This window comes from Sphaerodactylus townsendi, linkage group LG08 (genome assembly GCF_021028975.2).
Source record: "Sphaerodactylus townsendi isolate TG3544 linkage group LG08, MPM_Stown_v2.3, whole genome shotgun sequence".
In the NCBI taxonomy this organism is placed as follows: domain Eukaryota; kingdom Metazoa; phylum Chordata; class Lepidosauria; order Squamata; family Sphaerodactylidae; genus Sphaerodactylus; species Sphaerodactylus townsendi.
The window spans coordinates 87,041,308-87,618,023 of NC_059432.1; the positions used below are offsets into that span (position 1 = coordinate 87,041,308).

The window sequence follows — 576,716 nt, forward strand, 5'->3', positions numbered from 1 at the left end:
CTACCCAGCTTCCTTGGAGCTCAGTGCAGGTCACTGGACCCAAAGCCAATTCAGGATCTGGTACAGTATTACCCCTAAGATTTCCCCAATTCCTTTGCTATTCTTAACGTAACCCCTCAGCACTGCTCATATCCTAGGGCTGTGTGTGTTCTGCTGCTTTGACTATTGTGTATATTTATTATTTCTCTTTAACTTGTTGAACTTTCTTCGCTCTCCTGCAGATTTCTTGCGAAAGCTGACTTTTGTATGCATAGGCGACAGAGATCTCGAGCTTGACCATTTTGCTAAGCTGATAGTCTGCTCTTGCTAATTCTGCATTCTAAAAAAACAGACTCCCACCATTTTGGGTAACACTGGAAGGAAGGACAACAGGGTCAGGCAGGCACCTGTGCGCATGCATTTTCCTAGCATCTCATTAAAAACATTCAAATGCCCACAGAACATGTTTTAAGTGTTCAACAGGAATGTTTGCAAAAAAAAGTGTGCAGGTTGACTTTGAACATAGGAATGTCTGGTAGGAAGACTGATTTATAATTGCATTTCGGCCTTCTGACACTTTACAATGCAGTGTGATTTCAGGGTTGCCAGTAGTGTGGTGGAGACAGGGATCTCCCAACCCCAGCTCTCATCTCCTGCAATTGCTCTGAGAGGTGATAGGACAAAAATAAAAACAGTGTTTAGACTGATGGCATGATGTAACTTCTGAGGAAACCTCCAAAGTGATGTCATTCTTCTCTTGAAATAGGCTGAAACTCAATGGTAAAACAATAGAGTAGTTTCCAGCAATTCTGTCACTTCCAAGTTCCCCCTTAAATTCGGTCACATCATCACCGACAACCATCCCAGTGTCCCTGCCCCCTGGTCTCCCAGTGGTTGCCACACCATGCGTAGCAACTCTGTTTAAGATGTCGGTGAAAGTAAATACTTCTATGAGCAAAAGCATCTCTTGATCCATAGAAACATTTGCATTTAATAAAACTGTACTTTTTGAGCAACTGAATTGTAACAAAATGCAAAAATATATTAAAACAGTATGCATTCGAAAAGCTAAAATGCTGCAATCGTATGATTAATCTAAGGAATTCAGAACCATGTTCAATAATACTCCAGATGTGATAAAACATTGGGGGGAGTTTTGTGCCAAATGTGCATATATTTTAGCTTCACAAGCAAAAAAAAAATTCCAACTCTATGAACAGAGCATCAACTCTGCCGTTTGGTGAATGAGAATTTTTCTACTAATCACAACTGTTGACATAGAAACATTTTGAAATTTTCCAAGCAATTCTTTTGTATGATCCCTGGGGGATACGAATATCCAGTTTTTGCTATGCTATGAACAGCCTGCTCATGGCAGTAACATTCAGCATGTGCAGACATGCGTGCACATTTGGAACATAAAATTACAATTCCCCACCATTTTATTACAGTGACTGAATAAACTGAGGGTTACTTCAAACACAATTAATTTCCTACGTGAAAGTCACTTATTTGTAGACATTTCTGTATACGAAAACCCACGAACCCTATGCACAGTCCTTCCTATGTGAACACTTGTGCCTGTTCTTGTTGGATGAATGCATATCAGCCTTGCTGAAACTTTGAAACCTTAAATCTTCCCGGTGATACCAATGGATCTACCTCATTAGCAAATGAAGATTTTTTTTGCATTTGATCTGAATTTGCACACTAAACAAGGGTGTGCAAGGATGGATCCCTTCAGTGAGGCCTAGAATTACAATTAAATGCCATTTCCAAATCGAGGATCTGAGCCCCACAACAGTTGCAGAGTGGACTCTTTAGTTCTGTCTATGCCATGTGATAAACATGTCACCACATTTATCATATTGTAACCAGTTCCTTGCTTGCTCATCTGTTGAACACATTTGAGCAGACGTCATCCTGAAGAGTCAAGTTTGTTTTTCTTCTAAAGCTTCTTGACTTTGATGAAGACATGTTTCCTTCTTGACTTTGATGAAGACATGTTTCCTTCAGATCCTCTGGAGATGCCAGCCACAGATGCAGGCAAAACGTCAGGAGAAAATGGTACTAGAACACGGCCGTACAGCCCGGAAACCAAACACCCCATTTTTTCCTGTGCTCTTTTAAAACATCATTATGCATCTCAAAATGTAACATTACATTAAAGCAATCATTTAACGTGAATTTGGCTGCAATCCTAAAGACTGGGAATAAGCCCCACTAAATTACATGAGACATTTTTGAGCCACCTTGCTTTGGATTGCTATCTCTCTGTTCCATTGAAGTGTATTAGAACTGAGGTATATTGGAACCAACCTGTTTTCTGATGCTGAAAAAAGGAAGGGTCTCTTTTGAACCCCCTCCCCCTGCAAAGGCTTTGATGGGGATCATTGGACTTGCGTAGATGAAAGCCATGTGGGATAGCAGGGATAGAAAGGGCAAAGTGAAAAAGAGAGTGGCATACATACAACCCAATACACATTATTGCTCCTATTTTTCATTAAAAAATCAACAATAACATATGTAAAAAGGCTGATGCTCATATACCATAGATAGTATTCTTGTAGCTCTGAAAAGCAGATTGTGCTATGAAAATGTTTGCAGAGATGAAAATATATCATATTCAGAGAATGTCTTATTTGTTTTCCTTCTCTAGTGTTTCTTAGGCATTGCAAATGCAGTTGTGTGTAGCATTCTCAAACACGTGTGAAAAAAAGTAGTTTTCATACTGCACCCTGAAGGCATGTGAGCGTCACTTGGCTTTCTGCTCTGGGTTTCTGTACCTTTCTGGCCATTTTTGCTGCCTCTTTTTCCTCTGGCAGGAAGATGGAGTTTGGGAATCTATGACTACTCCTATGGGCTTCATTTCCTGGGCCAGAGTGAGATTGCTCTTGGCCTGCTTGACTATGAATCCACAGTCCTTTAGTAATTATATGACTATCTCAAGCCCCTTCCGCACATGCAGAATAATGCACTTTCAACCCACTTTCACAATTGTTTGCAAGTGGATTTTGCTATTCCACACAGCTGCAAAGTGCATTGAAAGTGGATTAAAAGTGTATTATTCTGCATGTGCAGAAGGGGCCTCGGTGTATGTCTTCCTGTTGTCTTGTTGAGGTATGGATTGAATACCTTTCTGACGTGTTATGACTACAAGTGTGACTAGAACTTTAGTGAGGACTCTAGGGGCGGACCCCAGCCCAAAGGGCATGGGCCTTGAATTGGTAGTGTTGACTCATATAGGCAAAATGGAGATACCATCTGTGTTCCAAGAGGATGGGGATGTATAGGTAAGCCTCTTGAAGGTCTATTGATGGCATGAAGGTGCTTGGGGACAGGGATTCCTTTATAGATCGGAGTGTTTCCATTCAGAACTTTACCTGGATGATGAATCTGTTGACATGTTTCAGATCCAGAATAGCATGCCACCCTGTCCCCCATCCTCTTGGGTACTGTAAAAATATGGAGTATACTTTTTCTCTTTCTTTGTGATGAACTGCTTCTATGGCCTGTATGTGTAGGGGGTTACTTATAGCTGAGAAAGTTCTCAGGTGCTTTTCTCTTTTTATTGATCTTGGGGATATGCAAAATCTATCTGGGAGTAGGCTGTCAAATTCTATGGCATACCCTCTGGTTATTATTTGTTGGACCAAGGTGTCTGGTTTTGAGCTTAGCCAAGTGCCTTGCGACTGGCTCAGAAGAAGAAGAAGAAGAGTTTGGATTTATATCCCCCCTTTCTCTCCTGTAGGAGACTCAAAGGGGCTGACAATCTCCTTGCCCTTCCCCCCTCACAACAAACACCCTGTGAGGTAGGTGGGGCTGAGAGAGCTCCGAGAAGCTGTGACTAGCCCAAGGTCACCCAGCTGGCGTGTGTGGGAGTGCACAGGCTAATCTGAATTCCCCAGATAAGCCTCCACAGCTCAGGCGGCAGAGCTGGGAATCAAACCCGGTTCCTCCAGATTAGATACACGAGCTCTTAACCTCCTACGCCACTGCTGCTCCTTCCCTCCATCAGTTTGGTTTTGGCATCATTGTTTGGAATGTCATGCCTCTGTATGAACTGCTGGAAACTTATAAAACCATAGAGGTTCTGGTGATTCCTACAGAGATGCGCCATTCTTTCTGGGTTTTCCCCAGAAGAGAGGTAACACAGGAGTGCCCGTGGGGAACAGGTGCTGGGTGCAGGAGATGACTCATGCCTAGTGGGAAAATGGTTGGCCATTATGTGAAACAGGATGTTAGACTCAATGGGCCACTGTTCTGATGTAGCAGGACTTTCATATGTGCTTATGTTCAATTACTCTGGGGGTAAAAACTAGAAAAGAGGGTGATGAGACTGTGCCAATCCTTCTTGAGACCATCTGGGTTCCTTTGAGAAGGTATCATCCATTGGTCTAAAATCTCAAACAGGTTGAGCAATTCTTCGGTTAAAGTGGCCCAAATTGCTCAAGGGTTTAAAAATAAAAACCAGGAGCAAACCCAGAAGCAACCTGGAAACCAGCACAGTGAAGTGGCTCTGACCAGCGAGTTCCAATCTGGATTGCTCATTTGGTACCAGTTGTCCCTGAATTAGTAAGAATGTATGTGTGTGTGTGTGTGTGCGCGAGAGAGAGACAGAGTTTTAGATGGTTTCTTGGAGAAAATGGCAGCTTTGAAGGGAGAATTCTATGGGATCAGATGCCCACTGAGCTTTCTCCCCTCCTGTAAGAACTACTTAGCTGATCATGGAACAGTAGGGTTTATTTTAAGAATTCAGCTTTTATTTATGATCAACTTGCATGATTTGTGACTGATTTGACTAAGACAAACAGTTGCTGGCCAAGTAGAATAGCTGGAGAGCAAGAAAGGGGGAGTAGAACTAAAACAGGCTGTGTGGAATGGACACATGGGAAAAGCCAGTTGTATTTATTTCTAGAAAGGAAAAAGGTGAAGGAAAGTGCTACACAAACTGGTCAACAAGCAGATGAATAGTCTGCCCAAAAATCTTCTTCCTGTTTGCAAGTGGTGAATAGGATATGCACTGGTGGGTGTCTGAACATCCCTGTGAGCAAATTGTCACGTATTAAAAGCTATAAATCAAACTGTCATATCATTTCCATCACCATGATGCGTTTCAAATGCACCATTTCACCCGTTCAGCTGCCAGTTACCAAAGGAGATCAAATGATGTGCATTCAAGTGATCAAACAGACCTATGTTAAGATTTGCAAATAAATAGGTTGATGGAAACAAATAGCTAAATGGGGAAACCCAACGTGAACTGGGCTATGGAAAGAGTTCAAGAATAGAGGTTCATTATTACAAAAAGTTCTTGAAGAGAAATTCTACTTCGGGGAAAACCTTATTTTTTTGTGCTTTTCTGCTGGAGGCCTTAGCAGAGGGAGTTCTCCTCATTGCTCTGAGATGGTTCTACTATTCTGGTCTGGTTCCAAACCCTCAACTTAGAAAGTGACGGCATTGTAGGTTGTGCTCAGTTATCCTCTGTGTAGATATGGTCAAAAGGTGATGTTTGTCCATTGACACCTCCATGTTTGTCCACCGGGAGAGAAGTGTAAACTCCATCCTGGGAAGTGAAGCGGAAGAGCAGCTGCAGGCTTTGCTGTGTAGGCATCCTTGCTTCTGGTGAGGTCACCTTTGGAATGTACAGTAGCTATTCTAAGGACAGTGTCACAATTTAAAGGCTCTCCAAATTGTAGGAACCTCGCAGCCGTCATGGTCCCCAGGGAAATAACATAACACACAAAAAGAAGCAGATGCAAATACATGTTATCAAAGGTCTGCTTCTTCCACACCTTGCATAGGCATCAGCGCTGCCGTTTAATTTCTGCCATTGGAGCTGTGTGAACAGTTTGAAACTTATGTTTTAGTTAGGTTTTTAAAAAAATGAAACAACTTTTAGTCAAATCTGACCTTGGTCCTTAGTTGTCAAACTGCTGTTGTAAGAAGCAATTGTCCAGAAGTTGCAAAGCACGTCCAAGCATCAGATGAGTCCAGAGTCGAGGTATGCAAATGTGCAATTCTCAAGCCTTGGGAAACATCCAGGGAACTTTTAAACACCCCATTCTTGATGTTTTACTAATGGTGTCTCTCCAGATGACCAGTCAGAACAGCTTTGTATTTCTTCAAAGTGGTGAATAATTTATCAAGGAAATCAAACAACTGTACCAAGAGCAGTTTGGTTCTGGTACAAAGTAAAAACATAAGAAGGACTGGGTGACAGGTGGGCAGCCCAATTCAGGGGGGCGAGGGGGGGGCTGCCCATAGGAAGAGGTGCAGCCCTGTGCTGGCATGAGTGCCCACCCTGCTGGTGCAAGGGGCAAATACACTGGCGGAGAGGTGTGCAGATAGACCAAGGGATAGAGCAGACCTTAGTCGACTTCCACTGCCCTCCACTGCCCCTGCACGCTGCCGCAACTGGCCCAAGACATACACCTATGGGGGATTTGGGCCGGTGGGAGTTTGGGTTGATTGTTTTGGGCTTTCTGCGCCACAGAGAAGCCCTTTGGAGGCAGTGGAGCAGAGGCTCCACATCCCACCACCCGAGTTGTCTGCATTGGGCTGTGTCTTAAATCAGGACACTGCTTCTTACGGGGTAATTTTCTGTCTCTGGGACTCTTACTGATGTCACGATATGTGGGATGTTTTGAATGCCATGAAGTACTCTAAAAACATTAAGCATCGATGCTGTTATACAAGAGCAACAGGATCTTGCTAGGTTTTCAGCCTGTCAGAGAATTAGGCTGGGTTAGTTGTCTTGAAATTTGTTTCCAGATATGTTAAATTGAATTCGATACATTGCTTTGAATAAGTTTCAGGTACGTAGCTGTGCCGACATGCAGTAAGATTTGAGTCCAGTAGCACCTCAAGGACCAAGAAGAATTCAGGGTACCTGATGAAGAGAGCTTGACTTTCAAAAGCTTTTATCCTGGAAATATTGTTGGTCTTCAAGGCCCTGCTCAGCTTGAATCTTGCTCCAAATCAGGATATCAGCTACTTGAGTCACTTTATAATTGTGAGCAATAATGGGCAAATTTTGTATGCTTATTTTGTATGTTTATTTTATGCCAATAAAGGCTTGTTACTATTACTTGAGTCACTTTTATATGGCTCACTGAGGCTTATAACTCCCCTGGATGCGTTTCTGTATATATAAAAAACAGGTATAGCTCTAAAAAAGATGGCACAGACTTCCAACTGACAGTACCACCTGTTTTCATTTGGCAGATTCTAGAGTGGCATGATTCAGGTTAACAAATGTGTGGAATTTATGTTCGTAATTAGAGCAGATGGTTTTGGACTCCAGCATAATAATGACCAGATATAAAAGCTTGTGAGAGAACTTTCACACAGAAGAATATTTAAGCCCACCAAAATAAGGAGTTCTAGGCATGTGGAAAGGACTAAGCCATTAGTTTCACTGTATGTAGAACAAGAACAGGGGCTGGGAAGAAATAAAAAACGGATCTAACTATCAAAGGGAACAAGTGAATAAGAAGTTATTCACTTGAATAAGAGGCCAGAGATGTGTGTGCCGAGCGACACACCAAGAAAGACTCACAGTTGGCAATGTGCAAGATATGCAAAAAAAAAATTCGACCGCTTTGTGCACTTGCAGATGTAAACAGGCTGAGGTGACATCTGGCAGTGTCAAATGACAGTTGTTCTTTCTCTGCACTGACAGCTATGTGAGGAATCACTGACTAAAAATCTCAAAGGCAATGCCAGGGACCGTCCTGTCATCTGTGTGTGTCTTATCAGTGGACTTATTGGCATAATAGTGCTATTCAGGGTAAGAGGTTAGGGCTCTGAAGCCTCACTTTCCTGAAATCCCACTCAAGACGTTCCCTTCCTTCAGCTTCTGAGATTTCACACGCATACAGGCCAATGTAAAACCTGAGATTCTCAGGGCACCAAAAATTTCATACCGACTATAAATTGCTGCACTCAAACACGGTATCATGGAACATATAGAGATCATAGCTGGGTTCAGAAGGTGGCAAGGATGGGCATCTCACAGTGCTCCAAGGCTGGCAAAGGACCCACCACCTCAGTCATACCACCAAGCAACCAAGATGACCAGGGAAACCTGACACTATTTTCTGCTCAAGTGTCCTCATCATCAGGTTTAGAGGATCTTACAGAGCAATCCACTTTGTGTGTGTGGGTCGGGGGACGGGCCACAACAACACTGCCATGGCCAGCACAGTGAAGGCCGTTGCCCTGTCTCCAAAGGGGCTTCAGATATCGCAAAAAAGATGGAAATTTGAAAATCCTCCTGCCTGACTCACCCCATAGCCCCAATTTCCTCACAACACCCTATTGTTTGGCGTCGAGTCTGCATGCTTGGAGGGCGGTGCTGCTGGCAAGAATGCTGGTGGAAGCTGCCTGAAGTTGGCACCATCCCCCTGAATGCCCTCCCCCCTGCCAGCATCTGTTTGGATGACAGCATAGCATAGCTCTAAGGTGGTATCCACTTCTGGTTTTGCCCACCGTGGAACTGTGGGGTGGCTACATGCCAGCGTTGTTGCTCTATTTACCAGCATGGGTGCCCCTTACCCTAGCGGAGGTGTCGCATATATTGCCGCAGCCTCCTGACACTCCCAAAGCCCATTCATCTCTCTCCCATCCGGACTGGGTTGTTATGTCTGATGGTGATGCTAATTGTGTGGAAGATGCTTAAGGTAACAAGGATTTTTGAACTGCGTAAGATCAAAGGTTAGTCTGTGGGTTTTCCAGGCTGTGGGGCTGTGGTCTGGTAGTTTTTGCTCCTGACACATTTCACCGTGACATGCCTCGGAAGATGCCAGCCAGAGATGAGGGAAAAATGTTAGGAGCAAGCGCCAGATATAAACACAACAATGTGGGCAATGTGAAGGATCTAGACAACAACTATTACACTATGCCCCCTGGCCAAAATCCAAAACAATTAAAGACCCAATGCCGGTGATTTTAAGGTAGAAAAGTGCAAAGTGCAGCGCCAACGTAGAGGAACAACACAGAACAGAACAAAACGGTCCATTGGTTACTCACCGTGAAGGGACCTTCTGCTGGACGCGGAAGGGCATCTTGATGGGTGTTTCCCAACCCGCCTTTCAGGAGGTGGTTCCGTAACCCTATTCACTTCCTGTGAACTGCTTTGGCACGCCTTCATCTAGTCCAGTAAAATCCATCGTCCAGAGTAGTGAGAGCTCTTAATGTACTAACGCGGCGCAGGTCAGGAAGCCGCACAGAATAACATGAAAATAACTTGTCAACATGAAACAACAAAACTTTCTGCAAGGAAACTTGTTCTGTGCTGGAAGGGTTAGAACCCATTATCGGGGACTAATAGCGATTCAGGGTTAAGATGCCCTTCCGCCCAGCAGGCCAGTCCCTTCATCGCGAGTAACCCAACCGCTCTACTCGGGAGGCCGGAATAAGCATCTTTGATGGGAACTCCCAGAGCAGTCCCAAAATGGGTGGGCCGTGGGATCATTCCCCGACACGTGTTCCAGCACACGCCTACGTAAGGTGGCTTCGATGCTGCAAGGGAATGTAGTCTGTATGCTCCGGACAAACGTGGGAAGAAGTTGACCAGGTAGCGGCTCTACAAAATGTCCAGAAGGGGAACTTGTTTCCAGCAATGCGATTGGTACTTAGGTGGAATTAGCCGTACCTCGTGAAGCGGATGCTGACGCTTTCAGGAAGCCTGGCGATGCACATGCTCTTTAATTGCCCTATTTCAACGCTGCCTTCGAGCATTCGCCTTCCAGGTTGGGGAGCGACGCTGACAAGAGGCTGTGGAAGTCCTATTTTACCCCAGTTCTTATGATGAATGCTGCAGCTCTCCCATATCTAGGCTGCTTTCACAATCTCTGTTGGGTGCGAGAAGAGCGCAGAAGGGAAGGGCATCACCAACTCCTGAGATCGATGAAATCTGGAATTCACTTTGGGCATGAAGGAGGGATCGGGTCTGAGCATTACCCGTCCTTGTGGGAAAATGCAATAATTCTACCTTCGACAGGGCGTGGATTTCAGATAATTGCCGGGCTGAGGCTATGGCTAGCAGGAACAGCGTCCTCACCGGCTTTACTAAGGTGAGTCTGGCCCTGCACCGCTCAAACGGATTTCTGGGGTCAGAGCGATATACCAGGTGCAACCGCCATGTGGGAAAACGTGTATCACCGTACGGATTTGTTTCTACCCCTGCGGCACCACGACATCCGGGTTCCTGGAGGCAATCCTGATTACAGGTAACACCCTGCATCGTAAGGACGCATTTTGTCTCTCAGCGTGGAGCCACGCGAGGCCTTGATGGAGTCCGCCTTGGCAACACTTCAGGATTTGCGAAGCGGTAGGAGCAAGTGGGGAAATGGATTTTCGCCTTCGCACCAACGCATCTAAAAGCTTTCCACGAGGAGTTGTAGATTTTGACTGGGTGGAAGAGCCGCCGACGGATTGTATTGGTACCTGGTCGGAGTAGCCTTTACCGCCTTAGGAGGTTCCTTTTTCTAAGCGCCACGCTGGTCATTTGTACCCACCCCGTTCGTGGGAGACCGCCCTTGGCCAGCATGTCCGTGGTGTTGGAAGTGGATCCCTGTGAGGTTGCCATCTCCAGAATGGAGGAGAGCCATGGGGCGCCGTGGCCAGTGGGCCATCTCAGTATCACTCGGGCTTGCCTTCTATTACTATTCTTCCCAGAACCTTGGGTGATGGGCAGCGGAGGGTGCCATTGCAGGGTCTTTGCCTGCGGAGCTGATGAGGGCGCCCACGCTCCACGCTGGGTGGTAAAACCTGGACATGAACTGTGGAGTCTGGTGATTTTCGGCTGAGGCTAAGAGGTCTACCTCGGAAGTCCCAGGTTCCGAGATCATGGAAGATGTCGGCTTTAGTTTCCACCTCTGCTTCCGCTTATAGTGGTCCTGTTGATTAGGCCGGGCCGTGACGCTCAATTGGCCTCTCTTGATGTGTTCCATGGACAGTGACGCTGTAGTGAGCTTCGCCCATGTCAGGATGCCTTTACGCCTCCTTGTGCATGAGTGATGATCTGACCCCTTGATTGTTCAGGTAAGCTCACGTGGTGTTGTCTGTTCTACTAGAACATGGGTCCCCTGAGGGATGTCTGGAAGTGATGCATATTGAAGCGCTGGACCCGGTTTCCAGGATGCGTTGATTGGAAGATCCGCTTCTCCGTGACCAACGCCTGTAACGCATTCGGTCCTTGAAGGTTGCTCCCCAGTCTCGCAGGCTGAAGGGCTGTGATCACCTGTCCTCCCATGAAATTCTTCCTTTCGCGTCGCAGGTCCACCACCTGAGTTCTCGCGGAGTCGTAAATAGTTGGACGACGCGATCTCGTTTTTTGCATTAATCTGCCGCTGGAATGGACGCAGGAAGGATTGAAGGGGCCTATGGCGCGGCTCCACCAGTATACGTCGCAACACTGACCATCAAACTCATCAGGCTTGCTACAGGCTACAAGGATGACGCCCTCTTTGGCGACAATGAGAGATACACGATCTGCCGGATGCGAGTCTCTGTTCTGTGGAATGAACAATGAGTTCTTGGTGGTATCTATGAGGCCCCCCCGGTGTTCCATTGTCCGTGAAGGAAGAGCTGTGCTTCTAAGTCTACCAGGAAACCCGGTCTTGAGTACTTCGTGCCGCTCTGACGTCTTGGCGTTTGTAGGGGCCGATCCCGATCGTGATAAGCGATATCGCTCCAGGTAGGGTATGAGTGGATCTTTCTGTTCCGGAGGAGGGTGATGGGACACAAGCATGATCTTGGAGAAGACTGGGCGGTACAGCCCGGCGTAGAGGGCCCTGAAATTGAAATTATTATTCGCTGCTCACCGCGAACCGTAGGTACTTCCTGTGGGTGTGGTGGATCGGGATGGCGTGTAGCCCCGGTCAGGTTCCAGGATGTCATGAAGTTCCTGGAGGGATGTTTCTATGATGGAGTCAGAGTTCCATCCTGGCGCGCGGAGGTGGGGTGTCGATTGACGACCTCAGGTTGAGTACGCCTCCAGTCTCCATTGCGCTCGAACAGTGAAAAAGGAGAACACCCCGGTGATCCTCCCGACGGCAACTGGTTCTATCGCCGATCCTCAAGAGGTTGAATGGCCTGTTGAGTTCTTTGGCGCCTTGTCTATGTTGAATTCGACTGGGAAGGCTGAAGCTGCTGAGGCGCGTGGTTGACCATTGAATAACCTGACTGGATGACCTCTCGGTGACCATTGATCCAATATGGTTGCCTTCCCACCGGGAGCATCTTTGAAGCGTTAGTCGGCCAACGACGGGCGAGTCATTATTTGGAAGGTCCTTCGTATCGCCTTTTTCCTCGCTGGCGTTGTTGTTACTTAAAGGAATTGCTGAATGCCCGGTCCGGCTGGCGAAGCCCCGCTGAGCTTAAGCGCTTGCCGCCTTCTGGAAGATTCCGAAGATCTTGTGAGATCGGAAAGTGTGCGGAAGATTTGTTGCTGGTGGTGATGATCGGTCTTGACCGATGGCATCGCTTTTTTTGTTGTCCTTGGTCTGTACTCAGGACTTGTCTGCCCCAATGAATGCTGCATCTCCCTGGATGAGTAACCCGCCACTCAGGTAGTTTGGATAGCATAGTCTGCGGCCAGGCTCTAGTTTCGTTGTCTCCTAAACTACTACTGTGTTGCTTATGATTTTGGATGTTATCAGTAGACCTTCGTGGATTGAGTCAGCTAGATAAGATACTGGAGAGGATCCTTCAACTCTTCCCAAGTGCTTTGATTCAGGCGGGAGTACGTCTAGGATTCTTTCGTGAACTATACCATATGGCTGCTCTAGCCATGGTGGGCCGCAGGAGAGTAAAAGCTTCTAGATGTTATGCCAGGCCATCATATGCTTTTGGCGATGGCCTTCTGAGCTGCCATGTCCAGCTGATCCTTGATGGTGCCAACCCCGCCTTTGGAGACTAATCCCCCCCCCACTGTGGCATGGAGACGGGCGCGGCCCACAGGTGGGGACCTGGAGCATCTTGTTAATACAGTCTGGTATTATAGGTACAGCTTTTAAAAGCTGTATCAGATGTTTGTGGAAGATGGGAGAGCCTCCACTTTTAAGAATGCCTTTGAAAGTATTCAGGACAGGTAGGTATTTGGGGTTGCGTTCCTTTATGTGTTTATCCTTCCCTCCCTTTAGGACTTCGATTGGTTTGTCTGAGGTGGAAGTGGCTGTAGGGTCCACTGCGTCTGCGGAATCCTTGAGGTCTAACGCTGTGATAGCTTTAGAAATTAACAGGGAGATGTTTTCGACCTCAAAAAATTTTAGGGGTTGCTCTGTATCTGATGCTTCCCCCTCTGACTCTTGGAGAAGTGTTCAGAATGACCTCTGATCTGTTCTCACTGAATTCCTCCTCTTCCCTGGGAAGGTTAGTGGTTTCCTGGCGGCTACAGCCTGGCTGCTCCTTGTTGGAGACCTAATTGGAGATGCAGGGGAAGGATTTCTGCTTTAGGAGAACCATGCTCTTTTTTGTGGCAATGCATTGATCTCCCTCCCTCACTGCTTCTTCTAAAAAGCCCCACTAGTTGCTGGGAGCCGCCATCTATTGAAGCTGTGGATGCCCACTGTATGGCTAATTATGCCCCTCCCTTTCCTTGCTGTGCGCCTGCGGCGACCTGCACGGAGAATGAGTCACTTTTCTTCAAGCTGCCTCCGTTACATCGGAGGGGGTTTATCTTTGAGCCTCGGCAGCGCCTCTGCTATAGCCAGCAGGGAGGGAAGAGGCGTCGTTGTTCGAGGCTCCTTCCGGTCCTCGACGCTGACTGGCCCCCGGGAAGGAGAGCGCCGCTGGGGCTAGAGGAGACCCGAGGCCGCTCTCTGGCGGAGACACGGGCTGCCAGGCTCAATGCCGCTTTTTTTTCTCTTGGCCGCCGCTCTTCATTTCGCGCTTTTTTGGCTTTGGGCTGGGTCCGAGGGGAGGAGAGGGACGCTGTTTTGCTTGTCCCCTTGTTCTTGGCGGGTGGCAGCTCTTAGTGCTCCTCCGCTGAAGATCGTGCAAAGTTCTCCCTGGGGAGAAAAACGATCGGCCATGGCAGGGTCTATTGGGCAGGAGTTCCCTGTTAAGAGGGCCCTGGCGGTTTAAGGCAAAGGTAGAAATGGAAGAACACTAAAAAGGTAGAAATAACAGACACGCAGAGACACTAGACTCTACAGTACAGCAAAACTTGCAGACTATGGAGAAGGATGTTGCCTCTCCCTACTGTGGCAGGGAAGTAACTGGACCCAGATGGGCGTAAGGCAGCTCACAGGAAGTGACAAGTTTAAGACCCTGCCTCCCTGAGAACGGGTTGGGAAACACCCATCAAGATGCCCTTCCGCCTCCAGTAGAACAAGCACCAGAGAGACAATTCTCTATTCCCATAAACAATACTTAATATTACTCAATTCCTAAAGAAGCACATAGACATGGTGTTCATTATTTGAAGTCTGAATTTGCCTTATCCTGCATCAGATCACTTGTCTGTCAAGGTAAGTACTGCTTATTCTAACTACCGGCAGCTCTTCAGCATTTTAGGTAGAGGTCTTTCACTTCACTTACTACCTGATTGTTTTAATTTGGGATGCCAAGGATTGAACCTGGGTGACCTCCTGCACAACAGCCGATGCTCTATCCCTGCTCTTTCCCTGTGGTGTCGCTCACAATTTCCATCAATCTACCACCTTTTTCTCTTGCAGGTAAATCAGGCGACAGCAGCTTGAGGCAGAATTGTAAGGCATATTTTGAGACCAAACCATGCAATGTCAGGGAGAAATGGCAGACAGAGACTAAATTGCTACCTTACACTGACCATGACCACAAGTCAACCAGACCAGTACAGTTTCCAAGCCTCCAAACAGATGTTTTCCACTACTGTGTTGCCCAAGATTCTTTTTTAGACTGAGGTGTCAAAGACTGAATCTGGAGCTTTATGAATGCACAGCATACATATTACCATGGAGTTATATCTTGGGGTGTCTAGTTAACACACATCAACCTCAGCAGGGTGTTGATGCTGTCACATGACTGATGAGCAAGTTGTTTTTCCAGACAACTGAACAGCCAGGCCAGCTATTTTTGCAAAATATTTATTTAAAAAACTAGAGTAAATATGGCAACAACAACAAAAAAAATGCTTAAATAGCAAAAAGGACAAGACACAGGCTGGTAACGTGTTATTTTAGCCAGTCTTTACAATGTCGATGTCAAGTATGTCTTCCCAAAGGGCAGCCACATGTAAACAACCTGGATATATTTATAGATGCAAATTTACTTTATCGGTTCGTAACACTTTCTTTCTTTTTTTTTTTTTGCAACTCCAGACTGAAGTGCTCTTTCAGCTCTGCCGAAATGGGATGGATGACTAAAAGAGGCCTGTGATTTTGCAAAACCTATGGACCGTTTTAACAGCTGCAAATCTTTTAAAATAACAGCCACTGAAGCACAGCAATAACAGCCAAAGTGCCTTCTGTTCCTGTGTCAGTGATGTAACCAATACAGCAATCTTTCCCAATTCCACCTTGCAGTTCTTGTTTATGAGGTCAGTCACAGAGAATGTTCTCATTTCCCGCCTCACAGGCATCTGTGACTGCATCAAAACGAGCTGGTAGAATCCTGAGGTGATGATGTCCTGCTGCAGGTGAAGAACTACACCTTTGAATGCTCCCATTATACATTTCCTATATGCAGAAAAATAACAGCAGAGCAGGGCCACTCTCCTTGAGGTACTGGGCTTCAGCATACAAATTGTGGGGGGAGCATTCCAAAATGGTATGGACCATTTTTACCTTGTCAAGATTCTACCACCTCATCCTGCCCAGCCATAAACATGGGGGTTTTTTTGCTATGTTCGACCTAATAACACTTCTTTTCCCAACCTACAAGTTTGGATAAAAACTTTCCTTTCAAACTTTTCTCTAAAACACATCCAACTCCGTTTACAAAATAAACTTCTTTTCCCTTTGACGCATTAATAGGATCTAACTTGTCTTCAGTTTAAAAGCCCTTGTCATCTTTGCTTTAAGAAACAATTCAAGGAGGGAAGGGAGGATTTACAAAATGGTAGGCTAAAGAAGAACCCTACTACTTACAAAGACATCCTTGAATACCATTTTAAAAACCATGAATGAAAAAAACCACTATGTCCAGACAAGCATATCTGTCTCACGTTACACAGAGGCATCACGGACAACATGTAGAAATAGTGACGTTGATCCCAAGGTTTCATTGTTCAAGTAAAAAGGTGTGCTATGCATGTGTCGGGGAAACAAAGACAGCGTCGCTGTTCCGCGATACGCTGCCACCCCATCATGAATGGACCGCGGCGTGGCCTCCCACGTCAGCCTCCGCCGGTTGCCGTTCAGTTCAAGTCTGTATGCAAAGTTCTCCGCTTGCTTTCGGGTACCGATGAGCAGGACGATGGCAAAGAACTGCTGATGGCCTTCGTACTTCTCCTGCTTCTCCAACACCAGCATGAAGTGGTGCCCGAAGCACGACTGCATCATCACCCAGTCGACGCCCCGCAGTTAATGTCTGGTGTAGCGCAGGGAAGATAATGTCTTCCTTTGCAGCGCAGATGCTCTTGTGGGCTGCGGGTAATGAGATGAGACATATCTGTTTCCTAAAGAGCCCCGCCATTTCTGTGAAAAGGCCCGGCAACGGACGGTGAAATATACGTATTCAAATGTCTTCGTGTTCTGGCTTTTCTGTATGATGGAGTGTCAGAGAGCAGCCCGTGGTGGCATACTGCAAGGAAACAAACAAACAAAAAGGCAGCGTCGTCAGCACAAAGTTCTTCTAGGCACTGGTTGAAATTTTGGCTGGACTTCAAAATATTCATGTCTCAACTCTGGCAAATTTCGGAGGAACTGCACATATTCTCAGGAATAGATAGCAAGCATCGTTTTATGTAAATATAGATCTGTCCCAGTTGACACATAAACATTTATCACATTGTTTGGTCTACATTTTGGTACCAAGATAAAGTGGCATGTATTGTGCCCTTTAAGAAATGTACCATGCACTTCTTTGGGAGCTAAGCACTGGAAAAGCAAGCTATAAATATGACCAATAAATGTTAGAACAGTGCATAGCAAGCTGTTTTTCCCTCACAGATATATCCTCAGCGTTACTGTAACTTAAAAAAAAACACCCAGAACCCCTAGATGCATAATCACTACTAGGCCAGGATTAATGATTGGGTGACGGACGCTCTAAATCAGAGTTCATTACCTTCCTGAGTAGTGGGCAATTCAATTAAAGTGGCAAAATGGTTGCCATTAAGAGGGACTGATTATTAAAATTCTGGAAGGCCCTAAGTCACATCCTCTATAATGGGACTTAAAAAAATAAAATAAAGAGGTAAGCCTCAAACAACCAAAAGTGATGTCTGACTTCTGGAGTGCCTTCAATGGAATACATGAAAGACAAGACTGGAGTTTTGCTTTGAGAAAGGGTGTTTTGGGAAAACATAAGTGGGCATCATGGCACCCACAGGAGACCATTGCTTTAAATGAAACAACCCAGAAAAGCATCTCCTATACCTCTATGGTCCACAGGATGCTCTTGTGATAGGACAGTGGTGGCAAATCTTTGGCACTCCAGATACATGGGATTCTACACTCCCCATCAGCCCCAATTGGCCATGCTGGTGGCAGGGGCTGGAGGGGAATTGTAGTCCATAACATCTGGAGTGCCAAAGGTTCGCCACCACGGTGATAGAACTTGAGAGGCCTGAACAGGTCTATCCTCTCTCCCCTGCAGTTACCTCACAACTCAAAATAATAAAAGAGGACCTTCACTAACTCTGATCATGGAGTCCTTTTGCTTACTGATCCTCCCTCCCCTTGCTATGAGAATATAATTGCCTCCCACTCTTCCTTCTTAGTAGCTCAGGGTTGCCAATCATCTAACTGAGCATTTAAATTTAATTGCCAAGTTCTTGGTACTAATGCCTTTTTGAGACGGAGGAAAGGAAGGAAGGACAGACAACATGTGCTTCACGTGTGAGACAGCTGCTGAACCATAAAAGTCACAGTGCATGGTGATAAAAGAAAAGCCATTTGTACTTTTCCTCCCATCAACTGGGCAACCTGGAATACAGATAACAACAGCCAAAACACTAATGGCCTACAAGGTTATACTTTTATCCCATCCTGCCTTCTCCAAGAAGCACTGTGCTTCTAACCTCTTCTACATTACCCTAATGACAACCTTATCCGGTAGGTTAGGCTAACAATGCCTGGCTCAGGGCCTCCCAGCTAGCTTCATGGCAGTTTGAATGTGAGTCTCCCTTGTTCTCATTTAACACGCTAAGCCTGTGGTGGTGGACCTATGGCACTCCAGATGTTCGTGGACTACAATTCCCATCATCTCCTGCCGGAATGGCCAATTGGGAATTGTAGTCCATGATGGGAATTGTAGTCCAAGCTGGGAATTGTAGTCCATGAACATCTGGAGTGCCATAGGTTTGCCACCACTGAACTAAATAGTGCATGATTCAGGTAACAACATTTCAAATTAAAGCACAAAATTTTAAAAATTAAAAATTAATGATGTCACCACTAGAAATCCCTCGACTGTTCAGATCTTTCTGGAATAAAAAGGTCTTACATTGCTTTAATAATTTTTATGACTGCAAAGCTAACCATAACAGCAGTTTGCACAACGTTATTACCTGTCTTAATCAAGAATTAAGCAGCTGTACAGAGCGACACTGGTCCAGTGTATTCGTTAACTCTGCAGTTCTGAGCACTCGCACCAACACATAAATTACACTGAACTTTGGAGGAGACAGGATTGTGCAAGTTCAGCGTGAGCTGTTCACAAGGGAGAGGCTGCAGCCAGGTGGCACAAAGAAATGGAGGATGAGCCTGTAAAATCCCGGGCTAAATGCATCTTCCTTCAATCTACTGAGATGGAACCCTTCTTAGTTTGGAACTAACTGATCCAAATTTGTTGCACCACTTGAATCACATGCTTCTCACCTAGTTGCTCACCAGTACACTAGAATTCTAGAGATCCTGGTTTGGAATCCAGGTTTGCACGCAAGAAACAAACCACAGTTTAATAAAGTGCTCCATGAGGACATTGCAGCATCTCTTCAATATTTGTAAACTAAGCAGTTTGATTTCAGCACAGCACATACTAGGTGTCAGGTCTGAGACGGAAGTCACACAATCCAGGCTTCCTGGATTTTGATCGAGAAGTCTTTATCGAATACAGCTGGTACCTGGCTTTGCCAAAGCCAGTTCTGGCGGGCTATGGTTAAAAAGGTTACATTTATCCCTGTGGCTTTCCCACCAGAAACCCCCCTCCTTTGGTTCTCGTGGAATGTGAGAATGTTACAACGGAAAGAGGATTGTTTGGGAGTCGGACACATCAAGGACAGCAAAGGGATAGTGTCCATCCACCTGCCGGCTCACCTCTGTTGGGTTGGCGCCAAGGTTGCCTCTAGTTTGACTACAGCTGCAAGCATCAAAGGAAACGAACAGAGCCAGAAAGGTCCATTAACATATCAGAGGTGAAGACTGCTTCCCCCCTCCCCACAGGCAGGTGTGAGTCCTGGCACCTTGGCTCAAACAATCGTGCCAGGTTATATCCTGATATCCTTTGACTAGTAAAAGCAGCATTACTGTGAAGGCACTGTCACCACACTGTCCCAGCCATTTTGCAGACAGAGAAACTAAGAAACAGCAAAAATCAGACTCCCCTGTTCTCAGGCTCAAATCCAACATCACGCATGCAACAGAACTGTTTCTGAACCAAAATAAGTGGGAAACAGGGCTGCTGACCTCACTCCCCACATAAATATGAAGTTATACGGACTCGTCTGTTTTCAAAGTGTCTGTTGCTGCTGAAATTGAGATGACTGAATGAACTGTATACCTCTCTTCTGAGACCCCAAAGTCACAGGCGTCTAATTGGAGTTATGAAAACTGGTAAAAGATCCACTTTGTGCATTCTGGTGAAAGTAAGCCAGAAGTCATTTATCAAGAGTTGGGATAAAGTCCCACGTTGTAGAACTTCTTTAATTCTGGTACGAAAAATATTTACGCAAGTCGTGGAGCTCAATATTAAAAAAAAAAACTTTAGGCTCTGCAGGAGCACCCTCTTTAATGTGCACAAAGGGATTCAGTAAGTTTCTTAGCTTTTAAATACATAACTGGAAATGGATGGCTACACAGAAAGTCTTTCAGCGAGAAAGCTTTTAAATTGACATGTGATTCCTGAGTGGTTTGGTGGGTGCTGTGCGCCAAACCTTGTGAATATTCTGACTAGCTGTTAAAAATTAATTAGGTTTGCAGCACTTGTGTGAAGTCCACGGCAGTCACTGAATTGCTCAGAGAGAATAATCCAAGAGCGGCTGCAGCTTGAGAAATGGGATGTATCTGCTACTGGGACTTTGGTTTAAATGTTTGTAATAAAGCAAATGAAGTTTTAAAACTGCTGCTTAGTTACTCTGAATTACAAAACTCTTCAAGTTTCAAATAATTGCACATCAACCAATATTGTTCCTGTTATCAGCAGGGAGTCTTGATTTCCAAACTAAATTGCAATGCTAGAGAGCGGGACACACATTGTGAATGAAGTAAAGCAGCCATCAAAACCGACCTCCTTCTGTTACTTCCTTCCCTCTCTGTAAAAAGTATTTCTTCCCTTTCATCTCAATGTGTGTCCCCTATCCTCTGTTCTTCACTGGCAGATATGCAAGAATAGTTTCTTGTTCTGGGCCAAGTTCCCTTGCCCAAATGCCCAACAAGAGACTGTTTTCTTGGCCCATCTATGGGAATAGTACTACTGGGGCTACCTTGCAGGGCTGCTGTAAAAATTACACATATCACCTGTACAATAATCACTTGAAATGTGCTAAATATTTTGTAAGTGTTATACCTGTCAAAATTGTTTTCCCACAGTTCTTTCTGGCTACTGACTGTTGTTCCATAGATGCACTGCCTCCTGTACTTTGCCTGCTCAGCTACCTTCATAATTGTGCAATGTGGAGAATGCATGCTTTTTTTCCTGAGCTTGCTAAGCATAATGTTACAATGCATTTTTTTTAAAAAAAGATAACATCATTATTTGCAGAAAGGAAGGAAGCATTTTGCTGCTCAACAAATTTCGGAGGACTTCCACTCTGGACTTGTAAAAGGTACCAATATACTCATGTATAAGTCGAATTTTTCAGCACATTTTTAATGCTGAAAAAGCTCTCCTCAACTTATATAAGTGGCTGGTCATTTACAATTCTTTTTGTGTGTTTTACTTTGCTGCTGGGACCAGCAGGGGCGATGCCTAAAAGTTAGAGCAGGGGGTAGGGAACCTCTTGCAGGTTTCTCCAGGATGCTGTTCAGGGACTACATCAGCTTCCCATCAGCCCCTCGCCAGTGCATGGCCAATTGGCCATGCTGACAGGGGCTGATGGGAATTGTAGTTCCTGAACATCTGGAGAACCGCAGGTTCCCTACCCCTGTGCTAGAGGCACCAAAATTTCAGGGTACCCCCAGAAGACTCTCCTGAAGATACCAGCCAAGTTTGGTAAAGTTTGGTTCAGGGGGTCCAAAGTTATGGACTCCCAAAAGGAGGTGTGTTCCCATTCCCCATTGTTTTCAATGGGAGCTATTAGTAGATGGGTTGGTTTCCCTTTTTGAGGGGTCCATAACAACTTGGACCCTCTTGAACTGTGAACTTCACCAAACCTGGCTGGTCTCATCAGGAGAGTCTCTTTATGATACCAGCCAGGTTTGGTGAAGTTTGGGTCTGGGGATCCAAAGTTATTGACCCCCAAAGGGGATGCCCCATCCCCCATTGTTTACAATGGAAGCTAATCGTAGATTTTCCATTTCTGATAATATCCCTCTTAAAATCTAAGCTGGGTTACATTTGGACATACAGATGATGATGAGGAATCCAGTTTTGAAGGATTTTAACTCTTGTGTTTTAGCTTGGTTGCTGGTTGAGCTAAGGTTTTTGTACTTTTAAAGTTATTGTTGATACCATATTGTTCTTGTTGACCCTCTTTTCCACTTACAGAGCCAGTTTACTGTTTTTCTTTGAAATAAATATTCAAAAACATTTAACCTACTGATGCCTCAATTGATGCTGCATTTCCCACCCTCGACTTATACGCGAGTCAATAAGTTTTCCCAGTTTTTTGTGGTAAAATTAGGTGCCTTGACTTATATGCAGGTCGACTTATACACGAGTATATACGGTAAGTAAGCCACTGAGTTTCCTTCTCCTGCACCTTCAGGCTGCCTCCTGGTTTGGAACCAAGTAAGCAAACAAGTTTTTACTAAAATGTCCCTAAACCTTGGCAAAGCACAGAGGGAACTCAAAAACTGTAAACAGCTATTGCACTGCACTTGGGTAAGCTGAAGAATTGTTTGCTGTTTGGAAAATGTTCCAAAAGGCTCACGTGAACACATAAACCAGTGGGTGAAGAGTTCAGCTATAAATGCCCCAAAACTAAAGGAAAAATAAGTGAAAACACTACATTAAACAAAGCTAAAGGAAGAAGGGCAAATTGTGTAAACAATATGAGATACACATGGAAACCCACAAGACTTGAAGGAGGGGTCTCAATCCTTGCCTCTTCCACTATTTCCTCTTCCCTTTTTTGAAAGTCCCCATAGCCTCTCCCATTTCCCTGCTTCATTCTCTCCTTTTAGGGTTGCCAACCTCCAGGAATCTTGGAGATATTTTGGAATCACAACAGATCCCCCAACAGATCTTTAGAACTGTCAGGCTCATTCTGCACATGCAGAATGATGCACTTTCAAACTGCTTTCAGTGCTCTTTTAAGCTGTGCGGAATAGCAAAATCCACTTGCCAACAGTTGTGAAAGTGGTTTGAAAACACATTATTTTGCGTGTGCGGAAGGGGCCTCAGTTCCAGGTTCGAAAATTCCAAGAGATTTGGGAGTGGAGCCTTGAGAGGGTGAAACCTGGAGTTGGCAAGTCTAGCTCCTTCCCACCCAACAGTCAACCTACCTTTATCTGCCTCTCTGTCTTAAGCTTCCCCCCGCCCCCCGCCCCCACAGTCTTTACCTGGGAAAATTCTGGCTTGATTGTGTGGTGTCAGCCAATGGGCCTGGCGCACTTGTATGAAAGGGACCCTTCAAAGGTTAATGGGGTGGAATCTCCTTATTCCCTATATCCCTCCCTCCATCCTATTTCCTCTTTCCCTCCTGTGGAAACTTCCATATTCTCTCCCCTTTTCTTGCCTCATTCTCTCCTTCTCAGCCATTCACCAACCTGCCTTTTATCTGCCTACCATCTTCAGCTATATTTATTAATCATTTACTTCATTTACATTTCACCTTTCTCCACAACGGGGACCATATCAGCATGCCTGATTCTCTTCTCCACTTTTTTATTCACACAACAACCCTGTGATGTAGGTTGGACTAAAATATGTGAATGGCCCAAATATCACCAAGTAAATGTCTACCACAAGATGGGGATTCGAACGTGGGTCTCCCCAGACCCTCCTCTGAAGTGCTAACTCCTACATCGCACTAGATTTTGTACGGTGCCTGCTGCTGAACAGTAGCAAGCAGCCAGGTCTAGTTGAGTCATGCAAGTCAGGTAGTATCAAGTCACCCAGTGACTGCTGGCAGGCCCAGGCCTGGCCCCAATGTTTCCTCTCTCAAATGCCAATAGCTCTGGAAAGGACCCTGCCCCCCGCCCCCGCCCCCCCCCCCCAGCTTTGTACTCACAGAGATTGAAACCTGGAATGCTGTGGTTGTCAATGAGGTAATCTGTTTTTTAAAGGTATAGGTCATCCTTTTACCATTTCAGTGGTCTTAAACTCTCCATCACATTTTTTATATTTCGCTTTTTTCTGCAAACCTGCGTCCCTTCTCAGATTTGTAGAAAGATCTGACTTGCCTGTTCACAGGTTTAATCACAGGATTTAAGTATCACAAGATTTGGTCAACTTCACTAATATAAGATGAATGATTCTTCTATAGGAACCTCCATGTGGTTATATTATTAAGGCCAGGACAGATGACATCACATAAAATTATCAAATAATAACCATCATAAATATGTGCGAAACATACTGGAAATGTCTCCTGAAAGAGGTCTGTGTCTCTATTCTTCTCCTTGCTCTTCTCACCCTGCCTTCCCCTCCGTCATTCTCCTTGAATGAAAACAGGAATGCAACCTACGCAAACGTAGCTTTTTAAGCAAACCCGCTTGTGAATAATGTATTGCCAGCGCCACATTTCGGCTTCCTTGGAATGCAATGCTTTTTGGCACAGAGCGCACGCATCCTGGATTACACGCCTTGCCCAACACCATAGATCAACAGGTTTAAGAGATTCTCTTACAGCTCAGCCAAAAGACCTTGGCTCTGCTGCCCAAGTTGTAAAGCTCGCCTGTCTGTCTCTGAAGCCGCCTGGAGAGACAGAGACACATTGTGGAGAATCTGGCAGGTATCAATGAAGCCCTAGCAAAGCTGCAGCAGCAGCAGCCTGGCTCTCCAGATGGACACGTAGGCAGGAACCTTCTGTGTTATGACACATTACTGCTTATAATGGGGCTGACCTGTGTGATGCTGTTCTTATCGCTTCAGTCTTACAGTCAGCAGTTGTGATATCTGTATGACTCATCTGCCTAGAAAGGATGGTCCAGAGAGAACTGTCTAGACAAACAGCTCCTTCCAAATAGAAGAGATATTTTAGGTTAGAAGCTGACATTCAAGAGTATTAGTGAATGCATCTTAAATATGAAAATCATTGCAGCACTGTGTACCTTGGGAAAAATATTAAATATACTGGGCAGAAAAGCAGGTTATGAATGTCTACATAAATGAAACAGAGAAGTGCCCAATCACAAAAGCAACAAAATCTCCATATGTGAGACATGCAGAAAAACAGGATCCTGTACATTAACTCAAAGAAGACACAAGTCTATGGTCTAACAAGGGCTGGGTATACTCTAGGAGTCACACAATATCGAAAAGCAGTTGAGAAAAGTGAATAGAAGTGGGGCTGGATAGGGTGGGGGATGCTGAAGATTCTGAGATCTTACAGGATTATGAAGGTGTAGTTTGGGGATTTCCAAAGTATTTCCCTCTCTCACAATTCCTTCTATATACCAACTTGCACATTTCTAATGCAGAGATCTCACCTGTGGTCCGATCAATCTGCTCCAAAGTTTACATTAGGATATGTGGGTGTAAAGTCTGTTAGCCATTTAAACATTTTCATTTCCATGCTGCCACATCATTTCAGGGAGGGCAGGGAAGGGGGGGGGGAAGGAAGGAAGGGAGACAGAAGAGAGAGAGAGAGACAGACAGTACAGACAGACAGACAGGAAAAAAGAGAAAGTGAGAAAGTAAGCAACAAAGACAGACAGACACCTGGATTGGTTCAGAAGGGGAAAATACACTCACAGAAGGATCAAGAATCCAGTTTGGCTTTTTTACCACATTCAAGCAAGGGCTCATATTTGTTGTCTCCTCGACTGTTGGCTACTCCTAAGTAGTTTTATTTATTTGATAAGTCTATACCTTGTCCATCTCCAATTAAATCAGAACTACATTCTTCAGGGGTAGGTGCACATGGTTCAGTAACCAGAGGCGTAGCTGGACCAAACTGCGCCCGATGCGCAGTGTGTTTTTTCCGCATCCATCCCCCCCGCGGCACACACACATCCTGTCCCCCTTCCCACATTTACCTACATTCCTTTTCTATTTCTAGTACTTTTTGAGGCTGAAAAAAGCGGCCTCTTCACAGTTCAGGGAAAAAATTGCCTGACAAACTATACTTCCCAGGAGACCTTGTGAGCCCCAAGGTCTCCTGGGAACTGTAGTTCCTCAGGCAGTTTTTAACCTGAACTGAAAATAGGCTGCTTTTTTCAGCCTCAAAAAGTACTAAAAAAGGAAAAGGAACATAGGTAAGTGTGGGAAGGGGGGCGGGGAGTGTGTGTGCTGCGGGGGGCGCTGCGAGAGGGCTGTGGGGGGGCAGAGAAAAGGGGGAGGGGCCGAAGATGATTTTCCACCCCGGGCGTGCGCCCGGTACACAACGCACCCCCCGTCCCCTTGGCGCTCCGTCAGTAACCCAATCTAGGTGTTCCAAAGGCACACATATCGTGACATAGCTTACTATTTGCATGTTATAAAAGTATTTCAATTCTAGTTCAGTTACCTTGCTCACACATATACCCATGACCAGCCCAGAGAGCTGCTGTGGATCTTGCACATATGCAATTTTATTATGAGATTCCTTCAGCACAGCATGTGAACATGACTGGAAAAAAAATAAAGGGAAACATCACAATGATCGCATGTGCAGTTAGCCTGGTTGCACAGGTAACCCAAATAATGCTACTTGAGGCTGCAAACCTTTTGGGACATAGATGACGCAGCTTGCAGGCATGCCCCAGAATCCACTGAAAATGCCACAGAAGATGTTGGCATATGCACCGATTACCTGAGCAATGTACCCCAGCGCCAATCAGCCTAGTAACATGCTTAGAACTTCCTGTCACACAAGCTATATGTGAACCCCTCAAATCTGAAGACTGAAAGCAACCATCCTATCAACATTTTTGACCTATCCCATTCCTTGGATATTTTCATTTATTCCAAGTTTCACTCCAAGATGCTCTGTATATTTTCTTTTTCTCCCCATCACTGTTATCTGCACTCTCAGCAGAAGTATAGGTCAAGTCATGCTGTGCTGAGCATATAGCTAATTGCAAAACTAATAATATAGGCAAGCACTGAGCAATGTTATTCCCTTACACTGCAAATTAAAGGCTTTGCAATGCAAAAGTTTATCTTCTGAAGTGAGGGCGGAAAACCTAAGCACACTTACTAGGGAGTAAAGACCACTGTGCTCAATGGGGTTTACTTCTGAATAAACAAGCTGAGGATTGCATGAAGAAGAAGAAGAAAAGAGTTTGGGTTTATACCCCACTTTTCTCAATTGTAAGGAGCCTCAAAGCGGCTTACAAACTCCTTCCCTTCCTCTCCCCACAACAGTCACCTTGTGAGAGGTGAGGCTGAGAGAGTCCTGAGAGATGTGTGACTGGCCCAAGGTCACCCAGCAGGCTTCATGTGTAGGAGGGGAAACAAATCCAGATCACCAGATAAGAGTACTCCGCTCATGTAGAGGAGTGGGGAATCAAACCCAGACCTTCAGATTGAAGTCTACCTGCTCTTAACCACTACGCCACACTGGCTCTCCCCTGAGTGCATGTCAGGAATGCATCATGTACCATGTAAATAAGAAATTGAAATTCTGATGCAGAAGTACAGTATCCTGAGAGTCTCTCATCTAAAAAGAGAGGTTTCAGCTAGAAAAGGGGGAGCATCAATGGCTGCTCAAATCTAAACACCAGAGGGGAATAAAGAAGTAACATTTAGTTACAGCTATAACATTTTCAGGATAAAGATGACACCAGATTTGAGAATTCATCTGCCACTTCCTGGACCGTCTTTGTTCTAGAATGCTCTGTTTGGGTCCTGTGGCCTACCTAGTTCTGTCCCCAAGGAACTAGGACCCAAGTGGTACATTCTAGAACAAAGATGGTCTAGGAAATGGTGGATGAATTCTCAAATTTAATGTCATCTTAATCCTGGAAAGGCTAGAAGAAACAATGTTATGTAAGCCAGGCAACCATATCCATATGCAAAGTTGCCCAATATGCATAATTTATTGCAGTTGCAGAATTTAGAATTTGTGTATAGCAGATAAAATATATGGATTGCTTAGCTACTGTGTAAACCACAATATCAGCTAAATTTCAGAAGATGCTTCAGATGTTGTGCTCCCATTCATGAAACTATGATTTGGAGAACTAGGAATGTGCAGCTGTGCTTCTGCACCCCCCCCCCCCCGCCCCGGTCCATTGTGCAAATTCCCTCCTTTTCCTGATCAGCTCTGATGGCTGTTTGCCATGACATCCAAGCTGCACTAAGCAGGATCAGCACTATGCAGGAACTGCTTCCAAACCATGGTTTGCAAACAAAGGTTCAAACCAATTCTTGATTAGACTCTTTCGTCATTTGCTCAGTGTGTTTGTTATGGCAAACTGTTTGTCAGAACAACTGAGGTCACGCGATTCTGTGTGGGGAAGTGAGAGATGGGGAGCGAAGCAGGGTCTTAATCCAGACTGAGATCTGCACAACTGGAGTGAACTGCCTGCTCAACACATGTCTGTTTTTAAGACGCCCAATTTAGGGGTGTAGTGAAAGCTGAACTGAAAGCAGCTGGAAGAAATAAATCTCCAAGAGTAGATGGGATATCAATAGAGCTGATCCAAACCACAGAAATGGAATCCATCAAAATCCTAACAAGAGTATGTCAACAAATATGGAAAACAAAACAATGGCCCACTAACTGGAAACTCTCAATTCACATTCTGATACAAAAAAAAAAAAAGGATACGTCAAAGACTGCAGCAACTATTGGACAATCACGTTAATTGCTCACATGAGAAAAGCGATGCTTACAACAAAGACAGTTGCCATACATGGAATGAGAAATGCCAGATGTTCAAGCTGGATACAGAAAAGGAAGAGGCACTAGATATCATATTCCAAATTTAGGTTGGTTACTGGAAAATACAAGAGAATTTCAGAAGGAAGTCAGCTAATGTTTCATAGATTACAGTGAAGTTTTTGACTGTGTGGATCAAGACAAGCTATGGTTGGTTTTAAAAGAAGTGGGTATGTCACAATATTTGATTGTTTTAATGAGCAACCTGTACTCTGGACAAGAGGATACTGTTAGAATGGAATATGGAGAAACAGAATGGTTTCCAACTGGCAAAGGTGTAAGACAAGGATGTACTTTATCTCCCTATCTGTTCAATCTATATGCAGAACATATAAGAAAACTGGATTAGATTTAGATGAAGATGCAGTGAAAACTGGTGGAAGGGATATTGACAATTTGAGATATGTAGATGATACCACACTGCGGGCTGAAAACAGTGAAGACTTGAAACAACGACCGAGGAAAGTTAAAGCAGAAATTGCCCAAACAGGATTACAGCTAAACATTTAAAAAAGTAATGACTAACCAGAATTAATCAACCTTAAGGTTGGCCATGAAGAAATTGTTCAAAATCTTCTATTTCTTGGCTCTGTCATCAACCAAAAAGGAGATTGTGACCAAAAAATTAGAAGAAGATTGAGACTGGAAAGGACAGCTAAGAAGGAACTGGAAAAGATTGTTAAGTGTAATGATATGTTGTTGGCGACCAAGGTCATGCCATAATATTCCCTATTACTATGTATGGGTATGAACATTGGACAATAAAGAAAGCTGATAGAAAGCAAGTTGATCCATTTGTAAAGGGATGTTGAAGGAGAGTTTTATGGACATTGCGGGCAGTCAAAAAGACAAGTGGGTTCTAGATCAAACAAAGCCTGAACTCTCCCTCAAAGCTAAAGCGACTAAATGGAGGCTATTGAAGTTTGGACACTTTATGAGAAGAGATGAGTCACTGGAATAGACAATAATGCTAGGAAAAGTTTACGGCAGCAGGAAATGCAGACCTGCCGTGAGATGGATTGTTTCAATAAAGGAAGCCACAGCCCTCAGTTTGCAAGAACTGAGCACGGTTGTCACCAATAGGACTTTTGAGAGGTTATTAATTCACAGGGTCCCCATAGGTCGGTAGCGGCTTGACAACACTGAACCCACACACACAATTTAGTTACTGTAGTTAAGTGCTATTGTTATTTATTATTTGGTTGGATTTTTCTGTGTTTCTGCTTTTGTCATCTTACACTGTATCACAGTGTTACTGCTTGATATTCATGATTAAACACAGCCCCGCCCCCCCGCAGAAACAAAGATCGGTCACTCACATTATTTTACTTTCTGATCCTACTTAAGTAGAGAGAAAGTTCAGTTAGCTTGGACCCATCTACATCTGGTGAACAAGGCTGAAAATCAGCACAAGCTATTGCTCAGCCATGGAGTGAACACAAGCAGAAAAGCTTTAGGGAGAAGGGACAGAAGGAACCAAAGATGCCTTATGACAATAAGAGTTAGCACCCAGGTGCTGGCAGGACTAAAGAGATCAAGCCTTGTATAATCAACATCCTTCCAAAAGGAGATGCAGGAGGAGAGTTCCAGAGAGGAAAGGGAGCAGGAGGAACATCAAGTGTTTTGCCGGAGGATCAAAACAGCATCACAGCAGGGATGGCTGGCAGATCAAAACGTAGCAAGTAACAAGGGGAAGACACACCACCAATAAAAGCTGCGGCCAGGAATCAAAATCAGGAACACAACAGAAATCCAAAACTGGGTTCAGGAAAGGAAGAAATAGAACAATGGAGGTAACCTAACCAGCGACAAAGCAAAAGCTGTTTTTTGCACAAGCAGAGGAGCTACAAAACGTTAATAGGAAGCAAAGCAAGCTGACATTCAGGTATCATCTGGCCAGTGAGAGAGTACTGGTTCACCACCACCACCACCACCACCACACCATTATTTGTTGTCCTGTGAAGAACCTGAGGGGGACCCTTGAATTCATGCACATCTCTTTTCATGCACAACTCAATTTAAAACGTTTTCACATGCATGGCAAATAGCAGTTCATTCTCTTCAAAGCCAAGCCAAGATTCAACTGTGGTTTGGAGGGTAGGCACCAAACAGAGTTTGTGGTTTGGGCAAAATGAATGCAAAAGCAGTGAATTTTTGAGATATGAGCAAGAAGAGACGGAAAGGTGAATAGGAAGCATATGAGGAGAAGAAGAAGAAGAAGAAGAAGAAGAAGAAGAAGAAGAAGAAGAAGAAGAAGAAGAAGAAGAAGAAGAAGAAGAAGAAGAAGAAGAAGAAGAAGAAGAGGAGGAGGAGGAGGAGGAGGAGGAGGAGGAGGAGGAGGAGGAGGAGTTTGGATTTATATCCCCCTTTTTCTCCTGCAGGAGACTCAAAGGGGCTTACAATCTCCTTTCCCTCCCCCCCTCATAACAAAGGGGAGTTTCACCTGCACCTCTGTTTCGCATAAGACTCTCACTGTTGTGGTAAATGTATGATACAGAAACTGACATAGTTTTTTGGAATGGGGACTGAAGCTGGAGGATTCCTGGGCTCATTGTCGTAGTGGTTAAGAGTAGGTGCTACGTAGTGGCGTAATAGGAGAAGCAGAGGCATAGTGGTTATGAGCAGGTGCATTCTAATTTGGAGGAACTGGGTTTGTTCCCCACTCTGCCAATTGAGCTGTGGAGGCTTATCTGGGGAATTCATTTTAGCCTGTACACTCCTACACACGCCAGCTGGGTGACCTTGGGCTAGTCACAGCTTCTCGGAGCTCTCTCAGCCCCACCCACCTCACAAGGTGTTCCCTATGCAGTTGACAGAACTGCATCATAATCATCATTATCATCACCACCACAACCATCTCAGCTTGTATGCTATCCTTCCCCTCATGGGCTCAGGGTGGCTTCCATATAATCTATGTATATAAAAAGCTAACATTGACTTTGTTAGTCACGCCCTAATGCCGAAACGGCTGGACGGATTGCCCCCAAATTTTCACATGACGTTCTTCCCTGTTTTGGGCAGGTAATCGAACCTTCAAATTGCTGAAAGTCCATACCTGAGCCAGGTAAAACATCTTTTTTCTGGCGTACCAGGCCATGAAGCTGGCTCTGTTTAACTGTCACCCTTAGAATGTTCGTGCAGCATGTCTGTGGCCTGAGGGCTTGGTCTGAGGGCTTAGAATGTTCGTGCAGATGGGCAGAGATGAGCAGTGGAAACAGTAAATAGGTAATACTGCTAGGTAATACGAGTGGAAGTGAAACACATACACACTTTGCCATGTGAGACGTCAGGTGGGGTTCCCTCCCCTCACACGCAGGTAACTCACTCTCTGTGCCTCACCCACTGCTACCACACAATACACATCCAGCTCATCCTCACACACCTCACTCTGCCCTCCCTCACATCCAACCACCACTTACCCACTTCCTCATCCATATTCGCCACAGCTCTCTTTTACTAAAAGCGAGCTGGAGTTTGCCTTTTTCTTCTAAGAAAATCCGCGGGGTGGGGGCGAACCAACACTACTGGCTCCACTTCTTTTGTACATGGTCCTTAAAAAACCCAGAGAGCTGGCCTCGATCTGAGCGCCTCACCACCCTGCCTCTGCTGCCTGACTGGGATAGCCTCCTTGCCCCAGTTCTGCCTTAGCCAAGCCAGGACTGTGAGTGTCAACCAGCCTCATGGACAGTGGGATTCGCACTCTGGACAGTTCTGTTGTGGAATGAAAAGGGTTACCTTATACTAAAAAAAACAAGACCCCACCATATAACAATGTGAATTGAAAAGGGAAAGAGGGATTCCATTTGACCACCCCAAAAGGCTATGCTGCGGATCATTGGACCTGCATGGACATCTGTGTGGGTTGCGGACTGTGATGAGAAGGACAATTGCCACAGAAACGCGTGGCCGGGTCCTGCTAGTAAACAATAAAATTATAAGTTACATACCGTATATAAGACGACTGGGCGTATAAGACGATCCCCCCACTTTTCCAGTTAAAATATAGAGTTTGGGATATACTCGCCATATAAGAGTACCCGGCGTATAAGACGACCCCACACTTTACAGATGATTTCCCAGGGTTCAAAAGTAGTCTTATACGCCAGTATATACAGTAACAATTTAAAAAGTTTCAGCTGGTGACTAACCCATTATACCTTAAGTATATTAAAATACTCCAACTTAAAACATCCTGAGGTACAGAAAACCAGAAAAAGGAGGGGTAAGAGATACGGAGGCCATTCGAGTGGTGAAAAACTGTAGCTGCCTCAACCATATGCCTGGTAGAACAGTTCTAACAGACCCTGTGGGACGGCATCAGGTTCTGCAGGGTTCTGGTCTTCCCAGGGAGTCCAGGGAGGGCAGGCCCCCTCGCTCTCCTGGCCCCTCGCTCCTGCCCCCTCGCTCTCCCTGCAGGCCGGCCAGGGGGAGGCTTGGCGGCGGGCAGCCCTGGCAGGCACCTGTCCAAATCCCGCCCCTAAGCCCCGCCCTCCCTGCTGGCTCACATAAGTGAAAGCCAGGTGGGGGGGGCACAGGGAGCTGGGGCACGGGGATGCCGTCATGCTACCAGGCGCAATTTAGTCCTGGTACACCACTGCCCTAGTCAAGGCTAACCAGGCATGAGTCATGGGTGCCTATATAGGTGGCTAATTCACGCCTCTCTTCCCTTCTACAAATGGAAGATGCTTTTTACCATGAAGGCCAGATGCGTGTCTGAATCAGAGCAGTGATAGGACATCCCCATGTGGGGAAAGAAATCAGAAGTACCTGAGGTAACTGACCTGCAGCTGTCTAGCTGAACACTGCAGAATCTGTATTCGAGGCAAGGTTTCCAACAGAACAAACAAGACAGGGGTTCTAGCTGCCTGTAAGGTTGGTCCTGCACAGTGTACAGAGATGATTTCATTAATTTGTTATCCCCAGGCTTCTACCAAGTCATCATGCAACCCCCTGCAGAGGCAAGCTAGGCAAAGAGACTGTGACTTAACAAGGGTTTCCACGGAGCAGTGCAACACTATGACTACTTCAGGCTAGAAGCAAAACCCTGCACTGAGGTCTACATCAATAGCTGAGAAGCAGCAAGAGTTTTAAACTTAGCCAGTCACAATAAGAACCAAAATCCCAACCCTGTAACCAGGAACTTCCACCCAGATCATTCATTTTAAGCCATCAACAATGAATAATTGAAGAAGCATCACCTTTTCCCATTACATTTCTCAGCAGCATTTCTGTAAAACAAAGTTGTTCTTGCCTCCTTTCCCCATGTTTGAAGCCTCTTTTGATCATGGCAAAGCAGCCTGAAATGACTACAAATTCTATCGGACAAAGGCTAGAGAACAGCACAGATACACCATCGGTTGATCTGGATGAATATTAGTTTTGTATGAAAAAGGAAGGTGACCTAAAGCAGCCCGGATGCACCAGCTTCATTAGGATGCTGCTGAAACATTAATCAATTAATGCTGCATGTTTTAATAACTGCAAAAAAAATCCTCCAGAAGTTTAGGCACACTTGATGAAAAGCAAGTCTACATTTGTGACTTGTAAAGAAGGACACACAGACATACATTATACTAGGATTCTAGTTATGTTCTGATTTAAAAAGAAAAGCTATACAAACTCATGACAAACACTGGCCTGTTGACGTGTGTTGCTATTAGCACCAGCGCATCCTCCACGTATATGAGAATGCTTAATACTGTTCTCACATGAAGTCAAGAAAAGACTGGCCAGACTTTTGTGATTTCACAAAGGGGAAAGAAACACAAACATATCATCATGAGACAATATTGCTATAATTAACCACTGACAAAACATAGACAACAACATACTAGTTTTACAGAGGGGGCAGCAAGATTAAGAATCAAGCAATTTGCCCACATTCCCCAAATAAACATACCATAGAGAAGGGATTTGAAACCAGGGGTCCCAGAGCCAATTCCTACTCTCTTCTATATCAAATCATATCTAGCTGCTTTTATTCATGTGTTCGTTTATTTAGATGTTTCTGCTCCACTTTTCTCCCAATAGGGACCCAAAGCAGTTTATAACGTTGTTCATCCTGCTCTGGTTTATCCTCACAAGAACGACTTTGTGAGGTTAGGTAGGCTAACAGAGTGATTGGCTGAAGATGACCCAGCAAACTTCATGGGAAAACAATACCATGACACGTACATGGGTGATTATGGGCCATAATCTTTAGCAAACCTACCTCAAAAGGTGGTTGTGAAGATAAAATGGATGAAGGAAGAATGAGGTATGCAGCACTCAGTTTCTTAGATGAAGGATAGAACAAAAATGTACTAAATTGATGAAGGATAGAACAAAAATGTACTAAAAAGGAGCAGCAGTGGTGTAGGAGGTTAAGAGCTCGTGTATCTAATCTGGAGGAACCGGGTTTGATTCCCAGCTCTGCCACCTGAGCTGTGGAGGCTTATCTGGGGAATTCAGATTAGCCTGTACACTCCCACACACGCCAGCTGGGTGACCTTGGGCTAGTCACAGCTTCTCAGAGCTCTCTCAGCCCCACCTACCTCACAGGGTGTTTGTTGTGAGGGGGGAAGGGCAAGGAGATTGTAAGGCCCTTTGAGTCTCCTGCAGGAGAGAAAGGGGGGATATAAATCCAAACTCTTCTTCTTCTTCTAAATCAATAACAAAAGTTTCACTCTAGAGAGAAGTGACCAGAAGCAATAGTAAATACTGGAACAGAGGATTTATTGCAAACCATATCCAATAACAATAACCAAAACAAGAAGGAAGAACAAAACCTGTATCCAAACAGGAGCACTGCTGGCCTGCCCTGTGCCTAAACAGCACCCAGCCTCACAGGTGAAGTTCCTTCCAAGGTATCCCCATGTTGACAAAAAGATTACTGGCTTAGGATCAGGATCAATAAAAATGCTGACAGGATCAATAAAAATGCTGATATGTTTTGGTTTTTTTCAAACTGTCAGGGTAGCATACGTGCCCCTTCTTTTCCTCATTTTATCTTCACAGTAATCCTCGAGGTACCCTGTGTCAAGAAAAAGTGACTGGCCCTAAATCACCAAGGGAACTCAATGGCCTAAAAGAGTTTGGTCCTAGGTCTCCCCAGACCTAGGTCAGCATGGGTTCCTATTTAATTCATCATCATAATCTATAATCGAGACAGTGAGTTGGGGGGAGGGTTTAATATTAAAATAATTCCCCCTTTTCCATCATGTAAAGGTGGACTCTCAACTTGCATTCTGAAGAGGAGACTCTACAATTTCACTAGGCCTGTTTTGTGTTACTACAAAATTATTTCATGAGGGATATTTTTGGAGGGAGGGAGAATGCCACAATTCCTCATATCACCCCAAACCACTCATTCTTGGACTAAAAACACATCCTTGCTGATGCTTAGGAGCAACCCAGAGCCATTCACATGAATATCTGCCTCACAATTGATTGAAGCAGGATGTGGACAACATCTGTTCATTTATACTTTTTAGACAGGAGAAAAATCCAATTTTCCCTTCCCACTGCTAAACAAATCCACTGCTGCTTGCTTTGGATTAATAAAGCTTTCTCATAATTGCTAATGATAATATTTCCATTCCACGCTAGCTGTGATATCTGATTGCAAGGTTGGCCTTTACACACAACAACGGCTGCCACTTTCAAATCAATTTGTATGTTTAATTGATTCTAGCTTTTTCGAAGATTAAAAATTCCACACTAATTGGAGAGGTTCTTAAAGGTCATTAGTATTGTGAAGAAAAAGGAGGACAAGTAGTAGTAGTTTGGATGTATATACCCCGCCTTTCTCTACCGCAAGGAGCCTCAAAGCAGCTTAGAGTTCTTTCCCATCCTCTCCCCACAAAAGACACCTTGTGAGGTAGGCACAGCTGAGCGAGTTCTGAGAGAACTGTGACGAGCCCAAGGTTGCCCAGCAGGCTTCACATGTAGGAGCGGGGAAACAAATCCAGTTCATCAGATAAGAGTTTGCTGCTAATGTGGAGGAGTGGGGAATCAAACCTGGTTCTCCAGATTAGAGTCCACTTCTCTTAGGTCCCTTCTACAAAGCACCAGGAGAGCGAGTTGCAGGCGGGATAAAGTAACCCGCTCTCCTGCTGTCCCGTTTGCATGCCTCCCTGCAGGCAGCGAATGGAGCCCGTGGAAGCAATGCAGACTGCTGTTGTCTTTTAAAAAAAACTCACCTCCCATGATGCGCAGCAAGGACCTTTAAAAACCAGGAAGCGCTTACAGCTGCATTCCGCATTACAACGAGAGAATCACAGATAGTGAAATTCTTGAATAACCCATTTCGAGGGGAGGGGCGGGGGAGACCCGGGGCAGCCTCGCTGCTGGGGGAAGGAGCTATGTGAAGTTCCCCCTTGAAACAGGTTTTTCCCCATCCCCAGCCTGGGTTTATTGGCCTGTGCGGAAGGAGTTGTTCTATTGGGATGGAAGGAGAATGAGGATGAGGGAGTGAAATTCTGAAATGAACCTGGCTTCAACCTGTCCAAACTTTCAGTCAGTGAATGCAAGCTGGAGATAGACCATTGTTTTTCTGAGAGTGGAAGGTGTTACAACAGAGGAGTTATCTCCCCTGCAGTATGGACACTTATTTCTTTTCTTCAACTATCATGTCGGTGAGAACAGAGAAAATATGCCCTGCAAAGGCAGTGAAATATCTGCCACACTATCTTCAACTGCAACAGCTACATGATAGATTCCTGTCCAACATTTTCAAGGGCAGTATCTATTAGGAGATTTTTGCCAATTCCGCCCTTCCTTCTCCAAACCTTCAACTCTCCAAGTCCTCCGTCCTCTGAAATAGCATTTGGGATTGGAATGGGAACAGGCAGATGGAGAGGTTTCGCCCCTCGGAAGAAAACCCTTCAGTTTGGGAAATTTTTCAGCAGGACCCAAGCCACTGTCTCAAATGTCATTAGCAAACATGCTGACACGGGCTATGAAACAAAGGTCTGTTTACATGAGACTTCAGCAGCTGCAGTGGCAGAGGCTGCAGGTGGCCACACTGATCTCAAGCAAAATTGAAAACCAGAAGCCCTGCTTACCTCTTTTCCTACAGTGCGGGAAATAGATGGAACTAGGTTACTTCTGAGCATTAATGGGTGTTGCTAGGCAAACCACAATACTTAAGTCTCAGTTTGCCTGTCTGCAAAATGTGTATATGAACTCCAACTGCCTTGCAAGACTATTGCAAAGACTACTGGGGATATACGTAAAGTGCTTTGGGAACTCAAAAAGCACTATGATAAATAAGCATCGTTATTATTTTGAATTATCTGGAAAAGGGAAAGTACAAAATTCAAATAAACAAATCGTTTTTATTTACTCTCTGTATCTACCTCACATGTTAAGACAAAAAAGCAGCAATGTGTTTATTCATACAATGGATACACAAGCAGATTTTTGAGCATCCCCGCTCTGCAATTTCAGATGAACAGGTTGTGAAGTGAATGGAAAGGCTGCCCCTGATTTCTGGATCTCTACCTGCACCGAGTCTCAAACCTTTCAAACAATAAAGAAAAAGCATTCTTGTATGATTAGACCTTATTTGGCCTGCTACCTTTCTAGCTTTTGTAACCTCAAGACAAATTAAGAACTCAGGTGAGCTCAAAGGTTTGCAGAGTATTGTCCTAATTCGCCTGGTTCTGAAGAAACTATTATATGGATTTGGGTCCTATTTTTGGATTCAACCCATACAAGCCACCTTATTTGTTTATGTACACCCTAGATGCTGTAAATATACCTAAAATCTGGATTGCCTCTGTGTAATGTGCGAAATTTCTTTTGTAAGCCAGAACGGTGTATTGACTGGATTGCCACACAGATCAGGAAGAACAAGGTTCAAATTTCCATTCTGCTAGGAAACTCACTGGGTGGACATCCATTCTGCTAGGAAACTCACTGGGTGGACTACTTTCACCTAAGCTGTCTCACATGGCTGTTGTTAGGATACAACAGGACAAGTTCATGTTTGCTTTAAAGGAATAGTACAGTGTGATATGATAAATAAATTAATTAATGTAATCTACAGACTGGCAGCTACCCTTCAGAAATTCAGGTTTCACATTCCCTATGGCCTGGTCCCCTTAACTGGGCATCAAACCTTGGACGACCTTCTGTTTGCTAAGACACTCTAACCACTGAGCAACATCCCCTTTCCCAATCACTCTGCAGTCTCCAGTCAGAGTAGACCAAATATAATGGGTTCAGGCCCTTTTAAAAAGCGTTATGAACAAGTTCCCACACAACTCGCCCCCCAAACACTTCTAATCTGTTCTATTTGTCTGAACCTGGGTTAAATTAAAGTTGCTAAATTAGTGACTTTTCCCCTCCAACCTGGGTTTCAGATGCTCCTTGTTTCCCTGTGCAAATGACAGCAAGTGGGACGCATTCTATTCCCCCCCGCCCATCCACCATTATGGTGGATTCCCCAGGTGGCCGCCATTAGACTGGATTCTCCAGGCAGTCGCCATGTTGTGCTGGTAAGTGGGTGGGATTCTTGGATGGGGGGATTCTCAGGTGTGCAGTTTGCAGGGAAACACAGTGTTTTCTGTGTGAATCATGCTGCCTCCTGCTACCAGGTTCCCAGCATTCCCGACTGGGCCCTGCACCCGCCATGCAAATGGCGGCACAGGCAACATGGGTTCATTTAACCCAGAGGTCTTCAAACTATGGCCCTCCAGATGTTCAGGAACTACAATTCCCATCAGCCTCTGCCAGCATGGCCAAGTAGCATGGCTGATGGGAATTGTAGTTCCTGAACATCTGGAGGGCCATAGTTTGAAGACCCCTGATTTAACCCATTGGTGTTGCCTGTATAGAATCAGCCTCTGACTTAGTGCAAGGCAGTTTCATATATTAGCAATCAAGTTAGCATTGTTTGTTCTGACTGACAGCGGCTCCCCACCCTGGGACCTCCTGCATGCAAAGCAGACCCACCACGCCCACCCATTTCTAATTTTTCCTCACAGGAGTTTTCCTAAGCAGTTAAAAAAAATTTCTAATCTTTGTTGCCTTTTCACATGGTCTATTTAAACATTAAACCGAAAAGCAGATGTGGCCACTGTTTTACTTCATGTTTCTTTCTGAGTTCTGTCTCCAAGCCTGTGTTACCTAAAACAGATTACCTGGCTCATATGCAACACAAACTCACAGAAAGATGAATTCCTACCAGTTTTTAAATGCTCGACATGTGTGCTAGGCACTGAAGGGCAACTGTTTAAAAGCAGGAAGAAGCATTACAAAATCATCTCTTTCTCCAAAGGACAAAGAAAGCCCCCCCCAGCCCCCGAAAGCTTTGAACTATACTTTACTTAAATTGTGTTAAAGAAATAAAAGCTTTTCTTTCTGACAAATGCCAGCTGGAACTTTTCTCATGACACAGAATTCATAATCTGAGTTTAATACACTCATAAAACCCCTCGGGGATGGGGCGGTATAAAAATCTAAATAATAAATAAATAAATAAATAAATAAATCTTTTTTAAAAAATAACAGAATGTAACCAGTAGTTTCCAAGGATTAATCAAACACTGGGAAATGGATTAAACTTGTTGATCTGGGTATGAATAAAAATAGCGATAAACTAATTCACAACAAGGTTCCATTTGTGGATACTTAAGTCTGGAGAATGGGGCTGTGACCAGACAAGAATTAGGACTAATAAAAGGAAACATTTCTTCATGCAATGCGTGATTGGTGTTTGGAATATGCTGCCACAGGAGGTGGTGATGGCCACTAACCTGGATAGCTTTAAAAAGGGCTTGGACAGATTTATGGAGGAGAAGTCAATCTATGGCTACCAATCTTGATCCTCCTTGATCTGAGATTGCAAATCCTTAGCAGACCAGGTGCTCGGGAGCAACAGCAGCAGAAGGCCATTGCTTTCACATCCTGCATATGAGCTCCCAAAGGCACCTGGTGGACCACTGTGAGTAGCAGAATGCTGGACTAGATGGACTCTGGTCTGATCCAGCAGGCTCTTTTTTATGTTCTTAAGATTTTGGCCTTTGAGGGAGGACTAATTGATACCAGACCTGGCGAAAACCACTACTTGCTACCACATAACTTGTATGACTCAACTGGGCCTGGCTGCTTACTATTTTGTTCAACAGAAATCCCACAAAAGCAGGTATGATACAGCAGTTAGAATGTCAGGCTGGGACACTCAGTTTTGAACCCGCATTCTACCACAGAAGCTTTGTAGGTGATTTTGAGCCAGTCTCTCTCTTGGGCCCCTTCTGCACATACAGAATAATGCACTTTCAATCCACTTTGGTGATTGTTTGCGAGTGGATTTTGCTATTCCGCACAGTAAAATCCAACTGCAAAGTGGATTGAAAGTGGACTGAAAGTACATTATTTTGCATGTGTGGAAGGGGCCTCTCTTTCAGTGAAACCTACCTCCCAGAGTTGTTGTCATGATGGAGTGAGCTGTGTGTGAGAATGGTGAGAATGGTGTGAGCTGTTTTGGGTGCCATTGTGGAGAAAGCCAGGGTACAAATGAAGAAAATAATAAATAAATACAGCTGAAGATGGGGGGAGGGGGCAGACAAAGGTAGGTTGGCTGGAAGGTGGAAAGAAGAGAAGGAAGCAGGAAAAAGGTAGAAAGCATGAACGCTTTCAGGGAAAGGAAAGAGAAAACAGAGAGCAAGGAAAAATGAGGTACCCCTTGCAAGTCTTTGTGGACTCCCCGCTTGTCGAATTATCAACACAGGTACTGTAAGGAGAAGTACTGTTCCTCCATAAAAGAAATTAGGAACATATAGTTTATAGGATAAAAGCTAGCATATTTTGCAGACACCATAAAAAGACTCTCTTACTACAATCACAACTTTACACAAAAACAACCTAAGTGGAAGAACTTCTAACTTTGTAAAGCATGTCTAGAAAGCACTGATCTCACAAGCATTCATTGATGGAGGAGACAAATGCATGTTTTGAAAGGAATGTACACATGGCCAAGAACCATGACTGAACACAGCTCTTCTGTTATGTTCGCCTATACACCACAGTTTAGGTCTTCTAAAACATGAAGATGCAAAGAAGCCCTAACTTTCCCACTTATAACTTCTACTGATTTAAAAAAGATCAAAAGTTCACATGCAGCCTCCTTAAGCTAAAATATTATCCTTCTCACTAAATTGTACATGTAAAGGGCTGTCAAGTTGCAGCTCATTTATGGCAACCTTGTAAGGTTTTCAAGGTAAGAGATTTAACAGGTGGTTCGCCATTGACTCCAGGACCCTCCAGGTGGTCTCCCATCCAAGTACTAACCAAGGCCAACCCTGCTTAGCTTCTGAGATGATGCTAGCTTGGGCCATTCAGGTCAGAGCTTTCATGAGATTACAACCACAGAAAAACTTTTGCAAGAGCATTTAATAAATTATAGTCTCCAACTGAGGCTAGAAAAACCACTTCCATGTGGCAGTACATTTTGAAGAGGATATAAAGTCTGACAACCACTTTCTCTTGGGCCTGATCCAACTGCACAGACATTTTCCATGCCTGCACCTGTGAGTGCTGGCAGTGACACGGAGTCTTTCCATGAGATTAAGATGAACCAGACAAAAAGCAGATTTGAAATACCCCCATGATCTCCATGGACAAGAATCAACAATTTTGGTGGCTTCCCCAAGAGAGTCTCACTATCTGAATCAAATGCCAACCTTCACATTTGATGCATGGATTACAAGACATTTATATCTCACTTTTCTCAACCATAAAAAGTCTCGAAGCAGCTTACAAACTTCTTCCCTTCCTTTTCCCACTACAGATACTTTGTCAGGTAGGCGTGGGTGAGAGGGTTCTGAAAGAATTGTGACAAGCCCAAGGCCGCCCAGCAATCCTCATGTGTAGGAGTGGAGAAACAAACCTGGTTCACCAAATTAGAGTCCTCCGTTCTTAACCACTACACCATGTTGGCTCTCATTTCCATTTCTTTCTCTGAACACTGGGTTTTATGTAGGCCAAAGCAATTGCTAGAGCTATCACAATGAATACCACTACTAGAATAGGCTAACATTATTTGAAACCCACTAGCTCAATATAGCCAGTCTCTCTGCTGCTTGAAAAGCCCCTGGTATGTCTGTGTCATGATGTATTTCTGGGGTGGTACGAGAAGAACTGATCGGGCATTCCTGCTTATATGCACATCTTCCCAGGCTGCAAATCTGAGGCCCCTTCCACACGGGCCAATAAACCTGGGCTGGAGACAGGAAAACCCTCTGTGTGTGTGTGTGGGGGGGGGACTTTGCACAGATCCTGCTCTTAGCACAAGTCTGCCCCGTATCCCCACCGCCCCCCATCACCTGGGTTTTTCAAGTATCGCACTTTTTGTGATTCTTTTGTTTTAATGCTGGTAGCAGCCGCTTGCAAGCGAACGACTGCCCTGGGAAGCGCTTTACTCAGCTGCGCTTCCTGTTTTCGAAAGGTCCCCGCCTCGCAGATGTGCAGCATAGCTGTGAGGGTCCATGCTAGCCTGCCAATGTGGCTACGCAGCGAAGGAGGAGCAGAAAAAAACCTGCACCTCTGTGCAAAGGCGCGACAGCCACCTGCAATGTTTCCGTGGGCTTGGTCGCTGCCTGCATGGAGGCATGTGAATGGGAAAACAGGACAGCGGGTTGTGGTGGGTTTTCCGGGCTGTGTGGCCGTGGTCTGGTGGATCTCGTTTCGCCTGCATCTTTGGCTGGCATCTTCAGAGGTATGTCGCAGAGGGAAGTCTGTTACACAGTGTACCCGCGGGTTACTTTATCCCGCCTAAAACCCACGCTCCCGATGCTGTGCAGAAGGAGCCTGAATGCTACCATTCATGTTTTTTTCTCAGCCATCAAGCTGCAGCAGACTTAAGGTGATGCCACAGGGTTTTCAAGGCAAGAGGCTTACAGAAGTGGCTTGCCATTGCCCGCCTCTGCAAGCCAACACTGGATTTCCTTGGTCGTCTCCCATCCAAGTATTAATCAGGGCCGACCCTGCTTAGCTTCTGAGACCTGACTAAATTGGGATAGCTGGGACTATCCAGTTCAGGATGCCATGCATCTGCAGCCCTGTGCTTCACCTGAATATTCTACTTTTATGCATGGCATTTCAGTTATCAATGATCAACTGATCACTCCTGCAATCAACTGATCACTCCTGCAATCATTTGAGTTTCAAAGTGGTATCGCTCCATCTCTTATAGCCATGGTGGCGAACCTTTGGCACTCCAGATGTTATGGACTACAATTCCCATCAGCCCCTGCCAGCCCCTGCCAGCATGGTCACTTGGCCATGCTGGCAGGGGCTGATGGGAATTGCAGTCCATAACATGTGGAGTGCCAAAGGTTCGCCACCACTGTCTTATAGCCTCTTCTGTGGTTTTCTCATGCATTGCAGACAGGTGGGCTGTTCTTCAGTTGACAGGATACTTCCTCGGACACAGCTCCAAACTGACCCCACGTTCCAGAAGAGATCAACACAAGAGTTGCACCCTGAAATCGCCATACCCCAAGCATCACACACTTCCGTTGGCAGAGAAGGAGGCAATTTTCATTGATCCTCTCCTGCTCCCACTATACCCCCCCCCCAGTTCCTAAGGATTGCCTCTGAACTCCCAGGATCAATTTTTTGGGGGTGGGGGTGGGGTGTCAGTGGACTGTCACACAAGGAGGGAGGCAATGAAGTCCTCTGCAACAGGCGTGTCTCTATGGGATCCAACCCATGGAAAAGGCACCCAAATCCACAGCAGTGACGCCGATCATAAGGTCCTTACACCGTGCAAAAGCAGGCGGTGTGCAGCGACCCCCTAATTCGCACAGCAATTACAAAACGTGAGCACTGAGTCTCTAGCTATGAAACAAAGGAGATGTTAGAAACCTGATAGGCCAATTCAGACTTGCTGGGTTGCAAGACTGTCAAACTTGATATACCGAGTAAGCATTCCCACCCTCCATTACCATTCCTAACCAGTGCATTATGTGGCTGAATCTTCTGTCTGCAGCTCCTCCGTATTCTGGGTCAGCAGGACAACGCTCTATTTTCGCCCGGCTTCCTTTTCCTGGCTTTCTCGATTCCTTCTCTGGGTCAACTGAATACAAGCAGCCCAGTGTTGCCTCCAGCTCTGCTTTTTGTCACAGTGACCTTAAGATTTGTGTCAATGTCACTTTTGAATGGTTCAGACTGTGTATCGATCAGCTCTACCTTGGGAGCACAACAGACGTGGAACGGACACCCCTGTGCCTGTCTTAGACAGGCAAGGGTCTCAAGATCAGTGCTGGTCTAAAAAAAAAAAAGCAGAAAGCTGTTCTCTGCCACCTGCCACCTCTGCTGTGTCTTGGGGCACTTCCAAATGGCTGCCTTCCCTGGGGAACGTAGAGCCGTACAGAAAAAAAATGAGAGGGGAAGGACAGAAACACTCTACAGAAGAAGTAACAATTGGCATTGCTGGGGGAAGGGAGGCATTGCCCCCAAGGCCCGTTCTGCCGGCCCATCTGGACTAGTACGTGCTGACATTATTTTTAATCAACAGACTTAGCAACTGGTTCCTGTGCACATGTCAGGCACAAAAGACTTGGTGCTCTCAGGAAGCACTTTCTTAGGTAAAAGTCCCCTCGACCTTGGGAGGTTTACTCCTAAGAGCAGGTGCACTCTGATCTGGAGGAACTGGGTTTGATTCCCTGCTCTGCCGTTTGAGTTGTGGAGGCTTATCTGGGGAATTCAGATTAGCCTGTGCACTCCCACACATGGCAGGTGGGTGACCTTGGACTAGTCACAGCTTCTCGGAGCTCTGTCAGCCCCACCCACCTCACAGGGTGTTTGTTGAGAGGGGGGAAGGGCAAGGAGATTGTAAGCCCCTTTGAGTCTCCTGCAGGAGAGAAAGGGGGGGATATAAATCCAAACTACTACTCCTCTTCCTCTTCTTCTTTACTTTCAACTAAATGTGCCCAGGATCAAGATGCCCATCTTGTCTGTCGTACACAAACAAGCCTAACCTACTTCCGAGACAGTGTGATTGTAATGGCTCCTTTCCTCCCCAGGAACTTTGGAAATTGTAATTATTGTGCAAGGGAACTAGAAGGGCCATCCTTTCTGCAGGCAATGGGATAGGAAGGGTGTTATACCTGTAATAGCACTGTAATGTTATACCTGTAATGGCTCCTTCTCTTCCACCCCCCAACCCAGAGTCAAGTGAGGCATCAAAGGGCTTTTGCCCCACCCCCGCCCAAATCGGCATGAAGCCAAAAAGGGCACTGGTAACTCAGTCACCGACCTCCACCTTTAAACGGGCTTTGTGGCTCAGAGCATGCTCCTATGGAAAGCTCCTGAGCCGCTGGTTTCACACTGCTTGCAGGGCAAAACGACAGATCACCTAATCAGATCCAAACATCTGAACAGACCTTACACCGCACTACTGAGTGGAAGGACACGGAGTAGTGGATTCAAGATGCAGGAAAAGAGATTCCATGTAAACATTAGGAAGAACTTTCTGACTGTCAGGGATGTTCAACAGTGGAATGCACTACCTCATAATGTGGTGGAGTCTCCTTCTTTGGAGGTTTTTAAACAGAGGTTGGATGAACGTATGTCGGAACGGAAGTGCTTTGATTGTGTGTTCTTACATGGCAGGGGGGACTTGATGGCCCTTGTGGTCTCTTCCAACTCTGTGATTTTAAGTGAGTCTTCAGGGTCTCAGGATCTGAATCTGGAGCTTTTTTGCACAGGAAACCCATGGTCTCTTGCATTGAATCATGCCTGTTTTCGAACTTCTTCAGAGAACACGAATACAGGGGAAGGTATTTTAAATGGAGAACAAGGGAGGGGACACCTAACTCTTCTTCCGCTTACTGGTTCTGCCAATTCCCACTTCCTGTACTTACTTCCACTCTCAGAGTCCAGTTAGGAGGGAAAACATATTAAACGTTCCTCTATTTGTAGGAGAAAAAGTGTGAGAGAGTGAATCAAGGTATTCTCTGCAAATGTACTCTTATCCCTGCATTTGTGTGATGAGGCAACACCCCCCAGCTTTTGCTTTGGTATATAGTTCCTACCTTACTGGCAACCGACAGGTGGGGAAAGCAGTAGTCACAAATCAGAGTTACACCACAGTGTGTACTTTCCCCAAACAGCCATAATACCACAATAGGGCAAAAGCTATCAGCACAGACTGTACCTTGGTGTTGCTACACTTTTGTGAATTACAACTAGGGAAACCACCCACAAAGGAGGCTTGTGAACATCTGGCTTAAAATATCTCCAACTTGGAACTTCCATTTTATCAGTCTTGTTACTTTTCCGGCTGTCCTACCCAGTGTCGTTTTAGAATTAATTTCTCCTTTTTATAGGCCACAGTTGGTATTACACACAAGAACTCTTTATTATAACATGCCTAAAGAAGAAATAATATAACAGAAACATTTATACAGAGACAAAAGGATGTATATGGTGCCTCATCGCAAGTGTTTGCTCTGCACGCATCATTTGTTCATGTTAACGATTAAGCCACCATAATACTGGCATCATCTCAGCACTCTTCACAGCAACCCTGTAAGGATGGCCAGTATTATGCCCCACATTACAAAGGATGGGAGCTGGGAAAGAATGATTCAACTACGGTGACCATAAATTAGCTTCCAATTCAATCCAGGTCATTCCTGACTCACAGGATAGTCTGTTGACAACCAAATGCCACAAATAACAACAACCTAAGCCCTTTAATTAATTTTTCAGCTGAGGATTCTGCTGTAAGCAAGAATCTGTCTTCTTGGGAGGACCATTAGAGCAGGGCTATGGAATGCCCCGAATCTTTCTGGGGAAACCAGGGGATGATCTGCTTGCTGAACCAGGTGAGAAGGAATCAGACTTAAGTATAAACACAAACGGGAGGTTAGAAGGATACTTTGAGCTCCCCTCAAAGGTGGCACAAACTGAATAAGCATACAGCTGCCTCTAACTTCCCCAGAGTGGATCCCTCGCTGCTTCCCCCTAAGAGGGGAGAGCAAGACTTCTCATACGTTTCCAACCAGGAGTTATTTTCTAAGAGGAAACGTGGAGGTGTCTGTACAGACATGGGAATACGATGGAGCATCTCCGCTGCCGCAACCTCAAGGACGGGCGAGGAGAGCCGGGCTTCTCCACCCCATCCACGCAGCCTCCCCGCCCCTCGCTTACCTTGCAGGGGAAGAGGACGGCCGAGGCCACTTTCTCCATGGCCAGGTTCCTGATGCTGGGGGTCAGGGATCCCCTGCACGTGGGGCACAAGCTCAGCTTCTGCCGGCATTGGTTGCAGACCAAGTGCCCGGCCTGGCACTGCAGGATCGGCGGCAGCACATAGTCGAAGCAAACGGGGCACTCGAAGAGCGAGGTCAGCTCGTGGTGCTGCGGAGAGACCGGCCCCCCGCTGCCTTCCCCCCCGCCGGGGCTCGAGAGCACCGCGGCCGCGCCGGGCACCGCGGAAGAGCCGGCCCCGGCGGCCGAGATGGTGGCGGCGGCGGCGGCAGCGGCGGGGGCAGCAGCCGGGGAGGGCGCGTGCTGCTGCTGCTGCTTGCCGCAAGGTTTGCTAGCGCTGGGCCCGGCGGAGGACGGGCGGCTCATCGCGGTCGGAACCAACCATCGAACGGCGGGCAGCGAGCGGATCGCGCTCCGAACCCCCCCAGGGCCCCGCCGGTGGGACTCGCGCCGCAACTCCGGCTGAACAGGAGCGCCTGGGGCCTCGCCGCCGCCGCCGCAGCGGACCGCTGACGTTCCAAAGTCTCCCAACGTTCCAAAAGAGGAATCCCGACGTTCCAAAAGCTGAGTCCCGCCGTTCCACCGCGCGCAGCGACGTTCGAAGCCGCCCCGGCGGCTCCCGCGCTCTTTCCCCGGGCGAAGTGCGCGTGGTTGCTTCTCAGCACCCCCCTCCCCTGCTCCGGAACATTAATCTGACGCAAGGAAAGAGAAGCCGCGAGTGGCGCGCCCCCTCCCTGGCCCCGGCAGGCTCCGACTGAGCATGCCCCGGGCGGGCTAGCGGCGGCAGGCTGGCGTTGCAGTCGCGGCTCTGGATCGTCTCTTTGCCCTCGTCCTCTCCCCTTGGTTTTCGACGGGACCCAAATAGTGGTGGAAGGGAAACGGGAGGTGGGGAGAGAGGAAGAGTCAGATGAGCACGCACATGGGAAGGTTCTTCCTCTATTGTTCAATGGCGCAGCAGAGCCTCCGCGAGGTTTTCTGATCGCCCCCTAGCGGGCATGTGGAATTTGACAGGAGTCCGGTGGCGCCTGAAAGACTAAGGCCCTTTCTGCACATCATAGATAAAACGACTTGCAAATGTTTTTAAAAGATCTGTTTTAGCTTCTTCATCTTTTTTTTTGGTCCGTGTAGTTTAATAGACCGTGGTTTAATAAAGTGTTGGCAGCAAAAGGGGTTCTTTTTCCCTGCCTTCCCCTTCTGCCCTCTTCAGGAGGTTCTGTGCTGTCCCCATTTGCAGGAAATTCCCTGTTACAGCTTATCTGCATGTCCTTTCAGTGTGCAAAGTTCATTAAGTCAGTGATTTGACCTCTCCTTAAGAAACCTACATTGTCCAGAGAGGATGTGGCCAGTTCTAAATCTGTTTCCAACTTTGTTTTTCTTCTGCCCTGTACTTCATAGGAATGATAGTAGAGGCAACCTGTTTTGGGCTGCCTACATCTGGCTGAAACAACCTCATAATATCTGGCTGGCTTGAAACAACTTCAATAAGCGGCTGCTTTGTTCTTGCTTTTTTCCTCCTCTGTTTTCCTCCCCAACTGTTTTCCTCTTTTCCTTCTCTGGTGGCCCCAACAGGATCTACCTTTTTCCTGACTCCTTCCCTCACTCACTCACTCACACCCGCCTGCCTGCCTGCCTGCCTACCTTTATGTGCTCCTCTGTCTTCAGTTTCCCCTCCTCCTGGCCACCTCTTCCTGGGTTAATCTGGCCAAGTTGTGCAGCGGCCAGAGGTAAAAGATTGGGCCCAGTTCCACGCTGGCTACCAGTTACGTCACCAGGCCCAGTTGCTTAGTACATGCCACCACCATGATCAGGTACTGACAGGTGCATGGAGGTGACCATCAGCGAAGCCACGCTGGGCCCAGTTGTGCGATGGCAACCACTACTAGGCTGAGCAGCGTGGGAAGTGAGTCTCCATGCTAATCTTCTCTGCCAAAGCGAGCACATGAGTCTTGTGGGGTCATCATTAGGCCTGGCACTTGCATGTCCTAGTCCATCTAGGGATATGAGAGGGGTGGGGGGGCAGGACTCTTTTCAGGGCTGCTTTGGCTTTCAAGTCCACCCCTGCTCTCTCCCCTATTACTTTGCTGTACATAAACGAAGATTTGGATGAGTCAACAGTATTGGTTGCCTAGCAACTTCCGAAATGACAAGGGAGAGCTCAATGTAGGGATGCCAGCCTCTAGGTGGGACTTGGGGAATCCCCCAGAATTATACCTCTTCTGCAGAGTTCAGAGATCAGCTCTCCTGAAGAAGATGGAGGCATTGGAGGGTGGCCTCTAAAGCATTATAATAATTCAAGGAGGTTCGTGTCCTCCCCAGGCTCTGCTCCCAAATCTCCAGGAGTTTCCTAACCTAGAGGTGGCGCCAGGCAACCCTAGCTCAGCAGGCATTCTTTTCTTAAAGCTACAGGTGTTTTCTTAAAGCTACAGGAGTAGCAGTGGCGTAGGAGGTTAAGAGCTTGTGTATCTAATCTGGAGGAACCGGGTTTGATTCCCAGCTCTGCCGCCTGAGCTGTGGAGGCTTATCTGGGGAATTCAGATTAGCCTGTACACTTCCACACACGCCAGCTGGGTGACCTTGGGCTAGTCACAGCTTCTCGGAGCTCTGTCAGCCCCACCCACCTCACAGGGTGTTTGTTGTGAGGGGGGAAGGGCAAGGAGATTGTAAGCCCCTTTGAGTCTCCTGCAGGAGAGAAAGGGGGGATATAAATCCAAACTCTTCTTCTTCTTGCTGTTATTTTGGGGAGTTTTAATCCCTAGATATATATTTTAAGAGATCAGGTCTTCTTCCTGCAAAACTGGGAATTCTTTCAGATTTGTAGAGCCCCATCCCTTTTCTAGTTCCTTTTTGCTGATCTGTTTTTCCAGATTGTGACTTTGCTCAGAATTAAGTATGTGATTATCGCCCTCTATGAACACGTTTTATGAAAAGCCATGGGAGTGCATCTCTTTTGCATACAGGAGGTCCCTGTATGCAAGTTCAGTCCCTGACATTTCCCACTAAAAGAACCAGACAGCAGATGTGAAATATGTCTTCCTGAACCCCTGGAGAACTGCTGCCTGCCAGAGTAGACAATACCAATCTTAACACACTCATGGTCTGACTCAGTATAAGGCAGCTTCATGTGAAAAAATTAATACAAAGACTAATTCTCAGGAAGCAGCCAGCCATGTTAGTCTGTTATAAATGAAATAACAAAGAATCTGGTGGCACTTTAAAGACTAACAAATGTATTGTAGCAGAGACTACTGTGGGATACAGCCCATTGCTGGCTGCCTGACTGCATTCAGTTGGCACAGAGATGTATATTTGGACTTACAACCAGTAGAATGGCAAAGGACCTATTGCAAAAAGAGGCTCAGTTTCCTCCTGGGAAGACACGTGACGTATGGCTCAGCAGGCATGGTCACAAGAAAAGGAGGAAAAGATTTACTCAGCGTGGGTACTCACTATTTCTAGCCGTAAGATTATCGACATAGTAAGATTACTCTGCATAGTGCAGTAAACCTGCAAGGAGGAACTACTTTTTCTTATGTGCTAACAATCCCAAGTCCATACTAACTCAAAGCCTGACAGTTTCCAGTCAGCAATTTTCCTTCTGGAGCCTCCCTTTGAAAGCTTTCTGCTGAAATACTGCAACTTCGAAGTCAACCAGTCAGTGTTTAAGGAGATTTCTTCGCTGGTTCCTTTCCATTTTTAGCAGCTGATTTTGTTTTCGTTTTTTGTGTAGAGGCCATTGAGTTTGGCCAGTGTAGATAACTGAAGGGCATACCACACCCACGACAGCATACATCATTTGACATGCTGTGCAAAATATTTGCTAGAGTGTATGATCATCGTGCAGTCAGTTCTTACACATTTGTGCATATAGAGCTTTCTTCGCAGGTTATACACAATACCCACAGGAGTAGAGCAGCCCTCTTCTCGACAATAATTTGCAGAAATATATTTCCCTACAAGGAGCCGCATGGTATAGTGGTTAAGTGCTTGAACTGCCACTCACACAGTCAGGAGTTCGAGCCCCCTTGTGGGTCAGATATCCTGGCAGCTGGCTCACGGTCAACTCAGCCATCCATCCATTTCTTGGTCTGAAAATGAGTTCCTAGCTCATAGCTAAGGAGTAAAGAATAGCCAGGGAAAGCAATGGCAAACTACCCCACAAAAGCGGCTTGCCTATAAAATCACTACTTGCAGTGGTACCCCAGGGTCGGACAGGACTGAAGGGGAAACTTTACCTTTACCTATTTCCCTACAATTGAATAGATTAGTCCAGCCCAGGAGACTTCCCTTTAGGAGTTAATTGGCTGTTGGGAACCTAAAGAAGGACTTTTTTTGCTGTGGTTCCTGAAGTTTGGATATTCCTGCCACTAGAGTTTGGCTGAATGGGGGTGGGGTAGGGGGAAGTACTGAAACATTGCATTTGATGGCTGTAGTGGTATTTTATTGATTGTATGGTTTCTAAATCGATTTTTATTCTATCTTAATGTCCCTTTTTTGGCTTTATTTTTTTTACTTGGGAACTTGGGAACATTTAGCAAAAGGGTGGTATCTAAAGTAACTAACATATTTCAGAATGATATTTTTAATTTGTCACCTGAAGACATGTCAAATTGCCAAGTGAATGCAGCGATTCACAGATATCAAAGATATTTACGTTTCTTGGTGTTCATTCAAGAAACGTCAGTGGATTAAGGAAGGAGTTCATTAATATTTAATAGGAAGCCCATCTACTGCCTGTTTTCATTGCTGCCTTGCTCATAAATCACTTTGTAATAAATTGTCCAATAAATCCCTTACAGTAAAAAATGGAAGGTGTATTGCACTCACTTCCGATTATTGAGTATTGTGCAAGCCTGCTGTTTCAAAATGCATTTTCTGAGGCTGAAAACAGGACGGAACTACCTGCTTCGGAGTGAAGCCTACACTCAGTGCCTCACAGTGGATGAGTTCTACTGCCCACTCCTATGTATTCATTTTATTTATTTTTTATATTCAATTTCCATTCCGCTCCTCTTTTTGTGGGGGCTCGGGGTGGTTTCCAAGAGAAGTGTATACATTATAAATTCACGCAATAGATATAATAAAATCTATACCTTTACCAGAAGTCGTGTGACTTGATGCCAGGGATGAAAGAGGGGAATAGAGAAGCAACTTGTGCTGAGGAAATGCACAACTTCCTTCTGCATCCAGAAATGTGGTGGTGGTGGTGGTGGTGGTGATGATGATGATGATGATGATGATGATGATGATGATGATGATGATAATGATCATCATCATCATCATCATCATCATCATCATCATCATCATCATCCCCAAAGGGCTCTAGGCAGTTCACAATACAATAAAGACCAATACATTACTTTAAAAACATCTAAAAACATTTAAATTTCACTATGCAGCATCAAGTCCAATTATAACAGCCTAACCCATGTTGGTGGCACCCGGTCTTAAGGCCGGTTTTAGGGCTGGGAGGGGCTGGCAGCGCCCAAAGATGAAACCAGTGTGGGCACTGCCAGAGATGACAAACCATGGCAGGGCCTCACAAGGGGGCAGCCAATCCGCAGCCAGTCTCACCAAAAGTCCGGTGGAACAGCTCAGTCTTACAGGCCCTGTGGAACTCACCAAGGTTATATATGGTTATCTCCCTTTCTGTCCTAATGGGGATCCAAAGCAGCCTATAGCATTGTCTTCTCCTTCTCTATTTTATATTCACAAGAATAACCCTGTGAGACTATGAGAATGTGATTGGCCCAAGGTCATCCAATGAGCTTCTGTGTCTGAGTGGGGCTCTAAACCTGAGTCTCTCAGAGCCTTGTCTCATGCTCTAACTCCTACACCATGCAGGCTCTCACATCTTCTTTTTACAGCAGATGTGCAAAAAGAGAAGTGTAGTTCATTCACATTTCCTCTTCCTATATGTCTTCTTCTCCCAAATGAGGCAGGCCTTGCTGGCAGCACGCCAACAGCAGCTGGGGGACCTGTGGGCTATATTTTGTTCTCTGCTCCTTGCAGGTATTGAATGTCTGGGCAGGATCAGAGATGGAAGCCAAAGGCTCACACCTGCTTGAGGCAGCCTCAACCATTGGGACTAACCCAGGATGTTTTTGTTTTGTTTGTTCAGTTGCATTGTTTTGTTTCCTGGGATGGCTGGATTGTGTTTAGGTTTTGTTCTGTGAGTCACTCCTGGAAGAAAAGCGGCGTGCAGATGCCTTAAATAAGTGACTTGGGTAAAGTACAGCCGATGCAGCGAAAGGCAAATTTAAAAATGTTGCTTAAAGCACTTTTCATCTCCACCACTGTTAGGGTGCTGCTGCATTAAGGCAGTTTTAAAACCCTAACTTGATTGACAGCTGTGCCAGAAGCTTTCTCTGGACTGCCTTTCCAAACATTACTGGAAAAAACTGCTTTGTAGAAATCTGGGAGACTTGGGTTCAAATCTCCACTGTGCCGTGGGAGCTCACTGGATGAATTAGGGCCACTCATATACTCTCAGCCTAACCTACCTCACATGGCTGTTGTCAGATTAAAACGGAGGACAGAACTGGACTCCTAACCTCCCACTCCTAACCTCCCACTCCTAACCTCCCACTCCTAACCTCCAGGTGGGCATTTCTATCCCCAACAGGGACCCAAAGGTAGGGCCTGAAGATCTCCAAGAATTACAACTGATATTAACAGAGATTAGTTCCCCAGAGGAAATAGCTGTTTTGGGGGGCAAAATCCTTGGCATTATTATACCCTAAGAAGGTCCCTTCCCGCCCTGGCTCCATCTCCAAATCTCTAGGAATTTATCAACCCAGAACTGACATCTCTAATTAAGAAGGAAGGCAGGGTACAAACGGAGGAAATAAATAAATACATGATCTGTGATGTAAGTTAGGGATTGGTTGTTTCTTGAACTACCGTATTTGCATTTTTGGTGCTTCTGTTAGTGGAACGCTTGCCAAAGAAGGAGAAAAAAATGGAGGGGAGTGATAGTGTCTTCGGTGAACAGACTGAAAGCAATCAAAGATGCTGGAAAAAAAAGGAACATTTGGAATGTTTAGCAAGCATTTGTGCATGCCCAGACATAAAAACTAATTGAATTTGAATAGGTTTTGGTGCTCAGGTGTGATTAAAAAGTAATTGGCCCATGGATCACATATAAAGTAGAATTTGTCTCTTGTAATGATTAAATCATGTTAAGAGTCTGAAAAAAAATCAGCTTATGTTCATTGGTGTGCAATTTCTCAAACGATGAAATGAACACCTTTTAGAAACTGTATTTTCAGGTTCAATCAGATGTAATCCATGATGCAGATGCCACAGGGGCTGGAAAACCAGTGGTTGACAACAGCTGTCTAATTGTTTTTGGTTCCAAAGAAGATTGAATAGCACCTACACTTATGACTGCAATGTTGTGGTTGTGGGAAATGCGTGCTTCCATGTGCAGATGCCAACACTTCATGGGCAATGCAATTGTTTTGCTGTTGGTGTCAGCTGATGCTGGAGTGCGCACACTTAAAAACCTCAGTTGGCCTTTGCCTCATTTCCTTCTGCTCTGCTCAGCTGTAACCCACAAAGGGCAAGTAGAATGTCGCAGTCTATTTCATCAGATTCCCTGGAAGCCGAATGTTTTGCCATTTCCACTAGAAAGGTTCTCAAAATATTTTTTTCTGGCATACTGGGTCACAGATATTGGTGTTAATATCTCTATAAAAGTCCAGACCAAGTATCAGACCAGTTGACCTCTGCAATGATAGAAATAAGTCTCCTCCCCTCCGCTCTGCAGCCTCCCACCCTACAAGACCCCACATGGATCCCACAACCCCAGGAATCACCTTCCCCAGAGTCAGAAAAGATTAATAGAGGGAGGTGAATTGGGGAAACAGCCTTCCACGGACAGGTCCCTGGATCCAACCTCCTACTGTTGGGAGGAGGAGAGCTTCAAATGTGATTGGCTACTTGTATTGCTTGAGCCAGCAGTGACTCTAAGCTGGAGAATAGGGTTCAATTCCCCTCCCTTCATGAAGCCGACTGGGTGACTTTGGGTCGGTCACAGTTCTCTCAGAACTCTCTCAGCCAACACAGAGGCATACAACAGCAAACTACAAATGTCTCTTGCCTTGAAAATCTAGCGGGCTCACCATGTCAGCCATGACTTGACAGCACTTCCACCTCTACCAGGTGTCACAGAGGAAGCCTTTAACTCTTTCTACCCTGTTCTTGCCATTATCTATAAGAACATAAGAACATAAGAACAAGCCAGCTGGATCAGACCAGAGTCCAGCTCTCTGCTACTCGCAGTGGCCCACCAGGTGCCACTGGGAGCTCACATGCAGGATGTGAAAGCAATGGCCTTCTGCGGCTGTTGCTCCCGAGCACCTGGACTGTTAAGGCATTTGCAATCTCAGATCAAAGAGGATCAAGATTGGTAGCCATAAATCGACTTCTCCTCCATAAATCTGTCCAAGCCTCTTTTAAAGCTATCCAGGTTAGTGGCCATCACCACCTCCTGTGGCAGCATATTCCAAACACCAATCACACATTGCGTGAAGAAGTAACAGCTACTGTTAGCCTTGCTGAGCCACATGTGCTGCGCTTAAATAGGAAAGTGCAGTCATGGATTTTCTGCATGCAATTTGGCCCAAAGGCAAGTCTCATCATGGACACTCATGCACACTGTGGTCAAATTCAATATCTGAGCAAAGCAAGTGTAAGCAGTCACCAGTGTTTTAGAAGGCAAATAATAAATATGCCTTGGTTGAATCAGGATGCAATAAAAGAAGTATCAACTACCTGTTGTTATGTTGCTGAGAAACAAATAGCCTAAGGTTATCATTGCACCTGATGGTCATCACCCCCGCCCCCCAGGAAGATGGGGAACTGGCTGCTCTGCTTGTCTGTCCACTGAAAGAAGAAATAAGGTATCTTCAAAACATCACTGTGATGTAGGTTAGGTTGAGACAGTGTAACTAGTCCAAGGTCGCCCAGTGGGATTTATGGCAAAGTGGAGTTCTGAACCTGGATCTCTATTCCTGAGACCCAGGAATTTCAAAGGAAAGCAGTTGCAGAGCTCAGATTTCTGTCCTTTGCCTTTTTTCGTAGGAAAAGTCTCCCCCGCCAAACAGCCTTCAGACAGCCCCATCTAGATTGTCCTGGAAGATTATTGAGCATCTGAGCTGAGCCACTCTCACCACTGCTAAAGATGAATGAGACTGTTTTGTAGCAGTGTCTCCTTTTTGATGTGGTGGTCCTCTGCTTTGAAGTAGGGTATCTATGCCTGTGTGGAATCGTTGCTGTGGGAAGCAGATATGTACTTGTGAAGATATTGGAATTGGCTGAGATGGCTAAGCTTACTTCTTTGATGGCGATTTGATGACTCTTTACACACACACACACACACGCATGCACACACTATGCAAGAAGTCACAATGATTCATTGCCATGACCTATTAGCTCTGAATTCCCAGCTTTCATTTAAAAAGTAAATCTCTAGCCCTTTTTGCTGCGGACATATAAGAATTGCACATTACTCTTTCTATTTCCATAATGAAAAAGGCTAGACTTTTAAAAAAATGAAAACTAGGAAGCATTCAAAGGAATTAATAGATCGTGTCAATAGATTGTTATGCTGTTATTGTGCTGTAGCAATATAGTAATTGTCATTTTTTAAAAAAGTCTTCCAACTAATTGTTCATGGATGGTGGGATATGGTGGGTGCAGGGGGTTGAGGCAAGGAAAATGATACCCACATTGGAGGAACTTTCAAAAATGTGCACTTTTCTGCATATGGCATAAACATGAGACTACAGGAGGGACCCTGCTGGAGATTGTTGGACCATCTGGAAGACCAACAGACCAGCTGTCCTAGCCTAGAGGGTCATGGAGGCCAAGACCATTTCCTGATGTTGTCTCCTAGCATTTATATTTAGGGGTTTACTGTTTCTGAATATGGAGGGTCTATTTAACTATCATTGTTAATAGCCATTGACAAACCTTAAAGTGCATCCTAAAATCAAGTTTGGGAACTATCAAGCAGGGTGAAAACTTAGAAAATAGGCTGTTAGGGGACAAAATCATCTGGGTGTTAAAAAAAAAACCCATTCCAGTTTGGGTGAGCTATGAGACACAGAGGCCCCTTCTGCACATGCAGAATGATGTCCTTTCAATCCACTTTCACTATTGTTTGCAATTGGATTTTGCTATTCCGCACAGTAAAATCCAGCTGCAAAGTGCATTGGAAGTGGATTGAAAGTGCATTATTTTGCATGTGCAGAAGGGTCCTGAGTCTCTGTCAAGTCTCAGTGGAAGTTCTTTGCACAGATTCAATGCAATTTATAGGTCAATCTGGCCTGGTCATGACCCAGTTATTGTTATATGGTCATTTTTGCTTACTTAATCAGTCTAGATCTGATTCTTAATGATTAGGTGCAACTTGAGAGGTTAATTTGTAGTTCTGAGCGCCACCTTGTGGACTACCTTGTAACACTTTGAGACAATATTTCTGCAGCTGTGATTCTCTATCAGGTAGCTTGCTTCAGTCATCCGGAAATATAGCTCTGTGGGAAGATTATTCCTGTGCACCTGCACCTTGTGGTTTCTGGCAGCCTGGATGTTATAGGATGCTCAGGAGTGGGAGCTTGTGGGTGACATAGCACGCATTGTAGCCAAGGATTACTAGATGTTGTTCCTTCTAATTCCCCCGTTGGCATGTGTGTGTACATGATTTCTCAGTACAATGAAATTACAAGATGCATGGCCTTGCCTTGCTCATTCCAGTAAGTGATAAAATGACTAATTTTCTACACATTTATTATGAGATTCCCTTAAATATACATTTTTAACCAGTTTGCAGATTGAACACATGTTTTACGTATATATATCCTTTCCTGCTGGTAGATTGTGCTTATTTCAGCAGTACTAATTCCAGCACTGTCTTTTAATTTAGCATTTAAAATGAACACTAATCACTGTATTACTTTCAGACAGCTTACCATTTGGTTGTATTCAAAATGGACACCAAGCGTCAATTAGGATTGCCAACTATCTGGAAAAAGTGCCCTGCCCTTTATTAAAAGGCTCAGTGGGATGTTATTTACCAAGTGATATTATTTACCTCCTTGCCTCAAAATGAACCTGCTCATTTATTCACATTATGTTGTGATCTACAGATGCTGAAGTAACTAATTTTGTTAAAGACTCTTCAACACTTGAATGCCCAAGAAACTACCAGTAAGCAGTGGTGGAATATGTTCTCAACTAATGGCTGACTTACAGTCTCCCTGCAGGGTTTTCAAGGTGGTTCACCATTGCTTACTGATGCGTAGAAGCCCTGGACTTTCTTGGTGGTCTCCCATCCAAGTACTGACACTACTTAGCTTCCAAGATCTAACTACGTTGAGCTAGCCTGGCCATCCAAGTCAGTGCTCAGTCTTTTTATCTACTCCTTTTCTTGCAAAGCTGTTCCAGCTTTTTCTATTTTTTCCATTCCACATTTATAGCAGGTTTAACATACCTGTTCCTCCAATCACTTTAAATGGAAGTACGATAAGTCCTAATGATTGCAATGAAAAGTTTGTTCCAAAAATGTGCTTTGCGTGGAGTCTCAGGCCCTTTCCACACTGCAACTGTGTGGGGGTGCATCAGCATAAAAGACGCCGACGCACCCCCCCGGGACTGTTCGCATGGATGGTCCTGGGAGGGCGGCAGGCGGCAGGCTCTAGAGTCGCAGGCCAGGGGGGCGTGTCCCCTGGCCTCTGCGATGAGCCAGAAGCCAGGAGATGAGGTAAGCTTTCAGGGATGGTGCGGGGGACATGGCGCCTTCCAGCCACTGCTGTTCACACGGCAGCGGTTGGAAGCTGCTGTTTCTGGAAAACCTCGCTTGGGGAGCGAGGTTGGGAAACAGCGGCTTTGCGCTGCTGGAGTGGGGGAGCGAGGGCGGCGCTGCTGTGATGCGAACAGCTAGGGATGGCGTTTTTGCCGTTCCTAGGGCACTGTTTTTGGCCCATGCGGAAAGGGCCTCAGAGACTTCTAGACTGGGACCTCTCTCTTGTGCAACCAGTGTGTATAGTAGTTAGTGTCAGACTGAGGCCCTTTGTGCATGCAGTGCTTAACCATGGCTATAAGTTTTGCAGTGGGTTTTCCCCACTTTTTTCCTCTTTAAACAGGAGTCTCCTGCTGCAGTGTCCTCAGCCAAGCTGATCTGCCATTTTACCCACGCATTCTCACCATGCAACCTCCAGCAGGGAAGACTGTGCGCCATCTTGGGTCCAGCATTATTTTGCTAGGCCATGTAAATTTCATGTTGATTTCACTGGTCTGTTGCTCTAGCAATAGACCAGCAGTGTTTTAAACAGTTCTTCCACTTGTTCTGAATTGCTGCCCTGAAGAGTGGGAGGAACTGCTGTTGGTTGGGTCAGAGAAGGTGAGGAGGAGACAGAAAACCTGATGCAAGCCAAATGCAGGCTGTCTCCCTTTGCTATCCCTGAGCTGGAAGAGAACAGTCGTGCTTTCCAAGATTTTGGAAACTGCTGAGATTCTCTGATCTGAGGTGCCCTGAGTTCTGGAAAAGGGAAAATGTGTACATTATGGAGAATCCAACCCAAAGGGAATGTACACTCAATATGAAGACTACAATTGCATAAATGGTGTAAGATTTGGAACACCCAGGTTGGAATTCCTACTCTGCCATGGAAGCTTGCTGGGTGACCAAGGGCGCACGCACGTATGTACACACACACATGCGTGTGCACGCACACACACACACACAGCCCAACCTACTTTACAGGATTGTTGCAAGGATAAAATGGAGGAAAAACAAACAATATAAGTGACCTTAGGAGGAAGGATAGGTATAAATGAAGCAAATAAACAAAGGAATCTGAACTTGGTCTTTAAATAATAGTGATTTTCAGTGACAGTGATCTGATGGGCAGACTACATAAATATATGGAATGGCAGCATTATCTGCTGTATTCCGGCTGTCGTAACTAGGTCCTCATTTACTCCACCCTGTTGTATTTATACTTTGAACAGGACCCTTCCATGACCTCTGTTCAGAACTCCTGGGAATCAATCAGAACAATATAAAACAATGGTTTCCTTTGCAGTGTATTTGCGCCTGAAGCTCCAAGTCTGACCCTGCCAACTGGCATTCTGTCTTTTAGCAGGAAGGGGAGAAGAAAACGCCAGAAGATCAACCCAGACGTCCATTGGGAGCAAAACCTTTTTTCTTCTCAGGCTGCAAGAATGCCTGAGGATGAGAGGCTGCACAAAACAGCACGTAACAACACCTCCTGTGCTCTCCATCCTGATCAGAATGGGGTGGTCCCGTTCCAGTTAATGGCAGCCCCTTCCCATTTAGTTCGGATTGCAGTTTCCACAGAAGGAACTCTCTTCTCTGCGTTACTTTCCTCTTCCTCACTGTGCTTTTCTTCCCAGTGGTGAGAATGAGTGTCTGAAAGAAAGGGAAAACAACATATCCAGCCAGACAAAAACCCAAACAACAGATTTCTTGGCTCTTCTCAAGATTTATTTTGTACTTCAGCTTTCTGTCAGCCACTGCAATGGAGTCGTTGGACTACAACCAAGGTGGGGGGAGGGACCTGGGTTCAAATCCGCATTTTGCCAGGATGCTCACAAAGGGAGAGGGTTGCCAACAGCCTGGGGAAAAAGTTCTGCCTTTGGAACAGAGGCTCAATGGGATATTATTCATCTGGGTCGATTCCCCACTTCAAAAGTGAAAGTGGAGGGGACCCCTGCTCCGTGTTTGGTGCGCCGTTTCAGAAAGGTGTACTTCCAACCAGGATCTGAAATGACGTGCGCTGAGGGATGGGAGGAGTGGCAGAATTGGGGTGACTGTGTTGTTGCTGCATTGTCACTGCTGGTGTAGTGGGGAATGCTGCAGGACCCCGGGGTATTTGCCGTGAGGAGCACGCATCTAGTGGTGGGTGGGGAATCGACCCTGGTGATATGATGGAAAGGTTCATTTGCCCACTTCCACACATTAAGCCTGTTAAAGGACAGGTTTTTTTCCTTCACATTGTTGGCAACCCTACTGGGAGACCTTTGGCCAGCCGCATTCTCTTCACAAAAACCACCTCACAGGATTAGCAAGAGAGAAATAAATTGAGGGGATGGACACCAAAGGTTGGGTCCAGTAGAGGAGTCCTGTATGTATTTAGTAGATACACAAGTGGCATATACTAAAAAGACCCTGTATTAAGTTAAACATTTGTTTTCCAACTTGCATTTTCACTAGTGTAAAACACAGTGGAAATAACTGATGATTACTGGTCTATATAGCAGTGTATTGGTTGCCCCAGTGCCAACTGTACTAAATGATATATTGTCGAAGGCTTTCACGGCCAGATTCAACTGGTTGTTGTGGGTTTTTCGGGCTGTGTGGCTGTGATCTGGTAGATCTTGTTCCTAACATTCCGCCTGCATCTGTGGCTGACATCTTCAAAGGTGTATTACAGTGGGAAGTCTGTTACACACTGTGGACAACAACCATGCGCTAAGTGAGTTTGTATTCCCATTCATACATACCTGGGTCCAACCCCAGGTATGCCATACTGAGCTATGTGCTTAAAAAACTAAATGGTGTGTTTCTTTCTGGAACACAAGGTTTTAATAGGCTGGATCTCAAGCAAGGGATTGCGTTCTCCCATCTATCCTGTTGCAACAATGCCTATGCTGGTTTTTGAGACACGGGAGATCCACTAACGAACAACAGAAAGTAAACAAGTTAGAAAATGCATAGCTCCTCTGAATCAAAGCACCCCCCCTTCTAATCAGCTTCTTTTTGTGGAAAGGGAAGGTAATTCTGCTTCATCTCTGCGTCAGAATTGATTTGACCATTCCACCACTCTTACTGCTGAGATGTAATTATGTGCTATCACAGGAAAATGCCTGTTGTAGTTCTGATGAGTCACTGTGCTCAGCTACTACCATTCCAATCAGAAAGAATGCTCAGAACATCAGTCTGCAGTTACGCTGTGGTGTGGGTTGTTTTGTGGGCTGGTAGTTCTTAAACAGTTTGAAAGGAAACTGTTTCAGGGGAAGAGGGTTGCATACCTTTAGCTTTCTTGGGGGGGAAAAGTGTACCTCTTTGAAATTTGGGGACCATTATTAGAAGGGCAACCCCCACCCCCCGAAAACCAATGAAGTGAAGCTGAATGAATGCCCTATAACAGTCTTGGGACTCCCTGGCTCCTTCCACACATGCAGAATAATGCACATTCAATCCACTTCCACAATTGTTTGAAAGTGGATTTTGCTATTCCACACAGTAAAATCCAGCTTCAAAGTGCATTGAAAGTGAATTGAAAGTGCATTATTCTGCACGTGCGGAAGGGGCCTCAGAGTTTCAAGCCTTTCAGAAGAGCTGTAACTTCTTTCCCTTGGAAACTGGCTTGAGTGATAACAACTGGTGTTGAAGCTGATATTGGGGTTGAGAGTGACTGCATAGCCCTAAACACGTATACTTAGAACTGGATTCAATGAACCAGAATGAGGCTAACTCCCAGCCAAGGTTTTAAACATATTACAACCTCAGGGCCAATTTACAAGGGTTATGGGAAGATAGGATTGAAGGCAGCTTGTCTTTTGATTATACATTAATTTATTTGCACACTCATTTAGACAAACAGTGCAATGCTGAGATGGGAGCCAAATCCCTAAAGAGGTGATGTAACTCCAGCACTGACATAAATGCCACTTGCACATGTGTATGGAGCATTTACTCCAGGGCAGAGGTGTCAGGGAGCTACGCAACAGCACTATGCTAAGGTGTCAGCTCTGCTGCTGTACCACTGCCAAGGGGAAGTTCTCGGGGCCAGGGTCAGCTCTAGATGGCTTCCTGAGCCCCTTTGGTTCAGGAACGCACCCATTATGCTGGCAAAAAGAAGAAGAGTTGGATTTATATCCCCCCTTTCTCTCCTATAGGAGACTTAAAGGGGCTTATAAACTCCTTTCCCTTCCCCCCTCCCAACAAACACCCTGTGAGGTAGGTGGGGCTGAGAGAGCTCAGAAGAACTGGGACTAGCTGAAGGTCACCCAGCTGGTGTTGGAATGTAGAGGCTAATCTGAATTCCCCAGACAAGCCTCCACAGCTCAGGTGACAGAGCAGGGAATCAAACCCAGTACCTCCAGATTAGAGTACACCTGCTCTTAACCACTACGCCACCGCTGCTCCTGCATGCATAGCCCAAGGAGCTGCATAGAACAGTTCCCCAGAGTTCGAGGAAGGATCCCTGTTGGCTTCCCGTCAGCAAGCCATGTTGGAGGGAGTGTGGCTATGCAGGCTGTGCCATCTTTAGCCATGGCACAACTAGTACAACTACTTCACCCCCTTAGGATTGCACTGCCAATGTTGCTTTCTATTTGTACTTTTCATACTACATTCAGATTATAACTGGATCTGCAAAAAGGCTGCTTTGTGCTGCAAAGAGTTTACTCTTTTGCAAGTAAGTGGAACAAGAATAGAAATCAAGTTTCTGCAGTTTATTTAATATAGCAGTATATTCTCTTCAAAAATCTTCCCAGGGGCAAGATCCTAATAGATGTCTACTGAGAAGGAAATCTCCTTCACCAAGGGACTGAAGTTCCTGCCGTTCTATGGTTCATTTCCCCCTACCTAGTTAAAATTTTCATGACTCCTTCTGTTTCATTGGTTCATTTTCTCATATTCAAACACAATTGTAAAATAATCTACTCTTCTGTGTGCATTCGGAGAGAGGATGTTCTATACAGGGTTTAAAAAAAAAACGTTGTAGCCTGCCAAGGTAATTGCTAATTTAATTTTTTCAGGAATGATTGTAGTAGCACAATTATGAAAGAGCAACTATAAAAAAAATTAGGAGCAGTGCAGAGGTGGGATCCAACCAGTTCTCACCACTTCCCTAGAAGTGGTTACTAATTTTTTCTGAGTGCCGAGAAGGGGTTACTAAAGCAAACTCCCTGCCCAATAGGGACTGGAGGTGTGTGTGTGTGGTGGCGCCACTGTTTGAATCCCACACCCATCAGAACCTGTTATTAAAATTTTTGGAGCAGTGGCTTTGTCCAGCTACAAAGTAGAAAACCCTCCTTATCCCATTTCCTCCACCACAGCCAACAGTTCCATAATTGATTCCTGAATATGAGAGGACTGGAAATAATGAAGCTGAAAAGAAAAAGAGGATGATTTAAAAGGAGTGCTTGTCCTGAGAAATCTCAGCAGTGCTTTGAATGGCAACAACCTGACAGTGCTATTTGGCATTGAATCGCCCTAAGTCAAGGAAAAAATAATAAGATAGAAAACAGTGTAACATAGGGGGCCAATAATGTTGTCTGGAATTCCTACAAAAAATGGAATGAACAAATGATGGCAATTTCAGATGAAGCATTAATATGGTACTGCTCCCTGGTATCCCAGATTTTCTTGCGACATTTTGAACTATGCAACTCTTCAGTCTGTTCCTCATATTGCATGACAAAGAGTTCTCGTAGCATCCACTGCTGCTTGAGCGCTTAATACAAAAAAAAAAAAACCCTGGGTTCTTAATGGATTGTATAGCCTTAAAAGACTGGGAATCCCCCCTCCCATCGATAATGCTTTTAGAAATCTCCCCAGGGACTGTACTTCTTTTCAGAAATGTCCTTGTCTCCTAATTGCTAGAATCTTCTTTCAAATACACTCTCAAACAGAGCTTTTTTCATACTGTTCATTTGAATATTCTCTTGTTATTAAAACACCTTTTAGTCTGGAAAGTGCCACTTCTGAAAGTTAAGACACTAAAAAAGGAAAATATAATTAATTTCAAAATCAAATGGTGCATGAGAATCAGTATAGCTTTTTCATTGTTTACAGGGATGGAGAAATGCACAAAAATTGATTTTAGAATCACTTGTGACAAAAATCTTGACAGATATATAAAACGGAAAACAGGACAAGGGTTTCCATTTAAAAGTCCCCCCTCAGGTAAATGTAAACGCCTACCGTACCTACTGTGAGATGCACGGTTGTCTTCTGTGAGGGTTGCCCATGATAAAAATACAAATCAAAAAGGTGTTCCATTTTCCAGTCTGACAAGAGCAGCCTGTTGGTGCTGAAAAGGACACTGTAGATCCCATTGATGTGGCACAACCAAATAGGCAATTTTGGAGTCTTCAGCATGCTTCCAACCTATAGTGGGTGGGATGTAGTTTATACGCAGTTACCATGTGAGAAAAGACAGCTTTTAAAATGTTGACTTTTGTATTAAATGAGTGGCTAAAACCGAGGCTTATTATTGTAAACTACTGGAATTTTCACTTATGGCATCCCATAGAGATGACATCATTCTTTGGCGTTAGATCTTGTGCTTTGGACTGAAACGAGGATTCCTCTTGCTCCAGGATTTCTTTCTAAATATGGCAGACAGGACTTATTGCCACGGCAGAAAGGGAAATCCTTTCCGATTTCTAGATGTCAATTGACACCACCAAGGATTTGCTGTTTGCCCTCCTGGGGAATGGGATTCAAGCATAGTGATACAGAGGGAAAGGTAAACTCCCTGATCCCAAGCCAAACCAAGAGCATGTACTGCCTAAATGCATTCTGATCCCCTGACAAGAGAAAAGCAGCACTGAGACAAATATTTTATTGTACGGATGCACTGCTGACCCAGCAGCACCGTAAGTAGAGCGCCGGCACACCGGCGCTCCTGCGGCCTTCTGGTCGCACCGCTCCCCCACCCCTCATCCCCCGATGAGTCACAGGTCATGAACTACCTGGCTCACAACCACCGGGTGTCCCGGACAAAGGGACAATGGCCTTGCCCCCAGGTGAGGATTAGGCCCAGGCGCCGATGCTCCTCTCCGCACGTAGCAGCCAGGTGAGATCATGCATCACATGATGATCTCTCCAGTCCCCAGCTCTCCCGCTCTCTCCTGAATTCCCCGTTCCGCCCTTCTACACGCCCTGCTACTGAATCGCATAATAATAAAGGTGCCAGGAACCCAGCATACGGGAGAGTCGCTTCCAGAGGAACACTGGACACCCAGCGCTCCCGTTGCTGGCTTTCTCCACCAGATGAAATCACCGTGGTCTGCCGTCTACCGTTCTTACGCTTGACCTCCAGCGGCACGACTACAAGCTGGTTGCCCGAAACCCGGGAGATCCCTCGAACCTCCACCCTGCTCACACCGTCGCCCGGGAAAGGGCCGCGGTACCGAAGTCCGCTGGATCGGCGCATCCAGGGGACCACTCATTTCGGTATCGCATTAGCCGTCCCGGCTGGATCGGCGCATCCAGGGACTCGAGTCCCTAGGACACTTCGTCCGACCGGAACACCCGGTGAGTATGGGAGCTTGCAAAAGCACGGAGCTTATGACAAACGTTAACGAGCTAAAAGCGATAGCGAAGCGGCGGCAGGGTCCCCGTTAAGAGAGAGGGAGCTGCGCCAAATTGGTAATTCGAGGAGATTGAAGCTCAATGTCCATTGGTACCCGGAGGGGGGGACATTGAATCTTAAGGGTTGGGGAGAAAACATCGGGCGACTCTAACCGCGACACAGGAGCCTCGCTGGTAGCGCCGGATTGTTAAGCTGCTACTGACGATGCAGAGACAAATGTTATGTCAATACCATCCAGCCTGCAGACCTATGGCTCCCACTTGCTGTAGGTCAGCCCTCCTTTCGATCTTTTCAACTTCAGTTTCACCCCGGAATTTTCTCTATCCTCCTAAATTGGACGCCTGTCACTCCTTCTGCCCCCCAGTGCTCCCCTGCCCCTTCAAATTCTCCCAGCGGCTCGGCCGCCCCACCCCTGCTCCGCCTTCATTTTCTGAAGCCATAGCACCTCCGTCGCCGCCATGCGTAATAGGCGCGGGTTTCAGAACTTCCCTCGCCAGAACGTATTAACCACGACCTGCGTAAAAAAGGAAACCCTGACGGAGAGAGCGATACCGATATTTCTGCGCCTTATGCCCCGTTCACTTTCCGGCCGGATACCGAGGGGAGGATGGCAGGTATTGTTCGGACGGGTTGTCGAGGAGTACCGCCCTTTAAGCTATAATATCCTCACCGAACTCCGCCATAAGCTGTCGCGGGATCGTTAGGAGTCCACCAGCCTATGTGAGAGGCAGGTAGCTAGCAGAAGCAGTCGCCAAGGGAGAATCACCTAATGGTTCCGGATGACTGGAAGAACCACCTTGTGCATGCTTTTGAGGCCCTGCACAATTTGTGCGATCTGGGAAAGTGAGTTCCGCTTCAGTCAGTGTATCGCTAAGGGGAGCCGCCCTTTCGAGGCGGCGCCTACACCGCCAGCGCAGCTTTATGGAAGCCTTCAAACTGATGCGCTCGCCGTAACCCCAGCGATCAGATTGTCCTGCCAGAGGCCACCCTTACGCACGCCTTCGGAATGTATACAAAGGCGTTTATCAAAGATCCCTAATGCTGGCCAACCTACCCAAAGTTTCTCCACTGCATCCGACAAAAACCCCCCAAGAGCCCTCACGCCGACTTTGTGAACAGGCTCTAGGAGGCCCTTAAGAGGCAGGTAGATGGCCGAGGAGGCCCAAAACGTAGGCTCCTCATGCGTACCTCGCCAAAGAGAACGCCTCCACTGGAGTGCCGTAGAGCAATCATGGGCCCTAGGGCAAAGATCCGGAACTGGCTGGACATGCTTAAGGCTTGCCAGGACATCCGGATCCTCTGCCCACCAAAGCTAGCCTCACCTTTGCCGCAGCACTCTCCACCGCCAGGAGACAGCCCCAAGGTGATTGCTTTAATTGGCGGCAGAGTCAGGACACTTCTGGAGGGAGTGTAGGCAGCCCGGCCGGGGGGCCTACAACCCCGATGCGAGGAGAGTCCCCTCCCCCAAGAGCCGAAGGCCCCCGAGGCCGCCTAAGAACCCCGGGATGCCCCCCTGTGCTGTGAAAGGTTTCCACTGGAGAAGCTGACTGCCCGTCCGGGGAAGCGCTTCGCACCGCCGGGCATCTCCCAGCCCAGGACCAAGGGGAAGAGTACTAGAGAGCAGGCCCAAACACCAAGACCCACGCCCCAAACCACCCCTCTCGCGGCATCTCCGGCTCATGTGCACCCAGCCAATCTCCTTTAAGTTCCCCCACGTAGGTCCTCGTTAAGCCCCAACCCAATATGGCGTGACCCCATCCCTACCCGGGACTATTGGGCTGAGTGCTGCCCAAAGGCCTCCGCCGCTGGAGCAGGGATTGTTCCATCATCCCCCCGGAGCTTCGGGCTTGACTCCCAATGCACCAGTGGGACTCTATCCATCTCCAAGTCTGGAGCAAACATCCACGCGAGGGAGCTGCCTTGAAGCGGGACTCAGCTGTAGCGCAGGCTGATCCTTCCTGGGTTCCCATCTCGCTGCCCCTGGCTTGCCAACGCGAATAAGGCTTCAATGAGCCCCCAGTGCAGCCATCAAGAGCAGCCAATGCTACCATCGCGAAGCGGTGGAAACACCCATCGGAAGCTCCCGCCTCGTATCTGGAGCTCACCCGTGGAGGGGTGTCTGTTCAAGGGGCCTGGTGGACACCGGGCGCTGATGTGACCGTCATCAGAGCAGCCCGAAAGTGGCCTGACCAGTGGCCAACCGAGACCTGTCACAAGCACATCTGGGGGGTGTGGGGAAGACAAACCGGCCAGACGGAGCATCCACGCCCGCTCACGCAGTCCACAGCCCAGGAGCTCTGAAGCGGCAGCTCACAGTCCGCCCTATCGTTCTGGACATCCATGTCAATCTCTGGGGAAGGGACCTCATGAGCCAGGTCAAAGCGACTCCTAGTCTGGGATGGATAAACCCATCACACAGATCATTAGGTCCTAATTGTGCCTTCGAGGAACTCATTCTCGAACTTCCCGCAGGGAAACTACCCCCCTTTTTCTCTCTTTTCTTTTCCCTCTATCTTTCAACCAGCAGAGGCGGGAGGGCCAGACCGGCTGGACTGGCCCTCCCTGGATTAAAATCTGGAGCCCGTCCTGGTACCCACAGCACTGCCCAGTGGACAGGCCCCAGTTTAAAAAGGAGAGCTGCCGCCACTCATGCCCCTGACAAACCTGTTTGGCAGCTGGCTACCATCGCCAGAGGCGGCTTAGCCGAAACCGCCTCTTTAAGGAGTGGTTTCGGCGGCCAAGCGCAGAAACCTCTAGTCAAAGGGATGCTGCCAAGCACCAAATTCACACACAAACCTGTGTGGGTTGTGGTTGCCAAGCGCCTGGCAACTTTATCAATACCACGTCCAAGGCCAGGCGCTATGGCCGAAGCCGCTTTCCTTTAAGGAGCCCGGTTTCGGGCGGGCGGCAATTCCCCAAGACTAATTCGCATTACAAATTCAGCACCATTCCAGCCTCTCGAAGCGTTAACCACCAAGGTCACGGTAAGTACATTTTCCTCGCCAAAGAAAAAACCCCTCTCCCTTTGTGTGTGGAAATTCTGTACCCCTAATCGCCTGGGATTACTTTGTCTCCCGGATGCATCCATCACCCAAAAGCGCATCCAAGCCCTCTTTTGTGTTGGGTAAAATAAGCATGCATACCCACAATTCCCCCCCAGGGTCCGGCTTGCCTCTCCTTCCTGCGAGGATTGGACCCTTCGGCTTTGACGCACCCTGATGACTGGCCCTGGAAGCCAGCTTCCATCAGGATCGCCACCCTCCTTGCCCTCCTTCCTGTCAGAACAATTCTAAAGAAAGAGGAGTGGACGGCCCCCAGTGCAAACCGTGTATTAAAAGCAACTCCTTACATGCAGGCTTGCAAAAATAAGCCTGTCGTCCTATATCAAACACTAAACCCAACAAACCTGATTTAACAAACTTAATTTTGACCTCCCGCCATCGGCTCTCCAAGCCCGGCAGGACCCGGCCCCCTCCTATAACCTGGGGAAGGGGGTGTGTTTCAGTCCCTCTTCCTATTGACACCACCAAGGATTTGCTGTTTGCCCTCCTGGGGAATGGGATTCAAGCATAGTGATACAGAGGGAAAGGTAAACTCCCTGATCCCAAGCCAAACCAAGAGCATGTACTGCCTAAATGCATTCTGATCCCCTGACAAGAGAAAAGCAGCACTGAGACAAATATTTTATAGTCCAATTTATAGGCAATTCCCTGTAAACTGGCTCAGGGCAGCTTACAACAGTAGATTTACAATTAAAGCAGACCAAGTACAATCAACATACTATGGTACCTCAATAGCCAATAACAGCCAAAGAGGAATGAATTAAAGGTGAAATGGAGGGGAAAGCAAGGCCAGCCATGTTGGACACCATTGCTGCCATAGGACTGATGGAATAGCTCTGTCTTACAGGCTCTGTGGAACTATGATAGATTCCACTGGGCCCAGGTCTGACTTTACAGAGCGTTCCGCCATTCTAGATTCAGAGTCGAAAAGGTTATGGTCCTGGTCAAGGATATTTTTTTGTGCCAGGGACTGATAATCTCTATCAAACTGATACGTATTAACAGAGTAGCATCTTCCTAACTTCACCGCCCAGAGCCCCTTGGGGATGGGGCGGTATAAAAGCCGAAACAATAAATAAATAAATAAATAAATAAATAACTGTAGTGAGTGAATCTGAAAGTCATATTGATGTAGATGTTGCATGCACCTGAAGGTTCTTTCAAGAGCTATGCAAAGGTCTACATGATTAATGCACCTGCAGAAGTTGGTGATTCTCCATCTCATCCTTGCTCCAGTGTAAATAACCCACATCACTGCGGGACAAAACTCCATGCAGTAGCTTTTGCACACTGCCTTCAGCATCAACTTTCTGGATCCCATTAAACACATGTGGGCTGGCTCGGCCAGTTAAAATGATATTCAGAATTGCCTGGAGGCAGGAAAACAACACAAATTACATTTTCAAGTGGGCGATCACAAATGGACCCCTAGAGCTGGTATCACTAACCACTGGTTAGCTGTTAAGTTTGACTATACTGAAGAGATTGCTAATCTGCATTTTGGGGGGCATTTTATCTGTTATGTCTGACTTTTTGTAACTTGCTCTAAAGTTAATTTAAAAAAAATTACATGGATTCAGACAGCAACTTTGTACTATTACGATGCTATGCCAGGAATCCTGATAGAGACGTTGGTTTAAATATATAGGCTGAGGGAATTATGCATATCAGATACACTTGGGATTTACATATATAATTGACAATAGTAATTACACCCTGACCTGAACCTGGAAGCTAAACAGGATTGGCCCTGGTGGGTATGTGGATGAGTGTGACCTCCAAGGAACACCAACTGCTGTGACGTGGAGGCAGGAAGTGGTAAACGACCTCTGAATATCTCTTGCCTTGAAAATCCTGTGGAGTTAGCGGTGACTTGATGACCCAAAAAATAGTTAAAAGTGTGGGGTCCAACAAAGAAGAGAAACATGTAGCCCCCTCCAAAGCCCCCACATTTTTGGCCAAATTAGAGCTGCAGTAATACAACTGTAGGGTGGCAGTCCCTTATCAGTTTCCTCCTGCAAAGGCAGATTTCCTTGTCAATTTCACTCATTCCTAACTGCACTCACAGTTCAAGGCACCTACTGAGCAATGGGGGCAAATGTGCATCACCTCAAGTTTTCTTGTACAGACATATTACCTCAAGCTCCACTTTCACTTTCTATTCTCCCCAAAACAAGCAAGACCACTTCTAGCATGAATTTAATTTTTCTTCACAGCCAGAGTGGGTAGATTTGCCAGTGTGCACAGCTTTGCCCTGGGCCTCTTCCCTCTGTCCATAGGCTGCCTACCTTGTCTCATCCCCCACTCCCTCACGTTGCTTTGCATGCTTCCCCCTTGCCGTCCTCCCTGTTGCAGACTCCTTCTTGCTTCTCTAAATGCATGCATCTATACATTGATATAGTAATAACAGAGAGTTGTTTTTTGCAAAGGAACATCACAAGCAGGGTCTCTTTCTGGCTCTACCCTTTTTCCTCTGCTCTGTTTCTGCCCCTCCCCCAATGATCAGGAGGACATTTTTAGAACTTTATTTCAGACAAGTTTCTATTTTAAAAATGAGCCTCTCTCATATCAGCAGCAGCAGTGTGAGAGAAAGACAAAGAGTGTGTGTGTGTGTAGGATAAGGGAAGAGAAGAGAATATCAGTGAGATCTGTGCCTTTAAGGCTGTTGGTGGGTGAAGTTAAGAGAAGCAGCAAATGGAGAAACCAGTTAAGCCTTCAATAAGCAGCTGCGAGGCAGGCACTGGGATGCCTCCTTACGTGTAAACAGAGAAATACACGGAGAGTCATCTGCAAGCCCACTGCACAAAGAAGAGTCCTGAGGTAAGTGTTCTCTGTGTAATTGGCCAATGTATCTTCCTCCTAATGTTACATAGCTCATTCAATATGAAATTGACAAAACTGATTTAATTGCCCTTGCTTCTTTTTATCTGTGCCTGAATGGTAACATGTGAAATTGACAAACCTGATCTAATCACTTCAACATTATATCACTGGTTTAATATGACAAAAATTCTTTTAGAAATCCTTTAAAATGCTGGGGAGGAGAAAAGAACTGAAAGGGAGGTTAGGCAATTACACAGCTGTGTACATAAGGGGCATAGGGTGGAGAACTAAAGACTTTCAACATGACTGCACGCTCAAGGGCAGCTGGATAGTTGGATAGTTAATGGATAGTTAAAAGGCTCAGAAAAACAACAGAGGAAAAATGAAAAAAAAATAGAGGGAAGGTTGTTCTTGTACATCATGGATAACATCCCACCACTATCAGAAATGATATATTTTCAGGAGTGCTGTGTGGAATAAATGCAACTAAAAAGACAAGAGGGAAACCAAGGGATGGAATAGAGGTGTGTGGAATGATGCCACAGAAAATGTTTCCAAGATACAAGGCTTGACCTGTGGGAAAATCTGTGGTAAGCTGCGCATGTGGAAAAAGCTAAAACTTGTTTTAAACATGTAGCTACTTGGTAAAAATCCTACAAGTCTATATGAGCACTGAAACATGCCGCAATGAAAAGGCTGTGGTTATCATAACTTCATCCGGTTCTCCTACAAAACAAGAGCCAACCTCACTCATAGTGGATATTCTAAAAACGAATGGATTCTTTGTATGCATTTTTTCCTATTGCATTTTAGATTAAACACACATAAGAAAAGCAGTGAAGGAGAACCACAGGCCATGCATGAACTTGCTTGTCTACAGGTGAAGTTTCCAGGTCTACCCTGTAACAGATGAGTTGTTGTGAAGTCAAGGTCATTTTGAAGCCTATTCAAAGAAAATATTAATACAGTTTGAATATCAGTGACAGAAACCAGAAATCATTTCTGATTGCAAAGTAAATGAATGTCCTGATTTTTAACACCATGAAAAAATGTTGCCTTGATTCAGTGATCTCTTAAAGAGCACCACTGCAAATGTGTGTACCGAAACACACACATACACACAGAATTCCACTGTAGCAATGGACTCCCCACTCACTGTGTTTGGTAAAGTCAGAGGAATATTATGCACACACTCATACTACTTCTCCTATTGAAGGCACAAATTCACTTATGCAGTATATTCATTCTTTATTCACAAGCCGTAACTTGGAAGCAGTGTATGAATACATAGAAGATAAACTGACTTTACAAGCTAATTGATAGCATTCAAGAGTAATTGGGTACATTCTGCCAATAACAATTTCTTACCTTTCAAATGTCCTTGAGAAAAGTAAACTGTATAGAAATAAGATCACGCCATGACTTCCTTCACAGCTGAGCTAATGACAAGACAAGAATTCTGATTGTAACTGAGGGTTTTATTGACTTGTGCTCCTAGTGCAACCATTTCTATTATTTTAACTGGAGAAAAAAAAGGGATAACCTGAACTATAAGATTGAGTAAATAAAAGCTAGATGGCTACTAAATAATTTTATAAAAATGCTGAATTACAGTGCAACCCATTTTGACGGGTCAGTGCTACGGCAGCTGGAGGCGGTACGGCAAAGGGACCACTGGGCCACCTCTGAAGGGGCTTCGGGCAGTGCAGAAGGGAGTCAAACTTGAAATTCTTCCCACTGCCAGTATCTTCCCATCGTGGTTAATAGCTTATGTCGCACTTTTGTGCAGCATAAGTCTAAAGGGGCTGGCATTCCCAGACTGGAATGCTGGTAGAAGTTGACTAATGTCCGTTCCACCCCAAGAAACGCCATGCCCCGCCATGCACCAGTGTCTGAGTGGATGCCAGTGTTGGCCCTGTGGTGGCCCTGACTTCCAGGTTTCATTGCTATGGAGTTGAGGGGCAGCCAACCACCGTTGTCTCTGCCCCGTCCACTGGTGGAGGGGTCCCTTGCACCAGCTTAGGGGCAAATGCATCAGTGTGGCCCTCCACCACTGCCTATGGCCATTTTCCCCAAACTAGATTGAGGTATAAGTCTGCTACGGTAATTGTCAGTGCATTTGTTGGCATTTGCATGTGTCTGTCACAACCAGTCATGAAAGTGTTAACTATCTGTTTGTGTGTGAACAGGATGTTGAGGTCACATTCTAATGAGCTGACCAATTGGGTACCTACTGGTCAGTTTGATAGCCATTGCTTACATGTTTGTGAGCACATATACCTGAAGTTATAAAGTTAACTTACTTTCTTTGTTCTTAACACTTGAATTCACATTCTGACTCTCAGTCCTTACCATGTGCTGAGAATGAGACAACTGCAAATGTGTAACAGTAACAGTATAGTATTTATTGTTTTATTACCATGTTTCCCTACCCTTTTAACTAGTAAACCTTTTATGCTAAAGCAGCTCACTAATATTTAGGTCTTTATTGGTACCTGCTTAACTTTATTGGTACCTGCTTAATAATGTATATCCACCAACAGCATTTAACTGGTTTCTTTCATTTTCCTCTAGTCCTGCCATGCCTGGTTTAATCTGTACATTGGATAAGGCTAGAGTTTTGCATACAAATGATCCAAGGACCTCTGTCATTCACTACATACCACTAAAGATTTCTGTAGATGAAGGCAGGGCAGAAAGATTATGTTTTCCCTAGAAGCAGGGTGGGTGGTGTTTGGGGTTGGTAGAGAGAGGCGGGAAAGTTCAGCTCAGCAGATGGAAATCCCTTCAGTCCATGGGGATTCCTATTAGATCCAAGACCTACCTGAGTACCTATAGCCTTTAGTATTCAAACAAATTTCAAAATGGCGTCCATAGCTAATGTTAACAGAATTTACTGTATTAGTGTAACTGATTACATCCACTGTACATTGACTTTAACATTTAATTTAATTCTGTACAGAAAATGGAATATGGGAATCTAAATGGCATATCATCTACCTTCAAAGCAGCCATTTTCTCCAGAGGATGGGGTAACTGTGGGCTGGAGATCAGTGGTAATTTCTGAAGATCTCCAAGTCTATCTAGAGAGAATCAGCCTAGATACTGAACTACACCTATCAGTTCTTCTGTCAGCATGGCCAATTGGCTGCTGGTAGGCCATGGAATTCCCTAGTTCTATGGAACATCTGAGAGCCAGGTTCCCCCCTACCCCTATCTAGAGCAGAGTGCAGGGAACCTGGAAACTTTCTCAGATGTTCAGGAACTACAATTCCCATCAGCCTCTGTCAGCATGGCCAATTGGCCATGCTGGTGATGAGCTGATGGGGTATGGTCCCTAATTTATCTGAAGCCACTGATCTACAGGTTGGCAACACTAGTAGAAAGTGAGGATAAAATGGAGGCAGGAGTGTATGATATGCCATGCTGAGCTCTTTGGGGAAAGGGCAGGAGAAAAATGTCCTCAATAAACAAATACGAATAGCTAAGCTTTCCCCTGCCTGCCTCTTTTCAACTAAAAAAGCTCCTCTGTCCCTAAGCCCATTCATCAACAAAGGCAAGGTTGAAAACTCATGTCATGTGAATGAGTTTCCTTAAGGTCCAGTTAAGAAAAGCAGTAAAGAAAGAGGACTTGTAAAGACACAGCACGTCCTTCACTTACACAGTGAATGTGATCACAGAGAAATTTCCGAGCAGCTTCTTTCTCAAAAAAGTCAAACAGCTGAACCTGCAAATTAACATGAAGAATTTTATTAACAGAAGAAAAAAAAAGGGAACATCAGTCATTTGATGTACTAATTTGCATGATTACATGCAAGCGCACTTGTATCTCATGTGTATTTTGCTTTAACCAGAAGTTTGTGAATATGAGCTTTGTGAAGATCTGTCCTGACCCTGGGATCCAGCTCCCCGTTCAATCCAGAAGAAGAGTTTGGATTTGTAGCCCACTTTTCTCAGCCATAAGGAGTTGCAAGGCAGCTTACAAACTCCTTTCCCTTCCCCTCTCCACAGAAGACGCTCTGTGAGGTAGGTGGGGCTGAGGGAGTTTCAAGAGAGCTGTGACTAGCCCAAGGTCACCCAGCAGGTGTCATGTGTAGAAGAGGGGAATCAAACCCAGTTCTCCAGACTAAAGTCCACTTCTCTTAACCACTATACCACACCGGCTCCCAGGCTGTCTAGACTCTCCCCTATCTGCTTTACACTACATCAGACGTAACATTTGAGCCAGATGGTATTGCATTTATCTCTAAATCACGATCCCATCTGCAGTTAGAAAGGGAAGATAGATTGTGGGGCCATGGAGATTTCATTTGTAAATAAATATGCCAAAGCCAATTCAAATGTTGCATTCCATGAGCAGCTAGGGAGAAAATGTGTCCAAGTCCAAGATCTATTTCCAGTTTATTTTTACTAACAGCACAGTCCTCAGCAGAGTTATACCTTGCAAAACTCATTAATTTCAATGGATTTAAAATGGTATAACTCTCCTTAGAATCACATCTCAGACTAGATATGCTAGGGAACTAAATGAATTTAATTACTGAAGTTAATTACTCAGTTTCATTTTAGGCTTCTTTGAATCTTTATGATGTCTAATACAATAGGAATTATAGCATTAGGATTCATTCTAATATTGCGCAATTATCAGTAAATTTTCAAGAAAAATATCTTTCAAAGTGACTTATGCATTATACAAAGTGACATTAACATTTTTGACATGCTTAAGGTCTAACAACATCTACTCCAGCACAAGCTTTTGTGAGACAAAGGCTTTTTCCTCACAAAGCATTTTAAATGTTCGCCAAACGTTTTGGAAACACTTTGAAAAGAATTGTTTTCATGGGTTTTGTTTGCATAGTTCAGAAAAAAATAAAATGTTTCAGTTGAAAATGTCTCTTTTTTCTTTTTAAGACAAAGACGTATCTTTGAAGCTATGGAGACTTGAAATCTGCACAGCCTTGCCAATTCAGACGTATCTATGAAGCATATCTACCTCACAGAAAAATTTTTAAAAGGAAAAAATGGCACATCCATATAATCAACAGACAAAGATGAATTTATTAGTGCACAGCAATGACATAAATGGTAGTCAGCCGTGATGCCAGATGAGAAAATGTCCACAGGAAACTTCAGCAAATGGTGGACAACACAGAAAAGCACTGAAGCAGCAGAAAATAGAAGGCAGCAGAGAAATGAAAGCGAAAGCTTCAAAATCGTGTGGGAGAAATAAAATATTTCCTGAGCTCCACACAGCAAGCAGGAAATGTTTTGAAAATATTTTGGAAAAAAAGATTGTTAGTTTACTAAATCTAAATAAAAAAATGGCTTTGAGGGCAGAAAATTGTAAAACTGTTTCCAAAATGCTTCTTTTTTGTAATCACTTTAAAAGCTGTGTTAAGGAGACTCCACCAGAGGGAAGCACTTCTTTATTTCTTTCCTCAAACTGTTTTATTTTGTTGTGCGGAAAGAGTCAAAGCTCACTTCTTCAGATATTATGGTAAGAACTATCTTTTTCTTAATTGTTACAGAAAATCACAGAAGGGGACTCTATGCTCAATTCTTTTTGGTTTTTGCTGCTTCTTTGGTACTTTTCTGTTGAAATGAGGTAAAATTGTTTTCTTTTTCCCCATTGTATCTGAAGCAATGAACTCTGACTCCCAAAAGTTCATACTGCAATAAATGTTGTTAGTCTTTAAGATACCACCGGACTTATGTTTGTTTAACTACACTAAACTAACACGGCTAAACAAAACAAAAGCCCAGAGGTATCTTATAGACTAACTTTTCTTTAACAGGCTCTGGGAAATTAATATCTGTCTGAAAAAAAGTGACAAAGTTTTATACATAAACAGAACTCTGTCAGTGGTCCAGCTGTGGCTTTAATATTTGTAGCAGAACATGAAGTGTGGAGTTTTAGTGAGACGGTTGATTTTGTGCCTTTTAACATCAAGTGAGATTTTCTCTCTTTGCCAAAAAAGTATGTTCGTACTCACTCTTTCAGTAAAATTATCCACTTTGTAGTCTATACTTGGAGTCAAATAAGTATCACTGGTGACAAGACAGACAGTAGCTTTCTGACCTTCTCCTGCTTTCCATAGAATATCTGTCAAAGCTGCGACAAGAGCCTTTTCTTGTTCTTTTTGGCTTAATTCACATAAACTGTAAAGTAGGATACAAAAGACTCTGTGATAGAATCCACATTACCAAACCAGCATAATAATGCAATTCATCACCCTTCAGTCTCTGAAAACACATTGTGGTTTTTCATTCTCTATCTAGACTATGCTACAAATGGACTTGGTGCTGGGTACAGAACCCTTATTCTAGGGCACAATTCATAGCACATAAGTAAATATCCTCCAGTGCATTTCTGTACCTTTGAAGATGGATGTTTTCCTCTTTATTCTGTACGAACAGTAAGTATTTAATGATGTTCACTTGAACGGCCATCTGAATAGCTATTGCTCCACCCTGAAAGAAAGTATTAGGCAATTGTTCTTTTCAAATCAGGATCTACATTGACTTACAGATATGCACATATTAATTAGCACTTCCCATTACTGACATTCCAGCGCTGTATTCTTCCAATGCAGAATCAACGCTTCAAATGAGTGATATTTCAAAGTTTTGTTCTTCTGTTCGTAGCTTTCTTAATTTTAATTTGCAGGCTGGACTGTTTAATTTTCTTTAAGCAGAAGCTCAGAAGTGACAAGGACTTTGGTAAACAAGTGTGAACCTTCCTTAAATTCTGTTATTAGGCTCTGAGCCTGCAAGACTGAGGAATCTATATAATATTTCTGGAAACTAACATAAGTCAGTGGTGAGAGCATGGCTGAGAAAGCTTGAACAGGTCTCTCCAGCAGCTAGCTGTGACAATCATCAGAGTGTAGCTGCCGCAGGCACAGGAAGGCTTCTACATGCACAGGTGCCAGTTCATGTTTTGAACAGCCGGGGAAACCTGCTGTTTCACCTCTGCATTTGCTTAGCCACATTGAGATGTGCTGAAGGTCCAGCCATGACACATTGTTCCTATAACAAGAAAGGTGCTTTATAATCCATTCCCATCCATATAGACTGAGGCTATTTCCACACAGTTTGCTCTGAGTTCAATGTTGTGGGAGACATTCCCCCTCCCCGCTTTCCCACACCATTATCATCCATTTATCTTACAGGATTTCCTCAGTTTCCCCACCCCCCTTCTGAATTTCCTCACCTCTGCTTTGTTTTGAGGGTTTTCGGAGAAATTATAGCAAAGCCTGGATGACTGGCATACAGGAGAGAAAGTCAGAATTTTTCAGTCCTGTTCACATAGCAGTCATTTCTCTCACAGTGGCTATTTTGTTCCCCTGCTTCTGGGGTGGAGGGATTTTAAAATTTATTTATTTGCAGAATTTATACTCTGCCTTTATACCTTCATGAGGGACACCAAGGTGGTTAACAGCTTAAAAACATACATTATTAAAATACATTTAAAAAATCTTTAAAACAAAACCAAGATTAAAATATATGTACAAAAGCATAAAAACAACAATTATAACAGAGGTCAGGAAGAAGAGAATCACTGAGGGAATATCAGACTGCACAAAAAGGAGACTTAACTTACTGGCAAAAGATGGCAACAGACATATGAGTCTCCCCCAGCAAAGAGTTCCAGAGTTTTTGGTGCCACAACTGAGAAGGCTCTCTCCTCGGTTGCCACCTGCTGAAACTCAGGCTCCTTCTGCACATGCAGAATAATGCACTTTCAAACTACTTTCAGTGCTCTTTGAAGCTGTGCGGAATAGCAAAATCCACTTGCAAACAGTTGTGAAAGTGGTTTGAAAACGCATTATTCTGTGTGTGCGGAAGGGGCTTCAGATAATGGGAACACCCAAAGCAATGGCTTGGAAGATAACCCAAGTAGCCAGGCTAGGCAGTAGGCCATCCTCCAGGCATGCTGGTAACTGAATATCATTATGCTGATGTAAAGTTCTAACATAAAGTTCTAAAGTTCTCTGAATTCTCAGCTTTCATTTTTTTTAGTACACGTTTCTAGCCTCTTCCAATGCAGATATATTTTTCCTTTTATATCTCTGCAATGAAAAAGGCTGGAGACTGTAAAAAGAATGAAAATTGGGAAGCCCTACTGCCGCTGCACTCTGTTTATATCCACAACTGAGAATCTACAGTTCTGTTGCATAATCTCATTTTACATGGAAAAAACAGAGGCTCATATCTAGTGATTTTGCCTGTTCCACCCTGCCAATTTATGGTTCCACTGGGACTAGTCTGAACCAGATACAGTATTTATTCGTGCATGATGGCTCACCTTATCTATCTCCAGTGCATAGGCCAGGTCAGCACATGGTTTATGAAATCTAAAATATGCCTTTTTCCATTCATAGCTGAAGACTTGGAATGTGCTTCCAAATAACATCTTTCGTAGCCCCTTAAGATGGAAAACATAAAATTTAGTTTCCTTAAAAGAGATAATATTTTTGGTTTCATGGGAGAGACTCTGGTCCTTTCTGCACAACACAAATAAAACATCTTGCAAACATTATAAAAAAACCTGTTTTGACTTTTTTTGTCTGCATGGTTTATTTTATGTTCTGCAAGTGTTTTAGTTCTTGAAAATAATTTGATTTGGTTTGGTTTTTCTAAACAGAAGATGCTTTGCCTTTTAATGGTTTTTTTAACCATGCATGTGTAGCTTCGAAGCCACGCACATGTAGCTTTGAAGCCACAACCTTTGCAGCTATGCCAGTTTTCTAGTGATTTGATTGGCTGTGACTGTTGCCTGATTGGATGTAAGGCTCATTCCGCGCATGCAGAATAATGCACTTTCAAACTGCTTTCAGTGCTCTTTGAAGCTGTGCAGAATAGCAAAATCCACTTGCAAACAGTTGTGAAAGTGGTTTGAAAATGCATTATTTTGCATGTGCAGAAGGGGCCTAAATGTGACTGATTGAATGTAAATGTTGCTCTGTTTAGAACAGAATTTGGATTGCACAGAATACCTTTCCTATCACTTTTACAAAGACCTCATTTCCACCCTTTATCACTATAAATATGTTTGACAAACCTGCAGATCAAACTACCAGCTTTCTACATTTCATGCTGTAGACACCCCTCCACCCCCAATACCACCAGAGGACCTTTTTTGGATTCTCTTAAAAATAGTTGAGGAGAAGTAGTCTAATAATTTTAATGGGCTGTTTTATCTGATTACAACCTTGAACAATATCTGTGAATTTTCACTTAAACTTTTGGCTACTCTGAGCCATTATGTATCCTATTTATTCTACTTCATCATTTTGCCTACCTGTTCAAACCTTTGACCTCTCATCCAGATAATTCTGTTGATTTATGATGTGATTCATTTCTATCCCAACTGTTCCGTTTCCCCCCTACACTGATAATTTATGCTTGAAAGATTCATGGCAGAATTCACATTAAGGCCCCTTCTGCACATGCAGAATAATGCACATTCAATCCACTTTCACAATTGCTTGAAAGTGGATTTTGCTATTCTGCGCAGTAAAATCCAGCTTCGAAGTGCATTGAAAGTGGATAGAAAGTGCATTATTCTGCATGTGTGGAAGGGGTCTAAGCCTCTCTGCCTCCCCTCACCCCATAAGCAGAATTCCCAGTATGATTTTCCTTCACATATTTGAATGAGTGAGTGTGACCAGCAAAATTTCATATTAAGGTATTAAACTTTATAGTGCTCCTGAATTTCTGTTGTACTTTACCTTTGACAAACTTAACACAGATATCCCTTTGTAGTACCTCTAACGACACAGTTGTTTTGCTACAACAAAACTCAGAGGCAAAGTGAGCTGTAATTGGGTGTAAATTGCACTAGCTATCTGTAACATCCTCAGGGACACAACCTGTGGAAAACAGCAGTTGCGCATAGACTCTCATGCAAGGAAACCCACATCTCCCAGTTTTCGGCCCAGTGTTATGCCTTAAAACTGAAAAGACAAAACCCTTTAAAATAGGCATGAGGAAGTACATCTCAGTAAATGACTGCCCTTTATCTAACGGAGCTGCAGTTTTCTGCACTGCAAATCAGCAGTGTTCTCAAAAAGCACTCCCAATAAACAACCCCCTTTCCTTTTTAATTATTTCTAGCAACAGCAACAAGCAGCCTTGATTCCAACTGTGCTCCTGGATAAGATTTCTGTGTGTCTTTAATGCTGGTGAGATTAAATTTCAGCTCATACTTAATTGACAAGGTCTGCTCACCACTGCCATTTCCCGTGAGATAGGCTGTCCTCCTTGGTTTGATGAGACCAGGAGAGTTTTGGGAATTGAATTAAGATTATTGGATGGAAACTGGTCCTGTTTTAGGGGACTGGTAGTTGCTCCAGCAGTGTTCTCTTTGTCATCATCAGGTATGGGGTCTTGGCATTTCTGTAGCAATAAAAGAGAAGCAGAAACTGAGCTATATTAGGTATTTGCTTCAAATGCAGGTATTAGGTATTAGTATTTGCTTCAAATGCAGGTATTAGGTATTAGTATTTGCTTCAAATGCAGCAGTCCCAATAGACTTACTCCTAACCTCGAAACCACTGCATTATTCCTTTTCTGACTAGGTTTTATCTGGCTATTATCCTGAACAAAGGAACCATAGGAAAACATTAACAGATAACATATTTTCTCTTTTTCTGCAAGAAGACAAGAAGTTATGGCAAAACTACACATCAGGGATCTAGCTCCCGTTTTAAAAAAAGTATGAGATTTTTAAAAGTAAAATTGCACAGACAGCACTGTTTATAAAATAATTTTTATATAACTACATCTATTGTCTTGAACATATTTACTTCAAGGTAGATTCTACTGAAACTTTCTTCCAAGTAAATGGGGTTTGATATCTTTAGGACCGAGAGGTAATTTGTAGCCATATACATAGTGCTTATAAATGTTGCATTATTATGAATAACACCACCCCACAGACAAGCCCCAAATAGCACCTGTTTCCAGCCATGAATGGCAGCTTGTATTTCTGACAAGAAGGCAAATATGTTTTGTCTTACTTACTAGTTGATTCTTCTTTACTTCCTCCTGCAGTATTTCTATATAACTTAACTTACAGCCTACACATCTTTTGAGCTGCTGCAGTTTTGGTCTGAGATCCATGGTCCAATAGAATGAGAAACGTCAGAGAGAAGGTCACCTTGTGACAGATGAAAAGGAGAGCAGGCAGGGCATGCTGTCCAATATTCTTCTTGCTTAGAAACTAAGTGGCTTTTGTCTCAGCTACTGCATTCAGAGTTATAGAGAACTCTAAAGTTCTCTGCTCCTCCTTCATACATGGCAATATTTGCACATTTAAAAAATCATTTTTCCATGAGGATCAGGGGAATTAATATTAAATTTATTACCTATTGGTAGAAACTTTAAAAATATTTTAGAAATGATATGTGAAAAGATAAAAGTTATTAAGATAAAAATGAGCAAAGCTGGGATGTTGAAAATTATTAAATGTTTGTAAACCATATTTTTCTTTCAAAAAAGAATGAATTTTATTTTATAGCTGCCACAATCAAAAAGCTGATTTTACATTTCAGTCAACAAATATATTACTTCTAATTTTAAAATATTCACTATTTTATTTCAAAATTTAATTTTATAGTCCAAGAAATATATCAATATCAATATCAATATGAAAAGCCACTGATCTTAAGGGGCAAGAATGCCCAACAATGTGTTGGATTGTTGCTACATTGGCTAAGATCAATATAGTATAAAATTCAAGGGGGAAATAAACCTTTCCACTTCTTATGCTTTGTTGTGCATGGATGTTTCAGTAAGTGAGAGCAATTTCCACTATACAGTGAGGGCATTATTTTATTGCACTTTCTGAAACACACCCATACTACTAGTTTACGTGCACGTATTTGTAGCATTTGTATAGATCCTAGTTTGTTCACTACATTTGAAATGATTATTGTTTCAAAATTCAGCAACTGTGAGTGTGGGATAGAAACAGAAAGAAGGAACCACTTTCTAATGTCGAGCAAAAGCTAAAATAAATTGTCTATTTTTAAAAACAAAGGCAGGGGATGTTTTTATAGGAGAAGGTGGTCCTTAAAGTATGCTGGCCCCAAGCTGTATAGTGCTTTAAAGATAAATATCAGCACTTTGAATTGGTCCCAGAAGTGAAGTTGGAGCCAATGCACAAGATTGGAGTGATATGATCCCTGTGACTCACTCCTATCAAGATTCTGGCTACAGCATTCTTTAGCCATTGTACTGTCTAGACAGTCTTCCAGGGCAGCCCCGTGTACTGTGTATTGCAGTAATTACTGTAGATACTACTAGGATATATGCTACAGTGGCAAAATCTTCTCTGCCCAGAAAGGGTTTCAACTGGCTCACCAGCTGAAGCTGGTGAAAATCTCACCCTCCCATCACTGCCACCTGTTTATCTGGGTTGAGCACCTCCCCAAACTACGAACTTGGTCCTTCAGATGGAATGCACACTATCCACAACAGGAAATATCCCACCCAGTCCCTGGGTCAAACTACCCTCACTCCTCCAACCACACCAGTAACACCTTCATTTTGGGATTTAGTTTCAGGTTGTAAGACCACATCGATCTCAAAACTGCCTCTGGGCACCTGTTCACTGTTTCCCCATCTTCCCTGAGGTCTACTGGAAGTATGAGATAGAACTGTCTGTCATCTGTATGTTGGGGGGAATTCAGCCCATATCTCCATGGTGGATTCCACACAGCAAATGTATTGCAGTTGTTATAAAGGAACCCATTTTCTTTTTCCCCCCTGTTCACATGAGTGCCGTGCAAGCAGTGATGGGATCCCATGGAAACAATCTCATAATCTGCCCACAACCTGCTGGGTGACCTGCACAGAATGGCAGGCGGGTGGAGACTCCATGATGGTGGATGATGTGGAACTTACAGTGAATGGGTGGAAAGGAGATAAATAAAGCACCTCCTGCCTGGCTGTTCACATCAGAGTGGCTTCAACCTGGGATTTTGCAAAGGGAACACTCGTTTAGCGATTTTTGAAAATCCTGGGTTGAGGGAAATAGAACAGGCCAGATTCATTTTGGGAACAGGACCTATATGAAGTCCCTCCTCTGACCCAAACAGTTTTATTGCATCCTACACCCTTTACATTTGCCCTGTGCAGAAACCACTTATAAGGAGCAGCAGTGGCGTAGTGGTTAAGAGCAGGTGCATTCTATTCTGGGGGAACCGGGTTTGATTCCCCGCTCTGCCGCTTGAGCTGTGGAGGCTTATCTGGGGGATTCAGATTGGTCTGTGCACTCCCACACACGCCAGCTGGGTGACCTTGGGCTAGTCACAGCTTTTCGGAGCTCTCTCAGCCCCACCCACATCATAGGGTGTTTGTTGTGAGGGGGAAAGGGCAAGGAGATTGTAAGCCCCTTGTAAGCCTACAGGAGGGAAAAGTGGGATATAAATTCAAACTCTTCCTCAAACTCTTCTATTTGAGCTCCAGTGAAAGTGAAAAAATATCACTTTCTCTGCTTTAGTGTTGGCCGAAGACTTAATTGTAGCTTTGAATGTGGCTTTTGATATAACTTGAAGAGCAGCTACTAAGAAATATTGGGAGATCTTGATACACATTTGACAAAGCTTTAGTTGCCTGCTCCTTAAAGTTTTTTTGGGGAAGGAGAGATGTAGCATGGAATAACCTGATATAGCAGAGCTTGTCAGACTTCAGAAGCTAAGCAGGGTCAGTGCTTTGAAGGGAGACCTTCAAGGAAGGCTCGGCAGAGGAAGCCAATGGCAATCCAATGCTGTTTTAATCACTTGCTTTGAAAGCCCCGTGCTGGGGTTCCCATAAATTGGTTGTGACTGGAAGGCACTTTACGCACTCAAAAGTTGTTTTTGTATTGTACTGGAAGTTCTATCATACTTTTGTATTGTACTGGAAGTTCTATCTCATACAGTAGTACTATCTCATACTTCCAGTTTTGTACTGTGGATGGGCTTGCTTCCTCCCCCCCCCACTTTTTTTTGGGGTAGAATTAAGCGGGCAACCCTTTTTCTAGCAGGGGGATAAGTGGTGAGAAATCTTGCCTGTTGTCTATTTGTCAGGCTGCTGTTAAAATCCCAAAGCAAAGCCAGAAAAAGACAGCCGTCCTCATTAAATAGTATATTTCATTTGGGGGGCACAGATTGTGAAGCTCGTTCCAAACGGCTATAGAAATAAATATCTTAATATTATTCTTACATAATATTTTAACATGAAGTCTCCTTCCTTTCCTTGCAAATTGATAGGAAAAAAACTTTTTAAAACAAGTCCTACCACTTTTTTTTATTTCACAGGGGATCTAATTAAGAACATGTCTTTGGAGTACATTTGAAACTTCCTTTTTGAAAAGCTGCATATAAATACACCTCCTCAAAGCCCACCTTCAGGCTTGACTTTCACAAGGGAAAGCTAGTCACTTTTCGAAATGCGATTGCTACTAATGTGGTCTCCAAAGTGGGGAAAAGTTACCTGGTGAGTCGTTCGACTGGCTTCCAACCTGAAAATGAAACAAACAAATAAGTACACACATACAGTTGATAAAAGCGCTAAGATCAAATACATTTCCTTTTGTAACAGAACAGCTTAGGAACATTATCCCTAACATTGGGCCTAATATAGTCACAGAAGCATAGGTAATCGTATGCATCCCACATTAAGCAACATAGGGCTTTGTTTCCACATTTACATCCATAGGACTGCGCACTTGCAGCCCCATACTAAGCATGTTTACTCAGAAGTTAATCCTGTTGGCTTCCACAGGACTTAACTCCAGTGCACATAAGGCTGCAGCCTTAAAAGTGATCTAATTATTAAGAGGTGCAACGATCAAGTCGGGCAAAGAAGTCTTACCCATGCCAACTAAAGATCTTCCTCCACTTGTCTAGATCTGATATTTTGCTGGTTATCTCTTCCAATTCCTTTTTTCGCAAGCTGGGTGCGTCCAGGGATGTCTCCTTATCCATGTGTGTGCAGGGCAAACAGATGAGGTGGTCAACATTCAGCAGCACTGGGTTGTCCTAAGCCTTCCGACACCTAAAAAAGGTCCATCACCTTTAACTGAAGTTCTGATCTTTGATGTGAATGGTGGGGACCTCGCTCCCTTTTCTGTCTCCAGGCTGCTCTTATAAACTCAGTGCCGTCGCATCACAATGAAAGTTTCATTAGAGTTGGACTTAGCCTGTGTTTTTCTGTTCATTGTATATACAGCATGAATGTTTAATCTAAGACACAGATTTCTATAAAAACGGGTTGCAATTACATATCTGTTTCAGGGAAATCGGGACTGCTGAATAATTGATGGTCTGGTTCTTGTGGTAATGCTGCCAGACTGACAGATTGCTTTTATGCAACAGCCTGGCGTGGCAGTGTGCTTGAAGGGTTAATGCTGGATTTGGTTGAAGCTGATAGCAGAGACTAAGGTTTCTCTCTTAACTGGATGCCAAATGAGCAACTGTATTTCCTGAAGATCTTCTTTCCCATAATCCGTAAGATGCTTTCAAAAGAAAAAGGTAGTATTATGTTCAGGAGGGAAGAAACGTAAACTAAAAGGTAGGTGCTTAGTCTTTGATGGACAACCACTTATTAGCGGTAATGTTGCTTGCAGAAGAAGGTATCTTGCATACCAATGGTCCAGCGGCCAAAGGTGAACATGTTAAAATTGTGTATGCAGATGAAACGTTAGGTGCAAAAACTACCAGGCCACAGCCACACAACCCACAACAGCCAGTTAAAATTGTGGCTTGTCTAGACAGAGGTAATGCTGGTCAGGAGGCCTGGAAGGGGGGTATCACCCAATTTTGATAGAGTTCAGCTGAACCTTTCTGGCTCAGTGTGAGGCACGGCCATCTCAACACATGGGTACGCTGGGCAGTCCCTTGTCCCCCCTAACCCCAGGCAAAGCAGTCTCCTGCTAATCTCTGTATGTTGTGACTTGCTTGTCAATAAATAAATAAATACTATACTAAACTATAAATAAATATAGTATAAATAAATACTATAAATACTATATTATACTAAATATAGTATAAATAAATAAATACTATAAATACTATACTAAATATAGTATTAATAAATAAATACCATAAATATTGTACCACATCAAACGATATATATTTGTTATTGGAAAATGTATACTTAGCATGCGTTTTACTAAAGGTAGTGAACAATAGCAATGTCAATTTTTATAATAACAAGTGGACATTGGCATTCAGATTTGGTATCAAGGTCACCTCTGCAACCAGGCGTGCATGTATGTGTACGTATCTCACACACTACATATTGTAAAAGCATATATACTAGCGCCACTTCAACTCACTAGACAGTTAATAGCAATGATATTGATTATATTTATATGCCATTAGTTATTAGAAATTGAATCTGGGATTCATTAGGAACACTTGAAGGGTAAGCATGTAGTAGTTATTCAAGATTACGAAATTATCGACCATTTGCATTTTTATTTCTGTGAGTGTAAGTAGAGGCCCCAGTGCACTGCTTTGCCCAGGGGCCTATAATGCTGTTAAGACGGCCCTGGTGTGAGGGTTGTATCAGATCTTGCAGCGTTATTACAGAAAAAGTAGATTCTGCTGCAAGAAGTGCTTGTTCCATCTTCATTTTTAATGACTAGGTGATGTTAGTTATTTCCTTGCCATGGAAAGTTCTATTTGCCCATTTCTGTACATTGCTACAGATATATAATGGTACAGATATGAAAACAGGGCATATGAGTATCCTGCTTTTCCTCTGAAAAGCTCAAGGCACTTCCCCATTATATTATCAGAACAAGGTTAATGTGTAGGTTAGGCTGAAAGGATTGATGGGCCCATGATGACCTAGTGAGTTTTGTGCCAGAATAGGGATCTGAATCTAAGACTTCCAGATCATATGGTTGTTGTGGGTTTTCCAGTGTGGCCGTGGTCTGGTAGATCTTTTCCTAACATTTCGCCTGCATCTGTGGCTGGCATCTTCAGAGGTGTATCACAGAGTGTGTAACAGACTTCCCTCTGTGAAACGTTAGGAACAAGATCTACCAGACCATGGCCACACAGTCCGGAAAACCCATAACAACCGGTTGAATCCAGCCGTGAAAGCCTTCAACAATACATTCCCAATATGGTGCCAGTGGGCATCATAGCATCCACTGATCCCTTTTCAGCTGTCTGCCAAGTATTTTTAGGAAGTAGGTGGGGCCAGGTAAGGCTTTTGCCCAACAAAGATTCTAATTGACCTCTGGAGATTTGGTTGGCTATGCAGATTTTAAAAAATACTGCTTTGGTAGCAGCTACCACAACAGTACAAATTTCTGCACTGTGTTACTGAAGTTAAACCATGGTAATTGTTTTGTGGCTGGCTCTGACTTCTGTGGCAGCCATTTTATGGCAGCCATTTTGTGGCTGCACCGACCATGCTGTGTCAGAATTCCAAATGTGCCAGTAGGCTAAATAGGTTGGGGACCCCTGAACTGCACCATACTTGGTTGTCCATATATAAGTTTGCTTACCTGTGTTCCAGGAACTCCTACGTATGCCAAGTGCCCCTATTTATTATTGACAGCCCTCTTTTTAGGTACACAAAACTACTAAACCACTGTCTCCATTTTTGCCTTTGAGAGAATGGTCTGTTTAAACTTTGTTAGGAGTGAGGTGTTAGAACCGTTTGTTTTGGAGTTGCCATTTTTCAGGAATGAACTTCCTTACAGGTTTGCTAGAAGGACACATACCTGAGTGGATTAGTTGATGCATCTTTAATGCACAGGTATTTAAATGTCTATTAATGGATCATGTAACCAGAAGCATAGCTGGGCAGGAGTGCGCCCGGGTAGAAAATGGGCCAGGCTGGTGGGGTGGGGCCAGAACTGGTGAGGTGGGGCGAGGCAAGGGGGCAAGGGGATCAGGGTGTGATTTTCGCACCCCCAGGCATGCGCCCGATGTAATGCGCCCCCTCTGTCCCCTTGTAGTTCCGCCACTGCATGTAACCTTCCATTTCACAGACTGGTAAGACTCATTTTGATAGCCCATAACAAACTGAAAGACAGTGATGTATTATTTTAAAACTGTATCTTTCATCTAAAGAATAAAGACTTTTCCTGCTTTTAAAACAGTTCAGGACAGGCTATTTGAGAATAAACTTGATCTGGGGGTCGGGGTCATTTGCAAATGAAACCTGGCCAAAAAAAAGAAAGGGTTTGCTCAGGGGTTCTCCTGTGTCAATCCCCCAACTTTATTTGCCTCTATATGAGCAATATAAAACAACTTCAAAACAAACCAAAGTGCCTTTATTTATTAATTGGCTTGTAATGGCTCTAGAAATAATAGCTCACAGCATTCTCTGCAGGAAAACACATTTAAAAACCGTTGCTACAATGCACGGTGAAATAAACTGCTGTGGATAGTAATGAGATTTCATGAAAACTGGAGTGATTAAAAAAATACAACAGGGAGTTCAGAGACTTAGTAAGGCATGTGAAGGAGAGGAGTTTGAATGCAGAAAGAGAGCCGGCTGATCCTGGAGCCAGCTAGGAAAGAAGCCCCAAACAGCTTTCTTTGAAATGAACCCACTTTAATGTGGGCATTGTGCTCAGCCTGTAGGGCTTGTGTGTGTCAAGTGCTGCCAAGTTGCAGCCAACCTATGTCAACTCTGTAGGGTTTTTGAAGCAAGAGGCTAACAAAGCAAGAGACTAACAGCCTTCTTTTGCATGACAACCCTGTTATTCCTTGGTAGTCTCCCATCCACTTAATAACCGGGGCTGACTGCTTAGCTTCCAAGATCTGATGAGATCAGGTTAGCCTGTTAGGGCCAAACTACCTCTTACGTTTTTCTCATATTCCTTCTGGATCCCGGTGACCTGATGTGTGCTGCTTGGAATTCCCAGGTGTTTGTGTGTGTGTGTGGGGGGAGGGGGTATTGATTTGGGTCAGGACCATGCCACATGGGGAAAGGGGGGCTTGACCTGAAATGGTCCTACAGCAGTGATGGCGAACCTTTTTAAGACCAAGTGCCCAAATTGCGACCCAAACCCCAGTTATTTATCGCAAAGTGCCAACCCGGCAATTTAACCTGAATGCTGCAGTTTTAGTTTAGAAAAAACCAGTTGGCTCCTTCTTCCTCCCCCCCACCCGCTCGAGCAGGGGCCAGCCTGCTCTAGCCTCTAGCAAGTCCTGCCTGCACCGCTCTGTGCCTCTCTATCATCTCGGCTTCCTCTGCGCCCCCCCTCCCAGGCAGAAGCCACCCAGAGCACAGGCACCAGGCCCGCCAGCCAAGTCCTCCCTGCTCACCACGGTGCACGCATGTCGTGCCCAGGCCAGCCTAGATGTGTGTGTGGGGTGTGTGTGTGATTTTCCAACCCCCACATGACGAACTCTGTGTGTGCGTGCCCACAGAGAGGACTCCAAGTGCCACCTCTGGCACCCGTGCCATAGGTTCGCCATCACTGTCCTACAGTGCATTATTTGCCCCATTGAGGAAATAATGTATATTTAATTATTTCATTTATAATCCAGCTTTGGAGGCCCAAAGCAGGCCCCTTCTGCACGGGCCACTAAACATGAGCGTAAGATAATAAATAATCCATTGGGGTGGGGGCAGTGGTGGGATTCAAATAATTTAACAACTGTTTGTTTACAAGCACAATTTTAACAACTGGTTCTGCCGAAGTGGTGCGAACCTACTGAGTCCCACCACTGGGTGGGGGGCTTCGCACAGATTCTGCCCCCAAAATGAGTCTCTCCTCTGTTATTTCCCAACCTGAGCTTTTTGGAAATCACTAAAGAACCTATCCTTTTAAAAAATCCCAGGTTGTAGCTGCTTGTGAGCGAGCAGCCAGGCAGGAGGAGCTTTATTTGACTCCATGTTCCTTTTTTAAAAAAATTGCAGCTTGCATTTGTGTAGCTGCACAGGTGCAGATGGTTGTATTGTGGGACATTGGCATGGCTGTGGGGGTTTATGCAGTGGTGGGATTCAAATGATTTAACAATTGGTTGTTTACAAGCACCATTTTAACAACCGGTTCTGCCGAAGTGGTGTGAACCTGCTGAATCCCACCACTGCCTGCATAGCTACGAATGGGTGGAAAGTAATTTTTTAAAAAATAGATTTTAAGGCATGACAGCAATCCAGATTGTTTCTTTGGGCTCCAGTTGCTGCCTACAATTATGCATTTGGACACAAAAACAGGAAAACAGGTTCCTTTATCCCAACTGTAACCCGTTATACATTTGCTGTGTGGAAGGGGCTTCAGTCTCCTCTTCTCCAACATGGTATAGTGGTAAAGAGTGGTGGACTTTAATCTGGAGAACCAGGTTTGATTCCCCACTCTTCCACATGAGCAGTGAACTCCTATCTGGAGAAGTGGATTTGATTCCCTATTCCCCCTCATGAAGCCTGCTGAGTAGTCATGGAACAGTCACAGTTCTCTCAGAACTTTTTAATTCCCCCCTACCTCACAAAGGGCCTCTTGTGGGGAGAGGAAGGGAATGTTGTAAGCCACTGAGAGTCTATACGTTAGAGAAAAGTGAGATATAAAAACCTATTCTTCTTCATAGAACAATTCCATAGGATGGGCTAGGCTGAAACTATGGGACTAAGCCAAGGTCATTTAGTTAACTTTGATAGAAGACCTGGTTCTCTCCGATCTGAGCCTGATACCTTGCTGAACTAAATAAGGATTGTTCCTGAGTTACTGAATATATAGCTACAGGCTAAGGCTGTATTCCTATGCATACTTTTATTTGAGCATAAACCAACTGAACCAAGGGTGGGGCGGGGGAGGGGGAGGGGGAGGTTAATTGCAAAGGACCAGGACCAGACTGCATGTGGTCTCTAAGTCTGAGCAATGCCAATGAGTAAAATATTGGTTTCTTTCTCCTATGCTTTCCCCTGAATTAATTTGGTCTGTTGTTTCCACAGCCAGCAATGTCTCAGACAGTAGCCATTAAAACCACTCAAGCAACTTGGAATGCTTGGGTTTCTTCCCTCCTTTTCCCCTTTAATTTGTTTCTTCCCTCCTTTTCCCCTTTAATTTGTTTCCCCCTCTTACCGTTGCATGTCATACAAAACCACCAGAATTTGCTGTCTCCACGCAGGCAAAAGATGAGCTTTTGTCTCAGGATGTAGCAAAGGATGTTTAACTGCTACAGTGCCGACTGGCCACATGCAGCGGTAGGATGGTTTCTGTGGAAATGTCAACGCTAACAAAACGGCCTCCCTGACAAGCTTAAGGTGAACCATGTTGTAATAGGTAAACACTGTTTTTTAAAAACATGCTGATATCAGTTTACATTTACACAGGGTCTTTCTCCTGAGGATCTTGCATCGGGTTTCCTGCATTAAACTTCACTTCTGTAGCATAGGATTCTTTTTGACTAGGTTTCTTTCTGACACAGAATCCATATCAAGTACCAGGCCTGAGTTGTGGAATATCTGAGAGAGGAATTGAGGAACCCCCAGATCAAGACCTGTAGCTATCCTTTGGTCTTGGTATTGTAACCATACCTCATTAAAAACTCTTGAGCAAATTTAGCAGTCATGGGATAAGAGTATTGGGGCCAGTACTATTCAATTTATTCATAAATGATCTAGAACTAGGGGGTAAGTAGTGTAGTGGCCACATTTGCAGAGGACACAAAATTATTCAGGATGGTGAAAACCAAGGATGACTGTGAAGATCTCCAAATGAATCTCCACAAATTAGGTAATTGGGTGACAATGTGGCAAATGAGTTCCAGTGTTGATAAGTGTAAAATTAAGCACACTGGCAAACCCCCCCCCCCCCCCTGTTTCAAATACAGCTAATGGGATTGTAATAGATAGCTCAATGAAAGTGTGAGTCCGGAGTTCTACAGTGGTAAAAAAGGCAAATTCTGTTTTGGGGATAATTAGGAATGGGATTGAAAATAAAACAACCACTGCTAGAATGCACCTGTGTAGATGTACAATTGTGGTCTCATTTGGAATACTGTGTACATTCCTGTCCACTGTATCTTTAAAAGGACATTGCAGAACTGGAAAAAGTACAGAAGAATGCAAGCAAAACGATTATGGGGTTAGAGCACTTTCCCTGTGAAGAAAGGCTGCAGAGCGTGAGAGTTTTCAGTTTAGAAAAATGATGACTAAGCAGAGGAAATGATAGAGGCTTATAACCGAGTAGAAATAACTTTTTATCCTCTCCCAAAATACTAGAATTTGAGGGTATCCAATTCAGTTGATGGGCCGCAGATTCAGGATGGGCATAATGAAATACTTCTTTACACAGAGAGTGATTAAAATGTGGAATTCTCTGCCAGAAGGTGGACTGATGATCGTAGGTGTAGACAGCTTTAAAAGGGGTTTAAACATATTCATGGAGGATAGGTCTATCAATGGCTACTAGCTATTGTGACTAAAGAGAGCTTCCATATTCAGAGGTAGTAAACTTCTAAATACTAGTGCCAGGAGGCAATACAGTGAAAGGCCTTGGCCTTTCTGTTGTTGAAGCTCCAGAGGAACTGTGTGAAATAGGATGCTGGACTAGCTGAACCACTGGTCTGATCCAGCAGTGTTCTTCTTATGTCTTTCAATTGTCAACTTGATAGTTGGTTTCTGCATGTACGTCTACATTTCTTTCTTTCTTTCTTTCTTTCTTTCTTTCTTTCTTTCTTTCTTTCTTTCTTTCTTTCTTTCTCTTTCTTTCTTTCTTTCTTTCTTTCTTTAACTAAAATAATTATTTCCTACCTTTCCTCATGGCTTGAGGTAAATTACGGATCACAACACAAAAAAAGCCCCAAATAATTTCCACCCCACCCCCAATGCCCTGCAGTGTGTGCTGCTATATTCACACATCATGGGAACCTGCTGCCAATTAGAACAAGTAAAATTTGAAAAAGCAGAGTCAGAAGGCAAGGAAATGAGGGGCAAGACACAATGGGCATTCTTCATCACAAGTTCCGAATGGGACCCTAAAGTGAGTTCCTATCATTGTCTTTTGTGTTTCACACAAATCTCCCAATGACAGCACGTGCACTTAAAAGGTAAGAGGGAAAGCATTTATTCCATGCTTGAATCATCATTATGCACATCAGAAGGAACAGACCTGAGATTTTAAACTGACAGTTCTAAAAGTGAAAATAGCAGTAAGGTTTTACAAAACAAGAGCAAAAATGTTCGGTCTCATGGTAAATAAAAAGTTGTAGGTAAAGCATTTAAGTCTCGCTCTTCGAACACTTAACACGAAACACAGTTCACTGAACAACATCTTTCGAAATAGACATTAGCATCTAAACTAACTCTCAGTAAACAGAATCTATGCTGCTGATTTGCACCTTTTCACAAAGCAACCTTTACTTCAGTTTTCTAGGCTAGACATTTGCTTCTTATGCGTAGTCTGAATCTGATACACAGATTTTTTAGTAGTAATGTATTTCATCATGCACAAATGTTTATGAACATACTCAATTGACTTACTACTGAAGAGGCTGCTTGTTTTGATGTCTGCTTCATTTAACCTTGGGAAATGGATATTTTTCTTGTATTACATCTCTCTAGTACTCCAGTCTAGAGGAACAAATGGTCGGCTGGATCCTTCTGTTCCCTACTGCTCAGTGAACAATCTTACATTTTTGGAAAGCTCCTTCTATTCATGGAATGACTGAAGGATCCTTTATGTAGAAAAAAGGAACCTCAAGATTCAACTAAAAAGTTATCATGTACTGAGAATAGTAGAACTCTTGAATATAACCATAACACATAGCTGAGATAGTTTATGTGCTAGTATATATCTTTAAATGTCCTTGGCTCATGCTCGATTAAAGACATTTATATTTGGTGCCGTTTGAGTAGAGCCAATACATGTAAATCAAAATATGCCTAATACATTAGATCGACTGCTCCATTTGCTGTCTCTGAATCTTTTGACTTTGAAAAAGGAAATTCAAATCCAGCAAGACGTATTAGCAAAATGTTCAGAAAGTGTACCAATGAGCACACTAGGATGATCCAAAAGGAATCTGCAAACTGCTCGCGGTGAGTCTTATATATAAAGGTTCCTTCTTTGTAATTAGCTATTTTCTCGGAAAGGTGATGGATTTTCACTTCTGATGAAAAGAGTATCATGATCAGACAACCACAAGAAACTGAAAGAGAAAAAAAGAGAAAATTACTGCTTTTCCTGTGTCCCCCCGCCCGCCCAATGAACCCAGTACTTCTGTTTTAGTGACATGTTAGTATTTATAAATCAGTACTCCAAATTATCTTGCTTTTCAGTGTGTTGTGTTGTAGGTCAGTCCAATGACTACTGGAATAAGACCCTGGGCAAGACACCTGAGACAACAGGATTTTAATGACCACCTGGCTAATGCGTTGATTAACGCTGGAATTGTGTCCCAGTAAAGTGTGCTCCTTGCACTGACCCTATCATGAAGAAAATATCCTCTAGCACAAACTGTTTTATAATAATAGTATTTACACAGCATATTCTGAGAGTTCCAAACACTTCACATATTTTAATCTTAACAATGATCATTACAGCTGTCCTGTAAAGTAGGTCAGTATCTTCATCCCAGACTGACCCAGAGAGTTTCTTGCTTGCTTGTCTAATGAGGTAAGATATGAGGTAAAGATATGAGGTAAAGACCACCCAGTTTCCCCTCATACTGACTATATCATACATCAGCTTTCTTGATAGCTGAAAAAGCAACACCCTTTGATGAACCAGTTGTCAAATGGCAGAGACCAACCAATAACTTATTTAGGGTGTTGTGGGTTTTCCGGGTTGCATGGGCGTGTTCCAGTAGCATTCTCTCTTGCACAATACGTAATTTGTTTGCTTGTGTGAAATAATTATTGTTCTCTTCCAACTGTAAATGAAAGAACTGATTCAGGAAGAAGAAGTTGTTTCTTCCTGTAAGGCATGTCTGATGGAAATTGTCTTGATTCCAAAGGTTTGGTCAATGTCGTTGAACTAGTTCTATGTTTCTAAGATCCAACACCCCATGCTGGGACATCATATGTGTACTTTAATTTCCTGGCTTTGTGGTTCAGTGTCTGTTACTTCACCACAGAAAGTTAGAATTCCCTCCTCCTATTATCTTGATACTCATACTCACTGTGTGAGTGTTCCTAATCTACTGTACTTAACTTCTCAACACAAGAGTGCTGCTTCAAATTCCTTTTTTTCTTGCATGTCTCTTTGGTAGCCTTATTTGCTGACTAATTTACAACTGGAAAGTTTGTGATCTCTATCATTAGCCAAAAATGTCCTCTCTGCAAATCCTGATTGTTACCATATAAAACATCTGCAAAGCAACTTATACTAATTTCTAGTTCCCTTCTAGCAGTGTTCTGCACATAAACCTATGCCTGCTTCCCATTTATCTCCTGGTATATTTTATGACACTTCACTATCTGTGTCAAGTTTAAACCCAGTTCTGTTCCCCTTCTATTCTTCCAGAAAATCTGATGGATTATCCACAGAATTGCCTGCCTCCAGGTCGGTCAACCATCACAATTATGGAAATTGGTGCACATTAGGTAATAATCACACTATTCTGCACCTGAAAGCTAAAGGATGAAAACATCCTACAGAAATACATTTCAAAACTTCTTCCTTTTAGTCACTCAAATACAGTGCAAAATATAGGTGATATGATTATATCATTTTCATTTGCCACTCGGGCATACACAGATGCCTTCAAAATAATTAAAAATGTACACAAAATGTATATTAGGCCAACTGCTTTTACAAATAAAATACACAATAGGCACAAATACTTCTGGATGAGTTGTTATTTCACCCAGGCTTTAACAAGCCTATTCCTGTAAATAATAAATACAAATCAAAATATTAGGTGTGCATACATTCATCACATACCCACACTGTGGTTTCCACCATAAGAACATAAGAACATAAGAACTAGCCTGCTGGATCAGACCAGAGTCCATCTAGTCCAGCACTCTGCTACTCGCAGTGGCCCACCAGGTGCCTTTGGGAGCTCACATGCAGGATGTGAAATCAATGGCCTTCTGCTGCTGCTGCTCCCGAGCACCTGGTCTGCTAAGGCAATTGCAATCTGAGATCAAGGCAGATCAAGATTGGTAGCCATAGATCGACTTCTCCTCCATAAATCTGTCCAAGCCCTTTTTAAAGCTATCCAGGTTAGTGGCCATCACCACCTCCTGTGGCAGCATATTCCAAACACCAATCACACGTTGTGTGAAGAAGTGTTTCCTTTTATTAGTCCCAATTCTTCCCCCCAGCATTTTCAATGAATGCCCTCTGGTTCTAGTATTGTGAGAAAGAGAGAAAAATTTCTCTCTGTCTTTCTCTTTCCACTTTCTCTTATCACTGCTCTGTCTTCAAAAGGAAAGCAAACATAACTCTCCCACTTATAATTTAAAGAAGCCCAGCAGCTAATTGCTTCAACCTGTGTATTGCAAAGTCCATTTTTCAATTAAATCCAGCAGGTGTAGTCCTTAAAGGAAAGCAATCATCGTTCTCCCAGATGTGAACGTGAACATCAGCAACAACTATAGGATGGATCCAGTGACCCTCTTTCACAGCAGTGGGGAAACTGAGCATGACAGAAATGCAAGCACAGGAACTGTGGTATCATATTTATAGCCAGCATTACAATACAATACAACAACCTTTAATATAGCCAGCATTATATCAAAAGACTTACATGAAATGAAGCTCCATAGGTACAGTCCTAATGGACCATGCAGTGTTTCATAGGGCTTGCCAAACGCATTGTACATGAAGAACCCAGTTCCAATTAGGGCAAACACTAAGAACACCATACAGAAGACGATGACACTAACGTGGATACTTGCAGGGATAATTTTAAAGAGATCTGGAAAAACTAAAGGAACAAAATAAGAAGGAATTATGCAAACATTACGCAAATGTATTATTTCATGGAAAACCGTAAATTCATGTAATCTTGTTATTATACCTCAGAACTGAGAGTGTACAGCACATTGCATGCAAATAGAAAGTTACCAATATAATTCTGAACAGTTATAAATTGTAAAAAAGGTAAAGTTTCCCCTTCAGTTGGGTACCACTGCGAGCAGTGATTTCATAGGCAAGCCTCTTTTGTGGGGTAGTTTGCCATTGCTTTCCCCAGTTATTCTTTAGCCCCTAGCAATGAGCTAGGTACTCATTCACCGACCAAGAAATGGCTGGCTGGCTGAGTTGACCATGAGCCAGCTGCCAGGATATCTGACCCACAGGGGGCTCAAACTTAACCACTGTGCCATCTAAATGCAGAAACATTTTGAAGAATTGTTTTGTGTTACAATGGTCAACAGAGAAAAACAGTCAATTTTACCCAGTTGTCTTGTTCACAGTTGATTATGTGTGTAAATAATCGTCATTTTGGCCTTTCAATAGTCACTGCCAACCTCAACCAACTTATGTGGTCATAGTTCTGCTTTTTAAAGAATTGTGTCTGAGAGATGCTACCGGTATCACAGGGCCTCCAAATAGTAACAATGACCATACATCTACGAACAATAGGATGTGTGAAAAGAGCAACATTTATGCATAATTGCTTTTATTTTCTTATGTGGATCCATTTTCTGAGAAATATTAGTATGTACTCTGGGGGTAGTATGAACTCTAATATTCAAGCAAAATTAGAGGGATACTTTTAAAATTTCATTTCAGTGTTGAGGCAAGGTATAAAAATTGACGCCTGGGTTTTGAAACAGGTCTTGTATGAGGAGAAGATGACTTTTTTTCATGTGATTCCTTTGGCATACATGAAAAAATGCAGCAGGAGCTCAACCACAGAAATCAAAATTACAGCACCAGCATCTTTTTCACTGTGGTAGCTGGGAAAAGTGCAGTTGCTGTTGTGGAGATAGCTGCTGTGGCTGTTATCCATGCAACATCTGTTTCACACACTATGCTTTTCATGTGATATACCCAGGAGAAAATAAGCCAGTAGTTTTGCATATGCTTTTTGTTATAACAGATATGTATAAATTAGACTGTGGAAAATCTTTGATAAGGGTGATCAATGGCAGGATGTGTTTATGAGCTTGTCTTGTAGAATGTCAGGTCCATGTGGCAAGAATTAGGTACCAAAGAGGCAGCCTTCATCAGGAGAATGACCTCGAAGTTCAGAAGAGAGGACTAGCCTAGTAGCTCCCACACAAGTCACAGGGGATCTTGTAACCATACTTAGCAAGGATTATTGGTTATTCGGGGTCATCTGGCCAGGGGAATTGTAGTCTGTAACATTTATACCTAGGCTTGAATCACTGAACGTTTTCTCATCCGCCCTGCAGTGCAGAGAAGAAATTGGTGCCCAGGTTTCACAGTTCCTGCTCTGAGTGTCACAATGACTGAAAGATGTTCTGCAAACAATTCAGTAAACACAATTAGACTGGAGCCTTGTAACAGGGCGGATGAGATCCTGTCCACATAGAGTGCATGCAACTATATGAAGAAAGTAGTCACACATAAGGCAGATTTGGACTGCTGAGAAGTCTGAACGTTTTTGTGGAAACAGAGAAAAATGCAGGAGATGGTAGAGCTGGTTGTCTGTTCATTGAGCAAGATTCAAGTTCAGTAGCACCAACAAGATTAAAGAGTCGAAGTTTCTTTCAGCGGACTCTCAAAAGCTTATACCATGAAAACTTTGTTCATCCCTACTGGACTTAAATCTAGCTCTTCTACTGCAGACCAGCATGAAATTGTCTGTTCGTTGTTTATTTATTTATCTTATTTAACTTATATGCCATCCTTCCCTCACAAGCTCAGAACAGCTTCCAACATACTATAAACAATAAAAACATAAATTAAATTAATATTGCAATTAAAATCTCAGGTGACAGTACGTCCAATCACTTTACATATGATAACACCCACCCTTATCTTATTACTTAGCAAGTGAGAACCAAACTGTATGAGATCTTCAGACTGTAAAAAGCATATGTATGGAGAAAGTTCCCTGCTTTGTTTTGGGGTCACTGTGTAAAGAAGAAGGAAGTTGGGAGTGTTGTATGTTTTCTGGGCTGTTTGGCTGCGTTCTAGCAGCATTTTCTCCTGACGTTTTGCCTGCAGCCACAGATGCAGGCAAAACATCAGGAGAAAATGCTACTAGAACACGGCCATACAGCCCGGAAACCACACAACACTCCAGTGATTCCGGCCATGAAAGCCTTCAACAATACAAGAAGGAAGTTAACTCTTTCTCTATAGCATTCTCCTAGTTGAAAATGTACATTCCCCAGGATGTTTTAAGCCCTGGAAAGCGGGGTGGGGAGTAGCCAAACAATATGCCTCCCACATTTGGCTGAGTCTCTAAATATTCCTCCTCATTTCCCTCTGAACTTCAGGGAAATTTTACTCAGGCTTAAATGAAGGATGAAGAAAGTCTGGCAATGATTCTCTGATCTCCTCCAGCTTCCTCTGCCCTTGGGGAACTTTCAGAATTCTTAAGTCAAATTGGTAGCTACTTTTCAAGTGCTAAATATAACCAGCAGCCGGAATCTAAGGCAACAAAACCCCTTCCATTAGTCTGCTGGGACTCAACCCATTTATCCCAGAGCACAAGACCTTGGCATCCGACCACTTCGGAAGGGGAGGAGAGACCACAATACCCTTTCCATTTGCCTGCTTCAACCCATGTGCATATTGTATCAATCTTGTGTTAGCTGCCTTGATTTTTCCTCGAGGAAAAGAAACACTGGATAAAATATATGAAATCAATGTAACACAGGTCTATGGATTTTTTTTGTCTTGACTGCATGTAGTTCCATACCTGCATTATATTTCAAAAGAAAACAGAACCTGCTGTATTTCAAATGAAAACAGCCTGAGCATATTTGGCAAGAGTGATAATTCCCAAACTGTTTGACTGGGCAAACTAATATGAGTTAAATGAATGTTCGGAGCTTTCTGTTTTAGAAAAAGATGAGAGGACGTGATATAGGTTTATAAAACTGCTTACATGCTGGACTAAGTTGAGAGGACTTCTCACTCTCTCATAATTCTAGAACAGGGCTATGTAGCCATTTGGCCTAAGTTCCATAAAATGCACTGTCTACTTGAAAAGGTGTTGGATATCAGGTTGCCAGGTCCTCTCTGGCTACTGGCAGGGGACAGAGGGATAGGGTTAGCAGATCCATGCTGGGACACTCCTGGAGATTTAGGGATGGATATTTAGGACAGGCACTTCAGCAACACAGAGTCCACCTTCCCAAGCATCGTTTTCTCAAGGGGAACTCAATTGCAGTCTGGAGATGAGCTGTAAATCTGGGGGATCCCTGGGTCCTACCTGGAGATTGGCATTCCTATTTGGGTACCAGCAAACTAGTAGCAGTCCAGGTATGGGAGCCAGTGTTGGGCATAAGCTATACCTGTTGCCTGTTCCTGCTTCACTGGTCCCAGTACAGCTGCCCTTGCCTTTGTTTCCTGGGTTGAGATCTGGCCCCAGATGCCAAATATAATGGTCTGTTGTGCTGCTGTCAGCATGCAAGCCACAGTTTGTGTACCTCAGTAATAGAACTTTAGGGCATTCAATGAAGTCAACAGTATATTCAGCACAAACAAAATAAAGCGCTTCTTCACAAAATGTATCATTAACTTTTGGAACTCACTGCCCCATGATTTAGCAACAGTTTATTGCCTTCAGAGACCTTAAATTGGGTTAGACAAAACAAATGGACATGATGTTCTAAAAAACCCCAAACACCCTGCATGTTCAGAGGAAATATAACTCTTAATGTCAATTTCTGGAGAGCGGTAACAAGAGAAGGCTTTGCCCTCCATGAGGTTGCTTGTTGGCCAGTGTGGGAAACAGGAAGATGGACTCCCTGAACCATTGGTCTGATCCTCTTATTTTGCAAGAAGAAGGTCCCAAAGCCTGAAATCTTTAGCTGAAGATCTCTAGCAGCAAGAGACGGGGAAGTCCTCCCTCTGCATCTGGAGTTGCTGCCAGTCAGAGTATACAATACTCAGCTTGATGGACCTATGGTCCGAGACAGTATAAAGCAGATTCATGCAATTCAGTCCAGTAATTAAAGGCCCTGTGCATAGAATCACCTGTAGAGGAGGCTGCAGAAGTCTCTTTTGCGTTTTCTTTGCTGCAGCTTCTCTGCAACCAGTTGAGTCCAATGAAGGTGCAGTACCAACAACTGCCATCAGGGGATGCTGTCCACTGCTCTCTTGCACCATCTAAAGAAAATCCTTAGAGGGATGCGAGAGAAAAGAGTGCCTCCCATTTTTAATTCAGAAAAGAAATGAATGCCATAACTATTAACGGTTTGGAAATGCTGCACTAGATCAAAGGATAAATGAAATGAAGCATTGGAAATGGGGAGGGGAAGGGGTTGGTCAAGGTTTTGGCTGTTCGTTCAAAGTAATGAACTCAATTTCCTTACTATAGATACGCAAGAAGTAAACACACACTTACTGAAACCCAAGTGGTCTATAAATTAGGTTTGCTGTAAAAGGGTAATTCTTAAATACTTTGGTGCATTTCATGACAGCGGATATTTTATAATGAATCCTAGAATACAGTTTAACGGCCCCCAGTCTGCGGGGGTATGATTAAACCAGGCCTAATAACTCCCTGAAACTGCCTCGCTGTGCTTAGAACGTGCTGAGAGAGCACGCTTATATAGGAAGCTCAGATAAATTTATCTACCATGTCAAATATAAATTACAAGCAAGTGGGTTGTAGTCCATAATGCAGTCAGTAGAGAAAAAAAATCTACCTAAGGTTTAGCCAGCTTCATCTGATCTAGTCATATTTTCCATGTTTGCTTCATTATCACCTTTTTTCCCCCTCCTTGATTGACCTCACTGATATCCAATGGGAAATCTTCAGTTAATGAATTAAACTCATGTGTGGAGATTGTGGTTGCATAGAGACAAACAACTGGAGTTTGCTCATGATGAGTTCAACCCCCATAGCTACGAATCCCAAGCTTGTAACCTAGAAACATTGTCCTGGGAGCACACCCCATTGAGTAAAGTGAGAATTATTTCCAAGTAGACCTTGTTAGAATTGCTTGTTACTGGGAAAGAAATCTCAGTTTGTTAAGAGCCCTCATAGTTGGATGCCACGTGAAGCACCATTGATAGAAGGTTTCAGTTCTCAATTTTTTACTTCTGTTTTTCAAGGATGAAAAGGTGACAGAAAAAAGGAGAGAGGGCACGAATCTGAGCACTGACTCGGCCAATCACAGACAAACTGCTTCATTCCTGGAGCTTTTTCTCTCTTAATCAGATGTTTAGATTTTTAAAATTTTCTGGAACAAGTAACAGCGACAGCAATCAGTAGAGAAGAGTAGGAAATCAGCCTCTAATCTGTTTATCTGTATGACTAAATGAAAAGCAAAGTAGTTTACAAAACTGACGTTATTTGGAATATTGCTAACTGTTATCTTAATGTTGTAAAATAATACAAGGGAACACAGCAAGTTTTTAAAAAATATTATGGAAAGCCAATGTGATATATTGGAAACTGACAGACTAGATTCAGAGAGATCTGCGTTCAAGTCTCTACCTCACCCCAAAGTTCAGTTGATGAACTGGGACCAGTTATTCTGGCTGTAATCCTAAAAATTTAATCCTCAATTATTTATTTAATTTTTAATGTAATGTAATGTAATTCCTTTATTCTCTGTCTTTTTCCCCAGTGGAGACCTCAAAGGGAGGCTTGACCCGAGAGTCAGAGAGATAGAGCGGTCAAGTCACTGGGCATCCTTTCTCTACTGCTCTGACACTACCACTTTGATGTGTAGATTGCTATTCATGGGGAAATTTCCTGCTTCTTCTTGCACCTCCAACTGAATGCATGCACACTTCTCCATTTTGCAACCATGAGATACAGGATGCAGGTCCTTTATCACCTGCTATCCTGGTTAATTAGACTCAATTAGGGAACTATATTCACTTCGGAATTTGGAGTTCCTACAATAGACATAGTATATTACTGGTAGTTTAAATAGACAAAAGGCTCTGAGTTATTTTGTTCTTGGCACACTCATAGATTAGATGAGATGTTGCTGCATACGTGAAAGCCTTGTGCACTCTGCTAAACTACTGGTTCTCAAGGGACCAAGATTCTCGAATTCCAGCACTTTGTGCTCATATAACACAATGGTGTAACACGGATGCTGGCACAATAACAATGGCATAGGAGCCGAAATGGGTGACATCAGGGCATGGTGGAGGAAGCGGAGTTAGTCCCTTCAGAATGTGTTTCCACCCCTGCCAAAGGCATTTTGTTGCTGTTGCTTTTCATAGGCTGCCAGCAGAGAGGGGGGTACAGAATGTACCAGGTTTTGCTTTTATATTTTTTTAAAGCAAGACTCCAGCTCTTAGGGTAGCAAGGAATACTTAACAATATATGAATAACATTTATCAAAATCTCAGAAGCCAGAAGAGCAGCTGAATAAAATTTCCAGTGGTTGGGATGGGTCTTCCGTGTTCTTTCCCATAACTGGTCCAATTAGAGTAAAAATGTTACCAAGGTAGTAAAAAAGACAGATGACATGACATAGAGCAAAAAACGTGTGTCAATTTGCCTACATTTATACATGACACTAATTCAGCTTTTCTTAGTACAGAAATATGTGTTGTTTGGATGCAAAATTTTACTTTTGAGAACAGCGCAGGTTATACAGCTAAGAGGCCTTTCTATTATTGTGATGCCACGCACACTACTGCATTGTAAAGCTTTTTCCTCTAGGTCGCTACTTTTAGAACTTCTGCACAGCATTTCTTTTTTATAGGTGACTATCAGGGAAAAGTTAACCCAGTCGCAACATTTCTCTAGAAGCAAAAACATCCCTTTATTATAATGGATGAATCCATGGGCCAGCGGCCTTTAGAAAATAAACTGCTGACCCAGAAACTGACGGGAGCCAGAGTCAATGAAGCAGAAGGCATTCCTGAGCTTGAATGGGTTTTACAGGCAGAGCAAATTCATTTTACAATTATCAGAGATATAGTGGCCAACAGGGGAAAAAATTTAATGGGAGCATGCAGAGGACCCAAACAGAGATGATAATTTAGTCCCCAGTCAGGCTACCAGGGCTTTGCTGGATGAAAATGCAAATATATTTATTGTACATAAACTATACTGAGTCCTGGAACATTTATAGCAACATATAGAGATAGTTTGTAGAAGTGATGGTGAATATAGTGAACATCAACGAAGGTCTTCCAGTAAGGTCTTCTTAATGAAAAATGCATCGGCTCTCATTTTTGTTCCCAAATCGGTTACTGTCAGATACCAGAAACACATGAATCTTCTTTATACTGAATCAGAGCCATGGTCTATTGAGGGCAGGACTGGCTACACTGACTGGCAGCAAGATCTTTGGTCAAGGTTTTTCACATCATCTACTATTTGATCCTTTCAGCTGGAGTTGGTTCATTTTGCTACAGGAAAAAAAAAACATCATAAGGAGAGAGATTTAGTTGGCCTCGTCCTAAAAGGCCACTTTCTCATTCCCCATGAAGAGTGGAAAGCAAGAGCCAAACAGTATGTGAGCCAAACAGTATGTGAGTATGTGAAGCCAAGCTCCAGCTTGGAGACTATTGTCCGTCAAGGAGACTATTGTCCCCATGTGCCAACACTGGGATCCATAGGCCTGCTCCTATAAGCCACTATTGTGCTTCTGATGACATGCACATACACAGGTGGGGCCTGGGAGTAAGTGTGCTGGCTCTGCACCTGTCTACGCACTGGACTATGATCATGGCATCTATGTGTGCGTACAATGTATGCATGTAGCCTCCATGCCTGTGACTGGGATTTTTTTTAAAAAAAACTGTGTCTTATCATGGAAATAGAACTTAAGAACAAAAAGAAGAGTTTTAATTTATACCCCATCTTTTTCTCCTGTAAGGCGACTCAAGGTGGCTTACAAGCTCCTTTCCCTTCCTCTCCCCACAACGAACACCTTGTGAGGTAGGTGGAGTTGAGAGAGTTCCGAAGAACTATGACTAGCCCAAGGTCACCCAGCAGGAATTTAGGAGTGCAGAAACACATCTGGTTCATCACATAAGTTTCTGCCACACAGGTGGAGGAGTGGGGAATCAAACCCGGTTCTCCAGATTGAAATCTACCTACTCTTAACCACGACACCACGCTGGCTCTCGCTTACCTGCATACATTATGTATTCACACAGCCACTATGAGCTTTTTCACTGGTGAAAATGGAAAGCCACCAAAAAGATTATACTGGGCAAGGATGTAGGTAAGGGGGGTGTCCTGGGTTTAACCCCCCCTTACATGTCCGAAGCTCCGCCCCCCGTTTGTGATTTTTTTTGTATTTTTAAGTGTTTTTTCCCCAGTTTTTGGCCTTCAGGGGACGCAATTTTTAGGCTAGCAGCACCAAAATTTCGGGGATTTTTTGAGAGATTCTCCTGATGATACCACCCAGGTTTGGTGAGGTTTGATTCAGGGGGTCCAAAGTTATGGACTCCCAAAAGGGGTGGCCCATCCCCCATTGTTTCCAATGGGAGATAATAGGAGATGGGGGCTACACTTTTGAGGGTCCATAACTTTCGACCCCCTGAACCAAACTTCACCAAAGCTGGGTGGTATTATCAGGAGAGTCTCCTAAAGATACACTGAAATTTTGGTGCTGCTAGCTGAACAATTACACCCCTGACAGCAGGCACCTCCCAATTTTCCCCAGATTCTCCTTTTAAATCCACCCCCATCGACATGGATTTAAAAGGAGAATCTGAGGTCCCCAGTTTAAACATTGGAAGTGATGCTGTTTCAGGGTGGGGGATAATCCACCCCAAAACAGCATCACTTTCAATGTTGTTTTAACTGGTGACCCCAGATTCTCCCTTTAAGGTGGATTTAAAAGGAGAATCTGTGCTCCCAAGTTTAAACACCATTGAAAGTGATGCTGTTTGGGGGTGGATTCCAGTATCACAGTGGTGACCCATGGGGGCGGGGCCCGCAAAACTCAGATTTTGCACCGGGCTCCATTTTCCCGAGCTATGCCTCTGCCTGGAGGGGAGGGCAGAAAGGGCTGCCGGCTGCCGGCTGGGAGCACAGCTGGTGGGTGGGTGGGTGGGGTAGGGGAGTCTGCCATTCCTGGCCTTGGAGAGCTACTTTTATAAGCACTGAGGCTGGGGGCGGGGCTTGGGGAGGCATGGACATGCCCCAGGGTTGGTGGGGGCGTGGCCCCTTCCCCCAAACCCACCCTATTAAAAATCTATACCTACGTCCCTGATACTGAGGATGGTGGGACCTCTTTGGACAAAAGCCATATGTGACATGGGCTATAATGAGAAAGGGAATTGGCCAAGATTGAGCAAAAAACCTCGGTGGTTAGGGGCACTCATTTCCACTCCCCCTCTATGTGTGCTGATTCCAACACTTGATGTTGTTTGAGAGCACTATTATTTTAGAGCAGCAGGTCATGGGATTACTGGACTGTTTGTCATTCAAGGAGCAACATTATCTTAATTAATCAACCTAAAAAGGTGACTTTACAGCTTCTTATTTCCTTTACTAGGCTAATCTGAAAATCCATAGCCATCTGCAACTTGAAAAAGTAGAAGATAAACATATTGTCACAGCAGGGGGAAATAACAAGGAAAACTTTCAGAGACATTCTACTCAGCCAGCTACAGAATTTAATTAGGCAAAATGGTTCTGAGTAATAATATAAATGACTACGGTCAACTAACCACCTTTGCAGAAAGAGGGTGCGATCCTTCTCATGTATACAATGTTGGCTGTGCACCAGAAATGAGTCACACAAGCAATGCTGTCTCTGCAGATGCTTGCAAATTATTTCTGGTAAGAATGTCAATGGGAGGTGGTATGCTGTAACTACTGCGTAGATAACCAGGCTCTCTCTCTATAATATGATGCTCTGCATAAGCTAAGAATGGGTCTCACTAGTCATGTTATGTATCTGGCTATTTACTTTTCTCCTTCATGATTGACTGCAAAACAGTCATTCCATGCAGCTCTGTCTATGCCATTCATCACGTTTCTAGCACAAATGAAGCTTCTCAAGATTCAATAAATGCATTTAAATTTTTAATTTTCTCATTCTCTGCTTCTCCTGGATACAAAAGGAGTATCTGTGGTAGTTCTGTCTCTCTGTTTCTTTCCACTGTTTTCCAGAAAACTGAAGAGGAATAACAAAGACACTGTCTGAAAAGAATGTTAGGGTTGCAATTCTGTGCACACTTACTTGGATATGTTTCCTACTGAATATATTGTGTTTCACCACTGAGTCAAGGTACAAAGGATCTGGCTGCTGCATGCTAGTTCCTAGTTTAACAAACATGGCATTATTGAAGTATTGATAATGCAGAAGAAGCACACGGACTGTCTTGCAACAACCTTATTTCATATTTCTTTGGTGTAGATCCTTTTAACAGAATATGAATCCGTTCATGCGCATATCTGTCATACCACAAAAAAAACATGCAGCCAAGTACTGAATAATTCAAATGTCATTGTTACTTACATGAAAACTGAAAAGGTCTCCCTCCTAGCCCACATTGTCTAACTCTCTCTCCATAGAAAAGTCCATACCGGATTTCACCAATAAACTTCTCTAATTCTGGTCCAGTCGCATTGACAAGCAGGGCTCCCGTTTTGCAAAGGATTCTTCCTTTGATCCACAGCTGAGTTCCTATGGCTCCTGCAATGCTCAGAGCACAAGCAAAACTTAACACACCAGCTATGCAGAAAACAACTTTCTTCTGTTGGGCTGGCATATATAATCCTAAAAGGCATTCAAGCAACTTGGGGGGTAGGGGGGGGAAAGAATCAGTCCCCAGCGAAACCTTTAGCAAAGTGTATTTTCCAGCATATGCTCTCTGTGCAACTTGAGAACAAAGGTTTAAGGTAACAGATGGAACCCTCTGTGTAATTTGATGAATGCCTCCCCATCTTCACAGCCCTCCGTCTGATTGGGCGAGCTGACAATTTCAGAAGCAGACTTGGCTCTCTCTGGTTAAGTTAGCAGCACAGAGACGTTATAGAGGTTTACGTTTGGAGATGTGTTAAACTTTAGAGCGGTGGAATATTTACAGTGATATTTATCTGGTTGTTACTGAATACTGCACAGAAAAGAAAGAAGGTCATTTTGGAGTATTGTGCGTATTCATTTTTCTTATGAAACAATTGGAACTGGTATGTCTAAGTGAGGGACTTGAATGGAGAGCAGATGGAAGTATTATTAGTTGTCCCCACAAAGTGGTTAATTTTGAATGCTCTTTCTCGGTCTACTTTGGGTCCATGTAAATCAGTGTAAATTTAAGTATCCTTGTTTAGCTGATAGGAAAATTGGAGTATTTATTACCTTCCCATCCCGGCAGAATTATTTTATCATTTTTTCCCTGTTTTTTTTTTGTGTGTGATTAGAAATTGACCTCAGTGGGCTGAAACAAGCTTGCGTGTTTCCTGGACCCTAGTCAAAGTGACATCATTGTATGTCTCCTGTGAATAATCCAAAATATGTGTAATGGTTACATATATCCACTTAATTTATGCCTGTTAACAATGAAATCATTCCTTAACAGCTTGGCACCAAGCGCTTAAGTAAGGGAGCACCAAGAGCTGTGCCCGTAGTATGTCATAAATCGTTATATTATACTTGTGTCTTGCCAAAGTTGTATCACCTTCACAGAGAGAAATGCTGATGCAGATATTAAGAACGAGACTTCTAAATGGAACTGATGCAAATAATCATTCTCAGGCCCAATCCACACAGGGAAATTCAATCTAGATCAAACCAAGTTTGAAAATAAACTACACCTTTTCATTGAGGTTTCAACCTCCCCACCGCAGCATGTTTCCAGTGAAGACATCTAGGCCTATCTCATATTCAAGAAATGTAACAATCCTTACTACCACACAATTCAGCTTGGCAGGTCTCTCCTGATTGGCTGTCGTGCCGTGTTGGGGCAGGACCTTTTTTCTCCCGCAAAAACGTGCTCACGTTATGACGTCAGCACATCAGCACATCTCCCCTGCCCAAGCTTCTGGTTGGTTATCATTCTCTTGTGCTTTCGAGAGAACAGCACTGTGTGCACTGATTGGTTGTAAGGCATTTGCGTCACGCTCCACATTGGGAAATTTGAACCAGGATTAGACCCCCGATCCTCCCCTCCAAACTATTCTCCCCAAGCCAAATGACACCACTTTAAGTGTGACTTTAATTTTTTTTGCTGCCAGAGCAGGGGAGATTTGCCAGTGAGCACAGCTTTGCCCTGGACATCTTCCCTCACCCACCATCAGCCCCTTATACTCCTTCATAGTCTTGTGCATACCTCTTCCGTTCCTCCTTTTCAGATTTATTATTGCTTCAATTTTTGTTATTTATTATATTGATAAATCGATTAAAACAGAGAATTGCTGCAAAATTGTTGTCCCTTATTGCATTTGAAAACCAGAAAGGGTGTGTGTGTGTGTGTGTGTGTGTGTGTGGTGTGTGTGTGTGTGTGTGTGTGTGTGTGGTGTGTGTGTGTGTGTGTGTGTATATATATATAAGGGGAGGGGGAAGAGATCAGTTCTAAGACATGGTCCCCTCATTCAGCAGAGTGTGGTTGAGGGAATTGTTTTCCCTCTTACTTTTGGGGGGATTATTTTTGGAAAGGGGCCTTTTATCTTGCAACTATAGGGTTTGATGAGATTTGTGCTTTTACAGAGATTTGATGGGCAGAGTTAAGAGAATCAGTAAAAGCAGAGACCCATTGAGACTTCAGCAAGCAGCTGAGGGGCAGACAGCGAATGCCTCCTTGTGTATAAACAGAGAAATGCGAGGAGACCGCAGTACACCCCCACTGCACAGTTAAGTGCCCCGAGGTAAGAGTTTCATGCATAATGGGTCCCAACCAGTAGTATAAAAAGGTCTGAAGTATCAGTCCTTATGAACTTACCATATAACCTGTTTTTATTTTATGGAGCTAAGCTCTCAGATAGGTGACATTGTAAAGAAGAGAGTCTTTCATTGCTATGGTAGAGGGCATTTCACGTTACTATGAAATGTATCATGACAAAACATAATAATTAACACAATGCTTGGAATTTGTGCACATCATTTTTTTTTAGCAATTTCATCATTTCACTTATGGTTCTTTCTGCCCCTTATTCTGCTCATACTTCTTGTTAACTACATTTCCGTGGGCTTCTGAATCTTCTCTGGATCCAGCTTAAGAAAATAAACAGCATTGCATAATCATTAAAGTTCTGGACCCGGGTTTGAATCAGTCTGTCACTGAAGCTTGCTGGGTGATGGAAGTTGCTCACCCTTTCTCTCAGCTTCACCTACTTTTCAGGGTTCTTGGGAGGATAACATGGAAAAGGGGAGAATAATATTATAAGAACATAAGAACATAAGAACAAGCCAGCTGGATCAGACCAAAGTCCATCTAGTCCAGCTCTCTGCTACTCGCAGTGGCCCACCAGGTGCCTTTGGGAGCTCACATGTAGGATGTGACCGCAATGGCCTTCTGCGGCTGTTGCTCCCGATCACCTGGTCTGTTAAGGCATTTGCAATCTCAGATCAAACAGGATCAAGATTGGTAGCCATAAATCGACTTCTCCTCCATAAATCTGTCCAAGCCCCTTTTAAAGCTATCCAGGTTAGTGGCCATCACCACCTCCTGTGGCAGCATATTCCAAACACCAATCACACGTTGCGTGAAGAAGTGTTTCCTTTTATTAGTCGTAATTCTTCCCCCCAGCATTTTCAATGAATGCCCCCTGGTTCTAGTATTGTGAGAAAGAGAGAAAAATTTCTCTCTGTCAACATTTTCTACCCCATGCATAATTTTGTAGACTTCAATCATATCCCCCCTCAGCCGCCTCCTCTCCAAACTAAAGAGTCCCAAACGCTGCAGCCTCTCCTCATAGGGAAGGTGCTCCAGTCCCTCAATCATCCTTGTTGCCCTTCTCTGCACTTTTTCTATCTCCTCAATATCCTTTTTGAGATGCGGCGACCAGAACTGGACACAGTACTCCAAGTGCGGTCGCACCACTGCTTTATATAAGGGCATGACAATCTTTGCAGTTTTATTATCAATTCCTTTCCTAATTATCCCCAGCATAGAGTTTGCCTTTTTCACAGCTGCCATGCATTGAGTTGACATTCCCATGGAACTATCAACTAAGACGCCTAAATCCCTTTCCTGGTCTGTGACTGATAGCATTGACCCCTGTAGCGTGTATGTGAAGTTTGGATTTTTTGCCCCCATGTGCATCACTTTACATTTTGCTACATTGAACTGCATTTGCCATTTCTGAGCCCACTCACCTAATTTATCAAGGTCCTCTTGGAGCTCTTCGCAATCCTTTGTGGTTCTCACCACCCTACATAATTTGGTATCATCTGCAAACTTGGCCACCACGCTACCCACCCCTACTTCCAGGTCATTTATGAATAGGTTAAAGAGCACTGGTCCCAAAACGGATCCTTGGGGGACACCACTCCCACATCTCTCCATTGTGAGAACTTCCCATTTACACCCCCTCCTTGCTTCCTGTTTCTCAGCCAGTTTTTGATCCATAGGAGGACTTCCCTCTTATTCCTTCATTGCTGAGTTTTCTCAACAGTCTCTGGTGAGGAACTTTGTCAAAAGCCTTTTGGAAATCCAAGTAGACAATGTCCACGGTTCACCCGTCCACATGCCTGTTTTACACCCTCAAAGAACTCTAGTAAGTTTTGTAAGACAGGATTTGCCTCTGCAAAAGCCATGCTGACTCTTTCTCAGCAGGTCTTGCTTTTCTACATGTTTTATAATTTTATCTTTAATGATAGATTCTACTAATTTACCAGGAACAGATGTCAAACTGACTGGCCTGTAATTTCCTGGGTGCCCCCTAGACCCTTTCTTAAAGATTGGTGTGACATTGGCCATCTTCCAGTCTTCAGGGATGGAGGCAGATTTCAGGGATAAGTTGCATATTAAAGTGAGAAGATCAGCAATTTCATGCTTGAGCTCTTTAAGAACTCTTGGGTGAATGCAATCTGGGCCAGGGGATTTGGTAACATTTAGTTTATCAATGGCTGCCAGAACTTCTTCCTTGTCTACCACTATCTTCGCTAGTTCCTCCGGATTAAGCCTCCTAAGAAGCTTGGTTCAGGTGCAGGAATGTTCCTCACCTCCTCTTGGGTGAAGACAGATGCAAAGAATTCATTCAGCTTCTCTGCAATCTCCCTGCCATCTTTTAGCACACCCTTTGTTCCTTTGTCATCTAACGGGCCTACCGCTTCCTTTGCTGGCTTCCTGCTTTTGATGTACTTGAAGAACTGTTTGTTGCTGGTCTTGATGTTCGCAGCCATGCGTTCCTCATAATCCTTTTGCCTCCCTTACAGCTAACTTGCTTCTCTTTTTGCCACCATTTGTGTTCCCTCTCATATTCTTCATCAGCCAAACTGGACTTCCATTTTCTAAAAGACATTTTCTTTTTTCTGATAATTTCCTCAACCTCTCTTGTTAACCATGGTGGCTTTCTTTTGGACTGGGTGCTGCCTTTTCTACCCTGTGGAACACATTCCAGCTGAGCTTTTATTACTGTGTTTTTAAATAACCTCCAAGCATCCTGGACAGTTTTGACTCTCTTGATTTTCCCTTTCAGCTTCTTGTGCACTATCCCCCTCATCTTTGAGAAATTTCCCTTTCTGAAGGCGAATGTAACTACATTAGTAGTTGCCACTTGTTCGCATGCTGAGATACTGAATCTGACAGCATTGTGGTCGCTGTTCCCTATTGGCTCAACAACACTGACTTCCTGCACCAGGTCCTGGGTCCCACATAGAATTAGATCTAGGATCACCTCTCCCCTGGTTGGTTCCACAACCATCTGCTCTAAGCCACAGTCATTTAGCATATCCACGAATGCTCACCCCTTACTATGACCTGAACATGCATTTTTCCAGTTTATATGGGGATAGTTAAAATCACCCATTACCACTACATTTTTGTTTTTGTTGGCCTCTCTAATTTCTTTTTCCATCTCAGAATCCTCTTGTGCACTTTGGTCAGGGGGACGATAATATATTCCTAATATTAAACTGTCCTTCACACCTGGTATTGATATCCACAGTGATTCTGTAGGGGAACCAGCTCCCCTTGCATTGTCTATTTTATGTGACACTATGCTCTCTTTGATGTAAAGGGCAACTCCACCCCCAATGCGCCCTGTCCTATCCTTCCTATAGAGCCTGTAGCCTGGCATAACAGCATCCCACTGGTTCTCCTCATTAAGCTGCTTTGGGTCCCCATGGGGACCCATGCTTTGGTTCTCCTCATTATAAGCTGCTTTGGGTCCCCATGGGGAGAAAAACAGAATATAACGAATTCCTTTGCTCTTTGACACCTCATCTTCTTTTCTTTCTCTTTACTTGTCCTTCTGTTGTCTTCATTCTGATACTTTTCTCTGGCTAAATTCCAAGTTCCTTTTAATGTTTCAACTTTCTTCCTTTCTCTTCTTACTGCCCCAGTTTTCTTTGAAAGTAGTGTGACAAGTGACACACATCCCACAATGCTTCCTGACCTCTTGTGAAATTCCTTCCTCTACCATGAACTCAGTCACTTTTTTGGTTGCCCTAGCAATAGACAGCCATAAATGGTGGCCAGACTCTCACAAGAGGACAATAGCTTGCAGGAGTTCAGGAAATGAGTGGCTTGCAGAGCTGCTTTTAGAGAGGCCGAGACAGTGAGAAGGAAGGAGGATTCTCTCTTATCACTTGGGGGTGGGGAGGAGGTAGTGAGAAGTGGACAAAAGAAGGCCAGCTGGCTAAGAAAGCAGGGGGGGGGGGGCTGGAAAGTTTGCCATGGCATTCCTCTGCATAGAGACCCTGGTATTCCTTGGTGGTTTCCCATCCAAATAGTAACCAGGGCTAACTCTGCTTAAAGTCTGAGATCTCATAGAGTTGGAAGAGACCACAAGGGCCATCAAATCCAACCCCCTGTCATGCAGGAACACACAATCCGATCTAGTGATATTAGGCTAGCCTGGGCTATCCAGGTCAGAGACCCCCCCCCCAATAGGCCACCTCATTATAAAGCTGACCTTAAAAGACTTTTGACCCCATATAATGTGGGGGTGAATCTGCTGTTGGGAGTGGCACAAGGCAGAGCTGGATTTGCCTTCGGTGGTGCACTTGCCCTGCCAAAGGGGCGAATCTGTCTGTGCACAGATGCTGCAGCCCTCCCTGGTGGTGGGACACAGCCCTGGACACTGTGCCAGCATCCCTCCCCCCATGCTGCTGCCGGTGTAATGGGGGCTGTCCAGGGGCACAGCTGGGGAGAATGTGACATTAGTGGGTTACCAGTTGGCCCTTACTCCAGTTGCACTAGTGGACAGGGCTTAAAACTTAGGACTTATATCACCTTATGCCACCTTTTTGGCCTAAGTCCAGTAAGCCCAATGAGGGCTTCCTGGTGGTAGGCAATATTCACATCCAAGGAAAGCAGAGTATCCACTTCTTCCTGACTACCTATCCTTTCCAGGAATAAAAGGGTGCCTAGCCCTAATGTGAAATATAGTCCCTTTGTGCATGCATTTGTTGCATCTGAAGACAAATATTTGCCTTTTTAAGGGAAATTTATATTCTGTCCTTATAAAAAGTTACTTTACTGGCTCATTCATATGAAGTCTTCTCACTTTCCCTTTGTGAAGAGTTGGATAGCGTATGTGTAAATGTCCTGTGATGAGATCCCAAGTGAGATTGTGTCTAGTTCACTGACTACAATGGAAGCCCATTGTTGGCAACTACTATTTGCTGGAATCACAAAGCATACTTGGTCCTTCAAAAGGACCAGCTTAATACACATTTCATTTTGGAGTGATTGATAATACCAGCAACAGTGAGTGATAATACCAGCAACTGTGTAATTTTATCCTTTTTAGGATAAAATTATCATTTTTAGGACATAATAAAAGGTAGCTTTTCATTATTTTCACTTAAATTTCCTTCCGCAAGAGAACTTTGCAGTCAGTTATGCTTAAACTGGTTTATTTGTTAGGAGCTTTCATAGACACCAGCCTCAGATGTACTTCCAAGAACTGGTACTTATGAACAATTTTTGTTCTTGGGTTTTGAGGTGAAATAATACATTATTATATGAGTCACAAAGGTTTTATACATGTGTAAATTGAGGCATCTTGTTTCAAAAGACAGGAATGAGGGCCCAGTGGTGGAGTTTACTACACAAAGTTTTAGCCGATTAAAAGGGTAAAAGGTAAATGTTTATTAGTAACCACATTTAGGATAGGAAAGAGGGAAAGATAGCATGCTGCTATCTGGCTAGCTAGGAAGAGTCTCTGCAACTAACTTCCGAGAAGAAGCAGAATATTAGACCTGAGAGTATCAGTCTAAGAACAGACAAGAGGTGACACAAAAGGATGAAGAGGTTTACAGTCCTCTCTAGCTGACCGCTTTCCCACCCCCTGCTGCTTCTTCATCTCAGTTCTTTCGCACATTAGACATTGCTACATCCAACACCTAGAACTCCCAGTTGTCCTGCTGGTGTGATTTGAAAGAAAATGATGTACTGTTTTGATAACCGACATCACATGATTGTATTTTAGATTGGAAGTTGGAAGTATTGGGAGTTGAGTAAAAAAATCATTCATGAGAAGTAGATTTAACATGTGTATTATCAATGAGAAATTCAAGTACAAATGTTAGAAGTTCTATGGTTTCTAAGACAGCCAGGAATGACACTGTGAAGTTTCTTAGGTGGTGGTCAGCTTCAACGGGAAGTAGACTGAGAAGGTGGATGGTATGCCTGTGTGCATATGGGCTGAAACCACAGTGGAAGACAAACTGAGCAATCAAAGAGGAAGATAAAGAGAATGGGAACATATAATTGTTTTCTCCTGGATTGCCCCCATTATAAAATTATTCCACCCAGCATCCATGTAACTGAAATTTTGAATAGACCCAGCAGTCAAGCCATTAAATCCTTGAATGTACTAATTAAAAAACTAAATTAATATTTATGTAACCTGTCAGGGTAGACTATTTCATGGAGCTCTAAACCCAAAAGCTACAATATTATGCATTATAATTGCTCCCTTAAACCAGGATACTTAGCTTTGTTCTCAAGTAGACAGGATACATGAACATTAAATGTTACTCTCCATATGATTCAGAATTATAGTCTATGGTCAAAGGCTGGATTTAAGGTTATATAATGATCTTCGTATAATGTATTGTCCTTCATGACAGAAGTTATTATTATTTTTAAAGCAAACTATGCAATCTGTGACCCCTAAATATGGTAGCTGGAAATGGAAAAGAGAGTACAGTTAGAGCATGAGGTGATTTTGGCACTATTAAAAAAAAACTAATTGGAATTAATATGTAACTGTATTTGAGGCACTGGATCAGATAGAGCACTGGATTTGCTGACAGTTATCAGAACTCTCTGGAAACAGGTTAATTATTTCTAATTAGCTATTTCCCATTGTACTATTCATGGTGTATTTTCCAAATAAATTTGGTTAGAGATAATTTCTTTAAAAAGGTGTTTTTGCTTTAGGCTTCCTTAAGATCATGCTCTCTGTCTCTAACCGCTAGGTTCATGGAGACTGTCGGAAGTCACAGGTGGGCTAAAATTGAAGCCAAACTCAATGAGCTGGGTATTTCCTTAGAGGACCTGCTGATGCTAACAGAGCAGGAGGTCTATGGGGCTATCAAGAAGAGACTTTTTGATAGAGAGTTCCAACAGATGCTAGAGGAAGCCAATAAAACCTGTTCCCCGATCTCTCTGGGAATACCAGTGGATAGGTTAATTGCAGCCCGGTACCTCTACCTCCTGGTTGAGGCCCGGTGGCGCAGAGCAATCACCTTAGCTAGGTGTAATGCTTTGCCCTCTTCCTTTAGCCAGGGACGTCATCTTGGTATTCCACACAAAGAAAGGAAATGCCCCTGTGGCATGGGTTCTGTGGAAACAGTATCTCATATGCTGTTGAATTGTTCCCTTTATGAGAAAGATAGGAAGAAGCATATAATCCCCTCCCTGTACGGAAGTGAAGGCATAACAGATGATCAGAAGGTTATATATCTTTTAAATAGCCACAACCTTGATCTGTTGGAAGCGGTGGCTAAATTTTTAAACGGTGTTATTTCAATGCGCTTGAAATTGTAAAACTTGTTTTAAATTTGTGATGTATATGCGGTTTATATGCCATTAAAGGTATTCGAAATTCGACTTAAAAAGGTGTTTTTGCTTTAGGCTTCCTTAAAATCATGCTCTCTGTCTCTAACCGCTAGGTTCATGGAGACTGTCGGAAGTCACAGGTGAGGAAAAGGTACACTATCTGTATCTTAATTCTAAAATATAGGAAGTGATGAATACTGCCAGTGAAAACAGGGTCCAGACCTGGGAAATCTTTATTCTGATTATGTTGAGCAGTTTCTTAAAATGTCTTTCTGGTGACAAATCAGTGCAACATATTTATTATGGCTGGGAAAATGCCATTTGTTTGCTTTTCCAATGTAGCCATAAATAATCCACAAAGGCTTAATTCTGTACTCCAAGGGTATGGAACTAAAATTAGCTAAAACTGGAGGTGTAGCTTTCAGTGCTACTCAAGTACTATGTGAAGAAGCACTTATTTTGGTCCGCCTCATATCTGTTGACTATTGGCATCTCTGGGTAACCTGAATCCTTGCATTATCCACTTGTGTATACCATGTATAATTTTTATATATATATATGATTTCCCCCTTTAGCGATACTTTTTTCTAAACTGCAATTCTTTAGCCATGCCTCAGACAGAAAATGCTCAAGTTCTTTGATCGTTTTGATGGCTTCTTAAACATCTTTTTCAACTCTACAATTTTCTTTTTGGAAGTGGCTTTGCTATAACTGTATACAATATTCTGAACAGGGCCGTATCATACAAGGATGTTATGACACTGCCCATTTTCTTTAGATCCTCTTTCCAGATAATCCATGAGCAACAATTTCCACTCAATTACCCATCACAACACCACTAGCTCTTTTTCTGGTCAATCACAGACAAGTCAACTCCACTTCAAAAAATAGCTATTTCTCTCTCTATTGTGTCTCTTTATATCTACTTACATTGAATCTCATTTGCCATGTCACTTTTCATCCATTTGGAGAGATCCTTTTGGAGCTACTCACAATCCATTTTGATTTCTGCCATCTTGAATCATTTGATATTATCTGCAAACTTAACTACCTCAGTACTATTGCAGCCATGAACACCTTCTATTCCACTGAGGGCAGCCAGTAACAAAACCTGTTACAAAGGCTCCTCTCACCAACTTTAAGAAAAATGAAAACAATCAAATCATTACTGCTAACCAAATCAATAGCTCTAGAGGAAAAAGCCAACAACATAATAATCACAAGCGCATCATCATACTGCACTTCAGCAACAACAGAACTCCACAGTCAAAGGGTTTGCTTTCAAAGGCTTATTGAATAAATTAGTTTACATAACCTTCTAAACCTGCCAGATAATTGATTGTATTCACCTCTCTAAAGAGGTGAACAGAGAAGTTTATAGATTTTATAGAGTCTAAATGCACTTCTCAGATGGAGGGTACCCTCAATGGGAAATGCTGGGCTGGCGCAAGTGAGTGGTGTATATATGAAAAGGTGGTCATTCAAAGTTAAGCTTTTCAACTGGTTGTGGTGGGTTTTCCGGGCTGTGTGGCCATGGTCTGGTGGATCTTGTTCCTAATGTTTCGCCTGCATCTGTGGCTGGCATCTTCAGAGGTGTATCACAGAGGGAAGTCTGTGTCCAGTGAAAAGGGAATGTTTTAGTGGGGTATAAATTGTCATGTCCCTGGGTGGGGAACCAATCAGTAAGTGCTTGGGTGGAACTTGCTATGCAAAGGTGTGGTTGATAGTATAGTATTGCAGGTGGGTTTTTTCAGTCCAGGGAGTGATTCACATTTGCATTCCCTGCAGCAGCAACAGTATTGGAGAATGCAAATCCTGTGTTTGGGTGGAGTCCATTGTCCATGAACTTAGCATGTCCTTGGACTTTGCTTCTGGTATTTTTAAGTACTGGTAGCCAAGCTTTGTTAATTCTCAGCGTCTCTTCTTTCTTGTTGAAGTTGTCTTGGTGTTTGTGAATTTCAGTGACCTCCCTGTGCAATCTGACATAGTAACCTTCTGAATTGTCCAGAATTTCAGTGTTTATTTATTTATGCTTCATCAGCAATGCCTTTACGTTTGGTTTACTCATGGTAAGAAGATATTTGTAATGATACAACTAATCAATACTTCATGACAGATGTCACCCACATGGTATTCTGTAGTCATAGTTAAGATTGGTTTTTCATGCTTCCAAACCAGAGATGTAGCTCCCACTCATGCGCAGAAAATTATTTTGTGACCAGAAAATAAGTATATACATGTGTGTCTGTGCATAATTATGAGAGGGGCTTGCAGGATGTGATTTAGCCATGTTGTTTATCTCTCCTGTAAACATTTCTCAAAAATTTCATCACCTAGTTCATATTTATTTGAAAGTGGCATATTGATTCCAATATGTTTGGAAATGTCAAACATCAGGAACTGGCTGAGCTAATGCTTTTCCTCTGGCACCATGGAGACAGCATTGCTATCAACATCTGCCACATGTGTTATGAGTCTTTGGTGCTAACTGCATCTTAAAAAACAAGGACAGGGACATTTGATAGCTAATTTTGTTGGCTAATATAGAGTTATATGCAGGAGATCCCTGCCTTGGGATAGAAGGTAGCAACAACAGTTCCAGTGGAATTTGCATTCTCGATCAAACCAAACATGATTTTGATGAGTTACAGGTGATGGGCATTTGGTATTAATTAATAAAGGTTTAAGTTGGTTTGTAATCTCCTCATACTGCTCTAAGATATCATTTCCAGATTTTAATATAGCGGTATGACAATTTGTCAGTTCATCAGTTGACAAAATTTGAGCTATTTTGTTTTGCAATTGGTCTGACCATTTCAATCTTCTATGCCCAGGGAATAGACCTTCAGCCAGCTCTGGGACTGGCAGGAGTATTACACTTATATTACATTTGAGAACTAGCCTGAGAGGGCCTGGAATATGCGATCTCATATCTGTGGACACAACATGATTTACCTTCACTACTTTCTTCTGCTAAAGGCACAACATGATTTTCTTTTCTGCCATGATGCTTTGTGTTAATCTTGATAGTCAGATGACGCAGTGTCAGAATTTATGGTCTTGCATTATTCGGTGGTATTTGCAGGGCTATCACACTTTCTATGCATGCTGCTGAACATTTGTGAGAAGAAAAAATGCAGTTTATAATTGCAGTTCTTGGCATTATACATTTAAAATGCTTATCCTGCCAGTGAGTTAGGAAGCAGAATACTATCAACTCAGGAGCAGAAGCAATGACACACCATGTGTCATTACTACACAGATTACCACCCTAAACACCAACAAAATTTATTCCAGCAAAAGATTTTATGAGTCAGCCTTCACTTCATCAGAGGCCATAGGATGTACTATGACGAATGCTATGAATTAATGGGGGTATTTTTCTAAAACAAGTTGTTATGGCTAGAGGTCTGTTGACTTTTAATATTTCAAGAACTTGGATTGAAATTGATTGACAGAATTGACAGACGTGGAGGCAGTTGTTCGGCAGCTGGGGATGGCACTACCAAGGTGCAGCTACAGTGCCTCCAAAGAAGATTGGGGAGGCATGGAGACGAGGGAAAAACCCCCAACGTTCCCACCTCCCCGTGCATTTTCATTAGCTTTTACTTGCCTTTTTCATGGCATAACTCACTGGCAGGCACAGGGGGTGTTCCTGGGCTGAAAGTCCTGTGCAAGTTGACTAAAGTTGGCTCCACCCCAGGAAAACCCCCATAGTGCCCCACCCATGCCGGTGCAGGCTCCTGTACTGGGGGAGCACAAGCACCCTAGTATTTTCCATGTTTGGTCAGTGTGGAGTTGCGAGTTACCCCCTACAAGCACGTTTGCTCCTTATGCTGGTATAAGGGGCATTTGTGTCACCAAGCCCTTGTGCTGCGCCCATGAGTCTTTCAGGCCCCCACCCCTGTGGATTGCATGGCCAGTAATATTGATATCAGTGGTATTAAATTTATTCTTATCAACTAAGGATGCTTTCACAAATCTTCCTTTGAGCAGTATGGCTACTTGCATCCTCAAATGACTCAGATCATAACCTGGCAGCCTAAATTGTGAGCTCTACAATAAGCTCAACAACCATCCAGTACATGAGATAATTAAAGGAAAGGTGTATACCAGACATGGTGCACTAGATTAGCCAGAGGCAAAAGTGTTGTGTACACAGTCTTCGTTAATGGAACCCTCTTAGACCAAATGCACACTTCAATGTAAAGCAAAGGAAGTTGAAAATGTGGTTACATGACCATCAATTGATACAGAAACCCAAGTGATTCAGAACACATCTATAATAACATTCCCTGTGTCACACCAACAGCTGAACTGAACATATGAAGTGCCCTTCTAGAAAAGGCTAATGGTCTTCCTCTGGTCCAGCAGCCTCTTTCAAGCAGTGTCTAACCAGTTACCCCAGAAGTCCAACAAACAGGGCACAGAGGCCAAAGCCTTCCCTTGACATTATCTCCTACCACTAATATTCAGGAATTTGCTGCCTCTGTGTATTTAGGTTTCATTTACTCATGATGGCTAGTAGCCATTGATGGATCTATCTACCATTAATATGGCTAATCCCTTTCTGTGCTTCTGGACTTCACTATATCCTCTAACAGTGAATTCTACACCTTAATTACTAACTGACTAAAGAAGTATTTCCTTTTGTCTGTCTTGAACCTAATGGCCATCAACTTCTCTAGGGGCCCAATATTATGGGAAAGGGAGAAAAAGCTCTCCCTATCCACTTTCTCTAACATTGTGTATTATTTTAAAACCTCTATCATAATCCTTCTCAGTAATCTTCTTTTCTAAATGAAGAAGTCCCGACTGTTCAGCTTTGCTTCATAGAAAAGGTGCTTCAACACCTTAATCATCGTGGTTGCCATCTTCTGTCCTTTTTCCAGCAATGCAATAGCCTTTTTGAGATATGGTAACCAGAATTATATTCACTATTCCAAATAAGTCTGTATTATAGCTCTGTGTGCAGGCATTACAATGTTGTCTATTTATTTGCAGTCTCTTAATAATCCACAGCAGTTTGCCACCTTTAGCAGCTGCTGCACAGTGGGTCATTGAGATATTCACCACAACCTCAATGTCTTTTTCATTCTTAGGCTCATTCCGCACATGCAGAATAATGCACTTTCAAACTGCTTTCAGTGCTCTTTGAAGCTGTGCGGAATAGCAAAATCCACTTACAAACAGTTGTGAAAGTCGTTTGAAAACGCATTATTTTGCGTCTGTGGAAGGGGCCTTAGACTCAGCAAGTTCACACCATCCCAAGCATTTATTGAAAATTAGGACTTTCTCTCATTGTGCCTCACCTTACACTTACTTATCTTTGAATTTCATTTCCCATATCGTTGCCCACAGTTTATAGAGACTCTGCTGTAGCTCTTTACAATCCTCCTTAATTTTCACCATCCTGAAAACTGCTTTAAGCGACAAATACAAACTCATTTATTTACTGCATTTATTGCCTCTCTTGGTACCTGCATTGTATTTTGTTGCACTTTATTGATTGCAGAAGAAGCGCTTATGTCCGTTCTTAACCTGCCCTGTAAAATAATTCCCAGGCTACCCATAAAGTAAATCATAGTATATTATTGTTTCTTAATACTGTGGAGTAAGAAAACAAATAAATCAAACCTAGAATAGCTCTGTATTTATAGTCAGCTCACTTGTAGAGGCGGTTATTGTGTAGAATTCTGTTGATATATCTATACATATAACATGCATTTTTGACAGCAATTACATTGAAATGGAGCATTATATCCTCAATGTTTAGCCTTTGAACAATATCTCCAGATTTGTGATTCAGTCTGTATATCAAGTATATCAGTCAAGTATATTCAGTCAAGTATATCAATCTACAGCTGTAGACTGCTAGGTTTTCTTATATTCTTGCAAAGCTATATTCCTCTTAGAGAATCCTTATCAGTTTTTAATGTACAATGTCTTCCCACTTTTTGAGTGTGTTAGAAATAAATGGCTAGGGAAGGAATCTGACCTTTAGCAGATATATATCTTTCTAAATCCACTGAAGTCACTGGGCTTACAGGAGCATAACTCTGTTTCAGATTGCACTGTATATTTATTATAAGACGCTAGCTAAAACACTGACTTATACTATATAGGCTACATGGCCAGGGGTAATGTCTTATCACTGGATTTCTTTCAAGACTGAAATTCAGTTTCCTTTGTGCATAAGTAGGCTAGCTATCATTGGCTGTTATTCAAACATCATAATAAACCATGGTTTATAAATGGTTGATGGATCAAGCTTTGGTTCGTTGTGACATCCAGAATGCAAATGATCAAACTAACTGGCTGGCACCAAATTGACTTTCCCAACTATGGTCTATAGTTGTTTGGTAACCACGGCTTGTATTATATACAGTTTTTTTTCTGCAATGTGTTAATTCACAAACCAAAGTTTGTTGAATAGCACAACCTTTGCATTCCTGTAACCATCTGGTTACAGAGACAGCAGTATAAGGAAGATAACCTCCTTGCTGGAAAGTGGGAGAGAGAAAGTAGAAAGTCAAACAGGAATTTGTGCAGCAATCAGGATGTGTTAATTTAGTTTGGTAGACTAAACAGACATTTGTACATAAATTGTGGTTTAAAAAAAACAATTGGATTACTATGCCATACCGAGGAATGCTTCCAGTATTCTACATACTTTATTCCACATGTTCCATGCAATATGTCTGTTTATAGGTAAGTGCTTCAGTACAATAACTTACACACTGGAAAAATAGAATGGCTAGATTTGAGATTGGTAGTGCCTTATAGATCAGTAGAGTTTTTGGAGTATGAGTTTTTGAGAGTTAAAGCTCCCTTTGTCAGTTACCTGATTTTTGAGGAAAGCTCAGGTCTCAAAACATTTGTTGGTCTCTGTGGTGCTAACAGATCCACATCTCACTGCTCACTAAAGGGATTACCTGGTCTGAAATTCCCCTTGAAGAGTGAGAGACCAGACCCTTTGGAGACAGCAAACACCAGACTCTCTTACCCACAAGAAATATTACATTAAAATATGCTGGGCCTTGATGGGAGTGGCCAGAATACTTAACCTTGTCCCCTGGTTAGGTAGAGGTACCCATGCTTGGAAGTTGGCTACCCCATCCCTATCAGACTTGACTCATCCAATTGCCCATATGAAACAAGCAAAGGGTCAAGCAAGGACTGTGGCAGAATACCTGCCTGGCATGTAGAAAGTTCCGGGATTCAATCCTCAGCATTTCCATTTGAAAGGATCAGGCAATAGGTCCGTGGTGGTGAACCTTTGGCACTCCAGATGTTATGGACTACAATTCCCATCAGCCCCTTCCAGCATGGCCAATTGGCCATGCTGGAAGGGGCTGATGGGAATTGTAGTCCATAACATCTGGAGTGCCAAAGGTTCGCCATCACTGCAATAGGTGATATGGAAAAGCTCTGCCTGAGACCCTGGAGAACCATTGCCAGTCAAGATAGACAATACTGACCTTGATGGACCAAGCATCTGAATCAGTATAAGGCAGCTTTATGTATTCATGTGACATTTGCCCAAGATGCTCATTTTCCAGTCTACTTTTAGTTGAGTTTGCCACTATGGCTGCCTTGAGCATGAGCTGGGCCATCTTGCAGTGTGTTGAAACAGAGGAGGATGGGTTTGAAATGGTGTTACACACAGTGAAAAAGCAATTGATCTCTGAGGATGAATTCACCCAAGATTAAGTGCTGATATAGGGTGTCAGTGAATCAATGCCACAGCTGGCCTCAAGCCAAAGTGTAGGAATGCACCCACGTCAAAACCCAATATTCATTTACTCATCTACCTATTTTTAGGAGTGTGGCATCAGAAGGCTTGAGTTCTGAATGGAACCGAGACAGTCACACAACCCCTCCAGCAAGCTTATTGATGAATATATTTAGATATTCATACCTCACACTTCTCCCCAATGCGGAACTAAAGCAACTTACAACACCAGTCCCTTCTCCTTCAGTTTGTCCTCTTTACATCAATCTTGTGAAGTTTGAGAGTGACTGGCACAAGGTCACCCAGCAACATATGTGGTGGAACAGATTCAAACCTGGCACAACCCACCTTTTCTCACTTACACAGAATGGCTACCACCCCACCACAACTTCTTTCCGACACATTCAGAATTACAGGTAGGTCAGACTGTCACATCTACTCAGCCCTCTGTAATAATTGTCCCTCATTCAGATATTGTACAGCAGAGGTGTAGCAAGGGGGGAAAGAGCTCGGTGCACTGGTGCGTCCTCTGCCCCCTGTCCCATCCCGCCCTGGGATGCCCCTGCCCTGCTTTCACCACACCCCCACAGGGGTGTGTGCCCGGTGCGTCCCCCCCCCATCCCCTTAGAGCTACGCCTCTGCTGAACAGAGTTACTCGGGACAGGGACATAAACACTGTTCTGTTCACACACTGCCACCATTATGCATACCCTTATACATAGACTGCAACCTTAGATTCAAACAAGGCATGCATTTTTATTTATCGTTTGAGCTTAACACTGAAGAAAGTCAGATAAAATTTATTTTCCATTGAACTTTTGAACTGTTTTCCTTTCACAGCATTTGGAATCCTTTGTTACAAATTGACCATTTTCAGTCAGCTTTAAGCTGGTCTTCTCCACAGCTTCATTCATCCAGACCAGGGGTGTCAAATTCAATTGCACAGGGGGCCAAAACTCAAAGCACACTTCAGGTTGGGGGCCGAACAGGATAGCCATTTATTGCCAGGCTTGCAAACCCCCTCTGCCCATGGAGAAGGCAGCTGCCTGCTCTGTTGGGCAGAGGGGACAGCAGCTGTGGCCTACCTGGTGCTGCCGGCAGCACTGGGCATGCAAACCCCCTCTGCCCAATGGAGAAGGCAGCCACCTGCTCTGTTGGGCAGAGGGGATGGCGGCGGCGGCCTGCCTGGTGCTGCCGCTCTCGCGTCGCACAAGCTGGCGACACCATGCTTGCAAACCCTCTCTGCCCGACGGAAAAGGCCGCTTCCTGCTCCATTGGGCAGAGAGGGGACTTGCCTGCCTGCTGCTCTTGTGCCGTGTGAGCCGGGAACACCGGCCATGCAAACCCTCTGCCCCACAGGGAGGGCAGCTGCTCCACCTGCTCTGTTGGGCAGAGGGGACGGCAGCACCAGGTATGCAAACCCCCTCTGCCTGGTGCTGCCGCTCTCGCGCCATGCAAGCTGGCGACACCATGCTTGCAAACCCTCTCTGCCCCACTGAAAAGGCAGCTTCCTGCTCCATTGGGCAGAGAGGGGACAGCAGCAGCAGCGTGCCTGCCACTGCTGCTTTTGCATTGCATGAACCGGCAATACCGGGCTTCCAAACCCTCTCTTCCCCATGGAGAAGGCAGCTGCTTGCTTCATTGGGCAGAGAGGGGGCGGCGGCGGCAGCCTTCAGTGCTGCCGGCTCTAGTGCAGCGTGAGCCGGTTGCACCGGGCATTCAAACTCTCTTTGCCCCACAGAGAAGGCAGCCGCCTGCTCCATTGGGCAGAGAGGGACGGCAGCAGCAGCCTGACTGGTGCTGTCAGCAGCACCCCCCACTGCCCTACGGCGAGCAGCAGCTTCTGTTCATCCCACACGGCAGCCTACACTGCAGGTATGCATAGAAGTCAGAGCAGGACTCCCCTGGCGCAAAGCTGAATCTGGATCTCCCATCCGCCCCTTCCACTCGACCGCCTTACCCAAAGCATGACCCAGAGATGGGGCAGCTCTTGCAAAAAACTCATGCAAAGTACCAGGCAAAAAAAACACACACCAACTTCTGCCCCCAAGGAGATGCCACAGGACTTGGAGGCGGGGAGTTTGCAAGTTTGGATGGAGTGAAAGAGGAGGGCTTGCCCTTCTTTTGGCTTGGAGTTCTGTAACTCATGGCCCCCTTTTTTGCATGGATTACAGGGCTGGGGGCGTGTGTTTGCAATGGGTCAGCTCTCTTGCAAGGAGAGATTATTTTCTTTCTCCGTTTGGGTCTGCAACTTTGGGGAGGGGTGAGCATTACTTACAAAGGATTGCAAAGTTTGCATGGAAATATGGTTCCCTGGGAGGGAATGTCTCAGCTGGCTGGCCTTTTGCAAATGCGGGGTTAAAAACAAACAGCTGCAGAAGGAATGCCTCCTCCTTCGTCCCTCACTGCAGGCTGCAAGCTTCGGGCTCCTGCTGTTGGTTTGGGTGGGTACAAGAGGCTCCCTTGGCTGTAGCCTCTCCCAATGCTCCTGTGGGCCAGACATCCCAATGCTCCTGTGGGCCAGACAATGGGGTGTTAAGTGTGTGTTAATGAGGGCCAGATATGATTTGGCCCACAGGCCTTGAATTTGACACATGTGATCCAGACCAAGTTCTTGTGGTTCCACATGCGCAAGAGGCTGTGCTGTCGTGCCACCTTCCGAGTATGCAGAAGTAAATATCTGGATTGGTTTTACCTTTCTTGGCTGATGTAGCACATTATGAGTAGAATTGAACTTGTATCTGGGAGGCTAACTTTGGTTCCCAACCCTTTCAATGCAATCGGAGGCCGTTTCCGCACCCCCGCGGGACTGTTCGCACGAATCGTCCCGGTAGAGGCGGGGAAGACAGCGCCGCCTGTGCAGAGGCTACGCTGTCGCCCGAACACCTTACCATCCCTCCAACCTTCCAGCGTGTTGCCCAGGCCAGGGGACACCTCCCCCCACAGCCCTGCACAAAAGCTCTGGAGTCGCAGGGCAGGGGTATGTGTGTCCCCTGGCCTGGATGACGCCCCGGAAGGTTGGAGGGACGGTAAGGCATTTGGGAAAGGTGGGGGGAAATGGCACCTTCCAGCTGCTGCTGTTCGCACGTGTCCAGCTGCTGCGAGTGCACATGTCCGCCTTGTGTCTGTGCAATCGTTCCCCTGAGACAGCTGGAAGAGAAAGCAATCTCATTTTTTTCTCTGGAGGGGTTACTGTGCCTTGGTCTCTGGGTGCCACATAAACGCTCCTCCCGTTGACTGCTTTGCCCCCTCAGTTGGCTGGTACTTCTTGGGGGGCGGCTGGCAGCCAGCCATCTCTTTGGGTGGGTCGTGCTGGTGCAGCATCCCAGCCCGCCTCTGCCTCCTTCTTCCCTGTAGGAAAAGAGGCAGACCCAGAGGGGGGAGTCTGTCTGTCTGCCAGTCAAGTGCTGCTCCCTGGTGCTCAGAGGCTGCTCCATCTCTAACTCCCTCTCTCATTCATTTCGCCGGCTAACATGAGAGATCATGGCCGCCTTCGGGCTCCTCAGTTATGAGCAGAGACCCCTCAAACGAGCCCGCCTGGGGCCACCCGACGTCTACCCGCAGGACCCCAAGCAGAAGGAGGTCAGTGGCTGCGGGGGCGTCCCTCCCTGGCGCGCACCTGGCGAGGGGGAGAAGTTTGCCACCTGAGCCAGAGGGGGAGGGGAGGCTGGCAGGGTGGGCTGAGGGCAGACAAGGCGCCTTTCCGCCCCAGAGCGGCGGCTGTGGGGTGGGGAGCCTTTGGTGAGCCGGGTGGGAGGGAGTCCCCGACTGCCGGGGCCTGGCGTGCTCCAGGTTTGGTGGTGCTGGCTCCCCGCCCCCTCTCCCCTCCTCGGCGCACCCCCCGAAACTTTTGAAAAATGTCACCTTTGCACAGGGAAATGCGTGGCTCTTGCCCACCCCCCTAACATTGACTTGCATTTTGCGCCATTGCAAGCAGAAGCCACGCAGGCGCCTGGGCTGGCTCTGCAAGACCGGGGCGAATGGGAGCACCCCTCCCCCGTGGGGGGGGGGGGGGAGTCGAGGCACGGGTGATGCGCGTCCTCCCCGCCCACCCCCTCTCTCCCCCTCTCTGACTGCCTGCGGGGTCCATCATGCTGTTTTTAACCCCGTCTCTGACTGCCTGTGGGGTCCATCATGCTGTTTTTAAGCACTGTTTCGGAAACACCGTCCCTGGGGAGGGGTTTGCAGCAGCTGCCTCGCAACCCCCAAGCAGCGCGAAGCCAGTGTTTCCAAAACAGTGGCCGTTTCCGCACGGGCGGAATATGGCAGGCTGGGGACGGCAAAAACGCTGTCCCCAGGCCGCCATTCGCACAGGGGGCGCAGCTGCTTTGCAGCCGCGCCGCCCGCCCGGCGCCGAGCCGGCGTTTCCAAACCACGCTTCCCCAGCGTGGTTTTTTGGAAACGCCGGCTGGAAGCTGCTGCCGTGTGAACGGCAGCGGCTTCCCGGCGCTTCCCCCCCACCACTCCTTCCCTGCACTTACCTTGTCCCCGGCCCTCCGGCGCATCGCCGAGGCCTGGGGACACGCCCCCCTGCCCGGCGACGCTGGAGCAGTCGCGCAGGGCGGGGGGGGCGTGTCTCCAGGCCTCGGTGACGTGCCAGAGGGCCAGGGACGCCGGCGCTGTCGTCCCAGCCGGACCGTCCACGGGTCGGTGCGAAATGCGCCGACCCAGCCGCTTCCGCCTCCGTGCAGAAACGGCCAGTGTTTTCAATTGCTGCCGCCCCCCTAACACTGACTTGCATTTTGCGCCACTGCAAGCAGAAGCCACAAAGAGTCTTCAATCTTCTGCACATTTCTTCAGGAATAAACTTTATTGAACTCTATGGGACTTATCTGTAAACATAGAAAGTATAGATATGATTAGGCTTCAGAGAGCACTTGGCAGAGATTACTTAGGTGTTAAATGTGATGTAGCTAACCCCTTTCACTTTCAGAAATGTAGTTAAGTCTTTCTGTTGTGGACAGGTTCCTAGTCTGTGCTGTGAGTACAGAACTAGGTAGTGTTATGAAGTTAAGGGTTATCTTGGGGTGTTCTTTTGTAAACATAATTAAACTCAGTAATATAATTAAACTCAGTAATGGGTATGAATCCTTCAACTCCACTATCCGTCTCAAAATCAGGAAGGTTTTCCTATTCTTTCAATGCAGGAGTGACAATTCTAGGCCATGTCACTAGTTGGTAGGGCTGCAACCGGGAGTGAGTTACTTCAGATGACAAGGTAATGAGTTTCCATCAGGAGACCGTTTTAAAGCGTTTTTCTTTACCAGACGGTGGAGAAGGAAGGGGGTAGTGAAAATAAAATCCTCTCCGTGTTTGCAATTTTTGTGTGTGTGTGTGCAATCGTTCCCCTGAGATAGCTGGAAGAGAAAGCAATCTCATTTTTTTCTCTGGAGGGGTTACTGTGCCTTGGTCTCTGGGTACCAAATAAACGCTCCTCCCATTGACTGCTTTGCCCCCTCAGTTGGCTGGTACTTCTTGGGGGGCGGCTGGCAGCCAGCCGTCTCTTTGGGTGGGTCGTGCTGGTACAGCATCCCAGCCCGCCTCTGCCTCCTTCTTCCCTGTAGGAAAAGAGGCAGACCCAGAGGGGGGAGTCTGTCTGTCTGCCAGTCAAGTGCTGCTCCCTGGTGCTCAGAGGCTGCTCCATCTCTAACTCCCTCTCTCATTCATTTCGCCGGCTAACATGAGAGATCATGGCCGCCTTCGGGCTCCTCAGCTATGAGCAGAGACCCCTCAAACGAGCCCGCCTGGGGCCGCCCGACGTCTACCCGCAGGACCCCAAGCAGAAGGAGGTCAGTGGCCGCGGGGGCGTCCCTCCCTGGCGCGCACCTGGCGAGGGGGAGAAGTTTGCCACCTGAGCCAGAGGGGGAGGGGAGGCTGGCAGGGTGGGCTGAGGGCAGACAAGGCGCCTTTCCGCCCCAGAGCGGCGGCTGTGGGGTGGGGAGCCTTTGGTGAGCCGGGTGGGAGGGAGCCCCCGACTACCGGGGCCTGGCGTGCTCCAGGTTTGGTGGTGCTGGTTCCCCGCCCCCTCTCCCCTCCTCGGCGCACCCCCCGAAACTTTTGAAAAATGTCGCCTTTGCACCGGGGAAATGCGCGGCTCTTGCCCGCCCCCCTAACACTGACTTGCATTTTGCGCCACCTCAAGCAGAAGCCACGCAGCCGCCTGGGCTGGCTCTGCAAGACCGGGGCGAATGGGAGCACCCCTCCCCCGTGGGGAAGCCGAGGCACGGGTGATGCGCGTTCTCCCCGCCCCGGTCTCTGACTGCGGGGTCCATCATGCCTTGAAGAGAGGCTGGGAAACCCGGGCGAACCAACCGGTGTGGTTTCTGTATGCATACAGGTGTAGCAAATAAATGGGCAAGTGACTTGAAAGCTTGGTTAGTGATAGGCGCACTGCTTCAGTTGATTTTTTTTGGGGGGGGGGAGGGGGGGAGAAAGTGGAAGTCTCTATCAAGCGGGTGACTTCCAAACACCTGCCTTGTTGCTTTTGATGACAGGAGCTAATCTAATACCCTAATGGTGATGTTACCTGGGTGTCCTACCCTGCAATTAACAGATAATTGCTTCAGGGGCAACACTGGTTTGTTATAATGCTCAACTATGGTTTGTCAAGGGATTTGTTTGTTTCCTGAACTCCCCTGGTACCCGTTGCTTACTAATTCCTTCCCTCTTAAGGTTAAACTCACAAGTTAGCAGTAAACTGTCTATTAAAGGTCAGTTTTGACATGTTATGGATGTTGTTGTGAGTCTCTCTGCTTTTGCTGACTGTAGTTCTATGTGTGGGCTGGAATGTCTGTTTACCACATGGGGCTTTTCCCATAGACGGTCTCTGCTCCAACATCTGCCAGTAATGTGCAGTATTTGTGCAGAATATCTCTCCATGCAACTGACCAAACAGCAGGGCACATAACATGCAAACGTTAACAGCTCCCAAGTGGAATTGTCTCTGTCTGGAATAGTGTCCTCCTGAACCTCCCTGTCTGGGGGCTATAATTTGGTATTTCCTTGCTAATTAATTAATACATTAATCCAATGTAAAGCCCACCCTTTCCTGTGAAGTTGGAGTCAGGGTGGCTCACAACAATGATAAAATCAACTGTACAATTTAAGCCAACTCTTAAAATGCTTTCTGGTGTCCTGAGACCAACAGACAGGCCGATAAAGGGTTTCAGTATTTTTTATAAATGATCTGGATGAGGATGTGGAGGGACTACTCATTAAATCTGAAGACGATACCAAAGTGGGAGGAGCAGAGGACACTCTGGAAGACATAGAATTCCTTCAAAAGTCCTGTCCTTAACAGCCTTGTCAGGTCTGCAGCTTCCTTGATTGAGTCAATCCATCTCATGTTGGGTCTTCTTTTTTTTCTGCTGCCTTTGACTTTTCCTAGCATTATTGTCTTTTCCAGTGAATCTTGTCTTCTCATAATGTAACCAAGGTACAGCCTCAGTTTAGTCATTTTAGCTTCCAGGAACAGTTCAGACTCGATTTGATCTAGAACCTACCTATTTTTCTTTTTGGCTGTAAACTGCTAACCAAAGGTTCATTTTTTGGCATTTACTAAGGCAGGCTAAGATCTCTTAATTCGTGAAAAAATTGTGTTCTTAATATCTTTTAAAAACACAAATTGTACGTACAGTCTATTCTACAAAATGTCTACAGTAAGTAACCATATGGATTACTAAAAAGGAATAGATGAATGTGCTGCTCTTCTCAATAAAAATTTAGCTAGCTCACTTTATCAGGAAGAACAGCTATTATAGTACATATTGGTTCACAGAACAGATAACTATTGTGTATTTCGACATAAATGGACAAGCTAGTTCTTTGCTCTCATAGTATTATATGGGTAAATGCTACTGCATGCTGTTGTAGCATCACATAGGACTGAGTTTAATGGTCTCAGTATCAGTGCAAGGGCACAATTTGTCATTACAGTTTTGACATCAAATTCAACTCCTGCCCTTTGCCATGGTGATGTTCGCTGTGGTACCCTGTTGTATTGGCTGCAATTTTTGTCTGTACTTCAGACAATTGTCTCTCTTTGATACCCTAGCATCCCTTCCCATGAATATGTTTCTAGTTTCATGTAGTTCTGTTTCCTAAATTTTTATTTGGCCTGTTTTTCTGTGAACTGAAGTCAGAAATAGGCTGTCAGAGTGACCAATGAAGGGTGATGTATAAATGTATGTGAGGTTTTGATCATTGTGATTGGTCAGTGAATTGCTTTCTTGCCTTGTGGAAACTCACAACAAATAATTGATATCCACCCCGATATAAAGATTATAATGGTAAGCTCTGGCAAGTATTCTAATTTTTCTGTTATCTTCATTGGTCTTTGTGTGAAAAACTTTGTGTTGAGTTTGAACTGATGGTTGCTTATTTACCATGCAGGTTGTTATTGCTGTCTCACCTTCTGTCCAGCTGCTGATGTTGTGTGAGGGTGTATAGACTGACAAATTGTGCTGATGTGAACAGTAACTAATGGAAAGTGAGTGTGCATGCAGCTGTGACTATACATGAGGATGTTACTTGTTACAGATGCCAGAGGAGTAGCCATGTTGGTCTGCTGTAGCCAAAATACCAAAATCTTGTGGCATGTTCAAGACTAATGAATTTAATGAGATATAAGGTTCTGTGAGCCAGAGTCCATGTTAGTGAGTCTGATAATGGGTTGTGCCTTATGAAAGCTTATACTGCAGTGAAATCATTAGTCTTTAATATGCTCTTCATCCAGAGAAACTTTTGATGATATTCCATATCTTTATGTATGGATTATCATGGCTGGTAGGACATTTCCCCAATAAGGGCCTGATCAGCATGGGACATGTCTTCATGGAATGGCTGGTGTGTAGCACATTTTGTAAGGATGTAGAATTCAGATTTGTTTTGCCATCAAGTCACAGCTGATTTATGGTGACCCATTGGGGTTTTCAAGGCAAGAGAGCGCTATGAGGTGCTTTGCCATTGACTGCCTCCGCATCCTGACCCTGGTATTCCTTGGAGGCAGTTGCGTGGCTACCGGCGGTGGGTGGGTGCCATTGGCATCATGTGGGAGGCGGAAAATCATCCCCACGCCCTCCCCCTTCCTCCTCCTCTCCAGGCCTGGCAGAAGCCTGGAGCAGCCTGGCGGGCCCATCCAGGCTGCTTTTTGCAGCTGGCTGAACTAAGGTAAGTGGGCGGGCATGGGGCACCATGGGGGGGTGGGGGGGTGGGGGGGCTGGCCACCATTCCCCCCCGGCCACTGCTTGGATTTATCCCATCCGAATACCAAACAGGGGCTCATTCCGCACATGCAGAATAATACACTTTCAAACTGCTTTCAGTGCCCTTTGAAGCTGTGCGGAATAGCAAAATCCGCTTGCAAACAGTTGTGAAAGTGGTTTGAAAACACATTATTTTGTGTGTGCGGAAGGGGCCAGGGTCAGGGCTGAGACCTTGGCCCAAGGTCACCCAGTAAACTTCCATGTCATGAGTGGGGTTTTGAAACTAGGTTTCCAAGGTCTTAGCCCAACCTCTTAACCACTACAACACACTGTCTCACTAGAATTCAGATAGGAAACGCCAGATAAAATATACTATAATAGTGATCATTAACCTCTACCATTCCAGAGGCAACAAATCTCTGAATATCAGGGCTAGGGTGCAAAATCAGGGGAAGACCTTGGTTTCTATGCCCTGTTTGTTGGCCCTCCAGAGCAACTGGTTGGCAACTGTGTGAAGTGAGTTCCGTGAGTTCCTTGAGTTCCTTGAGTTCCAACACAGCAGAGTTCAGCAGGATTCCAGTGTCCTAGTTTTGAAGTAATGATGTGAAGACCACGGAAATTAGACCTCCTCATGTGTTCCAATTTTTAGGGCCTTTTGAAAACAAATGATGCTAAAATTAAAAATTCTTGAAAAATATAAAACTCTTATGAAATATTTTCTCTGTTAGCATGACGAGTAAAATGTTTTATAAGGCAACATTTTAAAATTGTTTGGCTTTCCTCAAAATACTCCCTCAAAATGCCTTTTAATATCTTTCTAATGAATCAGAAGAGCTGGGCAATTACATCTTCTATATAATGTTGACTAGTCCTTGGGCCTGTTTCAGATTCTTCTGCTTTTTCAGCTAATGATGTGAAATATGAACACTGAATCAAAAACAAAAGTAGTAGAGAACTTTGTTTTAGTCTGTGCAAATTTTCAGTTCTCTGAAGTTCATGAAAATAAAAGTGAGTTTTCTGGTGATAAAGAGAATTTGGAAGACTTATTCATAGAACATAGACTCACCTAATTCTTGCTTCAGTTAAGTGTTGCTTGTTTTTGCATTGTTTCTTCTTTCTGTTACCAGCATTATCCAGAGACTACTTTTAAAAATCAGATTTGTAAAAACTTCCTGCTTTGCTGCAAGGTTTACAGTTTCTATTTTATCATTTCCTCTCTTTTTCCAATTTGTCACAAATGCATGGTGTTGTTGTTGCTCCATCTCTTAGTAAACGTGTAATTGTTATTTGACTGAACCTAATCAGTGGTGGGATCCAAAAATTTTAATAACAGGTTCCGATGGTGGTGGGATTCAAACAGTGGCGCTGCTGCACACACACACCTCCAGTCCCTATTGGGCAGGGAGGTTGCTTTAGTAACCCCTTCTCGGCACTCAGAAAAAATTAGTAACCACTTCAAGAGAACTGGTTGGATCCCACCTCTGAACCTAATCCTTTGAAATTTCGATACACACCCAGTTACATTTTATGTCTCACATTATATAAAATTTATTTTATATTCTTAACATAGAAAAGTCTATATCTGATTTAAAAAATGGTAAATGTTTCAATTTCTTCACAAATTTCTTCCCCCCTTTACCTCTTCCCCTGCGGAGAGAAAATGTTTCCCTCTACTTCATGGCTTCAGAATTGCTTATATCACTAGTATGGGTGGTGGTGGTGGTGTTGATAATAATATGAGACTGGAAGATAATAATATGAGACTGGAAGACTAAGAGAATTGATATCTTTTAAATTTTGTTCTTATAAGATTTTGTATTTTTTTGTAACCTGGAATAATCCAGGATTAATATATAAAATTCTCTTCCCACTGCTCAACTTCCTGTACATGTACCGGTAGGTTCTTTTTGATAGAAGCCATTGAGCCACTTAATGTTAAGAATACTAATAATTTCCTGACATATTTTAGTTAGCATTGCGATGCAAACTTTATTACATGTTTCCATGCTGGTTCATATAGACAGAACCCATCCCCCAAACCAAAGTTTAGGCACCACTAAACCCATTCTAGGCTTCATTTTGTATGCTAGAATATAATTTTTGTTTCAGTAGCTAAACATGTTTTTAATTAGCCCACATATGAAGTTTTCTTATCTGGAATCAGGCCATTGGTCTGTTAGTGTTAACAATGCCCACTCTGTCCGGCTCTCGATAGAGTATCAGACAGAGGTCTTTTGCATCAGTTACTTGTATTTAACCTTGGACCTTCTGCAAACCAAGTGGGTGGCTCTACTAATACATTCTTACAGTCAAACTGAATGTCATGTGCAGGTGTGGAGGGATATCCATATGTATGTATTGTTTGCCCTTTCCCATGTAAAGTAGTAGTAGAAGATTATATATATATGTGTGTGTGTGTGTGTATATATGTATATGTGTGTGTGTGTGTGTGTGTATGTAAATCAAACGTAGAGTTCATGTGTGAGGCAGCTATACAGTGATGGAATTCAGCAGGTTCGCACCACTTCGGCAGAACCGGTTGTTAAAATGGTACTTGTAAACAACCAGTTGTTAAATTATTTGAATCCCACCACCAGAACCGGTTGCTAAATTCTTTGAATCTCACCACTGCCCCCACTCCAATGGATTATTTAGCGTCTTACACTCATGTTTCGTGGCCCATGCAATGGGGCCTGATCTAAGCTGCACCTATGCCTGTCTATGTCTAATGTCCATCACATTCCTGTTAATTTTATGCAACACATGCATTTAGATTGCCTTGTTCAGCATTGCTGTGTGTGTACTAGAATGTAATGTACGGGCAAATGACTTCTTGAGAGTACAGCGGGTGGAGTTTGGTCTATGCTATTTTATTGCCAGAATTACTGCCATGGAGGAGCAGAGCTGGTTCTGGGGTTTGTTATATTGCTTGAATTCTCAGCACGTATCTTAAATCTCCACTTCTGCATGTTGTGCTCCTGTTTTAGGTTAAAGGGATTCTATAAATTGTTCCCAAGACCATTAAAGACCAAAGTTTCTTTACAATCCAGTTGTAAGGTATTTAAAAATATTTTAGGAAGATTTAAGCTAGAGATAACTACTACAGAATTCTTTCTTTCATCTTTCCTGCTGGGTGTGATATTATTGTCATGGATCTTTTCTAGGTGACATTGTGGCCTTCTGAGTCTTTCTTCATTTCACTGTGTGTTCAAGAATGCCTGTTGTAAGTCCTTTCATGTATCACGTTGTGTCTTCTGGATGATAGCTGGGACAGATCTATTGTTCACTTATACAGCCTAGAATTAACTAAATTGTTTACATTATTTATATATATGCAAATTGCTAGGGGCTAGGAATCAAATATAATTGTTTCCATTCATAAAAAGGCTATAATAAGCATCCTGAAAATTATAGGCTAATTAGCAAGCGTATGCAGCTTCTGTAGATCTTTCAACCGCCTTTAACTTAGAGAACAGAGGCAATTGCAGAGAAACATTTTCAAGCATAACATCAATATAGGCCCTAGAAACAATTGTATATACATGTATGGGTCTTAGAGTTAGGCTAAGCCAATGCAATAGTCTGATACATGGAATTCCTAGGACAAGAGAAATGAGACAGAGCTTTCTGTACTTGTTAACATCTGTTCTTTTGTATTTTATGTAAAAAAATATGCACAATTGAAGGATTCTGAAGACCCAATTATTTTCCACTCCCTGCTTGAAAATGAAAGATAGCAGTATTTCTCAACAATGACATGTCACTTTTTCAGCTGTAATGGCACCACTGGAATGTGCCAAAGAACCCAGAAGGATGCCTTTAGTTAGGGGTATCAAGTGCTGCTGAGGATTTGATCTCCTTGTTGTGTTCCTAGTCTTAGTTTTCACAAGGGTATATGTTATCAATGACTTATTGAAAGTCAGCATAGTATGCTGGTTAAGATTCTAGATTCTGATCTGGAGAATTGGGTTTGATTCCCCATTCCAAATGAGTGGCAGAATCTGATCTGGTGAACTCGTATTCATGACACCTTCTGGTGATCTTGGGCAAGTCAGTTCTCTCAGAACTCAACCTCACGTACCTCACAAGCTGTCTGTTGTGGGGAGAAGAAGGGAAGGAATTTGTGAGACTCCTTACAGGAGAGAAAAGAAGGGTATAAATCCAAATGGTGAACTCATCACGTTCAGATAACATTGACCTTCGTCGTACATTAGCTAACATGTATGACAAAGTTATAGTTTTTGGTTTTGTAGCCAAGAGACCATGGAAGTTATTATGCGTATGTTGACTGTTGACTTTTGTACCTCCCTCCAGAGAATGTTATCTGGGACAGTTTAACTGGTTGTTATATTGTGTAGTTACGAGATTCATTATTCCTTTTAGATCATAAGTGTGTTGAGACTGTGACACTATTTGCCACTATTTTTTTCAAAAAATTTCCTGGACCATATCAAGATGACTGTTTGATACAGGAATTGAAGTGTATGCGTAAGAATTTGTGATTATTGACTTTTTCATCACTTCCTCAGTTTGTACTTACTCTTAAGAGCATTTCTTACAAAAAACTTTAACAGTAGTCTTGGACAATCAAGTTGTTACGTGTGAAACATGCTATGTAAATGCCTATGATTTTAAGCAAACAAATGGGCTGAAAAGGTATGAAATGGCTTTTATTTTGTAATTACATTACCACAATTCATAAAACTACCTTGTTTGAACTGGCTGTGGTTTAAGAAAAGGACAGAAACTTCTAGAGCCCTGATAGCATGTCAGTTTTGTAGAAGTACACTGATGTCTCTTTGAAAATTGTTTGGAGTTCCTGCATTGAGCAAGATCTTTTAAACTAATCACTGCATAGGTGCACTGTCTAAATTTTTTCAAAGAGTTGCCAACATGCAGGAGATATTGAATGTACCAGTAAAAATGAAAATAATAAGTCCTCTCCGTCTGTGTAGCAAGCCAAATCCCTTGTGCCTTAGTAACATAATTAAGGTAATTAATTGAAATTTGTTTTTGCAGTTTGGGCTGTTATTTTGGTCATGTACATTAATCATTTCTAGCTGTGGTTTGGGAGGCACCACAGGTTCATAAAAACTTTGTGAGAAGATCACCAGGTGTTTGTGATGGGGGACATTATGGAAGTTAGGGAAGAGGGAGATGCAACTTCTACTTGAGGAGTGGGAATACACCTGTTTCCTTGGAAACCAATGGCTCTAATTTGAACGTGACAGTAAATTACTTAAGGTGGAACTACAGAGTACACACAGCTCATGATTCTTACCTTCCAGCAATTTTTTTTTAAAAATTACAAGACTGTTGCAGCTGTGATTAATGAGGAGATTGAGTGGCTGAGATGGAAAACAGGAAAAAATAAATGGATATCTTATTTTTTCCTTCTACCATGAATAAAAGCAGCACAGGGTTAATGATTTTTACTGGAAAACAGTGCTTGGGGAAAGAGTTAAATTGCTCCCCTTCCCCCTGAACTAGTTCCCAGTTAATATTGCAGGCTCATTACATGTCTGCTGAAAAGAAATGTTTTTGTGCGAAAGAATTGTGGAGCTGTATGTGTGGTTTATGATTCAACTGTTAATGTGTAGTTCTGCCCATAGTATTGAGTAAATTTTAAAATCTTTAAAACCCAAATGTTACTTGATACTCAATTGCCTGTATTTTTCTTTACCTTTATTTTTCTTGTATGAGAAGCCAAGAGCAATTTTCTGAAGGAATCAGATTTTAGCAAAAGACTGTTTGGGGACAGGGGTTACTCACGCCTTGCTCCTCTGGCAATTTTTCAGTTAGAGAGTTTCTCTACAAAAGTGGAGATTTTTGTGTGCACTAATTATATCCTTGCTTTGCTATGGAGCAGAATTGATGAAGAATACGTATATTCCTGTTTCCACATTTCCTTGCTATTAACATCTTTTTTATGTTTAAATAACAATAATAGGTTTCCAAAGCTGGGAACTGCATCTTCTATTACCCGACTTTTAAAATTAGGATCAGAGTGTCCATTATAAAAGTAATTGTCCGGTTATGAATGCTTTATGTGAAATTTGCAGGATTTTGCAAGATTTTAATTCCAACTACTGTAGTAATTTCCAGACAGTGAATAATTAGGGACATAAAGTCATGGAGCCTTCATTTTTCCAATTACTTCTTTGAGCAGGTTGCAAGGTAATTTAAAAATCTTTTTTACAAAAAAGAAGAGGGTAGGGTGAGTATTGTAAAGGTGTGGCCATTCCTTTCAAAACAAAACGCAGCTGCTGCAGAACTGTCTTTGTAAAACCAGTGAACATTCTAAAACTTGATTAGACTTCATTTGGCCTCGGTTGACATTTTGAAAGCCTTGCAGGAGCCTGCAAAATCCAGTGCAGTATGTCACCTGAAGTACATTGTTTTGTATGTGACAGCTCTGTTCAGTCACCCTGTGTTTATTCAGTGGGAGATGACTTGGAAATCAAGTCATGCCAAATGACAGCATGCTCAACCTTTATACTTCATTTAACCTAGCCTGATGCTGTATGAACTCCTTGCTTGACAGAGGATTTCGGGCTTTTTTCTCCCTCACGGTAAGGTGCTTGTTCTTTGAGTCTAAGCCATGTGGTGGGTGGGGAACAAAGGCTTAATTTGTTTTTTTTTTAAGGAACCAAATCATTCTCAGCTTTGCTTATGAAAATTTACCTCAATATTCCAAGAATGCTTGCTAGGTTTCTTGTACCAGACAGATCCTTATGAACAATGAAATTCTTGTAAGCTTGTGTGGTGTAGTCATTAGAGTGCCAAAATAGGATCTTGGAGACCCAGGTTCAAATCCCCACTTTGCCATGGAAGCTCATGGGTGACCTCAGGGCACTCGTATAACCTTAGCCTAACCTACCTCACAGGTTTGTTGTGAGGATTAAATGGAAGAGGAGAGAATGATGTAAGCCACTTTGAATATCCATTATGGAGAAAGGTGGAGTATAAATGAAAAAAAATTAAATTAAATCTCATATTTGCACAAGATGCTTTGTGGTGGTTGAAGTTGAGTGGAATTGATCAACCTACTTAGTTGGAGTGATCTCCTAGGTCAAGTGTATCAGTAAGAATTTTTAAAACTATTTAAATACAAACAATGTGGCATTTGGCATTTTACAAGCCATGGAAAAGCCAGTGTTATTCTAGACCAGTGGTTCCCAACTAGGGGTATGTGTATCCCCAGGAGGCATACTGCTCATGGGGACATGTCCCTGGGTGTGTAACCTCTAACTGTGGGTTCTGTGGGGCAGAACTTGGAAGGAGTTGCAACAACTAAATTTAAAACAAAATGGTTTACTTTTCTTAACAAATAACACTTATTAAACATTAACATTTAACATTAACACTTTAAGGTCCTGTTCAAGTTTCAATTTCAAGTCCTTATATTTACAGTCTATTGATAATGCCAAGTCCAAGTCCAATTCTTCTTTGCTGGTGGTTGGCTTATGAAGACTTCAGGGGCTTGGTGAACCGGATTCAAGATGATTAAGGTCCCCAAAAGAACTTCCATCAACTACAAACCCAGAAAGCCCGTAAACAAGGTGTTAAAAGCTTATAAAGAAATAAAGCAAGGTCCCAGCCTGGTAGCCTTGCTTCCTCCACGTTTTAGAGTTTTTGCAGCCTCCTGCTTTGAGTCTCCACCCCTTTCTGGGTCAACCCATTCTGAACATAGGGGTTACAGGTGCATGCCATCCTGTCACATGGGGGAAGTGCAAAATCGCCCCCACACCCCTCCTCCCCCACGCCAACCCAGGTTGGTGCAGGGGAGATGCCTGAAGAAAATGGCTCCCAGGCCATTGGGGGCGGGGCAAAATCAGTGGGCACAAAGCAGCCTATGCCCCGGAACGCCCCTGCTGTGCCCCCACACCGTCACCTGCCCAGTGTGTCGCGCCCCTGCCCCCTTGGTGCTATGCTACTGACCAGTAGTGAAGTAACAATACTTCACTTTTGCTAGTTTATTATAGCAAAACAAAACTGAGGTATTAACACTCATTAGTCCTAGCATGTTGGCCTTAACATTTATTTCAATATGAGCTTTTGTTAGTCAAAGCTTCAGTCACAACAGAAAGAAAGATTTTTCTTTATTTTACAGAAATACCACTCTCTGCTCTGATTCTGAAGAAATTAGATGAGCCATTGAAGGGCTGTCCCATGTATCCCAGCATCAGCAGACCCGTGGGTCAATATTTCATGACTGACTGTGTCAAATGCTGCCAACCGGTCTAAAAATAATAGTAGCACTGACCCACCTTGATCCAGATAACAGATGTTTTAATGCAAACTGAAATTTACAGAGGAGGACAAGGGAGGTCATTGTTTCAGATTCTATAAGTTTTGAATAATCAACAATGCATAATCCTGCCAGCTCCAAGGGATTTGTATAATAATACACAATCTTGGGTCCCCAAGTGGACAGAAAACGGACACATTAACTTTAATCACTACTAGACTAAGAAATACAAATTCAAATAGGAAGCCTCTGGGACACTGAAGTAAGAAACCTGAAACAAAAACAAATTGGGCTGGGCTGAGGCTATTAACAGAGATTAGAGATTTGTTTATGTATTTATTTGATTTTATTTCTGCTCTCTCCAACAAAGTTGGGCTCACAGCAGCTAATGTTAGGCAAAACAGATCATACAAGCCAGTGCAATTTAAAAAACCCTATAAAACCCATCCTAAGACTGATAATATCGAAAAAACCTGAAGTATTTAAAAGATGACACGCCCCATTTCCACTTAAGAAAAGGTGACCAAACAGCAGCAGAAGCTAGATATACAAAAATTTTTTGGCAGTCACGGCACAAAAACAGCAGGAGATGATTCTCTGAAAGGGCTCAGCCGGGAGACCAACAAGTATACAACGGTTTCTGTCCTCAACCATTTGCTCAGTGGAATATCTCCATTTTACAGGCCCTGTGGAACCTGAACAACTCACACAGGGCCCAGGTGGCACTTGGCAGAGTTGCTATGCTTGTGCCAGGGCCAAAAAAGCCCCAGCTCTGATTAAGAACAGCTGGGTATGCCTTGGGCTAAGGATCATTAGTAGATCTTCCATTTTATCTCATTTCTGATATCAGTTCAGCCAAAAATTCAGCTCATTTCTTTCAGCCACTCAGTTGTTTGTATGGGGTAAATCAGAGATTGGGATGACTAGAAAAGAGCATGGAGTCCCTTCTTTAGTTCTCTGTTGTAAAGTGATGGGAGTATTAATAAGAGCTCATCCTTTTCCTAGCAATTACCCCTGCAGCCCTGACCTTAGCAGATGGTTTCACGTTATATTCATTCCTATTAGTGGGTGTGGTGGAGCATATGAGGATGCCTGCCTGCTTTATGTGTGTGTCAGTGAGAAAGGGTTCACTGCTACGGTGCTAATGCAGCATGTTGGACCACAGTCTCACTGTGTGCCAGCCACACTTCAAGAGTGAAAGAACCAGATATAGTTGGCAATGTGTGCTTTGGCTACACGTTGTGAAGATAGTCTTGGACTAGGGAAAGCAACTTTGCAGTAGTACATTTTAGTCCTAAGTAGTTGAAAAATCTTAAGATGTGCAAGGAAAGCATGATTATTGCAGTGTGCCATTGTGTAGTATGCACAATTCACCAGGCAACCTAAGGCCTTAAACAGATTTTGAGCTCTGTAATTAAAATTTAAGACTACAGTGGAAATGACTTAAGAAAAATACTCTCTCTGCAGGATGAACTTACTGCTGTGAATGTAAAGCAAGGTTTCACTAACCAGCCAGCCTTCTCTGGAGATGAGCATGGATCTGCTAGAAACATTGTCATTAACCCTTCAAAGGTAAGCTCTGGATTGAAGTCTGCGGTGAAAATATTTTCTTTGAAGAGATACTGTTTTCAATATACACCTTTTGGTAGGGAATGATTCACATGTAACAGTAAACCATGATTTGTAATTATTGAAATAAGCCTGAGAATCTTTCTGTGCTCTGTTCCGTCTTCTGTCTTCTCTTCATGCATACTTAGGAAATTAAATGTTTTCATGGCAAACCGTAGAGTTTTTTTTCCCCACTGTCTAAATCACACACAAGTATTCCAGATCGTGTTTTATTCCTGGCTTGGAGGTAAGAGAATAAATCATAGTTTGTGATTCTAATGAAATAAATAGTTGTGATTTGATGCTGAATCATTAAGGTTGCTATTTCCTAAGAGTAACTCCCACTGAATAACATGCTGCTTGTGACCCGTTGAAGACTGATGCGTGTGGAAGAAGGAGGCTGTGTTCGTGCCTGAAAATTCCCTTGACATAATTAGGAAGATGTGACTCTTGATTGCTGCTTGACAATTTACCAATCCTTAATCTTCAGTCACCTAAAAGATCCTTTTCTTAAAAAAAATTATACCTCTTTCTTTGACATGATCATATCTGTCAACATGATGCCTACTTCATTTCATTGCATAGTAGCTGCACACTCATCATAAGACTAATTCAACAAAGGATTTAAATCTTGAGTGAAGCTTGTTGTCACATGTTTGAGGCAAAAGACTTTTCTTGGACAGGAGCCTAAACTGATTAGGATGATTCCCTAGAAAATCGTGGAAAACTGAGTTTCTAGTATGGCAAGTGATGTGCCTTTTTCTCTGTTACTTAATTCAAATGGCATTTTATGCATTCTTAGTTGATTGCGTTCATTTTATAGACCTAGGACTTTTTTCTCTAAAAGGCAATAGGGTACTACTTAAGTCTTTACATGCAAAAATCTCTGACTACCATATTAGAGAATTAGAGTATAATCTTATTAAATGGATAGCCTGAACCACAGTGATGCATACACCTCTTCAAATGGGGATACTCTTTCTGCCAGTGGGTAGCAGGTACTTATTGTGTTTTTCTCTCCTCCAATCAGATCGGTGCTTATTTTAGCAGCATATTAGCAGAGAAGTTAAAACTTAATACCTTTCAAGACACAGGGAAGAAGAAACCGCAAGTAAATGCCAAAGACAACTACTGGCTAGTGACTGCTCGTTCCCAGAGTGCAATTCACAATTGGTTCGCAGATTTAGCAGGAAATAAACCACTGACTATTCTTGTCAAGAAGGTACAAAATTAGCATTTTGAATATTTCACAGGTTGGGTTTAGAAGATGATGCATTCATGTAAAAGTGGAGAGTTCCAGTTTTCTGTTATTTGGCAATGTTCTGAGAACATGCAAACAAAAAAAATGTCATTAAAAGAAATTGAAATCCTGTATGTGTTGAATGTGTAATCAGCAGGGTTGCCAGCCTCCTGGGCCCTCTAATCAGCTGCCAGGCAGGGAGACTTGTAACAAAGAGAGAGGCTAGACCAGTGTTGTTGTCAACATGGAAATATAACTTCTGTTGTGCACCAGAAATGATGCCATTGTGTCACCAGAGATTCTGGACATGAACACCAGTAATTAGCAGGGACCAGTGCTTACACTGGTGTAAGTTTTTACTTTCTACAACTGTTGCAGCCTTTCAACAGTGTTTATCTGATTAATAGAGGCCCATTACTCATGAAACACTTACCTCAAGCCTTTTAGCTGTGCGGTGGGGCTGAAGTGAAGTCTCCTTGTGTTTCTCTGTTTACACGCAAGGAGGCACCCCTGTCCTCCCCCTCAGCTAGTTTCAACAAGCTGGCAGTGTATTTGTGCCTCTTTAGGCTGTTACTTTAGACATTGCTTATTTCTTTTTGTATAAGAAAGGAAACAATCCATTTTGCAGATTGGTTAAGAGGAGGTGGACTCTAATCTGGAGAACCAGGTTTGATTCCCCACTCCTCCACATGAGTGGTGGTCTCTTATCTGGTGAACCAGATTTATTACCTCCTCCTACATTCCTGCTGGGCAGGGGCGGAGCGAGGGGAAACTGCTCCCAGGTTTCACACCCCCCACCCCATTGGCGCTATGCCATTGTTGCTGGGTGAGCTTGGACCAGTCACAGTTTTTCAGGTTGGGTGCCAGTGACAGAGGAAACTGTCCAGAGAGCTTTAACTGTCGAATGGGAAAAATGAGCTGTCTCCTCAGCTCCGCACAGCCAGAAGAGATGACTTGCAGACAACTTTGGGGAAAAAAACTTTTTTGGTAAAAAAAGTCAGTAGTTTGCATCCTTGAAATAGGACAGCTCGAGCTGAAATAAGGCATCCTGAGGATGTTTTGGGGAAAATGAGGTGTGGAGTTCCTTCCAAAGATCCTTTTTTTTCATCCTGAGATTTACTTGTACTGTGCAGAATGGGCCTCTCTATTTCACTCTCTATTTAAACTATAAGTAAAAAGGGACAACAAACCTCACTGGTGATATTTAAGTATGCTGTTAGTTGCAGCAGGCAGTTTTAAGGTCTGCCTGTGTCACAGATTATGCATCACTACATCTTGCCTCTAAAGGACACAGGTGGTGGTGGGGGGGGGGGTTGGGAGCACCCCCCCTTTGGAAGCAGCATATTATATCTTTTTAGTATTGCTTTAATTATATTGGAAGACACTAATTAGTGAATAAACAAAATGTAGCTATGTGCTACCATTGATTTTATCTCTGGATTGCTGTTGAACATTTAAACAGGCAGGGCCAAATTTTGCATGATGTAAAGCCGAACCCAGATTAGGAAACAATAGACACACTGGCAATTTTATTAATCACCAGGGTGGCAATGAAGGGAAGAGAGATGGGGAATGACAGCAGTAAACTCAGAGTTGTTCTCAGAATTTCCAACGGTGCTACCGTTCAGTTGCATTTTGTCTTCCCCACTCCAGCGTTTCTTCTTTTTTACATTTCAAGAAATTATTTATCAGGCTGTACTTTAGTATGAAGGTTCATTAATTGTGTCTTATGGTTTTAAGTATGTCGTTAACTCTTTCTCCTATCCAGGTTCCGATTCTCAGTAAAAAGGAAGATGTCTTTGCATACTTAGCGAAGTATTCTGTGCCACTACTGAGAGCAGCCTGGCTGATCAAGATGACCTGTGCCTACTACTCTGCAATTTCTGAAGCTAAAATCAAGAAACGCCAGGCTGCTGATCCAAACCTTGGTAAAAATAAAGCAATCAGTAATTGAAATACTTTATGCTTATATGTGGTCATAAGAATGTTAGCGATACCAGTGGAAATATCTGTATTGTCCGTTTCGTAAATTTATTTTTGCAATTAAAAACGACTCAACTTACATATTTTAAAAAGTCCTTCATTTTAATAGCCCAGAGGGAGAAAGCCAGTTTTCTGAGTAAGTGTATTATTTCGTACTTAATCCCACAAGGCTGTCTAAAAAATGACTTGCCTCTTCCACTGCACAAAATTTGGATAACTGTATATTTTCTGACAGTATAAGAAAGTTGAGATTTTCCAGTATGTTAATCATTTTGCTGGGAACCGAATGGAAGTCCCATAAGTGTTTAACATTCTTGAGTGCCCTTTTTAATTTTCAATTATTTTAAAACAGAACAATGGGAGAAAAAGGCAGCTCCCTCAAGGGCATGATGGATCATGATATGGCCAGTAGGAGCTGCGCTCTGGTGACCTCTGCTGGTTGGCGGGGTGGGGGAGAATATCATGACTTCTTTCAGACAAGGGTTCTGATCCCATTGTTGAAATAATGTCCCTGATAAAAGATTGATTTTTTTGCAAGGCATGTTGATCAGACATTGGGGCAAGCAACAGCAGAAAATGCCTTTACACATTCACAGAAGGCATCTCTGTCATCATCTTAGTAGTCACCGGGGAAAAAGCACTGTTCCCTTCTCACCAAGGGAAAGGTGTGAAGAAGCTGTGAAACCATCCAAACTGATTGGCTCCTTGCCTTTGGTAGCTGCATTGGTAGAAAGGGAACGATCTGCCTGTTCTTGTGCTATCACTGTATGTTGATGGCGGATACCTCTTGACAGACATTTTGACCAGCAAAGTAGCAAGAGCTCATCACTGTGCTGCTGAAGAGCTAGATAGCCAGTGGTCACTGGAGCTGATAGTTGTTGTAGGCTAAGGTCATGCCTCTTCTCTCTGTTAAAGGGCTGCTTGGAAAAAGCCAAGAGGGACAGGTTCAATAATTAGAAGTATTCTTATCCTTGTCAGTATTCTTATCCTGTATTTGTTCTCAGCCACGAGTGCGTTTTCAGCATTGTCCATTTTTATACAATGAGCATTTTCAACAGAGTTCTCTTTACCAGAATTCCTACATGTCTGTTCTATTTGTATGTGAACTGGGCAGGAAAAGCAGAAATATGCAGCCCTATTCATGTCCTCCCAGTAGCTGGGTGTCCTGGCTGGGATTTATAAACTTTAGGTAGTAGCTTCAGTTGGGTGCAAAGCTAGTCTACTCTGCTGTGTAAGATTGGTATCAGTGAGAACCCTGGCTTGAAAGAGCTTCGGATGCTTCGTATGTCATGCTCCTCCCTGACATATCTCTAATAGTGCCCATTTTCAGCCTCTTGCTGGCATGGTATTAATTGGGTTACATCTATATCACATTGGTAATGTGCACGCATGTTTCCAAGATACGTTTGTAACACCCTAAACTCCCTGCAGGAGCTTTATGATTGTGCTGTTAGCACTGCAGTGATGGTCCGATAATATAGTACTTTCAAGTTGGGATTTAGTAAAAAGTTAACATGAGAGGTCATTTGTGACAGTGTTCAAAGGATGTTCTTATATTCTTCATTCATTTTGCTTGGCTGAAAACTTCTCAGAACTCTTTGGTCTGCATGAAAAGTATCAACTGTTCTTTACATGTGCATGTCTTTTAATTCTCAAGTCTGCTTTGTAATTAATTATTTTTTCCTTTTAACATAAACGTGACCCTTGGACCAAGGTTTGTATCTGTGCATGGCAATGTCTTCAAATAGGCAGTGGGTTATGTACCTGCTGTTCAGTGCCCTAGAAATGTATTTTTATACAGAGCTAGTTATTATGCTAATTATTGGTAGAGGGGAAAAAATCTAATTTGAATCTCTTTAGAATGGACTCAGATTGCAACCAGGTACCTTCGAGAACAGCTTGCAAAGATTGCAGAATTTTATCATGCCACCTCAAACCAAGGTAGCAGTTCTGTTGCAGTGCCTCCTGAAGTAGAACAAGCCCTGAAGCAATGGGAATATAATGAAAAGTTGGCATTTTATATGTTCCAGGTAACCTTTTCTAAAGAAATGGGGTTTTGTGGGTCCTAAATTAACATGTAATTCCACAAAGTAGCAGAACTTGGAGCTCGCTTCTTTATTGCTGTATTGCCATTATTCAGTCTTTCAGGTTTATATTAAACATTGGACTTTTGATTAAGAATATCTCTTGATGTTATTTAGAGAACTAATGTTAATTTGGTAAAGATAAGCAAGACTGTATGGGGGGGTTTCTGAAGTCCGCCAGAGAATAGATTAGGGTAGCTGACCAGGATGTCAGCAAAATGTCTACCCAAGGGCAGGTAGAATCTTTGTTGTTGCCAGTCTAATGTGAATAAACCTTTTATATTTTCATAAAAGCAGCTGGGGAAAAAATCATCTTCCCTCTAGTGAGGAACAATTCTGTCTCCATAAACCTTTAGGTCTTTTATACAATGTAAAGAACATCCCTAGCTACATTTATACTCTGTTCAATGTTCCCAGTTTGCAACTGGAGCATGTAATTAGAAATTCAAGGAATAGCAATGGCATAATTGATATTTGATTCTATGTGAATGTACATCACCCATCTACCTGGTCTTTGCTTCTCTGAATATGTTTTGCTGGATATACAGCTGCCATGAAAATTTTGAGACCTGAAATAAATTATTTTTGTAATTTGAGTGTTAAACTTGTTTATCATTAAACAGTTTTTTTCAAATGAAATTGATGCACTAAAAACACTGACATTATTTGGCTGTTGTTTGGGTGGTCAATCGATCAAAACTTTTTTGACCTATGAAATGCTTAGTTGAATGTCTTTCATTACTGATGTGTCAATTCTGTTATCTCTTTTTTTAGTTACTATACTGGATAATAGTGGGATGTAGAAATTTTGTTTTGCATATTTTCTCTGTAGCAGTTTTTACGTTTAAATATGTTACCTCTCATATTCCTTAAGGAAGGACTGCTTGAAAGACACGAATATCTAGCATGGATACTGGATGTCTTAGAAAAAATAAGAGCAGCTGATGATGAACTTCTGAAACTCCTGCTGCCGCTAATGTTGCAGGTCTGGTGCATAATACAATTTTCTTCTATTTAGAAATTGGTCTCAAAACGCAGCTTATCAGAATGTGCTAATCTACATCTTAAATTGATCTGACTAAGGTTTTATAAAAACATAGCAGTTATGGCAATGGTGAATTGGTCTCGGGTGCCACATGTTTAGAACTAGAACATTACTTACTCTCAATATGGAAAAAATTAACACAGATTGGCTAATTCTTAAAAAAAGATAATTTATATATCTAAAAGAAGCAACCACTGGTTCTCTGTAGTGATTGTTACAGTGTAATGGATAGTTCTTCTTTATCTCATTAATGGTCACATAATGGAGCAGGGCCATGATTCAGTGGTGGGGTATTCTTCCATATGCAGAAGGTCCAGAGTTCAGTTTCTGGAGTCTTCAGGTGAAATAACATCAGATATCAACACTGGGAAAAGATCTGGTCAAGTCTCGAGAGGTCCATATTCAGAAGGAACAGATATACCAATAGTCTACCTCGGTATAAAAGAGTTTTCTATGTTAATGTTCCATCAGAATGATATTTAAAAATAGTCTTATTTAAAATATTTTTTTCCAGTATTCAGAAGAGTTTGTTCAGTCAGCCTACTTGTCTCGTCGCCTTGCTTATTTCTGTGCCAGACGTGTCTCTCTACTGATATGTGATAGTCCTAACCTCATAGCTGCCCATTCACCTCATATGATTATTGGATCAAATAATCCTCCACTAGCAGCTCCGAGCCCGAATGCTACTGGTCCTGTGATGAACCCTGCACAGATGACCTGTTCAGATTTCCTGTCCTGCCCACAGCATCGTCCACTTGTGTATGGACTCAGTTGTATGCTGCAGGTAGGATGATGTCTTGATGCTTCTGGGTGTCCTTGAAAGGAATGGGGAGGAAGGAGAATGCATTTAGTACCAGTTATCTTAATTGCAACATATTGCATGGGTTTAAAAGATAACCACAGTATTTCAAATATGCTAGGAGATATACTATTTGCTTTTGGTTTTCTATACCCACCCTGGGACTATGGTAAAGGACGAGAAATAAATCACGATGATGATGATGATGATGATAATGATGATGATAATTAATCAAAACATCTGAAATAATCCTGCCTTCTTGAAGAAGTTGTGATTTGTAGCAGTGAAAAACTCATGCTGGGCTGTTCCTGGTTTCACCTGAGCTGTGAGATCACTAGGTGATTTCAGGGAATCCTCTAGTGTCTCAACTATCTGCATCATGGAAATAGTAATTCTACATGATGTTTCTAAAGGTTACTGGGAGTCTTCTAAGCATTCCACCTGCAAGTAGGATTGGCAACCAGGTAATGAATTTCCCATCCTCAGCAACAGTTATGACAATTTGTTGTGTGAATTGAGGCCATCACATTGTGAGCTTCTCCATTAATGCACCATTAATGTGGATTGATAAAGCCATGTACGATGACTTTGATTTGAGCAGTGAGTTTTTTGAAAAGAAGATTATAGCTGGGAGGTGTGGAATGGGAATCCACTGGCTACTTTGGTGACCCCCCCCCCCCATGGGAATGCCAGTCACCACGGCAAATGTGTTTAGACTGACTTCAACCCACGTGATGTACTTTGAACATTTGAAATATTCTGTATAAATTCTGAGGAGGTCGTGATAAAATTGATATCCTCGTCACACAGTTGGTTTTCACACCCCACTTTTGTCTCCTGTAAGGAGTCTCAGTGGCTTACAATTGCCTTCCCACAACCACCTACCATTGGAGGTAGATGGGGCTGAGAGAGCTCTGAGAGAAATGTGACTAGCCGCAGATCACCCAGCAGGCTTCATGTGGAGGAACAGGGAAACAAATCTGGTTCACCAGATAAGAATTTGCTGCTCATGTGGAAGAGTGGGGAATCAAACCTGGTCCAGATTAGAGTATGCTTCTCTTAACCTCTATACTTAGGGTTCTGGGTCTGAACAGTGTGCTGGGCTGCATCCTATGATCTGTCTGGGAAAGTTCTGATGGACACAACACTTCCTGAGACTCTCCTTTGCCAGCACCTATTTCTAATCCTGGGAAAGTTTTTTCCTGCTGTTGCAGGATATACTTGGATTAATAGTTGGGGAGAGGGAATGGGCTAGTTGTGTGGTAAGACAACTCTAATTGCAATTTTGTAGATGAAGTATATTTGGTCAGTATGTTTAGAATTAATCATGTTAATTTTATTTTAATTTATTGCATACAATTTAATAACATTCTAAACATTTCCCGTTACAGACTATAACTCTTTGTTGCCCAAGTGCCTTGGTGTGGAATTATTCCACAAATGAAAGTAAAAGCAGTAATCCAGGTTCTCCTTTGGATTTACTTCAATTTGCTCCATCCAGTTTGCCTATGCCAGGAGGAAACTCCGTGTTCAATCAGCAAGTACGCTTCTTTTCAGTTTCCCATTTGACATGATGTTCCATATTATGTGCTCAACAATTGAAAGTCAAGTGGCCTTCAGATCAACAATTGAAAGTCAAGTGGCCCGCAGAAGGCCATTGCTTTCACATCCTACATGTGAACTCCCAAAGGCACCTGGTGGGCCACTGCGAGTAGCAGAGAGCTGGACTAGATGGACTCTGGTCTGATCCAGCTGGCTTGTTCTTATGTTCTTCTTATGTTCTTAGATCAGAGGTGTTGAACTCATTTGTTACAAGGACCATATATGACATAAATGTGACTTGGTCAGGCTGAGCCCAGTGGATGTAGCCACTTTGACTGGTGATCCCCCAGTGGCTTCTTCGACTGGTGATCCCCCACAAGTGGGGGTGACTACCTCAACTGTCAAGCCCTCAACAGGCTCTCTAATCCAGAGAGGGTATATGTTTGTGCATGGCTAACTTGATTATCGAGCCCAGAGTGGTCTCGCCAGCCCAGAATGGCACTGGGGGAGTTGGTCAGTAGTGGGGTGGCTGCCACAGATAATCAGCCCACAGCAGGCTCGCTAACCCAGATCAGCACGGGGGGTGTGTGTGGGGTGTGGCTGCCTCAGGTGGTGAGCCCACAGCAGGCTTGCCAGCCCAGATTGGCATGGGAGTGGGTGACTCACCATGACAGATCAGGAGTAATTTGAAGTGGCTGCCTGGACTGATGAGCCCACAACAGGCTTGACAGGTTGAATTATGAACTGGGGGGGTGTGCCTCAGCTGGCTCACAGGTCTGATAAGACTTCTCAAGGCTGGCCCCCAGGCCACATGCTTGACACCCCTGCTTTAGATATCAGCCTTGTGCAGCCAAGGCAATCCAAACAACTCTCTCTCCATCTGAATTTTTATGACTGCTTTGTTGTGATTATGCATGGGCAATGCCTGGTGCAGTCTCAGAAGCCAAGAATTCCAGGGGACCTCAGTGTGTTGCATATCTTCTTGCTTCCCCATGCCTAGGTGAAAAAGAATAGACCATACAAATGTGCTAAAGCCACATTATTTTTACAGTGTTCTGAATCTAGCTTTTATTGTACAGAATGTAGAATGCTCAGGTGAAGAATTAAACTATTATTGTAAGCCTCCTTAAATAATAAGGAAATACCAGTTAGAATATTTTTTATAAATACATAAATGTTTTAGCATGTGCATATGGGGTGGGAGGGATAAACGGTTCTGCCTTCATGTGACCGTGACTTTGCTCTCCATGTGGAAGTCCTTGCAAGTAGGAGGTCCTTCTTTGCCCATAGAACCTGCTAAGCTCTCCTGTTGTAAGTGGATCAGGGAAAGAGTGCAAGCTGAAGGTTGAACTGAATCATAATTCAGCTGGAGATGTGTCCTTCAGAATATTAGTATATTTGCTTTGAAGTACACAATAGGTGAATGTTAAGATTGGTTCATTCTGCATAGCCTAAATAAGACATCCTAGGGATGCTAAAAAGGCATCCTGGGAAGGCACTCCTCACAGCTTTCTTCCCAAGATGTCCTCAGGACACCTTATTTTAGCTTAAGGCATCTTTTTGGAGAATGCTTCAAAGTGTACCTTCTCCACCTAAGCTGCCTGAAAAAATTATCCCGACTGGCTGTGTAGAATGCAGATCTAAGGAGGTGTCTTATTTTTCCAGCATGGCAATTTTGCCCTCTGGTCAGTTTCACTCTCGGCTTGGGCCTGACATTTTGTGTATTGCTGAAGGGATACTTGCTGCTTCCATTTGCTGAAGGTTGCCCCTGGACATTAGCTCTGCAGGCTCCGATCCTGGGAGCCTGTTCAGCTGAAAAAGTACATGGTTGTTCTGAGCTGGTCCTGCCAATTCTGGAAATATATAGTTTCCCCTTTTTTAGAGTGGTACATTTTTTTTTTTTTTTTTTGAGAATAGCATCTTGCCAGCTATGGGGCATACATAAGTTAGTCTTCAGCCACTCAGAAGATGGGTCTGCTGCCCATTGAAAACATTGGGTTGACCTGCCCACTGCCAATTGACTTGGTTTTTCTGTGCAATAAGATTTTTTTCTGTGCAGTAAGAAAAAATGAAGTCATTCTGTGGAGGACAGGTCTATCCAATGCTTTTTGATGGGTGGCAGACCCATCTTCTGAGCAGCCAAGATTCTCTTGTATTATTGCCATGCTGCAGAAAGCTACAAAAGTTAGGCTCCTCAAAGCACCCAAACAAAAAACCAAAATATAAATAGAGGGAAACTATATATTGCACTTTGGAGATCAACAGACCAGCTGAGTACAACTATGTACCTTTTGGGCTGAAAAAGCACCCAGAATTGGAGCCTGCAGAGCAAACATCCTGGGGCTACCTTCAGCAAATGACAGCAGGGAGAATCCCTTCAGCTGCACACAACATGTTGGGTGCAACCTGAGGGTGAAAAACTGACCAGAGAACAAAATGGTTAGGTGGGAAACAGCCTCTTTCCCCCAATACTGTTACTGTCTGGAAAGTGAAACAGAACCTTCCTCTTTCTAAGATTTTCCCCAGACATCTCATTTTGGATGTGAAGAGTGAGTTGCCCCCTTTTCAGATGTCTCACAGAAATCTTTTTTGTACTGTGAGGAATGGACCACGGTTTTCATGGTTTCAGATAAAAAGGATTCTCAAAAGTACTCCCATTTTAATCTGTAAAATAATAAACAGGAGGTAAAAATGTATTGTCGAAGGCTTTCACGGCCGGAATCACTTGGGTGCTGTGTGGTTTCCGGGCTGTATGGCCGTGTTCTAGCAGCATTCTCTCCTGACGTTTCGCCTGCATCTGTGGCTGGCATCTTCAGAGGATCAAAAATGTTTCTTCCTCATTTGTGGATTGCTTGTCCTTAGAGTGACAAAATGCATTTTCAGTTGTTGTTTCCTAACCTAGCGGCACGGTATACCACAAAGAAATCTAGCATATGCTTCAGATTTGCCATTTACCAATGATGATATGATTAAGAATGTGACTTTTCAGGTTCGGGGAAAAATTTATGAAGTAGAACAGCAGATAAAACAAAGGGGACGTGCTGTGGAAGTGCGGTGGTCATTTGACAAGTGCCAAGAATCAACTGCAGGTAATACACTTAATGGCAAAGAAAAAATTGCAGAAACTGTAAACTTTGGCCTTTGTTTTGGACCTGTGTGAAAGCCATTAGTGTTATCTCTTGTAAGTAAATGAGGAATTTTATCTTTTGGATTGACGGCCCTGTGTAAGTTGGCATTGGTATTGACTGCTAACACTCTAATGATAAACTTCTTGAGAGGAATAAAAGTGTTATAAGTGTTGAGCCCTTCAGGGGTAGGGTGGTCTATTAATTTTTAATAATAATAACAACAACAACAACAACAACAATAACAATAATAATAATAATATGAGAAAGAGGTAGCCTTGTGAATTGTAAGAATGCATAAGGAGCCATGATTTTGTTTTTTGGCACAAGATTGGAAAAGGCACTGAATGTTGAAATGAGTAAGGGGTGGAAGGTAAGATAATGTAGAAGAGCATGTTGGGTAGAATACTGAAGACTGGTTGAAGATGCAGATGGACAGATTTAAAACAACCCGCCTCAATTGATCTTGTGTCCTTTTTTCTTGCTGGTCTGAGATACAATTTAGGACTCAAATTGATAGGGTACAGACTATGGGATATTAGCAGATATTTAGTTCCACTTCCACGCTGTTTGCTCTCTGGCTTTTTTTCATATAAACTACATGGCTCCAAATTATCTGAAGACCTTGTCTGTTTTTCATTATCGTAGACTGTTTACAAAAGCAACATTAATGGTATTCCTATCAGAAAACCTTTGTTGTAGATTTACAGGTGTTCTATACTCTGTGACTGTGTCCCTGTAATTTCCAAAAACCCTGCAGTGCATTCTTTTATTTTGTAAGTTTAACTGTTGTGAGTGCCAACAAAAGATCCTTCCACTATTGACAAATCCAAGAGGAAGTTCAGTACAGTTCCTGCACTTCCTAACTGCTAGAAGACATGAACTTCAGGATCACACTGGAGGTAGCAAAATTTTTGGCAGATGCATTCAGAAATAAAAATCAGAGAACCCCAGAAGCTGACTTCTTGTATTAATAGTTTATTCATTTTACTAATTTACAGAACTTATTTTATTATTTAGTTAATCGATTTTTTACTGTATTTATAATGTGTATGTGGTTGCTTGTATGGGTCAGTAGATCGTAATAGACTAGACTACGAACTAAAACAAGTGAAGAAAGCTATAAGAATCAAAAGCAGAGACTTGATAAAAGGATAATAGAGTCCAGAAAAGTTTCACTGTTCCTTATAAACATTAAAAGCAAAATGACTTAAAAGTCTGTGCAGTCATAGAAACTGTGTTTAGTGCTTCACGTGAGTAGTTTAGTTTAATTTAGTTTTACCTGGTCCTATCTTGAGGCTCATTGTGGCTGTGTTGGCTGGTAGCAGAACAAAATGTGGATACAGTAGCACCATGGAGAGCAACAGAATATTCCAGGATATATGCCAGGATATATATTTTGTGTGTCAAAGCTCACTTCTTTGGATAAAAGGTTTTGTTTTGTGGTGGTTTCCTTGAGAAACAGCACTTCATAAGAGGATCTTCTCAGTTGTCACACTAAATGGACAGTGTTTTTTTCTGCTTCTCTTTCTCCTAGGGGTTACTATCAGTCGCGTTTTGCACACATTGGAGGTTTTGGACAGACATTGCTTTGATCGATCAGATTCCAGCAACTCAATGGAAACTCTTTATCACAAGATTTTCTGGCCGAACCAGAGTAAGGATAACCAGGAGGTAATTTTATTTTTCCAATCTGTATTTATTAACAGGAAGATTCTTTTCCTGTTTTTTTGCCCCTTCCCTTATGTATTTCTTCAAAGTTTTAAGCATCACGGTAGTGTACAAATTCTCATTGTTCAGTACAAATTTTCACTGCTATTGTAATAATTTACTAGGCATTTACTAGGCAGACTATGCTTATGGTGTGATTTGTCATTGCCTTCTCCAGTCATCTATAGTTTACCCCCAGCAAGCTGGTACTCATTTTACCAACCTCAGAAGGATGGAAGGCTAAATCAACCTTGAGCCAGCTACCTGAGATCGACTTCTGTTGGGATTGAGCTCAGGTCACGAGCAGAGCTTTGACTAACGTATTGCAGATTACTGCGCTGTGCTATGGGGCTCCTAATAGTGCCTGTATTGGGAAAAGTTAACTTTCTGACTGTATTTGAAGAATAGTCAATTATTGATGTTAAAATTTTAGCAGTTGCTGTTGTTGCAACTTGTTGACTCTCTAGCTGTTTCTTAAAAATTATTTTTACAGAGGTTATGCACCTGATTCAGACTTTAATCAGAATAAAATATCTCAATTATGCTAAAATGATGCACTCTGAATAGCTTGATTGCCAATCAAGACTTCTATTATTTACTTATAAACAAACAGGATGGAACGCTGGTGGGGCATAAAACCATTTCCTCAAAATTGTTTTCCAGCTTGGATCCATCACAAACAGAGCAGCATACTTTGTGTATGTAAAATTAGGAATAGATTTGAACTGGTGGCTCAGACAGGTAATCTGGTTTGCTGATCTAGGCACCCACCCCCCTCCAGACCTGGCAGGGTGAGCCCATTGCAGCCTGACAAGTCCAGGCACACACCCGTAGGTTAAGAATGCCAATAAGGTTAAAAGTACCCCTCAGTTAAAGCCATCATCTTCCAGATATCAAGGCTCGTTGCTGACGCATCCCTAACATGATTCTCTAGCGTATCACTTGGAAGCCACTTGGAAGTCTCCTGTCAATATGATCACCCCCAGTTCAACTTCATCCATCAAATTCTCCACTTAAAGGGGTCACAGTCATAGTTAAAGTCTGAAAGATGCTCAACATCGAAACTTGTTCAAGGAGGAATGCTTAGTGGACTTTCTTCTCCTTTCTTGGAGGATGATGTTCTTGAGGTTCTCCTGCCTCATTTGGATCAGGGCAGGTGCTCAGTGTTGATGCTTCATTCCTCTTGTCAGCTGCAAGCTTTCCACTTTCATGTTTTCCAGTCTTCCTATGCGTGTTACTCGGGGATATATATGCCTCCATACTCACTTTGGAGTATGCCTTTTCATCATATCCCTTCTCGCTGTCTCCTAAGTCATCCATTAAACAGTCTTTGATGCTGAAATATGAGGACATTTCAACTCTTATCATGATCCAGGTGATAGTCATCTTTTTGATTGTGATGCTGAGGCTGATGACCCCTCCATTCCTTCTCTGGAGGAACATGTCGATGATCCAATTCCTGTCACTCCCATGAAAGACATTAAGCTCTGTTCAAAGCAATTAATTCATATGATGAAAGAGCTGGACTTGACTATATTCAGTGAGATCCAAGATCCTCAGATCCAATCATTTTATTTATTTATTTATTTATTGGTTATATTTCTATACCGCCCTCCCCCGAAGGGCTCAGTGTGAGTGTGATATGGCCGACATGGGGCCGATTTTCCTCCCTTTAATTAAGGGTGTTAATACTAGGAAGGAAAATGGGGGCCCTTTTGTATGCCTGACCACTGTAGAAACAGGATACTGAATTAAATGGATCACTGGTCTGATCCAGCATGGCTGCTCCTATTTTCTTATTTGTATGCCATCATTGCTGTGACACAGAATATGCAAACTACTGTAGCTCAATACAGTGACAAATGTGAAGTTTGAAAAGCTAGACCCCTGTACTAGTCTATGTTCTCTATGGTGTTTAATATTTTGAATTTGAGCTTTTGGATAAACATATAAATGTGCTGAGAGCTGAGCTCTTGGGTTGGTAACTTCAGTACTTGTTCATGCAGTTAGAGAAGTTTTAACCTTTGTTAACATATTTAACAGCATTTAACTTGTTTAGCTTGAAAGGTGTAGTCATACCCTTAAATTGTTATTATAGCTATTTGAATAGTTAAATATTGGGGGTTTTTTTTGTAGCAGAACAGAGAAATTCTGAGAATCTTGAGCATGGGAACAAAACCAAGTAACTGGCATGACAACAAGAATGTACTCAAACCAAACAATACGGAATTTATAATTTGGCTTGGTTTGGTTGGGTTTTGCTCTTTCTGTGTTGCAAAGTGTTTAAAGTGGATTTAGTGTTCTGTTTCATATTGTGGGAGAGTGACTTGAAAGCTTTAATAATTAGCTATTTTTAGTGTCTTGGGTTAACCCCCTGTTCCCAACACCAGATCAACCTTTCCCTCCCTCCTGCTGTTCACTTCCTAGAACAAACTTTTGAAGTTTATCCAATGAAGTCTTTAGTATAAATATCTTCAAAACAAAAATATTCTGTTCTGACCCGTCCCCAAGCAGTGGGAAGCTTGGCCTGTCCTTATGAATTCAACACCCCAGATTCACCTTTCTGCTCACAACCAGCTTTTAAAAATTCTCTTTCTCCAGTCATTAACAGGAAAGTTCACAGGTTTTTTTTAGTTACAAAGAAACTAAGCCCAGTACTTAGGAATGGTACTAATTCTGTGGCAAAGCAGTATTCCTACTTTTTCGGTGGCCAAGCACCTGCATTTACACTCACACACCTTGTAAGCATGCGATTGTCTCTTCTTCCCCATTACATGAGAACATGGTTCTGTAAACCATTTCCTAATCTGAGAATGGTAGGGAAAGGAGTGAATAATAGCTATCCATTGTATGTTTTGAATGGTTTGATGTTACTTCTTTCCTTACTACTATTTTGGGTTTTCTGTTAACTATTCATGTTAGTGGAGAAGTCTGCAAATTAAATTTCACTAAAGTTCATACATTTACAGAGTACATTTAACTCCAAAGCATATTTATTTACTTAGAATATTTTTATCACACTTTTCACCCACACGGGGGACCCAAAGCAGCTAACAGAACAAAAGAGGTAATAAAACAGATTGCTAAAACATAAATGCTCCAACAGGCTAACTTCAATATTAGCTTCAAGCAGACAATGAGCCACGAGGATGTCCTAAACTTAATGATGGTTTCTGTGGCATCTGCCGGTGAAGCATGGCTTTTGCTGATTAGAAGTTAGCCAGCAAGAAAGATTCTTTTTGTGTTGCTTGTCAAAATGTCAACAGAAACTCATGGATTCTATCTGGGAATTTTTATTCCCATAATAACTCAATAAAGGAAGCCTTGCCCTTCAGTTTGCAAGACCTGAGCAAAGTTGTCAGTGATAGGATGTTTCAGAAATCATTAATTTATATGGTTGTCATAAGTCAGAATCATCTGGGATTTGAGAGGGGGCAGGATGAGACAACCAGCCACCTGTATGCTACTGTTCCTGGCTATCAGCAGCTCATCTGATTGCCAGATGGCCCCAAGAAAGCTTTATAAGCCCCATGCTGGTCAGTCCCATGTTTGAGTGAAACTGGACGGGTAAGGTTGCTAATAAAGCCCTTGGGCAGAGTTCTACCTGCATTCTAGGAATCCCCATTTGAATCTAAAGTTCAGTGTTGTAATTTGCGCACATCAGTTTGGAGTAATCAGTGCTGGTTGTGGTGAGTGAGGTATATTCTGCCCATCCCTGGAGTGCTCTTTGCTGGATTTATATTTCCTGCATGGAATAAATGCCGTTATCCCAAAATGCAGTGGCGTAGGAGGAGGAGCAGTGGCGTAGGAGGTTAAGAGCTCATGTATCTAATCTGGAGGAACCGGGTTTGATTCCCAGCTCTGCCGCCTGAGCTGTGGAGGCTTATCTGGGGAATTCATATTAGCCTGTACTCTCCCACACATGCCAGCTGGGTGACCTTGGGCTAGTCACAGCTCTATGATCATAGCTCCTCTGGCAGCTCCTCTCAAGCCCACCACCTACCTCACCCAGGGTGTTTGTTGTGAGGGGCAAGGGCAAGTGCAGATTGCATAAGGCCCCTTTGAGTCTCCTGCAGGACCAGAAAGGGGGGGATTATAAATCCAAGCTCCCTCCTCCTCCTCCTCCTCCTCCTCCTCCTCCTCCTCCTCCTCCTCCACCTCCTCCTCCTCCTCCTCCTCTCATCCTCTCTCCTCTTCCCTTCTTCTCCTTCTAATATTTCTTCTTCCTTCTTGCTTCTTTCTTCTTCTTCTTCTTCCTTCCTTCTTCTTCTTCTTCTTCTTCCTTCTTCTTTAACTTTCTTCGCTTCTTCTTCTTCTTCTTCTTCTTCTTCTTCTTCTTCTTCTTCTTCTTCTTTAACTTCTTCATTTATTGTTTCCTACATTCAGGGCATCTGCCTAGTCAGAATCCCAGTGCCTGATAGCTCAGGAACTTGTTGGCCTCATCAGCTCAGCATGGCCAATTGGCCATGCTGACAGAGGCTGATGGGAATTGTAGTTCCTGAACATCTGGAGAGCCGCAGGTTCCCTACCCCTGATCTAGCCATTCTTACAGGCAGCTGCAGACTCATTGTTTGGCCTTACCCAAATACTTTTCTCTCAGCCTTAATTCCTGCACTGCATACGAGAATTAACTGAAACTATGCGCTGATTGTGTTTAAGAATTTTCTGCCCCAAACTTTGCTCTCTAGCTTTGCATGTTACTTTTAGTGTGTCCTACTGACAAAGAGGTTGGTGCTTGGGTGGGATGATATTAATGTGGGAAGGATTAGCAGGGTGAAGCTTTGAGTACTGCCGCTTCTGGAGGCTACCAAACTCCACTTATTATATACATAGAACTTGATTTTCAAAACTATCAATAGACATTATTGTGTATAAGCAAAGACACTGGCAGTCCAAAGTATGGTAGGTAGAATTTGGGAAAAACCTGGTTGGGAAATACCTGAAAATCTGGGGGATGGAGGCTTTCGAGGAAAGAGTTTAGAGAGGGGAGGAACCACAGCAGTGGAAAAAGCTACACAGTCTGCCACCCATAGCAGTCATTTTGTCCAGGGGAACTGCTCTGTTATCTTCAGATAAGTTGTAATTCTGAAAGATCTTCATCCCCCACTAGGAGGCTGACAACCCAGGTTTTGAAAGTTTCCAGTTTGCAGGGAGGGACATATACCAGAATAAGATTGTTCAAGTGAGAGATCTAGTGTTTTCAATTCGGCTGTTATATCTCATATAACATCCCTGTTGTATGAACCATAGACCCTTATGAATCATCATATCTCTTAAGATACATCTGTGCTTCCCCAGAACTGCCCCAAACCTCTTCCTGTTACAGGAAGTGTTTTGGTGATGCATGTTGAGCAAAGGAGCAGGAAGGTATTCACAATGTGGTTTTATTTGTGCATCTTAATATTAAGAAAGATTTCAGAACAGTTTTTTTCCATTGGAGGGAACCATATCTGTTGATCGTTTTTTGGGTCTCTCTCAAGTCTTGAGCGGGAATTTGTGGAAGTTGGTACAACCTTATATACGAGTACCTCCTCCCCCACGCCAATATCAACAACAAACATTGTTAAAAGGCAAGGACCAGCACTTTAACCTGGTCCTGAAAAGCAAATAGACAACCAGTGAAGATATTTCAGTAATTGCAGGGTGGATATAATTCTAAATAGATGTTTTAACTTTAGCCCAATGCTGGCTTGCACAAGTGCTTCTAGGCCACCTTCTAAAGTGTAATCCAAGAGCATGGAGACATGTTCCAGTTAATCAAGTTGTTAAGGTGGATTTGGTTGGATCTCTGAGGACATATTTATTGAATCAAGAAGGGCAGACAGATTAGGTGCTAAATGTGGACACATGGAAGTCCTTTGGATAGCAAAACAACTTTCCTTCCTGTCAGTAGGACACAATCTGAATAGCTGGCAGGGCTGAAAGTAGTTTTTCTGTGCATTTGAGGTAGATCACATGGATACCCTCTTTACATACCAGAAAACTGAATCCAAGAGACTATTGTCCAATGTTATCCAGGGCCTTTATGACTGACACAGGGCCTGAATTTCTTTCCCCAGGTCCTCATAGGCTTACCACCAATCCATTTTTAGTACTGAAATGTAGTGTTCACTAATAAGTAACAAACATAACAGTGATCCTAATTTAATATATTACAAGGACAGTATATTTTTGTAAATGTTCTGATTGATGTGATCATTTCTTTAAAGTCTCACAATATGTTACTTTTTTCAAACTTTTTCTGGGTGGCAACCAAAACAGAACAGGGTTTAATTTAGTAGTTCTTTATTACTGGGACATGTCTAGATTTATTTTTTAGAATTTTTAAAAAAGTAATCTGGCATCTTTTTGAGTTGATTTTAACTCTTAAAGATTTCCAGACTGGTGGAAATTTGTTGATATCAAGGCTGTGATTTCTAAGATTAATATTAAAGGCAAGGGTTTTTTGAATTTAAAAGATTCTCAGTATGATATGATTTAGTTTAGAAAAGGGCAGGGCCATAGATGCTTGAAGTGCCTCACCCGCCTCACCACTTGAAGTGACCAAGTCACATCACAAATCCTTGGCCATCTGCCAGTGATGACATGGGCCCCAGTCTTCCCCCCAAAGCCAGCCCCCTGCACATTGAACACAAGTGGGCATGGGAGAACATTTGATGCAAGAGGTGCCTTTCTACCCAGGGGTTCTTTTGGGGTTCTGCATCCTCTGATGCCCTTGGGGAGGGATGATCTAGTAGCCATAGTATGAGCTGTGGCCCACTGTCCTACCCTTGTTTGTAGGGATCAGTGCCACATACCCATGTGCTCCTTCCCCTCTATTCCCATGCCTTGCCCCATCCTGTACCCAAGTCAATTGATGAAAGTCTTCATTTGTAGGGAGGGCTTCTTTTGGACGCCCATTCCCATCTGGGTCCCTATAGCTTGGCACCTTCTCAGCCTGGCCCCAGACGTGTGGGCAAGGGCTTGTGGAGGAAGAAGCTGTGAGCTGCTGTACTGTGAAGTTCAGCTAAAAGCTCCTGCATAGTCATAACTGACCATGAACCGACACAGAGGAAAGCAGGGGACGGCTATTGGCTAACCTGTTGCCAGTTTCAGGAGCTTTCCTAGCCCGCCTTTAGAATTTTCAGTTCTGTTTTTCACTTTTGGTTTTCCCTCCTGAAAAGGGGATGGGGTGACAGTGACTCCAGAGCTAGGAATATTCACAATCTGAGAAGTGCAAATATTCTTCATCCTTGTATGAGGACTGGGGTCATGGAAGGATCACTACACCTGTACAGATGACTGATCCCTCCATGATGCAGTCCTGAACATCTACCTCACATAGGTTGGGTGCTTTCAGCTCTGAAGGCCCTGGGCTAAACTGGCGGTGGCTGGGATCTGGTACCACCTGCATGCAGCAACTGTGTTTTTCAGTTCAGTTATGCCAGCACCCAAGAGCAGTGCAGTGGTGCTGGCATAAGTGGCCCTTATCTGGGCAATCTCCGAAATATACTAGGATAAGAGTCAGTCAGCTCCTTAAACATATCTCCCCTCTAGGATTTAGTTTTTTGTCAGCCATATGTCCCATATTGAAAGTAAACTATAATAAAATGGTATGGTCTACCCTAGATGTGATGAGATTTAGATACTTAAGCAGGAAACTTACTCCTTTTTTGCCATCCTTGTGTTTCTAGTTAACAGCCAGCATGATTGCTATACTCATATAAGGGGATGTCTATGTTTTTGTGGTTTTTTACAGGTGGCACCTAATGATGAGGCTGTGGTTACATTGCTTTGTGAATGGGCAGTGAGCAGTAAGAGATCTGGAAAGCATAGGGCTTTGGCGGTTGCCAAGCTACTGGAGAAGAGACAAGCTGAAATTGAGGCAGAAGTAAGTTGCCTTGTAGTGTAATGAATGTGGGTGAGGGAATATAATCTATTTAAGAGAGAGTCCCATTGATCTGAAACAGCACTTTTAAAATAAGCAAAGTATTAGCTTAACTGACTTGTTTTGATTCATTGATTTTGTTATTTTTTTTACCTCAGGCAGAGTCTAATACTGAAAAATGTGGTTTGTTGTTTTTCACAGATGTTATCTGGGTTGTCCAGATTACAGTGGGGCATCAGTTTTATAGAAAAAGGGTATCAGTTTTATAGCTGTGATATTAAAATTCTACAATAGAAGACTCCCTTTCGATCAAAATAATTTTGACATCTGTCAATCATCTTTCCCAGCTGTCCCAATGATTGACAGTTGTCAATCATGGTAGAAACATTCCCAGTTGGCATGTTAATCAGATAAGGGATTGCTACGGCTGTAAACGGTTATGGGCTGTGGGATTGACGTTTCATTCAGTTAAGAGCATGGTAGAAGTGTTTAGAGAGCTGTCTTTCACGTAAGAAGGTTGGTGCTGACAGGCATTTTTGCTTTTGTAAAGTCCCTGCCCTGTGTCACCAAATTGGAGACAAGTTGGTGAAATTCAGTCATGCACTAAAAGATTCTACTCCGTGCAGTGTTCTGTCTTTCCATTGTTGCTCTCTTCCTTTCTAGGTTTTCTATAACTTTCTTCAATAACTTTCTCTCTGGCCCTAGAAAATGCTTAGGATCAGGAAGGGCAGTCCATTTTTAAAATCCCAGGTACATAATAGTAAATTAAACGACTATGAGCCACTGATTTAAGAACTCTAAATTCCATTATTTTTTTCCAACGTAAAGATTCAGCCAACAAGCTACCATGGATCCTTCCCTCTCTTTCCTAATGCTGCTAACTATATTCTATTTGGTATCATAAGTCTTCCGAGCCACTCTCCAATTTCTTCTCCCTATTCTGCTTCTATCGCCACTGTTTCAAAGGTTTAACCCCACTAAATCTGTTGTTCTGTTTACCCATTTGGCCTTGACATTTATATCTTCCTCTTGCCAGTTGCTTCACGTTCAATACATCCAGTTTCCAATGGAACCAGATCTGTGGGTACTTAAATCCAGAGACTGAAGCTATGAACACAGAATACAAATCTTTGTCCAAACTTAAAAAAGCCCCAAGTGGCGACACAGGTGCAGGGTCGCAGCTGCAACACTGGCTGGGCTGGGGGGAGGGGCCCAGAGCCCCAGGGAGGTGGGGCACGGGAGGCAGCTCCAGCTCCGTGCAGAGCCATGGCAGCAACCCACTGTGGCCCGAGGCAGTTTCGGGGCCATGTATCCCAGCTGCCTGCCGGAATATTTGGCCCATGCAGAAAGGGCCTAAGGAAGGCAGGGCATACTCAAAGTAGTTTAATGTAAATCAGCTAATTCTTGCCTATTCTTTCTCACTCTTAATTAGATTAGTTATAAAGTATTAAATAATTTATTGTCGAAGGCTTTCACGGCCAGAATCACTTGGGTGCTGTGTGGTTTCCGGGCTGTATGGCCGTGTTCTAGCGGCATTCTCTCCTGACGTTTCGCCTGCATCTGTGGCTGGCATCTTCAGAGGATCCTCAGGATGCCACGGCCACAGGCTCTGAGCTAACGATCAGAATCTCTTCATTCTGACTCCCTTGGGCCTCAGAAACACACTACAACAAAACAAATTGTTATTTTTCCCCTTCAGTAATACTTATCGATGGCATAATGGGGTGTGAAGGGCATTATCTTTTCTTCATACCCACACTGGTGTAGAAAGAGGCCAACAAAACTCCCCCCATTTACCAGTCTGCTATAAGTACCATAATTTATTATCCTAAATGACACCTACTTGATAAACAGTCTTCCCTTTCTCACTATGTACAGTTGTTTCTAGATTGTTCTGACTTGATATCTGATGCTGGAGCTCAGCTGCCAGCAATGCCTTATCAGACTGACACAGGCTAGGATCTCAATTTAGATAACACCCATTGAATTATGATAAAGCCATATTGAGCATATGCATGATATGTAACAAAAATGTGCAAATGTATGACAAATTATGATTATAAATATAGACAGTCTGGACAAAAAAAAGAGTATGTTTCTTGAAGTTATCCAGTCCTGTAGTCAACACTCCCTCTAAGCATACCCCAGAGCTGTGTTTAAGAGGAAAACCTAGAAAGGAAGAGAGTAGCAATGGAAAGACCAAACTCTGCCCGGAGTAGAATCTTTTACTGCATGAATGAATTTCACCAACTTGTCACTAGGTTTCCTAATGACACAGGACAGGGACTTTACAAAAGCAAAAACACCTGTCAGCGCCAATCTTCCTACGTGAAAGACAGCTCTCTAAACACTTCTACCATGCTCTTAACTGAGTGAAATGTCAATCACACATCCTATAACTGTTTACAGTCACATCAACCCCTTATCTGATTAACATACCAACTGGGGATGCATCTGCCATGATTGACGACTGTCAATCATTGGGACAGCTGGGAAAGACAGATGTCAAAATTATTTTGATCAAAAGGGGGTCCATAGTCTTCTTACACTGACTGTTTTTTCCTTATCTGCTTTCATCTTTGTAGAGATGTGGTGAGGCAGAAGTGTTGGATGAAAAGGAATCAATTTCTTCATCATCGGTTGCTGGATCCAGCCTTCCTGTTTTTCAGAATGTGTTCCTTAGGTTTTTAGATACCCAGGCTCCCTCACTATGTAAGCATCTGTTCATCAGGATAAATCTGCTTCTACAGCTACTGAATTGGTTTTGCTTCATTACTGTTTTACACCTTCGAATAGCCCTCCGTTCCCTTACCGCAGCCTCACTTACAAACTTTTAATGTGTATATAGTTAATGATCCAGAACATTCTTTTGGGAGTTGAACACATTTTTGTCTGTTGACTTTGTGCCCAGTTTTAAGAAACTTGGTCCTCTGCAGTGTGTAACAGGAAAAAGAAAACTATTTTTAACTTGCATTACCTTCAGAGCTACAATACATCGTTAAAATTAGATGTAAAATTAGATAATAAAATTGATAAACTTCTTGAAGTGTAAGACCCAAAACAAGAAGATGTTAACTTAAAATTAAAATATTGCCTTAAATTATAATAGCATAGAGGGGAAAAGACCTCCAAATCTTTTTAAAAATCTTTGTTTCTTGCCAGTTTTATTCAATGATCTGTTTATTCATTAGAACAGGAGATTATGTCTATTCTGTTCTGATGAGCTCAAAGCACATTGAATGTTTACAATGACATCCTAAGCAGATTTACACCCTTGGAGGTTCATTAATTTAAGTGGATTTACAAGGGTATAACTCTGTTTAGGATGGCAATGTCAGTCTCTGACAATCCATTTGGATTTTCTTTTTCTTTGTTGTGGTTACCTGCTGCTACAACAACAGATTTTCCAAGTCATTGGGAAGGTTTGTTTGTAAGCTAGCCACATTGCTCAAATGCAAAGGATTTTTTTTTGTAGAAATTATAAATTTGTTTAACTTTTAGTTGCACTCAGAATTTAAATAGAGAGTCTTCTGAAAAGCGGATGAACATGTGAATGAAAAAGAATTTGCAAAAGTCTGAAAAATGTACATCTTATTATGCGTACATGATATACTGAAATAACCTCATAACATGACAACTGAAGTAGCAGTTGTAATGTAAACAGATTTATCTTGAAGGAGTCCAATTCATTATGAAGGGTTTTTTTCTGCAATCTACCTGACAGCAAGCCTCAGTTATCAAAAATGCATTTTAACTGCATTCCGAATGCTAACTGCAAATATGAACATCCTAAATAATTAAGGTGCTAAGGAATTGAATGTCAGGACAATGAACCCTCAACCCACTGCTCCCTCATTGAGTGTGAGTTGCTCTCCCCTGCATTGTTCCATGCACACAGCTGTTTCTGCGGGCCATCCAGTAGCTTCCTCCCGCCTCCCCAAACAGCCAGGCCAAGGGGGTGGAGCAAATGCTCTGCTGCCCAGCACCTGCCTCCTACCCCCCCCACCCCAAACTGCCAAGTGGGCAAGACTTCCCTGCCTCCCCTTCCCACCCCAACCATCCAAATTCAACCCTCCCCCTTCACCCCAAGCCTTACCTTGCCACCCTCCATCCACACCTCCCCACCCTTTGCCACCCTCCCAACACCCCTCCCCAAACCTAGCCACTCTCCCCTACTCCTAGCCACCACTTGCCACCTTCCCCCACCCCTAACCACCCCTTGCCATTCTCCCCCACCCCCAGCAAGCCCTCCATGCCATCCCCCACCTCCTGCAAGGCCTCCTCAGTATTGCCCGAACCCCCAGCAAGCCCTCCCTGCCTTCACCCCAGCCCCAGCAAGCCCTCCCCACCCCCAGCAAGTACTGCCTGCCCTCACCTCCCACCCTATCTAGGCCTGCTGTATTTACAGCGACCTTTACTACTAGTCTTTTATAACTGTTGTAGGATTTCTGTCTATGGCTGATGTGATCACAGGATCCTGCCTCAGTTTTCCCCCATCTGCCATATCCCCAGTAGCAGTATTCAAGCGGCTTTGCTTATGATATGTTTGTGAGTGGCCAATAAGGCTAAGTATAAAAATGATCGTTCTGGGTAAAATGCTACAGTTAAAGATGGGACATGGTAAGGGTAGCAGAAATAGCTGAAATAATTGCCCCCTTTCCTCCAGTGATCCACAGCGACACCTTCTTTCAACAACACAAGAATATATTTGTGTTTTCCTTAGAAGAAGTGCTGTTAAATAGTGACTAGGTAAGAAAGTAAAGCTAGCTACTACCAGTATAGTGATTATTTACAACTAAGGGGAGATGAAGTTCTAATTGAGAAGGGTTACAGGATCACACATAAGGTTACAAACAAAGGCTATGTCTGTTAGGGAGAGAAAGAGATGGTGAATTTTACTTGGAATGGCTCCCTAAACCCAGGAATCTCAGACTCTTGAAACAGAATTGGCTTTTCTCAACTCCCTCAGAAGTCACTAACGTTCTGTCCTCTGAGATTACCTCAGCTACCTATCACAGGATATCTAACTAGAAACTGTCCAACATAGCTGACTTTAAAAAAGGGTAAAGAATGTGTTTGTGTAGTGTTTAAACTCTAATTAAGGATTGCCTGTATAAAAATTCCAGTAGCATATAAGTGTCTCACCAAATAACTCAATGTGTAGCTTTTGTTTAAAATCCAGCTGTAGTCTTCAGGAAACAAATTAAATTATCTTTATTGATAGCTGACCCAAACAGTGAATATGAGAAGATGGAATTTGTGAACCTAGTTCTCCTTTTCTGTGAATTTATACGACACGATGTTTTCTCCCATGATGCTTACATGTGCACTTTAATATCACGAGGAGACTTAGCCTCTGCCGTCTCTCAATCACGTTCACCAACTGGAGAAAATGCGGACGAACGCTATTCTAAGGAGCAAGATGCCAAAATGGAGGTAAGATGCATGCATATACATGTTTTCTTCTCTGCAGGATTTTGCTTGGTCAAAAATGTAAATGAAGAGTCCTCCTTTTACAATAAATAAATTGTTCAAAATTGGATTATTACCTGGTTTATTTTTCAAATTCTTTTATCTTATGTAGCCTGTTGAGTGATGTCCATCTTGCATCAGGCTAGTGATGGAGGACCAACTGCAGCATGACTGCTTCCTAAGTCTCCAAGGTGGCTTGGGAATTCCTGGCCTTTATAAGAATAGCTCATGATGCTTCTTCTGTCCATTGTCAGGCTTGACTCGGTGTCTGCAGTTTCTCCTATATGCTTGAGGCTTACGCTGGTAATATGAGAAGGAACTGCTTCCATGCTGCCACAACAATTCTAACAGGGCTTATGAAATCATAATTAGGTAGCACTGTACTATGTTTGTACTTCTGACTTCCAAAGCATAGTTCACATTTCCATTTTAGGCATGTAATAAGACAGTTACTTTGGACTGAGATATAATCTATCTACTGCAAAGATGGAGAAATGAAAAGTGCTCCAGATACATGAGTGAAGGCCTGTTATGTTTCATCTAAGTGTATTTGCTGGATAGTGGTTCTTCTATTTGTCACACAGTTGGAGCTGTATGGAAAGGTTTGCTCCCCATATATTCTCTTGAATGTTTTTGGACATTGGGTTCCAATTATGGATTTGTGGGACCATGGGAATAGCAAAGTCCACCTTTCAAGGTATTTCTGTAAGTTTGTATGGTTGATAATATAAAATCTACAGTGAACATTAGCCATATATAAATGGTAAGCTATCCTCAGGGAGTACTCATCTCTCTAGTCAAATTACAGTGGTTTTGCTGCAGCCATTATCTAGTCAAACCCTATCTGGGGGTGGGGGACATATGTCTGTGAGAATGGTACATAACTGCGTTAGTAGATATTCCCTCCCCAAGGCACTTGTCCCGGTAGAAGGGTAATTATGTTGGCTTGGTATGCTGGGATGCAGCACCAGACATGATTCTGTGGTTTCAGCACCCCTGCTGCTGGTGCTAGTGTAGCAGGGGTGGGGAGGGGTGTGGCTGGGGGAGGAACTAATGTTAGTCAACTTCCCCCCAGCTCTAGCCACCTTGAATGGGTGGCCAGGAATTCAGACTTATGGCACCTAAACAGGTGGTGTAATTTTATGAAGTTCAGTGGGGGCTTCTTGGTGGTGGAGAGGCTTTTTCACTTTTCAAGACTCCCTATGCAGCCTTTTGAGTGGGGCTGCCCATCCCTTTAACAAAAGAGAACATTTCCTGAGAGATCCACCCATTCAGTGTATACAAAACATGGAGTCTGTTCCTTTGAGAAACACTCACCTGAGCTTATCTTTTTTATGACGACTTTGAAAAAAACTTACTTTGATATTTCATGAAGTCCTGGTACGGCACTTCCGTGGACTTTTATTTCTAATCTAAAGCAGTAAGTATGCCCGTATGTTTTGCATTCTAAAATGGATTATTTTATTTTACCAATTTGTGGCCAGTCCAAGGTTTACGTCAAACTCTGACTGGTGTTTCTTTTTCTCTTTGGTGATCACTAGGAACATAGTATTATGGAACATATGTACATTGACTCGGGGACCACTAATATTTTTGATGACATAGACAAGAATGACTTTAAAACAGACTTTGGTTCGGAATTTCCAGTAGGTTTAACTTTTCTGATTTTTGTTTTTCAAGACACATTTCCTCATTACTTTACATATACCAGCATGATCTGACACTTAGACACATTCTAACCAACATTTTTTCATATCTTTTAATAGTATCAAAGTATCTCACTTCTCTCCTCCATAGTCTCCTTTCCCTCTTTGAAACAGTTCCACATTTTTAGGTTTACAAAAACTGCTTCATCTGTTTCCTCTATGTTCAAAATGCCAAAGTCATAAACATGTCAAAGGCAATCAAGCATGATTTCATATTCTTTATACTTATTAAGCTCACTATCTTTGAAGGCATTTTCTCCTTAAAAATGTTAATTTTTGTTGGAGCCTTTTAATGCTGTCTGTTGGTTCTCACCCTTTTTCTGTTCATTCAGGGGATGGCTAGGAGGACTTCAGCACCAACGAGCCATCTCAATGCCACCATCCTAAAGGAACAAACCTTACTCATTGCTTTGTGTGATCTGTTGCAGTTAATACAAGTGGAGAATCAATTGTTAGTTCTGGTGATCAGAAGGGCTAATTTGTCACAGATTAATGTGCTCCCACTCTGAAAACATACAACACTTTCAAAAAAATCAAAGTATCACATATTACTGCAAAAAGGTAAAGGTAGACCCCAGAACAAGCACTGGATCATTACTGACCCATGGGATGATAGCACATCACCATGTTTACTAGGCAGTCTGTGTTTATGCGGTGGTTTCCCATTGCCTTCTCCAGTCATCTACACTTTAGCTCCAAAAAGCTGAGTACTCTTTTTACCATTCTTGGAAGGATGGAAGGCTGAGTCAACCTTGAGCCAGCTACCTGAAGCTGACTTCCATTGGGATCAAACTCAGGTTGTGTGCAGAGTTTGGATTGCAATACTGCAGATTACCACTCTGTGTCATGAAGCACAATCCTGCTAACTCATTTATTTAGGAATTTCTTATGCCGCCTCTCCACAGTCCTGCGTGAGGAGGCTTTCAAGTAGAAACATCATATGATCATCATAAATTAACAAGATAAAGAACAAAACACACCAGTAAAACATCAGGGGCATAAAATAGCATAATTTAGAAACTATTACCCAGACTCCCCTACCAAACAAGTGCTGAAATGGGCATTGAAGAATTAGAGGAATGTGTATCTCAAGAACATAGCAAGAGTGGATACCTAAGCGCATTTTCTTACCATTAGTAACTATAATCCCCTGTATCTCCGTATCCAGGAGCATTTCATGCCCTCTAATCTAGGATCTTATTTCTGGGAAATGGGAATTCTTAGTAATGTGGAGTACCATACTCACTTTTATTTTTCCTAGCATGGAAAGAATGCACATAGTAGGTATAACCTTAAAAGCACACTTATTTGAAAATTTGCTGAATTTCAGTTAAAAAAAATAACCTGCATGTAAAGGATTCTGCTGTAAATATGCTAATGAGAGTCAATCCTCAGCCCCTTCTGGACAGCTTTGAAAACTGAATAGAAATGCCATTGTTATTCCTGGACAATTTTCCTTCATTTTCACTGGTGCATACCCCAGGTATCTGTTTTAGGGGAAAACCCAGTTATTCTAGTGAGGAAAAAATAGACTGAATTGGTCATATTGTGTAAAATGTAATAGATATTTCTGTTTACAATATTAAATGTTTGTTTTACACTATTCAGATTTTTTCTCCAATGCCTGGGGAGACTTGCGAGAATCTAAATCGCATGATTAGATGGAAGCTTAGATTTCATTTGCGCCCAGCAGTGAAAAGTCTACGGGCGAGAGAAAAGCTGAGAAGGAGACTGATATCAGCCTCCATCAAGAGCTACAGTAGCCTTCTTACCTTCATTTGCAATATGCAACACATTTTCCAGTCCCTCAGGTAAGTAAGCAGCATTGCCTTTTTGAAGAGTCCATGACATTTTTTGTTTATATTCCCTGAACAAATGCGCACTTGGAAATAAATTCCATGGTCTGTAGGTCTTATCCTTGAACCAGGGCTCATTCCGCACATGCAGAATAATGCACTTTCAAATTGCTTTCAGTGCTCTTTGAAGCTGTGTGGAATGGCAAAATCCACTTGCAAACAGTTGTGAAAGTGGTTTGAAAACGCATTATTTTGCATGTGCGGAAGGGGCCTAAGTAACATCTGTAATTATAAATGACTTTCACTGGATCAGGCTTTTCCCCCTTGTTTTAACTTGCTACGATCTATTTATTTGTTTGTATATTGTATTAGATTTCTATCTCAAACCTTTCCTGGCAAAAGCTAGGCTCGTTGGAAGCAAAGAGATGGAGGTTAGTTGTGACTAAAGATGGTTCTGTTGTTTCCAATGAATCTTTTAGTGCAAATATGTGCAGTTCCTATGAACACACAATCATGTGTGTTCCTATGAAACAATCTTCCACTTGAGACAAGCCAATGAAATATTTCACTGTTGAAAGTATTTCAGTAAAGGCAATTGTGAATTCTACAAGCAAGTATTACCTGAATGGATTTCTTCTCCCTTTTCTGAAGCACAGTTACAAAAGCAGAAATCAGATGACTAGAGTATGTAAAAATCAGGAGGCAAATTAGTATTGGTTTAAAACCAAAGCATGTAATTTTGCTTTTTAAATTGTTGTCTTATGGGAGTTTTGTTATGCTATGCTGTGTTTGGCCCGAATCTGCAAACAAGCTCTGACCTGGTCTTCCCAAAAGGTCCCAAGATCCTTCTGTAGAATTGCTAAACCTTTTCATGGCAGTCCTGCAGTCACTATGAGATAACCTTTACATAGATGATTTTCATATTGTGCAAATGTAATGCCAAAACTGCAAAGTTTCGAAAACTGATATGGTATGTATGTGTGAACTCCAAGTTGAATGTTGTTGAGCAAGGAGCAGGTTGTGGTGGTGTTGTCACTTACCATGGGATATAATCAATAAGTGCTTGTGACACCAATCTTGATCCTCTTTGATCTGAGATTGCAAATGCCTTGGCAGACCAGGTGCTCGGGAGCAGCAGCAGCAGAAGGCCATTGCTTTCACATCCTGCATGTGAGCTCCCAAAGGCACCAGGTGGGCCACTGCGAGTAGCAGAGTGCTGGACTAGAGGACTCTGGTCTGATCCAGCAGGCTCTTTCTTATGTTCTTATGTGTTCTACACAGCAAATACAAGTGGAAATACACAGCAAATACAACTGGAAGTGAATATGTTATGCTTTATGATTGGAGAGAAAGAAATTATTACTAGTTCCCCACAGCACTTGGAGTGATCAGATAATATCCTCAGTCTCTACCTAGAGGAAAGATAAGAGAACTGTGCACAAAAAAATGAGGAAGAAATACATTTTTAATGTGCAATAAACTGAGCATGTGGAAAGGCCTATGGCCTCTCATCTGAAACATCACAGTGCTGTGCCAATTCTTCTTGCACTCCTTGCTGTTCTTCTGAGAGATTATTTTTCAGTTTTTGTGATCCAATAGTCTTGCTCACTTGCAGTCTAAATGTCTTTGAAAGATAAAAATACAAAATAGGATCAAAGCACAGGTTCAACACTCCGAACAGGAGGGTTGATTCTTTTGCTTTGAAGAGTGATTGTTTCAAATAGCAGTCAGTGGTTATAGCTTTGCTTTGAGTCAGAGTATATGGGATGCGAACGATGTGGTAAGGGACAAAGCAGATAATGTAGCTCGCAGTGACCAACAGTATGTTCACCAAAGCTTTCCTTACATTTCTGAAGTTTTCACTGTATTTGTTTTGATAGAGCAGTCTGACTACAAGGAAGTTGGAAATCAGCACCACGGCTGAGAAATTTAGAAATATTGCAGAACATAAGAAATTTGTAAATACATGCCAGTCTCTTCCCAGTTTGGTTTTGAAATCGATACAACCCACAGTTGGCACTTCTTGAATTTCTTTGATTGGAATCATCATATTTGGTGTCATGATAAAGAGAACCATTATCCATACTACTGCTGATATCATCTTGGCAAACCCAGGCTCTTGAATACGGTAGATCTTGCATCTGTGTATTAATTGAAGGCAACGGTCCATGCTTACAAATGCCAAGAAGATGATAGATGCATACATGTTGATATAAATGAGGCAAGCTGTGACTTGACAGTGGAATATTTTCAGTCTCCAAGGAGCAATTCCTAAATCGATGATGATTTTTACTGGCAAGGCTAGGGTCAACAAAAAATCGGCCGTGAGGAGGTTAATTAAATAGATGCTCATGCACTTGCGATTCTGCTCTTTGTAGATGAAGGTCCAAAGCGCAAAGCAGCTCCCAATGAACCCGGTAAGGAAAATCAAGTAATAAAAATAGGTAAAGGGCACCATGTCACGATAAACAGTGCAGGTTGAAACGTTGCGGAAGGGCATCTTAGGAATCTTATGGAACAGACAGAATATATGTGTTGGTCTGAAAGAACAGAACCTATAGAGAATAAAAGAGGAATAAATGAATTTACTTGAATGATTGATCCTGTGTAATTTTTTTAGATTCATGATCAGTCCTGAAACTGTTCCCAAGACAGATGAAACAATGTAATGTTGAAGGCTTTCATGGCTGGATTTTTAGTCGCTGCTTGCTGTGGAAGTTCTGAGCTGTCGCGGTATCGCTGGCGAGGGAAGCCCTGTTACTACTGACCCTTTCTCCGCGACAGCGCAGACTGGCGTCTGGTGGATGGTAAAAAACACGGTCCCTGGGAGATTGCCAGCCACAGGATGCATTGCTGCTTCAAGCAGCAGCCGTCCTGGCTTTTCCCGGGTGGTGTGAAGCCGCTGAAAACCTCGCTTCAATGCAATATAAGGTTCAATGAGCGAGGGCTTTTCAAAAAACAGTACGCTCACGCTGGCTTAACGCGAATCACGCCGCTTCGATGGAAGACGATTTCTTACCCCATCCAGCGTCGCTCTGGGAGGCCGGTGACGGCTGGTCCGCAGCAGCCCTCCAGAATGATGCTGGATGGGATGGTGAGTGGAGGGGGGCGACTGGAGGCGGCTCCGTATAGAGCCGCCTCTCCAGCAGAGGGGGAAGTGCCGGCCGCTCACACGCTAGCATGCGAACGGCCCCCGAGCCTCCGCTGGCATAAATTATGCAGGCGAAACATTAGAAACAAGATCTGCCAGACCATGGCCACACAGCCCTGAAAACCCACAACAACCAGAAAAAATGAAACAATTTATCTTTCGTCGCTGTCTGGAACTCTTTATTCATGTATAAGTATTTTTGTCTTCACGTTTAAGCAATTTTCGCTTACATCTTTTACTCTGAGTCTGCATGAATCTCAGCAATTTATTCATTTGAACAACTGCTCCTCAGTTCGTAAGCTGATCAGCTGATAAAGTTAACTATTGAAAACTGCACCTTGTGTTGTTAGTGGGTGTGTGCTAAACTGATATACCATTGAAATTCAGCACTGGCAAATACAAAATGAATTTTTATGGCTAGGTACACCTTTATGGGAATATGACAAAAATTCTTTGCAATATCATAGGGTGATGCATTTGCTCCCAAGTAACACATGAAAGTAGTCCTGATATTTGAGATTGATGGGCCTGGGTTAAATTTTTGACTGGGAATGAGATCTCTTCCCCTATAATTTTACAAAAGTATGCCTGACACAGGAATTCATTACCTTTGATTAATGCTCTGTGGTCAGACAAGCACATTCATGAATTATTTGTTTAAATATATTTTTGTCCCTCTTTTCTCCAAAGTAGGGGACTCAAAGCAGCATGAACATGTGGTGTGTGCAGTCAGGTCACAGCTGACTTATGGTGACCCCCTAGGGTTTTCAAGGCAAGAGACATTCAGGGCAGTGGTGGGGTCCAAAAATTTTAGTAACAGGTTCCCATGGTGGTGGGATTCTAAACTCAGTGCGCGTGAGGCTGCCAATGAAGCTGGGCGGGGCACGACGGGGGTGTGGCTGGGCATTCCCGGAGGCGGGGCATTCCGGGGCAGGGCTGTGGCAAGGACGCAGCTGCTGCACCGGTCCTTGGGTGGGAAACTAATGCACGCGAGGCTGCCAGGCTGCCATGCACGCTGGTGCACCTCCTGCTAGGACTGCTTTTCCAAGTTCTGCACGCTTACTGCTGGAGAAGAGGGGCATAACTATACAGGCAAAATCACGCGGTGCAAAATCACCAATTAGTAACCCCCTCTCGGCACACACAAATAATTAGTAACCTACTCTCGGGAACCTGTGAGAACCTGCTGGATCCCACCTCTGATTCAGGGGTGGTTTGCCATTGCCTGCCTTTGCGTGGGCTGAGAGAGTTCTGGGATAACAGTGACAGGCCCAATGGCAACCAGCAGACTTCATATGGAGGATTGGCAAATCGAACCTGCTCTCCAGATTAGAGTTTACCACTCTTAACCATTACACCTTGCTGGCTCTCTAGCTTATACAGAAACAGTACAAATATAAATAGCAATATACTTACAATCCGTCCTGCCAGTTTAAACTGATAATGGGCCACTGGAATGTCCTGGGATGCTGCTGGTCCTTCCAAACCCAGCCCACACGGCGTCGCAGGCTAAAGGCCAAACTCAGGTTTGAGGTAGCTGCAAAAAGGGAATGGACAGATGTCCAGCCTGGGTATTGTTCAGATGTTGCCAGTTCTCCCACTTGGTCTGTTTTTTGTTGAATATGTGTATGGAGTGAAGGAGCTTATATGGTGATGGTGCCAATGTAAATAAATTTCTTTATTTACTGAAATAAATAAATACTGTAAGCACTATATAAACACTAAGGATTATTATTAGAATAATATGCCAGTGAGAGGTTTAAGGAAGTTTGTGGTGCACTATGCGGTGCACATCTTTCCCCCAGCTGTCCTGATGCTCAGAATAACCTTCCAGAACTCTTGTCTGGTACCATTTCCCCTCTTTACTTTCAGATCCCTCCTCAGAAACTAGCTTTTCCATGAAAGTTTCAGCACAACCTCTTTGTTTCCCCCTGCCCAATAAAACTACACAGAAGTCAATCAATTGAAGAAGAAGAGTTTGGATTTATATCCCCCCTTTCTCTCCTGTAGGAGACTCAAAGGGGCTGACAATCTCCTTGCCCTTCCCCCCTCACAAGAAACACCCTGGTGAGGTAGGCTGGGCTGAGCCGTTCCGAGAAGCTTGTGACTAGCCCAAGGTCACCCCAGCTGGCATGTGATGGAGAGTGTGCCAGGCTAATCTGGAATTCCCAGATAAGCCTCCACAGCTCAGGGCTTATTAGATAGAGAATCAGTCTCTAGATCCTTCCAGATAGATACACGAAGTTTTAACTTCCTACGCCTACAAAGTGGCATATTGTGTGTGGAGGTTAAGAGCTTGTGGTATCTAACTCTGGAGGAACTGGAGTTTGATTTAACCTCCTATGCCAACAGTGCAAGCTTAGGAGGTTAAGAGCTCGGTGGTATCTTCAGAATCCTGAAGGAACCGGGTTTGGATTCCTGCACACTTGGGCTACTCAGCTCCCACTCTACTCTAGTCCCCCACCTACCTCACAGGGGTGTTCGGTTGGGAGAGGGGGAAGGGCAAGGAGAGATTGTAAGCCCCTTTGGAGTCTCCTGCAGGAGCAGAAAGGGGGATATAAATCCAAACCTCTCCTCCCTCCCTCCTCTCTCTTCTTCTTCTCTCTTTCCTTTCCTTCTCTTCTTCCTCTTCTTCTTCTTCTTCTTCTTCTTCTTCTTCTTCTTCTTCTTCTTCTTCTTCTTCTTCTTCTTCTTCTTCTTCTTCTTCTTCTTCTTCTGTGTTATTCTGTGTTAACTGACTTTTGTTCTATTGAGGAGTTTATGTACTGGGATGGAAGCATTTTAAATATGTAAGTGTATGTCAGTGGAATGATCCCCGTGTATTTGTCCCTGTCTCTGGTTCCCTCCTCCTCATTTTGTTGTTTCTTATAAAGATGGATTGTAAATTCCTGAGATCAGAACCCTGTCATCTAGTTTTCTAATAAGTGCCACTATATTGGTGCCATACTCAAAATATGTTGAAATACATGAACAATCATGGAAATACATTAAACAATGATTAAAATAACAGTAGTTAAATCAATAAAAACTACAGCATGGCGTGGGGAGAGATACCCACCAAAGGTTTGAGTTAACAAAAGTCCGTGTACAGTGCCTAGAAATGGTACCAGGTGAACATTCTTTAGGGGGAAGTTCTGCAGTTGCTGTGTAGACACAGAAAAGGAACTGAATTACTTTCAAAGGCTGTTGTAGGACCTCTGATGACTTAGCTGATGGGCAGGATCATCTGGGGAAAAGTGATCCTGAAGATACCATGGTATCAAATGATTTAAGGCTTTAAAAGTCAGCATCGGCAGGTGCCCAGATGTGAACTGGAAGTTAGCAAAATTCTTTGAGAACTGGCAAAATGTACCAATGGTATTCTTACTGCTGAACTTGCTATATATAATTTTAGTGGATTGTAATGTCTGGAATCAGGATAGATAAAGGTTTTATTACACAAAAACGTTAACATAAAAGTATCTATTGATGTTTGAATTATTATAAGTCAAATCTATTTCAGTGCTGTTTTTGCAGCAACCGTTGTTACAATATGAGTTCTGAAGAGGAAGCAATGAATATTTTTAACTTTTCTAAGAAATGTAAGCAGGGTAATCTGTCCCAGGTGATAAACACTTAGGTCTCAGCTTCCTTTAATCATATTTTACCACCCAGATCTACAGGACACAGAACTGAACAATGTAGGGTAGAAGGAAACAGACATTTAGGTTAAGTGTCACTGAATTGTAAACACTGGCAAAATTATATTCATAACTATTTCAAGTGGGATAAAGAGGTTTACATAAACTTGCATTTTTACTAATTTTTAATTTTAATTGTAAGCCTTTTAAAGGGTAGGCTGTTTTGTAATGAGTTCCAACACACATACCACCATTCTGAGAGCAAGGAATAATGGTGGAATAAAAATGTGAGATTAAACAAGCCATATTGTTATTCAGGCAACAACGTCTACAGCTCTAGTGAAACCAGCTTATCCCTGCCAGATACTTATGAACAACCTGCTACAGTGGAACAACTCTGGGTATACTGAATTGCCTCTTGCTGTCCTTGCAGGGAGAAGTGAGGGCTAAACTAGATTGGACATTGGGCATCATGGAGTCTTTCCGAGTTACACAATCCCTTTGATTTTAAACAGCAGTTACTCATATTATTCTAGCCTTGTGGACTTCTGCTCACCCTCCTTCTGTACAGCTTTCTTCTACACCTACATTTGTCCTTCTGCCAAAGTTGTGCCGAACAAACATTAATGAAAGGGCAACCAAATTTAGCGGATGAATGATCATCCAAAATCCTAGAACTTAATCGCTACGGTGTGAAAAGTGACTTTTGATCATTTCATTTTCCACATATAATAGTTTTTGAACAAAAATAAGCAAAACCCACTTTTATAATATTAATACATGCAGTTTTAGATAGTGTCTAATCACTCAACTCAAAACTCACAAAGGTATCGTTGGAACAGGGTGTTAGAGAATTGCACAAAATCCAATTTTTTTTAATTATTCACTGAATAGCCCAGGCCAGGTGCTTTCTTGCTCAGTGCAATTTAGAACTAAACTGTTAGGCTGATGTCTTCTGTTGTGATGGTGGACTTATATTCTACTTTTTTTTTAGAAACCTTGCCCGTTGCACCAGTGTCATAATACATGTAATAGCTGCCTTTATGGATCTGATTTGGGTCTTAAGAGTATTCTTAACAGCACCAGTCTAACAAGAGTGAGGAAATAAGATGTAAACTGAAGATATGATAGGGAAGATACGTGTGGGCCGCAAAGCGGAATGGTATCAAGAGGCCTTTTCAAGACTATTGAAACTCTCAGTGTTAATGTTTAATGAGCTGTGACCCTATGTTTTATTTTTGTAGCAACAAAGTGACATAATTTCTCCATTGGAATGTGGAAAGCAGATTAAACATTCATTCCATTATGATACTGTGTTGTAGCCAAACTGCATGGAAAGTGTAAGATTTGGCCTTAAAATAAGATTTTCCATTTATTTATCATTCCTATCCACAGTTTATGTGCAACATGTTTTAAAAAAATTAAATTCACAATTGTGTCCTGCACAATTTCTTCCTTTCAATTTAAGGCTTTACTTTGAGATGTCTAACAGTAGTTTGACCTGATAAGATTAACCTTACATAGGATCATTAGTCTTAATAAATTGTTGTTAGTGGACACATACCATCCCTAAAATGACTGACCTATATCTGGAATACCCCCCCCCCCGTTGAGATAATCCCATATTGTGTGTACAGCTTGCTTTGCAATGTGTGGCTATAAAGAAACTGATTACGGTTGGATACCATATTCGCTCTGTTAAAACACACAATCGCTGATGCTATTAAGCAAAAACTACACTGTGATTCCTTAGTTCCCAGAACCAAATCCTTGGTGGCCTTTGCAATGACCACCATTACTTCCAGCACAGTGCATTTGTAATCTTTTATAAAGGACAAGTGTGAAATCGATTCACATATTCACTCATGATTACCTGTATAAAGTTCCGTCTCATGGAGTTTCTAAGGCAGAAGAGCACTGCTGATTTGCCACTGCCTCACTGCCTCTGCATAGCAACCCCAGTTGTCTTTGGTGGTCTCCCATCCATCTACAGATCCTGCTTAGTTTCCAAGATCTGACAAGGTCAGGCTAGTCTGGACTATAAGGGCTGCTCTATAGATATTTATACTGCCTCTTATTTGCACTGATGTTTCAAAAGGAATGAAAAACTACGTACCTTATCAGCTGCTGGAGTATCTGAAGTGCTGAACAAATCATCTAGATCTATTATCGTCCACTCATTGCCCAATGACGTGCTTCTTTTTCCTCTCCGACACTTTGGTTATGCCATTTTTCTAGCTGTCTTCTTAGCTTGTGTTGTATGAGAGAAAAAAATATTGTGGTTTTCAAATGAGCCGGTTGACGTAAATGAAACTAGAAATTAAAGGTGTATACTTCTTAAACAGTGAAGAACTACTCAAGGAAAGTATTTGTAAAGTTGTATTTTTTTTCAAAAGGCGGTGAGGGGCAGAAGAGAGCAGAGTACTTTAATAAATTATAATGATATGTTTTTCGTTATGTGTGTTAATTATATAATAGATTTTTTTGGTGTTTGTTATCTTATGCCTTGAGTGACACTCATTGGGAGAAAGGTGGGGTATATATAATGTTCTACATTAAAAAGTGAAAATCCACTGTTTTTAGCATGTTTTTATACACTCAGATTGGGAATATAGATAGGTATGCAGGTAAAAGAGATATAAAGGTATCTTGATTTCCCTTTGGAACACTTTGAGTGAATGTAAGTTCTACCCCATGTGGGTTAGCTGAATTTGTTCAGGCTGTTTTTAAGGATATGGTATAAGTTGTATTGGATCAAGGCAGCCATTATTTACTGTCCTATTAATGGAATGGATTACATTTAAAATATACAAGTGGGAACCTGCAAGGATTTGGAGGGGAGGATCTCATTTCGCCCACCCCCACCACTTCCCCTTTCTTGGAGGCCTCATAGACTCTTCACTTTTCATGGTTCCTTCTCTCCTTAGTGTTGCCAGCTCCAGGTTGGGAAATTCCTGGAGATTTTTGGGTAGAGCCTTGGAAGGTGAGGTTTGGAGAGGAAAAATACCTCAGCAAGGTACAAGGCTGTAGAGTCTACCCTTCAGGGAAACTGATCTATCTCATTTGGAGATTGGTTGTAATTCTGGGACATCTCCACCCCTCGCCTGGAGGTTGGCAACGCTAGTTCTCATGAAGGAACTTGGTTGTTTTTTTGGGGGGTGTAGTCTACTGCATTCTGAGGTTCTCTCCTCCTCAAACCTCACCTTCCACAGGCTCCGCCCCTCACAATTTCCAGGTATTTCCTACCTTGGGGTTGGTAACCCTACCTTCTTCCCATCCAACAGCCAACCTACCTTTATCTGCCCCACTATATTTAGCTTTTCCTCTCCCCACCCCCCAGCAGCCTCTTTGTTTGTTTGTTTAATACCCCACCTTTCTCCATAGTGGAAACCAAAGCAGCTTACATTATTCTCCTGTCCTCCTTTTTATCTGCACAACAACCCTGTGAGATAGGCTGGGCAAAAGTATGTGACTACTCCATAGTCACCCAGTGAGCTTCCATAGCAAGAGGGAAATTCAAAACTGGCTCTCCCAAATTCTACTGTGAAGCTTTAGCAGCTACAACACTGGCTTTCAATAGGGTGGCTGCTGTTTAGTAGTAGAAAGCAATCAGGCCTAGTTGAGTCATGCAAATCAGGTGGTATCAAGTCATCCAGAGGTTACTGCCAGGCATAGGAATGCCAGTCTCTTGATGGGACCTGGAGATTTCCCAGAATTACAGCTGAACTTCAGATTGCAGAAATCTGTCCCTCTACAGAAAATGAATTGTTACAGAGGGTGAACTCTGGCATAACATCCAGATGATGTCTCTCCCCTCCCCATCCCTGCTCTCCTCAGATTCCACTACACAAACTCCAGGAATTTCTCAACCTGCAGCTGGCAATCCTAGCCAGGCCTGGCCCTGATAAGTCCTCTTTCAAAGGGCAACATAGCCCTGTAAATTACCCTGCCTTTTAACTGACAGAATCCATTACTTAAAGTGACATGGACTCCTTTTATCATTTTGGGTTTTTTAAAATCCCTTGATTTTTTTTAATGTCTCAGATTTTTCTACAAACCTAAGGCCCATTATTTATTGTTCATTTTGTTGAATTTTTAGACTGCTCTTCCTGCTCAGGGCAGCTTACAAGGTACAGAGATCAAAATACATCCAATGTAGGCATAGGCACCAATCATGACTATAGCTGGGGGAGAGGAAGGGAAAAGGGAACAAGCTGGGCAGGAGGAAGGGGGCAGGGAGGCCCTCTCTGCTGCCAAATTACTATTTCTGTCCTCAGTCATAGGCCTGGTGGAACGGCTCTGTCTTGCAGGCCTTTTCAGGTTTATAGAAAGGTCTGTCTTGCCTGTTTACAGGTCCAGTCACTGGAATTAAGTATCCTCAGATTTGACCAACTTTGCTATTAGTATATAGATTAAGATCTCCATTATCCTGTCCCGGACTAGTCTTGACCCAGTTTATGGTGTCTGTCCATAAAGCTTATGGTGGCAGTGTTCGGATTGATCTGAAACCAGGTTTTAACATGTTGGAGCAAAGATTAGTTGGATAAACCATGTCATTATTTTTGTGTATCTAAATGTTGCTGCCCCGATCTGGATAGCCCAAGCTAGCTTCAGATCTCAGAAGCTAAGCAGGGTTAAACCTGTCAAGTATTTGGATGAGAGACCTCCAAGGAATACCAGGGTTGTGACACAGAGGGAGGCAATGACACACCAACTCTGGATGTCTATTGCCTTGTCATACATCAGATGTGACTTGATGAGAAAAAAAGAGTTGCTGTTCTCCTCTGCTTTCAGTTCTGTAATGTAGACTGTTGACCAAAAGAGGAACTGGATAGGCTGTAAGTTTTAACAAAAGATCCGCTAAAATAGATGTGCTGTGAAACTCTAAACATCCAAACAGACTTCAGTATTGGTGATTCTAAAACAAGCGTGGCAGCTTTCCTTCCAAAGGGGATGCATCATCCTGATTTAGATCTAAAATGGAGCCAGTTCCTCTTCTCAGGAATACCTGAAGTCACCTAGTTTTAAATTACCTGAAGCTGAAGGTGTCCAAATGATTTCCACAGACAACCTTTGGCTACAACTAAGGCCCCTTCTGCACATGCAAAATAATGTGTTTTCAAACCACTTTCACAACTGTTTGCAAGTGGATTTTGCCATTCCGCACAGTTTCAAAGAGCACTGAAAGCAGTTTGAAAGTGCATTATTCTGCATGTGCAGAATGAGCCTTATCTTCAAAGCCCTAAACAGTCTGGGGCCACCGTTTCTGTGGAACCATCTCTCCTGCTGTGTCTCTTAAAGAGCGTTGCACTCAGCTAACAACAATGTACAGGTGATCCCTGGCCCTAAGGCTGTCTGGGTGTCTCCAACCAGGGTCAAGGCATTTTTGGCCCTGACCCGAGTCTGGTGGAATGCTCTGTCAGATGAGATGTGGGCCCTGCATGACCTGACACAATTTCACAGGGCCTGTAAGACAGAGCTGTTCCACCAAGCCTATGGTTCAGGAGGCAATGGTATTCCATCCAGCGGTCCTCCTTCTGTTGCCCCTTCTCCCCCTTAATTGTTCTGTTCCTTTCCTTTCTTACACTGATATGAATGTTTTAATTGTTGAAGTTTTTACACCATCTGGATAAATTGTATTAGCATATCATAGGATGAATTGAGGTGCTTTACTGATTGTATTGTTATGTTTTCATGTTGGAAGCTGCCCTGAGTCCACACGGGGAAGGACAGCCTATGAATAGGATAAACGAACAAACTCTTTATGCTTCACAGTGTAATCTCAAGGGAGGTGTTTCACAATGTAATCCCATGGAAAGGTACTCCAACCCACTGAAATCATTAGGTTTATGCTGAAGTAACTCTATAGGATTACACTTAAGTATTTTTCACAAGAATTAATCACATTTTCCTTTCTTAGCCAGCACTGCTCCTTCCTAGAACATACTACCCTCTGGGGCTCCTTACCTCCCACTCTTCCAGAAGAAAGGAGTTCTTTAGCCCTTTTTAAGATCTGTTGGTAAATTACCCTTAAAATCTGTTGGTAGATTACTCTGGTACTGCTGAAATACTGTTCCCAAGTGAGTAATTCTCACAGTTGCCAGGCGTACCACTGACTTTCTGTGTCTTCCTTAACCTTGAGATGGATTTTGTCTTCACTTATGAAGTACTTTCTTCCCCATTCAACCTTCTTGGCCAGCAGGTTTAACAAAACTCTAGTCACTTCCTAATGCAAGATTAACTTCCTTCCACCAGTTGTTGATGAATCAGCTCTAAACATAACAGTACGCTGTATCTCAGTGATGGCGAACGTTTTCGAGACCGAGTGCCCAAGTTGCAGCCCCAAACTCACTTATTTATCTCAAAGTGCCAACACAGCAATTTAACCTGAATACTGAGGTTTTAGTTTAGAAAAAAACGGTTGGCCCCGAGGCGCACGTTACTCAGGAGTAAGCTTGGTGAAACAATTGTGCAACACTTCGAATGGGTGAATCACGACCATAGGAGGGTTTACTCAGAAGCAAGCCCCATTGCCAGAAACTAAGCTTACTCCCAGGTAAAGGATCGTGCCCAGGCCAGCCTAGATGTGTGTGTGTGTGTGTGGGGTGATTTTCTGCCCTCCCACTTGACGAACTCTGTGCAGGCGTGCCCACAGAAAGGGCTCTGAGTGCCACCTCTGGCACCCGTGCCATAGGTTCATCACCGCTGCTGTATCTGAATGCAGTACTTCCATTTTGTGATCATGACTGGTTGGAAGGGATTTCAAGCATGGTGCCAGAGTGAAATGGGAGCTTTGTATTAGTAGAGCTGAGGGAAGGACTGATGGAAATGGCTTGGTGAAATTAATGGCTGTGTTCACTCCCCTGCTTTGGCAAGCATCAGCTTTGACTGGGAGCCATGAAAATTAAATTCAAGAACTGAAATGCAGAAGCAAATTGTGATGGTTTCCAACCAAGCTCCACACAAATCACACATTTGCCCTGTTTTACTTGCAAGGGCAATATTGCACATGGAATATGACTCACCAGACTGCCTCCCTCAGAAAGGTAGCTGGTTCACTTCTACTTCCATTATGAGCTTCTGGTTACTGCCGATCTCACTTGGACACATATTGAAGAAGTCCACAATCCTGAAGATACCTGGGTAAACCTCCCTTGCCATATTTAGTCAGAACTCAGTATCAGCCATGTTGTGGGCTTTATAAGGGGAAGAAGCATAATTTCATAAATTATTAGTTTAACCTTCAGCTGCCTTCCTTTTACCAAATTGAAGAGCAGAAACAGGAACCAGTGAAACATGATTTCAGTGCGATGCTGGTGAGACAAAAGAACTTATCCATATGACTTTGCATGTATTCACCATCATGTCTCAACTGGCCTGTTACCCAAGCAGAAAAAACAATGTGTGCTTAGTTAACACATCAGAGATCTGTGGCTTGGTAATTAAGATTTGCACAGGTAGAAGTCCAGTTTAACCAACACATTGTTTTGCAACATTGTACATGCTTTTTTTTTTGCCTCATCAGCTTCAATTAAGCCCGAGTCTGCATCACTAAGGAGAGCTGATATTTGGATTTGTGTTCTTTGAATACCTGAAACCTGTTTACAGAGGTTACTTTTCCCATTTCGTTTTATGCAGGCTGTTGCATGATTTGAATCTTCTAATGCAGTGATGGCGAACCTTTTCGAGACCGAGTGCCCAAATTGCAACCCAAAGCCCACTTATTTATCGCAAAGTGCCAGCATGGCAATTTAACCTGAATACTGAGGTTTTAGTTTAGAAAAAACGGTTGCCTCCGAGGTGTGCGTTACTTGGGAGTAAGCTTGGTGGTAGTCGGTGACTTTGCTTTGAAGCAACTGTCCAACTCTTCCAATGGGTAGATCACGACCCTAGGAGGGTTTACTCAGAAGCAAGCCCCATTGCCAGCAACCGAGCTTACTCCCAGGTAAAGGATCGCGTTTTAGTTCTTCGCATGAAAATCAGTGGGGTTTAACAGCACTTAACAGCATTACCTACACTGCTTCCCCAAAACTAGGTCTTAGGTTTAATGCTAATAATCGAGCCCAGTGGCCCAGGCCAGCCTAGATATGGGGCGGGGGAGGCACTCTGTTTGCATGTGCCATAGGTTCGCCACCACTGTTCTAATGTGAATTCAGTGTGTGGGACTGAATTGAATTCGAAGAAAGGTGAGAAGATGAAGATGAATAGGAAAGTTTTTGAACAGAGAAACTTGAGAAATTCACTTATCTGACAAACTAACAGCCCAATCCAGAGATGTCATGTGGGTGGGGATGGCACTGCTCCAGCACCACTCCACCCACTCCAAAGGGTTTTCCTGCAGTTCGGCCAGCCCAAAAAGTTAAAAAACCCTTCACTTTCAACACCCACATAGGGGTCAGCAGAGACGCGCTGTGAAAATTGCAGTGCATGTCTGAATCCTGCTCCGCTGGCACAAGGGGATTAAACCAGCAGTGGAAGCTGTCTAAGGTCAGCTCCACCCCTGGGGATTCCCCCATCTTCTGATGCAGCTTGGGGTGGCAGGGAAGCACCGACAGAGAGCTGGGCTGCAGCCAGTTGTCTCAGGGCCCTACAGCAGCCTGGTGCCAGCAGATTTGTCCTTCCACTGGGGTAGGTGCCCCATTGAGGGCATTTCCATTGCCTTAAGTCCGTGTCGCCCTTGGGGTCTCTTCCATCTCTATGATTCTAACTAAACCACAGATGTCAATTTTCTTAAAGTCCTGTTCCAGGAGTGTGGTAGACACTAAACCATGTCTATGTATCTGGGCAGACTAGATACTTCAATTGTGCAAACCAATCTAAATTTCATACCTTTTCTATGATTCGAAGAACACTGTGACTTGTTCTGGAGGGGTTAGATTCTGTTTTTTTGAGCAATATTCTCTCGTTACACATGGCAAATCCACTTTGAAACATGAGTGATGTTTCCAAAATAGTCCAAATTAGGGACCAGTTAATGTTGTTGAAACACTGGCTGCCCTAAGCATACGAGGACTTGATCATTACTCTGGATGGAAGGCCAATACATATAATAATTTTTAATGCCATTTGAGATATGGCTATTAAAGATTAAAAATAAATCTCAGCTGTTATACCGATGCGCTTTAACTTGCTATTCTGAAGTAGTTCTGTGTCTTAACCAGAACATTGCAACTCGTTATGATACTAAATCAGCCACCCACTGGTATCTTGGCAGTTTTTCCCTGTTAAAAACTTGCATTACTCTGAGATTATGTCCAGATGTACTTAACTCCAGGAACACTTCATCATCTTGGCTTATTTATGCATGCACTACTTACCCCATGGCTGTTTGCTTCACAGTGGGGTTTTCCTGCAGTTTTTTTGTTTGCATGGGGATTCTCCTGCTACAAAATGACTGTAGATGAACCGATCCACCTTTTTGCCTATCCGCTGCTTCCTTATTTGTTCCATGCAACCTCCATTTGGGGAGGTTGCCTGTTGCTTTTTTTCCCCCTGCCTTTGTCTAGCGCTACTTTGCTAGACCTGGTCAATTTCATGTCAGTTTTAGGGTCTGTTGTTCCAGTGATAGACCTTAGGCATTAAAAACGTCCTTCTGTTTGTTCTGAAATCTTGGTCCAAAGAGTGGGAAACATTGCTGTTGTGTGGGCAAGGGAAAACAGGGAGGAGCCAGAAAACCCAGAGAAAGCTTAATGCTCAGTGATCTTTCCCTGAGAGGAGAGAAAAAGTTGCACTGTAAAGGTTTTGAAAACCATGGGGATTCTCTGATCTGAGAGCACAGTGAGTTCTGAAGAGGGGGCAATATGTGTATAACCTGAAATCCAACTCGAAGGGAATGTAAGCTCAGTGCGAAGGAGATCACAAGAACATAAATGGCCCACAACGCATTTCCTCACTCATAATTTCTGCTAACCCAATAGTTCACATGTTAATAGGCCATTTCTAACATAGTAATCATACCATAATCCTTTTGGGAAGTCAGTTAGTGCTCTCCTATTTTAGACTTTTTGCTTAGTTAGTTTACTATATTGCGATTTTGCTTTCTTTTGCTGCATGGGAGTGTCTAAAACCGCCACTCTAAAATCTCTCACTATTTGTTATCTAACCCAGGTTGTTCAAGTCCCTGATACAGAGAACTGCACCTAATGTAGAATACCCGGGTTGATTCTACACAGCATAATTATTCCAGGTTACATTTGGTATTTAAAAATCCGGGTCTATTTTATCCAAGTTTCTCCTTTTGCATGGGTGCCTGTTTATGTGAAGGAACTGAGTTAAGACTGGAGGAGATACTCTGATTTCTTTCGCATGAGTCTGGCTTTTTTTGTTTTTACGATGCAGAAGCAGCATGCATGCTCGAGCATCCCCGGTGTGCTGCATTCTGATTGGCTCTTCCCCCACAAAGGCAATGCTTCTGATTGGTGGATCCACAGCAACCACAGGAAAACCAAGCAGGACACTCCCCTCCTTTTCTCCAGCTTTGGAAAGGAACTGATGCAGTGCTATACAAAGTAAAAACTTTTGACCAATACTGGGCAGAACACTATGTCCCATCCACATAGTCTTTGGGGCTGTCATGGAATGAGAGCATCCTGCCAGGCAGGCACTTCCCCACCCCTCCCCTCCCTTCCCAGGATCCCGTTGGGAATGTGAACTGGGAGCTGCAGGACTGGGCTAACTACGGCTCGGCTAGTGGCGCTTGGTGAGAGTGAGCTGGAATGGGGTGAGGGCTCGTGCTTTCTCGCATGTGCTTGCTTGCCTGGCTCCTGGAAGAGCTGTCAAAGGGCAGAAAACTTGCTGGGGGAACATTTCAGGAAGGGTGGGCTGCAACTCAGCAGAAATGAAACTGACATGATGTAAGGCAGGAAGGTTAGGTGGCGGGGTAGGAAAAATAAATCGGTTTTGCTCTCGGGACCTTCGCACAGAAGTGATTCAGTGTGGGATTTGGGGAAAAGACTTTTTCAATTTTTTTTTTGAAAAACTCAGGATGAGGGAGATATTGTGGGACAAACCTGCTTTAGAATTTTGAACTTTTTGGCCAAACTGGATATTTCCCTTGCTCAACCCAGGATGTTTGGACAGTGCGGAATCGCCCCTGGTCTTTTTTTTACCTAGCTCCTCCTCTTTCTCCCTCCCTTTCTATAATTTTCTGGGTCCGTATGAGGAAACTGATTTTCTTTCCATTGCATCTGAAAAGTGATCTTTGGCTCATGAAAGCTCATACTAAAAGATGTTGGTCTTTAAGGTGCAACTGGGCTTCTGTTTTATACTACTACAACAGCCACTCTTGAACCAACAACAGACAGTGGGAATGGGGAAAGGGGACAGTGTAGGGGCAGTAGCATGGGTCTGCTGAAACAGAGATGTGTGACTGCAAATCTGCCACAATATGCACGTCTCCTTAAACTGGTACAACACATCCCAGTCTTGACAGTATATTTGGCTACCAATGGTTATGAAATAACAGTTTCACAAACTGCATTTGACCTTCTTGATCTAGAGTTCTCCAGGTCCTCAGCCTTCAACTTGAGGTGCAGTTTTTGGTACAGCCTTTCTTTGAATGGTTGGCATAGGAATACATAAATAATAGGATCAAGGCAAACATTTGCAGCAGAAAGTATTAGGCTGAATTCCTTCATGTAGAACAGTGGCTTTTTTGACTGGCAGCTGTACTTTGGTGAAGTTTGACTTAATGTGTATGGGATTCTGCCAATATGATAGGGGACAAAACAGATGATAAATACCAGCATAATAATGAAAATATTCCGATTGGTTTTTTTCCTTGTCGCTGTGGAGTTTCTTTTGAATTTTTTGTGGGAAATGTATATTTTCCTTGCAATAGAACTGTAGCAGACTATTAATATAGCAAAAACAATCCAAAAAATTCCTAGGCAGATGTAGTTTGAAACAGTGTGCCACTGTAATCCCAAATCACTTTTGAGCTTCATACAACGTCCTGAAGTTTCTTTGGTGGGGCTTTTGTTGGTTAAAATCATATTGGGAAGTGACACCAGAATTTGTAGGGCCCAGGCTAATAAGCAGAGTACTTTGCTGCAGCGCACACTCTGAATAGTGGTGACATACTGTGGCTTCACAACTTTGGAGCATCTGTCGATGCTTATGAGCCCAAACAAGGTGATGCTGATGTACATATTTAGGTAGAAAAGAACAGCTGAGAAGCGGCAGACAATAACATTGAGCTGCCAAGGCCCAATTTTTGTGTCAGCAAGAATTTTGACCGGGAATGTTAAGCTCATGATGAGGTCCGCTATGACAATGTTCTTGAGATAGACAACAAAGGTTGTCTTACTAGGGATGTGTAGGAAGACCCAGGCGGCTACTCCATTCAGTAGGATCCCTCCAATAAAGATGAAACCATATATCGCCGGAATGGCTTGTCTTGTTATTACTGCACTGTAGTTACAGGGGTTTCCTAAACTGATATTGTTTGAGTTCCACATTCTTGGTTCACTGTCGGTGCCTACAATCAGAGAGAAGAATTCAGTAAAGAAAAAAATTGCTTCTATATTCTCTATTTTAAGAGAGTATATTTACTGAAGTGGGTAACTAAAAATGTTCTGAAATAACAGTGCTGAGCATTGGTGCAAATTGGTGAGTATAACTTCAAGCAAATATATTTCTTGGAATATTTTCAACATGAATAATCCCTTACTTCCTCGAGAGACACATTTGCCCCTTTCCAGATGAATATTTGTTATGAATGGCAGTTTAGAAATGCTACAACACCATGATCCATGACAACATTAGCAAGACAACATTACCTGATTGGGGTACCTTAACGGGTGGCTCCAATTCTTAAGATCTCTTCCTGCCCACAAATTCATTTATTTTATAGATAGCAATATAAGATGTTTTCTTGCTTTTTTATCATTTATACACGGTTTCTCTAAGTGAATTTCTAAAATGTCATGAACGTTGACATTCACATGTAAATGTTGATATTTGCAATCCCACATTAATTTGTGAGTATCAGTATTTCTTGGCCCATGTACCCATTTCTCAGACTTAAACAGGTGAATGCTTGTTAGTTGTAGATGGGGAAAGGCTATGACTTTCTGCTGGAGCATATCTTTTGCAGCCCCAAATCCTGGGTTTAATCCTTGCTTCTCCAAGTAGGAGGTGCCTGAGATTACAGAGAGCTGCTGCCAATCATCATAGACAGGACAGGGCTAGATGGACGAAGGGTTTAACAGCATTCTGAAGCTTCATGCGACTACAAATGTAAATAGACTGCAGTACAATGCACTGAACCACACCTTTGCATAGCACGTTCCACCCAAACACTTACTGATTGGTTCTGGTGGGTTTTTTGAGTTGTGTGGCCACACACAGCCCGGAAAAACCCACCAGAACCAGTTGAATCCGGCCGTGAAAGCCTTTGACAATACTTACTGATTGGTTCCCCACCTTGGGACATGGACAATATATACTCCACTAAACATTCTCTTCTCACTAGACACAGTGTGAAACAGACTTTTCTCTGTGATACACCTCTGAAGATGCCAGCCACAGATGCAGGCAAAACATTAGGAACAAGACCTACCAGACCACGGAAAACCCACAACAACTGGAAAACCCACAACAACCATTTGAATCTGGCCGTGAAAGCCTTCGACAATACATTCTCTATCAAATCTCACCAACCTTGAGGGAGGTTTTTATATTAAATGTACTGAACCTTCTGTGAAATGCAGTGTGAGAATCTGCTCACCCTTAATGTATATGTTCTGATGATGGTTGTAATTTTTCTTGCTGCAAGTGTATTAATTCAAGGACTGTTTTGTAGCAGTGGCTTAGGGTGACTAGCAAGATTAATATATCTAATGGCCCAATCTATGAAAAACTTAAATTTGGAAAGATGAGCTATGAATAGACAAGACACATCTTTTTACAAACCTAGGTTTGCAGAAACATCTCAGATCTTTAAAAAGGGGAGAAATTAATCCTGCCAAAAAGAAGAAGAAGTAATGTCTGTAGCTTTAAGAATCAAGTACCACCTGTGGCAGTTGCTAGGCAACCACACATTATTGAGAGACTTGTAGTCTTAATTTTTTTCAGTAAGAGGTGGATGAGGTGCAGGGCAGCTGCCAGGGCTGCTTTGGCATTTGAAGAAGGCTTCATTGGGGTCAGGTTTGGTAGCAATCACCAAGTCAGTGACTACTACATGACTTGCATGTCTCTCACAGGGCTGGCTACTTGCTGCTGTTCAACAGCAGTCACAGCAGTCACACCCATGCACAAAAGCTAGTATGATGTTAATAGTTTCAGACTAGGATCTGGGAGATTTGAATCACCACGCTGCTCTAGAAACTTGCTGGCTGCCTTTGGGCCAGTATCATACTCTCAGCCTAACCTACCTCACAAAGCCGTTGTGAAGATAAAATGGAAGAGAAGAGAATGATGTAAGCTCAGCTGCTTTGAATCTGCATTACAAAGAAAGGCTGGGTGGCAGGGAAGGAGTGAAAGCTGGAGGGAGGATAGATTGGAAGGAGAGAAGGAAACAAGAAAAGGGGAGATTCTTTGGAAGCTTACAGGGAGGGGAAAGAAGAAATAGATGCCCCATACAATTCCTTGAGGGTTCATACTCCTGTTCATTTTCAGTTGTTATATTATAACACTGGCATTTTGAACTGATCATGAAACCATTTGCTTACTAGCATCTGATTGCATGTTTAATTTTCATGTGGCATCCTTGAATTGAGGCAAAGAACAGCAATTCCTTTCCTAGTTGTTACACCTCTGATGATTTGTCGAAGGAAAGAATCCACATATACAAAAAGCAGTTTCAACACTATGGAAGACATTTTTAGGCATGGAGTTTTGAAAAGTCCTCTTGAATAATTGACACAATGTCCTAGGACCAAAAATGGAAGAACAGTGAAGAGAAACTGGGGTGACTATGGTATAATTCTAGTTTCGGAGGTCAGAAAACTAAGGAGATTGAAGAAATATTGCACCAAACTCTGTTACATTTCATTGTGTTCATGGAAACCTTTGAAAATAGTTTTACGTGTTAACCATTTTCCTTACTTAAGGCATCTACAAAGAGTTTCTTTCTACCAGCTGAATCTTGAAGGTTTTGAAACTGAAACAATTTCAATTATTATGTTTTACATTAGACTATTTTTTTATTTCTTTAAGAGCAAATCCACTCATCCACTCTGGTCCTGGCATTATTCATCTGGTAGAACACTTCCTATTATCCAGCCCCCCCCGCCCCCCGCCTCTGCCCTCAAAGCTGACAGTTCCCCATTGTGCTGTCTCGTCCTCTTGGTGCAAGCAGAACTTTCTAACTTGAAGTCTGTTGCTTGCTCTTGTATTAAAAGGAAGTGTGCTTGGAGTAAAACAAAGTATACATTGAAATAATCATTGCAAATGGTGGTATTTAACAAAAAGATATGTTACTCTGCAAACTATGCTAGCTACCTTAGAAGAAGTTGTATGATTGTCTATATAATGAAGTAAGTCAATTGAGTTTTGTAAGATTTACCACTGATTAAAATGTCCCAAGTAGAATAGTGTACATCTGTCTTTTTAAACAGTTTGAATTCTTCTGCCCTTATCAGCTTACACACCTTTCTAACTCATTCACCCATTAAGTACCAATCTTCTGTTTCATAGTTGAATGTGCAGAGAACTTGCAAGCTGTCACGTACATAATTCAACCAGCTGTTCATTGAGAGAATCTGTGGATTGGGGTGGTAGTTCTGCACAGACATTGGGAGAAATAGAACAGGATCTCTTACTCTCTCCTTAAAGCCACATCCAACTGGGAAACAGAAGAAGAAATCTGCAACTCTCTGGGAACTACCTTTTCCCCAAATCGTATGGAGTTGATTGCCTGTCTCGCACATTAATCCAGTGCCCAGTGCTTAAGGACATTCAGTCTTCCTAGGGTTTAGCAGATGGGTGAGAAAGGATCCACCTGCTTGAGGATCATATTGCTTCTGCTCCCAAATTATTAATTTTAGCTGGATTTGCACCCTGTGTATCTTCTATTAGTCAGCTGTCCAGAACTCTCAATTTCTTGAGTTTCCAAATTCTTGGCTGTGGCTATTCTTTGACTCTTTCTAGAACTTGATAGTTTTTATATTAATTTTTAAAGAGCTCAGTTTCTTGTCTTACAGTTCTGATGGTTGTGGCAGTGAGAAAGAACCACAAACGTCTCCAGAGTAGTCCTGCAATACAGAACAATATGCCCATCCTTAAAAAAAAAGCTGTTGCATGATAAAAAAGAAATATTGATTTCATTTGAAACTCCCTTTACTCTTTTTTAAAGTTTAGCTGAAAATTCGGTGTTTTATCCTAATGCATCTATTGAGCAGCTATAAATTACTATTTGGTCATGCAGAGAGATTAATGCAACTGTGAAACACTTCCCACCAAACCAATATATTTCATTATTAGAACAGGCACATTTTGAGATGTGTTAGATGCCTGTTGCTAATGTAGACCAGAGGGCAGAAGGAGAAACTTAGCTTAGGATAAAGTGTGAGGATAAACTTAGTTGAGGATAAGATGTGAAAGTTTGTCAAAGAAACGAAAACCAAGTTCCAGTGCTTCTTTAAAATGCAGCATTTACTTACCAACAGATTGTCCAGGAGCCTTTTGAAGAACAGCCATTGAATATGCCTTCAAATTAATGTAGAAGCAACGCTTTCTATTTTTCCTGCATCAGCCTTTATAGACTGGGGAACTGCTACTTTAGCTCCAAAATTGGACTGTTAGTTGAGTCTGACAGCTGCAGTGTGTGGATTAAATGTCAAATGCAGCAACAGGCAGCTTCCTTATACTTCCACAAGGGGCAGATCTGAACAGCTTGTGAGAGTGACAAATTTGCAGACCTTGGCCAAAAGAATAAATGTTCTGAAGCTGAAATCTTTTTTTTAAAAACAACACTCCAAGAAAAAAGAGTCATAGCTATTATAGTAACTTGGGAAGTGTACTGAAAAATGGTTCACAAGAGTTCAGCTGCAGTCATTTTGAGCTCTGTGGAAAATGTTACAAAGATTTTGAAGGGGTCGAATGAGGAATACGTTTTCTTTGGCTGTCTGAGTAGCCAACTGTCCCCACTTGCCTTCAAGACATTTTGACAATAACCTCTCTTTTAACAAACTACTCATGTTTACTAGACAGGCAGTCAAATAGTTATTTGTATTTTTGTTCAGACTCTTCTTCACAGTATAGAAAGCATTTCATCCTTTTATCCATTTCATCCTTGCAATAAGCTTTTGAGGTAGGTTTGACTAGGAGAGAGTGTGTTCTGAACACCCCTTCCCCCAATGGATGTTCGATGGGGTAATGGGTTGGGGCATTGATGCTGGAGTGGTTAATACCTTTTCCCTGATTGAGAGTACCTCCAAGATGCTTTAAGATTTTATGGGGGAAAAAGACTCCCAAACAGTAGTCCTCTCCCCCTATCTTAAAGCAGGCTGGGAAAAGGGTCACTGCCAATAAGGGAAGTAAGACACGAGCCCCCTTCTCAGCATTGTAGCTATATCTACCCCTCTCATGGTTGCTTTTAGGGCTAAATTACTTATTGGAAATTCTACTCACAGAATCCTAGAATGTAGTTTGCCTAGCGCACTGGTTTTTATGCAAAACACTAGTGAGGCCCGGCCATGCGTTGCTGTGGCAATTGTCCTTCTCATCACAGTCCGCAACCCACACAGATGTCTATGCAGGTCCAATGATCTCCAGCATAGCCTTTTGCGGTGGTCAAATGGAATCCCTCTTTCCCTTTTCAATTCACATTGTAATATGGTGCTGTCTTGTTTTTTTAGTATAAGGTAACCCTTTCCATTCCACAATGGAACTGTCCAGAGTGTGAATCCCGCTGTCCATGAAGCTGGTTGACATGCACAGTCCTGGCTTAGGTAAGGCAGAACTGGGGCAAGCAGGCTCTCCCAGGCAGGCAGCAGAGGCAGGGTGGTGAGGCGCTCAGATCGAGGCCAGCTCCCTGGGTTTTTAAAGGGCCACGTGCAAAAGAAGCAGAGGCAGTAGTGTTGGTTCGCCCCCACACAGCGGATTTTCTTAGAAGAAAAAGGCAAACTCCAGCTCGCTTTTAGTAAAAGAGAGCTGAGGCGAATATGGGTGAGGAAGTGGGTAAGTGGTGGTTATTTGTGAGGGAGGGCAGAGTGAGGTGTGTGAGGATGAGCTGGATGTGTATGAAAGTATGTGTGTTGTGTGGTAGTAGTGGGTGAGGCACAGAGAGTGAAATTTACCTGCGTGTGGGGGGGAACCCCACCTGATGTCTCACGTGGCAAAGTGTGTATGTGTTTCACTTCCACTCATATTACCTAACAGTATTACCTATTTACTGTTTTTAATGCTCATCTCTGGCCATCTGCGCAAACAGTGTAAGGGCATACCAACCCCTCAGGCCACAGACATGCTGCACGAACATTCTAAGGGTGACAGTTAAACACAACCAGCTTCATGGCCTGGTGCATCAGGAAAAAGATGTTTTACCTGGCTCATGTATTGAATTTCAGCAATGTGAATATCTGAAAACCTGATTGCATTGGAAAGGCGGGTTGAGTGAAAATTTGAAAGCAATCTGTCCAATGGTTTCGGAGTTAGAGCACAACTCACAAACGGACAGTTTGCTTTTTATATATATAGACTAGCAGGGCACCTGTGTTTCACTAAGCATACTTTATCACAGGCTCTCTATGAATTTCGGGGTGACATGCAGCATATTTCCTCACAGCCTGTCTGTGAACTGATGGGTTTGTTTTCACATATGTTGCAGCAGCTTCCTGTAGTTGTCTTTTTCTAATGCAATGTGTTATTGCTCTCCTTCACCTGGTGGGCTCCAAAAGACGTCATTTGGAAGCAGACGTTGTATTTTCGGGATGCAGAGAGGAAGTGTTCTGCCATTGGATTCTGATGAGTGAGAAAGCTGTGAAGAGGTTCAGGGTAAAGTTGAAGGGCAGGAAGCTGGACTGTACTGCCACTGCAGCACATTCCTGGGGACTCATCCCACCACTTCAGAGCACGACACAAAGCACAGGGTGATCGGAGGCCGAGAGCAATAAACTTGTCTCCACAGTAAGCAATCTGATGTCCATATGCAAAAACCGACAAATGTTTAGTAGTCCAAAGTGATAGTGTGGTTTGTAATGTATGTTGTTAGTATTTGGCTGTAGCGGTGTTGTTAACGTGAGGGTGGGTGAAGGAGTACTTTTTCACAGCCTGTTAACTTCGGGGTAACATTCAGCATACTTTTTTGCAGCCTGTTTGTGAACTTTGGGGTGACATGCAGCATATTTCCTCACAGCCTGTCTGTGGATTGATGGGTTTGTTTTCAAATAAGTTCACATGCATTGTGGAGGGCAGTTGTAGAGTGCAGTTAGTGAAGGACATGAAGCTGGTGGTGTTGAACTGTCACCCTTAGAATGTTCGTGCAGCATGTCTGTGGACTGGGCAGTTGGTTTGCCCTTAGAATGTTCACGCAGATGGCCAGAGATGAGCAGTGAAAACAGTAAATCTTTATATATATAAATCTATCAGTGCATTTTTCTGCTGACAGGTAATCTCTCAAACTACTGGACTGATTGCTTTGAAATTTCCACACAATGTTGCATTAGCGTGCGGCCAGGTTTCCATACTGTTTCCACACGTCCTGTTGTGTACATGTCACAACTGTGCCAGTTATTGTGTACATGCCACACCTGTGACAGTTGGAACCACAGTTCTGTTCCGCAACAACGCCATCTGCTGGCCGTCAAAGCAACACCCTCTGATACGAGGGAAACAACCATGCCTTCCTTGAAAACCGCTGCCATCTGGAGTGAAAAGGATGAGGCCTGCCATCTGGACAAGGCCCACCCACCCTAGCGGAGGAAGGGGAAGGTGAGGGAGGGTCCGGGGGTTTGCTGGACCAAACGCTGTGACATTTGAACACAACGTAGCTCATGCTTCCCAGCATGTTTTAAGCTAGGTAATTTGGCTGCAAGGGAAGGGAGTGAAAGAGACAGGTTCAGCCACCTGGACATGGCCCACCTACCCTAGCAGAGGAAGGGGAATGTTAGGGAGGGACGGGGCGGGGTGTCATGCAAGGGAATGGGAGAGAGGGAGGGGAGCAAGGGGCCCCTTGCCCCTCCCCTCCCTTGCAATCAGTGTGCAATGACACATGTTCGAACCGTTCACTTCCCCTTTTCTTTCTTTTCCACTTCACCAGACTCAGCCACAGCCACGCATGGCCGGGCCTGCTAGTAGGTAATAAATCGAGTGAAAGTGAATAGTTTGGGAAATCCTTTCTTAGTGAGCACCTGGAGTATGTAAGGAACAGGTATGCCAAATTTCATGTGTGTGGCTTTAGTGGTTTTTCTGTGTTCTGTGCATGAGTCAGTCAGTGAATCGGTGAGTGGTATTTCTCGTTTTTAGATATAGATTACATGCCTGCTTCATTCACATGAACACTTTTTGAATTTCTTTTTGACTTATTAATCATGACACTGGAGGGAAGGCAGCATGGTATAGTCTGATCTCATCAGATATTGGGAGCTAAGCAGAAACTTGGAAGGGAGACCACCAAGGAAGACTCTGCAGAGGAATGCAATGGCAAACCATCTCTGCTTCTCACTTGTCTTGAAAGTTCCTAGCTGGGGTTGTCATAGGCTGCCTGAGAATTGACAGCCCTGCACACATTCACACATGCACACACTGTTATGGTTTGCATAAAAAAGTTCGTTCCAATTGGTGGCAGCACATGCACTGGATGTAACATTTTGATGTGGTTCAAATGGCAGAAGAGCTTTTTGTATTGGGGAAGGTGCCTTGTGCCAGAGAAAAGTGCCCCTGTTGGCAGAACAAATCCACTACTTTTTAGCAGTCGCTCGTTTTTAAATATATTGTAGTATTTTACACTGTAAACTACTTTGGATTTTTATAGAAAGGTGATCTGGATTAATAACCACATGCATCATGTTGCATTGTAACACTACATATCTTTGGTGCATATATCTCTGAATACAACTGGACAAAGATGTAGTTTGTAGTAGGACAAAGATGGACATGTAGTAAAAACTAGGGATTGTATCCTAACCAAGTGCAAGTAGAGTTCAGCTAGAGCAGGGGTAGGGAACCTGCGGCTCTCCAGATGTTCAGGAACTACAATTGGCCATGCTGGCCTACCAGCATGGGAATTGTAGTTCCTGAACATCTGGAGAGCCGCAGGTTCCCTACCCCTGAGCTAGAGGGAGACAACTTCACCATATTACTGCAGTCTTCTGTGCCCCTGATATTTTGCTCCTGCAGCTCCATGGGCTGAAAGAACAGGGCAAAAAGTCAATTGGGAATCTGCAGCAAGAATGTGGAATCGGCAAAATTCTCCCTCTCCTCTGAAACTGCTGGAAAACCTGTTTCAATGAAGAAGATGCTGCTACACTGAAGGGATGGCACCATAGGGTCCAAGCCTAAATAATTTGCCATATGAACTGATGCTGTGGGATAGGGTTTCTTCTTGAAGATCACATGATGACTGTAAGATTTAAATTGTGGGTATCCAGCACTGCAGTGTGAAATGAAGTCAGAATGTCTTGCCATTGACCTAGTTCCTACATGTCACAAATCAACATGAATGATTTTCTTTCAGTGCTTTTCCAGAGCAAATCTCCTGTGCTGGAGAACATTGCCACTCATATTTTCTGAATGTAATGATGAACTAGAATAATAGGTGTTCTTGACCCTACGATGATAAATGGAATGGCAATAACCCTTCTCCTCTGTCTATTCAGGTAGCAAAAACCCTCTGGATTTCTATATTGCAGCTTATCTTGTGGATAAATCAGTGATTGGTAATTTCACAGTAGAACAGGGCCGTCTATATGCAGTTGCTGTCCCATTCATGCAGCACTTGGTGACTGGAAAGACAACACCCTTTATTCTTTTTCCCCAGACCCACTCCATCTGGGTTCTTGATGAGTTTCTATTAACTATGATTTCTGAAGTCACCTATAGGATTAAATTGATGTAGAATAGTAAAACGTTACATAGGACTTTCTGAGGAAAATGGCTTGGTCGCACTTAAACAATTTCTTAGGAATAATAGGAAACTGCCAGCTACAGTGAAGTTCTTTGGACAGTGTGGGAAGAGCTTGTTGGCTGCATTTCTAAGAAGCTGCAGCATATGACATCATTACAGTAGAATTTTGCTAGTGTTATCACCAGATGTTTGGAAGGGTACTGCTCAAAAACAGTGTCTTAAGGAATCACTTTCTGTCTTTAAACTTGGAGTGCAGAAAGAAAAGTTAGGCAAGAACATTTATGGAGCTTCTTTATATTGAATCAGACCGTCAGTCCATGCAGAGGTCTTTTGCATCACTTACAGAGGCGTTCCTCCCATAGGGCAAAGTGGGCAGTTGCCCTGGGCGCAGCCCTGTGGGGGGCGCAAAAACTGCAGGTTCGTTTGTGGGATTTTTTGTATTTTCAGTGTTTTTCTTTGGCCTGCAGAGGGCGCAGTTTTTAGGCTAGCAGTACCAAACTTTCAGGGATGTTTTGGGAGACTCTCCTAATGCTATCACCCAGGTTTGGTGAGGTTTGGTTCTGGGAGTCCAAAGTTATGGACTCCCAAAGGGGGTGCCCCATCCCCCATTGTTTCCAATGGGAGCTAATAGGAGATAAGGCTACACCTTTGAGAGTCGATAACTTTGGACCCCCTGAACCAAACTTCACCAAACCTGGGATGTATCATCAGGAGAGTCTCTTACTGATAACACCCAGGTTTTGTGAAGTTTGGTCCCAGGGGTCCAAAGCTATGGACTCCCCAGCAAGGCTCCCATCATCCATTGTTTCCAATGGGAGCTAACAGAAGATGGGGGCTACACCTTTTAGGGTCCATAACTTTGGACCCCCTGAACCAAACTTCACCAAATGGATGGTATCATTAGGAGAGTCTCCTAAATATACCCTGAAAGTTTGGTGCTGCTAGCTTAACAATTGCACCCCTGGCAGCACCCCAGATTTTCCTTTTAAATCCCCCCACCTTTGACATGAATTTAAAGGGAGAATCTGAGGTCCCCAGTTTAAACATTGAAAGTGATGCTGTTTCAGGGTTGGGGAGAATCAACCCCCAAATAGCATCACTTTCAATGTTGTTTAAACTGGAAACCCCAGATGCTCCCTTTAAGGTGGATTTAAAAGGAGAATCTGAGCTCCCTAGTTTAAACACCATTGAAAATGATGCTGTTTGGGGGTGGATTTCAGCATCACTTGTTTAAACTAGGGAGCCCAGATTCTCCTTTGAAACAATGAAAGTGATGCTCTTTCCCTCAATCGGGGGGACTGGATACAACACCATAAAATGTTTTCATAGCAGTAGTAAAACATTTTGAAAGCATTTTGAAAATGTTTTCAAAAATTTATTTCTGCTGTGTGGCATGTGTTCAGATTTGTGTTCAGATTTGTGAGTTGGGGCATGTTCTATAATGTGATGGTGACTTTGAAACAACCTGGTGTAAAAAATCATTGCTTGGTCACAGTGGGGGAGGGTGGCTGCCCATGGGTGGCGCCAAACTCCAGTTTGCCTAGATACGCCACTGGGCATAGCTACAAGGGGGGGTGCACGTTGCATTGGGCACGCGCCTGGGGGGGGCATCAAACTCAGGTTTTGCCCAGGGCTCCAGTTTGCCTAGTTACGCCACTGATCACTTACCACCTGATCTTTTTAGCTGGGTGAACCTGGGACCTTCCATGTTATAACCAGAAGTTTCTCCATTGAGTCACAGCCCTGCTCTTTTGTTATCTTTAAATAAATAAGAATACTTTACTTACCTGTGGAAACAAATGCTTTGAAGAATCTTTGCCCCCAGAAAGGATGGTAAGTGGCTAGTCTATCTGGCTAGGACCTGAGAGACTCCAGTTCCAATCCATATTCACCTGTGAAACAAACTAGGTGACATTCGGACAGTCACAGTTTCTCAGTCTACCCTATTTTGCGTAGTTATAGTGACGGTAGAACCATGTATGTCACCCTGAACTCCTTGGATGAAGAACAACACAAACATTTGATTAATTAGGAAAATCAGGTGACTGCAACCAAAAACAGCCAGGAAGCTTGGAGAGCAGTGATGTCATATCCTATGTCTTAGCTTGATAGATGTTTATGGTAGGAAGAGGCTGAAGATGTAGACTGCTGCATTTGTTAGCAACCTTGGGACTCTTGTGACATTCAATTATAGCTATGCCTAGTGACATTTCATATGCATGCACACATCATACATATATCTGCTTGCAATGTATAACTGTATTCCCAGGGAAGACTAACACTGAGTTCAGAATTTGGGTGGGAGTTACATGGAGAACAGTACGAGGGTATATTGCTTACTGGGGATCGTTCATCTTTATCCCCAGTGCTTTTGCCTGTTGTCTGATTTTTGAACATTCAGACTATCTGGAAGGATGAGAAGAATCAACATAGCAGATTGTGAGTGTGGATTCACTGCCTTGGTACCAAATTGTAAGCAGAAGTAACGTGGAGTGTCATTCCCTCCTGCCTGCATTCATTGGCTTGGTTAAGATGTATGGTAAAAGCATAACTGAATTAAGCTAACTGTGGTTATTGTGATCCATCCATATGTGGAATACTCCTTTAATCGTGGTTAGTTAGGGTTGCTGTGATCTCAATGGCCAGACTTGCTAAGCAGGGCTGACTCTGGTTAGTATTTGGATGGGAGACCACTGAGGAAGTCGAGGGTTGCCACATTGGCAGACAATAGCAAGTCACCTCTGACGGTCTCTTGCCTTGTGGGATTTCTATAAATTGGGTGTGGGGACTTTCCACTACTACCAGTTAGGGCCTGTCAAACCAGGATCTGAAACACACTTTGAAATTGGCTTATTAAATATAGTTAAGTCATAAATATAGTTTTGTTTGGCACATTAAAACAGATGTCTTAGCTCCTTCCAATTGTAGCCTTTATACACTGCCTGGTTTAACAGATGCCTGGCCAGAGCAGAGGCAGTGAAACCAGCAGCTGGCAGAGTGGAACAGGATTTAGGTCCGTGGTGGCGAACCTTTGGCACTCCAGATGTTATGGACTACAATTCCCATCAGCCCCTGCCAGCATGGCCAATTGGCATGCTGATGGGAATTGTAGTCCATAACATCTGGAGTGCCAAAGGTTCACCACCATTGATTTAGGTGGTCATCAATGACTAGAATCCTGGTTTCATAATTAAAACATGGTATTAATGTATTGCCGTGACTGATTCACTACATTTGAATGGAGCATACAGTGCATTGCTTAATATTTGGCCATTTAGATACGGATGAGTTCCTGGGCAGTGTCTTTCAAGGCACACTTTTAATGTTTTTCCTAATATTTTTTAGGATTATGTACCCACTGCTTTAGAGCAGTCGATGACAGTAAAGACATTGAGTTGTCTGATGTTGCTAAATAATAAAATTAAACTAATCTAATGCAACAACTGTTCTATTTCTCAATAGTGTTGTTGGAGCCAGGGATTGCAAACATATCCAGAATATGTAGCTTTGTCCTTTTGTGGGGATTAATGGAAAATGTACAAGGTAAACATTTTCAGATAATTTCAACAAAGTCATATTTGTTAAGGAAAAACAGCAGAACATTGCCTTCACAGACTGTGCCAACAAACTGTGAGACTTCTCTACTCTAGCTGGTCATGAATCAGCTGTTAGAAATGTGACCTCAGTGGATATTTCTGATTGTTGACAGTTTCGTGACAGTTTTTTAAGCAATGGTACTGACCCCTGTTTGGCTACTCAGATGTCTAACAAGTCCAACTTTACTCATTATATAGATCTGTTAATGTCTAGCCCTACTGAGTTTTGAGTTCATGCCTACAAACCTGAATTCAGAAGCGGATAGATGTATAAATGGATAGTTGTACATATATTTACATATTACATTTAACTGAGACGTTTTTATCCTGTACTTTCAACCCAGGCTACAAAACAGCAATAATATAAAGCAATAATAAGGTGTCAGTTTCCCTGTTATACCCTTCCTGTACTTTCCATCAACATCTCCCCCTCTCCCCAATTTATCCTTCAGTACCTATCATCCCTTGGGCATGTGATCACATCCACAGTTATACTTGCATGCAAAAATCTGAGTTGGAATTAAATCCTGTATAAATCAATGAGACACGATGCTGCTATCAAACTGCGCTGCACCAATAAGCATTCATTGGAAATGGGGAAAAAAATTATGTGTGACTTTAAAGTTCTTTTTGTTTTCTTGTAAACAGTAAGCTGGATTCATGTTTTTCTTTTTGCTAAATGACGATCTTCCTCCAGTGAATGAAGATTTCTTTAGTTAGCAGAAGAGAGTTTTTCAATCTACCCCATTCATCTATTTTATGGGGCCACAGATGTGGCAACATGCTGTCAACATGTTTAAGTCAACAAAAACAATTAGGAGAGTACATTCTCCTGAATATAACTGCTATAGAAAAAAGCAAAAATAAATATTTTTGTGGGATTTAGGTCCTGAAAATATTTGTTCTCTTCATTGATATTGGTGCTGCTAGTACCGAGTTCATACGAAATGTCAGGGAAAATGAACAAGCAGTAATCTTTTGCCACCTTTTGGATGTGGAGTTTAACTGCAGTTAATATAATTTGTTAAGTTTCTGGATGTAGGCCATGTGATTTTGGGTGCTGCTGATCTATCAGCTTTTGCTTAGGCTTGCATTAAGACTCGAATAGAAACATCATTTTAAACTACCTTATTTAATAGCCCCTGCTAAAATAATGCTATAAATAAGTTTGGAGTCATGGATGAATAGTTTTCCATGTACTATTTTCATTTGCACTTTCACCCCTTCAGGGCTGAAAGCAGATCATCCTTCAGGGTGAAAGTGATTCAAAATATTTAGTATCTATAAAAATTTTAATTATGTGTATTATGCAGAGAAGTCTGCTATATTTTAGTGTTTAGAGTTCAAAGCAAACTCATTAAACTTTGGCAAGCAGTGTGCTTTTTGAAGTAAAGCATGCTTATTTTCTGTTACGCATTATTTTTTTGCCTGAAAGGGCTTGCATGCCCTTTCAGGAAAGAAAGGTTGCATAAGAGAAAATATGCATGATGGCTATTTTTTCTTGCACAATTATGGGTTTGTATAAAGAAATAATATGGACAGGTCTGTACTTGAATACAGCAGGATATTTGTTGTAAAAAAAGTATTCTACTATTTATTACAAAGTGGCTATATAAATCAATTTCAGATATGCACAAAATCATAAAATAGACAATATCAAAAGCCATCTCCCATCTACAAAGAGAGTAAATTTAGCAGAAGGGTACAATAGTATCAATTAGCCATCAACACAACACAAATTAGCAACTGATTAAATTAAAAGCCATGCCAGACGGTACAGCCTTTCAAATCTTCTGACAACTAGCAAAAACCTATCAAAGCAAAACAGTGGTCTTTTCTGCACAGCACAAATAAAATGTTTTGAGGACATAAAAATGAGTGTTTTGGGGAGGAAGTTCACACAGCTTTTTCCCCAAGACATCCTCAGCACGTTATGTTTCTGCTCAAACCAACTTATTTTGAAAACACTAAACAAGCTGTCTTTTCCCCCAAGACTGGTTGAGGATGTTTCCTGTTTGCTGTGCAGAAAGCGGGAAAGTCTTATTTTTCCTCCTGGAGTTTAAAGCTTTCGGTTTCTCTGCAGCTTGCGTCCACCGTCTTCTGCTGCTCGAAGAATTCACCATGCTGCCCACCATTAGCTGAGTTTTTGACAGGGCTGTTTTCTGCGAGTGCATCTCAGGTGGCCACTGTTTCAGCTTGTAAAGTACACAAATAAACTTAATTTTCCCTGTTGATGATGCGCATGTGTCATTTTTTTCATTTTTTTGTTTTTAATGAAGTCTCTTTGTGTCTTCATAGTTTCAAAGACACTTAATTAAAAACAAAAAAATGGGGAAAAGACATATGCGCAGAATTGGCAAGGAAAACTAAGTTTATTTATGTACTTTACAAGCTGAAATAGCGGCTGCCTGTGATGCAAGCAGAGGAAATAGCCCTGGGAACAACTCAGCTAATGGGCAGCACAGTGAAACCTTGGAGCAGAACATGGCAGGCACAAACTTCAGAGAAACTGAACGTGACAGCTTGCAGATCAGGTGGGAGAAAAGACCTGCTTTCTCCTCCCACATTTTATTTATCCATACTGTCAGGACAAAACACGAGCAAACTTTTTTTAAGGCATACCCATGATGTCTTGTTTGGGTTGTACAAAAAGGGCCAGTGTCACAGAAGAGTGTAGACCACTGACAAACACTCTTCAGTGGTCAAAGCCAGATCCTTGAATTGGGTCTGGAAACAGACTTGAAGCTGACAAAGACTTATGGTCCATCCAAAGCACTTTGCAGCTGAATTTTACTGTGCGAAACAGCAAAATCCACGTGCAAACAATTGTGAAAGTGGATTGAAAGTGTATTATTCTGCATGTGCGAAAGTGCCCTTGGAGGTTACATTACCCCTATTTTTAAAACACTGTAAAAATACTTTCTTGTACTTTTGTACTTCATTTTTGCATTCCTCCAAGCTTTCCTTTTTTCCCCACGTGACGAACTAACCTGATAACCAGTGAAATGTATCTTATGAATGTGAGACTTGCAGATTTAATTTTGGTTTATACAATTCATGTTGGGCAGGAACAATTCAGAGAGCACTGCCTGAATCAACTGCAATTTTGATTCTAAAGACTCCTAATAGCATGCTTTATTATTATGTTCTCCACTAGATGACACTATGCAGCTTCTCTAATGCTGCAGAGCCTTTAAACCTTCTTCTCAATCGTCTTTTCAAATATTGCCAGTCTTCCAATCTTGCACAGTAAGAAATATGAAAACTTTGGTTTGGCACGTATTTGTTAAAACACATATAATCAAACAAAATACTTTTATTATGTAGAAATAATAAACTTATTGCTGGGACACATAAGAAAAAGGTATTCGATGAAGGTATAGAAGTGTCACAGATCAGTATAATCATGGTATATGCGCACTTCTGACTTTTTGACACTCTGAAGTGATCTAATGCTTTCACTCCTTGTTTGCATGTTTGACTTCCTGAACAACCTTCGTGAGAATGATCTACACATAAAAAAATAGATAATTGGATCTAGGCACACGTTACATGCAGACAGGAAAAGAGTCACTTCCTTGCAGTAGTAAAGGATTTTGTGTGCTGGATCACCGAAAAATTTATCCAGATGACCAAAAATAAAAGGTATTCTGCACAAATGATATGGTACAAAGCAGGTGAAAAATACAGCCACAACCACCCTTATGCTTTGGTTATGTTTCCGCTTGCGACTTGAAGCACTAAGAAATGGCTTGGTTGATTTATGGATATATTTGGATATTTCAATATAACACCCTATTAGGACAGTCAGTACAATGATAAACATGCTGTTGTTGATATATAGAACTGCTTCGTGCCACTTTACTCCTAAAGGAGTTTTTAGCTTTAAGCAGTCACCTATATTTTTCCTAGTTGGGTAACCATCTGTAAGGATCACGTTTGGCACTGCCAGGAATATCATGACAATCCAAACGCTTGCCGATAAAATCTTTGTAAAAGTGATGCTGTACATCCGGGAATCTCCAAATGGTTTCACCACTTTTAGATATCTGTCAATGCTAATGAGTCCAAGAAATACAATTGTGGTGTACATGTTGGCATAAAACAGGATTGTTGTGTAACGGCATAGGAAGAAATTGAAGTCCCATGGGCCCATTCTTGAGTGGTGAATGATTTTAAATGGAAATGTCAGAGTCATTAGCAAGTCTGCGACCATGATGTTCTTAAGGTAAAAAATGAAGCTCGTCTTGTTTCGAATGTGGAAGAAAATCCATACGGCCAAGCCATTCAGCAAGATGCTTGCCAGGAAAATGATGAGGTAAAGCACAGGTAAAACAATAGTTGTAAACTCATTATTTGTAGAATTCCCAAGCAGACCTTGTGAATAATTGGTTGAAATACTGTTATCTTGGCCCAGGTGATGATAATGATCTATGGAAATGATGGAAAGAAATAATCTAAGTTGGTTAACAATTGTAGCTTTTAATATATTGCTCTTATGTAACTATGGGAACAATAATGCATAGCTACACTTAGGCCCTTTCCGCACAGCGGAAAGGGCGCCTCTCCACCGGCAGAAATTATGCTGGTGGAGGGAGGGGGCCGTTTGCACGGGAGCGTGCGAGCGGCCCCCGCAGAGGCCAGCACAGAAGAGGAGGCTCCGCATGGAGCTGCCTCTTCTGCGTCCCCCCCCACTCACCTCGTCCTCCAGCATTGGTCTGGAGAGCTACAGGGACCTGCCCATGCTGCCCTCCGACCTCCAGGGGTCAGAGGGCAGCGTGGGCGGGTCTCAGCAGCCCTCCAGTCTGATGCTGGAGGACGAGGTGAGTGTGTGTGGGGGGGGAAGCAGCGCCGATGGGAAGGTGGTGCTTTCCAAAAACCTCCCTTGGGAAGGGAGGTGGAAAGTGGCACCTTCACGCCACTCGCGGCCACACAGGACTGCCTGTGCGAACAGCTGCCCAGGGACGGCGTTTTTGCTCGTGCGGAAAGGGCCTTACACTGAAAAAGGACTTCACATGTTCCTTGGAAGAGGAAACATAAAATCCATTTGCACTTCTTCTGATGCTGCCTGGAAATAAGTGGGCTTCTCTGAAACATTGTTTAAATTCTTGGATTGTGGATATGTGCTACAGTGCCGGCTATTTCTGTCATTCGGTGAGGATTGATTGTGTGCAGTGGGATTAGGAAAATGCGGAGATGAGGCCTGTTTTTTTATGAGTCTTGAATGCCTGTCATACAGCACTGTAATGGCCTGTCCTTGTTAGTCATTTCAACATACAACTGGTCTGGATGGGACAAAGTATCACAGGAACAAACTTGAGTAGGTACTGCCCTTCTGTGGTCTGCATTTAGGGCATTTAAAATTTCTCTTCTGACTTTCCAAATGGTTGATTATGGTTATGAACAGCTCATGGATTTGGATTAGCTACTCTTTAATAGCCTCAGACTGTATTTTTTCCAGCTGCTTATCTTTTCTGCTTACTTTCCTCAGTACAGTTCTGCTGGGTGGCATTAGTATATTCTGCTAAGGATTGCGTGAATGGGTCTCAGCACCTATAACAAAGTGAGGGAAGCTTTCTCTGAAAGAGGCTTTGGGGTTCAATCTGTTTAGAAGTGGATGCAGATTTACAGCCCCTGTCAGGATGGGGGAGGGCTTGAGGGAGCCTCATGGTCTTGTGCCGGCATGTGGCCTTGCGCTGTGCTGCACAGAAAAACCATCAGTCTGCTGTGGGCAGGTCTATCCAGTGCTTCTCAATGGGTGGCAGACCAGTCTTCTGAGTGGCTAAGATTCTCACATCCATGTCAGCGTAGCTATGAAGATAGCTCCTCGAAAATAAAAAAAGGAAAACTATATATTTCTGGAATAGGCAGGATGAGCTGAGTACAACTGTGTATCCTTTGGAATGTACAGGTACCCAGAATTAAAGCATACAGAGCAAACATCCTGGAGCAACCTGCAACAAATGAGGCAGGGAAAATTCCTTCCGCACCTCGCAAAATGTTACGTGCTACTGGAGAATGAAATTGACCAGAGAGTTAAACAATCGAGCAGGAAAAATAAGACGCCTCCTGGCACCTGAATTTTGCACAGCAGATGTCTCGCAAATGACTTGGAGGAAAAAAAGTCCTAGAGACTTCAAAATAAGATGGCTTGAGCTAAATAAGGTGTCTTGGGAAGAAATCTGTGCAGAGTTCCTTCACAGGACGTCTGTCTCTTTTTTTGAGTCCTCAGGATTTGGGCTGTGTGGAACTGTCTTTTGTGAGGCCTAATTGTACTTAAATAGAGTTACCCAATTCAATTGTAGATAGCAAGAATTTGTATTGTAATACACATTACTTATAACTAAGGCCCATATATTCACTAAACATTAGGATATGCACATGGTAGAGTACCAGGAATGTTCTTTTTACACAGAATTAATGCTGATATTATGGAGTGCTATTCAGAATTCTGAGAGTAAGAAAAAAGTTTAGATAATGGACTTTCTACACTATCTATTATTACAGAATCAGATGTTTAAAATTGACCTGCTGTTAATACTGGATAGAATATTAAACTGGAGGGGGGAAATTAAATTTGATTAATCTGTAAATAACTTAGAGGAAAGGTTGTATACAAATAATGTGGCTAAAAAGTATGTACAACCATGTGAATGATTAATTGTTCTCTATTGGGAATTCCCAATTAAAAAAATATTTACCTGAAAGCTTCACATATGACACATTGGGCCCCATTATTATTGCGGTTTTGAAGGTCAAATGCTTTTCAGGAGACACGCTGGTGGCAATTGATATGGGGTGCATCATGGTTTGTACAAGTTTTAATTTCTGAAAAATACAGGAAGTGAAAAGATTTACAAATCAGCACACACTTCATTGTGAACAGCAACATGTTTTAATAATTTGGCTAAGAGAAAGAGCAGAGGGTAAGTCATCTCAGTTCAAAATATTGTATAGGTTGCTATCTAATTTTAGTACCGACAAAACCATGAACTCCAGTACTACAGGTTGGCCTCTAAGGAGTCTGCAAGCAAAGCATGGGTACTGACCTCTTATGGATTTGCAGGAAATGAAGTCCTGACAATGCACTTGGATGAATTATAGGGAGCATTTGTTTTTAATCTACAGTGGTTAACTGTACAGGAAAGATTTATATTTTAGAAGAAGTGTTTGGATTTATACCCCACTTTTCTGAATTGTAAGGCGTCTCAACGGGGCTTACAAACTCCTTTCCCCACAACAGACACCTTGTGAGGTAGGTGAGGCGTAGAGAGTTCCAAAGAACTGAGACTGGTCCAAGGTCACCCAGCTGGCTTCATGTGTAGGAATGAGAAAACAAATCCAGTTCACCAGGTAAGAGTCCACTGCTCAAGTGGATGAGTGGGTAATCAAACCCAGTTCTCCAGATTAGAATCCATCTGATCTTAACCACTATCCTATGGTTATATCACCTCTTATACAAAGCAACCCTGACCCATTATGCACAATACAAATAAAAAAGCCATCTCATTTTTGTCCAGACCACACGGACAAAAAGGGTAGCAGGGGAGAAAGAGGCTTTCCCCCCCACCTCCCATTTCCTCCTGCCCGAGTTGAAAGCTCTTTTTTCCTAACATATTGTTGTGCTGAAATGATTTTGATGCCTGCAGCTATTTGCTAAAGGTTTCCCAGGAACATCTGCTCTGCAGGCTCTGCTGCTGGGCGCCTTTTCAGCCCCAGAAGTGTATGGTTGTACTGAGCTTGTCCTGACGATTCCCAAAATATAGTTTTCCCTTTTTCAAATTTTTCAATGAGCTGTCAATATGAAAATTGGCATGGAATCTGGAATTGAGTCTATGTATCTTCGATGACGGCTCATGAAAAATAAAAAGGGGGAAATTGTATATTGCTGGAATCAGCAGGATGAACTGAGTACAACCATGTACATTTTGGGCCGAAAAGGCACCCAGTAGCTTAGTCTGCAGAGCAAACATCCTGGGGAAACCTTCAGCAAATAGCTGCAGGTACAGAGAATCACTACAGCACCATGAAATGTTGGGTGTGAGTGATGGAGGAAACTGACCAGACAGCTTTAACAGTTAGACAGGAAAAATAAGATGCTCCTCAGCTCTTGAGCTTCACACAGCAAGAGGATATGACTTGCAGACAACTTGGGGAGAAAAGGCTGGTATTTTTGCATCCTTAAAATAGGACAGCTTGAGCTGAAATAAGGTGTCTTGAAGACGTCTTGGGGAAAAAGCTGTGCAAAGAACCTTCCCCAAGATGTTTTTTTTCCTCATCCTCAGGACATTTTACTTGTGCTTGCATAATGGACCCTTCTCGTGGTTAGCTTGCTTGGTGCTTCTTTATTCTAGAGATGATATACAGATATCTATTAATAGCTATCTGTTTCATTAATAGCTGTCTGTGCAGTTCATGTCAGAGTTATATTTTAATTCTCAGATAGACAATTTTAAATTTCATGTTCTATTATCTGTCAGCTCACATCTGTTCTCAAATCTAACTCTGCCGCTGGCCTTGAGTAACTTTTTTTGTGCCTCTGGACCTTAAAGCTAATTGTCTGTCTGTCTCCAGGTAATTATTATTTACAGAGTTCCCATGGTTATATGGCATGACATAAAAGAATACAGCAAAGACAGATTGTACCTTGTGGGCAGGTATATATTTTTGTTTTTGTGTGATAGAGAAAAGGAGGCCGATAGCTAACCCTTTGCAAGCTAACCTTCCTGTCTTAGATATCAGATGTAATTATACTGCCTGTTGCCTGCTAATTGCTTTTATGTAGCCCATATGGTATATGCATTAGTCCCATGAAAACAAAGGAATTTAAACATAACTGTGTTTTGGGTTCTATACCCATTTTGGCTATTACCTCCATAACTATAAATGGGGTCTAATGTTCTTGATTTGAGATTTTCTTGTGTAAAAGTCTATTTTGCAAGATTAGTTATCTTTGTGTAATGACCGATGGGTCGACAACTGATTGAATGGTAAATTAAAGGTTGAAATGAGTTGACAAACACCCACTTCTGGCAAGATAAACAACTCTTATGTTGCCTCTTCTTCCCAAAGCAAGTGATCATGTAACTAATCTTGGAGATATCTTTGGTAAACAGGTTAGTGCAGTTTTTAACCAGAGGAATCATCTGTGTGGTCCTTTAAGGATGTGGTGTTGAAATACCATGGAGAAAAGTGGTTAACTCAGGAAAACATCATTAAGGTTGAATGTAGACCCATTTCCCATTTAATTCAGTGTACATTGAACCTTGAGATAGCTCTACAGCGGCCTGGTAGTGTAATAGCATCTAGATATTGCTTCTGTGCTTAACCCTTACCCATCTTGGCTTATTATATCACACCAAAGAAAAATAACTAGATGGATCCAGGGGCCAATTTATATTCATCGAAGGAAATGATAGTCTGAGCTGCCTTTAAATAAATGGCTTTGTAGGCACTCTTGAAGAAGTCTATATTATCGTTTCATGATCTTAATAACTATCATCAATTCACAAACATTCCCCTTTTAAATGAGATGCTTGGATTAATGGTAGTCATGCAATCCAGGAATTCATGGATGGAGTAGATTATGTAACTCTAATCCAATCCAGTTTCTGATGAATGTTCAGAATTCAAATTGCTTTGTTTGCCCTGCCTTGACAACCTTCTTCCTAAGAGATGTGGGAGGAGTATGACCTTGTTGATTCTCCTGGACATCTCAGGGATAGTCTGTGATATTCTGTGCTGGCTGATTGGGATGTGTGTTGAGAGCAATATGCTCCAATGATTTTATTCCTGTTTTCTAGACCAGTACTGGAAGATAGTATTGGGAGATTGCTGCTCAGTTCCCTAACTCTACCCAATGAGATTCTGCCAAATTCTTTCTTTTTATGTCGCATGATATTTAATTACTACAGGAAACCACTGGCAGAGGTTATCTGAGAATCTGGAGAAAAGAGTTTTCAACAACTTAACTTCTTTTTACCAGATTCAGGTGAGATCGTAGGTATTCTGAACAAGCATCAAAAAACGTAATGGATTGGATGCGAGCCAATCATCTGCTATTCAGTCCACACTAGGCAGAGATGCTATTGGCTGGTTAGTACAAAACTGGGGATTCCCCCCTACAATTCTTTATAGGGTTGTGTTCTTTCTAAAGAATCAAATTTGAAACTTAGTAGTGCTATAAATCCAAGTGTGTAAATGGGGTATTCCTATCATCTTCAACCAAATTGGATTGGTGCGCCAGTTGACTCCAGGAGCCCAAGGACAAAGAATGGGATACAAATGGTATCAACTAAATAAATTATTTCCTAGAAAATCAGCATTTGTACTTAGTTCATCTATGCTATCATCACATCCAGTTAGATTATGTATTGGGGTGCCTTTGCACACAGAATGGAAACTTCAGGATGCAAGCTGCTAGTTTAACTAGTACAGATTACTGAGAATGCTTCTCAATTTTGAATGAACTTTGCTTGTTGACAGTTAATTTATGGGCACAATTCATAGTATTGTTTCATACCTTGAAATCCCATAATGGTCTGGAACCACTGTAGGGACTGCTTGTTCCCACATACATATAATAGTGTTGTACTGTACAAAATGGGTTACTTGGATGAATGATTAGGGACTGTGGCCTCTACTACTTTGTATAGCTCTTTGTTAGAAGGATCCCACTGTGTAATTTTTGCATTGTTTAGTGTGTCGTGTTAATGCTTTGCTTCAATTCTGGTTTTTTTAAAAATCTGGTTGGTTCCACACTTCTACAGTTCTAATCCTACTTCATTATTTATTGGCAGTCCCATCCTGTTGATTTTATGGACTCACTTTGTATGCCTTCCGTTCCAGTGACAAAGGCAGACTATAAATAATGTAAATGCATAAAATGAATATAAATATCTCCAATTGTTAAAGTGCCCCCACCAGACTCTACTTGGTATCTTCAATAGACAATGTGAGTGGGTGCCAGAGGTAGTAGCACCAGTGTAGACATTCCATCCATCCATCCATCCATCCATCCATCCATCCATCCATCCATCCATCCATCCATCCATCCATCCATCCATCCATCCATCCATCCATCCATCCATCCATCCATCCTTCCATCCTTCCTTCCATCCTTCCTTCCTTCCTTCCTTCCTTCCTTCCTTCCTTCCTTCCTTCCTTCCTTCCTTCCTTCCTTCCTTCCTTCCTTCCTTCCTTCCTTCCTTCCTTCCTTCCTTCCTTCCTTCCTTCCTTCCTTCCTTCCTTCCTTCCTTCCTTCCTTCCTTCCTTCCTTCCTTCCTTCCATCCTTCCTTCCTTCCTTCCTTCCTTCCTTCCTTCCTTCCTTCCTTCCTTCCTTCCTTCCTTCCTTCCTTCCTTCCTTCCATGGGTGCCTTTAGGTACCAGTTGAAGATTATTTCCCCAGGCTTTTAATGACATATGATAACTGCTAATGATTTCTCCACTATATTTTAACATTGCTGCTGTTTTAATGTTCCTATCATAATGTTCTTTTATCATTTGACGTGTGTGTGTGTGTGTATGTATATGCTTTATACTGCTTGTTTGCTAATTTTCATAATACTCATTTTGTTGTATCTTACTCTGGATTGTAAGTGGTTGTGAACCCATTTGGTTGTGAACATGAAAATCCCATTTGGTTGTGAACATGAAATAAAGAATGTTTTAATTAAAAAACACACAGTTAAGATAGGGTATTTATTCCCAATCTCTCTACTTGCCTTTATTTGATTTATTTTATTGGGCTTGTACAATCTGTGACCTACAAGGCCAGTGCAGCCTGGCTGTCACAGGTATGGAATTATCATGAGCTCAGTATACCTTCTGTTTTTACAGCATCCCAGTGCAAAACTAGGATGATGGAATATCATCACAAATTGTTGGTGAAATTGTATATGGGAAGTGCTGTTCTCCTGCAAGAAGCAACTACAGTGTGCACAAACATTTATGTGGGATGAATATATGTTTAAAAAACATACCAAATGACTCAAGAGGAACTAGGGTGGGGTGCTGAAAATATTGAAGAGAGCAAGTATCAATGTTTGATGTGTTTGTGTACATATTTATTTGCCTGATTGATGTGATATCCCCCAGATTAATGTAGAAGACAATTACATGACTTGTGGAGCTACTGAAATGGATTGTGGCCTGATAATTCTAGGTGGAAAAGAATGTGATGTTTGTATTTCCTGGTTGTAGGGTTGTCCCAACCTTTATTGTAGTTGATGACTTTAATAATGAGGAGCAGTAAAGGATTATCCCATAATAAATACAACCCGAAATACTGTATAAACTAATAGGGTGAGGTCATACAGGCTTCATTAATCAACATTGTTTGGATTGCTTGACTGTTTGGACATTGTAGTCTACTTTGACACTGAGCTATGCAAAAATGTATACTCCCATGTTGTTAAAACAACTGAGTTCTATACTTCCTGGGTTGTTTTAGGCTTCCTCTTTTGCCTCACACCTATTGTTCTGCCCATTTTTCACAATAGAGATCTGGATTAATTTCAACATTAATATTACCAGCAGACAGTGGATAAAAGGGAACAGTTAACCACTGAAGAAAGGACTAATAGAAATGGTTTCAAGTTGTATTACAGTGTATTCAACTTGGAAAGCTGGAAAACAATTTATAATTTTTAGAAAATACAGGCTATTGAACAAGTTGTTTGGGAAAGTTCCTAGAAAATAAGAAAAGATAGTGTAGTCTTGCCCACGAGGCCCCAATGAAGAGACGAGATGCGGAGATTTCATCTGGTGGAGAGAGCCAGTGGCAGGAAGTGCGGGATCCCGTGATCCTGGCAACTCTGCCGTGCGCTCGCCCTTCACACCTTTTATTAGGGTTTCAATGGGGGCGTGTAAGGGGGTCGGGCAGGCGGGAGGTCGGGAGATCGGGAGAGCGGGAGATCATCATGTGATGCATGATCTCATTGGGCTGCTACGTGCGGGAGGAAGCATCCGTGTCTGGGTCTAATCTTCACCTGAGGGCAGGGGCCCTTTTGTCCCTTTGTATGGGACACCTGGTGACCGCGAGTCAGGCAGTTCATGACCCGTGACTCATGGGGGAGCGGGTGTTGGGGGAGCTTGTGCGCCCGGAAGGCCGTAGCCGGCACCGGCATGCCTGGCGCTCCTTCTACGGTTCTGCTGGGTTCGCGGGCTCAGCCCTACAGATAGAGGGTGGTTTAATTGGATTGTAGGACTTTCCAGCTGATTCTGTAGAAGATGACCACCCTTTTCAACCACATTAAGGGTCCCATCAATGCCCACATGATCTTTCTGGGTTGCTTCTTGTGCTATGTGACAAAATATTTGTGCCCTGGCATATACCATAAACTAGGTACAGCTAGTAAATTACTTTATAAACAAATGGAATAAGGTCATTTTATTAATTAATTAATTAATTATTATTTTTATATACCGCCCTACCCCTGAGGGCTCAGGCGGTTCACAACAAGGTTAAAACATACATTAAAACATAATTTATGCATGTTTAGTTCCTGAAAGTCAATGATTTCAGCTGGATTGCATCTGAAAACTCTTAACCCTTTGTGGTCTTTTTTGACAGAACTGTCCTCCTGTATAGGTGTTTCAGAAATTAATCCAGCACCCATCGAAATTCATATCCCATTTTGATATCATGGGTTCCTGGTGTTTTAATTAGTGTTTTAGTAAACTGGTTAAAGTAGTGAGAAAATACTTAATTCTGGAGTAATAGAGGAATATATGGATATTGGAGGTTAGAATGTGCCTGCTGGAAGAGGCTAAGAAACGGCACTGCATTAAATGCCATATTTTGAGTATCACCATAATTTGACACTTCAACACATCACCCTCTCTCTGTGTGTTTAAGTTCCGTTAAGTTGCTTCCGACTCATGGTGACCGTATGAATTAATGACCTCTAAAATGTCCTATCGTTCACAACCTTGCTCAGGTCTTGCAAAGTGAGGCCCGTAGCTTCCTTTATAGAGTCAAACCTTCTCATGTCAGGTCTTCCTCTTTCCATGATGCTTTCAACCAGTATCACCATATACTTGGAGGTTTTCTTCATTTCAGCCTGCATGGCAGATTTGCTCAGTACAGCAACATCTGCCAGTTATCCCCAAACTGTTTTCTACCTCTTGCAGCCCTGTGGAATGCTTTTCAGGGGGAAAATAGGAAGACTCTATCTCTTGCAATGTGCCAAGAGTTACAAGGCAAATGATTTTTAAGAGAGTCTTTGGGGTCATTTGATGGCTCTTGTTGTTCCTTGGGATCTTCCATGGCAGGCTATTTAGCCCAGTATAGAGGATCACAGCCTCTCTGTCACAGTTTGTGCTGTCTAAAAGCTGTTTTATTCAGCAGAGCTGAATAGCCTTGTGTTGTTGTTTTTTGGTATAGTAAAAACCTGAATAAAACTGATAAGGATTTCTTGGGTGATTTGGATTTACTGAATCACCAAGCCTAATTCCCACCCTTAGACAATTAGGATACTTAGGATACTTATGTCTCCAAAGACTACCTAAGAAAGATGAATAAATACAGCACTTAACAATAAAATCAGTTTCACTGACAAGATATGTGTATGAATATTTTTATTCTTTTCATTTGGCTATTGTACAGTGAACTCCTATATTGTAGAATAAAGTCCCTGTGATTCAGAAACTGTATGTGCAGGTGCGAACCACATGTGGGAGGGTTATTTGGCTTTTATTTGTGGAGGAGTCATTAAGATCATGGCTGACTCTAGAAAAGATAACTCAAATTGGCAGAGAATTAGATATACAAGAGATGAGAGGCTCACCCAGTCCAGTTGTCTTTCCAGTGGTTGGTATCTATTCATCACACACACACCCCCCCCCCCCCCCCGCACACACAGCTTAGCCTACACAAATTATTGCACAGTGTATCCTTATGAGCAGAGAGCAGGTTGAGTACATGAAGAGAACATTTCTATGAAGTCAGATTATGATGCAAAGAAAAAACACACACATTTTACCAAGAATATAGAAAGGAGGAGATATGAGCCAGCAGTTCTTTAAGATTTCTCAGAATTGTCAAAAAGAGATGGTCAGCTTTTCTTTCTTGTCACTGGCAGTTTTGGTAGGGGTGGGGAAAGCATGCCACCAACTTTTCATTTCTCTTTTGTGGCCAAATGAGAAATGCTTCACATTTGCTTCAGTAAATGTATGTTTTCATCACTTGTGCATGTTTAATATAACTGATCCCTGTTTCATGTAGCTATGGTCTGTTTTCACCTAAAGATGATAGCTCAGTCAGTTGAGATGCAATAGTTGAGAAAGTTGTATGCTTCTGCATTAGAATATAGTCCCAAATGAATATTAGAATTATCTAATTTACACAATGCCTTTGTCAAAACCATTGTTTTGTGAACATGGTACATTGATACAAGAGCACTTATGCCAAAATGCATTTTTACTTCCAAACTTTTAAACAAATTGGGGAAGTAGGGCTAGGTAGGCACTAGGACCCAGGTGGAGCATTTACAACAAAAAAGGTCCAGCGTGCTTTGTTTTGTGGTGAAGGAATATACAATCTACTACATCTTTATGTGGAACAGAGTGTATAAAGTAGATGCTTTTTACCATCAAGTTTTTCATAAGCGTGCTACCTTGCTCTGTGCACACACACAAAAGTGAGGTTAAGACTTAACAAAAGTGAGGTTAAGACTTACCAAAAGCCACTCACATGAATGTAGTGAACAAAGTGAACAATTCACTTTCTTCATCACGTTCATGTGAGTGACTTTTGCTATCTGCATATCTGTCTCACAGGAGTCCTGCCCTTTCTTCAGAAGGCTCGCTATGACAAAGAGATTGCTATCCAATTTGATTCTCACCACAATGCTGTAAGGTGTAATTTTGACTGAGAGTGTGACTTGCCCCAAGCTTGTAGTTTGCTTAATAATTTCACTTTTCATTCTGTAAGGATTTTTTCTCATTGGAGCTCCTATGTCCAGTGGTCTTGCCTTTAAAAATGTATAGGAAATATTTACTGGTTGTTAAATTAGGGCTGGCAGTGGAGGCTTAAGATAGCAGGTATTAGTGTAAGAAGTTTTTGTCCCCCTACATGGCTGCTTCAATATGAATTTTAGTATGGAAGACTACTTTTTACCCACATTTCATAGGTCCTTTTATGGGTCGTGTTACTATCTTGTTTTAGCAACTGTAAAATGAGAGCTTGGCATATATAATGAATGTATGTTACGTATACTGTTCTTCCTGTATGGTGCAATTTGTGTCACTAATGTTGATAGTCTGGTTTGTGTGGATCCCTGATAACAGCGTAAGACACTGAATCATAGGTTGTAGGTATTGAAATTACACAGCTGATGATGGATTAATTATGACTGCTGGAGTGTTAGCATTATTTGACCTATTTAAAACCATCTCAATGAAGAAATAATAACAGAAACTGCTGCATGGAAGCCATAGATCTCTCTTAATTTGCCTTCTGTCTAATACATTTTTATCCCTCCCCCTCCATCCAAGATGCTCTGGGGTGCATGGTGGTTCGTTCCTGATTTTATCCTCAACAACCAGGTGAGGTATGTTGGGCTGAGAGAGGGAGAGTGGTCCAAGGTCACCAGGAGGCTTCATGGCAGAGGGAAGATTTTCACCGGGGACTCCCATATCCTAGACCAGCATACTACCTACTTTACCACACTGGCTCTTCTCATGTCCTGGCCCTTATATAGTACTCCAGAGCTGGTGAAGCATAGTGCCCAAGAGACTGAATTACAAATCAGGAAGACCTCAGTTTGAACCTTGTCTCTCTCGTGAATTCACCAAGTAACTGCAGGCATGTTGCTCTTTTTAAATCTAAACCCTCCCATACGGGAATGATAAATTGACCCACTTATAAACTTCTTAGAATGTATATGAAGTTCTTTGGCGATAGGGTTGCCACCCTCCATGTGGCACGTGGAGATCTCCCACTATTACAATTGATATCCAGATGACCATGATCAGTTCCCTTAAAGAAAATGGCTGCTTTGGAAGCTGTGTTACTAGGCTGAACCATGGTTGGTGGGGGAGCCTTGTTTCTAAGACAACAGTGTCTCTACCTAACAGTGATGTACCTCCCACAGAGACATGGAGTATCACATGTCCCCGGGTGCACACCATTTGGTCATGGGGGGCATGCCAGGCACCAGCTGGGTCCTTGCGCCTGGCCTCTCCTGCAGCATGGTGACCCGGCTGGCACCCAGTGACTCCCTCCTTGCTGGGGTACCGCTCGCTGGCTGAGCTGCCGGCCGCAGCTGCAGACCAACTCCTGCCCTCCCCGGCCTCCTTGTCAACCTTCCCCTGGTATGCTTCTGCTACCTATCCTGCCAACCATTGTGGTGGCCCAGCAGTGCAGTGCCAAGATGGGGTGCCATTCTCTGCACTGGCTCAGTGTCACTCATAAGGACAGAAAACTTGTCTGGACTAGCTTTGTCAACATCAGCCTTGCAAAATAACCTACTTTACCCTCTTCCTAAATGGATTAAGGAAAATACAATATTCCAGCTTGGGAAAGCCAGTTCCCATCTCCAGCCCTTGTCTCCAGGCTTCTTTGAAATAAAGAGTATACTAATATACTCCCATCTAGGAGTTCCTCAACATATCCAGTTCCAGGGACTGGGAAATTTTTGTTTATACAATATCCACTGACAGAATAGATAATGATTAAACAATGATTTCTTAGCATTATGCAAAACTGTATAAAATGGTTTGTTAATTAATGGAGGGTAAATTGGGGCTGTGTATACTGTCCTTACTCTTTATCTCTCTGCATTTATGGGGCACAGAGTCTCCATGTGGTAGAAGATTTATAATTGTACGTTAGAACTGTACCTTGCTGCACTTTGTTTTTGCAGGGTATAGAGTTTACATGGTGTTGGGTACCAAACATCCACATATGCCTTCAATATGTGGACGATGGTAGCAGATTTGTACAACTTTCCCCAGATTTGCATAACGTTCAGTGTCTGTAAAAACTTACACAACTTCTTCTATAGGTGGAGGTTATAATATATTGCTACTTCTAATACACTATCCAGAAATTAGCAACCCTTAGCATATGTGAAAATAGTAACATGTTGGAGTATTTTGCTTGGTATATAGGACCAGTTGTCCACTCAAGGAATTAAGGCACTAGAGGAGCCACTAGGACTTAACTTGTTCCTGGTGTAATTAGTCAAGTCTTTGCATTTTTTAAAGCCTTGAGGTTTTTCCCAGCATCTGCTTCTTCCTCTTCCCCTTCTTAAGCTCGAGCCATGATCAGAATCTCTACTATGACTGGATGGAAGGAAAAATGAGCAGCTGCTGGGAGAAAGCTAGAGAGCTTTTTAAAATACAAACTCTTGACTTCTATCCTACTGTGAACCCAATTGGTGGCATAGGGGGCATCCCACTGGGGACAGCCAAAAGACTTGATCCAATGGGTTACTGGTATATTAAATTCCATTATTAATACAGTATCCAGACCATGCAACCCCCCACCTCACACACACACCCCGCCCGGAGTCATTAAAATATTTGTAGTTTCTCTCTGACATTGTTAACTGACCAAAGGTCTTTTTTGTCTGTTTTCCCCCCTTTTTGTTGGCTTCTGCTTAATTAGGTCTCTGACACCATATATCTGTGGGGCATTTATTTGTTCCTTCAGTTGAGTAAACTTATTTACTCACCAACATTACTGCTTTGGATTTTCTACAATGGCATTTTTTTAAAAAAAGGTAATATCAATGACATTAATAAGCTTGCCATGAACGTAACCTCACCATGAACGTTGGGCTCACTTAGGCCCCTTCCGCACATGCAGAATAATGCACTTTCAATCCACTTTCAAACCACTTTGCAACTGGATTTTACTGTGTTGATTAGCAAAATCTACTTGCAAACAATTGTGAAAGTGGTCTTAGAGTGCAGCCAGATGGCTTTATTTTGTGGAAATTTGTAATGTGTACTTCCACTGCCCCCCACTCCCGTAATTGAGATAAGCACAGGATGTATGCTATGAACAGATCTTATCCACTGATAATTGCAGCTCCATGTTTAGTGCTTGCGCTGTCTTCTGGATTTGCTTCCAGCCTCTAATACTAAGGTCTGAAGAGTAACTGGAAGGTTTAGTTTAACTCAACATTTGGTGAAAGACTACATACCCTGCCCAAAGGAATAACAAAATAGTACAGCAACATGACTAGGTAGCTCTAACTTTGTTCTTAGCCTGTGGCAGATATGAGAGAATAATTCACCTTTGAATTTGTTGCTTTGAAGTTCAGAACAGAAGAGCTAACAGAATAATTTCCTGTGCCTAAAGTCAAGGAGCAACCAAAATGGAAGGTAAAGAGTTAGTATTTCTAGAACCCACTAATTCCCCCCTAAATATCCATACAGTTCTCATTATGTTTCTTTGTTCCTTATTTACAGTTGCTCGATACTGGTGTGGGGTTTTAAGACACAGAAGACACTAAAAGAAGTGTGTAGGGTAAAATTCGAGAAACCACAATATAAATAGTTAAATATTTCAGAGTTTTCCCACAATCCCATTCTATCACTGAATTTCTTTTCCCATAAATAATGAAATATCAATTTCATCATATGTGGCAGTAATGGTTGGTATTTTAGGACTGTCCTGCACAGACCTCACATCATTTTATCTCAAATTTCAAATGATTAATGACCAGCAAATTAACATGGTTACTGTAATATTTCCGTAGGATTGGACTGAAAGACTTGTAGTTAGTATGGGAGGCGTCTTTCCTGCCTTTGCAAACCCTTTCCCCAGTGGTGGGATCCAAAAATTTTAATAACAGGTTCCAATGGTGGTGGGTTTCTAACAGTGGCGCTGTCGCACACACGCACCTCCAGTCCCTATTGGACAGGGAGGTTGCTTTAGTAACCCCTTCTCGGCACTCAGAAAAAAATAGTAACCACTTCTAGAGAAGTGGTGAGAACTGGTTGGATCCCACCTCGCAGGCTTTCCCCACAACAACTCCCTCAGGAACAGTATGGGTTGTGGTGTAAAGATCTGCTGTAGGAAGGGGGAATTGAGAATTTCTCTTCACATTTGGCAATTGAAAAGGCCACCCCTTTTCAAAAAGAGAATCTATCCCAATTCATTGTTCATTATGACTTCTCAGTCCTGCTGCCCTTGCCATTCCCCCCTCTTTTGTTAATCTGGCAATCCACATGCTAAAACAATTCTCTAGTTAAAACTAAGCTCCTACGATTTCTTGGGGACTTTTCTCTATCCAGCTGCTTTTAAAAAAACACACCATGTAAGCAACTTTTGTAGACTGGAAAAAAATGCTGTTCTAGGAAATGGAGCAACATTAGAATTTTAAGAAAGCACAGCATAAAACTTGTCTTGTCTCCCCATTCTGGCGTCTTCATAATGATCTGGCCTGTCGTTCTGGTGCCAGTGAATCCAGGTCAGAGTGCAGCAGGGCCCAAGAAAGGGCTGATGATTTTGCAAACCGAGTAGCACATTGTTCAGAACGTTGGATTCCACAATGCCAGGGCTTCCCCAGGCACTTTGGGAGGTGAAGCAACTCAGACAGCACTACATGCTACTACATGTACAAAAGAACTGGATAGCTGATGAGTTAACTCTACCTAGAATCCCTGTAGGGTAGGGCGTGCAGGGGGAGGCACTTGTGGTTGGGAACGGTGGAGACTGACATGCATTGTAGAGGGGGGAAGACTTTAGGATGAAAGGAGGCTGAAAGAGAGGAGGGCGGGGGAGTTGCACAGGCTGAAGAGCAGTCTGGAAGTTTAGAATCTGTGAGAAAACTGTTTTCTCACGCACCCTATGAGGCAAAGACCACTCCTTTCAAATAAACCCACTTGGTTTTTTCCCAACAGACATGGTCATATTTCACTCTGCAGCTAGTAAGTGCAGTTATCCTTTGGTGTGCAAAAGTGAGAATAAGTCATAAAGATAAGAGGGAATTAAGGATGAGCTGTGGGTGGTGCAGGGGTATGCAGAAAATGCACAAATGGAAGGTTCTGCTCTAGGGCTTTTTGGCTTCTGTCTTTGAATTAGTTAAGAAATGGGATCCTGGAGGCATGCAGTTGGAATCTCAGAAAGCACCCCTTGTGCAGTGAAATCATTAGCTCCCCTTTTTGCTATCCTCACAGCAGCCTAAGAAGTGATGTTGACAGAGAGTACTGACCCAAAGTCACACAGTAAGCCTTGTGGCTCAGTGGAGATCTGAACCCAGATGTCTCTAGTATACTGCTGCTTTACACTAGCTCTTTCAATATAAAAGCAACCTTTCAAACCCATTTTCAAATCTACCTGTTTATAACCATTTTCAAATCTACCTCTTTCATTATTCCTGGCTTCAAAAGGTAAAAGACAGATGAAAGGACATTCAGAAAGTGTACTTTTACTATTTAAAGCCCAATGGAACCCATGTATGGAAAAACTGTATCCTAAATACATTTCAGCCTGCCTTTAAGTCCTTTATTCTGGAAGCATTTAAAGAGTAATTAATGAAATGCAGTTATTACCCCGAGAGAATTAAAAAAAAATACCTGTCATCATTTTTGTTACTCTTCATGGATTTGGTAGACTCTTGGCATCGTCTCCGGAAGGCATTATGTTCTCTAGGCAAAGCAATGAATTAAAATCCTTGTTTTCGTTAGAAGAAGAATAAGCATGTCTTGATCTGAAGTATTTAAACGGCTTCTCTTTGTAAGGTTAAATCAAGAGGAGAGGGAAATTAGACCCTCAGTTCATGCATGCCGTCTTCACAACTTCTGATCAGAACTGTCCCGGCTAAAAAGAAGTTGAGCGACTGGCTTGCTCAGTACCTGTGGATGACTCACAAGCCAGTGTAGGTGAGACTTGGAAATGTGGGGCTTGCTTCCCAAGTCCAGAGTAAAATTAAAGTGCCAGTGACTCAACTGTGAAAGCATTGCAAAGAGGTGGAGTATATGTTTTATATATTAATATATGGGGTAGACAAAAGTTAGCCTTCATTTTGATGCGGTGTATGTGAAAAGGCAGTCAGAAGCAGCATTTTAAATGATTGATTTTCTTGCCCAACGGGTCACTGAAGGAAGTGAAAAGAATCAAGAGCAGAATGTAGGTTATGTCCATTTCACATGATGGTCTGATAAAGGAATGACAAAAAAAGAACCTTAATAGTCCAGTGCTAGCTTCAGGATTTTGACGATGTTTAGGCAGGGCACTTTCAGTGGACTTATCTGAAAGAAACAGGGCATGAAAATGGAAAATTCTCTTTCACTGTACATTTTACTTGGAATTCTATACAAAATGGGCAATGCTAAGGCAGTAAGCCCTTTACCAGTCTTGGAGTAAATGCCCTGTCTTACCACTAATGCTTTTTTTATTTTGTGGCATGTACTTTCCTGGACCAGAAATGATCTCATCAGATGTGAGAAGCAATTTCCCCCATGTTGCTGCTATTAAATATCTTATTGTCACATTATGCTGCAGATGTATATCACCACATCTTTTGTTTGTTGTGCAAGTTTTTAAACTACCTCTTTTCTCCACTTCTGCTTCCTACGTAAATGTATTTGAGGTTGTTTCTGAAAGCCTCTTACTTTTTCTTCTATTAAACTTCAAAATTGTTAGACAGATTTTCTCTTTGCTTTGATATATATGAAATCCAGCCATAATAATGTTGCGTATGATGAAACCTTGTTTATGGGATTTTGTGATTAAATTCATTTGTGATTAAATTCATTCTAAATGAACAGAACTAAGTTCCATTGACTGCAATGTAGATATGTGGGTGTTTTTTTGCTTGTGTAAACTAATTCTCATCCTTGCTCATATCAGTCTGCCTTTTGCATAATCAGTTTTGGTAACACAAACATTGGGTTTGACTTAGCTTCAAAAGTAAGATTGATACCTGCTCATAAGTGAACTAATAAACCACTGGATTTAGAACTCTAGAAATGTTTAAGATCATGACTTCCTGGAAAACATGTTCCGTGATCCAGCATATTATATTCTGGAATAATTGGAAATTGCTTTAAATTTTATTGTATTCTAGACAGATCAAATATTTGAGGCATCACCAGCAAAAATGGCTGAAATTGGGTATAAAGACAAATTTAAACCCAAAATCTTATCTTTTTTGATACTTATGACCAGATAAGTTCTATTGATATCCAGTTATATAGATATAATATATCACCTATGTATTGCTTGATTATAACATTTTGACTCATACTATAGGTGTGCCTTGACCTGGTTAGTCCATTCTTGGGAGTTAAACAAGGCTGGTCCTAGTACACAATTAGATGGAAAATCACCTAGGAAATCCAGGGTTGCTATGCCGAGGTAGGCAGTGGCATCTCAACATCTGTCACCCTGAAAACTCTACAGGGTTGCTATGTCAGCTGCAAGTTGATGGAAGAACAAATAAGCCAAAAAACAACAACCTACAGATGCATTTTTAATACGTAAATGCAGTGATGGGATTAAAATAATTTAACATCCTGTTCTGGGGGTGGGATTCAAATAATTTAACAACTGGTTGTTTACAAGCCCCATTTTAACAACCAGTGCTGCCTAAGTGCTGCGAACCTGCTGAATCCTGTGTACATGCTTAGTCCAACAAAACAGCTGTTTTATTATACTGATGAAATGTACTGCAGTATTAAAAAAAAGCTACAACTGTCCTTGGAGTTGCTGTTAATCTAGGCACATTTTTTTTGCCAGTTAGCAAGCTGGGGCTTGTCAAGCTTTAAATCTGTATATAATGAGAAACTCTATCAGGAGGGTGACATACCTGGTATGAAATGTAAGGTGGATGAAGAGAATGGGGTGGGGAGAGAGGGCTGCAACATCTTGCAAAAGAATGTAGGGCTTTGTGCCCACGTATGCATTTCAGATTTTGGGAGCTAGGAAGGGGCATAGGAAACCTCAGTAGGAATGGGGACAATATTCTGATCAAGAGTAAGAAGTCCCAGTCTATCAAACATATTCCCGTGACTAACAAGTAACATTTATTGTGTGTTTTTTGTTTTTTAATTATCTACTCTAGTGTGACAGGAATGCCTTTTCTAAGCATAAGAGTTTTCAATTTTGATCTAAGATATCTATTTAGTTCTTCATAACAGTAATTCTGGACCAAACGAAGTGCTGTGATTAGACCCTTTTTGAGTAGCAACCATGGGGGAGCAGTTTAGATCAGGACTGCAGTACAAGAAGGGGAAGATTGATTATTTAGGCCCCATGCTGATTTCATAATCACGGATGCCCCTCAGCCAAAGTTGATATTTGCCTTGTTTGAGGAAATGGGCAACTCAGATAATAGATCTAGGTTGTGTTTGAGGTTTGGGAAACCACTGTAGCACTACATACAGTGGTGGGATCCAAAAATTTTAGTAACAGGTTCCCTCGCCAGCCCCCCCTCAGCAAAGGGGGCAGAGGCGTACCTGGGCAAACCTGAGCCCTGGGCAAAACCTGAGTTGGATGCCCCCCCATGGGCAGCCACCCCACCACGACCCCAACATTTTTTTTTGCACCAGGTCATTTCTGGCCACGACCAGCAATGGTGAAACACACCATGACCAGCAATCGTGAAACACACAGGTTCTTTGATAGAGACTGGTGAGATGAAAGGTACGAAAGGCTGAGAATCAATGAATTGCAGTACCTGAAAGGGATTAACCCAGTTCAGGGAGTTACATTATTAGTCGCAATTGCTATATGGAACCTTCACGTTCAAAGGCAGTATGCCTCTCGGGGAGGCGAGGGCGTGGAAATGGAAAAGCGGACCTAATTAGTAACCCCCTCTCGGCACACACAAATAATTAGTAACCCACTCTCGGGAACTGGTGAGAACCTGCTGGATCCCACCTCTGACTACATAGCCAATGTGATGTAGTAGTTTTGATTAGTACCGGGGGAAATCCAGATTATAACATTAACCAGGAACCAAAAAGTTGAGAAGCCTAATATATGTTTGGTAAATATATATTAAATATACATTTAATTCTACTGTGCTTAACTCTTAACAATAGAAAACTATACATAAAAATCCCAGTAGAAAATATGCATCAATATCTAAAAGCACATGAAATATCACAATATCACAAAACATGCCACAAATAATTACAAGACCAGCGAGCTTCCTCAGGGTTGCAGGGAGGGGAGAAACTCAAAAATGCTCCCTGCAGCCAGAACAACTGGCACCAAACCTGAGGTGGAAGCTGACCAAGGTCAGCTCCACCCTCAGGAATGCCCCACCATGCTGACACAACTGGGGGCAGTGTGGGAGTGCCGACACAAAGCCAGGCACCACAACTGGCCAATGCTGGGCGCCACACCAGTCAAGCACTAGTAGATTTGCCTTTCTGCTAGGGTAAGTGCCCTGGGGAGGGCATTTTCACTGGCGTATGCCTGCACCGTCTCCAGAGGGGAATTTGCTTCCCTGGATTGGTTTGTAAAGTGTTAAAGTCCTGTATTTCTTGTAACAGATATTTTTAAGTGGAACATTCTGGCACGTGACACCCCATCTGCAGCTTCACTTGGTGTAATCCAGACACAGGTTTGCCACCTCAGTGAGAAGCAGGTTTTAAACAGATGGTTTTGTGTCCATTATATTTTAATCACCTGTGTAATAATAGCAGCCATATGTGATTTTTATTATTCTTTTAAACAGTTGCAATGGAGTAAACTGTGCTTTCTTTAGTAGGCATACTTTCTTATGCAACTTTTACCTTTCCAAGGCATTGCAGACATAAACTGAAGGCCTTTTGGAGTTTGGAGGCATTATTGAATGAACTTAATCACATGTCAGCAGCGTACCTGTGTATTAAAACCTCAAAGATAAATTGTAGCATACAATTATTTTTCTTTTTATGGTGATGAGCATATGCATCTGCATGTACATAGACATGTATGCATACATTCCAATGCATATACACGTCGGCCTTATTCTCCTCTCCACAAACATTCAGTGTACATAAAACATTTGAGAAGGGAAACGTGAGGAAAAATGTTAATGGAACACAGCCATACAACCCGGAAAACTATGGCTACCAATCTTGATCCTCCTTGATCTCAGATTGCAAATGCCTTAGCAGACCAGGTGTTCAGGAGCAGCAGCAGCAGCAGCAGAAGGCCATTTCTTCCACCTTCTGCATGTGAGCTCCCAAAGACACCTGGTGGGCCACTGCGAGTAGCAGAGTGCTGGACTAGATGGACTCTGGTCTGATCCAGCAGGCTAGTTCTTATGTTCTTATGTAAACCCATAACACCCTATTTGAGAGGTGGTTGATGACCTGGGACATAGTGTTTATGAAACATGAACTTTGCTTTTTCAGAAGTGTAGGGTTTGACTGTAAAATGTTTGTATGTTTATAAATGCACTTGATAGAGTGGCATCTGCATAGTGTTCGGACAATGAGATCTTTTTAACAGTTCTCTATTGTGGTGGCATTTGGAATCAGCTATAAATTTGACTGACAAGAAAAAAATGGTCAATAGGCTGCAACAGCCATATTTACAAAGACAAGGGAGTAATACCAGGAATACTTATCACCCTTTTAGTTCAGTTCATGCATTTTATTGTTATACACCATTCCTTTTACCATATCTTCATAATGTCATTACATTTCTGTTACCCTTCAGCTGCGTTACCGCATAGTTACTGCTCTTTTTAAAAATTATCTTAGAGGTATTTGAAGGAATGGTGTAATGGTTAAAATGGTTAAAATGGAATCCTGGCTTCAAATCTGTACTATATTATGAAGCTCTCAGGATGCCTCTGGGCCCGTCTACTCTTGCTTACCTCTCAGGGTGGTTGCTAGGATTAATGGGGACAGTAGAACCATGAGAGGGTTTTTTCTTTGAAGGTCGGGATGAAAAAAACAAAAAGAAAAATAATTTGCTCACTGGGACAGCCTCTAATGGTCACTGTGGAACCTAGTTTTAGTCTAACATTTATGCCAATGGATATTTGAAAATGAAGTCTTATCATCAGCCTTGCGAATGACTCCCAATTTGTGGGATTTGTACTACTTTGCATATGGTTAATCACCCACTACCACTTAGCTTTCCGGAGACTGATGTTTGAGGACAGGAAGATGCTGTTTGAAGAGGGGAAGGAACTTAGCAGGGTGTGATGTTACAAAGTCCATCCTTCAAAGCTGCCTTTCCCTCCCACAGGAATTGATTTCTGTAGTCTAGAGATCAGTTGACATTCTGGGAGAATTCCAACCCCCACCTGGAGGATGACAGCCCTAGTATGCAAGCATTTTCTGGATTTAACTTAAGTTGTGCATTTGATTTGTGGTACACCATTGTGGCCTTCCATTGGTTTTAAGGCACTCTGGTCTGTCAGCTAAACTATGACCGTATATAAAATGTTCAGGTGGAGAGGGGAAAAAATCTATGTACCATAGTAGAAGAATGTGTCTCTTATAAGAAAATCTCATTAAAGTTCTTTTAGTTTCTCCTGCATTACTGCTCTAATGTAGAGAGCCATTTTAAATTTTCACATCAAGAAGTGTCCTAATCACATATTGAAACTTAAGTCAAAACAGACTTCACTGTTTTTCCAAAATATGAATGCATATATATTGTCTTCTAGAGGTTAACCACTTCTTTTACCAGAAAAGGAGTGTGAAACCACTAACTGTGGTGTTTCTGGTACTTCTTTGTTGTGGTTTAGCCTTTCTTTCAGTATCTCATAAACATCTAAAGAACTTACATTGCTACTTTTGGGTTGGATAAGCAAATACAAATAAATGTTACAGGTTAATAGTTAAATGGAGAAAGATTTTTAAAGCCAAGGCATTAATGCCTCTCTTATGAAATTCATGTGTGGTGGTTCCATTCATTATTTGAATAAGTCCTAGGTTCGAAAGCTGAACATAAAAATGGTTGGGGAAATTGAGTCGACAGTCATGAGCTGTGTGGGAAGAATTATTTGTGATTTTTTTGTGACCATCTCAACTAGCAGAGAACTATTGTCTTAAAGGGATGACATGTGATGGTTGTCTCAGAATTGTAGCTACTGATCAAACAAGCAAATATTCATCATTCTCTTGCCTAGTATATTTCAGGTATAGAAAACAAACCTTGGACTTATCCTCTTGAATTGCACTTGGTCCTTTTTGGTCACTCCAAAAGCATTTAATAGCACTCACCTGCTACAGGTAAATTCTTCATCATATGTTTGACCGAGAAATGTAGGCGTACTAGTTTGTCTCGTGGTACTTTTCAGAATGCACTGAGGCTAAAGCTTCTCTTGGTTGTCTGAATACAGTATATGTTGATATGTTTAATTTGGGCCTGTCAGCTTGCTCTTCCTTTCCATAAAAATCGATATTTGTCCTCCCCAATAAAAGATGAAAGACGTTGAAAAGCAGCTGATTCAAGCATTTTTCAACCATTGGCACACCCTTCTCTTAAGAGGCAACTCTGTTTTATACCACAGTTACACCCTTCATTAATGTTAGGCCCCTTGCTGTTGTGCAGTATGTCCTGCCAGCACATATTCACATGCTATTTTAAGTAATCGTTTGGTGCTTTATAAATAGCCAAAAAGAGCTGCAAGGAAAAGAAATTGTGCAGAACTTTATTGGCAATTCATACCTCATCTGAACCACTGGGATGTGGAATGGTTTGATTTTCCAGGGTATCAGAGGGTTTTAATCCTATTTCTCTGCCCCATTTGTTCCCCTCCCAGTTTCTATTGGCCCCACAAAAGAAAATAGTAGTGGTTAAGAGTGTTGGGCTGTAATCCGAAAAAACTTTGATTGATTTTCCACTCCTCTGTGGGCTCTAATCTGGTGAACTGAGTTCGTTTCCCCTCATGAAGCTTCTGGGTGACCGTGGGCTAGTCACAGTTCTCTCCGTGGGCTAGTCACAGTTCTCTCAGAACTTGCTTAGCCCCACCTACCTTATAAGGCAGTGACAGCGAACCTTTTCGAGACCAAGTGCCCAAACTGCAACTCAAAACCCACTTATTTATAGCAAAGTGCCAATATGGCAATTTAACCTGAAAACTGAGGTTCTGGTGGGTTTTCTGGGCTGTGTGGTCGTGGTCTGGTGGATCTTACTCCTAACGTTTCACCTGCATATGTGGCTGGCATCTTCAGAGGTGTATCGCAGAGGGAAGTCTATTACACCCTGTGACTTCACTTTGTGATACACCTCTGAAGATGCCAGACACAGATGCAGGCCATGGACCCTGTGATCCATGGGCAGAGAAAGCTTGATGGAGATGGTGGTGGTGGTGGTGGATGGGAAAGCTGTCACTGCTCATGGACTCTGTGATCCATGGGCAGACAAAGCTTGATGGGGGTGGGGGGTGGATGGATCAAAAGAGACTGGAGCGCCACTCTCTCTCTGAGAGGTAGCCTCTCATAGAGGAGTGGACTCCAGCCCTTCCTCTCAGAGAGAGAGGGGACCTCAGCCTCTGCATTTGTTTGGGGTTTTTTTATGCCGAGAAAGGGTCCCTTTCTCAGCTTAAAAAAATGCCCAGTCTGGAGTGATGGAGGCCACCGAGCAGGTCGCCAGTGCCATTCCCACTCTGCCCGAGGGAGAAGGCAGCCACCTTCTCCCTCGGGCAGAGGGGGTTGGCTGCTCGGTGCCGCCGGCTCCCGCGCAGCAAGAGCAGGTGGCCTTGAGCAGGTCGCCGCCGCCATTCCCCCTCTGCCCCAGGGAGAAGGTGGCTGCTTGCTCGGGGGAGGGGGAGATTCAGGCACTCACGTGCCCGGCGAGAGGCCTCCGTGTGCCACCTGTGGCACGCGTGCCATGGGTTCACCATCATGGTTATAAGGTGTCTGCTGTGGGTGGGGGAAAGGGAAGATGATTGTAATCTGCTTTGAGGCTCCTTATACTGTCGAGGGCTTGCAGCAGTAGCTGTCTAACTTGAGTACAATATTGCAAGAGTTGAATTCTCTGGTGTTATTTTGTACGTTTCAACAATACAAGATAGTGGTAAGTTCGAATACAATCACTGACATGAAATCACTATATACAGGAATATTTTCAATAATTAATATATGCCCACTGATCTAACTGGAATCCTGGTGTAAACTGGCCTCGTTAACACTGTACACAGTTTATTTTTTCTTTGTTGCATAATGTTACACTGACCTCCATATATACAATATGTTTGAGTCACCTTATGGTAGAGAAAAGCAGGGTATAAAAACCAACTCTTCTTCTTCATAGAGGTGCTGGAACTGGCTGCTGGACAAAAGCTGATTGTATGTACCTGTGCTAGGCATGGCTCCTGCTTCGCCTGGCATCGGCTGGCTGGCGCCAAGGTCACACCTGCACTTGCTATCATCTGTATATGTTAATGGGCCTTTCTGTTTTAATCACTATGGTTTGCAACATAGTGAAGCAGGCCTCCCTCGTTCCTGCCCCCCGCCCCCCATCCTTCAGGCCCAGATTGAGACTCTCCTTGAAACTTGGGACACATAACAATACTGATCTCACCTCGTTCTTCTGCTATTCATTTTATTATGGAAAAGACGGGAGGGGGGATCTGAGAAAGCAACAAAGTTGGAGATAAATGTAGCTGCAGAAGCCAGGCCCTTTAGCTCTGGCTTCCTGCAGCAAGGATCCTGACACAGTTCAATACAGCTCTTGAACCATTCTTTAAATTATTGACTGAAGTAACAGAGCCTTACAACTTGTAAGTTTCTCCTTTGGTGAAAAATATCAACTTGTATGTTTTACTGTGGGTAAATGGCATAAGTGCCCCTCCTGCTGGATGCTCTGTGTTCAGTCTGAATTGCTCTTCTACACATCTGCTGTTAGTCTTAAAAAAACAACCTGTAGGAATTTCTCGTTATGGTCTTCCTGGGTTGTTTTTAGTCTGGCTGTGAGCCTGCCTCATCTTGTGCACCCTTTCTGTGTCATGACCATATGAAATATATTGAGGCCACCTAGAAAATTCCAGGGTGAATTTTTATGTCACTGTATTGTACTGACGGCTTTTAAATAAAAGAAAAAAGAAAGGACTATGCAGAATCTCAGTTAGAGACACGTATAAAGTTATTTTAATTTTAACTAATTTGGGAGATAAGAAAGAATGTATAAGGAGAAATAAGAAATATGTTGATTTTTTTCTTTCGATATACCCTCCTGTAATGTTGTTCAATTATTTTAACCTAATAAAAAGTATTTAAAATAAAAAAAGAAGATTTTAACTTTTGAGTAATTATTCAAATACAAGTAACAAGTTTTTTATGCCTAATAAAGGTTTTTGGATTTGGATTTACAAGTAACAGATGGGGGGAAATGAGCTTTTGTATTTAATACTATCCAGACAACCAGAAATATTACAAATAATTTGTATTTCTAAATCATTGCAGTGCTTTCTATGCTTAAGTATAGTGCATAGTTCTATACATTCTGTACAAAGAATGATTTTGAATAGGCTGGTAATTGAATAAGATCACCTCAGATTTGGTGTGGGGATGAAGAAGTCTCAAGGATGAATGAGCCCAGACAGGTTTCCTAATCCTTACCTGAAGCAATCTTACTAGTGAAATACTTGACACAGTGAATTTGTATATACTTGTTGTACAGAAATATTGTATAGTTTCTGCAAATAAACAAAGTGAACTTCATAGCAAATAATACATGCAAAAATGTGCAGTAATTAGGTTTTAAGACTCGGTTCAATGGCATAGGCTACAATTGCCAACTCCAACATGGGAAATTCCTAGAGATTTTGGAGTGGTGCATGGGGAGGGAAGAGTTTGGGGAAGGAAGAGAGCTGCCATAGTGTCTGTCCTCTGAAGCTACCATTTATTCTAGGGGGACTGATCTCTGTATTCTGGAGATATTGTAATTCTGGGAGATGTGCCTTGATGATACTCTATCATAGACTGGGGATTAAGCCCAACAGTCTCAAAAATATGAATCCACATTAAATATAGATGCCAGGCAGCCCAATCCAGGGAGGGGCAAATCCCCTACTAGAGGTGGTGTGGGAGGCAGGGAAAGTGATAAACAGATGGGTAAGAGAGCACTGGCAGGAGTGGTCGCTATAGGGACACTTTGGGGATGGCATTGAAAGCATGATGACATCAGCTCTGGGGGGTGGAACCATAGAATTTCTGGCAATGCCTAGAGCTACCACTGTCCTTTCAGGGTTTTCTCCAGCAGTGATTTCATTGCACTCACAATATTGAGTTGTTTTTATTTTTCCCCATTGTCACTTGGAGCAGCAGCGGGCAGCATAGGAGAAGGGATTCCCTGCTCTGGCTTGAGGCTCGCCAGCCCTGGAGAGGACTTTGAAATGTCTAAGTTTAAAGGAAGGCAAGGAAGCAACAGTATTGGTAGTTTATTTAAGCTTCTAAAACAGAAGGGGACATATAAGAATTAATTTGATTAAGAATTAATATGAGAGGGAAAAAGATGAACAGAATATAGTATCTCATCCTGCTTTCTCTGCCCAAGTCCTCAAGGTGCTGTCCTCCATTTTTTTTTAAATGACTGTACTTGAAACATAATACATTCAGACTCCTAAAATTGTCTAACGTAGCACAATTATTAACAGGAAAGAAGTGAAGCTTTCTATAAGCTCTCTAAAGTTTGAGATGACAGTTCTTTGTAGATCAAGGGAAGGAGATTTCTCCTGATTATCTTTGGTTTGGCTCTACTTTATGTCTTGTTTTGACTGACTGAGCGGGGAGAAACAATAACAAGATTTTTAAAAATACAGTTTAGAAATGTAGTCTGTTAAACTAAATATAACTACCCTTAAAATTTTTCCCAGTGTATACTTAACGAAGTGCATACTTTTCTTGAATACTGTTTTTACAATGGTTATTTTATGTTACAATATGTGGCAAGGAGGTTATTCTACAATGCCAGAATATGTATATATGTTGTATATCTGTAGCATAAAATCTTTCATACAGAACAAAATATTATTCTTCTCCTGATACTTTTTTAGTGCAAAAAAAAAAATCAGGGTATTAAGCACAGTGATTATTTCTACTGAAATATTTGTAGAAGTTAGATGAACTTTGCGTATAGTTTATGTGATTAACACTTCTTTTGTTTTTGTGTGTATGCATGTGGCAGCAAATACAGGATTCTTGTCGTATGTACACATGTACACATGACAAAATAGGCATGTGTGACTTACAGTTACTTCCATACAAATATTTCAGTCTAAAATGTTTTTATCTTCATAAATAAAATATAAAAGTATAAAATTATCTTATTGTGCTACATGTTGCAATGTTTTCAAAATGGCACCTTCTGTGTCAAGTACAAATCACAAGCATGAATTATTGCCTGTATTTCAGTACCTAGATTCAAGTGAAAAGTTCATAGCTGATGAAACAAAGGAGGTAACATGGGTCTGTTCCACTCAGCTGAAATAAGACGTCCTGAGGATGTAAAAAAGATATCCTGGAAAGGCATTCCACACAGCCTTTTTCCCAAGATGTCCTTAAGACATCTTATTTCTGCTCAAGATACCTTGTTTTAAAACTGCTTCAAAGTCCACCTTTCCCCACTAAGTCGCCTGCAAGACATATCCTTCCTGGCTATACAGAATGCAGAGCTCAGGAGGTGTCTTATTTTTCCTGCCTGACCATTTTGCACTCTGGTCAGTTTCACCCTCAGCTTGCACTCGACATTTTGTGTGCAATTGAAAGGATGGTCCCTGCCACCATTTGCTGAAGCTTGCCCCAGGAGATTTGCTCTCCAGGCTGCGATCCTGGGCACCTTTAAAGCCTGAAAAGTGCATAGTTGTACTCAGCTGGTCCTGCTGATTCCGGCAATGTATAGTTTCTGAATTTTAAAATTTTTTCCGAGGGCCTATCTGTGTAACTATGCAGAGAATCATAGCCACTTGGAAGACGGGTCTGCTGCCCATTAGAAAGCATTGGGTAGACTTGCCCTCTACAGACTTACTTTTTTTCTGTCTGCACAGGGAAGCAAAGTGATTAAACTGGCATTGTACTGCATGATTTGTACATGGTTATTTTATTTGTATGGGTTAGTAGATCACGATAAATAGATGAATGCAGAGGCGTAGCTCCAAGGGAACGGGGGATGCAATGCACTGGGCGCACGCCCCTGTGCGGGCGTGGTGGGGGCATTCCAGGGCAGGGGTGGAGGATGCACTGGTGCACCAGGTGCTTTCCCCCCTTGCTACACTTCTGGATAAATGCACTGGCACAACCCTGCACCATCTGCATCGGCCTGTTGGCCCCCAATAGGTTTGGTCTGTTATAGTAATCTTTTCTCACTGAGACTCAAGGCAGATTATATAGCATAAGTGAAGTATAATCAACAAGCTGGTATATCCAATGGACAGTAGAAGTAAAGTGAAATGAATAAAATGACAGTAATGATTAAATGATTAAAAATCAGTTATATTAATGCTGTGTCCACATTTAGAGTATTGCATTAAATTCTATTTGCTGCCGTTCAGAAATGGTAACTGAAACATAATGAAGTTTGTACAATTGCTGTGCAAAGGAGGAGCAGAGGATGGTTTACAGTGTGATCCTAAACAGTATAACTTTCTTCTAAATCCATTGAAGTTAATAGGCCTGGAAGGATATCACTGTGTTTAGGACTGTACTGTCACCACTTCCACAAAATGCAAAAAACAGGCTTCCTTTGCAGCGGATCAGCAATCAGCTTAAGATGATAAAGCACAATACTTTGCATTATTATAAACTGTAGTATACATTGCCATATTGAAATAGTTCAGATAATTAAAAAAATAGTAAAGTCATTTATTGAAACTTTGATAACAAATAGTACAGAAACAAACTTGAAAAACTCCTAAATACATTATAGTTTTTGGCAGAACAAAATTATCATGCATGAATGGATCTCTTAATGATGATGTCCTAGTTACTTCCAGCTGTTTCTCAAATGCCTTTATTTGTTTGTCCGTCCGTCCGTCCGTCCATCCGTCCGTCCGTCCGTCCGTCCATCCATCCAATTTAGTAATTGTGTGAAGTCAACCTAACAAAGTAACATATTAAAAACTGCTCAGATCACTATGATGGCTACTCACTAATGGCTATGAAAGTCAAATGTATAATCTTCATTCAGTGCAGATAATTCAGGTTTATTGAGGAATGAACTGCCTGCATTCTGACTTACTTTCTTGAAGAGCTGTCAGAGCTATATCAATCTAAAAATACAATATGCACCATAAACAATTATCAGAAATATAAGAAGAGGTGATGTTTGGGTAATAGACTGGGTCTGTCCATCACACTAGGCTAGGTAGACCAAGGTCAATTTCAAGACAATCTGTTATAGTAAAACTGGCATTTGATTGGCATAAGACAGTAATCAATTAGAATAAATGAGAAGAATGAGTGAGCCTGACAATTATGTTACTTCTTGGAACAGTTGCATTTAAACAATACAGAATGGAACACCATCAAACAAAATTCTTTTGAAATTAAAATGTCTTTTAATTTAATAATTGTTGTGCAAATATCTCAATTTTGGGGGAAAACCATCTTGCAGAAATGTCTATGTAGATACTCTAGAGACTAATGCCATACTTGTATTTTCCTGACTTGTACGTGTAGATTTTCTCATTTTAATACAGAAGGCTTTTTCTACAAATTGTCTGCACAATAAGATGTATATCAGGGGATCCATACATATATTTGTAGCTGCTAGCCAAAGTGTGCTTTCTTTAGCAATGTACAATTGGTTCTCTGTGCTACAGTCATGAGTTTTGCCAGTTTGGCTAAGAGTATAGGGTACTCGGGTGAAATGAAAAGGGGCAAAGCAGATGAAAAAAACAGCTACAATTATAAACACCTTACACTTGGCTCTTTGTTTAATTTTGCACTCTGCTGTTTGAGTTTTTCTGTAAGATCTACAGATCTTTTTAGCAATAACAACATAAAATAGAACAGTGAAGATCAGCACAATCCAGAAGACAACTTGGCATATATAGTTAACAGCTTTGTGCCACTTCAGTCCTAGATGGCTCTTCAACAAAGCGCACTTCTTTACAGAGTGTGGTGTAGCTTTCTGGTTTGACAAAATCATATTGGGCAAGGAGAGGCTAAAAAAGAACAACCATACAGATCCTGAAAGAATTTTTGCTGAAGTGATGGTTCGCAACCAAACCTTCCCAAACGGTCGAACAATCTTGAGAAATCTGTCTAGTGAAATTATCCCAAGGAAGGCTATGCTGACGTACATCGTGCTATAAAACGCTACAGCCGAAAAACGGCAAACGAAGGCTTTAAGTTGCCATGGTCCCAGTTCTGATTGAGCCAGAATCTTGAAGGGCAGCATAAGTGTCATGATGAAATCTGAAAACAAGATGTTCCAAAGATACACAATGAAGCTTGATGTTGTTGGAATCTGGGAAAAAGCCTGCATAGCCAAGCCGTTGAGTAGTAATCCAGCAAGGAAAAGAATAGTGTACAGGATTGGAAATGCCACTTGAGAAGCTGTGGTGTCTCTGTGGCACTGTCCAAAGGAAGGTGTTGTCTCATTGGAGATGTTGATACTTGCATTCATGGTCTCAAAGAAAATCTGAAGAAGAAATATTTTATAGAATGTCAGTCTTAAAAAGAAAAGAAATAATTGCTGTTAGGCAGACACTGAATTCAAACTAAATTTCCCACAGAATTTTCTACCCCCGCCTCCCCACACTATTGCTCACAGATCTTCCTGTAATGCTGTTCCTAAGGAAAGGGAACCCAGAGAAACAACATGGAAAGGTGTGAAGTGGGAAGAAGAAAATGGTGGAAATTGCCAGTTTAATCTGGGTCCAACCCTGAATAAGAAAGAAAATGCCCTTTTACTGAATCAGGCAATATTTAAAACCATGGATGCTAATAAAATTTTTCTTTAGGCGTAGATTTTGAAAACAAAATAAATATTTCATAGGTGTACTCTGTTCCTCAGAAAGATTATAATGTGGTCAGTTGAGTTGCAGCGGGTAAGAAAATAGTTCGCTTTCGGTAAGAAAATAGTATTCTTTCACATTACAATATAGTCGTGAACGAATATGAGAATTAACTATCATTTTTACTTTGACAAAAACATTATTTTGTGCATTATTGAACATGGTACTTTGATACAAGAGCATTTATAGTTAATCAAACAACTATCAAATGGATGCGGGGAAGCAGGGCTAGGTAGGTTCTAGGACCCAGGAGAAGCATTTTACAGCAAAATAGGTCCGACATGCATTGTTCTATGGTGGAGGAATATGCAACTCTACTATTATCTTTCTGTGAAACAGATTATAGGGTAATGTTTACCTTGTAAATGGTTTGCATGTGACGTGGAAGTGCATGATCATCTTTCCACACATCAGTGATCTTATGCAAAGAAGAATGTGTCATTCTTGTCCACTACAAGATGAGTGACCAGTCAAATAAGGAAAAATGTGCTTCTCACCTTAGGCATATGAGTTCTCCAATGTTCAAGATCACAGACACACTGAAAGAAGATGCACATTCTCTTTCCCTATTCAAACCTATTCATAGTCTACCTCATTTATTATTTGTTTAGTGCTTTTTATACTCCCTTTCTTAGGAGGTCAGGGTCTCCGACATCATTTTTCCCATCTCCATTTTATCATTTCCTTGGTCACTTGGCAAGGTTCACGGAAGATAGGGGATTTGAAACCTACACCTGCCAGATTTTAGTCCAGCGTTCTAACCACTGCACTATGCTGGCTGTCAAACAAAGAAGCAAAAGTATTGTCGAAGGCTTTCACCGCCAGATTCAACTGGTTGTGGTGGGTTTTCTGGGCTGTGTGGCCGTGGTCTGGTAAATCTTGTTCCTAACGGTTCGCCTGCATCTGTGGCTGCCATCTTCAGAGGTGTATCACAACAAAAAAGAAGCAAAAGCTTTTGCAGGTTAATTTGTTAGTCCTTTCGTGGATGAAATGAAACATTCATAAGCAAATGCCTGCAACAAAACTTGGGCTGCTGCTTTTAAAAGAAAAGAAAAAAAAACATTGCTACTTTGGGAAAGGCGAATTTGAAGAAGAGGACCAACTGCTTATAACTCCTTCAGTACATGATGCTTGTTTTCTTGCAGAGTTCCAAACATAGGATTTTGAAGGTCATGGCTGCCTGGAACTCAGTCTTAGAGCTCAGTGAAGGGGGAAAGAAGTGTTTAATGGAAATACTAAAACATCCTTTCTTGCTGACATTTCTCTGTTCCAAATCATTCCCTGTCAAAGGGGCTTTTCTGTAACATAAGAACCCATAAAATGTATGGGGTGGTGGTCATTGTTGTGTTTTAGTTACACTTATCTATGGCCCCTTCCGCACATGCAAAATAATGCGTTTTCAAATCACTTTCACAACTGTTTGCAAGTGGATTTTGCTATTCCGCACAGCTTCAAAGAGCACGGAAAGCAGTTTGAAAGTGCATTATTCTGCATGTGCGGAATGAGTAAGTGTGACTTTAGTTCTCTCGGCAATAAGAATTCTAGAGAAATGTAGTTTTCAGATGTCAGAACTGCTGTATCAGCATCCCTGACAGTGATAAGTCATTTAGATACTGTGCCAGTCTCCTTCGTGATGATTCCTTCCCAGTTCAAACTGTAAGCCAGAGGATTAGCAGGGGCACCACAGGAAACGCACAGTTTTATATTTCTCTTGATACTGCTTTTGAAATGTTACTGACTACACTACATGCCATGTTTGGAAAACTGAGAAGAAAATAAAGACAGCCTGTGCTATACTAATGGAATAAATTACTCACTTTTTAAGATAGCTACCATTATAGTTGGAAAATATTTCAGCAGATACTTCGTACAGCTTTAACAAATCAGTAATGAATTTCTAGCAAAAATCTAAACTCTAGTGTTTCCCTTGAAATCTTACATGTTATTGTATTCTGTTTTAGTGTACTTCACTGTATTGTGCTAAATGCAGTCCAGTACATTCTCCTAAAAATATCATGATACATGGCTTAAATTGTATTTTATAGAAGACTAATTCAAATGAATCTCATAGGTAAATAGTACATTCTAAATTATTCTGTGAATCAAATATTTGTATGGCTAGCTTGATAAGGCTGATCTGGAAAGCAAACACTGGAATGAAATAACTTACTTCTGTTGGTAGGGATAGTTGTCTTTGGTTCCAGCACTAGACGATCTGTCAAGAGCAATGTTGCCAGCATTAGCAGAAGTTGAATGTACTTTCCGAAACAAGTTTCTTCATTTTGGTCTTGCTGTTCCTCATTTTTTAACTACTCAGCCCCCCTCCCTCCCCACACACACACTACAAGTTGTAAGGAAAGCTTTCATGAATCAGGTGGTTGAACTCTTGGAGGTTACTCAGTGGTAAATAATGCTGTTTTATTGGAGTGAAAAAAAATGTAGAGATGGCATATGAAACTGATTTTCCATAATGATGGGAATCAAGAAAAAAATACTGTGGGAAACTGGATGACCTCATGGCCAAGAGAAATAGAAATATAAGAAATAGCTTACTGCAATAGTACATATTGTTCAGTTTTTAGAAGAGACACAGATTCTTGAGTTTATCTAATACTTTTAGCTAGCACATTTTTTTTAGTTCATGGATTGAATCATTTAAAATCTGTTTATCGGTAGTCTTATATGCTCCAGATGATTTTTAATGCATGGCTATACTATGGGGAGTGTAGGTATGCAGAATGTGCTTGGAAATGAGATCGTGGACTATGAAGAACTAATTTCTTCAGACTGCATTTGCTTGTCCAGTGAAGAAAGGAATTTGAGGGAGTCTACCCAAGATATTGCTGCATATATAAGATATATTTTAAAAAATGTATTTTATTTCTCAGTCCAAACAATTTTATTTGGAATTAGTTCCTCTAGATTCTGTGAGGCATCCTTACAAGCAAGTGTGCATTGAACCTCTTAGACTAGTAGTCCAACTGGGGTGTTGGAACGGTTCCCTAATTCATCTTTTCCCACAAGTATAAATTGTGGTAGTTTGATGACAGGTGGAATATCAAATTAAGTTAGAAGGGTTTTGCTCAGCATCCATTTTCTCCTTTTCCTTTAGTGGGTATGAAGTTCTTAGATCATCAAAGCGACTGATACTTTATTATTTGATCTGAATGTGATTACCATATTGCTAAATGGAAAAGCAAATGAGGTCATGGAGTAATTATTAAAAGTCTACAGCATTCATTATCTAGTATCTGCTTCCAATTTATTCTTTTTTTCCTTTTCCAGCCAGACAGAGTGGCAAGAGAGGTACACAAAATAATATATGTTGTTCTTATAGCATCTGTTGTTCTTCTAGCATCATAGCATCTCCATCTTTGACAGTCAAAAGAATATATAATTGTTTTGTACATTTATCTGTTTTTCATGGCTAACCTAACCTTGCTAGACACAGATACTCATTGGCCAAATACGTAGGAGGCCCCTGCAACACGCTAGCAACTTCCCCAGCGTGGCAAACTTCCCTGTACCAACATTCAAAGAAGTTGTCGTGCACGGGGAGCAGAAGTGGTGTGCAGCAAACTTCTTTGTATCGAAGTACAAGGAAGTTGCCATGCGCCTACTGCTCTTGCTCTTGGCTTTCCCCAAAAAGCAAGAACACTTCAGGTGCACACCTGATGCCACAGTGGGGTGGAGAGGAAGTAAGCTCCCCTATCCTTAATCAGCCATTCTGTTGTATCCCCATGTGAAGTAGAAATTTTGTGTGAAGTCTGATGTCTTTAAATAGAGCAACAAAATTTCATCTTAGACCTGCACCATTGCAGGTTGCCATGCAACAGGCCAGATCCAGTGATGTGACCAAACAGATCATTCTCCTCCCTGCAGCAGATCCTTCCAACCCAGAAGAGCTAGTTTCTGGGTCATGGGGTCCTGAAAAGTAACGGCCAAAAGGGCTGTGGTGGAGAAGAGGGAGGAGTCAAAATCACCTTCTCCTCTCTCTTCAGTCAGCAGTATCCCTCTTCCCTCTCCCCACTGCAATCTCCCAACCTGCATGAGATTTGCTCCACGAGGCTCCCACAACTCGCCAAATAATTTATTTTGGGGTAGAAAGGGAGTGATGAGGGGAGGGCGGATAGAACTTTGACCATCAGCACTTTCCATTGAAAGATCTTTAAATCCAACCCAGTGTCCTATTTTTATTCCCGTTGTTAATCTTGTGGTGTGTTTTTAGTGAAGCATGTAGAAAATGTAGATTTGTATATCTGCCTTCAGAGGAACAGCACACCATTATGCAAGACAGGGGTAGGTGTAATGTGCTCTCTTCACACTCCACCATTGCACCAAGAGGAAGAGCCTCTGCTTTGCACACAAAAAGTTCCAGGTTTAACCCCCGGCATCACCAGTTGAAAGGACCAAACAGTAGGAAATTTGAAAGACTCCACTCGAGGTCCTAGAGCAGGGGTCCCCAAACTTTTTAAACAGGGGGGCCAGTTCACTGTCCCTCAGACTGTTGGAGGGCCGGACTAAAAAAAAACTATGAACAAATTCCTATGCACAAATGATTGTAAAATGTTTGATTTCACCTTTCAGCCTTTCTGTCATGGTCTATTTTTAGAACAGTAACCAAAGTATGTCAAGTACAGGGTGGGCTCCAAATATTGTTGGGGAGGCTGTGGAATACCTTCCCCTGTAAAAAAAAGCAGAACTTTCCCAATGAAGCATTCCATCTAACCCAGGATCAGGTATCTTCCTGGGTTCTTTCCTCCCTAGCAGCCAGCGAGTGATTTGCCAGCCTGGCTGATGCCAATGGGAGTGAGGCGGAACAGAAAGCCTGAGAGCAACACATGGAGTAGCTGAGAGGGAAGGGCGGAGCAGGCGTTGCCACATGTAAGGTTTCCAACTCTGGGTCAGAAAATTCATGGAGATTTGGGGGTGCCATCATGTAATTGCAATCAACAGCCGTAGGGGCCGGTTCCTCCTCTCCCTCGAGCCCCCACTGCACATGAATGGAGCCATCGCCGCCATGCCTGGCGGGCCAGATAAATGCCTTCAGGGGGCCACATTTGGCCCCCGGGCCGTAGTTTGGGGACCCCTGCCCTAGAGAGATGCTGTCAGTTTGAAAAGACATTACTGACCTTAATGGACCAAAGGCTTGGTTCAGTATGAGGCGGCTTCTTGCACATTCGTCTGAGTCCCATGAGAGAAAGAAGCTGGCTCCAAATGCTCTGAATTAAACAAATGCAAGTAGAATATTTTAATTTTCTTTGGCCAGTCAGCAAACCTCTGTGGGCTGGCTGGCAGTATGAGTAATTGTTCTTAGAAGAAAGGAGAACTGAAAATAGCATGAGGTGTGACTTACAGTTTGCTAGTGAATAGGTTATTGACATTTAAGCGTATAAAACAACTTCCAGAAAGCGATTTTATAATACACTTTGTATCTACTATTATACCAAAATTTTAATTTGTTATTTACAAGTATTTTTCCAACTGGCTATCCCAGGGGTCGGCAACCTTTACCACTCAAAGAGCCATTTGGACCCATTTTCCACGGCCCCAAAGATCTACCGAGCCGGAGAGGTGGCTCCACAAGGAACCGCCTCTGGTTTGGCCCCTCCACTCACCTTTCCTTCCAGCCCTGAAAGGCGGAGGCGCCAGACAGAGAAACCTCTCTGCCCGACAAAGCAGGCAGCCGCCTGCTCCATGGGGCAGAGGGGGGATGGCGGCTGCTGCCTGCCTGGTGCTACGAGGATGGCAGGGGGGGATGGCGGCTGGTCTGGAGGACAGAGGTGGTTGCAGAGGGACAGAGGAGCTGCGGGGGAGGGTGGAGATGGTGGCCACTGTGGGGGGCAGAGGGGGGATGGCGGCACTGCAGGAGGCAGCGGCGCCGGGCAGGGAAACCCCCTCTGCTTGATGAAGCAGGCAGCTGCCCGCTCCGTGGGGCAGAGGGGGGATGGCGGCTGCAGGGATGGCAGAGGGAGATGGCATCTGCTCTGGAGGGACATGCCAACGCTACCCTCCGACCTCCAGGGATTGGAGGGCATCGAGGGCGTGTCCCTCCAGCCCTCCAGAGCAGCGCTGGAAGGAGAGTTGAGTGGAGGGAACGCAAAAAGTGGCACCCTCATGCACGAGCTGCCTTTGGTTCGGCCCCTCCACTCAACCTTTCCTTCTAATGCTTCTCTGGAGGGATATGCCCACACTACCCTCCGACCTCCAGGCCATGCGGAGCTGCAGTATAAGGCTGAAAGAGCTTCATGCGGCTCTGGAGCTGCAGGTTATAGACCCCTGGGCTATGCATATATTTTCTTAAACTTCACTTTCAATCCAACTGTGCCCCTCCTAAAGGCCATGTTGAAGTGATTGTTGCTTCCTCTGCCCCAGTCCTCTTTCAGATTTGTTTTAATGTAAAACTGCAAATGTGATCTTTCCATAATTTAGATCTTTTATAAATGAACAATCTGGTCTAGTTATAATGCTTTTCGAACATTGTTTTAATGTTTCCTCATATTCATTCAGATATGTGTTTATATGATTTCACTATCATTTGTGAAGCAAATGATCAGCTTTGACAGCTTGAAAATGGTTACACATGTTTTGATTAATACAGCCTCGCAAATGACAATTCCTTCCAGTAGAGTTTAGCAGGCATGTAAAGGAAGAGGAAGAGTTTGGATTTATACCCCACCTTTCTCTCCTGTAAGGAGTCTCAGTGTGGCATACAAACTCCTTCCCTTTCTCTCCTCAGAGCAGATACCTTGTGAGGTAGGTGGGGCTGGGAGATTTCTAAGAGAACTGTGACTGGCCCAAGGTCACACAGCAAAGGAACAAATCCAGTTCACCAGGTAGAGTCCACCACTCATGTGGGGGGAATCAAATCCGGTTCTCCCTATTAGAGTCTGCCTCCTCTTAACCACTACACCATGCTGACTCTCAACATCAACAAACACCTGATTGTGGAGATTTCAAGTCACAGTTGACTCATGGAGATCCATTGTGTCCTTCTGTGTGGCAACCCTGGACTTCCTTAGTGATCTTCTATCCAAGTACTGGTCAAAGTCAATCTTGCTTAGCTTCTGAGATCTGATGAGATCAAACTAGCCTGGGCCATTGAGGACCATTAAACCCTTAGTTGTATTTATGTAGGATATCTTGTGTTTGTTAGTCTTATCTTTTAAAAGTGTAAAGTTCTGCAACACACGGGCATATCTTGAAGGGTGTCTTGAGACCCAGGTGCCACTCACCTCAGTCATGTGGGAGGTGCCTTTGGCCGGACCAGGCAGGCTGGCGATTGAGATTTGGGAGAGAAAGGCTGTGACCTGCATGATCCTCCTTCCCCACCCTTGCAGGCCAGGAAGAGAAAGCGGGTGGAAGCCGCTTACTGGTGAATGAGAGAGTGTGCAGGCAGGCTGGTAGCAATCCAGCGAGAAATGCAGGTGGGCCACATCCCAAGCAGGCACCTATCTCCACCCCTGCCCCTCTCAGACCAGGAAGAGCAAGCAGGCCAGGGCCAGTGATTGAGAGAGTGCGCAGGCAGGTGGCTGGTGGTGATCAAACAAGGTGCCAGGTGAGTGGAAAAAGTGAAGCAACAGACTCCACTCTTTGAGGTAGGGTGGACTTTGTGTTAGGCAGTGGGTAGGGTTGCATTCTCATTCTCTCCCCACCCCAATCTGTACCTATCTCTCTTTATAGTACAGTGGCATGCCAAGCTATTAGCACCCTGTTTATAGGGGAAAGGAAGATGAAAAATAGCATTTTGACCACACTGACCATATGTTTCATTAAGGCAAACCACAATAACAGAAAACCATGGGGAAGTTTTTGAATGCTTCAGTGCTCTTTATGAGAATGGATTTTAAAAACAACACTGTTTTGTATTTCATTCATTATGATCCTTTTTTGCAGCCTATTTTGGAAATATTAAACCCATAATTTTAAAGATGTGTTCTGTGAATGTGGTATGCCGCATGTTCTCACATATCAGTCCCATGAATGGGAATGCATGCATACATGCCTAAACACTCTTGAATCTTGGCAGTATTGAGGAAGGCCAGACAGTACTTTCTAAAGTTTGTTTATTGTCACAGAAACCAAAGCTAGCTGAATGAACGGGAAAGGGGTGGCATTTACCAAATGTGGACATTTATAAATTAGGTGAGTGGGCTAAGAAAGGGCAAATGCAATTCAATGTAGCAAAATGTAAAGTGATGCAAATAGGGGCAAGAAATCCAAGCACATACACACTATAGGGGTCAATGCTATCAGTCACAGACCAAGAAAGGGATTTGGGCGTCTTAGTTGATAATTCCATGGGAATGTCAACTCAGTGCATGGCAGCTGTGAAAAAGGTAAACTCTATGCTGGGGATGATTAGGAAAGGAATTAATTATAAAACTGCAAAGATTGTCATGCCCTTCTATAAAGCAGTGGTGTGATCGCCCTTGGAGTACTGTGTTCAGTTCTGGTCGCCACATCTCAAAAAGGATATCAAAGAGATAGAAAAAGTGCAGAGAAGGGCAATGAGGATGATTGAGGGATTGGAGCATCTTCCTTATGAGGAGAGGCTGCAGCATTTGTGGGGGATACGATTGAAGTCTATAAAATTATGCATGGGATAGAAAATGTTAACAGAGAGAAATTTCTCTCTTTCTCACAATACTAAAACCAGGGGACATACATTGAAAATGCTGGGGGGAAGAATTAGGATTAATAAAAGGAAACATTTCTTCATGTAATCCGTGATTGGTGTTTGGAATATGCTGCCACAGAAGGTGGTGATGGCCACTAACCTCGATAGCTTTAAAAGGGGCTTGGGCAGATTTATGGGGGAGAAATCGATCTAGTAATGCTTTCTTATCACAGATTTCTCAAATGTAGAAAGAAAAATCCTCTGTATGTACCACCCCTTCAGTTATGTTGCACAGATACATTTACTTAAATATCTCAGAAAAAGGGACACAATATTGGGATTTTAAAAATCTGAATTGCATTGCTTTGGAGAGAAGGGAAATCTCCTGATTCAGGATCTGAAACCTTGATCCTCCCTACCTCAGGAAAAAAATAATGTACTCCTTGGTGACTATTATGGCATATTTACCCCCCCTTTTTACATTTATTATGCCATGTTAATAGTCACTTAAATACCAGTAAGCAGTAAAATATATCGACTATCTTAGTGCTACAGCAGTTAAAAAACGTCACAATAATATGTATTGTATTTTATTGTAAAACTAGCGGTACCTGGTCATGTGTTGCTGTGGGTTATTGTGGTGAAATGGGAAAGGAACAGACGCTGACCTTTCCCTCTCCCTCCGCTAGGGTGGGTGGGTCATATCCAGATGCTGGGCCGCCTCCCTCCCCTCCCTTGCATGCCACCCCTCACTTTCTCCCCTCCCTCACTTCTCCTCCCTTGCATGCCACCCCTCCCCCTCCCTCCCTTCCCTCTCCCTCCGCTAGGGTGGGTGGGTCATACCCAGATGCTGGGGGCCCTCCCTTGCATGCCACGCTAACTCTCTGCCCCCCTCACTTCTCTTCCCTTGCATGCCTCCCCCTCCATCCCTTCCCTCTCTCCCCTCTCTTCCCTTGCATGCCACCCCTCCCCTCCCCCTCCCCCTCCCTTCTCCTTCGGGTGTATGTATGTGTATGTGTTTCACTTCTACTCGAGTTATTGCCTATGTACTGTTTTCACTGCTCATATCTGGCCACCTGAGCGAACATTCTAAGCTGCACGAACATTCTAAGGGTGACAGTTACACACAGGCATCTGTGTGTCCTTCACCATGGAGCACCAGGAAAAAGGCATTTTACCTGGGCCAGGTGTGAAATTTTAGGTATGTGAACATCTAAAAACACTCTCACCTGGCTGACTACAGAGGCTGGGAATTTTCAGAGGAATTGGCCCAGCAGTTACTGAGTTATACCATCACTAACAAATACACGGTTTACTTTTTATATATATAAATGACACTGTGGTTATTTTGCCACCATGTAGTACCATTCACAATATTATCTGTTACTATAATTTGTGTACAAATTATATAATTTGTTACAAATTCTGATAACTATAATTTGTTAGAAATTATTTGTCTCTTAAATACAGCATAATGAAATTTTTAAAATCTTATTAGCTTCTAGCATCTATGAAAACTTTCTGCCAGCGGGTAAAATACAACTAGGGAACTTAAAAATATTTACAGGTTCTTCCTAAAACAAACATATGAATCAATAGATTGTCTGAGGTTTTATGCAGATTGTTAAGTGAGTCATTTATTGAGCAGAGAAAGGCTAGTGCATTTTTGTCGGAAATGCATTTTGTTGAAAACTCTGTCTCATAAAGCTTAACTCTGACCCTTTTTAGAATATCAACTTTGAATTGTGAGTTCTATGGCTTGGTTTACAGTGCTGTTCACTATTACAAATGTATGCAACAAAAAGTAAAATATTAATTCTGATATAACTCTGAAAAAATGAAATAACGTTTGTTTATGCTCTGTTCTTACATCATTTTTGAGCAGTTTTAATGTACGATATTCACATATTTAGTGGCCAGAATATTTGGTGAAGAGTTGCAGTGACCTTGAGTGCACTGAACACAAAAAGAAGAAGAGAAGAGTTTGGATTTATAACTGCTCCCCCCCCCCCAAGTTTTATGTCCTGTAAGGAGACTCAAAGGGGCTTGCAAACTCCTTTCTCTTCCTCTCCCTAAAACAGACACTTGTGAGGTAAATGAGGCTGAGAATGTTTTGAAGAACTATGACTAGCCAAAATCACCCAGCAGGAATGTGTAGGAGTGGGGAAACAAATCTGGTTCACCAGATAAGCATCTGCTGTTCACGTACAGGAGTGGGAAATTAAACAGGTTCTCCAGATTAGACTCCCACCTGCTCTTAACCACTACAACACCCAGGGAATTTTGTCTGTGTGTGGGGGGAAGGGTCGTGGGGGTAGGGAGAAATAGAATGAACAATTAAAAATTGCATGAGAAATTTTAAAAAATAAAAGAACAGGAAGGCTTTAAAATGTGTAGCAGTTCATGATTTTTAATTTTCCACTGCATTTTGAACCATGAAGCTTTCATTCAAGGAAGGAACTTTTAAATAAAAAGTGGTAGAACTTATCAGATTTCTGCTTAGGTATCACAGAGATACCTCTTTTGATACCTTCAAGATTACACAGAGACCATGAGTGTATGAAGCTATGGCGAATTGGGTTCTGCCGTGAGAAAGACCAAATCGCCCTTCTTCCCTCTTACACTACTGGGAAAACTGATTGGATCCAAACCCCCCACCCCCACCCCCAACTTCATGTTAGGGACCTAGAGTGTAATACAAATATTTGAATTATTCTCTTGGTATGCTTGTTTCCTTCCACATGAGTACAGGATATTTGAATCCCAGGTATTTGGGAGCTGAAATGTACAAGTACCAGTAGAAACACCAACTTCTCGGTGGGAAATTATATAATTGGATTCTGATTTATGAATATTCGAACAGTATATTTACACTTCTTGTTGTATATGTAGCTTCATCTCCTTTTCTTTATATATATCTGGCTAAAAATGAATGTATCAATGTACTGTTTACCAAAAGTACATATTCCTATGCATAGCTACAGTTTTAAAAGAAATAGCAGTAATAATACTACACAGATCTCTTGTACAGCAACTAGGTGTTGCTAGTATCATGAATGATGTGTGATCTTGAAAGATTCATAAATGGAACAGAAGGAGCAAAGCAGGTTCTTGATATGGACAAATACATGCATCGAAAGGTGTGCAAAATGTCTTAAGCTACATTATAAGGACCTCTCATTGGTCTATACTGGTGTTTCTTCATCATCTGTTGTTTCTGTGTTCTGATCTCTCCTTGTTTTCATCACATAATTACGCAGTGTCTTTCGAAGTGATGTTCTGAAGGATTTACAGAGGGCAAAGTATATGAAGGGATCTAGACAGGCATTCAGCGAAGTGAGCCATAACGTGCTCTCTTTCATGTAAAACAATGTGTTCTGAGTGGAACATTTGAACACATCTCGTGTTTGGCTCAAGGTGTATGGAATTCTGGCAAAATGAAAAGGCACAAAGCAAATGAAAAACACACAAATGATGATGAAAACTTTGATATTCACAGTCTTCTTGTTTGTCTTTCCCTTGCATCTTGTTCTTTTGTAGGATTTGTACAGTTCTCGTGTTATGAGTGTGTAACATACAATTATGATGGCAAAGTTCACCCAGAAGATAAACTGGCAAACATAGTTAACAATTTCATGCCATACTAATCCAAAATCAGATTTCAGATCAGCACATTTCTTCACTGTCTCTTGTGTGGGTTCTTTGTTTGTCAGAATCATGTTTGGAAGTGACAGAGAGAACATGAATATCCAGATAACAATGGACAGAATCTTGGCAGCCGTTACATTGCCAGTGGTGGATGACTGGAAAGGTTTGGCTGTTTTCAAGTAGCGATCAATAGTTATAAGGCCCAGGAAAATAATGCTGATGTACATAGTGAAATAAAATATGACCTGGGATACCTTGCAAACAAACCCTCTCAGCTCCCAGGAGACCAGTCTTGCATCACTGAGAATTTTGAATGGAAATGTCAGGATCATGAGAATATCAGAGATCACTGTGTTCTTAAGAAAAACAATAAAATTTGACTTGCTGGAAATCTGGAAGAACACTCCCATGGCCAATGCATTCATAATAATTCCCGCGAAGAAAATAAAAGTGTACAGCAAAGGAAAGAGAACTTGATTCATCTTGTTATCATTACTGCAGTTGCTGATGTTTCCAGGAGGGTCATACTGTGATTTCATTGCGCTGGGTTTTGTTTCCTCCTAAAACAAAAGGAAAATATCGGTAATGTTGGTACATATTACCATGGAGTGCAACCGACTTATGGGTTATGCCAGCAAGGTGATTTCAAGGCAAGTGAGAAGCAGAGGTGTTTTGCTATTGCCTTCCTCTGCAGAGCCTTCCTTGGTAGTCTCCCTTCCCAAGTGCTGACCCTGCTTAGTTTCAAAGATCTGATGCATTCCACATCTCATCAGTAACAGCTTCCAGAAATTATTTCATTTAATGATAAAGCTGAGCAGTTTCTTCACTTACATTGGAGGTACACCAGGAGATAGAGAATCAGATATAATCTGCAGCATTTATCATAGGTGTCACATCTCTTTCCATAAACAGTAGAGGAGGCTAACAAATTGCTGCCACATTTTCCAACTTGTATTGGCAACCACACCCTCAAGCTTAATTTTTTTTTTTGCAAGCAGATCTATTTCTCAGGATCGCTCCACCAAGGTACTTTGTCAAAATAATCTGAGCCCACTCATAAATTAGTCTATTTACAACCTGCTGCATTAAAGGACTCAATACACATTACATAGAAGTTCCATAATTGTGTCTTAATAATTAAAACAACAACAGCAGAATGGGGAGTAATGATTTGGATCTGAGCTATAGGATAAAAGATGATGATTTAATCTTCCTCTCTGTGCCATTTGTCCAATAGATATTTTCCCCTGGAGCTGTTGTTTGTTGAACAGGATATTTGCATAGTACTACCTGCAGCTGGTGAGTGTGTAATTGCTGTTGGAGAGAGGGCCAACCCACTTTCTCTTCCATTATACATCCAGCTGAATTATCAACCCTCTCCTGGCTTTTATTGATAAAGAAAATATGGTTTAATTCAATGTTGGCCTTTCACATAATGTGCAGCCTTGGAGATGTAGGAGAACATTGGCATGTATCAGTACAGTAAGTAAATAAACGTATCCAATCACCTGCAGACTTGGAAGCAGGAAGTGTGCTCCTTTCTGCTGCCTGCAGAATTCCTGGAAATTCTGTTCCAGAGGATCAACAGACCCTCATGAGTAGCATAGGGGAAAAGTGCGGGTCTGAAGTGGGAGGGAGGAAAGTAGTGGAAATGGTTACTTCTTATCCCGCACACAAATACTGTTCAGTCAGAGGAACTGTATGGTTGGATATATGCCAGAGTTCTTTAGGAAATGCTGTAGAGAAGTCAGTTTCTCTTTCATAAGTTAGGGACTTCCCCATAATAAATTCTTACAATGGTTAGCCCTATCCATTATACAGCTAACCAGTTATGGCACCATCATCATCACTGCTTCTCAATTCATTTTGCAAAGTGAGACAAGATGGTGATGTAACCCTCAACAGCTAATTTAGAGTTTCCTGCTGAACTTAAGTTTCATTTCATCAATAAGTCTTTATAAAAATGGCAGGTTGTATTTTATTTATGCATTTATTTACTTTATTTATAGTCTGCCCTTTTTATTGGGATATAGCAGATTACATAACCAGATTATACAACCAACAATGCTAGGAAACCAAATTATAAAGCAGAGAACACTCCATTAAAATAGTGTACTACATATGATAAACATGACAAACAATCAGCTGGCATTGGAGAGTTGGTACTGTGCCAGGATAGGGTGTGGGATGGCTGTGTCTGAACCCTCACTCTTCCATTGAAGCTGATTGGGTGATCTTGGGCCTATTGCCTATGACATTCTTAGCCTAACCTATCCCAGAAGGATGTAGTGGACATAAAGTGGAGGAGGTGAGACTGAAATAATGAAACAAATCTGGATTTCAAAATTAGTGCAGCAGTGTAATATATTTAACAAGCAGGGTAATGGAAGCTAATTACAATTCCATTAACTGTGACCCTATTCTCCTTATTAAAAGTCCATCTTGAATAATTCTGTTTTACATGTTTTGTGAAATAATACAAGTGTGGCATCTGTGAAAGAATTACTTGAAATCCCTCATGTGGAAAAGGATTCTTAGAATTGAATTGGACCAGTAGTATGTATGTGTGTGTGAGTTGGTGTGTGTGCAGTTGCGGGGTGTGTGTGTGTTAAACCTCTGCCATTTCTGCAGTTGCAGTCATTCCTGCACTGCTGTTTCCTTCACAGGTGAGAAAATACAGGTGTTTATATTTGCCCTCCATTTTGATAGATGAGATGAGAAGCCTTTTAAATTAGGAAAACAGCAAGGGGTGGCAACACTAAACAAATCTACCAGCATTGCCTTTCCAATTCTGTTTGACCCTTCTCCTTCACATTGACTGGTTTTAACCAAAGAAATGCAAGTTGTTAAGGTAAATGTTCACTATTGTTTGCCTCTGGTATAATCTAACCCTAAGAATTCTGTGAAGAATTTCTTGGCATCAGCCTCTGTTATATATATTGCTGGTGCCATCTGGTGGTTGAGCCAACGAAAGAACATTCCACAGGTTTAATTGATCTGTCATTGATTGGTTGATTTAATATACGAATTCAGTTCTAATATGATTTCTCCACAACTTTAGTTACCATGTATTGGTAATTCTAACATTTTTAAGATGACAGAAGACCTGTTTTCTCTAGTGGCAGTATTGACTGGATAAAATAATAGAAAATCAGTTGCTGTTATTAGCCCTGTATAATGGAGGCGGGAGTATCCCAAAAGGACTTGCCATATTTAATGTAATGATTGGACTGTGCAGTTTATCTTCTTGAAACAGTTATATGGCAGGCAACCTATTAAAACTACTGAAGGCAGTTAAGAGTTAATCACTGAGATGTATATAAATAAAATAGAAAAAATCCAGGCAACGTTGTAGCATCAGAGAATAAAATGTATGAGCCAAATGATTAAAAAGGTACAAGTATCACTATAAACTGCAACAGAACCCAAAGTATTAAAAGAGAAATATAGATATACTAGCAACAAAACCCATTGTGGGGGAGATGCAGTGGGCCTTAGCAAAGGGTGGTGGAGGAAGCATCTCCCCCTGCAATTGGCTGTACTGGGGCTGAAGTGTTCCCCCTCCTGCTCCTGGCACAATGCTTTCTATCTACCCGGTTGTGAGTCCGTGACTTGGGAGTGGTAGAGGTGGGAAAGGTATACCTTGAGGTAGGTGAAAGTTGAGGATTGGTGATGGGTTGGAAGGTGTGGGTGTGGCTTGGGTGGGGAGGGTGGAATGAAAATGATTGGGGGAGGGCTTTGTGGGGCCAGCAGGGGCTGGTCTCTTGGAGGTAGGGGTTGTAGGAAGACTTTGTGGGGCTCGTGGATCTTACCTCTTGGTGATGAGGTGGGGAGGTGGGTGGGCTTTGGTGGGCCAGCAGAACAGCATGCTACCAGATGCTGCTGCTCCACTGGTGGAATAAGCCTCATAGGGATGGGATGGGATACCAGCATTTCACTGGACCATTTGATTGAATTAGACTGACACCAGGATATGCAAACTCCTGCCTTATCAGTTATTATGCTGTATCCTGGAACATAGTGGGATAGAGAAATAAGTCAAACAACTGTGAATTCATAAACTGTCCCTCGGGTTCTAATGTAATCTTACTCCAAGAGACATGGACTTCATCACAACTCAATATAGAAGGTTACAATTCATACTGTTTGCGAGCTATGAAACAAACCCTAAAAGGCTGCTGTCAACCTGGTCTAGCATTCCTGATTGACAGCAAGCTTGATGCAGAAATTACTGGCCTGACTAACGATAACCAACTGGCAAAAGTGTTCCATTTAAAATGGGACCACTATGGTCTAATAATAGTAAATGTTTATTTACCATTCAATTCTGATGGGGCTGCACAAAGACTATACCGGTTTCTTTAAAGTACACTTATTCAAATATTTTTCTCCACTGATATAATTATAGCAGGCAAGTTTAATGCCAGAGTTGAGAATGATGGGTGGAAGCTGTTTGAGACAGTGGGGTCGGAGATTGAATTTTTACCCTGGCATTTCTCCCAATATGCTCTAAGGATAGACACACAAATTATACTGGTGTTGCTTTCATTAAATTCTGCATTCAGTTTGGTTTAATATACTTAAAAGGCTCACAGTGAAAAAAGGACATATTCATACAGTTATTGTCCTCAGATAATCTTGTCCCCAGATAATCCTTTGAACTCTTGGAAGGTTCCATAATCCTTATCCTGTTGGCAGATATAGTGAGAGGTCTGTCTTATCAGCTGGCTTTGAAGTATGTGTGTGTGTGGGGGGGGGGGGCAATATGCATGGTCAACCAAGGAAGTTCATTAAAGTATTACTTTAAATTTTGAAGGAATGCCATTGCATTAAATGTTCTGCTAAAGAAGAATACATCCTCATAATAAAGAACATGATGCTGGTTTGAAAAAAAAATGTAAAAAGAATGTTGTCTGGAGAGATCAAAATATTTATTAACATGCAATTTGGCTTTCAGTCTTGCATGCCAACTATTTTTATGAGAGACAATTGTTGTGCCTTTCCAAAACTGTAGATAAGAATCCCTATTAGCTACCTTAAAATTAAATTGATTAAAAACAGACTGAGCAAGCACAGATGTAACACAGTTTTAAAATATTCAGAATGTTTCAAATATATCAGTATAAAATAAAGTACATCTGATGAAATGATGTCTAACTCATGAAAGCTTTTCGAGCACATTCATCCTGTTCATATCTAAGATGTTACTGGATTACCATAGTATTTTCCTAGCTTGATTGTTACTCTTGGATTACTACTAAAATGTATTAAAATTACCAAATTTAAGTGTACACATTTAAATTTTACTTCTAGTGATCATGCTACTACCAGCTGAACAGAAAGAACATTTGAGCAAAACTTGTAACACATAAGCAAAAATTGTAAATTGAATTACCCGAATCAGTTGGATATTTCTTTATCTTTCTATTGTTTGCATTTGCTGGGAGTGGAATGGTGTTCTTTGTTCAATCTTCCCGTCTTTGTCTGTACATGATGATCATAACCATTTAGTAGATTTTTTTCTGTAAAAATCCTTGTCCCATGCAGCAGTAGTCCAAATGAGTGAGTCAGGCACTGGTGAGAGGAAGTAGTGGGTTTCATTCACTGGGTGTTCTGTGACTTAAGCAGCTGAAATGTACTCAGTTTCAAGTTCCGGGTAAAAGCTTCTTCCCTTTTACTGCTCCTGAAATTAAGCAAGTAGGCTGATTTTTGTTTTGTTTTGTTATGTTATGACAAAAAAGAGATCATTGCTGCAAAAAACCACCCCTATCTCATTGCTGTGGATTAGATTCAGAAAAGTGGAACAGTTTTTTGCAGGACACTGGGTAGATTCAAATCTTTGTCTTTGAATGGAGATCAAATCACAAACACTTTAAAAAAAAGGAAAAAAAGAAAAGCTCTGCCTCCATGATTCAATTTAAAAGCTTTTAGTGCAGGAACAGATTGTGTAACTTAGCCACGTTAATGTAATAATTTTTTATGGTTTATGGATACATTGAGTGCTTTGCCCTTTTAATTATTTCCTTAGAAAACAGTAGCTAAAGCAGCAATTGTATTCATTTGAAATAAAGAGGGGTCATCTCTCTGTGTACTTCTTCAGTCCTTTGCACATTGTAGTAACTGTTGATCAACACTAAGCAGAAAGATCCTATAAAATCGTCCAATAAAAATTTACAAAATCATCAATTGGGATGGGGAAAACTAGAAATGGAACATTTCTATCAAATATGTAGATTATGATAATTGTCCTCATTTGGCAAGGCAGAAACCTTTTCCATCTCTATCATAACTTCCTAATCTCTGTTCATTTCACTGGCACCCTTTTGGAGTTGTTTGTGTTTGTCCTGATTTTTGTGGTATACATTCTATATGAACTTCTATGATCATGCATTTAAATAAACTCCCCAAAACCTGAAGAGATTAACAACTTCAGCTTTCTTTTAAGAAAAACATACCTTTTTTAAGAAGTTGCCTTTTTTGAAATGTCATTGTTTGGGATAACTTTCTACTTTGTATAAATGTTGAATTTGATAGCCATTTGAATTTTGGTCTTATTCTTCACAATTCCATCTTGTATCAGGTCCTAACTTGGTACCACTCAGAATGAAGTCTACTGTTCTGTCTTGTCTATCATTTATTCTACCCATAAAATTAATTTCTCTGTCATGACATCAGTAGAGTTTGATGTGGATTAATTCTAAATTCACAAAAATACATTAGCAGCCCCTGTTCTGCTTCCCAGGTGGTTATTTAGGTGCCCTGCACCTGGCCAAAGCAGAATGTAAGACTCACTGACTCAGTTAACAGTTCAACACTTAAAGCTTTAATTGTAACAACGTTGACAGACCCTGACTCCTCCCAGGTCTAACTTAATAAAGGTTACTTTGTTGCAGAAACTTTCTGGAGGCTGGAACTTATTAACGTAAATACTGTGAGCCTATAACATCTTTGACTGTCTAACTTAAATACTGTGAGCCTATAACATCTTTGACTGTCTAGCTTGTTGCTGCCACCCAGCTTCCGTTGGCACCTAACTGCCAAAACCAGACGGGTTGCTGGGTAATAACTGCTGTAGAACACCATCCCTAGGGCTTCTTAAAGGGACAGAACTAAATTAGGTTCCCTCCCATTGAATACTATACAAAACATAGCCAAACCCAGACTAGCTGTGGGGAAACTAAATCTTAAAGGGGAAATAAACAAAGGCTCTGTGGGGGTATGACAGCCCCATTGAAAGGGTGGGGGAAACTCTAGGGAGCGGTACAGCCTTGTACCAGTGCATTTGCCATCCCCAGGGCAGTTACCCCAGTGGAGAATGGAAACACACCAGCAGCTGTCCCACAGTCCCACCGCTGCAGAACCCAAAAGTCCAGGTTGTGGAGGGGCAGTGCTGGGTATTCTACTCAGATGCCAGCATAGGGGTGGGAGGGGTGTTCCCAGGGGTAGAATTGACATTAGTTATCCCAGGGTTGATGAATGGAAGTGTGGTGCCCTGGCCTCGGAATTACACCACCTTTTGGTGGCATAAGTCCTAAGTCCTGTAAAAACCCTTTGGGGGTTTTCAGTAGTGGGGTGGTTTCAGGCTTTTTCCAGGCTCACTGTGCCACCAAACAGTTCTCTTGGAGGTAACAGGGTGGCACTGCAGTAGCGCCATGTCTTTCTGGGTTTGATGGGGCTGTAAGAGAAGTATTGGATAAGATGGCAATTAGACTGAAGTAGTAGTTGAAGTCCTGTGAGACCAGCAGGGTTTTATGGGTTTCAGGCCCCTTCTGCACATGCAAAATCCACTTTTAATACACTTTGCAGCTGGATTTTACTGTGCGGACTAGCAAAATCCACTTGCAAACAATTGTGAAAGTGGATTGAAAGTGCATTATTCTGCTTGTACAGAAGGGGCCTAAGCTTTCAGGAGCCAAACGTATCTGAAGAACGGGGCTTTGATTCCCAAAGGCTTATAACCCAAACATCTTGCTGGTCTCTAAGGTGCTACTGGACTCAAATCTAGCAGTTCTACTGCTGACTAGCATGACTGTCCTCTGAAACTACCTGTGTATAGTATGTGTTTATACAATGGAACCTCAGTTTTCATTGGTAATCCGTCCGAAAAGAATCTATGAAAACCGAAACCAATGAAAACTGAGGCAAACTTTTCCATAGGAATCAATGTAAATCCAATTAATCCATTCTAGGCACTCAAAAAAACATACCAAAAACACATTTTTGGTGAATAAACATAGTGTTTAATGCTGAAAACAGTAACAAACAATAACACTAGGACCAGCTTCAGAGCCAGTGGATCAATGTCGCACCAGAAAGGTGTCCAAAGAGGTCTGTTTTTGATGCCTCTTTAAGATTTGTCTGAAATGGGGCAAGACATTGTCATTAAACAAGTTGCAGACACGGCCTGCAACAGCTTTGTCTGGGTGATTTTTCTCCACAAACCTCTGCACCTTACTGCAAATCTATGAAAACCGAGGCAAATTGATGAAAACTGAAACAAATTTTTCACTGAAAAGATTGATGAAAACCGAAACCGATGAAAATGGAAGGCAGTGAAAACCGAGGTTCCACTGTACATTGTTAGTGTGTATGTGTGCATGATGCATATTGTTAAAGTTTGTTCTTGATGTGAATCCTGAAGCATACATTAATGTCTTTATATCTAATTACTATAACCCCTCCAACCCCACATATGAGGAAAATATTGAGACTTGTCACAGAAAAAGTGGGCAGTGATTCACTTATCAATGAGTTTAGCAGCTGCTCTTAGAAGCAAGTTCTGAAAGGCTTTGTGGCTGAAAAGGTGAGAGGTTAAGGGGAAAGGAACAAGAGATCCCTGTTGACAGCTAATCTTTAACCTGCTAACCAGTTTCACTTTTGGCACACTGATTAAACAAGAAAGTATCCAGGGAAAAGTCGATATGCTTTAGAGAATTTAATTTCATTATGCAAATATCATGTGTTTTTTAATTGTTTATTGTTAAAGGATGAATCTTCAAGTCACGAATGTAACCAGCGCATGATTCTCCTTTATGGTGTTGGCAAAGAACGTGAAGAGGCAAGACATCAACTGAAGAAGATCACCAAAGATATCCTGAAAATCCTGAATAGAAAAAGCACTACTGAAATGAGCGGTAATTACCTGCATGCAGGTTGCTGAGTTTTCTGTGATTTTAAATGTAGTGTAGTGGAGACAGAATTAATTATTAAGGGCTCAATTTATAATGATATGGTCTACCAGTATTTGAATCACCCCATTCACAGTGCCAAACATTTTCTGGTGTTTATCATTAAATATAAACCACACACTAGATTTAGGCTGTGTTGTTTCATTACAAGTTAAACAACTTCAAGTACACAACAAAATGACAGAAAATAAACTCCCATGCACAAATTGAGTTATTTAGCTTGATGGAACAAATCATGTTGTGAATGCATTTAAAATAAGCCAGATATGCTATTCTTTAAATAGAAAGCTGGATGAAATGTCGATGTTTTGCTTTGTGTTTTTTCCCATGCAAGATGGCATACAAAAAGCTTCATATTTTATAATTCTCAACTAATTTAGTGTTATGTTAGGACTCTGCAGTAAATCGTACTTTTGAAAGGATGCCAAAGAATGAAAACCATATTAACTAATAAAATTTAACTATTAAAATTTTTAGCTGGTGACGAAGGACAGAAAGTAAGAAAGAACAAGCAAGAAGCATTTCCCGCTTTAGAGACAGTGTTTACAAAACTGCAGCAACTCTCCTATTTTGATCAACATCAAGTGACATACCAGGTATATTTATTTTGAAATAATTATCTCTTCCTGCTTTCCTCCTGTTAATTGTTAATAGGAAATATGTATCAACAGGACAGAAACTAGGGTGCAAGATCAGGCATGATAAAGAGGCAACTAAGTATAAGTGGGTTCTAGATCAAATCAAATCAGAGGACAGTAACGCTTAGGAAAGTTGAAAGCAGCAGGAGAAGAGAAAGACTCAACATGACTTGGATTGATCCCTCAATCAAGGAAGTCACAAACTTCAGTTTGCAAGACTTGAGCAAGGGTGTTAGTGATAGGACATTTTGGAGGTCAATAATTCATAAGGGATTTTGGAAGTTACTTTATGGCACATAACATGCCAGGATGAGAACAGGATAGACTCTTAATGGGCAGAACAGTTTTGTGAAGAGGAAGTGGAGAGTTTTGTGCTGGTAAAGAAAAGATATTGCTGAAGAAGTGGGAGCAAGCTGTTGAAGGATGGTTAAAGGATGAATATCTGAAGCTGCCTTATTCGATCTAGCTCAGTAATTCCTCTGTGCCTGAGATCATGGAGAGGCACTGGCAACTAGTTGTAGAAGTCCTCACCAATACTCTGTTGCTTGGACCTTTAACTGGTAATGCAAGGGACTGAAGTTGGAGTCGTGTTTGGAAAGTGTGTAATCTACCACTGGAGATGTAGGACTGAGAAGGAGACTGTTCCAAAATTTGGGAATAACATGAATTGCATATTGAATGAAGATTTTCTCTGCACCTACATAGTTTTTGTCCCTGGAAAACTATGACCTGCCATTAATTATGATCTATTATTAGATCATAATTAAGGGGCGTAACTGTGAGCTAAGGCTGCTGAATCTGAATTTTAACTTAATTTAATTTAATTTAATTTTTTTGTTTTTTAAATTAATAAGGACATATTTGACAGATAGTACGTGCAGATAGCTCCAGGGGGGCACTGACTAAAAGCTTAATATTTAAATATCTAAACAAATCAGATATGAAGGCAGAAAGCCAGCAGGGGGAGGGGGGCATTCCAGTGTTTTGCACTGAGTGTCACATGTATGACTATCTGCCACTAGGACAGAAGTCGTGGGTGTGCCCTCGCTGCAATGAGCTCCTGGCACTCAAGGAACGTGTGCGTTCTCTTGAAGCCAAGGTGACAGACCTGGAGAAGCTGAAAGAGGCAGAGAGGGTGACAGACGAGGCTTTCAGGGACTTAACAGCCGGGTCCCACTCCCAAGGTGACATCTCTTCAGATGTCATGGAGAATGAAGGTCTTGGGGACGGAGGGTGCCAGTCTGAGGTGGGGGAAGATGCTCCCTTAGATGGGATCCCTTCCTTAACTGGTGATCAGCTATCCTCTCGCACTGAGGATACCCCTCGGGGAGGTGGGGGGCTCCTTGTAGTGGGTGATTCGATCATTAGAAATGTAGAGAGTTGGGTTTGTGAGAGGCGTGATGACCGCATGGTGACTTGCCTGCCTGGTGCGAAGGTTGCGGATGTCACGCTTCGTCTAGATAGGCTTTTAGACAGTGCTGGGGTGGAGTCAGCAGTTGTGGTCCATATTGGCACCAACGACATTGGGAAATGTAGCCAGGAGGTTCTGGAAGCTAAATTTAGGCTGCTAGGAAAGCCGACAGGAGCTGAGGTGACTTCGGTTCAGAATACAGTATCTATGGGGATGCAGACAGAGAGGGAGGTTTTTCTAAATCAACCACATACAAGTGAGGAACATAGCAATGTGCATGTGACAAGGGATAGTGTCTGCAAAAGACTTGAGGGTAAAGCACATAAATCCCAGGTTAAGGACAGAGACAGGGTATACAGGTGTCTCTATGCTAATAGTAGAAGCATTCGACCTAAAATGGGGGAGCTAGAGTACAGAGTTTTGAAGGAGGACTTTGATATAGTGGGCATTACAGAGACATGGTGAAATGAGGAGAACCAGTGGGATGCTGTTATACCAGGCTACAGGCTCTATAGGAAGGATAGGACAGGGCGCATTGGGGTTGGAGTTGCCCTTTACATCAAAGAGAGCATAGTATCACATAAAATAGACAATGCAAGGGCAGCTGGTTCCCCTACAGAATCACTGTGGATATCAATACCAGGTGTGAAGGACAGTTTAATATTAGGAATATATTATCGTCCCCCAGACCAAAGTGCACAAGAGGATTCTGAGATGGAAAAAGAAATTAGAGAGGCCAACAAAAACAAAAATGTAGTGGTAATGGGTGATTTTAACTATTCCCATATAAACTGGAAAAATGCATGTTCAGGTCATAGTAAGGAGAGAGCATTCCTGGATATGCTAAATGACTGTGGCTTAGAGCAGATGGTTGTGGAACCAACCAGGGGAGAGGAAGTGATCTAGAATCCTAAATTCTATGTGGGACCCAGGGACCTGGTGCAGGAAGTCCCAGTGTTGTTGAGCAGATAGGGAACAGCGACCACAATGCTGTCAATGATTCAGTATCTCAGCATGCGAGACAAGTGGCTTAACTACTAATGTAGTTACATTCGCCTTCAGAAAGGGAAATTTCTCTCAAAGATGAGGGGGGGGATGAGTGCTGAGGAAGCTGAATAGGAAAATCAAGAGAGTCAAAACTGTCCAGGATGCTTGGAGGTTATTTAAAAACACAGTAATAAAAGCTCAGCTGGAATGTGTTCCACAGGTTAGAAAAGGCAGCACCCAGTCCAAAAGAAAAGGCACCCAGTCCAAAAGAAAAGGCAGCACCCAGTCCAAAAGAAAAGGCAGCACCCAGTCCAAAAGAAAAGGCAGCACCCAGTCCAAGAGAGGTTGAGGAAATTATCAGAAAAAAGAAAATGTCTTTTAGAAAATGGAAGTCCAGTTTGACTGATGAGGAATATGAGAGGGAACACAAATGGTGGCAAAAGAGAAGCAAGTTAGCTGTAAGGGAGGCAAAAAAGGATTATGAGAACGCATGTGGCTCTCTGCGAACATCAAGACCAGCAACAAACAGTTCTTCAGAAGTACATCAAAGCAGGGAAGCCAGCAAAGGGAAAGCCGGTAGGCCACCTGGTTAAGATGACAAAAGGGAACAAAAGGATGTGTGTGCTAAAAGATGGCAGGGAGATTGCAGAGAAGCTGAATGAATTCTTTGCATCTGTCTTCACCCAAGAGGAGGTGAGGAACATTCCTGCACCTGAACCAAGCTTCTTAGGAAGCCGAATCCAGAGGAACTAGAGAAGATAGTGGTAGACAAGGGAAGAGAAGTTCATGGCAGCCATTGATAAACTAAATGTTACCAAATCCCCTGGCCCAGATTGCATTCACCCAGGAGGTTTCTTAAAGAGCTCAAGCGTAGAAATTGCTTTCGATCTTCTCACTTTAATATGCAACTTATCCTGAAATCAGGCTCTATCCTGAAGACTGGAAGATGGCCAATGTCACACCTGTGTCTTTTACTAAGAAAAGGATCTAGGGGGGGACCGAGGGAAATTACAGGCCAGTCAGTTTGATATCTGTTCCTGAGTAAATTAGTAGAATCTATATCATTAAAGATAAAATTATAAAACATGTAGAAAAGCAAGACCTGCTGAGAAAGAGTCAGCATGGCTTTTGCAGGAGAGCAAATCCTGTCTTCACCCTGGAAACTTACTAGAAGTTCTTTGAGGGGTGTAAACAGGCATGTGGACAGAAGTGTGAACCGAGTGGACATTGTCTACTTGGATTTCCAAAAGGCTTTTGACAAAGTTCCTCACCCAGAGACTGTTAGAGAAAAGAAACTCAGCAATGAGAAGGAATAAGAGGAGAAGTCCTCCTATGGATTAAAACTGGTTGAGAAACAGGGAAACAAGAGAGTGGGTGTAAATGGGAAGTTCTCACAATGGAGAGATGCATCGGGAGTGGGTGTCCCCAAAAGAGGGATCCGTTTAGGGACCAGTGCTCTTTAACCTATTAATAAATGACCCTGGAAGTAGGGGTGCCTAACGGGTAGCGTGGTGGCCAAAGTTTGCAGATGATACTAAATTATGTAGGGTGGGTGAGAACCACAAAGGATTCGCTTGAAAAGAGCTCCAAGCGGACCTTGATAAATTAGGTGAGTGGGCTCCAGAAATGGCAAATGCACAGTTCAATGTAGCTAAATATGTAAGAGTGATGCACATAGAGATGGCAAAAAATCCAAACTTCACATACTGCGCTACAGGGGTCAGTGCTATCAGTCACAGACCAGGAAAGGTTTAGAGGTGTCTTAGTTGATAGTTCCATGAGAGATGTCCCAACTCTCAATGCATGTGAGCTAGTAAAAAAAGGCAAACTCTATGCTGGGGATAATTAGGAAAGGAATTGAGAATAAAACTGCAAAGATTGTCATGCCCTTATATAAAGCAGTGAAGTGCGACCGCACTTGGAGTCCATGTGTCCAGTTCTGGTGCCGCATCTCCAAAAAGGATATTGAGGAGATAGAAAAAATGCAGAGAGAAGGGGCAACAAAAGGATGATTGAGGGACTGGAGCACACTTCCCTATGAGGAGAGGCTGCAGCATTTGGGACTCTTTTAGTTTGGAGAGGAGGAGGCTGAGGGGATATGATTGAAGTCCTACAAAATTATGCATGGGGTAGAAAATGTTTGACAGAGAATTTTTCTCTCTTTCTCATCAATACTAGAACCAGGGGCATTCATTGCCGAAAATGCTGGGGGAAGAATTAGGACTAATAAAAGGAAACACTTCTTCACGCAACGTGTGATTGGTGTTTGGAATATGCTGCCACAGGAGGTGGTGATGGCCACTAACCTGGATAGCTTTAAAAGGGGGTTGGACAGATTGATGGAGGAGAAGTCGATTTATGGCTACCAATCTTGATCCTCCTTGATCTGAGATTGCAAATGCCTTAGCAGACCAGGTGCTCGGGAGCAGCAACAGCCGCAGAAGGCCATTGCATTCACATCCTACATGTGAGCTCCCAAAGGCACCTGGTGGGCCACTGCGAGTAGCAGAGAGCTGGACTAGATGGACTTTGGTCTGATCCAGCTGGCTTGTTCTTATGTTCTTATGTTATGTTCTTATTATTAATTGAATCCTGACCTGGATAGCCTAGGCTAGCCTGATCTTGTCAGATCTTGGCTGCTAAGCAGTGGTGGTCCTGGTTAGTATTTGGATAGGAGACCATCAAAGAATTTCAAGATCATTAATAGAGGCTGGCAGTGGCAAACCACCTCTGCATGTTTCTTGCCTTGAAAACCCTGTGGGGTTGCCTTAAGTCAGCTGAGACTTGGTAGCACTTTCCACAACCACATTATTAATAGAGCATTATAAATCACTCTTTGTAATTATTCTCATTAGTATTGTACACATATCCTTTTAAGTAAAACATCAGAGTTAGTAAAACAAAGTTCCTAGCTGCGTGTTGCATTCACTGCATGAAAATATGTTCGATTTCCGATTTCGAATACCTTTAATGGCATATAGATTGTTTAAGATTAGCTTAGCAAGATAATAACAGCCTTTACAACTTTACAATTTCTGACGAGTTAAAATAACACCATTTAAAAATTTAGCCACCGCTTCCAACAGCTCGTAGTTGTGGCTGTTTAAAAGATATATAACCTTCTGTTTATCTGTAATGCCTTCACTTCCATGCAGGAAGGGGATTATGTGCTTCTTCCTACCTATCTCATAAAAGGGACAATCCAACAGCATATGAGATACTGTTTCCACAGAACCCATGCCACACGGGCATTTCCTTTCTTTATGTGGGATTCCAAGGTGGCGTCCAAGGCTGGCTAAAGGAAGGCAGGGCATTACACACCTAGCTAGGTGATTGCTCCTCATACCGGGCCTCAACCAGGAGATAAAGTGCACAGGCTGCAATTGAAAGATCTATCCGCGCAGGTATTCCCAGAGATCGAGGGAACAGGTTTTATTAGCTTCCTCTAGCATCTGTTGAAACTCTCTGTCAAAAAGTCTCTTCTTGATAGCCCCATAGACCTCCTGCTCTGTTAGCATTAGCAGGTCCTCCAAGGAAATGCCCAACTCATTAAGTTTGGCTTCGATTTTAACCCACCACTGGGTTGTGTGGAGGATGGAGCGTCCCTGGGATGTGAAAATATGTTAAGGATCTGACTAGCTTTCTGAATATCCCTTCCTGACAGTCAAAGAAAGCTGGAGACACTTGCCTAGATGTTGAACTTGATCTGGGGTCTTTTTTTAGGAGTCCAATATTTATTTCCTCAAAGAATGTTCAGCAATTAGTATATATGTCACAGTTCTAGCTAGATCATCTTTATGTAGGATGAACTGCAGGATTCCATCCTTGTTAAATCAACAACTGGTTTGGTTTGGAGCATACTATGCATCAATTGACTTCTGCACTTTAGCATTAAAAGAGGCAGAAAGGGCCTTCCAGACTCCACAAGGAAGCTGGTCAGCACTGGCAACTCTGTTTCTAGCCAGCTTGCTATAAACAGAGATGAAAGCTTGTAGGTCATCTGTGGGGTAGGCTTCTTAATCTGTTGCATCAAAAACATGAGGGACTCTTGTGACACTTGAAAGACCACAGATTTATTGTAGCATCAGCTTTTGTGGGCTAGAGCCCATTCAGCACCTTCATTTCAGCATTTGATGAAGGGGACTCTAGCCAACGACAGTTTATGTTATAATAGGTTGCTAGTCTTTAAGGTGCCACCAGACTCCTTTTTGTGTTTGCAGGCCAGCAGCATGTTTTCCTCTGTCTGTGTGCTGTCAAGGCAAGGACCTTTCTTTGAATGGCAAGGCAGGAGCATGCAGAATTTTCATACTTGGTATGACGGCTCTTCATGTGGTGAGTGTAATGAGTAGCTAGGCTTATTAAGCAGAACAGGGAATTCATTTATTTATTTAACAACTTTATATCTACTGCAAATCAAGGCAGTCAACAAAGCAAACAGCACATTGCAAGTGCATAAAAACAATATAACAGTTTTTTTACAAAGTAAAAGTAAAACTTAACGTTTATTGTTGTAAAAGTCATGTGTTCAAATATGTTGTATTGCTGGTCGCTTTGGGGAAATGATTTAGAATGATTTTACTTTGCTGATGTTGACTGTGATTACAGGCATAGTTGAATTCTAGCTTTTTGAATGGTTTAATATGCTGGTAGTTCCATTTATTTTGCAGATTTCCAACAATGTCTTGGAACAGATTACTAGCTTTGCTTCAGGAACATCATATCATCTTCCTCTGGCTCACCACATACAACTTATCTTTGATCTTATGGAACCTGCTCTAAATATCAATGGACTTATTGACTTTGCTGTTCAGGTAATGGATTTTGTTCTTTGGAATGTTCTTTCAGATGACTGATAAATTTTGCCACAAATGGCCTTGATATCTCAAGGGCATACAATTCATCCTTCTGAGAGTTTTCTAATTATCTTTTCAAACAGCAATGTGGTTACTTTATTGCTAAAGTTTCCTACAGAATAAAGTACTGCACTTTTGCACTTTTCTATTTCAGGAGAAAGCTGATATTCTCCTGTCCTCTACTACTGCTGGTGGAGTACTGGATCTTGACACAGTTATCCATGTTTGGTTATTTTCATTACTCTGTATCTGATGAAGGGAGCTTTGACTCTTGAAAATTTACACCCTAAAAATGTTGTTGGTCTCTAAGATGCAACTGGACTCAAATCTAACTCTTCTATTGTGGACCAACATGCCCACCCTACTGGAACTATCTTCATGTTACTCCAGTACATTTTATGTGAGATTGCCTATAAAAAGGAGTTAGAAACTACAGTTTATTCAGAATATAGCAGTTCAGATATTGGCTGCTTTTCTTGGTGCTGGTCCGCATCTAGATTTTTAAAAGCCTTCATCTATTCCTTATTTGTTTCTAGGCGTAGTTCAAAGTGCTGGGCCTGACCTAAAAGCCCTAAATGGGGCATTTGAAAGATACTCCTCTTCAGTACAAATCTCCCCATTTATTAAGGTTCTCATCAAAGGCCATCTATGGATACTTCCTGGCAATGAGACTTTATTGTTTGGTTTTGTGGCCTCTTGTTTTTACCATGTCTTCTCCAGGGATGTGGCATCCTAAAAATCAAATTAGTGCTGTTTTCTTCACTATGGCCTTTGACAAATGGTAACTGCGGTTGCTTAATAGTTATGCTGGACTACTGCTTTCTGATTCACTGTTATAGATGGATTGCCTGACTGCAGAGGAGAATGAGTGGGAAGGAAGTAGGCAATAAAGGCACCACACAATTTTTGTTGGTAAAAGTTTGCTGGCCAGAGCTGATTTATTGATGATAGGCAAACAGAAACAAAGGCATAGCAGGGGGGCAAATCCAATGTATTGGGCAGCCCACCCGCTGGCCTAATGAACATCTCAACCCCCAGCATGCCTGCTTGGGGGGACCCATAGTATGGCAAGTTAATAGGACACCATGTGGTCTCTGACCTCACCTGACACTCCCCTTGCCACCCAATAGTGTAGGATAGCCGTCTGCCTTAAACCTGGCCCCAACTCTCTGCCACAACCCCAACTGTGGTCACCCAAAGCCTGCTGCCACTCTCTGCGTTCTCCGAGGCAATCCAACTCCCAGGACCTTCAGAGGCAAATGACCGCAGCTGAGTCTTGCCGAACCTCTCTGAGTTCAGCCAATGAATCTTAATGTTGCTACAGCCCTGATGCAGATGCAGTCATGTGGAGTTAAGTATTATTTCTAACTATGAACTACAGTCTGGTGCTAATTTGCTGGGATTTAATAGTGCAGTCCTTAAGATGGAATAAAGAGAAAGAATGCCAGTAGGGGCATTCGAGGGTCTCTGTCAAAATTCACTTTCTGCTACAGGAACTGTTAGGTTTGCAATACTCTAAAGCTTTGAATTTGCAAATACCTCACACCATCAATCCACAAAGAGACAAGTCTAGCAGATGGCACAGCAATGGATTATATTAAGTTCTTATTTATGTGTTGATGCCAACAATATGTGATTATTCTTTCAGACAAAAGACCAATGATGTGTATTGAGATAATTGTTTGTAGTTTGTGTTCTTGGTATGTGTAGTTTCTGGGATCCTAGTACTTCTTTAAAAAATTAACTCTTTTGACCACCATCTTGAGCATCAAAACTGAACATTAGCATCGGTAATATATGCAAATATGAACTGAAAATTAACCTCATTGTTATGTACAAATATATCCAATCTCGATTACAAAAACACACACATTTGGCCTAACAGGTAGATAAACATCCTTATCCCGATCTGATCTATCAGTTAAACTTAATTACGTATGGAATTTTTTTTGCAACAGTCAATGTAGTTTGATAATCTCTTCCTCCCAAAAGGATCTGCAATTTTATCTGGACCAGAAAACTGTCCAGATCTTTCAAAAAAGAAGAAAGGAACAAAATTCTGTATTTATTAAATTTTGGGCAGTCCAGTAAACAATGGAACAGAGTGCCAGTTCTCTTTGGATCACAGTTACAAATCTTATGACTGTACTGGCTGAAAAGAGCTGTCCTCTTTAGTGGATGCAATACTTTTTATGGAAAGTAAAAGATACTAAGATAGCTATCTAAAATAAGTAAGATGGCAAAGAAAAATACTAAATCAAATATTTATCTTTCTTTTTAGTTGCTGAATGAGCTGAGTGTGGTGGAAGCTGAACTTCTGCTGAAATCATCCAGCCTGGCTGGAAGTTACACAACAGGGCTGTGTGTCTGCATTGTTGCTGTTCTGAGACATTACCATGCCTGCCTCATTTTAAATCCGGACCAAACAGCACAGGTTTTTGAAGGGTTAGTAGTGATAATGTTTTTCTTAAGACTTTACAATACTAATAACTTTACACAGTATTGGTTATATTAGAAAAGAGGCTGTTACTCAGGGGTAGAGCATTTGCTTTTACCAAATACAAAACAGAGAGCTTTGTTGATGGCTATTAGCCATAGTGGTTAAATGGAAGCTCCATGTTTAGGAGCATGTGCCCCTTACTACCATTTTCATAGGAGGAAGTGAGAGGCTTTGGCTTCACATTTGCTTTCTGTGTGAATCTGATTGGCAACTGTTGGAAACAGTTATGTCCTGCAGATCTTTTCTGCTAATGGTACTGCTTTCCGCTAGTGGCAGGAACCTTCCATTGATATGTGTTCTTCCATCAGTGTCGACAGAAGAACAAGAAGAGTTTGGATTTATATCTCCCCTTTCTCTCCGGTAAGGAAACTCAAGGGTTTACAATCTCCTTGCCCTTCCCCCCTCACAACAAACACCCTGTGCAGTGGGTGGGGCTGAACTGTGACTAGCCTAAGGTCATCCAGCTGGCATGTGTTGGAGTGCACAGGCTAATCTAGTTCCCCAGTAAGCCTCCACAGCTTAAGTGGCAGAGTGGGGAATCAAACCCGGTTCTCCAGTAGAGTGCACCTGCCAATAACCACTGCACCACTCTGGCTCTCTGGCACTAGATGAAAGTACTGCTGTTAGCAGAATGGATGCTCAGAATCTCACCCAGGACGATAGTTTGATTCAGCAGGGCTTTGTTTATTTTTGTATGCTCAGTTTGGAAATCCCTTGTATTATTTCAATGGTCCTGAGGAAAATGCCAAGATATCAGTATTATGTGAAATGCAAATGTATGTTGATATTGCACCAGATGATGATCTGAAGTTACCTGACATAGTAGCCTCTATTCCTCCATGCTGTGAAAGGTTGTTGGAAGAAATGTAGTAAACAAAGAGATTGAGATTTATGGGATGATATTTATGGAGATAGAAGGGTTTGGTAACATGTTTGCATAATGGGAATTCTGTTCTCTTCTGTTCAAAAAATGCTTATTGACAACATAGGCCGTGTGGAAAGGGCACCTCTCCACCGGCAGAAATTATGCCGGTGGAGGGAAGGGGGCCATTCGCACGGGAGCGTGCGAGCGGCCCCCACAGAGGCTGGCGCAGAAGAGGCGGCTCCTCACAGAGCCACCTCTTCTGCGTCCCCCCCACTCACCTTGTCCTCCAGCGTCAGTTAGGAGGGCTGCAGGGACCCGCCCATGCTGCCCTCCAACCTCCAGGGGTCAGAGGTGAGCGGGTCTCAGCAGTTCTCCAGACTGACGCGGGAGGACGAGGTGAGTGGGGGGGACGGGAAAGCGGTGTCTTCGGCGCGGTGCTGTTTGCACCACGCTGATGGGAAGGCGGCGCTTTCCGAAAACCTCCCTTGGGAAGGAAAATGGCGCCTTCACGCTGCTCGGGGCCGCACAGGATGACGCTGCTGCATTGCTGCCTGTGCAAACAGCTCCCCAGGGACGGGTGTTTTTCCGTCCCTGGGCCGCTGTTTTTGGCCCCGTGCAGAAAGGGCCATAAATTTGTAGAACAAGTTTAGCTCCTACAGAGTTCTGTAGAGAAGTCTTGAGAATTATAGAAGTGGTGTCAGTTGAAAAACCTTTGTCCTTTTACAGAATTACCTTTCTCATGGTTTTCTCAGAGAGCCAAGATGAGGTCAGCTTATGTTTGCAGGGGAGACATGTTTATTGAGCAGTTTTCTCTGTGATATGCCTGAAATAGATTATCTCTAGTTAGGAAAGAACACTATTTACATATAATTGGACTTTCTTATTACTCTTGTATTACACCTTTGTCCACGGAACCTTAGCTAGTGATTTAGGATTGTACAACCCACCTTAAGCCTATTTACTTTCTGGTAAATGTGTTTAGGAATACAGCCTAAGATAGATGCTAAAGTACTGAAATGTATTAAAAATGGTATTGGTTAAGCCATTTTTCTTCTTCTTGCAGATTATGTGGTGTTGTCAAACACATAATTAATCCATCAGAATGCTCTTCCCCGGAAAGGTGTATTTTAGCTTATCTCTATGACCTCTACGTATCCTGCAGCCATCTCAGGAGCAAATTTGGAGATCTTTTCAGGTTGGTTCTACCAGTCTTTTCTGTTTTGTTTTTTTTAAAAAAACTTGAATAGCTATTAACACAAGGAATTAATGAAAAAATAAGTGGACACTTCTGCGAATACTGATTTTATTATTGGACTCCGAATAGTTAATTGTTTAAGTTTTGGAAATCTTGAATGTTTGTTCTTCTCTGAAATTCTACATAGGCAGACCTGGAGGACATTTGTGAGCCTTTTCACAGTTCTTGCAATGTTTTGCTGGTGTTCAAGTTCAAAGTTTAGTATGTGTGTGGATGCAGGGTTTTTTCCCTTGTATTTCATTCATTGTTTCAGTGTTGTATACCAATGTAAATTGGTTGGCACCAAGAAATGGATTAGACATCAACAAACTGATAGCATTGAGGTCTAGACCCCATATTGCACCTGGCCAAACCCCCGCCAGCTGTTGTACTTCTCTCTGTGGTACACCTCTGAAGATGCCAGTCACAGATGCAGGTGAAACATTAGAAACAAGATCTACCAGACCACGGCCACACAGCCTGGAAAACCCACCACAACCAGCTGAACTGTTGCTCTTTATGTTTCCCCCCTCCCTTAACTGAAAAGCACCTAACAGTCTGGATCTGGGGGAGCCGGAGCAGGTGCTCTGGGCAGCTGGCAGAGAGGGAGTGGCAGTAGGAAGTGGGAGAGGCTCAGTTGCCTGACCAGCAACTCTCATTATGGCCCTTTCCACACAGGCCAATAAACGCACATGAAAGGTGGATTATGTGAACCCATCCTCACCACGACTGGTTCTCATGGCTGACTGTCCCGTGGACAGCGAGCGCATTGACCAGGGCATGTGCCTCCATATGGAGGTGCATCTTTTTCTTGTGTTCTTACCTGCCTCCAATGCATAGCCCCGCAGGCAGGCATGACTGATCCCCCAGAGCCATGATAAGACCCTGTGTACCTTTGTGGCTACACAGATGGGAGCTGGGGACCACCAAACACACCCGAGATTCTTTTGTTTTAATGCGCCTCCTGCCCGGCCGTTTGCTCAGCTGCGGCTGCGAGACACATTAAAACAAAAGAATGGCAAAACCCGCATTTTTTTAATAACCCGGGTTGGAGGGGGAATGAGGAGCAGATCTGTGCTAGGAGTGGGATCCATGCGAGTTCCCCCCCACCCCAAACCCAGGTTTTTTTAACAGTGTTATCCTGGTTTAATTGGCCTTTGCCTGCTTCAGTTCACAAAATAGATTACAAAGCATAAAGAGAATGTGTATGTGTTTATGAAAGATGAGGTTATCATCACAGCTAGCTGGATGCACTCAGAATCGTCCAGCTACATTCAGGATTTTGAATAAACACTTTTGAGAGTGTTTGTAGATTTGCCAGCTGTTGAGCTTTAAGGGAAGTCTTTAATCAAATTGTTTGGAGGTCCTGTTTTTCTAAGTTGTACATTTTCCCCAAGAACTCTCTGGAAGCTTGCACTAAAAGTGTGTTGAGTGAATTTGCTTCAACTTTTGTGTATGGTTAACCACTCCTGGTTAAGAGTGGTGGATTTTAATCTGGAGACCCCGGTTTGATTCCCCACTCCTCCATGTGAGTGGTAGATTCGGGCACTACAATGCATAAGTTGGACTCAGTAGGCTGTAACCAGACAACTTTTTCATTCAATCCTGCCCAATTCCTCTCTTTTATTTTGCAGTTCCCATTCCACGTGACTTTTGTCCATGTGGGTCCCATGATTCTGAACATGAGACCTTCATGGACAAAATAGATCTTCTGCTTCCTTTTTATCCCCTGGAAAAGCTAATTGGATCCAACCCAGCATTTTAGAGTTCTTAAATCAGAAATTGGGATTTCTTTAAAATTAATCCTCCCTCTTTTTTCTTCTTTTAGTAGTGCCTGTTCAAAAGTGAAGCAAACCATCTATAGCAACGTGCAGCCTTCAAACTCAAATTTGTTATGGGATCCAGAATTCATGATGGATTTTATTGAGAATCCTTCCATTCACAGCCTCAACTATTCAATGCTAGGCAAGATCTTGAGTGACAATGCACCGAGCCGCTATAGCTTTGTATGTAATGTGTTGATGAATGTATGTATGGGCCATCAAGATGCTGGCAGGTGGGTGAAACTACAAACAGTAGCTTGTGTTCCATAAGCATGTAATCTCAATGTCCTTTTTCTTAAACTTGCCCTTCCCTTTTCTTAATATGTATTATAGTTCTCTTCAGTAACATTACAATTCGGGTCTGAAGACATATGGCTTTCTTGGTGTGTTTAGCTGTAGTATACTGGATTGCAATTGTTCATCTACCAGCTGATGATTTGAGTTTCAGTTATTTCCCAATGTGTCAAAATGATTAACTGGTTTGTGCTCTTGCCTCCAAACCAGGATTTAAACCATGTTTTAGAATCATGATTTGTAAGCAAGAGAATGAACTGTTGTTTGTCATTTTGCATGATTGTGACATTATAGCAATCTGTGGTTAATCCCAATCAAGAACCTTCATAGCTACATGTGAGATACCATAGTGGGAAGCTAAACCTTAATGTTCTGAGACCTGAAATCCATTTTTAATCCCCAAATGGGACCCCCCCTCTCTTCCCTTATATCTCAGCTTTCCCCCCACCCTGTCTTCCATCTGCATTTTCTTAACAATCCTTCACAGAAGAAAGAAAAAAGACAGTATCCCCCCCAAGTCCACGACCAGCTGCTGCCCAATATGTTGTTGAAAATAACAGACATTTCAATATCCATGACACAGTATTTTCCTTAGTAATGATTGTTGGTCATTTAGCATTCAGTTTCATGTTCTGCTCTTTTCTAGAATTAATGACATTGCTAACTTGTGTGCAGAGCTGACGGCTTGCTGCACAGTGCTAAGCTCAGAGTGGTTAGGGGTCTTGAAAGCTCTCTGCTGCTCCTCAAACCATGTCTGGGGATTTAATGACCTGCTGTGCAGTGTGGATGTAAGTACAAAATATGCAGTTTTAAATAGATAAGTCTTTACGATGGGTCACCTAGAATTATTATGTAATGAAGACTTGTTTTTCATAGCTGGCTTTGTGGCATCTAACAGGTCTAGATCATGTCTTGATCTGTTGTGTTTATTTATTTATTTATATTTATTTTATTAGATTTTTATACCGCCCCATCCCCGAAGGGCTCTGTTGCACTGGGGAAAACATATTTGGAATTAGTGGTGTGCATTAAAATGAGTAAATTTAGATTTGGATATACTGGACTCCAAAATTTTCAGTAGCCCCCCCCCCCCGCAAAAAACCCCCCTGATTCCCCATTCCTGTATGGGTTTGGGGAGGTTGATTGGGTTTTATACCCCAGTTTTCTCAATGTGGCTTGCAATCGCCTTCCCTTCCCCCTCCCTCTCGCCTGTAGGCATCTTATGGTTGGTGGGACTGAGAGAGAGAGTTCTGAGAGAACTGTGACTAGCCGAAGGTCACCCAGCAGGTTTCATGTGGAGGAGTGAGGGGTCAATCCTGCTTTTCCAGACTAGAGTTCTCTGCTCAGGTGGAGTAGTGGGGAATAAAATCTGGTTATCCAGATTAGAGTCTGCTGCTCTTAACCACTGCACTATGCTGGGAATAAAAAAACCACAACTGTGGTCCATTATACCTTATGGAAAATCTTTCAGGGACTCTAGGGGTGAGGGACTGTTTTTCAAAGTAGAGGTACCAAATTATCCACATAGCTGCTGGTGACTCTCCTTAGAAGAAAGCCCAGGTTTTGGATCAGAAAGTCCAATTTTATAGATCCCCATATGGAGGATGTATGGTGGCCACAACATTGGATCCCCTGGCACAGTCTTCACCTAACTTAGGGTTCTTCTAAGAAGAGTCACCAGAAGTTATGCTGTAAATTTGGTATTTCTACCTTTAAAACTAACTCCCCCCAGAGCCCCAGAATTATTCCCTATAGACTACAACCGGGGATAGCGTGTGGGGTGGTGGAAGTTAAACTCTGCAGGGGCATTTTTTCCTTTTTGCAGCTGTAGCTGGCAATCCCATTTTTTTCAGCCTTTTCAGGATCAGGACCACCAGCTACAAATTAAAACTGCATTTTTTCTGGTTCAGCTTTGCCAAATTCACACCCGTAATTGGAATCATCTCTGTTCATAAACTTGCATTCAGTGGAGGAGGGAGAATCACCCTTAATCCACTCTCTCCCGATATTTTGGTGTAGCTATGTATACCAATCCTAGTGTTATGTCCTTTCATCTGCAACAGATTCTTGGTTGGGATGGTGAAAGGGGCCGTCCAACTTGTGATGGTCTTTGGCAGCAAGAGCTAACACTTATGTAGCATTCTTACTGTGCTGCAATACAAATTGCTTTTGTCTGAGTTGAGATTTATGAAATATTGTCTTTCACAGTTTGCATTTTAAAAAAAATCAAATCAGGATTTTATTGTAGATGTCCTATTAACCTTGTTTCAGCAAATGTTTCATTTAGAACAGCCAGATATGAATTTAATAATAGCAGTAATAAATAGGAAAAGAACAGCAACTGAAAATGTGAAGAAGATGGAGAATTAAAATAAGGGTGCAGAAAGGGGAGTGCTAATGGGAGCCAAGAGGAGGAAAGAAATGGGTTGTCAATTCCTGGGAACATTTCCATATGTGTTTATGCCATTAGTTGGGTATCTAACTGGCTTGTAAATAATGCTTGCCTTTTTACAAGCAGTTATACTGTAAGGCTCTTTGGTTCTACACTAGGGAGAAAAGCAGAATATAAATACCTAAATGAAACCATTTTCAAAAAGGTTGGGCTTCACCCATTCTAGTAGGCCAGTCCAAAAATGAATCATAAGAGCAGCTTAATAAACCAGTTTTGCTATGTTTCCTTGCTGATGCATGGCAAAAATGCTAACGCTTTTCTCCCGCTTAAGGTGAGTGACCTGTCATTCCATGATTCACTGGCCACCTTTGTTGCGATATTGATAGCACGGCAATGCTTTTTCTTGGAGGACGTAGTTCAACATGTTGCTCTTCCATCTTTGCTTACAGCAGGTGAGTGAAAGCAGGACGAACTTGCTTTATTTCTTCAACTTAAAAAAACTTATACAATCACTGTAAAGCACAGGAAAGGTGGTCCGGATGATCCCCACCTTTGCTCTTTCTTTTCACTAGATTAAGGTGAGTACTGTAGGGGAAAACGGCTGCATGCAATGACCAGCCCCTTCTGGATTCTCAGACTGGGGACTGAAGACACCAAGAAGAACATAGTGAATAAAAAGAACATTTATAGCAATAGAATCACACAGAGCCCTTTCTTTTGGGTGTATCTCCTAGGAGCATAGTACACTTTAGGCTTATATGCAGAGTTTCAAGGCTGACCTGTCCAAAACAAGGTTTTGCATGCACTAATTAAATGATAGAAAAAGCTGTTAATCTTTGCCTCCCTCCAATAGGAATACTCTAATTGTTTTATTAACCTTTGTGTCCCTTTTATTAGGGATGCTTTAATTATATTATCTCCTACTTGTTAAACATACCTATAAGAAAATCTTTGCTCATCACCAGTTCAATCTATCCTTGCATTTTTCATGTTATTTGGTTAATAGCTACGGGATTAGATGTTCATAAAGATCAAAGTTCATCTACTAGCTGAGCAAACAAAGATGTGTGCTTTAGCTGACATACAATTTCTACTATGATACCTTGGGGGAAAGACTTCTGTTAGATGTGTCATGTCATGGTCAATCCATAGTATAATTTGCTCCTTTTACTAGTCTGCCATTTCTTATCCTTTTTTGCTAAGGTCAGTTTTTTTGCCTACTATCAACTAAATAGGGGCCATTTTACAGTATAGGAATTCAGTTTTTAACCCTGCATGTCTCTTTTGGTTCCCCAGCTAGAAATTTTTGCATATGTTTTCATTGCTTCTACTAGGCTGTTTCAAATGGGCAGAAAACAGCACCCTAGGGACAATAAAAACACCATCCCTGGGGCGCTGTTTGCATAGCTGGTGCTGCTGCTTCTCCCCCCCCCCCCCAACCTGGTGCGAAAATGCTGCTTTTGAAACTTGCTCCCTGAGCACACCCTAAACAGTTCTTTCTGTGATACACCTCTGAAGATGCCAGCCACAGATGCAGGCAAAATGTTAGGAACAAGATCTACCTGACCATGGCCACACAGCCCAGAAAGCCCACAACAACGTAGTATGGAAATCAGCTGCAGAAAGGGACAAAGTCAGCATTTCTTTTCTTCTTTTTTTTGCTCTGTGGTACAATTTGAATACAGGTTTGAGGGCATACCTTCAGTTTGGCTTAATACATTTTGACAATGGAAATTAAGTTTCATTGTTACTTACTTACTTAGGCCCCTTCCGCACACGCAAAATAATGCGTTTTCAAACCACTTTCACAACTGTTTGCAAGTGGATTTTGCCATTCCGCACAGCTTCAAAGAGCATTGAAAGCAGTTTGAAAGTGCATTATTCTGCATGTGCGGAATGAGCCTTCCTTACTTACTAACTTACTAACTTACTTACTTACTTACTTACTTACTCATTTTTATCTTCATTGTTACTCACATGCTAATGGGTGGATACCACTCAACACATGTAAATCTAGCTTGCTAATTGCACCATTTACTTGTTAACAGACAATGGTTCTTTCCCCCACACTGGACACTCCAACAGGTATATATACTCTACTTGCTTTCCTACTATCAGATCCTCTGAAGATGCCAGCCACAGATGCAGGTGAAAGATCAGGAGAGAATGCTGCTAGAACATGGCCATACAGCCCAGAAACCACACAGCACCCCAGAAATTAAGTTTGCTATACTGTGATGCCGCAAGGCTGCCTTATGTCCTATGTCCTATACTAGAGTCTAAGCTGCAAACATTTTCTTACAGAGAGGGATTAATGGGGTTTTATTATATTATATTGTATATGGTTTTAATTTGGAATTGTAAGCCATTTTGAGCCACAAAGTAAAGTCATGGTATAAACATTTTAATAAGCAAAATAAAGAAATGCTTCCATCCTTTATCTACAGCCTGTGGTGATCCAGATGCTGAGCCCGGGGCAAGGATGACATGTCGGCTTCTGCTGCATCTCTTTAGAACTCCTGAAGCTTGCTTTCTATCAACTGGTACACATTTCAGATCCATTTATTGGAGACCTGAATTTTACCCCCAGTCCCTCCTTTTCAACATCTTTGGTTTAAATACATACATGTGTAGCAGTTTCTTTTGTACTGAGTGACCTTGCTCTATGTATGGGGCATATAGAAGAAGAAGAGTTTGGATTTATATCCCACCTTTCTCTCCTGTAAGGAGACTCAAGGTGGCTTACAAGCTCCTTTCCCTTCTTCTCCTCACAACAGACACCTTGTGAGGTAGGTAGGGCTGAGAGAGTTCTGAAGAACTGTGACCTGTCCAAGGTCACCCAGCAGGAATGTAGGAGTGTGGAAACACATCTGGTCCACCAGATAAGCCTCTGCCACTCAGGTGGAGAAGTGGGAAATCAAACCCGGTTCTCCAGATTAGAATCCACCTTTTCTTAACCACTACACCACGCTGGCTCTCATGCCTGTGTATGTGTGTAAAAGTTTTTGCTTTTTCTTTATTGTGGTTAAGAAATATTTCCTTCTGCTCATGGAGAGGGGCACAGGATTTCTTTCTTACCGGTAAACATCATGATGTGTGTGCATAGCGACTGCCTTTATCGTTTAAAACATTTTAATCATCTCACCAGTTCAAAAAGTTTAAAAAATTCAGAGGAGCTTTTTTTGGTGTTCCCCAATTTTTTTAATGTTTCTACTGTACAAATTGAAAAAAAAACCTTGGAAAAATGGGTACCACACAAATGTTTCTGCCCCCCTGCCCCTCAGGCCTTCAAGTATACGCTCAAAGCTCAGACTTGTATGTTCAACCTGCATACTACTAGCATCACTAGAATCAAAGCTAGTACGTGCATTATGTTTCCTTACGGTACTTTAAATCTTGAATTATTTACAGAAGTCCAGAAAAGTTATTGTAAAGAAAGCTGCCCCTCCATTGGTGGTTTCTGCACAGCATGCTGATAACAGCTTACTAATGAACCCGGTTCCCCTTGTTTGCCTTCACACTGGAGAGATTTCACCCTTCCAGGAAGCAATTGCAAGCAGTCCAGCTTGCTGTGGCTACTTTGGTTTCTCCATAGAGATAGCTAGTTTAGTGATTGTTGTAAAACCTGGGTTGAGGGAAATATAACGTACTGAACCCATTTTGGGGAAGGACCCTGTGCAAAGTTTTCCCCCAAATGGGATAAATAGCTTCCTCAGCCTGTTATATTTGAACTGTGTGGAAACCACTGTTGTTGTAGACAGTGTTTACCCAAACTAAGGTGTTGGTTTTTTGCCAAGATGTTTATACCCACCCGAGCACTCTCCTTTTGACATTTATTTAGGGTAGCATAAATACAGTGATAGTAGAGATGAAGAAATTTGTTTCTTTGTTGCTGAGGCAACCCAGATAAATGCTTCCTGTCTTGCTGTGCTATTTTGGCAGACAGTGACACCACCAGCACAACAGTGCAGGCTACTTAGCTGTTTGTCTTGGCAATATGTGAGCTGATATATTCCTTTTCCCATCTTTCATTGAGACTGGAAACAATGAAAAGGTTTTGTTCTCCTTCTGCGGAATTGGTTTGATGGGCTGTTTTGTGTTGAACAGGGCAGCATGGCATCTCATAGCCAGCAAGTGTAGTATAGTGTAGTATAAACACAGTTGCACTGAAACAGCAAGCATATGGGGCTATGAACACAGTGTAAAAACTGAAGAAAAGATGAACAGGGTAGGAGTAGAGAATGATTTGGGAATGTGTGAGATTAGATGAGTGGAATAGTTGTATGTTCGTAGGAATTTCAAATGCAGAGATGTTCCTAATTTTTTTGAACCTAGAATGAAAGACTTTGCCATGTAACCCAAGTAATAGAAGCCCCTTCCGCACACGCAAAATAATGCATTTTCAAACCACTTTCACAACTGTTTGCAAGTGAATTTTGCCATTCCGCACAGCTTCAAAGAGAACTGAAAGCAGTTTGAAAGTGCATTATTCTGCATGTGCGGAATGAGCCAGAGTGTCAACAGTTGAGTCTTTCCCTTTGTAAAGGTGTGTCTGAGACGCTTTCTTGTTACAAGCAGATCTGATGTTGACATGGTATGATTTTACATTGATGTGTATTCAACGTTAAGGTCTCTGTGTAATTTTCAGTCAGGTTACCATTGCATACTCATTTTCTTCTTCTTTAGAAAAATCTTCCCCAGGAATTCAGTCATCTTGTGATCGTCACCTTTTATCCGCCGCTCACAACAGCATAGAGGTTGGAGCTGTGTTCGCTGTTCTAAAAGCCATAATGATGCTCGGTAAGGTCATGTATGATGCTATATGTAAAGTTCTTCATTCCATGCCCAGCCAAGGTGGGAGAAATCCAGTAACTTACAAAAAAGAGATTACACTGGGAGGTGGGTTTATAATGGGAGTGTGTATACACATATGCTGCTCAAGTCACATTTAACTTGAAAACATGTAAAGCCAGGTGATCGTGCTTTGTACAGAGTTAGCACATGGACTCTTTTAGCTTGGTTGACTGTGTTTTTCAATGGCTTGGGAAGATCTTGGGACCTTTACAATACTAGGTATGCAAGATCTTTTATCTGAAGTTGTCATGAGTTTGTTTATAGACGTCCTTCATGCAAACTCTGTTCTTTGCCACAAGCCTTTTACATTCTCACCAAACAGTTCTATCCAGTGTGAATCATAGATTCAAGTAATATGTGAGACAGTATTACTTTACTTTTTTCTACCCAAAATATTACAATATAAATCACTGATTTTTTTTTTACAAAATAATTAGAGAAATTATTGAAGCTGCTTAATTACTTCTTATTGAAAGTAGGCAGGTTTTACTAGACAAGAGGCTCTGCTAATAAGGAGCTGATAATCAATTCAGACTCCCATGTTGATAGGTTTTCAAAACCATTTTGCAACAGTAGCCATCTGTCTCACCTGATAGGGCTCATATTTTTCGCTAACTAATGATCTTTTAACTTCAAACACTTACAAAAATATGTATGCTTTTGCATTAAAAAAAAGTAAAAGCAGCAGTAGTTTATTCTCACTACTTTGATCATAACCAAGAATATAAAAGTAGTGATTACATCTTTTTCCACATCTATGGCCCCTTCCGCACATGCAAAATAATGCATTTTCAAACCACTTTCACAACTGTTTGCAAGTGGATTTTGCCATTCCGCACAGCTTCAAAGAGCATTGAAAGCAGTTTGAAAGTGCATTATTCTGCATGTGTGGAATGAGCCTATGACTTTCTGTTGAATTAAAGTGAAAATACTCCACTTTTGAAGTGTATCTTCACTTCTGTATTTAGTTGGACTCTCTTCCTATTCTCACCTGAGCTCAGACACAGATTATATCCATTGGTATTAATTATATTTTTTTCAAATCTACTACAGGCCACATTAGTCTTTTACTGCTTTGTTCTCCAAGGCTTTACTCATCTGGCTGTCTGGATTGCCATTTGGCACGTTTAATTGAGAGACCAGACCAGTCTTTTGATCTACTCCATAATCTTTATAGTTATGACCAACAGCTGTTCCCTTGTGTTTCTGGCCTTAACTACAAGAATATCTTCAGGACTGTGTTATTACGAACACTTATCCATCTTTATGCTACTTCTGTTCTATAGGTGATGCTGAAATCGGAAACAGCAGTATCCCATCCTTGAAGAAATCAGATTACTCTGTACAAAGATTGTTAGATGACCTTAATGATGAGATGTGGGATAGTGCCTCAAATCCTTTGAAATCCTGTGAAAAACCTGTTTCCATAGAAACTGCTAGTCTCAGTGAATATGCCAGATATGTTCTAAGATCGATATGTCAGCAGGTAACATGTGATCCTTGTTTCCTTTGGGTGGAAATAGATTTTTTCCCCTTAGAAATAGCTATGACTCATAAATATTTTCTCTCAGGTCCCAATAGCCTTGCACCTCTGCACCTGTCCCAGAAGATCTATTACACTATGTTTTATTCTGTCTCCTGTATAAAGAGCCCAGGGTTAAATGTCTGGCCCAGATATTATTGAGCGTAACCTTCCAGTCCAATTTAGAGAAGCTCTTTTTGTTATCAGATTCTGACCTATTCATCTCTGATAGAGTATCACTTGTTGCCTTGGCATCTAGAAAGCTACAAGTTAAATAATCAATCCCTGCATGAAACATGTATCCAGAAAGAATAGTAACTTTGTAAATTAGTATCTTTTGATGACCTTATTCTATTATTTTATTTGAGACTTTTTTGTATTTTAACCTATATTTTAAATTTACATGTTATACTAATTTTATGCCAATATCTGCAGCGGCATAACACCACAAAATGGAACCCAGGGCTTGCCTCAACTGCTGCACCCAGTCCACAACTGCCACCACTGAACTCGCTCTGCTGTCCTCCCCACTACTGCTGCAACCGCAAAATAACTCACTAATGAACCTTTTCCTCCTCTGAGCTGTGCTGGTTGGCAACACACTGGGGGTGGGGTTAACCCCAGCATCACTCAGGGGAGGAAAACATTTGCTGGGCAGGGGGAGGGAGGAGAGGGATCAGAGGGCCAAAATGCACTCCCCACATGACCCAAGCAAGTGGTGCCTTGGTCATTTGTCCCCTCTGACTCCCCCCGCCCCGATTCACAAGTAAATATCTGTGAGTTTATATAACTTTTCTTTTTGTGTTGTTATGGCATATGGCTGCATACAATAAATTTAATCTCATAAATATTTTCATGGTTGTATGCAGAAACTCTCCAACGTTGGGTGGGAGCAAAACAGATGCAGCATTTTCCCTTCTTAAACCAAAAACTGAACAAAATGGCAAGGAGAACATCAAGACCAATTGACACACACATGTTCATAAACCAAGAATAAGTGATGACTTGCAGGTTGGGTGTAAATGAGCTGCCACAAATTTACCATTGCCTATCAGACTTCTGATGTTACCTGTTGTTAGTAAAAAAAACCAGTTCACACATTAGCTGAGAGTAATCAAGGAACAATTTGGCGTACCACATAGGGAAGTAGGGAACTTAATAAGTTCCTCAAGGAAGCCTTAACAATAACAAACAGGCGACTCTACTGAGTTCCACAGACAGACTAATTTGAGAATTAATGTCTAAAGGTCCAGAACATGGGATAAGGGTACCTTGTGGGATAGAAAGCCATTATCTTACTACTGCACCATTTTACTTGTGCCGTAAAACCCATTTTGAATCAACCCAGATTGAATTAAATTGTTACTGCGATAAGAATCCTCCTATTCTACTGAGCATTTAGATGAGAATTATTATATTACAAGGAAGATATATTTATAAAAATGTAGGTGTTAGACGATTTAAAAACACAAAAGTTGTCATTTTCATTCCAAACTGATAAATACAGTGGAATTTTCACCTCCTGTATCTGAGAACATCTGTTTGGGTAAAAGCCAATGCTGCACATTAATCTGAGTTTTTTGTATGTGAAGTACTGTCAAGTCACAGCCAATTTATGGCAACCCCATAGGATTTTCAAAACAAGAAACAAACATTGTTGGTTTGCCATTGCCTGCCTCTGGGTAGCAGCCCTGGACTTCCTTAGGTCCTACCTTGACCTAGCTTAACTTGCAAGCTCTTATGAGATCAGGCTAGTCTGGATCATCTAGGTCAAAACAATTCAGTTTACTGTGATGTAAAATAATTTCTTTGTAGTATTTTTATTGCATCGAATAGTAAATTCCATCCTATTTCAATACAATAAACAAGATTCACTGCATTTAGTAATTATTTGAAGTGGAAAAATCCTGGATGTGGAATATGTTAATGGTTGCATTATCTGTCTAACTCTTTGTTGATAGGAGTGGGTGGGAGAACACTGCTTGAAAGAACCAGAGAGGCTCTGCACTGATAAAGATCTTATCTTGGATCCAGTCCTGTCAAACAAGCAAGCACGGACCTTGTTGCAGCTTATCTGTTATCCTCATGGTGTTAAAGAGTGTGTTGAGGGTGACAATCCTCAAAGGCAACATATCAAGCGTATCCTTCAGGTAAGTTTGAAAAAAATAGTATGGAAATTCCTTCTTTATTAGTACCAACCAAAAAATTGCAAAATAGAAGTAAGATTTCAAGTTCCTAAAAGTCTTCATCAGGCTGCATATTCAGTGCAAAGAAAAAGATTAGGCAGGGGAGAGAAGAAAATGTTTCAATGCACTATGGAGAAGCTCTTAAAAACAACTAGAGGATGTATTGCAAGCATAATTGATATTGCAAGTGTTAATGTTGTGTAGTGTTTAGAACAGGGTCCCCGGAGACAGAATTTTGAGACAGGGTGGTGGGCATGCACAAACACATACACAGAGGATGCCTAAGTGCAGGGAAGAAGAGGGGTAATTAAAAATACACTGGAGAAGAGGGGTGAGAGGAGAAAACCAACACTGGTAGTAGCTGCCACTGAAACAATGTTATTTTAATCTACGTAGTGAACGAGATCTTCAGTGGCAAATCAGAAGCCAAAGTATCTCAAGATGCATCCCTTGCAAAATTCTAGAGCAGGGGTGTCCAACTCTGGTGCTTCAGGTATTCATGGACTACAATTCCCATCAGCCCCAGCAAACTGGCCATGCCAGCAGGTGCTGATGGGAATTGTAGTCCATGAACATCTGAAACGTCAGAGTTGGACACCCCTGCTCTAGATGGTAATGTATTTAGGTGCAGCAACATAAAGGCAGCGACTATACCAAGGAATGCATAAACAACACAGTATCCACAAGGGAGTTCTTGTGCACTTTTCTTGGTCATCCTCTTGCAGCTTTCATTTCCCCCTGCTATACCACCAGAAGGCTTTTCACCAGTTCCTTAAAATAAATTGGTGGTTGCTGTTTCCAATAGAATTATGATGCTATAAATCACAGGTGTCTAACTTGCGGCCCTCCAGATGTTATGGACTACAGTCTCCATCCCCTGCCAGCATCATGCTGGCAGGGGATGATGGGAACTGTAGTCTATAACATCTGGAGGGCCATGAGTTTGACACCTATGCTATAAATGTTTGAAAACCAGAAACCTTCCAGTGGCAGGTCAAGAAAAATGGCAGCTTTGAGGGGACGGCTTCAACAAAGTGGCAATGATGTGTGCAGGAGATTTGAGAACCTGCCCAGATGGTGTACCTACCTTATTTCTGGAAAGATCAGAGCAAAGCAAGAGAAAATCTGGAAAGTGGGTAATTGGTAGATGAACATAGATGGTCCAAAAATACCACTCCAGTTAGTAAGCCCAGGTGGAACAAAGAAACCATGTGGGTGCAAATTCTTTTTGAAAATATAAAAACAAGTAGTGAACTGGATGTCTTTTCAAAACTGTTCCGAACATGTGAATCCCTTATAAAGCAGAAAGCAGAAGAAAACCGTAAGTTTGCTTATGTTAGGAAAAGCAGGAGATCAATTTTAGGTGGTGCACTAGGTGGAGTTAAAAGAAACCAAACTGAATAATATTACACAGTGATTGGAGGATGACTAACCCCTCACAATCAAAAGCCCATTTAAAGATCCTCTTCCTCCTCTTGATGAACATGTCTCTTTGATATCTACATTTGGTATTTCCCAAAGCAACCAAAGATTGCATGTAGATTCATGAGCCCATAGAAATTCCAATACCAACAGTAGTACAGTATCCTTTTATTGGGACTTATCAAATTGTCACAAAGGAGTGAGTGAGATTTTTAGTACCATAGACCTCTTCATTTGGCTACAGAATAAGACATGGTAATCTTATAATAACAAGTTGAAGATTCATTTTAGGTGATGAAATTGGTGAAGTAAATCGAAACAAGCTAAAAAAAAACAAAAAATGGGGGCAGGAGGACAGAAAATGATGCTCCATGGAGCAATAAGTCTACTGTTGTACGTTTACCTGCATAACTCATGTCCTGTAGCCCTTGTTATGTGTTTATTTATTTTAAATATTTTATGCCACTTTTCCATGCAGCTTAGGTTTCCCAAGGCAGGGAACAATCAAAAACATGAAAAAGGTTTAATATTTGCAGAATAAAAACAATTAAAACTATAATAAAATAAAACATATAGACAGCTAAAATGTATACAAAAGAAGGGGAATCAGTGAAGGAACACCAGATGAAACATTGGTTCTGGTGGTGTTTCCGGGCTGTGTGGCCATGGTCTGGTGGATTGCCTGCATCTATGGCTGGCATCTTCAGAGGTGTATCACAGAGAGAAGTCTGTTACACACTGTTACACACAGACTTCCCTCTGTGATACACCTCTGAAGATGCCGGCCACAGATGCAGGCAAAACGTTAGGAACAAGACCCACCAGACCACGACCACACAGCTTGGAAAACCCACCAGAACCAGTTTAATCCGGCCGTGAAAGCCTTCGACAATACAGATGAAACATTGTCTGTTCCTGGGAACAGAAGGCAAATGTACAACTTGGGTCCATTCTACATGACATAAATATAACATTTTCAGGCAGGAAATAAACATTTTCTCAGTGGAGTTCTGTGGGGAATCCCTGCTTGAACTGAACGGCCAAATCCACAAATGTCCAAAAGTAGCCAGCAGAAAAGAACAAGATGTGTCTCACCGATGTTGCGTGAAGAATAGATACGACCCAAACTGAATTATTTAGAGAGAAGGAATTATTTTTGAAAGAAATATTCTCTCCCTTCTTTGCACAGAACTTGGAGCAATGGACCCTCAGGCAGTCATGGCTAGAACTACAGCTGATGATCAAACAGTGCATGAAGGAGCCAGTGAGTGTTTCCTTGCTTACTGTTTCACTCAGTCGAGTACATTTAAAAAATTACCCTAGTATACAAGAAAAACATGCCATGAATGTGCTAGTTTACTTATGTTTCACTGTAGGGTTCTGGGTCTGTGGCTGAAATGAACAGCTTGTTGGATAATATTGCAAAGGCGACAATAGAGGTGTTCCAGCAATCCGCTGATCTAAACAATAACTCTTCTAACTCTGGTATAGGCCTCTTCAATCCAATCTCTGTTGGAAATGCTGACACAAATATTACAAGGCAGAACAATAAAAAGACATTCCTCAGGTAAATCTGAATGGTTTTTTTGATGACTAGAATTGAAACGTTATGTACTTGAGAGAGGTGTAGATTTGTAGGCTGCTGCTTGTAGTTTTTAACATCTGTAGTGGTGTTAGTTCTAAGTATCTGGAAATAACATGTTTAATTTAAAGTTTTTTTTCATCCATAGGCTGTCAGACAATCTGCTTCTATACTCCAAAGCAGTTACTGAGAATGATATTTAATACGATGTTGCTTAAATTAAGTCTTGTATATTTCATACTTTTAGTTCTTCTGAACGGCAAGGTGTGTGGCTAGTGGCTCCCCTGATCGCAAAGCTGCCAACTTCTGTTCAAGGCAGAGTTTTGAAAGCTGCTGGAGAAGAGCTAGAGAAAGGCCAGCATTTGGGATCATCTTCCAAGAAGGAGAGAGACAGGCAGAAGCAAAAAAGGTAGATTTGACTAGGAAAATATCAGTTCAACTTATAGTAATTATATTTGATATATAGACTGGCTAAGGAGGCTTGTTCATTCACTTTAGAAAACAATTTGTCAGATGATTGCTTTGCAAAAATCATTATTCCTGACATGCAGTGAAGATTTATTTTATCAAAAACTTAACAGTGATTCCATTGGGTCTATTTAGATGCAGTTAAGAAAAAAACCCAGTAGAATTTATTGTAAAACAAAACAGTAGAAGAGTCTTGTGATACCTAACAGATTTATTGTAGCATAGGCTTTTGTAGACTAGGGTCTGCTTTTTAAATCTCACCTCTTGTGCTCTTGGAAATGCCACATGTCAAAAAATTATACCAAGTCCCTGTATAATTCAGTACAAGTAGCATCTTAAGTACTTTAAATGTCAAGTGTTCATCACAACTACAATTACTAAGCCATTTTCAAAGTGAAATATGTATTTTACAGTGTGTTGTTTTCATATGAAATTTGGCTGCCCTGTCAAGCAAAGCCCTGTCGGTTTGACAACTATAGGTGTGATTTACAGATGCATTCACTCGAATTAGTAGAAAATGGTTGAGATAATACTGTAAAGTTCCAGTTTTTCTGCATGAATTCACGCTTGTCTAAATTCAGAAACCTTCCTCAGAAAATTTAACCTTTCCTGCTTTCTTTCCCTCCCCCCCCCTCCATATTCCACTTCTTGATTGCCAGTTTCAATCACAACCATATTTTAACCCTAATCTGTTTTAGACTAACTCTTAGGTTGGCAAAGTACTGATCCTTCAATAGCATTATTTAATTAGCAAGGCTTGATATCATTGGTCTTCTGAACTGAATAGGAGTGTTATACACTTCTTTGGGTTAAATTTACCGAGGACATGCCACAGACAAATCAGGAATAGAAAGCAAAAGTGTCTTGAAGTTTTCTGTTTTGTATGAAAGAGAACTTCCTCATCTTCTGCCACTGGTGGGGAGGGGGAAGCTTTTAACATGTGGAGACAACTAGTTCATTTCAGAAGGTGAAAATACGTGGAAAAAAACTGTTTTTGATGAGCCAGGATATAGGGTACATGTTTTTGAGTGACTTTTTGGTCATTTCTCTGAGCAGTGGCATGGGGGCGGGGGGGATGGTGCTTGGGCCACGCCCCCAGGCCCCTCCCCATTTACCTTAGTTCAGCTGGCTGCAAAGAGCAGCTGGCTGAAAAAGCAGCCTGGTGGGAACTGCACTTCCCAGGAGACCTTGCGAGCTCCAACTCCTGCAGAGCTCTCCGGGGGTGGGGGGGCAGACTGCTCTGGGGCAGGGCAAGGAGGGGTGTGGGGGCGATTTTCTGCCCCAGTGTGACCTCAATAGCACGTGCCTGGGGCGCTCTCCCCCGCCCCATTGCAACTATGTGACTGTCTCTAATATTGGCTTATTAATGTGTTCAACTGCCTGTTTCAAACATCCTACATTCAAAGGACCTTTTCTACATTAATTGGTCTGCCATGGAACCTTGGATATTTCAGAGACGGCTTTGATGCATTTAAAGGTGCATCATTTTACATTGGCCACACATGTGACAACTCTCTGATGTTTCTCATTGCAAAGGAAGATCAGTAATGAGAGAAAAAACTTTTGGAAAAGTTTGTTTGCATTTATGGATCTTTCCAGTTCTGTTCCTGAGATATGTATAGTTCACTAGTAGGCAGTTAGAAAACTATGGGCCTAATAAAAGCCCTGAGTCCTCTGGGAATAGGGCGGTATAGAAAACGAAATGAAACAATAAGGCTTCAGCTTGCTACTGAACTACATGCTGCCTCATACTGAGCTGGGCCATTGGTCTATTGGAGTAAATATTGTCTACCAGGACTTGTAGCAGATGTGAAGGATCTCAAGCAGAGAAAGGACTTTACCAGTGCCTCCTACCTAAAACCATTTAGAATGGGTTGAACCTGAATGCTTTCTTATGCAAAGAGATGCTCTACTACTGAGCTTCGGAGACTCCCAGTAAAACAGTTTTGAGATTTATGGGAACAAACCCTTTCAGGGAAGCATAAAGGGAAGGAAGGGGTTGGAGACTGGATGTATCAAAATAACACTACTAATCAAATCTTGTCTCTGCCTCTTTTAAAGCATGTCTCTTTTGAGTCAGCAACCTTTCCTTTCTTTGGTTCTTACTTGCCTTAAGGGACAGGATGAGCAGCGAGAAGGGCTTCTCACATCTCTACAAAATCAAGTTAATCAGGTAAAAATAAACAGATAGCTCTATACTCTACATCTGATGTAGATCAATTATACTAATGGATTCCCTGCTGATGGGAAACAAAATTGAAAAGTATTCCTTACCAGTTTCTGGAAACTAATGATGACAGAGCAATGGTGGAACATTCCTTCAAGTTTTGAAATCTCCCAAATTTCCCATTTATGATTAAAATAAGTACCAGCCCCAAAACAGCACATTCCATAAACAAACTGTAGTGTTTTTGACACCAATAGTTCTGGTCTCTCCATGTTTTTGTAACTGAGATCCTGTAAGAAACTTTTGGCGAGTCCAATTTTAATGCAAGTTCTTGCTGTTAATGTTTTATGTAACCCACCCTGAGACTGTAGTAAAGGGTAGAGTATAAATGCAAATAAATAGAAAATTGAAATAGAAACCATGCGCTTAAATCTACACTACCAAAGAACTAGCCACTGAGTCTAATGTTTTGAGTAAAGGTTTTGAGCATAACAATAATAACGATGACAAGCATTCAAAGAACATTTTCATTGCTCAAGGTATTTCGTGCACACTAACTTGTTGTATTTGTCATATACTGCAATGTGTACTGGCCTGTCATGTAGACCAGTACTTATTATCTCCAAATTAAAGATTTGGGGGAAGGGTGAATTCTGTGGACCTATTCCATTAATGGTGGTGCTTTCTTCCAGTTCAAGGAGCCTTCCCGTGTCCCAAAGTCTTGCACCTGGAGAAAGCATTATTAATGGAACAGATCTATGAGACCTAACTCAAAGGACTGAGAAAGAGCATTTTGCCTAAGATGATATAATGGGCTCCTGACAGAAGTTAATTTTTCCTGAGTACTTCTCAGATTGCAGCTAATTCTCTTAGGGCTGAAGTAAATGATACACAGCTAGATGGAAGCTGTAAGAACTTCTTTCTCTAAGTGCCGCAGGGTCCAGTTTTGATCAGGACGATGACATGGAAGAGGAGATCCTTCTGTCTTACTCTCCTTCTGTTTTCCCATCCCAAAATGGCCTCAGCTGCCCCATTCTCAAACTTTGCATGCAGCATTCTACAATCTGACTCATGGACTATCACCTAGTTTTGCTCTTGGCTTCTATGGTGTACCAGGTTTGTGTATGTTTAATGAGATTTCTTCTTTTTCTTATAATTGCCCTTCCTAATTGCAAACCTACTTTTGAAACCTACTTCACCCTGTGAAGGATTCAGGGTGGAGAACTGCCTTTTGAGAAACAGAAACCTTAAACTTCATGGGCTCACAGACCTAGCTCTCTGAGCACACTAAGGAACCCATTTCCACCCTTGAATCTCACTGCCTGGCCACCACCCATTCTTCAGGCACCTTTTAATAGCAGTTCAAGTAAACCATATCTTGTGACAGTTTAGCAAGCCCCATTGGGCACATGTGGTTTGCTCTGATATCTTGAAAGGTACCTGGAGAGCAAGGAAGGAAGGAACATGAGCTGCTGTGGCTCCTTGATGAGGAACACCACAACAGCTGTAACAGTGAAGCAGTGATAGTGAAGGTTTCTGCCACTGTCCAAACTGTCATCCAAGGCTACCACCTTGCTCACCTTACTGTGGAGGAGAGTTGTTTTCATACCCCTTTTCTCTATCAAAAGGAGTCTTAAAGTGGCTTTCAATCACCTTCCTTTCCCCGCTTCACAACAGACACTGGTGAGGTAGGTAGGGCTGAGAGAGTTCTGAGAGAACTGTGTCTAGTCCAAGGTCACCCAACATGCTTTATGTGTAGGAGTGGGGAAACAAGCCCAGTTCACCAGGGTTGAATCCCCACTACCGTCTTAGCCAGGTTTCAGAACACAAACTAACCAGGTTTGAGGTCGTTTGTGTTCTGAAACCTGGCTAAGACGGTAGTGGGGATTCGACCCAGATTAGAGTTCTCCTCTCTTAGCCACTACACCACACCAGGCATACGTTTGATATTTTCTTTTCAGTGGGCAGTTCTTATACTGTGAATGCAATATGTGAACTGCTTTCTTTGGTACAGTTTTACACCACAACGGCTAGTGGGAAGATCTGTGTGGACCAGGTAAATAACATCAGGAAGTACTGGATTAGTGAAGGAACAAATCAAGTTGCTTGCACAGATCACACAGGTCTTCCAACTGGACACTGGGAGTGCATCATGGGGCCACACCATGGGGGAAGTCATAGCCAATCTGATGCACTAATACATGAACTGGTGTAGCATCCCACATGGTACTGCAAGTGAAAGGGTATCATAGTCATTTACTTCTCTGTCAGACTCACTGTACGTCCCATCTCAACTGCTACATTTCCTTTCTCCGCTTCCCCTTTGGCTGCCTTTAATTCTTTCTGTTTGATTCAGCTGTTCTATTTTTTCACCTGGAGCCAGTATAGCTTAAACGTTCGAAATTAACTATCCTTCCACTGTATAGGTTACAAAGTATTAGCAGTTATTGAAGAAGTACGATCTCTGGCATGATGCAAATCTCTGTGAATATGGAGGCTTCCTTTTCTCTTCTGTTGAAATGAAAGATATGTGCGAACACTGGAAAGTGCCAGTTTCCTGCAGGAAAATAGTGGGGATGTCATGGATGTGCAGTCTGCTAAATTGCATCCATAGTACATCGGAAAATGTTTTTGTTTCCAGTGAAAGCAGAGTACGGAAAAAAAATTTCTTTGCACAATACCACAGACTTAGCTTAATGATAACAAAAAATTAAAACACCAGTGGTACTTCCCAGTGTTATACAATATTTAAAACGGGCAAAATGAGTTGAAGGTTAGCAACAGACAACATTGGAAGACACTTTCTATGAAAATCATGATAGAAGCATAAGCATGATATTCCATATCAAGAAAGGCAGAAACAACATTAGTGTTTGAAATAAATTCACTTGTGTTAATTTCTTTTTTTTTTTGTTCCTAGATATTAAGCAATTGGAGGGAAGAACGATATCAGGATGATATTAAAGCTAGACAAATGATGCATGAAGCCCTGCAACTCCGTCTTAATTTGGTAAGGATAAGATTCATGTTTCTCATGCCTGGAACTCTGATAGTAATGGGAAATTTACAGAACAGTGGAGGAAACAGTATAGGCTCATTCTGCACATGCAGAATAATGCACTTTCAAACTGCTTTCAATGCTTTTTGAAGCTGTGCAGAATGGCAAAATCCACTTGCAAACAGTTGTGAAAGTGGTTTGAAAACGCATTATTTTGCGTGTGCAGAAAGGGCCATAGTTTAAATTTCATTGGAATTTTCCTGGTTTGGCTTAGCCCTATTGTACCATAGTTTAAAATAGCCTGAGGATGGACATTTTCATTTCCAAACCACAGAAAGTAGTATCTGAATCAGCGAGGAAGATTGAAAATGGGAAGTCCCAAAATAAAAGGGAACTATTAGTGCCTTCTGGCTGACAACAGGCCTTATTCTAAGAAGGATACATGGCATATTTCTAATTCAGATGAACAAGTGAGGATCTTTAAAGCTGGAGAATTTAAGATTTCACTTGAACATGAATCTGGCAGCCGAAGTTCAGTCATAGAGTTGGGTGTAAAGGTTCTGTTTTGCTAATTCAGAAATTCTTGAATAAAAGATTCCACATTTAGCAGGATAAAATTTTAAGATCCAACACATAGGCTGCAGAAGCAAGAGTAGATTGCATGTTCTGTCTATTGATGAGGTACTAGTTCTGTTGACTGAGCATTTTTAATGAATCCAAAAAGAAACTTAGAACCCTTCCGCACATGCCAAATAATGCACTTTCAATCCACTTTCAATGCACTTTGCAGCTGGATTTTACTGTGCAGAATAGCAAAAGTCACTTGCAAACAATTGTGAAAGTGGATTGGAAGTGCATTATTCTGCATGTGTGGAAGGGGCCTTAGAAAAGAGTCAAAACATTAATATATCTAATTCCCAACATGGCCCATCTGTGAATACTTAAATTCTGAGGATACGCAAAGACAGAACAGATCTTTCTATAAAACTGGGGAGATACTGGGAAAAAGGCAAATCTTTCTACAAACCTGAGAAAATACTTAAACAAAAATAACAGCAGTTCTATTTCCTAATTTGCTAAATTGCATATCAAGTTAATGCTTGGACATGAGATTTATGTTTCATACTCATTCATTGTTGCTTATTTTCCTATGAACCACTCCCACACTAAGATCATTGCATGGGGCATCCACAGGCGGGGGGATCCAAATCTGGCACTGGAAGTGGCTTGGAGCTGTACCAATGGATTTGCCTTTCATGGAGCCCTTGCCCCAGTGGAGAAGCTGATCTGCTGGCGGGAGACAGCCTTGCCCTCATGGCACTCAAATGTGGTGCAGAGTGTGATGCCACTGTTCCAGCACCCCTGCCACCCCAGCAAGCTTAGTAGCAGCAGTCCAGAGGTGGGGCCAAGGGAGGAGCTGACACTAGTCAACTTTCACCCAGCTATAGCTGCCACTATGCAGGTGCCTGGGGCTTTGAATTTAGGCTACCTGTTCAGTGGCATACGCTCATTAAGCCCAAGGCAAGAGGGCTTTTTTGTGCCCCCCCCACCCCCACCAGAAAGCCTCTTGGGAACAGTGGAGCTACCCATCTGGGCACTTTGGATGGGGCTGCTTGGCGCTTCCCCTCTGCCCTTGCTAGCAGAGGTTATTCATGACAGCATCTTCTCAAAGATAGCATCAAAAGTTGGGAAGTCCATCTTTCTCCTTTTCTCCCCAAAAGTCTCCTGAATTTTAGCATTTCACAAAGGAAGTTCTTTTCTTTTTTTGTTTGTTATTTGTATAATAATTTTTTAAAGAATTATGTTTTAAAAGAATTGTGTTTAAAAGAATACACACACACATATATATGCCAGTAAATTTCAAGACTATAGGAAGAGATCATAGATATATATACTCTTGAAATTTACTGGCACACATGCTTAGAAAATGAGTCCCTGTTGCTGAATTCAGGGTAAACAGGGTAAACATTTCCATACTGCACGAATATTTCATCATCCATTTATCTGTGTTAATAGGTAACATGAGAGAGTTGGGCAACATGTGAGTTGTAAGGCACATGGTTTAAAATTCTGGGTTAAAAATGAGGTCATGTAAATAAAGGTGGTTACATGCATTGTTTGTGGCTGAGAAATCTCATTTCCTTTCTTTTGTATGTTAAAGATAACACCTTTGTAGAAGGAACAGTTGTGGTTTTATTACAGTGTTGTCCCTGTGGTCTTTTTAAAAGCTACATATTGCAGATAAAGAAAGGGAAAATGTGTGTGCAGTTGATAACTTATGTACATAAGGTACAATATTAGGGAAACATTGAGTCTGCTGTACAGAGACCCTCTGCATATGGAGAACAAGGTCAGGGAGACTCGATGACAGCATTCACGCACATTGGATAATGCATTCTCTGTGCGTTTGACTGTAGCATCTGTTTGCACTAGATTTTCCAGTGTGTGAAAGCAGCCCTTGTAGAACTGTACGGGATTTCCCTTTTCTGCCTCTACCACACCTGGCATGCAGCTGTACATCCTGCACACACTGCAATAATGCCTCCTGCAAATTGAAGTTATTCTCCTCCTTCATCAGATTGCTTTTAAGATTACCACATGTGTGTGGACTGGTATATGCTCAGAATAACCTGTGTGTGAGGTTCTAAAGGAGGTGCAGGTGGTTGGTGGTGGTCAGTATGATGCAAGATATTATATTTGACTGGCCAGCTGCTTAACAGTGAGAAGGGAGGTGACCCTAGAGGCTCATAAAGAGCAGCTCTGAATCCTGTTTGTTTGCTGGTTTACTCCGTTTGTCATCTGCCTTTCTCACTCAGACTACAGGCAGTTTGCAGAGTTATAAAAGACAATCCAGTGAAGGCAGCGTAGTGCATATCATGAACAATGCCATGAAACTAGATTACACCAATTAAATAACAAATGAAATGGAGTGTAATACATCAAGTCAACTGGATCTCACCATTAGTGGGTGCAAAACTACAGACACGATAATACATCTATTAAGCTATGCAGTGTAAAAGTGGGCGTGAGAAGAACACTACTTAACAATTTCACAGGATTTGGAAATGAAAACATCATTATTATAAATATATAGAAAATGCCTTCCTGAAGATTTCATCTTACTACATCTGCATTAACAAATGCACAAGATCACAGTCTAATAGAGTTTGTTGCCAAGGACTTGCTTGGAATTCATGTTAATAGCCAGTAACTGCATTAAGGACCGTGCAATATATTTGTCTCATCATGTTATATCTGCTTTTTCCATGAAATTGACATTCTAGGTGGGTGGAATGTTTGACACTGTGCAGAGAAGTACTCAGTGGACCACAGATTGGGCACTTCTGCTCCTTCAAATAATAACCTCAGGAACAGTTGACATACAAACCAACAAGTATGTAACTACAGTTATTTATAATCCAATACTACTTTTTCTAACATTGAACAGTTGCATTAGTTACACAGTGCATGTGGTGGGAGAACGTGTCAACAAGTCACAGCTGACTTATAAAAATCCTGCGGGATTTTCCAGACAAGAAACATTCAGAGGTAGTTTGCCATATCCTGCCTCTGCATAACAACTCTGGACTTCCTTGGTGGTCTCTCATCAAGTAGTAAGCAGGGCTAAACCTACTTAGCTCTGAAGGTCTGGTGAGATCATAAGAACATAAGAACAAGCCAGCTGGATTAGGCCAGAGTCCATCTAGTCCAGCTCTCTGCTACTCGCAGTGGCCCACCAGGTACCTTTGGGAGCTCACATGCAGGATGTGAAAGCAATGGCCTTTCAGGTTAGTATGGTTAGGTTAGTATGGGCCATCCTGGTTAGGGCATGATAAAGCAGCTACTGCAATTTGAATAAATGTGTCTTGAAATATTTTGGCCATGTAGTTTTGCCATATTCTTTTCAGAACTCTGACATAAATGAGTTTTTCTAAGCCAAGGGGGAAAAGCCTCTTCAGACACAATCAAAGGAACCAATATGAGCAGACAGATAGGGGCTCTCTCCTGTCACCAGACAGAGCAAGGCAAGTCAACAAAGAGAGCCACACAGACCTTGGGTTTAACAACCTGTGGAAAGTACCATAAAGTGGAGAGGGTTACATTTTACCAAAATTTTCATTAGAGAGATGCACACAACCCAGGCTAAAAAGAAATAATATTGCAGTTCAGAGAAAAAAAATTAAATGTTTGGCTAACTGAAAGAATCATTGTTTCTCATTAGGATTTAACTCATTGTTTTTAATTCTCTTAGTGAATTATTTACAACTGTATTAGACATGCTGAGTGTTTTGATCAATGGAACTTTAGCCTCGGACCTATCAAATACATCTCAAGTTGGATCTGAAGAGAACAAAAGAGCATACATGAATTTGGTGAAAAAGCTGAAAGTAAGTCTCCTGTTTGATTTCTGAAATCTCCTTCAGTTAAATTCAGTTTTGATGCCACTTTTAACTGTTCACATTTTGTTGCGAAGAAAAAGCAATAAATATAAAGAAAGGATGGAAACAGACACAAAACAATACCTTAAAGCTCAGAATAGCCAAAATGTGCCAATCTCTTTACCATGATTAGGAAATAAGGAACAAGCATCAATGGGAGTGGAGTGATGGGAGTACATTTAGGAACTTTTGCCTCACTATTCCTACCATCCACAGTGGTGCACAAAATTATGACATGCTCCTAGTCTTTTTACTCTGTCTAAGGTAATCACGTTGTTGGTTTTCTATGAGTTAAAGAGTTCAGACTAAGCTTGAGCAATATAAAAAAAAATTGGGAAAGACTGCCTCACTTTCCTCAGATGTTAAGTACAACCTTATTCAATTTATGAAAAGACCCCTCCCCAAACAATTCTGTTGTACATATTTTGTAAAATGATAGAAGTACAAAAGCCTTCTTGACTTCTTCAGGCAAACCATTCCCCCAGGTGGGAGCAACAACAGACAATGCTTAGATACAGACAGCTATTGAACATATCCACTTGCAGGATGTCTTCCAAGAAATTATGCCAAATCTGTTAAAATACATTTTGTGTTTATGAATTAGCTATAATTCTATATAATCTGCTATGTGAGGAAAAGACTGCTATGTGAGAAGTAGAAAAAGACTATATTGATCATTGGACATTGTCCATACTGGCGTAACCTCATAGCGTCAGGTGCCCGCTCAGCACTGTGTACCCATTCAGTGTTGCTTCCCTGGTTCTCTGGCTTGAGCCTGATGTATTGGGATCAATATATTGCTAGTCTTGACGAGAGAGTGTTCTGCTACTCTTGTTCCTCTGGTTTTTTCATTCAAAATTCTAGCTCAGCATTTAATGCTCATTTCTATTGTTAGGTTTTAAACAGAAGAAGAAAACAGCCTAGGAAGCACTTTTAAGGTGCAACGAAGACTGTACTTGAAGTCTCGAATAAAATTAGTAAAAGTAAAAGGAAGTGATACATCTGAAACTTGACTGTTTTAGGATTGTGAAATATACATGTTACATTTAACCTTTTGACTTTTTTTTTTGTTTTCTGTAGAAAGAACTAGGGGACAAGTGTTCAGAAAGTATCAACAAAGTTCGCCAGCTTCTTCCTCTTCCCAAGCAGATGTGTGACATTATTGCTTGTGAGCCTATGGGATCACTGATTGATACCAAGGGAAACAAAATTGCTGGATTTGATTCTATCGATAAGAAACAGGCAAGAATTAACATTTCCCTTTAAGACATTATGTATCAACTTCCTTTTGCATACTTGGTAGCCATTTGTTTGTATAAGGTGTGTAAATTTTTATAACATATCATTAGGGCATAATATGTTATTAAGATCATATTATTGTTCCTGAACTATTTATCTTTGCAACTTCTGCCCTTCGAAAACTAAAGGAATAATAACCTGAACCCTACAACCCAAATGCATTAGCTACGCTTCTATAAAATTTCAAGAATTGGTGGCTGTCCCACAGAGATGGACTAACTGTGCAATCCAAAGGGAAGCCACGTTGGAAACAGTGGAAGAGTTGGGCAAGGGCAAAGTGGCACTGATATTGGCACTGAGAGACTTAGCCTCAGGAAGTGTTCCTTAGTGCCATTGTTCCTGTTCCGCAGATGACTGCTGAAGTTTCGGGGACATTTCCAGAACAGAAATTTTAGCGGTTCCCAAAAGATTTTCGGCCTGGGAATGCCCGCTACACCAGCAACTGATTTGTGCCACCGAAAAGTGCAGTGTAAGTTGGTTTTACCAATGGAATTTTACCAATGGAATCTTGCACCACCTCAAGCCTCACTGGAGGTGGCCCAGGTGCACTTCTGCAGCGCTGTCCCTGGCCACCGTTTTGCCAGTCCTCTCCCCTTGGACTGGGCTAACCAAGGAATAGAAGACTTATTGAGGGCCAGAGTGGAAGCTGTGACCGATAATGGACTTCACATGGAGCCTGCTACCACATAAAGTCTGTTGTATGAAGTGCATCCACATATGGAATGAAAGATACATTTCCACAAAACTTTCAGTTCAAATGTTTATAGTGCTGTTTCAATTCTTAGTAAGCTAATAAGCTTCATCCTGGTATAAGTTAAACAGCCTGTCATAATGTATTTGGAGAATGTTTACAATTTGACTGTCTTGACCGACAGTGGAAAGTAGCAATTTCCTGCTGATCCACCCCGCTGCTGCTGAATGAGGGTGGTGACTGTGCAAGTCATGTCCCAGGACTTGTGGATGAAAAAGCTTCCCCTCCCTGAGGATAAGCTCCCCAGTCCCTGATACCATGTGAAGCTTCAGACATGTCCCTGAAGTTGGGCTCCAATAATTCTGTCCACTGCTGCAAGCTCTCCAGTCGGAGGATGCCCACCCTGTCAGCCAAAGCTTCCAAAAGTAGGCCTGGCATTCTGCTTGCTGTTGGTTCGGGGCGTGGGTTTTCCCCTTGCTAGCAGCCCACTCAAAGGACCGGAGCCTCCTGCAGTTTCGGAGGAGCAGCAGTGGCATAGGAGGTGAAGAGCTCGTGTACCTAATCTGGAGGAACCAGGTTTGATTCCCAGCTCTGCCGCCTGAGCTGTGGAGGTTAATCTGGGGAATTCAGATTAGCCTGTACATTCCCACACACGCCAGCTGGGTGACCTTGGGCTAGTCACAGCTTCTCGGAGCTCTCTCAGCTCCACCTACCTCACAGGGTGTTTGTTGTGAGGGGGGAAGGGCAAGGAGATTGTAAGCCCCTTTGAGTCTCCTGCAGGAGAGAAAGGGGGGATATAAATCCAAACTCTTCTTCTTCTTCACTCCCTGAAGCTCCAACGAATGGTGCACTGGTCTCTGGGAGATCTTTGGTTCTTGCGCCTTCTTGTTGATCATCAGGTCCCTCAGAGATCCGAGGCCCACTCCTTCCAGGAGTGGGGCCTGAAAGAGCCTGGGCCTGCCCCCCCACCCCGCTGGCCTTCTATGACCATGCCTGCCCCTGCCTTGCCCCGGTCAGCCAGTGCTTCTGAACAACTCAACACCAGCCCAATCTCCAATGGCTTTGCCCTCTGGGCCACTTGCACCTGGCATGGAGGCTGCCCTCACCTTTCACCCCACTCAAGTGGCAATGGCAGCGCCAGCTGAGTCTTGCATTGCATTTTGTCATTGCAAGGACTGATGACTGCAAATTCATTTGAATATATTTATCACAGCATGCCTGTAATTCTTAAATTCTTAGATCTCAGAGAAGTGTGCGGTTGATTTTAGTGTGAGAAAGTTTCATGACACACTTAAAAATTATTAAACTTTCTAATTACTTTTTTTGACGGGGTTTTCATCTTTTGCTTTGTTACAAAGGACCCAGGCAGATATAACAAAGGTTTCTAATTTCAACTAAGGCAAAGAATGAGTAAGCAAAATGTTGAATGCAGATCTATTCCACTTTTCCTACACTGGAAAAAGCCTTCCTCTAAGAAAGCTGCTTCTGCTGGAGATAAACACCACAAGCAGTGGAATGGAACTGCTGGATCTAATCCAAGGAATGGAGAATTCAGGAAACATTGTGTGTCTTACTTGCTGGAGTATTATGCAATATTTAATGGATGTGGGGAGTTTCAGCATGTAGCCCATTAAAACAAACTTCTGACTTATCTTACTTTTAATTCTGGGCTTTGGTCAGCACTGTTAAGATTGTGTTTTTCTTCAGCTGTAACAACAGGAAGATGTCTAAAAATTCCCTACCAGGACAGAATCTGTGATAGCAGCATGAAGCAGACTGAATCTGTAATTCATATGCTTCTACAATGCCCATTGTATAAGACAATCAGGTCCAATTTGCTGACCCCTCTACTCATTAATACTGAAGGTCTATCAAACCAACACAAAATTTCTTATCTTTTAAACAATTATTCTTCCGCTATCACTGAAATGGTGGCTAAGTGCCTGTGTTATGTCCTTAAGTTGCAATCATGATTGTATTACTCTGTGATCACTACTAATCTATATTGTTTGATGGTTTGATGGTTTAAGATTTGTGTTTTAATATAAGGAATTAGATCATAGCAATGTGTTGTTTAAAAAATTAAACAAATGCTAGATACTTTGTGGAATTTGATGGTGTAACATTGTGTTTTAATATAAAGGTTTGATGGTTTAAGATTGTGTTTTAATATAAGAAATTAGATCATAGCAATGTGTTTTTTAAAAAATTAAACAAATGCTAGATACTTTGTGGAATTTGTTTGATGGTTTAAGATGGTGATTTAATATAAAGGTTTGGTGGTTTAAGATTGTGTTTTAATATAAGAAATTAGATCATAGCAATGTGTTTTTTAAAAAATTAAACAAATGCTAGATACTTTGTGGAATTTGTTTGGATTGAAATAAATCTGTATAGTTCAAAATGCTCAACTAGCAAGTATAGAGGCTTGAACATGCCTGCCAGTTTGTCTTTACCCATTAGCCTGTAGTGATCAGGCAACCAGTTAATTGATGGGCAGCTCTCGACCTGTTTGTGTCTATTTGGTGGAACAGGCTACTTGCATCCATCAGAAGCCAACTAATGGATGATGAGGGATGAGCCAAGAGTTGGCTTCTGATCTCCTGCTGGGGAAATTGTGCTGTGAACTCAATATTTTGGGAGATGGATCAGCTGGAAATCAAGTTCTTCTGATCCATCATCCTGGAAGGTTTGTTACCACTCAAAGTGTTTGGGAAGCAGTAAATTGGAGGGGGGGGGGGTCAGAGGTCTAGGTGATTTCCCTTCTCTCTATTCTAAGCTGTCAGGTTTGCCTGGAGAGAAATGAATTCTTTCTCCTCTCCTTTTTGCTACAGGGAGTTCAGAAGCTTTTTTTTTATTCCTACCCAGATTCTAGGGGAGATGAGAAAGGAGCTCTTTCTCCTCTCCTTTTTGAAATGCAGAGATTGAAAGCTTTGCTTTAGTCCCTGCCCAGCTTAGAGGGGAGAGAAGAGATAGAGGCTCTCCTTGTTTTCCCTTTTGCCACTTCACTGTGTAGCTATGGCGGTGGTAGTAGTGGATCAGAATCTTAACCAGAAGATTCCCTGGTTAGCGATGAGTTGGCTTCTGACCAACAGGCATCTACAAGCTTGTTCACCATCTATCTGACATATTCAGTGCAATTCAGACATGTCCCTTGTCAGCTTAAGGTCTCGTTGTGAGTGTCAAGCAGGGTGAAATCGACTGCTGTACAAGTTCACTAAGAAATTTGCAGCATTCCTAATAACACCTCCTCAGACTTATGTGTGAGCAATGTTATCACTATATAGATATACACATGGAGTTTTTTTACATCTGAAATAGCATTGCTAAGCTCTTATTTGATAATTTAATGTCCAGTCAGGAAAATTCTTTTAATAATGAATATTTTGTTCACATGGTGCTGAATAGTATTGTACAATAGTTTTAATGTTGGTAGAAATGTAATAATTTTTATTCATCATTTCAAATTTTGAAACAGGGGCTTCAGGTCTCAACTAAGCAGAAAATATCCCCCTGGGATTTATTGGAAGGTACCAAAAATCCTGCTCCACTCTCCTGGGCTTGGTTTGGCACTGTCCGCATTGACAGGAAAATAATCAAATATGAGGAGCAGCAACACCTTCTTCTGTATCACACTCATCCTAAACCCAAGCCACGAAGTTACTACCTTGAGCCTTTACCTCTTCCTCCCGAAGAAGACGAAGAAGAGGAAGAGCCCACAACTCCCTCATCTCAGGAACTGGAGAGAAAATCAGCAGAACTATCAGATCAGGGGAAACAATCTACTGATGAAGAGAAGAAGGCCAAAGGCAGGAAAAGAAAAAACAAATCAAGTTCCAAAATTGATGTGAGTGATTGGATCGTATGGTATGATATGGGGGAGGGGGAGAGACTTTGTTGCACACCCTAACCATTCTGCAGTGGGGAAGAGTCGGGTATCCTGTTTAACAATAAATTTAAAAATTAAAAATACTTTTGTGTTGGCATATTGCCTGCTTTGGTCAAATTCAAGGGGGGAAATTGATGGTACATCTGGCAGGTCAGATCAGTAGTGTGATATACTGGAATATAGTGCTGGAAAATATATAGGAACATGCTTTTGTTTTAGATAACATGCTTGGAGAACAATGGAAAGTTAAGAGCAGGCACTTTCTTTCTTTCTTTGAAACCCACAGCTAAATTTTACCTCCAACAGGACAGTAAGCATGACAGTTTTTCCAGGGCCCCCTGTACAGATCTGTGGTACATTCTCATTTAGACTTGGTGCAGTTCTGCTCAATGCCCTATTGAAGGACATTGTAGAGCTAGGAAAAGAGCAACAAGGATTAGAGGGTTGGATCACCTTCCCCATGAGGAAAGGCTGAAGAGTCTGGGACTTTTCAATTTAGAAAAGAGATGACTAAGGGAGGGCATGACAGAGGTTTATAAAATTATACACAGGGTGGAGAGAGTAGGAAAGGGGGGCTTTTCCTTCCTCTCCCAAAATACCAGGACTCAAGAGCATCAAGTGAAGCTGATGGGCAATAAATTCATAAGAACATAAGAACATAAGAACAAGCCAGCTGGATCAGACCAAAGTCCATCTAGTCCAGCTCTCTGCTACTCGCAGTGGCCCACCAGGTGCCTTTGGGAGCTCACATGTAGGATGTGAACGCAATGGCCTTCATGGGTTGTTGCTCCTGATCACCTTGGTCTGTTATGCATTTGCAGTAACTTTGTGATCAAAGAGGATCAAGATTGGTAGCCATAAATCAAATCCTCCTCCATAAATCTGTCCAAGCCCCTTTAAAGCTATCCAGGTAGTGGCCATCAACACCTCCTGTGGCAGGCATATTCCAAACACCAATCACACGCTATGGAAGAAGTGTTTCCCCTTTTATTAGTCCCACTCCTTTCCCCAGCATTTTCAATGAATGTCCCCTGGTTCTAGTATTGTGAGAAAGAGAGAAAAATGTCTCTCTGTCAACATTTTCTACCCCATGCATAATTTTGTAGACTTCAATCATATCCCCTCAGTCACCTCCTCTCCAAACTAAAGAGTCCCAAACGCTGCAGCCTCTCCTCATAGGGAAGGTGCTCCAGTCCCTCAATCATCCTTGTTGCCCTTCTCTGCACTTTTTCTATCTCCTCAATATCCTTTTTGAGATGTGGCGACCAGAACTGGACACAGTACTCCAAGTGCGGTCGCACCACTGCTTTATATAAGGGCATGACAATCTTTGCAGTTTTATTATCAATTCCTTTTCTAATGATCCCCAATTCAGAATGGACAAAAGGAAATACTTCTTTACTCAACCCTTCCAGAGGATTTTGTGATATCTGCAGGTATAGATAGCTTTAAAAGGGGGATTAGACAGATTCATTGGTGATAGATCTCTCAGTAGCTACTAGCTGTGGTGTCTAAAAGGAACTTCTACATTCGCTAACAATAAAACTCTGAACACGAGTGCCAGGAGCCAATATCAGGGGAAGGCCTCAGCTTCTATGCCCTATTGTTGGCTCTTCAGAGGAACCAATTGGACTGATGCTGGACTGGTAGTCTGATCCAGCAGGGTTCTTCCAATGTTCTTAGCTTTTCTGTCACCTCATAGAGATAGAGGGAATTGTGGGTCAGGTCATCTGTGCTTGGCAGAGGCCATAAACTAATTAATTTGAGGGATGGAGCTCATATTTCCTCATTTATTTTTGGGCAAAGGTGCCCACAAGCTCCATTTCCTGAATCATCCTTCTAACTTTTGTGTTTCTCATAGATTAACCAGTGCTTGAGGTCCACCAACTAAATTAATCTAATCAAGGCTGGATTGCTTTCTAATTCTAATCAGTTTGTTGCCACAAATGTGATCATGGCAACTATCTAAGTGCTGTTGGGGGATAGAAATAGAACACTTAATCAAGCATATTGTGTGCCTCTGTGTATTCTTCTTACTGGTGGGAAACCCAAATGTGATGTGAGGTGATACCCAGAGAAATTGTAGTCTGGGCTCTGGGGCAGCAGCTCTGGGAAGATGTGGGAATGCAACCAGCCAAAGTCATCATATACAGTGACTGGATCCATACATTGTTAGGTACTTTGTTAGTATCCTCTCTTGAAACTTTCCTGCCCCCCCCAAAGAAAATCCAGGAGTTGAATGATTACATCAACACAATATCTAATGATGCACATTTTTACCACAGTTGATTTCACTATATGTGCTTCAGACAGACATTTGTAGGATTGCACCATTCTTTTCAATATCCATCTGTACACAGGTTATGTTATAAAAGCTACACAACAGCTCAGAAAAGGTCTCATCCTTGGTGTTGCTTTTGTGAAGTCTGTGGTGGAATCTATTATTAACAGTATAGTAAACCACAATGGAAATGGCTGTAAAGCCTTTAATTATTCAGTAGGAAAATTGGCATTATTTATGAGGTTCTAGGGTCTGAACGTCAGTAACATTCCACTTTTTATCCTACTTTGCCTAAGGATTATCCACAGAACAACTTATATAGAATGCCTCCCAGTTATTCACCAGTCTCTTCTCAAGTGATGCACCATCCCCAGTCAGCCTTGTGGGGCTATAATGTTATGGGGCAACCACAACAAACTGGCTTTTTTGTTCAGAACCAGCCTCTTCCATCAGGTATGTCTGGGTTTCATAAGAGGGTACAAAACTTTTTTTAAGGCACAGTCAAGGTTCTCAGTTTTGCTCTTTCTTTTGAAAAGCAGTGCTGTTAGATGCATAAACCAGACAATAAATGGAATGTTTATTTGTCTGCTACATTGTTAGACATTAAAAATTTGTCAAATCTAGATTGTTTTATATGGATGGTACCAAAAAATATCCCTGCAGTAAAGCTGAATGCACCAGTGGGATGATTGGGCATTTGGGTCCTGTTGTTATCAGTAAGGGAGGAGAAAGTATCCTTTTTCCTCTAAAGAAAGTATTTTTAGATAACATCAGTAAATCTTTTTAAAAAGCAGTTTCATATACTCTAGAGGGCAGCAGAGCAAAACTTTGGTTCTTTAGTGGATAACTTCTTGCTCTCTGGGGAAACATGCAAATATTTGTTTCTTAATACAAAATAAAGTTAAAGTTCTGTATCAAGGAATCCGTATTTGTTTCAGAAGTCTTTTAGACAGCATAGTGCAATGCGTGCAATAACTGAACCAAATAAAACAACACTTTTTGTTTCCCCAGTCGGTTTTTTAAAAATCTACTTTAAAAGCAAAATAGCCTATTCCTTTGTTTCTTATGTTGTCCAAAGCTGATTGTGTGCGATATGTTCACATCTATATATTCTTGACCATAAATAGAAATTAGTTAAGAACATTAGCATTTTGGGTGAAAATGAGGCATAGATTTCAGAGTGGTTTCAGGTGAGTTGTTGTGTTTGCCACAGATTTGAGTTCAGTTAGCATGTTAAAGGCCAACAGCTTTCCAGGATATAAACTTTGCCAGGTATCTTGAAAGTTCTTCAGAGTGTAAAATTCTACTATGAAGAATCTGGAATAAGTTGTATCTTTTTTTGGATCACAGTAGAGATCTGCTTAGTTAAAACAGGCAGGTAGAAATAGTAAAAAATATCATTTGTCTACAGTTGATGCCTTCGCCACTACACTTACCTCAGGGGTCTGCAAGCTCCTCTGAAGATATGCTGCATCAGCAAACTGCAATGTTGGGGAAGTCATCTGTGAGGTCACAACAGAGAATGGCCTTGATTGGATCAACATAAGAGTTAGTCCGCTTGAAGGAGATGGGGCAGGAGCTGCCAGGTCTTTAAAGAGCTCCAGGGGGAAGGGGAAGGGTGTTCACCAACCCAAGACAGGGATTCATTGGCCCAGAGGATTGTCACCAGTTCAGGTTCAGGTGGAAGAAGGAGTCTTGACTGAGCCCAGTCAGCCCACTCTTGGGAAAGCATTTAAAAGACATGACCAGGAGTAATCAGGGTCATTCCCTGGCAGAGGGAATGGTAATTGGCAGAGCTGAATGTGGGAATCAGGTGAAGAGAAACACACACATCCCTCCTTCCTTGCTCTTTTCTGAGTCTACTCTGGTATACTTGCCCAACAACAGCAACCCTGGAGGGGTGAGATAGCCTTGGATTTGAGATAGCCTGACACATTTGCTTGTTAAAAGAATTAAATTTCCCTTTTAGACTTCTAGCCAGTGTTAAGATGGCTGCCTCATATCCTATAAGTGGCATCAAATCTCAGAGTGATCTCATCACGTGCACACACTCTGGAGTCCTTAGACTCAACAAGGCCAGCTAGCTTTGAGGTTATGTAACATACATGAGACAAAAGTGTTGACTGTTTCCATCTTGCAAAGAAATGTGAGCTTAAAGTCACAACTGTTGTAGAATGTGTTTGTTTTTGCACCCCTAAAATATCATGATCGCTCTATGAACCACTATGTAGCCCTATTCTAACTATGTGAACGTGATCTTTATATTAGTTATGGCCATACAGTGTGGCAGTTAACAGTGATTGACAACTGTTGCCGCTGTATGTCTGGGCAATGTTGGGCTCTTTTTGTTAAAAAAAAAGCATACACTAGTTGGGGTCTTGAAATAATGATTTTGTGACATTTAGTTTGCTGTATGTGAATTTTCTGTGATTGTGAACTGAGCAAATATTTAGTATTTTGTGTTCTTAGGTGGCACCAGATTGGATCCAACTGGCTCCATGGTCCCCAGCAACACAAAGCAAGTTCTGTCCAACATGCTACACAGGCGCTCCGGCTCTATGATGCAGCCTCCCTCCATTCACGCAATTACTTCTCAGCAGCAGCTCCTCCAGATGAAATTGCTACAACAGCAGCAGCAACAGCATCTTCTAAGGCAGCAAGTCCAGGCAAGGCCTTTCCCAGCCTTTTTGTCTTAAATCTGGGGAGTAGTGCTGATTTAACTTATTTTCCTCTACATTAAGAGGTCAGGTTAGGTTAAGGAATATTTAACTGGTTACACATGGGTGACTAGTTTCCTTTCAACTCTGCTCCCATCCTGTTGTCTCCATTTGTTCTTTTAATTTTATTGCAAGTCTTGTAAAATCCTGTTCTCATGTCACACAAACAGCAGATGTGACACTGAATGTAAGTCTGCTGTTTAAAGCCTTTGAAATGGCCTAAGAATAGTCACTTTTGACCGGTTCTGATCTCTGTTGCATAACTTAGGAACTGATGTGTGATTATCACATATAGACATTAGGTTCTAGACTTACTCGCTTTAGAAATGTGTCCATTCTTGGGCTTGCTTCAGATGTAATGATGAACCATGGTTTTATTGTTACATCCAAATCATCAGACCATTTGAAATCATTGCTTGCATTCCATTGCTTGCATGTTCTTGTGAACTCATTTATTTCAATGGTCTGGAACAGTAGGAATGTTTCTAGATTACAGCCAAGGATGTTGCTCATTTCTTGATCTTGAAAACGTTATCAGCTCTTATGTTACTTGGTCTCATTTAGACCTTTTCATCTTTTTGACTTCTGTTGTGGAATTCCTTTATCCTGAAAACAGTCTCTTTCTGTTCCTTGAACCATTGAACCGATTGATCCAAACTGGCAGGGAGTTGGGGGAGGGTAGCTCAGCTGGGAATGGTGCAGTGAAGGTGCCACCATGCCACCTCCAACGGGGTTTCGGGCAGTGCAGGAAAGAGGGATATGCCTAGTGGTTCTCAACCCTCCTAATGCCGCGACCCTTTAATACAGTGTGGTGACCCCCAACCCTAACATTTATCCATTTTACAGATGGAGAACACTGATGCAGAGAGTCTTAGGTGACCCCTGTGAAAGGGTCATTCGATTCCCAAAGGGGTCCCGACCCCGAGGTTGAGAACCACTAGTCCATCTTGTTCTTGACAGTATAGAGAGGGAGAAAATTTGTCCCCTTTTCCTTCCCAATGGAGTAAAGATTGTATTCTTAGAACTTTCTCCCAGAGCAACTGAGAGGTGACAATTTTTAAAAATTTTCTTCAAGTCCTTCCTTAAAATGTTCATGAAGTGTTTGAGCCAACCCCTACCTGTTCCTTACAGTCTAAGCATGTTTCTAAGTATGTGCAACTGAAATTACTGTGCTTCGTTTCTGTTGTTTACTCCCACTGCCACTTCCCTTAGTTATTTCCCTTACATCAAATGTTATATTGTAAGAACTTGAGAATGAGTACCTAGTTGTTGTTTTTTTATATTCTGAAGACCCTTTCACTCTAAAGCTACTAAATAAAGAATCACATATTCAGATATTGAAGTTTCCTAATAATGGCTTAGAAAGAGTAATGGAACTATTTCTGCAAGAATTCATGTAGGTAATGATGTTAAGGATTTTGACTCAGATTAAATACGATATAGAAATTCCGCAGTGCGTAGTAACACCACACAGTTGCACAATTTCTTTGCAAGCTTTCAAATGTTTGTGCCTAAATTTTATTTAAACATTTCTCACCACCTGAACTGCTCAAATCAGTATCTTTGGTTTTCATTTACAATACACTGAATTGATGTTTTATTTCTAAATGGTTTTTCAGGGTCCAGCAATTGATCAAGCTGCTATTTTTGCTCAACAAGTTCGGTCTTCTTCTCAGCTTCCACAGTACCCAGGGATACAACAGGCACAGGTATTGAACTCTTCTTAAAGGACGGGGAAGGTTGATATTCAGAATTCTGCTTATGGCCTGGAATGTCTTCCAATTTCGATCTAGGTTAGAGGTTTAAAAGCAGCTTTAAAAAAAGGTTATAATAATGTAGAAATACCCTCAAACAACCCCATATCAGCACAATGTTGTCATTAAGGACTAGGTCATAACTGATGGTGCTTTTGTGCAAGCATATAGGAACTCAAAGCCACTTCAGATAGGCAGCGACCACATTGATGTGTTATTTGTGTGACTCAACAACTCTACAAGAAAGCTGTCTTTTGTGCACATATGGTGGCTTTTAGTATACTTGCAATCATGAAACTATGTACAAGCCTCATGCATTAGCCTGCAGTTTTTACAGCTGCAGAGCACCAAAGTTGATGTTTTGGTTTTTAAAGAGTTGGTCTGGGTTCCTCACAGCCACACAGCAACTTCTGAAAAATAAGGAGAGCCCCAAAGGCCCAGGAAGATGCCATAGGAGGAGGGAGATTGATTTCTGCCCCCTCAATCCATTTCCCTGTTTTGTTGCTCTAGAGCAGGGGTAGGGAACCTGCGGCTCTCCAGATGTTCAGGAACTACAATTCCCATCAGCCTCTGTCAGCATGGCCAATTGGCCATGTACTGGAAGTGAGCTGATAGAATTCCTGGAACCGTTCTAATCTGGAAATTCTCTAAATCAATATTAACAAACCTATGGCACTCCAGATGTTCATGGACTACAATTGGCCATGCTGATAGGGGCTGATGGGAATTGTAGTCCATGAACATCTGGAGTGCCATAGGTTCGCCACCACTGCTCTAGATGGAGGCTTATGTGCATATGGAGCAGCCAGAAAGGATACAGACCTCCTCACCTCTGTTTCAACACAGAGAAAGCAAGAGCACTCTTCCTCGACAGAGGCGTTCTAAGCCTCGTTGGACTCTCCTGCAGTTTTTTTTTTTTTAAACTGTGCCCCACAGCTGCTGTGAGGAAGCTGAGTTGGGTCCAGCAAGCCAGGACAGAACTCTTAAAAAACCCAAAACATCTACTTTGGCCTGAGTCAGATGCCTATAAAGTTCCACTACTTCTGTATGGCCCAACCTTTCTGAGTTTTTCTCTGGAAAAAAACTAGTGTTTGTAAAATTTATAAATGTTGTGCTTGATTAATGAATAAAAACTTTGGCAAGAAATGGATACTTTCATAGCCGCCAGTTGAGGCTAATTTTCTTTATTAGATTCAATTGGCAGCCATAAGAAAACGTAAACACCCAATTTTTAAAAATGGGGTTTTTTTTAGTTTTTGGATGGTGTTTTGGAAGAACAGTGCAGCTTGAAAACTTACAGATCATTCATTCCTTTTGTCATCTTGCTTTTATTAAAGCAGTGATAATTTAAAAAAAACAACAGAGAAATCAAAATAACCTTTTGCCTTGGGTTGTTTTCCTATGCAGACTATTGCCCATGGCTATACAATGTATAGTACTCAGATGTCACTGCAACCACAACAGGCTGGGGGTATAGTTCTTTCACCAACCTACAATCCCAGGGCATATCAAGCTGCTCATTCTAATCCGGCTTTAATGGAAAGGCTAAGGCAGATGCAACAGCAGCCCAGTGGATACATCCAACCGCAAGCAGCTGCCTATCTTCAGCCTTTAACGGGCCATCAGCGGTAAGGCACTTTTCAACCGTTAGCTGTCTTGATTAATACATCTTTTTGAAAGGTGCAAGCCTCTGAGAAACATTGTCATGTGAACAACTGGTAGTCATGGCAACCAAATTATAGTTTGCACTCTCTCTCCAAACTGGGCCTGCAAACCATGGTGTGCAGATCAAGTGCAAACTATAGTTTGGCAGTCTGAACATAATACCGAACTATGGCTTGGAGCATTTTCACAGACAGAACAACTTCTGCCCATGATTCAGGACATTCTTGTCTTTCTTCTGTCATAGTAGTCTGGACAGCGAGAGTAGAAAGTCAAGGTGCAAGAGCATAGATTTTTCCAACCATGGAATATACTCTGTTGGATCAAAGCCAGTGGTTTGTGCTGAAGTGGAAGTTATTGAGTATGAGGGCAGGGAAAGAGCATATGACCACGGGGGTCATTTCCATAAGCACCAAACCGTGATGTGGGTTTTTTGCATCTGAACCATAGCAATATGTCTTGTTACATTTGCTACTCTACATTATTCCTTAATAATCAATGAGACCTTTTGGACCTTTTAAAAAGCGGTAAACCAGGGCTGTGTGATTTTGAGAAGTCCCGGGTACACAGGCATATCTAGGTTTGATACCCTCGATTGCTCAGCCCCCACCCCACCAAGAATTCCCAGGTCCCCCCCCCCCGCCCAATACTCCACCAAGGGCGTGCTTGGGTGCTATTTTCCATTGATATGCCCCTGCATATCTCAGTCCAAAATTAACCCTTCTAGGACACAATGGGATAAAACCTGCTTTCTACAACTTCCAGTCATTTCAGCTGGATTTGTGATTGATGTTAGACCCTGTACTTTCTTATGCCCCAGAACTTCTGCTAATGGAGTCTGTTCATCAAATTACTGTGATTGGTTTAGTTGAACAGAGTACAAACTTGTGACCTTTGTAAACAAAGGACTGATTCCTGAAGCTCCCTTTCCCTAAATGAGATGTGATCAACAGAGAAGAGTGCAGAGGTCCTTCAGCACAACAAGATTCCTTACTTAGTGGAGGATCCAATCCGTAATATTTCAAAATGTTTGACTCTACAGAGCAATCTTTCCGAAGTTGTAGTACTTATTCAAAGCTCCAGCCTGCAGATAGAGTTTCCTTATTTTCTTGAATGCATCCCTGTGGTAATAGGGACCAGACATGGAGCGGTCTTGGCTGTCTTTGTGTTCCAGATGTTGCATTTCTGTGATCATGAAAATATTCTATTTCTTAGGCAAATATCAAAATAACAAGATGAAGCCAATGGAACAACACATAACTCACAGAATTGTCAAAAGGACCAAGCTGAATAATAATTAGGCAGTGTTGAATTCGCCTCCTGTCTTCATTTATTTTGTATTAATCTCAAATTGTTCAAATTGATTAAAGATGCAGATATTGCTGAAGACCATTTTTTAAATTACAATATTGGTCCCCTGGGTCAGTTCAAAAATATATCACTCCTAGATTTTTCCTGTTGTCATTATAGCAGTTCCAGAAACAGTGCTTACAGCTAGCTGCTCTCTTGTAAGGTATATCTCTGCAACCAGCCTCATGCCCTGCTATAAGAAAGCATATAAGAAGCTTTTTCAAATTATACATTTAACTTTTTTTAATGTGTGCATGCAGGAACAGTAGCTTTCTCCCCCTCTTGAACAGTTGGATGGGGGATGGGTTTTCATTTCTGTAATGGGCACCATGTATATAGCTCAAGCTCTTGAAGATCTATGTAGGACTTGTTTGCACCTGCAGTTCCAATTTATGAGAAGTCACATAAAGAAGCCAGCATAAATGTATAGCTTTGTTTGAGTACCTGGCTGACTCTGATGCTTTGAAAAATCATAGCAAAGTCCCTCTGAAAGCTTCAAAGATCCACTTAAAGTGGATTTGAGGCCGGTTTGTTTGCCTTTTAAAATATTTTAATGTGCATGGTGTAGCAGTTAAGAGTGGCAGACTCTAATCTGGAGAACTGAGCTTGATTCCCTACTTTTCCATATGAAGCCTGCAGGCTGACCTTGGTCTGTTACAGTCATCTCAGAACTCTCTCAGTCCACACAGAGGCAGCCCACAAACTGTAATTGCAAACCATCTTCAAATGTCTCTTGCCTTGAAAACCTCGTGGTGATAATATGTCAGCTGTGACTTGCCAGCACTTTTCACCACCAACCTTTCAGTGTGGCGTAATGAATAAGAATGTAGGACTGTAATCTGGAGGACCGAGTCTGATTCCCTAGTCCTCCACATGAGTGGTAGATTCTAATCTGGTGATCCAAATTTCTTTCCCTACTTCTACACATGAAGCCTGCTGGGTGACCTTGGGTTAGTCACAATTCTCTCAGAATTGACTCAGCCCCACCTATCTCACAAGTTGCTTGTTGTGGGGAATGAAAAGGAAGGAGTTTGTAAGCTGCTTTGAGACTCCTTATGGTTGAGAAAAGTGGGGTATAAATCCAAACCCCTCCTCCTCCTCCTCCTCCTCCTCCTCCTCCTCTTATGCTATTTTGCACACTGAAAAGATCGAAATGTTGCAGTTATGAAGCCTACATAATTTAGCACAAAAGAGAAGATTTATTTTGTTTGTTTTTTTAGTTTTCTGTCTTTATTGTTTCCTGCCATATTCCCTCATTTTCCCTTCAGTTGCGGTGATCCTACTCAGATTTTAGTATGGAAGTCTGGAAAACTTGCAGATTTTCATTTATTTCCCCAGTTATAAATCAATGTATAATTAATTCCTTTCTCGCAGACTGAGTCACCAGCCTTTGCAGCAAAACCCCTTAGTTGGAGGAACACTTGATGCTATACCAGCCACCGCTTCCCACCCAAACCATAATTCAGTTCAAATGCCTCAGGAACAGATGAGACAAAGACAACAGCAAATTCGACAGCAGCGACTCCTTCAGGTTTGGGACTTGCTTAATTTTCTATGCCTAGGAATGAATCACTTATATTCCTCCTACAATGTCTGCAAGCGAAAGGATTTCTCTCTGTGGGAGTGTGACTTCATGGACTCTTTCCTCTTGCTGCATTCCAAAATCCCCCCCCCCCCAAGTGCTGTTCCTTGAGAATGCCCCTCCCATAAATAACTTGGAGGAGAGCCGAAGGTCTGCCATGGAAAGATGGAACCAGTGAAAAGTGCCTCCACTCCACATGCGTGGTGGGCAGGATCCAACCCAGTATGAATTTATACCTCGATTAACAAAAGATAGATATAGGAAAACTTCATAGCTGATATTGGTAATTCAGATGATGAGAAAGATGGAATAACATGTTGTTTTGATCATATAACCATATAGTGTGTCAGGCCTTTAAAAGTACCCAGAAATCATAATTTATGAATGCAGGTGTTAAAAGTGTCATTCCTTGCTGTATATTATTATTATTATGGTAGATTTCACAGCTGCCAGATCTTTAGCTGGTTGTTGGCCTTCATTACAATTTGAGCCTCACCCAGAGGCCTAGGAAGTTGTAATGTATCAGCGTAGTATTTGTGCTGATCCCAGCAGGGCTGCCTTCTGAATTTGACCAATGTTAATTTTGTCAAATCGAAGAGTGTTTTCAGGGTGGCGCCCAGCATGCCGATTACCACTGGGACAACCTCAGCTGGTTTGTGCCAATAGACGCTGAAGCTCAATTTTCAAATTGTGGTATCTAATGGTGGTGGTGGTGGTGGTGGTGGTGGTGGTGGTGATGGTGATGGTGATGATGATGATGATGATGATGATGATGATGATGATGATGATGATGATGATGATGATGATGATGATGATGATTTAATGAACCACCCACCCCCATAGGGCTCTGGGCGGTATACAACAAAACGTTAAGTAAGACAATAATACACAATAAATAATTAATTAAAATCCATAACTTAAACACTATAAAACACAGCAGCATCACATATCCAGTAAGTAATAGTGATGGCGCCCGATCCCAAGGCTGGGAGGGGACAGGCAGTGCCGAGTAGATGTTATATCGGCTATTCCAATGATGGTATAGCACACAACATGGGGGCATCCTTACAATAGGATACTGCTGTTATTTCTCTCAGACTTTTGTATGTATTTCTTTGGCCGTTTATAAGCTGCTTGTTGCCCCCAGTTGGGACCCAAAGGTAGTTAGATCCAAAGGTAGTTAGATCCAAAGGTAGTTAGATCCAAAGGTTTTTCACTCTCAAAATGAAAGTCCTGTAAGGTGATTATGGGAACAGTGTGTGACTGGCCCAGGGTTACCATGGCAGAAAGGGGATTTGAAACTGAATCTCCAAAACATCATTCCACTCTAGCTCTCATTATACAGATCAATAGTAATCGGTAGTATTGTAGTCATGGTGGCAATGTTTTCTCAGTTGCAGCAGCAGCAGCAGCAGCAGCAAAGTCAGCAACATGCTCTTGGTCTCCAGGCAATGCAGCCTCAGCAATCTTTGGTAAGGAAATGTTTTAAAATGTCCGTAAAGCATCCTTAGCCTCAGTATCAACCTGTCCTCCTCAATCCTGAATTTTATTGGGAAATTGTGTTATTGTTATTTATTGAAAAAGTTGTTACTCTGTTTTATTGCAAAATTGTATTATTATTGTTATTTGTTGAAAAAAAATGTTACTATTTTATTGGGAAATGGGATTTTAGCTGTTGGTAACCACCCCGGGCCTGCAAGTGGAAGGGCAGGATATAAAATGAATAAATAAATAAGTTGGCTTTGAAAAATTCGTAAAATTCAAAAAGGCAATAAAAATGGTTCACAATTGGAAAAATAAACATCAGTGGAAGCAGTCATAGAAAATCCACATTCAATTAACAGTTAAAGCATTTTAAACAGCTGTTTTAAAAAAGGCTGTGAATGAGACAGACATTAAAAACTCTGTTCTGGGCTTTTTTTTTCTTGAAGCAGAGCTAAGTTGTCTCATTCTGGCCTTTGATTTTTGGGATCTTAAAGAACAAAACTGGGGTTGAGGGGAGACACTGCATGTGTATTTAAAAGTCCTCGTCTATGATTACCTTGCATTTAATTATATGTTTCTGGTATCTGACAGAAGCAGAGTGAAGCACCTACTGGAAACTTCCCAATTTACACTAGTTACAAAATAATATGTATACATTACAAATATTCCCTGAACCCTTCGGGGAAGGGCGGTCTATAAATCCAATAAATGAAATAAATGAAATTAAATTTGCAATCATATGCTCTTTTTCTAACTTAGTTTGAGGTATGTGATATCTGTGAAGAACATGTGAAGGCTACGTGTTGAGCAGTTTTTGAGTAAAAACTCCCTCTGGTGGATAAAGCACCAGAGAAATTGCAATGATCTTAACTTGACCGTTTAAATTAGATTTATTTTTTTTAAAACCTGGATTTGTGTTCCGTAGAACTATGTTACATTTACCAGTTTGATAATAAAAAAAAGTAAGTACAGTGTGCACTAAAAAACCCATCCCTAAAAAACACTCAGGCTCCTTCCGCACATGCAGAATAATGCACTTTCAAACTGCTTTCAGTGCTCTTTGAAGCTGTGCGGAATGGCAAAATCCACTTGCAAACAGTTGTGAAAGTGGTTTGAAAATGCATTATTTTGCGTGTGCGGAAGGGGCCTCAGTGAATTTCCACAGGTTTTATCTACTAAAGAGTTAAAGAACAAGATTCGAGTCCAGGGAAAAAGCTGTCAAGAGTCCTTTTGTCCTAGATAAGTTGGAAAGGGTTAAACATTATTCAGTTTCCTCAGTAGATAAAAGCTTCTAAATTTCACATTGAGTTATGAAATATCACATGTGCTTCTAGCAGCCATAAGGGCAGATTCATTCATCTTAGAAAGACACTCCATTTATCATCCTTTTCTTAGCAGCATGAGTACCAACTGCTGCAACATTATTTTGCTGTTTGTCTTGTCCAGATTCCCCAAAATCTCTGCCAGCTCTAATTGCCTGCATATTTAGTTAAAGTAATATTGAAACAAGTTTTCAATAGCCATAATTGCAGCATAGGTAAACTGAAATAGAAGTGTGAGGACTGAAATTTGAAATATGTGTTCCATTTGCACCCAGATGTGCAGAGGTTTCATCTGGTGAAAAACCACAGGACTCATCTTGGAATTAAAATGGGCCGCAGCTCTTTTTATTGAGGCAGAAGCTGGGCAAGCAAGAGGAGCACATCCGAGCAGCCGGTCAGCACCCATGGCTGAACTCCGGCACCAACCCCAAACCATATTGGGGAGAAGGTACTGGGCCACCTGGGCGCCTTCCCGTTGTGGCCCCCTTCCTGCTGGAGTGTTGGGCTCGATTGCAGAGGCCCCTGCAGCATGCGCCATGAGCCCACCCCAACTGCGGGGAGGTCCAGCGCGCAAGCTCGGCCTCCCTATAAGGATGGGCTCCTCTGCCCAAACCACCAAGGCTGCGACAAATTGAGCAGCAAAAACCCCTGCCCAAATAGAGCGGGTGGGCCAGTTTGCTCCAGGCGTCGAAGAAGGCCAGAGCAACCGCGTGCTGCCTAAAATATAGGGAGCTTGCTCCACCCCTTGCGCTCACGCACCAGGCTCAGCCACCTGGCTGGCTCAGAGCATGCATGCTCACTGCTCCAGAGCTCACCATGTGCCCTGCCCCCTGTCGCAAAATATGGCCTAGTTGACTCTAGTGCTGTTATTTATCTCCCACCTTTCTTCTATTACAGAACTCAAGGTAGCCTAAACAGGTTTCTCAGCAAATCTCCCACCCGGGCACCGATTAGACTGTGTTTAGCTTTATTAAGGTGGGAGATAAATAATACCTATGTCAAATACCTTCAAGTTCTAATAACATTCTGGGTTGTCCTCTTGCAGTTTCATGCTGTATACTTAAGCAAAAACAAAAGATCGGAACTTCATTGATGTGACATTTTCAAGAGAACGCAAAGACAGCATAACAGAAAACATTACAGTGAAATGATATTATTTCAAATTCAAAGAATCTCAGCAGCTTATAGGAAGCAAAAATAAAATTTCTGCAAGCAGGGCTCAGTTAAATGACAGAGCAGCCTATGCAAGACCAGGATACTAATCTGTCTTCAAAGTGCTGCTACAAGGCCTTAAATGGCTCGGATGGAGTTCCTTCTATGTTTTCCAACTTCCCCTTCCCCTTGAGACTTGCTTGGTGCCCATCCTGCAGGACTAAACATTTCTTTCTACTCAGGCATTTAATTAAGGACTTGATCTTTTAATATGATTTTGGTAGTCTGTTCCTAGCCTGAACTATTTTGACACTTGTTATAAGCTGCTCAGTGTTTTATGTTTTCCCAATGCTCTGGCTGGGTTTTAGGGAATAATAGAATCGATGTTCTTATGTTACTCAGAGATTCTTTGGGCTCCCACAGGATTTCAGATTAGTAGTTTGTTTGTTTGTTTATTTAGTTATTAGTTTTATAACCATTCTCTGCCAAGACAGACTCAGAGCAGTTTATAACAGTAATTTCATACAGTAAACATATATTGCAATAACAGTTCTTCGTTCTTGGCACCTCCATCTACAGATCATAAATTGATGCAGGAAGAGGGAACAAATCACGTAAGGAAAATGAAAGATACAAAAACAATAATAAATAGGGAACAGAGAAGGAAAGTGAAGGCAGAAAGGGAAGGGGGAAAGATGGAATGAGGGGTGTCTATATATTCCTGTTTTTGGCCTGCCAGGCAGAGTGACCCATCTATCTGGTTCTACAGGAGACACCACAGGCATAACTAGTTACCCTTTATGGATGCTGAAAGGAAATACTTCACACTAGCTTTATCAGCTAATGTAGGTTCCCTTTCAACACGACACCCAGAGTGTGGTTGGATAGTCAGAAGGCATCTGACGCAGTAGCCTTGGCAGCCCTTCTCACATCACCTTGAGTTTTACAATGAACATATAGAAACGTGAAATCAATTTAAAAAGGTTATCTTTCTGATTGACTTAGTTGATTCTTAACAGCAGCAGCTGAAGAAAGCCCCTGAAATATGCCTCTGCTTTATTGTTCCACTGTCTGTGTACTTACTAGCCTGGGGCCTTATTTGCCTTTCTGTTTATCTCCCTTTGATGTTTATAGTGCCATAGTGCATTAGGTTCAGAGGCAACTGTTATAGCAGTATAACAGCCTTAGTGATCAGTCACATGCTGCCCCTATTCTCAGGATACTTTATTCATGGGAGCTAGGTACTCCCCTTGGGACCAACTCAAACTCTCATAGCCTTTGCAGCATTGTAAATAAACTCCAGCAAAGCTATAACTACTCTTCCAGTATGAGCCCATGTGTCTTTTCCCTTACCTTGGCCTTCCCCTATCCAGTGTATATCTCTGAACCAGCAGTGCCTCTGCAGTATAGCAGGGTCTGCATGCCTCAAGATCAATCCACCCAATGCCTTTGGGTGGGGCAGAATATTGTGCTGCCATCTTGAGATGGACTTACACCACAATAACTCAAATGTATTTCTATTTTTTGATTACTTAAATGTATACCCTGCCTTTCTTGAAACCCAGTGGAGACGCACTGCAGTGTACAACATTCCCCCCTTTTCTACTTTATCCTCACAACAACTCTGTGTGGAAAGTTAGGCTGAGTGTGTGATTGGCCCAAGGTCACCCAGAAAGCGTCCATGACTGAGGGGGGATTCAGATCTGAATCTCACAGATCCTAGTTCGACACACTAACTTTTAGTGGCTCCTTACTAACAGTAAACACCCAGTTCTGAAATATTTGAGCCCTTTTCAGTTGATAATTTGACTTTATATATGGGATTCTGAGAGCTAGAGTAGTGTAGGGGTTAAGGTGTTGGACTAGGATCTGGGAAACCCAGGTGCTGAGCCCCACTCTGCCATGGAAACTTGCTGGGTGACTCTGAGGACATCACAGACTCTCAGCTTTGACCCTGGCAAGTATTTGGATGGGAAACCTCCAGGAAATACCAGGGTTGTGATGCAGAGGCAGGCAATGGCAAACCAAGTCTGAACGTGTCTTGCCTTGAAAACCCTATGTTGCCTTGAAAACCCTATGGTGTCTTGCCTTGAAAACCCTATGGTGTTTATGCCTGGACACCATAAGTCAACTGTGATGATGGCAAAAAAAAAAAAAACACCCAGAAAATGAACAAGAAGAATTTTGGTACACATGTACCTAAGCTGGGATACCTTTTATTTTCTCTTTCAGCAAAATGGCAGCTTGGTGTGTTAGGAAAATTGTGTGTAGCATATTCTTCCCACACATATGGGCATATGTAATGCCTGAAGAGGAATTTTGTGAGTGCTGCTGTAAGGCAGATTTTGGATTGATTCATTCTGAATAGTGAACATGGGCAAACCATGACTATTCTGAATATGTACTGGTTTTAAGAGACAGATGTACTCAATATTTTTTGGAATGCCATAAAACAGTGAAGCATCATTTTCCCACCAACTTATCATATAACCATCTTTGCTGGCCTGCCCCAACTGAAAATGTAATTCTGAAGATATGAAGAAAAATATTTAGTTATCAAAATGATAAATAATGCCTTATAGAAGAAACATATGGAAGAGATATGTTTTGACCAGCTTTTACATTTCTTGCCAGAGTCGGATTGCCAACATATCTTTAAAAAATAAATGTTTGGCAGGCTGCTCATAGTGAATAAGCTCCAATCTACTTCATGTCAACAATCCTGAATTTATTGTTGATTTGTTTTGGTTCGGGGGGTGGGTGGGGGGGCATTACTAATTATATTGACAAAACATGCAAGATCAAATTCTAGTGAACAGCCCAAGATGGCTGGGGATGGCACCACTGCTGCATTGCCCTGTTGCCTCCAGAGGGCTTTCAAGTGGTACGGGGAGGCAGAAAAAACAAACAACTTTCCTAGCCATTTGAAAGTCCTCCATGGGGTTAAATGAACTTACACAACCATGGGTGGCATATGTCTGGGCGTCAGTCACAGTGCCCGTAGAGTGAAAGCCTCAGAACCCCCAGCCTGCCCCCCTCATGTTGGATTGCCAGAATGGCTCTGCAGTAGTGACCATTTCTGATTTTGCTGCTGTGAAGCTCAGGGGCGGCGGGACACCTGTTGTTTGCTACCTATCCTGATGGTGCTGTCCCTTATGCAGGGTGGGGGGGGGACAAATTCACTGGCATGGGGGCTCTTCTGCTCCCCACAAGCCCCCCCCCCCAATGGTGCTGTTAGTCTTTCAGAAAAAGTACCACGTAGGTCAGGAAGTTTGCACTGCAAACGTAATGTAGTCTTTAAGACTGAAAGCAAAAGTCATATTTAACAAGGTTATGTGGGACTCCTCCAACTGGAATTTGATCATGAAATCCACACTTCCATTTAGATTTCTATGGAATAATCTGTCTGACCCTTAGCTAGCCCCATTGTCCAGCCAGGCAAGTCTTAGGAGTGGGGGAAAGTTCACCAGTCAACTGTCTTCCTTCCCTGGCTTGAAACACAAGGTGAATCTCAAAAAGGCATCCATTTTGTGGGGAGCAGTGTCTTGCTTTGATGCCAGTCTTTGGTTCTCATGCCTCCATTGCACCCTTGGTAAGGGGAAGGAGGGATCCAACTGCTTACAGCTGTGCCTGAAATAATGGTACTTTCAGTTGTTTAGATCCCTTCCACCTTCGTTGCATGCAGCTTTCACAAGCTGCCAGCTGTTGATCATTTCTCTGAGAAATCTCAGTCTAAAGGAATTTGTTTCAATGTATGGAAAATATTATTAGCTGGAGTGGAAGTAGAACATAGGCCTCTAAACTCCCAAGCAAGCATTGTACTTAATCCAAACTGCTATGAACACATGAAGGAACAATTCCAAAGGGACCCATTATCTTCCGAGTGAACATAGGAAGATTTAAAGATTGGATTTTCATCATTTTTGTGGAGAATGAAATGGAATAAAGTGTGACATGACCTCCCTGTCCTAGCACCCCCCATACATGTATTGCTTCATGCTAGCATTATCCAGATGTCCATATTAACATCAGATATATCATCTTTCTTTCAGATTTTCACATAGACTTTATATGTAGAGCCAACCATTTTAGTTCTTTTTGGGAAATAGTTTTCATCTGTAAATAAAAGTAAATAAAAGTATAATAATAAAATTAATACTCACAGGTCTCCTATACATAGCACATAACTTTAATACCCAAAATGTTACATGCTCATTTATCCTCATAAAATAATTGTGAAAAAAATGCGTGAAGACAGAATGCCTTGTCTGAGGCCATTGCTGTCTAAATATCGAGGGCAGTTTGCCACAGCTGGTGGAACTGAGATGAAGTTGAGGGCAATTTGACGCAACTGTTGTGAGTTACAGGGTTTATATGGGCTGCAAGTGATTTAGCTGGGCAGCACCATTACTTCAAAAGGGAAATGGATAAATTCATGGAAAATGAGGCTATCAATGGCTATTGGTCACAATGGCTATGAGTCTTGATGGATATTTACTTGCTTCAGTATCAAAGGCAGATGAGGTGAGATGAGGAGATGCCATTGCAGTCTTCCTGCTTGTGAGCTTCCTAGAGGCAGCTGGTTGGCCACTGTGAGAACAAAGTGTTAGACTATTTGGTCTGATCCAGCTTGGCTCTTATTATGTTCTCTTCTACATGCTGACCAGAATCTGCTGAAGTTAACGCTCCAAGTCCAAACGCTATTCTAACGGGACCACAATGTGTTTGAGAGTGCTTTTTGTTTTTGTTTTTTGTTAGTAATAATGGAGATGGCAAAACTGAATCTTCCTAAATCTGGCCTCCTCAAATTGCCAGTATTTGTATTCCATTCTCTGTTGTTGTTTTTTTTTAATTTCTTGAAAGGAAAAAAGTTTCAGAGGATCCTACAAGGAAGATATTTTTTCTTTATGGATCATCTTGCTTAAGTTCTGACCTGTTGTCATTCAAATGTTATGAAACGGCCAAAAAGGGAATCTGGTCATTAGTTCATTTTGGTCAGTCTCAGTCAAAGAAAAATCTTGCAATACAGAACAAACCTGAGCTCCAGGTCCAGTGCTATTTGACATGGGTTGATCCTCTACATTCTGTTCTAACCATGATATTAGTGTGGAAGGGAAGGGACATCATGATGATGCCTTCTCCCCTGACTTTCCTAAGTAGCATCTTCCTGCTCATGACTGTGATACAGTATTGCTGAGTATGTGAAGTATAGCAGTATTTTGCTAATCTCTCTTGATATTGATCGTTGTAGTTCCCAAGACAAGGCTTGCAACAGACACAACAGCAGCAGCAGACAGCTGCTCTCGTCAGACAACTCCAAAAGCAGCTGTCAAGTAAGTATGCAACTTTTTATGTCTCCAAAGACCCCTTGCATCTTCAGGAGGCATTTTTAACCATTCATTTTCTTGAGGTAATAAATCTGGTCTTGGTCAGTTCTACTATAACAGTAATTTTTTTTATAATACTTGGCTCAGCAGGGGTGGGTAGGGTATTTGCCAGCATTTCTGTTGATTTACTCACAAGCATAATTCTTACCTGCAATACCCAAGTGATTAATTAAACCAGTTTATCTGTCAGTTGTGAGGATGACAACAAATCAGGTGGGCTATGATTCATGGAATTCCTTTGGGAAGCTGTGGCAGTTAATCCAGACATTTGTAAGATATCCAAATAACATGTGCATTTAATGCATGCCAGGGCTGTAGAGATTTGATCCACCCAACCAAATGTACCTCACCACCCTTGCTGAGTGGTGGCCTATCAGAAGCTGCTGGCTTCTGCTGGCTTCCTGAGACTGCAGAAATTGGCAAGGATTGTCAAGCACTTATCATACCACATTGCATGGCTGGTTATCTGTGACTACTTTGATGGGTAACAAATACAGCAGGCATGCTTAGGCCCCTTCTGCATATGCAGAATAATGCACTTTCAATCCACTTTCACAGTTGTTTGCAAGTGGATTGTGGTATCCCACACAGTAAAATCCAGCTGCAAAGTACATTGAAGAGAGCTGGAAGGGAGCATACAGACATGGAATCACAACAGGTGAGGTCTGATAACAAAAATGGGGAATAGTTGTCAAAGAGAAACAGAAAGCCCCAGAAAAAGCTGAATCAGCTTGGAGATTCCAGAGTCTGGATGTCAATCTGTTTCAGGTCAATTCCATTTGCTTATTATAAGTATACAAAATCTAGCTCTTAACCGGAAGCATTAAAAAGAGCATTTGTTCAACTATATCAGGAGCAGGAAACAAGCTGAGGAGGTGTTTTGACCTTTGCAAGACAAAGGACTGAAACAATTGCTTAAGAAAGTCAGGGAGATGGCATAGAAACTGAATGAATTATTTGCATCTGCTGTTTTCAGGACAGGTATCTGAAGGACCTGTATTAGTCATATCTCTAAGCAGAGTCATATCTATGTATTAGTCATAACTCTGATCCTCTGCACATTTGGAAATAAGTCCTGTTGACTTCCGCAATCTGGCATGGGGCCTTCAATCTTTGTGTATAGCACATCTAAATGAACCCCCCCCCCTCTTGTTTCCTAGTTAACCAGCCACAACAAGGTGTGAACCTGTATGGTCACCCTTCACATTTCTGAATCTGGAAGACAGGAGCAAGACCAAGTGTTTGCACTGAAGAATAGGAAACACAGAACTTACACTGAAGAATTGGAAACATGGTTATTATGATAATTTTTTTCTTTTTGTGCTGCTGCGAATGTGACTATGTAAAAAATAGGTGATTTTTTTGGCATATAACTGATTTTAAACATATGGGTTATGTGGGCCTATATGAAGAACATTGTTGCTGCAGAATATATAGATTTGGTGCTTTTAGGGTATTAACACTTTTTTCAAGAGGGTTAAAAATCCTGACTTTCTTTTTGAGGGAAATGATGCTGAGGTTTTTTCCTTCTTAAGAACTGCACTGGACCAAACTGCCAACTGAAAAGGTACTTCCTTTTTTTTTTTTTTGCATAAATGCCGATTTTTTTCACCTTTTAGTATTTGATCAAATGTATATTGATTTCCATAATGTTAATTTTGACTCTGTAGCTTTCACAAGCACTTTATAAAATTATTTGTTTCAAATGTCCTGATTTCTACCCCCTTGATTTCCTGAAGGTAATAAAGTTCCTGAAGATGGATCCTTACTTGTATTTATAAAGTTTCTATGAAAATTTCACAGGTTAACAATAATAAAATTTGTTAGACTTTCTTTTCAATGCAGATTTTGGCCACATGACTGCTTTTTGAAGGATCTAAACATGACTGCTTTTTGAAGGATCAGAGCCTAACTACTGTGGACTTTGCTCAAAAAACATTATATGCCCTAGAAAAATCATAACAGTTGGGCATATTCCAGGCTGCAATTCTGTACAGCAGTTCCCACTGATAAGTCCCACTGAAGTTGGTGGGGCAGCATCCTGGTCTAAACATGCAGAAGAATGCAGTGAATGTGCTAATAGACCACTGTAGGTGACCACATTTTTAATCCACATTAAGATAATACAATCTGTAAGTTTAAAAAAAAAAAGCAAAATCAGGGATCAGGCAGGGCTGAATTTTTTTGTACCACTGTGCTAATTTTTTCTTCTTGGAAGATTTTTATATAGAGCAGTCAAAATGTGATCTCATAGTTGCCACTTGAACAGGTTTAGTCTACTAGAATCTCAAGATTTTGCCACCTCATTCTGCAGTCTATACATGTACCCGGTTATAAATGGACTGCCTATCCTTCTAGTTGACAACCAGGGTGGTGAAGTGGCTAGCATATTGGACTAGAGTGTAGTAGACCCAGGTTTGAATGCCCATTCTGCCATGGAATTGCTGAGTGACCTTGGGCCAGTCATACTCTCAGCATCAGCCTACCTCACAGGTATTTGAGAAGATAAAATAGAGAATGCTAAAAGTAAAAAGAAGCTAGAGCTACTAAACACACACATTTTTGTTTTGTTTCTCTCAACTCTGTTGAACTACATGAACACAGACCATCTGCAGAATGTAACAAGTTAACCTGGCCTTTTTTAATAGCTATTTTCCAAAATAGTTTCAGAAAAGTGGTTTTAAAAAAATAATATTTCCTACTGGTTTTCATAATTATCTCATAATTTAGATGAAATGTGAAACCCTTTAGGTTACTATAGCCTTGGACCTCAGTGAAATAGGCTTAGCTCTCATGCACAGCATATTAGATGTTAAACCTGTGACTTGGCTGAACCACTTCAGAGAGCAGGTGAGTTGTCAGGTGATAGGAAGATATTCCTGGAGGTAGGAAACAAGTATCTCAGAACTAAGCAGTGCTCCTGGCAGGACTAGGTAGTACTTGCTTGTCATGTGACTACTCTTACCAAAAATCTGATGACAGATTCTTGTTTCAAAGGTCTCATGTCACCTTGAGGACTTTCAGCCATTCGAGTGCTGGCAGTTCCATGCTGGAAACTTAGTTTGTAAGTGTGCAGGGGCCTGATTTAGGTTGCTAATACAGTATGCTGAGGGTGGGGGCACAAGCATTTCACCTGCACCATTTGCTTAATCTCAGACAACCTTAGGGAGCTGTTTGCCCATTAGGGAAATGTAGATGTGCTGATGGACATGTTTCCCCAGTGGATCAAACAGGAGTTCTATGGGGCTATTTGCAGTCCAATCGCAAATTGGGGTGGTGGTGGTGGTGAAGGGAGTTGCAGAGATGTTGCAGCCCTATGCCAGCAAAAATGCCCTCCCGAAGGCACAAACCCCAATGGAGGGGCAAATCCGCTAGTGAGTGTCATAGCGTCCCAGCCTTGCTAGCATGACAGGAGCATTCTGGAGGTGTGGCCAGGGGGGAGTCAATGTTAGTCGGCTTCTACCCCAGCATTGCTTCCAGATACACAATGACCCAGGCCAAAGGATAGTGTAAATCCATTGAACCCAAGGGAGGGCTTTTTGGCAGCAGGGAGATTTTGCTTCATATTTTGCCTCCCTTCCTGCCACAGATGCTGGATTGGGCTGCCCATGTCTGCTAATCCCCCTCTCTTCGCACCTAACAGGCTGAACCTGTAGAGGGTATGTAATGATAACTGCACCAATGGCTCAAAATTATAATGTATATTCTTAATTAATAAATATTTTGACAGATAACAGTCTCTGCAAATCACTTAACCATTCATTTACAAAATCAACTGCAAACTTTTTAATAGAAATAACAACGTATAAACCTCTATACTTTTTTTTAACAGAGGTAACAATTTGTAATACGCACAGAGTTACTCTATTGCTACATAAGGTGTAGTCTTTAGACAAGAAAATCACTATTTTTTCTATTTGCAGCAAGGGAATAAGGAAGATCATAAAGAAATATTGGTCCATTTTACATATGATAGCAGGTTGTGAATGTCCTCCCTTATTGGGATGGAGAAGAAGTTAAACTTTAAGGAACTGGCTTGCCAAGGCTGATGTAAGTGGTTACACCTATTACTACAGGACACTTCAAATGTGGTAACTGTTCTGTCTTTAGTCTATGTCTTTAGGAGGATACAGTCATTAACATTAAATACATTTTAAGAAAAGTATGGATTTTTTTCCACTTGTAACAAAGAAAACCTAAATGCATGCTGTCCGTTGTACATGTCCTTTGTGGTACGTGGACCACACAACCCGTAGATTAAAGATACATATATTGGAACATCTATCCCAGACCAAGAACCATGTATTAGAGGCATCTCTTGAGGCTCACCTTTGGGAGAAGTCACATTTACCTGATTCTCTTCATTTTTTTGGTCCTGGAGACAAGTGATACTTGTGAAAAGACATCTTCCATTAAACAGCAGCTACTTGAAAAGAAAGCATTCTACACTTACAGGCTGGACTCTGTAATTCCTAATGGACTAAAACAATCTATTGACTGTTCACCATTTTTGTAAACACAGGTGAAGTTAATTAGATGGTCAGCAGGATATATTTTACCTACCAGGGATAGTCCTTTACCCTCATGAATTAGCTTAGGATGTAGGAGAGAAGTGTTCCTGTGCCTATACAGTAGTACGTGATTCTTTTACATGTGATGGTTTTTAAAAACCCTGGTTTTGGAAAAATACCTTTTTATTATTACAAATAGTATTGTTCTGAGCATTTATGGGCATGTAATTTCAGTGATATAACTTTTGTTGTCATGATTGTTCCTTAGGAGAGGGTCCCGAAAAAACTTACAATAGCAGCAATTGCTGCATAAAGAAATTGTATTGGGAAATTGTTAACCAATAAAACTTCACTGGCTCCTCTGCATTCTGTAGAGGCTACCTGCTGGTGGTCCCCGGCCCCCCATGATGCGGTTACCTCCCGCAGCGGGCCAGGGACTTTCAATGGCACTGGGTCTCCTGCCCAGGGAATACCCTTCCTCCAGCTGTCCAGGGCCCTGCAGGGACCTGGGTGAGGTTCCATGCAGGAGCCTGTAAGACCGTGTTGTTCCACTGGCGCTTTGGAGTGGCTAGCTGCTAATATGGTGCCCCTCACTGCTCACTGCTCCGCTGGGGTGTACATCAGGGTCCCTCATATGAGGGAGCCCCACTGGCCCCCCCCTCATGGAGGTAGGTTTTAAATTAGGGCGAGGGCCTGACCTGTTTATATATGTATTATGGTTATTCATTGTTTTTTATGAGTTTTAAGTTATTTTATGGGATGGAGCCTATATATTTATATTTGTATGATTGTCTCCTGTTGATATTTAAGATAATGTTGTTCTTTCATCTAACTGGAGTCTCCTGGGATCGGGCGGCTTATATAAATTGAAAAAAAATAAATAAAATAAATAAATAAACAGTGAGACTGTAAGTGCATTTATACATTATGCATTTAGGTTAGTTGTTGTGTTCATTCCAGGTGTCATGTTGAAACTCATTTTTATACAGGAGAGGCCAAATGAAGTCCTTGTGACAAGGACACAACCCGGGGGTCTTCTGGCTCCACCACACTTTGATGCCTGTCATTTAAAAAGGAAAGGATTATAATTTGTTACCTTTGTAAAAAAAAAAAAAGTATAGAGGTTTATAAGTTGTTATTTCTGTAAGAGAGTTTGCTGTTGGTTTTGTAAATGCATGGTTAAATGATATACAAAGACTGTAATCTATCAAAATGTGTATTTATTAATAATATACATTATAATTGGGTTTTGAACCATTGGTGCAGTTATTATACATACCTCTACAGAGTAGCTAACTTAACAATTCCACATTATACACCATGATCAATCTTAATCTGGGCAGTGCATGTTTGTGGATAACATTCCCATAAATCCAAGATCATGTCTGTTGACAGTTTGCACATCCCCTGTGAAGCTGTCATGTGAATTGGCTCTGAAGTAGTATCATCTAGATACTGGTCACCACTTTATCTGATGTCTATGAGAACTCAACCATAGTTTTATAGTCACAGGGATGGTTGTTACTCCTTTTTTTGTACAATGGCTATTCAAAAGTTTAAACTTTTTTATTTGTGTAAATATTGCTGTATTTACACTCTTGCTATAAAGCACAAGTAAATTATTCATTAAATTTATTATTATAGAAGATAAAATATTTTAACCTTGTGAGGTGATATTTGCTCATATTCGAGTAACTGAAACCACTACTGTTTTGTGAAATTTGGAGTATTCTGTGATATCCTTTTAGAATTAGATGCACAAATTTTGAATGTGAATTGTATAGGGCATTTAGAGATACTTGGGACTATTTTACCATGTTTCTGTATGAACTTCTCTTTTCATTTACCTTGTGATAAGGTTTACTGTGAATAAACAATCTCTACAAAAAACCCTAGTCAATTACGTAAAATAAAAAACCTTACCATTGCATTACCAGCCAATGCAATTTCATATTCTTGTGGGATGTCAGACTCTTTATTGTGATATCTTTGTACATTGCTGAGTTTATGGGGAAAAAACCCTTGGTGGCAAACTAAAAATATGCTATTCTGAATTTCTTGTCAAAATTATTCTTCCCTCGATATCCAAGGGCAATATTATTTTCACTGACAGTAGATTTTTAAAATTCTTAACAAGTTATTAAGAGCTGTTGGGTAAAAGTGTGCCGCTGAGGCACAACTGACTCATGGAGGCCCCATCGATTTCTGCCTTATGGGAATGTCAAGGCAAGAGATGAGCAGAGGTAGTTTGCCATTGTGCTTCTCTCAGTCTTCCTTCTAAGTGCTGTCCAAGCACTGTTGAGATCATGCTCATCTGTGCTATTAGGGCTGCTACATTATGAGCTGTAAATGTTTCAACGTAGCTTGTACGGTTTATGCATGGCTTTCAGTTGTCTGTGAGCCTGTATCAGTAAAGGCAGGAGAGAACAATTTATTTCTAGAAGAGTTTGGATTTATATCCCCCCTTTCTCTCTTGCAGGAGACTCAAAGGCACTTACAATACCCTTGCCCTTCCCCGCTCACAACAAACACCCTGTGAGGTGGGTGGGACTGAGAGAGCTCCAAAAAGCTGTGACTAGCCCAAGGTCACCCAGCTGGTGTGTGTGGGAATGCACAGGCTAATCTGAATTCCCCAGGTAAACCTCCACAGCTCAAGCGGCAGAACGGGGAACCAAACCCGGTTCCTCCAGATTAGAATGCACCTACTCTTAACCACTATGCCACTGCTGCTCCACTTCTACTCTCAGTTACTCATTTTTTCTAATGACTGCATGATAGGTGGACCTGTTATGATGGAAACCTCCAGCAGTAACAAACTATACATTACATGACGGTTCTGTTTTACTCTAGGCTGCAACAGAGACTCATTGGTGAATTAGAATGGTGGCTCCAAGGGACAGGTTCTTTGAAACTCTACACTTCTTCACTCAATCTGCTGTTAGTCTTTCCAATCTTCATCAAATTCTGAATTCCTTGTGTCTGCTTTAAAAAAGGTCAAGATCCAATTACCTGTTGTGCAATATACAGCATGGGAGAGAAACAAATTTGGGCCTGATATCATTTGGCATGTAGTTTTAGATTGTATATGATCTGTGAGTCACCCAGACCTTGTGAAATTATTTTTGAATCTATTGAGACTTAGCAGCTTAGCATCCTGAAGTAGTGTCTTCTACTTGTATTAGTCATTATGTCAAGTTAATTGAGATGATCTCTTGTCAAAAGCAGTGTACTGCTTAATTTACTCTGCTTCAGGAATCATGCCATTTAAGATGTAGTTCAAATAAGAAAGAAAAAATTATCTAACCCAGCAATGTTTTTCTAGTACTTACATGTCAAAAGCAAAAGCCTCCCTCTTTTTATCTGCAAAATCTCATACAAAAGTTCAGCACTAGGCAAACCCTCTTACTTACTCGCTCAGTGTTTGTGGGATCCATGCATGACTGACCACTTTGTCCTTCAGATGAATCTGGCAGCTGGAGATGGCTTACAGTAAGAAAATCTTGATTGCAGCCTCTGATTGCTGAAGATCCTTGAAAACCTCGATATGATAATGTTTTACAGGGATATTCTGAATTATGACAGTGCACTCACTACAATTTTGGAATTTCTTTGCTTTTGGTGATTTGCTGAACTCAGTCATGAGGATCTTTGGAAGAACTGGAGCTGCTTTATGTTCAGGTGGGCTATGGTGGAACTTCATTTTCATATTGTTTATTCAACTGTATACTACCCCACAAATCTGTGGGGTTAATTAAGCTAATTCCTTAATAAAAGCTGAATATGATTTCTTCTAGGCATCATAAAACCAATAAAACCAAAAGGAAGACATCCTTAAATATACTACCTTTTGCAAACAGCTGTCACTTTCTGCTTTCTTTTTCACATACCAAAGGATATGTGTGTAAAGTACGGTCAAGTCGCAGTCAACTTTTGGCAACCCAGTCAGTTTTCAAGGCAAAGAATAACAGGTGGTTTGCCATTGCCTTCCTCTGCTTAGAGACCCTGGTATTCCTTGGTGGTCTCCCATCCAAGCACTAGCCAGGACCAACCCTGCTTAGTTTCTGCAATCTGATGAGATCACACTAGCCTGGGCTATCCATGTCAGGGCATCAAAGGAAAATAGCAGCTGACATATCCAACCTCAGGCCCCTTCACTTTGAAAGCAACTCCAAGCCTAGGAAAAGAACCATCACAAACAGGTTACTCTTTGAGTGACAGCGTGTTTGTGGTTTTAAAGTGGGAGGGGCAGCAAACACAATGGAAGACAGAAACAAGATTCAGGATGATGTGAACAGGTTGCAAAACTGGGCTAAAATTAACAAAATGAAATTCAACAGTAGTAAATGTAAAGTTCTGCTATTATGTAGGAAAAAATCAAATGCATAATTATAGGGTGGGGAAGAAAAGGGGATCTAGGCACCTTAGTAGAGTGCAAATTGAATGTGATTCAGCAGGATGATGTGGTAGCTAAAAAGGCAAATACAGTTTCGGGATGCATGCTAAGAAATACAGTGACCAGACCACGCAAAGTGATGGTATCACTTTGGCCCCTTCCACACATGCAGAATAATGAAGTTTCAGTCCACTTCCACAATTGTTTGCAAGTGGATTTTGCTATTCCGCACAGCTGCGAAGTGCATTGAAAGTGGATTGAAAGTGCATTATTCTGCATGTGCAGAAGGGGACTTAGAGTACTGTGTTGATAAGAAAGATGTTGATAAGCTGGAATGTATCCAGAGGAAGGTGTCAGAGATGGTGAAGAGTCTGGAGACCATGTCCTATGAAGAGAGGTTGAAGGAGCTGGGTATGTTTAACCTGGAGAGGAGGTGAAATGATGGCCATCTTCAGGTACCTGAACGGCTATCAAAGAGGATGGAGTGTTGTTTTCTGTTGTCCCAGAAAAGTGGATCAGAACAAGTGGGTTGAAATTAAATGAAGAATGTATTGTCGAAGGCTTTCACGGCTGAAATCACTAGTGTTGTGTGGTTTCTGGGCTGTATGGCCGTGTTCTAGTAGAACATGGCCATACAGCCCGGAAACCACACAACATCCTAAATGAAGAATTTCCAACTAAACATTAGGAAGAATTTTTGACAGAGCAGTTCCTCAGTGGAACAGGGTTTCACAGAAGGTGCTATGCTCTCCCTTGGTTGTTTGTTTAGTCAAATGGCCATCTAGCAGCAATGCTGATTCCATGAGTCACTATGAATTTAGGCAGCTTGTCAGAGGGAAGGCAAGAAAGGATGAGCCAGCGTTCGACTCTTTCTTATATGCCCAGGGTAAATGCCAATTGCCAGTTCGGGGTCAATAAGAAATTTTCTTCCAGGCCACATTGCCTTCGTCTGGGCATACAGCTGGGGTCACTGGGGGAAGGAAGTAGCTGTAAACTTCCTGAATTGTGGAGGAAGTTCCTGTGAAGGAAGTTATACCAGATGACCCTAGAAGTTCCTTCCAGCTCTAGGTTTCTGTTTCTTTCAACCAGGAGCTATAATACATTATAATTACACCCGATTTCAGATAAGGACATAAATTTTCCACCCTTATATTATCAACCGACTGCATGAATAAACTAGAAAGCTATAGTGGCAGCAATCCGTGATAAGGCAGGATATTTTTGTCTGAAGAATCTTAGTGCTCTGTGAAGTGTTTTGCCAAAGCCTATTTCCCACAATGGCCTATTCTTAAATATTCTAAGCCTATTTCACTCACAAAATTCAAGTCTGTATATAAACATGCATACCCTGCCAGTGTAATGGTATGAATTAGGAGTGATTTCTTGCATATGCTGTTTTTCACTGCGCTTAAGAAGAGCTTTGTTAAAATCAAAGCAAGGGAGCGATCTATCTCTGGAATACTATAGTGACCAATTAATTGCTTTAGGAAGCCAATAAACAGGACATGAAATCTAGTTGTTTGCTCCCCAGCAACATGTTAATGCATTGCATTTATTATAAAAATCCAGATATTCAGATCTCTTAAAAAAATTTTTAAAGGTTAGCTGCTAGGTATCTGGCAATTCACATATAGCACACGCCTACACTCCCTTATAAGCATATCTGGTAAATCTTTATTTTAGAAAAATAATCAAAATTGTCTTTTTTTTCAAGGAAAACCCTATAATTAAACTATTTTCTATTGGTTCTTCCACTGTCCCACAAAAAAGGACTGATGTGAGAAAGAACAAACTTTTAGTATACAAACAGGTCAGCACATTTTGCTGCTTTAAAATGTTTGTAAGAGTACTACAAAATATTCATAAATGTCTGTAGACAAACAACTAGCAAACAATTTTTTTTCTTTTTACATAATTTCACGTATTTTTACAATGTCTACCCTGTTTTTACTACTACCAGATAAGAAATAAGCATTTCTTAAAGTTCGCCCTTATACTAAATACTTCATTATATTACAAATATTTTAAAGTAAGGTAGTTCCATGTTGATATTCATTGTTGCTGTGTTGGCAAAATTAAGTGCCAAGGATTTTTGAAAACTTCATAATGCAGATTCCCCACCCACCCCCAAAGGTACCTGTGCCTTAGCATATCTGTTGTCAACTGAACCTTATAACTGCATTGAGACCAGCAGGACTCTGTTTTTGATTAAATGTTCTCAAAATCAAACTTTGTCCAGATTTGACTTTGGTTATCAGTTGTTCAGAGTATTATTTATTGTTTCAGATGACTTGAACGTATGTTACTATGGAATCGCTGCCAATCGGGTTCTTTGCCATGCATTTATATGTGCCAGAATCTGAAAATTTTGGGTTCTGAATGACTAACGTTCCTTGTGGATGAAGAAGTTCACTTCCAGATGGTCGGCCTTTGCTGCCTGTGGAAAGTAGTGAGTGGTCCGGCAGCTCCCATGTAATTTCTGGATTTGGTATTCCCAACGCCATGCAGTTAAGCTGAACTGATGCCCCAGCCACAGTGCGTACATTCCTGGGTGGCCTGTTTGTAATCCGTGGTGGATATGCAATAACCATTACAAAAACTACTATCTTCGAATCACCAACAGAGTTTTGAGCTCTGCATGCATAGCTTCCTCTGTCCTGAATGGTTGTTTCTCTGATAACTAAAGTACCATTTTCCATTAACGTGTATCTTCCATTAATTTGAGGCCGGTCTAGAACATAGCCACTAGGTACTGTCCATATGATGTTTGGTTTGGGATTCCCAGCAGCAAGACAGTGAAGGGATATTGATTCCCCACTAATACTTTTTATTGCTCCTCCTGTGGGGGTCAGAATGGTTGGTTTCTGGCCAACTTCCAGAACAATCAGTTTTTCAATGTAGCCAACTTTGTTTTTAGCTGCACACCGATATTTGCCTGTATCTGCTTTAGAAGGGCTATAAACAACGAGGGTACCATTGCTTCCCAAGTAGTACTGAAGCGTTCTCACACCCTTGAAGAGCCTTGTACCATTTGGTAACATCCAGATTATTTCAGGAGCAGGGTTGCCATCTACAGAACAATTCAATAAGGTTGTTTGCCCTGGCTTTGCTATTACTTTCTCATTAAAAGGATTTCTAAACATTGGACGTCTTAGCATCTCTAACACCTCCAGCTGGACCACCAATATGCTTTCTCCCCCATCATTACGGGCCACACAGATGAACTCTGCTGTATCTGAAGATCTCACATTACGAATTTCAAGAGATCCATTATTGTGTACCGTTATTCTGCTTCCATAGTATGGGGCTGTCAGGAAAATATTGTCAGGCATGATCCACATAACTTGGGGTGGGGGTATTCCTTCAGCTCTACAGTCTATTTGCTTCTTTGAATGCTTAATGGCTGTTGTTTTAATGACAGTCTTGTTTGTGTACAAGCCATTGATAAGAGGTGGTTTAGAGACCACATCTAACTTATAGAGCTTTGTATCATCTCCACCAGAGTTGCGTGCAACGCATATGTATTCTCCAGCATCTAACAGCCTCACCTTAGTGACTGACAGTGATCCATTCACATGCAGTAAATATCTATCATTGGAAGAAGAAATCATGCCAGTGGAAGGGAGCAGCCAAAATATTTTTGGCTTAGGCTCTCCGACGGCTTCACAGCCAAACAGTGCAGTATCTCCTGCTGTCACCTTTGCATGGGTCTTAGTGTTCTGCTTGATTTGAGGTGCAGCTGCTACCACTGTTATGTGAACTTTCATCTCATCTTTCCCAAGAGTATTTTGAGCATAGCACGTGTAGTCCCCTTCTTCAGCTATTCCAACTTTATTGAAGTACAGAGTTCCGTTGTCAAACAGAATGTATCTCCGAGTTCTGTGCCCGCTGTCGTCTGCCTGCATCACATTGTTGATCACTGTCCCATCTGGCAGGCTCCAAGATATCTCCGGTTCCGGTGACCCAGAAGCTTTACAGTCCACTTTGAAGTCTTTCCCATAAGGCACTAGTTGCTTAAAATACTGCTTTTGATCAATTTTTGCAGGCTTCATCGTCACACTAACTTTCATAAGGATCAGATCATCTCCCATTTTGTTTCTCGCCACACATAAATAGTCACCAGCATCTTTTCCTGTGACCGCCTCAATAACCAGGGACCCATTGGGATGTACATGGATTCGACTTCCCATTCTAGAAAGAGATGGGAGAGAATAAATTCAGTTAATAAAGCAGTATACAGCTTTGTTTACGTAAATCCTAGGAAACTGAGTGTAAAGCTGCAAATCACAGCCTGGATTCTCATATAGCACCACAATGAAGTCACTGTTAGGATACAAATGCACTCTGAAGCACTCTGGATACAAATGCAAACTGAAGCACTCTGGAATTTCATTGAGGAACAACTACATTACAAAAACTAAATGTAGATTCCATTCCACACATTATGGCAGAAGCTTGAGAACATCTTCTAAACAATGTAATCTTAAAACACTCTAGTTATATCATGGTCAGCTTATGTGCCTGACTCTCTATTCCTGAGCTTCATGATATTTTATTATAAATCTGGATTACCATTATACTGAAGTTGTACAGACAATTGTACAGTGCAACAAAAGTAAAGAATAAACACTGATTATGATCTAACTCTATAAAGCCCATTAAGTACTAGAGTTTCATTACTTTAAGTTACTTACATAGTTACTTTATCAATACGGGATCTGTTTAAATATAATTAAGTCGTTTAAGCGCTTGTGGTTTGTCAGAGGCCATGTGATTTGAAAAAAGCCACTCTTTGCAAAATGAATTGACTGAAGTGAATTACAGAAAACCTGTAGAGTTAAACTATCTGTAGTGCCTGCTGTAAGTTTTTTGACTCCCCCCCCCCCCAAAGTGCTGATTTTGACCTATCAGCTACACTAGGGATCTGCAACCTGCGGCTCTCCAGATGTTCATGGACTACAAATCTACAAATCCCATCAGCCCCTGCCGGCATGGCCAATTGGCCGTGCTGGCAGGTGCTGATGGGAATTGTAGTCCATGAACATCTGGAGAGCCGCAGGTTGCAGACCCCTGAGCTACCCCAAAAGACTACCAGCTCCCAATGAACCTGCCCAACCTTGATAGACTTCTGCAATGGTTCTTTTCCAGATCCCTGTAATCAGAAAATTAGTTGGTGGTTACTAGGTATTTACTCTCTGTAAGAAATTGCCTGTAAGAAATCGAATAAAACTGACTTTCTTGTCTTAAACTTCTATTTTCACTAGTTGCTGTTTAGGTTTCTTTTTGTAGTACAATTTTTGGCACCGACCTACAATAAAACAAACTTTCCCCGCTCCAACCTCCTCGGCTGCTGGGATCTTTAGAAGAGTCCCAGCAATGAGACTGATCTTCACAACACATTGAAAGCACCAGACCCCTTTCAATGTCTGTCGCCTCAAGCTTTAAGAAACCAAGTGAATAGCAAACATAGTACTGCTTTACTGCTTGGGACACAATGTTAGTAAATAATGTTGAGCTATTTTGTATTGCTATTTGATTATAAGCCATTTGCATGTTAAATTTTGCAAGCAATATTTGAGTGTTCTCCAATATATATATTGCACATGCAGTCTTAAACTCTAAGAAGAGGTCCAGACTTCTCCTGACCTTGATGTGTCCTCAGAAACTTCACTATGTTAGCCAGTTAAGACCCCCCACCCACCCACCCACCCACCCAGGAAGCCTACAGCTGGATAGTTAATTATTTCAACTCAATATTTCCAGTTCAGCCTTCTTCATTGTTACAGCTTCTGATCACTGACTTCCCTCCAGCCATTTGTTTTACTTCCTGCTCTCAGATTACTTCTGACCTTCAACTCTTCCTCTTATTCATCTTGATCACATTCCTTTTGATCCACCCTGTACTAAATCCTTCTCCTTCCTCTGAACTGCTACTACAAGTATATGGTCTCTTTTTTATCATCTCTTTTCACAACCTCTGAGCAGGTTGGACAGTCTTGTTTCAACCCTCTGGTGACATAAAATGGAAATCAGGTTATCAGTAAGAGAGGTTTCATTCACTGCTAAAAAATCCTTAGCATATTCTAACATGGAGCCAGCCTGATGTAGTGGTTAAGAGAGTAAGTTTAGTATCTGGGAGTCCCAGGTCTGAATCCCCACTGTCCCATGGAAGATTACTGGGCGAGCTACCTAATAGGTTGGTTGAGAGAATAAAATGGAGAAGGGGAGAATGCTGTAAATCACTTTGTGTCCCCACTGGGGAGAAAAGTGGAATTTAAATGAACAAGTAAAAACTGTACAATCAAGCAAAACAGCTTGAAAAAATCCTACCTGTGCCACTGGTCAACAACAGCTTTGGAAGGTAATCTCCAAATTATTCTGGGTTTTGGCTCTCCCAGAGCAGAGCAATTCAGAAGCAGCCTGTCTCCAAAATTCAGCTGAGTCAGTCTTTGTGATGCATCTGCAATTCTAGGAATTGTATCACTATGTTCTACCTGAAGTATTACCACTCTCCTCTCTGAACCAGTGGAGCTGGTAGCTATGCATTCATACTTTCCACTGTCTGATGTCGCTATATTCTTGAGGTAAAGGGTTCCATTAGGGAATAGGAAAAGCTTGCCGTTTATATACTGCAATGGCTTCACCACAGTTCCATCGAAGAGGACCCAGTGGACGTTTGGATGAGGGTTTCCTTTGGCAGAGCAAGGAAGCTTCAAGTTTTTCCCCACGCTCCCTACTATATGCTGTCTCTTTTCCTCCAGTATGATGGGCGGGGCAGCAACAACCTGCAGTCTTATTACCACAGAATCTGAACCTGCTGGATTACTTGCCGTGCAGGTGTAAACCCCTCTGTCGTACATGCTGACTTTCTTTATCATCAGCGTCCCGTCTGCTTGCACAAAAGCTGCTTCATTTCCCACAGAAGATTGTGAGATGTATGTTTTGTTAGCAAGTATCCAGGAAATGGTAGGGGTTGGATGGCCTTCTGCTGTACATTTTATGGACACGGGCTTGCTGGAGTGAACAGTGATGATCTTCGACTTTCCTCCCAGGATTCTAGGTGGATAGGCCACCACAGACAATGTGACAAGGAGCTTGTCGGAGCCATGCTGGTTGGCGGCCACACACAGGTACTGTCCACGGTCCTGGATGTTCACATTCTCAATGGAGAGAGTGCCGTTGGGAAGAACCTCGAACCTGCTGTCATGCTTTTGTTTCAGTGTTTCAGCCGCTAATTAAAGAAGACACAAATAAAATTAGACAAGTATTAAAATCTTGCTGTTTTTGCCTTGCATCCTGCAAAAGGGCAATTTGCAAACAAAAGGATCTAACACCTTATGCTTCATTCTTAAGTTTTTCGGCAATCATCCTTTCCATAGCATTAGTGGAAGCTCCATTTATTCCAGCTGTGTTCCTTTTAAAACTGCAGGAAACACAGCTGTGCATAATAAACTGTACTCATATGCTCCTAGAACTACACTTTAAGGGACTGGAAAACTGGTTGCCAGTTCATAATGTACTTTCAGTACACATAAAAAGTTTATACAGCCACTGAAAGTAGAAAACAGGTTTTTAAATTTCTCTTTTGTATAATGCACCAAAATAATCAATTTTCTGTAACAGTTGCATCTTGGAAATCAGTCATTCATCACTCTGGAAAAATCTTTCCCATTTTTCCTCTCCACAGCTATCAAACAACCTGCCATTAGGGGAAATCTACATGATGAGAATCTCACTGCAGCCCCCTCCCCCCCTTTCAAATCTGTCTTTCCTGAGATATTTCACAATCTTCCAGTTAAGGGACTGAATTTGCTCTTATCACCTCATATTCTGCCTCAGGGTAACCCTTATCCCCATAATTTATTTATTTATTTATTTTGAAACATACATAATCCACAGTAATATAATTACATACATTACAATTAAATAAAATAATATTCAGTTGAAAATGAAATGGCATGCATTCATTTTTAACTAACTGTGGTATTTTATACACACCTATCAACATATTTAAATAGCTAGTTAGCTGCTGACCCTCAGGGTATCCTGTCTCCCAAGACCAGCAATTTGTCGATACCAGTTGGCAGCAGAGAGACAGTGGAGGCACGAAAGTTCCATTTCGCTGGTAGAAATCTTAGTCTGGAACAAATCCAAGCACAGGAAACTTCCATCTAGCTGCTACTGTGTTCTGCTTGACAGCCCCGTCCAAAGAGAGGGCTCTAGGGAGCAGTGCAGCTGCCCTGACGGAAGGAGCAGACATGCCAATGGCCACATGCCCCACAGCTCTGCTGCTGCAACCCCCAGAAGTCCAGGCTGGGGAGGCGCTGTGCTAGCATTCTACTTGGATGCCAGTAAGTGTAGGGGGGCATTCCTGGGGGTGAAGTCAACATTAGTCGGCTTCCTCCCAGGGTTTAGGCTGGGTGTGTGATGCACCAGCCCTTGGAAGTACAGTGCCTTTTTGTGGCTGCATATGTCTTTTAAACCCTATGGGCCTTTCCAGTGGCAGGGGAGTTTCTGGACTTTCTGTGCCACTAGAAAGTCCTGTTGGAGGCATTGGAGTGGCACCACAGTGGCACCGCAGTCTGCGTCCCACCGCTTCTGGGTTTGGATGGGGTCAGAAAGTTTGTGCTTACAGTGTGGTGTAGTGATTAAGATCAGATGCACTCTAATCTGGGGAACCGAGTTTGATTCTCTGCTCTGCCACTTGAGCTGTGGAGGCTTATCTGGTGAACCAGATTAGCTTGTGCACTTCAACATATGCCAGCTGGGTGACCTTAAGCTAGTCAGAGTTCTTTGGAGCTCTCTCAGCCCCACCCACCTCACAGGGTGTTTGTTGGGGGGGGGGGGCAAGGAGATTGTAAGCCCCTTTGAGTCTCCTTGCAGGAGAGAACAGGGGGATATAAATCCAAACTCTTCTTCTTCTTCTACATTGTACCTTCCACTCCTAAGATGCATTTATTTCTCAGCATCACATATGCTCTGCCATGAGCATCCATAAGTCAGGGACAAGTGATGACTCAGTGGCAGATAACATACAAATTGTCCCAGGCATCTCTAAGTCAAAGGATCTCACGTGGCAGATATGCAAACAAATCCTTCTCTGCTACTGAGAACCTGGAACCTGCTGCCAATCAAACTAGACAATACCAAGCTAATTGGAAAAATGGTTACATTCAGAATATAACAGTTTTATATGTTCAGGAACATTTTCTAAGCTTTCTGCTCACTACATGTGTTAAGGAAATCATTCCACTCAGGACTTTCTCTTACTTGAAATCTTAAAACCAGTGTATTTTTATACTGACTTTTACAAGGATATGGCCATTTCCACCTGTCTCAAGAATCTTAAAAGATATTTAGGGAAGAGGCCATAAAATTACTGATGACATGCAGTGTTGAAATGTGAGGTATGGTGTAAATCTGTGAGACTGATGTGCTTATGTTATCTGTGAGACATTTTTCTGGCAGATACCTGGAAAAATGTTCTGCCTTTCATCTCCTACTCACATCAGACTACTTTTATTATTTTATTGTTAGAAATTAAAATGTTTATATTCTACCTTTGAGTACAAATCTCAGTCCACATATAGCAACAATATACATTTTAAGGGGGGGAAAAGGAATCTTTACCACGTGGGTGTCTAAAATTCAATTAAGAAAAGAAGCCATATTCTTAGGGGAAGAAAAAGCGGCAGTGGCAAAATCCTGAATCGGGGAAAAAAGTACTGGAATTCCTCAGCAGTTGCTGTATTCTCATGGTCAATTGTAACAACTCTATCTTCTGGGTTTGTGTTTTGCCACCCTAGAAATGCGCTACACTCTGGCTCTGGCAAACGTAAACAATATGTTAACAACCTTTTATATTTCAATTAGTTCATAATTCATTCAAGAATATTATAATATAATCATTCATAACTCAAAATTATAGAATCCAAATACTTCCACTCACAAAGTCATATAATCCAACTTGTAGAGTCCAAAATTATCAATATTCATAACTCAATGTTCACTTTTCTCATAAAGTCCAAAATTTTCATAACTCAAAGTTCACTTCTCAAACATTTACGTGTTCAAGACCGTTTTCATAGAATCTTCCTTAAGAGAAGCAAACAAACCAGTTGTATTTTTTCTTGTTTGTAGAAATTATTTCTTTTTGTCTTTTTTGCAGTATTCATTATTTCACCATTATTTGGATTCTATAATTTTGAGTTATGAATGATTATGATATTATAATAGCGTGTTTCTCAGTTTCTCCACTTTTTACATTGCACACAATTGTTTGTTAGTTTTGCCACCCTAGAAACCATAATCCTATCACAAAATTGTCCTTCTGGATGTCTATCATACTGAAATGGAAATCATTCGACTTCCTGCAGTGTTTAGTCTACCATTTTGTCATCAGTAAATTTGACAGAGCCACATTTCTACACAGATACTTCTTTAATTGAGGACAGGATTATACCCTCACAGCCCAATTATTTGCCAGTGTTTAAGTACAGATGCCTCAATGCTTTTATTGAGACATATATACTCCATTTTTCTTCCCAATGGGAACCCAAAGCAGCTTACAACATTGTTGTCCCTCGTACGTATTAACACTGATTTGGATGGCTGAAGAAGCTAAGCAGGATCAGCCTAATTTATCCTTGGATGGGAGATGACCAAGGATGTCCAAAGTTGCTATGCAAAGGCAGGCAATCACAAACCATCTCTCTTCATCCCTTATCTTTAAAACCGTGCAGGGTCACTGTAAGTAGGCTGTGACTTTACAGCATTTCCCTCTACTAACATTTTATCCTTGCATCAACCACCCTGAGAGAAAAGTTAGGCTGAGAGAGAGTGCTGTCCCAAGGTATCCTACAAGCTTCCATGGTAAAATGAGAATTTGAACTTGAGGGTATCCAAGGCCCAAACCTGACACCGTATACAATCCACCACATTGCTTCTTATATATCATGTACAAGGTAAAAGAGAAAATGTTTAGCATAAACTTAAGAAGCTTACCTGATGATATTTTAGTCCAGTGTACTGTTGGTCGCGAGGGATTACCAATTGGCTTCCTGAGGAATGAAAGGGCATCCGTTAGCCGGGACAGTAGTATGCCGCAAGCTTTCCTCCAATTATCCTGGGTTTGGCTAGCCTGGTGTGATGGAAATGTTCTAGGGCAACCAGATTAGTGGTTGTGGTTTCTTGCTCTGTTGTCTTCTCAGACCAACCTCTAAGGTAACTGTTTTTCTTTTTCTCCCACATGGGAGTATACTGAGTGAAGCTCTGTGGAGAGGTCAATGTGATCAAAGTATTGATCCGGAAAGTTTTGCCACTTTCAACAATTTTAGGAGATGGTTTATGCCAGAACTTCCACCCCCAGCTAGGAGATGCGGTGGTTTGAACGACAGGTGTGGCTAATGTTTGGGATGTCAACTGGCTTGGCTGGTATGTGGAGGAAGATCCCGCATCAGTAGGAGTTGTGCTACTTAGCTCAGCTTTAGAAGGAAGGGCTGCTTCTGTTGAGGGCTTTTTGTTAGCAGGTTTTCTTCCCATATACTGGTATATATATTCCTTATCTGCTACTGATGCAGATTGCATTAGTCTGGTAAACAAGGATGCTGGTGTTATCAAGGATGTGGTTGGTAGTACTGTGGTCATGCCTGAAATAGTCAAAGATGATGTTGTGAGTGGGGATGCAGTGGCAGGTTGTTGAGAAGGCCCATTATACACTGGCAGCTTAGTCGAGAAAGATTTTTCTGCGATGGTATTCCTTGTTAAAAGCTGAGGGGTGATTGTGGAGGTATCTCTGATTACACTGGTTGTGTGAAAAACTGGTTGTTGTACTATAGTCTCTATTGTGTTTGTACCAGTGTATTCAGAAAGCGGTTCAGTAGATATGAGGGGAGTGGGCTCTGTTACCTTTTTGAATGCTGCTAAGCCAAGTGAAGCCACAGTTCCTTTGGACAGATCAGCAGCAACTCCATTCTTGACCGAAATGGTTTTCTGTAAATGCATAAACCTTCTCAGAGGTCTCTTTCTCCGTTGAGTTCTTCTCCTTCCTGGTCTCAACACCTTGAGTCTGGAAACTTTTGCTTTAGAATGAACAGGAGTTGGTGGAGTTATAACCGGCTTGCTGCTCGTGCCTTCAGCACCCTTGCTTAGAGGCACCGCAAGATTGGAGAGAGAGGCTGAAGATTCTGTCATTCTGATGGGTTGAATGGGAGCATGTTCTTCAAGCACACTGTTGTCAATTATAGGGTCACCTCGGTTTCTGAAACCATCCATTCTGTTCTCCTGTTTTGGAACAGCAGTTCTATGTATGGGCAAAACTGTTAATGTTGATATTGGTCCTGTAGTTTGGAAAGATGTGTCATGGTTTTCAGCAAAGGGTTCTTCACTCGTCTGCAATCGAGGTTGCTTTTCCAGTAGCTCTTGTTGAGAATAGTTGCTTCCAAAGGAATTTACAGCTTGCCAAGAAATTTTCTCTGTGAAAACCCTAGGAGACAAGTGTGCTGTTGGAGTGGTATGAACTGATTTAATGCCTGAAAGTAAAGGATTGCTTCTGGTAAATGTAGTTTCCAGGGAGGAACTAGGGGTATGGATTTTCTCTGCTGGCAGGCTACTGCTAAGTGATGAATATGTATCAGTAACCGTCTGTAATGGCGTAGAAGTGTTTACTTGCCTTTGTGGTGCAATCTGGGTACTTTCAGGATAGAAGGCAATTGCTGTAGAAGCTGTATGCTCTTCAGTTGTGGCTGGTTTAATTCCTGGATTGAAAGAGAGTGTCAAGATTGGATTTACAGTTGTTTCAGGATGATGTACTGCGAATAAAGTGGAAATAGGCGCTTGAGTGGTAATGTGTTCGAGAGATTTGTTTGGTGGAGTCAATGTAGGAGCACTCATTTCTACAGAAGGAGGCAGTGTTGTACTTTCTTTAGCAATTCTTGGTCTAACGAAAGCAAATCTACGCCCTGAACTGTTGGGAATACGATCAGGTCTAACTATTCTTCTTGCAGAGATTTTCTGTCGTCTGCCATATCGTCTGGAGAGTGGAACACGAGGGGTTGTATCCCTAACTATCTTAATTTGCTGATGAGCAATAATGCTCATGCCTGCAGGCAGCTGAGGTGTTGTTAATTTTTGTGTACTGTAAACATAAATATGTCCAAATATATCATCTGGTGCATGTTCTGACATTACAGACAGCTGGTGATTTGATTTTCTTGATGTTTTATCAGTAGTTTCCACAAATAAATTGGGCTTTTTAGTAACTCCATGAGGAGACGCAAGTCTGGCACTCTTAGTCACCTGTGTGGCTGGTCCTATTGTTGGTGCTGTTTTCAAATGCAAATGGTTTTTCCCAGAAGGAAAAGTGTTCAGTGGGTCCTTTGTACTACCAGGCAAGTAAGGTGAAGGACTCGGTGATTCCATAGTAGTAGTGGGTGGCTGGAATGCTTCCAAAACACTTCTGGTAATTTCAGGGTTAAGCTCTGTATAAGACTCCTGGTTTGTTGACTCCTCAGAGTGAAAATTACTCGGTATGCTTCCAAGTTCTGCTGTTACTACATTTCCTGATGCTTCTCCTAGTGTGTACATCACAGGCCTTTCAGTGACTAGTAGCAGAAATTCTTCCTCTTGAGGAATATCTCCAGACATCTCCCTTTCATTTGCGGAAACCTCTGAGGACAGAAGGACTTTCACTGTTGGCTTCACTGTGTCATTTTCTTGTTTTCTTGGCAGTGTGATATTCTTTGTTTTTTCCACAAATGCTGCCCAACGCAACGGATCTATTCTCCTAGTGGAAGGACTGAATTGTCTTCTGTGTCCTCGAAGCCGTCCGGTCATCTTGTCCCTGTTATGCTTGTAAATCTGTCTGTAGTTATTATTAGTTCTCTTTAGCATGGAACGGTTTGTAAACGAAACTTCAGTAGATGCTTGGCCGGTAGCTTGGAATCGTGCTGCAGAAGGAGGGCTTTGTGTTCCACCAACATCAAGTTCTCTGTTGCCTGAGCCTTCGGTAGCCTCTTCCTGATCATCTAGTTTTTGTGACCTGTTTGACTTTTTTTGAACTATTACTTGATGCACCAAAACATCAACACCATACTGATTGGCTGCTATACACCTGTAGTAGCCACCATCCCGGTCTCTTGTTAGTTGTATTTTTAATGTCCCATTGTGGAAAAGTACTTTGTTCTTTGAAGTATGACCAAGAATCACATGCTCAGGTGAGACCCAATGAACAGATGCATCTGGGACACCAGAGGACTGGCATGGAAGGAATAATGTTTCACCTAAAAAGGCTGAAACCTGATGTCCATTGAAGTGGTTGTGTTCCATAACAGGTTCAATTACGGTAATCCTAAAAGACAGGACATCTGCATCATCATAGTTGGTTCCGATACAGTGATACACTCCAGTGTCAAAATTATCAGCTGTGCGTAATGTAAATTTGCCAGTTTTTGCTATCACAATCCTCCCATCTTCACTAACATATGGTGCTCTAACTTTGCCGCCATCAGGTAATACCCATTCAATGATAGGAGGGGGATCACCAACTGCCTGACAGTCTAATTCCACAGATTGGCCCACCAAAACAGTGTGTTCAGTCCTTGTCCTGTTGGCTTGTAACATCATAGCCCAGTTTTGTCTTTCTTTTTGAGAGGCAATAACTGGAAGAGTGATTTGAGCATTCACTGAATACTGAACATGCAAAGTGACAAGCGTGGTTGCCGTCCTGTCTAATCGCAATGACACGTGGCTCTGCATCAGCCAAGGAGGTTCAGCGCTCATTTCAGCTTCTATATTTGTGAAAATGTCTTCATCTTCAGTATCTGTTTGTGTCTGTTTGTACCTATAACTGATATAAGGCGCTTTTGTCAGTAAGAGATCCCTTGTCAGTTTTAAGGGAGAATCGCTGTACAGGGCCAGTATGCTCCACAGTTGCTGAATGTGCTCATAGTCAATGCTACACACCAGAAAGGTTGATAGCGATGTTTCAAGTACTACGGTTTCATTTTTTTCAAGCTGGACAGGGGAAATCTTCGTAGGCTTCTGCACGCTGCAAACCAAGTTTGCTCGGTTCCCTGACTGATCTGTCAAGTTTAACACGATGGATCCTATGGGAGCAATAAAATCCTTGGAGGAGACTAAAGTGAAGTCACCATCATCTGGCACCGTGATGTTCCTGAATTTTAAGACTGGGTCAATGGTTGGCTTTACACATTTAAGATCAGAAGACTGAATCTCTGCTAACTGTCTGCCTTTGGAGTTCCTCGGACTGGAGCACGAGGGACATTGTAGGACACTGGAAGGACTTCTGTCTTTTTTGCACTTTACAATATCTAGAGAGAAAGTGGGAAACATTGAAAAGAGCATTTTGATGTCAAACAACACTTTCTGTTCTGCAGAAAGAGACAATGAAACTGGGAGTCAGTTCCTGAATAACTTCTAGTAGAGAGTTTTGTATCCACGCATTTCAAGCTCAATGCCATGAAATGTTGAAGATGTAAACATGAGAATTACACCCAGTGCATTTTATAAGGAAAAAGAAATAAGCCACATACGCCGGACATAGACTGGCCACATACATTTCCCTCATGAAACTGTGAACAGTGCCAGTGTGTATTAATTTTCTAACTTGAATCCCCAGTGCAACCCCACCACCAGGTTTCTTTGACCTTATCTGGACTGCCTACAGTGCAATTATTTTCCATCATGAAACTGACTGAAAATAATTTCCAAGGAAAGACTGGAGAGCTTTTAAACTGCACTGAAACATTCACAGGGATCATGAAGGAATCTTTAACCATCAGATATTTAACATCCTGTTCATAGACCTTTCTGTCAGAGTGTGTGTTCATTTCTCCATGGGAATAATTCCCACATCTGTAAAAACTGTTTTTATTAGAAGTTGAGATCATACAAAATTCTATTTTTTCACATAAAATATGGACCTTTTTCATTTGGACTGCACATCAGATTTAATCTTAACCCTTGGGCCTTCCAATAAAAGGCATTTGTATTTTTATTCTGTTCATTTTTCTGCCAGTGTCAGAAGAAAGATTACAAACACTAGGCCTCTTTTTTAAAGGTGACATGGTTACACACGTTTAGGATCTCATGGTTTAAACTGTCCCATGACTTTCAAAAAGTTCCTTGGTGTCTTGTAGGCAAGGACACCAAAAGATTCCTCCAACCAAGCCCTGATAGTGCTTTTTTTTTTCAAATAAGGCACTTCTAAGAAAACACACCCAAAGATTCACTGATCTTTTTGCATACGCATTAGGCTATTCTGAGATTCTGTCCCTAAAGTTCTCAAGCTCTGAGACTACACTGTTTCAGAAAATCCTCAAGAGTAAACAGATATTCTGTTATGAATGATATACTGGTGTGAAAAATTGGAACTGGTTCAGAAGTTGGATTGCTGAGATGAACTTTTCTCATAGCACATAACTTTGATAGGTATTGAATTTTTCAACCTGGTATCATAACTGAAGATCCATCAGAAAAAAAGTTGCACTCCATGACAAAGCTAACATACAAGATTTTTTAATAAGAACTGATAACATAGAGTAAAATAATTTTATATTTTAAAATCTCTGGTAAACACTTTGAAGACAAATTTAATGACAAAGAGTTTAATTTCAGACTGATTTCTCTTAACTCATCCAGTGTTTGGATTTCCATGACAAAATTAATAACACAAGTCTTTTCACACATGCCAATTAAGGGGGGGGGGTATGGAAAAACATGAGAAAGAAACACACAGCACTGTCCTTTGGGAGATCTGTGTAAGTGCTGTAAAATCTCCAGATACAGTTGGTAAATCTGTCACTTCTGAATCATCCTTACCCCAAATCATCTGTCACCCTAACAAACTCTGTGATTTTCATAAATTAAAAAAAGCAAAAGTGTTCTGATTTAATACAAAACTATTAATTACATCTCGCAGAAGATTTGCATGGCAGGAAGAGATTACCACTCATACAGTGTGACTTCCTCAGCTTCTGCTGCATTGCCTACACTTTTGAGAATGTGCACAGAAAGTTGTGGGGAAATCAGAAGCTCTCTGAGGAGACCAGTATCTGGGGGAAAGGATTGCAACTCAGTGGTAGATCCCATGCTTTCCATGAAGAAAGCCAAGTTCAATCCTCAGCATCTCCATTTTAAGAATGGGTAGAAGAAAAGACCCTTCTCTGCCCAAGACCACAGAGAGCGGCTGCTAACCAGGATATGAAATAATGAATTAAGAGGACTCAGTGGTGGAGCGGCAAGGGGACTGGGAGGGGGGTGTCGCGCACCAGGCACACGCCTGGGGGGCGGAAAATTCCCCACGGCCCCTCCCCCCTTCCTTGCAACCCCTGCCCCCCCACATTTACTTTAATTCCTTTTCTTTTTATAGTACTTTTCAGGCTGAAAAAAGCAGCCTATTTACAGTTCAGGCTCAAAAGGTCTGAGGAACTACAGTGCCCAGGAGACCTTGGGGCTCACAAGGTCTCCTGGGAAGTATAGTTCCTCAGGCAGTTTTTAGCCTGAACTGTGAAGAGGCCACTTTTTTCAGCCTGGAAAAGTGCTAGAAAAAGAAAAGGAACTAAGGTAAATGTGGGAAGGGGGGCGGGGGCACCGCGGGCGGGAGGAGCATGGGGGGACGGAAGAAACACACTGCGAACCGGGCACAGTTTGGCCCAGCTAAGCCTCCAGGAGGACTTATGGAATGACTTGGTATAAGGCACCTTCATATGTTCACATAGTGCCTAAAATAGTCGGTGGATTATTCAGTTCTGTTCCAAAATTTTAAAAGTGTAAAAGGAGAAAGATGTTCAATACCTGGATAATGTTCAGCCCACTCAGCAAACCACTTCAGTGCACAATCACAAGTCCAGGGGTTTCCATGAAGAAAGAGGCTCTCTAGCTCAGACATGTAAGAGAAAATATCTTGTGGCAGTGAAGTGAGGAAGTTGTCAGACAAGTAGACATGCTTTATGGAGGATGTTTTGAATATTCGGAGGTAGCGTAAGGTGACAAATGTGTCTGGGTGAAGTTGTTTAAGTACATTTCCTTCCAAGTGGACCAGCCTCAGTGACGTAAGACCATAGAAAGCTTTTGGGCTTACAAATTCAATTTGATTATGATCCATATGTAAGCGTACCAAACTGGTGAGGCCGTGAAAAGTATCTGCTTGAATAACTTTGACTTTGTTATAGCTCATTTTTAAGATCTGTCAATTAAAAAAAAGAATGAAAAAAGAAACTGAACCAAAGTGTACACATGTCATTTGAAAATGTGTAATCAATAATCTTTGAATGTTAAAGTTGGGTGGGGTGGAATTTGTTCAGTATTGAGATGAGTGCAACAGTATTGAGATGAGTGCAAATTTCTGCATCACTCCCCACAAAAACATACACTTTGCCTCAAATATTTGAAGGTAAAAATTCAGCATGGTTCTTAACACCACCAACACTGGATAGTCATTTCTATCTCATCCTTACCTGTAATGAACGTAAATCAGAGAATGTCTTGTCCTGGATTGTGTGTATCTGATTACTGTGCAGCATCAACAACTCCAGCTTCTCCAGGTGAGAAAAATCTGTCTCAGTCAGTTTAACCAAACTGTTGAAACTGTAATAAACATTTCATTCCAGATCTGGGTTTAGTCAGTCAGCTATAGTTTGAAGGTAAAACAAACAAAACCAGAGTCTCTCTTTTGCAATTACATGCTAGCATATTTTAACTGCGTAATTTAACAAACAAACAAACAAAAGCTATCTTGGCCCCTGCAATTTTAGATGTAAACTCAGAAGTATGGGTTTTATTTATTGTAAAAATGGATGCTCCAATTCCCAGATGCAGCTTCTAACTAGTATTATAACAAAATCACAACACTACAGTTGTGATCTACTCATAAAACTACACTAAAAAATGAAATGTCAAATGTCAAATACACCACCTAATACAGAAAGTTATTTTTAAAAATATTCCTTCAGTGTATTTTTTGAATGAAATGGGAAACCTGTGTTACAAATGCACTTTCAATCCACTTTCAATGCACTCTACTAGAACACGGCCATACAGCCCAGAAACCACACAACACTCTAGTGATTTCAGCCGTGAAAGCCTTCGACAATACATTCTTCATTTAATTTCAACCCACTTGTTCTGATCCACTTTTCTGGGGCAACAGAAAACAACACTCCATCCTCTATTTGATAGCCTTTCAGGTACCTGAAGATGGCCATCATTTCACCTCCTCTCCAGGTTAAACATACCCAGCTCCTTCAACCTCTCTTCATAGGACATGGTCTCCAGACTCTTCACCATCTTTGACACCTTCCTCTGGATGCATTCCAGCTTGTCAACATCTTTCTTATCAACACAGTACTCTAAGGCCCCTTCTGCACATGCAGAATAATGCACTTTCAATCCACTTTCAAAGCACTTTGCAGCTGTGCGGAATAGCAAAATCCACTTGCAAACAATTGTGAAAATTAGTTGAGAATACGTGTCCTGCATGTCTTGAAAGTCTAAAGTGATACCATCACTTTGCGTGGTCTGGTCACTGTATTTCTTAGCATGCATCCCGAAACTGTATTTGCCTTTTTAGCTACCACATCATCCTGCTGAATCACATTCAATGTGCACTCTACTAAGGTGCCTAGATCCCTTTTTCTTCCCCACCCTATAATTATGCATTTAATTTTTTCCTACTTAAATGCAGAACTTTACATTTATTACTGTTGAATTTCATTTTGTTAATTTTAGCCCAGTTTTGCAGCCTGTTGACATCATCCTGAATCTTGTTTCTGTCTTCCATTGTGTTTGCTGCCCCTCCCACTTTAAAACCACAACACGTTTCTCAAGTAACCTGTTGTGATGTTCTTCCTAGGCTAGTTGCTCAGTGAAGCCTGAGGTTGGATATGTGAGCTGCTATTTTCCTTTGATGCCCTGACATGGATAGCCCAGGGCTACTGGGGGGGTCATCACATTGCACACAGATGCACGGTTTTTCCTGGGTCCACGTGCTTGGGGGGGTAAATTCCACCAAGGAATACCAGGGTCTCTAAGCAGAGGAAGGCAATGGCAAACCACCTGTTATTCTTTGCCTTGAAAACTGACTGGGTTGCCACAAGTTGACTGCGACTTGGCCGTACTTTACACACATATCCTTTGGTATGTGAAAAAGAAAGCAGAAAGTGACATAAGAACATAAGAACATAAGAACAAGCCAGCTGGATCAGACCAGAGTCCATCTAGTCCAGCTCTCTGCTACTCGCAGTGGCCCACCAGGTGCCTTTGGGAGTTCACATGTAGGATGTGAAAGCAATGGCCTTCTGCGGCTGTTGCTCCCGAGCACCTGGACTGTTAAGGCATTTGCAATCTCAGATCAAAGATCAATCTTTGCTTCCTGTTTCTCAACCAGTTTTTAATCCATAGGAGGACTTCCCCTCTTATTCCTTCATTGCTGAGTTTTCTGACAGCTGTTTGCAAAAGGTAGTATATTTAAGGATGTCTTCCTTTTGGTTTTATTGGTTTTATGATGCCTAGAAGAAATCATATTCAGCTTTTATTAAGGAATTAGCTTAATTAAGGCCTGATTTCTGGGGTAGTATACAGGCTAATAAACAGCCTGAGGAACTACAGTTCCACCAGAGCCCACCTTGGGGCTCACAAGGTCTCCTGGGAAGTATCGGATTCCCAAGATCCTCAAGGCCGTTTTAATACAAAAGGTTCTAGGAAAAGCAAAGAAATTCCAAAATTGTAGTGAGTGCACTGTCATAATTCAGAATATCTCTGTAAAACATTATCATATTGAGGTTTTCAAGGATCTTCAGCAATCAGAGGCTGCAATCAAGATTTTCTTACTGTAAGTCATCTCCAGCTGCCAGATTCATTTGAAGGACAGTCATGCATGGATCCCACAAACACTGAGCGAGTAAGTAAGAGGGTTTGCCTATTGCTGAACTTTTTTATGAGATTTTGCAGATAAAAAGAGGGAGGCTGTCGCTTTGGCCCAGTACTAGAAAAACACTTCTGGTCAGATGGGATTCTTCTCAGTACAATATGTCCATCTGTTCAGGATGCTAAGCTGCTAAGTCTTTTTAGTTTTTAATTTCTGTACACGGTCTGGAGAGACTCAGAGGTCATATACAATCTAAAACTGATGCCAAATGATATCTGTCCCTGTACATTTGTTGCAACCACTTTCTGCAGTGTTGCACAACAGGTAGTTCCTATGGAGCTTTTTTTAAAGCAGACACAAGGAATTCCTGTATTGAAAATGTCTGAATATTACTTGCAATTAAGACAAAAAAAGCATGTACCAATGTTAACACAAATTCACCAGTCAGATTCCTGCCTATGAGTCTCTTCTGCAGTGTGAGAGTTAAACAGAACCGTCATGTAATGTATAGTTTGTTACTGCTGGAGGTTTCCATCATAACAGGTCCACCTATCATACTGTGCTTAGCAAGGAGTAAATGAGAGTTGTAGCGGGGTCTGCAGTGGCATAGTGGTTAAGAGTAGGTGCATTCTAATCTGGAGGAACCGGGTTTGGTTCCCCGTTCTGCCGCTTGAGCTGTGGAGGTTTACCTGGGGAATTCAGATTAACCTGTGCACTCCCACACACACCAGCTGGGTGACCTGGGGCTAGTCATAGCTTTTCGGAGCTCTCTCAGCCCCACCCACCTCACAGGGTGTTTGTTGTGATGGGGGAAGGGCAAGGGTATTGTAAGCACCTTTGAGTCTCCTGCAGGAGAGAAAGGGGCGATATAAATCCAAACTCTTCTTCTAGAAATAAATTGTTCTCTCCTGCCTTTACTGATACAGGGCTCACAGACAACTGAAAGCCATGCATAAACCGTACAAGGTACGTTGAAACATTTACAGCTCATAATGTAGCAGCCCTAATAGCACAGATGAGCATGATCTCAACAGTGCTTGGACAGCACTTGGAAGGAAGACTGAGAGGAGCACAATGGCAAACAGCCTCTGCTCATCTCTTGCCTTGACATTCCCATAAGGCAGAAATCGATGGGGCCTCCATGAGTCAGTTGTGCCTCGGCGGCACACTTTTACCCAAAAGCTCTTAATAACTTGTTAAGAATTTTAAAAATCTGTCAGTGAAAAATCTACTGTCAGTGAAAAAAATTGCCCTTGGATATCAAGGGAAGAATAATTTTGACAAGAAATTCAGAATAGCATATTTTTAGTTTGCCACCAAGGGTTTTTCCCCCATAAACTCAGCAATGTACAAAGATATCACAATAGCAGTCTAGCCAATCCATTTAAGGTATGAAATTGCATTGGCTGGTAATGCAATGGTAAGGTTTTTTATTTTACATAATTGACTAGGGTTTTTTGTAGAGATTGTTTATTCACAGTAAACCTTATCACAAGGTAAATGAAAAGAGAAGTTCATACAGAAACATGGTAAAATAGTCCCAAGTATCTCTAAATGCCCTATACAATTCACATTCAAAATTTGTGCATCTAATTCTAAAAGGATATCACAGAATACTCCAAATTTCACAAAACAGTAGTGGTTTCAGTTACTCGAATATGAGCAAATATCACCTCACAAGGTTAAAATATTTTATCTTCTATAATAATAAATTTAATGAATAATTTACTTGTGCTTTACAGCAAGAGTATAAATACAGCAATATTTACACAAATAAAAAAGTTTAATCTTTTGAATAGCCATTGTACAAAAAAAGGAGTAACAACCATCCCTGTGACTTTTACACTGGGGTTACAGCAGTTCTCAGGTTGACATCAGATGATGAGGTGAAAGACTTTAAATTTACTACTTCAGAGCCAATTCACATGACAGCTTCACAGGGGATGTGTGAACTGTCAGCAGACATGATCTTGGATTTATGGGAATGTTATCCACAAACATGCACTGCCCAGATTAAGATTGATCATGGTGTATAATGTGGGTAAGTGCACCTGTAGAGGTATGTATAATAACTGCACCAATAGTTCAAACCCCAATTATAATGTATATTATTAATTAATACACATTTTGATAGATTACAGTCTTTGTATATCATTTAACCATGCATTTACAAAACCAACAGCAAACTTTCTTACAGAAATAACAACTTATAAACCTCTATACTTTTTTTTACAAAGGTAACAAATTATAATCCTCTCCTTTTTAATTGATAGGCATCAAAGTGTGGTGGATCCAGAAGACCCCCAGGTTGTGTCCTTGTCACAAGGACTTCATTTGGCCTCTCCTGTATAAAAATGAGTTTCAACATGACACCTGGAATGAACACAACAACTAACCTAAATGCATAATGTATAAATGCACTTACAGTCTCACTGTTTATTTATTTATTTATTTATTTTTTCAATTTATATACCGCCCGATCCCCGGAGGGCTCCGGGCGGTGAACAACATTATCTAAATATCAACAGGAGCAATCATACAAATATAAATACATAGGCTCCATCCCATAAAATAACTTAAAACTCATAAAAACAGCGAATAACCATAATACATAATAAACAGGAGGCGTCCGGCCCCAATTTAAAACCTACCTCCATGAGGGGGGGCCAGTGGGGCTCCTCATATGAGGGGACCCTTATGTAACTGCCCCAGGCAGTGAGCAGTGAGGGGGCACCATATTAGCAGCTGGCCACTCCAAAGGCCCGGTGGAACAGCACGGTCTTACAGGCCCTGCGGAACTCACCCAGGTCCCGCAGGGCACAGCAGTAGGGTGGGTGGAGCAGACAGGGGCCAGTTCCGTGAGAGAACTGGCCCGCGTGGAGGCCAGCCGCATCATAGAGGGGCCGGGGACCATGGGGGGTGGGGGGGGGGGGGGGTGGGGGGGGGGGGGGGTGGGGGGGGGGGGGGGTGGGGGGGGGGGGGGGTGGGGGGGGGGGGGGGTGGGGGGGGGGGGGGGTGGGGGGGGGGGGGGGTGGGGGGGGGGGGGGGTGGGGGGGGGGGGGGGTGGGGGGGGGGGGGGGTGGGGGGGGGGGGGGGTGGGGGGGGGGGGGGGTGGGGGGGGGGGGGGGTGGGGGGGGGGGGGGGTGGGGGGGGGGGGGGGTGGGGGGGGGGGGGGGTGGGGGGGGGGGGGGGTGGGGGGGGGGGGGGGTGGGGGGGGGGGGGGGTGGGGGGGGGGGGGGGTGGGGGGGGGGGGGGGTGGGGGGGGGGGGGGGTGGGGGGGGGGGGGGGTGGGGGGGGGGGGGGGTGGGGGGGGGGACTGACCCAGGGGTCTGCAACCTGCAGCTCTCCAGATGTTCATGGGCTACAAATCCCATCAGCCCCTGCCAACATGGTTGGCTATGCTGGCAGGGGCTGATGGGATTTGTAGTCCATGAACATCTGGAGAGCTACAGGTTGCAGACCCCTGGACTAGCCCAACGTCACCCAGCAGGCTTCATGTGGAGGAATGAGGATCAAACCAGGTTAGAGATTGCCGCTCATGTGGAGGAGCAGAGAATGAAATCAAGAAATCCAGATTACAGTCTACCTGTTTTTAGCCACTATACCACATTGGCTCTCAAGTCCCATTCTTTATCAGATGGAGCGTCTATCTAGTCTGGCATTATATTTCTAACAGTGGCTAGTCTGTGAGGAAGCCCAGAAACAGGCATGCACATACATGAAGTTGCTTTATACTGAAGCAGACCATGGGCCCATTAAGGTCAGAACTATCAACTCAGACGGGGAGTTGTTCTCTAGGATCTCAAGCAGAGATCTTTATCACCTGCTACTGGAGATGCCAGGAAAGGAGCTTAAGGCCGACTAAACACAAGCTCTGCCACTAAACCCAAGACCCTTCTTTCCCATCTGCATTCTAGCAATTGTGATTAAGAGAGTAAATGAACTCCATGAATTTGGGAAGTCCCACCCCTCCCCCCTGAAAGCCATTTTAGCTAGTGGCCTTCACCAAGGTCTTATGGAGTGAACTTCATGAAATTCCCATCCTGGACAAACAACCTAATTTTATTAAGAGATCTTCACAGATAGAAGAAAAAAACCTATAAAATCATGAGCAATATAAATATCTGTCATTATGTTGAGCAATATAAATATCTGTCATTATGTTGAGCAATATAAATATCTGTTGAGCAATATAAATATCTGTCATTATGTCCCTACCCTAGTATTTTTTTCTCTGAACACCACATGCAGAGATGTCAAATGTGGGGCCTGGAAGCCAAATACGACCCTTTGAAAGGGCTTATCTGGCCCACAACCCAGCTGAGGAAACTCCCCCCCCCCCCAGGCAGCCACCCCTCCGCTCCTGATCTATCCTGGTAAGCCATGCCCCGCAGTGCCAATCTGCCAATCAAGGCAGTCACCGCCCCCCCCCTCACTTCAAATCAAGACTGGTGAGCCTAATGAAAGCTCATCAGCTCAGGCAGCCCCCCCCCCCATCACCAGTGCTCATCTGGGCTAGCAAACCTGCTTTAGTTTTGCCAGTCAAGGCATCCCCAAACAGCCCCCACAAGCCTAGCCTGACCCTGGCCATCTTTATATCATTTCTGGCCCTTGTAACAAATGAATTCAACACCCTGGTTTTAGTGTTTCCTCAAAGCAAGGGATTCAGCCACCTGATCATTGTGACACTCTTCTAAGATGGAAGCCACCGAATTGCAAGTAATTATAAATGAGGCATGACAGCAGCATAATAAATCTGTATATTCCATAATTGCAGTTGCCTGGTCACCGTGATTCCCTCCCTGGCAAACCCCTGACACTTCCTATTCTCCTTGCAGGGAACTCGGACTAGAGAAGTCTTTCCAAAGCATGAGAAGCTCTTTGTCCTTCAGCATGTGCAAATAACTTGGGATATGTTCAGCCTCTAGGACCAGCAGACACACCAAAGTAGACATTTATTTATTAAATTTGTATACCGCCCTCCCCCCGAGGGGCTCAGAGCGGTTGATTTACTTCTTGCTGTACTGTGATTTACTGCTTGCTGTACTGTGAGAGCCAGCATGGTGTGGTGGTTAAGAGCAGGTGGATTCTAATCTGGAAAACCGGGTTTGATTCCCCACTCCTCCAGCTGAGTGGCAGAGGTTTATCTGGTGTACCAGACGTGTTTCTGCACTCCTACATTCCTGCTGGGTGACCTTGGGCTAGTTAGTTCTTCAGAACTCTCTCAGCCCCACCTACGTCACAAGGTGTCTGTTGTGGGGAGAGGAAGGGAAAGGAGCTTGTAAGCCTTACAGAAGAGAAAGGTGGGGTATAAATCTAAACTCTTCTTCTTCTTCTTCTCTGAAGGCACTCAGCAGCCACTGCTTTAGTGTGTCTGCACAGTGCTGTGCAAAGAGAATAGCCACACTCATCTTCTGAACTCTCTGGAACTCGGGGGAAGTCATGCTATGAATAATTCATGCTATGTTTGGAACACCAGGAAACCTTTAAGAATTCCAAGCACCTTCAAATCAGGATAGACAATAATGTTTAAAACACCAGGGAACCTTTCATATTTCCAACTGTCCAAAAAGCTCAGAACTAAATGAAAAATACACTGGACTGAAATTTGTACTGTGTGCATGCTAGATGACTGAGGATGGGGATCCTGGTAGTGATGTCCACAAGTTACATGGGGCCATAATACTAACCAAAAATCATGGGCCCTGGGAGAAAAGTTTACTGTAGCTTTGTTTATATATCTAAATACTGCAGATTATTTTATAGTTTGATGTTTAGATATCCACGTCTTCAGATCCTTTCAAGTTAAGACTTCAAGCCTTACTAATTCAAGTTAAGACACATATTGATCTCTTAAGGCAACTGAAAAAGATCACTTCTCATTAGTTTTTTGAGTTTCTTACGAATGTTGGGGAAGTGGCTCCATTTACACTGAAAAGTCTGCCAAAATGATGCTTTCGTTCCTGCCAGGAATGTCTGCAGCTCCTGCGCATGAGAGCTGATGCTCAGTTGTCAGAAATTAACTACAAGCATACAGGAATAGACAGAGTATCCAAAGTTTTAGAGCTTTCCATGTTCCCAGTCTTTTCACATTAGTCATGGGGGGGAGCGGACCAGAGCAAACATCAGAGATGTCCTAGTTAGCAGCAATCTAGTGGTTTTCATGAGAACTATATGATGCAACTATTGCATCATGGGTGGCCAGGGATATGGGGTTTCAGGGACTAGTGTAAAGCTTTTCTAATGTGAATTACACTAAACGTGATAATGAAATCTCACTGCTGCACATCAGGATTAAAGCAATACTCTGTAAACGTACCCTAAATTGATGCGTTCCACATCTTGGGAAATGTGCAGTGGGATGGCCGTGAGATAGCGGAATGTGCAATGCACTTCAGCAGGTATGTAGCAGGCACAGGGCTTGGGACAGGCACTGCTACCACCGGGAAGAGCGGCAAAGCAGAAACCCAAGAGAAATCCCAGGAAGCAGGGCCGGCCCATGGCTCGTCTCCTGTGTGACAATCCTATATCAGCATCCCTCTGAGCAGAAACAAAGGAAGTCCTAGAAAACAGAACAATAGCAGACAGCAGGTCAGCAGGACACGACAGCAACAGGTGCCTTTGATTGCAGAGTTTGCTAAGACGACAATCTAGTTTGAAGAAAAATGACAGGATTTCCTTTCTTACAAAAAAAAACTGTAGTAATCAGGCACAGTTTTAAAAACATCCTCAGCTTGTTGCTTTTACTGAATGCTGGGCAGAGCATTGCTGCTGACAGGTATTAAAAGCTGAAATCTGACACTCTAATAAGAGCATTGTTACAAATAAAACCCCACACGCTCCCATTATCAACAGCATTCATAATTCTGCTTGAGGGTTGTTTTTTTAGAGTACGCAAGCATAGTATTTCTCCCTTCCTCTAATCCATTGGTGCTCATGAAACACCAGCAGAAATCTAGTTAAAAGGTCAGCCTGGAAAATGCATTGATTAATTGGATAGATAAAATCCTGAAAAGCTTGCATTCACCTCTGGCATGGGCTCTGAATGCGATATCATTGAAATAAATGCTGAACATTTCTTGAGCATGCTGACTACGTTTCCAAATACTTGCTAGAGGAAAACCTGCAGGGGGCTTCCTGGTGTAGCCCAATTCAGGGTCAACTTTTTCTCTAGTTGATCTAGACTTGGTCTGAATACCTTCCCTACCCCATGACTCCCATCCAAGCTGTCTGCGGTTGCCTGGCCACCTGGTGGATTGCACACAGCAGATTTGTGGCGAGTTGCAATCGTTATAAATGAATTCCTTTTCCATTTATAAAAAGGGAAAAGGAGTCCTCATTTATACTGGTTACAACTCGTTAGAAATATGCTGTGCGGAAAGAGCCTTAGTGAGAGAGGAGAGGGAATAAAGAGGAGTTATACTTTGCTTTTCTCAATCCTAAGGAATCTCAAAGCAATTTACGAACTCCTTCCTTGATAGAAGTGTGACTGGCCCAAACTCACCCAGCAGGCTTCATGAGCTGGAGGGGGGAATCAAACCTGGTTCACCAGATTACAGTCCCACCACGTTGGGTAACCTCTGGATAAAAGGAGTTCAACCCATGCCTCTCACTGCCCACCGCCACGTTTTGCCCACCGTTTTCATTTGCTTCACTGAATCTGGGGTGTTAATTTTTTTTTTTGCAAACGAAAGAGCTACACGATTTATTAGCAGAAAACATTTTTATTAAAAGCCCGGATCCTCTAAATGCACCTCGACTCACAAGGGTCGCTACACGTTCATCCTTTCGCCAAGCCCTTGGCACAGAAGCAAACAAGGGAAGAAGCTGACCAGAAAAAGGGGGTGGGTGGGGGGATGGGAAGAAAGGCGCTCAACCCCCTCCACGGGAAATGAAAGGGTCCCCTACCTGCGCTTTCTGAAACGCTCGCCCGCTTCTTGTCCTGTCCGGGTGCTACTCGTCAATGGCAAGGGGACGGGACGGCTCGTGAGCATTGCAAGGCGAGAGAGGAGCAGCTGCAGAGGTGAGCGGATGCAAGTCTGCGAGGGACCCGGCGAAGCACGCCCCCAGCGCTGCAGCCGGCGTGGTGGGCTGTCCGCCTTGCACGGCGCTGCAGGGGGCGCGCGGCGCAAAAAAAGGTCTCCGAGCGCAGCCTCGCGCCAGCGCCCGGGTCTTCCCCGCGGCGTCGAGCTTCAGTTCTAAGGAGGTGGGAGGTCCTGGCCAGTCTCCTGCACTCGCCGCCGTGGCTTTGGCGTCAGACTCCCGTGAAAGGGGGGCGACCGAAGGAGGCGCACCGTGCAGCTCAGATCCAGCCGGAGCGGAGATCTGTGCAAGGAGCTGATTTCTGCTGAAATCATGGGCAAACGGACTTAGCAGACCACGTTTGCCACGACCGCGCTGTCTTCCTGCCCCTCGGATCCTCCCTTGCCTTGGTTCAGTGGCGACAATGAATTGAAGGGGGGGGGGACCAGTTTGGGGGAGGGAGAGGTTGCTCGCAATGGGGACCTCTTTGGAGGAACCTTGTCCTCCTTTTCGCTGTCCACGTGCCTGGTCAAAGCATGCTGGCAAAATCGGAAAGGCGTGTGTTTTCTGGACAGGTTGGCTGCCTGAGACGGCGCCCTGTGATTTCTGCTCCCTAGTCGGCTGCGATATTTTTACTTAGGCAGTAACTGCCAAATTTTGCATTTCCAACCTGGCTACAGTTTAACTTCCGTGGGATTTGAAGACAGCGGCTCAGGAGTCAGTCCTCAAAAGATTAGTAATACCGGGGAGCGGGACCTTGCAAACGCTATCAGGGTAGATAGGTGAGGGTAAAAAGAAGTATACAGTCCCGTGGTCCCCATCATGGGCACCAGGGCTCTGGCACATATTTTCTGCCACCTGCCAAATGTTTTTAGGAAGTCGATGGAGCCAGGAAGGGTTTTTGCCACAAGGTTTCTGATTGACCATGGGATATTTGATTGGCTGTGAATTAAAAAATATATATTACTTTGGCAGCAGCTGCCACCACAGCACAGAGATTTGCACTGTGTTAGTGAAGTTACATAATTTTTTTAGCTGGCTCTGACTCCCTTTTGTGGCAGCCGTTGGCTGATTACCCCTGGCCAGCTGTTCCCCACCCTTGACCCACTCTGATGCGAAAAGTTGTGCCAAAAGTTGCTCTCACTTTCTCCATGGGAAGTGAGAAGAACGCACAGGGCAGTAAGAAATCTTGCCCCAATCTTGTGTCTCCTCTCTTAGCGCACCACAAAGAGGGACAAAATTGTTTGCCCTGACATGCCTGTTCTCTCAGTGTGCCGCAAAGAGGACAACATTTCTTGCCCCAGCGCACTTCTGGTTCCACCGTGCACCTCAGCATTTTATTGCTGCTTCCACCATATGTCAGAATTCCAAATGTGCCTGCAGGCTCAAAAAGGTGGGGACACCTGGTATAGTCCTATCTCATTCGACTGTGCAGCCTAAGGGGTTGGACCTCCTGGTTAGCACTTGGATGAGAGACTACCAAGGAAGTCAGGGGGGCTATGACCAGAAAACCCTGTGAGGCTACCATAGGTTGGCTGTGACTTAAAGGCACTTTACATGCACGCACGCATGCACACAGAACATTATAAAAGCAAAATAAAGTAGAATGCTTCTAAAGGATCTGTATGAGGCTTGCCAATTTAAAAAAGTTAACTGAATATTTCAGGGCAGGGATACCGCTGCTCAAGACCAGTCAGCTTCTAAAGTGCATGATATATATTTAAAAATCAAGAATAGTATTTGAATTGAAGTTGTGTAATTCACTGCCATTTATACCACATAAGCAATTTCCTTTGGTAAAGGTCTTATGACTCTAAAACAATTGCGTGGCCATCAAAATGGCATGGTATCTGATGGAATAAAATTTTCCCAAGAACACCAAAAGCCTGGGAAATAGGACATTCTTGTAACAGAAATGCTGTCTTGAAGGGAGGAGACATGCACATTTACAGTGCTATCCTGGGAAGAATGATAACCTTCTAACCTCACAAACTCTCTGGCTCATTCCGCACATGCAGAATAATGCACTTTCAAACTGCTTTCAGTGCTCTTTGAAGCTGTGCGGAATAGCAAAATCCACTTGCAAACAGTTGTGAAAGTGGTTTGAAAACACATTATTTTGCGTGTGCGGAAGGGGCCTCTGTTTAGGATGCTGCTTCTGATACATTATTTGGAAAGCCTTTTTTAAGGATCTGATTCTGAAAAGTTCTCTATGCTTCTAGTCTCATATTCTTTATTTTAAAATGTTCGCATACTCTAACATTTCATGTATGAACAAAGCAAAATAGGATGAATCTAACTTATCTTCATGTACCACTATTTCAGTCTTGAAAATTTCAACTGTAAGTTAGGGCCGGTCTTGCCATAAGATAGAATGAGGCAGTTTCTTCAGTCCACAGACCTGAGACAATACAGATCTTTAGCAATAAATATTTTAAATTACTCCTGAAAGGTGCTATTTTGATTTTCTGCATCAAATGTCAAAATATCTTTAGCCAACTATGTTGTACCCTTTCTTTGCCAGAAGCACTATATTGCCAGTAGTGAACCTTTAAGAGAGTGTGTCTTTATGAGATCCCTGTTGTATCAGCTTCCTTTTCTAAGTTAACTAGCCAAGGTTTATATTCAAAATGAAAAGTTTTTCCCAAAGACATTTGCCCAAGTTAAGTCATATTTTGTGCTGATGGTACATCTATCAAAAGATTTTGGCATCATCGAAGGAAATATTTTTGGATATATAAAGTGCGATCGTAAATAGCATCCCTTCTAAGCCCATTGTAAATCTGTTTAGAATTGCAATATTACTCTTGTTTTCCAGTGTATTACATTATAACCTGAATTTTAGGATTGCATATGTGTCTGCACACATACACACACAATATGTTTCTCTTCAGACAGCATCTCATGTCTAAAACTGATTCCACACCCTAAATGCTTGAAGAAGAATTGGTTTTTGGACCCCACTTTTCTCAACCATAAGGAGTCTCAAAGTAGATTACAAACACGTTTTCTTGTCCTCCCCACAATAGACACCTCGTGAGGTAGATGGGACTGAGAGAGTTCTGAGATAACTGTGACTACCCCATAGTCACCCTGTCAGGTTCATGTGTGGGAGTGGGGAAACAAACCTGGTTCACCAGATTAGAGTCAGCTGCTCATGTAAGAAGAATCACTTTCAGCTATGCTGCAAATTTTGGTGGCTGTTCCTGCAAATTTTGGTGGCTGTTTGGTGGTGGGCCCCATCATGAGCCCCAGAAAGATAACTGAGCTTTTTCAACTTTGGCTTTTTGACTCTATTAAAATGGTGCCACTCATCCCACCCCCGCCAAAAAAGTCAAAATAGCTTTTTTTGTTTTTTTCAGTTTGGCATATCCCAACGGATACCCGTAACCTTCAGTACGTATCAGCTAGAAATGCCTGTAGGCTGACTGCTCACAAGTTTCATAGCAGAGAAACTTGAAACTTGTCGGAATATGTAGGTGGTTTTCTCATAACCATGAGGTAAAGGGGGTAGGCTACAGAAGTCCTTTGCCAGGTGCATAGTTACACTTGGCCTGAGCCTGTCTGTTAGGAAACCCACATCATACTTGAGAATCATGAATCTGAAGGTACATTGTGTGTATTAAATTATAGACAAAATGAAAAAAAATTGTCCTCAGAGGAGTTGTTGCAAAACATGTCTTATGCGATGGTTATAATGTAATGGGTCTGTTTTCAAGAAAACGTGTGAGCTGTTGAACAAACCCATGCTGGTTTAACTGCTTTGCCAACAAAACCTGGCACATTTTTGTTATTGAAGAATGGTGCCTTGGATGGAATTTGTTACTGAAGAGAAGCAAGGGAGTTTTAGGGGTGAAATTAAACTGTTTTGGCAGTGTTGATTGGCTTAAGGTAAGTTTCTCACAACTCAAGACAGAAAAAGGCATGTGTGTGTACACACACACACACTTAATCTGCCTTTTTATATTTTGTGAGGGCTAGCTCGCTGTGCAGATAGGGAGATCTACAAAATGAAGCCATTCAGCTACCAGATTTGCAGAAAATTCTTAATTTGAAAGCAAAATCAAACTTGGGTATGGAAAAGTAGCATTTGTGCTCGTTAAAATTTTGTTGGCAAGGAGGTGGCAAGCAGTAGTTGAGGGCTAGGGAAACTGAAACTAACAAGCTGGGGTAATGTGATGTAATGGTTAAGAGCAGGTGGACTCTGATCTGGAGAACTGGTCTTAATCGTCCACTCATCCATGTGAGCGGCAGACTCTTATCTGGCCAACGAGGTTTGTTTCCCCACTCCTTCACATGACATCTGCTGGGTGATTTTGGGCTACTCCCAGTTCTCTCAGAACTCTCTCAGCCCCACCTCCCTTACAAGGTGTCTGTTGTGGGGAGAGGAAGGGAAGGAGTTTGTAAGCTTTGAGACTCCCTACAGTTGAGAAAAGTGTAGTATAAATCTAAACTTTTCTTCTTCTAGGGCAGGGAATCAGATTTCACCTAATGAGTCCAGATCTCGAGCACGTTTTTAATGGAAAACCTCTAAAATCTTGTAATCAGTTAATGAATTAGGACTGCTACCTTGTCATTAATTTTATGTGTGTAATTTGCAGCCCCTGTGTTTTTCTAAATTCACAGAGAGCATAATTTACAAAGCATCTGTTTCTCCAAAGTAAAATCTCCTATTTAAGTATAAATCACTCATAAAATGAATTCAAATGCGTGTTTTTAAAAGAAATGCTTACTAACACCTCTTAATGAATGATACTGACAGAACGCTTCATATTTGTTTATCCATCCATACTCATGACAGAGTGGGAGCCACAGGAAATGATAGTTTTAAAATACTTGGTGGTAGATTAAACATCTACAAGAGTCAGATAATGCTGTTAGGTTGCAAGTAAGCTTTCTCTACTAGCGAACAGGCAGGCTTTTGTTCAAATGTCTGCAAAACATTTTAATGTGAGGTCATACCTTGGTAACTTTCTCATGGAAGGATTTGTCAGGGAAATCAATGCTGAGCATTAGGCCAGTTGGTAAGAAGGATACCCAGGAAAAGCAAATGACTTGTATTTCATGTTTCAAGAACACCTGGCTAAACAAACAGATTTTGTTGGTGACAAAGAAACTGTAGTCAGACTGAAAGCTAAATCTCATGATTTAATAGATGGCACGAAACAGTACTCCATTCAACATAAAGAACTAAGGAGATGTGGAAATTAATTTGGCATATCTTCCTAGATCTTCTTTATGTTGAATGCTCCGCTGGATTCTAGTGCCTTCCTGTCCTTCCAATTCTCTGTTGTTGTCAGACCCTTTATTATTATTATTATTATTATTATTATTATTATTATTATTATTATTATTATTATTATTATTATTATTATTATTATTATTATTATTATTATAAAGCAGTATGCCCTGCACTGGGAAACATAGAATTTTGAAAAAATAGCATTTATATTGCTCTGGACAGCTATTAGCAAAACTCACCCTTCCTTTCCAGAACAAGAAAGAAAATGGCGGGCATAACTTTACAAAAAGGTGAGTTTTACTAATAGCCATCTGGAGCAATATCTTTGCTATTTTGTCAAAGTTCTATGTTTCCCAGTGCAGGGTATACTGCTTTTTTACAAAAACAGCACTTAAGTAAGGGTCTGACAGCAACAGAGAATCTGCACTATTTTGAACTGTGGTCGTGCACGTTACAACCTCTAACACAGCATGCACAACCATTTTTAGGTCAAAACTGTAGATAAATCCAGAACAACAAAGCTAAATTGAGCTGTGAATTTGAATGAACTTTTAATGAACCTCACTGGCACTAAAGTAACATAAAAGAGGTTTATTAAAAATATATATATCCTAGAGTATCGTTACTATAGATTTGTGCCTGCTTGTAGTTCTTACTGTTAGGGTAAAGCATTCTTTTTTAGAAACTACCTTCTTTATGTATGTGAGGCAATTTCTTATTCATAATGGACTGTGACATAAATGTCAGTCTCACCAAATTGGAGGATTCAAGTTAGGTGGACCCTGATGCTAGAAAACCACATCTTTGATTAGGAACTTGCCACAGGCTCACTTCAATATTTATTTTTGTCAAGATTCTGTCACATTCCAACAAACGGTAAATAGTGCCACTTGTGCATATATAATAGGCTGCTCCAGGCAAGGAATGTTGACTAAGTGCTGAGTGAGAATCCCAAAAGAGAAAAATTACTTTTTTTCCAGATAGAGGTGAAACATGATGCACTAAGATTGCTTCATCTACCTGCAAAGAGTGTAAACATACTCCAGAGTCTGTCAAGACTGTGAGAAATCTGTGTATACACACAAGAAGAATGCGTATGTTTAGTTTAATTCTGTGTCTACTATAAAAATCAGAAGTCTTTTGCATTCTAGTTTGGGCTCATGTTGTACAGTTCATATTGTTTGGGATTGAGTCTTGTGTTACATTCTGTCTCACTCCCGTGTACCCATGGGGTATGCCCCATAACTTAATGGTTTGCTTGCACAAATCATCAATCCCTTTACTTCCAATTCAGATCTCTTAGGGTGGGGAAAGACCAGCCAGTCAGAGTGTGCAGCACTGGGCCAGACAGACTAAATGACTGGCTCAGGGACCTAATATGTGAATACATGTGACAATGGCTTGTGAAACTAATGTCATAGATTAGTTCTCAACCAGTAGATGTGGTATCACAAAAGAGGACTCAGGAAGCAAGTTCAGGGGTCCTTTGCAAAAGCCATTTATGTCTAGTTTCATGTCTGCAAAAAATATAAAAGAGTTTCCTGATGCAAATACCATTGGAAGCAAACAATATACCAAGGGTATGTATTAGGTTTCCTGTTCTAGCATACATGGTAGCCTGCACAATGTCACTCAAGGGCAATTAATTGTTTAGACTCAAAGACCGGCTGTTGCCTGTTCCACCTCCACCCTACTATAAGAGTACCTTTTATGGCACATCTGTGTTATCTGAAGGAAGGGGGAAATGTTGGAGGGAACATTGGTGGAGAAGGGTTGGGAATATTTCTAAGGCAGATATGTGAAGATATGGGCTGAGCTTCTATTCTTCCTCTGTTGCATCTTTCTAGCCAGCACTTGGACAGAGGCACTGGCTGAAAGGCAAGATCCGAAGTGGTCTTGGCCCTTTCCTCTGAGCCCATGGCTTGCAGCCTGTAGCCTTAAGTGAATCAGCCTAGTGGATCCTGGACTTGGGAACACTTGGGAACTTTCTTTAGATGTTTACGATTTCCAATTGGAAGCCTGCTTTGACTGGAAGAAAAAAGGAATACACACCAAGTATAAAGAGACTTGAAAGAACTACTTCTGGCCCGAGATTCATTCAACATGCACAGTTAGTCCATAAATTAAATTGTGTCCTCTAGAAATTGGGGTGGAGGTGTAATTCTATGGATTATTGGATATGATATTAACCAGCTCTTGCACGTAGCCTACGAGAACAATACAGATTGTGCTGTAATAGGTGGAGAGGACTGAATGAGTGAATAATTTGAAACATCTTGTTAACATGTCAGTGAACTTAAAACCTTGTTATGGGAGATGGCAATTATTCCAAAGGAAATGAATCTCCAGTGAGGAATTCCTTTAAAAAATAAAGTGGGGCATGCAATGGAGTTTGCAGTGCATTCAAATAATATAATATTTGAGTTTGCAGTGCATTCAAATAATATAATATGTGTAATAATTGGCTACGGAGAATGATAAAAAGATGCATAAGTTCAGTTGGTTTCAGATTCCATTTTTCCCTGTGTAGCCAAACAGTATGTCATAAAATAAAAGCATTAACAAAATTGATTCAGTATGTCTAAGGTGAAGGACACATAAAGATGGATACCCACAGCTTATTAAGAAACATTTTCCAATGCAGGTCAACTGAGAATGAAGTAAGCCCATTGACACTGATGGTTGAATGATTATATTGCTAAATTCCATTGTTCTCATCTGTTTTTTTCTCAAGAAAACTATTCAGGTCTATGAGGGCAGCATAATTAATATATGCCTGACTTTCTACCTGCATGACTTTCTATTGGAGGAGAATAGTCAGTTCACTGATCTGTTCAGCTGAATGTACAGACTGGCCACATCTCCATAGGGTTTCTGGCAGAAGTCTTTCACATGACTAGCTGATCATTTAATGTGGAGATGAGGTAGGTATAGGGGTTTAGAATGGTGGACTCTAATCTGGAGAACTGGGTTTGATTCCCCACTCCTCCACATGAGTGGTGGACTCTTACCTGGTGAACTAGGTTTGTTTCCCTTCTTCACATGATGCCTGCTGGGTGAACTTGAACTAGTCGCAGTTCTTTGGAACACTCTCAGACCCACCTACCTCACCCACCTTGTGTCTGTTGTGGGGAGCAGAAGGGATAGGAGTTTGTAAGCTTACTTGAGTCTTCTTATAGGAGAGAAAGACTGGGTATAAATCCAAACTATTTTTCTTCTACTACTAAGCCATGACCTCTACTAAAGTAAACAAACTTTTCAGACATACTTCCTACTAGCAATTCACATGCCACCGAAAGGTTGTTGTAGATGTGGCTTTTGCCGGGCACTGGGTCCCTTTGCACTCAACAGCTGGGTTTGCGTGGTTTCAAATTAGTGGAGAGGAAGCCACTTATATTATACTGTGTAAATGATAAGCATTGTCCTCTCTCTCTCTCTCTCTCTCTCTCTCTCTCTCTCTCTTTCGTGCCACCTCCTCTTCCCTCACTTGCTTGACAGACAGCTCTGGTTCATTTTCAACCCATGGATTTCAGCTTGGCCTTTCTATGACACTTTGGCTCTCTGCCGTGTGTGTGTTTTTCTGGACTCATCATAACATTACACCAAATACTCAGTGATAAACCTAAATAAAACATATTGGAGGAGAATATCAGTTTCAATATTATGAAAAAGACCAGGAGAGAGAAATGTAAAGTAAAATCACTGTGAAGACTGAAGTTTAATGTTCAAAACCACCACAACAGACAAACTCAGACTTAAGGCTGACAAAAACCATGTGTTTTCAAATGCATAGTAAGAATGATGTATGACCTTGGTGATCTTCGGAAATCCTTCTTTTGATGCCTGAGCATTAGGAGTCATGTTGTGCATTTCAGGGCAGAATTCTTCCCTCAACTTTTTTTACGCTAGTAGATTCAACTATCACAGAGCTTACTGAACAGCCCAATTCATGGGGCGGGGTCAGGGCCATAGTCTCACAGCAGTCGGGAACTCCGGCGTAGCTGCACCACCTCCAAAAAGGAATGAGTGGGAAGATCAGCTGAGAAGTTCCCTTTCTGGGCAATAAACAGGTCACATCACCTTCTTCTTCCTCTTCCACTGCTGCATGGAATAGACCAAATTTGGTATTTTACTGTGACCAGCTGCCTTTCGAGGCCCCATAACTGGAGAGGAACCCAGGTCAACCCATTTTCCTTTAATTGGCAGGGTCTTTCTTATCATGAGGAGGACGTTCCTTGGATGAGCAAATGAATCTGAGATTTGACACCATGACAAAAAATTTAAAGCTTTATTTAAAAGATTGCATTCAAAGCAGTAAAAAGAAAAAGGTGCAGCCATAAACAAGTCAGGGGAAAGTGATCAGATTTGCCCAAAATACTTAGCTCTGTGGAAACAGACAGAGCAACTGGCTAGTTTGCCCTGGAAGAGATGGATGCGACAGTGATTGTGGTGGAATTCAAATTGCACTCTGGCACTTAGCAAAAGGTCTGCTTAACAATCCTTTCACTGTGTGCCCTCACCTTCCAAGGTGAGGATGGTGGCAGTTAAAGACAGGGCTTTTCAGTAATGGCCCATGGCCTGCAGATTTTCTTCTCTTTGAGGCTCACCTGGCATCTATGCTTCTTACCTTTAAACACAAAATGTTCTTGTTTATCCAGGCTCTGGAAGAAGAAAAGTCTCTTCCATAAGGATTTCAAAGTGGATTACAATCACCTTCCCTTCCCCTCACCACAACAAACATCTTGTGAAGTAGGTGAGGCTGAGAGAGTTCTGACAGAACTGTGACTAGTCAAGGTCACTGTTCTGAGAGAACTGTGACTAGTCACCCAGCAGGCTTCATGGGAGAGGAGAAGTCCCCTCTGCTTTAATGAGCCTTGCACAGGCTCAGGCATGGGGCAGCCCAGAATGGGGGGAGCTGGCATTTGAAATGCCCTGGCTTTGAATATCCTAGTGAAGTATCACTGTTGACTATCCTAGTGAAGTATCAAAACTTGGTTCTCCAGATTAGAGTCTACCGCTCTTCACCACTACACTATGTTGAAGGGGTTAATGTTTTACCATGACTTCTAATCTGCAAAGAGTCAAATTCATTTTAAGCTGATCAATGTTTTATGCTCTGGCTGGGTTTTAATGCTGGGTTATAATTAACGTCTTATAATATTTTATGTTTTTATTAGATTTGTTATTTTTTTGTAAGCCACCTTGGATAGGTTGTCTAGAGAGGTGGCATAATTTTTTTTCTAAGTAAATAATAACATAAACAAATAAAATTGTGGATAAAATAGGTAACCAAAGTTAGCCAGTCAAAAAAGTAACAGAACATCTGCTAATCCATTGTAAAACTGAACTGATTCCAACTCACTTACTGTCACGGTCCAGCTCAGTGACAGTGAGGACTCCTTGGAAGAGGAAGGCCCCTGTGCAGTCTGCCTACAGCTGGCAATCAACGACCAGCAGGGAGATCAGGCACTCTGAGAGATGCAGCCAACAGTTAGCTCAGAGGCACCTCCAACACCTGACTATTAGGCAGCCAGGGCAGACCAGCCACTCAGCTCCAGCTTTCCAGGGTCACCAACTCCCTCAGAATCTTGTAGAAGGAGGCAGAGGTCAGAATCGCAGACGTGAAGATAAAATGCACATTTGGTTGCTCATTGCAAGCTGCAGGCTGACAGTGAAGATGAATCTTCACAGGATGGCTCCTGAGAGGCAGGCTGCATAGATGAGTTCCTTGTGGGAGACTATAAAGCCTCATTGGAGGGGTTGCTGGATGTGGACATGAGCAGTTTGACTAATGTTGAACCTACTGGCACCCTCCTGATTAACTCCTGAAACTTTAATACTTGGGCTGTATTACCAGCTTCTGTAAATTCTCTGGCTTCCCTGATCTGGATTTTGGCTTCACTTGTGGAATTCCCTCTGGAGTCTGGACTGTTGCTACTTGAGAAGTGGGAGAGAGAGACTGCAACCTGATACCAGCATTTGGCAAGCAGCCAGGACACTTACAACATTCCCAACCCAGTCCTTAGCTCTGGTTGGCCAGACTCACATTCCCTGCATGTAGGTGCAAATTCCATTGCCAATTTCAGGCAATGCACTCCTGAGCTTCCTGTGAAGGAACGTTATAGATTTTGGCCAGTGCCTATTGTAGGCTCTGTCTGGCCTTGCTTTCTTCCTGATGGTAGGCATGAAGCCCATTGGAGGCTAGATTCTTACTCAGGTAGGCCTTGGATGAAAAGGTATGATGCAAATATTCAGTTAGGAACATGACCATCAGTCTGTTTCTCAAATGCCAGAGGCTATTCTGTCTAAGAAGTTTGTTCTGTAGAAGAAATTACCAGAAAAGTCAATATATGTTTTAAAATCATGCATCCATACCCACAATTCATTGCAGGGATGGTTAACCTGTAATAATAAATGATGAAAATGAAAAGATCTGGGAAATCATGTTCTTTCTTGCTGTTCTCTATTGCATGGTAATCTTATTTTAAAACTTCAGTTTTTGTGGTAAACCATGGTTTGTCATTATGTGTAAACCCCAAACCAAGATCCAACAAACATTTGAAATCCTGATTGCAGAGAAGAGAGCAAACCAGGCCATGATTACATAGTATAGCAGAAGTGTTTAATCAGATCTTAGGAGCAGGGCTTAGGGCTTTGTTGTAGAATATCTGTGGGCAGAAGGTCCCAAGTTCACTGCATGTCCATCTCCCATTAAAAGGACCAGGCCTCCAGCAGAGAGAACAACTGCCAGTCAGAGTAGACAATACTGACCTTGATTAGCCAATAATGTGGTGGTATATGACAACTTCCTATGTTCATCTATGTGGGTGGGGAAGGCGTGTGGGAACTCATTCTCCAAGTTCATTCACAAGGCAATACACCATAGTTTGTCAGCAGCTCAGAATCATGCTTCTGTTTCATAAATCCATTTATCAAAACTTCATTTATAGTGCCTTAACACTGCTCCCTCCGTCTACTTTGAATGCAAGCCACAAGAGAAATTGTACATGGATTAGCCTTGCAGGCAGCCTGATACAATAGTCCCCTTCCTCCTTCCTTCTTGCCCCATTAAGCAACACGGGGGGTGGGGGTGGGGGCTAGTGGGAGTACTGAGTATTGGAAGCCTTTTGTGTAAACTGTAATTCACTGAACTGGGAGAGTGCTCAGTGCTCAGGAAATCCACATGTCATATAGCCTTGCAGCTTCAGAATGCAGGTAGGAGAAAAATGAATATAAAGATAAGTATTTCTGCTATTCGTAAGAAAAGATTCAGGGTATTTTTAAAATGTGTATGAAACAGTCAAAATGTTCACCTGAAAAACTTAAATAGTTTAATAAAAGATGTCATTCTGACAGGAAAGACTTCAGATTTTTGATGCTTTGGTGTTATTTTAGGTGTCCTGAAAAGCATCTTTGAGCTGCTATGTGCCACAGGAGCCTGACAGGTAGTAACATTTGTTCAATCATACACAAGAGGAAGGAAGCCTTGAGGAGCTGGAGCACAATACATCTGGCAAAGAAATAACAAAAAGGATAAGCTGTTAGTGTGACTTTTGGCCTCTCAGTTCCCGTGGGCTCACTTAAAACAATACAGAAAGCTTGCGAACACATGAAGTGACCAACTTACCATGGTGGAAATACAAACTCTTCTGCAGTTGTACTTAGATGAAAATATTAATAACTTAAACAATGTCTTATAAATCTCATTCACACTTACTATTGATCTTCAAGTTGCTGAGAAGCTTTCAAAATCATTTCAGGAAGAGTATTATGATTTGTAAAAAAAAAATTTTGCTCAAGTTTTCTCTAAGAAGGCCAGGTTGATATAACTCTTGTTCACAAAACACCCCATTGAAGTAAGTTAAGCCAAGATAACCCAGGCTAGCCTGATCTTGTCAAACCTCAGAAGTTTTAGAGATGGCCCTAGTTTGTACTTGAATGGGAAACTACCAAGGAAGCCCAGGGTGGCTACACAGAGGCAGGCAATGACAAACAACCTCTGTAATTCTCCTGACTTGAAACTCTATGGCTCATTCCGCACATGCAGAATAATGCACTTTCAAACTGCTTTCAGTGCTCTTTGAAGCTAAAGTGACGGCAAAATCCACTCGCAAACAGTTGTGAAAGTGGTTTGAAAACGCATTATTTTATGCGGTATGAAGGGCCTATAGGCTCATTCCGGCGACATGTAGACACGCACTTTCAAACTGCTTTCAGTGCTCTTTGAAGCTGTGCGGAATGGCAAAATCCACTCGCAAACAGTTGTGAAAGTGGTTTGAAAACGCATTATTTTGCGTGTGCGGAAGGGGCCTATGCGAGGTTTCCATAAGTTAGTTTCAACCTTAAAGCACTTTCCATCACTGCTTACTGATCTAACCTTCTCACCTCTTACATTTGTCTAAAAGCCACTGTGTTATTCAGCTCTTCCCTTAACTAGTCATCTACCTCATGTTATGCACTGAAATAAACAAAGCATTAAGAAGAACTGAGATGTTTGATGATTACACTGATCACAAAGAAAATGTGTAAGTTACTGTTAAGCAGAAAACCAGCTCTCTCTTTAAACTTCAAAGTGAATTGTCCACAACCTCTAAATCAAGTCCCGTTTCCTTTCTCACCACATGACTCCTCAAAATATTTTGAATCTCCTCATGAGTGTCAGTTTGTGTAGCCATAGGTCAGCTGTTTTCAATCGTTTTCCCACGTAGTAAAATTCAATCCCTATATATTTCAGGAGTAATGTATAGAATTAATTTCTAACAAGGTAAACAAAGAAATACTGACACACAAAAAATAAAAATGCAATATGAGGACATGGCTACAAATGAAATTCAAATATTTGGAAAGGAGAGAGATTGAGATCTACGTACTGGGGAAAATATGTGATGTGAAATTTGATATTTATTTTTTTCTGGATTGTATTCAGAAGTTTGAATACTACTATATAAAAAATAAGATATATCTTTATTGTAGTTCATAGATTCATCCAAAATTATTTGTTTTAATTCTTTGTCATTGTATATTAATATTTTGCAATGTGTGTGTGCATAAACTCTTTCAGTTACTGTTGACTTATGATGACCCCATAGGGTTTTCAATGCAAGAGATATTCAGAGGTGGTTTGCCGTTACCTGCCTTTGTGCAGCAACCCTGGACTTCCTGGGTGGTCTCCTATTCAAACACTAATCAGGGCTCATCTTGTCAGCATCTGAGATCTGACAAGATTGAGCTAGCTATCCAATTCAGGGCTATGTACCTGTTCGAAGTGAAGGACTTTGCACTGTCTCTTAACCTCAAACTTCAGAGAGGGTGTTGACTAGAGGGTCAGAGGGATAGAGGGGTCAAGGCACTGATCATTCTTTCTGTACTACTCCAGAACTATCCCTTTGATATGTAACTTACTACTGTCAGTGAAATGGCCTTCCTCTTTCTTCTCACACCTCCATTTGCATGCATACCTTTCTTCATCTTGCAATCATGAAGTCGTGTTGTAGGTCCATTATTTCCCTTCGTCCTAGTTAAAATAGATTAGGAAACCATATTTACTCTATCCTATCCAGAAATGAAGTTCCTACAATAAATGAAGTATATTCGTTAGAATACATAAAAGGGTCTGAGTAATTTTGTTCCTGACATACAAGAGATTGGATGGATTTTGTTGCACATGCTGTAGCCTTTGCATACTCTGCTAAATTACCAGTTCAGAGTCTTACAGGCTGAGGGGCCCATATTCTGAATATACCAATAGTACCAAGCAGGGCTGGAGCAAGGGGGAACTGCGCCTGGGGCACGCGTGCGCCCTGTGACCCCACCATGCCCCCCACCAGTGCACACCTGGTGCACTGCGCACCATCCGCCTGCCCCCTTGGCACTATGCCACGGATACCAAGTACCTTTTGAACAACTCCCCCCCACACCCATCTGACCCCCAGTTTTGCCACCTCCTTTTCTTACCACTTCTAAACTGTCTAATATGACATTTCTGTTTTTGGCAGTAAGACAGAACACAACAATAAACATGTTGCTCTAAATAAGTGCTGAGAGTCAGCCCATTAGTCAGAATAAAAACAGATTCTTAATTTAATGATATTTAAATCAAAAAAGGAATTCTCAGACAATTCTAAATGGGAAGTTTTGTTGCTTAGTGGCTTCCTTGGTGATACTGAAAATGTGCCCTTGTTAGTACCCATGGGGAGATCTACCCTCCAAGGCTTAAATATTTTTAAAAGAATTGTTCTGCTAAGCAATCACAAAATTCTGTGGGAATATTCCGGTATTTTTGTTCTTCAGTTAGCTTTAAATGTGATGCTTATCAAGTTCAATGGGTGGCATGTCAAGAAGTGGTGATCACCAAGGGAATCAGATACTTCTTGGATAGGCTTGGATAGATGAACATTCTGGTAATGCTTTAACAGTGGTCAGGTCTGGGCAATTTTGATGCCTATACTAAATGACTAGCTGAATGCCTAATGTTTGTTCTCAAGGGAGACATCCAGATTTCCACTGTGCAGTAATATTTTCAATACAAACATAAGATACAAATGGGTGCTTTTTTTGAGAGAGAGAGATGAGCTGTTGGCCAGTATAGCTGTGGCTCAGTTTACACTCTAATATATTTAACAGATACGATCAAGGAGGAGCATATGGATAAGTGTGAAAATTTCTCCCAATCAGGAAGCAAATATGTTATTGTCATTAGAAACACTGACCATTTAAAGAGCCAAATATAACAACAGGAGCCTCATTTCTGAAATGGGACCTTTCAGGCACTTGTCTTTATGAGTAATCTGCTGGACAAGGCCTTTGCTGTCAACCTGTAAATGTACTCAAGGGACTGACATAAAAGGCAGATGCTTCTGTTGAAACCATTTCACAAGGCACAAAAGAGAAAGATTGTGAATGGTAATCTTGAGTAAACACAGACAAGTAATTTAGTAGTGTTCATCTCAGCAGTAGTATTGTCATTACATTCCCAGAAACCTTTCTGTCTTACGTGTTCTAAAGAGGAAGAAGAACAATGGAAGTTAATTTAGTATCCTTCCTGCTGTTTCAGTGCCCAATTGACCAGAACAGTGTACTCTCTCCACGGAGTTACCACAGTGTACTCTCTCCACGGAATTACCACCAACCAAAAGATCCATATGACTACTGTTATGCCCCATGTGCAACTCCTCCAAACACACCTACAATAAGATAGAAGCATTAAGTATTAATTTTAAATGTAACCTAAAACTTTTTCAATTTCCAGAGTACCTCTAAGCATGTAAGGTTTTTTTTTCTCTTTACTTCTGTTGCATCTTAGTCAATTTTGTGTATTTGGAGTGAGGGAAAGTCAGACTTATGGCACAAGGCATAAAGGTTTATGGCACAAGGCTGGGAAATAAATCTATGCAAATAGCTGGATTGCTGCCAGCTATTTTTGTTTTATCTTCATTTCATTTATTACTTTTATAAGTCACCCCTTTTGGGCTCGGGGCAGCTTTCAACAATATGAAAATACAGTAAAATGTTAAATACAGTAAAACATGAGTTAAAATCCATAATCAGCAAATTATCCTAAAACTTGATCATGACTAATACTCAACATTATAAAATTCCTATTCTTGTAGACTGCAAATAGGCAGAGAAAGTGGTGGGAAAGAAGGAAGAGAGAGATGCCATTGGATGGTAAGCATTAGTGTTGCTTGACCAAACCAGAGGGTGGAGCTCTGCTTTCAAAGTGTGTGTTCCTACTCATCCCACCAACCCTTGGGGTGGGCTAACCAGATGTGTTTGCGCACTCCTACATTCCTGCTGGGTGACCTTGGGCTAGTCACAGTTCTTTGGAACTCTCTCAGCCCCACCTACCTCCCAAGGAGTCTGCTGTGGGGAGAGGAAGGGAAAGGAGCTTGTAAGCCACCTTGAGTCTCCTTACAGGAGAGAAAGGTGGGGTATAAATCCAAACTCTTCAGGTTCATTAGCTGCCAACAAGAGCGTGAAAGGGTTCCACAGATTCTGAAAATGTACTGTAACATTTTGTGTGCTCCAGATTGCTCACATGATCCATTTATTATATCTGGAATCATGGTGGTTTCAGTTTTTGCCCTTTGTCTTGCTGGTTGTGCTAGGATAAGACCCTATGAAATATTTGTCTAGACATCCCTAGAGAGGAGTAACAAATCTTTTATTTTTCTATTAGTCTCTAAATCCTTAACTTCCCAGGATAGTTATTTCTCAAGATGGTTGCATGAAGCCCATATGCATCATGGTGGGATATTTCCCCATAATAGCTTTGTCCCAGCACAATAAAGTTGGAAAGGTCGTAAGTATGAACATCCTCTTTTGTCCCTTGGTCTTTCACTATGCACAGTATGCTACCACTGGGACTTGTTTGTTATTTTTAAGAAAGTTGTCATGTGTTGATTTTTACTGTAAGGGCACTTAAAAGTCCATCTGTTATTAATCTGACATTATTTTTGTGTTTTCTGCATTTCTCAGCACAGCTCATATGTCTTGTATTAAATTTTTACATTAAGCAGTATTGGGCAATCTCCTTTTTATGACATCCAAGGAAAACAACACAAGTGCTGTTCTTGAAAAATTCACTGCTAGAAAAGAGAGGCATACCTGGCATACAAAGAAATCAAGTGTTACAAGTTCTAAAAATGTAACACCAGCTGAGATAAAACTGACTTGGCTGGTATGACATCATCTACCTGAGCAGCAATATGGAATTAGTATTTAGACGATTGGAAGTTTGAAAAATAAAGTACAGTGCTGAGGATTGTAAGAATGAGTACAATGATTTCTTTGACAATTATTCCAGGTTGTTTCTGAGTTCTTTACAGATACTTTAAGGCAGCATTTAGCAGTACAGCATTTAGTAGTATTGTGTTTTATTTTTTTAATTTATTCATTTACAACATTTATATCCATTTATATCCAGCCAGGGCCACCAAAGCAGCTAAAAATTAAACAAGCATAAAACCCCATCATAATATCTAATGAAACCACCTAGTGTAAGGCCATAGACTCACATACAAAAGCCTACTGCATGGTACCTTTCTCCTGTATTCCTCCCATGTGCTGCCTTGTGGTCCCACGTAGTCTGCATGGCTAGCTCTCTCCAGTGACATATGGTGAGGCAGTGGCCTCAAGTGGCAGCTTTGGGGAAGAGAATTCACCAGTTACACCATCTTGCCCCTCACAGCCAAGGAACCAGAGCCGATAATGTTCCTTCTTTCCCTTTCCCTTTTAATAAAGCATTTCAAGCTGTGTATGTTTAAGAGCACCTTCTAGGTTCTTTGGAATGCCCTACTGGGGGCACATGGTTACCATACAGTGTTTAAAGACACACGAGGAGTAAGAACAGAGGAGAAATGAGCTGATCTTGCTTTGGAATGATGCATTGTAGAGGGAAGGGCAGTGATAAGGAGTGGAAATCTTAGGCACCATACTTTGATGAGTCACTACTGTGTCACAATACCTGTTTTGAAGTCATATGTCACAATGCCTGTTTTGAAGTTATTCTTAGAAATATCTTTAAAACAGTACTGAGTCTTAAATAATTTTGGAAAGGTCCACTGGGTTTTTGTTGTGCTGCCAAAACTATCTCTGCATGGGAAGAACCTTTATGGTTTTCATGAGGATGCACAGTGGTACGGTTAAGAGCAATGGACTCTGATCTGGAGAACCAGGTTTGATTCCCTACTTCTCCGCATGGAAGGCAGACTAATCTGGTGAACTGGAGTTGTTTTCCTGCTCATATACAAAAACCCTGCTGGGTGAACTTGGAGCAGTCACAGTTCTCTCTCAACTCTCTCAGCCCCACCTACCTCACAAGGTGTTTCTTGTGGGGAGGGGAAAGGATAGTGGTTGTAAGCTGCTTTGAGACTCCTTAAAGGTAGAGAAAAATGGGTATAAAAACAACTATTCTGGTTGTAATAATACAAATTTTATCTTACCATATATAATTCCCTAAGCAATTACTAATTGCTGTCTTCTGATGATGAACCCTCCACCACCACCAATCAGTGCGCAGAACTCAGCCCTGCACTCCCATTGATGGGGCATCCATCCCTCGCCCGCCTTCTCCTGACCCAGCCGCAAGCCCACTCTCCCCACTTGCCACAACCCTTCCACTTCCCACGTGCTCTCTCACCATCCCAATTTCACCAGGTGGCGGAAGCATAAAATAGTGGCAGAGCACACAGCCACCAGCATCTGTGAGAGAAGACTGCTGGCCTGAGCAACCCTCACCTCCTTCCCTGACTGCCAGAAAGATTTATTCATGTTTACTTGTGAGGGCAAACAGGCCAATGGACGGTGAGGGCAAACAGGCCAATGGACGGTGAGTGAGAGGGTCAGTACCTGAGCAAGCCCCGTAGAGGGGAGAGTGCAGGGAAAGAACCTTGTTGCGGGGGAAGAACCTTGGCTCCATTATTGGTATTTCCAGTACAAATGCTCAGGTAACCACTGAGACACTAGAGAATAGCAAAGTACACCAAAATTGCCATGGAGCTGCTGGTGGCTGTATAAGTTTCATGAGAATTGGACAGAGAGGGCAAAGAATAGCCCATGGGCCTCAGGAGCAGCATACTTGATGCCAGTGCCCCCCCCCCCCGTGGTCGTTTGCATGCTGTCGTGCAAATGCCCCCGGTGCCCCTAAGTCCCGTGGGACTGCCTTTGCACTGGGTCTGCTGCTTTAGTTCCCTTCTTACCTCTTCTCAGAGCTGTCGCTCTGCAGAGCCCCTGTGGCCATGGCTATGCCTCCGAGGTCAGAGGCCAAGAGGTGTGTCCCCTGGTCTCTGCAGAGTGATGGCAGCTGAGAGGATGTAAGAAGGGAACTAAAGCAGTGCAAGGAAAATGGTGGCATCCACCCGGTGCCGTTCATTTGGCACTGGGTGGATGCCACCATTTTTAAAAATGCCATTGTGGAGATGGTGGGCCATTGTGGGTTTGCTCCAGCTGTGGCAGCTGCATGAAGTCCTCTCTCACAACAGCATTTTTACTGGTCCCACATCAGTCTTTATGGCCCATGCGGAACAGGCCAAAGGCACAAGAGCAAGCAAAGCAACCATTTGCCAAAGCCTCCCAAAGCAAACAGAACCAACAAACACAAAGAGCCAGTGCAGAACCAGGGCATCACAGCAGACGCACAGACAATGTGGCAAGCCTAACACAACAAATATACAACCTGAGAATGCAAGACAATGTTGAAACAGTGAATCTAAACTTTTCAGACCCGCTTGAGCAAAGAACACAAGGTTGCCAGATCAACAAAACTAGTTTCAAAGAACAGAATCAAAGCCAATCCAACATGGCAAGACACAGACACGCTGTCTTAGGAGCCTTAAAACACTGGCTCTGGATATTCCTGGTTATTCCTGAATATTTCCAGGATTCCTTGAGACCGACTTCTAAGTATCCCAAAAAATCTCACGGGAGATCCAAATATAACTGGAAGATAAGGTATTTCTTTATAAATATATTCAGACCAGAAATATCCAAACACACACAACAGAGCAGCAGTGGCGTAGGAGGTTAAGAGCTTGTATATCTAATCTGGAGGAACCGGGTTTGATTCCCGCCTGAGTTGTGGAGGCTTATCTGGGGAATTCAGATTAGCCTGTACACTCCCACACATGCCAGCTGGGTGACCTTGGGCTAGTCACAGCTTCTCGGAGCTCTCTCAGCCCCACCTACCTCACAGGGTGTTTGTTGTGAGGGGGGAAGGACAAGGAGATTGTAAGTCCCTTTAAGTCTCCAGCAGGAGAGAAAGGGGGGATATAAATCCAAACTCTTCTTCTCCTCTTCTTCTAACACTAAAAAAGCTGCAACCGAATAACCGGGGGCAGCCATTGCTGCCGGGGTGAGCCAAGGAGCAAAAATAACGTGCATGCATGGCTTGGCGGCATGCTGCAAAGTGGGTGCAATGATTGGCTTCCAGCCGGTAAAGGCGGGAGGAGCCCAAGGTATATAAGAACGCCTCTCCCAGTCCGCGCCCTTCCCGGCGGCGAGACTCAGCAAGGCGTGGCCCACCCACCCTATAAGTGGGTTGGGGGGGTGGTGCTTACTACTAATAGGCCTGGTGGGGTTTGACAACGGGATTGCACATCTGGGGAGAAAACGAGCCTTCCGGCTGGTTCTCCCAGGCTTCTGCCCTGTGGAAGGGCCGGGGGGTGGGGCGGGCAGGCTGGCTGGCAGGCCGGGCCACTGCCCGACACCCCAGGGAGTGGGGTTGGGTCGGGCCGATAGGCGGCCAAGGGCTTAGCCGGTGCCCGACACCCCAGCAAGCACGGGAGGAGGGCCGAGGGCGATGGCCGACCACAGACTGCTCCGGTGCCGATCTCTCTCTCTCCTCAGCATAGGCGGGAAGGGTGGAAGCCGGAGTGATATCTCTGGGGCTTCCCTTCCCATCAGTCCCAATGGAGATTGGGATGCTGATGTGCGTCCCGTTTGCCGCCCAGCTTCAATTGTACATAGTTTAAGTTTATCATGTTATTGATAATGTTTAATAAACTGGGCTGCAGCCCATTCCTTTTCCAGCCTGTCGTTGTTGTGTGTTTATTGGAGCGGAGAAAGGTCTCACCATCTGCAGCAATGCTTCTGTAATGAAGGATCAAAATAAATAAGACACTGGGAGATGCATGATGCAGTGTTGCCAGTTTTTTAAAAAGTTGTTACAACTGTGTGTGGCCTACGCATGGAAACTGGAGGAGGGGTTAATAATCCATTCACTTACTGCCTCTTGTTATTAGTCCTGGAATGAAGAAAAAAATGTTCCTGCCTTTGCATTGAAAACAACGAGCATATGAATGTTGATTTTAATATATGAAACATTGTACCACTTTACTAGTCTCTATGTACCTCCCTATTTGAATTGGGGGCATGCATTTTATCTGGTTGGACCAGAAGAGTACAGTAGATGTGACCCAAACATAGTCAGATGGGATGGGTGTCTCACATGCATATTGACTGATCATATTGTCCAGATAATATGCTATTGCTGGGGAGGCCACTTGTTGGCAAGGTCTATTGCAGGGGTCGAATGACCCTTTCACAGGGGTCGCCTAAGACTGTCTGCATCAGTGTTCTCCATCTGTAAAATGGATAAATGTTAGGGTTGGGGGTCACCACAACATGAGGAACTGTATTAAAGGGTCGTGGCATTAGGAAGGTTGAGAACCACTGGTCTATTGCTTGCTGCTGCTCTCAGTTATGACACAAGAAAAAACACAGCGATGTTGTCAGTGGCCAACATTCCTAGATGCTAGCTCAGTGGTTTTACCATAGAGTTTCCAGCAATTCCTAGAGCTACTTCTAGGTAAAACCTGATCCCACATGCATATTCCTGATGCCTTCCATATTCCTGCTGTCAGTCCTTCTACTGCTTGACAGACTTGGCTTGACAACCATAGGGTACACCTGTGCAACAGCAATTCAATGGTGTCTCATCATGGAAAATATGTCAGTATAATTCTAAAGCTTGCTGTGTGTGTTTTTTTTTAAGAAAATCACTCAACAGTAGATAATTTGAGACCATTTTTATTTTTTCTTAAGAGTTAATTTTTTCCAGTTATTAACTTTGAGAAGGAAAAAAATCATGTCTGCTCTTGATTTTTGTGAGAGGGATTAAAAACAATCTTTTGCATGTTTTGGGGCAGGGGTTCTTCATTGACTGGGTATGTATAAAATGAAATGTTCCTTGAAACCCTTGCTTTTATCACAGACAATTCCAGTTTTAGCTTGTACAAATAAGACCGCTCTTGAACTTAATACTTCTCAGAAAGTAATGGAAATTTCTTTTTTGGCACCCGTTGTTATAATAATCATTCCACAGAAGTAGGCTCAAAGATTTCCAAAGAGTAAAATAAAATAAAACCATTGTAATGGCATGCAGCCAATTAACCACAACTTTGGTTAGCATGCCAAACCATTTAGACAGTTATTTCATTCAGATGTCCCAATGACTGAAAGACTCAGACCAGGTTTTCACTATTAGGTGTGTAGACATTATTGAGATTGTGTGCCAGCACAACTAGGTTCCTGTGGTAGTTCATATGATACTGACAATGTTCCAGCTTCTTGCTGAGTTTGCTTTCCTCTCTGAATACAAATATCAATACCCACGACCCCAGCTAGAGTGACGCAACAATGCCATTTACTGGTGTTTCCTAGCTTTCTTTGTACCTTCTCAAGCCAGCCTTTCCTTTCCTGGAGCACTTTTCCTTGCCTCCTGGACATGCACCCCTGGTATTCTTAACTTAGAGAACTTGGCTTGATCCCAGACAGGAAGTCTGATGGGAGACACCACGCCCCCCCCCCCCCAACAGGAAGCCTGCTGGAAGACCTTGGGCCAGTCACAATTCTCTTAGAACTTTCTCAGTCACATGAAAGCAGTCAATTGCAAACCACTTATGAAGCAGTCTTCCCCATCCCACAGACCACCTGGAAGATTCCTGTGGTCTACTCACCAGTTGTCTGAAAGCCACAATTCAGTAATTACTGGGCTATGTGAAAGATGAACCAAAGTTAAGGAATTTTATTTTTCTTATAGACATAATTGGTGTTGGAATAATAAGGATTGCCACTATTGCAAAATAATTTTTACTTTGCCCTATTCCAGAGGCCGACCACATTCAATCCTTTGAAGGGAAAAAAATAATGAACCAGTGCAATTCATTTGATTGTCTCTTGCCTGTTGTTGCATTTGTTCAAAGAGCTAAAGATGATGAAACTTTGTGGAGTAGTTAAAAGTGGAGTAGTTAAAAGTGGCAGTCTCCAATACAGTGTGCACAATTTCCTAATACAGTAATTAAAAGTGGCAGTCTCCAATACAGGCTGTTTTTGCACGCCAAAATTGGCCCTATGTGGGCACAGGGAATGCCCTGATGCAATTTGGACTTCTGAACAGCCCCTGGCCCTGCAGCATGTCTGTCACATTTTTGCCCCAGCACTGCCCCACAGCTCTGGCTTTGCTCAACAAATTTCCTGAACCGCAAAGGTTGAGGTTCTTTTGAAAAACCCCTTTGTTGCGCAGGTGGCTTCTGCTGGAGTGCAGAACTCCTCAGCAGCAGAATCAGGTCCGCTTTTCCCACCTCGCCGCTCTGGCCTGCCCCATCAATCAGCGTGCCCCTCTTTGCCCTCCCCTCCATGCATGAGGAGTTTGCAGGGGTGTAAATTGCAATTCTCTCACACGCATGAGAAGTTTAAAGGAGAGGAAGCCTCCTGGCGATTGTCCCGCACATGCGAGCAGTTTGCAAGGAGGGGAGGAAGCCAGTGATTCTCTGCCAGCAAACTCTTTGTGCGTGCGAGAGAATCACCAGGTTTTAAAACCTAAATCCCAGAAATAGTCAAGATTGTGTTCTTTCCTTCTAAAAATGATTTATTTAAGGAAGACAGGTGATTGTCTGATGACCTGCATATACATTTGTCTAGTGTTTTTTTTTTTTCAGATGTATTTGTTTGGCTAAAAGTTTTGTTAATTCTGTGAAATAACCCAGATTAACAATAGAACAGTTTTAGATTCTGAATGTTCTTGTGCTTATTGGGGTCTCCTTTTGGTGCTAGTATACAACTTCAAATGCAAAACACATTACAAACATTCAAAAAGCTAATCTCATTACATCCGCTATCTCTATGCATAAATATGCATGCTATATCCTGATCCTAGTCTCATTCCATCCCACCATCTTAAGCACCCCATGTGCTTAAATTGTACTCCTAAACACAGCCTCCTGCTGACCTGAAGCCCAGATATCCACCCCATAGTCTGGACCAGAAGGTGTTACCATTGGCTAAACACAACAAATGTGGCACCTGTGATTTAAAGTATTAACTAAGCAAAGTTTTACAAAATGAAACAACTAATACTTCCTGTATTCTACCAGTGATTAATTACCATGGAACATGGCCTGGACAGATTTCTCAGTACCTGTTTTGAGTTCATTGCACATACATGTAGAGAATCTTATAAGAATATTTTGTTATTTTTGTGTACACTCAGGGTAATTCTATTTTTTTCTTGGAAGAATACCTACAGAGGAATATTTCTGGAAAAATGTTAAACCTCTGTGAACACAAGGCAAGATTCCTGTTGACTCCTTCTTTCATATTTTGCTGTACTATGTTTCATAGATGTTCTTCCACAGAAGATAATCATTCCATTGGAATCTGCTGTTGCCCCTCTGGAAAGTGGGCATATAAACATTGTATGCATGAACACTGCAAATGGTTCTCAAGCTTGAGTTTCGGCATTAAATGTGTAACATCCAATAACTGATATAGTCTGCTGTGCTAAAATACAAGTGGAAAGAATGTACAGGCAGGGTGTTCTCACAAGGAATCAAAATATAATAAAAATAAGTTCTGTTTACATCTCACCTTTAAGTTTCCTCATTGCACTGTTGCTATTGGCAAAGAGTACACTTCCTGGCCTATTTTAAAGACTGTTTTGGTCTTTTCTTTCTTGCGTAAGGTATTAGCATTCATAGGCTATTCAAGAGCTTCACCAAACTTATTCTATGTATGTACTGTTATTCCTGGGTTGCAGCTATGGAAAGTGTGTCTGTGATTCCAAATTGGCCAAGTTTTTATGTGGTGATGAAGAAGCAGACCTTAAACCAGTAAGTACGTGGGACACTGCAAGTCAGATATGTAGAAATTATTTTTAAGGTTTCTCCAATAGAGTTAAGGGTGTTTATACTTGGGCTATCAGTTCAAATTGTGCTGTCTGTTATGATACAGATATTGTATTCTTGGAGTGAGGAAATTCTTTATTTTCAGGAAGAAAACTTAGGGGTGACTCCAATGACTGATGGGGAAAGTCTCCATCTGGCAAAGAAAAGTCATTTTTCTTCACCAAGATAGTCATTGAATCCAGCTCATTGTTACCCGAAGTGGTGGGAAGTCTCTCCCTCTTAGTGTAGGGAAATTAGCTGGAGCAGACTCTTATCTTGCAAAAAGCGGGGCAACATGGGGTCTTGATTGCCTATGTATACGGGGGTCAGCTTTTGTGTAGAAACATGCATGAGAGTGGATAAAAGTTCAACAATTTTTTATTAAGGGATAAAAATGGGGGTACACAAGCATGCAATAAAACAGCAGAACACATACACAGTCCTAGGATATAGATCTAGAATAGATGAAGAATATAGGGAGGAGCAATAGAAGTTATAGTCACCTGATCCTAAAGAGGAATGGTCCAATGAACAGAACTGAGTGACCTGTGCTTAGCTCTGGAACAGTAGCACAGACAAGAGAGTTCTCCAGAGATACTGAACACTGTCTTTTAGGAGAGTGGGCTTCTTGTAGGGAAAAATAGACCCTCAGGGTTATACAGAGTGATCCTAAATCTCCCAAAACAAAAGGGATTTCCTGCCCTTCCTGGGAAGGACAGAGATAGACATCAACCTTAATGGTTGGTCATCAGTGTAGTGGATTTAGACATCAGCCTGATGTACCCAGGGAAGTTAGTTGAAACAGTTACAGCTGGGAAACAATGATAATGTCAAGTAAGATGGTCGTTAAAAGTGTTTCTCTTAGGAAGAAACATCACTGATCAGTTACTACAATACAGGGCAGGTACATTAATACCTCCTTTGTCTTCTCTGGTGTCTTCTCAGGGCTGGAGATGGGAACACTCTCCACATGAGATCTTTTGTGTAGACCAGGGGTCTTCAAACTATTGCCCTCCAGATGTTCATAGACTACAATTCCCATGAGCCCTACCACTTGACCATGCTGGCAGGGGCTGATGGGAATTGTAGTTTATGAACATCTGGAGGGCCATAGTTTGACGACCCCTGGTGTAGACTTAATCCAGTCAGGAAGGTTGTGAAAGGACATTATGCAAGTTGCTTTGGAGGGAGACATGTCCATACCAAGTTCCTTTTCCTTGTAGGCTACCCACAACAAGCTTCTCTATTTTGGCACTGATGCAGGGCATCTTAAGGTTGGCTGAGGTGGTAGAGGTGCCACTGTCTTAAAACAAGGGCTCTTGGTCTACCATAGGTCAGTCTAGCTACACCATTATATATCTAATAGGCAGGTATTTCATCATGATTCTGTAAATATTGCAGTACAAACTTTGGAGATAGCAGGTATATGCTGCTGCTTCAGACTGGAACTATTGTAACCCTTGTATTCCTTGGAATATAGGTGAGTTCCCTCACCAGGCCTAACAGCTACCAGGCTGGGAAAATGACACAAGGGAAAAGCTGAAACTCTTTCTCCATGTGCAAAGTGGTCCTGATCCTAATCAGGCACTGCACATGCGGGGATTAAGGACAACTCATGTGTGATTGCGTTACATATAACACAGGGAGGGGATGCAGCCCCAGTCTGTATATTCCATAAGTGAAGATGTGTCTGGGTTCTGATATTTCTGATTCTAGCTATATTTCTTTGAGGTTATGGGGGTTCAAACTGTTTTAAGTGATGCTGCATTATAGATATTTAAGTCTAGAAAAAGCAGGGTTAAAAAAATGAAAATGAAAATGTCTTGCTTGTGCTGTGGACGCCTACCCAAGGCAGTAGAGGGAGAAACTGACTCCGAGATGGTAAGGAATACAGCTATGCAGCACCAACCATTGCACATTTATTGTACGAGCAGAAAACATTTGGATGAAAAATAGTTGATTGCCACCAGAAGCTTGATCTCAGGTTTCAAGTGACACCAGATGAGAACCAAACATACCAGCAAAATCTGTTCTTGGAAAGCATTTTGCCTAATGCCTAGGCTTTTTGCCTTAAAAAAATGTAAATAGACTTGGGAAATATAACTTGGCAGCTTTCAAAACAAGCATACCCTCCCTTTGGTTTACACTGAGAGAAATGGTAAAAGCTAGGCTGTAAAGCCAAATTTTAAAGTGTGAATGCATTACTGTGCTTTCTTAACAAAGGAAAATTCAGATAAGAATTCAGATAAGAAAATCCTTGGGGATTTGGATTTTTATCATAGGGATGGGGAGCATGGAGGGAAGCTATGAATGCATTTGAATAAATGAATTTATTCAAGAGCGTGTAGCTGGTTCTGATTCTGTTAAGTATAAAACAGCTTTTTGTTTTATCTTGAAACAGAAAAAAGAATTATTTCTGTCTGACAGCATTGGAAAAGAGTCACACTTTTATGTGACTATTGAAGTCAGTGGGCTTAGAAGAGGTAATGCTGTTTCAGATTGCATTCTAAATCTAGCTACAGAGATTTGTGCCTTATTTACAACTAGACTGGACTGTTGCAATGCACTCCACTTGGGGCTACCCTTGAAGAGTAGAAGCTGCAGCTATTGTGGTGGGTGGACAGTTGGTTGGGGTCAATTAGCAGTGGCATGTGACCCCAACATAACACCAAATTACACTGTCTATTGAAATGTTCCTAAGTCCAACTCAAGGTGTTGGCTTTGTCTTTTAAAAACCTACATTGTTACCCAAATTAGTTCTGTCTTCCCATTTTAGTTGCAGGGAACAGACCTTGCATTGCTAGAAGCTGGGTGGAGTCTCCACTAGTGTATACAGAGTCCACATCCCCTTAGAAATCCATACAAGAACCCAGAATTAAGAAGGTTTACAATTTTATTAAGGATTCAAAATAATAAAAATACACACCCAAGCTGCAAACACACTCACATGCATACACGCACACACAAAGAGTTTCAAGTAACCTAGGATGTAAAGACGGGACGGATAGGGGAAAATATTGAGCATTGAGCAAAGGGCAATATTTACTAACTAGAAGACATCCAAGGAAGTGGGAACCAGCACCATTTGCAGGGTAATGACATCAGCCGCAATGGAAAAAGATCCAAGGGTGAACTGTCTGTATTTAGGAGGTCTAGTTATAGGAAAAGTTAACCCTCTGGCTATAGAGAGGCCTGTTTTCAGAAACAAAGTGGGGTTCCATTCCCAGGCAGGAACAATGCTGTGGAAAAAAGCTTCATTGGATTGAGACCTGGGAGCATCCAGCTCTTGATGAAGTTTGGGCTGTGTTAATGAAATTAAGACCAGGAAAAGAATAGGGTTGCCAACTTTTGCTTGAAAATTCATGGAGATTTGGGGACAATACCTGGGAAGGATGAAGTTTGGGAAAGAGGGGACCTGGATCAGGTGTTAAAGGGAGGCAACAGAGGAAAAACAGGATGCTTAGGTTTGCGAGTTCATCTCAGTGGGAAAAACTTAACAGATGCACAGTAGCAGTAGAGTATTATGTTTTGCCAACTAGCTGAATAGATTTTCTAGAAATCTAGAGAGGGAATGTTGTTCAGCTTGGCTCCATTTTTGTCTGCAATAAAGATGCATTTAATCCTCTTCCAATCCTATCTAAAGACTGTTCCAGAGCTTGCTGCCCCTACAAAGAGACATTAGCCACCAGCCAAACCACTGGCGAGTCTGCCTTCTTCTGAAGACCAGCGTCAACTTGGACTCACGAACAGCAGACTTGCCCTCCCACTTCTAGTTGGCAGTACTGCAAGAGTAATGGAGAGAATACTGGAAACTAGATTTCTGTCCAGGTTTCAGTATCTCCAGCAACAACTTTTGTGTTGATTCCTTTGACCTTGACATCTATGTGACAAAAGATGACTGCTGCAAAGCAGAACCTCAACAGAAATTTAATGTTTTGATGTGAAGATGCTTGTAAAGATTTTCTCACGAAGCTTTTAAATTGTTTTCAACTATATTCTGTTAACGACTGTTCCTTTGTTAACAGAACCCACAGTGCGTTTTTCCGAGCCTGGATTGCCACAATACTCAAGTTACATAAACTTCCAAGTTCAAGGATGTGCCAGTATTTCCATGTTCTAATTACGTTATTTGGATTAGGAAAAGAAAAAGAAATCCTAAACTGTGTGCATTCTCCATCACCTTCTGTTTGCTTTATATGTTCTATTTTTCACATATAATATGTAATCAAGACAGAACTTTCCAGAACTTCCTGGTATCCTGATGGAGACCCAAAAATGGTCACTGTGCATTCACCTGGGTAGGTTAGCAGTGCATCTGCGAGCTTACTGGGTGGCCTTGGGTAGTTATCTGAGCCAAATCAAGTATTATGCCAGTCTTTGCTTTGGCATTACACTTGAGCTCTCATAGTCCCTACTTCCCTCCTTATTTGGAAGTAAAGCCTAGTTCACTGCTACATTTGAACCAGAAAACCAGGGTTAGTACATTTCTTCTTAATAGCTTGCTAATGGCTTGCAATTCTAATGGAAAGGATGTGTGTGAAAGAGACATAGAATTACACATATTATTGACAAAGTGGACAGAGAAAAATGTTTCTCCTCTCCCATATAGGAGAACCAATTGAAGATGATGGACACACCAAATAAAATGCTTCTTTAACACAATACAAAATTATAGAACTTTCAACCACTGCATGTAGTGATAGCCATTAACTTAAATGGCTCCAGAGGAGGATCAGACAGATACACAGATAGGTCCATCAGTGGCTAAATGGAACTTCCATATTCATATAGAAATATACTTCTGCATACTAATTACTGGGAAGAAACTAGGGATTTTTTTTATTGTAATGTTTTAATAAATATAAACAGAACAGAATACAATAGTTACAATTACATCAAAAGAAAAAGAAAGAAAATATACAAATAATATAATAAACAACAGATAATAAATGATAATAGCAACCTTTATGTGTACTAAATAAGGCATTAAATGATTATCATAATAAATATTGGCGTAAATCATAAGATACCCTATACAGTACTTGATAAAACTTGATATTGTTGCAATGGGGATATCGGTTGTGTTGTTTAATCTAAAAAAAGGGATCTTTTCTACAATTTTTACTATATCTTCTTCTAACATATGATAGTAATTTAATCGCCATCTTTCCCTTTTGCCTCTGTTTTGTTGCCAAATTACTGTTAATGGATTGTGATCTGTAAGGGTCTTTGGTAATAGGTTTACAGTCCTTAGATTGATAACTAAGGTTTTTGAAATCCAGCACATATCAGTCCTTGAGTGTGTGGTGCCTATCTGAACAGAAAGTATAATCTCTGGTATTTGGATTCTTGTTCCTCCAAGCATCTTTCAATGGTAACATTTCATGTGATTGAACATGTTTTTGGGAAGTTTGCCTTTGGGTTTTTTAGAACTATCTTCTTGTGAACTATTACCCCATTCATGTTTCCAAATATCATTATTTCTCCTTCTTGAACATCCAATATGGATGGGAAGAAATTGTTATAAATTTTTAATCTTGTATTTTGGGATATATATTGTTGCTACTGGGAGTCATCTGGTTTTCTAAATAATATATCTTCCTGCGGACTTTCTTATTTCTCCTATAACATTTATTTGTAAACTGTTTATTTAAACTGCAACTCTTTTTTAATTATATGCTGAGACTACATACACTTTGCCCAACTTATTATTTAAAGTGTGTTCATGTTTTATCTTTATACGAGTTTCTGGAATGCATAATACATCCACTTTTGGAAGTAGCAAGAACATAGGTAAGGGGGGGTTCCCGGGTTCAACCCCCCCATTACATGTCCGAAGCTCCACCCCGTTTGTGTTTTTTTGGTATTTTTAGTGTTTTTCAGTTTTTGGCCTGCAGGGGGCGCAGATTTTATGCTAGCAGCACCCAATTTCAGGGATTTTTTAGGAGACTCTCCTGATGATACCACCCAGGTTTAGTGAAGTTTGGTTCAGGGGGTCCAAAGTTATGGACTCCCAAAGGGGGTGACCCATCCCCCATTGTTTCCAATGGAAGCTAATAGAAGATGGGGTCTACACCTTTTGGGGCATTTGGTGGCCACTGGCACTGTGGGATATAGTACTGGATTAGATGGACCTGTGGTTTGTTCTTTCAGGACTTTTCTTATGAAAGGAATTATAGAAGATATACAAAATAGGAATGAGTACATGAACTGGAGACCCATTTATGTGAACTAGCCATGACTTCTCACTTTCAGTTCTATGTTTAATATAGTCATTTGTAAAAACAAATAGCCTAACCTATCTTTTAAGCTTGTTGTAATGAACAGGGAAATGATAAACTGGCAGATGTTTTGCACATAAAAAGCACAGTAGAACGGATAAATAACTCCATTATCTTGTCACAGAATCAGAGTTGTAGCATCCATATGGTGACAAAAGGCAGCATGTCGTTTGCTCAATGTAATGCAGAATTCTGAAATCACTGTAATAGTTAAACCATGGCAACCACAAACTATTGTGTCTGCAGGAAAGAGAAGAAACCAGGGCTCATTCCGCACACGCAAAATAATGCACTTTCAAGCTGCTTTCACAACTGTTTTTGCCATTCCGCACAGCTTCAAAGAGCCCTGAAAGCAGCTTGAAAGTGCATTATTCTGCGTGTGCGGAATGAGCCCAGGAAAGGCAATTTACATGAGTCATATTAGGACATGTGAAAGTAACGAATGTCACCATTAAAAATAAATCAATTTCCAATTAGGGTAAAATATTTAAGATGCAACACATTATCTGTGTAATAAAGGGACAACGGCTTTCCTGTCTTTACATTTAGGCTGGAAAGACTTGGTCACATTAACACATCCTTAGAAGAACAATGGCCACAAATAATTACCGGAAGAATGGTTTGTATTAAGGCTAAGTGACTTTTTTTAAAAGTCTATTTTCTTTTTCCCTAACAGTAGGCTGCAGTATTTTTCAGGAGAAAATTATTAAATTACGCTGAAGAGGAAATTTGTTGTGAGTTCCAAAGGCAAGTTTTAATTCCTTACAGTGGGCGAATGAGACACAATTTCATGTAGCTTCTCATTCTTCTGGACTTCATGCTTTTTGCTGTTTTTCCCTCTCTCTTTCAATGTCATGGTAAGAAATGAGCTGAATTATTTTACAGACACACACATACCTACACAACTTTTTCTACTTAAAAGCTGGGAAACAGCAGAGATTAAATGTTTCGTTTGGTGGCAGGCTTTGTTTCAGTAACCAGAAATAACATGGACATAAGTCACTCTGTGCTGGGAGTCAACACAGCCATATGTGGAACTGTGACAAAAGATGACACAGTCATCTGGTGCTCCTCAGTCATGAAGCTATTCAGTTCTGTCTGCACAAAGCCAAGGCTAGCTTATGATCTGAAGCATTTGTCCACAGCTGAAGTTTGAACTAGTTCCAGCATACCAAACAATGTTCCAAGGAAGGAGGGCAGGGCAGAAACAAACCTAAAAAATCTTTAAAGTCAAGTTCATAATCCAATTTTTTTAAAATGCAAAGCTGGGGTCTTTTTTTTTCTAATGCCTCTGCAGCATGGCACAACATTTCAAACCAGTTCAAACCCACTGATTTCAGTAGACTATCATTCAGCTAACATCTCTTTTTGAATATAGAGCTGAAATAACCAATCCTCATACAAATCCTCTTTCATAATTGCTTAATCAGTTATTCACTTTCCCTTAGCACTAAACAATATACCTGTTAGAACTCTTTACAGAGGGATGGCTAAAAATATTCCACCATACCAAGTCTGCTTCTATTCCTAATTTAATGTCCAGGAGTGTGACTTTTGTTAGCTGAAGGGTTTCCTGTGCTCACTTATAATAAGTCACTCCATTCTTTCTGAGGCTCATTCCGCACATGCAGAATAATGCACTTTCAAACTGCTTTCAGTGCTCTTTGAAGCTATGCGGAATAGCAAAATCCACTTGCAAACAGTTGTGAAAGTGGTTTGAAAATGCATTATTTTGCGTGTGCGGAAGGGGCCTGATATTCTTATGAGAAATTCCATTAAATAGCATCAGGTCCAAATAGGGTTGCCAGATTGGGAAACTCCAGAATATCTGGAAATGGAGCCTGGGCAGGACAGGACCTCAGTGGGGTACTATGCCTCCAAAGGATCCATTTTCTCCAGCACAACTGATCTCTATAGTCTGGAGATAAGCTTCAATTCCCCAGGTCCCACCTGGAAGCTGGCATGTCCAGGTACAAGTGGCATTGAGTTGATGGTCTCTAATTTTGGGCATATTGGCTGTCTTCGAATGATCAAGACAGAGCCTCATTTTTAACTTCTTTGTTGAAGTGGGTCATCCATCTTTGCATCACAGTGGGAGCGTGAATTTCATGGATCATCACTCATATTGAAATGAGTCCAGGGTGAAGAAAATAAACTGGTGGTCTGGAGTGGACAGCTCAGTGGACTGGATCAGTATCTCCTGACTGATGAGTCCTTGGTCAGAACTGGAAGCTTTAGAAGATCAGGTGGAATCTTACTGGCCCATTGTGTCACCTGATATTGCATTGGAGAGTGATTCTGTACCTTTCAGCAATCTATAGCAAAGAGTTGCAATACGTTTTGGATCTCCATTCCAAGGTCAAACTTGAAGGTGGAACACAAATCTGTATTTAAAAAGATAGCTGCATAAAAATAGCTGGCACATTTTACTGGTTCAACTATACAGGTACTCATGGAATGAAAACCGCAGTAAATCCTTGAAAAGTTCAAAGCAACTTTTGTTCTGGGGGAAAAAAACCCCTCTTCAGAGCAAATTCTTAGAGGACATGTTATTAAATGTGTAATATGGCTATAAATTACACATAGGCTACCATGTGTAACTGAAAGTAAAAGACTGATAGGGGTGTGTGTGTAGAGTTTAATACATGATGTTATCAATAATCAGACACATAAAGATCTGGGGATTTTGGAAATGCTTTTGTAGTTTAAAAGTCTAAAAACGTTGCAGTTAAAAATTAAACATACAGAGCAGACCAAATAAGGTTTCACACCTGATGTGGGTGTCCTGATGTGGGAGAACTTGTGGGTGTCCAGTGCAGGCTGCCACCAATTGAAATGCTAAGAAAATCATAAGGAATTAGATGTGCCTATGACCACTTTCAAATCCACCCTGTAGACATGTTGAATAAGGACAAATACATGAACACTTAGGAGAACTTAGGTGTACACTTAGGTGTACTTAGGATTGCAGCCATAGTAAAGGAAACCTTTATGTCCACAATTGCACACATATCCAATGAAATTCATATATATATATAAGATATGAGGGATTTTTTCATATCCAGGTTTCAACGAATTTGTTATGGACATCTTATCTCTTTATAAAGATGTACAATTAGTTTTTTAGAAGAAATGTGGCCTGATATGGGTTAATATTTCCATCTAGGCCATTATTCAATGCGTCTCGCCGCCCTCCCCCCCACTTTTTCCCTTCCTGGGGAGAATTTTTTAAAAAGTAGGGTTGGTTGGACGCCTTTACTACTATTATTATTATCGCTGTTATCGCTGTTTTAAAGATTTTAGGAAATTTTTCTTATTTATATTCTATGTTGTACACCGCCCAGAGCCCTTCGGGGATGGGGCGGTATAGAAGCCTAATCAATCAATCAATCAATCAATCAATCAATCAATCAATCAATCAATCAATCAATCAATCAATCAATCAATCAATCAATCAATCAATCAATCAATCAATCAATCAATCAATCAATCAATCAATCAATCAATATTATTAAGTTTGCATATGGGTCTCCCAGAAGTACACATTCCAGCAGTGATGCTGTTGCAATCTTGCTTTTTATCAGGGGTTTCCTGCCCCCTTGGTGTTGTCAAGCTTCCAGAGAGTTCTGACTAAACAGCATGAAAGGTGCTGTAACAGCGTGAGCTTTTTGCAGTTTGGTTCCCAAGTGGAAATGCACCATTGTTTAACCACTGGCTGCCCTGAGCAGTGACTGGAGTAAAACTGCATAGGATTGCACTGCTGGTTTCTTTTCCTTTCTGCATGGCCTTGACAAATGAACATGAATTTTCTACTGCTGTTCTGGACGCACATACTATTCTTTTTATTTGGGATCCTTTTATAGTCTTCATAAATGTTCTGATCTGTGGTTTTGCTCTAGGACTGAAATATTGCACAGAAGCAATTTAGCTGTCTAATAAGGAATTCAGAAATGTTGCGCTAACCTCTTAAAGTATTATGTTTATGGTAATAAGGATAAGAACACTACTCTTCAGTGCTGATAACAAATCCAGAGAGTGTTCTTGAACTTTCCTTTTGGCCTCCCTTTTCTTGCTCATAGAAACTTTTTGTGAGGCCTTTGCTTTGATTTACAAGAAGATTCTTCAGCATATTAAATGGATTCCCTAAGCTGAATGTATACAAATAGCTATATATGATCAACATAAATACCTTGGTGCAGCGAATGTTAAGCCAGTGGCACTTTCTGCTGTATTTTTGGGTCCTATGTATCAGTGTTATAATTTCCAGAAATTTAATAGTTTAATCTGTTTTACAACTGTGGAATCCACAGTGTAGACCCAGGCCCCTTCTGCACATGCAAAATAATGCGTTTTCAAACCACTTTCACAACTGTTTGCAAGTGGATTTTGCTATTCCGCACAGCTTCAAAGAGCACTGAAAGCAGTTTGAAAGTGCATTATTCTGCATGTGCGGAATGAGCCCCAGAGTGGAGGAATTTGTCCCTTCCTTTTTTTACATTGCCTTTGTCTTTCTCACTGATATGCCCTGAAATGTAAAGGAACATATCTGTATGTTTGTGTTCAGTGTCATCAAGTTGCTTCCGACTCACGGCAACCCTATGAATCAATGTCTTCCAAAACATCCTATTGTTAACAGCCTTGCTCAGGTCCTGCAAACTGAGGGCCTAGGAAGATGACTATACCCTGTTCAGCATAAAGATGACAGGAGATTTATGAATTCATCTGCCATTTCCTCAACCATCTTTGTTCTGAATGCTCTGCTTAGGTCCTAGTACCCATCTACTTCTGTCCCTAAAGCACTAAGATCCAAGCAGAGCATTTTAGAACAAAGATGGTCCAGGAAATGGCAGATGAATTTATAAATCTCCTGACATTTTTTCTCCTGAGCAGGGTAGAGGCAAATTTACTGGTGGTCCCCCGCCCCTCAATGATGCGGCTAGCCTCTACTTGAGCCAGGACTTTTAGGGCCCTGGTCCCTGCCTGGTGGAACACTCTTTCTCTAGCTGTTAGGGTCCTGCATACCTTGATGAGTTCCACAGGGCTTGCAAAACTGAGCTGTTCCACCGGGCTTTTGGGGAAGCTGACCACGGATCGCCTGCCCCCTCTTGATGCCCCTATACCATGCTGTATACCATCTTAGGCTTACCATCTACCGGTCCCCTCCTGGCCTTGGGATCAGACACTGCTATTAAATGTGGGTATTGTGATGCTGCTGTGGTTTTTACAGAATTTTAATGTTTTATTATCTATATTTATTGTATATTGCTGTGTTGTCTTTGTTTTTGTACACTGCCCAGAGTCGTTTGGGAATTGGGCAGTCTATGAAATACAATGAATTAATAATAACAATAACAATAACAAACAATAACAGTAACAAACAACAGCAACAGCAGCAACAGCAACAGCAACAGCAACAGCAACAGCAACAGCAACAGCAACAACAACAACAACAACAACAACAACAACAACAACAACAACAACAACAACAATAATAATAATAATAATAATAATAATAATAATAATAATAATAATAATAAAAATAATAAAAATAATAAATGAGAGTGACAAAAGCTTTGGGGCTATGATAGATTCTTGGTAGGATGCAACTGGGGAACTATCCATTTTAAACCTACCATATGAAAAGGGTATCTTTGTCAGCAAAGCAATTTACTATATAAGCTTGGTATCATATGGAAAGAGAAACTATTAAAGATAATTCATCTGCATCAGTAGAGAACTGCACAGAGACCCATTGAGAGAGATGTCTACAGAGGTAGCAAATGCCTCAGAGGAAGCAAATGCCTCAGGGCATTTGCCAGTTATCTCTGCCTGTCATTGATCAATCTGACTAAGTCCCTGCTCTAGTTGAATTATGTGGGTTGATGCAAGGTGATTTTTAGCTCCATTATAGTCATGAATGGGTTACTTATTTTGTTGTTTTGTCATCCCCTGTTTAGCCACATCCATACTGCTGCTGCTGCTATTGTTGTTATTTTTAACCATATTTTCATATTTTGTTTAAAAGTTCAGGTCAGAATCCTTCAAAAACTGGTCCAGAATGTTGTGATGTGGCTTCTCCCCAGAGTAATGGTAAGAGAGCATATAACACCAATATTGTGGCAACTACACTGGTTACCAGTGGAATTCCAGATCATGTTCAAGGTTTTGGTTTTGACCTTTAAGGCCTTGAGGGTCTGGGCCCCTTGTATCTTAGAGACTGCATCTTGCCGTATCACCTCAGAGGACATTATGGTCCTCCGACAGTAATCTATTGGTAGTCGCTGGCCCAAAGGACATTAGCTTGGCCTCAACCAGAACCAGGGCTGTTTTTTGGTCCTGGTTACAGCCTGGTGGAAATCTCTGTCAGGTGACACGAGGGCCCTGCAGGATCTTACCCAGTTCCGCAGGGCTTGTACATTGAGGCCACCAGTTTTTAATCCATAGGAGGACTTCCCCTCTTATAAGGCAGAGATGTTCCACCAGGCTTTTGGTTGAGGCCACCCATAGTCCATTCTATCCATCTGAAGTTGGCCTCCCCAAATTTCCAACTTTTAACTAGCACTATATTGTGCTACCCTTTATTCTTCCTCCCCACAGAAAAGTCTTCTAGTAAAAAGGATTACAATGGGATCAGGGGTGGTGCAGAGTATTAGGTTTGGGGTTTAGGACCCCTATGACATCTTGAAATGAGCATATACAAATTTTAAATTAGGTTATTTATTATTGGATGTTAATGTTTATATTTTAATTTTTGTAAGCCGCCCTGAGGCTGGTCTTTGGCTGGGGTGGGTGAGCTAGAAATATAATAAAATACTAATAAATAAAAACAAATTGTTGCAATGTTTACACAGTTTTGGAGGTTATTTGCAAAATTCCTTTTTTTATAGCATATTAGTCGTTAGATTTATTTGAATTCATCAAAATGGGATTACATTCAGATTACTCACTAATCAAACTGGCCAGATGTATGCAAGCAAACAAACTAGTTCTTTATTTTTACTACAGTGACCCCCCCTTTCTCACTTTCCAAAAGCCAGGCACTAATACATTTCCAGTCAAAACACAATAAATGCAGCCTCTTTGTTCTTTAAACCATGAAATCTCATGTGGAAAATACATATCCATGGACTTCATCCAACTAACCCAAAATATGCTGTAATACCTACCAAACTGAAGCCTGGGGGTGGGAGAGGAAGAGCAATTCTGAATACAATAGCTCTCTTTATGGTGGCTCAACAGGGCTGACATTTGGTTATGGTGGTGCTACAATTATTTGATTTCAACCTTTTACAATACTCCTGAACTAGAAACTGGGATTGTGAAGTATTTTTCCGTTTCTACAGAAAAAGACAACTTTTTATTGTGCAGGGTAAGGACAGGGGGCTCACAGGAGAAAGCTCAATATGTATTTTTGTAAATCATGGAGGTTATTGGAAAACATATTCATTTTATATTTATTGAAGTAATTTACATACTGTCTTTTCAAATTAAAGAAGCGCTCAAGGAGTCTCATCGACACAACATGAAAATCAAGGCATTCGAAACAGTTTACTACAATAAATCCATTATTTAAGAGAAAATAAGACTTTATTGTTTAATTCATGTTATTGAGCACAGAGGGGATGATATTTAAGAGCAATCATTACCTGCATGACCTGATTTTAAATTCTGTAACATAATAGCCAGCCAGATTGAATGGAAATTTCCACAGACCTGTTAGAAAACCTTTCTGACCATCTTTTCTCCAGGAATATACCATTCTGCTGGGGGTCTGTGGTATCTATAGCCTAAGTCCTATCAGACAATCATCTGTCACAGACAATGAAGTCACACAGGGCGTTTCCCCACTTACCTTTGCTGCCCTTTGCTGCACGCTACTCTCAGCACGTGGCATCTATGGCGCACGCCCGGGCGTCCCCACGCAGAGCGCGGGGTCATCAAAAGGCGCCGTTTGGAGGAGTGCCTGGGATGCTGCGTGCTGAGGGGGCGCGAGAGTGGCAGCGTCGGGGCGGCTGCGTTGTCGCCACCCCTGTAGTGGGGAGTGCCGGGGGACACCGCACTACTTGAGGAGAGTAGCGCGGGGCTTAAGGTAAGTGGGGAAAGGGCCACAGTATTCCTCCACTTCTAGATCCTCATTCTTACATCCTGCCCAAAACACTCAGACTAGCTGTATCTTGCTATCTGTGTCAGACCCAACGTCACTTAAATGAAAAACAGAAAGAGTGCACTGAACGTGGCTAGCAGGAGTAGCTGTGTAAGTTGAGAAATATTTACAGGATGAAAAACCTTTGAAAAGTATTTAGAACAAGACCTAAAAATTCTTTGGTGTCAAATAATCTATTCACAAACATATGTACAAATGTTCAAAAGTGCACCAACATTACTGCATGATAATCATATTCTTTCAAGTAATCAGTTAATGGAACTCACTACACTGAAAAACTCTAGGAACACATTAATAAGAATTTCTCATTTAAGGATTATTTTCTCTCTAGTGATAAGAGCACACATTAAACCTAGCCGGTGTCCAGATATGATCCACATTTGTACAAGACTTCAATGGCAAGTGATATGTTTTGTTGTTGTCTAAAATCTATGTCAGCACTAGTAAGAGAGTTGTTCCACAAATGAGATCGACTCAACCCAAGTAACTGTGCTGGTGTCAACGGTCTGGCAGAGAAAGTCACAATGCTGCTAGCCATGTTCAGTGCATGTTCTCTGTTTTCATTTAGGTTGTACCAACCCCCACTAATCCCCACTTGCTCATTCTTCATGATGGAACCAACATTACTTAAGATAGGCCCATCCATGGCTGCCATCAAATCCTGAGTAGCTCCAGGTAAAACAATCTTGGCATGGATACTGAAGTTCTCCAAAACCAGAATATTGGGTTGATTCTAATAAGCATTGATAGCAGTAATGTGTTTGGAAAGAAGCACATGCTGGATAGTTTGAAGAAGTTTTGCTTACACCCAGATGATATGGGTAACAAATGCCTCGTTCTAAACATGGCTTTTTGTGGTAGGTGCTTTAACATGTGATGGCAATTCAGTTCTAGACATTGATGCAAAAGCCAAACGGCTGGACTCAGTTCAAAATGGCCTCTGAACCTGTGTGGAAATGGAAAATGATTCTGCCTCTCCAACTTATGACCTTTGTAGTAAGGCAGATGGATGAGAGTACCCATATTGATTCCCCTGGAATGTTTGCTGATCTTCAACTCAGCCTTCTGTGGTAGCATTCTATTTAGCTGTTATTCACCTTGAGAGCTTTTAGATGTCAGATAAAACATAAATATTTTATTCACCTGGACATTTATTGGTGTCCATTGGGCTGCAATTTTACTACTGCTGTTCTTATCAGTTAGCTCACTGCCTTCCTTGAAAGTATAGGGTAGTGTTCTGGTGTTTTTTAAAATTAGTTAATTTTGTTATGCTATTTGTTTTAGATAAATTGTTGTAAGCTACTTTAAGAGGTAGCATCTATATATATAAAAAGGGAACTGTGAGTTTGTTACTCACGCCCTAACGCCGAAATGCCTGGACCAAATCCTTTGAAATTTTCCCACGATGTCCCTTCCTGTGCCGGGCATGTTTTCACACCTTCACCGGGCTGCCAAGACACACCGGAGGCCAGGAAATTGCACATTTTCCCCAACCTGTGGTGGCCCAATGAGGGGCCGCCGCCCTGGGGGGCATGGCTTGCCCGCCTTTGCTGCGGCATGCACGTTCACACCACGCACAACCGCCTGCAGTCGGAAAGAGGAAGAGGACAGAGGAGCGCTGCAACCGAGGCTGCAGGGGAAAGTCGGTACGCCTTTCCCCCTCCTCCTCCCTTCGGTTTCTAACCCCCCCCCCCAGTAAGCCACAGCGAAGCATGGCTGGGCCTGCTAGTTTTTAATGTAAATAAGTAGGTGGGGTAATGTATTACGATCAAACTACAGATGATACTGAGGGTCCGTTATATGGGTACTTGTCTTTTTTCTGTCAGGGATAAAGGTAGCAGGGAGGGGCAATGTTGAACAGGAAACATCTGCAGAAGGGAAGAATCAACCCCTCTGTCCAATATCGTGCCCCCACCACTCCATATTTACTAAAGATTTCTTGTGACATGAAATTTTTGGGAACTAGAGTCCACTTCATCAGATGTAAGAAGTGTGTCCTATATTGGTATGCAAAGATATGGGTCTACAAATATAAAATTACAGAACTAGACACATGGTTTGGATCAAGATCATATGGGGGTGTCACAGGTGAAATCTTTGTCCAGGAAATCTTGATAGTTCTTGGCAGCCTTATGAAGGTTCTGTTGAGTTCACTGGTCCTCACAAAGAGAGCATGCTGAGCTAGCTAGCTTTATCAAATCTTTCCTGTGTCTCTACAGAAATTATAGCATATAAACCCACACATTTATATTGGTTGAAGTAAATAAAACAAGAAAAATAAAATTCTTTTTCAATGGGCAGAAGTTTTCATATTTTAAAAGTAATATATTCTATGACTCTCCAAGTTTTTAAAAATATAAATCTGCTGCTCTGTGTAAATCACAGTGTTACAAATTATGTTGCCCTAAGTTTTTAGAAAAGGAGCACGTTTGTGTCAGTGTGTCATTTCTCTGAGGAATATACAGCAACGTATGAATGCTTTTGTCATGAATACAGTGATAAAGTGTGCATTCAATGCAGTAAAGTACACCAAATACCTTACAATCATATCTCACAACCAGCAACTGTACTCTTTTGGCATTTTAGAAGCACTAAATATTGAAGTTTAGTTGAATGAAGAGACATTAAACAGTATTATTAGAAATGACAGCTTCCACGTTTCTCCACTTAGATTTACCTTGGCACAGTAAATGTGCCATAGGGCTTTGCAAATATCCCACAGGCCATATTCTGTTAATGTGTTACTGTAGACAAGATTGTCACAGAACTGATTTAACTATTACACTGATGTCAACGTAGTATTTAGCAGCTTACACAGTATTAATGTTTATATTTCATGTTCATATATTCTGAAACGAAAGACCTTTATGTTTTGTTTGAATTGTTTATCTATAGATGCAAATGCTCCACCCTTTTCCCAAGGTATCTGCTTTCTAAACCGTGGATTTTATTTACAGTAGCAATATTACATGGCTTAAAGTCACTTTGAAAAAAACCTCCAGTAAACAGAAATCCTTTTTATAAAGCATTATGAGATTTGGACAAGTGACCTCTCTTTTCATATATCCTTAGCTATTGTGATGTGGGAAAAGTGGTAGATAATCTGGTAATAAAAAGATCCTTGCATTTAATTCTCATAAAGGAATATGAAGATGACATGTGCAGTTGCAAAATGTGACCATGTGCATGGGAATGAACTGGCTAGTTTTGTTTTTCTCAGTCTTTTGTTTTCTGTCTTGATCCCAGCATCTCTGGAATAGTTAACTTTTTTCTTTCATTTAATTACAAACCCATACTGTGTGACTCAGAAAATTCACCTTCAAAGTTGTTTCTTAATAGTAATTGTACCATAGCCTTTTGCAGTTTCTCTGTCTCTCATTTCCTTGCTACATGAAAATATTACCGTATATAATTTCTTGGTGCTTTCTGGTCTGTTCTCAGGAAAGCAAGGGGAGATAAATGTCATGCCTCATAAGAGACTTTGGACTTTGTTTTTGTAACTGGAAAGAAGGACAAGAAATGCCAGAGAACTCATCCATAATTCCTTTTCTCTCTTTTCCTCCTTGAGAATCCTGTTTGTATTATGAATTAATCTGTTAATAATATTTTGATATAGGAAGCATCATGTCTCTGTGGTAGAGAATCTGCTTTGTATGCAGAAGATCCCAGATTTAATCCTTGACATATCTAGTTTTAAAAAAGGATCAGATGAGATATGAAAGACATTTACCTGAGATATGAAAGAGCTGCTGTCCATCAGACAATACTGACCTGAACAGACAAATGATTTGATTGTATACAAGTCAATTTTGTATGATCACACATGTGAGTGAAGAGTCTGACCAAACTAAATTTTGGTTCTAAAGGGTGAAACGTCTCGGGTGTCAGCGCTAAGCAGGTACACCCTTTAAAAATCGTGGTTAGGAGGGGATTTTACCTTTAGAAAGATACAGTATACAGTAAAACTTATTTGTTTTCCTGAATTATGCTGATTTCTTGTCGTTTACATAATTGCTGACACAATTATGGGTTTTTAATTTTACTTTATTGAATGCTTCATGATTATTTGTGAGCCCCCCGAGCATGGAAAAGTTGAATATAAAAAAGTAAATCTCCAAATCTGTCTTCTTTTTTGGCATTTGCTCTGGAAACTGAGATTCTTTGTCGCTCATGGCAAAATCCATATTTATGAGTAATATTCAGCCTGTTTTGTTTATTTCTTGAAACTCATTTTAACTTTATCTCACTCATTGGAAATGTCTCTGTTGCCAATCTGGGTAACCACCAGGAAACCCTGTGTCCAATCCAAACCCCTTTTCTTTCTCCTTTTATTAAGCATTATGTTTTTGCTTGGTTTCTGTGCTAAAGGTAGAATGCTGACTATATTTTGAGCATCTTCCGAGTGACTTACAAAAAACAGATGGCTAAAACTCTTCCTCTGTGCTTCTGGCAATGGTATTCTTTTTTATCAAAAAGGCATTTAATCTGCAGATAAATAAAAAGATACTCAGATCATAGAAGCTCCTGGCTTTGTTGTCTTGGCCTTAATGATGCTTTCAATTTTCAGCTATATTTTTTTATGCCAGAAGTGCATTTTGAATGTCCTTCCTTGCTTTTTTTCCAACAACTGTAGTCAAAGCAATGCAAACCACAGGTATTTTTGCAATTCAAATAGCAAAGCTGTACTCTTGAACTTACTTTATTCTACCCACATTTTCCTGGGTATTGTGCTATAACAAGAAATAGGGTTGATACCTTGCCACTCAAATGCTACTCAGATGCCCTGATGCAGCAAGAGAGAAGGCAACCACAGCTCTTCCCATCTTTTCACTTCCAGTGATAAAGAGCAGTAAACTGCACAACTACATTCCAAGCTCTGCTCCGATGGAAATCGGTTTCAGGTAGCCAGCACAAGATTGATTCATCTTTACATCGTTCTGAGGTTTACATCTCCTTTTGATTGGAGAAGGCAGTGGCAAACCGCTCCTTTAACATAGTTTGCCTATAAAACATTATGATATGTCACCTTGCGGTGGAACAGGCCTGCTTTGATTTGCAGGCTCTATTGCACCCAGCCCTCTCTCAGGGGTTCCCAGCTCCTCCTGGAGGGGCTTCTCTCTCTCCCTCCCCCACCTGACTTTCATAGGACCTGTCCAGATTTTTTTTGCCCATCTTCCCGAAAACAGTGAAGAAACAGCAAAGGAGGACTGGGTACAAGGTCATCTTTGCCTATAGAGCAACATGCAAGAACTAAATCAATTTCTTGTCACTGAAAGGATGGGCAGAGACACCTTCTCACATTTTAAAGAGGTGAAAATAATTTATCAGAGCTATGTGGCTGCCGCCTCCTGCAATTTCTTTCCGAACTACTCCAGTACCATATAAATCCACTATTCACACATAAGAACATAAGAACAAGCCAGCTGGATCAGACCAGAGTCCATCTAGTCCAGCTCTCTGCTACTCGCAGTGGCCCACCAGGTGCCTTTGGGAGCTCACATGTAGGATGTGAACGCAATGGCCTTCTCATGGCTAGTTGTTCCCGGATCACCTCGCCTTGTTAAGGCATTTGCAATCTCAGGATCAAAGAGGATCAAGATTTGCAGCCATAAATCGCATTCTCCTCCATAAATCTGCCCAAGCCCCTTTTAAAGCTATCCAGGTTAGTGGCCATCACCACCTCCTGTGGCAGCACATTCCAAACACCAATCACACGTTGCGTGAAGAAGTGTTTCCTTTTATTAGTCCTAATTCTTCCCCCAGCATTGCCATAATGAATGCCCCCCTGGTTCTAGTAAGACAGGAGAAAGAGAGAAAATTTCTCTGTCAACATTTTCACTCCCATGCATAATTTTATAGACTTCAATCATATCCCCTCAGTCAGCCTCCTCCAAAACGAAGAGTCCCAAACGCTGCAGCCTCCTCAGGGAAGGTGCTCCCAGTCCCTCAATCATCCTTATGTCTCTGCACTTTTCTATCTCCTCAATATCCTTTTTGAGATGCGGCGACCAGAACTGGACACAGTACTCCAAGTGCGGTCGCACCACTGCTTTATATAAGGGCATGACAATCTTTGCAGTTTTATTATCAATTCCTTTTCTAATGATCCCCAGCATAGAGTTTGAGATGTAACTATGTTTGAGATGTAACTATGCCTGTATTGCATTTATTTGCCAGACCCTACACAACTGAGGGATAAAGATCAAGACCTGACTAGCAACCTCTTTTTCTCACATTCTTCTTTGTTTGCTTTACTTAAAATCCACTCAAAGAAGAACGGTAAGGAATTTAAATAATCATATTTGATTCTAGCGAAAGGCATGACACTATTAATTTTATGGGTTTTCTTCCTAGGGGACCAGACGGGACTGCTTTCAAGTTTTGTTCGCATCAGTCACTGTTTTGAACTATATTCACTTATATATTGGAAAATGTGTTCTTCTAGTTTCATTCCCTTTCCTCTTGCCATAACTCTAATGGAACTCTTTTGTGACAAGAGTAACAAGATTGGAAGAATGCTGAGCGATGAAATTGTTTCGTGTGTGTGTTGTTGTTTTTTTTGCAGAGCCCCCATATTGTTATTGTACTTCTCTTAAGTTCAGTAATGGGTGTGAGTGAAAAGCAATGCCTGGAACTCTACAGTATTTTGATATGACATCTTACCTGCCTGTTCCTGTCCACTTTCATCACTATGTAGAATGCGCCGAAGCTATTTGTTTTTGAAGTTACCTTTCAGGGAGGTTTTTTGGGAGGAGGGCAGTTCTGGGCGGCAGCAAGTGGAATCTTTCATGGTTATGAAAAATGTAACAGTGGGGTATCAGATGCAGATAGCTTGTGTGATTTTCATCACTATTAAGTAGAACTGGATGTATCCTGCTGATAAATTTAATAGAAAGAACATTGTAAGTGATGACAATGAAAACAGAAGTAAAGTCCAGAATTACATCCAGAAGGGAGAGCTTGAACTAGGGCAGCACAAAAGACCAGGCTTTGAAAGAGTCAGTGTGGTGTAGTGATTAAGAGCAATGGATTCCAATCTGGAGAACCAGGTTTGATTCCCTACTTATCCACATGAGCAGCAGACTCATATCTGGTGAATTGGATTTTTTCTCCTAGGTGTAAGAGTGCCAGCGAGGCACAGTGCGCCATGTCTGCACACCATGGAGGGTCACAGTTGCCACTTTTCGGCGGATTTCCGCCTCCACCTGGACGAGTGCTCCAGAGAGGGCAAATCTGCTGGCTCAGTCCTGCACCACCTCCACAGGCATTTAGACCCACCCACCCCCACCCCCTGGATTGGACTGTTAATACCCACAAACTGAAAATCATGCACAAATTAAATCAAATGAACTTCTAAAACATATACTGAAAGCTATGCCTGCAAATTGTGCTGACCTAAAAACTTTGGAGCAATAATTGAATCCATCAGCAGGTCAGCACTTCGTGGAAGTGTGCCATGCTGTTAAGGGAAGAGGAGTGATTTTTAAATATATCCAAGAAAGGTAAAACTGAATGCCAGTAAGTGCATAATATCCTTAGAGCTTTTTTTTAATTGCAAGTTTTTGTTGGAAACTTTAAGAGGATGTTACCCGTTTACACAACTATGTTCACATTTAATAAAAGTAGCCTAGCGTTAGCCAGTTTTGTAATGTGTGAAGTAGGCTGTCCTTCAACAAGCTTGGATCAAAGGTACAATCCCTGCTGATTCTTTGCGTGCGTGCGTGCGTGCGTGCGTGTGTGTGAGGGGTGGGGATGGGGAAGCAATTGGCTACATACAATCACCCTATACATATAATGGGATATTTTCAGATAGCATCTAAAGTGCTTTGGTTAGGCTGATCTTGTGAAATGTGAAAGTCCCCAGGTTATACGAGAGTTATTTGCAGGCACCTGGCCTAACTAAGCAGTCGTAGAGCTGCATGGAGCTTTCAGCTGTAGCTGATTAAACAGAATTTATTTCGGGTCTAGGCACACCAGCCAAAGAGGCTGAATGACATTATTGATATGTTAACTCATTTCCGGAGACAAAGATTGTTTTCCTGGCTTCAGGAATAGAATGTGAGATCCAGTTCTTGTTTCTGACTTCTTCTGAGAAAAAAACAAATGGCAGGAAAAGATTGCTGACATGGCTAAAATGTTGAGCAATGTAGATCCCATGTTTTTTAAAAGCCAATAACATTGGTCCAAATTTACCTTCTAATTTTCAGATATGGGTTGTGGGAAGAAGAATGGTGGCAAGCAAATTACCATCAGGAGGTGAGGGGCCATGATTTAGCAGTAGAGCATGCACCGTGTACTCAAATAACCCTAGGTTCAATCCTCAGCATCTTAAGTTAAGTATGGCCCTTTCCCCACTTACCTTAAGCCCCACGCTACTCTCCTCAAGTAGCGTGGGGTCCCCCAGCACTCCCCACTACAGGGGCGGCGACAACGCAGCCGCCCCGATGCTGCTGCTCTCGCGCCCCCTCAGCGCGCGGCATCCCTGGCGCTCCTCGAAACAGCGCCTTTTGATGACCCCCGTGCAGTAGCGCGCAGCAAAGGGCAGCAAAGGTAAGTGGGGAAATGCCCTATATCAGTTAGTAAGTGATGTGAAAGGCCCTGGAGAATTGCTGCCAATCACAGTGGACATTGCTAAACCAATGGTCTGACTCAATATGAGGCAGCTTCATTTGTTCATCTGGTAAAATCTGATTAACCATGATGAGCAGGGGAACTGGCCTTTTATAATTGGGGGGGGAGTTAAATTTCTAATACAAAATATTAATATAAAAATCAGTGTAGAGTAATTAATTCCAAATGAATATTAACAGCCCAGTCATGGAGGCAATGCAGGGCTGCACTGATATGTTTGCCCCCTCCACCAGAGCAAGGAGGACCCCTGCTGGCAAATGGGGCAAAGGCACCAGTTGCCAGCTCCCCCTCAGGTCCATGATGGTGAAACCCGGACATCTGGGCCACCATGAAGCTGCACTGAACTGATACCAGTGGAGGGGGAGGGGGGGTTAGGACTAAATATGCACAGATATAAGATGGGTGACACCTGGTATTACATTCACCCGTACAAGAGGGGGTGCCCTCAAGTTCCTTCACACTGTCCAGTGCCTTGAGATGATTTTCCCTCCAAAAATAAATCTAATGGACAGCACTGCTCTGACTGAGCAGCTTTCTTGTTTTGTGTCAGAGCAGACTTTTAGTAACATGAAGAGGGAGTTTGAGAGTTTGAATTACTCTTTAAGTTTTCCCACACTTATCATTCTATTAAACTGTCAAAATATTCTTTAGCTGCTCATCGAGGGCACTTTTCAGTTAGGCATAGAAGCTGCTCTGAAGTCACTCCAAAATAACCCATTTTCTTCCTGATAAGAAATAATAAACTGACACCAGAGGAACATAACATTGAAGCGTGAAATTAAAAATTTTTATTTACAGGAACCAAGTCAAAGAGCTTTACTGGCAAAGGAATTAGTTACCGGAGAACAGAGCTACAACAGAACAACCATTCACTCTGGCTCTCAATTCAGTTCTCCCTTAGAACTCGCTGTCCTCTTGGCTATAGAATGCTGTTCTTTCAGCCATAGTGTCTAGATCAAGGGATGTAATAGTACCTCTCTATGTGCATTTCTGGACACCACAATTCAAGAAGGCTATTGACTAGCAAGAGTGTGTCCAGAGGAGGGCAACCAAAATGGTGAAAGGTCTGGATTCCATGCCCTATGAGGAGCGGCTTAGGGAGCTAGGCATGTTTAGTCTAGAGTAGAGAAGGTTAAGGAGTGACATAATAGCCATATTTAAATATTTGAAGGGATGACATGTTAAAGATGGAGCAAGCTTGTTTTCTGCTGCTGCAGAGACTAGGACAAGGAGTGATGGATTCAAGGTGCAGGAAAAGAGATTTTACCCAAACATTAGGAAGAACTTCCTGACAGCAAGGACTGTTCAACAGTGGAATACACTGCCTCAGAATGTGGTGGAGTCTCCTTCTTTGGCAGTCTTTAAACAGAGGCTGGATGGCCATCTGTCAAGGGTGCTTTGATTTTGTATTCCAGGGCCCTGCTGGATCTAATGTATTTCCGTAGAGCCTGCAAGACAGAGCTCTTCCACCAGCCTTTAGTTGAGGTTAAGGTAAGATCTGTAATGGATCTCTATCCTGACCTCTCTCTGTTCCCTCACCTTCCTTTCTACAGTCAACGTTCCCATTAGTTTTGGTATCACCATCTGTTTTTAGGAATTTTAATTATACTATTTTACCTATTCAAATTGTATTTTTTATTGTTGAATGTCAAATTATGTTACTATATTTATTTGATGCTAGCTGCTCTGAGCCTGGAAGGAAACAACAACATAGAAATCTAATAAAATAAAGTAAAATAAATAAAGATGATTGACAGGTAAGAAATACTATTTACCCCAAACAACTGAGTTATAGAATTCAATACACCTAGATAAGCTTATTGGTGAAGTGAAATCCATGTTGACCACTGCAAGAAGATAAAATGCTTGTTGGACAGTTGTCCTATTTCTGAATTCCATAACTTCATCTGGGATGGCCATTCAACAAGGAGATCTAGCGTGGGGTAGTTAAAAGCAAGTGGACTCTAATCTGGTGAACTGGGTTTGATTCCCCGCTCCTCCACCTGAGTGGCAGAGTCTTATCTGGTGAACCAGATTTGTTTTCCCACTCCTACATTCCAGTTGAGTGACCTTGGGCTTGTCACAGTTTCAGCTCCCCCTACCTCACAAGGTGTATGTTGTAGGGAGAGGAAGGGAAAAGAGTTTGTAAGCTCCTTTGAGTTTCTTTACAGGAGAGAAGGGGGGTATAAATCCAAACTCCTCCTCCTCCTCCTCTTTTTCATTGAAAACTCTTCAAGGACACTCAAGAAACCACAGAATCTATCAGACTATGGAGAGGACCTTCTTAATGAATCCTCCACTCCTGTAGAATTTCTGGCATCTAAACTTCACCAAATGATGGTCAACCTATATGCAAGTTTTACAATATTCTGAACAGAGAAGCAATTTCCATGTGAGAAATGGGTGATGTTTGAAACATTAGGAGGACCTTTATTATTTTAAAATGTATACAATAAAACATCTCCAGAGATATGCTTCTTTCCCATTAATACATGAAAGAAAAAAAATAATTTCAGTTGAATGCGCTGATCTGTGAAGAACTGGAGAAGTGAACTTGTTGTCCAAAGCTGCAGAACATCAGACTGATTATGCTATAAATCTTGATGTTCTTTCAGTACAGCAGTGTAAACTTTAGGGGAGCAACATATGATTGAGTTACTCAACTTCATTCTCATGCTTTTAGAGTCTCAACATCTGCTTGCCTCATTAACAGCATACAGTTCAAATGCCTGAAGTCAGGCATTTTTGTGTTCTTACTTTCAGTGTTTTCTTTTTTCTCCATTTTAGATTTGTTCCATGTTCAGAAGGGACTTTACAAATGTCTGAACTTACTTAGGGCTGATCTGTTTCCAAACACACAGTCCTGTTCGTCAATTTACTTTCCCATAGCCTAATATTCTTAGCACTTTTCAGAGTCACAGGTACTGAGGGCCTACTAACTGAATTTATGCACCACCCACAAACTTTCCAATATGTAAGACTGTCATGTGGCCTGAAAGGAGGAATGTGTGGGTTTTACCTATGTACATGCTATATAAAACCTTTTTTCCCCCTTCAGGATTCTGATTCAGAGTTGTGGAGATTAGTAATCCTAGCATCAGAGTTGGGTTGCAAACCTCCCAGTAGTGGCTCAAGATTTTCTGCTATTACAATTGATCTCCAGGCAACAGAGATCAGTTTACCTGAAGAAAAAGCCACTTTGGAAGGTGGTCTGTGGCCCTTTCCCCACTTACCTTAAGCCCCGCGCTACTCTCCTCAAGTAGCGCTGGGTCCCCCGGCACTCCCCACTATAGGGGCGGCGACAACGCAGCCGCCCCAGCGCTGCCGCTCTCACGCCCCCTCAGCACGCATGGCATCCCTGGCGCTCCTTGAAACGGCGCCTTTTGATGACCCCACGCAGAGCGCTGAGAGTAGCGCTGAGAGTAGCACACAGCAAAGGGCAGTAAAGGTAAGTGGGGAAACGCCCTGTGTTGCATTATACCCCACTAAACTTCTTCTTCTTCCCAAACCCCACCCTCCTCAGGCTCTATCCCAAAATATCCAGGTATTTCCTAACCTGGAGCTGAAAACCCTAATCAAAACTGGAAATCTGTTTGCTGGCCCTTTGAAACATGGTGACTGCATATATTGAGAAGATCTATGCAGGCTTCCACAGATAGACTATGATATCCAAACAAAGGTTCCTGTGAAACATTGAAGCATAGGGGAACTTGTGTAATTTAAGCAAATTATGGTAGTTAAGGGTTAATTTATTTGAGAATCTGGTCAGTAATAGAATATGTTATAGATGGCTATGCCTAGGTGTTTGACCTAGCTTTAGGACTGTCTTTAAACTAAACTTGTTGAGTAACAGAAACCAGAAACTTTCATGTTTTTTCAGGCCAAAAAGAGAACAGTGGACGGGAAAAATGGTTTAAAGTTTTATTCAGTGCGAAACACAGAGACAAAACCCTCTCCAGAACCAGTGCTATTTTTCATGAGCTCAGTTTCTACTTAATGCAAATGGTTGGAATTTTATATTTATATGTTCGTGGGTTTGGAAGAGATCATCTTCAAAGCCAACTTTCCATTTTACTGTTAATTTTTTTTACGATGTACTAAACATTGCAATAATCTTCCTAAAATGAACTTGGTGCAGGACCAGTGTGTTTAAAAGAGTTTTTGAATTGCCAAAAGAAGTCTTTCTCGTCTTGACTGTCTCAGTGTGCTGTTTGTGGCTTGAAAACAGGATAAGAGAACAGTAAATTCCAGTGGCAGATCTTTACAGTCAAATAAACTATAGCTGTAGCTTAATGACAAATTTGGTGATTTTGGTAAAATAACACATCATATAGGAACAACATCACATCACTGTGTTCCCATATGAACTGTATTGATGGTTTCGATCTGCTCTCCAGACCCTGACCTCCTTCATGGGTGTGGTGAATTCCCATCATGGATAGGGCCTTCTCTGCTATGGTAGCCATTGCATAATGACTTCTTGTAACCATCCCCCTGAAGCCAATTTAGATTTAAAGATTTTTTATAAAAATAAAAAAATACCAATACTCTTTCTATTGATTTAGTGCATTTTCTTTATCTCATCAAACCATTAAGGGTCTTACGAGGCTTCTTTGGATACCCCCTTTCCCACTTTATCTTTGGGATGGAAGGTGGCATGGTAGGCCCAATCTTGTCATATCTCAGAGGCTAAAGCAAGGTCAGTATTTGGAAGTAATATAAGAAGAAGAAGAAGAAGAGGAGGAGGAGTTTGGATTTATATCCCCTGCAGGAGACTCAAAGGGGCTTACAATCTCCTTGCCCTTGCTCCCTCACAACAAACACCCTGCGAGGTAGGTGGGGCTGAGAGAGCTCCGAGAAGCTGTGACTAGCCCAAGGTCACCCAGCTGCCTTGAAATCCCCTTGCTGGGCTGGTCTTAAGGTATTTTGACTTAATGGCATTTCTACATGTACTTTATCTTTGCAACTGTCCTCTGAGGTAGGTTAGACTGAAACTGGACCCAGGTGATCCAGTGAACGTTGTGGTTGAGTGGGGCTCTGAATTGGATTTCCTCAGCCCTAGTTCAATACTTTCCTGTTCCTTACTTGTTCACTTGGGGGGGGGGGAGGTGCTTTTAGCAGGGCTGCTTGTGCAGTTTTGTTTATTCTGCTTTTCTATTATGTGGTTAATAGTCTATGTCTTTTTGATGATATGCTGCAATTTTGAGCTTCTATATTGTTGTTAGAATTGAGAGATGATATGAACATCTTAAATGTTGCTGAATGCAGAAATAATTGATCAGCTTCCTCCAAAGCTGCTCCTTTCTCATGAAAAAAGTGATTCCAGATGGAGAAAGTCAATAGGTACAGCTTCTCATCATTGCCTCACCAAAAGTTGCCCACTTTGAACTGGGTCCAACAGGTGGAATGTTCTGGAATTCAGACCGACTAAGAGACATGCCATAAAAAATGTACTCAAGGGGCTGGATTCAGCCCAAACATTTCCATTTGTTGTATTGTCGAAGGCTTTCACGGCTGGAATCACTGGGGTGCTGTGTGGTTTGTTCTAGCAGCATTCTCTCCTGACGTGAGAATTCAATTCAGATCCTCTGAAGATGCCAGCCACAGATGCAGGCGAAACTTCAGGAGAGAATACTGCTAGAACACGGCCATACAGCCCAGAAACCACACAGCACCCCATTTCCATTTGTGCTAGTACTCTTGCAAATGAGGAAATGCAAGAAAAAGACAGGTCATTTCTGCACAGCACAAATAAAATATCTTGTGGCCATTTTACAAAGAGATGTTTTGACTTTTTTGTCCACTTAGTGCAGACAAAGAAACTGTTGCCAGGGAAACTGGTTCTTTTTCCTGCTCCCCCCTGCCCTCTATCTCCTACTTTCATTTTTGCCACAGCTCGCAACTGCCATTTTCTCCCACTTGTGATTTTTGCCACCCACCACTTGGTGAAGGTTTCCTTTGGAGATTTCCTCTGCTTTGCAGCTCATCTGCCCGCCATTTCCTTGTAAAAAGTACATGAGTAAAATTAGTTTTGACAGCTGATTTGGTGCATGTGCTGGTTTTCTTTTTACTTTTGTTTTGTGGGAGGTGTCTTCAAAGCTACAATAACAGAATATGAGAGAAATGCTGCCAATTCTATATTGATCCCAGAAAATATGGATAATTCTTTGGGAACAATTATGGTCAGCAGTCAAACTGGGGCACTTGAGATGGCAGGCCAACACCTGTCACTTGTCTGTAATGCACATATCCCACTTCTGGTTCGATGGTTACTGCTGCATTGGATGTGGTGATGCTTAACAGCAGTAGCAGATGTTTATAATTTCCAGGTTGTCCTATATCCTTTTGAACCTGTAAACTGCTTGGCTACATAGGAAAATATGTCTTCAGAGTTCCTTTTTAAACTAGCTTGCACAGTTAAGGTGAAATGCTCATATCCTGGGTTAGGATTACCTGACCCCTGGAAGCCCTTCCCAGGGTGATTTGTTTGTCTTCCTCTATCATTATCTTCTGCCAGTGGATTAGACTTTAAAAAAAATTGGCATTCCCTCACTAACTCCTTCATTAGCTCTCCCCCTTCTTTGCGTATTTTTATGTGTTTATATTTTTATGTTTAAAGGTTATGTAATTCAGGGACAAAGAGGAAACTGCGGCTGGGGCTCGACCTGCCCATGCGTGCCCCTTGCCCCACCCCCAACTGTCTCACCCCCTGATCTGCCCATGCCCCGCCCATGCCCCACCCCTGGGTGGGGGCAATTTTTCACCCCCACATGAGGCCAATGGCGCACACCCAGGGTGTAGCGCCCCCCATTGCAGCTTTGCCACTGATGTAATTGCATGTAATGCTTTTTAATGTTTGAAATGTTTTAATGTTTGCCACCTAGGGGACCTTGAATTGGTGGAAGGACCGCACAGAAAGGTTTTAAATGAATAAACCCAAACTAATTCACTGCCCTGACCTGGATAACCTCCTGTTTTCACCAAAACGGTTGGCTTGCATGCAAATGTAGTGGGGTTACATGAGTAATGCAATGTTCCTAACAGCTGAAATGTCTATGAATCCACTGCAAAATATTATCTTGCTTAGATCAACCAAAGGAGATGAGCACAATGTTTTTGTTTTTAGACTTGACCAGCCACAATGTACAGATGAGTAATATAGGCTGAAAGCCACCAGTGTCTCCTGGGACAGGCAATAAATATTTCTCTTGGCTGTTGCTTATCAGGATATCACAAACACGTTTCAGAACTCAAGGCTTGAGATAAAGTAATTTAGTAGTTCTTCATCATCCTTATAGTATGCCTCAATATGGTATTAATTTCAGAAGTAGGAACCAACTGCTAGTTTCCGGTGGAGTCCTGGGCTATGTCACATGCCACAAAGCTCACATTTCTTCTTCCAGACTGATTTTTGCACAGTTTTCAAGCCCTGTCTGCATGGACACTTCCCGTATGCATCACTTTTCCTTCTGAAACTGGACAAATGTACACATAACGAAAGACATGCTTATGAGAAAAATATCTGGGAAACACAAAAAAGGCACTACTTCTAGTTAACCACATATTCAACTATATATCTTGTGCCAAATCTAAAGAAAGTGCTATTGAAAGACACCAGTAATCTCGCATTCATCTAGTAATCAAATGCTAAATGAAATCTGTTCAGATTATTCCTTCTGAAGACAAATACCGGTAAACCAGCTTCAGAGAAGCTTGTAGATGGTCATATTTAATTTGAAGGTCTGCTGGGCTGACTGTAGTGTAATACAAAATTCTTCATTTGGTCACAATGTGTACTTCATAACTTAAATCCCTCCTGAGTTCATCCTGCATTTTATATGACAATTCATTACAGCTTATTCCAATAGTTAAGATAATCCACTTGGATAAAATGCTACTGTGTAAATCGCTTCCATCTGGAAAGCTCATCCTGAGAGTCTTTATGAGGACGTGAAGCCATCAGAGTGCACCTTGGAAGCAAGTGAGAGGTTTCTTTATTTTTACTGATCCTTATGCTGAATGTAATACAACTGGTTATTAAATATATCTTGTAATCAAAAGTTTACAGAGACAGGATCATGGTACATAAGAATTAAAGTGAAAGGGTAGTTTAGAGACCATACAAGCAAACGACCATTAATTTAATAACAGATCTATTTTACAGGTAGTAGTAAAGCAAAATAGTTGAAAGGATGGAAACAGTAAATTGGAGGGGGGAGGCATGGATCCTTCCTATATGGATTAATTGTAACATCTTTTTTCTTTTATTACTGCATTCCACAAGATTAAGTAGAGGATGGAGAAGATGCAAGAAGGCAAAACAGCTTTATTCTCATTTTAGTCTATATTAGAATACAATGCTGTGTAAATAGATCAAACTCCAAAGTACAAGCTCTGCAAGTCTGGCAACTGTAGACAGAAGGAAGCAGACATCCTTCTACATGGCATTATACCTTCATCCAAGTCTCCAATTTTATTCTAGTGATAGCTAGAGGCAATTGCTTTTAAGGGATATGAAGATGAATCTTTGTTTCTTACACAGTTATTTTGCTGGCTACCAACTCTGATCAAACAGGTTTTACAGGTTTTCAAGATTCTGCAGACTAGACACATTTCCTCCCTCTTGCTTGTCATGACTGAAGATAAGAACGGACATGTATCACCATTTTTTAGTCTTCAGCTTCCTAGGAAAAATGCGGCACCTGCATTTCCCTAGGGGCTGACTATTCGTTGACACAGCTCTACTCTTCTCATAAAAATCATTTCAGCAGGCTTTCCCGCATTTAAGAAGCCTCTTTTGCTGTGTCCCAGTTGCTTGTATTACTGGAAGACATACAAGACTTTCAGTGTCACAGATTCAGTTTGAAGGAAGCCTGTGTCATTAATCTACACATGAGGACATTATGAGATTTGTCTGGCATCAAAGCTAGTTTTATTACAGATAACTGAGAAGTTAAAAGTACTGTGTATTATCTCTTCCAGGTACCACATCTGGGTGCCAGTTGGGTCTCTGAAATGCAGAATTCCCTGTATTGTAGCAGCTTTCCAATGCCCAGGGTTTTTTGGGCAAAATCATGATAACCAGTTAGGATTCAAACCCACCAATGTTTGTAACAGCTGTAGCTGTTAAATTCTAGTGAGGAAGTTAGCTAAGCAAACAGACCAAAGATGACTAGCTTCTGCCTTTAGAAGTGTAGGGTGTAACAAGTGATTGCTTAATGAATAAAGATCCATCTCATTAAATAGCAACATACAGGTATTTTTGATGGAAGGGATAATTAATGAACGGTATTTAATGTGGCACTTCTGTAATAATGATGGAATTCATTGAATTCCATGGAATGTTATTAGCACTGCACCACAAATCCCTGAGATATACTGTGAATGCATGATGTGTGATACAGTAAATCAGAGATGTTTGTGGAAGCAGCTGCTGTCACCATGATCCCAAAATCATATTAGTGATGTCACTTTGAGCTTTATATATAATACTTTGCCACACAGAAAAATAGTGCCTCTACTAAGAAGGTATTTAGTAATAAATAAAAATCAGAAAGTGACCAAGGAGTAAACAGCCCTTGCTAAAGGAATTTCACAGTGGAACTGGGAATTCTATATTCCTTAATAATTATTGCTTTGAACCTTATAAAAGATTCATGTCTCCCTGAAGCATACTAAGAAGTTGGTAGGCACTGCAATTAAATGAAACAGAAAGTGACTGCTTGAAGGGAGTTATAAAGTCTAGTCCACTTAGCTTTGAGAATAAATACAGGTCTGTTCTTAACTGTGAATTTTAGGGGAGTAGCTCGATTTTCGTCTCTTTTCTTTTTAATACTGAAAGGAGCCTCATTATAAACTGGGAATACTTTCTGTCCATTGAGCCTCCCCCCTCCCCCGGACTGCAATCATAAGAATACTTTTCTGAGAGCAAGCCCCATTGAATACAATGGGAGTTACTTGGTAGTTTTTTCTTAGGATTGCTCTATCACAGTGGTGGCGAACCTTTGGCACTCCAGATGTTATGGACTACAATTCCCATCAGCCCCTTCCAGCATGGCCAATTGGCCATGTTGAAAGGGGCTGATGAAAATCCAATGGAGAATGCACTCCTACTGGCTCTATCAGATCATCAACAGATGTTCTGTCAACATTAGGATGGAGACTGTCTTTCCCTCAGTGGCATAGCTACAAGGGGGGGGGTGCACGTTGCATCAGCCATGCGCTGGGGTGTGTGTAAAAAAATCACCCCCGCACCGCCTGCTTTGAAGTACATCTGTGCGGGGGTGGGGCGAGGGAGGCGCCCGGGTGCCATTTTGCCCTGGGAGCCATTTTCTACCCTTATGCCCCTGCTTCCCCTGTTACATAGGGCTGAAGACTGCCAGCCATCAAAGTGTCCAGGACCCACTCATCACTCTTTGAATTCACCATCAAGTTTTTAAATCTACCATACATCCTATCCTATGGATATGAGCAACGTAACAATTCATGAAAAACAAAACACTTTTTATTTTAAATCCAAATTTACATTTTCTACATTTTTGAAATTTCACCTTGGCCTCAAACTAGGGCATTTCTTCCATGCCTCAAACTAGGGCATTTCTTCCATGCCTCAAACTAGGGCATTTCTCTCCCTGCCTTTTACAGTTTTTATTTCACATAACACCGTGATACTCAGTGGCCTAGGCACCCTTTGTGGTTCCCAGCCACCTGTGGTTCTTTTGAGCAATGTTCCCCAGTGTGGTACCTGATCCATGTTTTAAGAAAATGGGCAAGGCCCTAGCCTTTTGAGACTTGTGTTTGGCAAGTGGTTCCTACCTTGAAACAGCTACCAACAGAGGAATGGGTAAGTTGCAAGTCTCCCTAGTACAAACCTCGTGCCAGGGATGGCGATACATGTGATTGTTTGGGTTGATTGTCATTGTGAATGTGGCTTTCTACTCACAGTAGGGAGAGGATCACTGACATAACACCTAGCTTGAAAAAAAACCAATCCTATAAAGCTTGCCTGCTATTTTTTAAAGTTTTCATTTGTCCTAAAGTATTATTTTAGTGATATTTTGATTCCTTAAAAATTCTAATGGACAAAAAAAAACTGCAGACATTTTATGGACAGACAAATTCACTTTTAATCTTTATTTTTATGGCCCTTTAAATTGTGAAATCATTAATTATCATCTCAAAGTCTATTTTACTTACCAGTTTCACTCTCAGTAGACAACATGCCTAGGTGTCTTAACTGTTCTTGTCCCATATTAGAATGCCTGCAGATTCTCATGAGTGCAAGCATGTTGAAAGTTTCCTCAGTGTGTGATACTGTAAAAATGGAGTTGTTCTTTTCTATAATTTAGCTTTATTGTTTCCTCACAGGATGGCAAACCTCAGCAGTTTCCTTGTTCTCTAAGCCCTGCTGAAATGTGGCCTTCCCCATCCCGTGCTTTGTCCTGAAAGTGTCCCTTATTAGTTTTTAGAATAGCAACTTTCACCCAAGGGCTGCTTGCCCAGACGCAGTGGGAATAAAATGTCCCTGTGCTCATTCTCTGAGATCTAACATAAAATATTAATTCTTCACATTTATATGATTCATGTTTATTCTCTTTCCTCCTGCAACTTGCAGGAGATTAACACCCTACTGTCCAATCTAGCACACTCCAAAGGTCACATCGGAATCACTAGACAATGCGGCCCTGTTACCCCAAACTGGACCCAGAGCAGAGGAAATTAGCAAAAAAGGATTCCCAAAGGGAATAACACAAGACCTTGTAGTTGCCCAGGATAGATCTCAATACAGGTACCCCAAAATAAAATTATAAAGAAAGAGTGATTGTAATGATAATTTTATTGGATAAAAAAAATGAAGAAGAAGAGTTTGGATTTATACCCCACCTTTTTCTCCTGTAAGGAGACTCAAGGTGGCTTACAAGCTCCTTTCCCTTTGTCTCCCCACAAAGGACACCGTGTGAGGTAGGGAGGGCTGAGAAAGTTCAAAGAACTGTGACTCGCCCAAGGTTACCCAGCAGGAATTTGGGAGTGCAGAAAGGCATCTGGTTCATCAGATAAGCCTCCGCCACTCAGGTGGGGAATCAAACCCAGTTCTCCAGATTAGAAACCACCTGCTCTTAACCACTACACCATGCTGGTATGTATGGAGCATATGTATAGAGCGCGTACTAAGCAGCTGAAAGCGGACTCCCTAAGCATTCCCATATACATACACAACAGAAAATGCAGGGGAAGGAAGGAGGGAAAGAGACAAGAATAGGGGATTGAAAGTGGATAGTATTATCTAAAACAAGATGGGTGAGAAGCTGAGAATCACAGAGCATCTGTGCATCAGAAATCCAATAAGGATAAAAAGGATCCCCCAAAGCAGTTTATAAGGATGTCCAAGCAGTGACAAAAATCTGTCACTCATGGACCTGGACTAGTTCTTTTATGGAGAAAAATCCATAGTTTGGTATGGGATATGGGATAGGACTTTCCCAAGATCAGGATTGGTCCAAGAAATAAAGTTTGAATTTGACTGGGTAGTTTGCCATCAAAATTCAGCAGGAACAGTAGGAAAGACATCTAACTAATGGGTCTTTTTAGCATATTCTGGGGTGGATTGGATTGAACAATAGCTGGATTGGAGTGATACTTTCCCCATCACCTGGAAATGCCCCATTTTGATGAAAACATTTTTTGAAGCAGGGTATATGATTAGTTAGGGGATAGGTAATGCCTCATCCTGCCTCTGAGTTGGAACACGCTCGGATGTGGCTGACCAAAAGCACTCTCCGAAACTTATGCCAAGAAAATCCTAACTGCACTGTAGGTTTCAAAGGGAGGGGTGCCCATTAAAAACAACTAAGAGAAAATTAGGATCAAATTGGGGTGTCTAAACTGAGAAAAGGGCAGGGGCCATACAGTCCAACACTGAGAGTGCCATCCCAAAGGGGTGTGCTGAATTTGCTCCTGGGAGTGCTACACCCACTGTGCTACTGGATTTGCCTTCCCAAAGGCACTTACCCCAGTGGAGGGGCAATCCTATTGGTGTGTGGCTGCTTCCACCCCCTCTCCCCAGCACTGGAACATGGTGCTGGACACCACGCTAGCATCCCAGGACCCCTGCTACTGCCGGTGTGGTAGGGGCAGGCTGGATGAGTGACCAGGGGAGGGGCCGACATTAATTCACTCCCACCTGGCTTTGCTGGCATTACACCAGTGAGCCATGCTTCGGACTTTTGGGTGACATAAGTCCATTGGGCCCATAGAGGCTCCTCAGCAGGGCGGAGGCTGTTTGACTTTTCCAGTCTCCACACACTGCCAGAAAGCCTCTTTGGGGGTGGCGGCCAAGTGCGGCTGTGGCCAGGTGCCTGGCTGGTGGAAAGGGCTGCCCACCAGCTCAGCTTATGGCCACACAGTGACAGTAGAGCTTATATCTGGGCCTTTTCAATAAACGTCAAAAACCCACACAGTGGTTGGGTTGGAAGGGAAAAAAGAAGGGGAAGAAATATTGCCAATGATATGGTAATGTTTCAGAAGTGGGATTTGTGTTATAGTATCTACTACAAAATATTTACTGTGCAGTGGTTAGAAACGGGCAGACCTCAGAGGTTTCACTTGAGATGTGTGGTTAACCTTGGTAGGCTTCCTACAGTTTGTCCAAACTTCTGTGGCCTGGATCCAGTGCTGCTTTCCTGAGAGCTGACCACACATTTTGTGAGAACATTGTTTCAGTATGTTTCTACCGAGGCCAAAGTAGCTGACATTATACCGTAGCCATTTGGGAGACATTTTAAAAGTTCTTGCAATTTGAATCGTGTTTCACATTTTTTCCCTCCTGTCTTTTATATTTCCAAATTTGCTTTAGAAAGGTAAAGCTGTTTTTTTAAAAAATGTAAATGTAGATGAGCATTCATTTGGCTGTTCATTCAAACCCATGGAATGTGTTGGTTCAGTGGTGTTTTTTTTTAACAGCAATTTTCTTTTCCGATTCCACAAAAGCTTTTGCCCCAATTAACCTGTTAGACAAGAAGGTAAGACAAGAAACATTATTGTTTTTGCTGCACAGACTCTATACTGTGTAGTGGGGTTATAGAATGGTCTCCTCATGTTTTTCTGATTACATGTGAGGAAGCACTGGCTAATCATGCACATGGTGTCTGCTGCATGGTGGGGGAAATGTCTGTTCTGGCAAAATTTCTTGTACGAACCTATCACAAGCCCCACTTTTACTTTCCATTCTCTCCACAGCAAGTGACACCACTTCTGGCACAACTTTTACTTTGCTTTGCCACCAGAGCAGAGAGATTTGCCAGTGAGCACAGCTTTGCCCTGGACATTTTCCCTCCCCCTACAGCCAGCCTTTCTACTCCCTCACACTACTGTTCATGGCCGCTTCTGCATGGCCCATTTAAACCATGCCCTCCCATGGGGCATGGCCACACCTCCCCAAGCCCTGCCCCCAGCCTCAGTGCTTTAAACCCTGTAGTCTCAAAATTGCTGACTTTGTAAAAGCCTTTACATTACTGTTATATTGATATTGCTGTTGTCGCAGTTCTATATATATTCTAGCTCCTTCAAAAAAATAAATCCCCCCTTAAATGAAAGAGCCAAAGCAATTCCCTGGACCACCCACGAATAAGGAAAGAGACCATGTCCTATAGCTGATATTCTCTCCCTCTCCCCCCCAAAGACACACACACACACACACACACACACACACACACTCTTCCTGTTGCAGGAGAGAGAGACTTGTTATCTCCATACTCCTACATTAGATTTAATCATTATTTTGATAGATCTAATATGGCACAAATGCTTGGAGTTGAAACAAAGTTTTTAAAAGCCCTTCTAACCATTGGGCAGGGTAGATGTAGAGCAGGAGAGGTGGGGTGGAGCCAAAAAGAGACCCTGCTTATACTATCCATAGAAATGCCAACTTGTCCCCTGAATGTAAATGACCACTGTACAACCTCCACATCCACTCCTTGACACCCCTGTAATGCTTGGAAACTATCCTTGGAAAAGGGAGGGAGTGTATGGGAACATTGGGTATATGGCAGGACCAAGCACTCTGTTATTATATTGAGATACTGAGATATCAATATAAGAATTTAGAGGTTGGTGTGTTTTGGCTTAGCCCATGTGGTTGAGCTTCTTCTCTTTGACTTCCACTTGCTGGCTACCGAAAGATGCCAGGAGGATGAGTAGGAAGCAGGAAGGAGCTGGCAACATGGAAGAAGGGTTGAGGGGGAAGGTGTAGATAGCAATGTGAGTGAGTGGGAAGAAGGAAGCTAGGTTGGCTGGCTGTGAGAAGAGGGAAGATGTCCTGGACAAAGCTGGGCTCACTGGTGAACCTGCCCTGCTCTGGCAGTGAAGCAAGTTGCAGTCATGGTGGAAGTGGTGTCACTTTTCACAGAGAGAAATGTAAGGTACTACACTTAGGCAGAATAAATGAAATGCACACATATAAAACGGGCAACACCATGACAACAATACATGTGAAAGGGATCTGGGAATCTTAGTAGACCACAAGCTGAACACAAGATGACTGTGATGTGGAAGCTAAGAAAGCCAATGTGATTCTGGCCTGCATCAAATAGGAATATAGTGTCTAGATTAAGGGAGGTAATACCCTGTTTCCCGAATATAAGACATCCCCTGAAAATAAGATGTAGTAGAGGTTTTGCTGAAGTGCGAAATATAAGGCATCCCCCAAAAGTAAGACGTAGGAAAGTTTTTGTTTGGAAGCATGCCCGACGAACAGAACACAGAAAAATAAGACATCCCCTGAAAATAAGACATAGCGCATCTTTGGGAGCAAAAATTAATATAAGACACTGTCTTATTTTCGGGGAAACAAGGTAGTACCACCCTATTCTGTACTGGTCAGATCTCATCTGAATACTGTGTCCAGTTCTGGGTGCCACAATTCAAGAGGGATATTGAGAAGTTAGAGTGTGTCCAGAGGAGGGCAACCAAAATGGTAAAAGGTCTGGAATCCATGCCCTACAAAGAGAGGCTTAGGGAGCTGGGGATATTTAGTCTGGAGAAGCGAAGGTTAAGAGAGGACATGATAGCTATGTTTAACTCTATGATTCTATGGTTCTATGACTAACTAGTTGTCATAATGTCCCTGATTTCAATTGGATTATGCATGCTTTATTCCTTGTTGGCTTAAGGTCTTGTTGTACATAACATTAGGGTCATAAGATGATGCCATGGTCAATGTAAATTATTTTATATTTATATCTTGCAGTCTTTAAAAAAAAATCAAGTTTATTTGTTTCAGTTGCAGGTCATCACAGAAGAAGAACTTCTGTTATGCAGAATAAATACAATTCAAGGTCCTTAAGCACTAGAAGTTTTTTAAAAGTCAACTTTAATGAAAACCCCTTCCAGTCTTTCAAAATGAATTTTGGTATGGTCTTGTTTTTGAGGAAGTCCATTTCCCCTGAGAATGCAAGGCCAAGAATAATACATCTTTTGTGAAAGTTTGACTGCTGTTCCTTCTATACAGGATGAGAAACTGACAGTCTAACAAACTCATTTTTTTAAAGGAAATATCAACTGCAACTAATTTGCAGGACTTTGGCTGAAATATTATTGAAATATACAAACATCTAAATCTTTTGAGTTAGTGGTTTTAGCAGCTGCTAAGTATTATCTGTAATTACTTTTCTGCCCCACTTTTGTATGATGCTCCAGTTAACATATAGGAGATTCTAAAAGAAATTATTTTTTACCCCAGAAATTAAAAGTTATGGAATCCTCTACTGGTTACAGGTTCCCCTGAAGAAAAAGAGTGACACTGAAGGTAGCACACTGCACTCTTTGAACACATGAAGCTGCCTTATTCAACATCTGGCCATAGTCTGTAAAAGTTAGTGTCATCTGTATCTTTGATGGAAGTATTATTCAGTCACTGGGAGGACAGCAGGCCTGGAAAAAGATAGGGTAGACATCTATTCCTGGTCACAGCTCCTCTCATGCAACAGACCAGCATCCTGGGCTCTGTTTTCAACTAGAACCAAGCCTTCTCTCTCTGCTTTGCAAAAGAGGCTCATGGCAACAGTTAGTCATGCCTGAAATGGAATGGAAAGCCCAGGTACTTTCCAATCTTCTAGACCCTCCAGTGGTCATGGATGCTATTTTAGATATAGAAAACCTTTTCAGCTGAAAGAAGAAAGTCAACAGCAGGCCCTGCTTTACAATGGCCCCACTCACTTTCCAAAATGCTTGGATGGCATAAGTGGAAATAGTGGTGTGTGTCATGTGTCATGTCTGAAGAGGGTGCAGGGACAAGGGCGTATTGTTGGCATTACTCCATAGTAAAACTATACAAGTACTGGCAATTCCTAGATAAGCTTGATGTAATTTCTGAGTTTTCCACGGGAATTGTATAACTTCATCACACCAACTATAATTAATTTTTTTTCTTCCATTAGTGGCCGGAGCAGTAGTGGACAACAGGAGCTGGAACTCTGCTCCTATCAGGAACCTGGCATTTTTAGTGTCATGGGATTCATGGACTCTGTTGGGAAACTTTACTCTTCATGATTTTCAAACAGATGTATGAGTTTTGAGGAATGGCCTTGATTTTCTAGAGTGAGACCTGTTACCGATATTCAAAAAGCCACGTGGTTCTCATTATTCCATATTTGGAAGAGCCATTAACTCCAAATGAACTTGTATTGATGGAGGGGTATGAGGATTAAATACACTGCCTTGGATTTTATGCTATGTGAGCACAGTAGAATCCCTGAATCACCTGCTACAGTTTTCCATGATCCCAGAGACCCTCCCCTTTGGAGGTATTGGTGTGAAACCTTTCCATCAGTGAGGGGAATTAACTGGAAATTCTGAAGTGGACGTTGAGAATTGGTGGCGCTTGCCCTGTCTTTGAGAGGGACCATACCTCTGTGATAGAGCATCCTCATTGCATGGAAAATGTCCTAGGTTCATTCCCAGGCATCTCCAATTAAAAGGGTCAGGTAGTAGTGATGTGGAAACCTCAGCCAAAGAGTTGCTGTCACAGCCTGAATAGACAATATTGACTTTGACTTTGACTCAGAGTGGAGGTGCCATATGTTCCCCATGTCAAAGGAAAAACATTGGATCCCCTTGTGGCTATAAAGTTAATTATGACCTAGTCCCATTGAGTTAAATGAATTCTAGCTAATTTTGGTCCACAGTGAAATATCCCTTTCCCTCCCTGCTGCCTCACATTTGTCTGATGTAAGACTGAAACTGTGGGAATGGTGACTCCAGATGTCTTTCAATCCATTTTTCCAGTGGTTGTAACCACCATTTTTTTCAGACTCTGACCCAGTTTTCTGTACTGCATACTTCCCCCATCCCGCTAAAAGATCAAGGGTTTCTCTTTCCCTCCATGATTCCCTCTCACCCCTTTCAGCTTGCCATTAAAAGACATGTTGGTTTCCTCCTCAGGAGACAGACTGCAAAATAAATTTTTAACACCTCTATGTGACATCCACGGTGACTAGAAGACAATTAGTTATTGATTAGCTTGTTTGTCGTTGTATAGAAATTGTGTAGACATGACTAAAGGGCAAAAAAAACAGGAGAAAGGGAAGCAGTCTTGAAAAATGCAGCAGATCTTTCTATTGACAGTCTGCCATGACTCAGCAATGCAATAAAAAAAACAGGTTTTGAAAAACTGGATTAAGAATGTTAGACGTGGGAGGACAGCGATTTACCACTAACATGTGTGAAACCTTTAAAAAAACCTCAATTTGGCTTCAGAAGCTAAAGTGGGTTAAGGAGGTCTTAGGAAAGATCCATTAGAAGGACTAACTTCTGATGAAGTAGTATTCTTACATTTGGGACTGATATTGCAAATATCAGTGCAATACACACACACACACACATTATATATATTCTGTGCCCTTTTTATTCTTTGTTTCCCAAGGGGAAGATGTTTTAATTGGGACTCATTTGCTATCATGATAAAAGTTATTATTTTCCCTTGAGAATAAGCCTGATGAGTTGTTGTTCTAGCATATTTTATTCCAAGGATTACATTTGCCTTCCAACAAATTAGATGGGAGTTGGAAATGATTAGTAGAGCCAGTTACGAGTAATTAATGACTTCACTGCAAATGTGCTTGCACAAAAGCCAACAACAACAGTGAAGGCCAGACTTTTGAAAGGTGCTCGTGACCAGATGTATAAGAGCTCCCCGCCACCAATCAATACCAGATTTTCCATTGGGCTTAGCTCTTTTTTGGTACAAGTAAAGTAGACAATTCTCAAAAGTGCTTCTAGCGGTAAATCTGGGGGGATGGCTGAGTTCATCATTATGGGCAAAGAGCTACAGACAAGAGCCTTCCTGTGTAGTTACAGGAGCCAAGTGCTGAGCTTTCAAGCTACAGCTGCGTGGGTGGCTCCTGGTGGTCTGACTCTTTCCCAAGATGCTCCAGAACAAGGGCCAGATGTGAAGAGGAGCCAGAATAGCCTGTCACCAGCATATCAATGGCATCTAAAACCTGATAAAGATGTTAATGGTATGTAACAAACAGCAAGCAAACTATGGTTCTTTTATTCATATATATTGATGACATGAAACAGGGACTTGGGTATTTCCCTTAACAGAGAATGTGAATGAAGCTGACAGAGATAGCACACATTTCACCCTGGAAATGGGGCACAAGATGTCCAAGTCCCACTTTTCCTTTTATATATTCAGGAAAGGCAGGGGCATCTTACACATAATACTTTCATTCCACAGTTAGCATCCACAACTGCTCTATAATAGTTATTAGTCATGATTGTCTACCAGCTGCATTTTTTTTATCCAACTCCATAGACCTGGACCCTTCTCCATTTCTTTAGTTTTAATTGAGATGTTTTCTATATGGCCCTTTCCGCATGGAGGCGGAAGGGCTTGGGTCGGCGTTTCTGACGCCGACCCGACGACGCTGGGACCGGTCGACTCACCTGCTCTCTGGCCCTCCGGCGCGTTGCCGGGGCCTGGGGACACGCCTCCCCTGCCCTGCGTGCCTGCTTCCGTGTTGGGCCGGAGAGCAGGTGAGTGAAGGCAGGGAGTGGGGGGGGGGGGGAAGCGGCCTAAGTGAACATGGTATTTCCTGTGTCCGACACTCCAAGAACAACCTAGAAATCCTTCTATGTTTCACTGCTTATGTTAAATTGCATGAGTGTTGAGGTTTGCTGGAAAAAATTTTTTCTTTCTGGTTAGAAAGTACCTAGGTGCAAATTGCCAACAGCCTGCTTCAATCAAATGGATGTCTTTGTCATTCACAGTACCCGACAGAAATATACTCTTCTAAACTCACTGAAGCAAAGAGAAAATGTCTAAAAGTAGAGGGGGTGGGGGAATAAAAAAAATGGAAAAAGGCAGACATTCCTACACTGGTGCCAGAAAAAAAGATTCAGGCCCTGTTTGAAAGCTTTCGTGAATTTCATTCTCTTTCTTTGTATAAGGCATGACTAAAAAAAATGGAGCCCAGTCAAGTGGCTTTCAAACAGAGAAGAAAAAGGAAATTCAGTCATGCTGGCTGGTTGCCTTGAAAAGCTTCAGAGGCTCAAAGAACATATTCAGGCCCTAATGCTAGGCTTGGTGACAATCTGGAGAAAAAAAAATCCTGCCCCTTTAATAAAGGTTTAATGTATGGAAATAAGCAAGTGAAGCTTTTCATGACACAGAGGTAAACAACACCACCCTGTAAATAATATCCCATAAGCCTCTATTACAGGAAAAGGACTTTCCCCCAGGCAGCTGGCAATCCTACTGCTGCTCAATTGATATGAAATGGTATGCCCAATTAGGGCTATCAAATCAGAGCCCGGATACCAGGTGCATGTATTTAAAGCTTCTGTGGATGCAGTGAGAAATGAGGCACCCACACTCTTCCTTCTTATGTCTCTTCTGGTCTTGTGATCTAAGCAAGATTCCAAGGTTGCCACACACAAGATGAGGGAGGAGAATCAGATAACAGGACTTAGCAAGAGGAGAGGAGAAGACCTGTGGTTGCCTGGTCTTGTGCTGCACGTGAAGATATAAGATGTGTGATGGGGTCTGGATATATCCCAGAATTACAGTTGATTCCAGACTTCAGAGATTTGGTTCCCTGGAGAGAATGTCTGCTTTGGAGCAGTGATGAAGGGAGGGGGAACTGTTCCAGGGTCAAGAACTTCCTGTGCCCCCCTCCTGGCCCTCCCCTCCCACCCCCTTCCCCCTTCCCCCTGCCCCCTCCCCACCCCCCAGACAAGTGACTGCAATGGCAGCACCTGGGCGAAGAGCCTCGTATGTCCCCATTGCAGGTATGCCTCTGCTTTGGAGGGTGGATTCTATGGCACTGTACCTCAAGTAGGTCATTCTTCCCCAAACCCCGCATTCTGTTCCCAGATCTCCAGGTCTTTCCCAGCCTAGAGTTGGAAACCACATGCATCTGGCTGACAACCACCTTGCTGCTTAGACTAGGTGATGTATCTGAATCTACTGCTACTCTTCCATCCTTTCTATAAAATTATGTGAAGCACTTTTTAAATCACAATATAAAACAGACAGTACCTAAATGTTTATCTTGGTTTAGAAGTTACTGCACATCAGGGGAAGCCACATGAAGGCTGCTTTGATATTTCTTTAGAATAATATTTCATACGACAAATATTAAACAAGCTTAAAAGAGTCTGCCTTTGGTGACATTGCACAGCATTTGTTTCGGCAAGTTAATGACGCTTCTGTCTAAAGTACAGGCAAAGGAGATTGAGTGATAGAGGCTATCGGTTCCCAGATGCATTGTTGTTGCGAACTTTCTGTGAACTGGCTCCAACCTACTGCCTCATAAATTATAATGGGCAAATGACCTATTCTTGTGTGTGTGTGTGTGATTTATTTATTAGGAAACTAGAGTAACCAGTGCATTTTTTCTTGTGTTTGGAAAAACTGACAAAATTAATCAGTTATATAGGAACAAAAGGCAGACTAAAGTTTTTTTTCAAGAAACTCTTGGAATAACAAAATCATGCACATAGAAATGTTAAAATGTTAAAATGTTAAAATGTTAAAATGAATATTATTACATGTATACAACAGTACACCTAAGGAGTAGGTAAGCTGCTGTTGAGTACCGCGGCCACCTCTGAAAAAATCATGCTGGATGCAGATATCAGTTTTAAAATGTTTGCATCCCAAAAGCCAACTGGCCTAGACCAAGATGTTTTGGAGCTTAAGGTGGAAAATCCAAACCTCTCAATATACTTACCACAGGACATGATCCATTGATGGGTTCTGTTACGCAAGCACCTGTTGAAATAAATGAATGCTGTTCAAAAGTGTTCCAGTGGTTCTCCAAAGGGAAGCCTGTCAAAAGAATCTGCTGCCTTTAATGATACCCAAATTTTGGTTTTGAAAGTGATTTTTTTCTACACAGGTTATATTCCCAAGGTTCACTACTGCAGTGTGGAAATTTTTCTACTTCTTCATATCATTGTGGTCCATTCCTAGGTTTTCCTCAGTTTTTCTCCAATCTTTTCCAAAACTGTTTTTCTGTGAAGAGTTTGGGGAAAGATGGCTGTAAGTGGGAGAGTTCTATTTTCCTAGTCCCACCCACATGGCGGTCATTTTTCCTGACCCAGTTTCTATGGTAGCCACTCACTCACTAGGCTGTTGCCTGAAATGGTGGGAGTCTGTCCCTTTTAGAGTGTGGGATTTAGTAAGAGCAGACTCTTAGCTTAGCAAAAGGTTGGGCAAGCTGCTGATCTTTGTTGCCTATGTGTATCAAAGTAAGCTTTTGCAAGAAATCTGCAAGAGTGCAAAATAAAGTTAACAGTTTTATTAAGGGATAATCAAGGTACAAAAGTATTCAATCAAAGCAGCAGAAGACATGAAACTTCATTCCGCACATGCAGAATAATGCACTTTCAAACTGCTTTCAGTGCTCTTTGAAGCTGTGCGGAATAGCAAAATCCACTTGCAAACAGTTGTGAAAGTGGTTTGAAAACGCATTATTTTGCGTGTGCGGAAGGGGCCACACAGTTTCATGATATAAGCAGTATTCAGAGGATAGGTTTAGGATAGATGAAGGGATTTGGAAAAATATGGGTTATAGTGACCTGATCTTGGAATGGAATGGTCTAATGAAAGAGCTGAGCGACCCACATTTAGCTCTGGTAGTAGAAAGAACACATTGTGGGTCAATATCAACAGACAGAGAGGTGTCCATACATATTCATCACGGGCTACTGGGAGAGGAGGCTTCTTATAGGGAAAAAGGAACCCTCAGGGTTATGCAGAGTGACACTTAATCTCCCAGGACAAAGAGAAGTCCTGCCTTTCCAGGAAAAGACAAGAGACAGACATCAACCTTAAAGAGGAAAAACATATAAGTAAACTACTGATGTTTAAAAGGCATGCTGGTGATTCTTATCTGCGTTATGTCCTAAAATATGGTGATAGAGGAAGTTCTTCCACACTAATAAGGTTAACGTTGTAGATCCCTGGGAGCCATAATCCAGGGTACATTTCTAGACAAAGAACCTGCTGAAAAATGAACATTCATTTTAATAGAACTTTAAAGGAGCTACATGGAGCTTGGATTTATTAGAGGATACTGCCAACCCAGGCAAACGCTTGTAAAAATAAGCCCTATAATTTGCCATACAGGCCAACAATATATCGTTTTCCAAAAGTAAATATGAAATATCAGGTTAAATCTTCTTGTTCATTAGTTATACATACTTCAACTGCTGTGGAAATTAGAATTTGAAACCACTATGTTGATTTAACCTGGTAGCAAAATCCCCACATTCCACAACAAATCAGTTAGAAAAAGCATTACACTCCAAATATCACTGTTACAGTGTCTGTTCTGCTCATCATCTCCACCTTGTCCACCAGCTCAGTTGAAGTTTCACTTAAAATTATGCAGAAACCTTCATGTTGAATGTCTCCAGTTGTTGAAATCTTCTTCTGCTCCACTCTGCTTTTACATTTCTGAAAAATATTGCATATCTGGGGGCTTCTCAGTCACTTTTACATGGGCTCCCAGTGTTGGATTGCAGCTGCTCTCGGCTGCAACTCCCAAGGAGGCTTCCAGGTGGCATGGGGAAGGCATGGCTCTGAGAAGCCTCAATAGGCTATGCCATGCTTATGGCAGCCAAAAGCCTGGCGTAAGTTCTTCCCAGCCTGCTCTTGCTACTCTGGTGGCAGCAGAGGCTACTGCTGCAGCATCTTTCACAGCATTCCACCACTGGTGGAGGGCAGCAGCAGCCACATATCATTGATTTTGCCCCTCTGTAAGTGCCCCAGAGAGGGTGAATCTATTGGCATGGCCACCGTGCTGCTCCCAGTGGTGGGTTTGCCTCTGCTTTGGATGGGGATGCAAGACTCTACAATATGACCACATTACCTAGTAGTGCAAAGAATGTTGCAAACTAGGTGTTCTATCCAAAGGGGGGGGGGATCTGCTCGTGGGAGCGATGGGGCAGCCACTCTAAATTCACCCTCTCTGGGGAACTTATCCCAATCAAAGGACAAAACTATTGCCGTGCGGCAACAGTCACCCTCCCCAGTGGGAGGACATTGCACACGACAATTTGATGGCCTTCCTGCACCTCTGGCTGCTGACACAGGCATAGCAGGAGCAGGCTGGGGGCATGACTGGAGGAGGAACTAACACTAGTTTGCTCCCTCTTGGCCATCCGGCACATTACTCAGGCAGCTGTGACATTTATGCAAGCTTTTTGGGTGGCATAAGTGTATTGGATGCCGTGGGGGCTTCTCAGTCACAGGGAGGCTGTCCCATTTGTGCAGCCTTCCTGTGCTGCTGGGAAACCACTTTGGGAATAGCAGGATGCCTGCTGCCTGGAGCTGTGGATGGTGTTGCCCATCTGCTTCATATTATGCCTTTCCCATAAATATATATATACTCATGTGCTAGGTAATGTTTGTAATAGTATTGTCAGGAACCATGCATGGCATGGCATGGCACATGTGGACATGATACTTTTTTTGCATTATATATATATAATAATGCAATAATGAATATTTATTTATTTATTTATTTATTTATTTATTTATTTATTTATTTATTTATTTATTTATTTATTTATTTATTTATTTATATCCCTCCCAATCCCCGAATGGTTCTGGGCGGGTTACAACAGGTTATTAGTCAAATTGGGAATGGAAGAATTTTCATCAATCGTCCTTTATTATAATTTATGTTTAATAATTGTATATATGTTCTGCTGTTCTCAGATTCTGCACTCTCCATGGACACTGCTTGATGGGAACTGTAGTTTGGATGAGTAAAAAGTTCATGTGATATTGTAATATGTTTTTGGGTTATTTTATCTATTTTGTTTTACGTTGTATCTAGTTTCATATGGTTGTCAGGGATTGTAATGGCCTATGACCATGTGCAATAAAGCATGACTGACTGAATCAGAAGTTCTGGCCCTTACCCAAGTCCTCTGTGCATGCCAAAGGATTGGGTTGGGATGAGATGGGGAGGGGAGGGGTTAGTAGTTAACAAGAGTTGCTGTCAACTGGTGGCCGCTATTACTAAAAGAACAGCCTGAATAGCTCAAATTAGCCCATGCTTATCAGAGCTCAGAAGCTTACCAGGTTTGGCCAACAGTTAGAAACTGGATGGGAGAGGACCGAAGAAGATCATGATTACTATGCAGAGAAAAGCAATGGCAAACCATCTGTACTTGTCTCTTTCCTTGAAAAGCCCTTGAATGGTCACCATGAGCCGGTTGTGTCTTGACAGGACTTAATTATTATATTATATTTTATTTATTTATTTATTTATTTATTCGATTTTTAAACCGCCCCATCCCCTAGGGGCTCTGCTTTATTGCATGTCAAATGCCTCTGCATGCTCTACAAACAAAAATGTGAATTGTCTCTAAAATCAATCTGTTTGGAACTGGGAAGGGAAGTTTCCTTGAATGAAAGGAACAATTCCTGCATTTACTGGAGGTGTACATTAGTTCATGTTTAAATTATATTTGCTTTTTTCTCTTTTTTTCCTTATTGTAATATTTCCATTTTCCATTGGCTTCAGTGGATCGGAGACAGTCCCTAACAGTTTCATCCAAGTTGGATGGGGGAAAAGAAGTTTCTGGCTATAATTTTTTTTGTTTTATTTTCCATCTAATTTTGGACAAAAAATGCAGGGATTGTGCCTTTCATTCAAGGAAACTTCCCTTCCCTTCTTTTTAGTTGAAATACGGGCCTATAGTCAAAACTGTCCATAGTACTTTAAAATATTGTGAAATGAGAAGCTTAAGAAGCATATTCTTCTTTATTTCTTTAGGCAATGACAGAGCTATCCTTTCTCACTAATACATCCATGATATTAAAATTTTAAAGTTTCATCTGTAAAATAATACAGCAGGAAACACTGCCCTGTTAAATAAAGCAAGTTACCTCAGTGGTAGCAGCACTTGAATCTTGTTTGTTTAACCTAGTTACATGAAGCCTTTCTGAGACTGTGATGTTTTATATGAAAAGAAACTGTTTCAAGATCAATGCTTGGGCAAGCATGAGTGACTTGCTTGGTAGACTTTACACTGGGAAATGTCACGTGCTCAATGAATGCTTATTTTTCTTTCACACAGCAATGAATTGCTGTTTTGCGCAGATGATAGAATATGAATGCAGTACTGAGTAGGACATTTGTTTCCATTTACATAGCTCATAATCAGAACCAGATGGAAGAAATGAAATCCAAAACGGCTTTGTTACTGAAAGTATCATGAAAGCTACATCTCATTTGATTCAGAATATCATAACACATAGTCCCTGCCGTTTCCTACTAAAAAGCATCAATCCAAAGAACATTCAATAACAAGCAGAACATACTCATTTCGTATAATGAGATTAAGGATAATTGTATAGTTAAGCAAAGCTAACGGAACAGGATAACTATTCTACTAGCTGTAGAGAACCTATTAGTGGATTGTGTTAAAGTGATTAGCATGTTGTATAGTTGCAGTAATAATGATCTATCTCCCCTTCAGTAAGACTCAGCCCCATGACTACAGCCATTCTTTCCTTCCAGCTTAGTTGTAAACTTACATGCACCAAAATAATGTAACACGGTATTTCCAGGCCTGCTTCATGTTAAACTGCATGTAGAAGGAACTATATCTAAACCTCACATCTTCCCAGTAAAATGACTGGAATAATTTTTTTCCAGATGCAGAGAAGCTTTGTTTCTTGCTTCAAACATGGACCCCTGGTGTGGTATGTTCAGAAAAAGGGTTATCATATCATTCTGATGGCATATGTAGTTTGTCTCTTACACAGTGTGATCCAACCAGGGAGGCAGGTCACTCTCTGTCAGCCTGTTTTGGCTCACAGGGTTCATGTGAAGATAAACTTAGTATGCTGCAGGGTAAACAACAAACAGCTCCATCCAAATTCGGAGGTTGTGAGCTGCAGCCCCAATGCGGTGTCACCTCATTGCCTGCAAAAGAGCTTTCCAGTGGCATGGGGAGCAGAGAAAAGCCCTGAAACCACCCCTGCCACAGAAAAGCCCCAGAGGGCATAAAAGACTTAAGCCACCAAAAAGGTGGTGTAGGTCTGAGGGTTGGTGGGGCACCATACTCGTGCTGGTTCTCAACCTCAGGTGGCAGCTGACCAATATTGGCCCCGCCCCTGGGAACACCCAGGCCCACCCTCTTCATGCTGACATCCTAGTGGGATACCATCGCAGCTTTGTTGCAGCCTGGATTTCTGGGTTTTGTGGTGGTGGGGCTGTGGGATGGGTGACCGCCAGTGTGTCTGCCCCCTCCACCAGGGTAAGTACCCCAGGGAAGGCACTTACCTGGAAAATGCGCTGGTGCAGAGCCATGACACTCCCTGGGCTCTCAATAAATAAAGTGATGGAAAATTGTTTATTCTGCTAATGTGTTCTGATCTTGTGAAATACCATCATAATGGCTTCAGAGGTCTTAGGAGTGTTACATCCCTGTGAGCTCACCCTGCCCAATTTTTACATTTGACTGCAAACCTTGGGGGTTCCTCTAAGTTTGAAGAAAGTCCTCTTCAGTATATTGCCCCCATCTGCAAATTTAACAGTCTACATCAAGGGTGGTGTTTTTTTTTCTGAAAAGAAGTTATTGCTCATATCAGTGTCATATTAAACTGTTCATTGATTTTTGAGAATGCTTATTTACTTTTAAACTATTTGCCCATCTCTTGGAGGCTAACTGATAGTGCCCTTACTACAGAAAAATGACTTGTTTTACAATAGTAGAAATATAAAAACCTCTAGTAAATCAATAGGTTGAGGACTTTAGAACTCTATCAGTATTTGAACACATTGTTTAAATACAGCAACTGTGCAGTGCATGGACTTATTTTTTGATATTTGGAAACTATGGAAGCTTATGTTTAGATCTGCCAATGCTGTTATTATATTTTTGTCTTTATTCTTCTTAAGTTTTTTTTCTTTTTAGGAAATAAAGTAAATTGGGTCATTGTTCAGATTTAAATACGATGATAAAGTTGTCTTGACTGGAGTACTATTTTTATGTCCTGTTTTTATAAACTGTGGCTTAGGGAGCGTTTATTCATAATTTTTCATATTTGGCTGGCAGTAATGGATTAAAAGTTAAGAAGTGTAGCTGAATCACAACTGACATTAAGCTCAAAAATATTCATTTGTGGTTTTTTTAAGTCACTGGACAACTGATTTCCCTCATACCTCACAGCATGTGTTAAGTTAGATGGTTCAGGCTTTTCCTCTCAAATCCTCTGTAATGTAGAACCTAACTTCAGTGGTGTTGATCCACCTATGGTCAAAGACAAGAAATTATGTGTAACAATAATTTTCAGATATAGTTCTTTATTCACTTTACAACATGCATCCAGCAAAGTCAGTAGATGCTGAAATGAGCATTACAGGGGGGGGGGGGGAGGGCCTCAAAGGCAGCACACAACTGTCTCTTGTGGACAACAGAGATTCGCCCATCTTCCTTACTCACCATAAATCCATTGTGGTCAGGCCCCAGCTAATAAGGAGAAATGAGACAGGAAGACTGATAGACCAATCTAGGGGGAGGGGTGAGCTCTGCAGCAAGCAGTGGCTGGGGATGGCGTGTGGGGCAGCAGAGAACCCCCCCCCACACACACACCATTGTCACCCAGAAAACTCAATTGAAAAAAAAAAGCTTATGCCACATATTTTTGTGGCATAAGTTACAGACCTGCACCAGGGGTGATTCCGGGTGATCCCAGACCAAAAGCCCAGTGGAACCACTGTTGGGTCCACACCCCAAAATGCTCCTAGCCTACACACAGCGATGCTGGTATCCTCCTTTAGGCCAATGCAGCTCTGGGAGCAGGAGCCTCTTCAGGGTTGGACACCTCGGAGATCCATGGGGTGAACCCACCACCCAGTTTTCCCTCCCTGCCAACATAGGCACCACTTATGTTGGTGGGGTGAACCAACAAGCCTGTGTTGCTCCCACACAGCCCATTCTGCCCTCTCAACCCCCATCAGGATTGGGCTGGAAAGTACTTACAACGTCAAAATTGACTAAAAAAATTCCCCATCTCAAAGGAAAAGAAAAATGGTGCTGTACCAAGTAATGTGTCAGAAAATCCAAAGAGGAAAAAAAATATGCAAGGTTTTATTTTATTCAATTATTAACAATACAACTCAATTGGTGTGAAAAGGTTCAGCAAAAAAACACCCTCTGGTCTCCTTGATGCAGATTTAGTAATGAAATGTTTTCCCACATCCCATCTGTGCTGTCCCCATTTTTAAAGAGTATAGGAGAAGGCAGCAAGAAAGACCAGATGGTAAAAATCTAACCTTTTTTTTAAAAAAAGTTAGATAATTGGCATAATTCTGTCAAATACTAGTCTTGCCCACTGAGCTGATACCAGATCAACCAAACAATTCATTCACCAGATAATTAAAATATAACTAGGTGGTATTCATTTTATTTCAGAGTTTCAGAGTCAGTGAAGTTCATGATTGTTTCATTTAAAAGAAAGTGTCTTAGTTCTTTTTAAAATGAATATTACTGATCTAATTGTCAACTGCCTGTGGAAAAAATTATTCAGTAATTATTATTTTACTTGGGATATTTGTTTAGTATGACCGTACAATACAGTATAATTTATTAAAAAGACACTTTTATCCAAAAATATTTAAATTCACTTCAGTGAAAGGCGAAAATATGAACATTTCTGGTATTGTGCTGCCTCCTAGTGGCTGAGTGAGCTTATTCCTATAAATTAGAGTTGAGCTGAAAGTTCTCACTAGTTTCATTTTTCCCCCAAAGAGTGCTAAAAGGCAATCTTTCAACACCTTAAGACAGACTTGTGGTGTCTGAGTGCAGTCCAACACCTTTCCTTTCCCCCCTGTGACCTTAATCAATCTCTACATCTAACACTTGTCTATTATTATCTTCCAGTATATACTTGAGGGTACATTTGGGGTGAAGGACAAAATGCTTGAGTGGTGATCATGTGTCACAAGTTTGTTCTCACATTCCCCACAGAGCACAATAAAAAAAAAATCCTGCAAACAACAAAACCTGCTGTTCACCACACACCTGGATCATAACCCTTTCAAAGAAAAAGACTGACTACAAAGTCCAAGTAAATGTACATAGTCTAGCTGTTTACCAACATACTTCAATTAATTGCACAACCCACTTGATTTCACAGGTCGCTCAATTTCACACCCTGTTGTGATTGCTCAGCCAAATTAATTGCACAATTCACTTGACTTTCACTGTCACGTTGATTGTTCAATCCAATTAATCGTTGCTGAATTTTTTTGAACCACATACTATTTAGTTGGATTTGGACTGTGACTGTAATGTTTATTGTTGAAGTAAAAGGCCATAACAACACAAAATATACAACATACATAACGTGCAACAGAAAGCCATAACAAAAAGATTAAAACAACAAGGTAAAATTTAAAAAGGTGTAGTTAACATTACAAATTAGCAAAAATTCTTACAGAATTAGTAAATGCTAACTCTACCATCTGAGTAATCTTTCGTACTCATTAAAAATACGACAATTTGGTGAGACACATAGCTGATTTTATGGTAAAACAAAAGACAAGCAACATAAGAAATCAAGATCGACATAACAATGTATTATTTGACGAAGAGTGTCGAAGAATTAAGGTGCACCTAAGAAATATCTACTCTAAACATGCTAAATCTAACGAAGCCAATCATGGGGGGCATCCGGAAACGCAGGGGGGGCTGTCCCGGATATGCAAAGGGAGGGTGTGCCAGAAGCGCAGGGGGGTGTCCGTGACACGCAGGGGGCCACATCCCAACACGCAGGGGCCCCTGGACATGCAGGGGCCTTCCAGGACACAAATGGGATCATCGGACACGCAAAAGGGCCCCTTCCGGACACACATGAGGGGCATCAGGACAAAAAAAGGGGGGGCGACCCGGACACACAGGAAGGTGTCCGGAGAGGCAAGGCTGTCCGGGACACACACATGGGGGCCGTCCGGACAAGCATGGGGGCATCCGGACATGCACAAGGGCCGTCCAGACACACAGGGGTTTCCGGACAAAAAAGGGGGCCATCCGGACAAAAAAGGGGGCCGACCGGACACACATTGGTGGAAAGGTGTCCATCCAAGAGGCATAGAGGGCCATCCTCGGCGGACACACATGGGAGGCAGTCCGGACAAGCATGGGGGCATCGGACGCGCAAAAGGGGCGTCTGTCGGAGACGCACAGGAAGGTTTCCGGAGGCAAAGGGGCGTCGGACGCGCAGGGGGGAGCATCCGGAAACACAGAGGGGCGTCGAACGCCAGGGGTGTGGGGGAGGCAAATGGCCTCTCCGGACATGCATGGGAGGCATCCAGACACACAGGAAGGAGTGTCCCGGACAAACAAGAGGAGCGTCCGGACTGCGCGTAGAGAAATCCGGACATACAGAGGGGCCGTCCGGACACGCCAAATGGCCTGTCGGACCACGAATGGGAAGCGTCTGGACACCCAGGGGCTGTCCGGACAAACAGAAGCTGTCCAGACATGCAGGGGGGGTTTCCGACAAAAGGGGCCCGTCCGAACACGCATGGGGAGTCCGAAACACAGAGGCCGCTCTTAGACACGCAAAATGGCCTCTCCGACACATGGGAGGCATCCAGACATTGCTGAGAGTGTCCGACAAACAAGAGGGCCAGTCTGACACGCATTGGGGAGTCCGACATACAGAGGAGCGTCGAGGACCGCGCGGGGGAGCCGTCGAACACGCGAAATGGCCTGTCCGACATCGCGATGGAGAAGCGCCTGACACCCAGGCCGCCGTCCGGACAAACAAGGGGCCATCTGACACGCAGGGGCCATCCTCTGGACACGCTTACAAAGCGGCTGTCGGAAGATGCAGGGGGGTGTCCGGACAAAAAAGGGGGGTGTCCGGACATGCAGGGGGGGGCATCAGGACACAAAGGAGGGCCATCCAGACTTGCATGGGGTGCATCCGGACATGCACAGGGGCCATCCAGACACACAGGGGGGTGTCCGGAAAAAAGGGGGGCCATCCGGTCACGCAGAAAGGTGTCCAGACAAACAAGGTGCAGTCCGGACACGAAGTCATAGGCATAGAGGCATCCGGACAAAAAGGGGGCAGTCCGGACACGCAGGGGGGCGTCCAGACACACAGGGGGGTGTCCGGACATGCAGGGGGCATCCGGACACGCTGGGGGGCATCCTCCGGACAATAACGAGGGGCTGCCCCAGACACACAGGGAGGGTGTCGGACACGCATAAATGGCTCGTCGGACACACAGAGGCCATCTGGACGGAGGAGGCGTCCGACATGCTCCAGACGCAGGCGTCGGACACCCCTGCAGACCAAAAAGGGGGCTGTCCGAACACGCAGAAAAGTGTCCGGAGAGGCAAGGGGGCGTCCGGACATGCAGGGGGTGTCCGGACACGCAGGGGAGCGTTCGGATATACAGGGGGGCCGTCCGGAAACGCAGGAGGGTGTCCGGACAAACAAGAGGGCCGTCCGGACACGCATGGGGGAGTCCGGACACACAGAGGGGCCGTCAGGACACGCAGGTGGGCCGTCCGGACAAGCAAATGGCCTGTCCGGACACACATGGGAGGCGTCCGGACACCCTGGGGGGCCGTCCGGAAAAACAAGGGGGCCGTCCGGACACGCAGGGGGGCGTCCGGACACACAGGGGGGTGTCGGGACAGGCATGGGGGAGTCCGGACACACAGAGGGGCCGTCCGGACACGCAGGGGGCGTCCAGACACACAGGGGGGCTGTCTGGACACGCAGGAGGGTGTCCGGACACGAAGGGGGGCCGTCCGGACACGCAGGGGCATCTGGACTCTTAGGGGTGTCCTGACAAACAAGGGGGCCGTCCGGACACGCATGTGGGGCGTCCGGACATGCAAAGGGCCAGTCCACACACGCATGGGGGAGTCCGGACACGCAGGGGGGGAGTCCGGACACACAGGGGGGCCATCCGGACACACAAATGGCCTGTCTGGACATGCATGGGGGGTGTCCGGACACGCATGGGGGGCGTCCGGACACATAGGGGGGCGCCCGGACACGCAGGAGGGTGTCCGGACAAACAGGGAGGCCGTCCGGACAGGCATAGGGGCATCCGGACAAAAAGGGGGGCCGTCCGGACACACAGGAAGGTTTCCGGAGAGGCAAGTCGGCCGTCCGGACACGCAGGGGGCCCGTCCCAACATGCAGGGGGGGCCTCTGGACATGCAGGGGGGCCGTCCGGACACACGTGGGGGTCGTCCAGACACGCAAAGGGCCTGTCCGGACACACATGCGGGCCATCCGGACACACAGGAAGGTGTCCGGAGAGACAAGGGGGCCATCCGGACACACATGGGGGCTGTCCGGACAAGCATAGGGGCATCCGGACACACACAGGGGCCGTCCAGACACCCAGGGGGCGCAGGAAGGTTTCCGGAGAGGCAAGGGGGCGTCCGGATACTCAGTGGGGCGTCTGGACACGCAGGGGGCGTTCTGACAAACAAGGGGGCAATCCGGACATGAATTGGAGGCGTCCGGACCCCCAGGGGAGCCGTCCGGAAACTCAGGTTGCGTCCGGACACCCAGAGGGGCCATCTGGACAAACAAGGGGGCCGTCTGGAAATGCATGGGGGTGTCCTGTCAAACAAGGGGGGGTGTCCGGACACGCGGGGGGTGTCCAGACACACAGGGGGCCGTCCCGACACGCAGGGGGTTGTCCTGACATGCAGGAGGGAGTCCGGACAAACAAGGGGGCCGTCCGGACACGGATGGGGTATCTGGACACACACAGGGGCTGTCCAGACACACTGGGGGGGGGTGTCCGGACCAGCAAGGTGGCTGCCCGGACACGCATGGGGGCGTCTGGACATGAATGGGGTGCGTCTGTACACGCAGGTGGACAAAAAGGGGGGTGTTGGGACAGAAAAGGGGCCCATCCGGACACACAGGATTGTGTCCGTAGAGGCAAGTGGGCTGTCTGGACACGCAGGGGGGCCGTCCCGACACGCAGGGGGCCTCTGGACATGCAGGGGGACATCCGGACACGCATGGGGGCCATCTGGACACACAGGAAGGTGTCCGCAGAGGCAAGGGGGCTGTCCGGACACGCAGGTGGGGCATCCGGACATGCTAGAGGCGTCCGGACAATAGGGCCGCCCCGACACCTGCAGGAGGTCCGCATAAACAAAGGTCAGTCCGACGCATGGATCCGTCCGACACATATTCTGACATGCATGGGGCCGTCTGGACATGCATGGGGGCTGTCCGAACAAGCATGGAGGGCATCCGGACATGCACAGGGGCCGTCCAGACACACAGGGGATGTCCGGACAAAAAGGGAGCCGCCCAGACACGCAGGAAGCTGTCAGGAGAGGCAAGGGGCCGTCTGGACACGCAGGGGGGATGCCCGGACACACAGGGGGGCATCGGACCGCGCCAGGAGGAGGTGTCGGTACAAACAAAGGGGAGGGGCGTCGGGAAGCGCGTAGAGGATGCGTCCGGACACATAGGGGGGCCTCTGGACATGCATGGGGCCGTCTGGACATGCATGGGGGCTGTCCGAACAAGCATGGAGGGCATCCGGACATGCACAGGGGCCGTCCAGACACACAGGGGATGTCCGGACAAAAAGGGAGCCGCCCAGACACGCAGGAAGCTGTCAGGAGAGGCAAGGGGCCGTCTGGACACGCAGGGGGGATGCCCGGACACACAGGGGGGCCGTCCGGACACGCAGGAGGGTGTCTGGACAAACAAGGGGGCCGTCCAGACATGCATGGGTGCGTCCGGACAAACAAGGGGACCGTCCGGATATGCAGGGGGCGTCTGGACACACATGGGGGCCATCCGGACAAGCATGGGGGGCATCCGGACATGCACAGGGGCCGTCCAGACACGCAGGGGATGTCCGGACAAAAAAGGGAGCCGCCCGGACACGCAGGAAGGTGTCCGGAGAGGCAAGGGGGTGTCCGGACACGCAGGGGGGTGTCCGGACAAACAAGGGGGCCATCCGGATATGCAGGGGGGCGTCCGGACAAGCATGGGGGGCATCCGGACATGCACAGGGGCCGTCCAGACACACAAGGGATGTCCGGACAAAAAAGGGAGCCGCAGGTGGGTGTCCGGACAAACAAGGGGCCGTCCAGACACACAGGGGATGTCCGGACAAAAAAGGGAGCACGCAGGTGGGTGTCCGGACAAACAAGGGGGCCGTCCAGACATGCACGGGTGCATCCGGACAAACAAGGGGACCATCCGGATATGCAGGGGGGCGTCCGGACACACAGAGGGGCCGTCCGGACACTCATGGGGGCATCCGGACATGAAGGGGGTCTGTCTGGACACCCAGAAAGGCCGTCTGGATAAAAAGGGGGGCCGTCCGGACACGCATGGGGGGCATCCGGACACGCACAGAGGCCGTCCAGACGCGCCATGCAGGAGGTGTCGGACAAAAGGGCAACATCGTCGGACACGCGGGAAGTCGAACCTGCAGGGCTGTCCGGAAGAGCACTTAGGACGCGTCTGGACCTGCAGCATCCGAACCTGCGCGTAGAAGTCCCGGACCTGCGCACAAGGGCCAGTCCAGACCGCGTCAGACATAGGGGGTGATCCAGTTACACAGGTGGGTGTCTGGTCACGCATGGGGGGTGTCCGGACACGCACGGGAGAGTCCGGACACGCAGGGGGCCGCCTGGACACGAAGGGGGGCCATCCGGACACGCAAATGGCCTGTCCGAACACGCATGGGAGGCGTCCGGACACCCAGGGAGTCCGCCAGGACAAACAAGGGGGCCGTCCGGACAAACAAGGGGGCCGTCCGGACACTCATGGGGGACGTCCGGACACGCACAGGGGCTGTCCAGACACACAGAGGGGTGTCCGGACAAAAAAGGGGGCCGTCCGGACACGCAGGAAGGTGTCCGCAGAGGCAAGGGGGCGTCCGGACATGCAGGAGGGTGTCCGGACACGCAGGGGGCATCCGGAGAAACAAGGGGGCCGTCTAAACAGGAATGGGAGGCATCCGGACCCCCAGGGGGGCCGTCCGGAAACTCAGGTTGCGTCTGGACACCCAGAGGGGCCGTCCGGACAAACAAGGGGTCCGTCCGGACAAGCATGGGGGGCATCCGGACACGCACAGGGGCTGTCCAGACACACAGGGGGGTGTCCGGACAAAAAGGGGGCAGTCCGGACACACAGGAATGTGTCCAGAGAGGCCTCTCAGGACACCTTCCTGTGTGTCCGGACGGCCCCCATGTGTGTCCGGACAGGCCCTTTGCGTGTCTGTACGCCCCCCCATGCGTGTCCAGATGGCCCCCCTTCATGTCCAGAGGCCCCCCATGCATGTCTGGACGGCCCCCTTGCTTATCCGGACACCCTCCTGTGTGTCCGGGTGGCCCCCTGTGTGTCCGAACGACCCCCTGTGTCCGGACACGCCGGGGGGTGTCCAGACACACAGGACAATATAGGACATACTGCGTGGCAACTTCTACCTGATTAAGACCACAAGGGAAGAGACATTGTTCCTTAGGGGTTCTTTGCCTTGTAATAATCAAAAGGCATAGTTTGGAAATGTGCACTAGTAAATGCATTTTTCAAGGCATTTGTGAAATCAGTTAAATAATGAGAAAAATTATTTTTCTTAATCCAAGGACACCACAAAGAGACTTTGGGACAAATCCTGTGCTTTCTCCAGAATCCATTTATTTTTATATTTTAATATTACTTGTTAGTTGCTAAAGTACCCTAGTAACTGAATTTAAGTGAGTCTACAGAAAATAATTTTTTCTTCACAGAATATTATGAAAGAGACAAGTTTTTATGGAACAATATGCTAGTTGCCCATGTTTTACATCTTATCACAATATTGTGTCATAGCAGTAGCACACCAATGGTTTTAAAGTTGCTGAGAACTGATGACCTTTTGCAAAACCAGTCAATTATTTATTTCAAAAAGACACATCAAAGAAGTAAAAGCTGAACAAAAAATGAATTTTGAAATTTTAAATAGGAGGAATTGCAGTGTTCTGCTGAGCCTCTGAGTCTGACTAGAGAGGGGGATGGTATCTAGATCTCAAAAACAAATGAATAAATCATTCTGCTGCAGTCACTGGGCTTAAAATGGCAACTCATTTTAGAATGACTATCAGACTCTTGGTTATTTTGCATGAGATTGTTAAAGCTACCAACTGCTAAAAAATCAGATTAATGCTATCAGCTCATCAATCTAAAAATGCTTTTGAAAAATAATGTATTGGTGAAAATGAGGTCCTTTGATAGTGTAGGCTGTGATTGAAGACCCAGACTTCACAAATTTAACTGAAATGAATCAAGGAATTTAATGAATGACAAAAAGGCTACAAGGCAGTATAGGAAAAAATTAGAAAAAAATAAAAGTATACACACTGGACTTAGTCTTTGTTTTCCCTCAGCACATACCCTCCTGCCCATTCTAATTTAAGTACGGTAATTCTAGATCTATAAAACATAAATATTCATAATATTCAGAGGCTTCAGTAGAGGCCCAGGACTTCAGCATGGTTCCTGTTGAATCTGTTATTCTTCATGTACCTATTCTGTGTAATATTCAGTCCCAGAGACCCAGTGAGGTGTTGTGGTTAAGAGCAGCAGATTCTAATTAGGCAAACTGGATTTGTTTCTCTGCTCCTCCACATGAAGCCTGCTGGGTAACCTCGGGCTAGTCACAGTTTTCTCAAAACTCTCTCAGCCCCACCTTCCTCACTGTTATGGGGAGGGGAGGGAAAGCATTTGAAAGTTTTGAGACTCCATAAAGGATTGAGAAAAGTGGGTTACACAAAACCAATGCTTCTTCTCTTTGTAATAGTCTATGTAGTTTGTCTCCAAATATCAGCCAGTTGTGGGACATAAGACGCAGGCTTTACTGCATCTCCTCCAGAGCAATTAACCGCTCTTTGTCTTCAGAGATGTTCCTTTACTCAGTTGGCAGAATATCAGCACCGGTTCAGTAAGCTCTTGCCTTTTCCACCAACCTTCAACCCACGACCGAAACTTGTATTTCAACAGGCTAGATTACGGTAACTCACTCTACACTGGACTGCCCTTGAAACTGCTCTGCACACTACAATTGGTCTAGAATTTGGTAACAAGATTGCTCAATGGAACCCCTGGTGAGAGAACACACATAAACTGATTTTTCTCTGCCACCTGCACTGGTTGCCATTTTAAATTCTGGAGCATTTTTTCAAGGTTTCGGTATTAACCTTTAAGGTCTTGAGTGGTCTGGGACCATAGTACCTGCAGGACCATATCTCCCCATGTTGCCAATGGAGGATCCTTTGGTCCTCCAAGAGCAATCTCATGGTGATCCCTGGCCTGAAGGCTATATGGCTGGCTTCCACCAGAGCCAGAGACATAAAGGTAGAATGTGCTACCTGTGGAAATCAGAGCTCTGCAGGATATTGCACAATTCAACAGAGCTTGCAAGACCAAAATATTATGTTTAGCATACAACTGAAGCCAATATATATATATGTGAAATCTGTTGTGTGAAATCTGTTGTGTGAAATCTGTTGGCTCCAACATTTATTACATCCCTCGTTTTCACCCACATAAGATCGATGAGGTTGGGTGAAATTGGGATTTAAATGGGCAAGAGACTTGATGTTGAAGAACCACTTCTAAGGGTATGTTATGATATGTTTTTTAACTGTATTTGCTTATTAAAATTGTCTTTTGAATGACTTCTTAACTGTGTGTGTTTGGTCACCCTAAGACCAGCTAAGATCAGGGGAAGGTGTGTTACTAAATCAAATCAAACAAATAAAAAAGACAATGCACGTAGGCAAGCCATGGGCAGTCCCATCCAAAGCCTCTTTTTTTAACAGTGGGGATGCAGGGCCAATGTGGCATCACTCTGCCACCTCCTCAAGAAGGCTTTCTGAGAAGAGCAAAAATGCAAAAAAATCCCACCCTCTGCCACCAGAAAGCCCTCCATAGAGTTTACAGGACTTATGCCACCGCAAGAGGGTAGTGTAAAATCCGAGGACTGGTACATGCATGCCCTTTCCAACCCCTAAACCCCCAGTTGGGAGTTGACTTATGTTGGCTTCTACCTTCTAAGAATGCCTCTCACTCCCCACCCCACACCTTGCCTGGCATCTGACACCAGTACAGCTCCTGCATGTCCTGGACTTCTGGGTTTTGCGGTGACAGGGCTGAGGGGCATGCAGCTGGTAGCAAAGTCTGCCTACTCCAGTTAGGCGTGAGCTGCACCAGCGGGACAGGGGGGGGGCATTGGGGTCACACTGGGTGGTGGAAAGAGAGATCACCTAAGGAACAAGATGCACTTCAAAGTGTTGCAATAAAAGCATCCTGCAGATGTCTTGGGAAGAAAGCTGGGTGGAGATGCCTTTCCATGACACCTTTTTTTTAGCGATCCCTCAAGGCGTCTTATTTAGAGCTGTGCAGAACGGGACCCTTTAAATGATCAACTTTTTTAAACCATTTTTTTTTCCCATAAAGTTCATTTTGTTCTTTTGCAAATTTGTTTTGTGGATGGTGCAAGCAAGTAATAAACAAAACCTCAAGCATACTCCAAGCTTATGCATGCAGCACATGTAGAAAACAAAACTATTTTTTTTTGTGTTAGTAAGTTGTAATTTCTTTTAATAAACCTTTCCATTTTGAAAACTACACATCACTTCTTATTTCAGCAGCAAAAGGCACCCACCCATTCAACATGCACCAACTAGTTTGTTGGTGGGACCACATTATTCCTATATAGTCTTAATTCATTTTTCAGGACATGGACAGAAGGGCAGAAGATATAATCTTTTCAGATACTGTCTGGAAGTTAGTGTGCTAGGGGGGAGGTAGATGGCAATCATCCTTTAAAGTTTCCTGCCTTTCCTCCAGGACTCTGAATCAATCCTTTGTGATTTTTAAGCTTCATGCAAATCCAAAGTGATTGTCAGCCAATCAGAGTCTGTAGAAATTCACTGGATGGGTGGGTGGGGGGTGAGCCAACCTCAGCTTTGAAAAAAAGGTCAAAGAAAAAAACATCTTTCCTTGGGATAGGGATTTTTTGTGTGTCTGGAAAGAGCATCCAAGCTTAGTCAGATTTCATTTGGCTTTTTTTGTTAGAGTTTAAGGGGTCCAGCATAAAAAGCACGTTTATTTTTTAGTGTTGCAAATAGAAATTGTCCTATTGTAGACCCATCATTTCCAACTGATGTATACAGGTTCCTATGGTAATAAAAGCTCAATAAGATAACAGAGCAACCTTGAACCTGCTGGAAACAGCAACCTGTCCAGAGACATCATCCACACATATTTACCTTATTAAAATGCTTTGTATTTTTCTGTTAAAGCAATTATTACTGGCATCACAAATAAGTTACAGCCTTGGTCCTAACATGTTTGTAAATAAGAGACCTTTAGAGACCATGTAGCTTATGAACTACATATCACAAAGGTTTGTCTCCTTTTTTATTTGATTGTTGGGTGAGGAGGTGTTTAAAGAACCCGTAGGAGAGTCCATAGTGGGGAACTGGGCCCCTCTTCTTGTCCCTGAAGGCAGCTGTGCCTCAGAGTCACCACCTTCATCCCACTTAGCTCCACAGGTTGAGACCATGGTAGGTCATCTAACAGAAAATATGTATAACTGTGACTGGTATAGGGGAGGCATGTCTCATGAATAAGGAAAGAAGCAAGAACACTAATACACCAAACATGTACTATCACATGTCATCTTTCACAGAAGCGAAGCATGTGCTCTCCAAAGTTGCCATTTTCTCAGAGGGAACTTTAGTCTGTAGACCAGCTGTGACTCTGGACCAACCCTGTGACCTTTCTTGAGCAAAAGCTCATGAAAACACAGCAAGGTCAAGCGGCCATGCAGGAAATTTTGGAAGTATAGGACAAAATGTAATTATGTAGGTTTCTAGACTAGAATATTTAACAACAAGTAAGAAATCCAAAGTCCAGTTTAAAGGGGTGGTAGTGATGGTATGAAACCTGCCAGTGACTGGGAATTCAGCAGTTTCATGCTGGAGTGCAGAGCCTAACTCTGAAATTTATTTGTTGAAATATAGTGAGTTTCATGCCAGAAACTGGTAAACTGAAAAAGTTCCTGGTGTCCTGGTAGACTGAAAAATATTCTTTTACAATATTATAATTTTTAATGACAGATTTGTATCCATTTATTCTTTTTATATTCTGGAACTGATGTGTCTCTAATAAAGTAGGTGAGCAATTCCACTATAAATACACAGACATCTTCTCAAGTAGGCTTGAAACGCCTACTAAATTGCAGTGCAGACTATTGTCATTCAAATAGGTTGACTCTTAATCATGACAAAAGTCATGATTTTTGCAAAATCTAGGTGTAAATGTAGTTGGAAACATGAACAATCATGTTTTGGAGCAAGTAAGCCAATTTAGGTATTTAGGGCTCTTATTTTGCTACAATCTATCTTGGGCCCCTCATTGTAAACTAGTGGCGAACAAAGCCAAGGTGAACGCTGCAACGATTCTCCATTTTTTTTCTATTCTAAAGGGCATCAGTTTGTTCCTGCTGCACTGAAAGCTCAACAACATAGGTCTAACAACTGATCACTTTCAAAACACGTCTGCCACAAGAATCTATAATGAAATAAAATCTGCATTAATTGAGCAAGAGAAACAGGGAATGATGCAGGAGGGGGTGGAGTTGCTCTCCACAGTTTTTAGGAATCGTCTGGTCAGATTATTGTGCCAATTATTTGTATATCCTGAGCGATCTCAAACAACACAGAACATACTCACTAGCTCGTTTCAATGCTCTGCCTAACACCATGACATTTGGCACGTATAATAATATCCCCCATGAGAATAGGCTATGGCAGTGTAAAATGGCTGTTGTTGAGAATTTGACATGTACTTTTCGAGCGCCCTATCTATGATTCCCCTCGCTCCATGTATATCCATCCCTTAATAAAGAGGTCAAATATTGATATGTCATCTATTATGAGTTTTCTGCTCAATGGTTCTTCTGACCTCATTTGTAAAAATGTTGCGAGCTTTCTGAAACATTACCTGGCCAAGCGTAATTTTTTTTTTAACAAAATAGTCATGGCTAATTTATCTCTCTTCATGTTGTACATATAGGGGTTTGTATGTGGATACTCGATGTATTTTCTAACGTACTCAACAGGTTCAGTTAACGGATAATTTTTTAAAAAAATACTGCATTTTATAATGCCAATAAAGGCTTCTAACTGTCTGTCACATAGACACAAGGTAGGAGAATCTAATGCACTGATTTTTTTTTTTACATGTTGAAGAATGGCGCACTATCAGGTCCGTTCTTTTGCAACAGAATCTGAGAACTGAAACAACCGTAAACTTTCCTGATGTTGCATAACCATGACCTAGAATTCATCTCCATCTTGTTTTTTTAAGCCCCACGGATAGGCAAGTATTTGGCTTGCTTTCCCAAAATCACATGTGGAGAAAACCCGGTGATATTCCTTCTCTCCTGCACCTTTCATTTCACACACAAAAAAAGGGGTGATGTTTTACCCACAACTGGAGAGTGAGACACAATCATTCACAAACATATATTTGGCTTCCTTTCATTCTTCCTTCATCACTTTTATTATTAGATGTGATTAAAAACCAAGAACATTCCTCTGCTTGCCAGTCCTTTCAAAGGTAAACTGAAAGAAGCTATTTAGTAATTTCAAAGTAAAAGTCTCTGAAGGGCTCCATCCTATGAATGGTTAAGATCAACAACTACCTTTATCCCACTTATAGCTTGTGAAACATTTACCTGTCAAGAATGGTTTACCTAGGAAGGAAAATACACTTTTGTTGTTCCACAAAAGGGGCAGTAAAAGATAGAACAACACAAGTCAAGGTTTTAAAATCATGACATGGGTCATCTGTTCCCCAACCCATTCTTGTTTTCTGATCATCCAACTAGATAAAGAGTTCTGGTGAGCCTGAAAGTTTACTGCTAATTTACATGTCTCATCAAATCTACTAACAATAAAGCTGACTGCGGGGGAAATGCAATGGGCCCCTAGCAGAGGTTTGAAGAAGAGAGCGTCTCCCCACCTGCAATTGGCTTCACTGGAGCTGCAGCTTGGGGTGGGGGGTTGGGCAGTAAGGTGAAGTTGGGATGGGGGATTGGGCAGTAAGGTGGGGTTGGCATGGAAAAAAAGAACATGGAATGGAGTAACAGGATGGCAGGAGGTTTTTAAAGGGAGACTTGTGGTGAGGGAGGCTGGAAAGGTGAGATTTCTGGTGAGGGAGGGTGGAAATGTGACATCTGGGGTGGGGGAGGGCTGTAAGATAAGGCTTGTGGTGAAGGAGGATTGTAAAAGAGTGAGTATTAAAAGATTGGAAGAGGGTGACAAGTGAGTACAGCTAGGGCTGGAAAGGTGTGACCAGGGGTGGGGAGGGTGGAAAAGGGATGTGAAGCTAGGGCTAGGGGGAGGAAGGCAAGACGTGAGTAGGGGTTGGGGAGGCTGGAAAAGGATGGGTAAGGGTGGGGGGGGAGGGTGGAAGGGGATGAGCCAATCAATGGGTAGCTAGGAGTGGGGGAGGGTGGCAAGGGTGTGGCAAGGGGTGAGGGATGGTGGCAAGGGTTGGCTAGGAGTGGGGGAGGGTGGTAATGATGGCTAGGGGAGGGATAGGATGGCAAGGGGTCACTAGGGGTGGGGGGGGAGGGTTGCAAGGGGGAGCTAGAGGTGAAGTGTGGACATGGGGGTGTCAGGGGCCAGGGGGGCCCAGGAGTGACCTCTTGGGGGCACAAGGGAGACAGAATGACCTCTACAGCCCCTCTCCCCTCAATGAGCCTGGCCTGGCCTTTGGGGGGTAGGGGCAGTGGAAATTTTGGGGGAATTAGGGGAGCAATGGGGGAATGCTTTGGTTGGCAGGTGGGAAGACAGGGAAGGCTTTGCTGGCTGAGGAGCAGCTACACACTGTGACTGGGCAATGGCCAATCTTGAGGTTACCTGACGCTGAGACTTTGGTCCTATTGCATCCTACACAGTAATTGGCTAAGCATTTGTCATCGATTGTTTGAACCCTTAGCCAACTATGTATTAATAAGATTAGAAAGGTTTTGTTCTTGGTTTTTTTATTTTGCTTCAGAAAAACACAACTACCACTACAACTTTGGATTCTACTTTTCAGTATCCTTTTTGTTGTTCTGGTTGCTTGTGCTGATCCCATTTTGTTAAAATGAACCTTTTTCCTTTCAAATTCCAGCACCAGAACAGGGAACCTGCTTCCAAAAGAGCAGAACAGAGTAAAGTTTGCTTGTTCACTAGACTTATTGCATAAGCTGACAGGTTAGTTGGAGGTGGAATCATAGACACCCCAGTGAGACCTGAATCCTTCTCCTGGGAAGCCTGTAGCCTAGGAAATCTGCATGCCAGTTCCCCCACTGGGCTCTCCCCTGGAACAGGCATTACGAGATATTGTGGAGGAGCTAATGCCTCTAGCTCTTTTACTGCTGACATGAAAAGAGTGTTTCCAGGTGCTGTCATGAAGCACCTCCCTGCTGTCTCTTTGTTCACGGACCCTGCAGTCTTCTTTTTGATCTCTCCTTTCCTCTTTTGCTTATAATGTTCCCATTTGTAATTAAATGGAGTTCCTAGAACCAGTTGGGTCTGAAGTAAACAAGACTTTGCATATCTTGACTTGTGAGTTAAAAGACAGTTAAGATTGCTTCTGGGTGTCCTGCCTCCAGTCTAATACCCCAGGCAGTGCCTTGGTTTACCGAGCGGCTACAGTGTGGACAATGAAAAGACAAGAGAGATGGCCAGAGCTACAGCAGAGAGAGAGACTTGAGATGGATCCAACAAGGAACAGGCTACAGATAACTTTAAACTTTCTTCACCACCACTGCATATGTACAGTGTCCACCTGCAGAACTCATCTGTGTGGTCAGGGACCTATTGTGGTCTGGCCTATGGGAGGAAGTGGACTGATTCTCTGCAGCCTACTGTAATTTTGATGAACACTTTGCAGATAAAAATCTCTCACATCTATTCTGACTTGGGCTTTACGCGATTTGTCCAGTTGAGTGGGATAACTTTCAGATTGCCCAGTCTAAGGACATAGATAAGATTCTTGGAAGTTTGAAGCCTATTACCTGCTTTTACAATTGTTGTCGCCCCCCCCCCCCCCGGCAGATGTGTAAATCTGCTGGGAAGTGGTGGTGTTCTGGGAGATAGTAGATGTCTCCCTGAGGGAGGAAGTGGTCAGTATTTTCCTATTCCTAAAGAAACCTACTCTGTCTGGACCCAGGAGTTGAACAAGTACTGTGTAGTCTCATTCTGGAGCAAAGTAATTGAATGAGTGGTGGATGGAAAACTTCTGGAATTCCTGAAAGAAGTCGATTTTTTGATCTTTCCTAGTTTGATCTTTTTTGATCTTTTCCAGTTTGCATTCAGGCCTGGTTATGGTGCTGAAGGGGCCTTGGTGAGCCTGGAGAATGATCTGTGCAAGGAGATGGACAGAGGTATCGGTGACTTTTGATACCATCAATCATGGGTATCCTTCCCTTTGGGGGTTGGGACTGGGAGGCACTATTTTGTGATGCTTTTAGTCCTATTTCAAATATAAGTTTCAAAGTGTTGTGCTTCTCTGCTTCTTGGCCTCTGACTCATGAGGCTCTTGTTTTAATGTTTCAATGTTTTGATGTTCCCCACCTTGGGGGTCCTATCTAAATGGAAAGGCAGCACAGAAAGGGTTTAAATAAACAAGCAAATTAAGAAATTGAGTCTAAAATCCAATCAGTTGATCTGAGTGCCCAGGAATACACTAAGTGAGGCACATGTGCCTAAAACCTGATAAGAATACTGATTTTTCTGCCCTTGTGATCATGGCAATTTCTTGTGCCCTTACTATTTCACCTCTTCTTTCACTGAATTTTTTTTAAAAAGTAGCTTATCAGTCGAGTGGTTTACTTCTAATGTGTTGCAACTCCTGACACTATATCCTGCCCTTCTACTTTTGCAAGCAATAAGTTTGTTGCCTTTGAGAAGGGTTAGCCACGCAGAAACCGCCTAACAGAATCAATAGCAGCAACATTACCCCACCCCCTGGCTTTGATATTGAAACATAAACTCTAAATGGGAGTGCCAACTATTTTAATCTTGCTGTGGGTGGGTAAGTACACTGTTGCAGAACCATAAGGATCAAGGAGGCCTCCTCTCCTGGTGTGATCTGTGCGTGGCTTTGCAGACTAACTTTGCTCCTGTCAGCTGACTTACGACTGTTCACAGCCAGTGAAAACATTCAACGGAAATCAGTCTTGAAGAAGCTGTTAAGTCGTGAAACATGAGGATCAAGTTTCTGGGCCTTCTGATCGCTTCTGTTTTGGTTGCTTATTATATTTACGCTCCTATTCCAGACAATGTGGAGGATCAATGGAAGCTGATGTTGTTTGATGCTTTCTTAAGAACTGTAGGACATGTGGTAAGTTGAAGCATTTGCTTATTCTAAGTATCTCACTGATTTTTAAATATATATATATATATTCTCACAAAAATTCAGCACAAAGAGGAAACAGAACACGGATTGGTTGGGATTCTAAAATTAGAGTGAATAGTACCCCAAATCAAGTGCTCTCACAAACTGTGACAGAGAAGGGGAACAGAATACATGTATGTATCGGTCTAAAAATTCTTTAGATATAAATGTGCTATTTGTTGGCAGGTACATAAATGGGGCTACCTGTTAATTAAAATGTGCTGCTGTGTATTTTTTAAAATCAGCATTCTGTCTTTGAAGCAGGAAAATGAGAGGCACCATTTGTTAAAATATAGATCTTTGACTTTACAGAAAATAACTGCCATGATTTACACTTTATGCCTAGTCTTCATCTTGATAAACTCATCTAGCTGTGCCCAGGAATTACACTTTGATGTTTGTTTTTCCACTGTTATAGCCTCCCAGAGACTTTGCCCTGGTCTCCTATCTTTCCAAAGGGCATGCGTGATTTGCCTTTTCAAAGGGCATTTTGCTAAAACCGGCTGGGGGATTGTTGGAAATTGAACTTAAACTTGCTTGAAATGAAATCATTTATCGTGGATGATTCTCTGATTATGTTTTGTTTGAACATAAGAACATAAGAACAAGCCAGCTGGATCAGACCAAAGTCCATCTAGTCCAGCTCTCTGCTACTCGCAGTGGACCACCAGGTGCCTTTGGGAGCTCACATGTAGGATGTGAACGCAATGGCCTTCTGCGGCTGTTGCTCCCGATCACCTGGTCTGTTAAGGCATTTGCAATCTCTGATCAAGGAGGATCAAGATTGGTAGCCATAAATCGACTTCTCCTCCATAAACCTGTCCAAGCCCCTTTTAAAGCTATCCAGGTTAGTGGCCATCACCACCTCCTGTGGCAGCATATTCCAAACACCAATCACACGTTGAGTGAAGAAGTGTTTCCTTTTATTAGTCCTAATTCTTCCCCCCAGCATTTTCAATGAATGCCCCCTGGTTCTAGTATTGTGAGAAAGAGAGAAAAATTTCTCTCAACCCCATGCATAATTTTGTAGACTTCAATCATATCCCCCCTCAGCCGCCTCCTCTCCAAATTAAAGAGTCCCAAACGCTGCAGCCTCTCCTCATAGGGAAGGTGCTCCAGTCCCTCAATCATCCTTGTTGCCCTTCTCTGCACTTTTTCTATCTCCTCAATATCCTTTGAGAGATGCGCGTGACCAAGAACTGGACACAGTACTCCAAGTGCGGTCGCACCACTGCTTTATATAAGGGCATGACAATCTTTGCAGTTTTATTATCAGTTCCTTTTCTAATGATCCCCAGCATAGAGTTTGCCTTTTTTACAGCTGCCATGCATTGAGTTGACATTCCCATGGAACTATCAACTAAGACGCCTAAATCCCTTTCCTGGTCTGTGACTGATAGCACTGACCCCTGTAGCGTGTATGTGAAGTTTGGATTTTTTGCCCCTAATATTGCATCACTTTACATTTTGCTACGGTGAACTGCATTTGCCATTTCTGAGCCCACTCACCTAATTTATCAAGGAATCCGCTTGGAGCTCTTCACAATCCTTTGTGGTTCTCACCACCCTACATGGACAGAGGTATTAGTCCCCTTATTATTTTGGACAGAGGTATTAGTTTTGGACAAATTATTAGTCCCCTTATTATTTTTTTTGGTGTTCTGAACCCTTGGTAGGTGCCCTGGAATCCTTTTTTGTTTGGTTGGTTTTAAGAAGTAAAATCTCCAAACTTCCTATTCCCTAGCCCTAAGGTTATTGTGTGTCTGTCCACCAGCACTCCAACGGAGTAGTGGGATAATTTAAAAAAAAAATGCTGGTAGCATGCATGGTGTCGGTAATTTGCTTTCTTTTTTCCATTCCAGTTCTTTGACACCAACAAGATTTGATCTCTAATAGAGGGAGATTTGACTTCAAAAGATCATACCCCAAAATGGTTCTTGATTTCTAAGGCAGTGGCATATTTGCCCCTGGGCAAATGTTCCTGGTCTAATTAATTTGGTCACATCGCGGGGGGCACAAAATCACCTCCCCCCACGTGACCACATGCCTTCTGGCCCAGCAGCCACGGCGCCAAGAGAAACTCAAGCCCCCGGCTGCTTGGCGGGCAGAAGAGGCACCTCAGCTTCTCTCACACCCCGGTTGCTGGGCCTGAAAGAGAGGCTGGAGCCCAACTTCCAGCGAGTTAGCAGGGCTCCACGTGGAAGTTCCCTGAAGGGGTTTTTGCCTCTGGGTGCCATTTGGCTTCCATATGCCTCTGTCTAAGGTGCTACCCCTAGACACCTATAGCTCTTCTGTAAGGTATTTCTGAATGTATCTAAGTCCACATTTTCTTCCATCGCTGCTTAGAGTCTTTCACTGTCATTCAATGAACCATCTTCTTGCTTGCAGATCTGTGTACAGGATCTTGTGTTTGATCTTGTATTTGTGTTGTGAGAGTAATTACTCCAGCTTTTACCTGCTCTCACTGTTAGTTTGGTTTCCTGCTGCTCTGAGAGACTTCTTTGCATGGTTGTTTCTCTGCAGCTTTCTGTTCAATCATTTTTACGCGTTCTAAAAAAATTACTCCTCCCCTCGATCTTGCTGTCTGGTGGAATAAAATGGTTAATGGTTAATAGACTGGAGTTGGCTTCAGTAGTTGTAGTAGTCACCCAGGAACCCCCGAAGAATGCCAGAAGACTACTATGAAACAGTGCAGACATTCAAGATCTCCTGGCAGTGTAATTGAAGGTAATGTGGTTGGGACAACTTTGGCCTTTGGTATCACAGCTTGAAGAATTGAATTCTGCCATCCAAAACTTAGAAAGAAACTAACAACCTGATATATGTGCACGCCAGGCTATGCGGCTGGGGGAAGGTGGGGCAGAAATACCTGTTCCCATGTGAAAACAACTGTAGATTTTATATGAATACCAGCTGGCATTCTTAGGGGTTAGTAGACATTTTGCAGCAAATGAAATTTTAGTTTTGTATCATGTAATTGTCAAAATTCAATTAAATATGGTTTGGGCCCGGGGATTAAGAAATTGATTGCTTCAGGCACCAGTGCACTGTTGATTTTGGCATGATTTTAGAATAGCTAGTCAGAATTAGGAGCACCCGCACCATTTTTTTCTGGTATTTTGTAGATTCAGGTTTATTGAACCAGAAAAATGTAAAACCTCTTTCTCTTCCATCTTTTCTCAACAACTCCTGTAAGGTAGGTGTGCTGAGAATGTATGAAATGGCCCAAGAACACCAAACTAGCTTCCATGACTCAGGAAGTGCTCCGGGAAGTGATGTCACCAGGAAGAGGCAGGGGTTTGCGGTTGTGTCTTAGAACAGTGGTTCTCTCCAACCTGGGGGTTGGGACCCCTGTGGGTGTCAAATGACCCTTTCACAGAGAGTGCGCCCTAAAGACTCTCTGCATCAGTGTTCTCCATCTGTAAAATGGATAAATGTTAGGGTTGGGGGTCACCACAACATGAGGAACTATGATAAAAGTGTCGTGGCATTAGGAAGGTTGAGAACCTCTGTCTTAGAAAGAACAGCACAAGAAGGGGGGTGGGTTTGGAACTGGAACGAACATCATGATGCCCTGCCTCTTGTTGACTTCCTTCGGCTGGTAAATGGTATTGAAGGGCATGACATCACAAAGTGACATCTCATACTTTCCGAAACTGTGCCCGTAAATCTCCAGGTATTTTCCTGGAGTCGAGACCCTGACAAACAATAATGGGGCCAATTTGTTTCTGATGCCTTTCTCCATCTAGGACTTTCTCAGCATTATAGTTTACTGTGGGGGGATTCAACATGGCACCCAGGTGACATCTTTCCTGTTGCCTGCCAAATGTCTTTAGAAAGTGGGCAGGGCCAGGTGAGGCTTTTGCCCAGCAGGGCTTCTGATGGGCCACTGGAGATCTCTTTGGTTTGTGCCGGTTTTTTTTAAAAAATATACTTCAGCAGCAGCTGCCACCACAGCAAAAGGATCTTTTCTACAGCACTGAAGATATAAGCATGAAAATATTTTAAACAGTATGTTCTTTAAAAAAAAAACATCCTGTTAAAGATAGCTTTTGCCTGAAATGTTGAAGAATTACTATTAGCAGTACACACGATCTCACACCTGATACCTGTGGAAGCCATTTTATAGTTGCACATACCACCTCATGTCAGAATTGCAAAGGTGCCCACAGGCTTAAAAAGTTCAGGGACCTCTGGTTTTGTGAAGCAGGAGATCAGATTGTAAAATTACCAGAATGGTAGTGGCAAATCCAGCCACTCCATTGTAAAGATGTAAAAATACCATCTTCAGAAGAGAGAATGGTGGTTTCTGCTGGTTATCCCCTCCCACTTCAGACTCGCTCTTTGCCCTTGTACTATCTCAGACATTTTCTGACTCTGAGGAATAATATTTGGGGGGAGGATTAGTGAGTTGCAGCAGGAGAGGAAAGTAAACAAGCCCCATTCCACGAGGTCTCCTTTACAAGCTGATACTGTTGGATATACACAATTGATTCTGACTGTACATGTCATTTGCGGGTCTATGAGGTGGGGGATGGCAATGGGAAAAAAAACCTTTATTCTCAGTACCATCGCATCAACTGAACTGCATCTGTTTGAGCTATACTGTGTGTTCTGAGGTCTTAAAACCTTAGTTAGATCTGATCCAACAGTAATTTGTAGGTGTACGAGGTGGGTGACAACAATGGCATCTTGTGTCTGCTTGAGCCTTTGATTGATCTTTTCTGACAAGATTGTCATATTTGGTCTGACTTGAACACCACATTGATTACAGCTGGCCATTTCTGAAGTGCCCAGCTTTCACAATTGCTAGGATTATTTCAGCTCGCTCATTCTGACTGAAGCTGACAGCTTGTTTGTGAATAGGAAGCCCAGCACATGCAAACTGGATCACTGCCAGTCTTGACTGGTTAAGTCTAGTTAGCACAACCTCACAGAATTGCTAGACAAGATTATGAATGCCTTTTTGTGGGAGGGCAAATTCATTCCAGTACTAAAAGGAGAGTGGTGGAATATTTGTTAGGGAAAAACAACCTTGGGAAAAGGACGTGTAATTTTAAACCTGTTTTTAAAAACCTCCTGTTGGAGCAAAATGTTAAACCACACAATAGTAAAACCACAGGTATGACTTATTTTTGCTCGATCCTTTTCAATCTTGATTTGGGATGGAAACTGCATTGGCAGCCCTGGCCAGTAATTTATATTGCAAAGAAATCTGTTAGACCTTTTGATATGGCTGATTGTGCCATTCCTTTTGACTTCTTGACTTCATACTGGAATAGGGTCAGCTCTCCAATAATTTTGGTCTTTTTTTTAAATGAAAAGAACACTGAGAATAATCATTAGACATGCTAAGTAATCTCTCTGGAATAGATTATAGGGGGATCACAAAGATTGATGCTATCTCCTCGTGTATATTTGGATAAATATTCATATTTGTGAAAATATTGCAAATCTCTATAAGTCTCTGGCAGTGCGATCAACAGGTAGAGGGGTAAAAGGACACTTGGAAGAGATGCAAGGGTGTGTCCACACAGGTGCCCACTTCTGTGGCACAGGGGAGAAATGCGCTAGCGGCGCAACTGTGCAGCGCCCAAGCCCAGCAGCTGCCATGCATGCAAATGCCTCTCTGTCATTGGCTCCCACACAAATGTGGGTGGGTATGGTTCAGGGGCATTTCTGGAAATAAAGTTGATACTCCCTGAGCCACCTGGGGACTTAATTTTAGTGTGGTGTATAGCCCATTGGGCAGCAATACAGTTTTCAGGTTGGTGAAGGAGTTTTTTTTTAGTTTTCATGCTTCCCATGCTGCCAGAAACCCCTGGCAGGAGGGTGTGGCTGTGTTGTGGTGGTGCCATCCCCTGACACCATGGAACTGCCCCATGGATTGCACTGAAATACACTCTCAAACAAAAGAAAATTAAGTCATGTGTTGCTGCCTTATTTCTTGGGGGAAAGTGGGGCAGATAAGAATATACATGGTTGATGTTGATCATAATATGTATAATATAAGGTTTGGATTACAGTGTGGGGTTTTTTTTGTAAAAGGAATAGGCATCGATGAATGTAGACTATTATGCAGTTTGAACCTTGCACAATAAATAGGTATGAATGTCCATAATTTCCTAGGCTACAATTGCTGAGAAGCTGGGTTTTGGAAACTACATGGATGTTATGATGAAGATTACAACTATGGAATATACACCACCAGTGTCCGATGAAAAAGTCATTGTGACAGACACCAAATTTAATGATGTTCCAGTTCGTTTGTATATACCTAAAGGGCAGCCTGACTCTTTGAAAAGAGCAATGATTTATTTTCATGGAGGTGGATGGTGTGTAGGAGCAGCAGGTAAGCAAGAGTACATGGTTTTACTGGTGAGGGTTTTCAGTAAAGAATGCAGCATGATATTATACTGTCATAGGTCTTGCACTGGAATATGATCTATAATACGAAGTAGCATAGTACAGCTCCTTGGCTGTAGCAGAAAAAAAAAATCAAAACTCATAATGTGAATTTCTAGTTTGTTCAAATTATGTAAGTGTAATCAAGTCACATATGACTTATGGCAACCCAGTGGGGTTTTCAAGGCATCTTTTGGGCATCTACATGTGCTTCTAAACTCGCAGCGTTAGCGCACCAATGCATTGCCAGCCCAGGCTCTAGATAACAGATGTATTGTTACTGCATATGCAGCGGCTAATTGCATCATCTCCAGCTGGAATTCTCTGGAGTTCTTCTGGAATTCCAATTGATCTACACACTACAGGCATTTCCCTGGAGGGAACAAAATGTTCAGAGCACATGCTGTATGGCATCTCCTCTCCCAAATATCCCTCCCCAACTTTCATCTTCCACAGGATCCTACTCCAAACCTCCAAAAGTTTCCCAAGACTAAGTTGGCAACCCTCTGAATCAACATTACATGAATAGGTTCTCCTTGGTTTCCAGTAAAACATTTAGAGCAGGCCTTAATTTCAGAATTAAAAGAGCCACAGAGCAACACTACAAATAGATGATGAAATCATTATACGTATCTAGTGATAAGGCAGTAATTTATAGGACAGAATTAATTTGGTAAAAAACATTAAGACTCTCATAAACTAGATAATTTAAAGCTCGTTACAATGAACTGAACATTTGGGTATGTTTTTTATGAAGAAGGGTAATATTTTATTAAAATTCCCAACTTATTAAGCAAATATAGGATGCTGCTTTGAATTGGGCAGGACTGAATAGCAAAATTATCAAATAAATAGTAATAGTTGCTGGTTACTCCCCTTATAAAACTCCTGAGTTTAGGTCAGGGTATCCAATTTTTGAGCCCCAAAATGGAGGAAAAAACAGCCCCCCATAAAATTGAACCCCCTGATCCAATATTTACCAAACTTTGAGATTTCTAAGGAAAGTCACCAGTAACTATGCTGAAAATTCGGTACCTCTAACTTAAAAAACAGCCCCTCCAGAGCTGCACAATAATTTTCTATAGACTACAAAGAACCTATGTCAGAATGGAGAATCTCACAGAGAAAAATTTTTCCCTCCCACAGGCCTCCATTGAAGCACACAGAGAATCTTTGTAGGGCTCGAGGGGGGCGTTGTTTTTAATGTAGAGGCACCAAATGTTCAGCATAGCTGCTGGTGACTCTCTTTACAAGAACACCTGAGTTTGGTAAAGATTAGGTCAGGGGGTCCAATTTTATTGGCTCAATTTTTCCTCCATTTGAGAACCAATAAAATTGGACCCCCAATTTTTCAAGAGGGCAGAAATGTGATTTCCAGAGTGATAGAAGAAGCTGTAATCAACCAATGAGTTAATGGTCAACTGGCATTTGTCTTTAGTTTTAATTTTCTGTTTTTGCTCACACATACTGACATTTTAATATGTAAGTATGATAGCTACTTTGTTATTCTTTTGGAAATAAAATAATTCAAATTGCAAAATACCTCTTTCTGAGTGTATCCTGCTTACAAATATTATTTCCTAAGAAGGGATTAATATTTAGATGAAATTGATGCAAGGGCATAGGGAAAGTACAGTGGGAAGTTGCATCCGTATTTACTGTGTAAATTAAAGGCAGGGAATCTTCTTTGATTACAATCAAACAATATATGAATGTTTGGTTGAAGTGTGTAAATATAGCAGTCTGTGTTGGAACATGTGCTTAGATGGGACATGATCTATTTGACAGTTGGACACTCCCTCCTGCTAGTGCCGTGTGTAAATCAGTGCAGTGTGCATAACCAAGTAACGTGTGCAAAGACTGATATGGCATGGGCATCGGATTGGCACCTGGTTTGTATATTAGTAGACACAGTCCACTCAGTGGAAGGAGCTTGGAAACAGCTGTGTCTGGCGAGGAGCACTTTGGTGAGTGGTTAGCAAATAAGCGGATCTGAACGGTGACTGTGTGTCTTGCAGTTCTTGTTTGCCTTGCACCCCTCAAGGTGTCCTACTCTCGTGTAAGCCGCTGCTTCGACAGGTTATGGGCCCAGATTCTGCCCTTACTCGAGAGTAGCTGTTTTTTGTTGCTGTGTCTTAGCGAGCAGTTCCCGGCTTTGCACCATGGCTGCTTCTTTTGCGGTTTGCCTTTCGAGCGGACTGACAGAGGCACAACTATGTGACCTGGTGTTTTGAAGAGTAGAAAGCCTATCTTCTCGCGTGAGGATTTGTGGACTTTTAATTGTCCAGCTCCCTTACCCCAGCGCAGCCCTCCCGGCGTTGGAGATAAGAGCTGAGGCCCGGGCAAGAGCATCCATCATCTTGGCGGTAGAAAGCTCCCAACTGCTATACATCAAGGGCGCAGCTGCACCGAGATGCTGGAGACTTGCTCAAGCGTCTACCAAGCGTGAGTCTGTTGGAGTGAAAGTCTTACTAACAAGACAGTTGCATCACCTCAGGCTACGGAAGGGTGACTCCGTCTCCTGAGCACCTACAGAAAATAGAGCGTTATTTTCTGGAAGCTGGCTGATCGTGGTCTGCTTGCCAATGAGGACTCACATAAAACCTACCTGCTGATTTAAAATTAAGCTGGGCCGATTAAGTGGGAAGTCGTTGGTCCAGCAGCCTCCAGACCAGTTCTGCGGATGCCGCCTTAACTCTGGACTACGTCACCTCGAAGTTGCTGGACTGCGGCGACAGAGGAATTCCAGAAGAAGCGTTGCGAGCCTCAGGAGGAAACAACTCCTGAGAGTTAGATCAATTAAGTGCCTGCTGTTTGTCGCGACCAGAAGCGTTGCTACCCGGTGTGGAGCTCCTGGCCGCCAGCAAGAGCATGCGTGAAAGTGCTTCTGGTAAATGACCGGCGGGTAAACAGAGACAGAAGAAGGGTCCTGGAGAGAGGGACTCTGCCTCTTCTTAACCGTCTTAGCTTTTACCTGATTCACGATGCACTGACAAGGACAGAGATGGAACTTGGCTCATTGACTCTGCCTGTTCTATGCACATGCGTGAACCCGTGAAGCATTTGCTTACAGAGGGATCAGCATTACCCCAGACATCAAACACGTGTGTTTTGGCAAAGCGAGACTCCAGCCTCTGTGGAGAAGCAGGAACAGCTGCGTGCCTGCTTTGCATGGACACATTAAAAATGTCCTTTATGTAGCCCTGTTTGATTTCTGTTTGCTCAAAAGCGTCGCTAAAATGGCGACAAGATGGGTATGTTGTTACTTTTGCTGATCAAACATGTACCGTATCTAAAATGAAGTTGTGTGTCGCGCAAGGGAAAATTGTTAAGTAAACTGTATTATTTAGAACACAGTGATAATGGTACTGTCATGTATGTCTGAGAAGGTAACAAATGTGTCAATGCCAATAAATTTCCTCCTCATGACCAATGCATTCATTATTACCACATCGTGTGTTTAGTTACATGAACTGAGCACTAGCCAACCTAGTAAAGGTTATTCGCGGTCTGAAGGTTAAAAAACCACCTGCAAAAAGTTTTGGAGTGCTCTGTTATTGCTGGCAGAGCGAAAGTGGCATTAATCCTTCAACTGCCAGAAGCACCAGAGGGAGTCTGTCCGATCCCACTCCAACTTTGGTCCATATGGATCTTGCAGGACCGTTCCAACTCAGTCAGGGAAAAGCGAAATTACCTAGTAGTAATATGGTTCTGTGTGATGGCGGTTTTGAGTAGGTTACCGCGGTGCTCCTTTTTTCCTAAAGAGTTCGAGAGGCCTGAGGCATTTCCAAAGTTCAAGAACTGGAGTGGAAATGATAGAAGGCACAACGGGTCATAAGGTGACTCGCGTTGCAGGCGGACAGGGGGGGGAAGAATGGACGGATTAATCGATTTCAGTCTTGGCTGGAAAGAAGGGGAATCCAACACCGCCAAAGCGAATCCTTATCGGGCTCCTTGAAGGCAGTATCGAGGAAGAAAAAATAGCGATGCCAAAATATAGAAGAAAGCATGCTGTTAGATGCTAATTTGCCAGAATACTTCTGGGCAGAAGCAATAAATGCAGCCACATATGTGCTGAACAGGAATGTGGTCTTCTGTAGTGAAACAAAACCCGTTTTCCTGCTGTATGGGAAAAATCCTGGCTAATCAGAAACATGAGGATTTTTTTGGCAGTAGGAGGCTCATGTCTTGGTGCCACCACAGCAGAGAAGACAGGTGACCCAAGTGGCAAACTCTGACCTTTGTTGGCTTTGAACCACTGGCCGAAAGGATTTCGTTTCTTTTCACCATCATTTTGGACGGGTTGTCATCTCCCGGTGCTAATTTTTGTTAAGCATGCGAACTGGGGAGAAAATCCCACTCAAACACAGAGGTGTTACTTCCATTTTACTGAGCCTGAAACAGTTAATGGACAGCAGGCTTTGCCAGCTGCTGTTCAAAGGTCAGCTCAGAGTGTGAAAGCGTCGAGAAATAAAACAAACTGTACTCCTCTGAGTATGAAGAGTCAGAAGGGGAGGAGGTGGAGCGGACTATCCCCACTTTACATCCAAAAGGATAACAAGCAAAGGTGTACCACCTGACCCGGTGCCGGTCACGAGTCAGGGTATTTATGTGTGTCAGACTTCTGTTTTGAACCGTCCTCCTATGCAGAGATTTTATCTCTTCCCACTGAAGAAAGAGAGAAGTGGGAGGAAGCTATGGAAGCCGAGGAGCATAGTACCTATGTTAAACAAAATGTGTTTGTAAAGGTAACTGCACCCGAAGCAGAAATGTAATCGGTTCACAAATTGGGTATTTAAGAAACTGTTGCGCGATAATAGGCTGATTTATAAGGCAAGAATTGTTGCTTCGGGGCTTTTCGCGCCAGGAAAAAAACGGAGGAGGGGAAAGGTGATACTCCCACAGCCAGACCAAGTCTTTGTTTGGTCTGTCCTTGCTCTAAGCGAGCAAATATGACATGAGGAATTCACGCCATTTTGATTTTCAATGTGCTTACCTTAATGCTCCACTAAGGCAAAAGCGTCTATGGCGTGGCCTGCTGGTTATGGGCGATGACCCAAACATGGTTTATAAGCTGCAGCGTTCCCTGTCTGACCTGATTCAATCCTGGGAGGAACTGGTACTGCTGCTTAGATGCAAAACTTCTGAAAGAGTGTGGGTTTTCATGCGGTACCTCTGCTGATGCCTGTGTGTATGTTAGAGGTCGGCATGAGACAGAGAAATCATGCCTGGTGTATGTTGATGACATTTTGTGTATGTACTAAGACTGACCAGCAGAGCGAAAGAAGCATCTACAAAGAACTCAGTTGAAACCTTTGTGGTGAAAAGATCTAGGTGAAATAACCCACTACCTGAAGCATAGACATTAAACAAGTAACAAATCAAGGCTTCTTCATGTGTGTGCCAGAAGGAAGAAAATAGAAGCCATAGTCAAGAAAGCTGGAGTTAGATGCGCGGGAGAACTGCTGCGACACCCGATGACCTGTAGAGTTTTGTAAAGGATCTGATACAGAACTGTGTAGTGATCCAGAACTATACAGGTCTCTATTAGGAAGCTTTTACTTCATGTCGCCCGAACTGGTGTAGCGACCAGACCTGGCTTTTGCGTATTATTAAGCATGCTAAGCCGACATGCTGCTAAATAGCGCCAGGCATGACTGGATAGGTCTGACCCGTGTGATCACGATATCTGAATGGCACTGCTGAACTTGGATTACTGGTCAAAGCGCAGAAACAGAATAGCGTGCTTTTGTGCAACAACAGATAGCTCTTTGCTGGCCGGTGAGAACCAAAAGTCATGCACAGGGTTTGTAGTGACTTATGCCAATGTACCAGTATCCCTGGCAGTCCCTGAACCAGACCTCAGTTAGTCTCTCAACTGCTGAGGCTGAGTTCTGTGCCATCTCTGAAGCAATACAGCGAACTGATCTGGTTGAAAGCATTGTTGTTGTCAGAGTTAGAGAGCTGATGCAACAGCCAATCCCCGTGTTAAGAAGGGATTCACAGACAGCCATTCATCTAGCAGAGACAGAGAATCTAAAGGCTAGAACCAAGTACACATAGAAACGTTGAAAATATGAACGAAGTACCGAGAACTTGTACAATGTGGGTTCGATTAAGCTGCGGTATGTGGATTCAAAGTCAAATAGCCAGCTGGCATAGCCAAGCCTACTGCTAAAGAAAAGTATGTACTTTTATGTGAGCAACTGCATGTACTGTATGTATCCAATGTATAAAGTGTAAATATGTACTGTCTGTCAAACCGATCATGGAAGGGGTGTTGGAACATGTGCTTAGATGGGACATGATCTATTTGACAGTTGGACACTCCCTCCTGCTAGTGCCGTGTGTAAATCAGTGCAGTGTGCATAACCAAGTAACGTGTGCAAAGACTGATATGGCATGGGCATCGGATTGGCACCTGGTTTGTATATTAGTAGACACAGTCCACTCAGTGGAAGGAGCTTGGAAACAGCTGTGTCTGGCGGAGCACTTTGGTGGTGGTTAGCAAATAAACGGATCTGAACGGTGACTGTGTGTCTTGCAGTTCTTGTTTGCCTTGCACCCCTCAAGGTGTCCTACTCTCGTGTAAGCCGCTGCTTCGACAGTCTGTGCAGAAATTGGATTATACCTAGGAAGCACAGAGCTGCATGGAATAATGGAAAATGTTCAAAAAGCCAGAGTAACAGTGAACTGTTTATTTCTTTTTTAGAAGAACCATACAATGCCCTCTGTCTCTTATTTTGTTGCAGGCATGAAACCTTATGACTCTCTGTCAAGATGGACTTCGGAGAAGCTAAATGCTGTCGTAGTATCAGTCGAGTAAGGGATGAGGGTTCAAACAGAAGTTTTGTTCTGTTGTGCATTGTTGTTTCCTTGGGGCTTTTTTTACTGTCAATTCACACCTGATCCTGAAGGATTTTCAAGGCAAGAGATGTTCAAGAGGTGGCAAGCCATTGGCTGCCTCTGGCCCCACCCCCAAGCTTATAAAAGCAAAGGCCCCAACACAGAGCCTTCCAGTTGCTTCTGTCCTCCCCAGAGGGGAGGGCAGAAGTGGGCGGGGCTTGGAGGTGGGGCCAGGTGTGGGCCCCATCCCAGGTTTAGCAGGGGGGCGACCGGAGAGTGGATGTCCCTGGGTGCAATTTCCCCCCAGTACACCTCTGCATCCTAGTGATTCCGACTGTGAAAGCCTTCAACATTAGATTATAACCAGAGGTGGGATCCAACCAGTTCTCACCACTTCTCTAGAAGTGGTTACTAATTTTTTCTGAGTGCCGAGAAGGACACTCACTAAAGCAACCTCCCTGCCCAATAGGGACTGGAGGTGCATGTGTGCGGCGGCGCCACTGTTTGAATCTACCACTATTGGAACCTGTTATTAAAATTTTTGGATCCCACCACTGATTATAACATAAATTTATTCTCTTGCTTTCTTCAGTAGAATGAGCCTAAATAGTTTCCAAGAGATGGTTGGGTTAGTCTGTTACAGCCAAGCTGACCAAAAGCCCAGTAAGTCCTTAAAGACTACCAACATAAGTTTTTATGAGTCAAAAGTCATTTAAGGAATTAGTCCTTAAACTGCCACAGGACTTCTATTCAGTTTGTGGGGATTGCAGTATCTTGTGAGAATGACATTCAGTTAATGGTGAGAATTTTAAAAGTCAAGTTAAACCCATTACTCCATATGTATATATAATTGTTAAATTATCTGTCACACATATTACTGAATTGTGGTGAGTCTTAAAATGGTTTGTAGCTCAGAAAGGGAAGATGGGAAGTTGGAGTGATGTGTACTGAACTGGGGGGAGGGATGATCAGGGACTAGACATGCATCATATTAGGGACTATAATAAAATGCCCATCTTAGCTGGTGGAAAAACATATATAGCTGCAAAACTTCCTGAGATGTTTTGATTTGCTTTCCATAAACATCAAGATTGCTTAATATGAATGTCTTTTTAAATTATTCCACAAAGATACAGGCTGGCACCTAAATATCATTTCCCAACTCAGTTCGAAGATGCGTATGCAGTTGTGAAGTACTTCCTGCAAAGCAGTGTTCTTGACCAATACAACATAGATTCAAGAAGGATATGTGTTTCGGGAGACAGTGCAGGAGGAAATTTAGCAGCAGCTGTGACACAGCAGGTGAGTGGTAGACATTTGAAAGCAGCAACAAATTGAAATGCCAGCATCCGCTCAACGTTAGTCAGGTGAATCTTGGAAAAACTTCTCTTGCTTGTACATTCAAGAGAATGAATCAGGAAATGAAGTAAGACTAGATCTAACATGGTAAAAGGTAAGTCCCTTTGCAAGCACCAGGTCGTTACTGACTCATGGGGTGACAACATATCATAATATTTACTAGGCAAGCTATGTTTACAGGGTGATTTGCCATTGCTTTCCCTAGTTGCCTACACTTCACCCTCAGCAAACTGGATACTCATTTTACCAATCTCAGAAGGATGGAAGGCTGAGTCAACCTAGAGCTGTCTACCTGAGACTTCTGTCAGGATCAAATTCAGGTCATTAGCAGAGCTTTGACACTGTACCTCAGCTTTCCACTCTGTACCATGGAGCTTCTGATCTAATATGAACCATATTAAGGTCTGTAAGGTGTGTAAAGGGGTGGTGCAAAAACTGAGCAAAACTGAGGGATAGGCAATGGCATGGATTCCAGGACAGGGGAGACCAAATGCATTAGGTTGGTCCAGGGGGCTGAAGAACCAGGCAGACTAGGTCCTACTGGCAAATCAGTTCCCTCCTTCAGCTCTGAGTTCTTGAGTTTTGAAGATTGGAGCTGGGCCCAGCTTTAAGTTCAGAAACTGGAGCAGCCGCCTTCTAGGGAAGGGATTGGCAGGTTGCCTGCAGCAGCAAAGGTAAAGTTAATTGTTAGCCTTGTAACCAGTAGTATGAATATGCTGACAAAGTGTTTCTCTTTCTTTGCTGATTGAAGAAGGGTATGGATCAAGAAATGCTGAAAGCGGGTGAGGGGAAAATGGAGTGGATTTCTTTGTGAGAAGGAAAGGAGCTGCGGGAATGCCAGTTTCCTCTAGAACCGTCCCCTGTTCTCAGTATGGTGTAATCGTTAAGAGCAAGTGTAGTGGTTATCAGCAGGTAAATCTGGTGAACTAGATTTACTTCCCCACTCCTACATTTTTGCTAGGCAAACTTGGGCTAGTTATAGTTTGTCAGAACTTTTTTTAGCCCCGCCTGCCTCACAAGGTGTTGAGAAAGGACTTGGTAAGCTGCCTTGAGCTTCCTTACAGGACAGAAAGGAGGGGTATAAATCCAAACTCTTTTTCTCTTCTTCAGTTGTATCAGAGACTTGTTGCAATTATGTCGGGGCAAGAGAGAGGCATTCTAGGCATGCTTAAAAAGTACACTTTGGCCATTTCCACATGGCCCAAAAATGCCGTCCCTAAGGTGCCGTTCGCACAGGCAGCGCTGCTGATATGCAGCAGTGCCAACCTGGCTTCCCTCCACCTCCCCTGGAGGGAGGTTTTTGAAAAACAGCGTGTTCCCGCCGGCACAGTGCGAATGGCGCCGCCAGGAACACGCTGTTTTCCCCATCGTCCTCACCTCACCTCGTCGTCCTGCGTCGCTCTGCCGGACTGCTGAGACCCTCCCTCGCTGTGCGGAAAGGGCCATTATAATTCATTACTGTAGTTTTTTTGGCTGACAAATTTCACATCTGACTTATGGTGAGCCCTTGTGGGGATTTCACGGCAATAGATGCCTAGAGATGGTTTGCCATTGCCTTCCTCAGTGTCATACCCTAGTACTGCTTGAGGGTTTGGCTATCTTGATGTGGAATTCTTGCATATAGCAAAGAGGAATGTTTCCAAAAAGTTATCTATTTTTGCTGAAGACTGCATACTCACCCTGTGACGGCCTCTGTTTACCTATATTTTATTCAAGACCCTTTTTTTCTCCCTCCCTCCTCTTCTCTGGTTGTTCTTGTTCTTACCAACCCGCTTTCTGATTTCTTCCACCTGTCTGATCTTTGTGTCCACTTCATAGTCCCTGTTCCTGGCCTCACCCATATGCTCCTTTTCTTTGCACTTTCCTTATCAATTCAGTTGCTTTTCTCCCGCTTCTCACTCTAGTCTGCTTTCCCCTTCACCCTTCAACAACTGTTTTCCTTCACAGCTCTCCTTCTTTCCCTTACAATATCCCCTATATCTCCTCCCTTCTTTTCTTTCCTGTTCTGTGCTGTGACTCCTCCTGGTTGCAAAATATTGGAGGGAAAATTTTTCCTCAGGGCACATGCAGTTGGCAGATGCTTGTGTGTGTGAGAGGTGCACCCTCTCTCTCACACATACTGGGGGGATTAGAGAGTGGATCATTGTAGAAGGATTTAAAGAAAATGGCCACTGCTATTGAAATCTAACATTTGAGAAATATATTGCCGTTATTGCTGAAGTCCCAGCTTTTACTTTTTTTAAAAAAAGGTACCTTTCTTTTTATAATTCTGCAATGGGAGGGACTAGAAACTAATTTTTAGTGAAAGCTAGGACTTCACTGACCATGGCAATATATTAATTGAAGGTTAGATTGCAGTTGCAAATGCTGATTTTTTAAAAAAGCTCCAGAAGCCTTCAGGGGCAAAACAGAAAGTTCTTCTGAAGCAAAGTCAACAGCATCTTCTTTATCGACAAGCACTATTGTATTTCATAGATCAAAAGTTCATCAAACCCTGAGAAGTGTCTCCCCCCCCACACACAGTGTTCAAAAATACTGTTTCAAAAGGAAGAAACTGAGTAACATGGTATGAATAATTTCAAAATCTGACAGAAACTGTCTTTGTAAATAACAGAGTAATCCCCAAGATGCTTAACAGCTAGTTATGTGAATTTGGAGGTGTGAAATGCTTTAGCTACCATTATTTCTCTTGATCTGGGCTTAAAGATCAAAAGAAAAGGTGTGGCTCAAAAGCATGATCCCTCAAATTGGCCTTTACTTCGAAAATAAAAAACCTCCTTATTCAACAGTAACTGAACACCAAAAACTATAAACCAGTGCTTGCTTCTCCTCTCCCTTTGCTGTGTAATCACAGCTAACTTATGATAACCCTGTAGGGTTTTCAAGGCAAGAGAGATCTAGAGGTGGCTTGCCATTGCTTGCCTCTTTGTAGCAGCCCAGGACTTTCTTGGTAATCTCCCATCCAAATGCTAGCCATGGCCAACCCTGCTTATCTTATAAGATCAGCTAGCAAGCTACCTTAAGCTACCTTAAGTCCCTGACCTCTGCAAAACTTCTAATACTTAGGCGGATTCCGCATGGGCCAAAAATAGTGGTGTGAAAACAGCGTGAAAATGGTATAAAATGGTTTAAAACAGTGTAAAAGGGTTTACACCGTTTTCACACTGTTTTCACACTGCTGTTTTTGGCCCACGCGGAATCTGCCTTAGATTTGGGTCAAAACTTACTCCAAGGAGAAGGATGGAGAATATTTCAGCTTTCTTTGATCATACAACCTGAGAGAGATCTAGTGCATTAGTAGACTTTTAATATCAAACTATTAAAATTCTAAAATAATATTATTTTACAATAATTGTTAAACTGCTTTTACAATCAGTGTAAAATAGTTCAAACTCTGGATGTGATCAACTCTTTGTATCATTTTTTAAAAGTAAAAGTAGTATGCAGCCTATAAACTTGGAATTTCTGACTTTTTTCATTTTTGCTGATATTGCAATATATTAGAGCATGTTTTTGGCTTGCGTTCTGATCTGCCTTTTTTTTTCATTACATTTTCTATAATGTTACAGCTCCTTCATGACCCTGATGTCAAAATTAAACTCAAGGTTCAAGTTTTACTTTACCCAGCTCTTCAGACCATAGATCTGGATTTGCCATCCTATAGAGAAAATGCAAACATGCCAGTTTTGTCTAAGTCTTTAATGGTGAGATTCTGGAGCCAATATTTTACAAACGACACCTCTCTAAAAGAAGCGATGGAAACCAATCAACATGGTCCTACAGAGCTGAGTGGTTTGTATAAGTTTGTAAACTGGAGTCACTGGCTGCCTGAAAGGTTTAAAAAGGGCCACATTTACATTGCCCCATCACACGGCAGTTCCAAGTTTGTACAGAAATACCCAGGGCTCCTGGATCCCAGAGCAGCACCACTATTGGCTGATGAAACCAAACTGCGGGGCTTACCTCTGACATACATTTGCACGTGTCAACACGATGTCTTGCGAGATGATGGGATTATGTACGCCTCCCGACTTAGAGAGGCAGGAGTTCCAGTGATACATGAGCATGTGGAGGACGCTATTCATGGAGCTATAATGTTTACTACAAGTCCGCTCATCCTATCTGCAGGACAGAGGATGGCAAATAACTACATTAACTGGCTAAATGAGAACTTATGAAGAAAATAATATCTATGAAATGCCTTTGGCTCTGATTTGTTCCTGTTATGTTTTTTTAAAAACTGTTTTCCAAAGAAAGAAATGACCTTTTCTGGGAATAATGTGGCTATTGCATTTGTTTGGAAATTATGGAACACTTTTCTCCTTCAGTCTGGATGATCTTTTCAAAAAACTTTTCATCAATGTGTAACTCATTTTCTTTTTTCTAAAAACACTGAAATCAAAGGAATTTTACTTTCCAGTTAGTCCAAGGGTAAAATTGATAATGTATGGTACTATATGTAGGTCAGATTTCTTCCTTGGCAAGTGATTTAGCTTGGATCTACTAAGTACCATTTTGAATAGTGGCTTATGGAATCTTGTTCACTATTTCAGACAGCAGATTAATTCTGCCACAAAAATGCAGCAATGTGATTATTTCTATAGCAATTTTCAGGCATTATACTTTCAGTCCTATCTTGTTTATTGGGGGAGAGAGAGAGCTACATGAGACCCCGTCAGTTAACATATGCCTTTTTAAAATGACTTGAGTCTATGCAACTGGAAACACAGATTTTTGAAGGTACATATTCCTGAAAACTCATGCTGAAAAATATAGCAATAGACACAGTGAGCAAGTGTATCAAGAGGATCACAAATAGCACACTGTCCTGGTACAATGAGGTAGGAGCATGAAAATCATAATGATTGAAAAGATTTTAAGTATGTTCTTCATCTTTTGAAGATGGGCTATGCTACTGACCATTTTGCTGGAAGTCTTGTTGATCAAGGAAAGTCTATTCTTCAGTTTTTCTCTCTGAAGTTTTCTGTGACTTTTAAATATAGTCAAAGAAACAAACAAAATAAAAAAACCTTTGTGGCCTTTTAACAATGAACTGTTGTTTTGATAGTATGAACAACACTGTACCTCTTCACATATCACTGTAATTATACTTGGGCTAACTGCAAAGTGCGGACCAGAAAGCTGCAAATAGCTTCAGCCTGTATTTGCTACTAAGATTTCTTAATGAATAATAAGTAGCTTATGTTAAGTAATTTATATGTAGTCAACTATTGGTGGGTGATACCTATTAGGTCCATAATATTTAATGATGGCCATTCCAATTAAATGTATGCATATGGTGATCCTTTGAAGATGCCAGTCACAGATGCAGGCGAAACTCAGGAGAAAATGCTACTAGAACATAGTCATAAAACCCAGAAATCACACAACACCCCAGTGATTCCAGCTGTGAAAGCCTTCAACAATACATACATATGATGTACTGCAAACAGAGAGCATTGCCTATGTAAGCACATCTTCAGCTCCCACCCAGATAGAGATTCTGATGGTGTTGTTGCCACTGTTATTTTAAAGCAGCAGTTTTCAAATTTATAAATTTACTATAGTTTTGGAGACCAGCTTGCAACTTTCCCCCACACAACACAAAATGCAACAATCTAATAGTATACCAAAACTGAACAAGTTTTTCATATTGTTTTTCGTATTTACTTTTTATCAATAGGGAGAATTACTGAGAGCCAGGGTGCATTTCATGGCTGTTTTGCACATTATGCAGAAGCAAGTTCAAATTTGCCATAGAGTCTCTTAGAATGAGCTTACTGAAATCATGTGACAAGGTCAAGGTGACGCAGCAAGTTTTTATGGCAGAGCGTTTTGAACCTGGGTCTCGCAGATCCTAGGCTGACATTCCTAAACCACTATGTTACACTACCCTGAAAGAATGAAACTCCTTACTGTCCCTAATGAGGAGGCTTTCAAGTTCTAGCCCCCATTGTGTGGTCCTTCAGAGAAATGTAAAAAGAGGCTATGACATAAAAACTTAAAACAGGACGTTCGCACCCACCACCTGAATCTTTAGGAATCAAAATTTGCCAGTTCTTTTGGATTTTCTTTTGTTAGTAAGAGCTCAGAATACTCAGCAAATTGCAGCTCCCAGTGATCTGAGCTCAGAAGTTTCCTAATGATGGAGCAAAGATCAGCTTTCCTTTTTAGCCCACTCCATCAGTACTATTGGATAGTAAGTCTGGTGGGGAAAGAAGGAATAGTGGCAGCTCAACATGACTATATTTGTGAACTGTGTGTAATTTTGTCTTGGATTTTTAAAAACTTACAATACTTATTTATATATTGTGATGACTTCCGTCTTGGACAGTACAATTGAATGGGCTAACTGATGTGTGAAATATACTTAGCCACCATTCAAATTAGTTACATAATGTTGGCTGAGAAAATTATTCCAATGTTGTCTAATAACACCACATTGCAGAGGACATTACTGAATTGGACCATTGCCTGTAGACTGTACTGAGTTTATGGGCTAATGGTCTAATTGGGAACCATACAGAGCATATGTTCATATGGATCCAGTCAGTGATTGGGAGGGGCAGTTGTAACGTTAGCCTTGTTCGTGAAAGTTTTGCTAAAAGTGTTCTTATGAAAACGCTAGTCAAAACTTCAGGCATATCTTAAATTTTTATAGTCTAGAGCAAATTGGACAACAGGCATGGTGGAAATTTAAAATGGGAGAACAGGTAACTTACAGGGTGGGTGAAATGGGAATGAAGTGGGTCGAAAGGTGTAACCTGTTAGAAAAGATTTTCTGTGTTGATCTAATTATTATCAAGGCTGAATAAATGAAATTTAATTTTTTTTAACGTGTACGATTGCTGGTTACTGCTGACACAACTGTTACTTAGGAGGGGAAGGAGGGGGAGGGGAACTTAGGAGTAAACCTCCACTAATTTACCAAAATCCTTTTTGTAATTTGTACAAGGTGAACAAAATAAGTAAGATTATTTTTATCATTGAAAACTGACATTTTGCAATGTAGCCATCAATGCATAGCAGAGTTCTCTACCAGTGACTGAAAGGCAAATACATAGAATCAGATGTGATCTGAGACCAAGCAGGGGTAGTTAGAGAAACGTCACTTTCTGTTCACCCAATGGCATATTTAAGGAGGGCAGAGGGGGCAGGCAATCCAGGCGCCATTTGCCTGGGTCACGTGAGGGGACCATTTTGGCCACCTCTCCCCACTCCCCTGCCCCCACTGTGCCCCCCCCACAAATCTTTCCTCTGTCCGAGCAACACCTGACCAAGGCTGGCAACATACTAAGGATGGGGACAAGGCCAGTGAAGGCACGCTTAAACCACTATGTTACACTACACTGAAAGGATGAACCTGCTTACTATGCCTAATGAAGAGACTTTCAAGTTCTACCCCCATTGTGTGGTCCTTTTTCTCATTTTCAGTTACCATATTTAGCACTTTACAGAATATTTTTTAAAATTTCAGTCTGCATTGCCTGTGACTTTTCCACATGGCTGTTGAATTATGCAATTATCAGGGCTGTGTAGAATATGCTTTAATTCTGATTTTTTTTGAACCATGAAATGGCAATTAAAATATTTGTCCATCAGAGCTAGTAGTACAGGGTAATTTGCTGACCACAGATCCCACTGCTGAGAGGGAAAGAAAGGACGAGGATTTTATTTGTTTAGATGCACAATGGTTCAGTTGAGCGTGGAAAATCAACACATATCCACTTCAGCCATGGATAACATGAATCAATGCTGGGTCATTATGAACAAGTAATTCCTGTTCTAGTTTTTGTAGACATTTGATCTTTTCACACAGCCAGATGCAGTGGTTAAATAAATTCCAGCACTTAGTAAGGTTATTGATGTTGTACAGTTGTGTGTTGTTTTTCGCCATCTAGTGGACAATGCTGTTCCGGCATACTTTCAGGATGCTATCATGTTTAGTACCAAGAAGGCCCTTTCTGTTGACTGCACAGCCAATGCAAGAAAAGCAAGGGAGTGGTGACTTATGGGTGTCTGGCCCAACCTTATAGAATTTTAAAGGCCAGCTAGCACTTTTATGCTTCAATAAAAAAGTGCCCATTCTATCAAGAAACAAAACAAGGGATTCTACAATAACTAGAAACCACGTCCAGAAAATCTCATGTGAAAAGTGCTTTGAAATGTTATGGCTGGGTTTAGAGCTTGCCACAGAAATGTCTTTCTGTTTTCAGTCTAAGCATCTCTAAATTAAAAGTAAATTATAAGTAAAACATCCCAGTCGTCAGTGTAAAGAAGAAAGGCCAAAGAAATGTAGCACTTGCTGTAGGGAACAGTAAATCCTCTTATGTCTTATGATTACAGAACTGCCAAACATCCTTCAGGATATATAAAACAGCCCTTGAGCAAAAGCCTAAATAGCATGATGAAGAATCACTATAAAAAGATAAAGAGTACTAAAGCAGGCATTTGTAACAGGAAACTGCGAAGATAATGCTATTTGCAAGCTTCAGATGCAAAAAAATAGTTTTCACGTACCTCTTACACACAAGTTTTCCTTTGGATTAGGTCTGATTATTTTCATTTTCAAGAACACAAACTGTGCACTTGTATAAGTGCTCCCAATATAGAAACAGATTTTTTTGAACAGTTACCAAGTATGCTCAAAGGGGATTTATTTACTTAGGGCTGTTCAGTGTAGTGGTAAGAAACTTGGATTAGAATGCATTAAATTATAAATAAATAAATATCGGGAAACTGTTAGACTATACATAATAGCCTGCTACACATAAAACATCCTTTTATAGGATAAAACGTCAGCCTAGTATTCCCAAAGTCAAGCTGTGAATCTCTTGAGTTTCTGAGGCTCACAAATTTCACAACTTTAGGGAAGGTCCTGAAAGGTGACAATGTTTCAGCTCTTCCATGATCATGCAGCTCACCTGCACTTCGAGACAACTATACTCATACCTTGTTTGGAAAGCACCACCTCCTCTGAAGCAACCTTATCTCTCTCAGAAAAAAAGGTACTATCTCTCTCACAGTCCTCCTCTCCACCCCTTCCCAAAATGGAACCAACAAGCTCTGCCTTACTTCCCTGTTACTATGTGATACTTCATATAGTCTCTTCGTATATCCCTTATCCTTCCCCTACAAGGCAGTGTTCCCAAAGCTGGCATTTTTCAAGGGCTTGCACTATGGCTAAGTACCTGTGTAATCAACCAGTACAGCCCAAGCGTTAATACATCTTTCAATTCTTATCTTTTACTGTTCATCCCATGTGCACCTTTTCATACATCATACGCGCTTACTTCAGTGTAACCACTTCTGCTCTGCTGTTCTCTTACGTGAAAAGAACAGTCTGCTTGAGACTTAGCATGTTAGGGTGATGCGATAGATCAGTGGTTCCCAATTTTTTCAGGCTGCCACTCCCTTGGATCCATAAACTCATCCCCCTGTCCTATTGTATCCTATAAAAAAAACATTATTCACAACAGTGGTTTGCATGACTCACTAATGAAGATAATAACAATTAGATTAGAAACAGTAAGAATTAATCACACATCTATTCAAAATCCAATTCAAACTTTTTATTTTAATTTATTCGACAAAACTGATGAACTTAACCCAATTGGTACCAGCTTTTCAAAGTTAGAAAAAAAAATTCTGATAGATTCCACCAGATTTGCCAGCATGGTTCCATAGCCTGATCTATAAATAAGTGAACAGCACATTGAAGGTCCACCTCCAGCACCCCTTTTGCTTCTTGGTGCCCCCTTGGTAATCCTACCACCCCAGGAGGAAGTACTTTCCTCTTTGGGAGGCAATGCCATAGATGAGTGCCAATCTTTTTTTCTCATCTTGGCCTGTTCTAAACTAGAATATCAGAAATTTTGCATATTTCGGGGTGGTGGATCTTGATAACAGACATATATCTAAAGTGGGGTTGCCAATATCCAGGTGTGGGCAGGAGATCTCCTGGAACTACAACAAATCTCAAGACTACAGATATGAGTTCCTCTGGATAAATAGCTGCCTTGTGGTGTAGTGGTTAACACTAGGTGCATTCTAATCTGGAGGAACCGGGTTTGATTCCCCGCTCTGCCACCTGAGCTGTGGAGGCTTATCTGGGGAATTCGGATTAGCCTGTGCATTCCCACACCACCACCACCTCCTCTTCCTCCTCCTCCTCCTCCCTCTTCCTCCTCCTCCTCCTCCTCCTCCTCCTCCTCCTCCTTCTTTTTCTAGGATTGACTGTATTGGCATTGTAGCTCACTGAGCTTCTTCCTCTGCCTAATCCTGACCTCTACGTTCAAAATTTCCAGGAAGTTTCAAAACCAGAGCTGGCAACTTTAATCTACAGCCATTTTAACTAAGGAAAAAGTAAATATTAAGTTATTGTTAAGTATTATTAAATTATATTAAATTATTAATAATATTAAGGCAGGCAAAAGTCAGGATTTGTGCCTAAATTATTAAGAGTTTCATACAAACTACATATTCACATTGTTTGTTCTTTATCAACTGGTATCAAAATAGAATTGGAAGAGTATCTTTTTGGCTTGTTGAGAAAGTGGAGAGTATCTGATAACTTCAGAAAGAACAAAGCGAAGAAGGCATCTGAAAGCAATAAAAAGGAATTTATGCCACAAGGACTTGTAATGAAGTGGGGGGGGGGACCTCTGTGGGAACTTGGCTTTTTTGGGATATTCCAGGTCCTTTACATGAACTTTCAGCTTTAATTTTTTAAAGTAAACCTCTAGCATTCTACTTGTAGAGATATAAAGATGAACAGTCAGGGAATAAACCCCTGGATCTCATCACTGAATAAATGGATTAGACATATGGATTGGATCAGCAATGTACAAAGGCTCCTTTCCAGCACCAATGAAATCTAGTGTGTGCTTTTTAAAACTCTCACACTACCATGATCTTAAGATTTTCACACAGAGTGTGAGAAAAACAAGTTAAACAATAAAACTTTTTTAAAAAAATCTAATCTTATAGATTAAAATATATAGATGAATGATATTATTTCACCACCAGGAGAGACCTTGTTTCCACCATGAATTGTACTGAAGTAACTTACATTATGCCTTTGTTGTGTATTTCACAGAAAATCTACTTACTGCATACAGAAGACCTGGTGGAGGCTATTTGAGCCACTGATACAGGGCTCACTAGCACTGAGTATGATAGCATTATAAAAGCTGCTTCTCTATGCCAGCATGAGTACTCCAAGGAGACAGACCATTGAAGTGAATAGCTTACTAATGTCTATATTGAAAGGCTGATTGACTGACATTTTTTTTCATGCAGCTTACACGACGTATATATATTCAACTTCTCTAATTCTGAAAATGGCCATTTTTCCATGTCTTCAGTATCCTTATTTAAGTATCTACAAATGGCACCATTTTATTGGGGCTATGTACAGACAAGACAGATTTTTCTACAAATCTGAGAAAAGACCAAAGTTGGCAGAAAAATCTATAGTCCTAAAAAGCACCCCCCCACCACCTGTAACTTTAAAAAACTGATGGCTTCAGTGATGGTTCCTAGACAGCCACAACAGTATTGGCAGCCTTCAAGCCTTGGTTTCTGTGGGGAAAAATAGGCAAAGTGGGCAGGGCCATTTCCAGAGCTTTGGTCTTTGAAGGTAGACTAATCAGAAAGCAAATTCAGGTGCCTTGTATAACTCACGCTTCTTGCTTCTGTTTAGTCAGTCACTGGGCAAAAGCCACTGTAGTGTAGGGGTTAGATGCAATTGTGAATCTCTGCTCTGCTGTAGAAACTCACTGGGTGACCTTAGGCCAGCCAATCACTTTCACAGGGTTGTTATGAGGATAAAATGGAGTAAAGGAGAATGATGGAAGCTGCCATAGGTCCCCATAGGAGATAAAATGGGGTATAAATGAAGAAAATAAATCCTAAATATAACTAAAGATGAATGGAAGATAAAAGACAGTTTATGTGTGTATACTCACAATAGATGCCAGTTTTTTAAATACCCCGGATATTCTCGTGTATAAGTCGACCTGCATATAACCTGAGGCACCTAATTTTACCACAAAGAACTGGGAAAACTTATGGATTCACGTATAAGTCGAGGGTGGGAAATGCAGCAGCTACTGATAAATTTTAAAAATAAAAATAGATACCAATAAAATTACATTAATTGAGGCATCAGTAGGTTAAAAGTTTCTGAATATTTATTTCAAAGAAAAACAATAAACTAGCTCTGTAAGTGGAAAAGAGGGCCAACAAAAACAATATGGTCTCAACAATAACTTTGAAAGTACAAAAACCTTAGCTCAATCAGCAACCAAGCTAAAACACAAGAGTTAAAATCCTTCAAAACTGGATTTTTGGTCAGGGGAGGAATGTTTATGTTAGCAGTACCAACATTTCAGAGTATCTTTAGGAGACCCTCCTGATGATACCACCCAGGTTTGGTAAAGTTTGGTTCAGAGGGTCCAAAGTTAAGGACCCTCAAAATGTAGCCCCATCTACTATTAGCTCCCATTGGAAACAATGTGGGATGGGGGCACCCCTTTTGGGGGTCAATAACTTTGGGGGTCAATAACAATAACTTTGGACCCCCTAAACCAAGCATCACCAAACCTGGCTGGTATCAGCAAGAGGTTATCCTGATGATACCACCCATGTTTGGTGAAGTTTGGTTCAAGGGGTCCAAAGTTATGGACCCTGAAAATGTAGCCCCATCTACTATTAGCTCCCATTGGAAACAATGGGGAATTGGGCACCCCCTTTGGGGGTCCATAACTTTGGACCCCCTGAACCAATTTTTACCAAACTGGGGTGGTATCATCAGGAAAGTCTCTTGAAAAATTTCCGAAATTTTTGTCCTGCTAGCCTAAAAACTGTGCACCCTGATGGCCAACAAAATAAAAACCCTAAAATATTTGTTGAAATACACCTGACTCGTGTATAAGTCGAGGGGGGCTTTTTCAGCACAAAAAAAAATGTGAAATGCTGAAAAATTCGACTTATATGTGAGTATATACAGTATATATTTTATTTTAAATTATTGTCTTTTTAATTTGAAGATTAAGGTTATGCTGTGTTGAAAATAACAGCTACACATGAATCTTGCATACAGTAAGGCTCATGAAATCCATCTGAATTCTATAGAATTTAAGAAGCTTAAATGTGTAGGGGAATATAGATAAGCCACTCACCAAATAGTAGGATTTTGTCTCCATAAGCATGCAATTATCCTTTGCCTGCCACCTTTTCTTGTGTCTGATTATAGTGTGGAGTCATTAGTAAAGGCTTCCCTGTATTCTAACTGAATAATATTGGAGGAAAAAATATTCCCTGAACTGTTGAGTTCATTTTCTTTAGAAGGAATGATTTGTCTTGTCTGGTTTTCTCCATAGCTTTCAGGCAAATTTTAACTCGTCTTGTATTCTGATAGCAAAGTTGGCCAATCTGGTGGCTGGAGCTCTGAATGGGAATGGCTGATGTTTCTACCAATCTTAAAAGGGCCCCAACTTTACAGAAAAATCTGAAATCTTTTTTTAAAAGATTGGGGAGTTTAAAAAAATCTGAAAATGATAAAAGAAGTACCTGTAGCTTTAAGTAACAGATTCTCTTGCTGGCTGCGGCTAGGCAATACAGATTCCCAGCATCAGCTTTGGTGGGTGAAAGGCAGGGAGAGAGTGAAGAGCCATTTCCAAGCCTATTTTGGCCTTTGAAGGAGAACTCACTGGGGCCTTGCCTGGCAAAGGCTGCCAACTCAGTTTGGGAAATTCCTGGAGATTTTGTGGTTGAGTTTGAGGAGGATAGCATTTGGGGAGAAGAGAGGTCCCAGTAGAGTTCACCATCCAAAGCAACCATTTTCATCTCTGTCATCTGGAATTCAGTTGTGATTCTGGGAGATCTCCATGTCCCACCTAGAGGTTGGCAACCCCAGGCCTGGAAGCAACCTCTAGGTGACTTGATACAACACCCTTCTGAGACTCAGAGTCCCCCTTCCAGCATGGTGTAGTGGATAAGAGTGGGAGACTCCAATCTGCAGAACCAGGCTTGTTTCCCCACTCCTCCACTTGAAGGCAGCTGGGTGACATTGGGCTTGTCACAGTTTTCTCAGAACTCTCTCAGCCCCACCTACCTGCCCAAGTGTATTTTTTGGGAGGAGGGGGAAGGGAAGATGATTGAGACACCATAAAGGTAGGCAAATGTAGGCTGTAAAAACCAACTCTTCTTCCTTCCCTCTCACCTCCTAGCAGCAACCCAATCAGGGGAATGGGTGTGCATGCTGCAGAACAAGCCATCTCTTCTATGAAGTAGAACCTCCTCCATCTCTTAGAAATAGTCTTATCAGGGGAACATGGTGGGCACTCACTACAAAACAAATAATTTCTGCTAGGCAATTCAGCCTCCCCCTCCTCCGAGTGGCAACCTAATCAAGAGAATGGCACTCATGCACTCCAGAACAAGCCATCTCTTTTGGGCAAATGAGCTACCACAACCTCTTGTTGCTGTTCCCTCTCTGCCCACTACCTAGGATCTGTGAGTCTCAGGTTTAAATTCCTGTTTTGCTGTGGAGGCAGACTGGTTGATTTTGAACCAGCCACATATTAACCCTAACCCTAACTTATTATTTTAATATAATTTTTCCAGTCATAAATTGTTCCGAAAATTGTAACGAAAAATAAATTAAATTAAAATAATAGGTTAGGGTTAGGGTTAAGAAAAGGGCATTGGCTCAGGTTTGCCTTAGTGTCACGTTGAGTTCTAGGGCGATGTCTGAGAATATGGCTATGGTCAGTTTTAGGTTTCTGGGTTTTGTTACAATTTTGGGAACAATTTATGACTGAATAAATTAAATAAAAATAATAAGTTACAGTTCGGGGTAAGGAAAGGGCAGGGGCTAAATTTTGCCTTAGTGTTACGTTGAGTTCTAGGGCGCAGTTTGTGAATAGGTGAATGGTCAGTTTTAGGTTTTGGGTTTTTGTTACAATTTTGGAAACAATTTATAACTGAATAAATTAAATTTAAAAAGTTAGGATTAGGGTTAAGGCAAGGGGAGTGGCTTAAGTGTGCCTTAGTGTTATGTTGAGTTCTAGGGCGCAGTTCGAGAAAAGGGCTATGGTCAGTTTTAGGTTTCGGGTTTTTGTTACAATTTTGGGAACAATTTATGACTGAATAAATTAAATAAAAATAATAAGATAGGGTTAGGGTTAAGGCAAGAGCAGGGGCTCAGTCTTGCCATAGTGTTACGTTGAGTTCTAGGGTGCTGTCTGAGAATATGGCTATGGTCAGTTTTTGGTTTCTGGTTTTTGTTACAATTTTGGGAACAATTTATGACTGAATAAATTGAATAAAAATAACAACTTAGGGTTAGGGTTAAGGAAAGGACAGGGGCTCAGGTTTGCCTTAGTGTTATGTTGAGTTCTAGGGCGCAGTCCAACTACAGTGCTATGGTCAGTTTCATGTTTCGGGTTTTTGTTACAATTTTGGGAACAATTTATAACTGATTAAATTAAATAAAAATAATAAGTTAGGGTTAAGGTTAAGGGAAGGGAAGCGGCTCAGGCTTGCCTTACTGTTTGTTGGATTTCTGGGGCGCAGTACGAGAATAGGGCTATGGTCAATTTTAGGTTTTGGGTTTTTGTTCCAATTTTTTGAACAATTTATGACTGAATAAATTAAATAAAAATAATAAGTTAGGGTTAGGGATAAGGCAAGGGAAGGGGATCAGGCTTGCCTTAGTTACTTCTCTAAAGGCAACATCTCTATGGAAACAGGGTTGCTGTTTTTTTCAAGCGAAACTTTTTTTTATATTACCTAATGTTTAGTTTTGGTTTTTGGCAAACAGGCTGTGGGTTTTCCTTAAGATTCAAAGGGATGTTTCCTTCCTCACTTGATTTTTTTTTTTGCAAATGTAAGAATTCACCCAAAGGTTAGCTGGAATGTAATATAGCCATATAGAGATGCCACAGCAATCTGCCAGGTTTTATTTCCTAGGCAAATATTGTTCTGCTGGCCTTTTTTCTGTGCAATTCAATCAATTTAGTTTATATGGGGGGGGGGTTTAACTAGTAGAGCTTGATACACAAACTATGCAAACTGGGCCAGTACTGTAAGTGCAGTATCTTCACTTAAAGGATCTCAAGTAGTAACACTGGCCAACACTGGTCTGCTTTGCATACAGAAGATAGAGGTCCAATACCTGACATTTCCGATAAAAGGATCGAGTGGCAGGCTAAGTGAAAGGCCTCTACTGGAATTCCTAGGGTGCCCCTGCCAGCATGAGTAGACAATACTCACCTTGAGTGACCAATGGTCTGATTCAGCATAAGGCATCTTCAGATGTTCATGCATACTTAGTTCATGCATACTTAGCCCTGATACATAATTTGACCAGACCTGAATCAGGGCTGTTGTGCTGAAAAATGCAGACAGTGAGCTCTTCCCCAATCAGAAATCCATTGGGTTTCCCTGAACAAAATGGTTTGAGACAGATCTAATTAATTACATTTGGACATAATACTTTGCATGTATATTCTGCCCACAATTTTTTCCATGGTTAAAAATTGTTCCACTGGAACTGGTTCTGCTTTCAATGCCAAACACTGTAAATTGGATGCTAGTGCGAGTTCCAATGATCAGTGGCCCACAAATTCCTGAACAGACTATTGTTTCTAAACAACACAGTTATTCATCTTACTTTTCCCTCCTCACCAATTGCTGGCAAACCATAAAATTCCTATGAGTTACCAGATGGTCTCACTACACTGCTTGCTCCATCAACTACAGAGTCCCTTCCATTAGTCTGGAAAAAGCTGACTGACTGGGAAGAAGGAATGAAACAGTTTAGTGTCAGTCCATACTGTAGATGCTGAGATCTAACACACACACAAACCTGGCAAAGCTAAATTTCTCATTGATAGTTAAAGATATTACAGTATCTGGGGTGACAAAGTATGCACTGCAAAAGGGAGAAGGTGTGAGATAAAGAAGCTCACTTAAAATTATCTTCCTTGTGGCAAAACATAACAAGTTTTCACTACGGGAATCTATGGAATAAGCATGTGGGCAGTAGCAACCAATAAATGTGATCTTATGAAACTGCCTTGTACTAAATGAGGACATTTTTTTGCCATCAAGTTACAGCTGATTTATGGTGATCCCATAAGATTTTCAAGGCAAGAGATGTTCAGAGATGGTGTACCATCACTTGTCTCTGCGTTATGCTGCTGGTAGTCCTTGGAGGTCTCTCATCTAAATATTTGCTAGGGTCAAGGGTGAGAGTGTGTGACTGGCCCAAGGTCACCCAGCAAGTGTCCATGGCAGAGTGGGGATTCAAACCTGGGTTTCCCAAATCCTAGTCTGACACCTAACCACTATACCTTATTGGCTCTTCAAATTCGGAACATAGGTTCACTTGAGTTTATTGTCTTCTCTAACTGATGATTGGTCTCCAAGGTTTCAAGGACACAAAGGTCCCCCCTTCGCACAATCTCTGCTGCCTAAAAGCCACTTGTATGGACTCCTTTCATAAATGTCCCACTATTACTTTGGTTTTATCAGTGAGAGTTCAAGAGGCCTTTTTCAGGACATAGGGGAGAGAAGAGAAGGGACCTTAACTCCTTCAGTTCCCAGGTAGAACAAGAGGGACTGAAGAGATAGGAGCAATGGTAAGTAAGGAAATGGGAGGAAATGACATGAACATCTCCCAGAAATCATAGCCTGAGGCAAATGCTGTATGTATGAAACTTTAGATGTGCATTCGCCACATACACCATATATGGCACTTACATCAAACATTAATATACACATCCAAGTAACATATTTTCAAAGACATCTGTGGTTTTAGCTGATCCCCCATTCAATCTGTGGCCCACTTTGTGGCAATGAAAACTGCTTTCAAGACTCCCAACCATTAGGAACACTTTTTGGGAAGGTGACAGTGGTATATCCATCCCATAATTGAGTATGTGCTTATGCTTCTTTCAATTCAACCTATTCTTTTGATTGCATGCTTAAGAAAAGTTTGGAAGACCATGAGGTCATTGAGCGCATGTCAAAACAGGCAACAATATTATTGAATAACCGGATTACAAAAATTTGGCACATACAAGGTAGACATGCTAATGTTGTATTACCCAGCCCACTTGTTGGATAACCCACATCTTCAGGGTTAATAACATCTATCAGACTTCTGAATAAGATTTTACAAAGAGAAATTGACTAGAAAGGAATATTTTTCTGGGTCAGCCATAGGAACAAGATACTCTGTAATGTTAGCAAACTGCAGGAAATGGCACATTGTTTACCCTCCCTGTGTATGCTACGTGCAGTTGACACAATAGCTCTCTGGCCTGATGGTGGAAGTTAATCTGTTAAAGTATTTATAATGCAACACAATGTAAAACATAACTTTTGCATTCAAAACCTGTGGTCTGTGACATGTTGAACATATGCCTAAAGCATCTCCAATGCAAATTTTTAATTACTAAAAACCAGTAATGTGTACACGCTATGCCTGTATTGTAGCTATACAGATATGTATCTCAGATATACATGATCCAATTAAATGGGATGTAATCACAATTTTAAAATTTGGCAATTTTCTTGAACCCACTAATGTCTGCTTAATGCCTTTCCAGCTATAGCCTCATTGAAGGCAATGGAAAACTTTTAACTTAATTCCAAATGCACCAGCTTCACTGAGTTGCAATTTGAGATGTCAGCCCGCATTTGTTTAGGAGATGAAAGAAAATTGCAAATAAAGTAACTGTGAACTATTATAATATTTTTAAAAACCACAATACCCTCCACTATTGCATCATTGTTAATTATCTGCTAAGCAAGATGAGCTGTGACCTCTAAAAACCCGTCTTCCACAGAAAATAAAATCCCCTCCAAACCCTCTAAATAAAAATATCATTTGGACATCTGACATATATTCCAGTAGCACAGATGTTCTGAAAGCTTTCACTGTGAACCAGTGCCTGAAAGACAGTGCCAGTTCTACAACCTGGTAAGTGGTGATTTATTGTAAGATTGTTTTTAATGTTATAAGTAACATCTAAAAAAGTATTTTCTGGATTTCAGGTGTTAATGTGAATGCATTTATTTTCCTGTCTACTATATAGCAACTGGAAGGGAAACCTAATTATATGAAAAAGTCTAAGCTTTTGAAGCCTTTAACATTTTCATACTTTTAAGGTTACTCCAAAGATGATTAATAATTTTGTTACTAAATTATGCCCTGGGCACTTTCTATGTATTTTCGCCCAAAGTACATAAGTCTGTTTGAATTATGATTTGAATTCCGTTTCCAGTTGTTTAAACTGGTTGCATTAAAAATGTCATATGTGTTTTTGTCCTATTTCATTATTGTCAGTGTATAAGAAAGAGAGAGAGAGAGAATCTTTTTTGGTCTGTGGAATGGCTTGTAATTATCCTAAGCCCTTGTACTGTCTTTCCCCGAAAATAAGACAGGGCCTTATATTAATTTTTGCTCCAAAAGATGTGTTAGGGCTTATTTTCAGGAGATGTCTTACTTTTTGCGTCCCGCATATGACCAGATCAGCTGTGCCAGGAAATCTGTAACTAGGCCTTATTTTTGGAGTAGGGCTTATATTTCAAGCATCCTCCAAAAATCCCGAAAAATCATGCTAGGGCTTATTTTCGAGGTAGGTCTTATTTTTGAGGAAACAGGGTATGTGAATGCCTCTTCCCCATTCCACAGCACACCGTCATTTAGAAGATCTCCCAAGTTTCAAAGTGCATATTCATGTGGATGGGAATGATTGAGTTGGTTCCCATCCCCACCTCCAGTACTATAGTTCTAGAATTGTGACTGAGGTCAGATCTGGCTGTAGGTTTTCATCATATTTTCCTTCTTTTATCCCCATTATATTCAACTTCCCCACAAATTGTGCATCTGTTCCTCCCCAGCTGTAGCAACCATCTTTCTAATTATAGCTCCCTTCTTTCCTCCTTCAAATGTCGCTATGCTCGAGGGGAAATAATGTTTTTCATCTTTATTAGATATGCATAGGATCTTCCTTGTTCAGAGATAACTTCTTTTTTTGTGAGCAGATGCTTCTAAGCGTTGGACAAAAGCTCCACATGTTTCTCAATAAGTCCCCTTGAACCAAGAGGGAAGGCAGAATATAAATGTTTAAACAAACAAAATAGGTTTTTAAAATGTTTTCCAGTGGTGAAGATATGGATAACCTTAGATGGAAGCAAACAGAAGAAGATGGCTATACCAATGCAGTGAAAGAAACAAGTTGCAGTCAGGAAATTTGTTCATTTGTTATAATAAAGGAAAAGAAATGTGCAACAAAATTTGCTGGCAAATCAATAGTTTTCTCCTGTTTGCAAGCCTGTGTATAGTCTGTTTCACATAAAGATGTTAGTTCGGTCAGTTGAGGTTCAGTGGCTAAGAAAATTGTATGCTTGCTCATTAGAATATAGTCCTAAATGAATATGAGACTTATCATTCATTTTTATGGACTGCCTTTGTCAAAACCATTATTTTGTGCAGTATAGAACATGGTGCATTATAGAACTTAGATGCAAGAGCATTTATGGCGAAATGGGATGTAATCATTTCTATTTTTACTTTCAAACAAATGGGGGGGAGCAGGGTTAGGTGGGCATTAGGACCCAGGTGCAGCATTCCACAACAAAGAAGGTCTAGCATGTCTGTTCTGTGGCAGAGGAATATACAATCTACTTACATCTTTATGCGAAACAGAGTATAGCAACATTTTCCCCCTCACCATTGTCAGTGTTGACCAATATATTCTCCTGTAATACCCTTTCAGAGATCACTTCCTGAAAAGGAGGTCTGTGGAACAGCATTTTCTGCTGCCCTATGAATCTTGATGATACTTGAACTGGTGCCTATATTCTTCATCACAGGGCCAGATACCGAAATCAGCAGCTGCTTTTGGAGTGACTTTGCAAGTTCAGGCGATCCAGTGTAAAACCTGATTTACAGCATGTTCCTGACAATTGTGGGGTGCATCATGCACGCTTATTACATAAAGTTGGTTGACTTTCTCAAAAAAAAACCCACAGCAAACAGCTTGCCCTGTCATGTCACTTGAGAATACCTCTTGTCTTAGTGAACATGGCTGTACTGATCTTTTTTGTGTTCTTCACTCCTTATCACATAATGCACAATACTAGGATTATTTCCCACAGGGAAACCTTATCAAGATACTTTATACTTGCCCTAGGCTTGTTGCCTTGATAAACAGTGTGATTAAGCCAACCTCTTATTTTCTATCTGGTGATAACTTCCAGAAAACACTAATGACTGACTCTGTTAAAACATCACACCCTGCCACTAATGAAGGACTAATGACAATTCTTAGTCAGCAACATGAATAGGGATAAAAAGCTTTTGTTGAGACGTGTTTTTGTAGCATCCATCCAGACACAGCTGTCTGGCTATGTCAAGAAGGAATATGTAGGAAATGCAGAAAGCAGTGCTTATAAATGTGTTACTAAACTACACACATTTCTGCAACACTTGTTTGATCTGTGCTGACCAAAGTAGTTCTCCAAGATCTCAGCTGGCCTTGTAGGGATCATCACAGTACATTTTGTTTCTTCATTGGGATACCTGAATCCATTCAAGCTGAGCATGTATCCACAGTGGAACACATGTTTCCTGCTAATTCATTAAATGGTACATCCTGTTAAGTAAATAGGTTAGCAGCTCAGTCAAATGTGGCATATTACAACCGAGTTATCAGGTACGTTGTTCCTGTGTCAGTTCATACTGAATTACTTCTCAAAATGTTTTATTAATCTGCCTATGAAAATACAGGCTCAGCCCAGGGGCATACTGTCCAGGGGACATATGGGGTCAAATGTTCCCGGGCTGCAGCCATTTAGTCACATAGTGGTGGAAAATCACTCCCAAACCCCTCCTCCTTCTCCCTGGGTCCATACACTGACTTCAAGACAAGTTGTGCTGTGTTTAGATTTGTGAGTTGGGGCATGTTCTATAATGTAATGGTGACTTTGAGATGACCTGTTGCAAAAAAATGTTTGGTGAGGGAGGGCAGCCGCCCATACGTGTGTGTGTGTGTGTGTGTGTGTGTGTGTGTGTGTGTGTGTAAAACTTAGGTCAAGCTTCCGCGACAGCAGCGAATCGGCGGGAGTCCGGGCGCATTGCGCTACCAATTCGAAGATTTAACGCCCGGCATGGAACGGTCTTTAGCACAACTGGGCAGTCGGGCCGGAGGCGCCAGTAACCCAGTCGAAGAACCGGTGTCCCGGGCCTCCAGTGCATCGCCGAGGTCTGTATCACTCTGGTTCTGGGCGACTCCGCTCCGATGGCGAGGTAGTTTGTCCCAGTTCCCGCACGGAGGCCCCGACAGAGGCGACTTAGGCGTTTCGCTTTGGCATGGCCCGGAAAGCGGCGAATTCAACATTAGCGGCGACGAACATGGGACGTCGCGGGCGAAGTCATGGCTGTCGGGCAGCGAGCCGTGGGCGCCCGGCGCAGCACCGACGACCTGTCCCGGACACTTTCAAAGTGCGCCGAAGACTAGGGACAACGCCTGCGCGCGTCGGCCGGCGGCGGGGCGCAGGAACCATCTGAGCTTACCTCGGTGACCGCCGAGGAGGCCGGGGACAAATGAGGAATGTCGGTGGGGGAAGCTGACGTAAAGCGCTACCGTTCGCTTCGGCAGCGGCTTCATTACCAGCGTTCCGAAAAGGCTGGGAGGCGTCTGGAAACCGGCTGAAACATGACTGGCAGCAGGCCCGGCTGGAGGCGGCAGCGGCTCGCGTTGAATGTGCTTTGTGTGATGTGCTTTTACCCTTTACCAGCAGCAGCATGAATGGCGAGTCCTGGAGGCAGAAACGCCCCGTCTAAGGCATGTTCATGTGCCAGCTTAGATTTTTGCACCAGGCGTCCACATTTTCCCCTAGAGTAGCCGCCTCTGGCTCAGCCTCTAACTGAAAACAGTCCACAACTTGGCAAATACATAACCAGTAAATACATAATCTGTAAATAACTGTTACAGTCTGATCATCTCTGTTAAAGGTTTTTGTCACCTGCTAACCTTTAGGTCCCAAAGGCATATAGAGAAGGGATCCCGATGACATGCCCAATGTGTGGTTAGGCTCATTAAGGAAAACAAAGTGATCCCATAAAGAAAACCTAGCTTTGTCTCACTTCTGAAACACTCTTGTATAACAAACTATAGTGTCAATTGCAAATTAGAGGAATTTCTGGGTCTGTTGACAAGCACAACTATGAAAAATGCTGTGATTTGTAAAATGATATTGATCCATTATGTCCACAGAAGGGAGAGAGTTATGCCTAAAATCCAGGCAAAAAGGCAATAACATGTGGGGAAGGCTCTCAACAAAAGTATATGTGTATATTAAATGTGCACCTGCAAATCTAAACAATTTTTAATTGTTTGCATGTCTAACATGCAGGTATCCATGGATGTGGCACAGGATATATACACTTGTAACAATCTATGCATCATTTCCAGAACATTAGTCATATCAATGCCAACTTTATACTTTTGACAGGACATGGACTATTATTTACATTGTAAGCAACATGTTTGAGTTTTTGTAATGAGCACAGCTTTTCATGTCTTGGTTTTCCTCCAGCGATTTTACACAACATTACCTGCATTAAAAAAGAAAACACAGATGCTCCTAAGTGACTAACTGGAACATATGATAGGAAAAATCTACACCTGAACTGTGTAAGAGGTCTAAAGTCCAAAGTTAATTGCTACCTGGATGGACATTACCTATGACAACTTTTTCTCTGTCTGTTCCTAAGCACAACAGCTGTCAGGACCAGTACAGATGTGTTTCCTGTTAATTCTTGTGCCCAGCCGACGGGAGGGTTTCCAATCATGCAGCAAATTATGAACAAGAGGGCATTCTAGGCACTTTAGGTTCGAAGCTTCTTTGTAAATTAACAATACCATGATGATTGGGTAAAATCATTCTTTAATAACCATAGAATTAACACTATTAAAGAATGCATACATTGTTAATTAATTCCTCAGGCATTTCCACTGGTTTCAGTAAGAAACTGGGTCTCCTAGATACTGGTCCAACCTGCTTTTATCTTCAACAACAACAACAAAAGCTATATCTTTAAATTATTATGATCAGCAAAATTATCATCTTAAGTACTTTTAATTTAGCATTTTGGTACATAATAAAAGCAATGGGAAATGTATAAATCTCAGATCACTATGCCTCCATGTGTGCCTGGATTTCCTTATTCAGACCTTAGGCCACAACTCCCACCACTGGAAGATGTAAAGGTCTGTGCTACCTGAACATTTGGGTAGCCCAGCTATGCCAACTATCTTCCTTAAGATGTTTTCTTGACCTCTAATTCCTGGCCTCTGCTTGTCTGGTCCTCTCTGAACTCCTGTTCTTATACCACCTAATCTGAGTACCATGACAAAGATAGTGCATGAAGACCCATACCTGTGTATGGGACAGGAGGAGAATAGTGAAAGCATTAGGAACTGCACTGCATCAGAAATATCCAAGAAAGACTGACTACCAAAATGTATAAGATGTTATTGAAATGGGATACAGAAGATGAGGTTGTAAAGTCTGCAATGATGAATTGGAAAAGAAATGTTGGCAGGAATATATAAATGGAGAAGTGGGAGAGGCTATGGAAGAATGATTTGAAGTTTGTAGCATTCTGTAATCTGAAAGAAAATTATTATGAAATGATGTATAGATGGTATCTGATGCCAAAAAACCTGGCAAAAATGTATAAAGGTATATCCAATAGATGCTGAAAATGTCAAAAATTTGAGGGATCCTTTTTTTCATAAGTGGTGGTTGTGTACAGAGGTTAAATCCATTTGGGACATGATACTTAAAGAAATACAAAACATTTTGAAAATAAAAATTGTTAAAAAAAACCTGAAGTTTTTTGTTTAATTGGGACTATTGTCAATACTGCTTTTCATGTATCTGTCTACTGTTGCAAGGACACTGTATGCACAGAAACTGAGAGATAATAAAATACCAACAAAGGGAGACTGGATATTGAAAGTCATAGAAGACTCAGAAATAGCAAAATTGGCAACTTTATTAAGAGACAGTAATACAGAAAAGTTTTCAGAAAACTGGAAACCTTTTACAAACTTTCGATTGAAAACATACAGTAGTAGAGAAATAATTGCAGATGACGCCCAGGCACCATTTTGCCCCAGGCGCCATTTTCTTCTCTAATGCCCCTGCCCTCCCAAGCAAAAATCAAGTGGGGGCTCCACAGCAAGGGGGCAGGATGCCAGCCTGGGTACGGGGGGGTGTCCTTCAGACTGCAGTAAGATCCCCGGCCCATCAGCAGGTGCTAGGTTCGAGGTTCCCACCAGAGCTCACAATCATCATCAGAAGCACAAGAGGTTGTGCCATCACTCTTGCCATTGATTCCCCAGCAGTTCATTGTCTGGTGAGTCTACTATTTTCTTGTCACACCTGTTGGGGCATCAAGTATGGTGTGGGGCATTGGCCTCAGATAAAATGGACCTGGTCAGATGCAGGACCAATAAGTCAGTGGCATGCCTTGTGCAATCTCTGGGGAGGCAAGGGCATTGCCCACCTAGACATTTCATTTCACCTTCCAGCACTGTATTGGAGCATCATCCATCGTTTCGTGTTCCAGCACTGTTATTGGAATGACATCCATCTGTTGGAATGGGGTGTGGACCTTTGGCTGCACAGCATCAGATCTGCTTTGTGTGATTGGTTGTTGGCTTAGGAAGTTTTGGCGGGAGTGAGGTGGTCTTGCTCTTTGGTGGGTTGCGCATGGGGACTGATCCATTCAGGGAAGGAGGAACCTGCATGTTGGCCCTCTCCATTTGGTGTGGGTCTGCATAAGAGCCCTGAGGGGTGGAGCAAGCCTGTGGACCACATGCCCAGGCGGGGGCTGCTGGTGGCTCGAGACTTCATCCGGAGGCCAGCACCCAGTGGCGTATCTGCCCGGGGACAAAACTCGTTATCGTTGTCCTCCTCCTCCTCCTTGCTGCTGTGTCTACCACCCTGGATGCCCAGTCCCCTGTGGGGTGTCTCCAAGCATGTGGGAAAGGCAGACAGGTGACTGGCAGAGGCTGGTGGCCCCAGGGTGTAAAAAGACATGTGGCAGCTGCCATTGTTGGTGCCAGTGATGAGGTCAGGCTAATTCAATTGGGATTGGGGTCTTCTGTGCCCCCGAGGAGCACCTGGAGCCTGAGCCCTCCCTGCCCTCTTGTTATGAATCTGAGGGTACACATCCAAATTTTTTTACTACCTGGAGTAAGGCTACAATGTTAATTACACCGCTCCAGAAGTTCTGTTCTGGGAAAGCAGGGTGGGTGGGGAAAGAATGAACGGTTCTCAGCCTCAAAATAAGAACTGATTTTCAAAATTATTCAGTGGACTGACTTTCCTATTTACCTGTGTGTCTGTGGCCTAGAAACATTGTGCACTTTGAAGCCATAAACAGTATTTTAATTCTAACTCTTGCTCTATTTTGCATTTCTCTCTTTCCTCATTACCTTGCTAGAAGAAATGTGAGAACATCTCCTAGGACAGCTGCAGGTCATAATTCATCTCAAAAGCCCATGGAACAGCTCGACCAATAGCCTGTGCAACAGCTGCTGGCCTCCTGCTTATTTCTTATTTGTTTACAGCAGACATGTTCCAAGATTGTTTGTTTGCATTATTCACAAAGGTGTTGTAATGGCAGAAATATTTTTAGGATATTATTTTCAAACTGCCTATATAAAGTTAGAAGCTAATTTGTAGTTTAGCAGTGGCCATTTCTGCACAGCAGAAATAAAACATCTTGCAGACCAAAAAAGTCTATTGCTATGAAAAGTGGATCTTTTTCCTGCTTACCTCCCCCAGCTGTCACTTGCACCTGCCATTTCCCCCCATCTTGCCCACCATTTGCTGAAAGTTTCCCATGGAGGTTTCCTCTGCTTGCAGCTCATCTACCTACAATTTCACTGTAAAAACTACAGGAATGACTTTAGCTTGGCCTGGCAATCCCATGTATGTGTCATTTTTCTTTTCTCTTTTCCCTTTTTTTGTTTTGAAGGAGGTGTTTTTGAAGCTTCAAAGACATGATATGAGAATCTGCAATATGTGTTAGATTTCGTTTAGAGTCATGGATATGCCCAGTAGTGTGTGTGAATGCAGTCATCCATCACAGCAGGCTTGCCATCTCTGGGTTGCTCGTCAAACTGCACAACTCTGCATATAGTAATTTGGTTAGTTTCTGGATCAAAAATCCTGTATCCTTTACTTTCTGGAGAATAGCCCAAAAATATACCTGCTTGCGTAGTAGGGTCTAGCTTGGATCTCTTTTCTTTTGGTATGTGAGGCATAAGCTTTACATCCAAAGGGACTCTGATATGTTTCTACATTTGGTTTCCTGCCATGCCATAACTCATATGGAGTTACTTCTGTGGCTTTGGTTGGCAATCCTATTTGTAACCAGAGTAAAACTGCAGTCATTGCTGCCTCTCCCAGTGCTTGCCCAGGGAAGGCCACCTGAAAATCAATGAGCATGCACCGAATCATGTCCATTATATAACGATTTCTTCTTTCAGCAATTCCATTTTGTTCTGGGGAATGGGCGACAGTAAGTCTGTGTTGGATCCCATGTTCCCTCAAGAAATTGTTTATAGATATGGAAATGTATTCACCTCCCATGTCCGTTTGAAAACACTTGGGTTTCGACTTCCGGTTGGATCGCAGCTCCGAGAGAACGTCATTAACCAGCACAGGTTTTAATCCCCGAATATCTCTTTGATCTGTAAGTAACAGATCAATTTTTTCAACCCCAGAAAGGGGGGAAGAACTAGATAGAAGGCAGAGGTGTTCAGTTTCCCTCTACACCCGTCTTCCGAGGCGGAGGTAAGGAAGACAACCCTACCACAGCCTCAATAATCAAAGGGGATTTGAAGACGGGAGCAGAAGTCCAACCGCACTTAATGTACGAAACTTAAGAGAAAACCATTCAGAAACCTTGAACGAAAGGCGAAAAGTACACTGTGTTTAAGGAAAATTAACTTACCTGAAATACTGAGAGCTCCGCACAAGAAAAGCGGGCTGAAGGGAGCCGTCATTAAATACTGGTTAAGACGACTACAGCTACCCGGCTGAGGCGGCTGGATCAAAAGAGAGATGCCAGCTGGAAAACAACCCAAAACTAATGAAAAGCTATGCGTGGCGAGACTGGAAGCATCACTAGGAAAGACACGAGGTGGGAGCCGTCTTTTTTTCTACTATTTTTTCTTTTTTTCTTGGAAGCTAAATACTTTACCATTGTAATTTGAAGAAGGAGCACTTTAAGGAGGACATAGACGCTTCGGAATGAGCGGCTAAGACGCACCTTCTTCTTCCGGAGCAAAAAAGAAAAAAAAAAAGTGAAACGGAAGACTCCTTTTAAGACGGAGAACGGAAGGTAAACAATACAACGGTGTGCCAGGAGAGCGAGATAGCACTCACCCCTGAAACTTGATATAATCACAACTATCGACTCCTTGCCGTACCGGGGGAATTAAAGGACTGGAGACATTCCTGAACTGACTCTGCTGGCTTCAGACAAAACGTAAGCTTTGTATTTACTCTGGAGTGAGACAGAGAGGGAGAATAAGCGCCCCAAGTCACTGACTAGGATTACAGTTACCTTAAGGGGAAAAGATGGCAAGCACAAGGAAGAATACTGCCACCGCCCTGATTAAAAGCTCAGGCTCTCTAGACGGGAAAACCCCTGAGAAAAATACGGAACTAAACCAACGCTTGGATTTACTTCTGGAAAAATTCGAAAAAATAGAAATGGACATTTTAGAAGTAAAAAAAGACACCTGCCATATACAAAAAATGGAGGAGTCAATGAAAGTACTAGCGGACTCTGTCAAGGATAACGCACAGCGTATTACAAATTTAGAAGACAAAGTCGAAAACATCCAACAATGGAATACGGACTATGCTGATCAATTGGCCCTCATTGAACTGAAACAAAAGGAAACAATGCTAAGATTACGTGGCGTTCCGGAAAAACCAAAAGAAAACCTGGTGGGGAAAATTATACCTATGCTAGCTGAAATATGGGAATTATCGGAAGAGGAGACTTGCAGAGAAATAGATCAACTCTATAGAGTTAACTCAAGATATGCGAAAGAAAACAAAGTACCAAGAGATATCATTTTAAACTGTGTACGCAGGTCAATGAGAAATCTAGTTTTAAAGACCCATTCAGCCCAGAAAATAACTATAGATGGAACCACCATAAAGGTACTAAAAGAGATTCCTAACCATTTGCTACGGAAGCGCAGAACCTATGCCAAACTCACCAAAGTTCTTAGGGACAATGAGATTATATTCAAATGGGCAGACCTCGAAGGGGTGATTTTTGAATACAAGTCAAAGAGATATTTCATCGACTCTGCAGCAAAGGCTCAGGACTTCCTTTTCAGAAACCAAAAAGCCTTGCTCCAGGAAGAAGAATAGGTATAACACTGTTTTGTCTTTACTTTAAATATACCTGATGTATTAACTGTATAAATAACCAATCCCATCTATTGTGGGATTACTTCTAACTATAACTAAAAAAATTAACACGTGTAATACTTGGCGTTTAAACAACTTAAAGAGAAAGCAATGAAAATGTGTTGAACTACTTTAGCAAATGTAACAATGATTTATTGTGTCTACAGGAGACCCACCTCAAATCTGGAGATGAGAAATTTATACAATGGCGCAAATTAGGTACACTATTCCACACTAATTATCCAAAAAAAAAAAGGGGGATAGCTATCTTTGTTAAAAATAATCTGAAAGCCAAATTAATACTAAATGACCCGGAAGCAAGATTCCTGGCAGTCGAGATCCACCAAGAAAATAAAGTCATATTGGTAGTAGGAATATATGCCCCTAATACGAATAAAGCTAATTTCTATTCAAATCTAAATGATATCTTATTAGATCTAAACTACGATCATTGGATACTCATGGGAGATTTCAATGGATTCGTAGACCCGACCTTAGATAAAAAAGTGGCCAACCATAAAATGAAGAAGAAAAACCCAACAAATGGCAAACTGCCAAAATCTTTCTTTAATTTAATAGACACACTTAAATTACATGACATCTGGAGAGAGAAAGAATTTAATGGACAGGATAAGGAAGCATTTTTTCAAATGCAGCCACTTGGGGGGTTGTTCCAGGTTGGACATGGTATGGGCTTCTGGCTCTCTCTGCAACAAAACAAAAACAATTGACATACTTCCGAGAATCCTGTCAGACCACAATCCTGTTAGCTGGGTTTTATCAGAAACTAGACACACACAGACCTGGAAATTTAAAGAATGGTTAACCAAAGATAAGAATTTCCAGGAGAAAATCTCCAATACTTTGGAAGATTACTGGAGAAATAATATCTCATGTGGTATAGATAGGAATACAATCTGGGATGCCCACAAGGCAGTTATTAGAGGAGAAATTATTACATATGAAATTAAAAAAAGAAGAGAAAAGAGAGAACACCAAGTACAATTAGAGTCAGAGGTCAGGAAATTAGAACTAAATCTACAAGACAAAGAAAAATCCAAGAAAAACATTTTAAACAAAATCAAAATAATAAAATCCCAATTAGAACAATTAAGAATAATAGAAATTACAAACAGGATAAAATACCTAAAGCAAAGAGAATTTTACAATGCTAACAAACCAGGCAAGTGGTTAACAGCACAAATAAGAGAAAAGACCGAGAGAAATATTATAACACAAATTAAAAATAAAGATAAGGTCATAACAAATGGAAAAGAAATAGGACAGATAATTGGGGACTACTACCAAAATCTTTATAAGGAAGAAAAAGTTAAAATAGGGAAAATACAAAACTACCTAAAAGACAAAAATATTAATAAAATAACAGATGAACAACAAAAATTGTTAAGCCAACCTATCTCAAAAGATGAGGTAATAAGAACTATATCAAAATTGAAGAATAATAAAGCGCCAGGTCCAGATGGATACACAGCCACTTACTACAAAACATTCGATCAGAAATTAATCCCATATCTAACAGACATATTCAATGATATAATGGCAGGGGGGACTACACCTAAAACATGGCAAGAGGCAAATATCATCTTAATACCCAAATTAAAAGATAACATACTCACCAAGGAGGATTTTAGACCAATCTCTCTACTTAATACGGACTACAAAATATTTGCACTACTATTAGCAAATAGATTCAAGATGATCTTAAATGAAATCATTTCGGAGGAGCAAGCGGGATTTCTGCCTAAAAGAAACACAAAACAAAATGTTAGAATAGTATTAAATATAATTGAATTACTAGACCATAAGCCAGACTTACCAGCTGCACTATTATTACTAGATGCACAGAAAGCTTTTGACCAAATTAATTGGTCTTTCTTAAAAGAAACATTATCAACAATAGGTATACAAGGCTCTTTCTATAATGCAATAGCGGCAATTTACTCAAAACAATCAGCAAAAATAATACTCAATAATCAGACATCCCAAGAAATTGGTATATTTAGAGGAACTCGCCAAGGTTGCCCTCTATCACCACTTCTTTTTATCATGGCTGTTGAGAGACTACTAAATAATATCAGAGATAATAATGACATCAAAGGTTTAGAATTAAGGGGGAAAAAATACAAGATACGAGCTTATGCGGATGACATGATATTTTTTATCAAAGACCCAATTGACAACATCCCACTATTACTGAAAGAGATTAAAAGATTTGGAGAGGTGGCAGGGCTCAAAATAAATAACAGCAAAACTAAGCTCCTAACCAAAAATTTAACCAAAAGTGAAAACCAAAAACTGGAGCTAATCTCCGAATTCAAGGTGGAACAAAAGCTGAAATATCTAGGAATTCAGATAACAACAAATAACCAAAATTTAGTTCAAAATAATTATTTTACCCTATGGAATAAGATTAAGACAGATATGGCCAAATGGAACAAAATCAATTTATCACTACTGGGAAGAATAGCCATAATAAAGACTAATGTGCTTCCAAAATTAATGTACTTATTTCAGAACATCCCCGTCATAGAAACAGACAAACCATTACTAAACTGGAACAAAGAAATAAGTAAATTTATATGGAATGGGAAAAAACCTCGAATTAAAAATGTGAATATGATCCAAGAAAAATCAAAAGGAGGCCTGGCAGTCCCGGACCTCAAACTTTACCACGACGCAAATGCGTTACAATGGATCAGTGAGTGGGTGACATTAGAAAATCACAACCTACTAAACCTAGAAAGCTACGGATGCCCAACTGGTTGGCACAATCAAATGTGGCCACAATACAAAACTAAAGTTTCTAGAACAACAATAATCAAAAACCATCATATTAGGAAAATACTACTAAAGACATGGAAAAAATACCAAAGACTATTCTATACCAAGATGCCCTTATGGGTGTCAAGAATGGAATCGCTGCAACTAAAGGACAACAATTTAGAAGATAGGTGGCCAACCTATAAAGATCTCACTCTTAAAAACAATAAAGTGGTAGTCTTTAAAACTAGAGAACAAATAACTATTAGAGAAAAAACTTGTAATTGGTATACTTACGAACAACTTTATAACTTCTTCAAATCAGATCTAAAACATTGGGAAATTACAACGGAAGAAAATGAATTAGACAAAGCATTATTATATGAAAAACATAAACAGATTAGTAAGATCTATAAAATTCTACTAACTCAAAAGACAGAACAGGACATAATAAAACCAACCATGATCAATTGGGCACAAAATATAGGGCATAGTATTCAATTAGAGAATTGGGAAAAATACTGGAAAAACATATATAGCTTCACACCATGTACTGTTTTAAGGGAAAATAACATAAAAATGTTTTACAGATGGTATTACACACCTCAAAAACTTGCTAATATGTATAAAAGCCACTCACCCCTGTGCTGGAAATGTGGAGAGAAAGTCGGATCCTTTATACATACCTGGTGGTCCTGTAAAAAAGTTAAGAAATTTTGGAAACATATACACAAACACACACAAAAAATATTAGGGATAAAATTTAGGATGACTAAAGAAACTTACCTTTTAAGCCCAGTAATTGCAGAATTACAGTTACCTAAACTTGATTTATATCTCTTTCTTTATATATCGTCAGTAGCAAGACTTTTGATAGCTTCGTGCTGGAAATCACCAACTGTACCAACCGTAGAAGAGTGGATCCATAAAATACAAGAATTCCATATCGCAGATAGCTTATCGCAGCAGACTAACCAGTCACCAAGAAATATAGAACTTATGAATGACAGGAACTCGAAGTGGGATCCGTGGATATCATTTATCAAACAAAGATATAATGTATGATTGTTAGCCAGAATGTTTAGAGACAGTACTTATGAAATGTATAGAAATGTCTACCAACTCAATGAATAAGTAAGTAATAATCAAAGAGCTTTGAGTTAATATATAGAAAATACTTAAAGATAACCTGGTGACAAAATATAGAACAAAGAACATACAATAATAGGTCAGGATAAGTGTTCTATGTAGATAGTGTACTACTTTGATAATGACACAATTACTAAACTCACTTATATAGTGAGACTAGGTTCAAGGGGAAGTCCTTTCACTAGGGTGTGGATCAGTGGGCATATTTTTTTTAAGGTTCTAGTACTTTTCTATTCTAAATTTTCCACTCTCTTTTCCTAGTGGCTTACCACTCAACATAGTAAGAATTTGTAAGCATAAGAAAAGTAAAGGCCACTGGCTACCCAGCAAGTGAGGACAGGCGGAACTATTCCCCTCAGCCCCACAACGCTGGCTTCTTTTCTCTCTCCCTCTCTACATCTTCCTTGTTTCTTACTCTTATTCGCAAACTTTACACTGTACCATAATTTACTCCAGCTTTGATAATAGATAAGGTTTATTTACTTAAGTCCCAAACATTGTATATCTAAGAGCAAAAATTGATTGTCAAAAGTTATATTCTCAGAGAAACGGATATACTTTGCTCTGTGTATGATAAGTTACCTATATTATCAACGCTATATGTAACGCTTTTCTCTCTTTTATATATGTCAAAATGTAAATAAAGGATTTAAAAAAAAAATGAAAACACTTGGGTTTCCTATTAAACTTATTAGATACCATAGCAACATAGTCTCTTAATTTCTGTTCAGTCTGAGACTTTTCTTTTAGCAAATAACACACAGTGTATCTCGAGTAGTCATCAATGAAAGACAACAGATAGGTGTTCTTACCAGTTGATGCTGGTTTGATTGGTCCACATAGATCAGAGTGAATTAAGTCAAGAGGCTGCTTAGAGCATCTTTGGCTTTGCTTTGGGAATGAAGGCCTAGTTCCCTTTCCTCTTAACAACAACAACTCCACACAATTGGTTATCATTTGGGACCTGTTCTTTATGGAAATACCTGTTTACCAAGTCCTTGCTTTCAGCTTCAGGATGGCCTCTTTATCCTGGTGGGTGACCTCCTGCCAGAGCTCCCAAAGACTCAAGCTGGGTAAAAGTTGCCTTAGCTGTACAGGCTTGTGGTTCCCTCACAGTCCAGTTCAAAGACTCCCATTTCTTAGGGTACCTGTGGAATATAGCCTTCCACCATCGCTGAGATAGTGCACACATTATTCTCAAAGAGAACAACAAATCCTTTTCTGATAGTGTGGGGGCGGCCCCAGTCAGATTAGACATGAGGTCTGCAATGTACAGAGGGTGACATTTTCAGCCACAATCTCAGTTCCCATTTACCATCCAGTTGGCTTAATGTAAAGTAACTTTACCCTTTCCATTCACTGGAATCTGTCTTCCATTGGCTAAATACACATTACATCCAAAGCATCTCTGTCTAATTCATTGAACAAAAGCAACATCTGAAGCCATGTGCCACAGAAGCACCACTATCATGTGTGAAAGGCTTATATTTTCAATTTGGTTTTGTACATCATGTAGGTTGTGCAAAGTTGTAGGCAATTTTAAGAGTAAAATCCTTTGTCTGTGTGAATAAGCAGTGTGAGATGGCTTGGCTGCCAGTCTCAGCATTTGCTTGTTGGCGTTGACACTCCCTCTGGAGAGGTGACCTCAGGTTTATTACACTTAGAAACAGATGGGTGGGCTCCTCCTTTCCCCTGTGGGATTGGATTTTCTTCGTATCCAAATGATTTAGTTCCAGCCCCTTGCCTCCTGGCTTCTTGGGCAATGTAACTTGAAACCATTCTTAGCTTTGCTCTCAGAGAGATACTCTTGCTGCTGCAGAAATTCCAGACCTCAAGTAGTCCTGGAAGTTCCTCAAAGGACAGTCTGGGCCATTGGGTTGGGACAAAAGCTGAATATTTCTCAGGGGATGAGCTTAAAAGAACTACACTTTTCAGTTCTTCCTCCAGAGAACTGTGCCAGTGGTTGCTAACTTATCAATCGGGATCAGGACATTGTGGGACAGTGATGGATGGGTTCGGCATCTCCATTTTCTTGTAATTTGATTGAAAATAGTTGTTTAGATCGCTCCACTTACTTTGCTATTTCTGTCTTACTCTCCAAAGACCCTTTTAATACTTCCTAACATGCTCTTTGGCAGAATCTTTGTCCTTTAACTTATACCAGTTGTGAGTTTTGTGAGAGTACTTAACAATTAAATTCGCTGGCCTTTTCATCTGCTCTTTGCCATCTAGTCGTCTCTTCATTTCCACTGTTTAGTTTTGGTGTAGTTAAAACAAAACCTATGCCCTCTTCCTTTACTTGGGATTGAATCCTGTAGAGCCATGAGTTAAAATTCAGGCTTGTAAACTTCTCAAAAAAATTGCCTATACAGCTGAGCCATTTTTTTAATGCAAAAGGCTTTCTCTACAATCTCAATTAGTCACACACACAAGAAAGAGGAAGCAAGTCTTCAGACTATGCAACCTTTTATTACTAAGCTAGCCTGTTAGAAGCCAGGTGAGCAAAGAAAAAACAAACCAAGGCCAAATGGCTGCTAAGCCGTACAAGGAAAAAAAAAATTTGCTCCAACTTTAAAATAACATGGGCTTCAAAAAATAGCCATCCTCTGCTACCATGTTGGATTTGGTTAGAGTCATGGATTATGCCCAGTGGTGTGTGTGAATGCAGTCCATGAGAGCTTCTCCAGAGACACATAAATGTAAAGGTGAAAACTTTACATTTTATTCAATCATCTTCAGTTCACAACTTGTTTCCAAGAAAAGGTAGATAGAAAGAACCCTAGTCTAAAAGAGATTGCTTTCCCTATGACAGAGTGGGAAGCACAACTAACGCCAGGCATCATGCGTGTGTGGGGTGGGAGAGAATGCTGCAGTGGGAAAGGCCCCACTGAGCAGGCTGCCATTGACCATGCGCTCTGGTCAAAGGCTAGAGCAGAAGTGAAGCCAGCAGGGAAGAAAGGAAGTTAGTGGGCGGTCTCCTGGCCCAGACAAGGAGGGCAAACAAGAGAGGCAACATCACAGTTAGTGTGATATACAGCACCCCCCAGTGTCCAGGCATGCAGAAGTCGCTTATTCCAACAATATGTGCATATTTTGAGTCATTGTAGTGTCAAAGACAAAAAAATCCGGAAAAATGACCCATAAGTGGAATTACCAGTCCAAACTAACTTTATTCATGTACTTTATACAGTGAAATCATGGATGGATGAGCTGCAAGCAGAGAAAGCCTCCATGGGAGATCTTTAGCAAATAGTAGACAAAGAAGAGAATCACAAGCAGGAGAAGATGGCGGGTGCAAGCTGTGGCGAAAATGAAAGTAGAAGAGCTTTGAAATCCAGCAGGAAAAATAACACATTTCCTGCTTTTCGAACAACAAGCAGGAAACATCTTGACCCCATCTTTGGGAAAAAAGATTGCTAGTTTACAGTTTTCTAAAATACCTGGGTTGAACTGAAATCAAACATCCTAAGGACATTTTGGGGGGAAAGCTGTGTGGAGTTCCTTCTCAAAACATTTCCTTTAAAGTCCTCAATACATTTTATTTGTGCTGGGAAGAAAGGACCAGTGTTTTACTGGAGCCTCATGGCACAGAGTACTAACCTATAGTACTGAAGTAGAAAATCCTGCTCACGACCTGAGTTTGATCCCAACAGAAGTCAGTTTCAGGGCACCAGCTCAAGGTTGACTTAGCCTTCCATCCTTCTGAGGTAGATAAAAAAACTTGCTGGAGGTAAAGTGTAGATGACTGGGGAAGGCAATGGCAACCCTTCCTGTAAACATAGTCTGCCAAATAAACATAATGAAATCACCCTGTGGGTCATAAATGACCTGGTGCTTGAACAGGTGACTACCCTTAATGTTTTACGACCATGTTGGAGGTAGGCAAGTAGAAAGTCAATGTTGGTTGTACAAAAATGAAGGCTGAATATTCAAATTGTTTGGGTACTTCTACAACAGGCTGAAAATTTAAATGTGATAACTGCACCATCAGAGGCACTCTAAAAACCAGAGAATTCTGAAAACAGGGTTAAAAAAAGTTTTTCTGTCCAAATCTCAGACAAAAAGTCTGTTGTGTCTCAACCAGAATTATTCAGTACAAAAAGAGCCCCCAGTCTTTTTGAGCCTGTGGGCACCTTTAGAATTCCAACAAAGAGAGGAAGAGCCAACTACAAAATGGCCACTGCAGGAAGAAGAACCAAACACATAGCCCAAGTGCAGAAGACAATAGGAATAGTTCTGTTTTTAAAAAATACATTGGGAAAGAAAGGTGAGAGAGAGCATAAAGTCATCTAGTGGCACCTGACACAATAACAATTAGAGTTTAATCTCCACAGCAAGTAGTGTTGCTAGTTCTCCAGGAGGGGCCTGAAGATCTCCTGGAATTATGACTGATATCAATTCCCCTGGTGAAAATGGCTGTTCCAGAGGCAGACTCTATTGCATTATATTCCACTTACAGTCCCTCCTCTCTCCACACCCTACCCTTCCTAAGAATAACCCCTCAAAATGGCTTTTAAGGTATGTGAATGGGCTTGAAAAAATATAATGTCTGAATGTACCACAAAAACCTGTTCTTTCTGTACCACAACTCTGACAGCAGGAGACGAGAGAAAACATCAGAGTGCATTGCCCATTGCAGCTGCTGTGCCAGGGCTCTGGTGAGACTCAAGAGCCAGCATAGTGGAGGAACTGTCTATAATATGTGAAGGCTTCAGTGTCCCACTTTGCTAGACAAAGGGCCTGCCTTTTAGCAACAAGATGGCCACAAATGTTAAACTTTCAGAGTCCAAGACTATCACACTGCAGTGCAGATCCATGCACCCAATTCTGTAAATGGAAGTTGCATTGCATTTTCTCATGGGAGTGGAACCTTTCCTTGCTGGTCTCCCATCCACATAACAACAAGAAGAGTTTGAATTTATACCCTACCTTTCTCTCCTGTAAGGAGACTCAAGGTGGCTTACAAGCTCCTTTCCCCTCCTCTTCCCACAACAGACACCTTGTGAGCTAGGTGGGGCTGAGAGAGTTCTGAAGAACTGTGACTAGCCCAAGGAATGTAGGTGTATGGAAACACATCTGGTTCATCACCAGATAAGCCTCTGCCACACAGGTGGAGGAGTGGAGAATCAACCTGGTTCTCCAGATTAGAATCCATCTGCTTAGCTTTTGAGATCTGAGGAGATTGGGCTATATCATGCCACCTTCCTTAGAAACAATGAAACAAGGAATGCTTTGTTCATCATTATCCATTTTTGACATGGTGCAATGGCTGCCTTGTGGGCGTATGTACACTGTCTTGAATTCATTTATTGAACAAACAACGGAACGGTCTATGGGGTAATGAAATTTATCATTTTCATTGTTTACTTTGTCCTGCTATTCCGATAAATAATTTATGGGCCCATTGTGGAGTGTTAGTTGATATGAGGTGGGAAGTTTCCATTTGCTATGTGAACAAAGTTGCTTTTGTGTTAAATGGAATCCTAATGAATTTATCTTAAAAATGGTCTAGCCATAGGTAAGCCCTTTCAAATACCATTGGTTTCAATGGGAGAATTAAGTATGTGTGAAAATCAATAAGACTTTAAAGGCAATTATATTATATAAGAATATAATGTAAGAAGCTCATATTTGAAGGCATTTGTACTTGGAAAAAAACTCTGGTTACTTCAATTTCAATTTTAACCTTTAATGGCATATAAACTCTGGTTATTTATGAGCTATTGAAAAGGGAAAGAGGCATCCACTTACACCCCTTAGAGAGACTATTCTGAGAACCACATTACCCCACATATGCAAAATTCATGTGGAATATCTGATGTAGTATGAAATTGTGGGAGATTGAGTGAAAAAGCTGGCTGAATCTATTAATCCTATATAGTATATATATGTATATAGTATTAGTTATTAGTGTGTGTGTGTGTGTGTGTGCTTGGTTCTACTAAGGGCACTTCCACAAAGCTGAATAATGCACTAATTTTCAATCCACTTTCAATGCACTTTGCAGCTGGATTTTGCTGTATGAATGGCACCAGATTCTGGGTTGATCCCTTTCTCTCTCTTTTCCTTTTCTCTCCATCTGTCTTCCTTCTTTCCATTCTTCCCACAGTGTCAGTCTCTTCCTTCCTTCCTTCCTTCCTTCCTTCCTTCCTTCCTTCCTTCCTTCCTTCCTTCCTTCCTTCCTTCCTTCCTTCCTTCCTTCCTTCCTTCCTTCCTTCCTTCTAGTTAACACAACTAGGGTTTCTCTATGCCACCTTCCAAATCTGCTGCCTCACTGCAGTGGAGTCCAGCTTGGGGGGGAGTGGGGCAGCACAATTTCAGTGCTTGCCCTGGGCACCATTTTCTGTAGCTATGCCTCTGATTGAGCAGATAGAATTGAGAAGCGCAAACTGTTGTAAACCAGTTTGAATCCTTATTGTGGGGGAAAAGTGGGGAAAAGTGAGGTATAAATGAAGTAAATAAATAAATTCATGGGCAGATGTAACTATACCTGATCAACAGCCATAAGTAAACTGAAATATTGTGATTTGACTGACTTCATTCTGTTCATTTCATTGGATTTTAAATAGGTTTAAATCCAAATATTTAAACAGGTGTCAGCATGATGACCAGTAATAATTAGACACATGCTAAGTGACTCTCCTCATCCAATCACATAACAATTTGTACTGTTGTAATAGGTACCTTCCAAAGGCACTTTTCTGAATTGAAGCCTTTTCTATTAGCACTTCCTAACTGCCTTATAACAATCCCATTGGTTGTTGAAAAGCTTCATGGGCAATGAGCACAATCAAAACTATACAGCTGAGCCTTAGCAATAAATGCAGTTGGTATGCTTTGAACAGATCATTTTAAGGAATAATACTACCATTATTTCTGCAGTTGACTCAGGATGAATTTTGCAATACCTTCTGTTTTACTGAAGCCGTTGACATGCCTACCTCATATAAACAAATTCTCAGTACACTTTGAATCATTAACCACTTCTGCTCACTATGTAAATCAGGCATTCTGCATTCTGCTAAGCAGCATTCTGCTGATCTGGAATCTTTCTTCAGATCATGGTCAAGGAGTATCTGGAGAAGATAACACCCATTCTACAGAATGGTATGTAGTAATCTAATTATTATATAGATGCTTATATTTCTTCTGTATCTTTTGTAATTGTGAGTGATTGTGGATGTACTGCCTTTGTTAATAACAATGTTAATGGAGAATGCACTGTCTGTCCAATGGTTACTCTTACAGCACAACCCTGTGCAAAGTTACTCCAGTCTAAGCTTGTTGAAAAAAAAGGGGTTACTGGAGTAACTCTCTTTAAAATTACACTGTTAACCTGATTATTACTTCAAAGATAATGTGACAAAGTGATAAAATTGTCTTCTTCCAAGCTAATTATTTCAAAGTGATAGTTTTTCTTATCTTGATCTTATTAAGAAAATGTCTGAATGCTTTATACTATCATTCTACAATACATAGTAAAAACTATTGTCCCACGTTTTAAATATTACAGTGGTTGGAACTACATTTATGTTATTGACATCTTTCCTTCTCTATTGTGTGAGAGAAAGATTTGCGATCTTTTAAACAGAGCATATGGCCATTTGTTCTTTTTTTAAAAAAAAATTATATCTCCATTAAATGAATGCAATCCAGGTGTCAGAGTACCTTTCCACGACAGCACTTAGCATTTCACTGTCTTCCTTTGTCCGACTTTTAAAAAAGTTTATTCATTAAAATATTTGTATCCCACCTTTCTGCATGTCTCAAAACATCTTACAGGTCACAATTTAAAACATATAGAATAAAATAAAACCCAAATAACCCATCTAAGAGATGCCTACAGTCTGTGTATCCTATTAAAAGCCCTGGGGAACAAAATGGTCTTGTGGTTCCTCTTACAAGTTTCTTGACACGACATCCCTTTTACTCTCTCACACAGCTGTAAGATAATAAGCATAGGATCTAGTTGATGCCAGGCAGGCTACATTAGGTGGTGGGACAACTAACAGGTAGCAACTTGAGATTACAACTGGGTGCATGGGGACATTTGGGAAGAGAAAGTCATTTAGGTTCTACATTCTGGTAATGTGCAACATTCATGACCTATTTTGCAGGGATTTCCAGGAAGGAGTTGGTGTGCAGGCTGGATACCACTTCACAGATGCAGAAGCTTAATGAGAACTTTGATTTGTTTCCATAGTTCTTTGTATTAGAAAACATTTCTGCAATAAATATGCAGATTCCGTTAATTACACATTTCTGTTTTACTCACTCTATTTTCAGGGCTGTGGTATCTAACTTGTTCTCACTTATCTACCATCAATATTTTAAGCTTCTACAAAGCCCTGCATTGCACTGTGCAAACATTGTACACTAAGTTCTCAGTCCAGACTTGGGAGCACAGCAACTGGGGTTTTAAGCATATATCCTTAGTTCTATACTTTAAATGGTGCTTTTAATAATTCTGGTGGGAAGGACAAACCATCACTTTCAGACCCTATCCTAATCAATCACATTCAGAATGTTTAATATGGGCAAAGCTTGGGAGATGTGCACATACTGACTGTTTCAACATCTTTGCTACCCCCTGCTAGTGATACCAACAGAAAGGGTTCAGCGAGGGTGGGAAGCAGGGAAGATTCCAGACCATTGATGGTTCTACTGACACTTTATAGAACCTGACCTACATTTTCTTCTAATTTTAGTTTCAAAGGAACCATTTCTTTAATATTGTCAGCAACAGTGCCTGTAAATGCAATCCATACTCTATTGTGGCCAATGGCAAACTCTTCATTTATTTTAATCATTCTTGATTGACTACCCTGTTTGAGTATCTAAGATGTGTGTCTGAAAAATTATCTGGAAACAGTAGATCGTTAAAAAAGACAGTAAGACACAAGGCATTCTCTAAGCAGAGTTATACACTTTTAAGTCTACTGATGTCAGTGGGCATGAAAAGGGATCATGCTGTTCATTTCTTAATTGATTGCATTAGTCAAAATAGTTCCTTTTGTTCCTCTCCAGATCTGCCCACAGGAAGTTGTCTTTTCTTCAGAAAACCTTGTTACAAACCTCAGAAAGCCTCATTACAAACATAGAATAACTCAGAATTTTGTAGTTTTGTGGTATCCTATTACCACATCACTAGCTTTAGACTTCAGTAACTTTGTCTGGTCAAAAGAAAGCTGAACCCCAATTTCTCTTTAGAAGAATTTTGAAATGATATTTATGTTATGCCAACAACTTGGAACATATTAAGTTCCAATGTTTATCAGCGGCTTGACCAATATTTGCCCATGGTTTAAGGACAAGAAATCTAAGACTGCAACAATCTCTTTTGCTATCAAATGTGTGGAAAAGTAAATGGCATTTTATTCTTACTATTGATATTATATTTCCAGGATATTAATGGGACAGGACAATGTTTGGATATATCAAGATCCCTGGAAAAGTATTACCTTTCCACCATGTACACTCTTGAGTTCATATTTGGTATCATTGGAAACAGCGTGGTTGTTTTTGGCTATGTATTCTGCCTCAAAAACTGGAGAAGTGGCAACATCTACCTATTCAGTCTAACGGTGTCAGATCTTGCATTCCTTTGCACACTTCCATTGCTGGTGACAAGTTATTCAAGTGAAACCTGGCCCTACAAGATCACCTGGTGTCAAGTCAACAGGATCTTTCTACATGCCAACTTATACACAAGCATCCTTTTCCTTTCATTTATCAGCATTGATAGACACCTGCTCATGAAATATCCTTTCAGAAATCATTTTCTGCAGAAAAGGAACGTGGCTGTTGTTTTCTCCATTGCCATATGGGTCTTGGTTTCACTGGAATTGCTACCCATGCTAATCTTCATAAAACTAGAGGATGTCAACAGTACTAGTAAATGTATGGACTATGCAAGTTCAGGAGATGCAGACCAAAGCCTGATCTACAGTGTGCTCTTGACAATCGTTGGTTTCATAATTCCTTTGTGCATCATGTGCCTTTTTTATGTCAAGATACTCAATTTCCTTAAAAGCCGCAGCTCACAGCTCACTTCAGCTTTGCCTCTTGAGAAACCCCTCACATTGGTCATCATGGCTGTGAGTATCTTTTCACTGCTCTTTACTCCCTATCACATCATGCGCAATGTTAGAATTGCTTCTCGAACAGAATCATGGAAGCTTTCCCCGTGCACGAAAAACATAATCCACGTTGTGTACATTGTAACCAGGCCTGTTGCATTTTTGAACAGCGTAATTAACCCTGTCTTTTATTTCTTCATGGGAGATCACTTCAGGGACATGCTGATAAATAAAGTACGACACATCTTTAAAAGACCTAATCCTTGCTACAAATGAAGTTAAATGCCACTCTCTGTCGGACTTGGGAAGAGAATCCTATCGTGCACCAGTGAAGACATAACCAGTCATAGAGAAGGTTGAACAGCTTTCATTTATGGGACACAATTACGGTACTTCTTTTTATTTTTTTAAACCAACTGACCAATAGAAGGGACCTTCCTGTTGTTTGCTTCCACTGGTGAAAGAAATTAAAACCTTCTCACAATGCTGTTACCAAACCATTTGAAGTCAGGTCATTATATCTCATCCTGACTTATTTGTTCCTTTCATCTCTCTCAAAGATTTGGCTTTCTGTGACCTCTTACCACCTCAGTCAGTGCTGCTTGCCTTCTCTATCCAAATTCATAAAGCACAATTCATCTACTAACAATCAGCTCAGACTTTAAATAGATGGAGTTGCAACAAGAAGATTGTGTAAATGAAATGGGAGTACCATGAGAAAAATATTAAAAACTGGAGGAAAATTAATTATCCTTGGTCTCAGGGCTGGATCTCAGGGGGGCAAAAGGGGCAGCTACCCCAAGTGGGAAGAGAGAGGGCAGTAGGCAACTTAGAGGCTGCAGCTGCCAATCTGGCTACCCACCAGCTAATGCCTGCATCATGCCCTCCTGAACAGGTTATATTCTCCTCTCAGCCAGGGTGGAATATACAGGGGGCGAAGGAGGGAAGGGGAAGGGGTGGCATGAAAGTGAGGGGAGGGATGGGGCCCAGCATCTGGACATGGCCCACCCACCCTAGTGGAGAGTGGGGGAGAGGAGTGAGTGAGGGGTGGCATGCAAGGGAGGGGAGGGGAGGTGCTGTTCCAAAGGAACAAGGATATTCATGAACAGCAGTAGGGTGAATCCAAAGGTCTGTTGAAGGAGGAAGGAATCAACAAAACAACATTCCCCCCTCCATCAATAAAAATATTTGGTGGGATCCAACCCATTATATTCTGATGCTCATGTGCTCTCCCTCAGCTCCTTCCAACACATACCTGAACTCACTTTCAGTTTGGGAACATTGCCTGTCACTTTGAATTATCACTCTCTAGTCTCTGAAAATGACACTTTGGACTTACCATGAAGGTGTCTTTATCCCACTGAGAATATACCCTCACAGTAACTCTGAAGTGTCAATCCAAAGAAACAGGGTCATTAAGAAACAGCAGCAAGGGGAATCCAGAGGTCTGCTGCAGGAGGAAGGAATCAACAAAACACCCCCTCCCATCAATGAAAATGTTTGGTATGATGCAATCAACCCCTTTCAATGTATACTTGAACTCACTTTCAATTCAAGAACATTACCTGTCACTTCCTGTTATCACTCTCCAGTCTCTGAGAATGGGATGGGCTTCCCAATCTGAAACTGTCCTAGGGATCCACATATAAGTAAGTAAGTAACTAAGTAAGTAACTAAGTAAGTAAATATCTGCGTCCCTGCGGAAACTTCTGTGTAATCCATGAGTGTGCATGTAGCACATCAGTACGTGGAAGTTTCCCCAAAAGAAAAGCAGCCGCTGCTTGGGGCTATTTCATGTTGGGAAACGGGGGGGGCTTGATCCCTCTCTACCCACATGCCACGGTCCTGATCTAAATTGGGCCCCCATTCTGAACACAGGGATTCCAGTGCATGTCTGGTAGGCAGGAGACAGGGAAAAGGACACAAAAATTGTATATCATGTTGTTGGGCTAGGGTTGCCAGGTCCCCCCTAGCCATCTATGGGGGATGGTTTTTTTTCCAGATCTAGAAAACTCATGGAGATTTGGGGTTGGATCCTGGAGAGGACAGGGAACCCAGTGGGGTTACAATGCCATACAGTCCAACCTCCAAATTATCTACTTTCCTCAAGGCAACTAATCTCTGTAATCTGGAGATAAGATGTAGTCTGGGTGATCCCCAAGTCCCACCTGGAGGCTGGTATCCCTAAATTGGCCCCTGACTGAAGAAAAATATAATAGCATATATGAGATTAATTTTATTTGATATGCTAAGTGGCTTCTGAAAGCTTGGGTTTCCCTTCCCCATGACACTAGAGTCTCTTTGAATGAAAAATAGGCATTAACTGCAGGTTAAAAAACTATTCTCCCACTCTTATTTAAATGTATAAAATAATGTTGGTAGTTAATTCAAGACATGTTCTAGTATGTTAATTCTGAAAAAAAAGAAACCGATTGTCTTTGTATCTTTCATCTGAAGCATCAGAAACTTAACAGCATGAATCCTTGTACAAATATGTTATCATGAATAATTGAAACTTTTGTTTTGCAGAGCTCTTGCAGTTTCTCTGTAAACAAATGAAAGCCATTTGCATGCTATAAATGAGTAAAAACCAAGCATGGGGCGTAACAAGCATGTGGATTTTATTTCTGACCAAACTGACACATTTTTCGCAGTCTTTCTTCAGCTCTCACGAACACTGGCTTTGGTATTGTAGCGGGGTTATGCTAAGTAAATCCGTGATTTGTAAATTTGTGTGTGTGTGTGTGTGGGGGGGGGATCTTAGAAAATGAAATGATGAATTTACCCAAGTGGAATAAAACTATTTGTATTCAAAATACAGTTTGCGGTTAGAAAACAAATTGGTTGTGAGGTTGTTTAAACTTGCTGATAGTTCATTCGTATAGAGGCCATGGCTATAAAATAATTCCCTGATGTAATTAAAGAACAAGAAAGGATTAATTCATTCAAGCCAGAAGTGGGGACTGATTTTAGGCCTCCTATTTACCCACTCAGGGCAGGGAATTATCAATTTCCTGCTCCTGAAAAACCAAGGAGAGGAAAAAAAATAGCCTCCACACAGTGTTTCTCTAGGAATTTCTCCTAATCTTTATGGTAAAGCCACAGAAACTACAGGAGACAGCCTAGAGAGCCCCCTATGAGTGACATTACAGCCTTCCCAAAATGATCCATCCACAGACATAATCTCCCAGATCTCCTGGCATTGGCTAAGGCACTGTTGGGAACCCTACAAGGTCTGTCCCGACATAATCTGTCAACAGACTTGATCTTGAAATTCATGCTTGGACTTAATTAGGCCTCTCCCTCCTACATACTGCTTTCCTACTTGAAATGACCCCAAGAACTTCTATTTGGCCCACTGATGAAACTTGTGAGTCTCCAAGTACACATAGGTTTCCACAACCTGAAATGACTCCGAGAAGCCACTGTTTGGAGGCAAACAGTGTCATTGGCTTCTCAGAGTCATTTCAGGTTGGGAAAACAATGCGGGGGAGGGGGGAAGCTGAAGCCTCTTCTTCCTGTGCACCCTGCTGCTGTTAAGAATTGGGTCCCATGAGGGAATTGAATTCCCAAACCACAGCAGATTCACAGGATTAGGCCAGACTGGTTGGGTGGAGTTACATGAGGACTTTGCAATTTGTGAATCAGCTCTGAGAGATAAAGCTGGCAAAGCAGGATTTTCAATCTATTTTCATTGTGAATCCCATATTATATAAAGTAATCATAAGAATGCCTCTGGCCATAGGCATAGGCCATTCACTTCACTAATGAGCAAGATACAATATTCATGTACATCTCAGTTTCAGGGGACCATTTGCAGGGGCTAGGACATACTTTCTAGGTCAGTATGAGACCCCTTTTCAGTATTTCAGTGCTGCTATTGGGTTATAAAGTGAAACTTTAGGACTAATAACTGGCACTGAATCAGAGCAGAATGCTTTCCCTAAATTTTATGAATAGGAGAGGTTACAGACAAGCAGCAGGGATAGATATCTACTGGCTACAGATGGCACTGAGAATACAAGTGACAAATTATGACAATTAATAGATGAAGATGCAGACTGAAAACACCAATGGATGCCAAGCATATGCTCAAATAATATCTAAGAAGCTCATGTCTGCACCCAAAGAAGTGTGGAAGCAGTACCATATGGACCAAGAATCCTTTGGGTTTTTGTTTCTGAAACAAGTTGCCTTACCAAATGGATTTTTTTTTTAGTTGGGGATTTTGAAAGCAAGTTTCAACATTCAAAGAAAAAACCTGTTTTCAGAAACACCTTGGGCTTGTGTGAAACCTGAAGTTTCCTCAAAAGCACAAGTGATCTCCAGTCAACAGACATTAGTTTCCCCAGAGAAAATTGCAACTCTGTACAGTGGATTTTGGCATCACATCCCTGTAAAACTCCTGCCCCTCCTCTAAGTCTCTATTCCAAATCACCAGGAATTTTCCAAGCCAGCACTGGAGACCCTATTTGGATCCCAGCCCTAATGTGTGTGTGTGTGTGTATAATTATCAGGTCCTGTAAGACAAAAGTTTCCAGGTCCTGAAAGGGACAAATTTGGCCAATGGTAGAGTCTACCCATACAAGGCCACTTATAAGTGGAACCACTGAGGTCAACATGTGGCACATGGCTAGGGAAAGAACTGAGCTTAAAGGTTGGAGCAAAGTGGTCAAACTGCAGGGTGAAAGGGCAGACATAAAAGATTATTTTAAAAATTCTTTCAAAAATATTTAAAAAGAACAATGAAGGACTTAAAAGATCCAGCAACTTAATATTAAAAAAATAAAATGTACATAAAATAAAGACAAAAACATAAAACAATGGGGGCAGAACTACACATAGGTTTCTATAATGGTTTCCAAAAAAACAAAAACAAGTCCCTATGCAAACCCTCTCTAAAAATAAGTCCCTATGCAATTGCCATCTATATACCAAGTGTTTAAATATTGATAAAGTTCTAAGGTTGTAAGGCATGGAAAATACAGCAAACTGATTTAAAATACATTTAATCGGGTTTTTTTTTATTTCTCCGGCAACCCAATCCAGAGGCTGTGGCTGCTGGGGATGGCTCCATCGCTGAGCCACTGTGCCACCTCTGGAGAGCTTTCAGGTGGTGTCGGGATGCTGCAAAGCAGAAAAAACCCTGACCACCTGGAAAGCTCTCCATAGGGCTGAATGGAGTCACACAAGTCTTTCAGGTGGCATAAGTCTGAGGCCCAGGCTGCAGTGTTCCCAGCTTGAAAGCTTTGGTGGGAGCTGATTGTAGGAAATGCCCCAGCCATCCCCAGTGGTTCCCACTTCTGGGTTTTTCTGCTGTGGAGCTGTGGGGTGCCTGGACATCAGCATCTTTGACCTTTCTGCCAGTTGGGGTGCCCCTTAAGCTGGTGGAGGAAGCAAATGAGCTGGTGACCAGCTCCATTGACCCATTTGCACCTCCCCATAGGACTGGGCTGTAAACTTCTCATGAGAAGCATATGCAATGATTCTCTCTCTAATAAAAGCTTTACAAACATTCCATTCAACAGCATGAGTACTTAAGTTAGAGCTGGAAGTGCTCTCGCTTGCCTTGAGAAAGATAGAAAGTGAAAGTGGGGCTTGAGGAAATAGGTTCATACAAGGTGGTGTGGTGGACATCCCCCCCCCCATTGTGCAGCAGACATGTTGTGAGAAATTGGCCAACCTTTGTGTACCTTCCTTCCCTTTTCAAGATCTTAATTAACAGATTGAGGCTACTTTTGTAGAAAATATTACTGAACATTCCATTTAGAATCCTTTCTGAATTTCCAACCACTGGAAATACTTTTCCAATTATCAAATTATGTGATCCCCAATGTTCAGTCTCAGTACAGCAAAGAGGTAGGCACGATATTCAGAGTTGTTATAAGCCCTAGAAAACTGCCTTTTCCTAAATTTGATTAGCAAAATCATCTGGCAAGTATCACATAAAGTTGTTCAGTAGCCATGCAGAAAAGTATCTCAACTGAGCACATTATTCTTGTTGATGAGCTTTTTTGTCTTCATTCCAAGGACTCTCCACTGTGAAGAAAATAAATAAATCCTTCAGTTTTCAGCCATTTTCCAGAAACAAAAATAACATCTAGGTCTCATACTGAAGTGAAGGAAAGCTGATTCACTTGTAGGAAAACTACAGTAAGGCAGACAACTCGCCAATATGAATTTGGAATGACAAAGTTATGTTTATCTTACACTATTTTAACATCCTGTTAATGATGTGGGGAAAAACTCTTTAAGTGCAACTTGATATAATAACAAAACACCCTTTTCCAGCTGGCCAGAAATACTGAAGATTAAGAGACACTCTGGGCTACTGCATCTGTCTATAAGTGATACTAACGATCTGGCTGAATCCATCCATGGCTGCCATAAGAAACTTTACAGAATACATTACTGTTGCCAATAGTGTTAAATGGGAGATTGCTACTTATGCAATTCCTCCCTTAATTCTCAGTGCCAAAGTATAATCACACAGTAAGGATGTGCATCTGCATATGCCCACGTTTATCACTCCCTCATGTTTTCTCCTTCCTCTGTCAATTTACATTACAAGCTTCTTTGGGGCAAAGACCTCTTTTTTATATAACTCTGTAAAGTACCATATATGCTTACAATGCTGTGTGCGCAAATACATAATGAAGATAATCACAGGAGACTCTGGAAGCTAAACTAATAAGGAGACAGCCTAATCACTCACAACAACACACTATAAGTGCCTCTATTTTCAGCAGCTAGAATTACTGTTGAGTCAAAGTGACATCAATGAACTTGGAAGAAGGGTCATGAGGGATTAGAAGTTGGCAAAGGGGAAAAAACCTGGCCAAATAGGTAGAAGAAATGTTCCTCAGCATTTGCATTATTCAAAGCGTAAAATGTATTTTTAAGTTGAGCTGGGAGCTTCAGAGCCAAAGTTCTCACTGTGCCTGGTCTCTACTGTGGGGCTCAACTAGAACCTTGTTCTGCGAATGTGTGTTTAGATGATGTGGAGTTTTGTCAGGAAGGACAAAACTTCAAGTCTTTCCTCCCCTGCTATTTTCTTGCTGGCAAAAACATCCCTCAAATAAATGATCTTCCACTACAGTACAGTCTCTCTCTCCAACTTAATCTACCCCACAAGATTGTGATAAAATGGAGAAGGGCCCCCTAAACACATTGGGAAGGACTGGATAAAAATGGGGTAGATAAATCTGTATAGATAAATTAGTGGACTCCGGTAATGTTCTGGAGGGGGAGGGGGAATCCCCTTACCTCTGGAAGAAAACTTTTCGGTGGCACGGTAGGCTGCAATAAGAAAAGTTGCATTCCTGTTTAAAGCAGTATATGCAGACAATATTCAGAAAAACAATAATCCCTTTCCCCAATCACATAATTCATATTTATTAAGAACAACCTAAATAGCACTGTGGAAGCTTTTAAGATGACAGGACTCTTCATCAGATTCTGCATACAGCTACTTCTCTTGTCAGAAAAACAACCATGACCTTCTGTGATCCATTTCCAGGGATTTAAAATGTGTTTTATTTGTTGTTTGTTTGCTGGTTTTAAATATAATTCAGTGTTTTTATTCTAGTACACGCTTTGGCTCCCAGCTGTTTTATTTTAAGTTTCCTGCTCTAAATAAACAGATAATGTTAAAGGCTACCTGGTCAAAATTGACTAGCACCCAGAGTTGTTAGCTTACAGGCAGACAGACACATTAGGGTTTCTCATATTTCATTTGACATTGGTTTTCAGTACTGTGGTCCAAGAAATTTCAACAGCTCCAATGAAAACAAGACAAAGGATTACCTTGTTTTGTGTGACACCTTGGATACATTGAGTTTAAAATACCTACACCCATTCTCTGATCATTCATTTCACTCACAATCCTATCAGAGTTAACACATTTTATAGAGGACTGGATGTACTTCAGGTGGGAGACGGGCAGCAAATTGCATTACTTTGGACTCCCTAAACCAAACCTTACCAAACCTGGGTGATATCATCAGGACAGTCTCCTGAAAAATCCCTGAAATCTTGGTGCTGCTAGCCTAAAAACTGCACCACCTGCAGGCCAAAAACAGAAAAAAACACTGAAAATACAAAAAAACCCACAAACGAACCTGGATTTTTGGCGCCCACCAAAAGGGGGCGCCCTGGGCAACTGCCCACTTTGCTCAATGGGAGGAATGCCTCTGGTTGCAACTGCTTGCAAGCAAATGGCCAGGCAGGAGTCACTTTATTCACCTCCATTTTCCTTAAAAAAATTTTTTTGTGGCTTGCATCTGCGTAGCCACGCAGATGCAGATGGTTGTATCATGGTATTGTGACCCATCAGCATAGCTGTGGGGGTTCATTTGTACATGCCTGTACATGTAGCTACACATTGTTGGTAAATTTACAAAAATAGATGCGGCTCTGTATGAAAGTGCGACAGCAATCTGCATTATTTCTGTGGGCTCCAATTGCTGCCTGCACAGATGAATGCAAATACAAAAATAGGAAAATGGGTTACTTTATCCTGACTGCAACCCACTATACATTTGCTGGGCGGTGTGGGCCTATGTCAGAACAATACAGTATCATAATTCTGGTGTTTTGGGCCCAGCTCTGTTCTCAGTTATGCCCCCACATTCCTAACTAAGTTCCTGATTCCACCATATTTTTGAAGTACTAGCTGAACATTAGCAATGCACCTAATCTGTTCTCTATTTTTTGTGAATTTAGACAGACTCAGTTGCCTTGCTGTGATTGTTTACAGGGCATATTAAACCCCAAGCCATGAAAGGTGGGCCTTACAATGAGAAGTGGAAACCAAATGTCAGTAAGGATATACAGTCAGCATAGATTACCTGTGATATTTGTCACTGGATTAAGTTTTGTTTTCTGCTTATAGAGACATCCAGTGTGAAACCCCCAATGGAAATTGTGCCACCAGCAAGGGGAGAAATAATAGATCTTTGAAATACCTCCAGGCTTCACCAGCTAATTTATGGTCTTCTGTGCTTTGTGACATTGCATAGTCATTTATGGGCTGCTCGCCCATTCATCAAATGGTGTAGCTGCTACATTGCAGTTTAGAAATAAGTGATTAATAAACTCTCAAGTATTTCTGTGCTTCTTTGAGAAGCATCTATTTTGGGAAAATCAAACACCTAATATGTAATGCATTGTGCAAAATGCTGGGGAAACATGGAGGAGGATGCTGAGGACCAACAGGAGCAAATCTGTACTCTAGGCATCATGGAAAACAACCATGGGACAGAGTCTTTATTTAATGTTCATGAGAAAGACTTGCTGTGAACCCATTCACAGTGAAAGAGACTATTACTCTCTCATCTTCTTCCGCCCTGATGGCCTAGTGTGCAATCTGGATTTTACAGCACATGTCGGAAGGTGACAATGTTGTTTAAGATAACTTCTTATGTGAAAACTTCCTGCCAGATATTTAAAAATCAACACAACAAGGAGAATGATTCTAGCCAGTCCTACATGGGCTATGTTATAACCGTATCATTTAGGGAATAATTTTGGATGGTTATGTTGGTAATATTTTGAGATGACAATAAATGAGTGCTTTATTTTGGTCTTTTATGGTTTGTTGAAAGTGTTCATTTTTAAAAGAACTGTTAGCAACCTCCGATATTGGAAAGAGGGGATAAAAATCTTTTAATAAAATGTAATAACAATAAAAATATTTCACATGCTTTTGCCTCATACGAAATTGGACCCAGTCAACTTTTCTCAGCTTCTTGGTTGTGGTCCCAGTTCTAATGGGGTCAAGGCGTGGTGAAGCAATTTCCCCACAAAGGCACCTAAACAAAGTGATGTACGTCAATGATGGACAACTTTCTGGATTGGAAATGGCCACAACTTTATTGGTTACAGCAGCTGTCACAGCCTTGGTGCAGAATGAGGAAAGGATCTTGGTATTGGATGGCCTGCCTGCCATTTGAAGAACTCTATCCCAACCCTAGCCTGCCTGTGTGGGAGGGGGAGGAATTCCACAGGATGGCAGGATATAGGTACCACATGGGCACAGACCACTGCATGAATATGTCTACCATGAACCCTCACCACAAAATCCTTTAAGGGGATCCCCAAATATGGGGGAAATAAGCATGAAGGCCACCTTCCCCACCTCAAATGGATCCAGCCCCATGCTGAAACTGTTCAATGCAGTTATGGCAGAGAAAGAGAATAATGATAATGACATGCATGAAACAACAGTCATAACAAAACAGACTACCACAAAACTGAAGGAACATGGAGAAATCCACATGGCCAACTGGGCCTGGAAGGGACAGTAGAACCTTAAAGGACCCAGCAAGGCAGAGGGAAGGGAACTACCAACACATGGTCGACCACACAGGGCTCCTCTCCTTGACTGAGTCAGGCAATGCTGAATTGGCAAAGTCAGGATGGAAGGTGAGGGAAGCCCACACAGGCATGGAGGATCCCTTGCCATTGTGCAGTTATGCTGCCAGCCATAGCCGTGCCTCCAATCCCTCCATGCCGCATCACTCCTGGGCCCCTGGTTTTTGGAGAGTTGATTAAATTGGTCCTCAAAGCCCAGAGGGAAGTGGTATACCTCATATATATCTCATATATTTTTAAATAAGAACAAATTATGATCTCTCAATCCTATCATCAAAACACGGTAGTTTTTAAGTTCATAGGGCTGTATTTAGCACCACTCCATCAACACATTTTCTCATTCTTTTTTTAAATCATTTTTATTTTATTTTTATTTTACCATTTAGAAATACATATTAATTGGCAGACAGTCTGACTTAAAGTGGTTCCAGTAATAACAGAATATCAATTCTGTTGATGCCACATCAATTATAAATAATGTACTTAAAATTTGCACATAATAGTTACATCAGAAATAGTGATTTAAGATTTTAGTACATAAATACAATGCAAAAATGTAGGTATAAATGTGCAATAATATCTTTTACACACACACACACACACACAGAGAGAGAGATAGATAGATAGAGAGAGAGAGAGAGAGAGAGGGAGAGGGAGAGGGAGAGGGAGAGGGAGAGAGAGAGAGACTGTTTCTGAACAGCCAGAGCAGAAAAACTGCATTGGCATGGTTCATGCTGATGCAAGCCCCAGGGCCTTCACATGAACAGCCCCGCTGGCGGAGCAGCTGGTGGAGCAGGTTTCGCACAGCCACACAGCCCCCAAAATGCCTCCTTACCTCCTCCTGTCTTCCGTCACTCTGTGGAGGCCAGGGGACATGCCCCCATGGCCAGAGTGACGACTGCAGGGACAGAGGCCAGGAGGCATGTCCCCTGGCCTCCATAGAGCAACAGCAGCCAGGAGGAGGTAAGGAGGCATTTGGGGTTGGTGCGGGGAATACACCGGCTTCCACCATTTGCCGTTCATTCGGCACCGGATGGAAGCCGGCGCACTCTAAAAACTTTGCTCCCTGAGCAAGTTTGAATACATCATGGGGTGGGGGGGGGGGGAAGAGTGCCATCACATCATTTTTGCAGCAGCGCCTGTGCAAAAGCCGCCAAACGATGTTTTACTGGGCTGGAATCGGTGATTCCAGTCCATGTAGAAATGGCCATAGATAAATAACAATAATAAATAGGTTAATAATAATAGTAAGCTATGCAGATAGCAATAAGGTTATAGTTTGAGGGTCAGAATTGTATAGGTATTGTATTAAAGGATACCATACTTTATAAAAAGAATTAAGGCATTTTTTTGTGTAATAGAGTTGTTAGTTTGTCCGCTGTTCTGTAACCTTGAACTTTTAACAGCCATTCATCAAATGATGACAATTCTTGCGTCTTCCAATATCTGGCTATCACTACTCTTGCTGCTGTCATTAAATAATAAAGAAGTGTTTGTGTCTTTATAATGTGGCATCATTAGAGTTCCAGATCGATAGAAGATATAGGTAGGTCTGGTTGTTTCTCAAACTTGTAATTTAATACGATTTCTATGATGCTGTGTATTGTGTCCCAAAATTGTGTAATTTTAGCACAAGTCTACCAACAGTGGAAGAAGGTGCCATATCTTTCCGCACACTTCCAACAGAGAGGCAAACAGTGTCAATACATTTTGAATAATTGTGAAGGAGTTAGATACCACCTGTGAAACATTTTCGCATTATTTTCTTTGATACCAGTAGAAAGTGTCACATTGCACTGATAGATAGAAAGAACAAAGGTGGATTGGCATGTTCAGACCTAAGGCTATATTACTAAGCTTGCTGTCTCCTATGGGTCAAAGACTGGGTGATGTTACAAAATCAGAATCTTCTGGATATTGAGGATCATGATCTGCTTGAGGGTTTGCACCACTTCCTCTGGAAAATTAACCTCACTAGGACTAAAACCTGTTCTAGTCATCCTCGTAGAAAAGGATTGATAAAAATTTGGAACAAATATAGAAACTTTATCTACAATAATAAGATTTCTTTAGAGGTTTCCAGACTGGAGTAATCACAATACGCATCTAATCAAAATATGCAAATCTGGCCACAATTCAAAGATATTCTAGCTAAAATAAATAATACCTATAAACCAAGATCAGAAATATTGATAATGATTCTCCCTGTCAATTGGACATTTACTATCATCTAGAAAAATACCTGCAGAAAGACAAAAATGATGGACATTTCTAGAAAGAGGCACGACTTTGGACCTTATATATAAATCACCAAATAAGATGGCTATCAGGAAAATATACAACTTACTTTTAGAATTTAAGACAGAGTCGAATTTAGTGAAGGCTAATATGATACTCTGGGCGAGGAATCTCAATAAAACCATACAAATGGAGACCTGGGAAAAACTTGGAGAAACAATATCAAATTGACATTTTCTCATTCTTGATTAGAAAGCAGTCAAATCTTCATGAATATTCATTTTTGGTATTATTTAGTTACAGCTTAGAACCTTTTTCTTCTGAAGAAGGGTGAGGGCATGAAAACTGGTTCTAGGCAGGAAATCTTGCTCACTTCTTTTGTAACGTTGCGAATCCACCTACCTCAGAAGTTTCCTTATTTATATATTTTCATCCTGTGCTCACCAGGATGCCATACTTTGCATGGATAATTAAAATGTAATTCACATCCTCAGCAACAAGCTGATTCCTTTCCATGATAAGAAAAGTTCATGCTGGAAAATTCTCAGCCCAGGAATGTGATCTTTATGCTCTCATGTGGCTAAAATGAAGCACTACAGCGTATTTATTAGGGCTAAAGTCAGATACATCTGAACCTGGAAGAATTTGGGCATGCCACTAATAGTCTTGAAAATCTGAGTTAATTTATATCAAGAATACAATATGCAATCAATATTAGGAACAATTTTAAATATAAATAGACCACTTATGAAACACAGCTTGCCATTATAAAACCATGGTGAGTTATACGAACAGCACTATCAGTGCAATTGTAAGCAGAGTTACATCCTTTTGAAATTATTGAAGTAAATGGCAAAGGATCACCCTGGAACTCTTTTGGACTGATTACATGAGAAGATGCATACTTTGTTGCAAAAGGAATGGTGGTATAGATTAAAACTATGTAAGTAAATGCTGTCGAGTTGCAACTGATTTATGGCAAACCAGGCAAAGGGCTTTCAAGTCAAGTGATTAAGTAGAGGTGATTTGCCATTGCCTTTCTCTTCAGTCTTCCTTGGAGGTCTACCATTCAAGAACCAGCTTTGCTTAGTTTTTGAGATCCGATGAGATTGCATTATACCATACCACTCTATGGCTGTTTCGGCACAGGCCCAAATCAACTATTTCGGCCCGGTAAAACACCGTTTGGGGGGGAGCCTTTGCACAAACGCCACTGCCAAATTGATGCAGCGGCGCTCTCTCCTCCCCTGAAACAGCGTTTTTGAACCTTGCTCGGGGAGTGAGGTTTTTGGAAAACGGCGGCTTCCATTTGGTTTCAAAAGCCCTAGGAATTTCCTTTCCTTTCATTAAAAAAGGGGAACATTTCAATGCTTAAGAATCTGAATTCTGTAACCAGAATTCTGTATTAGTAGTCCGTAATAGAACACTCATGCTTCATAGACCTAACCTTTGGCTATTATTCTATATTTAAGCCCAGTAGCACCTTAGAGGTCAACAAAATTTTGGGAGTACAAGCTTTCAAGAGTCAGTTCCATTTATTAGGTATCTGATGAAGGGGTTGACTCTTGAAAATCTTGTCAGTCTCTGCTACTGGATTTGTATCTAGCTATTCTACTGCAGACCAACATGGCTACACTCTGGAATTATTCACCATTATTTCATTTCTTTCATTTGCAAGCCATTACCTTGACATTCCAGTCCTATAAATCAGCTGTTGATATCCGTGCTAACAAGTAGTTTGCAACACAACAATCACATCATAACCTAAACAAGTTGAGCAGTGTCCCACAGCCTCTCACTTGAAATACTTATTAATTCAAAGCAAATGAGGTTCCTTGTGGAATTATTTCCCTTTCCAGAATGATTAACAGGATGTGGGGTGAAACTTAAGATGCCATTACCCATCCTTTCCAAATTTCCATTTGCAGTTCCACCTTGCCCTGGAAAAGCCCTTTGCAAGTATAGCATAACCTGTACTTTTAGTTGCTTTAATAACTCTGTGATTTATGACTGTTCTTAATTTTGGTTGATATCTTTACTGTTCCCTTTGACTTCCCCCTTGCCATTCCCACATAAAAATGTACCAGTCTCCATTTTCATCATTGTAGAAGACCTTGAAGAGGAGGTAAATCTGTCAAGCTGTGCCATTTGGGTTCAGCATCATTACAATCTGATCTGAGCTTGCTGTTGTTTCCACTCTGCATCTTGGGAGCTATGGCTTACATGCATTGTCCTTTCCAGAAAAGTTATTCAGCCTGTGCTTTCAACTCTTCTATTAAAGTTTGAAATTTATGACATGGCTTGGTTTTATTGGGAAATATGTTAAAAGAATTTAAAATATGTCTTGTTTTTAGGACAGTACATTGCCAAATAATACATTACAGGACAACCCATCTATATTTAACATGTTTTCACCATAGTTTTGTATAAGTAAATGCATCATATTCCTAAACTAATCCCCTGTCTTTTCCCAGCAGAATGGTATTCACCTGTAAGATATACTGTCTTGCATTTGGCTATCATCATGACTGATCCTGAATATATGCTTCATGTGCGTTATTGCTTGAGAGTTCAAGTCTAAACCGTATTAAGATATTGCAAATTCGATTTTATTTTAATAAAATAATGAGCATTTGTTCCCAGTAGTTTACTAGTTATAGCACTGTTGAATAAAAGAGGGAGAAAGAGGAAGACTTCTTCCATCATGGACTTGCCAGGTCTGGCGTCACCTGGCTCTTCACCTCAGGGAGAACATCACTGGCATACCAGACTGCAGGAGAAGAAAACATAACTCCTCCCTCTGGCATGCTTTCACCTATGAGTTTTTGTTAGCACCACCAGAAATAAAAGACAGAAAATGAATAAATGGTAGCAAAACAATGGAGAAGATTTAGATTGTTCAAGAAATCTAGTTTACTCCAAATGGTACTGCTACTGCCTTTGTACTTTGAGCTGTACCAGAAAGTAACCTAATGGATCATCAACAGAAAGATGTGAAGACTTCGAGAGTATTAATTTGTACCAGAAATTCCTTATTTATTGAATCTTTATAAGAAAAATGGGGTGTAAAGAAGGCCATGGAGCAGATGCATTACCAGGAAAGACCTCCAAAAATTAATGGAAAACCAGTGATTTTTCCAGGACCCATCAACATAAATTTTATGACCCCATCACCAAGTCTATGGGACAGTTCAGATGTAACGCAAACCATGGTTAAATTAAACTAACCATTCGGGGACGGGGCGGGATAGAAATTTGAAGCATAAATAAATAAAATAAAATCCAAACATGACCACTACATTAACCATGGTTAAATTAACCATCGTGTTGCATCATGTAGGAAGTGTCAGGTGGTTCATGCAGTCATGCATCACATCCCTTCCTTCTTTCATTCCTAGGGTTATCCTCACAACCATCCAAGCACCTAAGCCCCTGGGGAATGTGTGGCAGTCAAGACAACCACTCTCTTGAATAAGTCACCCATGTAAGAACTTATATCTCCAGCCACAGAATGACCCATGTCCTTGAAGGTCAAAATGTGACTGTGGTCTGTAGCTAGGTAAATTCCTTAGACAGCATCATTTCTATCCAAGCACATGAGCAAATACTTTAGAAGAAACCCTTATTTCCAACATGTGCAGGGAAATGTTTATGTAGTACCATGTGAGGCTCCATTGGCAGTCTGAAATTCAATAGACCAGGCATAGGTTTCCAGTCATTCCAAGTAGAAGAATTTGGATTTATACCCTGTCTTACCTCCTTTCCGCACGGGCAATATACAGCAGCCCAGGGATGGCAAAAACGCTGTCCCTGGGCTGCTGTTTGCACTGTCCCTGAGCTGCTGTTTGCATTGCAGCAGCACCGTCCCGGCCGCCCGGGAGTGGTGTGAAGCCACTGCTGTTTTTGCAAAGCGTGAACAGCACGGGCGGGCAGACACCGCTTTCCCCCTCCCCTCCATTCACCGTCCCATTCAGCATCGCTCTGGAGGGCTGCAGAGACCCGCCCATGTTGCCCTCTGACCCCTGGAGGCTGGAGGGCAGCATGGGCAGGCCCTGGCAACCCTCCAGAGCGACGCTGGATGGGACGGTGAGTGGAGGGGGCGACCAGAGGCGGCTCCATATGGAGCCACCTCTCTGGCTGAGGGGAAAGTTGGGGCCACTTGCATGCTATCGTGCGAACGGTCCCCAAGCCTCCACCGGAATAATTCATGCCGGTGGAGGTGCGTTTCCACGTGTGTGTGGAAAGCGCCTTTCTCTCCTGTAAGGAGACTCAAGGCAGTTTACAAACTTCTTTCCCTTCTCTCCCCACAACAGACACATTGTGGGACTTGAAGGTGGGGTTGAGAGAGTTCTCAACAAACTGTGACATGCCCAAGGTCACCCAGAAGGAATGTAGGAGTAGGGGAAACAAATCTGGTTAACCAGATGAGAGTCTGCTGCTCACGTGGAGGAGTGTAGAATCAAACCTGGTTCTCCAGATTAGAGTCCATCTATTCTTAACCACTATACCATGCTAAGATTATGCATATTATGTTATGCATAGTGGAGGGATTCTTCCGGATATGGAACTGTACTGCCAGAGATAGAAGTTGTGAGAGAAAGAGAAAGTGAGAAATTGGGCCTTCTCTTTGCCAGTCTGTACACTCCATAGCCCAGAGTTCCACATTTTAATCCAAGGATTTGAATGCTGTTAAAACCATGCTTGTCAAAAACCATTTGGCAAGCTTATAGACTGTAATAGCAGCCAAAGCTTAACAACATTGCCCATTAATTCTCATTTGAACATCTTTGTCTACCATCCTATTTCCTTGTTAATAATTGTTATGCAAACAGTCTGCAAATGCCTTTCACGACTTCTACTATTAGATTGTTGGGAAAAAAACCAGTGTCATTGATTAATACATACAACATTTGCCACAGTGTTTACAATTACTGTTAGTTTTGACTAAATAAATTGTTCTTGCAAACAAATATAGCAAAGTGTTATTTGGTTGCCACTACAAAGGCCTTTTTGTATGTTTTCTTCATTCATGAATTTAATTCATTTGTATTTCACCTTTCTCCACTTTGGGAACCCAAAACAGCTTTCAGCATTCTCTTCTCCCTGATTTTATCCTCACAACAACCCCATGAAATAGGTTAGGCTGAGAGAGTATGAATGACCCAAAGTCACCCACCAAGCTTCCAAGGAACAAGCTGCAATTCGAACCTGGATGATGCTAGTCTGACACTCTTAACCACCATACCACTCAGGCTTTATGGCTAAGTCATGGCCCCAGGAGTGTGGGAAGCTGGACATGACTTAAGCTAACTAGCTCTGTAAATGGTAGAAATACACAGGAGAAAGTACTTTGAAAGACTGGGTCAATACAGTATCAGTCCCTGACTGAAAAATAGCAGTTCCTGCTTCATGTAAATCAGCTTTAAGTATTATCTTGTACAGCTATAGTTGTGCAGTCTGTAGGACCACTTCCTGTTAATCAAAAAGTGTTCTTGTTCACCCTGGTGGCGCGGTCTCCGTTTGATCATCCCCATTTTAAAAACATTTCTGATTTGTAACAATGACAACTGGAACAGCTTTTTAAAGACTGTTTCAATGAGCTGAGAATGTAATCCTGGGAAACTCAGACACATGAATTAACTGTATACAGCTACCAATATTTTTTTCAAAGAGACTGATTATGAGCAGGCCCCAGTGGATCATTCCTCCCCCCGCCCTTCGGAGTCCTTCTGAGGCTATGAAAGGATTTGAATAGTGCTGCGACTGAATTTTTAATACCGGTTCAGAAGTGACAGGGTTTTTCCCCCAGGAGAAAATATGTAGTGGCATAAATGTGAAGCTATGAAGACATTACATTGCATTACTTTAGTTATTTTTTCCCTCAGAAGCATTAAAGCTATGATCCTCAAGATAAGTTTATTTGTGTGTGGCTGAAAGAATACACTGAATCAACTGCTGGCAGATGCACAGTCTTCTTCCATATAGAAGAAGAAGAAGAGAAGAAGAGTTTGGATTTATATCCCCCCTTTCTCTCCTGCAGGAGACTCAAAGGGGCTGACAATCTCCTTGCCCTTCCCCCCTCACAACAAACACCCTGTGAGGTAGGTGGGGCTGAGAGAGCTCCGAGAAGCTGTGACTAGCCCAAGGTCACCCAGCTGGCATGTGTGGGAGTTTACAGGCTAATCTGAATTCCCCAGATAAGCCTCCACAGCTCAGGCGGCAGAGCTGGGAATCAAACCCGGTTCCTCCAGATTAGATACATGAGCTCTTAACCTCCTACGCCACTGCTGCTTCTTCCATATAAAATATCATGTCATGCTACTCATCGTGACATAGCCTAAATTAATATTTATTTGTTTCAGACTTTTAAATTTTTTTTTATCTTGGCCAGATATTCAAAATATAATAAGACAACAGGGAGACCTAAAAGTATTTATGGAGGGTGGCATCTCATTTCCCCTTTCCCACTATTTTTTCTTTCCTTTCTCTGAAAGGTTCCATAGCCCCTCTGTCTCCACAGGTGAGACAACGTTGAGAATGTGCTTAAGGGGAGCAGTCGCTTACCTTGCTTCCTCACTGGCTAAACCACTTTAGAGCATATATGGTTGAGTCTCTGGCATCTCCAGAAAAAAAAAGTGAGCTTTTTTGGCCCCTGGACCACCATTTCCAATCAGAATAAACAATACAATTAAATAGACAATTAAATGGAACCAGTTAGAGAGCTTCTTTTGTGTCCAGTCCCTATAAAATATCTGTCTTTTTCACCTTTTGAAGCTGCTAATTACCACAAGTCCAATTTCCAGCATTCCCTTTCCCCCACCGCATTTTTAAATTCCTCTTCATGATTTCTTAAATGCTACCCCCATCTTCTGATTCTGTATCTGTGTGCTGTTTTATCGTAAAGAAGGATAGAGAAGGGCTACTTATTTAATGTCTTTCTCCCTCCCTTGTTGTGTAGAAGGAAAACTCAGCACGAGTTTAAATCATGCTTCCTGCTTAGGTTATTATGCCAAATGTACCTAGCCTCCCACACAGAGCACTTTCCTCTAAAGGACAACTCCACTGCCCAAACATTTGCTATAAAAATGGCTCTAAAAGACTGCAAGAGTTATTTTTGTGCAACTGGGCAGTTTGTTTCCCCTCCAAGTTTTACGATGCTTCTGGATGGAAGTAGATAGTGACATAACAGGGGATGTGGTGTTTGGTATACTGCCAAAAAAGGGTATGTTCAGACTGCCTGAATATGGACACTTTCTTGGCATTTTTCAGTGCAGCCCTAAGGAGATTGACTCCAGTCTATTCATTTCAGTGAGCTTAGACTGGAGCAACTCTGTATAGGGTTGCACTATTTGTCTCGAGGTCACACAGGATGATTCACTAGCCTGAGTTGAATCAGGAGTGCAGCACTTCAACATCCCCAACATTTAAAATCAATGGCAAAAACACTGACATTCCAGTTGCAATGCATCTGAGTCAGGTAAACATAACTAAAGAAAGTATATATGTGCATATACATCTCAGACTCTTGCAGCACTGGAGGGAATTCATCTATCACTGGATTACCATTTCCAGGTTAAAAAACAAATACCTGAACCATTGCAGTGTTTATGGCAGCAAAGATGGTCCACCCCGGTTGCCATAGTTGCACTGAAAAATAGGTTAGGTAACGTCCTTATTGGAACAATAGCTGGCTGTATTGCTTTTCATGGATCTAGGCTAGTCAATGTTGATGCGCTCCAGAAATAATATTGAATAGCAAGGTTTACTAAGTGCCTGAGTTTGCTCTTGCACAATTATGTAAACAGGGATTTAGGGTTAGATCATAAGAACTATGAACAAAGCTCTGTTTTGCAAGAGTCATGTTTCCCCTTTCCTGATAAACCCCCCCATACATCACTCTAAAACGTTGTTCTCAATGGCTAGGGCAAACTCAGAAATGACATGTGGGTCAAAATAAAATTGCAAGACCTGCAGAATCCTTCTCTTCACATGGAGACAAGTGGGCTTTTTAAAATGCAAGGGCTAGTTTATATGCATCCCAGTGTGATTTATATAGGTAAAGCAGTGAACAGAGCTATGTTTTGCAAGAGTCCTGCTTTGGTAAACCGCTTGTATAACACACTAAAATGCTGCTCTCAATGGCTCGAGGACACTTAGGAATGACGTGAGAATTTTTTTAAAAGGCTTAAAAATGCAGATTCCTTCTTTCTGCATCAGCAAAAGTGGTTTCATTTACTCATGCAATGTATGGGACAGAGGTAGAATGGCTGAAATCCCCATTATTTGTTTGTTTTACCTCAGTTTATTCCCCAACATCATACTGTTTTCCTCTGCTTTATCTTCATAACAACAACTCTGTGAGGGAACAGAAAACAAACAGGCCCAAGTTCACCCCGTGAACTTCCATGGAACAGTGGCGATTTGAATGTAAGCTCTTTTGGATTTCAGAACGCCTCTCAAACCGCTACACCTTGACAGTTCATCGCAATAGCAGAGGTATTTCAGAGTGCCACCATTCAAATCTGTCTTTCTGAAACTACTGGCTGTGTGCACTGCCGCTTGAGTAGCCAAAACTATTTAAAATACTGCTTCATTTAAATGTACTTTTGATAAACGGTTTATCATTTGAAATGTGCCAAAGGGAAACTATATTTTTAGGATTATTTCATATAAGGAAGTCTGAAGTGTACGGGCTGCTCTTTTGTCCTTGGTAAAATGCTCCTTTCATTGGTTTGTCATATTTCACGTCTTATTCTCAAGGCCTTCTCCAGTCAGATAGTGCACTCTGATCTGAATTAAATTAACTAAAGCTATTATATTATCTTGCCAATTTAGTCCATTAATGCGTAAGACTCAAACAATTTGCAGCTTCTTTTCTGGTGGGCCCTCCTCTGCCACAAATATGATTTATACTTTATGAAATTTAAGCTTCAGTTTGGAGGTTTTGGAGTCATATGTGAGCACATTCATTTTATCTTCCCTTGACAGAATAGCAATGCTGGCATTTTAGGTGATAAATATGTAATCCTTGGAATTTCTTAGCAAGTTAAATGAGGACACATCATACAATTAAAGGGGAATTTTCACTAAGACTGCATCTTGTACCTTCTGAACTCATATGTCAGTATTTATAGCAAGTTAAGTCATTGAGTATAGATTATAATTCTTTTTGTTAAAAAAAAATGCTGTCATGCTGACTTTAGCTTTTTCTGTGTCACAATATATAAACCAGACCCTGTATAAACATTCCAGTGAACCCAAAAAATGGGACAGTAGAACTGGCCCCAGACTAATAAGATTTCTGAGCAAACATCAATGAAATCAACAAGAATGAGAGCCAGCGTGGTATAGGGACTAACAGTGGCAAACTTTAATTTGGAGAATCTGGTTGGATTCCCTACTCCAACACATGAAGCCTGTTGGGTGACCTTGGGCAAGTCACCATTTTTTCAGAACTATCTCAATCCCCCTCCCCCCACCTTACTAGATGTCTATTGTGGGGAGAAGGGAGGGAAGGCCATTGAAAGCCACTTTGAGACTTGGGTGCTGTGTGGTTTCCAGGCTGTATGGCAGTGTTCCAGCAGCATTCTCTCCTGACTTTTCGCCTGCATCTGTGGCTGGCATCTTCAGAGCTATGTTCTTGGACAACATGCTTGTTCTTGGCCGCCATTAAAGATAAACATTGCCAGATGAACAATTATTACATTGCAGATTAGAGCTTTTCCACTTTTTTTCTTGTGTGGTTTTATTAGCGTAGCTCAACTGTTTTACATTTTTTCATTGTTCAGTATCTGATGTAGCTGAACTGTCTCATACAACTTCCGTTGTCTGTAACATTTACTACAAAGAAGAGATGAGAGGATTTCTTTACTTGAAAACATAATTTTTAAGTAGAAAATACATTACTAACTATTTACTTAGTAGCAGTAATATGATATTATGAGAAACTCAGACAATAAAAGAAAGTCTATAATGATTTCCTTCCTTGAAATGACCAAAATACAGGTGTATGTATCACCTGTCCAGGAGACCACACTGCCCTGGAGGTCTATAAATGTCAAGAGGAAAATGATTGAAATTTTTATATCCAGTATTTCCCCACAATAATTGTTGGAATGAAATGACAACTGGTTCTGTGATGGATTGATGCCACAAGGCTGATAATTGTTTTTGTTAATTTCCATTAAATGTGCTGAATTTTAATGAATTTAAATGTGCTGAATGCAAGGAAAGGGAGGGGAGGGGAGGGGGCCCGGCATCTGGACCTGGCCCACCCACCCTAGCGGAGGGAGGGGGAGGGGAGGGATGGATGGCATGTACAACAAAATAGTAAAAGATTTCTGCAAAAACAGCAACCACCCCAAAACCCAAAGTAGAAATTACAATTATTTGTGGAAGAATACCTTTCTGATGGGTGTTATTTATTTATTTACTTACTAAAATTTTGAAATGTTTTAACATTTATGAACTGCCTCCCTAAAATTCACAGATATGAGGTCAGACAGGCTCTAATATATGATGTTGAAATTTAGGGTAGCCAGGTCCTAGCTGCTGAGGTAGGGGTGTGTGTGTGTGTGTGCGGGGGGGGGGGGGGGGAAGGTTGCCAGTTCCAGGTTGGAGAACTCCTGGAGATTTGAGTGTGGAGCCTGGGGACAACGGAACTTGGGGGAGGGGCAATACCATTGGGGGAAATACAACTCTGTAAATATCCATTTTTTGTAAAGGAACTGATCTCTGTAGTCTGGAGACGATGAGCTATAATTCAGGGGAATACTCAGGTCACACCTGGGGGCTGGCTTTCCTATTGTGATTGGAGGCCTGGAAGCATGGAAGACTGGCTCCCCTCATGAAGCAGGGTCAGGCAAGCATGCTGACACTTGTTGAATACCTAAAGAGATCTCCCCCATTGTGCAATGGATGCCTTGGAAATGGTATAAGCTACCAAGGGCTCTTTTCTTTCCTGGGCATGCAATCTCACATATCCTACGAGCCTTTCCTACCCCAATGGTGCCCTGCAAGAGCCAATCATGCTCCTAGCTATGGGATCGGTGTTGGATGGGCCTTAGATAGGAGGGCCAAGAAGAAAGCCTGAAGGGGTTTGAATGGGGGAGTGGGGGAGAGAGAGAGAAGGAGAGAGAAGGTATAATTAGGAGGTTCTTGGTGGGAAAGACACCCCCTGAATGGAAGGCTCCCAGGTCATTGGTTGCCTAAGTGAAAGCTGGAGAGAAATAACTGCCATAGGCCAAAGCTGTATGGTAGGGAAATAATAAACAGGAAAAAAAAGCTTTGTGTCATTAAAGAATGGAACCTCAGAGGTATTATGTGTCTCTATTTTCAGGTGTTGTCACAAATATGAAAATAATTACAAATGAAAGAATTGTTTAAAATGCTCTTTATGTTTGGATTTTAAGTCACTGAAATTCACATTTCAGGGACTCAGAGTACAGCCCTCAGTAGCTTGTTATATGAATCTTTATAGTGGGTGGCTATTATACTTCCAAATTTTCACAGCATTTGCTTACCTTCTAGTACTCTGACTCTTGTTAATTTATGGTTCCTGCAGAATTGGCATCTGAATGCATTTCTTCAGAATGTCTATTCTAGTTTTGTAAGAAGCCTGTTCCGTGTTCTTGCATGAGTTCACTATCCCCTCCCCCTTTTTAGATGTCCTTTTTGGCCTTCCAGCCATGCATAGCAGAAGCATATGGCGCCCCAGTTCTCTCAAATTTGTGTGAATAGGGCAACAGGTGGATTTTTCTCCAGCATTGGTCTCTGCAAACAGAGCAGTGGATCTTTGAGGGAAGGCATTTATACACTCCAAGCCATACAAGCACAGGCAAATACATGCACTGCTATGCTCATACAAAATGATGACTGTGTATCAGGAAGGACTCCAGGTGGTGCTCCCATTACTCATGATAGGAGCACCAAAGTCAAATGTCTGAAAAGGGCTATAGATTGGAATGGATAATATTATTCCCCTTCCTATTTGCATAAAAACAATTAGCCCAAAGAAGCATTCCACCTCAATATAAAAGAAGAGAAGGCTCACAAGTCAAGCTATCAGGTTTATGTCACTTAAATTAATTGTTGTGATTAGGGTTTGGCTTCTTAACAAAGAAAAGTATTGGAATAGTTAGAATTTCAAAATATCAGGAATCTAAAGTATGCTTGAAAAATAGGCACTGCTCTTGGTGTAATTTCTCACTCCCCGAGGAAACGTTGGAGGTTCCAGCAGTCTTGATTTATTAGTATTTAGGGAAGAATTATTTAGATCAGTCTTCCGTTTAATCTCCCCCCTTAAAAAATAGCTACTTCTAAGTCTTTCATTTTTGGCTTACGGGGAATTTTTTCTTTAAGGAACACATTTAGAGGCGTTAGATTATAATTCAAAGAACTAAAAAGGTCATATGGGTAGGAAGTGCTGCCAATAAGCTGCACTTTGAGCCGAGATAAATGACTATAATGCCCATTTTTTATTATTTTAAGGGTTGTTCTAAGGGACAGCTATATATTCTGGTATGTTTGCAATCTAAGTAGGGTTTTTTTGGTTGGGCTTTAGGAGCTAGTTATGGGGGAAACTTGAATTCTTTATGGATTTCCTGAGGTGGAAAGGAGGATTATTACTTTCACATCAGCCTTGACAAATGTTCAGCATTGCTACAGTTCAGGGATAAGAACATACATACACATTTTGTGGTCCTGAGACTTGTGGGAAAGGAATACTCCATCATACTTCTCATACACAATAGAACCCAGCAGTTATGAATATCTGTATTCAGCCAGGTTGGCAAGTCTGATGTCACTCTGAAATGTGGGCACACATAAAGGCTAATGGCAATTTGATGTAAGTTATTTTAGTATTAATATTATCTTTAATATTATCTTTGCTTTTGTTCATGTCATTTGTATGCCACTCAAACTTCCTTCTTCTCAGTTCAGTTCTTAGAGCTCCTTGGTCACATGGGAATTTTTGCAGTGATTGGTGCATGCTATTAACCAATCAGCCAAGATCATAATTGTGACATTAGGGAAGAGTCACCAATGCACCATTACAAAGTGGGAAGTCAAGCAGGGCCATGAGCCAAAGAAGAAGCAGTTTCCCTGGAACCAGGCGACAGAGCAAGCCCTAGTGGCTTACTCATAAATCATGAACAGAAAATTAATTTACAAACTGTATTGCTGAAGGCTTTCATGGCTGGATTCAACTGGTTCTGGTGGGTTTTCCGGGCTGTGTGGCCGTGGTCTGGTGGATCTTGTTCCTAATGTTTCACCTGCATCTGTGGCTGGCATCTTCAGAGGTGTATCACAGAGGGAAGTCTGTGTCCAGAGAGAAGGGAATGTTTGGGGTATATATTGTCCATGTCCCAGGGTGAGGAACCAATCAGTAAGTGTTTGGTGGAACTTGTTATGCAAAGATGTGGTTAATAGTATTCGGGTGGGGCTTATCAGTCCAAGGACAACTACAACCAATTTACAAACTGTAGCTGCTGGAGTGACAGAGGATTTCTTAATTCAGGATAAGGAAGAGGCTTATTTATTACATTAGAAATAGTAATGAAGATTTTCAGTTATCTGGAGTTATTACTGTTTGTTCACAAAATTGAAAACTGATATTTAGGTTTCTGCAACAATTCAAAATTCTGTGTTTCAAATCATGAACCTGATCTAGCATTTTTTGCAGAAGTCCTACGGAGTCTGTGCATAATTGTGACATTAGGGAAGAGTAGTTTGGTATGACAAAAAAGAAAGCTGGGTTAGTGATCACAACAAGAAAGCTGGATTAGTGACCAAGGTGATCATAAACAGTTATATGCTTGTAAATGCATTGACTTCAATGGGCTTAGAAAGATGTAACATTGCTTAGGATAGCCTTAACAGAAAAGAAATGTTTCTCTGGAATTATTATCTTCTGTAAATTTATCACTCTAAGGCCGTTTCCGCACGGCCATCGAGGCGCCTCCACGCCGGCAAGAATTCTGCCGGCGTGGAGGCGGAGGCCGTTCGCATGCAGGCATGCGGACGGCCTCTGGAGAGGCCGGCAGACGGCAGGCGGCTCCGCATGGAGCCGCCTCTTCCCCCCCTTCCCTTTCCCATTTACCTCTCGTGTCGCCGTCCTGCGGGCCTCCTCAGCCCCGCCCACGCTGCCCTCTGACCTCCAGGGGTTGGAGGACAGCGAGGGAGGGACTTAGGAGGCCAGCAGGATGGCGACACGAGAGGTAAATGGGAAAGGGAAGGGGAAAGGGAAGGGGAAGACGCTTTCCCCTCAACAACAACCCTTTAAAGGGTTGTTGTTTAGGGCGGCCTGATGCCGCCCTGGGGGAGGGGGAGCGCAGTCAGGTCGGCGCTGCTGGGTTGCAGCAGCGCCGCCTGTGCGAACGGCGGCCTGGGGGCGGCGTTTTTACCTCCCCCAGGCCATCGTTTTTGGCCCGTGCGGAAAGGGCCTAAGAGAATCTACTTTCCTACTCATAAGTTTGCCTTTGATGAGAGACATTATAAAATAGTTGAAAATACAAATACCTCTTGACAAATATATCTGTCGCAAACCCAAAATTATATTTTACCTCTTGTAGGTTTTGTCAGCTTTTATGTCACTATGGTATGGGAAGCCTGCCACACTGCAGCTGTCTCATGCATCACAACATAGATTTATTATTGTTGTTTATACTGTTTTTAGCCAGCAGGGGTCTCTCAGTGGAACAGAAAGAGGATTATTGTGCATCTAACAGCTGTGCTCATCTTTCATTGTGAAAAATGGAAAGAAACAATAATTCACTTCAATGAGATTGTTGTCTCAATAACCTTAGAAGAGAAGAAGCGTTGGTTTTTAAATCCTGCTTTTCTCTAACTTTAAGAAAACTCAAAGTAGCTTACAATCACCTTCCCTTCTCTCCCCCCGGTAAGGTAGGTAGGGCTGGGAGAGTTCTGAGAGAATTGTGACTAGCCCAAGGTCACCCAGCAGACTTCATGTGGAGCAGTGTGGCATCAATATATTGTCGAAGGCTTTCACAGCTGGAATCACTGGGGTGCTGTGTGGTTTCCGGGCTGTAGGCCGCGTTCTAGCAGCATTCTCTCCTGACGTTTCGCCTGCATCTGTGGCTGACATCTTCAGAGGATCAAATCTGTGTGGCATCAAATCTGGTTCTCTAGATCAGAGTCCACCACTCTTAACCACTGACTACACCATGCCAGGTCCTTTCTTGTTATAAGCTATTGTACTTTTTTTGTACTTTTTTATTTTGTAAGTCCCTTTACATTTCCTTTGTCAAGAAAAAGCATGGTATAGATGCACAAACAAATAATAGCAGATAAATAGTTTTAGATAAATAGGGAGCAGCAGTGGCGTAGGAGGTTAGGAGCTCGTGTATCTAATCTGGAGGAACCGGGTTTGATTCCCAGCTCTGCTGCCTGAACTGTGGAGGCTTATCTGGGGAATTCAGATTAGCCTGTACACTCCCACACACGCCAGCTGAGTGACCTTGGGCTAGTCACAGCTTCTCAAGCTCTCTCAGCCCCACCTACCTCACAAAGTGTTTGTTGTGAGGGGGGAAGGGCAAGGAGATTGTAAGCCCCTTTGACTCTCCTGCAGGAGAGAAAGGGGGGATATAAATCTCTTCTTCTTCTTCCTCTTCTTCCTCTTCTTCTTCTTCTCCTCCTCCTCCTCCTCCTCCTCCTCCTCCTCCTCCTCCTCCACCTTCATATCTAAAAAATTATTCAAGATTTCTTGTGACCCAGAACTCTCCATCAGTGACATATTTTGGTTGATCCAAGTTCAGAGCTGTTGCATGACTGCTGCTGTTGGAATGTAACACTCCCAGCTAATTCATTTTCAGCTGAATGACTCTACTCAGGGTTGTCCAAGCTCCAGGTGGGCCCTGGAGAGCTCCTGGAATTGCAACAGATTTCTAGATTACATAAATCAGTTTCCCTGGAGAAATACCTGCTTTGGAGGGTGGGCTCTAGGGCATTGCTTCCCAGGAATTTCCAGGAATTTCCCAACTTGCAGTTTGCAACCCTAATATCAACAAAAAGTAAGTTGTTGTGATGAGTTTATCTGTGGAGTATCTCCTTTCATCCTCTTGTAGTGTCTGAAAAATGGGAAGCCTCAACAGTGTCATCCATTTGTATTGGCTGTACCTGGTTTTCCTAGCTAGTTGAAAGGCAGCATTTCTAAACATTTCACCTTACTGCTGTAATGAAAAACAAATCAATAGAAGCATTTTAGAAGAAGATAACACTTTTTTTCTTCCCCGTGGATTGATTAGTGTTTTATTAAAATGTAACAGGATTACAGCCAATTTATACAATTACTTCTCTTTATCCTGTGTATGATTAATAGGGAATTAAGATAAAATATTTTCAATGGGACTTAATAGGATTTTCTGTTAAAAATGTAGCTTCACACTAACGATTAGCAAGCTATTAGGAAGACCGTTGTAGAAACGAAGCATGGAAAACCAAGCAGAAACAAATAAATCATTTAATAGTAATGAATGATCCAAATTATTGCTTCTAATCACGCACAAATGCAGAAAATAGCATCTTGCATAGGGGTTTAAATCTGTTGCTACACAACCAATTTCAACATATTACAGGAAACAATAATGCTGTAATAAACATAATTTTGAGAGGAAAACCTACTATGTGTTTTTTTCTGAAAATCTTTCTTGTTGCCAGATTTCTTTCAAATATTATCCCAACTGGGGATGCTGCAAACCTCACCACAAACAGGTACGGCAGGCAAACAGGATCTTTGACAGTTGTGATAACCTGTGAGCAGAGCTCTTTAATTCTCTGCTATCTGAGTCAAACGGCTATCAAACCGGCTTGGTGACTGCTCAGGAGTTGTGGTGGGGTTTTTGGGTCATTGGTGGAGTTTTGTTTCCTGGCCTTGCAGGCACTTTTTCATCTGCACAGGAGAGGGGCTGGGGGCTCAATAGAAGGGTCTCTGCTTTGCATACAAAGCTCCCAGGTCCAGTCCTCAGCATCTCTAGTTAAAAGAACCAGATGTGAAAGACATCTGTCTGAGGCTTCGGCCAGTCTGAATAGACAATACTGCCCTTGATGGACTGATGGTCTAATTCAGTATACAGCAGCTTCAGGTGTGTCACAGTGGGTAACATTGTTTTTTCCCTCAGTCTCATGGATCGTCAGGTCATGGAAATTAAAATTGTCATCCTGAGCAGAGGTCCACCCTTCTCAGACCATTAAAGCCAATGGGTTTAGAATGGTGTAACTAGGGCTTCCAGGAGCTGGAGGGGCAGGGACATGGACAGTGCCAGTGTTACATGCACCGTGATGTCACTTCTGGAAAAAATTGGAAGTGATGTCATGTTGTTCAAGGAATTTTAGGAAATTTTGTCGTAAAACCAGAGATTCTGGTGATTCCTACACGAAGCTTGTGTCATTTCGGGGGTTTTCCAGAATGGCGGTGGGCAACAAAGGTTGTCAGTTGGAGGTTTCCCACCATAGCTTAGGATAGAGCTATAAAAGGTATAGAATGGGAACTAGACCTCTGATAAGGTTGTGTGAAAATGTCAATGCACAAAATAACTTCAACAATAGAGACTGAAATGAAAACCAAACAATGAGAGTTTCTGAAAAATGGAATTTATATCATCACTGGCTGGCTGATTGATTTGCTCTCTGTTTATATAATGATTTATACAATTGACTGCCAAGTGCTGTGCATGGAGGAAGCAAGCTAGAATGATCACTGAGCTGTGTGAGAACTCAAGTGTGTCCAACACTGCCAAGTTGCCAACTACACTGAACTATACCGTATTGGAGTATGGTGTAACTAGGGCTTCCAGGAGCAGTATTTAGCTTCTACACATGTTCTGTTCTTGTTTGAAAACAGACCTCCCCATACTCCTCCACCTTGCCTACTATGCAAGTGCCTTTGAATTAAAGGTCTCTGAATTGAGAACTCTTTCTGCTACTGAAATGTGGCAGGAAGGAATCCTTAAGAACATAAGAACAAGCCAGCTGGATCAGACCAGAGTCCATCTAGTCCAGCTCTCTGCTACTCGCAGTGGCCCACCAGGTGCCTTTGGGAGCTCACCTGCAGGAGGTGAAAGCAATGGCCTTCTGCTGCTGTTGCTCCCGAGCACCTGGTCTGTTAAGGCATTGGCAATCTCAGATCAAAGAGGATCAAGATTGGTAGTCATAAATCAACTTCTCCTCCATAAATCTGTCCAAGCCTTTTTTAAAGCTATCCAGGTTAGTGGCCATCACCATCTCCTGTGGCAGCATATTCCAAACACCAATCACGCATTGCGTGAAGAAGTGTTTCCTTTTATTAGTCCTAATTCTCCCCCCCCCCCCCAGCATTTTCAATGAATGCCCCCTGGTTCTAGTATTGTGAGAAAGAGAGAAAAATTTCTCTCTGTCAACGTTTTCTACCCCATGCATAATTTTATAGACTTCAATCATATCCCTCCTCAGCCGTCTCCTCTCCAAACTAAAGAGTCCCAAGCGCTGCAGCCTCTCCTCATAGGGAAGGTGCTCCAGTCCCTCAATCATCCTTGTTGCCCTTCTTTGCACTTTTTCTATTTTTTTTGTCTCAGGTATACAAAGCCCAAGAATTTAATTGAAACAAACATTTACAGTCAGAAAGAAGTCCATCTTGAATCTTGAGTGTGTTTTGAAATGAAAGATGAAACTGTGGCTGCTGAAGAGACTGACTTGCAGATCAACGTTGACAGAAAAAAATTAGATCACAATTTTGATGCCTATTTTGGGAAGGGGAATTCTTTTTTCTGACTAAAACCCTGGATCAAAAACTATTAGACCACGGCCACACTGCCTGGAAAACTCACAACAGTCAATTAAACCCCTGATGCCCGATTATTCTTCAGTCACTATGAGAACTGAAAATGAATGGTGGAAGTTTACTCAGTGTTGCAAAATTTGGTTTTATGTTTTTAATATTTTTTACTGTACGTGTTTTATCTAAGGCGCCTTCCGCACATGCAGAATAATGCACTTGCAATCCACTTTCAGTGCACTTTGCAGCTAGACGTTACTGTGCAGAATAGCAAAATCCACTTGCAAACAATTTTGAAAGTGGATTGAAAGTGCATTATTCTGCATGTGCGGAAGGGGCCTTAAGTTTGTAAGCTGCCTTGAGCTCAGTAAAGAAGACAGGCAGATAATGAAGATTTTAAATTAACAATTTTTAAAACAATTAATATGGAAGAAGTGAAGGCTACATTTCACACTTGGCAGATGCAGGGTTGAAAGGAAAGCTCTTTGCTGACAACTTTGCTACCTCACTGTTCTACCTAGATATTATTCCACAAGTGCCAAGTTTTATGAAGTAATTTTAACAGGTGATTCTGGCAGTTTGTTTGGTGTCATCCAGCCGTCATTGATTCCAGATGCTAGATCAAGGATTCCATTACTTACCTGAAATTAGATGTAGACGAGAGATAGAATTGGATACCCATATCTTCTATGACTCTTACTTCCAAATGTTACATCTCTGGTATGTACTAGAAACTGATTTTAGTCTTTTGTGAGAATTTTTGTCACAATATTGCAATGTTTTGAATTTGCATATCTGGGGTCAGATCCCAGTCTTGGATATGCATATATAAACAATCTACTATCAAAATCCAATATGTATGTATATCACTCTAGAAGTCTGAAATTTGCATGCCACTTAATTTAATGATGTAATGCTATACATACTGAGCAGCTCTTTGCCTCTCATTATGCAAACTGGCGGCAGATCGGCTTAGCATATCTCCATGCAAATCTCCATGGCAAGTTTTGTATCGATAGGCTCCAAGCTGCTGAATTCTAATCTTTTCTGCTCAAACTGCCTTAAGGAGGTTACGATGTTCATGTCCAAATAAAGAAATTGAAATGTGTGATTGTTTTCGATTGGCAAATTTACTAGAGGAAATCCTCCTTCTGAAAAAGCACAATGGTTCTTGATTTCTCCAGAGCAAATAGCAGCCATGAAAAACAAGGCTTATCCTGTTGTAGCACATTCCTCAGGAGGACAAAATTTAAAAAGCTGATGTGTGAACTTTAGAGAATCAGGCAAACTAATGTCTAGGGGGATATATTGGCGTAAAATGAAATATTATTTTCCTTTTTTTAAAATGATGCTAAGGAAAAAGAATTAAATAGTGGATTGTTGATTTTAGCAGAATGTGTCACCAGATGGTGTTTTAAACATTTGGTCCCCAAAACAAATTATATTTTGTGCTGCTGCATTTATGCAGTTTTGTTCTGCTCTTGTGTGCCACTTTCCTCTGATAGGGCAATTCAGTTCAAGTGCCTGTTTGGGTTGAAGGCATTATTTCTCTATTGTTTTTCATATTTTGCGTATGTATTATTAGACTTCTATCCTGCCCGTTTCTGACCAAGGGCAGTTCAAGGTGGCTAACAATTTAAAATAGTAAAACGATTCACAGTTTGTATACATTAACACTACAATATGGCAATATCCCCTGGCACTCTAAATAACAGTCCATTCCCCACCAGTGACTAAGGAAGAAAGAATCGAATAAAACATCAACCAATCCAATCGATATGTAAAACAGCACAAATAAGGATAATACAGAAATGAGGACAGGAATATGAATAATTATGGCTGCATTTGGACATCACAACAAACTCAGATGAAAATGACATTGGGCAAGAGTGTAGCTTGATGCTGTGTAGACACATTGTTCTCTTTCCTCTATCTCCCTTCATGCGAAACCTTGGTTCAAAACTTCTCATCAGTAGCACAGGGGCAGTTTTAGAAATTGTGGGTTTCATCAGAAGTCAAGAATGGAATCCCCCGCAACACCTCCTCAATGCTGTGTTTAGACACACCCAGTCATTTCATTTTAATCCACCTCACTGTGATGTTGTGATGTTAAATTGGGTTAAGGGGAATGTTGTGAGCCACTTTTGGTCCACATTAGGAGGGAAACTGGGTATAAATGAACAAAGCATTTAAACCATTTGGGCATATATTCAAAATGATCTTCCCTCCTCCATCTCCCTCCATTTTTGTCTCTGCAGTCACTGCAATTGAGGTTTATGGGCAGAAGCAGACTGCGAAGGGATGGAGAAAGGCAAAGGGAGAAATGTTAAACACAATAATAGTTCTTAGGGGCAAAAATGTCATCTGCAGTGATTTGGGGAACTGCTGCAGTGATTTTGGAACAGGGACAACTGCTCCTCTCCTCCTGTCAGGCAGGAAGTCACCACAACTATAATCCATGATAGGAACTGAAGTTTATCATAACCAATCCCAGAACTTTCTAGAGTTGTGCTTGATTTCTCTGTCTATACTTCTGTCTGCCTTTCTCAGAGAGATAGACTCAAGGCAGATCCCAAAACAAGAAGTTTTTGGAAATATCAGAGGACCAATGTAGATATAGATTTTCTATTTTTACTAACAATTTACAATCCATTGGCTAGCATGAATAACTATCAATGTCCCTCTGAGAACACACTATGTTCTTTAAAAGCCTACCTTTCCCAGTCTAAAACTGGCTGTTTACAGAGGCAGAGTTGTGAAATTCTTTCTGTCTGTCACTTCAGGAGGGGTCTCAAATTTCTCTCTTCCTTAAATTATCAGGAGGAGTGTTACATTTTTATAGAGACATTTCATCCTCCCTGCCCATAGATGGATGCCGTACATTTTTCTTTAGTCAGAGTAATAGCCAAAGCAGTTCATTTGTACATGGATCCAAGTTGCCTTCACAAGTATCAGATTTCCTGTCATGATTTGAATACGTAACCCTCTCTTTTTTATCTCTCCCACTGCTCTTTATTTAGAGAGAAGTAGACTGGGGTTTTTTTCCCCAGCAGGAGTCAAAAGAGGCAGCCAGCTGGGGATAGTGAGGGGGACAAGTGAGGCCGCGCAGACATTGCTGACATTGTACTTCCCAAGTGAGAAGGGAAGAGGGAAAAAACCAAAAATGAGCAAAAAACTCCCTGTCTTGCAGGACAGGGGAAAGCCAGGAAAACCATCTACTCAACCACACATCTAGTATACAGGTGTAGCAGCTTTGCTCTTACTGGTGGATGTCTTCAGTGAAGGCAACTCACTATATTGGGAATTGTTATCTCCATGTGTTCTCCATGTATTCGAAACCATGGCTCAGTCTCAGTTGAGAATCCTGGATGGTAGAGAGTAAACTCTCCAGAGTGCCAGCATTGATAAGTCATAGATAACAGCAGAATGATCCAACCAGGAAATTTTGAAGCAAGCATGGCAAATGAAGAGATGTGGGAGCAGCAAATGCAGCACCTAGCCATGGCAACCAACTATAATCAACTAGCCATAGGTTGTTAAATTATTTGAATCCCACCACTGCATAGGCCCATTATGCATGCTGTGCTTACCCTGAGGCTGTTTGCTCCACAGTGTAATCTCCCTGTGTTTCTCTGCTCCGACAATAGAACATTAGTGTGATTTTTTAAAAATGAGACTCACTGTTCTCCCAGAAATGCCTACCCAGGTATGAGCAGAAGTGCTTGTGTTTGGGCACGGAAGGCAGAGAAGAATAGGAAAGGCAAAGCAAACAGAATGAACAAGTGGTCTCCATTGCGTTCCCTGCACAGGTAGGGAAAGATTTGTAGTTTGCCCATTCTTGGAAACTGCTGGGCTTATCAAATCTGTGAGTTTGGGAGATGAGAAAAGGTGTCCATAAAGAAAACTCTGCCCTGGAGGGAATGGAAACACACTGCGGGGCAGACGAAAGTGCATAATAGGCCCTAGTTGATTTAAGTTTCTCATAACATCTTGAATGCAACTCATAGGCCTGGCAGGTTATAACAGCAATACTTCAAACCAAACTAAATAACATGTTAGTTATTCTGACTTTAGAGCTCCCAAACATTACTACTTTGTAAATTAAAATGGTGCAGAAGCTCAATTCAGATTGAAATTGTGGTATATCTCACAGGATTTCACATTTCCTCCCTGTACTCTCTTGCCAACCTGAAACAATGCATGGAGCTTTCTTTTGCTCCTTTGTGATAGTGATCTACAAAGTACCTGCACATTTCCCAAAAAAGGACAATAGAAGCTTCGTTCCTACTGTCTATTTCTTCAGGTGGATGAATGGTTATTTCTACCAATTTCACCCTTGCAACTCAGACCTTCCCAACAGAGTCAACACCATTCCTGGGAAGCCCTACTGACTCCAAAAGGTAGCATTTGCTTGGTAATTCTGGGTATTGCAACCAGAAGGCAAAGAAGTCCCATTTCACAAGTTGCTCACAGATCAGCCTGGTATGTTTGCAGAATTGTTACAGGTTGGGGAAATGGTATGGAGGAAAGAATTAAAACTACACATTCAGATTTGGTTCATACGAAGCTCTAAAGAAAGGCAAGTGCAAGTGATTTATTGTTACAGGGGAACTGTAGAGACCCAGGTTTATTTATTTATTTAGTTACTTAATTCATTATTTAGTTATTCATTATTTAGTTCATTTATACTCTGCTTTTCTCCTCAATAGGCACCCAATGTGGTTTATATTGTTCTCTTCTCCCCTTTATCCAACCCCCATACAGTAGAGATGCCAGCCTCCAGGTGTCACCAGGGATCTACCACAACTGCAGCTTATTTCCAGTCTACAGTTCCTTTGGAGCAAATGAATGCTTAGGAGGGGAGGCTCTATGGGACTGTATTCCACTGAGGTCCTTGTCATTTCCAGGCTCCATCCCCAAATCTCCAGGAGGGAATCTGGCAATCTTGCCCATCCCATTCCCCACCAGTGGCCAGAGAGGAACCTGGCAACTTCTAACTGAAGGAGAAGAGGAGTTTAAATTTATACCCTGCTTTTCTTAACCTTAATGAGTTTCAAAGTGGCTAACAAACTCCACCCCTTCCTGTCCCCACAACAAACATCTTGTGAGGTAGGTGAGGCTGAGAGAGTTCAGAGAAAACTATGACTACCCAAAGTCACCCAGCAGACTTCATGTGAAAGAGCAGGGAAACAAACCTGGTTTACCAGATTAGAGTCTGCTGCTCATGTGGAGGAGTGGAGAATCAAACCCAGTTCTCCAAATTAGAGTCTACCGCTCTCAACCACTGCACCGTGCTGGGTCTCATTGGTGACTGCGGGTCAGTCATTTTCTCTCAGCTCACTTACTTCACAGGTTTGTTGTGAGCATAAAATGGGGAAGTGATGGAAAATATATCCACCACTTTCTTGGAGAAAGGGGAGAATAAAAATGCACAGAGTGTATAGAAAATTATGAAGTGAATCTGCTTGGGAACTTTGACTGTGGAGCTCCTAGCATTGTGTCCACTTAAGGTTTTGGAGGGTTGATTCAAGTACTGTGGATTACACTGAGGTTTTTACTGCTGCAGCTAAACTACTGAGAGGGCAGAGCCATCCATCTCTGTTTCATTTATCATGTTGTGAATTGCTGCCCTTTGAACAGGCTTGAGGCAGAGATGGGTGGGGAAATACCAACAGAACAGCAGCATGAAGTTGCTATCTCTCGACTGTCCAAGAGACACACTGCTAACACCAGAGAAAAGGAACAAGGTGTCTTCTTGACTCTAATGACAAATACTGAAAGCTGTGCAGAGCACAGGACAGACTGCAAAAAATAAGTTTGCAAGAGTGAATGGGAAGGAAAGTATGAAATTACTAGATATTTCCATACTGTGGTAACTCTAAGCTCTTGCATTACTCTGGTGAGATACTACTGGATAATGTTAATCTGAAGACACCCAGGATCATTAAGGAAGGAAGTCACATTGAGGCTGCTCTCAACTTCACATCACCCTCTCTGAGTTTGCATCAAAAATATATATAGCAATAGTAATAACTCTAGCTGGAGGCCAGCTAAAGGATATAGAAAAAGGGGGAATAAAAAATCTTTCAAAGCTCAGGCCCCTTCTCCATAGCAAATGTATAACAGATTGCAGTTGGGATAAAGGAACCTGTTTTCCTGTTTTCGCATTCACATGCATTGATGCAGGCCGAGATTGGAGACCATGGAAATAATCCAGGCTGCTGTTGCGCTTTTGCACAGAGATGCTTCTTATTTTTTAATTACTTCCCACCCATGCGTAGCTAGCTACCCAGGCATGCACAAATAACTTCCACAGTCATGGCAATGTCCCATGATACAACTATCTGTACCTACGTAGCTATGCAGATACAAGCTGCAAAAAAATTTTAAAGGAAAAGGGAGGCAAATAAAGAACCTTCTGCCTGGCTGTTTGCTCGCGAGCGGCTGCATCTCGGGATTTTTGAAAAGGATAGCGTCTTTCGTGGTTTTCAAAAAACCTGGGTTGGGGGAAATAATGTGGGGCAGACTCTTTTGGAGGTCAGGATCTGTGTGACGACTCCCCCCAAATGGGTTATTTAGTGTCCTACACCCGTGTTTATTGGCCCGTGTAAAATGGGCATCAGAGAGATAGAAAAAGAGCAGCATGTGAACTACTGCTATAAAACTGAAAAATGTCATTGGTGATTGTGATTGCAAAGTGGCATCAATGTTATACCTGTAGTAATTCTCATAAATGAATCTTGCCTACTTGATGTCACTGAGCCAATTAACATTCCTAGGCTTGACCTCTTAGTTTCTAGCAACTGATTTGAGCATTTTCTGTCCAGTGCTTTGAGAAGATATGAAAACAAGAGACTTCAGGAGCGGCAACTTTAGTTTTCAGAGTTGACTGGATGGTAATAAGTTAGTTGTGGGTGAAGGGATCCTTGACTTTAACTAGGAAAAACTAAAGTTGGTAAGATAGAGTAGGGATGCTTGAACACCTGCTGGTGCCACTCTCATCCTGTTCACCGAAGGCAATCAGATAGCTAGTTAATTGATGGCAGTCTGGCTGTTCACAGCTTGTTTGCATCTGTTTGTAGGAACAAACAGCCATCAGAAGCCAGCTCTCATCTCACTCTCTGTTTACATGCTTGGGAAAATCTGTTCTGCAAAGTTTTTTCGTGGGAGTGGCGGGGGGGTAGGGAGAGAAAGAAGGGAGTGGCGGGGGGTAGGGAGAGAAAGAAGACGCTCCCAGCTGATCATGAGAATCAGCTGTAAGTGAGGTTCTTCTTGGTCTTTTCCACATAACTCACTTACAAGGTTTTCAAGCTGTAAATAAAACATTTTTGTTGAATCAACGAAGCATCGATTAAAACGAGGTGCAGAGAATCGAAGTAATGAATCAATAAAGCATTGTTTCAACAAATAAGAAAAAAACCCTTCATGGTGGCCATGAAACATTTTGGAGGAGGTGAGTGCAGACAGACATCATGGTAAAGGGGGCGGGGGGGAATTGAAAACATTGTGGAAACATTCTATATGACTTATGTGGAGAAGACTTTAATCTACCATCCTGAAAGCAATGCTTCTTGGAGGGGAGACAAATTATCTCTTTCTCCCTTCTCTTTTTCCATGGGCTGATCAGAAGCATTAATTTTGTTATCTACCAGGTCAGATGGAGAAAAGAGAGAAATCTCTTTCTTATTTCCCTTTTACAATGATCCGACCAAATCCCCAAGTTGGCAGGGACACAAACCGAATGATCTCTTTCTCCTCTCTCTTTTTCAGTGGGGGAATCAAAAGCCTACTGCTTCTTTCCCCACCATCCCTGCCCTCCCTCCAGCTTGGAGAGAAGACAAAGAATCTTTTTCGACTCTCCCTTTTGCAATGAGGAGCTCAGAAACATTGACCCTCCAAGCTTGGAGGAAAGGAAGAGAAGCAACCTGTTTCTCCTCTCCCTTTTGGAACAGGGAGATCAAAAGCTAATCAATCATTTCTGATCTCCAGCTTCAGAGTGTAGCAAGTTTTCTGAGGGGCAGTGGTGGATCAGAGGCTCATTCCCAGCGATCTGCCATCAGCTACTGTTTTCAAGCTCAAAATACACGCAGAGGGAAGGTACAGAGCTAATAAAGGTCATACTCTGTACCAATGGGCATTCACAACATCAATTTGTAATGAACAAAAAGTACTTGTGAATGTTGTGAAATATGATCAACTCAAAATATCAGTGCAATGTATCCATTCATAATGACAGAGTACATAAAAGTAATGTCCAGCTGTTCATGTAAAGTAATTAACAATCCAAAATTCTATTCACAAAGTAAAGTTGAGGAGAACTTTTCCTTTAACATATGCTTATGTTGTGTTGTCTTCAGACAAATTATTTCTAATTTGCTTATTACAGATAGGTATGGGGAATACTCATTCCTACAGAGAGTGATTGTATTATTACCAGCTATGTTTTGGCTTCTTCTTCTTTTCATTTTTCTGCCCCACTTGGATAATGTTGTTTCATTTGCTTCTGACTAATGTTGCATAGACTGGCCATGATATATTGTTAGCTAGATTGACACTGTGTGTGGGTTAAAAACAAAACAATTGCTAATGATGAATGTCACTAGTTTGATCACATGCGGGTATAATTAAAAAAAACTTATGGGAACAAATGGTACAGTCTGTGAAGTGCAGGTAGACATCTGGAACTTGTTGGTATTGGTATCTTCTGCCATCAAACTAAATTAACATGAAAACGCAACCAGATTTTTCAGTCTATATGCTGGATGTTTAATTCATTTTTCAGTAGATCATATTACACTCACCAGCCGTCATCCCCCTCCACAGCAGAGGGCCCTGGGAGTTACCCAGGCTGCTGCACAGGGAAGACCTAGTTCTTAGAAAACTGAAAGGGCTTTGTTTTCACATTAGCTGGATGGGCATGAGAAGGACTTGTCTTCTGTCCTTAGAAAACGTTTGTGATTTGAAGCCTGTAGGGATTACTGGATCCTGATTTGAGAAATGTTGCCAAATGCGTGAAGTATCTGAATTCCAAGAGAGATGCATGAGTGCAATACCAGCACTCACCTGTGGAAGAGGAGGAGAAAGAAGAAGAGGAGGAGGAAAAGGAACAGGAGGAGTAAGAGAGTATGAATTTATACCCCCCTTTCTTTTCTGTAAGAAGACTCAAAGGGGCTTACAAACTTTTTCCCCTTCCTCTTCCCTCAACAGGCATCTTGTGAGGTAGGTGGGGCTGAGAGAGTTCTGAATGGACAGTGACTAGCCCAAGGTCACCCAGGAGGGATGTAGGAAGAGATAAACAAATCCAGTTCACCAGAGTGGAGGAGTGGGGAATCAAACCAGAGACTTCACTTGCTCTTAACCACTGCACCATTCTGGAAGTGCAATGGTATTATCATTGCTGATATTGCTCCCTGGCTGAAGTATAAAAATGGGGAGGGGAGGGACAGAATCTGCCAGTGCAAGATGAAACTTTCAGCCAACCTTAGAAAGTACCAGAAAGCAGTTGTATCAATAAGGCATTTCTTCTGAGACTGATATAATAGTCAGGGAATCTTGGATTTTGGCCAAGAAACTCATAGCCTGAAGCAGGGACTTAAATCTGAGCTACCAAGCACTGGCAGAACTGCAAACAAAACAAAAAAGAATGCAACAACATCTTCCATGAGGTTATACAAAGCCTGTTCAGTCTGGATTGGCCTGGTCAGGTTTATATTAGGAACCTGGTATTCTGCCACAGGAAGGTCAACAGGGCAGAACTTCATGCTCACTACATTCCTAGCAGCATCTCTTGCTCATGCACTCCAGTCACTCCAATCACTGATACTAATCTAGTGCTGAAAGTCCATCTCTAGATCTGCATCCATCTGCAGATTCCCACAACCCCAAGAGTAAATCACTCATATATTTGATAACATCTGAGATCCAGAAAAACAGTACTTGATGTGGGGTTGGATGGTTAGACAGGAGAGGCACTGTAGTACTTATTTTAGAATTTATTTCAATCCGGTATATTCACTTTATTTTTCTTTAGAAAAATCAAAGATTTAGAAAAGGTTCCCTAATTCTCTGCCTTTGTTTCCTCGTTTGCTTGATGTACCAAGTACTATTAATTAGTATTCTGTGATATGTCCGTGAAAACCTATAACAGCCAGAACTCCCAGGAGAGGGGAAGGCTGTGGATGGAGACAGCTGATGCAAAAGAGAATGGCTCCATGGCACAGAATGCTCTCTCACTGCATTGCGGTGTCCCCAAAGTCCCTATGATCATATTTCCTGGTACATTACCATATTTCAGCAATAATGTTTATATGCGGCATGAAAAATGCAATGAAGCAAAATGGCACTGTCACATATTTTACAGTGACATGTTCACTGTTTTCTTTCCTATGTTATTCCTCTGAATGACAAAGGAGTGTGAGTGATTTTTCATTAGCAGATCACAGTTTTTAAATTTAGTTCAGTTTGTGTATGCATGACAAGTGGTGCCAAGTTGTGCATTGGGATGAACCATTAGATTTTTTGTTTGTGTCTTGTGCAGCCTTCCTACCATACTTGCCTGAAGCGATTTCTCAATTTGTATTTTAAGTGCACATTTAAGATGTTGTAAGTGTACACTCAAGTACGTCAAATGTGTTTGTAACAAATATATCTTGACGAAAATATTATTTATTTCACATGATCAACTCTAAAGTAAGTTATGGTTGGGATTGTGCTAAGGGTTACCCTGAGAATTTGTGACTGGCCCACAATCACTATAGACATTAGTGAACAACTTCTCATTCAAGTCAAACCTGTTCACCAGATCCAGTTTTTTGACAGATTATTCCTCTGTTTCTTGACCCATGCATGGCAGTTCAGGTTGCTTAACCATATTCCTTTATAATGATACAGTATAGTACAACTGGCTTTTTGTGTATACACATATTCCCCCCAATCCTCATTGCTCTGCACAGCAAGCAATTGTTTTAACAGGCAATAATATTTGTCACAAATGCCATTACGTCACAACCAACATATGGTGACACCTACTGGAGTTTTCAAGGCTAAATATGAACAGAGGTGGTTTGCCATTGCCGCCTACTATACAGCAAACCTGGTCTTCCTTGGTCTTCCTATCCAAGTACTGACCATAGCTAGTCCTGCTTAGCTTCCAGCCTTCAACAAATTTTCTGAGCTGCTGTAACAGTATTTGGCACTCCTATATAGTTGGGCTCTGCAAGTGGGTTTCCTAATGGCCCCATAGATCATGAGACATGTGGATGCCTGAGCCAAAGATGGCCACCACCATATTTAATAGTGGAATTTTCCACTGAGGGAAGCTATCTCCCTTTACCCCAATTATCAGGCACAAATCCTGACACAATACACTGATTTGGAGAATGGCAGTTTAATTCTATCTGTAGAATTAGCTTCCTAAATAATATTAGCAATGCAATTCTAAACAGAGCTACATCCTTCTACACTCATCACAGTTAATAAGGGTAAGTGCACTGTGATTTCTCTTATTTAGAAGTATGCTGTATTTTGTATTGTGTATTTAAGGCAGTGGATTTCTATGCACTTTGCAGTTTCAGAGCCAAATAAAGAATAATGCAGGTTGAACCCACTGACCTTCAGTAAAAAGAACACTGAGAACTACACAAAAGTATTTTTAAAGGAACTTAAGTGTGAAGTCTTTCCAAACATGTTTTTCCACATTGGTAGTCTGAACGCGTTCCAAGGAAAATTCTCAAGAAATTTTGCCAAGGACAAAATTCTTTTAAAGGGAGGCTTCAATTCTGAGAGTTACTGAAATTGTACTCTGGTAGAGATGAATCTGCTGTTGCTTCAGCTTGTGCTATCAGGGAGGGGCTATAGGTTTGTATGCCAACACCGTCAAATTCTGACTACAAAGTTTTCTGTTAACAGATCAAAACAGATCATCATTAAATGTCAAATTACAGTGTATGCGAACCCAATTTCAGTCAGGGCTGTGTGAGAAGCAGACAGGATATTCACCTCATACATAATGTTTTTGATAACTTAGATTCCTTGTATACTTTCACAAAGACATATTGTTAAAGGACTTGTCTTTATTTCTTTACAGTTCTGGAATCAGTACTGGAGGAACAGCAGGCTGATTTTGATTAGCTGAACAATCCAGAAACTGAAAAAAAATTACACACACACACACACACACACACACACACACACACACACACACACACGTCTTCACAAGGCCTAACAGTTACCTCTTAAAGCCATTGACCATTTTGACTGTTTGGTGAAGTATGGTGAAAAAAACTGAGATGCTGAACAGCTGCTTGCTATTAATCAAAAAGAAATTACTGGGCTGATAAATAGTCTGACTCTTCTGGAAGTTTTACGTTTTCTGGCTTATGGAAGAGATGGCTGCTCTGCTCCACTGTATTGTGTTTGTATCCAAATTGTCCTTATATAGGACCCTCTCTGATTTTTCTGTTTTACATTGGTTTCAAAGTGTAACATGTGTAATATGAGGAATGCAAGAAGATGTGGCGTTACTAATGGCCAATTCATACAAACCTTCTTTCGTCCTCACACATTTGCTTTTGTTTAAATTTTTTACTTCATATAGACTCCACCCCTCCCCCCTCCCCCGCAATGTGGACACAAGGGTGTTAATTGTAGTAATCTATTATTCTTTTGTTGCTTTTATACCACAAATACAATTATTTTATTTACTTAGTTCATTTATATCCCACCTTTCTCCCCAGTGGAGAACAAAAGATACTTATATTGTTCTCCTGTCCCCCATTTTATCCTCACAATAAAATTGTGAGGAAGGTTAAATTGGTCCAAAGTTATCCAGTGAGGTCTCATGGCAGAATTTCCCAGATTCAAGTCTGACACTCTAATTGCTGAACCACACAAGCACAAATAATATTGATAGATGTTGTACTTTAAGGAGGAAGAAGCACCCTGAATCTCCCTTCCATTATGGCCCCATGAATTGCCAAATGACAAAGTGCTTTTGTTGAAACTCGTTATAACCAGATGACGCCTGTAGTTCTTGCATGAGCCATCTTTTGGTCTCTAGGTTCCCCTTAAGTACTCAGCACAGATTTTTTTTCATTTTGTGGGCAGAGGCTCTCTGCTTCTTTGGAGTTTCATCTAGTCAGTGGAGGAGAACAGCCATCTCTTCCCAATGACATCAGTACCAACTACTCTGTCATGTTGATGGCCTAACATTATTTCTGGATTTCAATATAAAGTTTCTGCTGAATCCTAGAGTATATCACTTCCAGGTTTATCCTGGAAATGACATCATTCCTTCAGTGTGATGGCAATTTCCTCATGTCTGCCACTAACCTGCTGAGTGGCAGCAGGAAACTTGACAACCGTATAAGACATGTGCCACAAAGCCAGTGTTACTGGTCATGAGTCCACCAGCTGGCCATTTGTCAGGTTGGTGCAAGGAGAGTCTGCCCCTAGCTCCATCTCCTCCTCCCTCTGCTGCCTATAATCCCATGGGAGCTGGTACAGCCCCTCATGCCTTGTTTGGACATTGTTTGTTTGGACCGCTTCAGGCCCAGGGGTGTGGTTTTGGTCCAGCAGCAAAGTCAGCTACCAGGGCTGGATCTCACAGATTTGTATATTTTATATTTAAAAATTCACTATAAGGAAAAGTAAAACAGTAAAAAACAGACTCCTCAATTTTGTTTCTCACAAGGGGGAAGCAAAATTGAAATGGTGTTATTAAAACTGAATCAGCACGTTTGCAGCCTATGGTCTCATCCCGTGTGTAAGTTTTATAGACAATATTGTGAGATTAGAAAGTTCAATGCTATCACATGGCTGTGCTGCAAGCAGTTCCAAAGCTGATCTTTCTTTGTAACGAACTGGTGGATGATACAAAAAAACTCTAGAAGAAACTGAAGTTGTCACTAATTAGTAATGGGACAAGAGGAGATGACACTGCATCTTGAATACTTTGCAAGAGGTAAGGTCCCAGTAGGAGAAAGTAACAATTAAAACATTGAAATTGACAATGGAGTGATGTCACTTGCAGGAAAACCCAGAAATTATATCACACCTTTCTAGAAAATTCCTGAAATTCTTTTGTAAAACCATAGAGTTTTTGGTAATTCCTAGAGAGGCATGACAAAGTGATGTCATGTCATCACTGATGACTGCCCACTATGTTCCCACCCTAACCCACCCAACCTCTGGCTAGCTGCCAGGTCGGGCCTAGTTCTTATGTCCTTAACGTAAACAGTGTAGAGAAATCTAGCTACTCTTCTTGAAAAATGTAGAATTTACTTATTTCATCTGATTTCTACCCCACATATCTCCCAGCCAAACCAAGGCCAGAGTGACTTCCAACACTCAAAACATATAATAGTCCCATATACATTTAAGACCATTATTCTAATTTAATATTATAAAATCCCAGTTTATAGTTTACAAATTCAGATGGCTCCCTATGCTACATAATCACCTTATATAAGTGGACTATCTTTCATAGGAGAGTATGGTATGAAGACAGTGACCAGTGGGAACAACCAACCTATGAGAGCTCACAGACCAAAGGAAGGCCCAAGGGAATGGGAAGAGAAAATAAGGGTTGGGAGAAAATAGGGAAGAAACAGAAGGCAGAAAGAAAGGGGCGGGGGGAGAAGAGAACAGGAAGAAACGAACTAGAAAGGATGAGGAAAGGGAAGAAAGGGGGAAAGGCAGGGGGAAGCCAGCTGTAGTAGTCAACCTTTATTGTAGTATATAAACATTGCTGTCCTCAACCATATGCCTGGCAGAACATCTCTGTTCTACAGGCCCTGCAAAACTGAACTAAGACCCACAGTGCTTGGTTCTCATTATACAGAGAGTTCCACCAAGCTGAGGCCAGAACCGAAAAGACCCTGGTCTTGGTTGAGAACAGCTGAACAGTTTTGGGGCCAGAAGCATAGCGAGGGTACACTGCAAGCCAGGAGATGCCCCCAAATCTGAGCTCAGTCTGTTCTGTCAGATTCTGCCCCTCACCTGGAACATCTGGGAAACAATCTTGCAAGGTTTTTGCAAGGCATACTGGGATAAAAAGCACCATATCACATGCAAAGTTAAAGAAAAACATAATTGTGTAGATGATAACGGTTGTATAATTACAGTTAGAAATATCAGGAGTGATCAGTAACTCTGTGAAAGACACAGCTTAATGCTTAATCGTTAAATATTGGTAATGATTTATGCATAGAACATGTATAAATATAGTGCTACCTAACAAGTGCTCATTAGGCTCAGTTCCAAAGTGTTGTACAAAAAAACTGTCGCTATACAAACCTGTTCCCTGGTAAGCTTCTTTCTACGTAGAAAGAGCACAACGAATTGGCAACCTTTGGGAGAGTCTCTGTGCTAAAAGAACAGGTGTGTGTAGAAGCAGAGAAGGTCAGAGATGTATCGGCAGTGATACGCAGGGAAGCGTTTATTACCATGCCAACAGTTTTTCTATTTTTGCAGCCAGGATTGGCAGTCCAGGGTTTCAAGTACAGCCAAGAGGGACGAGGCAGACCTGAATCCCTTGCTTAGTAATTATTTCACAGTATTTGTGTGCCATGCATGTAGACTAACTGGTTTTTTTCCCCCTGTCTGTCTCTTGGGCTCCTAGCTTTGGGGAAGAGTGACTTGCTTGTTCATTTTTCATGTTGCTGCAAAGTCATGCATGACAGAGCTTTGTGGGAAATGTAGAGGGTTTTTTCGTTGCAGTGGATTACACACACACACAAAATCATATATGGATTTTCGTAGTACAACTTCAGCAGGGAATTGGCTTCACAGATACAAATTCACATTTTCTTTACGCTCAGACAAGGTGTGCATTGTCATCTTCAGTTTCTCTCTTTTTTTTAATATGAAGGAAACTGTTTCCTCTTTCCTGAAGTGAGAACTCAAGGACATTCAATGCAGTTGATTGTCAGGAGATGGGACTAGATAAAAAGAAGCGCTTTGTCATCCAAGACATAATTAATTTATAGAACTGGCTATCACAAGGCATGCTGATGACTACCTTCTTTGATGACATCTAAAAAAACCTTTAATGGACCCTTAGACCAAAGGGCCATCAATGATTGTTAGCCATGATAGCTAAATGGGACTGCCACAGATGGAAGCAGCTATTATTACATGAACAAAGGGACAACCCTTGAGCTTTCATGTCATGCTTGGGAACCCAGAGGCATTTAGCCTGCGGCAGCTAGCAACTGGAGGAGATGTATCCAATCTAATCCATCATGATACTTGTGATTCCTGTGTTTCTCCTCTAACTTTGGGTGAATTCATTCTGCCTCGGTCTTTTGCCACTATCAGATAATATTACTGGGGTGAAAGTGACCTAAGGGCTTTTTAATCCAGAATACCACCCACACACTAGATCAAACTGCTGTCATGGTCCAAATGACAGAGAGAATATGTAGTGTGCTGTAGGTGCTTGTGGTAAGAGGTTGGGCAGTACTTTGGGAGTGAACAACAAAAAAGTTGCAGCTTATGGCAGCTTTTGCATTTCCTCAGTCAGCAAACTAAATCATCTCAATTACCTGGAACAAGCCACAGATCCCTTGTGAAAAAACGATGTACCTGTAAATCACGGGATAACTCACGGTTCATCTCCAATTTACACCTGTACAGAAATATGCATCTTTTTATTAGGTTTGCCAACACTGGGTTAGGAAATTCCTGGAGGTTTAGGAGTGTATACTGGAAAGAGTAGATTTTATCATAAAGTGCCACATTTCCATAATCATTATAATTAATAGCGATAGAAATGCACAAGTCTTTTCTGGTGGGCCACTGCGAGTAGCAGAGAGCTGGACTAGATGGACTCTGGTCTGATCCAGCTGGCTTGTTCCTATGTTCTTATGTTCTTTATTAATCTCTTCTGGTACTTGTTTTCTTGCTTCATCTATTGTTGAATTACTTATTGAATGAAATAGTTTTTCTGTTCACTCTGCCTGGGTTTCTCACACCTTATGTTCTTCCACACAGCAGAGTACAACCTGATAGAAGAGAGAGTTGCCTGGGAATTAGGGAAGGTGCTCTGAACCTTCCCAGCCAAGCTCCAGAACCAGAGTGGTGACAGCCAATTGCCTGCTCTGGGACTGAAGGGAAAAGGAGAGGTATGTAGGAATCGAGGGAGCCTCGGAAGGGACTCCTCATCCACAACAAGGCCCCCCTCCTCTCCATGACAGTGTTGATCAGATGTGAGCTGATCGCCCTCTTTGTGTGGTTCATTCTGAGCAGCTGCAAATGCCTTACAGGCTTTTTATTTATTTTTACTTGATTCGATTTACTATCCCACCCTTTATGGGTACTGGGCTTTTTGTAACACTGCACATGAACAAAGAAATTGCTGGTTCAAACTGATCACTGACTTTGGGGATTACTTAGACAAAGAATACACAGCATTTATTTCTGATTGATTTGTACAGTTTGTGACGGAGCCAAGTGTAATTTCTACAGCTAGACAGCAATGGGGTATTATTGACTGATTATTTGATTTGATTTGCAGGCCACCCTTCCCAATCACTGGACTCATGTCAATATCAGTTTGATCCATTTTCACATGCTAAATTAACATTGGCCAATCCAGACCTAAAAATTGGGAAGAAATCTTTTTATGGAAGCAAGGGGATTTTTACAATTGATAGACTATGATGAGTTTTTGCTATTTTCTCAGCTGAGATCTAGATATGACTTGTCAAATTCTGTTGACAATTGAGACATCTGTTGGTATCTCAATATGGCCCGATGGCATTAGCTGCGTCAGAGTCCCCATTGTTCCTGGAAACTCTAATTAAATTGAGACAGATAACAAAACCTACAATCCTTGTTTATAAATATTTTATGCTGATTAATAACTATGATGTACATAGTCTCAGGAATTGATGAAATAACAAGCTAGATCACCTTATTTTGCCAAAGCACTGGGATATAGCCTTAAATACTCCTCTCTCCATGAATTTTAAGTTGCAACTCATTCACCAAATAATTATGTTTAGAATATACCAGACACCACAGCGAGCCTTTAGCAAAGGATTGAGTGAAGTATCTAACTGTTGTTATTGTAACTCACAGGTTATATCATTTTAAAATATTGTAGGTAGGAAGGAAGGAAGGAAGGAAGGAAGGAAGGAAGGAAGGAAGGAAGGAAGGAAGGAAGGAAGGAAGGAAGGAAGGAAGGAAGGAAGGAAGGAAGGAAGGAAGGAAGGAAGGAAGGAAGGAAGGAAGGAAGGAAGGAAGGAAGGAACCCTGAAGCTTATCTTCCTGTTGGGATATGTGTGAAGAAGCTACTGGGTCCAGGAATTACAGTATCTGTTGCTGGAGAGGGAAAGCATGCCAGTTATTGGTGCCTCTTGGGGACTACCATCCTAAACAGAATTACACCCCTTTAGGTTTTGTTGAAGTTAATGGACTTAGAAAGATTTTATAACTCTGGCTAGGACTACAGTGTAGAACAATGACTAACAAACCACTTTGACTGAAAAACTCAGGGTCTGTTAAGCCAAACCAGCATGTTACAATAGCACAATTCAGCATCTCTGCAAAGAAAGCAGACACCATACTGGGTATCCTTAAAACAGAGATTATGAGTAAGACACAGGGGATGATTCTCTCACTTTGGTTTGCATTAGTAAGGCCTTCCATGGAGCACACTGCTCAGTTCTTGCTGTACATTTTACCAAATAAGCATACAACAAAAACAGAATGAAGAACTATGAAATGGCTTCAGTTTTCGTAAAATATAGCTTATGAAAAATTAAAAGATAGTTTTGTTTAGCATCAAGACTGAAGCTAGGGATGCTGTTCACATTTGACATTTTCTGAGTCTGTAACTCAAATATGAGAGTAATATTAGCCACTTATCTGCCATCCTTCAAGTTCAAGGTAGCTCACAAATCAACACAATTAAATCAGAATAAAATGTTAAAAATTTAACACCCCCACCAATCCTGTCAACTTATTTTTTTAAGTATCTCTGGCCATCCCAATGCCTTAATGGAATGAAACACAGAAAGTGCTTTCCATAATTATAGTTGTACATGTTCCATGGATTTGGCTGCAACAGAAAAAGTCTTAGTCTGTGCAGAAAGACTGGATCCAGACAAAATGTTTCATCTGCAGAAAAGACTTGACCAGCTGCCCCTGTCTCACTCCTGCTCACCAATGTCAATGAAATGCTTGTCCTGGCAGATAGGGGACCCTGAGGAAAGACAGGAGGGGAGTCTACAGGGGAAAGGGGAAATTAATGACAATTACCACTTTAGTCTCAGTTCAAACTGATGGTTGATCATTCCGGATGAAGGTTGCCACCATAGTAAGCTGTCTCAAGGATTGCAGTGGGTTTATGTGCTCATACAGTGAGTTGAGATCCTTAAATGTATGGGCCTCAGGCCATGAAGGACTTACACAATGACCAATATCTTAAATTGAACCAGGAAGTAAATATAGATTAAATTGTCTAAAAGGGCAGCCCTGTATAAAGTGTATGGAATTAATCTAGTCCAGAAGTTACCTAAGTATGAATCAGCATGGTTGACTCTTGTAAAAATATGTATGCTTATAGGCAACAACACCAACCTAATTTTCCAAAAGTATTGCTGGGTCCAGGAAGACTCCTTCAATCTTTATTTGGTCAGCAAAGGACTTCATTCTATCTGAGGTTCCTTCCACACAGGTCAAATATCCCGTGGTGGAAGCGAGATTAACCTGGTTTGGGCAGGAACTGTACACGGTTCCCACCCCTAAACTGGGCGAATTCCAGGGAAACCTCCCTCATTCCAGGTTTTACATGAATCACACTATCTGCTATTCTTTTCGTGAAACCCGGCATGGAGACGGGGCTGAGCAAATGGCCCTGGTGGAGAGCCAGGTTGACGATGGCTGCGCCGTCCCCTTTGCCCCCGCACCTGCGTGGTCAAACAGGTGCGGGGTGACTGGGCCCCAGACCCCGGGGAGGTGGAGCTCAGGAGGCAGACATGGCTTTGTGCGGAGCTATGGCAGCAACCCGCTGAAGTCCCACGGGCCCCTGCGCTGGGCTGTGCAAACAGCCCTGGGCAGTTTTGAGGCCATGTATGCCAGCTGCCTGTCAGGATATTTGGCCCGTGCGGAAAAGGCCTGAGACTTATAATGTAAGCCTTTCTGTAACATCATCTCATTCAATGACCTGACATAGATATTGAAGGCTATAGATCAGGGGTAGGGAACCTTTAACACTCAAAGAGCCATTTGGACCCGTTTTCCACGGGAAAAGAAAACACTTGGAGCC

The 576,716-nt window shown here is 42.2% G+C and overlaps 12 protein-coding genes across 16 annotated transcripts; 3 read left to right on the forward strand and 9 right to left on the reverse strand.

Annotated features, from left to right (window-relative positions):
• Positions 1 to 15,040: 15,040 nt before the first annotated feature.
• Positions 15,041 to 48,663, reverse strand: SIAH2 (siah E3 ubiquitin protein ligase 2). Its single transcript, XM_048507042.1, is given in 5 exon segments — positions 15,041 to 16,200; positions 16,202 to 16,261; positions 16,263 to 16,487; positions 16,489 to 16,713; positions 47,627 to 48,663. Coding segments are annotated over 5 exon segments (984 nt in total). The 5' UTR covers positions 48,050 to 48,663; the 3' UTR covers positions 15,041 to 16,149.
• Positions 48,664 to 60,556: 11,893 nt separating this feature from the next.
• On the reverse strand, positions 60,557 to 83,284 carry MINDY4B (MINDY family member 4B). Its single transcript, XM_048506483.1, has 10 exons — positions 83,157 to 83,284; positions 81,232 to 81,351; positions 79,300 to 79,394; positions 78,917 to 79,082; positions 76,585 to 76,650; positions 74,292 to 74,362; positions 73,794 to 73,866; positions 71,297 to 71,470; positions 65,648 to 65,828; positions 60,557 to 61,118 (listed from the first exon to the last, which is right to left on the reverse strand). Exons 1-10 carry the CDS (start codon positions 83,163 to 83,165, stop codon positions 60,976 to 60,978), a joined length of 1,098 nt encoding a protein of 365 aa, XP_048362440.1. The 5' UTR covers positions 83,166 to 83,284; the 3' UTR covers positions 60,557 to 60,975.
• Positions 83,285 to 95,945: 12,661 nt separating this feature from the next.
• Positions 95,946 to 110,787, reverse strand: CLRN1 (clarin 1). The gene is made up of 3 exons (XM_048507102.1): positions 110,388 to 110,787; positions 99,590 to 99,769; positions 95,946 to 97,042 (listed from the first exon to the last, which is right to left on the reverse strand). Exons 1-3 carry the CDS (start codon positions 110,638 to 110,640, stop codon positions 96,777 to 96,779), a joined length of 699 nt encoding a protein of 232 aa, XP_048363059.1. The 5' UTR covers positions 110,641 to 110,787; the 3' UTR covers positions 95,946 to 96,776.
• A 22,659-nt stretch (positions 110,788 to 133,446) lies between these two features.
• On the forward strand, positions 133,447 to 334,969 carry MED12L (mediator complex subunit 12L). Its single transcript, XM_048507092.1, is given in 45 exon segments — positions 133,447 to 133,566; positions 146,699 to 146,803; positions 147,870 to 148,061; positions 149,848 to 150,007; positions 151,923 to 152,092; positions 153,021 to 153,131; positions 153,706 to 153,975; positions 155,382 to 155,531; positions 158,522 to 158,621; positions 160,195 to 160,331; positions 168,106 to 168,237; positions 170,820 to 170,946; positions 173,459 to 173,670; positions 175,248 to 175,352; positions 177,021 to 177,179; positions 177,182 to 177,223; positions 267,718 to 267,865; positions 268,397 to 268,515; positions 275,623 to 275,766; positions 278,090 to 278,253; positions 280,237 to 280,368; positions 282,236 to 282,463; positions 283,171 to 283,312; positions 285,248 to 285,368; positions 287,364 to 287,459; positions 289,603 to 289,716; positions 291,057 to 291,256; positions 293,254 to 293,442; positions 296,090 to 296,164; positions 296,277 to 296,467; positions 296,730 to 296,891; positions 299,012 to 299,123; positions 302,038 to 302,127; positions 305,400 to 305,509; positions 306,368 to 306,503; positions 307,635 to 307,796; positions 312,023 to 312,391; positions 315,011 to 315,167; positions 317,184 to 317,380; positions 319,051 to 319,140; positions 320,593 to 320,813; positions 323,572 to 323,728; positions 325,174 to 325,251; positions 332,990 to 333,071; positions 334,286 to 334,969. Coding segments are annotated over 45 exon segments (6,510 nt in total). The 5' UTR covers positions 133,447 to 133,467; the 3' UTR covers positions 334,339 to 334,969.
• Positions 178,656 to 191,096, reverse strand: GPR171 (G protein-coupled receptor 171). 2 transcript variants are annotated; one of them, XM_048507098.1, is made up of 4 exons: positions 191,005 to 191,096; positions 186,096 to 186,229; positions 181,776 to 181,896; positions 178,656 to 179,763 (listed from the first exon to the last, which is right to left on the reverse strand). In XM_048507098.1, the coding sequence occupies exon 4, from the start codon at positions 179,706 to 179,708 to the stop codon at positions 178,707 to 178,709; it is 1,002 nt and encodes a 333-aa protein (XP_048363055.1). In that variant the 5' UTR covers positions 179,709 to 179,763; positions 181,776 to 181,896; positions 186,096 to 186,229; positions 191,005 to 191,096; the 3' UTR covers positions 178,656 to 178,706. The 2 variants fall into 2 exon arrangements, with proteins under 2 accessions (XP_048363055.1, XP_048363056.1); XM_048507099.1 differs by lacking the exon at positions 191,005 to 191,096 and having other exon boundaries at positions 186,096 to 186,813.
• P2RY14 (purinergic receptor P2Y14) lies at positions 195,430 to 200,632 on the reverse strand. The gene is made up of 2 exons (XM_048507097.1): positions 200,584 to 200,632; positions 195,430 to 196,457 (listed from the first exon to the last, which is right to left on the reverse strand). The coding sequence occupies exons 1-2, from the start codon at positions 200,618 to 200,620 to the stop codon at positions 195,430 to 195,432; spliced, it is 1,065 nt and encodes a 354-aa protein (XP_048363054.1). The 5' UTR covers positions 200,621 to 200,632.
• GPR87 (G protein-coupled receptor 87) lies at positions 212,487 to 231,393 on the reverse strand. Of its 2 annotated transcripts, XM_048507093.1 has the most exons (3): positions 231,120 to 231,393; positions 216,286 to 216,412; positions 212,487 to 214,015 (listed from the first exon to the last, which is right to left on the reverse strand). In XM_048507093.1, exons 2-3 carry the CDS (start codon positions 216,389 to 216,391, stop codon positions 212,973 to 212,975), a joined length of 1,149 nt encoding a protein of 382 aa, XP_048363050.1. In that variant the 5' UTR covers positions 216,392 to 216,412; positions 231,120 to 231,393; the 3' UTR covers positions 212,487 to 212,972. The 2 variants fall into 2 exon arrangements, with proteins under 2 accessions (XP_048363050.1, XP_048363051.1); XM_048507094.1 differs by lacking the exon at positions 216,286 to 216,412.
• Positions 244,977 to 251,670, reverse strand: P2RY13 (purinergic receptor P2Y13). Of its 2 annotated transcripts, XM_048507096.1 has the most exons (3): positions 251,596 to 251,670; positions 248,634 to 248,678; positions 244,977 to 246,087 (listed from the first exon to the last, which is right to left on the reverse strand). In XM_048507096.1, the coding sequence occupies exon 3, from the start codon at positions 246,070 to 246,072 to the stop codon at positions 245,062 to 245,064; it is 1,011 nt and encodes a 336-aa protein (XP_048363053.1). In that variant the 5' UTR covers positions 246,073 to 246,087; positions 248,634 to 248,678; positions 251,596 to 251,670; the 3' UTR covers positions 244,977 to 245,061. The 2 variants fall into 2 exon arrangements, with proteins under 2 accessions (XP_048363053.1, XP_048363052.1); XM_048507095.1 differs by lacking the exon at positions 248,634 to 248,678 and having other exon boundaries at positions 251,596 to 251,665.
• On the reverse strand, positions 257,483 to 264,343 carry P2RY12 (purinergic receptor P2Y12). Of its 2 annotated transcripts, none has more exons than XM_048507100.1 (2): positions 264,127 to 264,343; positions 257,483 to 259,291 (listed from the first exon to the last, which is right to left on the reverse strand). In XM_048507100.1, exon 2 carries the CDS (start codon positions 259,268 to 259,270, stop codon positions 258,269 to 258,271), a length of 1,002 nt encoding a protein of 333 aa, XP_048363057.1. In that variant the 5' UTR covers positions 259,271 to 259,291; positions 264,127 to 264,343; the 3' UTR covers positions 257,483 to 258,268. The 2 variants fall into 2 exon arrangements, with proteins under 2 accessions (XP_048363057.1, XP_048363058.1); XM_048507101.1 differs by lacking the exon at positions 264,127 to 264,343 and adding an exon at positions 260,240 to 260,347.
• An 8,588-nt stretch (positions 334,970 to 343,557) lies between the features above and the next one.
• IGSF10 (immunoglobulin superfamily member 10) lies at positions 343,558 to 370,951 on the reverse strand. Its single transcript, XM_048506394.1, is given in 9 exon segments — positions 343,558 to 346,220; positions 348,360 to 349,260; positions 353,034 to 353,082; positions 353,084 to 353,125; positions 353,127 to 357,358; positions 359,844 to 360,234; positions 360,506 to 360,635; positions 369,233 to 369,475; positions 370,822 to 370,951. Coding segments are annotated over 9 exon segments (7,983 nt in total). The 5' UTR covers positions 370,908 to 370,951; the 3' UTR covers positions 343,558 to 344,311.
• Positions 370,952 to 466,632: 95,681 nt separating this feature from the next.
• AADAC (arylacetamide deacetylase) lies at positions 466,633 to 488,346 on the forward strand. Its single transcript, XM_048506681.1, has 5 exons — positions 466,633 to 466,852; positions 473,036 to 473,258; positions 480,064 to 480,133; positions 481,288 to 481,459; positions 485,086 to 488,346. Exons 1-5 carry the CDS (start codon positions 466,715 to 466,717, stop codon positions 485,692 to 485,694), a joined length of 1,212 nt encoding a protein of 403 aa, XP_048362638.1. The 5' UTR covers positions 466,633 to 466,714; the 3' UTR covers positions 485,695 to 488,346.
• A 30,507-nt stretch (positions 488,347 to 518,853) lies between these two features.
• Positions 518,854 to 525,339, forward strand: SUCNR1 (succinate receptor 1). The gene is made up of 2 exons (XM_048506924.1): positions 518,854 to 518,862; positions 524,389 to 525,339. The coding sequence occupies exons 1-2, from the start codon at positions 518,854 to 518,856 to the stop codon at positions 525,337 to 525,339; spliced, it is 960 nt and encodes a 319-aa protein (XP_048362881.1).
• The last annotated feature ends 51,377 nt before the right edge of the window (positions 525,340 to 576,716 follow it).

Coding starts and splice junctions, on each gene's coding strand:
- AADAC (XM_048506681.1), top strand. CDS start 466,715: ATGAGGATCAAGTTTCTGGGCCTTCTGATCGCTTCTGTTTTGGTTGCT. Junction 466,853..473,035: donor TAAGAACTGTAGGACATGTG/GTAAGTTGAAGC, acceptor ATAATTTCCTAG/GCTACAATTGCTGAGAAGCT. Junction 480,134..481,287: donor GCTGTCGTAGTATCAGTCGA/GTAAGGGATGAG, acceptor TATTCCACAAAG/ATACAGGCTGGCACCTAAAT.
- P2RY13 (XM_048507095.1), bottom strand. CDS start 251,658: ATGGGACTCAGACGAATGTGCAAGAAGCCGCCTCATACTGAACCAAGC. Junction 246,088..251,595: donor CAAGCCTTTGGTCCATTAAG/GTCAGTAATGTC, acceptor TTTCTTCTTCAG/ATTTTCTTTGAGACCATGAA.
- MINDY4B (XM_048506483.1), bottom strand. Junction 79,083..79,299: donor GAAAACATCCATCTTCAAAG/GTACAGAAATGC, acceptor CCTACTTTACAG/TTTATGTGAATTAAGCCAAA. Junction 61,119..65,647: donor AACCGTGCATCTCACAGTAG/GTACGGTAGGCG, acceptor CCTTTCTTTCAG/ACACTCATTCTCACCACTGG.
- GPR171 (XM_048507098.1), bottom strand. CDS start 179,708: ATGCCCTTCCGCAACGTTTCAACCTGCACTGTTTATCGTGACATGGTG.
- GPR87 (XM_048507093.1), bottom strand. CDS start 216,391: ATGATGCACCCCATATCAATTGCCACCAGCGTGTCTCCTGAAAAGCAT. Junction 214,016..216,285: donor GTCATATGTGAAGCTTTCAG/GTAAATATTTTT, acceptor TCATTTCCATAG/ATCATTATCATCACCTGGGC.
- P2RY12 (XM_048507100.1), bottom strand. CDS start 259,270: ATGAAATCACAGTATGACCCTCCTGGAAACATCAGCAACTGCAGTAAT.
- CLRN1 (XM_048507102.1), bottom strand. CDS start 110,640: ATGCCAGCCCAACAGAAGAAAGTTGTTTTCTGCATAGCTGGTGTGTTA. Junction 99,770..110,387: donor GAGACCTTTTCAGTTTTCAT/GTAAGTAACAAT, acceptor TTGTTCCTTTAG/TTTTTCCAGATCTCTTTAAA. Junction 97,043..99,589: donor CCTATGGAGCTTCATTTCAT/GTAAGTCTTTTG, acceptor TTTCTCTTTCAG/TTTCTTGTGGTTGTCTGATC.
- P2RY14 (XM_048507097.1), bottom strand. CDS start 200,620: ATGGCTGTTCTTCAAAAGGCTCCTGGACAATCTGTTG. Junction 196,458..200,583: donor GGCTCCTGGACAATCTGTTG/GTAAGTAAATGC, acceptor CTCTGATTGTAG/GCACCGACAGTGAACCAAGA.